We start from the raw sequence: 515186 nt of genomic DNA on the forward strand, positions 1-515186 counted from the left end.
AAGGAACGCGAAAGATTAGCTAATTATGCACTTAATTAACGATATACTTTATTTAAAAACTAACTTAGATCAACACACATTAGCATTGTTAGGAAACAACGCTTTCAAGCAGCCTTAGTAAGTATGTTCCTACCTAACCAAATACCTATTTATATGTACCACGATTTTACTCTAAAAGATCTACCTATCATATACCTATATTAACTTAAAAATATTCTACCTAATCATAAATTTAATTCATCTAAAATACATCTTATCTAACTCTAATTCAATGTGTCTCTCAAAAAGTTAAAGATCTTCACATATCCTATCTACAAAAGTATGTAAATACAATGAAGAAAAAAAGAAATGCATCACTATGTTGAATACGATTCTCCTTCCGGTAGTATCACAATGGTGAAACAAACTCCAAGTTCGAAGATTTCAGTAAAATTCTCTGAGACATAAATCATACCAATAGATGAGTTTAGATATTTAATTCTTTAAACCACAATAGGTACCTAAACCGAGAGCGCGAACATACTTCCACAATTTCAGTGGAAGAATTTTGGGGATTTTAAAAATGTAGCATTACTTAAAGAAACGCGATTACTCATCAACGCAACGCTAATTGAAAAAAAACAATTAAAACAATCACGATGGGAAAATAATGCGGTTAACTGACTCTAAAAAATAAATACAAGAGAAATTACTATCTTTTTACAAGCAAAACCCGTGCTATTCGCGATAATAGCAATACTAAAAAATTAATTGAAAATTAATATCTTATTAATTTTCATTCAAGATTATTTAAAAAGAAACGCGACAACTTTCAGCATTATTTTTAGGAAATTGTAATAATACACATTCGTCAATGACTACCGATTACTCATAAATATTTAAATCTACAACTGCCATCTCATATTCATAAAAACATAATCGCGATAGCAGCCAATTAGCTCATATTACTTGCTATATAATTCATAATTATATCATATAATATGATGCAATTAGTAATTATACATCAAATAATAATGATTACCCAGGTCTCACCGTGTGGAGGTTGCTGCGTATGGAGACCCAGCCTGAAAATAAAATTTCAATTAAATCTTGAATTAATCGCGTAACATGATACATTGCCATGAAAATATGTAATAGTTGTAACCAAAACCATAATATGTACATACTACTACACACATACAGATACACCACACAATATACAATTTACAAGTAGCCTACCTATCCATGAACCTAACTTCATTTAAAAACATCCTACTGAGCCATAACATTCACTCAATTCGAAAATATTTCCTACCTAACTGTAAATCAAGTTCAAACTGCCTATCAAAGATATAAAAGTTTTAAGATTCCTACCTATCTAAAAAACTATAATAAATCTAAAATAAAGAGAAAGGAAAGGGGACGTCGTTTGGAATAAATATACCTTCCAAAATCTGCAATACCTTGTATGTATTATTTGTACCTTGACATAGCATGCACATCTCTCCACAGTTCCTACAAAGATCCCAGGAACAAACATCAAAGCTAAACCTTTTCTATCTTAGCCTTATATCTATCAGAAATCTAAACGTTTCTTTCTACAGGTTTTACCTACGCAAAATTCAACACTTGTTTTTTAAGCCCTATCTATTAGCGATTTAAACGTATCTGTTTGGGGATCCCCTTCATTTTTTAATTAGTTATGTAAAGATTATTTAAAGACCTAAACTCCTTTAATTAAAAATTTACCTCCTATCTATATAAAAGCCTAAGTTTCTTTAATAACGCTATCTATATAAAAATCTAAATATTAGCAGGAAAAGGAATGGAATATTGTATGTACAGGATATTGTACGAGATATGCCTTCTTTCGTTGGTGTCTCGATGGTATCTGAAACAAACTCAAACCAGAAAAAATTTACAAAAAGATTTTACGAGATACAGTTATAATTCACAGCAGATAAAGTTCAAAAGCTGCTCCGTGATTTTTAGCGCTTCTCGTTTAAACATCTCTTCTATTCATATTTCATTTATACTTTTCAATCCATATTCCAAGTTCCACTGATCCATTCTTAAATTTTTTATGTAATATTTATAACTTGAACTGCTATTTATATATATAAGTGTATATCCTAGAAGTTAATAAATCTACAACAAACTCGTTTATTTTATTAGTACATATAATACAAAAAGTGTAAAAACTGAGAAGGAAACATTTTATTAGACATAAAAAAAAATGAATAAATTACAAAAATAACTCATAGTTTTTTATTATATATCCACCAATTTAGTATATTAATCAGAATTACGCAAATTTTCAGCAATTTGAATTTGAACTTGGTTTCGAAAATAAATATTTCAATTTGGATTCGAAATTAAATATTTCAATTTGAATATCTCAATTTAGACTTCATTGAAAATGGGAAATTTATTTTGAATACATAGATGAAAAAAAGGCGATTAAAGTCACGGTTTGTTTTATTCATTAGTCCATTTATACTTTCTTTTTATAGAATGAATTTAACTTTTATTCTTTGCATTAAAGATCGCCGACGATTCTATCGTGTTCGTTTCTTTCATTTCAATGACTGTGTGTGTACAATTGGTATTAGATATGGTCTTTTCTGTATAATTTCTATTGCATCATGTAATTTTTGCGTAAATTACCGAGAAAGACTTTGTTAAGAATTCAAACTCTTCTACATTTTATTGTAACTCGTTTTCAATGAAGCAAAAAGATAAACTTTATTGTTAACGCGAAGAATCGACCACCATTCACACAACATTTTCTGTGCAAGATTCTTGACAATAAACGATGATCGCGAATGAACTGATTTATGCACAGCAAATTGAAAGTCATAAAATTATTTCGTTTAATTAGTCAAAAACACTATGGACGAAAAAGTTAAAACTCTAATAACGAACAGTCACTGTTAGTCTAATTTTTAAACTAAAATAATAAAATTTATGAAAAATAATGAAAATAAATGAAAATATTGAAATAAAATCTTAATGATACTTCATTATTATTACCTTCATATTTTAGTATTATCATTATATTTATTATGATTATTTTACATTTTCTTTTCGTTTAGTAAGAAATTTTTACATCATATAGCTCAAACATATTCATATATCAACTGCCATTTTTCTTGAAATGCAATATATATATATATAATTATGAAATAAAATCATTTATAATAATTTTAAATAATACAACAACAAATTAAAAATATTCATCAGTATTGAACAGAGATATTGTTCAACAGTATTTCCATGAACAAACGCCCACAGGAATGCTGAAAAAGAAATAAATCCAGAAGGGCGATCCACTCGATAGAATCCCGAACAAACCGCGAGTGGAAAATATTTTTCTATTTCGCAACGCTAATTTACTAAATCCATAACCATAAAATAGACGTTTCTCGAAATAAATCGCGAGGAGTACTTTATCATATTTATAATGCTATTTAATTTGTTAGTGACAAAAAAAAAAACAAAAAAGAAAGAAAAATGAAAAATTCGCGGGAACATACACCGCAGTAGGGTGTTTTAATCATTCACGCAACACTAATAAATACTAATTTATGTACTCATACTTCAACATACGCAACACTAATATCGAGATGTCGAAGTGCAGCTACATTCGAAGCTGCTGATGCTCTACCACCTTTTAGCAACTATCTTCGTTGCATCAGGCGATCCAGGAACAGGTTTGCACAATCTCAGTGAAAGAAGTTTGGGCATTTCATAGACACAACACTACGTATAAGAACGCGATCATTCATCAACGCAACGCTAATCGAAAAAGTTATTAAAACAATCTCGATGAAATATATCGCAACGCTAATTCTTAAAATGAATCTAATCCAATGTTACTATTTATAAATGAAAAGAAAAAACTACAACTATGCGCGATGGTCGCAAATCGCAACGCTACGAAATTAATTTAAAATTAACGTCATTTTAATTCGACTGAAAATAAAACAAAACGCGACAAATTCAAATTCTATTCTTTAATAAATTTTAATAATTATTCTCAATAGAAAATACTGAGTACAATCGCGACATCTTATAATTCGCAACGCTAAAGCAAATCCAAACGGAAGTGAGTACTTTCTCGCAAACTCTAATTGTTAACACAAAATTTGGTTTCGCAACTCTAACTGTTAACGCGAAATTTGAATTCGTAACTCTAATTCAAACCGTAATTAATCACTCGCAACGTTAATTGAAAAACCACGATTAGCCCAACATGGCGACGGGCCGACGTGTACGTCGGCAAACAAACAAATCAATACTACTACAAATACTAAAGCGAGCACAGTGACGAAGTATTAACAAGAATGACTTCCCATGCTTTGGATGACCCAGAGGATGGGGAGTCATTAGTAGTTGCCCTCTTGAGTGGCAGTTTGCCGGGCCTCTTCAGCTTATAGCCTCTTCTTTCTTCGGGCGCAATGCCCACTGAAACTTACATCTAGGCTCGAGACTTTCTAAATCGCAAACCAAAAAATAACGTATAAAGGTGAAATAAAAACATAAATCGCGGAAGCTGATCCAAGTGAACATGGATGAACAACGATCATATAGAGATTGCTGTACGTTCGCATATGCATGCTCGAGCAATATTAACGTTCGTTTCGAAACCGACTCGCGACCACGACCGCGAAATTCAAAAAATCGATGGGCAAAGTCAGAGACGATGACATGCTCCATTCGTGCCAACTTTACCGTCGATTATTTGAATGAAATTTCCTGAAACAGGTTGGACACGCGAAAACGCGCCTACCCGACGGAAAACTGTGCCAACCTGCCCGGCCCTACCTACTTATAGTTAACATTCATACCAGAAAATATACTACCTATCCTACCCGGAAACCTATATTTAAAATTAAAAAAGTAGCAAAACAAGCACACCAACACATTCACTCCACGGTTCTCACACATAACAATAATAACACACATATGCAATAATTGCAATTTTTAATGCAACGAAGTCGGAGGGCATCCGACTTCATCACTACGAAATATTTAATTAAATCATTGCAACTCTCTGTACATATACATTTTTAATACATTCCAACTTTAAAAGTGATTATAGTGAACATACATGTATATCTTCAATCACAAATATTCAAATCAATTATTAATATAATATCGTTTTTATCGGTTAGTACCATTATTAATATTGTTAATATCAAATTTTTCAGTATCATATAATTAACATAAACAAAAACGCGATGTGCAAGAAGACCTGAAATAATCTTGAACTAATAAATAATACATAGAAATAGAAAATGTTACTACTCACGGGTATAATAAATACCCGCGTTCACTGTGCTCGCAAAAAATTCCATTCCGTAGGACCTTTCGTCCTACGACATGGTTGAATGACCAGAGGAAGAAAAATGCATGCGACTCACGATAAGATGCGAGGGACGTAATCATCGATGCTGTGATAACCCAGGGAAAGTCGTCGTGAAGACCATCATCAAGGAGGAGCCATGCAATCCCATTATAGAAAAAACTATAACAATGTATGGAATATTATAATTTGCTTTTATATATGACGTTAATTAATTGAAAAATTTGAAGTAGTGGAATATTAATCTCTATTAATCTCTATTAAAATTTTAATGACAATATTCAAATCAGGAGTAGCAAATTGAAATATAAACAATGGAACTGAATGAAGTAGAGATTACAAAATTACTTACATTCTTGGCTTTTGAAGCCCCAGTAGGTCCTTTTTCAGGAAGCAGGAGGAAGAGGAAGGAGTGATAAACCTTTAACAAAACATATGGTATTCTTATACATAAATGAATAATATATGCGCGAATAATTTATTTTGAAAACAAAGTAATGATTCAGCAAAAATTTTTAAATAATGTAATATGAAACTCTATGAAAACCTTGAATCAGGCTTGGTTTTTGGAATACGACATGCAAAGATACTTACATGCTAATTCAAAACTAATTTTGAAGCATCATTGCGTCCTTCTCGAAGCACAGGAAAAGGTAGAAATTATGAAAAACTGAAACAAAACATATGAAACATTATAATTTGTTCTTAAAAATATATCGTTCATTGTTAAAGAAGTCTAAGGTAATGAAAAATAAAACTCTATTCAAACTTGAAATTTTAATAACAATAAATATTGAAATCATGTTAAAATCTAATTACTATAAAAATGAACGATGATAATCTAATCATTTGTGAAGCATGTTAAATACTTTTATTTTGTATTTCAATATTATAAGTTTTAGATTTTATGCCAATGGAAATTAATAATAGTTCGATCAAAAGAAAAATAAAAAAAGAAATTAGTATAGAAGATACAGAAATACTTACATTCTTGAGTTCCAGGAGAGGCTGTATCCTCTTACGAAACCTGCGACTCTACTACCGAAAGCGAATGTTTAAAAAGAAAAAAAAGAAAAGACTATTAACGCGTCCGTTTAAGTAACATTCGACGAACACACTGACTCTAATTTCGTGTACAAGTATTATAATTGAATTTATAATTGTCAAGAGCTATTGTGCTCTAGAAAATATGAAAAATGTTATTACGCAGCAAACACTGACTCTATCGAACACATTGCGCGCGATCACAAACATTCTCTGAAAAAAGTTGCATTAGCAGGAAGATGGGGAGAGGAAGGGGGCAGGGTGTTTGTTTACGAAATACTGCTGTTTCTCAAAATGTATGTACTCTACATATACCGAATATTATTCATTCTTCACGGACGAACAGATATTACAAATACACATTAAGAAAATGGGATATACGTGTAATATTTCGAACACTGCGAGGTATCTTCAAATATATTTTCAAATTTATGAATATTCTAAAACATAACACTAATTCTTTCTTCAGAAAGAATTCAGTTGTGAATGTTCGTTTTCAGAGTTTGAAATATGATTTCTGTTAATATATTATGTTGTACTTTATAAAGATTTGACAATACTTGTAATAAATTAATAAATTTCTCGTTTAAACGTGTCACAAATGTTTAAAGTATATATTTAATCTTGCACAGAAATATGTTTGAACACGTCTTGGAAAATAATAAACTTATTTTCTCATTTCAATATACAAAAATATAATAATTTCGCAATAAATTGTTTTCTAATAATAATTAAATGATTTGTATTATTTGCTATATATTAATATAAAAACATTAATTAATTACTTAATAGTATATTCGATTATTAACGATAATCTATATACCCGAAACATTTTTATATGTGAACAGTTTCAAATGTGATTTCTTTAACCTCTTTTACTTTCATCTTAATATTTTCAACAAATTATGGAACTATTTATAATATGGTGTTATTATATGCCAATTGTAAGCTGTATAGCAATTATTTAGCAAATGTCGATTACTATTGATAAAATAAAAAGAGAAAATAACCATATACGTACGTTTGCTTTGTTATAATACCTCAATCATTACCAAATCTGCATGAGAAATCAACGACGCGATTTACTAATAATCATCTATGACGTCCATCTTGTATCAGTTCAAATTATCGATTGTTAATCGCTTGTGGTGTCCGTGATGTGAACCCCTATTCTTTCAGTCATGTGACCAGCCAATAATCTATACAAAAGAAAACCAACAATTTCAAATAAATGTACGATAAAACCAACAATTTACAATAACGAAACCAATTATAGTGAAATAAAGTAATAATAGAACCCAAATTCTACCTCAAAGATTGATAATATGAACGATCAATAACTGTAACTTGCCAAATACGCAGTCAATGATAAAAGTAAAAGAAAATTTCGGGATACTATTTAATTTTACTAAGATTATAATCAATAACCGATTAAATACAAACGTACTATTTGAATAAACCAGATAGACGTGTAGAATCGTTGATAAAGTCGAAATGAAGGTACTAACAACAGGATAACGCTCGGCGAGACGAATTTTCGCTCCACGACTTTCAGCAGTATGTCACCTCTCGGGCCGGTTGAAACTACGACTTTCCAATATTCCGAACCAATAGGCACGCTCGATTTGACTTCGCAATATATTCCGCCAATAGGAACGCTCAATTCGACTTCGCAATATATTCCGCCAATAGGAACGCTCGATCTTCGTATACCCGAGCGCGCGCAAATTTAATATATTCGAATGGTTAAATTGATGAAATTAAGGAATAGAAAACACATTTCAGACAATGTTCAGTAACAATTACGAATAAGATTATGTTCTTAATGAAAAGCTTTTATATTACACGAATGTAGCTGCTACTATTAAACAAAATATAGTATTAGTATATTAGTATATTACTTAATTATTCATACAATTATTAGTAAATATATTTCAATAATTCAAACATTGTAATAAATAGAAAAACGTGACAAAAATGTTAGCAATTTAGAATGGTCTTCAAGAATTAATAGCGGAACTATCATGAAAGGAGAAATTTCTTTAATTGAAAATAATTTATTATCATTATTTACTTTGCTATTAATTGATGTATAAATTCTAAAATTTTTATTATTTTGACATGATCTTATTTTAGGAAATAAGACAAACTTGTGCGTGTAAAAACATATTAGATTTATATATTTAATAATTAATTGTTGAACGATGGTATATACTTAGAATTAAGTTATGAAAATTGATAAATTGTTATAAAATATTATGATAAATCATCAAAGTAGAAAATGTTTGTAAAAGAATGTCGGAAAATCAAAATTGAAATATTATGTAGATTCTTTCACTTTTCGACTCTTGACCACTGGTCAACTTCATGTTTAGCTATTATAGTAAAAGTATGTTTGTCATAAACTGGTATAGAATAGTGATTAAAATAGCTCTACATCAAAAAGTCGTACCGTAGAAATGCAAATTTAGTTTCAGTTGATAACAAAAATATAAAAATTATAGAAATGATTATTATAATAATTTGTTGAAGGCGTCAATCTACAATAAAAATTAAAAAGTTATTAAATTCGATTGTGTTATAATGAAGAAACCAACTTTTAAGATATTAACAAACCGCCACCCTTCGACTGACATTTCAGTACATTGTCAAGTGCATGCCAATGGTATATAAGGAACACGCTACTCGCACACGAGCTCATTTGTCCTACACCTCTTGCACTGTAAACATCGAAAAGGAACTCTTGCGAATTAAATTATCAACTTCAAACATTTAAACTATTAAGCTTTAACATTTTAGCTATTTACTAACAACGCTTAAACCACTAATTTATAACATTTAAATTACTAATTTATATTATCTAAGCTATTAATTTATAACATTTAAGCTATTTTATTTCTATATAGCATTATTTTTTAATTTTAAATACAGTATTTAATTTCTCGTTTCACTATTTCGTATAAAACCTGTGGTAACACAGAGTGTAATTTTAAGATGTAATTTTCCATGTCTGCTCAAAACTAAGGACACAACACCATATTCATGGAATCAAGGAAGCAAGCGCAATGTAACCGAAGGTAACGACATCCTATCATTCATCCATACGCGCTACAATTGGTACCTCGCATGGTTTCGTTTCTTCGATGATAAGTTCAATATACAAGTATGATTATGCAGATCCACGTACTACAGCTATTCTAATTAATAAATTTCAATACACGCCACTTCTTTATTATAAAATAATTTTACATCTCTGCTTCCAATGCTTAAAAACTGTTTATGTAAATGGGACCCGAGCGTAGTTACCTCCTCGTGGTGGGTCCCGGTAATTGGTATCGTTTCCCAAATAATAATACACCAAGTACTATTTTGAATATTAGTATTATTATTTGAGAAACGATATCAAGCTAAAAACTACTTCAATATAGTCTGGTCTTGATCATCCAAAATAGTTTTGGTGATCTAGACCGGACTAAGACCCCCCCGCGGGGGCGCCGTGGGACATCGTGGGACATCGCGGGACACCGTGGGATGCGAGCGTTTTAGCCTTAATTAATCTTAAGGTAGATACCTATGTTATGTGCATTGTAAGCACATTCTGTACAAAGATACCTATCTATCTTGGAACGAAAAATAAAAATCTCGTCTCTCGTGATACCCTCGCTTACCACATTGGAAAAATTGTTCCCACGATTTATCGGTTCACGGTCGCTCAGTTCTTTCAAACCGTAGCGTGACGTACTCGCTCGCGCGTATTCCGGGTACGTGCGGGTCAACGTGCACTGGCCAACTCTTTGGATTCGTAAGTCGCCCCAAGCACACCTCTGTCTTGATGACTACTCGACGACTGCTCGTCGTTTGCCTCGAATCACGGGAGTTGTCATCGCACTGGTGATACCTGCGATTCTCAATACTGTCCGATTGGTACTTCGGTACTCGGGCAGAGACCTGCATTTCACGTCCTCCGTAATTCTGTTCAAGTGGCGAACCCGCGGGGGTGGACCCCACTGTTCAGTTGGGGCCTTGCCTTTGTAATCCTGTTCAGCGGTCCCTCCCCGGGCCCTCACTTGCTCAGTTGGAGTGTGTTAAATCGCAGGCCTATTTGCTAGATCGCTAGTATCATCGGTTGGTGCCATCGACCGTGATAAGATCCAGACGACGTGACAGGAATCGGGCGAAGGTCAATGCTTGGGCTTTCCGCTGAACCTTAGGGTTATCCGGTGCACGGGGGTACGTTATGTAGGTTTGTCAGTTCTTTCGAGAGATCGTGATTTCGTTCGTTCCGGGCGCGCCGCGGGTTTTCTTCCATCGTCTGATTGTTGGGGCTCCCTTTCCGTAGTAGCCTCATATTGTTTCTTTCGTTCCAAATTAGACAAATGTGTCTTTGATACCTAATGCGGCCAGTAGGGTTGCGAATTATTGTACTGATCGATGTAATCGTTGTGTGGGAGATAGATGGTGTGTTATGTATGTTGTTTTACGTTTGTAAAGATTCGTGTAACTGCTGCGTAGGAGATAGGTGTTTCGCGGTTATGCTACGAAATAACTATCTCTTTACGCAGGCCCATGATGTAGAGTCAGAACTCGACATTCTTACCAATAGGTTGAATGTCGAGACCGATGCATAATGTTGAATCACTCATGGGCGGGTCTCGTGCGTAGTCACCTCCTCGTGGTGAGACCTGGTAATTGGCATCCTTTTCCAAAAACTAATAAGCTGATTAATCTTTGGAAAACGATACCAAGCCAAGAACTACGCAACAGTCCAGTTTGGATCACCAAAAGCCTCTAAGAGAATTCTGTTCAAACTAAGTGATAGTCGAATCTTGTATTAAAGAAGTGTGAATTTAGTCTTAGTTTGCAGAAACTATTAAAATGATAAAAGTGGATATCGTATTAAATCTTTAAAGATGCCAATTTACGATAAAAATTAAGAAATCGTTCAATTTGATTTTGTTATAATGGAAAAACCGTCTCCTGCTATGTCAAAAAATCGTTACCGTTTGATTAACAAACCGGCATCTTGTCAAGGTATATAAGGAACACGGAAGTCGCGCGCGAGCTCTTTTGTGCCTGAAATTTCGGAGAGTGAACATCGAAGAAGAATTTAAATCTAAGGTAAATAAAAAAAGAATCAAATAACAACATTGCAACCAGTAATTTATAACGTCTAAACCATTAATTTACAACACTTAAGCTATTCATTTATAAAATTTATACTATTAATTTATAACATTTAAACTATTAATTTATAACATTTAAGCAATTAATTTATAACATTTCAACTGTTATTTTATACATTTAAGCCATTAATTTATAACGTCAAAACTATTAATTTATAACATTCAAGCCATTAATTTACAACATTTAAACTGTTATTTTATACATTTAAGCCATTAATTTGTAACATTTAAGGAATTAATTTATAACGTCAAAACTATTAATTTATAACATTTATGCCATTGATTTATAACATTTACACTATTAATTTATAACATGTAAGCAATTAATTTATAACATTTAAACTATTAATTTATAACATTTATGCTATTAATTTATAACATTTATGCTATTAAATTATAACATTTAAGCCATTAATTTACAACATTTAAGGAATTAATTTATAACGTCTAAACTATTAATTTATAACATTTATGCTATTAAATTATAACATTTAAGCCATTAATTTACAACATCTAAGCCATTAATTTGCAACATTTAAACTATTACTGTATACATTTAAACCATTAATTTCTAACATTCGAACTATTAAATTATAACATTTAAGCTCTTAATTTAGAACATTTAAATTCTTATTTTATACATTTAAGCCATTAACTTTTAACATTTAAAGTATTAATTTATACTTTTAAACCATTAATTCCTAACATTTAAGCTGTTAATTTGTAACAGTCAAGCTATTAATTTGTAACATTTATGCCATTAATTTATAACACTCAAACTATTAATTTATAACATTTAAACTACCAATTTCTAACATTTAAGCTATTAATTTATAATGTCTAAGCCATTAATTTATAACATTTAAGCAAATAATTAGCAACGATTAAACTATTAATTTATAGCAACTGAAACATTAATTGACAACATGTAAAACATTAATTTATAAGAATCACACCATTCTTCAAGGAATCAATAAGAAATACCTAACCGTGATTACAGCCAATTAGATCATATTGTTCGCTACATAATTATTAACTGTGTCACGTACAGCGATGCAGGCGGTATTGAAGAAATAAAGCCATTTTATGTTACAATTATAACGAGTAAATTTACTCGTTTAACTTGAGAAGAATTAAAAATGTACCTGACTTTTAAATAAGCATTAAATAAGAATTTTAAATATCGCAAACAGTGATGTAGGTGTTATTCAAGAAAAAGGAACATTTCATTTTGTAATTAGAACGAGTAAATGAACGAATATCGTTAATATAATATAATGCTTAATATGAATTTTATCTGTCTGATTATTTAATACCTTAACTTATTTCACAGTAACGTCATCGATTGTCGTTAGGCTTTTTTCCCCTTTTTGTTCAAACTAATTGATAGTCGAAAACTAGTATTAAAGAAGTGTGAATTTAGTCTTAGTTTGCAGAAACTATTAAAATGATAAAAATGGATATCGTATTAAATCGTTAAAGAAGCAAATTTACGATAAAAATTAAGAAATCGTTCAATTTGATTTTGCTATAATGGAAAAACCGTCCCCTGCTATGTGAAAATATCGTTACCGTTTGATTAACAAACCGGCATCTTGTCAAGGTATATAAGGAACACGGAAGTCGCGCGCGAGCTCTTTTGTGTCTGAAATTTCGGAGAGTGAACATCGAAGAAGAATTTAAATCTAAGGTAAATAAAAAAAGAATCAAATAACAACATTGCAACCAGTAATTTATAACGTCTAAACCATTAATTTACAACACTTAAGCTATTAATTTATAACATTTATGCTATTAATTTATAACATTTAAACTATTAATTTATAACATTTAAGCAATTATTTATAACATTTATGCTATTAATTTATAACATTTAAGCTATTAATTTACAACATCTAAACCATTAATTTACAACATTTAAACTGTTATTCTATATATTTAAGCCATTAATTTATAACATTTAAGGAATTAATTTATAACATCAAAACTATTAATTTATTACATTTATACTATTGATTTATAACATTTAACCTATTAATTTATAACATTTATGCTATTGATTTATAACATTTAAGCTATTAATTTTTAACGTCTAGGCCATTAATTTGTAACTTTTAAACTGTTATTTTATACATTTAGCCATTAATTTACAACATGTAAACCATTAATTTATATCACCTGAGCCATTAATTTACAACATTTAAGCCATTAATCTAAAACAATTACTCCATTAATTCTTAACAGTTATACCAATAATTTATAACCACATTCTGCCATTAATTCAAAGTAATTACGCTCTTAATTCATAGCAGTTGTACCGTTAATCGGTTGTAACTCTACATTCATTGATTTAAATCAATACCATCAATTCGTAGTGAGTGAATTAATGATTTATTTTGTTTTATTTTATTAACGAAATCTTTCAAGTCCCTAAAGTGCTATTTTATTTCTATATAGCATTATTTTTTAATTTTAAATACAGTATTTAATTTCTCATTTCACTGTTTCGTATAAAACCAATGGTAACACAGAGTGTAATTTTAAGATGTAATTTTCCATGTCTGCTCAAAACCAAGGAAACAACACCATATTCATGGAATCAAGGAAGCAAGTGTAATTTAACCGTAAGTGCAATTTAAAGGCAACCACATCTTATCTGTAGCTGCACATGAGTCAGAGGACATTTCAAATCACGTTGTTGCTTTGCTTCGGTGTATCAAGACCGTTAGATTATAAGTAATGTAAGAACAAATAAACTCCGGGCAAAACAATGTCGCCGCTACAATGTCGCTTTATTATAAAATAATTTTACATCTCTGCTTCCAATGCTTAAAAACTGTTTATGTAAATGGGACCCGAGCGTAGTTACCTCCTCGTGGTGGGTCCCGGTAATTGGTATCGTTTCCCAAATAATAATACACCAAGTACTATTTTGAATATTAGTATTATTATTTGAGAAACGATATCAAGCTAAAAACTACTTCAATATAGTCTGGTCTAGATCATCCAAAATAGTTTTGGTGATCTAGACCGGACTAAGACCCCCCCGCGGGGGCGCCGTGGGACATCGTGGGACACCGTGGGACACCGTGGGATGCGTGCGTCTTAGTCTTAATTAATCGTAAGATAGATGCCTATGTCATGTGCATTGTGAGCTCATTCTGTACAAAGATACTTATCTATCTTGGAACGAAAAATAAAAATCTCGTCTCTCGTGATCTCCTCGCTTACCACATTGAAAAAATTGTTCCCACGATTTATTGGTTCACGGTCGCTCAGTTCTTTCAAACCGTAGCGTGACGTACTCGCTCGCGCGTATTCCGGGTACGTGCGGGTCAACGTGCACTGGGCAACTCTTTGGATTCGTAAGTCGCCCCAAGCACACCTCTGTCTTGATGACTACTCGACGACTGCTCGTCGTTTGCCTCGAATCACGGGAGTTGTCATCGCACTGATGATACCTGCGATTCTCAATACTGTCCGATTGGTACTTCGGTACTCGGGCAGAGACCTGCATTTCACGTCCTCCGTAATTCTGTTCGGGCCCGCGGGAGTGGACCCCACTGTTCAGTTGAGGTCAATGCCTTCGTAATCCTGTTCAGCGGTCCCTCCCCGTGAGTGGACCCCACTGTTCAGTTGAGGCCTCTTGCCTTCGTAATCCTGTTCAGCGGTCCATCCCCGGGTTCCACATGTTCAGTTGGAGTGTGTTAAATCGCAGGCCTATTTGCTGGATCGCTAGTATCATCGGTTGGTGCCATCGACCGTGATAAGATCCAGACGACGTGACAGGAATCGGGCGAAGGTCAATGCTTGGGCTTTCCGCTGAACCTTAGGGTTATCCGGTGCACGGGGGTACGTCATGTAGGTTTGTTAGTTCTTTCGAGAGATCGTGATTTCGTTCGTTCCGGGCGCGCCGCGGATTTTCTTTCACCGTCTGATTGTTGGGGCTCCTTTTCCGTAGTAGCCTCATATTGTTTCTTTCGTTCCAAGTTAGACAAATGTGTCTTTGATACCGAATGCGGCCAGTAGGGTTGCAAATTATTGTACTGATCGATGTAATCGTTGTATGGGAGATGAATGTTGCGTTGCGTGGGAGATAGATATTGCGTTGTGTAAGCTTTGTTTTACGTTTGTAAAGATTCATGTAAGCGCTGCGTTGGAGATATGTGTTTCGCAGTTAGGCTACGAAACAACTATTTCTTTACGCAGGCCCATGGCAAGTAGAGTCAAAACTCAACATTCTGCCAACAGGTTGAATGTCGAGATCGATGTGTAGTGTTACATAACCCATGGGCGGGTCTCGTGCGTAGTCACCTCCTCGTGGTGAGACCTGGTAATTGGCATCCTTTTCCAAAAATTAATCAGTTGATTAGTCTTTGGAAAACGATGCCAAGCTAAGAACTACGCAACAGTCCAGTTTGGATCACCAAAAACCTCTAAGAGAATTTTGGATGATCTAGACTGGACTGCACCGTGGGACATCGTTGGACACCGTGGGACGTCGTCGGTCCAGTGTGAGTCACCAAATGCCGCGAAAAGAATTTTGGATGATCTACACTGGACTGCAACGTGGGACATCGTCGGTCCAGTGTGGGTCACCAAATGCCGCGAAAAGAATTTTGGATGATCTACACTGGACTGCAACGTGGGACATCGTCGGTCCAGTGTGGGTCACCAAATGCCGCGAAAAGAATTTTGGATGATCTACACTGGACTGCAACGTGGGACATCGTCGGTCCAGTGTGGGTCACCAAATGCCGCGAAAAGAATTTTGGATGATTTACACTGGACTGCAACGTGGGACATCGTGGGACACCGTGGGACACCGTGGGACACCGTGGGACACCGTGGGACACCGTGGGACACCGTGGGACACCGTGGGACACCGTGGGACACCGTGGGACACCGTGGGACACCGTGGGATATGTCTTGGCTATGTCGAATCCATTCTGAGCCCATTCTGTACAATGATACTTATCTGACTTGGAACGAAATATAAAAATCTATCCTTTTTTTCCACTGAATCTTGCGGTTATTTTGTGCACAGGAGTGCGTCGCGTGAGTCCATTGATTCTTCTGAAAGATCCCGATGTATGAAATCATTCTCTTATTTCAAACCAATTTTTAACGAATTATCTTATTGTTTCAAATTGAGTTATAACGTCATAAACTTGCAAATTAGTAACGGGTAGATTCAAATACCTCGAAACAAGGTTTCGCGCGCGTTTGCACAGTATTCTTTAAATATATTTAGTGGCGAACTTTTGAATTCTTGCAAATATTTTCTATTATTTAAAACACGCGACTGTAGTGTATTATTGGAATGTATATTTCGTATTCTAATAACGAAAATTCACAGTATATATTCTAATTGCGAACAATATTATTCTTGCAAACGATTGCATCGCATTCACGTTATTCATGAGCATTTGCTCATCGAAAAATATCTCACAATTTTCAACTAAATAATATTTTTCAAACTTGTTCCAATTTCTTAATAATAATTTTTAAGCGTAAAAAAATAGCAGTATTTTCTAAATAAACGTTCGATAGGAAAAAGAAGAAAATTATCGAAACGAAGTTTCGCTTCTCCCCCCCCCCCCCCACCCGCCCTTAAACAACCACCATTTCCACCACTGGACTTTACACGGTTCCTGCCTGATGTTAGTCTCCCTGATGATATTCGCTGGGATACCGCAGCATCCAAGGTAACGTCCTCTGTTTCTCCGCATCGAACGGTGAGTCGCATGCATTTTTGTTCCTCCGGTCACTCAATCATGTCGTAGGATGAAAGGTCCGAATCGGCACGGGTGACCGGTTGTATTACGTAGAATTTTGTTGCGAGCATAGTGACCGCGGGTATTTTTATACCCGTGAGTAGTAACATTCTTTTTTTAAATTTATTAGTTTAGGATAGGTCTTCTTGCACAGCGCGATTATAATAATTAGTTTAAATACATACACTTGAGAATATATTCGTGTTATTTATAAATATGCATGTTAACATTCCGTATAAATATTTGCAAATGGCAAATATGTACACGAATATATCTGTTTAACATAAACATACTTGATTTTAAGCAATGAATTAATCGTGACAATATCAAGTCACGTTCGTTTATTTCATTTCGGTTAGAATTTAAAATATGAGTCAAAATTCATTTTTTCCCGTACAAAAATGTGTAAAATTTTACGTGCAAGAAGACACTTCGCGACAGGCAGATATTTGAATCAAAGCAATAATTTTGAACACTGCTTCTGCACTTTCGAGTATGTGCTTTGATAAAGAGATCGCCTGAGAATATTTCTTTCTTAGTAATATATTTAGAGTCAATTATTCCATTTGATCGAGTCTCAGTCTTTTTCAATTAACGCTACCTTTTTTGCAATATTAAAGTTTTGTTCCGATTTATTAAATTAATAAAGTAGAGTTACTTAGTTACTATTAAATTAATAAAGTAGATTTCATCAGATACGAAGTAGTAAAATATAAAATCAAAGAACGTTAGTCCGTTAAATAAAAATTACACAAACTAATCATTTCTTTTAGATCAGGATTTTCAGGTTTAACCCTTTCCGTGCCCATTGTCAGGATCTCATTCACGTGCCCAGGTGCTACTTGAATGGGAGAAAGACACTGGGCACGATGATCTAGAATTAAGTAATGTAATAATTTGTCAGCGACTGACGATGTGTTAGTGTACCGTGCACGACGTATTTTCCACGTTATGTGTGTGTGTTGTTAGGCCGTGGAACTGCGTCGCTTTTTTTCATTCGTTAAAACATCAAATATTAAAAATGTCGAAACATATATCGATTCAATTTACGTCTCGATACAATCACAATTTGTGATAATATCGCCCACGCGATTAAGTGTAACCACGCTTTAAATATTGCCGTAAATTACAATTATAATTCCAAGTTTACTTACGTTTATTTTAACGATATCATTTCCTCAGACGTGTTTTATCACGTTTTACGCAATGGTCACTAGCCTTCGTCAGTCGATTTCAGGAAAACGGTACGTACCTTAGAGTGTGCATGGTGTGTGTTAAGCTCGGGTGTCGGAGGCGTCCCGGGACGTCCTCTCTAGTGTAGGACCTTTGCGCCCGAGCGTTTGTGTGAGAACCGTGGAGCGAGTGTGTTGGTGTGCCTGTTTTGCCATTTTTAAATATAGCGCTAGGTAGGATAGGTAGTATACTTTCTGGTATGTCTGTTAATTATAAGTAGGTAGGGCCGGGCAGGTTGGCACAGTCTCTGGTCGGGTAGGCGCGTTTTCGTGTGACCAACCTGTTTCTGGAAATCTAATTTGAAAAATCGACGGTGAAACTGGCACGAGTAGAGCATGCACTCGTCTCTGGTTTTGCCTTTCGATTTTTCGAATTTCGCGGTCGCGGTCGCGAATGGGTCGAAACGAACGTTTATTGCTCGAGCACGCACATGCGAATGAGCAACGATTACTACTGTGATCGTTGGTCAGTCCATGTGCACTCCAATCAGCTTCCGCGGTTTATATTTTTATTTTACCTTTATAAGTTTTTTTTTTGTTTGCGATTTAGAAGTCTCGAGCTTAGATTTAAGTTTCAGCGGGCATTGCGCCCGAAGAAAGAAGAGGCTATAAGCCGAAGAGGCCCGGCAAACTGCCACTCAAGAGGGCAACTACTAATGGCTGCCCATCCTCTGGGTCATCCAGAGCATGGGAAGTCATTATTGTTACTACTTTGTCACTATGCTCGATTTTAGTATTTGTAGTAGTAGTAGTAGTAGTGGTAGTAGTTTGCTTTTTTGGCCGATGTATATATCGGTCCATCGTCCCATTGGGCAAATCGCGATTTTTCTTATTAGTGTTGCGACAAATTAATTACGGGTTGTATTAGAGTTGCGAAATAACATCGCGGCTTTTCATTAATGTGGCGAGAAAATGATTACGGTTTGAATTAGAGTTGCGATAAAATGATAATCGCGTTTGCTTTAGAGTTGCGAATTACGATATCGCGATTGTCTTTTGCAATTTTTAGAATTTTTCCTGTTTTCTATTGTTTAAAATTAGATTATAAAATTGTTAGTTTTCAATTAATTTTATAGTATTGCAAGTAGCAATACCAGAATATTTAAAGTAGCTTTTTTATATAGTAAATAGTAATTTTTATTAAATTCACTATAAGAGTTAGCGTTGCGATAATGTTCCATCGCGAGTTCTATTAATTTTTCCCTTTAGCGTTGCGATAATGAATGATCGCGTTTTGTTGAGTAGAGTTGCGTTCATAAACTGCCCAAACCCTCCGACTGCAATTGTCGGACACTGTTCCTGGATCACACGTACAGCTGCAAGAGCTGTGCAAGTGTGATCGTTCATCAGCAACCTCTTAAATGGTTGCACTTCTATCTCTCGCTATTAGTGTTGCGTATTGCTTAAATACGAGTGCGTAGATTTATACTTATTAGAGTTGCGTATCAAATATCGGGAATTTTCAGACTTTTCTTTTTTTTTTTTTTAATGGTAGATTAGATATAACGAAGCACTCATCGCGTTTGATTTTGAGAATTTTCTGTTTCATAAATATTAGTAGTAAATTAGTGTTGCGAAATAAGAATATTCAGTTCCACTCTCGGCGTGTTGATCGGGTTTATATAGAGTGGAAGACGATTGAATTTTAGTAGCCCTTCTGGCTACTGCTTTGTTTCCTTTTCAGCTCCCCTTATTACCACGTTTATTACTGAAAATACTGCTATAAGACATATTTCTTTGTCAGCGTTAACGTTACCATGACTGCTAAAATACAGAACTTTATTACAAATGTATAATATATATATATATATATATTTACATATATGAATCTGTGAGGGATTTCATGCGCAACAAAGTATTATAATGAAATATCTTAATGTTGCTATGAAGGCTTAAAATATTTTTTTAAAATTGAATTCATTGCAATTGGTACTAGTGCTGGTGATTGTTCGTTCTTAGAACCATAACTTTTAACATTTTTTCGACCGCGATATTTTCAATCTTTCAACAGTAATGTAGAATTTTATAAATATTCGAATTTCATATTGAATTTTTTATTCAGATTAAATTCAATCACTTAAAATACTTGTTTTCAACGTAACCCTAGTTTCGATTAAAAAGATACAAATGATTCTCTATATTTGCTAAAATTTAATCAATAGTCATTTGATCTATAATTAACCATTATTAGTAGTTTATTTTCCATGTATAAAATGTTCTCGTTTTAAAGATACCTGTTTCTTTCATATACCAAATCAAATAAATGAGTTTGTTTCAAATTTATCAATTTGCAGAAAGTACATTTCAGTTACATATATGAAAATTTCATAGCATATTAAATATGTATGCTAGATACCCAAATGATTTTTCTTCCATTGTCTGATTGTTCAGGCTTCTTCCCGTTTCCCCATTTTTAAAAGAAGCATATTGCGGTAACGTTGGAGTATATAACTTTTCGATATTTTCATAAGTTTAGTACAATGAGTCGTATGTCTCTTCTGCAAGACTCTAAATTGTATATGCAGTGTCAATAGTTTCATTTCCATTCTTTCGTTCCAAGTTAGACAAATGTATCTTTGATACAGAATGTTGCCAGTACGGTACCGAATTATTGTACAATGTTTGTGCTGATAGATGTAATCGTTTTCGCAGATTAATCAGTTGATTAACTTTTGGAAAACCACAACATCCATAAATACAAGCATTGCACAATAATTCAATACCAAGCTAAGAACCACGCTAATACAGTCCAGTTTGGATTACGAAAAGCCACGAAGAGAATTTTGGATAATCTAAACTGGACTGCAACGTGGGACGCCGTTGGACGCCGTTGGACACCGTGGGACACCGTGGGATACCGTCGGTCCAGTTTGGGTCTCCAAAAGCCTCCAACAGAATTTTGGATGATCTAGACTGGACTGCAACGTGGGACACCGTGGGAAACCGTCGGTCCAGTTTGGGTCTCCAAAAGCCTCCAACAGAATTTTGGATGATCTAGACTGAACTGCAACGTGGGACACCGTGGGAAACCGTCGGTCCAGTTTGGGTCTCCAAAAGCCTCCAACAGAATTTTGGATGACCTAGACTGGACTGCAACGTGGGATACCGTGGGAAACCGTCGGTCCAGTTTGGGTCTCCAAAAGCCTCCAACAGAATTTTGGATGATCTAGACTGGACTGCAACGTGGGACACCGTGGGAAACCGTCGGTCCAGTTTGGGTCTCCAAAAGCCTCCAACAGAATTTTGGATGATCTAGACTGGACTGCAACGTGGGACACCGTGGGATACCGTCGGTCCAGTTTGGGTCTCCAAAAGCCTCCAACAGAATTTTGGATGATCTAGACTGGACTGCAACGTGGGACACCGTGGGATACCGTCGGTCCAGTTTGGGTCTCCAAAAGCCTCCAACAGAATTTTGGATGATCTAGACTGGACTGCAACGTGGGACACCGTGGGAAACCGTCGGTCCAGTTTGGATCTCCAAAAGCCTCCAACAGAATTTTGGATGATCTAGACTGGACTGCAACGTGGGACACCGTGGGAAACCGTCGGTCCAGTTTGGGTCTCCAAAAGCCTCCAACAGAATTTTGGATGATCTAGACTGGACTGCAACGTGGGACACCGTGGGATACCGTCGGTCCAGTTTGGGTCTCCAAAAGCCTCCAACAGAATTTTGGATGATCTAGACTGGACTGCAAAGTGGGACACCGTGGGATACCGTCGGTCCAGTTTGGGTCTCCAAAAGCCTCCAACAGAATTTTGGATGATCTAGACTGGACTGCAACGTGGGACACCGTGGGAAACCGTCGGTCCAGTTTGGGTCTCCAAAAGCCTCCAACAGAATTTTGGATGATCTAGACTGGACTGCAACGTGGGACACCGTGGGATACCGTCGGTCCAGTTTGGGTCTCCAAAAGCCTCCAACAGAATTTTGGATGATCTAGACTGGACTGCAACGTGGGACACCGTGGGAAACCGTCGGTCCAGTTTGGGTCTCCAAAAGCCTCCAACAGAATTTTGGATGATCTAGACTGGACTGCAACGTGGGACACCGTGGGATACCGTCGGTCCAGTTTGGGTCTCCAAAAGCCTCCAACAGAATTTTGGATGATCTAGACTGGACTGCAAAGTGGGACACCGTGGGATACCGTCGGTCCAGTTTGGGTCTCCAAAAGCCTCCAACAGAATTTTGGATGATCTAGACTGGACTGCAACGTGGGACACCGTGGGATACCGTCGGTCCAGTTTGGGTCTCCAAAAGCCTCCAACAGAATTTTGGATGATCTAGACTGGACTGCTACGTGGGACACCGTGGGATACCGTCGGTCCAGTTTGGGTCTCCAAAAGCCTCCAACAGAATTTTGGATGATCTAGACTGGACTGCAACGTGGGACATCGTTGGACAGCGTAGGACAGCGTTGGACGTCGTTGGACATCGTTGGACATCGTTGGACATCGTTGGACGTCGTTGGACGTCGTTGGACGTCGTTGGACGTCGTTGGACGTCGTTGGACGTCGTTGGACGTCGTTGGACGTCGTTGGACGTCGTTGGACGTCGTTGGACACCGCTGGACAACGTTGGACAACGTTGGACACCGTTGGACAACGTTGGACATCGTTGGACAACGTTGGACACCGTTGGACAACGTTGGACACCGTTGGACAACGTTGGACACCGTTGGACGCCGTTGGACGCCGTTGGACGCCGTTGGACACCGTTGGACGCCGTTGGACACCGTTGGACAACGTTGGACACCGTTGGACACCGTTGGACATCGTGGGACGCCGTGGGACATCGTGGGACACCGTGGGACATCGTGGGACACCGTGGGACACCGTTGGACATCGTGGGATGCGTACGTTTTAGTCTTAATTAATCGTAAGGTAGATACCTATGTTAAGTGCATTGTGAGCTCATTCTGTACAACGAAATTTATCCACCTTAGAACGAAAAAAAGAAAAATCTCGTCTCCCTTCACTCGCTTACCACACAGTACTTATTGTACTCGCGATTTATCGGTTCGCGATCACTCAGTTCTTTCAAACCGTAGCGTGACGTACTCGCTCGCGCGTATTCCGCGTACGTGCGGGTCAACGTGCACTGGCCAACTCTTTGGATTCGTAAGTCGCCCCAAGGACACCTCTGTCTTGGTGACTGCTCGACGACTGCTCGACGTTCGCATCGTATCGCGGGAGTTGTCGTCGCGCCGGTGATGCTAGCGAATCTGTTGGGGATTCAGTCGTGGATCTGCAGTCCTGTCCGATTGGTACTTTGGTACTCGGTCAGGGACCTGCAACTTCACGTCCTCCGTAATTCTGTTCGGGCCCGCGGGAGTGGACCCCACTGTGCAGTTGAGGTCAATGCCTTCGTAATCCTGATCAGCGGTCCCTCCCCGTGAGTGGACCCCACTGTTCAGTTGAGGCCTCTTGCCTTTGTAATCCTGTTCAGCGGTCCATCCCCGGGTTCCACATGTTCAGTTGGAGTGTGTTAAGTTGCTGGCCTATTTGCTGGATCCACGGCTGAATTACCCGTGGATCACTTGCATCATCGGTCGGCGGCATCGACCGCGACTCGTGTAAGTTTCGAACGGCGAAACAGGAATCGAGTTACGGTCAATTCTTGGGCTTTCCGCTGAACCTCGGGGTTATCTCGTGTACGGGGGTACGTCGCGTAGGTTTGTTAGTTCTTTCGAGAGATCGCGATCTCGTTCGTTTCGGGCGCGCCGCAATTTTTTCCTTTATCATCTGATTAATCGGGCATCTTCTTGTTTTCCCATTTTTAAGGGAAACTTATTGAGATCACGTTAGAGCTTATAACTTTTCAGTATCTTCAATATCTTATAGTATCGCAAAAGTAGAACGTTAAACAGTTTAGTACAGCGACTCGTATGTCCCTTCTGCAAGACACGAAATGGTATATACAGTGTCAGTAGCTACATTTCTTTTTTTAATTCCAAGTTAGATAAATATGTGTTTGATACCGAATGATGCCAGTAGGGATGCGAATTATTGTATGATATCTGTACTGATCGATGTAATCGTTGTGTGGGAGATGGATGTTGCGTTGTGTAAGCTTTGTTTTACGTTTGTAAAGATTCGTGTAACTGCTGCGTAGGAGATAGGTGTTTCACGGTTACGAAATAACTATCTCTTTACGCAGGCCCATGAAGTAGAGTCAGAACTCGACATTCTTGCCAGTAGGTTGAATGTCGAGACCGATGCATTATGTTAAATAACCCATGGGCGGGTCTCTTGCGTAGTCACCTCCTCGTGGTGAGACCTGGTAATTGGCATCCTTTTCCAAAAATTAATCAGCTGATTAATCTTTGGAAAACGATGCCAAGCTAAGAACTACGCACCAGTCCAGTTTGGAACACCAAAAGCCTCTAAGAGAATTCTGTTCAAACTAAGTGATAGTCGAAACTAGTATTAAAGAAGTGTGAATTTAGTCTTAGTTTGCAGAAACTATTGAAATGATAAAAATGGATATCGTATTACATCGGCAAAACAATATCGCCGCTACAGTATCGCTTTATTATAAAATAATTTTACATCTCTGCTTCCAATGCTTAAAAACTGTTTATGTAAATGGGACCCGAGCGTAGTTACCTCCTCGTGGTGGGTCCCGGTAATTGGTATCGTTTCCCAAATAATAATACACCAAGTACTATTTTGAATATTAGTATTATTATTTGAGAAATGATATCAAGCTAAAAACTACTTCAATATAGTCTGGTCTAGATCATCCAAAATAGTTTTGGTGATCTAGACCGGACTAAGACCCCCCCGCGGGGGCGCCGTGGGACATCGCGGGACACCGTGGGATGCGAGCGTTTTAGCCTTAATTAATCATAAGATAGATGCCTATGTTATGTGCATTGTGAGCTCATTCTGTACAAAGATACTTATCTATCTTGGAACGAAAAATAAAAATCTCGTCTCTCGTGATCCCCTCGCTTACCACACTGGAAAAATTGTTTCCGCGATTTATCGGTTCACGGTCGCTCAGTTCTTTCAAACCGTAGCGTGACGTACTCGCTCGCGCGTATTCCGGGTACGTGCGGGTCAACGTGCACTGGGCAACTCTTTGGATTCGTAAGTCGCCCCAAGCACACCTCTGTCTTGATGACTACTCGACGACTGCTCGTCGTTTGCCTCGAATCACGGGAGTTGTCATCGGACTGATGATGCCTGCGATCCGCAATACTGTCCGATTGGTACTTCGGTACTCGGGCAGAGACCTGCTTTTCACGTCCTCCGTAATTCTGTTCAAGTGGCGAACCCGCGGGGGTGGACCCCACTGTTCAGTTGGGGCCTTGCCTTTGTAATCCTGTTCAGCGGTCCCTCCCCGGGCCCTCACTTGCTCAGTTGGAGTGTGTTAAATCGCAGGCCTATTTGCTAGATCGCTAGTATCATCGGTTGGTGCCATCGACCGTGATAAGATCCAGACGACGTGACAGGAATCGGGCGAAGGTCAATGCTTGGGCTTTCCGCTGAACCTTAGAGTTATCCGGTGCACGGGGGTACGTTATGTAGGTTTGTCAGTTCTTTCGAGAGATCGTGATTTCGTTCGTTCCGGGCGCGCCGCGGGTTTTCTTCCATCGTCTGATTGTTGGGGCTCCCTTTCCGTAGTAGCCTCATATTGTTTCTTTCGTTCCAAATCAGACAAATGTGTCTTTGATACCGAATGCGGCCAGTAGGGTTGCGAATTATTGTACTGATCGATGTAATCGTTGTGTGGGAGATAGATGGTGTGTTATGTATGTTGTTTTACGTTTGTAAAGATTCGTGTAACTGCTGCGTAGGAGATAGGTGTTTCGCGGTTATGCTACGAAATAACTATCTCTTTACGCAGGCCCATGATGTAGAGTGAGAACTCGACATTCTTGCCAGTAGGTTGAATGTCGAGACCGATGCATAATGTTAAATAACCCATGGGCGGGTCTCTTGTGTAGTCACCTCCTCGTGGTGAGACCTGGTAATTGGCATCCTTTTCCAAAAACTAATAAGCTGATTAATCTTTGGAAAACGATACCAAGCCAAGAACTACGCAACAGTCCAGTTTGGATCACCAAAAGCCTCTAAGAGAATTTTGGATGATCTAGACTGGACTGCACCGTGGGACACCGTTGGACGCCGTTGGACGCCGTTGGACACCGTGGGACACCGTGGGACACCGTGGGACACCGTTGGGCGCCGTTGGACACCGTTGGACACCGTTGGACACCGTTGGGCGCCGTTGGACGCCGTTGGACGCCGTTGGACACCGTAGGACACCGTGGGACACCGTGGGACACCGTGGGACACCGTGGGACACCGTTGGACACCGTTGGGCGCTGTTGGGCGCTGTTGGGCGCTGTTGGTCGCTGTTGGGCTCTGTTGGACGCCGTTAGTCGCCGTTGGACATCGTGGGACACCATAGAATATCACAAAGACATTGTCGGATGCATACGTCTTGGTTTTAATTATTTATAAAATCGATATACGTAGGCCATTTTTTTACGTGGGGAAATCCTCATGGACACTCCGCCGCTTCCCAGAAAAGCGGTGGGGTAATGTCGGACTCTTACCGACTAAAACACCACGGTGGTCATCCTAACGCTTAACAGGAGTGCTCTGGGCCTCTTTCGAATCGCTGCCGGAGCACTCCTGCGTCTTTTCCCTTTCCACGGATGCCATTCCTGGTACCTAATTCAGGCGTCAAGTGAAACCACATCTCCTAACGCCACCCCCTGGGCCGTCGTGCAAGTCCGAAGAGATCCCAGAACTTCCTCGACGTAACGACCCTTATGACAACCTAGGGCGGCGGCACCGCGGCTCTACGCCGTACACCCAGCGTTACTCTTCGACGCGGGACTCTGCAGGAGTGAGAAATTCTCTCTCTCTCTTTCTCTCTCTCTGTCTGTTCCTTTGCGAGCATTATCGATATACGTAGGCCAAGCTATGATTTATCGTATAATCTTCGTAATCATGCGTGTAATAGTTCTGTGGCAGATAGATATCGTGTAGTGTATTCTTACTTTCAAGCTAATAAAGATCTATGCAATCTGTATAATCGTTCTGTGGGAGATGGATGGTGCATAGTGTGCACTTATTTTTAAGTTTTGAGTTAAGATAATTAATTTCAATTCTTAGCTTAAATAGCTAACAGCCAGTGGGATGCACTCGTCTTACAATTAATTGTGGAGAACTGAGCATGTGGGATAGGTGTGTTTTAGCTTCAGCTAAATTTAAAATAAATATGTCTAAGCTAATTTCATTATGTGCGCCTTTTTATACAAAGATAGAGGATAAAATGGGGTAAAATGGAACATCAAAGTTTCTCTTAGATAAGAGCTACGAATGAGTTGCTATCATGTGATATGAGACTGAACATGCCTCAGTTACATTTAAATCTTAATTTCCATTTCTATCGCTAATTTTAAGCCTTACTTCTAAGTCTTAGTTTTTAGATTTTTTAATTATATAAAATGAATGTTTTCATAGGTCTCAGTTTTAATTCAAACCAATACTGAATCGATAAGGTAGCCTGTGACACGAAAAGAAAGGTAGTTTATGGGCCACGAAATGTGTGGCACAAAAATGCATTTAGTCTTATCAGACTTATAGAAATGAAATTTTTAATTGTTCACGAAATAACTACATTTAGGCCTATCTCGAATCTATTTTTGTATGTATTTATTAAAAATGAAATTAGTCCCTGGTAGAATGTTATAGTGCCATCTATTAAGCATCACATGTACAATTCTATTGTAACCTTATTTTCCACTGAGTCGGTAACATTAAAAAATTACTCGAAAATGGTAACAGTAAAGTAATGGTAATAGTAACAGTAAAGTATGATGCTTGTTTATATTTAATGAAGCTTATTACATGTACATATCAGTTCCAAGTCTTTTACATTATTTGCCAGTTTTTGCAATTGTATTGGACACGGGAAACACATAATAAAATTATTTTTATACTAGTAGATACCTCGTCAATGATACTATCCTAACCTAGAAAATGAAATTAAGTATTATTCCTAATCACAACCGCAATACGTATCACCATTAACATTCCAATAATTTCACTTACAATTACAATTCTCATACCACGAAGTCGAGGAATATTCTACTTCTAAACTAGAAAATACTTAAACGATGGTAATATAATATCCAACATTTATTCGAATATTCGTATTATATTTATTCGTACATGAACTAATTTTAATCTTATTTTTGTAAATAATCGTACCGAAAATACTCTGATTTTACAATTAACGATAATGAACGTATACTGTGAATTTCAATCATACATGCATAAATTATCAATATTATATCATTCAAATCAACTATTTTTATATTATAATATTATGTCAAAATTATACGCCCGTATTAATCATTCATGTATTATTATTAATATTCAAAAACGCTGAATGCAAGAAGACCTAGCCTGAACTAATAAATAAAACATAGTCAAAATGTTACCACTCATGGGTATAATAAATACCCGCGGTCACTATGCTCATCAAAAATTCTACGTAATACAACGTGCTCGTGTCGGCTCGAACCTTTCATCCTGCGACATGATTGAATGACCGGAGGAACAAAAACGCATGCGACTCACGATAAGATGCGAAATACGTTGTCATCGATGTTATTGTAACCCAGGAGAAGTCGTTAATGTTCCACAGGAAAGCCTGACATCAAACAGGAAACAGCAAGCTACGAGGGAATAGAAGATTGGAAAAAGGACTATAACGAAACGTGAAATATTATAATTTGTTCTTAAAGATAGTATTACTTACATATTATTCGTCTTTTTATTAATAAGAAGTATGATATTACGAAGATAAAATATACGATTGAAATATTATTTTGCGTTTATTATATTCGAGATATTATTTGTCCATTATATTTCCTATATTATATATATTATATTATATATATAATATATATATAATATATATAATATATAATATATATAATATATATATATTATATTATATATATAACAACAAAATTGTTGCACGCAAAAATACTTAATCCCACGGTATTGAAGTGAACTTATACATTGAACAGATAGTTTCTATGTAACATTTATTTCACTTTATTCAAAGTTTCTACATACATGAACAAGTAACAATACACAAGTAACAAACGCGATGAATGGAATTCTTTTTTCTCTTTCTTCAAATGAAAAATTGACATATTACTGAAAATTCTTCTTACATGGATATTCATGTTGCTGTGCCAAAGGCAGTAAACAATAGAACCATTGTGATGCAATCATAATGTTGAACGTAATTCTTTCAACGTGATAAGATAATCGCCGATCGAACATTGGTTTCTGTACATCTTGCGATACTTCAACGAGTCATGCTATATAAGGATGTCGGAACAGAACAGCTCATAGTACGTCAATCGTAAGAGAACGCGCGGCCAAGAAGTCGATGATGACATTCGCGAAATCTTCATTAATCAGCTGCCTGTTGGGTATTTTACTTTGGGAAATTCATGGACAAGGCATAATGGTTGATCCCATTAGCAGAAGCAGCGCCTGGCGCAAGGGATTCCCCGTTGAAGTAAATGTCAACGACCATGAACTTTCCTGCGGAGGACCGACCGTAAGAATTCTATTCACTGCTCTGGAATAATAAGTGAAATTTTATGGAAAGCAAAGTAAATATAGTTTTGTAGATATAGTAATATAGAAAGCAAACTAGATATAGTTTTGTTATGAATCAGACAGTATTAAGATATTCTATCGAAGACGAATTTCGATTCGACAAGAAACAAAATCCTCACACGTTGGAACTGCAACACGCCTGACAGAAATGTAGAAAAGAAGGTTTCGAGAAGGCGACGTTGGAGTTGTGACCGAGAAATGAAAAAGAAATGAATCGATTCGTTTTGCCTCGCAGATTCAGTTCACGCAAAATGATGGATTGTGTGGAATATGCGGTGACGATTACGCTATACCACGACCTAGACCAAATGAAAACGGTGGACGTTATGGAACCGGCGTGATCGTCCAAAGGTAAGTTCATTTCCTCGCTGGACAGCGGAATTTTGTACATTTATTTAAAAATGTAAAGATACAAAAATACATGGAATAAATACAAAGAGATATATATAATATATAAAATATCTAAAATATAATTGTCGTTATAACACTTAGTAGATAAAACCACCTTCTATCCAAATGCTACGAATGATTTCTTATCTTAGCGATGACACTTTTATAATGCGAACGCTTTAAAATCTAGATTTCCAAGGTTCGAGATATCTCGAAAGCCACGTTGATTAATATTTCTGTTATTTTAGGTACAGAGTAAACGACATTGTCAACGTAACTGTGAAACTGATTAGTAACGACCTGGGAAGCTTCTCGTTCAGTCTGTGCCCCTTGAAAGGACCGAAGGATCTCGAGACCGAAATGTGTTTCAAAAAATATCCGCTTCAATTGGAGAACACACAGAACAACTTTTTGCTGCCAAATTATCAAAAGGACTTCTACATACGAGTTCGGCTGCCATCGAAATTGATCTGCGAACATTGTGTGTTTAGATGGACTTATGTAATCGGAAACCACGCTACTCTATGTTATAACAATAGAGTCGGAGTCGGATGTGCACCTCAAAAGACATTCAAAAATTGCGCCGATATCGCGATCTCTTCCTAAGATCTGATTACTCCTTCTGGTCGATAACATGTGTACCTTCGTTACGTAGATTAAATTAGAGAATAACTGTTCAATTAATCGAAGGAGTTTTCTTCTTTCGTCTGGTCTATAAGCACATCTGAAAATGTTTAAAAAAGATTCGGCAAAAATATCAGGGGAGATCATTGAGAGGTAAGATCAGCTAGGAATCGAAATACACCTTCTAATTAAAATTAATAAGAATACACGTGTGCAGGATTCGATCAATCACAGTGAAATAGAAAACAAGAGAATACTTTCTCGTTATTTTCATACACCTCGTACGATTACATTCGATATAACGATGCGCGTAATCTACCTTCCTCAAAAGTACTTTAATCCCTTTTTATTTTATTTCTATCAGCCACTGAGAGTGATATGAAAGTTAGGCAGTCAATAAAGATAGACTTATCGTATCTTCTAAGATAATATTTGCAATATAATGTTAGGTACGACTATCGGAGAGAAACGGCTGGAAAGGAAACATAAAACAAGGATAGCAACGGATTAGCGTTTTCTAAACGCGTGTCCGTTCATTGTTCCACCCGTGCGGCGCAACAGGTAATAAATAATGGAAAAGGGAGATAAAACAGCTGGCTGATAATGCACGGTGATACAAAGTAGAAATTAACGGGAAGCGTGAACATGCAGATTATTCGGCACGCTTTCACCGAATCTCGGCCTCTCCTCGAGCTTTCATCCCGGTCTTCTTCGCACGTGTTACACTTTCCGCGTTGCCTTCCTTGTTTCTTCGATCCATAAACATTTGAAAGAGCAATAATTTATTGATTATTAGATGTTGCAAATGTTTCCTACGGTAACGCTACAATATCGAAGGTACCAGACGACTAATTAGCATTCAATGACAGCATCACTTATGAATAATCAGATTCATTACGATGCTAGTGGCAATCCTACGCGATGATTCTCAAACCGATTGTCCCCATGGAAAATCCGGAACGCGTACCGATGACTAATCCCCCGTTTTGTCAAAACTTCGGATAGGCAACACGTAGCCTATAAACGTAATTTCGAATTCTACCATCGTTTACAGGTAAAAGTTCCATTACTGAATTTTATTGAAAATTTTAAATTATTCGAGACATTGGAATATTCGTGCCGTGTAAGTGTGTGTGTTATCGCGCCAATAAGTTTTCCATGGCGAGAGAATCTTACGGTTTGATCTTCACGCCGAGTCGTATACGGTGTAAGATGTGTACGGCTGTGATATAATCCTGACGTTAAAAGATTTTTTAAAACCCTTATGATTCAAAGGATCGGACAAGATGATGTGTAGCGATTTTCCAGCGTCTGGCGTGTAGTTCGAATCTAGTTCAACTGCGTGACATAAGACACCAACACGAACACGCGCTATCATTGCGAAGGCGAGGCCGCGTGCGTACGAGAACCTCGCCAGAATCCGCTCGCCTTTTCCTCGCGAAAGATTTCTCCGGCCAAACTTAGTCGAAGATCGTCCTCGACCGGACCGATCCGTCTACCGGGTGACTCATTTACGAGGAAACATCGTTCTGATCTGCTCACTGGCGTTCCACGTGCGTCCGGTATTCGATTTTTAAACAGGACTTTCCACTCGTCCAACACGACACGAATTACGACTACTGTAACCGTTTGATCTTCTTAAATCGAGCAACAAAGCGGAGGGTACTGTTCTTCCGTTCTCCCACCGCTCTCTCACCTCCGATGTCTCGCTACCTTGACCCACTAACACTTTCTCTGGAAAGAACAAGGAACTGGATGGAAATCTATAAAAAGAACCGTGACGCGCATCGCCCTGTCCAACAGGGGAAATTTATTTCACAAGTCTCCAGGAAAGAGAATTCGAAGGTTTCCGGTTGTATCCTCGCCAAGACGATTGTTCGTCTACAAGTCATCCTGATTTCTTAATTGTCTACCTGCTGCACCTCTCAGCGAACAAAGAAGAAACCACGAGCTTGGCGATGCAACGAGGAACTCTGAAAACGAGGTCGGCGCTGAAATTACGTCTTGTTCCAATCCGAAGATCTCGAGCTGATCTTGTCCGGTAATTGCGTATCGCGTGCGAGCTCCGGAATGGCTGCGTATGCGAATTAATTTAAAATACACAATACGAAACGAGTTTGTTCGAACGAAGTTGTTGGCATTCGGAAATAAAACACATATATCTGTCCTACGGGAACGGCATAAAAAAACGGGATCGACGTGTGACGAGTCCGTGAAACGAATTCCAAATGCATTTAACGAGGTGTTACGTTGCATCGGCTGGTAATTCCAAGGCGTGTGCTCATCGCAGTGCAGCTCGAACAATTGTGTGTTAATTGGTTCGTAAAAAAAAAAAAGTAGGAAAGTTTCTGGGAGGAGAAAGAGCGTTCGCGATTGTCTCTGATCGTATCGTCGCGTTGTTTTGTAAGGTGAAACTGTTTCTAAAATTACATTGTAACGTAGCACGCAACATTTTATTCGGCCAGCGAAGTGACGATCGATCAACGATGAAAATACGCGACAGCGGACAATTTACTTTCGATTTCGCCGCTTTGGCCGTGGAACATCGCGCCGCTTGTCCTTCGATTCGTGCCACGCACGTTTTTCTGTCGTCTCGCTAAGCAATAAGAAGGCAGCAATTACGCGATTCAGCGATCAACGCGAGGACGATTGACCTAGCGCGTTGCAACAGGATCAAAGAAACTTCGCGGAAAATTTCTCGCAAGGGTAAAACCGGTATATTCCGATAGCGAATACAATTATAAAAATACAATTTATAAAAATATTGTTTATAAAAATACAATTATTCCATACAAATGTAAATATATAATATAAAATATAATATCGGAATAACGTTATTACACAATATATAACATGTAATTATTACGTATAACATTGCGCGATATTATTTCAATACTACGCTATAATAATCCTCGTATCGTACCCGATTTTTTCGACGATAGCGGGAATACGAATTGCTACGAACAGAACCAAACCTAATTAAAAGTAATTTCCTCCAAACTATCGACTGATGGCCGATACTTGACTGCACTTTTTGTAAACATCTTAATCCGTAAGTTTGTTTAGTCCAACAAGATGCATAAATAGTCGTTCTCAATCCAAGCGAAATCTCATTGAAGGCAACCGTTTTGGGTTACAACCAACCCTCGGTAGAAATCTCCAAGGAAGCCACGATCAAAACAGAAGGGGAAATAAGCATAACAGGAAGCCGTCTGTCCCACAGGAATCGATCTTCCCCCGGAACGAGTGTTAGCGACGCGAGTGGAAGGCGAGTGGAAGGCAAGTGGAAGGCGAGTGGAAGACAAGTGGAAGGCAAGTGGAAGGTGAATCGAAGGCGAATCGAAGGCGTCGATATCGTCCAGCTTTCCGGGAACAGCCTGTAGAATCGCGTGGCGAGCCTGTAGCAAGGTAAGCGTGGAGAATTCTCCGGCTGGCCGGAGAGGAGGAATGAAAGGTAAGCGAGGCAACAACGCCAACACCGGCAAGGAGGAGGTAGATCCCGCTCACCGGTGCACTTCACCTCCGGCCTCGGCACGGATCGCGACCGAACCGACCAGCAACAAACCAGTGAACCGAGTGAACCGAACCGCGCGTACCTCGTTTGTGTTGTTACCCTCTTCGAGCTGCAACAACTCGTAGGAAGGCTTTGACCGTTCGCTATTACGCTAAATAAAGTCGTCTATTCGCCGATAATTCGTGAAAGACAAAGAAGAAAGGACAGTCTATCTTCGATCGTTTGGCATTTAAAAGGCTTGCTGTCTTTGTGCGTTTGTTCGAGTTTTGTTTCGTTTACCTACGGTTTGATCGTATGACAAATTAGCCTGTGAGTGCACGGTTGGTGTTTCAACAGCGTTTCCGAGGAACCGTAACAGAAGAATGCGGTAGGATGCGTATCCAGGAAAGATGTTTTCTGCGCGCGATCGCAGGACTTTGCCTGATAGGCGGGGTCGTCGCGTTGTCGTCGGCTGCTGACGTCGAGACACCGATTCAAACCACCACTGGTGAGTTTTGGCTGGTTTTTCCCATCGCTGTGTTTTTCCTCCGCGATTCGTCGCGCGCTTTCTTGTCGACCTGCGCCGGAGTCTCGATTCCTTGCGATTCGTTTCGCGCTTTTTCCCGCGACGCTCGTGTCTTTCCCAGGTAAAACGCGCGCCGCGTTTCACACTTCGATAGGAAAAATCTCGAGTGTTTTCTAGCAAACATTCGATGGCAGATCGTTGGTGAACGTGTCAATATAGAAACGTTTGGCCGATCTTGAACAGTTTGGTCGATCTGATGGAATCGAGCAAGTAATTGACCTAATAAAAAGAGGCGATAAGCAAAAGGTCGTTACGTAACGGAACATCGACACCCTGAAAGCAGACGTGAAACGCAACCATAAGAGAGCATCGCCACGAAGCGACGTGATCGTAACGGTATACCGCGTGAAACTGGCGAAAAATTCTATCACGTCCTCGTTCGAGATCTGATGTCATCCTCGCGAATAAAATCGTAAAAAAGAAGCAGACACGCGATAGTTGTACGAAGAAGCTGCTTTTCTTCGAACGTGTTTTCCCAAAAGGGAAAACAGATTTCGCCGATGATGGAGGAAGATCGGTTCGAGAAATCGCCTGACGTCCAGGTCGCCCACTAACACGAATATCGACCGATACGCGATTGCTGTCGATGGAAATCGCGCGACATCGTCTCGGTTCCACATCCGGGACTTCTACGCGGTTAAGGACTCATTTCGAAACCGATCTGGTAGCGAATAGTCGATTAAATTCGTTGCTCGAATTCGTTGCGCTATCCGCTGGGAAAGATTGACATCGACGTTGCGAAACGCAAAACCGGTTGGCATTTCTCTGTAACAAGTACAGAATATTTAAATAAATCGAAGAATGGCTCCACAAAGTTTCAGAAATCAGAGTTGGTCGGTATCGCATCTACAACTCCTGGCTATCGAATTAAAAACGCATGATACACAGATTACTGTCAGGTAAATAACAAATTCTACTTGACTCTTCAAATTCTCATCGAACATATAGCGATTACTTGATTTTCCACTCGCGACTCTTACGTCGATAAATGTTGCTATTAGACAGTTTGCTCGCGCCCCTTTTAATTTTCTTGGAAGAACGAACAATACGAAAGTTTCGCGTGGCACTAACTCGATGATCGGAAACTGTGCATCGTGTCAACCTGAACCGATCAATCGACGAATATTAAAAGCCACAGAGAATTGAAATTGCAATTACAACTGAAAGTGGCGCGCCTAAATCGATTCAATGGCGGCACGTGTTCCTCGTGGCGGTCCTGTGGGTCGATCGAGAAGGTAAACAGACTCGTGGCGGTGTATAGTGCGAGGAGCAGAGACTCGAGACGCGTTAACGGTAGTGTTGAATCCAGTTGGCAAACTGGTCGACACGTATTCGTGTCCACGAACGGCCTTGGAAAAAATAAAGTCGAGCGGATCGACAGCGGCGCGCGAGGAAAGGCGAGAACACACGGTCAAATTAGAAACGGCGAAAAGTCGCCGAAAATCATTTTGACGATGACGGACGGCGTCGATCGCTGGATGTCGCGTTGCGGTGAACCGAAATCGGACGAATTCCGCAGAATTTCGTTTCGTGTTTCTTCCTAACGAAGAAAACTTACAGGCTTCGAAGCTGTTGACTTTCCAAGTTATCGTTCTCTCGATCGCCAACGGAGATGCCTGTCATGCATACGAATGGAACAGCTGAAGCAGTGGGCAGGTAAACATGATTCAACCGAGCTCTTCAGCCGAAAATAGTTTCGTCAACAGCCAAGCGCGGTGACTAACTACGGTCACGGGTTTAACTTGTTAGCCAAGGAGTTTCAGTTAGCTCGTCGTTCGAATCGTCGATCTGTTTGACGTAACAATTTCTTTATTTATAGACCTGCTGTCTTTGAATGTGTCGTACCTTTTCCATTAAAAACATATTGTATCATGCTTTCATTTCCAATCCAATTTCAATTAATTTGTCTTTATTCGATTTTAATTCTGTAATTACAAATGTTTCGGAGCAAATTGTCCAAGGATCACTCGACTAACGGATTGATAACGAGAGCGAACAAAACGTCCTCTAGTCTCGTTAATTTCGACTCGCTTGCTAGATCTCGCCAGACCCGATCCGATCAGAATGGAATTTCGTGTAGCCACCTTTCTCCCAAGTCCCTTTCCCGTCGTCTCTCTTTCTTCGTCGACCAAATCCTCCGTCTTTTTTCTACGTGCCTCAACGCGGCTTCTGACTGCCTGTGATCGCACAGTGTACGAGATTATTGAGGAAACAATGAACGACGAATTTCACGCGGTATCTGGGTTATCCCGATGCAGCGAGCGACGATTGTTCATTCAAGTCGAAGATTTCGCGCCTAACAACGGAAGAGCGGTGATTAAGTAATTTATTATAGAACAGAAACACGGAAGAATTCGGGTGTTAACGCGTGCAAACAGATCCTTAATACGTTGATTATCTAACGTTGAAGTTATTAAGGCTATAGAGATACTTGGTGGATTAAGGGCATAGAGACGAAAATGCAGGTGTGTGATCTGAATTACGCCCACGACCACACTCGTCCTGACCGGTAAAGCGAGAACGGAAGATTTTTAATTGCATGCCAAACTAGGTAATCGCAGAAGCTTGTCCTTCGGTTCGGTTGGAAAGGCGTGCGAGAGGATTCGAGCACGTACATGCGCATTGCACCATCTTGGAAAAGTTCTCCGGCCAGTTAAACGTCTTCTCTAGCGGGGAGAGGCTAATTAAACGACGATTACGCCTCTGTGATACGTATAATCTTTTTCAATTCGCGTAACGCCAACGACTTTCTATTTCATGTTCCGCGGTTGGTCCCACGCGAGAATCGTTCCCATTTCACGCGTTCGCGTGTGTAACGATCGAACGAAACGATCTGGTTCGTACACAGCTCTTCGATCACTGTCGTTCGCAACGGTGACCGTCTTACTCGATTACCTTGTATCGAGAAACGCGTAACCCGATTAGATCGACGAAGAATCAAACGTGCTTCGTTCTACGTTTTTTTTGTCTTTCTTCTTTTTTTTCCGATACCGTTACACGGTCGAGGAACCGATCTGTATTAATTTCTGCGTGAACGCGATCTGCTGCGTCGGCCGCCGTTCACGCTTGACACCCGAGCAATAATTCTTCCCGCGAAATAATCCTAACTTCGCCAGCTGCCTACTGGAGAAAGGAACGTATCGGTGTGTCTGGTCAAACGGTCAAACACAACGCTATAACGGGTGCAACGGTGAAAAGTATCGTTAAGAAATATTCGCGTTCAGCTTCGTCTTCACTGAAGCGACGTGGAGCGAGCTTTTGCCGCGTCTCGTTTCTGCTAAACCTTCCCAGACAATTGAACTAACTAACAGCAACTTGCAGAAACATTTTGTCTACGTTGAAGCAATATTCGGCAACGAGCGGCCACTTTTTCAAGGAACAGCAAGTTTTGTTTCGGTGGAGGCTTTGCGATTCGGGACACGATGTGCTCCGCAAATATCGGCTAATCGCTAGAACATTCATACCTACGTAATGTTACATGGATACTCGGTTACATGGATCGCAGTAAAAGTCGTACACGTGTAAAACACGCCACGAAGAAAACAAGCGAGTACTAGGATGAAGTTACTGCACAGCAGACTAACGAGCTTCTCCAAAGTCTCGTAAGCGGTCGCTGTACTTGGCGAAGTAACCTGGTTAACGGTACTATAAATATGCGAGTGAACGTATTCCCTCCTCCTTTATATTCTTAACGCGAGCCTAGTCCCCTTGATATCTTTGTTACGGCAAACAACCTGGCGACGCTAACCCCCGGTCATCCGCATAACCTGTTCATCGGTGCTCGAAAAACAATGACCGGGATAGGCTGATAGAAGGCGGACGAACTTGCCGGATCGTTTCAAATATTTCTCTTCCTCGTCGAGATGCGAAGATCTCGCCCACTATGCGCAAGATGAAACAAGAAAGATCGTTGTTCCTCGTAATTGCAATAATTAAGTCCGAATCGTAGCGTTTCCCGCCTCATTGTTCCCCGGTTAACGACTTTCACCTAATGGTCGCTGGACACTGATGCCCCGTGGGGCACGTTAATTACGTTATCGCGGTGCACCGTCTCTCTATTTGCCCAAAGCGTTCGATTTTCCAACCTGTTCACCCAACTTTCCCCCGAACAACTTTCTTGCCCTATTCTCGGCCACGCGAGAACAATGAGACAGGACAAGTGCTGCTCAAGGGAAAAAGTAAACCGATAGAAACTGTCGTCCCATAACCAACGACCGTCTCGTGACTCTCTCCTCGTGCGTTCGCGATTCCTTCCAACGACGCATCGCGTGAACCACGAAGGTAAAGATCGTTCGCTCTTCTATGCAAACACGTCGGTTCTTGGGTGAACGAATCTAACAGAGAAGCCAGTGGACGATTACTCAAGTTGCTCTCACGCGAGCGTCCGTATTATACGCTGCTCGTGGAAAAGATAGCTGTGAAAAACGCGAGGTGTCTGTATCCGTGGTTAACATAGCCTCTGAATAGATTTAGACTCCGTTTCTGTCCTGTCCGTGTCCTGTCAGACGCGTTTCAGTCGACGCGATCCTTGTATTTCATTTTCGAACTTCTGCGCGATAAATCGCATCGATTTTCAATTGAACGTCGTTAACGCAATTAAATCGTTATCGTAAAATACCTAGTTGCATATCTTAAAGGCCAGAAGAACGCATTACAGATATTTATTTAATTAGGCACGTGAGATAACGCAGCTGTCATCGAGGTGATAAAAACGCGTTTCTAACGGAAACCTGGCTAGCCGGCGCTTGGTGACTTCGATGCCCGGATAAGAACGATCGTTCCAACATAGATTGGTTTTTCAATTTCGCAATCCCTGTTCAATGGAAAACGTGGCTTCTTAGGAAGACGGACGGGAGTTTCTACTTCTGAAAGAATTCTAAATGAATTAGAAAAACAAAAATAGGTTACGGTCGGCGATGACGTCGTGCGGAGAAGGACAACCTGCGTAAGAACGATCAACGAGAGGTGCGTGACTCGCGATTTATTATTCGACCTATAAAAGTTTCGAAATATATTACAAATGATTATATATTCTCAAACGAGACGCCAAACGGGCTTGCCAAACTGATTGCGTCACAAAACACTTGCGCTCGATCCTATTATTCAACCTTTGCGATTATTCGTCGTGCTAACAGGAAGGGCGGGGCATCTCGAAGCAACGGAGTGAAAGCACAGTACAACGCAAACCTATGTAGAAGGAAAGACGTTCCTCTGTTTCTTTTTTTAAGCCAATTCCTCTTTTAGGTTAACAGAAGTTAGCACGATTTTGCTAATTTCCTTCGAACGCGGAACAGCGAAAGATGTAATTGGATATTTACTCGATGAATCGCTTTCGAGTTCCAATAGCGTGAAAAGTAATTGAGGCTACAGATAATACCGACAGTTTGATGTTTCTAATTGGGGAAGATTTTTTTTTTTTTGTGGAAAAAGCCGAGATTTTTCTGGAGAAATTTAGAAATTCCATAATAGCTGAAACGAGTTAATTTCGCTTGCTTTCTACGTTCGATAATAAAAGAAAAATAAGATATCAACAAAATAGTAAAACATCTCGGAGCAGTATGGTTCAGGCTATAATCAGCAGTATAAGCGGTGACAAAAATTACTTTCTAACTTCTTTCGACCATGAATTTGATAGAATTTGTCAAAATGACAACACAAAATCCAATCGAAGTTGAAGTAGACGCGATGATTTGTTTCATTCTTAGAGAAAAACATCCACTAAATATATGTGTATGTATAAACACATGGACGGACGATCGATTTCATGATTCTTCGTCCAGAACTCGACCCTCGGCTGCTTTCGAACTAATTCTTTCTTTACTAGTTTAACAGAGGAACAGCTTAGAAAGTAGCCGAGGAAATTTAATAGCCTTACCAAAAGTCCTCCATCTCGAAATTGCTACCGAGTTGAACAGCTATGTGATTCCTTTAATAGAAGCCTATGCTCTTAGAAAGTTTATTTAATAAAGTATTTCAACGTGTCTCGTGTGAACACGCGCAAAAGATTACATACACGTGTGTCTAAGCAGTTGCTTTATCTTAGCAGATTCCACGAAAGGAAAAGACTGTGTTTCTCTATAAAAATCGTTGAACAAAAAGGGCGAGTAATATAAGCAGAACTAAAGTCTCATCGCGAAGTTCTATGGATCCTCTTTCGACGACTTTCAGTCACCAAGTCCTCCATCACTTAGCGACGCGGTGACAAGTAAATAACACGCCGACTGCGAATTCCGTGTCGAAGCGTCGATGACAATACGATTTGCCTTTCGCATTCCGGTATCGTGATTTCTTCAATTACTTCCTCGAGATTGAAACCGTTAGTTGTGCACGAGTCTCGACATTTGCGCGAGATTCGATACCAACAGAAAAAGAATCCTCATCCAGATTGCGAAACTCTGAAATACTGGCGAGATACAATTCGTTCAAGCAACATAGTTTCTTACGTATTCCAGTAAATATATAGTTTATAATTGATATATATATATAGTTTAGTATACACAATAATAATAACAATAATGGTAATAAATGTAGTACAGATAATGTACAGTGTAAGTGGAAGGACTTTGAGTTCCATTGTTTCGTACCGATAAGGATAGAAATCGACAAAATTTCTCTTTACGGTCCAGGCTATGAGAATTGCAGGGTAAATTGCTCGAATTTCTGCGGGAAAAATTCTGGCTAAATTTATCTGTTGTTTAGAATATCGTACCACACCTGTCCGAATGTACGAATTCCTTCTCAAGGCGTAGCTACCGCCTTTGAAATGCCAGCCTCCTGTTTTTCATACACCTCAGAGTTACACTAAATGCAACGCAAAGACTAAAAGTGGCATTTTTTCCGCGACATTCCGGCAAGACAGGTTCTAGGATAGGTATGCTACCGAGCAAAAATCCGGCAATCGACCGGTGACTTTGACCACTGTGATATCGATTACGTCTTTTGAAATAATCCATGTCGAAAAGAATAACATCAGTTCGATTTTTGCTACAGCAAACGACAGATTTGACGAGATCCCGGCAGATGCAGACGATCCAAATTGTCGATATCATTACAATTACTCAATCGTCGAAAGTGAAATATGAAAAATAATCGCTGATAATAAAGAGATCGCTGATGGTGAAAATTTACGTTTCCTCAGTCGTAGGCGGCGCGGTCGACGAACCGTGGAATCGATTAATTGCGCGTCGATCAACTGGAGCACAAAAGCGAGCACAAGGATCGTAAACCGCTCGCTGCGGTGGAATATCTCGGCCTGCAGCAAGTGATAAACTCGATAATCACGCAACAAGGGATCGACGACCTCGATCTGAATCTGTTTCTACATTTTTTATCGAATTAAATCTTTAGTTTCCGGCGGATTTAACTGCGCCGCGCCTCTTTTCATTCGTTTTTAATCAAATCGTAATTTTCTAGATAATTGTCTTCCAATTTCGAGAACAATTTATGGAAGAATCTTAGAAACGTGAAATTATCGAAACGTTATCGATACGGGTAATTTCTCATTTCAATTGCACCGATAAGCAATTCCTCAAGACATTAAAAGTCCTTTCCCCGGTTGAAACTGAAACGAGAATGAAACATGGAAAGTTCGAGAATCGTTTAACATATTGAAAATAAGAATCGAACGATCTTTTAGTTCGCTAAAAACGTTAAAGCGGCATCGATCGAGAGGCGAGGAAGCAGCCAGCGTTCGCGGAGTCGCGTGCAGAACGTAAAAGTCGCCTGGAAAAGTCCGGCGAGTTGGCAAGTGAAATGCAACGTACGAAGCAAGACCACCGTCGAGCAAGTAGCGCGTGCAGACCTCCGTTTATTCGAAAACACTTTTGCCACTGTGCACATGATTGACAGAGTCCCATCTTCCCATGAAATTCTATCCTCGAATTTTCTCTTATGAATTATTCTCTAGCGTTTCTCTCTCCAGCGATGATTAATAACGAGAATTAGAAGAATTCATAGAAGAGGCCGAGACTGGAACTAAAAGCAATATAAGAAGAACGTGTCGAACTTAATGAAACAAACCTCTGTCTATTTTGTTACGTTTGCAAGCAGAGATGAAAATTTGATTTCTACCGAAAGGTATTCATTAACGACTCATCGGTCGTTAAAAAAGGAAAAAGAAGTGGACCGACGAAACGTGATGTATGGAACGAAATAATGATCGTGCAGCGAGTAGCAAGTAGGATAGGATACCGTATGGTCAAAGGCACGCTCGGTGACCGACTATTTTAACTTCCCCCTTTCCCCTCGTCTTTTTACCTTCTGGCTGTTTCCATCCAGTTTCGTTTCCCTTCTTTTTTTTCCAATCTTTTTCTTCGTTTCCCACAGAGAACACTCGTAAATAGACTACGGATATTTATGCACTTACGGAATATTAAAGAACGTAAGAGCGCACATACGTGTATGTAGAACGCGCGTAACGTGCAGAAACGTGCGAAGTACTCGATGATATTTAGCAGGACGAAACGAATCTCTATTTGATCTTCATTTCTTTAGTTATCCATTTCTGAGATATTTAAAAGAGTTTAAAATTCATCCGAGCCGAAGTATTCGTTATGACACTTGGTTGGGTAAAATAATATTCTATCTTGGTTCCACTTCGTTGTCCATAAATATATAAAATTACATAAACATGTGGAATCTAGTTATAATTGATAAACACATGAGATTGCATAAAAATCCAGATTCTGCTCATGAAATATGAAGGAGCGAAGTTGCTGCCTCGTGTTTCTACCAATTAGTCGTTTTCAAACTCGAAATACTTTTAATTTCTCTTTTTCCTGGAAGTCTACTTTATACGTAGAAGAGATAAGTTTTTCGCCGAGTGTTTCGCAAAGGAACGAGTACGTTTTACAGAGATTTCTTTTCTGGTCTCAATCGCCTAAACTTTCTTACATTCCGTTCAATTTGAACTTTGCTCGAGAAAAATTCAAACGCTCTCCTCTCCTCTTCCACCGTGATTGCGTCTGTTTCGACCTAGGCTACGCTAATGGTTGTTCTTCTACGGAGAAGCAGCGCGGTTCAAGGTCTTCGGGAGGAACGACAGAAGCTGCTCCAGGAGTTTCTTTGCTCGTTGGATTATGATCGCGAGGGTTCCGTGAACGCAGAACCGGAACGAAATTCGCGCCGTGACTGCGAGCAGAGGATACCTCGAGCGTTAACGCGATTAGCCTGCACGAAATTGAAACCACCAACACCTCATTTACGATGATAAACATGTCGAGACGCTGGCAAATATACCTGATAACGACATTACTCGTGACGAGACACTGACCAATTTTCCTAACTTCGGTAGCTACGTTTCACGATTTTAAAGACGAGTTCAGTCAGAGGTGATTGAACAGGAAAGTATGCAGAAAGAAAATTACGAACAAAGATTGTAAATGGAGCGTTTTCTTCTTCAAGTTCAATTACGTAATCGCGTTTAAGAAAGTCGAGCGCGCAGTTAACAATTAAACGCGGTCGAACGCTTCGTTCTTGGCTTGGGTTCACGGACGACGCGCGACTTCCGGCAACGAGGAAGCCGAGTGAAGATCCTCTTAATGCGCGATGAGTAATTCCGCGTTCCACGGCCAGCTTTCTTGTCCCGCGGCCTCATCGGGGTCGAAACCGAATCGTTCCTCGCAAACGGAAGCAGATTTCTCGATAATAACGTCCAAACCAGCTGTTCTCCATTTTCATTGGATGGTAGAACGTTCTCGAAGCGATCTTCCGTTATGTTCGAAGAGGTATGCCGACCTAAATCTCGTGAGAATCGAACGATTATCTGTTAGGAGAAAAGTAAAACGTAAAAGTTTGCCGAAAGCATTGGTAAAATCTGCTTTAAGTACTGTATGAGGAGGGACGAAAGACTATGATGTATCAATTTATTCATTGGAACGAGAAACAACGCGTTTGGCATATATTTGCGTATTTGAAACGAATCACGATTACCAAAAGTTAGGGGAATACGTATACCGTAACTCTTCGGCCACAGTTCTCTTCGAATGATGCAACGACATTCATCGAGTGATCGGTTGTGAAGTATCGTTGCACTGGACGTCCTTGGGCGCAGTGGATCTTTTTCATCCGAGAAACAGGATTTTTCAAGCAATGCAGCATCAGTGTTCGATCATCGTGCGATTAAATTAAGCGTTAATAATTAGTCCAGATTGTATTAGAAACTATAAAATATGCTCTCGAAAATAATCTCGCGGCTACGATCTCGAATTGAAACACTTGGCGCAGGATGCAGTTAGATCGTTTTGAGCACACGCAACACGGGCTTCGAAAGGTTTCCACGTTTCCTCCTTTCTTCTCGGAGAAGCTTTTTATAAAAAATGACAGGCTAAAGATCGCAGCAATGTAAGTCAAAGGTTGACAGTTTAAATTTAATCACGCGTCTTAACTATTAAAATTATCGTTTCTTTGGTCTCCTCGTTAATTCAGTTAGGACTCTATTTTCTGTCGCGATACGTTTCCACGACTCGAAAAAGTGTGACTTTTATAACAATAAAAATAGAGTAGTACATAAATGTAGTATCGTGGACGAAAGGCCCAAAAGATATCGGGCGAACCATGAACAATGTCGCGAGAGCCGAGGCGCCGTCGGGTCCATCAATATGTCATCGGTCTTTTCAAGTGCATAGTTTCGTAGAAAAGACCTACGTGACCCTGGCTACGAGCGTCTGCAGAACACGTGTGCCTAGAAAAGACAATAGAATGCGACAACGGCCAGAGAGTTGGTCGAGAAACAGAGGGTGATTCGAAAAGCAGAGTGTGAGCGGAGAAGCGGAGTTTGCGAGTGGCGTTGCCGAGAGAGTGTTGATTGCGTTTTGGTAAAAGTCGAGTCGCTATCTAGTTATTTAGTTGCGCTGTTTTCTGTACGTTTGGTGTGAATAGTTCAGGTTGAACAACAATCGTCTTTTTCTGTCTGATTAACATCTCTATTGTCCACTCCTTGTAAATATACTATATCACGATATTACATATATTTAGCAGAAAATTAATATACAACGTGAAAATCTATCTTTAAACATACAAGCTGGAACATTTTAATAGAAACACCTGAATGATCGTATGAAGAGACTCCAGGGGACAAAATTGTACTGCTTGCTGGAACACGTATGGTGAAATTTTTTTTAATGGAACATAAAATATCTTTCTTAAACCTTCTCACTCTGTGCACGGAAAAATTCCATTGGAAGAGCAGCAGGTAACGAAAGGAACGCGACACGAAGGGTACTGGGTCCTTCTTTCGGCCAGCGTCGATGCATATGTATGCGTCCGGGCGGAAAAGGAGACCATCACCTACTTACGCGTAAAATCGTTACACGCTGTGTTCGAAGCGACCGGCCACCGACGTCAGGTGGATCCCGATGACGAGCAGTGGCCTCGTGTGAACCGGTCGCACCGTTACGGTTCCCCATTCATGCGATAAAAGTCATGGCCTGGTCCGACTTTCGATAGGAACCGACCAATCGACGCGTCTTCCCACTCTCAACCGGTCGAAACATCCGCTTTTAAAGTGTCCATCGTGAAGATTCCTCGACGAACTAAGAATCCGAAGAAACAATAGTCGTTCCGTCTGAATCGAAACTTGCAAAGTTGGAAAATACGCGAAGCCGTACACGTCTGCGACCTAAATGCGAACCTCTAACGATCTAAACGATCGACGCGGTCGATTCGCAGAAACGGCTCGCGATACTGTTACGTTAGTTTTGCACGGTTCGACCATTCGTTGCAGGGCAAAAACTCGATCTCGACCGCGGGTAAATCGGCGAAAGAAACGGTGGATGGGAACGACGAGATCGGCCAGCTTGTTTGACGTAACAGCGCATCCCGTGCGCGTTTTCAGCCCCGGATGGAAAGTTTCTGCCTCGTCATAATATCGCTGATGAATCTATGCCGTTGCGAAACATCCATGAAAACGGCGATTCTCCGCTTCTCTCTTCTCGCGATTCTTCTAATAGCATTCGGATACAACCGCTAGGAAACGCGATACCTCGAGCGTTCGAACCTGTCGTTCAGGTTTCTGTCACCGTCAGCTTCGACCCTGCTACGTTCATTTTTAACGTAAGCGTAAATTCTTTTTAATCGCGAGAAGTAGCTCAAACTTAGGCGAAATATGGGACGATTGTCTTTGGTATCCGTGATTTTCTAATATTTTGTGAAATATCTTCTTAAATATAATTTTATCTAATTTTCTTGATAACTTAATTGTTGAAGATCTTTCTCGTCTACTAAGGTAAGGAGAAGATCAGAATTCTATAATCGCAGTAGAGTTAAAATAAGGAAGCGAAAACGCTTGAAAGTGTCATAAATTCGACTCACCTCCGCGTTTGTAATTTAGGAGGTCGATGATTTCGCGACTATAGTGTATTGTAGTGTGTTGACTTTTAAAAATCTTTATGACGAAATGATGGAAGCGTGACGCGTAGTCGATGGGCATAGATAAAAAGAAGGAGAGACGAGGTTCTTTGGATGAACGCGGCGTAGTTGCAAAACAAACGTATGTTGCGCCGTCTCTTCTCTTTGATCTGCAGATGTAACATTCTTACGAGATCGTGTACGTCGAGTGTTTCATAGAGTCCAGTTAAGTAATCCTAGTCTCGGGAAGTTCGGTACGCCCTGTATATAATGATAATTGTAATAATAATAGTAGTACAGAGTTCGCTATGCTGAGATGGATAGCACAGAAGATACATGTCAGTGAGGAGAAAGTAACGCGAGCGTGTAATGGACGAGGTCGATATATATCGCTGTTACAAAACGCGCTACGGAGCTGCTCGATGATTTCGAATCTTAAAACGCAACGATTCGATTCGATGAGTATCGGTACGTTCGACAGCCAAACTGATATTCCAATGCTGTGTACGTATTTAGAATAAGAAAAGAACGTATGAAAGGAAATTTGGATAACGTGCCACGAGATATAATCGAAGTCACAACTGTAACGACGATATAAATTACAACTTGTTGGTCTGTAACTGACTACCGAACGATAACGAATTTAATCTCATACTTAACGACAGATCATTTCTGAATCCTAAACGTCGAACCATGCGATATGTCTCGATCTCGGTGATCGAATATTCGGTATCTGGGACATCTGAAAAATTGTTCATTATCGAGCAATTCTCGGATAACGACCGTAGAACACAATGCCTGAAGTATAAAAAACAAGAGCCACTGATTTTTTAATCGAGTAAAGGAAATAAAGTGAAATTAAACAGATTCCACAATTAGAACTATGAATTTATCGAAATACAAATTGTAATTACAAGATCTCGAAACTCGAAACTAAAATTGATCTCGAACGTATTTTATAAGGAGCATTCATCGAATTTTCAGGCGCCGTTATCGAGGAGATACCAGCAGTAGAACCGCTACACGGTGACGCGAGGAATGAAACGATCGACCGCAAATCGGAGTACCCGAGCAAAGAACAGGACTCCAAGACCACCATCGAGCCTAAGAAGAAGCCGATTGACTTCAAGGTCAAGACCGAGCAAAAATACCAGAAAACCTTCAAGGACGATGAATTGAAACGCGGCGAAAGCAACGACGCCGCGACCACCGTGACGACGATGCCGATGTCGTCGTCGTCGTCATCGTCGTCGATATCGGTCGAAGAAGCGACCACGAGATCGATGGAAACCGTAGCAGCTACGATACCCTTTCTATTTCGTGGCGAGCCTATCGTAACTGCAACGAATTTCTCGATACCGATCGAATCATCGACCAGCGACTATTCCTCGTCCACAGAGAGTAGCACGGAAGGTGTTCACGCGGTGGAGGAGACAACAGCGGCCAGAGGAAGAGCTTTGAATATGTCGGCGCCAGAACCGACCAATTCCTTGCACTCGAACATCACCGATCTGAGTGATGTCAGTATGGACGACGATGACAAGGAAGTCGAAGGTGAGAAAACTGTAGGACAACGTGTCTTCTCTTCCGCGTACAACGATCGAATCGATAAATTAAAATGCACAGAAGAACGACAATCGTAAACGTTATTTCCTCAAATTTCCCTTGGGATTTACAACTATTTATATCATTTCCTTGTGACAAATAAATTAATGAAACTAAGATGTCTTTCTTTGAGACGTCGAATACCAAGTAGGTAGCTGGATAATGTAAAATTGATAACTTCGCAAAGAATCTTGACTTGATCGACTTAGTTTTTGGTTAAATTAGAAGTTCATTGTCCGGTGTTTTCCAAACAACGAAAGAAACGAACGTTGATGTTTCACGCAGGCGGCGAATACGTGGCATCTCACAACGAGACGGCCATAAATATCTCCTCGACTTTGCTACCAACGGTGAACGTGTGCGTGGAAGGAAACCGAACGTACACCATCGGAGAGAAGATCGTTAGGGGTTGCGAGGAAAAGTGCGTGTGCGGTGAAAATGGCGTAGCCGTAGACTGCAAGCCGCTTTGCTCCTCGCCGTACGTTCGAGCGAACCGTGGAATCGAGGATCCGCTGTGTCAAGAGAAGATCGTCAACGAGGAAGCGTGCTGCGCTATTTTGGTCTGTGCCGCCGATTCAGGTGAGTTCGGTATGTTAAAATGTCAGGCATCATATTACTTTGTCGAATCTTACGTTCTTGTCGTGCAGCGCCCGAACCGGAAGAAACATGCGTCTTTGGGAACAAAACGATAATGAGGGGTCAACGAGTGGAAGATGGCTGTTCCAGGGTCTGCATCTGCGAAGCGGGAGGCAATTTAAAGTGCCAGCAAAGATGTCCTCCGAACGACACGATTTCGGTGACGAATCAACACGATCGTTGCGTCGTGCTCACCGACCCAAGGTACGGGGAATCGTCGTTCCCGATTTCTCTACAGTTTGCTCTGAAATTTGTGGTTCGAAGTTAAGACGCGTTCTCATCGAACCAACTTTCTTGGAACTTTTCGTCGCCTGTTGTCGCCCTATGTTTCCTCAGCCAACGCTCTGTCCTCGGTAAAGCGACAGTGTGTTTCGATTTCAATACGATATTTGTTCCTGAAAACTAGCTGCGGAATAGTCAACAAATTGTACGAATTGGAACGTTTGCTTCTGTCGCGTGTTTCTTAATTTTCTTTAATCTTTACAAACGGGAAGAGGCAACAGGAACGAACCTTCGTTACAGATGACAGGCAAAGAAGAAACACGGATAAACGTTGGACAACAACCAGTCAATCTTTTCGTAGAACATGGAACATTAGCGAAAAGTTGCTCGTTGTTGCTTCGGTGAAAACGTATTAAACAATAGTTTTACATGTTCGTTCGCTCTGTCAGCTTTCGTCGTCCTGTATTTTAGAGACGCGTGTTGCACGATCACTCTCTGCGACGTTACCTTGGGCGATCACGAGATCAAACCGGAAAGCTCGACCGACTTGACCGTAAACCTTACGGACGTAAAGGTACTGAACTCGACGGCGATCAAGCTGAAGTTGTCGGCTAAGAATCCGCAGGATGTGACCGTGGAGATATCCGACAACAATCACGTGTGGAGGCAGCAGAAACCTGACAAAGGTGAGAATATACGGACTAGCCTTAAGAACGTAATTGTCGTAATAGATGATACGGTATTGTAAAAATGAGAAAATACGTGAACGCAGAGGGTATCATATCGAATCTGGATCCTGCACACTCGTACTACGTGCGAGTAACGGATGGAACTCGAACTGGTCCAGCGCTGCAGGTTTTTCTTCCCGCGGAAGTGGTCAAGACGAATATCTCGGACAAGATGGCAGACAAGAGTTCCTGTAGTCACATGGGGAAAACGTACAAGATGGGTGCGGAATGGTACGACGAATGTATCTCGTTCTGCACTTGCACCGAAGGAGGTAAAACCGAGTGTTTGACGATCGAGTGTCCCACGGATTTTGGACTCGACGTTCTAGACCCTCACTGTTTGGACTGGGAGACGGTGCCGCCGAATTTCGTCCCGAAACCTCCTCACTGCTGTCCTCAGGTAAGTCTCGGATCGTCCGAAACTCGTTTAAGTTCGTTATATTTCGCTGAGAGCCCAGGAAATCCGAACGAAAAAGTTTCGCGATGCAACGTCAATGGATTTTGTACAAGGAATATCTGAGACAACGTCGATCTTTTCTAAGACGTCAACGTACGCAAACGTGAACGATACGCGTGTACATAATAACACGAAGGATCGCTGAATCGACGATGTTCATGATCGTAGGAAGTGCGATGCAGAAATAATGGTTCGTGTAATTACGAGGGCAACACGTACGACAATTGGAGCGAGCTGCCGGCAAACGTAACCGGATGCGAGAAGCGATGTTACTGCGAGATGGGAAACGTGTCCTGTCAGGCGGCTTGTCCACCGGTCCCGGCTCTACCACCTGCTACTTTACCTTGTCCGTCTTATCAGGCCGCGTTAATGCATCTACCCGGTGACGAATGTTGCTTGGAGTGGAGCTGCAGTCATCCATCCAACCAGTCGCCAGGTAAATCCGTGCTTGCGTGACGGAAAACATGAAAATAGTCAAAGAAACGAGCTGACAAAACGACCGTTTCCGTGGGCCGCGTTAACGACCGGAAGATCGTTTAAGCAAACCTGTGCGTCGATCTTCCTCGTTAAATAGCAGATATACAGGATGTTCTAAATCGAAGAAATTATTGGATTAAATAAGGAGTTATTGGACTGCGGATTTTTATATCCACTGGCTCGTGAAAGATCATGCGAAATTTACATACGCAAAAATTCGCAGAATGCTTACGATGTGCAGAAGAATATTCGATACAATTTTTAAGAGGTAAAACGGATCTGTATTTAAGCGCTATTTCTTGACTTAAAAATGTATCCACATTTGGGTAAAAATCCGTTATTGTTTAATTAATGATAGAAGTTATCGAATATGGGTCAACCTGTATATCTGTTTGATGTAATTTTGCAAAGTAGAAATTTGTTTGATCGGTACCGTAAATCGTTGATGTTCGATTCCTTGGTGGCGGTGATATCAACGTACGCGTTAGTGGCATCGAGGAGATTGCTATCACGAAGAGGAGACGTTAGATTGGTTATGGGTAGAGGGTGAACGCTTATCCGCCATGCGGACCTGACTGGAACTCTCCAGTGCAAATGTGACGTGTATGTACATACACCCGAATATATCCTCACGTCTCACACTTTCCATCGTTCAACGACGAAGACTTTCAATTTAACGAAACACTGTACATTCTCCCTTTCATCTCATATGTTCTTTCGTATTCGTTACAGTTGCAATTCCATCTCAGTATACTTTAGCTTCGGTATGTATTGCCTTTCGTAGATCTCTCCTTTTACACTTAACATAAGAAAAATATCCCAAAACCCCGTAAAAGATACAATGAACGAAAAGAATCTTTACAGTGACGATCGAAGCAGGAAGGAGAAACTGCGAATGCATGCTTTGTACGGCTACGCTTGTACATACTCGGACCTCTCGCTGTAAATATGCATGAAGAATTCGGACGGCTGGTCGACACTGTTCAATTCGACGAACACCTCTGTGACAATCGACTTTATTACTCATTGCAGGAACGAACGCGACGCCCGCGTTTCCCGGCCCCTTAGCCACAGACGCGTTCAATCGGCAAACGATCGACGATAACAAAAGACCGATTAACAAGTCGGATTCGGCTGGGCTCGGCCACCAACTGGATCCAGCGACTTCCTCCTTGTGGGAAGATTCGAAAGACGTTCACGCGCACACAGACACCACCACTCATGGACTCTTCCACTACCCCATGGATCCTGGACACCCAACCGTACCATACAACGGACCATACAGTCCCGATTATAAGCCTACGCATCCTACCATAGAGAACGTGTTCCATTTACCCTCTCATACCGAAAAACCTTCGACGCCAACTGAACGTCTCAAAGAAAAGGCCATCAAGACTAAGTCGGACGCAAAGAAACCGGTCGAGCCAATCTCGAAACCGCATAAAGACGACTATTTCCCTGGCCCGTTGGCTCCGGACAAATTCTTGGACAAGACTGGCTCCTCGATGGGCGCGAACATGAACGCAAACGTAAACGCGAATGGAAACGAGAATCACCAATTCATCCCTGGGTCTGTGAATCCCAACAAGCTACCACCGGTGCAAAAGGTTCCCTATGCGACGGATCAACCGCAGTTCGTTCCGTTGAATCCACAGCAAGAAATGGGGCCAGGATTCACGATCGCGACCGCCAACAACGGTCAGGGTATTCCACAGGATGGTTTTAACGCGCAACTAGACAACTCCGCCGCGGTTGGTCCACCTTACAGAGGCTCGACGCTCAATGCTCCGGATAACGTCGACCCGAATGTGATCGTTCCGGTAAATCCAAAGAAGAAAGCTTCCGCCAGCGACAAGCCTCCGGCAGGATTGGGTGGTCGACCGAAACAGGGCCAACGAAATCCAGGTCAGGAGATTCTTCCTGAGGAACTGTATCATCTGATCAACCTTCAACATCCAGGCCTCGTTCAATTGGAACACGCTCCACCTGAGGGTCACCCCGGCTTGTACGATATCCATCAACAGATATCTAGTCAGAAACACACGTCCAACAATCAGATACAGCCTGGATACTTTGTCCCAGCTAACGGACCAAAGAAACCAGCTAAGCCGCATATTTACACACAGAAGGACGAAAACGGTCAGACGACCTATCACATACACACGTCAGACATACCGAACTCTCCCCAGCAGATCGAGGAACTCTTAGCTCATATCGGGCAACACGATCCCAATCCTGGACCGTTCCAACATTATCCCGGACAGCCAGCCATACCCCATAACGTGGCGAGTGGCGCAACCGCCACTCTGCCGCTTCACATTGACGCTCATATACCGCATTCAGGACTCACGCACTTGAATCATCCGTTCGCAGCACAAACGCCCAACCAGTCAGGTTCGTCCCTGTTCAGCAACAATCTTTTATGGAATTCGTGAACGATTCGTCTTTTTCTGCCATTAAGTTTCGTTTCTTCGTTGTTCCACATGGTCTCGAGTCCCTATAAATATTCGAGGAAACCAAAAACCAATTTGATGAACGCGTTCGAAGGTTTCTGATAATCTCTGAACGAGTCGTGAGAGACTTTTACGATGACAAAACTGATTTTTTGTGATATTATTAATTTATCGCTCGAGTTATTCGTGCTACTTGGAATCGTCAGGCCTATACAACGACGTTTCAATGTGATTAAAATAACTACCTTTGTTCGTGAAATCTAGGTATGGAGCACAACGTGCCAGCGGGCTTTCCATTGCCTGGTGCCATTCCTGGATTCCCTGTTGCTTCCTCCTCGGACGAGGTCACCGTGCAGGTCCTCGAGGCTCTCGACGAGAACACCGTTCGACTCGTTTTCACGGTGCCACAGGTTCTAGTTGGACTTCATGGACGCGTCGAGCTGCGATACACCAATGATAAAACGTACTTTATATCAGTATCAAAATTAATCGAAGATTATCCAGAAATTAGAGAAATAAGAAATATTCCTATAAACGTAGGTTATTCCGAGCTTTATTAAAAAGTTAGTAAGTGATAAAAATACGATATACGAGACTAAAATAGGTTTAAAATCGACATAATCATTTGCTACTGGCATCCGATTTCTGTCGATATAAAATTAGCAATAAAAGCTTTATTATCCTACGAAGCTTATTTCAATTTTACTTCATCTCGATTGTCTTCGTATCAATCAACTCTTTGTATCAATTCATCACACGACATCGACACATGTTGTGCACACGAAAAAATCTAATGGCATAAAATTAGAGACGATATTATTCCGTATTTTTATCGTAACTTTTTAATAGAGTCTTAAATGATCTATGTTATAACATTCTTTGCTTGACTATACTTATAGAATACACAGACAAAGTTTAGCTGTTAAACCCTGCGATGTTCTAAATATATACGTATATATACATCTTATATAATATATATATGTATATATATGTACTTTCCTTTTCTATCGCGCAGAAATTTCGATGTATCTACCTGGAAGTCGCAAGTATTTGCGCCACCAAACGACCTGATCGCAACTCCGCAGCTCGAGTTCGAGCTAGGCGATTTGAAGCCTTCTACCGAGTACAAAGTGAAGATCACGGTGAAGCTGAAGGATTTGGCCAACAGTCCCACCAGCAAAATCTACAGCGTGAGAACGCTAGAGAAACGTACGGAAGCGACAACGCTGCCACCTCAAATACCGATTGACGCTGAGCTCCATGTCACAGAGACAAATTCCACGTGGATCAACGTGATGTGGAGACAATTCACGGAATACGAGTCACAATTTATCGACGGCGTTCAGTTAAGATACAAAGAGAACGACGCAAAGGTTTACGCCGGAACACCGTTGATCCACAGGGCGGTGAGAAATTACGTGATCGAGAATCTTCGGCCATCGACCGCCTACGAGATCGGAATCCTCTTTGTTCCATTCCCAGGACAATTGACAGAGCTGGTCAACGAGAAAACAGTGAGTATTTATAAAATAAATCGTTAAATAAATTTACGAAACAAAAGTTTGAAGTTAATAATAATTGTCATAATAATTGCTATAAGGTTAGTTTCATAAGCGTCAAGCTCACCGCTGTACATTCTCTTTTAATATTATCGCCCTGTAATAATAACATCGTAATATTCCCCTGGAAGATTGAAGTGACTACCTCGATGGAGCCGAATCCATACTCGTTCGACGTGAAAGTGGAGATCAAGACGATCAAGTCGACAGGTGTGGAAGTAACTTGGACCGGTGTACCTTATCCGGAAGACAAGTACGTGAATATTTATCGAGCGATTTATCAAAGTGACAGTGGCAAGGAAGACACAAGCACGTTCAAGATCGCCAAGAACGACTTGCATCCGAAAACGGTGATCAGCGATCTTAAGCCGGGCACCAGGTATCGTTTGTGGCTCGAAGTTTACCTGACAAACGGAAGAATAAAAAAGAGCAACGTGCAAGATTTCGTCACTAAACCCGGTGTACTTTTGCCGGCCACGGTATCGCAACAAGGTACACGTATAATTAAAAAATTAAATAAAACTGGAAATAACAGTGATTCTAACGTAAAACTGAACGTTCCGATTTTTCAGCGGGGAAACTTGCATCGTTGCCCCTTCACGAGGGCGATTATTACGGGCCTTTGGTAGTGGTAGCTATCGTCGCATCTCTCGCTATCCTATCGACCCTGATCCTCTTAATGATGCTCATGAAAAGGAGAACTAGCAGTAAGGCTGACATATCTTCCCGTAAAAGCACGTCGGCGTACGACAATCCTTCCTACAAGGTAGAATTACAACAAGAGACTATGGGTAATTCACTCTCATTGTTTTAATACGATAATCGTGGACAGTTTTACTGTCATTCGTAACATTCGTCATCCGTGCGTTCTAATGCCAATTGCCGACAAGCAATCAAGCTTTTATAAATTTCCAGACCTGTGAAGACATCGTTACGATATCGAACGGTAGGAACAAAAACACGGACCACGAAATGGCCACCATCAACGGCAACGTCAAAGAAACCATTTAAGGTTCTATAATTTATTATGTTTTATTTATTTATATGTTCGTTCGGTTTTTCCGGCATCGTCGAAGGTGGTTTTCGATTGAAAAAAACGATCGATATAATGAAAGGTGAAGTACGAAGAACGAACATCACCAAGTACCTACGATGATTAAAAATAATATACGTATACTTGTACGTATACTCGTGTACGTATTTTGAAGTTCTGATAAAAGGAAAGTTGCAACTCCTTCATCGCACCGATCATTTAATATGATTCGATCAGTAGAATTGCGCACGTTGTATTAAAATTTGTACATAGCGGGGTCAAGTATCATTTTGATATGATAAGATAGCGATTTAAGAAAAAGTGAAAATATCGTTTAGATAGCTACGAAAACAAAGTCGATTTGTTTTGTAATATTTTCCTATATATACATTACCGATTGAAAAATATGCTTTCTACTTATTTAATGTAAACACTTAAGTCGTAATTTCGTTGGGTTCCAACGATCAAACCGCGTCTTGTACAGTCTACATTTATATTATTAGAGATCTATATAATAAATAAGGTGTACTATGTCGTATAGAAATGTTAAAACGTTAAATGAATAAAACTGTTTGTAAACTATGGAGAAAACTATTTATTTGTATATCGTTTCATATATATGTATAATGTCTTAAATCTTAAGAAAAAATTCAATCTCATTGTATAGGAACAATTTTTATTTTTATTGATAATGCAAAGGATGTCAAAAATATTACAATATATGACAAAACTATTGCTGATAATTAAAACTGAATTAAGAAAGCAATAGTATAAGGGAACTTAGAAATACTTCTTCAATTCTGATTCCATTTCAAGAGGACTGGTAGTTGGTGGATGTCTGGCAACAGCTTGTCCTTCTTTGTTAATGATGAATTTAGTGAAGTTCCATTTGATGCTATCAGTTATAAATCCACCTGCCTGTGACTTCAACCATTTCCATAACGGATGCGCATTATCTCCATTAACATCAATTTTTTGAAACAGATCAAATGTAACGTTATATTTTTTGACGAAATTTAAGATTTCTGTGGAATTGCCTGGTTCTTGGCCACCAAATTGATTCGATGGGAATGCTAGAATCCTTAAACCTTCCACCTTACTGTACTTTTCATACAATTGTACTAGTTCTTTATAATGTGTATCTGTAAATCCACAGTTGCTAGCAACATTAACAATTATACAAACATGCCCATGATATTTATTCAGCATAACTTCCTTTCCATGTATATCTGTAGCATGAAAGTCATAAATGGAAGTAGCTGATTTCCAATTTTTGTCTTGATTAAAAGAAGCTGAAGTTGTAGCACTACATTGTTCTTCTTTATTGTCTTCGCAATTCTGTGCTATCACTCCGTAAAAGCATAGAACTGTTAAAAATACCAATTCTACAAAAAAAGAAAGAAACTTGATTAGTAAGTTATCTAAAGAATCTAAAAAATTATTATAAAAAATAGCACTGATTATTATCTGTAAAAATTATTATAAAAAACAGCACTGTTCAGTTAACGTTTCTTAATATATTTTTTAATAAATATCTACCGTTTCTTAAAATTAAAACTGATTTCAAACTACCTTAAAAAGCCAAAACAAAAGAAAATAAACAAATTCACGCGACTCTGTGTCTTCGACGCTACATAACACCTAATCAAATATCTCGAAATGTTCACTAAGTATCATTAAATTAGCATTAAAAGGTTAATCTTCAACGTTATTTCTAATCAAAATATTCAAGATGATATTAAAACAATACTACTTACTCTGCATTTTTAATCAAATGTTGTTATCCTGTATCCAAACTTGAATAAAAAAAAAACTTTCTTATTAATCTTTATCATATTATCGTATTAAATATTATCCTAAAAATATTTAAAATACAATTGAAAATATTAATATACTTTACCTTATCACTCTTGTTCGATGGAAATGTCCGTGCTCTTCAACGCTTTGAACACAAATGCGCCGATCTTTCCTTTGTCTAAAGTCTAGAATTCTTAAGAAACTCGAACTTGAAACACACGAACACACTGACGTCTGTCCAGTTCTGTTCTTGAATACATACATACTATACAGCATCGTGGATTCTGGAATGCTAATAGAATAAAACAACGAAATTTTATTCTGCATTCATTATCCATCTCAGAACATATTATGCAACTATAATATTTAGTTCAACATAGACGATTTCCATGAACAATCAATGACAGTAGTAATATTGCACCTATAATTGTTTCATATTATATATTGCTTTTTTACGAATTAACGGCAAAATATTACAATTACACAATTATTTTAAATCTCTAATTCTACTAAAACAATCATACACAAAAATAGAAATTATGATTAAGACTTAATGATTTTTCTTTTTCTCTATTATGAGTTAGACGGGCACATGTATAAATATATATATATATATATATATTATAATATATAATTATATATATTATATATAATATATATATATAATATATATATAATATATATATATTTATACATGTATATATATAGTATATATAATATATATATATATATATACATACAATAAAAAACTGCGTCATTTAATATCAAAAGGTTTTGTCGATTTATTTTGTTCCATGCTCACGAATACTACTTTACGTGCACGTGATAAACTCGTTGTTGTGTATACGATAACATAACCTTAAAGATACAACAGAATCGTAACCTATAAACTACGATCACATAAACGTTTAAATGATCGTGCTGTACACTATACTTCGTCATTTGTCATCGACTATAAAATAAAATTAAATTTATCGTTGTTATAATACATAACGTAAGAAGATGGGGCAATAACATTGTTCAAGACATTCTAAACAAACATAAATTTACTTGGAAAAACTTACAGATTGTACATATCTTAGCATTTGGACAGTACTAAATTGTTTTATTGAACATCGTTATTTATATAAAAAATGGTAAGTGTAGTAAACGTTATTACATATTACAAGAAATTAATTATATTCTTTTAATATACTTAATTAATGTTATTTCTTTCAGGCGCGAAACGCGGAAAAGGCTATGTAAGTATCATAAAAAGAAGACATTTGCTTGAATATAATTTATAAATTCTTCTGTTTTTTATATTTATTTAAACATTCGTTCTTTAACAGGACCACTCTTGCTCGGTGGAGAGCTGCACAAAGCAACGAAGGAGCCAGAAAGGAACAGGAAAGAAGACCATATTTAGCTTCTGAATGTAGAGACTTGCGAAAAGCAGAAAAGTGGAGAATGCAAATAATTAGAGAAATTGCGAAAAAGGTTGCACAGATTCAAAATGCTGGTCTAGGGGAATTTCGAATTCGAGATTTAAATGATGAGATTAATAAATTGTTGAGAGAAAAACGACACTGGGAGGCTCAGATAAAAGAGTTAGGTGGGCCTGATTATTCCAGAGTGGGACCACGTATGCTAGACCACGAAGGTCGTGAGGTATAACGTGTTTTTAATCTTGCTACATTGCTCTATTTTTAATAATAATAAATAGTAAGTAATAGAAAAAGGTAACAGGTAATTATTACGACATTTAGGTTCCTGGAAACCGTGGTTACAAATATTTTGGAGCAGCGAAAGAACTACCAGGTGTTAGAGAATTATTTGAACAAGAACCACCACCTCCACCTCGTAAAACGCGCGCTGAGTTAATGAAGGACATCGATGCTGATTATTATGGTTACAGAGACGACGATGATGGAATTTTGTCGCCTCTGGAACAGAAAGCTGAACAGGAAGCAAGGGAAAAAGCAATGCAGGAATGGCTAACACAAAACGAGAAACAGCCAGAAATAGAAGAAGAAATCGAAACAACTGCACAAAAAGCAATACCGTCGCAACAAGATATTCAGGAAGCGTTACTTGCAAGAAAAAAACAAGAACTATTAGAGAAATATGTACTTTGACAAATTTTATTTCTTTTTCTTTATGTATTCAGTAACAACTATTTGTAAGTTTATTCGTTTAATTGTATTAGAGTACACTTTTATAAAACGCGACAGATATAATATAATTATTATTAATTTAATAACATTGATTAAGGTAATTATTTTGTGCAGTAGACGTTCAAACTTCAATTAATTCTTATCGAGAAAGAGTGCTGTAGATAAAATATAGATAAAAATCCAACGTTAGTCTGTTTATAATCCTCGCGATCTTTAAAGACTTTTCTTTTTGTTTTATATATATACCCTTTTTTATCGACTTTGTAAGCACTGGACACTCGAGAAAGCGACACAATAGAATAGAACATCAGAGAACAAGACAATATGAATTATCGAAATGTGAGAATTTGTTCACCTCATACATTCATAATTGCCAAACATTGTTGGACAAATAAAATTCGATAACTTCGTACACTCTGTTTGTCTAATCAATGCCTTAAATGTCTTTGGCCAAGCATTCTTTGTTTCATCGCCATTGAATCATCCCGCGAAAAGCTAGTCATTTGCTTTAAAATAGTTCGATGCAATTACAACTATATTGTAACAAATTGAGAACAATTAAAGGCATAGAAATTACCCTGAAAAACCTCTACTCGTTAATTAAGTGTACATATCGATCATAAATATTTCAAAAACATTCTGTTCTTGTTCGCATCGGGTTCGACCCATCCGCGATGAGAGACCGAGGACTCTTTCTACATCATTTTCACGCAAATCTCTGATCCTCGTAGTTAATATCGTGTTGCTTATAAACAGACTGTACAATATACAATTATGTTACCAAGACTCAGAAGTGAAGAAAGTATCCTAAGAACGTTAGCTAAAATCCCGGTACGCTTAAAACTTTTCTCAAAGTAGAGAATAATTCTATCGCTTGCTTTCACGCTACGCATCTTCCTCGCTGTTGCTTTCTCTTCTCGCTTCCTGAAAACGCTAGAAATTGGATGAGATGCACCAACAAACGCACATAACTACGATATTATCGATTATCGATGATTATGCTAAATCCGAAAGCGCTAAAAGTACTTCTTTAAAACTGCGTTTGAGAAGAGCATTGTAAAAAGAACGTCTGTACATTTGATACGAGAAAATTCATGCACATACGTAGTAAACAAACGAAAAAGAAACTTCTGAGTCCTTGCAATCGCGTTATACATTGTCTAAATACGTAAAACGGGAGAATAGTTCGAGCATGGATTAATCATCGTTAATCACCTAAACGCTAAGCTTGAAAAAGTCAAGCGTTAAACGATTCACAGCATCTGGTAATTTTTTTATCCATTAATCAGTCGCCTGCTTCGTCCGGTATCCAATTCCCTCTAATATAAACGCGTGGAAAAAACATTTCTACATAACCTATCGTACTCACACGATAATGTATACTACTAGTTTAATAGTAATATCAACTCTACGATCACATCTGCGTTTACGAGGTGCGCTTTGCGAGTTTATTGTGCGTCGTTTAATTGTGAATCTGTCCTCGTATACGTTCCCCTTTATATCCCATCGATTAACTATAACCCCTCGACGCTACTAATTGATTAACCGATATCCTGTATACACGAAACGTTCGTAAAGTTAGGATACATAAATATACGTAAGTATATATATAATAAATAAAAGCACGTTGTTACACGTATCAAGAATACGACAAGGAATTATGAAACTTCGCAACGTGCTTTACTGATAATATCAAATATGTATTACTAAATTAAGGATATACGTATATATATATATATATATATATATATATATATATATATATATATATATATATATGTATAAATAATAGTACGCAGAAAAGAGAAACGGACAAACGAAGCCAGAGTATGTAGGAAATTAGAAAAATTGTGTACAGCCTTGACTTTCTCTCGAAACATTATTCGTTGCCCCAGTACTCCACGCAGTAAGGGGTTAATTCGTTTCGCGCGTCAATCCATTCTCGAACCATGTGATCGAAACAACAAGATTCGTGGCATCGATTCGAACGAACAAGCACTGCAAATCGAATATTCCGCTGAAAGTGTCGCGGAGCGAGAGAGGAAAAATTACGTTTGCTTAGTTAGCTCGTCCAAAGGAGAACGGCTAGAGGATCGCGGTTCATAATGGGCTCTCGACTTGGCTAGGTATCCCACGACGATTCTCCGTCGACGGACACGCGGCCTAAAAAGGGTGAAAGGCACAAAGTAAAAAATAAACGATTAAAGTTGGCTCAGGCACATATCGAATCGAAGTCGTTTTCGCGGTCCATCTGCTAATGTATTATACGTTCGACTTTTGGGACCGACAAAATGCGTGTTTGCATATTTGTAACGTGTACGTATGTGTGCACGTGTAATTGAAATATGTTTTACGTATATGTAAGTAGGTAAACGTGTATATACATATACGTGTACGTGTGCGTATGGATCATGTATGTGTTATGCGTTTACGTTCTTTCTTTGTTTGCATATGTAATATACATACGTAATATGTATGTTGAAAACACCCTCAACTCCGTCCGGCGTATCAAAAAGGAATGTACTTGGTACATCGATAGAGTTTTGACTCAGAGTTACCACGTGCTAAAATTATGATAGCTCTGATTCGCAGGATCAACAGATCGACATATTGACTTCTGTGTTCTGTTCGGGCAGTACAGGCTTTATCTCCAATAAAGAACAGCCGCGTTCGTCTTGAAAAATTCACTTGCTCTTCTACACGATCAGTCGTATATAACGGTACGCAATCGGGGACCGTAATCTGCACCGTGTTCTATCTGTCAAACCATATCGTTATCGTTAACAACATCGTAAAATGTATTTCCGTTGCAGGAACTCTTTCGTGATCGGATGTTTCAAGGACGCAGCAACGAGTGCCAGCGTTGAACTTGCGCCGGTTGTCTTGCTGCGCGCATATCGTTCCAATGTTGAAGCTCCTCCGTACCGGAACTGTTTAATCCCAAACTCAGCCAACCGATCATTTCTCTTCCCTTTCTTCCCATTCCGCCTCTTCGTCGATTATAAACCGATAGAAAGAGAGTTACATCTCCAAGTTGAAACAGAGCAACCTAAACAGCCATTACGAGTATAACATTTAATCAGATTCGTTTCAAAAGGAGGAGAGAATATCTGTTTGAATAATTTTCCATCGAATTGAATTATTTGATTAGCTGTAAGCTTACTTGGAATATAAATGTTTCCTTGTACAGGGGATTCGGCTGAGCCCGTTTCAGACCAGTTTTCGATCGTTCCATTTCGTGACCGTTGCTATCCATGAGAGCGAGCTTAACATACGTGTCGGGTGGTTTCGTGTCGTTCCCGCCGCCACCCCGAAAATGAGATCCTTTAATTATTTCTACCGATAAACGTCCAGTCGTCCCGTTATACGCCAAGCCTATTAAAATTTCTGCCACGCTTCCGCCCTTCATACTACTGCCGTAAGGAGGTACAGTATGCGACGCGTAAGTTGGCACACGTGCAGTAGGTGATGCGTATGATTGAACTGATTGCTGTGATCCCGTGGAATCGCTACGAGTCAAACTACTAGTTGTTCCCCAATCTTGTACCTGCGAAAATCACGTTCATTCTACCGTTATTTTCTTCGACATTGAGGATCGGAAAAAAATACAACAACTTATTGCATATAGATGTTTTACCGAAGAAAAAGGTGGAGGTTGTAGCGTTAACCAAAGCGTAGTTTCAAGCTGAAGATTGATCTGATCGAAGGAGACTCTAGCTTCGCCTAGTAATCTCTCTCGTCGCATTCTTCCGCCCCATAGATACACTCTTAGGCGTACGCCCATGGCGTTTACGTCCTCTGGATTAACACGTGGAAGCAGAAAACTCTCCATGTACTGTGGAGACGTACCCTGGCGTACTCGAGTTTTACGGCGCTGCTTCTTCGATGGTAACAGCACGAGCCGCACTTGACTACCGCCTATACCTTCGGGATAATTTCGTCCTTGCAGCACATGAACCTACAAAATAAGGAAACTCGTTGGTTTCGATTGAATCGTAAACGAGTTTTTCAATGAAATTTATACGAACCGTCATCTCGCGCATCGGTGCATCATATAGGAAAGCGACTTCCAAGCTACCCACTTCTTCGGTGATGGTACCCATCGTTGTAATAACGTCGTTGGTAGTCGAACCATTTTGCTCGACCTCTACCTCTTGTTCTCTGTTATCGAGAATAATACCAGAGGCCCCGACTTCTACCACACACTGTGTATCAAACGAAACCATTCGATTCGTTTAAAAAAAGTTCATTTTAAAAGCATACCGAATTAGATGACTCCAAGTATCGTGCTAATGCAAAGAATAGGTCATCAACAACGATATTATGCGGTTAGAACGTTGCGTGATAAAATACGCACGGATATCCGGCCGCCGGTTAATTATTTACGCGACAATCGTGTAGATTGGGAACGCGATATTCGATCGCGCAACATGACAACGCCGTTTTAACTATAAACGTTTTATTCTCATTCACCTGTTGTTGATCGCTGGGCGAGTGTTCTTCCGTGCAGCTGCTGGAGGTAGTGCCGGCATCTGAAACGGCGATACACGGTCGATCAGGAACGAACGCAAACTTAATGAAAGAGAACATAAAGAAAAAAAATGGATAAAGGAAAAACTAACCCAGAATGGTCGGTCCATCCTCCGCTTGGATAGTCAAAGTATCCGGCGGTGGATGAGTATGCGAATTCAGTCGACGAAGGACGTCCTCTTCTGAATCGGAACTAGTCTCTGGATCCGAATAGGAAAATGCCTTCCCTGCCGAGTTTCAACATTAAACCCAACTTTCGGTTAGGTTCGTTTAATTTCAGGTACAAAGTAGCTGATAACGATCTTTGAAAGGACTGGAAGCGGGGATCACATATAGAAAAATCGCGCCTGCTTCTGGATCGGTATTATGTGTGTACTTTTCCAGCAATTTCAAAGTAAGCAGTAGAAAGCACAGGATCAGATCGTTCGTTGACAACCTACCTATGTTTTTCGTAATCTGTGAGGTGGAGCCGTTGTTAGGCTCGCAGAGGGGCACGCAAACGCCACCGAAAAGAGTGGTCGTGGATGGTGGAGTGAAGCACCATTTGCGTGACAAGTACAAGAACAGAGCCAACAGGAGGACCACGAAGCCAGCTACGGCACCCAGAAATGCTGTCGCTTCCACAGGTACTGTAATGTCAATCGATCGTGAGAATGACTGGTTGGAACAAACTACTGGTCGTGTATATTATTTATCGTCATACGAATGATCGATCATAAATGAAAACGAGCTAATAGAGGGAAGGGAAACGAGATGGGAATAATCATAAAAAAAAAAAAAAAGGAAGAACGCGATGGAACGGACCGGACGGAAGGTTTCGTGCAAAAAGCATGATCAAAAAGGGTACAGGCAAAGCATAAGTTATTTATTGACCACGGAGAAAAGGCGTTCACCCATACACCGATTAAATCTTTCTCTTGAACGGCGGTCGTACGTGTCATTGATGTATCGAACGCGTTAAAACAGCAGCGACACATTACGTCGTAATGACCTGGAATAATTAACCATCGCTCGTCTTATCGCGGAAACCACTGCGCGATATTACACACCGAGTACGGTTAATGAATCGCGGTACAAAGATCTATCGAAATCCTTTGCATCCGTCTCCATTCGTCGAAGATATCGTTGAAATATCGTCGTAAACGGAGACAAATGCTAACTAAAATTGTTAATTTCCGTCAACTATCAACGATAGCTTGGATATAACAATATTACCACACATTCAACTATAAAGAATCGACAGAATTGTTACTCGTTGTAATTCAGTAAAAGATTGAGAGCGAAAAGAAAACTGTAGGGGAGGGAACGTTATTCAAAACGAATGTATTTCGAAATAATTTTAATTTGCGCAATGCGGAAACCGTGGCATGCATTTACGTTCTAATCATTCTCGATTAATCAAAAAGAACGGCGTATGTAGAACATTTTATGTAAGAACCTGGTAATGTGTCAAGGGATTACTGTCACGTCACACGAATTAGTTTTATTGGAAATTGTTGAATGATTCGAGAAACTATTAGAAGCATCGTGATGTATTTAGATGGCGAAAAAACGTAGAAATGGGTGCGTGCTCTATTCAGGTTTTAATAACTCTATCACGATCGAACGTTGTTCGTTAACGAATCGATTCACGATCACCGATATTTTGAGGTCAATGTTTCCGTATCGAAGTGTACCAGGTCACATCTGAACAGTTGAATTCGTTAAAAGAGTTATAGACAAAGTAGAAGATAGTGGACTTACCCGCCAGAAAATGGTCTGATCCTGCCAGAATCATGCTCGCCCTTGTGTCACATTAAAACCTTCTTACGTGGTTCTGTCGACAGGCCGCGACAAATCTTCCGCGAATAATAAATTCATTATCCACTCGATATGGAATTGTCCAATACTCGTGGTTGTTCACGATCACCGAGAAGCGTGGTTACAAGACAGTCGAATAATAATACGTGGGCGGGGATGTACACAGCACTCTGTTGCTCGTCGAGTCGTGCGCCTGCAATTCTGTGACCAGCTATACGCATGCGCTTCATCGGCACGCATTCTTACGGTGAAAATTTCTTTCAACAGAGATTCTCATTTTAACACAATTTACACTTCTTTGACATGAAGTTCGCAATTCAATTTTTATACGCAGTACAATCTTTCATTCTGAGAATATACTTATTGATTATTCTATTATACGATAATTATACAACTACCTTCTGCTTAATTAACAAAAGATAGTATATTTTCCGATGATATATATATATACACATACCATTAGATGAAATGGACTGAGATTCTAAATTTTATCTTTTTCTTTTGTCATATTTTATTCCTTTGCATTTATCTCTTACTCGTTAAATAAATATTCTCATCTATCGTATTCCTAATCATTTAACCGTAATGATCCGATCATATTTGCATACACCATTTGAGAAATAAGTTAATTAAAGAACTGACATTATTGATTGTAAATAAACGACCACATCATTTACGAATAGAAAAATTAATTTAAAAAATCGTAAAAAATATTGAATATTACACAATGTACAGAATAATATAAAGTAAAGTAATACCAAGTACGTGCGTACTTCTCATAGTATAAGGTACTCTACTGTTATTATTTTAATATAAGAATTTAAGCGTGAATATTGAAAAACGATTATGGTTCTCGTTATTGATAATCAATGTTTTATAAACATATCATAAATTCATCTGTTTAAAAAATAGAAACTATTTTCTTTGTTATTATGTACAATTTTAAATAACTGACGCATGCATTTCATTTCATTAGTTAAAATAGTATTGGCACGAAACTCCCTCCTCGTAAAACCTACTACGATTTCGTAGTGTTTACGATTCACTAACTTAATTTTAACTGATATGAATATTATTCAAGCGGTTATAACTAACTCAACTTATCTTTGAAATGGAACAATTAAGAATAAAAATGATAATATTAATGTAAATGTAGCTAGTTTCTTTTTATTTTTACAAAAACGATAGTTTTTTCTTCTCCGTTATATTAGAAGGCAAAAGATATTTAACTTAATACAGGTAAGCTTTATGTATGGTGGAACAACATAACCTCAAGTATGAAATCTCTTTTTCATAAAACCATATAATACATTTTTTTACTATAAAGTTTTTGTAATTATTAAGCTGAATCACGTTTATTGCATAACAGTTCATAATAAATATATTACTAATTTAATAATTACTAATTAATTTAATAGATACTATAATCAGAAGATATTACTTTCTTTCTTAATAACTCGTTTTTAAATAATATTAAATTTTGTAGAAAATAATATTTTTACATTAGAAATTCACTTGATACATGTTCTATGTAATGCATAATTTTCATATATATTGTAATGAAATACAAGTAAACATAAAAATATGACTTCAATGACTATATGCTGATAATATTTACTATCATTGCCTTTACCATTGTATTGTTTTAAAAACAGGAATAATCAATTATGAACCAATTTATGATACTATGCTTCAAACAATCTACAATTTCAAGTAGATACTGGTTTGAAAGATGTTTGAGGCAATATTTGGTGTATCATGCAAGAGTATATTCTAATGGAATTAATAATCATAAAAATTACATTGTCAAAAAGGAAAATATCAGTAAGAAAAAAGCATTAAGGTTACAGATACTGCAAGATATTAAACAAACTAAACGGAAAGTAGAAGTAATTATTGACAAAGAAAACATTTGGACTGTACCAAATATTCTTTGTATGGGACGAATTGTAACATCGCCATATTTAAGTTACTTAATTTTGTCACAAGATTACCAGGTAAAACGTTATAATTAAATGCATATTTATTCATTATATTCATTATATATATTATTTGTTCATACATTATAGATAGCATTATGGCTATTAATAATTGCTGGGTTTAGTGATTTAGCTGATGGATGGATTGCACGTACATGGACATCACAAGCTTCTAAGCTTGGCACTTTTTTAGATCCTGCTGCAGATAAGCTACTAGTAGGTACTCTGTTCCTATCTTTGGCCTGGGTAGGATTGGTTCCTATTCCTTTAACATGTCTCGTCATTGCAAGAGATGTTGCCTTGGTTTCAGCTGTTTCTTACATAAGATACCAATCTTTACCTCCTCCAGTATGTATAGATTATAACATTATGAACAGAAAAATATTTAAATGATCATGCTTATTTACAAAATATGTTTCAGAAAACTTTGGCCAGATATTTTGATCCTACATATGCAACAGTACAATTAGCTCCAACATATATAAGTAAAATTAATACTGCTATTCAGTTGTCGTTTGTTGCTGGAACACTAGCTGCACCCATATTTCATTTTGTAAATCATCCAGCTTTAGAAATTTTTTGTTATGTAACGGCAGTAACAACATTAGCAGGAGGTGTAAGTTATTTAATATCAAAAAATACATACAAATTCGTAAGGAAAAAGACTTCAACAAAATCATCTAATTAAATACATGTATTAATGATTACAATAACATCGTTTATTGTTTCTAAATTTATTATTTACTTTGTATAATAGACGTTATTTAAATATCTACTATGTATACAACTCAAATTAATAAAAACATTGTTTTTACAACTTGGCCGTTACGTCTTGTACGTTATATGTTTCGTATGCAAATTCTTCGTAATTACTTGTATTGTAACAAACTCCAATATAATCAATTTCTAATCTGAAAGGCCCTGGCTTTTTATCAGCAATTGTAATTCCAAAATTTGTAAGGTAATCCTCACATATAGGATATTGATTTTCACTAATTTGTCCTTTTGAACTGAATACAAATTTTGAAAAAGGGACTCTAATTATTTGCCAATACGGGCCACCTCTTGTATACATTACATAATGATAACAATTATATTGCATTATGTCCAGTCTTCCTTTTTGTAAAATATTTAACATGTAACATCTACCATCTCCTCTAACTCGTAAAACAACTTCATTATAATGTTCCCAATTATAGTAGTACCGTCGAGCAAAAGATTTAAATCTTGGAGCTGAAGTGATATTGCAGTATCCAGCATTTGTAGTTCGACCGTCTTTGGGTACACGAGTATCTAATATACCATGGAATACTCCAGTGCCATAAGACGACAGTTCTAGTCTAAAATTAGTAGACATTTTATCAATTAGTCTAAACCTTTCCAAGACGTAAAGCATAAAAAATATTGTATAGTTACGTAGCAGTTGAATAACCATGATGATAGTCCTTGTCAGAATTTACAATCCATTGATCCAAAGATTTTTGAGTTCCATCAAACTTCCATACAGCATTAATTTCATTTACTGCAAAATTACGTGGGTATATACTGAGGCTATCCCATATTTCTCGAATAAATAATTTACAGTCACTCTTAAATAAATCATAAGCTTTCCGTAATTTCTGTGAAAAGGTCAAATTTTCCTGTTTATCAATAGGTTTATCGTATACTACCGGATATTGTGATCTAAATGGTTCATAAAACGTTCTTTTAATGATCAAAGTATTCCTACAATGAGGTTTTAGTATACGAAAAATACTATTTTTCATGTTTTCGTTTTCACAATTAAATTGAAATAGCAACTTCGTTAATCATCATAGAATTCACGTGTATTAAATATACAACAATTTCAATCAATGTGTCGCAGAATTTGTACAACTACATATTATATCATAACACGTAACTATAGCTTTCAGTTTAATTAAAGATCAATTTGTAATATATCTTCTCCTTTCTCGTTTTTATAGCCGTTAAATTTTAATTCTAATTTTGATGGATACTACAAGTACCTTAATTTTTTGTAACTATTTCGACAAAAAATATAGTAATTTGATAGTACATATCATTTACTATAAATTACGAAAATGTAGTGAAATTTGACAAATTTTATCAGAAAGGAAATATCAGTATTTATTAATAAGATAAAATATAATCATGTATTGCAGTTAATAAAAAAGTTACTATGATAGAATCTTTTCTTATTAAATGATGGCGGTTATGACTACATTGAAGCTTTGGAACCAATGAAAGCAAATTCAATATAAGAATGGTGCTGTTTAGGCATAGTAAGTTATTAAACAATAGAAATTTAAGTTTTTTACGTTTGAAAAGTCATAACAAAAATGAAAATACATTTCAAGTTAAATTTATGTCGAGCAATACTGTAGAAAATATACATATAAAGTTATCTAATGGGTAAATATATCACGTGTTTCTTAACCTAAACGTTAATACTTATTATGATATTTCATCTTATGTATAAATAATACAGTAATATAATAGAGAAAATATAAGTTATTTAAAGTTATTTAAATAAAATATATTGTTACGTGTTTCATTCCATATTTATTATTAATTCTTTCAAATATTCCTTCAGATCAAAAATTACACTATCAAGTGGGAAATATGCACGATTTACATCTGGGTGTGTTACTGCTACGCTTGGCGATACATCAGTCATGACTACTGTGGTTAGGAAAAATGAACCATGCAATGATTCTGTAATTCCATTAACTGTGAACTATAGACAAAAAGCTTCTGCAATTGGACGTATACCAACAAATTTTCTTCGTAGAGAAATAGGTTACACAGAGCAGGAGATCCTTATTAGCAGAATAATAGATAGATCTGTACGTCCCTTATTTCAGCCAGAATACTGCTATGAAACACAAATAGTATGTAATTTATTAGCTACTGATGGAATTAATAATCCAGATATATTATCCATTAATGCTGCCTCTGCAGCTTTAAGTATTTCGGATATTCCATGGATGGGACCTGTAGCAGCCGTAAGAGTTGGTTTAATTGACAATACATATATAATTAATCCTACAAAACGTGATCTTCAGAAAAGTAAATTAAATCTTGTACTGTCATCTATGTCCAAGAATTTAATTGTCATGATAGAAGGATCTGCAGATGATATTTTAGAGCCAGAACTTCGAAAAGCAATAAAAATAGGTGTTAAAGAATGTCAAATAATTATACAATCTATAACAAAATTACAAAATCATGTTGGCAAACCTAAATTACAAATTAACAAAGGCAGTGAATTAAACAATGATGTGGAAGAGTTTGTAAAAAATTTTGCAGAGCATGAAATACGTGAAATTTTTAGTTGTCATTCTCATGACAAAATTTCGCGAGACGCTGCTATTTTTGATCTTAGAGATAGGATGTTAGAAAGTATAACAAATCGTGGTTCAGATTTTATCCAAAATGCTGTAAAAGCTTTTAATAAAATTTCTAAGGAAAATTTCAGATCTTTAATATTTGAAACAAATATAAGGTAGTTTTTGTTTATAAAAAAGAAATCTAATTACGATTATAAATTACTGAAAATTATTGAATGTGTGTAAATAATTTTAGATGTGATGGTCGTGCAATAAATGAGTTGAGAGATATAGAATGCCAGGTTGATTTATTTCAGCCTCTTCACGGCTCAGCCTTCTTTCAACGAGGACAAACTCAAGTTTTATGCACAGTAACTCTTGACAGTATAGAAAGTTCTCTTAAATTAGATAATATCTCAATGCTATCTAGGTATGTTATATTACATTTATTAATATTTTAAAAATATATATTTAATATAAATAAATATTATTTTTTGCAGTGGTATAAAAGAAAAAAACTTTTTTTTGCATTACGAATTTCCACCATATGCTGTAAACGAAACAGGTAAACTTACTGGATATGATCGTAGAGAAATTGGTCATGGAGCATTAGCAGAGAGAGGATTGCGAGCGGTTATACCAAAAGATTATCCATTTGCTATAAGATTAACAAGCGAAGTATTAGAATCTAATGGTGACTTGCTTAAATAAGAAAGAAATTATTACTTGTTGAATAGATAACTTGTAACTTAAATACTTTCGTGTTTCACTTAAAGGCTCGTCTTCTATGGCTTCTATTTGTGGCGGTAGTCTAGCATTAATGGATGCAGGTGTGCCAATATCATCTCCTGTTGTTGGTGTAGCTATGGGATTAATATGTAATCCTCATGCTATTGAGTTAACGGATAACGATTACAAGATTTTAACTGATATATCAGTAATTTCATATTGATTAACATTTGAATGTAGTTAAAAATGAAATTAATTAATTTTTATTTCTTATACGACCAGGGTATAGAAGATCATCTTGGAGACATGGATTTTAAAATTGCGGGTACAAAAAAAGGGTTTACAGCTTTACAAGCTGATATAAAAATAGCGGGAGTCCCTTTAAAAGTGATAATGAAAGCTATCGAAAACTCAAATGCGGCTAAAAGTCAAATTCTTCATATCATGAATTCAGTAATATCTACTCCAGCAAGTAACAAGAAAGAAAATAAACCTGTACTTGATACCATAGAAGTACCCATTCATCAAAGGGGAAAATTTCTTGGGATCGGTGGCTCGAACATAAAAAGAATTTTATGTGAAACTGGAGTTAATGTAAATTTAAAGAGGAAATAGAAACTTTAAAGATTCATTTTTGACAAAAGTTAATCTATTATTTTTTTTTTTTTATAGATACATTCGCTAGACGATACAGTGTTTTCTTTATTTGCACCTAATCAAAATGCAATGAATGAAGCCAAAGAAATGATAGATGGTATTATACAAAAAGATGTGGAACCAGTATTGACATTTGGTGACATCTATACTGCAAAAATAACTGAAATTCGTGAGACTGGGGTGATGGTTACATTGTATTCCAGTATGGTACCAACGTTATTACCTAATTCGCAGTTAGATCAACGTAAAATTCATCATCCTGACGTACTAGGATTGAATGTCGGAGATGAAATAAAAGTGAAATATTTTGGACGAGATCCGGTGAATGGGCGCGTTAGATTATCTCGAAAAGTGTTGCAAGGCCCAATTGTTTTTGAAAAAGATTTTAATATTATTAAAAGTTAATAGAAATAATAGTTTGAAATTTTATTTGTATTTTTTTTTTAGCAACCAAATGTAATAATCTTTTTACATATAATAGTAATTTTTACATATAATAGTAATAATGATACAATAAGAAATTATTTTACGTAATTGTCGTATTATGTAATTTAAGTTTTATCGATATTTTCATTAAATAATGTAAGTAATATTTTGTTACATAATTATTAAATGTATATCATTTATACATTGAATCGACTTCAAAAGTTGTTTACCTTTCTTCAACAATCATTTACAAATTGGTGGAAAGCTTTCGATTTTTCGACTATCATAAATGTGAAGATTGACAACCATCGATCAATTAACTGATATCTAACTCGTTTAAAGATAGATTTCATTTTTTCCCCATTTTTTAGATTAAAGTTACAAAGATAACTACATCGAAAGTGCTTTATAGGAAGGATATTAAAAATGATTTCTCGTTTTCTTTACCGTTACATTTTTAGGCGAACATCTAGTTTCGTTCTTGGTATCGTTATCGCCTCGGCATTTTTTGAAAGAGCTTATGACCACGCTTGTGAAAGTATTTTTGAATGGATAAACGAAGGAGTACGCTGTTAATTTTTTCTCTAACATTAACTGTAAAATATTGCTTAAATTATTGGAAGCTATCATTTACACGTAAAAAGAATTCGGAAATAATCATATTCTATATAACATAATACAGGATTTATGTTTATCGATCGATAAGGTTATATGTAATTAATGATCCGTTAGCTTATTTCATATAATTCGTCTTGTCTCCACGTTGTATTTCCCAACTGCGTGATTAACTCTATTTTATATATTACTTTCATGTCTATTATCTCTTTCGCAGAGACTTTGGATGCATATAAAACACAACTATGAAAATTCACTACAAACACAGGCACAGAGTGATCGTAAAGGAGCTGTCGAGGAAGAAACGTCAGACTTACAGAAAGTACCTGATGAGAATGCGAGAGAAAACTGAATGTTTTATACAAGAAGGAAATTGTACGTTCGATAAATTACGAAAGACATTTTCTCCATGCAAATACCTGCTGCATATTCGAGTTGTTGAGTTTCACGAGCTTTGTGATATTCGATATTTCCGTATCATAAATGTAATCTTGTTCACGCAAAACAAAGATACGGGTAATTGATAATTCTTGGTTTTGTATTAATAAGGATTTATAATTTCTGAAAATTGCTCAGAATGAACGCTTTTTACTCTCGGAAACACCGGGTTTGTAGTTGTATGACACAGCCACAGAGTATATGATTATATCTGAGAAAGCATGCAGAATGAAAGCATCATGATAGCAAGCAAGGATCATGATACTCAAAGGTTCTAAATCTTTTACCTTTGTGAACATAGTATACATATAGCGAATAGCACGTTATAAAATATGTTACTACTAAACGCGTAGAGAATGGATCTTTTGGTAGTAATTCAGACCGGGAAAACCCGTTTCATCATTAGTTTCTCGTTTACCTTGAAATTCACAAAACGTTCCTAAACGTGATGGGAACGGAGGAAGAGAAAGGTAAAGAAATTCAAGGAATCTTTAGAAAAATACATACGTATGTAAACGTTGGCGATTAAATAGCCTAATGTGATTTTCATATTATCGTGTAGTGATGTATATAACAGGAAAAGACCATTCTCTCCTACACAAATCTATAGATTATACAATATATCTATGCTTATACATTTATCTCACAATAAGATAAACTGGAGTTATATTCGACGTGATTGCTTCTTTCTTTATATTCATTGTACTATACACTGTATAAGTATTTTTGGAATTTAGATACGCGTATGATGAGTCAAGTGACATGTGTAAATGTAGATATATGTATATGTAATGTCGGGAAAATCCCGATGAACTACAGGCAAAAAACAATAAAAGTGATGACGGGTCGGAAAAGTTAGGAAATCTTGATGGGCCATATACCCATACTCTTTTACGATACTGGCTAATTAAAAAAGTTGTTCTTGACCATGGATCATCCACATTTGTGGAACACATGTGTGTGTTAGGAATAACAAGGCCGTGGTATAAAAAGCATCTGTTAGTCAGTTTCGGCTAGAGTGGCAGGAGAGTTGTAGCTGGAGTAGCGAATGAGTAGCGAGTGATTAGTGAGTGATTAGCAAGTGAGTTGCGGGTTAATCGTTATTCATGAGTTGTGGAGTCGTTGTAAGTTGTAAGTTGTAAGTTGCCGAGTTGTTGTGAGTTGCTAATTGTAAGTTGTAAGTTGATTTGTTAATTATCAATTTAGTTGTCTTAGTTACTACTCTCTTAGTTACATTACTGCCTTAAGATCGCGTTAAATAACCATCGTTTTCTGTTTAAATCATAAATAAATAACTCTGTAGAGATCACTAACCAGAGTGAAGTTTCTGCACATGTGTGTGTGTGTGTGTGTGTGTGTGTGTGTGTGTGTGTGTGTGTGTGTGTGTGTGTGACAATTACGTAGTAAACTTCTAAACTTAGCAACTAATTTGTTAATTACATTATTGTAGAAACGGGAAGTAATTTAGTTATTGTCACTTGTCTTATTCAGACGGCAAATATTATTTATTTCAGTTTAGCAAATAACGTTAAATTAGAACTTGTAGCTTCCTTCATTTTATCCATCAGCCGATATAATATCAAAGAGTGAGGTAATCGTTGGAGAGATAACAGAGAAGATAGTAGAGCAATATATAAGCAGTATAATTTCATTTATTGTTAGTAATATGTAAAGTAAATCTGATCGATGAAAAAAAGAAAGAAATTATAGGGTGTCCTGGACGGTACATAAATATAAACGAAACTATTGTTTGATGATGTGATAATATTCGCGCGTATTCTTTCAAATAGCTAGACACACCCATCACTAGCTTTCCTCCGCCACAGTGTGACATCAATCGCATCTTAGTCCCCATCAGAGAAAAGACATCGACCCCCGACTGTCGGACGCCAAGGCCGCGACGCATTTTAGTCCCCATCCGAAATAGGATCTCGACCCTGACCTTCGGACTCCTTTTGGAACCCACACCGAACCCTTCAACATCCTCAAGCCAGGGCGTATATAAGCCGAGACTTCACCCAGCTCGGGCAGTCCTTGTTCTTGTTTTAGTCGCTGTTCTCGTACAACCCCTTTTCTCCGGTTCACTGTTATTCGATTGTAAATGTCAAAATCATAATAAAGTTCGATAAAAGAAAATTAATAGTTGGGTTACGACTCAGCTTTCTTACAAACCAAGTATCAATTCTACGTGACAACAGTATCGTCACCAAAGTTCACTTATTCTTCATCGTTAGAATAGTCAACATATCTTTACCGGTTTCTACCCTTAGATCAATCACTTACTTAACTTGAACATATGCACCAGTGTAACTATATACTTTACAAAATTGTTGGGATAAACATTAATTTATACCTGTGTATACTCAATTGAACCACCCTTATTATCCTAACAGAAATAAGGGGATCGATCAGTTCGTGGCGTCGATTATCTAATTGTAACGGGAATTTACAACTCCCATTGACGTGCAGTCTCGCGATTGCGTCTGTCCGCGAATGGTCGATTAAACAAATTTATTAATTAAATTATTGTAGAAACGGGAAGTAATTTAGTTATTGTTACTTGTCTTATTCAGACGGCATTATTTATTTCCGTTTAGCAAATAACGTTAAATTAGAACTTGTAGCTTCCTTCATTTTATCTATCAGCCGATATAATATCAAAGAGTGAGGTAATCGTTGGAGAGATAACAGAAGATAGTAGTGCAGTATATAAGCAATATAATTTTATTTATTGTTAGTAATCTGTAAAGTAAATCTGGTCGATGAAAAGAAGAAAGAAATTATAGAGTGCCCTGGATGGTAAGTAAACATAAACGAAACTATTGTTTGGTGATGTGATAATATTCGCGCGTATTCTTTCAAATAGCAAAGATTGTTACATCGCATTGTCCAGCTCTAGCTGAATTTAAAATATGCTTGTCATTTATTACATATTTTGTATTTTAACGAAATCCTCCTAAAAAAACCTACGTAGTTACTTACGATTAGCAACCTATTTTCAATTTTACTTCAACATTATTTGCCACGAATAGCGTATTCCTACTCTCTTAATATCCTTTATTCATTTTTAACAAGAAAAAGATTTCAATACATTGTTCCTGTACACGAGAGAAATGAGCAAACATACATGTTTTACTTTCAGGAATCCTCCACGATGAAGCTGTCGATCGCCCTCTCGATAGTGTTAATTTTCTCGCCGCTGATTGTAGTTGGAAATATTATTGCGAACGACTACGAAACGATCGTGAATGAGATCTGCGAAAACGAAACTTTAACATTACACTTCAGTAGTTCTATAGATTTTAATGAAAACAGTATTGTTTCTCCTACTCTAAAATGTATCGCCATAAAAGGTTACGTTCCTACATTCAAGAATGGAGTTTTCAAAAACGTGCCAAATTTGAAATTCCTTGACCTCAGTAATAATCAGATCTCTTCGGATGATTTATTCACTTTTGGTAATCTTTCAAACGTGAAAATACTAAATCTCTGTAATCAAAATGGCTACCAAAATTATAGAACAATAGTGGACAGCGTGTATCCTGAACTTGAATATTTGAATTTAAGACATGCTGGAATACAAGCGTTACGATCGTCATTGAGTAATCCATTTCCAAAACTGAAATATTTGGACCTATCACAGAATCGAATCGATTCCAGACAGTCTTTGTCGATAAATATGTTCCCCACATTAACGCACCTTGATCTGAGTAGTAACAATATTGACCAATTTTCATTTACTCGAATGGAAAATCTGTTGTCGTTAACGTTAGATCATAACGCAATTCAGAATCTTGAGTCATCTATGGGTATTGATCTGACGGGGCTGGAAAAGCTGGAGAATCTGTCGCTAGCGTACAATAAGATCTCGTACATTGATAGTAGTGCAATTGAAACAATGCCCAACCTTCGGTATTTGAACTTTTCTGGCAATTCTTTATCGCTTTTTAATTTCGATATGTTTAAATCAGTGAAATCTTTAGACATTCTTGTACTAGATAGTAATTCGTTGGATAATGTTCCCATAACAGCGCCTCTAAACATAACTCAACTCTCGTTAAATCGTAACAATATACGTTATTTAGCGATTAACACCTTTTTCTATCTGCACAGCTTAAAAAAGCTATTTCTAAGCGAGAATAAAATCCAGAGCATCCAGGCGGACGCGTTTCAGAATCAAGTGCTGTTAGAAGAGCTATATCTGAATGACAACCAATTAAGTTATTTACCAATAGGTTGGTGTGAATCTATGAAAATGTTGCGATATCTAAATTTGGCGGGGAATAAATTCGCTTTGTTGGAATCAGTGATTTACTCCTCCGATTTGCCCGTGCAACACTTACACTTTGAACGCAACCCTCTTACGTACATTAATGGTAGCTCATCTCGACTGATACCAGTAAATATGACGATTTATTTAAACGTTAATGTATCATCTCGGAGTATGTCATATGTACGTGCAAGTGCAGGACAACTTGACTTATAGCAATGATAGATAGAGTGTAGTGTTGAGGTATAGACATCTACCACAGAACCATGTATTGAATGATTTGTAATCTAAGAAGTTGTGATTATTAAACGCCTCAGGTTTTACTGTATAAATAAACATATTTTAATTGCTTAATAAAAAGACTCATTGTATATTGCTCTTTATTCTTGCCTCTTCTTTCTTCTCCTGGCATGCAAAACTCGATCAAAATATCTTATCATACTGTTTCAACTTTTAATTAGAATTTTGCAATATGTCTAGGAAAGGGGAGAAATTATCTTTCGATATCTCTTCGAATTTAATCTATTATTGATATCTGTATTCGATATCTGTTCGAATTTCAACGATGCAATTACTCAAATCTTTGACGCTACGTAGATGTATCTATTGCTTTGACAATTCTCATTTAATCGGTTAAAAGATGAGCGACAAATACATATTTTGCGAAAGTTATTCCTAGAATGTATAAAATCGGTCGAATTAGTTGGGGATGCAAGAAATAACGTGTACTTTGTTACAACTTGAAAGCATACCTTGTTCTGGATGTACAGTGATCATATTCATGAAAGATGACAGGAAGATCCCAAACAGGAAACGTTTGAAACGATAACGACGCTTTTTATAGACGATGTATTTATTATTTCCGATTATTTCGAATAAGCTGACGCAACTGTCAATCGATATAAGAGGAGGAGGCAGCTGCAAATTTGCAGTAATTTCTTGTTTGCAGCCAGAAGAAACAGAAGAAAGTTCGCATAATGGTACGCATTCAATCATTCTTTGTCGTTTTACATGTTATTTCTTAAGACAAATAACCATACATCAAAGTTACCTGTTTTCATTTGTCTCTGTTTACATCGACATGTTTCAATATGTAATGCAAAGTATCAGCGCAACATATCCTTGCTTATGGTTATCATAAATGTTTTCTATTTTTTTTCCAGAAAACCATTATATTGTTGAGTACGATTATAAGCATTACAAAATCCATACCGAAAATAAGTTGGGAACAGGATGCGGATCGTATGTGGATCACGTATCATAACGCGATAAATAACAAGCAACATCTCGTCGCATGCTCTGAAGAAGAGAGCATTAATTTGCACGGACTGGGGTTAGAAAAGATCCCTAAAGATCTGGTGAAGAGCAAGACGATACAATCAATATCGTTACATGAAAATAGCATCCGAAAAGTATCAATAGATGCTTTCGAGGAAGTTCCTCTTTTGAAGTGTCTAAATCTCGCTCATAACTACATTTCTTTCGATAATCTCGAGATAAAGCACGACAATTTGAAAACATTAATTATAGATTTTCAAGTAGCACCAGAAATGAACGATGTAATACCTGCGAGCAGTGCAAAAATAAGCTGTCCTAACGTTGATACATTGTCCTGGAGAGGAATAACTCACGAATTTCCTCTTTTGTGGATAGACATGTTTCCAAAGTTAAAACATATTTATTTATCCGACAGTCATTACATACAATATATCAACGAAACTGCCATTTATTTACTGAATTTGAGAAGTCTATACTTAGAACGAAATTCGATTGATAAATTCATTATGAATAATCTTGGAAGCATCGAGATATTGTATCTGGATGAGAATCCTCTTGAGGAATTTTGGATAAATCCAATTTACCAAAAATTAAGAATTTTATCGTTATCTAACTGTTCGTTGTTCGATTTGCCAGAGTTAAATATTCGATCCTTAGAATCGTTAGATTTATCTCATAATCAAATACGTGTTGTATCAATAGACGCGTTCCAATACACGGTTTTATTAGAAAATTTGAATTTAGATAACAATGTATTAACAACGATTCCTCCTGTAGATCATTTAAATAATTTGAAAACATTGTCGTTAAATTATAACTTCATTAGGAATATTACGGATATCGTCACATCAAGTTCTTTAAAAACGTTGAATCTACGCGGAAATGAGATAGACAACATCGACGTAATGGAGTTTTGGAATCTGAAAATGTTAGAATATTTAGACATATCTCGTAATAAATTAAAATCATTGCCTCCGAAATGGCACAAAGGCATGAAAAGGCTAAAATATCTAAATTTGCAGTACAATCATTTTATAAGTATCGAATATATGTCTATCTTTCACATGAGTTATTTGAAAGAATTGTATATAAAAAATAATAGTATCACGTATATAGATCTAAATACATTATCAAGTGTGCCAAATAATTGTACTATATACGTGCTTTAAAAATATTATTATTCTATAATTTAGCAGTATTATAATTGGTACCATACAGTATAATATAATAACAATTGTAATTATTATATCCAGAGTAAAATCACTTGTTTAGTGCAGCAATAAATTCGGAGAACTCAAGCCTGATAAGTTTATTTCTCTCTTCTTATCATACGTTTGCGCAAACATTACACGTTAGAGGGTTGTGTAAAATTATCGTATGTATATAATATTCTTATCCCGGAAGATAATTTTCCTGGTTCAATATTTCGTCGTAATATTTATAAGATCCGTTGCTAAGAACTCTGTCGATCGAATGATCGGTGAAAATGACGATAAGCTTTCAACAAGCGATAATGAATGCAATAAATAACGTTTGAAAACATTTTGATAGCGTTTAAGAACGATTTTGATCGAAGTATAAGAGATTTCTGTTTTTTTTTTTTTTTTTTTTTTTTTTTTGAAAAACAGATTATTAAAGTTAAACGAGGATACGTTCAATGAAAAGCTCTACGACTTGCGACCAGTTTGCTTATTACAGGTTGAAGTTTTTTCTGTTTTTTTCTTTCGCCATTTCTCCAAGCTGTGTTCGGATTTTCGTTGATTATCTAACTTGCAATTTAGCTGAACATCATTACGAAAGAGCGCTTGGATTTCGATTATCACATCAGCCTCTTAACTCATTCGCTTTTACGATTTGTTTATAAAGAAACATTCGATAAATTGGTTTAGCGTGTTGAAGATAATAGATGAAACTGTTCCCTATCTTCAAATGCGCTAACATTTCACTCACGAACGCAATATACACGTTTCTTCAAATTCGCCATTTCTCCAAGCTGTGTTCGGATTTTCGTTGATTATCTAACTTGCAATTTAGCTGAACATCATTACGAAAGAGCGCTTGGATTTCGATTATCACATCAGCCTCTTAACTCATTCGCTAGAAATATATTCACATCAGTATTTCGTTTCACTGCTCACTGAAGAGCAGTTGGAGTTATCATTAGATTACGGTCGTTACAGTATTGCATTATAAAATCTGCAACGATGCATTCCAAAACGATACAACGTCGTTACTCAGATGTCTCATGGCATTAGATATCTTCGTAACCCGAGCAAGGAAGCAGTGTTTGCGAGACGACGCATGCACGATCGCAGCAACGTGTTCGAAAAAGTAACGAACGAACAGCACTCATCGCCCTGCTACTTTCTAATCGACTTCCGAAAAGTAGGAGTTTATCTTTTGCATCTCGTCAGTAGAAAATTTTCCATTTCCTTATCTTTCCTTTCTCTCTCAAACAGAACGATTCGAGTCGGTTCGAAATTCTTGGCCATACTGTTTCATGGAAGATCAAGTCGAAGATCAGAGGATAAGACGTGAGAAACTCAAATCCTTCTTTTCTTTTTTTTTACATTTCCATTTACATTCTACGAATAGATCGCTGAAGTTCACGTAGAAGTGACATCTAGCAAATACATAGTAAATACGCAAAATGTATCAGAAGTAGATACCGTACGGGAGAAATTATCTAATCAGATACAAAAATAGACAATTTTATACAATTTCGTTAGTATATCTTACAGTAGCTTTTATCTTAGATATCACTGCAATAAAATCGGTACTATCTTCTAAACTCGCGTAACCGCCTATCGCACACCAGTGACACACACTTACACGTATGTATTTCGATCGCCAATATTACAGCAATAGTTAATAATAATTACTCATAACAACAAATTAGTCACATCCTAGTCGTTATAGTCTATAATAAAGGTATTGAACAAGCTACGATAAACAAGTGATCTAATTTCCGGACAAATACTGTATACGTAATAAATATGCAAGATAGAAAATACGTTTCTAAAACATACTTCTGTCCCATTTATTTAATCCGTTCTTATAAAAATTTGTCTAAACTTCCGCGTTCTACGTAACGAATAATAAAGGTAGAAGAGGAAGCACCACGTGGCGATCTGCGCGTAGAACAGGGTCCTCCGGAAGCTCGGTTACAGTCCTGCAGTCCCTACAGTGTTGAATTGCATGATCATCGCTTCTTTATAAAGCAGCGAATTAAAATGTTGAGAACAGAAGGTGCTAAGTTGGTGATACGCGTTGAAGTAGAGAACAGAGCTTTGTTCGTTGCAGCAGTCGGTTGTTTAGAAGATCGTTTCTTTTTTCCTCGGCTGTCGCTTCTTAAAAGGTAAGCTCATCTTCCGAATAACAGAAAAAAAGTAGAAAATCGATCGCCAACCTTCTCTTTTAATTGACTTTTGAAAGCCAGTGAATCCTCTACCTCGTACTAACGTTTGCAGATGTTGTTCGTGCAGTGGAGGATCTTACTTCCGGTCTTCTTCAGCTCGCAAGTAGTACTTGCAATATTTGCGGGTACAAAGGAACATATGACGGCCTACAAACTTTGCACGAAAGTCTGCATTCCGGGAACCATTTTGAACTTTAACAATACAGGCCTGACAAGAATCGGAGACGTTTTCGCTAATACCTCGGACATAAGGGAGTTGTATCTCGACGACAACAAGATCGCGTACATTTCTGATAAAGCGTTCGACCTGATGGAAGGGCTGGAAGTTTTGAGTATCTCCGGCAACATAATATCTCTGGAAGAATTGTCGTGGCTCCGCTACCACGCAACATTGCGGAGTCTGATTATAAACAATAACAAGTGGAGATCCAAGTACGGCGATAAAGACGACATCAGCATCCCAAACACATTTGGATATTTTCCGACTCTGGAAGTCTTGTCGTTAAGAGGTGACAGTATTTCTCAATTCGACGTTCCCCTTGACAAATTCACGCCTAGACTAAAGAAATTGGACTTGTCGGAAAATTACATCCAGTCGTTCAAATTCCTCGACAATCTACCGGAAACCATGGAGATGCTCCTGTTGGAAAAGAACGGATGCCCGTGCCCGGTTCGAAAGCTTCCGGCTAACATCAGAGTTCTGTTTCTGAACGAAAACGGAATAACAGAATTGTGCGGTGCACGTTGCACGCATTCGCACTCGCTGTCGTTAAAAGAGCTCGAGTGGTTGAATATTCTGAACGTGTCCGGCAACAGTATCAACAGCATAGAGAGCGACGCATTCAAGGATACAATACACGTGCAAATGATAGATCTATCCCATAATTACATAGGATCGGTGGCGGAACACGTTTTCCGGGGACTGTCTAGCCTGAAGGAACTTCGCATGAGTCACAATCTGCTGCAGATTGTGCCGAATATGGGCTCGTTGAATAGCTTAAGATACTTGGATTTAGCCAACAATTACATCGAGGAAGTGACGAATTTGAACTATTTGAAGTCGATCGAGACGCTAGAATGGTTGGATTTATCGAATAACCGCATCAAAGTACTTCCCATGATGCTAATTTACCATACAAAATCCTTTGAATGGAATCTTTTGCTGAAAAATAACAGTATCGTGAACATCGATGATCTGTTTACGGATAAGTGTTTGGAAATACAGCTTATATTGCATCTTCAGAACAATCCGTTCTCGTTCTTCAAATTCAACACGTTAATGGTACACACGAAAGAACCTGTGCTGCCTAGCGTAGAGAGCAACACGATATCGACCGAGAGTTCAGAAGAATTCGCAACAGATTCTGAGGAAAACTAACGATCTCGATGCCGATATATCTTCCCATCCACGTTTCGTATACTGTACCAGATGATCTCGAGGTAAGTCACGCATCGATCACACGCTCCCTTTTCGTTGTATTATTTCGTTTAAACGCCTATGTGCGTCTCTGAAACGTTGCTCCTTTGGTTTTTAGGATTTCACGCGCGAGTTTCTACGTGGTTTTCAACGGGGCGACTATTCTTCACACGACTGAAATTCGAGAATCCAGCAACAAGAAGAAACGTAGAAGAAGAAGGTTCGTCGACATTTTTACATTTTTCATTTTTATTACCATTGCCGTTATGTTTCAAACATTAACGTTATTGTTGTTCCATTGCAAATACAACGTCTTTGTATTTTGTAAACGATTCATATAAAATAAATATTCGCAGTACGTCAATCACGTTTACGTATGTATCTTACTTGTTTCGAGTTGCCAAAATTTGTATACATACATATAGAAATCGAGAAATGTATGGAAATATCATAGAAGCAAAGGTTTCGGTAAAGGTAAGGTTTCCCGGTATCGTAGAATTTTCAAACGTTTCTTCGAATTGCAATGATACGTGTTTTTCGCAGTTTTATCGAAAAAAAAGATGATAACGTTAAAACAAAATTCGATTGTAAGATTCAAACAACGAACGTGGCATGTTGCGTTGAAAGTTGAAGCTTGCGATTAAAAGGAAAAGGATGATTTCGAAGATGAACATTCTTTTACGCAGAGACCAAATCGGAAACGTAGTTTGCATTCTATATCGCGCACATTTTCAATCATTTCATATAACCTTTTATTCCTACTAAAATCGAGAAATAGTAGATGTTAGGTATCATTCTGCACTTAATCAATATTGTTATGTATTATGTCTATTCCGTACCTCGTCCGTATCTCTCTATTTACTCAATCGTCTAATAGTCGTTTATTATATTTTTGGTTAATGGTTTAGTTTCGATCTCTTTCACTAGAACTTATCGATTCGGTGAAGATGCGTTAAACTGTTTTCGTTGTATCCTACTAGATGGCGACGATAGTCACGGACTATCGTATAGTTACTACAGTTAAGTATAAAAATACAGTACAACGCTGGAATACAAATCCTCAATTTTCTCTTGTGTTGTATGTTTCTGCTAGATATCACGTAGATATTTCACATTGAAACGATCGAGCTACTTAACGAGAATATGATCTTCAACCTGAGGTTCTTACGAGAACGAGCAAGGTCGTCGGTAGCGTATGCAACGATTGCGATTAAGAATATCCATGATAAGCTGCTATAATATCAACTTTGTTAGAATGATCCAGAGATTGCGATTCTTTTTGTCTTCTGAGAGGTATTTAAGCGACCGTCCTTGAGTTAGAGTAGCCTGTTACTCTTGGATTCGATCGAAGGATTCTTCTAACGAGCTTGTCATCAAATTCCTATCGAACTTTAAGATCGTTCGAGCGGTTCGTTTTGCTGAAATTGATCCTTTCTCAACCGATAACGATAACCGATAGGATGGTCTTGACGATGTTCGAGAATCTCGATCGGTACAACAAGAGATTCGAGGACCTGTTCCACGAACGTACAACAACTTTGTTTAGTTTCATTCGCAAGGAAACGACTGCCGAGCGAATATTTCATCGCAAGTTACTCGAAATTCCTGGACCAAATCACTCGATCTTGTACAACGACTTTTATTATCAAAGGTAGTTTTACTCTCGTCAAATTGCCAATGTAGCTTCGCCTTCGTTGTTCGTCTTTTCACGCTCAAAATATTCTCTCAAGGATATTCCTGTGTCCGGGCTTGTTCTATCAACGTACACTGATTTTCTTTCGTTTTAATCCATTAAAGGCTAATATCGCGTTGACCCACCATATTTGCAATTTCTTCGATCAGTTCGCGTTAACGAATTCTGTTTTCTTTATCTGTAGATATATGAAATTTGCTATCGTCTTAAAAACCTCGTAAAAAGCTTTCTTCTTTTTACATATCCTTTATAAATCTCTCGAATAGTTCAGTACAATTAATTACATTTTTGAAAAATTGAATTTTATTGTAGACGTGTCGATTTCGGTACATTCACCGACGATCGCTAAAATCGACCACTGTACTGCGTGTGTACGCGTGTTATTGACCGTGCGTGAGTAAATCTGTCGGGTGGTTTCTTTCGAGTCTTCTGGGCAGCTCTCTGAATAGCAGCTTGCAATTAATAGGTTTTAATAAATTTTCTATTCCGTACGAAGCATTGACATGGTTTCTAAATCATTGGAAAATAGGAGCATGAACAAATACTTCTTCTAGTCATTGTGTACGATGTACTCAGTCGTGTATCATCATCGTATTAATGAAACTCCAAAATGTTTCAAATGTATAAAACAGGCAATATATACAGGGTGGTTGGTAACTGATGGTACAAGCGGAAAGGGGATGGTTCTACGCGAAAAAAGAAGTCGAAAATATGGAATAAAATTTTTTTTTTTAATTTTTCCATCGAGACAACGATCTACAGTGAGATCCGTGACCAAGTGCACGCGTACCGAGCGAAAATTCAAAGTCGATTTTCTCGAAAACAAAGCCTCAAACGAAAAATTTCTATTCTATATTTTCGACTTCTTTTTTCACGTACAATCACCCCCTTTCCGCTTGTACTACCAGTTGCCAACCACCCTGTATATATGAAATTTATATAGTACATGGTAAATGTCCAAATATCTTCGTGAGCCAATGTATAACATTATGATAAATCATCGATCGCTTCTTAATGGGATAATAAAGTCTTGGCAAATCGCGCTATTCTGAAATTCTGACGCCTCCACCTTCGTCTTGTGTAAATTCGAACGATCGTAAGAAACGACGAAAAATGTTCCCCTCGTGGACGCAGCAAGATCTCAATTGTATCGATACAGGTTCATCGTTGTTCGGGGAAGCTCGAAGGGAGGAAGGAAGAAAGAATCGGGCGATATAAGCGTCTGTGATGTTTCGTCGTTGTATTTATCACGCGTTCCCCCTGCCACCCGTAGATCTTCAGCATCGTTGCCGAGTGCCTTTTATCAGTTGTAGCGAGATACATTAGGACGAGTGCGGAGCGTGTCGAGGTTTCACGAGCTGAAAGAAGGGCCAGCAAAAACGAAAGGAATGTTTTTCCACTTAAGAATCGTTCGTTCGATGGACCGTTAAAAGGAGGCGATTCTTTTTCCTCGTACATTGTCGAATGGCAAAGGAAAACGAAACGAGAAGCTGGACGAAGTTTGTCTTTAAAAACATCGCTGGATAGCTGCGAATTTCCATCGACGACGAATATCCAATCTAGAAGCGTGAAATCACACGAAACCACTGCTATCAAATATTTAGTCACCTGGTGCAATTCCGTCAAAAGATCGATATTCTTATTATACTTTGAAAGTTACAATAGAAAAATACTTTTCCACCGTTGGATATTCCTCCGCTTCTTGTTACAACTGAAATCAATCGTTCTGCTAGATTTAAATTGAGACCAGCGGGTATACCTGCGAAGTTTCCATGTTGTATCGCTCGAAGATAAACAAACGAATGCGTAAACAGTTGCTGTCTGATAACAACGATCCTACGGTCGCTGCAGCGCGGAGAGAGAAAAGCTGTGCTTACGGAACTCGGACGATCTCGTCGAGGAAACCTTGACACTGGCTCGTCTATCTCATCCATAGGCGTCCGTAGGTATTGGAATTTCTGGATCCGCGTTCCTTGCCGCTACGAGGGTCACGTAAGATCGAGCGAACGAGTGGAATTCGATTCATCGATCGGTTTCGAAGAACGATGTTGCGAGAGATCAATGGATCACAGACGGGAGAAACTATCTGGAAAGCATCGTCTTTTGGCTTTTCTTTTACCTCGCGCATTTTAGGTTGCAAAGCGCAACGCGGGCTATTCAAACGAACGACAAAGGAGCCGCCGATGATAAAGCCGCGTGTTTGATTCAGGCGTTTCGGACTCGAGGAGCAACGGGGGAAGAAAATACGCGACGAGAGGAAAGAGAAAGACAAAGAAAGAAAGAGATTGGTATCGCGTGGAAGAAGGAAGTGTTACGCGATGCAAGAGCGCGTTCCATCCAGTTAGATCTGGCCTAGGTTGACCAAGCCACCTAGAGAAGCGAGATGCCGGGGTGGGAGGCGTCCCTACTGATCAGGGGTGTCAGTTGGGGTGGAGGAAGAGGGTGGTCGAATAGGTGGAAACGCATGCGCTCCCTTTAGCCGGTATGCTGGCAGGGATGCTTCGCCACGAGCGAGACAAAGAAGCGTCTGCGACAAGGAGAACGACTGCCAGTGACGGAGAAAGACAGCTACAGAGCGCGTGCGAGGGAAAGAGATATCGCGAATGGGGAAAGAAGAGAAGGATAAAGAGGGAAGACAAGGATCTAAAAAGTAAAAGGGAGATCGCGACCGTGGAAGCGCGACGCGAGACCGATAAAGATAAGCGGAGTGCGTCGTGTTTGCGTTGGAGAAAGAAAAATCGAGTGAAAGGGGTGAAAAAAGAGAGAAAGAGAGAGAGAGAGAGGGAGAGAGGGCTAGAGTGATACGCAGCGATGGCTAGAACAGGAGGGAGGAAGCGAGGTCCGCCACGTCTAGGCAGCTCGAGAGACTCTACTCCCACCCAGCTCTCCTCTTCCTTGCTCGCTTTCTCTCTCTCCTCTTTCAGTGTTCGTTCGAACACGGCCCGGTACGGTTCTATCGCCCCGTGCTCGAAGGATCCTCTTCGTGATGGGAGCTCGCTGCCGCGGTGGTATCGGCAGGTTCCCTCGGTAGCCGATTCTCCGACCCACCGATGTCGCACGGCTCGTCAGGGTGACACGCGCGGTTCCTAGACAGGCAGTTCTCGTTTGCGGTCGGATAATCGGCACGTATACGCGCGTACACTCACACACGCTGTGTACACACACACACAACACATACACACATGTACATGTACATATATACACGGAAAATCGGAAGATAAACGTCCGTGGTCTCTGTCACGGGGAACGTGGTTCGAGAGGAGTAAGAAACACGAAACCGGAGAAAGAGGGTGAAGTGCGTGTGGAGGAGAGTGCGAGATCCAAAGAGGGAGGTACCTAAGTGCACGCAAAAGCGGAAAGGGAGCCGCGAACAAGAGAACCTCCGAAAATATCGTTTCGATGAGGAAACGGTGGTGAGAACTCAGCGGAGTTCTCTAGCTAGCTAGCGAGAAGACGCGGGTTTGCACGAGTGTCGACAGTTGGCTTCCACTCGAAATCGCAAGGATAGACAGAGGGGCCATTCACCGTTACTATACGCCACGAGGGCGATCGGAGTCAAAGTCGTTTGTCATTGTCGATAGCTGTTCACCCTCTGGGAACGAAGCTCGAGGCAGCTGTAGCCGTTTGTGTCACGGCGGTCAGAGGTCGGCGATTCGATCTCGAATCAAATCGGGGTTGGTCGAGGCGCTTCCGTCGTACGGGAGGGAAGGAAAAGCATAAGAGAAAGTCGGAAGAAAGATGTCGGGAAATTATTCGGTCCGGTGCGAGCCCGGTCTAGTGGTGCCGTTATGGGGACCACTGGAGAACCTCTACCTCTCCGATGTGATTTTCCGCGGATTTGTCTACTTTCTTCTGCTGTTGTACCTGTTCATCGGCGTGTCGATAATCAGCGATCGTTTCATGGCGGCGATCGAGGTAATCACATCGAAGGAGAAGGAACTGGTGGTTCGCCGCCAGGGTAAGGAGCCGCAGATCGTGGTGGTGCGGGTGTGGAACGAGACCGTGGCGAATTTGACGTTGATGGCGCTGGGTAGCAGCGCGCCGGAGATCCTCTTGTCGATCATCGAGATCTGGGCGAAAAACTTCCAGGCTGGAGAATTAGGGCCGGGCACGATCGTCGGCTCGGCTGCCTACAATCTCTTCGTCATTATCTCTCTGTGCGTGTTCGTGATACCAAACGGCGAGACCAGGAAGATCAAGCACCTGAGAGTGTTCTTCGTGACCGCCACGTGGAGCATCTTTGCTTACGTTTGGCTGTACGTGATCCTGGCGGTTTCCAGTCCCGGCGTGCTCGAGGTTTGGGAAGGTATCCTCACCTTTTCATTCTTCCCAGCCACGGTTCTCACGGCCTACGTGGCCGATCGACGTCTGCTCATCTACAAGTATCTGCACAAAGGCTACCGGATGAACAAGAGAGGAGTGATCGTGCAGGCCGAGGCCGGTGATTCGGACGGTGGGGTGGAGCTCGAGATTAAACCTCAGCAGGACAACTTCCACAACATGACGGACGCCGACACGCCCGAAGCAAAGGAGTTCGAGCAGACCAGAAGGGATTACATCAACACTCTGAGAGAACTAAGAAGGAAACATCCAACTTTGCCGCTGGAACAACTGGAGGTGATGGCTCACGAGGAGGTGCTCGGAAAGGGGCCGAAGAGCAGAGCGTTCTACAGGGTACAGGCGACCAGGAAGATGGTCGGCGCAGGAAATCTGAGCAAGAAGATCAGCGAAAGGGCGCAGAGCGATCTGAGCGAGGTCAAGGCCGAGCTGCAAAGGCAAGAGGCGGAGAGCATCGACATCGAGAACGTGAACGCCATGAGAATCTTCTTCGAACCTGGCCACTACACCGTGATGGAAAACGTCGGTACCTTCGAGGTAGGAGTGACCAGAGTTGGCGGTGACCTAACCAAACCGTGCACCGTCGATTACTGCACCGAAGATGGCTCGGCCGAGGCTGGTTCCGATTACATCAGCGCCAAGGGCACTCTAACCTTCGATCCGGGCGAGACCAGGAAAACCATCAAGCTCTCCGTCATCGACGACGAGCTGTTCGAAGAGGACGAGCATTTCTACATCAGGTACAGCTGTCTACTTCTTTTTTCCCGCCCATTTCTCGACTCGAACACTGTATCCACCGAGACCATTGTTTCGACGAGTGTGCGCCAACTGCCACTCGCTTTAACGTCAATCCGTTTTTGTTTTCGTTGAAATTTAGCAAGGATTTCCTTCGTTCGTACTCCGACCAGAACTTTGCGATTCCAGGCATCTGTTTGGCAAATGCTAACATCGCCCCGGTAATAACGGGCGAAGTTTCGCCAACTTAGCAGACACGGGCCTTTACTCGCTTCCGCGGACGTTCTCGACGATAAGCAATGTAAACTGTCAGAAATTTTAACGAGTTTAGATATCCTATCGATCCTTGTTCCGATGAATATTCTTCGAAAAACACACGACTTTCTCTTCGGGTCGTTCCTTCGTCGTTCACCGCTGCGAATCTTCAACGACTATCGCGTGTAAAAGTTTCTCCCACGAGTTTTCTTTAAAGTACAATAGTAATAACAAGCGGAGTTAAAAAATCCAAGACGATAATATTCGAAGGATATTCGCACGTGCTGAAGTTTCACCTATGAAAGATTCCACAGTCTGTGACACTTATTCAGTGGATAAGATCGAAACAAACACGCGACGAAGCAGTTTCGTGTTCGCGGTACCGAAGAATTTCATCTGTCTCGTCCGCGATTCGTGGAACAACGCGAGAGGAAAAGCGAGAGGGGAAAAGCTTCCATGCCGGAAATGTCGGTCGAACGAGCGGCAAAGATATTCAGAGGAGAAGATCAAGGACGCGTAGAGATCGGACTGCGGAACTACACGTACCTCTAGTTTTATTGCCACGGTCAATGACGACGCGGAAACTCGAACGAGTGTCCCTGTGGCGCACGCTAGCTGTCTATTAAAGCTAGAGACGAATCAGTGGCTCGAAATCGCATTAAGCTTTCGAGAGATAATCGGTCGGATGAAAGGTGGCAGGGCGGCAAGTCGTTGGTGTGCGAAAGGTTTGCAACCGATTGACCGACAACGTGTCAGTCCTCTCGGATCCGCTTGAACTTGCACAGCATTACAGCTGTAATGAGATATAGGACATGGCGTGGAAAATCATCAACGCTGATTCGTAGAATTACGATCACGGTTGTAATTTAACTTCGTTTACGACGCGGTCACCGTGTGATTCTTTCATTTTGACTGAATTGACTGACTGTGTCTGATCGTTGGCTGATCGTAATTCTTTATTTTTTGCTATAAAATAATTCGATAAGGTTCGCGTGAAGGTATCTGCATATAAATTTATTTTATTCAATAACAAAACTAGAAAATAATTCAATTTGCTTCTCTTTATGTTCGTCAGAAAGATACCAGTCTCTCGAACAGTAAGATACGAATACTTCCCTTCGATTTCAAAATCCTAATATTCCTTTGATACGGTTAATATAAAGTATTTATGGCCTCTGTCAATTAGAGGCGATCACAAGAAATTACGGATCGCTGTAGAAAGTATAATCGTAATTGGGAACAAACGTGATCGAATCACTCGTGATAAGCATAAGTAGCAGTTTACGTCATCTCTGGTAAAGTAGGATTGTTCGTGCCACCTACATCGGTTCACGAAAGTATTTGAACACTTGCAGGAACTTCTTACGAACGTGTCATGCGCGTTGTATGAAATATTTTGAAATTTCGAAAGTACTTCGATGAAACACCTAATGCCATATTGGTTAAATTTGAAACGAATTTGAAAACGTATATGAAACGGAGTGATATTTGTTGGAAGCTGGAAAACTTTATGATTTCCGATGAATTAGATCTGTTCTCCTATAGACAAATTTCCATAAAATCCGCAGTTTACTTATCACGTTTGTCCGTATTAATACGTTGACTATCACGTGAATTTTATTTACCTCCATAGATCCAGGTATTCCAGACCATAATGTTTAATCATTGGAAAATACTATACCGCACTTTATCCGACAATGCTTTATCATCAATCCAAGTGATCCGCATCGTTGAAAATTATTTACTCCATAAAATGAATTTCATTATTTTAATCGTAACAAAAGATTTAATAGCATCGATCACCGGCAACCATCGTGGCGATTAACGCGTTAACGTCAAAAAGCAAAACACGGAGGAAATTTCAAGGGTAGGAATGATAGTCGATTAGGGCGGGGCAAGGACGAACGCCATGTCGTAAGAAGGTGAAACTTTTGGTTGGTCGACCAACGTACAACGATGAATTGCCTGCAACCGCTGAATGTGCTCATCCGGGAAGCGGAGAAACGAGGAATCAAAGGAACAATGGGACAGCGCGTTTTTGTCAAACATGTCGGACCTTGAAAAATCGTTCGGCTACGCGACGTGGAAAAACGAACGAGAGAAATATTACAAAATGTTTCATTGTTTCCGTGAAATGTATACATCGAACTCTGGAAAACGTTTTCCTTTTTCGCCGCTGTTACACCGTGATGAAACTGGGCCGAGGTCGAGCTACGATATCCAGCCAGGATGGAGATAAATAAAAGGAACTTGGATGTACATTGTTGCAAGGATCATCAGGGAGTAACGAGCGACGAGATTGCTCAGTTGTTCCTTTTGTTTCTATGACTCGGGGATTAGAGGATTAGACCGATTTCGTCCTTTCCACACGACGGTCCAGACAAAAGTCTCAGAGAATTCGTTTGGCTTTTATACGACGACGTTGTTACGAAGGCCGCGTGAATCGATCGCAGACAGGATCAAGTTCCAGACACGTACGATTCTAACTCGTTGCTCCTTCATTCGTGAATACAGACGTATCGAATTTTATCGAGTAAGGTGTCCCGACAATTTGACAAACTTATCTACGCTAACGTCCAGGCTGGATATCGTTTCTTTCGCACGTTTCCTAAGAAAACATGCTGACTTTCTGTTTGAACAACTTGAGATTATTAAAGCTGGTATTAAGCTTCCCATATACACTGCGTCCGCTGCACCCAACGTCAGACGTCGCGTCTCTTGCCAATCGTTCGACTGTTCGAACGATCATAAGGAAAAATTACAACACGTTTCTAAACATTCGACTGTGACTGTTCCACGAGAAGATATGGTCGACGAGACTCGATCAGCGTTCGCGGAAGAGCAACCAGGACGCCCTATTTGCACCGTGAAAAACAGGAAGCGGATTCGATACCAGACGTACGCTCGAGGGCGTCTGCCGGTCGACGATCTAGTCGCGATAGCGAATTGATAATCGCCGGCAGCGCATCTTTCAATTAACTTTGGTCCGGATGGCGCGCGCTATTACATTACCGCTTAAACTCGGCGCACAAAGGGACTGGTTGTCTGCTCGCGGTTTCATCGACGCCAACACGGACACCAACGCACGTCCGTACGTCAATTAGCGTCGATTCGTCGATTAATCGTCGCGACGAACAGCCTTTGACAGATCATAAATGAACACTCACGAGAGTTCTCGAGGTCGGTCGCTATTTTGGAGAACTCGCGCGACGTGAACACCGTGGACGAAAAAGTTCCATTTACTCTCGGGTATCGCGGTCGCTCGCAGAATCTTCGAGTTCGTTACGAGGCACTCGTGGTCTTCTCGCGAATACTCGGCTTTTTATCCAACGAAGAGACGAAAACCGCGCGAAAATTGCAACTGGAATACGGCAGCGATGCTCCGCAGTACTCGGCACAAGTACCAGCTAGTTGGATTAAGAGCGACAAAAATTTCTCTCTCTCTCGAAACTACCTTCATCGCGCAGTCTTAAAAGTAGGGCGAACGAATTCTTGGAATTTTGTGCAATAGTTACGGATCGAACGGAAACCACGATGTTCTAGATTCGAATGACCGTGTAGGTGTCTACGATGACGCGTACTAGCAGCAGGTTACTTTATGAGCGAAAAGAAATATTCAGAAGTAAAATACGTAAAAGTGAAAGAAACCTATGTTGTGTAAAAATATAGTGGACCAGGTTTGTAGAGGCCGAACGATATTTCTACAATTACGAAATGGGTACAGAGAGATACGTGTTTAGCCTGAAAGTCAAATAGAAGAGAAATTTGGGGAATTTTAAAATTGCACTTATAACAAAATTGCCTATGACAGAAAATGTAAAACGTAACTCATCGTTCGTCAATGTAAAACGTAAAATGAAACTTCTACTATTTTTATTTGATGATCATGTTGGTAACAACGTCCTGATTAAAAATTATGAGTGTGCTCGTTGCATTGTGGATCGCTCGAACGTCCCGCTGTCCAGCTCCGTTCTTCTCATGCATTCGACACTCGTTCTATCTTCGATAGTCAAACGCTTAGATGGTAACGCTATGAAGATTGTCAACTTCGCGTTCGAGATTGTCAACTGGATGGGGACCGTTTCCGGCTGAAGTACACTTCGAAGATTCCGTCAATTCCGTCGACGTTCGCCTTGAGAGTTGAGAAATGGAAGCGAAACGATCTTTTCTAAGTTTTCTAACCGATCTTTGGAGAATCGCTTTAGCGGAATTGCTGGTAGGTCAGCCATTAGTTCGCGGAATTAGAATCGCTACACTCCCGTTTATGCAGCCTTATACAGTCTCTATCCTATAGTCTATAGTCTTTATCTATCTCTCTATAAGTTTCATAGCGAATAATAATCGTTTATGGCTTAATAAGGTTGTCTGTAAGTGTCCCTGTACTTGCTTCACGACAATCCGCAATTCCGTTACAGTTTAAGGAAAATATTTCTGGAATGGTTGTTCGTTTTGTATTTCTCGTTCTTAGAAGGCTTTAGAACTTCTTACTTCCGTCGTGCGGCAACGAAGTTCAACATGTAGCGCGCGTTTAGCGTCGTTATCAAGGAAAGCCGATAACATCGAGGGTCGAAATCGGCGTAGATCAGGCCAGCGCAAACGAGCGCAAACACGACGATTTTCAAGGAATCTTGCGAGTCCTAATGATTTTCTTAACTTCGCGATAATCTTCGTCGATCTAGCGGCACGCCCGAGCTTTCTCGCGAGAGAAACGCCGGTCACAGGGGGAAAATTTATTTCCTCGGCGTTCGTGTCGCCGTTGAACAAGATGGACAGGCCTCGATAACGAGCGAAACGTTGCACGGTGTTGCTTTTATTTCGCTGCGGCGATCGTTAGAACGAAGGCCCGGATCCGGGACAGAGAGAGAGAGAGAGAGAGAGAGAGAGAGAGTAATTACGGGCAGAGAATTTCGAGTCTATGGCGAATTCATACGTTCAGATATCAGTTCAGGACTAGTTCTCGATTACATGTTCATGCCACAGGCCACGGGGAAAGGAGGGGAAACGAGGCTGCACGAGCGCTAGAATTCCTCCCCTGTTGCCGATGAAGCGAAGAAACGCGGTACATTAAGCTCCAGCGGAACTCGTGCAGCCGGGTTCCAAGTTATTTCGAGTCTCGCTTATCTGACCGACTCCATCCGAAGTTTGCTCTCGGAAGAAAAGCAATTAGCTTAGATGGGCCGGTTTGATCGGCGGAAATGTTCCATTGCGAGCTGTGCCTCGCAGCGTTACGACGCGATGCATCGCGATGACGAATGCCTATGGCGGAACAATCGGTCCGAGACAGTTCTGAAACCCGGTCCGGCGTTCAATGATTTAGTAAATACGATAGGAATATTTTACCATGCTATTATCGCGTACCATTTACGACTATTTGGACACTCGGTGCAATTTGATCACGTGTTTCACGTTTTCATCGCATTTTCAACGTTACGACGGAAGAACGTTAAAATATTCTGTTAAAATTAACATCGTTCTAATTGCACATTCCTTTCTGGAATCTCGAGAAACTTAACACGAACACGACTATTGTAGAAACAAAAACCTCGTCCTTCCAACATCCCAACATCGGACGGTTACATTTAACGTGGCTTAACTTCGCAAGATCAACTTTCATCCACTTTCAACCTATCTTTTATCCATGTTGGTATCAATTCCTATTAATCGTTGGTTTCATCGATGGCTTTATACCGAAGGATCAAACGACAAGGTTAGATGCGTTTCATTTCAAGTACATTTTAGTATCCGTGGAAATTAGTCGAGATACACGCGGACCTGGAAACTTCGAACGTCTCCAGATTTTTCACAGTACTAAGACGCTAACAACGACGACGATCTGATGTTACAGATTGAGCAACGCGTCGCAGCCTGCCATGCTGGTGTCACCTAGCTTGGCGACCGTGATGATCCTCGACGACGATCACAGCGGCGTGTTCGGCTTCCCCGAAAGAGACATCGAGCTGGTGGAAAGCGTTGGTCAGTTTGCTCTGCGGGTGGTGAGATACAGCGGTGCCAGGGGACGTGTGACCATCCCCTATCGCACCATCGAAGGAACGGCCAAGCCTACCAAGCAGTACATGCACACGGAGGGCTCGCTCACCTTCGAGGACAATCAGACCGAGTAAGTGTTGCACATAAGCGTCTCCATAAAATTTCAAGGTTTACGATCGCGCCAGTAGTTAAATAGCGGCAACAGTTCGCCTCAGGTTGATTATTTAACCTATATTTCGATACTCGAGCGTATTACGGTCCGATTAAATGATTAGATTGCAAGAACTAGGACCCGTATGTAACTAAATTCGGAGAAGTTGGTTGAAACGCGGACATGCAAACGGCTGGCGAGCTATAACTCTACCGAATCCTTCGAGTCGGTTTTGCAATCGTATTCTTTTATCGCCAGTAGTCGAGTTTATTAGTCACGAGTTGATTAACGAGGAAAATGCGAGAGAATTTCTGTTGGCTGTGCGAAATTTATCGTTTACATCGTACGTTTGGCATTTTTCTGCGAACGTAGAGCGGAGAAACTGGAGCGCGCCTGTGACGTAAAAAATTCCAGAGTCACAGCTGTATTTATAGATAATTGATCAAGCAAGATAGAGCTGAAACTCGAAGCGTGTAGCACGCGCCTAACTGAGGGATAGGACGTGGCTGAAAGTTAGGGGTGGATTTCGAACGCAACGAAATCCATGGACGCGAGGCAGATTTATCGACGACCTTAATTGGTTTCTCACCGAGTAGCTCCGTAAAGAGCTTTGCATTAGGTAATTCGCTGGGGGCGATCGCCAATCATCAGTTATCAAGCCGAGTTTTTCTTCGCTGAATGGCGTTTCGAAGAGACGAGGCGTGGGGATCGACAGGGAAGCGTGGAAATTTATTCTTGACCTTAATCGAATTTTCAACGGTCACCGTCCAACATTGTGCATTTCACTGCACAGTGGCTCTCTGATCGTATTAAATATCTGATCGAGGCGCCCTTGTAATTACGCGATTCTTTACGACCAGTCGTCTAAAAATCGGACGACCTGATGCTTATCTGTTACGAGTAGCGCTTATTATTGCTACGTAGGCAATAAGACGGCGTACAAGATGTCGAGGTTCGGCGTGGCACGAGCGAATCGTTTCTCCTTTCGTAACATGTCACGACACGAGCTCTTAACGACCCAGGGGCCACGCTTAGGCAACGATATTACGATATTAAAGATCTAAGAGGGGTCATCTAGCGATGTAGCCAGGACATAAAGCACCGTACACAACGGTGTTAGAAAAATTCACCCGTTTCACAGTTGTCGAGCGTGGTATACCTTTTAAAGAGACAGCAAGAGAAAGTTGCAAGTTAACGTCTCGCTCGCGGAACAAATGCCATGCATTACGTATTTTCGGCGTCCGAAAGGGGAAACTTTAGTTTCGCGTAGATTTTGTTACGACGTTACATCATTTTGATAACGCGAACGTATCGAAACTCGCAGAGACGCTGTCAGAGACGGTAGAACGATACTAATATATGTGACGTAACTGTGTATTTTCGCTCTTATCGTTTCTTCGATAACGTTACTTCTTCACCGGACTGTGAAGTAACCGTGGAGGAAACAAAGTCACAAAGAAATATGTACAATTCGCGTTCCAAAGAGGATCGATGATCGGAAGCTACAGCGAGTTGGTACAATCGAGAAACGTCATCGAAGAACGTCGGCTCGAACATTATGCATCCCGTTGTGCGCTGCGATTAATGGAATTTAAAGCTGGTTGACTGGCTCGATCGAATAAATTAAATGGTAGCTGCTCGATGGGTTGAGGTAAACGCGGGGCAACGATGCATAATTCGAAGGAGCGGCTGTTTCGTCGCGTGTAAATCAACGATCAGTCGTTATCGTATCTGGTTCGACGATTATCAATCGTCCAGTGAATAATTAGAGCATGGAGAGTCGCTCCTTCGCAAACGCGCACGCGAGCCATTTTCGAGATTCATCACGCAAACTTTGTATTCGAAGGGGAGCTCTCCTGGAAAATATTCCACGAACGTTGGAAGAAAGAGGCTCCGATTTCCAGCCAGTTGAGCAAACTGACGAAAAGCAACTCGCAATCGATAAAAATCAAGCCGCTGTTCGAAACGTTCCAGAAAAGAGAATACAAATTCATGATCGTTCACACGTACTCGCAGTAACAAATTCCTCGAATTGTCTTCTGATCGCTAGAAATCTGTCATTCGGTTCAGCTTCTGTCGGCAACGCATCAGGGTGGAAGTTGCCTTTTTCGAAGAAATTGTAATGCGAGTGAAGGGCGAAGGATCCTCCATTCCTTCCCACGGATCAACTTTCCGCTGGATGTCGTTTAAACGCTGCGCGAAGCAAACTGAGAAGCTTATTTGTTTCTTAAATTCGAAATGTCAACCAGACTCGACGGGTTGCTTCTGGTTAATTTGCTAGTCAATGACTGCTACTTCCCTTGGGCGTTGTTCATGAACGCTTGCTAATTCGTGGTCATTCTCAAGTTTCTCTAAAACTTCCGAGTATTGTACCGAAAGCGCTGACAAGTCAACTTTTTCCAAGCCGTGTCGCAGCTATATTTTACTTAACCACAGTTCCTAACACATTCCACCGTAATAGAGCGGTATCCTCGTTGATCGATTGCAAAGCGAGTAACGTTAATTCTCGCGGTTTGTCGTGTACGTAAAAAGAAATCGACGGATCGCCGGTGAATGACACGAAGAACGTGGAAGTGTGAAGGCGAGTTCCATAATGGTGCGCGAAGAAACTAAGAATAGGAAGAGTCGATAAAGAATGCAGTCTGGAATGAAAAACACGGGACGGAGGCAAATTTACCAGAAAACTGTGCTTCGATAACGCGCTAACAGTCGAAAGCTACATCGGATCCGCTGCTTTTATCGATGAAACATGTTTGTTGGCTGTGAACACGGTCGAACGTCGCGTACACTCCTTGTGCGGCGAGTCTGATCTATGGCGATCTCGTTCTACTTGAGCGTATCCTCGATTCTTTTAATTCCTGTTCTAGGAAACTTCTTGCTAAGCTCTTTATCAAACATTTCTAAATTTATTTCGAGCAACTGCTTTCGAAACTGTAGGGTAAGGTAGGAATTTCGAAATAGTAGGATATCTGCTTCAGGCCGAGCAATCTTCCTTGTAATCTGTCACATTCAATTACGAACAATTTTTAAACGATCCATTAGGTTGTCCCAAAAGTGTCTTACGTTTCATATGGAAATAACATTATTTTATCGAATTACGATCCATTTTGTAGTAACATTAGGTTGTCCGAAAAGTTCCTTTCGTTTCATAAATTGATAACGAATGAACAACAATTTGTTTTATATTATTTTATTGAATTAGGTATGATCCATTTCGTTCTATTTCTATTGCTACGTTCGTGCATAATTCAGAAGACTAATGTAAAACAAAAAAACATTGTGCGTCTATTATTTCCTTATAAAACGAAAGAAACTTTGCGGACGACCTACTAGAACAAAACATGTTGTGCATCTATTATTTCCTTATAAAACGAAAGAAAGTTCTTGGACAACCTAATACAATCGAAGGGAGACTATTTAATTTTATTAATTAGCGTGATATCGTTCTACGCGAGAACATATATCGTGTACGTTGACTATCGCAGTTTTCTACGAAAATATGACTTTTGTATTCGTCAAAAGGAAACAGGTCTCTTTTACGAATGTTAATATTTTCTCTTCTACTTATCTTGATTCACTAGCGTGTGCATATTATTTTATCTTATCTTATCGATAATCTTGTATGTAAAAAAATGCGTCAGATTTCATCGAGTCATAAAATTTATCGAAAAACTGGAATTCCTGAAGCTCTTTCGCGTTTGGTCGTCCGGTTTTTTCGATCGCCAGTTGGTTTAACGAACGTCCTTTTTGAATAGACAACGAGGAAGAAATTAGAGAGAGAGAGGAATAAAGAAAAAATCGGGGCCAGTGGGCAACGATAAAAAGGGATCGCTTTCGTGGAATCGCTGTCGTGTCCCTTTCACGCGCGATCTCGTCTTTTTACGAGCTCATTAATCCTGCTTTGCATGCGCACTTTCGAGCGTTCCTTTTCTACGAATTTCTTTCTCTTCGACACGAGCAAGGAAAGTCACGAAAGAACAACCGTGAAGCGCACGCGTTCACAGGCGAACCACACTCGTCTTCAACTACGTCCAACGTCGCTTATCTCGCCGGAAACACTTGCCTCCTTTCCGCCGGAGAAACCAATCTTTTCCTATTCGCGACGAAAATGACGCACTTGTCACGCGAATGGTTAGGCTTCGAGGAGCAATGGCTAATGTATGGCGTATTATCGTCTCGTCGCAAGTCTATAATTATGTAGAAACATACTGCTATCCGATACGATATTTTCACTGAGAAAATTTCTACGCAAAACAGGAAACACAGACGTAAAAACGTAATATACAGTTGCTCTATCGAATGAGTAAATATTGGGTTGGCAACTAATTGATACCATCTATTGACAAAATCCGCAATCAATTAGTTGCCAACCCAATAGTGGGAATACACTGGTTTCCTGCTCCTACTTAGTCGTAGAAGATACGTGGCACATCTCGCACGACTTTCTTTTCGTCTCGGAATTAAAGTAAAAATAGGCGACGAGGAGCGTGCGTATTTCTTAAATTGGATCGAAGAAGAAGGACAAGCTTTCTCATTTGGCGAGAACCAGGTGGTTCCGGGGCGTTTCATCCGGACGATTCGTTGGAAATTGCCGAAGGAAGCGGCGCGTTTCGACGATTCTGATCCTATGGAACACAGTTTGCGGAGAGAGGCGAACACGGCCGAAAGCCCGATTTACAAAATATCCGGGAAATTTCAGGGTTTCGAATAAATTGCGGGGAACAGGGGGCGCAGCACGGAAACGCTGCGAGCGACGCCGGGATTCGTTTTATTTCCGGGCGCCACGTTTTCTAAAGCTTCGCCTCCGCAGTTTTTCGGCCAGAGAAGCGGCGACGGCGGTGAAACGCGAAACTCGTCGCGGCGACGTGCTCGTCCCGCGAGATAGAATTTTCGTCGTCTCTTCTGTTCCAGACAAACGGCTTTCGTTTCTCCAGTTTTCTCGCCGGAAAGCGGAGAACCATGGTGAAAAGCCGAGGAACAGAGTCCCTGCAAAGCAAGTACCATCGAATAGAGAGTTCCTCTTCCCGACAGATGATATCTCGATAGACGTTTATATCGCTTTCCCTTTCCGGCTCTCCTTTGCGACGTTGTTTGCGTTGCAATTCGAATCGCGCCGCTATTTTTCGAAGTCTGTTTCGAATCGAATGGATTTCCACGCAGACGAGACGCGACGAAACGAAACAAAACGGTGTAAGTATGTTTGTTCGACGTCGATATCCGAATATTACTTGGAATAGCGAAATCGATCTTGGCGGAGGGAGGGGCACAGATTCGAACGGCTGTGATAACGAACAATGATAAGACTGACAAAGTGGAAAGCAGAGGGGCGCGATGGGAACGAGAGAATATCGAGAGACGTCGGACGAATAAAAAAAGCACGAGCTAGTAAGTGGGCCAATATGGGGGCGGGAAGCCCGTAAAATGCGGCGTGTTACACCCCTGCGTACCCTTCATTCCCCTGCAACCCCGTTAACTTCTCAAGTGCTAAACACCCTCGTATCTCGGACACTCCCTCTTCTTTCTTCCAGCCTTTCCTCGTAAAAACGCAAACAAGCCTGTTCACCCTAGCTAGCCCCATCTAAAAATCGTGTAACATTTAATCGACGGATGAAGAAACGTTTTGTTTCCACCGGATAATAAATTGATATCTCCGACTATAATCCTCGTTAATACGCACACCGACTACAAGAAGTAATTGCGCATGGACTTATTCGTCGATCAAGCGTTTCATCACCAGATTCGATGTTTCATATTCGTAATATCAGATTCTTATGGTCGTACGAAGATACCAGCAAGCGATACGAAATTTAACCCTTTGCACTCTGAATTTTATTTCGATTTCGTTACCAGCCGCTCCCAACGCTTTTAAGTGTTTTACTTGAAATTTACTTTAACTGAGAAATAAGACGATTTAAATAAATAAAGGAAGAAACACACAAGTTGTTGCAATTATTCGTGACAGTCGATGAACGCGCGTTCCGATATTTTTACTATATATCTTCCTAACATCCAATTCTATTTTTTCTTATTAAGAAAAAAGGAGAAATTACTCAACGATTATTATCGATTGACAAAAGATTAATAGACGATATTGTTTCATCGAATTCACTCAAATACCAGTTTTATTCACACTATTGTTGTATTTTGTAATTTTTTAGCGCATGGTATATCTTGAAACAATTTCCAGGACTCAATCCTGGTTTTCTTTCACAAAAAAAAAAGATGGGACTCGACAAAGGAGCTCGTGAGATAAAAACTGCTGTCAAACTCGACATAGGAGTGCGCATACTTTAGTCTGATCAGTTATACCGTAAACTTCGTGACGAATACAATGGCGTGTCGACGCTTCTCGCAGCTGCTGTGCGTAGGGACGACGAGCAAGTTTTCAACGACGCGGTTATCGCGTTACACCAGCTGCTCTAAAACTTGTAATCCATTTAATCGCCGTTCGACTTTTAGACGTCGCTGACAAAGAAAGCTGACGAACCTAACCCCGACCTAACACCGTCAGACGACTGTTGGAATATTTAAGAAAGAATCGCGCGCTCGAGGATGGCGAGAATTCCACGAGGTCGCGTAAATTTTGCGCGCCCAGGGAAGAGGAGAAACGCTCGCACGGCGAGTTTCAAGAGTCGTCGGTTTTCGGAGTCGCATGGCGGAACGCGTTGTTCTCCGCGCGATAAATCACCGTGGAACGTGTTTTAAGTCGACGTCGCAGCTGCCCCTGACGAATTCCAATTTCCCGGCGTGACATCTTCGCTAGATTTGACTTGCCGGAACTCTGGAATTCGCAATTATGCGGGAACGTGAGCGGTATGAATTACCGTGGACGAATGAGATTCGATCAAAAATTCTGTACTGTCCTTGGTCATTGAATTAGGTTCATGCAGCAGATCGACGCGCTTCTACGTCGCTTAAGTATGACCTAATCGGAGCGCAATTTTCCCAAATCGTCGTAATCATAAATTTAATCGAATCAATTTGCACGCGATTGCATGCACGAACGAATTAGTTTAATTATTCTTGTTACTCGTAGAATTAAAATATTTTAGAATTAATATAGTTCTTGAAACTGGGCTGATACAGTAGTTACAGTTTCGTTTAAAATAATTTGTACGTTAGACAATCGACGTTCTTCGCAGTATCTATGTTGGTTTCTCTGAATTTAAATTCATAGAAGAAAACCGCATAAGTTATTCTAATTATTCGTGACAGTCGATGAACGTACGTTCCGGTATTTTTAGTATATATCTTCCTAACATTCAATTCTATATTTTCTTATTAAGAAAAAAGGAAAAATTAATCAACGATTATTATCGATTAACAAAAGATTAATAGACGATATTGTTTCATAGAAATTCGAGCTTCGAATTCGTATTTCATATGTACGCACCGACCTAAAGCTAAAAGAAGCTGCAGAATATCGAAACTTTCGAATCCTAATCCAATGACCATGTATAAATTATACGTTTCTGTCTCGCCGCCGGAACAAAAGAAAAAGCGTTTTCTTTTTCCTTTTCTGCCTGTCGAGGCCGACCTAAGAGAATTCAACTCGTCACGAGTTCCTTTGTTATTCATGCTCGCTTTATCGAGCTTTCGTTCGCGTTTCGAAATATATCGAAACGTCATAGAAATCCTGAAACTCGCATAGATGTATTTACGTGTAATACGTGGAACTTTGTGACACACGCGAGGATAGTTTCGAAGCGGGTCCTAACGATGTCGACGCTCATTAAAAGTCCCGCGAACAGGAACATTTAGTCGATGGAACGTCAATGGCGCGGAAACTTGGCCGAAAAGTGAAAAGTCCTCGATGGCGAACTCTTTCGCGAGCAGAGTTGGCGCGCAGTGTATGTCTCTTAACTCGTTCGACTCGACTCGAAGTCGGAACTCATTACGCGTCTTGCCACATCGGTAATTCGTGCAATTTACATTCGGTGCGAGCTACCGCCAGCGAGCCAGCTCGACTCGAGTATCTCGACAACTGTTGCCTTCTAACGTTTTCGCAATGGAGACGTGTTTCCGAGAGACATCTCGGACAGGTGTGAAGTTTCTTTCTTTTTCCGAGCGTACAGTACTCGAGGATGCATATTCCTAAAGAACATGGTTTGTTCTTCTTTAGGCGGCATGTTAGCTCGACGAACAAGTTCGTGTCGCCATGCTTTTAGACATTGTAAATATTTCTTAACGGGGAACACTCGTTAGCCGTACTTTAAATAGAAAGGTAAAGATAAAGAAAATAATAATCGATAAAGATAATTGAGAACGGTTATCGCAAGTAACAACTGTTGACGATGACTCGCTACCAGACATCATCGTTACAGGGTCATGAAAAATTTCGTTGTGAAGCTTCTTGACTGACACATTCGGTTAAAAGGATTAAGTTTACCGTAGGAAGCTTAAAAAATGTTTGATATTAAGAAATTAATATTTAAAAATATTTAAATTGGAAAGAACGGGTGTATAGTTTTTACGATGAAAAGACACGGGCGGATTATACGTCTCGCTGCTATCCTTTTAAGAATCTACGTTGGACACGATTCTTCACACGCTTCATGATGTGTTTTACGAATGCAGAGTGTTGAACGATCGAAATGATTAATTTCATGCGCTCGAAGTTAGTCTGGTGAAAACATTCGAGAGGAATGTGATTTATAGAAATTGAAAAATTATTAACGATATGTCTATTCATTTTTCACGCTTCTTATGTGAGTATAATAGAGAAGATTCAGCGGTAACACCACCGCTGATGGGATTACTTTTCGGCTCATGATTGAACGAGCGCTCTTCATCAAACTTTCAATGAAACGATGCGATCGATGGATCTTAAAGTTGATACACGAGCGATCTCACTGCGCAATTTCCCATTTACATATCGCGGGAATTTCTATAAAACGTCACTCTATTTCCTTGTACTCCTTTCCTCTTTGCAATTTTTATAATTTGATTATCTTGCATGGTATTTGCCACTGAATAACGCACTACCTGTTGTCTCGAAAACAACTGTGTTCCAGCTTCCTAAGTAATTTATTTTTCAACTGCTCGCTCATAAAATCGTTAAGGTTTCCATGGGAAATAATAGATCGCGATAGAGGAAATTCAACAGTAGTCGATACAAACGAGATTCTTTTTCGTGGCTCTTGTAACGGGTGTACTATCTCCCTGTACTTAAAATACTTAACTCGTTTCTTAAAATATTTAAAACTGCATAGAGAATTCCGATTCTAACAATCGGGAAGTATAAATAACGCGAAAATTTCACAGAAGCTGGTTAGACTCGAATAATACGGTCGGTCGAGACTCGTCGTACTTTCTGTTATTATTACGAGCGTGGTCATGTTGGAAAGACACTTGATCAATTTTGTTAACTTGTAACTTTGTATTCCCATTGAGTCGAGCTTCGCTATATATATAATATATATATATATATATAACCACAATTTTCGCCGATTCGTGCTACGATTTTCAAACGTCCAAGATTATAGCTGGTGGATAGGGTATAAGGAAGTTCGTGTTTCACATGGAAATTCCAACGTCGTTGCACACCCTCTATACTTAACGACACAATTTACATTCGAAATTATGGTAATTTAAATTCTTACTCGAAAGTAGCTGGAATTGTTCTCTTACCTCTCGACACCTTGACGTGGAACTTGCAAGCAACGATTTTCCAAAAAATGGAACGCAGATCCAAGTGGAATCGTTGTTTTTCGTAATTTTCGAGCACTTACGACGCCGCTTGATTTTCCTACATCGATTTCGGAAGAAAGAGGCTTGCGATTTGTCCCTAAATAAGTGTCGACGGCGATATCGTGTAAAATACCGCCGCTCGTAAGTACTTGAACACTTTGTTCGGTTTGTAGTAACAGTAGAACGATACTACGCTTCGTTAGATGCACAGTAGAAGAGTTCCGCAAAGGTCAGACGTCTGCGTCTGAACGCTCTCGGTTGAGCTCAGCGTTCGTACGCTGAGAATCTCAAGATAAAGAGTTTGTCAAGTTAGAAATTAGTGCTGCAAGCCTTTACAATTACAAAAGCCATTCTATTATCGCATATCGACGAGAAGGAATCAATTTTATCGAGTTACATGATCATGGCTGATCATTAGAATTAAGAGGATTACAGGATCCGTATTAATTTTTATGCAAATTCATATCTCTACGAGCATAGGCAAAGAAACAGAACTGAAACAGAAATTCGTTTGATCTATTAAAAATTGCAATAAAGGCTCTGCTGATGGTGTTTCACCTACTTTTGTATATTTCATGCTACGCTTCTATGCGTTCGTGCGTCTTTAAATTTGCATCAAATTGCGCAGTCCAGCGATCACAAAGAACGAAATCACTGGAAAGTCACTTGATTAACACTAGAACTACCGATAGTTAACACGAAGCCATTTCTACCAAAACCAGACAAAATGGCTGGTCCTTAAAAAATACGTAATAATAGAATATTTTTATATTTATTGATTTATTACTTTCTTATAGATTTTTGGTATTATTAATCCATCTGGGATCCCTAAACGAGGGTTGACACATTTATAAAATCGTAGAGCCAGCCATTTTCACTGCTGTGGTATTTCTAGCATTAGCATCTAGCGATCTGGCGATCCAGAATTTTCCTGATAACAGATATCGTCATATTGAGTGATACGCAGTAAAAATTTTTAAAACGCGTGGGAAGTTGTACAAAACCAGGAAACTGGTTAATTGGTGTTCGATAAACAGATTGCAGGATCCTTTTACACTTTGACAAGCACCAGTCATTTTGACTGGTATTGGTATAAGTAGGCTTAATATAAAATTATTTTGACTTCGAATACATGAAAAACAAAATAAAATTCATTATATTATTCTTTTAGTTATCGTTGCAAAAGTCATTGCATCATTGCGGGAAAAAATATAACATGCAGTATGAATTTTAATATAAAATTGTAAAACCAATCAAGTTGACTGGTATGGTAGTTCTAGCGTTAAAGTACATCTTGTCAAATATAAGCGAGTGTCCAGATTACTTGGAAGTATACAACAGTTGGTGGCAACCGAGCATCCAACGAATCATTCGTCATGCCTCGAGATTACCTTCAGCGGATCACCTTCGTCGCAGGAAACGACATTCTTCGCGCGTTTGAGTGGGTGTGTCGTTGGAAAAAGAGGCTAACGGATTACCAGACTCGAGCTAAGATCGATCGATCAACACCAAGCACTCACGCTCGTGATTCTCAGTCTTTGTACGCTCTGTATACAGGCTGCATCCCTTCATCCTGCTCTATGCTATCCTTTCCCTGATTGCACGTTCAAAATTTACGAGCGGCACTTTCGGCCGGGTCATAATTTTCCACGGTTTTCGGGAATGATTGCGAACGTTCACGTTTCGAATCTTCCTCGTGACACACGCATAGGGTTCGTGAATAAATCCTCGATTTCCACTGCCGTAAATCGCACTAGATTTGGCGGATTCGCTTATAGCTCCAAGGGATGCCTCTTGTTTGATTCCCGAAACCATAAATCATGTAAAAATATGTTTCCCATCGGCTCTGCTTGCGATTTCCATCTCGTGGAACAGGGTGTAACAACGTGATTCGTTTGAAGATCAGGGAAAAGGGAGGAATATATCGTAACAAGGAATTGAAAAATTCGACAATCAATTCCTGTCCTGTTTAGTTCGGCTGAGTTGAATGTGTATCATTCTACTCTGTTAAATATTCAAAAATATCGATTGTGTACAAAATTTCGATTTATCATCAAGATTTATCAAGATTTACATTTATCAAGCTGTTTCTTCTCGAAATACGACCTTAACCTTAGTCTATATTCTAATGAATCATTTTAGGTTTTTCGATTACTATCGTTGGAAGCGAAGCTAAATTAGTCCGCTTAAACGATCTTATAGGGAAGCTGTCTCATCGAATGTCGTCTTATCGCTTTCCATCCAGAAAGAGAGTTCTATATATCAGCTATATACCAGCTACACACACACACAGACACACACACATCAGCTAGAAGAAACATCCGAACTAAAAGGGAATCAAAAAGGGTAACTGTTCGGAATTGAAGTATTTGTCTTCACTTAAAGGAGCCCTTCTTCCATCTCCTTCGACCACGTATTCGAGAGCACAGAAACGAATGGCAATAACCGGCCAGATAGCGCGTTGGTAATGTAAGAGAGAAGAAAAAAGGCTGAGCGAGAATGGATTTTCAAGGGTGGGTCATTCAATATCGTGATTCGAGTTGGTAAGCGACTTTTCACTCTGCTCGTTCTTTTCATAGAAGATGAATTGTTCTCGATGCGATTTCAAACATAAAACGCTGTGTGCTTTATCGCATTGACATACAAAAACATTATCCTGATACCGGACAGTCAAGAGACTGTACACGCATCTGATCAAGTCGACGAACTGCGAACAGAACACTCGATCGATCTTCCGCTCTGTTTATCTGCACATTCTCCGCAATTTTTGTCAAAAATGAATGCATTTACGCAATTATTACCGAAGCTTCTTCAGCGAGAAACGTCCACGAACGTCTACACGTTGCAGCCGCGAAATCGTCGAACCGATTTATCGAATGTTCGCATCCGAGCTGATCGTAAAAGCTCGAGGATCGTATGAGAAGAAGCATATAAAATTATATAGCGCTTACGTTACGTTGCACTAATTACACGTAAAAATTACATTGGGAATTGTTCGAAATTTTGAGTGGCCATTCGTTTATGGCACGGACAGGCTCGCTCCCTTCTTTGGGGAATTCCGAATTGCCTGTCCTCTCCGAGCTGTAAACCTAAGAACTCAAAGGTCAGGGAAAAACTCCGGTCGAGAAGGCACGACGAACGGACGAGACTCAGCGGCTGGGGGAGAGAATCGGCAACATGCTAGGACAGTTCATCATCAGACATCGTACGACAAGATCTTACCATCACCGTGTTCATAACATCACACTTCGCTTTTATACAACGAGTGCAAATACAGTGCTAGATCACTCTAACGCTCGATTTATTAAACCTCCTCCACCTCGAGCGTTGAGTGATTCGAGGTACGCGATATCGACCGATCGGTTTGACCTGACCGGTTGCTCTTTAGTCGAGAATTCGCAACAGAAATATATAGCTACTGGATCGAATCTATATATTTACTTATTTATTGCACAATACCATACATTCTACAACGTATATTTCTGTACGGATTAACTCGAGACTAAGCCTCAAATCCGTCATAATTTACGTATGGAAAGTGTTTGGTCGGATGACTACCGTTGTGCAAAGACCACTCGCGCAATCAGACAGATAAACAGCCAAGGATTCTCCTCTGTTTGCGCGAATTCGATGCGGTTTGCCCGTGGACGCGTTCGTTCCGAGTTTCCTGTTAATTTCGCCAGAGAATGAAGTAGCGAAACGGCGTCGTCGATCGTAACACCGAGATGAAGGCGTTGCGGATACAAAGGAAACGCGATAACCGAACAGAGATGGCATAAACATTGTTAGATTGCCGAGCGGAGTATCGCGAGATCGTCGAACAACGTACGATCTACCAGAGAACGTAATGGATACTCGGAGCGAACTACGTATTTGTTTCAGGATTATTTGAAAGTGCAAGCTTAACAGCACGACAACCTAGTCAACGGCATTATTTGCAATCTGAGATAATTGAATGGACGCTGTGCACGAGACCAATAATGCTGGACGTGTTAAAAAATAAGGATAACGAGCGGGTATTTAGAAGACAGGAAGTAACGATATTTCAAGATTACGGTCATACAAAGCAGATTACGTTACGAGGCGAACGTCTGGATTCCGTGGCGGACGATAAATCTGAGAAAAACCGTCTTGACGAGTGAGATGAGAACTTTATGAGCGCGATAAATAAGAAAAGAAAAACTATCTGAAAATCGACAAAAGGAGGGGCGAATTGAAAGAAGTCGCATTTACTTTCGCGCGATAAAACTCCTTGATACGAGAAAACTGTAAGAGAGAGAGAGAGAGAGAATTGGTACGTCGACGAATCGTATAGCGTTTTTCATCGGACGATTTCAGGTTCATTTATCGATGTTGTTCTCCATCGAATCTTCGTTACGAGGAACCTGTTCTACGATCGAAGGCCAACTGTCGCATAAGTTTTGATTTTCTATATCAACCGTCTTCCGGTGGTTTTCTCGCTTAGAGCGGGCTTTTCTGCAGGTAAAAGGAGCCAAAAGCCGGGACGAGGAATGAAAGCGGACGACGATCCATAGCTGAAACGTCCGCGTGAATGCGAACTTAAGCGGCTTGTAAAGGTATCTTACGGACGAGGAATATGAAATAAACGTGACCAGCTCGCTGTACCTATCTATGGTGGTCGCAGGATCAACATAATACCGCCGCTGATGGGATTATTTTTCGATGCACGATCGAACGAACGCTCTTTGTCAAACTTTCAGTGAAACGACACGATCGATAGATCTTAGAGCCGATACACGAACGATCTTAAATTCAGACCTTTTTCATTTGCATATCGCGAACATATCTATGAAACGTGACTCTATTTCCCTGTATTTCTTTGCATTTCGTATACCGTACTCGGTTATTTCGTAAATGATACCGTGTTTACGCTGACAGATCAAAAACGTAGAAATCGGCCGGTGTTTGCGATGAAACGGAATTGCTGTTCGATGAATCGCTGTTAACAACGCTGATAAAGTCTCCACTAAATTACTACTTGACTTTAGCTTAGGAAATTCCGGACAAAAAAACGACGTTGCTCACGGAATGACCGACGTTTCTTTATGGCGATGCATGCAACAGCGGTGCGCTTTCGCGGCCGTATCCGATTGCACGTGGAATTAGTCTCTTTGGGATATCAATGTCAGCTCTGGTGGACAGCGCGTTGTTCACGTCCAACGATCTAATTTCGCTGGGGAAAATCGATAGGACGAGCGCGGGGCATGTTGTCGTGTCGCCTAACTCTGTCCTCTCTGCTGCGCCGCTCTCCGCCAGGCATCGACGATTATTGCAAATTCTGCCGGATTTATCGGTCGATGTACCGGTCGCGTTCTACCGTTCGAATCGCGGATTATCATGGATATTCCGTGGTAATGCGCCATTTGCATAATCGAACGAGTAACTTTTCGAAAATCTCGCTAACTCGTTGTGTTCGACCAACAAAAATAGAGCGTCTGGAATGGGGAGCGCGTCGTTAAATTCAGGATCGGACTAGGCGAAAACGAGGCGAAAACGCGGCGATAAATTTGACGGTTTATTTAAGCAAACTGGGTGGCACCGGGTGAAAGAGTGCGCCAGAGAATTCGTTACACGCCGTTCTACGTACGTGGCTATCGCTTGTATGGATTGATAAATCCATACTGCCAGAGAGCGTTTCTCCGACAGCCGGACGGACTTTTATGCCTGGATGACAGCTTTCGATATTCAACGTCGGCCACTTTTTCCTAGAATGCCATGTTATCGACGCTCATACGCGTCCAATGTATATCCAAACCATTTGCCACGAACGTTTTTTTCCTTCTTCGAAACGCTCGTCATACGACGGACCGAATTCGCGACAACGCGCAGCGCGTTTTCCACGTTTTGTTGGCCAGTGACGCGAACGATTCTCTGTTTAGTCGATCGCTTTTCGTGCATAAACTCTTCCCAATGATCTGTCCGTAAACTTCTTGGAAACAACGACTACGTCGCTGAACGATCGACCTCGACTTGGCCGCGACGCGAACGATGTCATCGCCGGCGATTCGGTCGCGATAAACACCGTTTCGCCGAACGATCGCCGGAACGAAGTCGTCGTTTAAAAACGCGCACGTTCCGCGAAAGTTTCTTAAGCGCGAAAGAAAGGAGAAAGAGAAGCGCCGCACTTTGCGACGAGAGTTGTTTTTCTGTCGCTTAAGTGGGTATAAAAGTAAGCGGTACGAAAGTTGCGATATAGCAGAGCGACGATAATGCACAAGTTGGCAATTGGAAATTGAAACGAGAAAGAGCAATGGAAAAGGAGAAGAAAGGATACGTATTTACGTCTGGAGTATCTCTGTAGGCGAAAGTGCTTTTATAAATGCCGTGACAACCCCTCGGAAGCTCTCGATTGCCGCAGGGTGGACTGTCACGCTTTAAAGGGCGTGGTGTCTCTGTGATCGTTTATCCGTGACGCTGTTATGAATATAAAAGCCCGTTAATTGGATTCGATCGTTTAATCGACGTAATTGTTGCGATTTGCTGACAAGCCAAATAAAATATGTAACGAACATTTTCTCCGCTTTTGCGTCGACCGCGAATAAAACGATGTGTGTCACGCCGAGTATTTGGAAATTTCGTTAATGTTGAAGTAGATCCCACTTCAAAGAAAACTCCACATCTTTTCTAAAGTTTAGTTTTCTTAGTCCTCGAAGTCATCGAGTATTGTTTAGCACTAAATCGATTTGAAGGAGCTCTCAGCCTTATAGTTTTCTAGCAACATGCCTTGCACAGATGATGCAGCGTGGTACAGACAGTTTATCGTAATGGTACAAATGTAAATGACATGGACCTGTCACGTAAAATTAATGATAAAAAGATAAAAAAGCAATAACTTAACCCATTTGCATCCAAGCGCGGATTATTACGGGCGCTGTGACTGTCTTTTATTTCAGTCGCTAAGTATTCTTCAGATGTGAGAGATCACGTTTGACCCGTCTGTCAGCATCTCGCTTATATCAGTTTATTGTATTGACCATTTTAAAGAATTCCACGACAAATTTCTTATTCCTTATTTTTTTAAGTAAATAATTTTTTCTTTTTTCCTCTGTTATAAGGAATATAAGATGCGATGCATAAGATGCGAGAAAGTAAATTTTCGATAAACTCCATGAAGAATTCGGATGTCATTTACTGCACCTACGACCGCGCGCGCGCGGTTATAAGGACCAGTCCTCTTAAGTAGGGCCATGATGTAAATGGGTTAACTTGACTGTGCTTTTATATTTTTCTAGGATTTTATTCACGAAAATGACTAAGTATAATATTACAACGAAGTAGCGAAGTTAAAATAGTTGTTCAAATCACGACCAAGACTGTACACAAGACTAGTCTCGTGGTCGAATGCTTGCAGTTCTTATATGTTGCGTTTGTAGGTGTTGAGGGGCAAGGAGAGGATCCTGATTGTCCTACGTAACGGGGAAAATGTAACGTTGGGCCATGTGCAAAGGCCAGGCCAAAGTCTAACAGTTCACTGTCAGGTAGTATGAAACGACGTGGATTTGGATATGGTCGTTGTCACAGACCTATGGCTTCGAAGCTCTTTCTGATCTGGACCTGCATACACACTGTACTTATACTTAAACTTGCTTAAATATACAGGGTGGTTGGTAACTGGTGGTACAAGCGGAAAGGGGGTGATTCTACGCGAAAAGGAAGTCGAAAATATAGAATAAAAATTTCTTTTTTTTTTTATTTTTCCATTGAGACAACGATCTACAGTGAGATCCGTTATAACGAGCACGCGTATCGAGCGAAAATTCAAAGTCGATTTTCTCGAAAACAAAGCCTCAAACGAAAAATTTTTATTCTATATTTTCGACCTCTTTTTTCGCGTAGGATCACCCCCTTTCCGCTTGTACCACCAGTTACCAACCACCCTATATTTTCTATTATACATTTATCCACGCATTTCCTCTCTCTCTTTTACGAGATAAAACCTTTACAAGTGTTCGGGTACGTTCGCGAGCGCCTTCTTCGAAGACGAATATCGTTAGGCTACGATCATCGACAAAAAAAAAAAAAAAATGAAAAAAATGGAGAGAAGTAAGAAAGCAATAGGAAGAGTAACGAGGTTGCGGATGAAATATTTAGAAAATGTTTCGAGAACTGGAAATTCTCAACGGTTTGATCGTCGACGCGAAAGTCTCTTCGTTGACTCGGAATGGAGACACAGAGGGCAAGCAATTCGCTCGCTCTTGAATAATTCGCCGAGGGTTTGCCTTCCAGGACATAATGCCGATCTTGGCTGCAAGTCGTGTTTAAAATTTCAAAATTCGGAAGCCGCCTCCGGGACGAACTGCCACGCCGGACGAAGAGCAGTCGCTACTTACGCGTTGCCTCCGAATCAGATAAATTTCACTCGCGGTCTGCCATTGTAAGTATCCTCGATCTCTCTCATTGCGAAACTTCGCTGGAAGCTCGTTAATTTCTGAACGCCGTGCTGGAAACTTGCCGCGAAATTTCAACGTTCTCGAATATTCCCGAGTTAATTAACCTCTTTGGACGTCTTTTCACCGGGATTCAGCGACGTGGCCATTGTTACTTCATCATCGAACCGTCACAGTGATTATATTATCATCACGGGCAGAATGTCTCTGCCTTTCTATCAGAAATTGTAAGAATTTTCGCATGCGATTTAAACATCGTCGATCCTTTTCGTGGTAGCGTAATTCCAACAGAGTTGCTTCACCTCGATTCGAATGATCCGGCTATTCCAGCTGCGTGTGATCCAAATCTATTGTCAAACTGTACATTCCATAAACAGTGAATACGTATAACGTCTTTCTGTCTGTTCCAGTCGCTACAAAAAGTATTCAAAAGCCGCTTCGTTGAAAAGTAAAGACACGTTGTCGGTCTATTTTCTCCTCGAAGGACTCGAGAATATTCCTAGAAAGAATCGTTTCCCCATTTTGCGAGAATTGCCACGCGAATTACCGATTTATTGAAATTTAAGCGCGCGCTATCACAATAGAGCCGTTCGTCGAATCCGTCTAACCGATTGTTCGGCCGTAAATTTAATCGGACGCTCGAGTCACGAAATTTCGGGGGAAAAACGCAATTCGACTATAGGTAGCCGCTCTGAATGTAGAAAGGTCCCTGTGATGTACCTACGCTGCGTTTCTAATTAAGGCGCAGCGGTAATGCGGCCGCATTAATTATATGACGTATCAATTAATCGCGATGGGGGGACACAACGACAATTACTTTTCAAGCCGATTATCTCTGCGGACGTTTCGAAGTGCATCAGTGACACGAGTTCGTTAGCGTCATTCGACGTAGGAAGCTTGATTAATTAGGTAGCCGCCGAGCGATGGGCTTATTTAAACGGGAAATTAATTATCGCCCCGCACACAGGCAACAGAAGAGGCCACGGATAAATATCAAATCCGTGACCAGACGCCGTGCATTGTCCGACTAATCACCGTGCGTAACGCAACAATGTACGTCCGCCCTAACCCCATCGGATACATTAATCATCGTATCACCGATTCATAAAACTCTCATTCGGATGAATATTTTTTATTAATACTTTACAGGCTAACAAGTAAATATGTTACACGCTTTGTTTAAATAAAATTATAAGGCGTACTTTCGTGGCTGACCGTGGAAGAGCGGAGAAAATGAAAAACGTTTCAATTTGCGAAAGCAGCGATGCAAATCGCGAACAAACCACGAAGTGGCGCGTTCGTTGCGACGAAATTTTAATGTCGAAGTCTTATCGCAAGTCTGTGGGCGATTTTCCACGTGGTTCGTCGATGAACAGCAAACGTCGATGGTCGTTCTTCGATATCCACGAAGCTGAAGAAACGAGAGAAAGTCGACGCTTTTGATCGATTTCTTTTCGCAAGCGAATCGTTCATTTTGCAGTTGGGAAGCGATTCAGAGAGTCGGTCATCGCGATTTACGATTTACGATGGCCTTTTCATTACGCTCGCGTGACCCTGCGAAGACGGCTTTATATTCATCGCGGATGTCGATAAGAAAGCGACGTAACTCGCGAGAGTAGAAAACCAAGTTCTAGACGATACGCTATCGATATATGTAACAAACATGAACGCGAATAAAATTCTCTGGATATGTTTCACGATTCTTGCAGAACCTATGTATCGACCATTAACTGCGCAACCGTGACCGTTCGCGTTAAAATTTAACGTCCGATTGATCTTTTTCTCGTGACATCAGATACAGAAATTATAATCCGGTGCCCTTACATTCAATCAATTACCAGATGTCCATTAAATTTACATATTTCCCTACTGTTTCTTACGTCGCCGATCAATCAATCTAATCACCGAAAACTGTCTTTGTATCTTGGAGATAAACACGCATTTATCAAATTTTCCAACTTCTGCTCGTCGCAATATTACGATATCGAAGTTAGTACAAACGTGGCTTGTGTTAGTAATCGTATGCTTGACTTTCGCGAAACTACATCAATTCGTCAGCTGTTTTTAAAGGACTCGTAAAGAAATGCGCGTGTTATTTTTCTCTCGAGTTTCCTTATCTGCGTATCTATGTATCGTTGGCAAGTTCTTGCAGAGAAAGTTGTGTAACTGAAAAAGACTACAACCAGGGAAATGCAGCAGGATCCTCTTCCGAAATGTAAATTCATCAGAAATTCAATTGAAAGCACAGTGTCTGTATTAAGAAAAAAACAAGGGAAGAAAAACAGGGTTGTTTTCCCGTTGGTAAACCGGCGAAATACATAGACAGCGCGTGTCCATGTGCGAAACTACAGCCCATAGTGAATGTGTCACGGTCATATATTATGCACAGTCATGTATATAGACGCGTTACTTCGGGAGCTCTAAAGCCTCGTATACCAGGCAAGCAGCATGACTGACAAACTGTAGCTGCACATATGCCAGAGGGGTCGGGTCTCGCAGCTGCGACAATAGACAGCCAACCCGAGAAGACGATAGACTTTCCTAGCTACGGCATCTTGGAACATGATAGTCGACCTGCACCCAACATCGTCACGCGATAATAAAAACCGTGATACAGGAAATTCTCGTAGGGAAAGTTAGGGGCAAAATTTATTAATTTTTTGTCAACTATCTTCCTCCCTATGTACGATGTCTTTGTTCGTTCAATGTAAAATATCGAGTGATCGTTTCGTAGCAGCTCGTATAATATAGCCACAACTTTACTCGAAGAAAATAAAAGACGCGAGAAGCTTGAAATACTTGCACGTATCTTACAGAATGGAAAAGTGCTAGATTTCAATTAGAGAGTACGGGAATAATAGTCTATAATTTGTGTGATATTATATAAATTTGAAGGAAGAAGATGTACGAAACGGGAACGAAGCATGAGTCATCGTATCCCATCAAAGAAACAAAGATTTACAACTACAGAGACTACGACTTTGCTAGCGATCGCTCGCAATCAAAGGGAATGGATAACGAAACGTAAATCGTTGAGAAATATTACAGATAGCAGAAGCCAGGTCCGAGTAAGGTGTCCGATGCCGCGTTCGTCTTTCGATCGGGAGTAGCCAGGTTCGATCTTAGCCAGAGCTGTTGGGTTCAGCCATGAATTTTATATGACGGCGTTGAAATTTCCCTATCTGCTTGCCATCCCTTGCCCATTCACCTATGCAGCGGTCTTCCGACAATAAATCTTCACGCTTCGAAGGTTCCTGGAATTATTAAGCGCCCCACCCAAAACTTGGAACAGCCGGGAATACTATCGATGCCAACGAAATCTGTTGGAACACCCGGTACGTACGAGCCACGTTTCTGGCGTGTTTCTTCGTGCTTCGCGGAACGCGGTTTCGCGTGGAAACAATGGGCCACGAGTAGAATGCGACTAGAGAAGCCCTCGTTAACACGATATCCACGCACACGCTCCGCTCGGCCATCCGAACTGCGTGTGCACTTCCGCGGAGAATTCGAACTCTCGAGATTTGAATTATGTCAAGTACAGGGGCCGCGCGAACCGACCTTACTCGCGACAACTGACGCGAACTTTTGCCCCGTCATCGGTCTGTTACTGTTAAAAGATAGTTCCGCGTTGTCGAGTGTTTAATTGTTCCGTGTAATACGGAGTTAGGGCACGGCCGCACCACTGTTCGCTGTTTAATGGACGGAGTAACGTTCCCCTTGTAATTGTGCGCCATGAAAGCTTCCCCAAGTGCGATCCCATTCCAGTCGTAACGTTTCGACGATGTTCATTATTTCACGACTGATCTTTCGTCGAATAGTTTGTTGCTGATCGACACGTTGCTTCGCCAGACTTTCTTCTGGTATTTTGCTTCCGTCGAATCGAAGGTATTACAGCAACGGTGCGCCAGATTTTCGCATATGAATCATGAAACATGATGGCTTCACTACTGATTCTTCCTTTTATCGAACAATTTGTTGGCAATTGACACGTTGCTCTGTTGCAGCTTTTTGGTTGTATGGAATCTGTTGCGTATCATCGACTAAAGAGCAACCGATCGGTCGATATGACTTAACGTTCAAGGTGGAGGAGATGGAATAACTCGAGTGTTAGATTTATACGGCACTTTATTTGTATTCGTTGTAGCACCGAACCGAACTAAGTTGGGACTTTGTCGTCCTGTGTCTGTAGTCTTCGTTGCTTGTAGTTGAACGAAGTTGGGACTTTTTCGTCCTGTGTGTACTCTTCGTTGCTTGTAGTTGAACGAAGTTGGGACTTTTTCGTCCTGTGTGTACTCTTCGTTGCTTGTAGTTGAACTAAGTTGGGACTTTGTCGCCCTGTGTGTACTGTCCGATGGTTGAAGCTGAACTCCCCTGGTCCTTGCCTGGTTCCTGGCCTCGAGTCATTACGTTTACTGCCCTGGGAGGACCGGTAATTCGGAATTTCCTAATGAGGGAAATGGGCCTGTCCAACTAAAATTCCGAACAGAATCGAAGATATCATAGCAACGTCTCTGCGTATTAAATATGAAACGCAATAAGTGGAATGATCTCGCGACTGATCCTTTGTCGAGTGGTTCGTTTGCTTGTGGAACATTTTCCGTGTTAAACCAAGGGGAAGCCTCGTTTGTTCAACGTTTTCAATCACGATCAAGTTGAACCTAAAACCGCAGTTCTGTGCAGATAGAGGAAATTTGGCCGCGTAGCAAATTCAGAATTTGGATTTCCTCTCTTCTGAAGAGGTCGTATACAACGATAATACAGGACGATAGCACACCGCGATAGTATGTACATTAGCGTGTTCACCGAGATTGCCGGTGTAGGAAGGTTCCATAAACGCGAGTGCACGTCAGCCTGGGTTTACGCGTGTTACCTTCGAGCGGCGTTTTCCCCGAGGTTGACGCAATCTCGATGACAAAAAGCCAGGCTGCCGCGTCGGGGACACTCCCGTCTTAAAATTTACGCGGCTCGCCGAGAGTGTCTCTCGACCGCGAAAACGCGCGACCAACATCAACGAGGACGCGAAAGAAAAGGAAAAAGAAAAAAGGAAGGAAAATAGGGCATCGCGTTGGAGGTGTATCGAAATGGATCGCGGTTACCGCGCGAGATCTTCCATCGAGAACGCCATTATTTATACTTCCAACCGAGTACCGTGATATTTCAAAGTGACGGCTGTCGACATAAAGAAGCGGGGAGAGGGACGATAAAGAGCGTTTTGATTAACCGTCGGATGGCAAACATGGCAAAGGGTGGGTAATCCACGAAAAATCTCGGCTGGATCTCGCGCACGAGCAAACCATTTTTGCTGTTTTAACGGCCACTACCGTGAGCTGGAAAATACACAATGGCCAAGTGGTTTTTCTGAATTTGCACGGACAAAGTAAAGAAACATGGATATTCCAGGAATTATTTCAAATGATTTTTAAACTTAATCAGCTTCGGCGAACACTTGCTGAATGTTAAATTACGCTATACCAAACGTATTATAATTTACTTTTATTTATGCCATTTTCTTGCGACAGATTTATGGAAATAAATTATTCGTTTGATAATGTCACATCGAAATAATGAAATTGAGCGAACTAGAAGAATTAGGAGTTGGTCAGATCGACTTCTGCGGACTATGTGTTTATCAACTATACGGAGGATCCCGTGAGAAAATGATTTTACGTGGAAAAAGTAAAATAAACGTATATTAGTTCACGCAGTATTCTACACAGTAGCGTGGACGTTGGCGTGCTCGGAATATTATTAAAATATCTGCGAGCCAGGAAACAAACGGGAGGCCTCGGCGAGAAATATTATCTTCGTTACTCGCAAGCGTAGCAAAAATTGCAGATAGGACGATGCTGGATAAAAGCGTTGGTTTTTGCGAATTCTTTCCTGTCGCATACGTTTCGCTTTTCAGAAGTTCAGCCTTTGACCAGGACCTTCCTGAGATCATCGATTTTTCGTTATCTGGCGAACACGTGCTTTGAACTGTAAGTTAGGGACGAGTTTCTGCGAGATGCAACGGAACGAGATCGAAACTCCAGAATCGAAATAAAAGAAAAAGCACTCGCGAATGTTTACTCGTTTTACCTTAGCATTTAACTTTTATCTGTATATTTTCTTTATACATTCGTTTGTTTTCGGACCGTACACCCTACGGTATACAAAAAGTGAGCAGCATGAAAGCAGAGAAAGTGAACTATATCCGATGATGTTGAAGGAGCAAGAGAAAAGAAAATCCGAAGATCGGAACGCGTCAAGATTTCGGGACAATTTATTAAGTCGTTCAGTGTTTTATGCGCAAAAGATAGATTCGAGCTGTAGACGTCGACGATCAAGCGGTTCAAGATTTAAGAAAGGTTCAAGACCTGAGAATAACCCTGGTCATCGAAGGACGCGAAACCAGCCAAAACGTAGGAACTTATCGGTTGAAGCGAACGAATTATTAAAATTTAAATTCGAATTTTTGCTTAAACGTCATAGAGCTGCGCGATTTTGGACGAAAAATCTTTGCTGTGTTAGAGTATACGCCGTTGGAGGAGAGATGCCGTGGAAAGAAAGAAGATTAATGGGGTGACAGTCAGTTTTCAAGATAGCACTCTGAAGAATCCTGGAACGATTCTCTCGCAACGTCTTCAGCTGAATTCGATTCTTTGTTCGGAGGATAAGTCTAAATTTTTGATACACGCGCTCAGAAGAGATCAAGTTTGTCGGATTTGTACTTACGGCGAAGTAAAAGAAGATGTACGCCTTCCACGTATTCTGGACATCGCGGCTCCAATCATACGATCGCGCGAAGAAGATTCTCTTTGAAGGAACTTCGGCTATCTCGAACCGTGTTCTTTCTTCTCGCAATTCTACAGGAATATTCATGAGATTCTGTAACACGTTAGTGAGACTTCCGTTATTATTTATTTACGTAACAAGTGGAGCAAAGTCCCATTGGTGTACGAATTCTATTCTGCTCCAAATACTACGAGTTCGCATCGCCGAGACATTGGAAGCTCTTAAACGGAAAATCTGAAGAACGCGATTTCGTTAACGAAGAACATTAAACAAGTAATCCTTGGCCGCAGAGCAGCGATTGATTTATCGCGTTAAAAAAATCCAAGAAGCGTCAATTCTATTCACTCGGGCTCGTTCTCGCGCGTTTCGCGAATGTTAAATCGAATTCCGGATAGATTGGATTGGCTCGATCGGTCGGTCCAGTTGCGAGATTGGAGACGAAGAAAAGGGAGGTCCGAATGTTCCCTGCCAGCCTGTTGGAATATTTATCCGCGACGAATGCGCACCAATTTCGCGATACAAGTGTGCAAAATTTGACGGCCGTAGTGTGAAATGTGCGACATATCATTAACCTTACCAGACCCGGTCGAATGTCCAGTTTCGACATTTAATTTAAAATTGTACATTCATTTATGTAAATTCTAACTTTATTAAGTGGTATTAATAAAAATTGAGAATTTAATTAGTCAGAATATACGTATAATACAAACAAGTCTTCTATAATGAGTTTTAAATACTTCCATGAGCTGCACGTATGAAAATGTAAAAGCATAAAAATGCGACAGAGACGAGAAAGCAATTTTATTTTAACTTTATCCTTACAAGGTTCTCACGGAGACGAGGTTTGCCACGATTTTCGAAACGATGCATCGTAATCAAGGTCTCTGCCTTGAGGTAATCGGCGAATAAAATTCGACCCTCCAATCTTGTCACCGGCAAAAACAAAGTTATGCCTAGTTTTACGAGCACCGAGGACGAACTCCTATTTACGGTGGAGCTCGACCGGATTCTGCAAGAATTCAATTTTCGTATCCCATCTCCTCTGGTCAAGGTTGAGCCGGGAAACGATTCGTCGGCCTTGCCCTATTACAGGGACAATTTTCGTATTGACGGATCGTTTAAGCGCGATAAAAATATCGCACACGTAGCCTTCTAGACTGTTTCCTGTCTCAGTCGACCGATTCCTATCGATTTTTTCCACGCTCCTCTTGCATCTCTACTCTCTTGGGACAAAAATTCCTATGAAACAGCGTTTCACGGTGTTATAAACGTTTATTTATCGTATCGTTACAAGATCGAGCGTTTTCATACTATTCGTAAGAAGATCAGAAAGAAAGACTATGAGAAGAAATTCTTACGTTCGATGATGATCAATTTCAAATTAAACATTCGACGCGACTGCTGTGTAGAAAATTCCAGTAATCATTAGATACTTTTCTATTTAATTTTATGCGATTCACATTCGAATTCGATTTCCATTCTCTCGTATCAATGGCTCACGCCAAATTCATCGAAACAACGGCTGCCTCAAACAAAAGCCAACTACAGCGTATTCGATAGACTAAACCCGCATCAGCGTCAGCAGGGAAGCCGTAGAAGCTATTCTCGAACCGATTAATTGATCTCGAGTCGATGATGAAACGAAGCTCTACGCGGTTCGTTCAAACATTGTTCGATGATCTTTTTAATTAGCATCGAGTGGTAACACTCTGATCAGTGGTTCACGCAACTTCCATATACATTTCCCTATTCTTTTTATTCAAATTTGACCAATCGTGTCACCCACGTGTAATCCACGCAATCACGTTGATCGTGATGACGCTTCTAACAAAATTTCTAAATGTCTCGAACAACTCAGGTCGCATATTTAGGAAAAGTTTCGACAAGTCTTCGAATACCTTCGTCACGTTCTCTACATTCGATTCGAACAACAATCGGTCTATTGGGATAGCAACTAAGCGATTGCGGATTTTGTCATTACAACCTAGTGACAAAATCCGCAATTACTTAGTTGCCAACCCAATAGCTCGCGACCGCGTACGAATACGTTTGTTCGAGTGCTGTTGAACGACGTTTGACCACACAGATCGTGGTACGAGAGTGTACCATTAGCACAAGAGGGAACGAGGGAACTTAGTCGATTTCGAGGTTGCTAAATAGCATTGGATCAGCGAGGACGAACGGCCAGTCAGCGTAAACAGACCTAATTAAATTAATACACATTTGCGTTAACGCCGTGACCATGGTGCTGTAGCGGTGAATAACATTGGAACGCGTGGCCGGTTGGACAATACTCATAACGTGACTGACGTAACACCGCAAATTAGATCCGAAGAGAACAGCCGTGTGGATAGGCGTGTTAGCCCGGTTAGTCTATGGGAAACTTGGACTATTGATTCTCGCGATTACTCCGCTATTTTGGCTGAGTAGAAATGCATGTAGTATCGCAATGAAGTTGAGCTACAAGCAGGTTCTCGTGTATTAAATATAAAGCGAGATAAGTAGAACCACGTTTAACGAGAAATTTTATTAGAAGGAATAAAGAAAGTATAATTTTCAGAAGGACTTCCAGCTTCGCTTCTTTGGGGTCACTGGCTTCTCGAATATCTTGTTTTATAGCATTATGATAACTAAAGATAAAGTAAATTTATACGATAAGTAAATTTCCATAAGAAATAAAATGCTTCGTATAGTTTGATAGAATAATAACACGTGAATGTGAATCCTGAAACGTAATAAACGTGAAACATCTGCATGAGTCAGAATTGACCCAGCTTTCGAGGGCTGAAGACCACGTCACGCATACAACACATTCTTGCCACGTGTAGTCAAATCTCCACGTAGATGCACGTCGATCAAACAGTATCGATATTCCACTCTAAATATTTGATGTCTCTCACTGACCTTTTTCATCGCTCATCATGCTCGCGAATTTTCGCTTCTCTTCCCAAGCAGTATCGCCAACTGATTTCTGCGAGAGAGCGAGCGCAAGAGCGAAAGAAGATGGCGAAGTTTCGTTTAAAGATGAAACGCCGCCGAGTCGATCCCGTCGAATGATTAACGAACTTGCAAAGTTCGAAGTTGAACGACACGCTGACAGCCTTGGCAGCAAGTTCGTTTGGAACAATTCGACTTCTGGCCTGATGGCACTTCGGTTTAACGCGAGCGCCAATCTATTTCCTGGGTCTGTACGATGGTTAGTATCGCACACGACCGAGTAGATATCGATCGACACGGTATATACTTGGCTGCAAATTGTGTCTGTACACTCCAAGTCAGCGGGTTATCGTCGCGACGTGGCTTCAAGTCTAAGGTCAGAGCTATTTCAGGAACACTTTGCCTTCGAACAGCGATGGATATCGAATGAAAAATACGCTGTCACCGTGATTCCTTCGCTATATCTACCTTAACTACAAAATATAACTAACACGGAATATGAATATTAAAGCAATTTATATACTAGTCGCGCACTTCCTTCCATTCGCCTTTGCTTTCGACGACCTTCGCATAGTTTTTCTTCTTCATCTCCCATCCAGGCTGCTTGTCTCAGATTTATGGCCCTCCGTGGAGTCTAGACGTTCGCTTTGTCATATAGTTTCTTCCGAGTAATCTTGAACTACACTTACTTTCCTATCTTTAAAACAATCTTCTTTTTTGCTTGCTAATGTTCATCCATCGTTGATCATCGTCTGGCAATCTACTTAAAAAATTGTACAGACAGTGGAAGCGAGCGTCGATTACGCGGACGAAAGGGACGCATCACGAGATGAGCTGCGTTTCAAAGTGTTTATAAGTGTGGCGATGTATGCAACGAGGAACGTTTAGGATGAGCGTCGACGAGATTCGACGTTGTCGGAGCCAGATGGCACGCTAAATTGATTTCGCTGCTACTCTGGATCGATTTGAATTTCAAATTTGAACGTCTAATTTGGCAAAAGCGGTCGGATCGTTCAGCCTGTCGGCTGTTACTCGATTATGAACGCGTATGCATAGAGGCGGCGAGGCCTATGGAAAAGTCTCGTCACGAACTCCGACGTTGTGCAAGTCAAGAGCGTGACGAAACTTTTATCCGAAAATTTTTCTCTACCCTCTCGTACATTCTTCGTGTATTTTTCCAATTTCTTCAACATCCACGAGCCTGGAAGTTATAAGAAGCGATGCTTAATCAACGTTTACTTTATCCGCGTAATTAACGCTTCTTTCAATGTTCCGCGAGTTTTGAACGAGATTTCTAAAATAAATCGATCGATCGATGGATACTTTCAAGTAAACGAAGAGAGCAATCTTTTAGACAGACTCTAACGTCGCTTACATATGATTTGCATATGCTTACGTCAGAACAATGGCTACTTTTAATACAAAACCTTTAGAGCAGCGTAGGATCATTAGTGAACATTCTCTACGCCACGATATTATAAATAACGACATTAATAGCCATCGTTTGTCATGCTTGGTCAAGTTTAATATGTCCAACTCCATCAGACACGCGCCTTTACTTTATATGTCGGCATTTAATTCGAGGTTCGGTCATACCGATACAGTTGCTAGAACACGTAATGCAATGCAGCTTCGGTTATCCGACTGCTGTTTAACCCAAGTTTCGTATTATCCGAGATGCTTCGAACTTCATCGTAACTTCACTTTGCCGGAATTTTAACACGAAACATAGGAAAGTGTAAATAGAATCAGACATCGTGAAATTCATTCGATTAAACTTCCAACCGACTAAATATTCCATTAAACCTAAATACCTGTATAACGTTACACCATCGAAAGTTCTCTATGATTTTATTAACGTCAATAAATCTTTCCATATTATCCCAAGTTTCCTCTATCCGAGGTTCAAATCGACGTTCTGATTATCTACCGTACGTCAATTAGACTTATTCCTCGATTGCCTGCTACAATAAAAGACAACTGCTGAAAAAAGAATATGATGTAAACTTATGTACACACGTATAGACTTGTAAATTATACTTACGTGCTTATACCACTGTTTAAACTTTGTGGAACAGTACTTGGTATCATTCTCGTCTCGACTTCTATGCTACTTTGTATCGAGCGTTATTTTACGCGTAAAGAGTGTTGAAGTGGTCACCGCTTCTAAGAAAACTCTACATCCGATCTTTTTAGTTTTCTCAAGCACCGAAGCCATAGACAGAGTATAGACGAAAGACTGGGACGAAGGCAGACCATAAACAAGCGACGTTATGGGGTAACACTGCTAGCGTGCGGATCTGGTCCATCTCAAAATTATATTTCTACTTGTAATTGCACTTCTGTATTCAAATATATTTTCTACCTTACAATTTATCCACGCGTTTCTCTGTTTATACAACTAATAACCTCAACAAAGAGGAACCGAGCCAGCGAATAAAATTGTATGAAATTAAATCGACTATGACATGAAACGTGCGATTAAATTCCTTTTCGACTTCATTCGGCGGCGAAATTTTCGTCGAAATTCTATTCGAGAAGATGCATAATTAGTGAGTATTGAATGGGCGAGGGTGCATTACTCGACAAGGGAGTAGAATAGCTGGGTGTCGTTCGGTTGACGCGATACGTCGTAATTAATTATCGACATCGATATTACGTTACATTCGCTTGCTGGCTTTATGACGATATGGATACCGGACGGTTAGTGTAACGTTACCATAACTCGCGCTTATTGGATCCGATTACGAGGCGATCTACGGTAATGATCATAATGTACAGAATTTCCACGTCGTTAATTCCACAAGACGATCAAACGAAATCTCTCTAATCAATTTCACGTAATCGATACGCAAACACGACGCGTGTCTTAAATTTGCGGCAATCCAACGGGAAATCGTATTCGCGGCATCCGTAAAACAATTACAGGGGAAATTTCCATTCGTATCTGTTAGTCGTTCATTGAACAATTATTGTATCTCTGGTTCCCTTGTTTTCCAAAATTATTACATTTCACGGACTCGTATTGGTTTCCAATATGGGATTTCATCAGAATACGCGTTGAAAATATCAAATTATATAATTTTCCTGCTTTGAAACAGAGCCTTCGTTTTAGGAAAATCGTTTATCGAAGTTACGAAATTTATACAAATTACTTCTTGCTATCTGCAAATGGGAAATTAAGTCAACGAGAGTTGCTTAATTTTGTAAGTTATCCGGAGAGTGATGCATAAAATTCAACGGCGCCGAAAGGAATTCAATGGACTCGGAAAAGTTGCCAGAGCGTTTTCATCCCGAGACCGGAAGTTCTTTTGATATCGCGACAAGGCAGGATCAGCGCGTACCTTAAAGCTGCGGGCTTCTTTAGAGCTACGAAGTTTAGTCCAACTTTACCTTCGACTTTCGCCAAACTCGCCAGAACGTACACCCGACTCAGCCACCTTGTTACACGATTAGTAATCTCACGGTATTTCCTCTTGCGCTTTTCTTTCAGAAAGCTGATCCAGCTGTCGATCATCGAGGAGGATTCGTACGAGAAGGACGCGCTGTTCTATGTCGAATTAGGCGAACCACTGTTACAAGGAGGTGAGTATCGCACTTTGCAATTTGTACATAATTCACCGACGATCGTAACAATATTCATGACGATATTAGCAGGAATATTGGTAAAAATATAATAAACGTATGAAGCGTCGTAAAATTTTTCTGTCAGAGGAACAGCTGATCATTTTTTTCTCGCGATCGAGACAAATTTCTTTTGACAAATTCACCGTAATATGGCTTTCCACTTCCAAAGCTGCATATCTCTTATATCAAACATATAAAAATAATATAAGATTAGCGGATGTTGTGAAATTTCTCCTCTTTGCCCCTTTCTTTTTTAAAATTGGCCATCTATCTAAATTCGGCAATTAACAGCTGATCGGAGAAAAAAACCTTCGATTTGACTAATCGTGCGAAATCTCGAGGTTAATGAGAGCGCCAATTTGACGGATTCGAGGTAGAAAGATCGTTTTTCGAGGCTAATCGAGGCAACGATTACCCGTTAAATGGGCCATTACCGAAGAAAAGATCGGCGAAGAACTAGAAGTGATCGTGGCCGATGATATGCAAGCGGTGTCTTTCCAAATGGACTTCTTTAATTGATATTCGAAGGTCGAGCAGAACTCTCTTCTCCTTCCTCGATACACGCTGCCGCGAAATTACCATTTCCAGTCGATAGATTATTACAGTGGACGACCGGTGTATTCATTGAATCGCGTTCTATTGTTTTTGCCACGCCGCTATAATAAATCGTACTATTTGGCGGAGTTATCGATCGAGGAAGAAAAATGGGAGAACGCTTCGATCAGATCCTTCCGTGAATTGATTTATCGATGTGAAAATAAAAAAATTTTTTAAAAGAAGACAGAAAAAAAGGAAAGAAAGTAAGGTAAAAAGAAAAGGTAAAGACTACAGACGAATACGAGTAGCTCGTAAGACTCGTCCGCCGGAATTTCATGTAACAGCGAACAAGATAAATCGTTAATTATATAATCTGCTTCACGCATTTACCGATACTGGATCCGACGTGAATGGACGTAAGTTTCAACGTACGAAGCATTTAGCCGAGCTCGATCGATTTACAACGCGTCGTTCGGCTTCTCCAGCTATTGGAATACGTAACGAACGAGAGTAGAACCGGCTACCAGTAGACGCTATCCGCCATGCAAACCGACTCCATAATGGCACTACCCCGCAAATACATAAGAATCTTTGGAAACGGATGCAGAGAGTAGCTGCCTTGTACATGCCGCTGTAACAACTCCGCTCGTTCGTTTCGAACGTTGGCTCGGCCGCATTAAGCTCGGTTTACGCTTGACATGTTCTCGAAATACGCCAGGCTTTAAGGCGCGATCTTCGACTGCCGTTTCTAAATCGCGAATAATGCCACGAAAACTCGATCATCCGTGGGATTTGATTCGTAATAAAGCGGGTTAACAACGACGTGTTGACGGATGCGCGCGTGAACCGAGTTTCAGAAGCGGGAAATCGAGGGAGATATTTCAAAGTAGTGTTCGAAATTTCTTCTGATTTGCGAACCGAATGGCCGAGATGTAGAGAGTACGTCGATTTTCTCTTGTTAAAGTCGAAGCTTTTTTAACCCGCCAACTAAGACGTTAAATTAACAGACGTTGAACGCACTTTATAAATCGTATTGCAAAGTTATGCGTTACGTCGCTTGGAAAAGCTTGTCGCTTGTTCCGTTGACGTAACGGGATTGTTTCGCTCGTAAGCAATTAAAAATCCGTCTGCGAATTCTTCGAGAATGCCAGAACGTGCAGAACTGTTCTTTAGCGGCGAGTCTCGCTAAAGGAAGCCGTCAAGATGCGATGTATTATTGCTGCAGGATATCGATTCGTTCGATTCTTGGGATTCCCACGACGCCGATTTCGCGGCAATAACGCGAAAATCCAACGAAGATACGAGGGTCGCTGGTCGATGGACGAGACATCTCCTTCCGAAGAAGGAATGCACGGGCTGGCTGCTGCTCTCGCAGACATGAAATTCCTGTCCCTGGCAATACCGAGCTCGCAATCGATTCTTGGATCACCCGCACAACCTTTAAACCAGATTTACGAGCCGAACCGATAAAGAAAACCCACGGAGCTATCTGTCACCAACGAATTTCGATGACTACGAAGTGTTTCTTTTTCTTTTTAATAGGCGAATCTATAAAACCGCGGGTGGAAATTTCCTGAAAAATTGAAACGCCCAGCGTTGAGATGTTGTCGTCGATTAAACAATTAACATTAAACAACGACACGCGTGTCGTTAAAAAAGAGATTAGAAGACGCTTATAGCGATTTTATGGGATAGCGGTATGTAACGCGTAAGAAAAATAATCGACACATTTGGCGCAACAAGGTTCGCAGGAATTGCGCCAAGAGAAAGAAATTCCCGCTTCCAATGTCGGTTTCACTCACCATGATTTCCATATTACGAGGCTTCGTTACACGTGCACCGGCTACCGGCCACTCATGCATATGCATTAACACGTATTTTCTCGTGCATAATCTCACGTTGTTTTATATAGTTCTCGACCAACCGCCAGTTTGGCAACCTACATATTTATTTCCGACTACTCGTAGACAAGCCGCGCCACGGAACAAAATCTCGCGCAATTTCTTAGAGATCCTTCGACGAGGACATTTCCTCCGGTCCCAGTTGTTTGGAAGAGGGGAAAAGTCTTGAAATTTGGATAACGTCAGAGTGAAGATGCCGAGGATTGGTGTGGCGACCTAGAGAACCGAAACGTTCTCCGAACAGCTGTCTGTGAATATAATCGATGCTTTCAGTCGAACGTAAGAGGACTGCATTTATAACCGCTTCTCGAGTAATTAATTGATTAATTGGAGCGGATGGTTAGTTGGAGAGTCGAACGGAAGTTGATTAAGAATTCACCGGAACGAAGGATTCAAAGCACGCTTAATGGCCTGCAAATGCCTTCCGGGCCACGATTAGGTCGGCGAAAAGGGCAACCATGTGTGTTGCTTGATAAAGGCTTGACTCGATTCAAACGAATATCTGGTTCGTGTAACCGGTAGATTCGGCTTCGAACAGGGAAATTATCGATAACTTTCGCCGATAACGCGACATCGTAATCGACTAGAAAAGCTACGTTCGTTTAATTTCTGTTCGTTACATACGTACTTTACGATTCGTTACATCGCGATCTTTCCGAAGTCCCTGGAAAACTTGCACCAGGCTTCAGCATGATCCGTAAAATTTGATTTGTTTCGCTGTGCCTCGTGTAATAGTTATATTTGCCGGCTCGGTAAAAACGTATCACCGTCGATGTCACATGGAAATTAAAGAAAAAAAAAGAGAAGAAGAGAAACACAAGTTACCAGATTTTTCTCTTGGAATTTTTACACCGATGTAACGACTGGCAGAAAATTGGCCAATTAGAAAATTAGCCAATGGCCGTGAAGTACCGCTAATTATCAGGAAGATAAGTTGGGCAAACGTCATCGAGGCTGTTTTTAACACGACCACTGTTGCGATAGATTGATGTCGCGTATCGCACACGCGCAGCCACAGAGAGCTTCTCCTGGCTGACAAGAGCGCGTTAACATTGCGCGATAATCGCGACCGCGGAATTAAACGTGTCGGCGGAAGATGAAACTTCACCTTGGTGATCCACGCTACGTTGCCCGAGTGATATTATTCTGTCACCGTCGACGGGATGATATTAAAATTAAGATGAATGGTCGACAAACGAACCGTATTTCCATAAAACGATCTTTTGCCTCTGCGAGTTCCTTTTTTTTTTTTTTTAATTTGGAAGACTCCTATGTTACACGACCTAACCCTTCGTCGGTTCAATTTGACACACTTTTGTGTCAGCGAGGTTTCACACGGTGACAGATCATATTATTCGGCCATTTATAGAGCGATCTTTCTGAAACCTTTTGGCTTTGACGTGCGAGCAAAATCCGATATTTCTGAAGGAGAAACGTATATAACGCGATTGCATGCGAATGACAAAGAGCAACGTTAATTACTTATCTTTTCGTTTCATTGATGTTCTACCATCGCGTCGATTCGACGCACGAACGACGCGTCGAGTTGGAGAAAATGAGAGACGAACGAAGGCCAAACAGGAAAAATCGACACCGTATCGACTTTTAACGCGGCAGCAGGTTCGAGAATACTCATTTTGCTATTTTACAAACGCAAAATCTTTCCGTACGAGGCTGCACTTTCAAGAAAACTGAACACGTTCAATCAAGAACTCGCCAGATACAAGCGTGCGACAAATTTTCAAATTTATTTCTCTCGGAAACAAAGCGTCTGATGAAAGCATTTTATTCTACGTTTTCAATTTATTTCCACGCGTAGTACGACCATCTGTCGATTGTTTAATTCCGTCTAGTTCGGAATTAACCATCTTCAAACATATTTGACAAATTCTCAAACTTGATTTTCTCGAAAACTAAGTCTGAGACGAAAAAATTCTATTGCATATTTTTCTCTTATTTTTCTGCTTATTACTCTTATCATTCGGTTGACATTAGGCCTCTACAGATACTTCCCGTAGCCACTGTACTTGTACATTCGCGATGTAACGCGAATATCTAGAAATAAAAAGGCAAGATAAAGGCGAAGTATCCACTCGAATTGATTCCGCACGACGCAGCATGTGCAGGTAGCGCAGATAACGAAGAAATCGCGTGCAAAGCACGCGACGACAGACGCCCGTGAACCCCGCGTCGTAGACATAACGTGTCTTCTCTTATCGTATCGTCTGGTGTCTCGTAGACAACTACGTACATAGACGTCTGGGAGGCGCGAACGTTCGCGTCTTCCACCAGCAGGTATGTAATACTTAGTTACTACTTGCTCCTGCAGATAGATAAGAGATAAGGTGTAAAGTTGTGTAGTTAGCGGGAAGATAGCACGATGAGGTTGCAAGGGCCGCGTCGCGACGCGATGATAACAACACCGGTAATTGACCACCTCTGGTGACGATACGATCGTTAGAACTAATTAAGCGTGGCGTGGGCGCTCGTTAGTTTGCAGTACTTTGTAGTCTTCAAGCGTGCTTTTGGCGAAGAGTTGGTTCGCTGTTAGCGAATAAACCCGCGGACATAAAGCGTCAAGGTAAGGTAAACGCGACACTTTGTTTCCGGCGTCTGGTAGCACTTTGTCCCAGCCGAGTCCAGAGAATACCGTGATATTATCGAAATTTGCGTAGCATCGTGACGCTGTATAAGCTTATTAAAAGTTGCTTTAAAAGGTGTATCTATTTTCGTCGCTGAGATTATGATCGTCCGTGATATCTCGAAAAAATTCCCAAGTCGATGGGAAGATACATATTTAGCGCGAAAGACAAATATAACACGACGATTAAATCCGATCTTCCGCGAAAGAAAGATAAGAAATCTGATTTATCATGCCCTTGCTTATCGTAGCTTTCAGACGATGTCGAAAGATCGTGGGTCAATAGTCCGACGATTTATCGAGTCATAGCTTCGGCCTGAAGAAAGAGAAGATCGATTCGAGGAAGAATACCGCGACAATTACATCATTGGAGCGAGTGTTCTCATTCCATATCGCGAACGCCAGCGATAGTAGAAGACAAATACCATTGGACAATTACGCAAATGGTCGGCAATAATGTGTAAGAGCGCGACCGATTGTCGCGTGTATGGCACGCGCCAGTCTCGAGAAGCTGGCGATAAGAGACAGCTTGTGGCCTCGATAAGGTGAGAATGAATCACTGACGGTTCGTTCGCCGAGATTATGTCACTCTGACGCGAAAACTAGCGAATGATTAGAGGAAGAAGAATAACCGATAATAATATCGCTGTGTTAATTAATAATTATTTAGCAAATAGGTGATAGACGGACAAGGTTACGGATATCGATCGTCTAAGACCTAAGAGAACGCGACTAACGATTTATCATCGATAAAACGTATGTTTGTTTGAATTATTACAACATCCTAGTATCGTTGTTATTTACAGACAAGATACGTTTCGTAATGAATCGTGACGCGATGAAACGATCTGCAATAAGCTTCAAAGACGATCGTAGGAAAAGAATATCAATGATTTTCTTATCAAGAGCCTAATTAGGTCGTGATTTTAAATCACCTTAATTGCTCACGGTTAGATAAAAGGTGTAATTAATGCGAATCTTTTAACTGGAAGGTCGGGAAGAGCTGGCAAACGACCCCACGAACCACCACACACAGAGCGTTCTTTAAAATTGTTATCTCACGTGCACGATTACGGACATCGCCAAGAGACTCATTTTTCTCGGCTATATCTTCGCTACCTATCTGCCAGTGGCAAGAAACACGCTGCTAAACCGTGACTCAACATGGTATGTAACTACATGTTCGATAACGAATTCAACGTGTACAGTGGCTGCGAAAGATACTGCAAACGTATCAAACACACTACGTTCTTAACTTAGAAACGAGTATACTAAATCTCGATGTTTCATCGAATATCTCATCGAAGGGTTGGATAGCGCGTATCAAAGTGAGACGTAGAAAGCGATAAGAAGATTTATGGAGAAATTGTTTCGGAGCACATTCGTCAGTGCGATAAAATAGATGGAGACTGGCGTAAAACAGACATCAGTCACGATGCGTAGCAATCGATAGCGAAACGGACGCGTAATTTATCGCGGCTCTCGCAGTTGCTGCTTCAAATTGCCAAGTATCCTGTTTGCAAGCGGCGCTCGTAAACGCTGTCATTCAAGATCTCTGCCGGCGTGGGCGTAAATTACGAGCGCGCGTCGAGCGGCCGAAGAATCGAAAAGGAACATCGGGGCGCGTATTAATAGCCGCGGAGGGAAGACGCAGGGCCCAGTGAACGCTCGTTACGCACGCATCTGCTCGATTTATGGATATTAATAACGCGATGGAACAGTGACGTAATATCTCGCGTCATCACGTCCAATGATGCTGCCAGCATCTTGCTTGTACCGTGGACAGGGGACGGATATTAATAAATGCTCCGTGCACCGAGTGAAAGTGAAATTGATGGGAAACGACGGGACGAGAAGGTAGTCGTCGATAGCCATGGTTATCGAGCCGGGAAAGTAGACGATGCAGGACGGCGGAGAGGCCGAGGGATCGAGCCTTTTTACTCGAGGTTTCAGCTTCTTTCAGAAACGGGAAAGGACCTTGCTCCAGTTTGCCCGAATGCATGGAAATCGCGGTTTCTTCATCGACCAATCGTTTCTTCGATACCTTTAATAATTACCACGTTTCGATCGATCGAAAGACACGGGAGAAACGAATTCCTCTCGTATCATTCGACGTTCGCATCGGTTATTCGATGAAACATTTGCACGAAACGAACGATGGGAATTATCGTGCGAAACGTTCGCGTAAATCAGCCCGTGACGTTTGAAAAATCGCCAGACACGTGGCGTACGGCTGCGAGTTAACCGCATCGGAGAAGCAATACAGACGGCAATTTTACCAAGGACTCTTTTCCGCCGACCGTACACAGCCGATCCATTAATCCGTCCATCACGGCTCTTCTAAACGTCCAAGTTGTCCTCGATGTTCGCTCAATGTTGCGTCCTTGACTCGCTTTTCTACCACTTTTCGAGTATCGAATCCTTGCCCGCTGCTAGGGGAGATGTTTCGAGGGAAAAAAAGTAGAGCGCCGCGGGGTGAGAAAATGGAGAAGGACGAGCGTCCATGGTATAATTGCGAGGAACGATGAGCGTGATTTGAGCCAGCCGTCGAGGGAATTAATTTTGTTTCGTTTCGTGAAAAATACGCTACAAGAGGCGCAGAGAAAGAGAAAGAGCTGTTCCGGCTTTGTCCCCAGCGCTTTTCGTCCAGTTTCTTTCGGCAGAATAGATCGTCCCCTTCCTCCCTTCGTCCCTTTCTCCGCGTGACCCACATTTTAGCGATGTACACGTTTCTCGTCTGCTCGACGGTCGCGAACCAGGGAAGGTCGCGGTAGAAAGTACGGTCGAATTCGTCGCGAAGACGTCGAAGTATGTAAAGCCCCTTGAGCAGCCGAAGAGCATTCCTCTCGACGTACACTCCCATCGTCATAGGTCGCTTTCTCATTTCGTACAAGATGTGACAATTGGTTTGAACCATCAAGAAGATAATTAGTCGATTAGGATTTTGCATTTGCGCGAAATAACGAATTTGTAGAAACTATTAGGTTGTCCGGAAAGTGTCTTTCTTTCGTAAACGTGTTCTTTACAACAATGCACCTTCGTACAAACGTGAAACCAAGTCTGTGAAACGTCGCGCTGTTTATCTCGACAGAGCAAAATAATATAAAACGTTCGACAAAATAATATAAAACGAAAAACGTTGCGCTTCTATTATTTCCTCATAAAACGAAAGAAACTTTTCGGACGACCTAATATTTGCAAAATTGGCAAAAATGACGAACGCGAGCTAAGAATCACGCGTGTCGTGCGTACAATTCTCTAGCCTCGTCGAACAAATTTTGTATAAAGAAAATACAGAGACGTTTACTGAAAGTCTCTGTCGGAATTTGAAATTACGATAGTGTGGTATCATGAACGAGGGGCCTGGGGGGTGTCGTGTGAATTATAAACGAACGGTTGCCGAGCATGTACGTAGTGAGGCTAAGACAAAAGACAAAGGGTTGCCAGGGGACAAAAAACGAATTGAGTTATCAGAGAGCGTGGATTGCGTTGACAAGAATCGTTGATTAATTACTTAATTCTGTTAATTATTATACGTTCGCTGCGATTAGTCCATGTTTGACAAACGTTACTTCCCGTTCAATTAACATCTGTTCAATCTACTTATCGTTGATAAAGTAATTATAGTAGTTACGATACTACAATAGAAAATATGTATAATATAAATATAATAATATAATGGTAAAAACTCTTATCGTAACGTTACGCGAATTCTGTCCTTGGGCAAGTTTCGAGCCAGGTATAATTGTTGGAGTTGATCTGACAAGCTCTTAACAATTTCTCAGATTAATCTTACTTCCTTCAAGTGAACAACCGCAACGTGCTTGTCGGCGTTATCGTCGCTGATAACTCTTCGTTACGAATTTACGGAAGCTGTTGTAGCTGGATGTCGGTGCAACGGAGCAGATTTACGCGCATCCTGGTGCTTTGTTCTTTTTTTTTTTTTTTTTTTTTTAGAGCGGCACTTCCCTGCGCTCATACCACGCCGACGACCTACAAAATCTGTTCCTTGTCGCATTACGTCGGCGCAGAATCAACTTAAAGGCAGATTTTATCGGCTCGCTAGAAACCGAGGATGGTGAACGAACTGCGAGGTCTGGTTCTCGCTTTTATAGAAGTTGGAAGGCGCGTGCGTCTTGGTTTATAGCTCGTTTAATTACACGGAGAAGCGCGATAGAACGATACGATAGGAAATTTCGAAGATCGTAATCCTCGTGGTTTGGTGGTTGATCGCGAATTGTTTCCGAATGTGATTACAGTCGTTGCTCTCGACTTTCGTCTTTCGATGCTTTTGTAATCTTTCCTCGCTTTTGCGTTTAATGTAATATCGTGTAAAATATCGCTGACCGTAGCCTTCTTACCATATTATTGCTCGCTCGTATATTTTCGAGAGAACGAGAGAAAGAAAAAGATGAAAACGTTTCATCGATTAACCAGATGAAAAAAGTACCCGTATTTGGTAAAACTGATTGCAAATTTTGATGTTTCTTTTACAAAACCGTCCACAAAAATTGTATTTCCATCGATCATAATTTTTTTCGTAGGCTATAAGAAAAGAAAAAGAAGAGGAAAAGTCGATTCTGGAAGAATTGATATTAACGAGACTGTACGGAAATAACGTGGTAATTGATCGTAGTAATTAGCGAGATATCGTGTTTCAAGCTGAGAGGATAATCTGCGGGAAAGTTGGCGAGTTTCGATAAGCACGGTTTAATTAAAGACGCAGAAAAGTTTCGGCGTGACCAATATTTCACGGTAGCGCGATCACCCGCAGCCACATTGGATTTTCTTCTCTTTTCTCGCCTCGGCATCCCGAGCAACGTATAAAATATTCCTGCTCGTCCTCTGCTTCGAGCTGCTTTTAAAATAATGGAACGTTCCTCGCGATTCTCCTTTTTTCTTCCCGAAACCGATTCGCGCTCTTCGTGCTTGCTCCTCTTCCGCATAAAATCCAGCATCCCGAAGACGCACTGTTAAGCGTCGAATTGAGAAACTTTGAACATTAAAATCTAGCTGAGCCGACAAAGTAACGAACTTAGTTTCACCGTTTCGAAAGAGAAAACGTAGAAATTAAATTACGTCAGGTTGTAATTATCACGCCAAGTCGTATAAAACCTTTCAAATCTCGCGTAAAGTACGCATAAATTAACTAGTAACCTTAAGACTGGTAACCCAGTCTTTTCGTTAAAGATCTTCGTTTTGCTCAAGTTAACAGCAACGTGATGTCGCCCGATATCAACGTTTGGTCTGCACTTGACGATACCTTGCGTTGCCGCCGCAACTCGAGCGCGTCAAAACGTTCGCGAGATTCTACAAAAAGGCTCGAACAGAGGAAACAAAAAGCAAAGTAGCGGCTCGAAGGAGTAAACGAAGTGAACATCGATGGAAATTGTATCGTGACGGACGTAATTCGTGGAAAACAAGAGGAGGATGTTCTTGGACGAAGAAAAGGCGGAAGTGAAGGTTAGGGGAACGGGAAAAGGGCAGGTTAATTAAAGCGACGCTAGAAATTCAATCGAATTAATTGACCTCCGAGAGCTTAGGGAATCGAGAACACCGATTTGTGCCAGTGCATTATCGCCGAGTGGCGCGGTGATTTAGTGGGACCATCATATTCCTGGTAAGACAGTGCCATTCAAAATTTAATGGAAGTTGGAGAAAGTCTTGGAATAACGTAACCGCGATCAAACAAACTTCTCTTTCCCGTTGTCCACTTTCTTCCATTCTCTTCTCTCTGTTCATCGATCGCTCGAATCGTCGTGAATCGAGCTTCCCTCCGGTTCCACTTCGGTTCGTTCGTTGGCGAACTCGCGGAATGATATTGAACGAAGCTTTTCCCCTCAACTTCTTTCCCATTGTTCTGCTGTTTTCCTATCGCGGAACGAACCAATAAAGAGCGGCTCGGAATCGCCGGCGCAGGGAACAATTGGTCAACGATTGGAGGACCAACGGCGGCGATAAACTTTTCCTTGAGAATCGAGTTTCAACTTCGCATTTCGCCGTGATCCAGCGAAGGTCCCGAGGATTAGAGACGAACAACTACAACCAGAAGTAAGAAATAATCGAACTGCGGCAGAAGTATTATACTTCGATAAACACATCCTTTCCATTTCGTATCATTCTTACGATATCCAGGATTTCGAGCAGAAATTGGACTCTTCGAGAAATTTCTTCGACCAATTTCTTTCTCGAGATCATTTGCCAATTATTCCAGGTTTCTGTGAAAATCGCTAGCGAGGAGAATCGTTGGAAATTTGGCCGCGCGAAGCGAGAAAGAAAAATTCCAAGCCAGTCACTTGCGATCGTTTAATCGCTACCGCAACGAGAAGTCACATTTAAACTCTTGCATTTGGTTGAACGGTGTTCCCTCGCGGCGTTTCTTCTCCGTTCGCTTTGTTGTTTCACGCGTTGCAATTTCAAGGAAATGCAGGTACAGCTCGAAAGCCGGTGAAAAATACGGTGCACGTGCGGTACGCGATACAAACCCGCCTAAGCCGAACGTTCTTAAGACCTGCTTTTCCTCGACAGCTGAAAAAGGAACAGCGACTAGGCGAGCCACGTAAATCCGCTAGTTTTCTCTCCTTCCAAAAACCCCGTCTCGTTGGAAAGCAGGCAATTAACCGGAGTTTGTGTATTTTTCATTAAGGGATTAATTGACTGCCCTGATCAAAGAGAAAGGGCCGGTCAGTCAGACCAACGCCCGATTTCGACCGTTTAGAACCGACAAACCGAGTCGCGATTTAAGAAAGTTCCACTTTAAAACAGTTTCGTTGCATATTTGAAGAGGCAGAATGTAGCGAAGTAACGTAAAGCGGTAAAACTGGGATAAACGTGCGATCGACCCAACTTAGCGTTAATTCTTTGCAAAGTCAATTTCTACCGTAGTTAGCAATTTATTTATCGCAAGAAATTAAGATAGAAACGCGTAAATTCCGAGGAAACTCTTGCAAAATTATAATACTCGGCACGTGTTTCTTTGCTTCTCAATTTATGAAGCGACTTCCGGCCAGTTCTCCGCTACACCGCGAAGGAAGAGCTGATTTTAAGATGACGTGGTATCTGCCTTGAAGCAGCGCGAAGAATCTCCAATTATTCCATTCTGGCCATCGGAAATCGCACATTCTAACCGCGATTCTACGAACTCACTACGTTCATATCGCTTTCTTCGAGTATACCACATCGAACGGAGTTAAAGTTAAAACGTAGTGACATCTGGCGCGACCTGATCGCATTGGCTGTGGCAAACACGCACCACTGACGAGCATTAGCAGCGTGGAAATTAATAAACTGAAACGAATCGAGGGATTTCGATGAGGCGGGTACGATGAATTCCAATGGGAAAGAAATTCACTGGCGGAGCGCGTTTAATCCTCGCAATTCCGATTGAAACGAAAACACGGAGAGGAGGGGCGATAGAGCCGCTGCATAAATACCGTTTTAATCGTAATCGGGCAGACGAACGAAGATCGCCGCTTCGAGAGCGTAAACGTACATACGGTTGCTGGAATCAGGGGCTCGCTGAAGCGGATGTGTCGACCGGGTTGAGCACCTGCCGTTGGAAAATCCGAGAAACCGCTGGAAAATGATACACGGCAGAGTATCGGTCTATCGGAAGCAAATAAGCTCGACGTGTAAACGCAGTTTTAACAGCTACAACGCGGAGAATGTTTAGCAAAGAAGGCTAAAGGCTAAAGAAGTGAAACCAAAACAGAGATTCGTTTCATCTATCAATTTGCGTTAACGTAACGAGCGCTGCAGTTTCTGGCGATTACGTTAAAACCACGCGCAGAGATATCACTTTTTTAACGTAGAATACACCACGTACCACGTAGGAATCCGCTTGCAAGTTTTTGTTCTACCAGCAATGTGAGAAATATCGAAAATTTCGAACGCTTCCGATTCCATGACCGCGATACTTGTACTCTAGATATCTCATTACGCATTCCGAGGTATTTCGTACCTATATCCCGTGCAATTTTGTACTTTTAATCTTCACGCAAATGTACAAAATTCCTCTAATTTACCGATGACTCAACGACCCACAAAAATTCATTCCGAAGTCGTGGAACATCTCCGCCGCCGTTTTCCAACGGTATACCGATCGAAATTAGAGATAGAATTCTGGAATTACAGTGTCGTTAATGCTCTCAAGTTTCTGCCAACCGCGATACACCGGGAAAATTAGGCGGAAAAGGAAATTAACACTTTGGCGCTTCGCGCCCCTGCTCCGTGTATTTTAATTAGCGAGTTGGCGTTTGAATCAAGATAAAAGTTAAAAGTTATTTCATTCCCGAATGTCTGGAAATCGTATCTCGTTCTTTCGTCACAATCGTCTTCGTGTACGTAAAGAAGCATCGCAGAAAGAGCAAACGAGCCAAGTACGCTTTACGTTATCGCGTGTGGAGCACGAGACACTTACAGACGAGGTAACTGTAGAAACGAAGTTTCCCCGGCGAAGCTTCAAAAGTAGAAGTTACGATCTGGTTTTATACGTCTGTGGCAGCCGACTGATCGACTTCGCGTCGGTTATTTGACGTCGCGCAATCGCTATCCTATTTCATCTTCTTCCATCTGTTCTTACTCGCTGGAAGTCTACCAGCGGGAAACTGTAGCATTAACTCCGTAACGAGGACACAGTGCAAATGAAACTTCGAAGAGTTGCGTAATGCATTCGTAAAAATTTTGTGTCAAACATTTCCACGAGACTGTGTACGAGACACGAGCGACCAGTTTTCAAATTACTGCTGTTCGAGAGATTTCCACGAGCTCGATACGGTACGGACGCGAGTAAACGGAATACGATAATACGGAGTGCTGTGTAGCGTTATAGAAATTTCGTTTATGCAACGAAATTTCGTCGTACGCGTGGAAACGTTTTTTCAACGCCGAGTCACTTCTCGTCTAGAAATTACATTTATTTGACAATTTCTGGATGGTATTTAGCTCGTTCGACGAAGCTTGATTGCAGCTTTATAAAAGATGCAAATGAACGCGATATACGGTAGGAAACGGTCTGTAGAAATAGCGGAGGAACATTCTCAGGCTCCGTTTACACTGCACGATCCGCGAATTCGTGGCTTTGAAAGAGGTGACGTTCGATTTTAAATTTAAATCGACTCGCCGGCGTCGCGCCCATTGCTTTCTACGACGATAAAAATCACGCCGATCTATGATCAACGAGGCGAACATATAAAACGAGAAAGAAATCCCAGCGAACGAGTGTTTGGCCGCGCGAAAATATGAAAGTCTGTCGTCAAAGAGCGGGCCGGGATCGATTGTAAAAGGGGATTCGAAACAGGCTGAAGAGTGAAGCAACGATGAAGAACGAAACGGATAATCCGGAATCTCGATGGTGGATCGGGTGTGTAACACGGTCGACCTTTCAAACGAATAGCTCGTCCCGCGTCGTCGTGGGAATTGCGTCGCGTATCGGCCCCTCTGTGCGCCACTGGAAACACAGGTACCCCGATGTGCGGCTTTATTTTAACGAGGAAGATCAAAAGGACGACTACGTAGGCGTGCAACCGAAGTCACGATCGATTAAAATTGAACGAATCGAGTTAGCTCGTCAGAGAGAGAGAAAGAGAGTAAGCGAAGGAAAGAGAGAGAAAGAGAGAGGGACGCAATTAAAAGACGTTCGAAGAACCGTTTCGGTATTTACAGAAGAGAAGAGCGGCTCGACTTTCGAGAAGATACCGTTCATCTCGCTTTCTCGTTCAACGGCCATTAAAGCTCGCCTATTAAAAGTTATTTTCAGACACAGCCGCCGGTGGCTCGTTTCGCCAATTTTACGAGCCGATATTCCGTCTCTCGTGTTCCCCTTTTTTTCGTCCTCTAACTGGCTCGATGCTGCATCGTAAATTAATCGCTTGCAGTTTAACGATCGTCGAAGAAACAAACTGTACAAGTTTCGCGAACTGATTACCTATCGATACGATTATCCCTCGTGTATGTACAAAATTGCGTTATTTCGCATTGTGTTTGCAAACGGAGGACAAAGCAACGAATTGCACGGTTCGCGTAGTTATATTTGTAACAAAACTTGCTGGCAAAGTAATTTCATATGATAGAGGAGCCGTTCTTCTAATTGCTGAAACCAGCATAATCGTGTGGCTGGCACGAAAAATTGATATTTCCGGCGAAGTTGAAAGCGGACGGGCGCGAAAGAGACGGGGATGCGTTTGTTCTCAGCGGAATTGTTTTTATTACCATTTTATTGAATTCCCCTTTGACGAGGCCGAGCCACCGACACAAAAGAAGCCAACGTTTCGATGATCGAATCGCTGCGGCCTTGTTACCACCGCAGATAGTCCCGCAGCACTTCCGCACGATCACAGTCGACCCATTGTCGAGGGACCACGTTCATCGATGAATTAGAACTTGCGTGAGAATAAACGGTCTCCGGACATAGCCCGCCCATGACGAAGGAATATTAAATTCAACGAATTTCCAATGGAATACTTTTTCCTGTATGTTTCCATGTGTGCTTTTTATCACTGGCAATTATTCGAAAGCCTTTTAAAAGCGTTATAAACCTATTACGCAAAGCTGGAAGTAAAAGTTGAAAATGATGCAGGGTAAAACGAAGAGTAAAATATATTTATATGTCGGGTTTGTCAGGTTTGTCGGGTTGGCGCTGATTCTTGTGCGAAATTCCAAAAGAAAGGCCCGTTATTCTTACATCTCCGACATATATAAGAATAATATTATAATCCGGCATAAACTCTTTGATTCTATCATTGCCATGGTTGCCAACAGGGTAGGAGACCTCGGAGTAATCATCGACTCCATTTGCAGACCATTTAGCACACGCCACCGCTATTTCTTCTAGAATGCTGGCTTTCATAAAGCGTAGCCATGATCACTTCGACATATATACTTCAACCTATATCTTAATCCTCCTCCTTCACGCTATGCCTCTGTCGTCTGGCTACCACGTACGACCAGACAAAGAAACCAGCTAAAAGAAGCTTCAGTGCTTGTTTTTGACTTTCCTCGCTTATAAATCCAGCTGGTCCATAAATGTGCGTGACTATTCTTCTATCGTGGGAAAGTATAATTTACGTCCACTCGCTATCGTTTACGAGGCGACTGATTTACGACGCTATCTGTCTATTCAAAATCAGAAATGGATTTGTTCCTATTCTTTGCTCTTACTCCACAAAATCCATCTCTTCCTTGTTTCATCCTCCGTTCTTCTCTTTCAGATTTAGCTACTTAGACGCAATATACGACTTAGGCAATTCCCAGTCTCGACTTCTTTTCTCGCTAGAATAGCAATCTGAGAAAGAAGGTTCGCACAGGCTTAGCCAACCCGTGCGGTGTCCAAAGATACTTTTTTTCGTTCAGCTTACTCGACGACTATCGTTCGATAGTCCAACCGATAGACGAAGCGATGAAGGTGCAACGATGGATCGTATTATTTCTCTTGCCACGACAAACAAGAAGACTCGGATTGACAAAGTTGGGGTAATTTCGCGAAGTAACTGCAGAACTCGAACGTCCGTGGATCTCGATCTCCTCGAAAGATCCACTCGATCTATTTGAACACGTAGCAGCGACGGAAGCGACGAAGTGGCGGCGTTACAACCATTTCCTATACAGCGGGTGGATACGTTCCACCCTTGCGGCTTATACCGGTCGAAGTCGAGTCAGAGAAGTTGGAAAACTGTTTCCGAAAGGATTTCCCGCGGTCCAAGAGTTTCAACGACTTGGAAGCAATTGTGCGCGCCCTTAATTGCTCGGCCTGCAATTCCAGATTTTACGGCCTTCGAAAGGCTCACCAGGGGAAATTTAATCGAACATTTCGATCGGCCATCCGGAAAGTTTGGATCTTGAATATCTTGGCCGGGTCGTACAACTTGGGTCGATGCGTCTTTCCCAACAACGTCATCGATAAAATATCTTCGACGCGGTTAGGAATAGGGAAAAAATGAAGATAAACGAGCAGGAGAAACGTTTACGTTGTGCTTTAACGGGTCCGCGTGCCACTTCGACAGCGGAAAAATGATTCGCGACTCGTACTTGCGCGTTACCTATGCGCCACGATTTATCGATCTCCGTTTGCCAGAAGGAATAATTTTACATCGACGATAACGCGCCCTCAGAGTCGCCAGGACGATTTCGCTCGCTGTTCCCGCGATTCCAGCCATTCACTCGATGGCTTTTATTATTCGTCAATCGATTACAGGCGGAACGGTCGCTAACTTTGCCACGAAGAAGTTGTAATCTTTATCGCGACACAGATCCGGATCGATTCGCTCGATAAATCTTGTTACACGGTAATACTTGACAAAGTATTCGAACGTTTGTAGAAATTTCGTGAATATATAGCGTCACGCGTGTTGTACGAAAGATTTGTCGAATGAGAAATAAATTTGGAAACGATACGTACATAGTACGTGGAAGCTGGAAGATGTTCAACGCGCAAATTTAAACAGATAATTATCCTTTTCGTTATAGCGATAAGCGCGGCGATGAGACGGCGAATGTCCGTTTAATTTCGACGGAAGTAGCGGAAAATGTTGATGCTTGAAATTTTCGAGGTTTCTCGTAGAAATTAGGTACGCGTATAAAGTTTTGTACGGTCGCGTAAAGTTCTAAGGGGATTTGTGTCGTTGCGTCAAACAAATGTAATACGATGCTTCTAATTCCGCGTACAGAGACAAGTTTGCAGAATGTAGGTACACGGTTAAACAAGTAAACTTCATCTGATCGAGCCAATATTAATCTACCTCTATGTTGTTGCGTGTACAGTGAGATAGCAGCAGATGTAACCGCCAAACGAACATTTACATAGAAACACCTATGCTAAAATCATTTACAACTATTCAGTTTATATTCGAGCACGACATGTACATTCTACGAATGAACGATGAATAGACTGGCTTCTACGTTTTATCGAAGGTACCAGAAGTTGAGAATTAAATGAGCAGACCGTATTTAATTTGGACAGAAAATCGTAATTTCCATTAACGTTGATTTTAACTGTAATAAAGTTTCGTAACAGAAAGTTGAAAATGTATCTCAATTCCGAATGATTATATATACGTACATTTCTAGATTTAAAAAATCACGAAGAGTCCTCGAAACGTACTGTGTACAACGATATACCGCGATCACGAGTACCAAATGAGCAATAACGAGAGAAGTTGCGGGTATTCGAGCGAGTCTTCAATATCTGAACGAGCATAAATGCTTAATAAGTCAGCATCGGTTTAATTAATTAGCCCTGATGAAGAGTGCATCGTGTTTAGCGTTGTCTGGTCGAAGCAGCGCGTATAATTGAAAGGAACGCGTGCTCGTAGCTATGCCGCTTTCATCGCGCCGCTACTGCAACTAATTAGCCACTGTGTAGCGGTTATGTTTCACGGTGCGCCTAATGCGTTTACGTGCATACGCTCGCGTTTCTATACTTCGCGCGCAACCAGTCAATCGCTGCAGAAATTCGAGAAAACTGTTAATTTCGAATTTCAGAAAACCACCACCGACAAAACAGCGATATATACTTATCACTTTTATTAATCGAGCGTCACAGCAATGGTGTGATTCGATCCATTGCTATTTTTCATCGAATAACGTTTTGCATTTATTGTTATACGAAATTCGTTCGACTCGAGCAACTTCTACTCGAATCGACTTGCCAAGGTAGATGCAAATTTTCGAAACCTTCGCTTACACTGCCGTAATTTGACAGAATTGACAGAAGGGATGATCCGAAGTATCGGAGACAGAGAATTCGTGGAAACGTAGGCGGCTCCTAAATCTTCGACGTTTTAAATGTCGAAAGAAGGTGAAAATCGCGCGAAGCGGGGTAAACGCGGACGGTGACCATTGGGGAAAATCGCAGCGGCTCTGTTGCCCAAGGTTTCAGGAAGCTTGCAAATGCGCGTGTTCCTAAAATAGAAAAGATCAGTCCGAGTTCCGCGGGTTCTCAAGCAACGTTCGCGTTTAATCTCGTAATCCTGTTAGGACGCGGCAGCACAAGGCCGTCCGCGTCCGTTCAAAGGCTGGCTACACGCTATAACCCTTTAACTGCTTCAAAGAATCGCTAGGAAAGCATGCGTATTTGCAAAGCTTAGCGACGAGGACTCGCACCGAATTTTTCTGCCAAAAGTTAATCTACCTCGCTAGACGAGAAACGACGAAAACCACGGGATACGAAAGACGATAAATCGCTTAGCAGACGGCGTGGCTGCGCCTTGAACCTCTCGTCTCGAACGATCGTTAATCGATTTCCTTTCTCCTCGCTGGTCGTGCCCGTTTTTCCATTATTAATCTCGTTCCACCTTACGCCGATAAATCGCTCTACTTGTTACGTTTGAGCACCTTTTTAATACGCTTCGTCGGTGACTTCCTCGACCACGACTATTCTCCGGAATCGTTCGATTATTTTCTTCCTTTCAACGCCCGCCCCCTCCGCCCGCTCTGCCACCTTTCACCCCTCAACCGAAGAAGAGGTGGTGGTCGGTTTCATCCGTCGTTTGTCTTCTCTCGTTTCGTCCTCTCATTTTCTCCTCTTGTTCCGTCGATCGACCATTCATCCCCTCTCTCCTTCATTTATTTCTCGATTTAACGTTGTTCCGCGATTCTCATTAAACGCGGCGATTAAAAAGAGAACGGAGTGACCGTGACCCGGCGGTAGAACGAGAGGGTGAAATCAGGGAACGGCGGAGATTCCGGCGTTTCGCAATTACGGCCACACTGCCGGCTCGCTTCACGGAAATTCGAGATACCACGACCGAAACGACGTTGTAAGGATATCCGCAGAGAGGGGAGGGAAAAAAATAAGGCAATCTCAGGTCGACTGCAAACGAACCCACCGCTAAGTCGACGGAGATTCTGTTTAACCGTTGGATTAGGTCGTCTCGGCATATTTTCCACTCTTTTATTATTTTCTCCCTCCTGTCATCTAGCTTCTAAATATATTTCTCGTTGCCTATCTTTCCTTCGAATCGCGATATCCTTGCGAGAAAATTCTTAGCTTCTTGACATTCGCTGATATTCCATTGCGCTCGCCTCGACGAATCATAGCGGAATTGTTCGTTTTTACGGAGAGATTCCCTGGACGGACTGGCACGTGTTTCGAAAGGATGATAAATAGAAGCGTTTGTGGGTCGTGTCGAGGCTGGATGCTAGGTTGCTGACATTTCTAACGCGATTAAACGCGTTACGACCATTGCTCGTAAATAAGGGAGATTAAACATTGCCGCGAATGTTCTCCACGGCATGAGAGCTTTGTTTCGGAAGCTTATTGTACTTAATAGTCGTTCTTCTCTACACGTGCTTTAATATTTAGCCCAACAGTAGCTCTCAAATGCGTGTATATAAAATATTTGGAAATTTTGCTAACGTCATACTGAGGCACGGCCGTCATAATCATGTTGGTAAAGTTTCTAATGAATTTGAAAATACTCATGGAAGTTATAAGTTGTTTATCGCACACATATTAGCTTGTCCCAAAAGTTTCTTTCGTTTCATAAGGAAATAATCGATGCACAACATTTTTCGTTTTACATCATTTTATCGAATTGTGTATAATAATAGAAATAAAAGAAAATTAATTATTTCCTTTTGAGACAACCTGATATATTCGACGAATATTAATATATCTCGTGAACGATCATCGTACTAATTCTGCTGCGTAGAATTTTGTCGCGAATAGCTTTCGTCATCAACGATAAATGATTGGAATCGTGGGTATTTTCGAGATTACGAGAGACTCGATCGAGCGTAGTTCGATTGGCAAGGCAAAAACGAGTCTAATTTCCCGAAGTGATTAAAGTCAGGATCAATGGAACGGAAGAATCGCATCGTTACGTTCTACGGTTGGAAACCTTCGAAACGTAGCTTCGTAGTCGCGGATGTGTAGCGAGTGGAAGGGAAAAACCAGGGACGACGTTGCCAGAGACATCGCAAAAACGTGACAATTTTTGGAAACCGATTTCCACGAACGTCGATACGACACGTCGCTGAGCGTAAATTCGCGTTTACCTCGAAAAACATCGAACGACCGTCCCGTGCCTTTCGCAAGGTTCTTCCACGAACACGCCATTTATAAATCGCGCGACGTTTGAGCAGCACGAGCCAGCGTATGGTTAATAAACGAGCAGGCGAATCAATAACGTGATACGCGCGAACGATGAATGCGATGTAGTTAGGATGACAGTGGCATAATTAAAAGAACGATATTCGCGCGTAATCAGGCGACGAATCAGCGACCAGCTGTACACGCGTCAGTCTGTGCGCATTATTTTGTCGCCGCGACACTTGCCATTTCAGCCGCTTTGCGCGAAAGCCCACGCTGGTATTTTTCTCCTGTAGAATCGTTGATGACTGGCGCTCGACCACGCAGCTTTGCTATTTTTCCGAAATAAACGCGTCGCGACGCTTCTGCCCGTGAAACTCCGTGACCCACGAACGAGAAACAACCGCCTGCGAAAGGACGCTCGACTTTATGAAACGTCGAAAGGGCGGCGAAGCCAGCGATTCGTGAACGATCAAACGATCGGTCGTCTTTACATGATAAACGTCGTACGGTGTTTGAGAACGGCTCTTTCATCGAGAAAACTTCATATAGCGTGGACAATTTTTTCTTATCTAATTCTTGTCTCTTTCCAAGTCAGGATCTTCTATCTTAAGCAAAGCTCTGTTCAAATCTGTAAATATAAATTCTTCATTAGAATACTATTCGTTAGATAAGGTAATATACAGATAGAAGTCTACAATCTTTGTCGACGTTTTACGGTCAATGCTCCTTTCTTCAAAATGTCATTTTAAAGTTCGCCGACGTAGCAGACGCTCTACCACAGACTCTAATATCGCTTCTTGTTTAACTGTTCCAATTACCATATTACCATCACACCCACGTGCTACCTATGGACGTTGCAAGGTGTCTGAAATGTGAGCAACTGTAGGTGAAAAAAGTAAACACAACAGCATAAATAAATATAAATAAATATAATAACCGGACGAGGTCAGTGTGAGCAGTGTCCCATGACATTTTCGCAATCAGGAAGCCGTTCTTTTTCACCGTCCTTTTTCGAAACGAAACAGCGAATCGAAGCACGGGAAAGGCAAGAGCGAAGGCTCGTTGGTAATCAATATCGAAGCGGATAATTCCCGGTCGTGGCCGCCGCGACATCGAAAAACACTCGAGGACATACGAGGAAATTGAATCCCGAGCCGAAAACCCGAGATATCAGATTTGTCGAGGTTTTTACACGGTGCAGGCTTTCCGACGGGATAAGAAGCTTCTTCGAGGGAGCTTGTTCGACGATGGTAACGCGAGAGCATGCTAAAAGCCGCCAAGAATGGAATAATATTCCGCTCGGAAAACGCTGCGTCTTTCGTAGGCCACCAACGTGAGCGTGAGTCTGTGCGCGTGTGTGTGTTGGAAAGGTATTGGGAAAAAGTGGAAATTCCATGAAATCCCTGGCGGAAATAACTGACAAAGGCAGACCTGTCTATCAAAGCAGGCCTTGACACGGGCGAGACCATCCGTGTTGAAAGTTTGTTGCACCGTTTTTCAATACCGCAAACTTTCTCCGACGGTTAACCTTTGAAATTAACGGTATTCCTGGTCACGGTAAGAGTTTATTTGTAAAAATAGTGAAACGCAACCGTCGATTAGAGAGCCGACGCGTCCTCGCATAATACGACTGACGCAGTAACGATTAGGACCAGAGCTTTGCAAGTTTGTACCATTCGTCGAGAAGAGTAGAATGTTTCTAATAAACGTAGAGACGCTGAAATCAATCCTTTCGACGTTGAAATTTTACTTCGCCGTAACGTAAGATTCTGGAGACATTAGTTTGCTGGACTTGTCTTTGTAACGATACGCGAAGAATCTATTCGTCAACCATAAACTATGTGACAGTTTTACGACAGAGAATAGAACATGTACGACGCATGGAAAGAGCCCCAGAGAAAATACCTCGTGATCCGCGGATGTCAGTCTTATACCGAAATTGGATGGAAGACGTCGAATGTCATTTGCAAACGCGAAAGCACACAGAAATTTGTTTGATGGATTGGTTTTAAAAGCTGTGCCGATCGCACGTGTTTTATTCTTCTTTCAGAGAATTATAGACTCGTAAAATCTCGCCTTTCTTTTTCTGACACCCTATGTAACGATATAACGATTAGGTGGAAGTTTTCTAAGAAAAAATCCAGAGACACTTTAACCGGAAGAAGGCTGCGGACGACGTATAATCGATGTTCGCGCGCGAACGTCGACGTAACGCGACGCGTGTCATTAACCATCGCGTCACGGTGACAAGATGACAAGAAAAATATTGCCTTTTAAACAAAGGAAGACAGAGCAAGGATTGAATAACCGGTGGAACACGCGAGAATCCGAAGAATTTCATCTCAACTGAGAGGATATGCGATGTTCGAGAGATGAAAGTGGCGAGAAATTGAAGGCTCGTGACCCCGGCCACGTTCAACGGATGAAGAACGGATAAAACGGCGACGACAGGTCGAGCAATAGCGAGACACGCGCTTCAAAAAGGAACGTAACATCGATTCCCCTTCACGAGAATTATCCCGAGGGAGACGAGAAGATCGCAAACTTCCTGTCGATACCTGTAAACCGCTTCCGTAACGACCCAACGACCACTCTCCTTCTCCGATTTCTATTTCTTCAATTACTGAGAAATATTATTTCTTCAAGTCCGTTTTTATTGCGTTTTTATTGCGTTTTTGAATTTTTACGCGTTTCTGATTAATTTCATGTTGCGAGAACCCGCAGGATACGTACGATATACGAAGGTTTGTAAAATAACCAAAGTGGAGCATTCGTCGTAATTTAATTAAAAAAAAAAAAAAAATGAAGTAAAAGACAGATTGCTATGCAGGTTCCGTTTCTTTGGTTATCTTCACGGGAATGAGAAACTGCGTAAAAATCCGCAACCTAGTCCAGTTATAGGAGTCAAAGAGAAAGACAAGGATCGAGTTATTTGTATTAGGTTGTCTGGAAAATGTCTTTCTTTTACAGACACGTCTTTTACAACAACGCATCTTTATACAAACATGAAACCTAATCTGTCGAACGTTGTGATCTTTAGTTTGATAGAACAAAATGGATCGTACGTAATTCGATAAAATAATGTGAAACGAAAAATGTTGAGCATCCATCATTTCCTTATGAAACGAAAGAAACTTTTCGGACGACCTAATACAAGTTTTTTACTCGTTCGAAATTGCCGACTCAAACGCCGAATCGGATGATTTCTCTTTTCAGTGGCCGAGAACTCGATGGTTCTCAGCAGAGTTAGAAGCTATTATCAGTTATTAGTAGACTGCAAATGTTTATGCAAATTTACAATTTTATGCAATTTTTCGTGACTATTAATTCATCGAATACAAATTATAACTGTAGAGATCACTCAAAGATTGTCACAAAGACAGTTTCGGCTAAATACAATAGTCTCGAATGTGAATAGAACGAAGAGCGAAGAATGGAAGAACCAGCCTTGTAGATATCGAATTAACAACTAACAATTAATTAATAATTAAGCAATTTAACACGTTAAGAAATGAATAATCAGTTTCCTAGTTCGCGTGCTCTCCGTACTCCTGGATGCTTTGTTCAATATTCCATCGAATATCTCTGGTCTTCGATCTCAAGAACTTCTATTTATGTGTACGATGTTGAAGAAGCTCTGAACAAGCATTCTGAAGCTACATCTGTCTGCTTGGATAAAAGCTTCTATGAAATCAAGAGAGCACGATTTAAAGGATGGGTCGAGCCTTTTATGGAAGCTCGCCGGAGTTTTCTGGAAAATGTCCAAGAAAAGCGTCTATAAAATCGCGACCTTATACGGCTTTTGTTTCCGTGTTTAACTTCGAACGATCCGATTATGTCTGTTATTAAATCTTACATTTCGTACGCAGAAACAAAAGCGATACATTTAAATACGATGATAATGCATCAAAATCAATACACGAAAAGTACAATACATTTGTTAACTGGCATTTCTACCCTACTGAAACTTTTCGTGAAAAAAAAACGACAAAGTACCTTTAACTATAATCGTTGTCCCATTAATCTATTTTCTATCGAATCAAACTCGAAGCTATCGTTAAATTTCCCATCGAGAAATAAAACGAACACCAAAATTACACTTTGTGAATTTCATCCGCGAAGAAAGAAACACAGGACAAAAATCCTAACGTTTATTTCTAAAATATCTTCGTCCTCTAAGATTTCCGTAGAAAGAGAAACGCGTGACGTAACGCAACGGCGGGATCGATACGACGATCTTTCGAACCGTATGCATTCTGCATGCCGATGATAAATGCGTTCGCTCTCGCGCGATACGTGGTTGATGTACACACGCGTACGAGCCGCTCGTATTTCACGTCGCGGAGGAAATGAGTTCGGTTGCATCGGAGCTCGTATTGAATTAAGGGATGAATGGACGAGCCGAATGGTATGTCGAAGAGGCGGTGAAAAAAAAAGAAGAATGGCGCGAGACCCTTGGAATTCAATGGTCACGCGCGGATTTTCTTCATCCGGTGGACGTAACACGCGGGAGGAACGAGCCGGAATATTTACAACGGTCGTAAAAAGTGAGCCGATAGGAGTAACTTACGATGATGTAGCCCCCCCCAGGTAAATTGCGGCAAATTCAGCAGTTACAAGGTATCGCTTAGGAAGACGTTGCTTACAGATTGGTACGTCAGATATTTTGCTAGTGATAAATTGCCCCGTTTCCATTCGAACTTCCAGCTTTGCCTTAAGTTGCCTATCGATTTTGTTGGAAAACCATGTATTTTGCACATTCTCGAGCGTGCAACGTATCGAATCAAACGATATTTATTCATAGCAGACGCGTGGCCTCGTTCGGATACATTTTACTCGCTGTTAGAGCGTAGAGGCGAAATAAAGCAATAGTAAAAGTTCAAAAAGAAAGGAATATACGCTCGCCTGATATATACGGCATAAAATCGGTGCGCTCGAGGACGAACTAACGTAGCTAGAACAACGTGCTGCTATGCCAATGGCGGTACATATCAGTAGGATACTGCCACGTAAGTGATAATAGCCGGTATATGGTCAGACATTGGCGCGCGGAATTAGCATCGGAGTCTGGCGTGTTTTACACGGCTATGATTTATAAAACGGATCGCTCGTAAGGTCGTCTTTGCCTTCTGGTAATCAAGAAATTGATTTTCCTCGTGCTCTTAGCTGTCGTTTCTTGCCGTTCGATGTGTTCGCGATGAATAGAGAATGAAATTCGCTGTACAGCCCGCGTGAATTAACAAACGAGCAACGATCGCGTTTGAATTGAATTAACGTGGAAATCCAGATGAGTTCTTTTCTTTCTTTTTTTTTTTCTATATCTTCCTTCGTCTTCTTTACGCGGCGCCTGCGTCTCGATCGTATAACCGGCAACGGCAGGAATTTCCCGGAACTGTTGATCGAACTACTTGAGCAGCGAGGTGCGATGTGTTTTCAGCCGAGGCAGGGATTGCAGTGGCGGCGGAAATGAAGCAACCGGAGGAGCGCACTGCCGAAGAAAAAATGGCGTTGCTTGGGAAACCGAAACTGGGCGAGGTGTCCAGGGCGCAGATACGAATCAAAGAATCGAAGGAGTTCAAGAACACGGTGGATAAACTGGTGCAGAGAGCCAACGCTTCTATCCTGCTCGGTGAGTCGATACTTCTTCAGCTTGAAACTCTCTAAGACACTCCCTTGCAGCCCCTTGATCTCCAGCAACGCGAACGAATTCAAACGTCCCCTTTTCCATCCTCTCACGCACGTTCCTCCTAAGGGATTATTACATTTTCACCGTCGACATTCAGATCGCCTCCCCCTTGGTCGTCTCGAGGAACATTCCGCTCCGTAGTCGCCTATATTTTTATTTCTACGTAACTTTGGAAATTATCTTCTTATTCTGGCGTTTTAACGAGTCGGTGGGGTAGAATATTTAAAAGCTCGATACTCGCCTGCCCAATTTCCTCCGCCTCTCGCAGCGAGATCTCTTCCTTGATCACCAAGCATTTTATGATTTCAGCCGTTTCTTGTCTCTTGTTCGCCGCATTATCCGCCGCTCTGACTTCAAATTCTCCTTATTGCACCACTCGGGCGTATATTTTCTCGTGAACGAGCCCTGATTAAAGCAGGATAGGTTAAGAAACCGCTAACCTACCGCTCTTCCACTGAAAACGAACGAACAGAAGCGTGTTGCCAGACTGCGTCTAGTGAAAAATAATTATAGAGCAAGAACATCTATTTTTATGCTTGTTTTTCCCTTCAGACATCGCGTAGTTTCCTCTTCCTTATGATCCTTCTTTCCTATTTCACTTCCTTCCTTCGAAACTTGCCATCTACCTTGAATTTATTTTATACGCTACTTTAATTTACGCGAGCGACGAAACCATTGGTGGAAATCATTACGAGTAATTATCTAGATATCCTATAGCTAATAGAAACCAATAATAACGAACGGGTTAATGGTGGCGAGAGGAAAGAATCGCCAACACGGTCTCCCGAGAAGATTCTTCCGCCAGCAGAATCAAACTACCGTAACCAATTGAGTTATCCACATGGTCGACGAAAACGGCTTCTCTCTGATCCTAATATTTGCACAGACTACCTGAACGGACAACCATACGAGACAGTAACCTCTCATGTTCCTGATACTTTTATCTATCAATTAGATAAAACGTACGTCTGATATTTCAAGGATGTACGAGGGTACAAAAAGCACAAAATTCTCACGGACTTTAGACAGAGTTATGCTTAACACTAGAACTGCCACACCAGTCAAATTGACTGGTTTTACAATTTTATTTTAAAATTTCTACTTCGTGTTATATTTTTTTCGCAACGATAACTAAAAGAATAATCTAATGAATTTTATTTTGCTTTTTATGTATTCAAACTGAAAATAATTTCGTATCAGGGCCACTTATACCAATACTAGTGAAAATGCCTGGTCTTTAAAAAATACGTAATAATAGAATATTTTTACGTTTACTGATTTATTACTTTCTTACAGAAGGAATTCCATGTTATGTAGTACATTTTTGGTATTATTAATCCATCTGGCTTGTCAAAGTGTAAAAGGGTCCTACAATCTGTTTATCGGACACCAATTAACCATTTTCCCCTTTTTGTACAACTTCCCACACGTTTTTTAAACTTTTACTGCGTATCATTCAGTATGGCGATATCAGTTATCAGGAAAATTCCGGATCGATCGCTGGGTCCTAACGCTAGAAATACGACATCAGTCAAAATGATTGGTTCTACAATTTTATAAATGTGTCAATCTTCGTTTAGGTCGATCATGGTCCCAGATGGATTAATAATACCAAAAATGTACTACATAACATGGAATTCCTTCTGTGAGAAAGTAATAAATCAATAAATATAAAAATATTCTGTTATTATGTATTTGTTAAAGACCAGTCATTTTGACTGGTTTGGTAAAAATAGCTTCGTGTTAACTATCGATAGTTCTTGTGTTAAAATCATATGCAGATTAATTAGATACACGCTTTTATTTCGGCCAAATCTTCGTTTTTCCTGAACCAGTGATCACTATCGATCGACGGATGTTGGATCATTGTCACGAAATTGGAACGTTTCGTTTTATAGCGATATAGCGAGAGTCCGACTAAGGCTAGTTCAAAAAGTAAAATGGTAACAAGTTTGCGTAATCCAGAAAGTTTGGTAGGAAGCTTACACGCGAGTTTAACTGGCAAAATAATAAAAGCGAAATATCTGCGTGTATATCAGAATTAAGCCGGTCTTCGTCGATCGAGAATTATTGTATAGACGTATTTTCAATCTGTTCTTACTCGATATTAATCCATGTAGTTCGTCGCAGACTAATCCATTTATTTAATTTGATTTCTCTTCCGCCCCCTTCCATCCCCTTCCCTTTCTATTATTTATTAATTCGTAGCTATCGATATTGCCTGCACGCTCAGTCAACGTCATTCCTCTGTAAACAGATTTATATTTGTGCCCACGAATGAAAGGAAAAAGAAACGAGGAAATTCTCCGATATCCCAACGAAGTTAAAATACGCAGAAAGAGAGAAAGAGAGAGAGAGAGAGTTAAAACCGAGAGTACTGCGTGCGGAAACACGCGTACGCGCACTGAATCAACGCGCGAACCTTCTTCAAGTTGGATCGCACCTACGGAAGCGAAATTCGAACGGGAACAGTGAAGTTTGCGAGAGCGGATAGCTGGAGTTTAGCGATTCTATGCAACAGAGAATTCGTTTTATATGCGTTCGCAGTTCCGCTATGGTAAACCTTCTCAACTATCTCGATGCCGCAACTTTAATTATTGTCTAGACGCGCTACAACACGAAGGCGATGGTAGACGTTGGAAAAAAATGGTACGAGCTGCTGGCATCGTTTCGCCTATTTCCCTATTGATATTAGATTCGAGATCGCTGTCCCGTTATATTGTGTTTCAAACTTGTATCGTCGAGCGTAACAGAGAAATAGAGAAAGAGAGAGGAGGGTTGAGTTGGCGCAAAGTCCGGTGAATCCGGTGGCGGCTAAAGTTGAGAGGAACTACGGGTGGGTTGGTAAATCGGCACGGTTCTATTGCACGGCGACTCCTTTTGTTCGACGGGCCGTTTTGCATTTCACGTTTTGCCCTGCCTTTCGCGAGAGGAAATCGCCAGGGACACGCCTTCTTCGCGCCTCGATAAAGCGTTTCCCTTCGACGGGGTTCGTTTCCTCGTCGTTTTCGCGTTTTCGTCTGGAGAGATGGAGGAACGTCCTCTCACGATCTATCCGACAGAATCCGCCAGGGCGGAGCGGAACAGAGGGGAGAAACGAAACAAAGAGAACCGACGAAATTAATGGATTCGGGGTGGATGAGAAGTCGAAGTCCTTTGAACAAGTCGTTGACAAAGAAAGAGAGAAATACCGTTGGTGTTTAGACGCGTCGGGCCGATTGATTTATTGGCGGGCAATGTGTCTGTCGAGCCGGAGGACATCTTCGTTAATCGAGCACAGCCGACAGTCTGGTCTAATTCCGTGAGTGGAATTGTTTTCGAGCGTGGCATAGCTGTTCCAGACGATTCCCAATGGTAACGGAGAATCGATGGACATCCGCGCCAACTGCAGAAAATATTCCGGTTACGCTGTTAAACCGGAGACGAAAGAATTTTAATTTCAAACGAAGCCCCGTTGAATTAAATGGAGGGTAAGTTGCGTCAAAGAATTCACTCCGGTAATAAAAGGAAATGGAAACAGGGGCGAGAGAGAAAATTAACCCGTGAACCTTTTCCGCGTACGCTTAATTTGTTATGGTTGTTAACGTTCAAACAAATTTACCGGTATTATGAGCCCGTCGTTGCTCCCATATTCTCCGATGTTTATATAATCATGCGGCGTTTGCTTGATGCCATTACACCGGCTGAATGAAATTAAACCGAAACATGAATGAAATTTAAATGTAACGTCGTTCGGATTCGGCTTCCGATTGAAATTGTTTGCTTTTAATCTGCAACCTTTTGCCAAAGTTGACGTATGAAAAAGAAAGAAAAAAAAGAAATGGGAATAGCAGCTGCCGATGAAAATTTTTATCGCATAAATCTCCAGAGAGCAACCGTCGTGTATCGTGCGAACGAAACGTCTATCGAGAAAAGAATCCCCTTTCCGACGAGCTCGTTACGCGACCACCGGCTCCGACATACGTAACAAATTCGATTACGCGTTCGTAATTGAAGAACGACGCTTGTGCCGGGTCGAGTACAAGGTCTGCGGAACGCGTGTTTCCAGGGACCTGCCGATTCTACGCTAGAATAAGCCAGTCGATGACGGACTCGCCTACTCGCTGCTGCATGGATCGTTGCAACGTATTTCGCTCTCGTGAATCGATCGCCTGATATTGCGACTAAAATTTGCCAATTCTAGCAATTCCTTTCATATTTTTCTCGCCCTTGTTTCAAATAATAATTTTATGAAACTCAAAGAAACCGAGGTTAGATCAAAGTTCTTCCAGTTCGATTACACGTTGAATTTCTGGTTTTAATTAGATCGAAACTATTTGTAAATTTTCAACGGGATTTACGATTTCGCTAGTGAAATCATCGAGTAAAGAGGATCGGAGAAAATAAACGAAATTTCCTCCTGACAATTCGGATCGAAGATGCACGCGGCTGTAGGACAGCGACCACGCGACGACAACTTCCACAGCGTTGCTGCTTTAAATGTAAATGTTGGCAGTGCGCGAAGGCGTTTACCCGTTGGAATCTGTTTCACTGCAATCTCGACCAGCAGCTCGAAGGATTGCTCGCTCAATGAAGCTTCTCTGGAAATCGTGTTACCGCGATTCCGCCAGTTTGCTGAATGTGTCGTTATTCATCCGACAAACGCAGACCGAAGAATTATTTCATCGCGTTTCGGTCCATGTTAAAGCTTGATATAGCTTTTCCAACAAACTGCGGCTACACCGCACCTCTTTGCCGCGATAGCGGAATCTATCGAAATTCAGATTAACGTAACCGAGAGAAAACAAAAATGTTGCAACGCGAAACATAGGTGGGAAATATGTGGAAAAAGTCGAGGCATGTGTTCGTCATTTGCTAGCAGCTGTCGATAAAACGCCACGTTTCCGGTACGTTGGAATGCGCACGCGATTTTCATAAACAATTGAATTACCCGGCAGCAAAAACCTTGACAAACACCGTGTTCCACGAAACGAACAAAATCTATTTTCCAGTTGAATAAATTTGATTTCCTTTCTACGTACATTACAGTCCGGATGCTTGTGAATTATTGTAAATATATCAAATATACAACGAACGAATCAGATACGACTTCTTGACTAAATTTTCGCCTCTTCTCTTTCTCTCGCAAAACCATATACATATCGATAAAAATAATTAGTTGGCAATTTCCTTGAAAATTAATTAATTCACTGTCACTGCCATGGACATGTTTCGGAAAGAGCTCCATAAATTGGTCGTCGTTCGCTGTTCTTCCTGCGAATTTCTTAAATGGCCATTTAGGCCAGCAATTTTTATTCGACCGAACGGAGAAGAAAAAGATGAAAGGCAGAGAGAGAGAGAAAGATGAAAGGTCTGTCCCGAAGAATTCGCACCCTTTGTGCGCGCACCCTCGACTGCCCTCGGCGAGGTTAATTTTAGCTCGAAAATACGAAGCGTCAGTCTGTTATCTAAACGCGTTCGATCCCACTCGTTTTCTACTCGACGATCTCTGAATCGCTGCTCTGCTCCTTTTCCCCCGATCAAGTTGGTTAAATCGGCAGATTTGTATCGTAATTGCTCGAAGTAATCGGCATCGAAACGTTGAAGAAACCAGAGGTACATTGATTCGGAGATATTAATCTGCTCGCTGGAATTGCTGTGAACGTGAGTCTTTTGACGATCACGTATTTGTTCCGGTCTCGTTGTTTTCTTCCGCCTAGAAAATAAAAGAGATCTTTAAAGCGTGTGTCGTACGAGGGGAACGAAATTGTTTAACCAGGTCGGTGGTCGGTTTAATCCAACGCGGAGTATGGCAACGACGACCAAGCGAGGGAATCTCTTCGAGCAGCTCCATCTTTCGGGAGGATGAGTATTCCAGGCGGAACGAATCAATTCTTTTAATTCTTTTCAGGGAGAGAGGGAGAGAAAATTGACGCACGCTCGCGTTCCAGCAAGAAACGCCGACCATATTCGCGACAACGAATCCTGCGAGACCTGTCCTTCCTATCGCCAACCTTTAACGCTTCTAACATCAGCTAAGGTGTCGTTTTCCTGCTTCGAAATTCCTTTCTCCCATTTAATTCGACGTTACTTAATCCTTCTTCTTTTCTATTCTTCTTTTTACATTCTTTCTCATCTCTCTATCTTTCCAATTGTTTTTTCATTTTGCGATCACGCTCGTTCCACGAAGATTTCAAGCTGATACGATCGTGATATCGGACACTTGTTTCATCGCATTTTGAATATAAATGAGAAATTTGGAATCGCACGCCAACAACATCTTATTGATCTATTCACGGAGCGTATAACGCAACGTCTCGCGAGGCGTGTCCCGTAAATAGATAAATAAATAAGCAAATTGTGCGAAGAAACGCGTAACCGTTTCGCGAAATCGCAATAACAGCAAGAAACGACGACGGATTAATGAAAGTTTTACGACCACGCTGGCGTAGATCGGTCGTAAAATTGTGAAAGTTTCGTTAGACGTTCTCAAGTCGTGCTAGACGCCAGCGTATCCTTTGGGAATAAACGTGCGGCTGTTTCGAACGTTTAGCTGCATATCGGGCAAAGTGAAAACGTAAATATGGAGAAACGTACGAGAGTTGTATAATTTTGTCTGAAATTTCCTCTAGGCAACACAGGCTCGCGAAGGCATTGGAAAATTTACGAACAAGAATTATCATATACCTGTACTTCAGGTGGTTATTCATGCTAATACTAATCTTTTACGAAACATACGTTTACGCTGTATACAAATTTGTATGGAACTTGTATATACAGGGTGTGGTCAAATAATACGTGAGAGTAAAAAAAGAATAAGAACAGAATATGCAATAAAATTTCTTCATTCGAGGCTCAGATTACGAGCAAAATCGAGTTTAAAAATTTACCAAGCGTCAATAGGATGCTATTGTATTAGGTCGTCCGAAAAGTTTCTTTTCTTTTATAAGGAAATAGTGGACGCACATTTCCCGTTTTATATTATTTTATCGAATTACGTATGATTCAGTTTGTTCTGTCAAAATAAAGATCACATCGTTCGACAGATTAGGTTTCATGTTTGTATAAAGATGCATCGTTGTAAAAGACGTGTCTGTAAAAGAAAGACACTTTTCGGACAACCTAATAGAAGCGAGAGTAAGTCAACAATATGAAATAAAATTTATTCGTTCAAGGCTTTATTTTCGAGAAAATAGAGTTTGAACGTGTTTATTTAAGAATCGATCTGGTACTTGTATGCGTATGATAAATTTTCAAGCTTATTTCAATGCTGTTCAAGCATACTTGACAAATCTTCAAACTCGATTTTCTCGAAAACTAAACCTTAAATCAAAGAATTTTATTCTCCATATTTCGTTCTTATTTTTATTCGGCAGCACCCTGTATATCTTCTGTATATGTTCTCAGATTCACTCCAAGTTGTACCAACACAACCAAATGACAGTCATATCTCATTGAAATCCCAATGCAGTTTTAGAATGTTTTATACGACATACTATATGGAGGTACAAATCTTGTAGGAGGTTCGCATAATTTCGCGAGCCAGTGTAGCTAATCTCTATTTTGTAGTCGCTCGCCTGGATAGATAACTTCTTGGAGGTTGCAGGCTGGTCGTTTCAGTCCCGAGGCTGATACCGAGAATAATTGATCGAGGCGGGACGCGTTAGCCCTTAAACAACCTTCGACAAGAAAAATTCCGTTCGGACCAGGTAACGTGTGCTGCCAGCCTTTGTAAGACTAAGTGGAAATTATCGGCGGGGAAAATCGATCGGACGCGATACACGTCCTCGCAGCAACGTTCTTTGGCGGAAAGCACATCGCTAGATGCTGATTTATGGCGTTGTAATAAATTGCGATAACCAACGCTCGCCAATTACCTGGAATGGACAAACACGTAAATTATACAGGGGAAAGGGGAAAAATCCAAATGGAAGAATCCACGTCCGAAACATTGGTTTCGCGTTTTGTTCTTCGCGCTGCAATTCCTCCACGAAATGCGCACCGCCGTTGATTTATCGCTCGGCGAAATAAAAAGTTTCCCGATGGGAACTTTGAATCCGAGACAAAGGAAAAAGCTTGGAAAGTTCATCGACGGGCGCCAAATTCTTTTCTCTGAGCGGCGGTTCGATGCGACCCTGGAATAAGAAAGAATTCGAGAATTAGAAAGGGAATTGCTGGGAAATAATTTGCGGATGTTGGATCGCAACGGTGTAGGAATGTTACGCGTTACGAATGGGGTGGTTTGACGTAATTGCAGGATCCGAGGACAGGCGAAGGAATCCGCAGAGGGAAACTACGCACCATGAAAACTATTTATTTCGCCATGGAGATGCCGCGACCCTACGATACATTCTTGTTGAATTTCCAGGAAGAGAAAGACACATTGCCAGCAAATTCCACAAATTCAAATTTATCTCACCCTGTTTACGTTTTTCATCTTCCAAAGCTCTTGTAAAAAAAAATACTATAACTCAACAGCAATGCCGGATTACAACGAGTTGTTAATAAATTTTCGTTAGGATCTGCAGAGTAGGAAAAACACCGAACAAATTTCTACAACTCTACAAATCTTCCTCTCTGGTATTCACGTTCTTCCTGTTACTGGGGTATTTTTTACAAAATACCGTAACTCGATGGCGTTGAATTACGATACGTGCAAACAGATCAGAGTCTGACCTAATCCCAAATCCACCTCGCAACTATTCACACTTCTCATTTTCCAGAGTACTCCGTATCACCGTAGATGCTCGACAAAATGAATTTACTCGTAATAATCGCTAAATACATATTCTCAGGAACGAGCTCGTGGAAGGAACAGTTCACGGAGGCGTTGACGGTGAGCGGCGGCGACGAGGACGAGGGCGAAGGTGCTGGTGAACCAATCTCACCGTCCTCCTTGGATTATCTGATGCACGGCTTGACGTTATTGTGGAAGGTGTTGTTCGCGTTCGTCCCACCAACTGGTAAGTTGTGCGATATCGAGCTGCACTCGAAAGAATGGACGCTCCTCTGGCGGGGAAAATGGTGGAAATGGGATAGGGCGGTTTCCTGCGGTGTTGCTGCATCTGGCACGCGTAAGTTATGCTTGTCGACAGCCAAGCGAGATCCACTTATACTCGGTCGAGTACGAGGCACGTGCTGAAATATTTTTGGTATCCCCGCGACACGAGTTTCTCCGCTTTGTAAATTAAAAATCGCAGATGGTGGCCTTGTTTATGAGTGAATTAAATCTGACGAAGGCCGTGCCATACGATTCCAAGGATACGGAACGAATTTTCATTCACACGTGGAAAATTCTTGCAGAAAATTATTAAGTGGACTAAAAACGGTACATTGGATATCGTATTAATATGTATCAGAACATATCAGCTGGATACAGCGATTATTCCGTTTTATGACTGTTAATTATTCGATTTATTCCCTATATTTCGAACAAACCGCGTTCTTTAAGAGTTCTTCTCACAACGCGTATTCTTGTCACGTGCAACCGAATTTCCAGCCGAGGTTTCTTACTTCGGATCAATTCGCTCGTTATCCGCAAAATTAGCTACAGTACGTCGTTATCGGCAAGAAACTCAAAAGGCAGGCAGGTGATCAAATCGATAGAACGATTGGAAAGTCACGAGGATTTCTATCTGACAGTCCGCTGTCAAGTTACACATTTGCTCCATAAAACTGATCTGACAACCGGCCTGAAATACTTCGACGAGCGATCTCGATAACCTCGAGGACAGTTTCTGGCGATCTTTCATTGTCCTGCGGAAGAATCGCACAGATTCTGCCGCAGGCAAATGGTAAGTACCGGCACACAATTCTCTCACGGAAAAGATCTTGCGGCGGGTTACTGTGGACAGGTAGTGAGTTACAAGAACATGTAGAGTATCAAGAGACGCTCAACGTGGTAGCGAGACTTTTATTGCAAGAAGGGCTCTGCCAGGAAATGGAAATCGAGTTTCCCCAGTGGATCGAGTTCGTCGTTTAAACTCACGCTAGACTGCCTCCACATGCCCGTCGCTCTTTTTCTCGTCTGCACTGCTATCGTTTCGTCTTCGTTCGTCAACGCCGCTAGTTCGCTGTGTGTTTCACGTTGTTTGGAACTGCCCTTTCGACGATCGAGCATCGAAGGACTACGCGACAAAGGAGAAGGGTTAATTAAAAGTTGTCTTACTATTATGGACCTCTACTATTAGCTACGTCGAGCTCCAATTTCGAAGAATCAACGAAGCTAATTCCTAGTTTCCACTCGCTACGTTTCATAGGGATTTTTGTAAGCAGCGAACCTTATCGAAACGCATCGTTCGTACGAAAAGATCGTGTTTTGTGTTAGATCAACGGTGATTAAACACCGTTGTTGTTACGATGGGAATCGTATAAGCGTTTTCGAAGTCGAATTGATCGACTCCAGCTTTTTTGTCTATTTCCTATTTTTCTTATGTACGTACGCGTGATATTTCAATTTTCAAGAGACAAATGACTTACTTCCACAAGGTTCCATTGATAAATAAACCTACGATAGCAAGAAAACGGCACAAATAGTAGTAAATTATGAGGTAAACTTGAAAAACAGTGTTTCTAACATTGTGATTTTAACTGCTGTGTAGATACATATTTGCCTGCCTCTAATGTCTAAGGGAGAAGTTTGCTTGGAAATAGCAATTTGCTACTATAACCCCTGACAACTTTGATGTCCGTTTGTGTCCATTTCCACTGGGAATTGAACTACATTGCCGCAGAGCTCGAGTTACTGACCGCAAGCCTCCTAATATTTGGGAATAAATTTCTGTCGATCGAGCGTAATTCCAACGTTTCAGAAATTGTTGAATGAACAATTTCCCGCATAATCATTAACTAAGGCCGGCAAATTACTTAAAACGGCGAAATTAATCGCTCCTTCCTTCCCTATCGCAGATAAATGATCGAATTTCAAGCTGGAAATTGTAAAATCGACGCTTTACGCTTGTTCTATCCAATAAAGGGCAAGTGTTCGATTAACTTGCATAAAAAGCAGTACTTTACCATCCTTTATGCACGCATGAAAACGAGGCGTTAACACGTAAACGCGATTTTCTGTTTTACATGAGAGATAAAACACGTCCGCAATCAATAAGCTCCGCGTGGAAAAAAGCATAAACGATTTTTCATCTCAAGCATTAATAATTATTCCGTTTAACGAAATATTGAGAAAAAGCGTCGTAAAATGGCGCGCACCGTGCGTGTAGTACAATTAATTTGCCATATTTTGTTGCTATACGCGTTTACAGAATATCACCAGAAATTTACCAAAAAAGGAAAATTCGTGTCATAAAAGCGTACAGCGTGAGTGCAGAAAAAAAGTAATGAAGTCGTTGAATTCTCGCAACCTCGACTCTCGATTCGTAACAATGGTGCAGGGGAAAAAACGTAATCGTGTTCCTAGTCGCGTGTCAATGGTCATCGATTGATCGTAAAATCGTCAAAACGCGTACATCGCGTAACAACAGTCGAAACAGTCGTAAAACTTGCTCCATGTCACAGGTCATTCCATAAATAACGTCGCGTTTTCCCGTCTAACTTTAGCGATAATTTTACAATATTTTTAGTAACAATTTTACAAAATGAGAAATTATATCGATGTTAGTTTCAGACAATTTTAAAGCGTGAAATGTTTATCGGGTGTAACGAATCATTCGTTATTTTCTAGGTTTATGTTTCGCCGCTTTGGCGATTTTTCATCAAATACCATTTGAAAAATATTGTACATCGGCGCTAACTAAATTCACCAAATAAAACGAACGGTGTAATAGTTTCCAATTATATCCTTTTATTCCAAGTAATATTGTTTTCCCTGTCACACGATCGATTATCGTCATTACGAGAGAGAAAATTCTATTTTAACCGCAAACGTTGTGAAATTCCTACCTGTACGTTTCGACAATTGCGTATTTAAATTCGTGCATATTCAAATTTTCGAATATTCAGATTTTCAAATACCTTTCTATCCTACAGACTGAAAGTGGAAAATGAAAGACGACCTGGTATCTCGTCGCTTCCAAGTTCTTGCTTCTCTTTCATCTGTAATTGTTCCTTTATTAAATAAACCTTGTAATCGCCTTAGGGAGTAATTGACTTTTTAACATAGTAACACGGCGTCTCTGGCCACTGGTTAAGAGGCTAACGGATCTTCCTTCTCCGAGACTCTTTAAATTTTCATCGCGGTTCTTCACCAATGGAAAAGAAAACGCCGCGACGACGAGCGGTTGCCGCAGAGGCGAAAAAAGTCCTCGGCGTCTTTCAATGTGAAGCGGGACAGCGGATTATAAAATTAACGCTCGAACCTACGGATCGTGAGAGGGAAAATTCAGCTAGCGACAAGTTCCCTCGCGAGAATAAAAATTCCAGCGAGAAACTTCGTGCTTACGCCGTGTACTCAGATCTTCATCTTCCTCTTCTGCGCGCGTTTAGGAAATATTTCATGGAAAGACGCGTTCACGCGATTCAACGTGATCAATGTTGCGCTACTTCGATATGTTACAATTTCATACGATGATTCTCTGAATTAAAGATTAAATTACACTTTTTACTAGGACAGAAAGGAACCTAAATCTAAAGGGGAATATATAGGAATAGAGGATCGTTCATAGGATCGTGATCCACCGAAATTCGTATTCTAGGAACGCGATCGCATCCATGTAAATTTACTCCAGCGACCGCGCAAATTATTACCTCGAGGGCGTGTCACGAACACTCTTCGCGCTTCCTCTCCCTCTCTCTCTCTCTCTCTTTGCTTTTATCGAGTGGCTGTCGACCCGGCAGCCGATCGAAGCCCGATCGAAACCGACCCCTCTGCATAATCCGCCCCACAGGAAAAACCACTTTATAGCCTCTCTAGATTTAGCTGAAGGATTCTTCGCACGAGCTGATCACGGACCTGGCTATCGTTGAGTATTATCGTTGTCTACCTCTGCGTTGATCACGCCAATTTAACTACAATCCGTGGCCATCGAATCGCGATCACTAAAAACATTCCATATTGTTTATTTCTGATGATTAAAATTGCGAAACGTGGATGAATCTCGACGGCGAAGTTTACTAATCGTCAAGGTTATTACCTTAATCCTTAAAATAATCCGTAGAAGTTAACCTTCCCCAATGGGAAACGAGCCATTTTCTTCTTGAGAATTCGTTATTAATCCCGTGTATGTGCGTGGAATTTGAGAAATTAATGGAGCCGTGGTTTCTAAATTAAAATTAAATTAAAATTAGTAGAAGAATTGTCTGCCTGTGAAAGTAAACTGTTACGACTCGTTTCTAACTTACGTTCCGGCAGCTTCCATCCCATCGTTGATCGATGCTACGGATTTATTTCAAAAAATTGTCGCAAGCGTCACTATATCGCCTCTTTCAAGTATTCTCGTTGTCTCGAGCAGCGTTTGTCGATCGAATCGTGGCAGATCTCCGCAGAGATAAGGATGACGATCAAGATAGCCGCGGATCGTAACGAGGGGAGAGAAAGCTCCTCGCCGCGTGAAGATCATTGGCGCGGGAAAGCGGGCTGCTGCAGTGTCCTAGAAAATGTCCAAGGACGTAATCTCGAATGAAACGAATGGCTGATGTACCTTAGCCCGTTTCATCAAACGAACACGAAATAGAGAGCACATGCACATAGGCCGCGCTTCTAACAATTATCGACAGAAATATCGTACCTCTACGGTTTGGCCTTTGCTCCCACGTTTTCTTTGACGAAGACCCCGATAGTACAGATCATGGTACGACCCGTATGCGTGTGATATAGTCGAAAGGATAGAAATAGAAAGAAACGAGTATTATTGAAACTGGAAAAAGAGCTGGCTAGCATTGATTAATATAGTAGAAATTGGTTTGGAAGAGTCTCGTAGAAGAAATAATATAATTGCACATGCAAGTAATCCATTATATAATTACACATCGAACAAGTTAGAGGTAATCGAGCTTCTAACTTGTTCGATGTGACTTTCATAGATTTTCTTATCTTCCCATTGGTCGAGTAATAAGATACAATTTTTATCCTATTAATCCTAGAATTCGACGACTCGAAAATTCTATCTACAAATAAAGAAGATTTCGCGGTATAAATGTAAGCTTTGGAAATCGTAGAAGTTTGGATTCGAGTTTACGGTAATTGTAAGAACAGCGTAGCATTGTTGTTTGTTCGTAATGGTTTAAGAAGTGTTACAGCTATCCACTTTGGTGGCTAAATAATGTGTTTGGCCGAAAGAGAAAAAGGTAATTCGATGATTCGTTCGTCGGAAGGACCATGGTAGATAAAGGGAAACGATAAATCAAAACGGCAGCGAGAAGATTAAGACACCGACGAGATCCTTCGATGTAGTGCCGGCGATCCGTTTAATGACTGTTAGGGAAAAAAAAGAATGAAACCGTAACGGGGTATCTCGTGATTAACGCGATAGATCACGGGTTGACGGGACCATCAATCACCGGAGATAGAGTTACACGAAACAACCGGCTGAAAGAGAGAATGTGCTCGACAACCTTCGAAAAATCAGGAGATTGCTTTCTGCAAATCCCTCGATATGTATAAAACAAAAAAAAAACACTTTCCAAAGAAACAACGCTACAGTCCTTGAAAAAAGTCGATAAAACGAAGTGGAGGAAAGCATCGCAATAGCGGAAGCCGCTTTCTATAGAAATAACTTCTTTCAGTGGTAGAAACAACGATTAAGGAAACTTCGTGGCGCGGCGAGGTAAACATAGGAATCGGCAAATGGTGCCCAGTTTCAATCCCTACGGGCCTGTACAAAATTCTCTGACTGTCTAAAACGTTTCTACGATTCCGAAATAACGCATTTATGAAAAATTCCAATGATACTATAGTATAGCCATAGTAATATTTCTAAAGTAGACTTCCGATATTCGGAGAATCAAGCGACTCTCTCTCCCTCTTTAGACTCAATTTCCTCTCTTTGCGTCTACGAGAATATGAATTTGCATAAAAATCCGTAGTCCGGTGACGTTATTTTTTGATGGATGAACCGTTCCTCCGGTTACGTTAATAAAATCATAAATTTGCATAAGTAAGATTATCTGAAAATAGGAAATTTAGAATGTGCTTTGAGAAAGCTAGAGAGAATGCGAAATTGATCCGAGGAGTATAAGTGGTGGAAAAATGGCGAAGTAAATTTGAGATCGGATAACAGGCGATGTCTCTGAGACTGTGATGAGCTTTAACTCACAGTAAGTATCTCCTAACTAGCAAGAAAGTCTTCGGCGAACGTCGGCAAGAGTCTCTCCACAATGTGAAGCTCGACACGATGATATTATCCTGCAGAAGGGATCGCTACTCCGGGGAGATTTTGTGGGCTTTCATTGTCTACTCGCCAGATACTTTGCCCCCCCTCTCTCTCTCTCTCTCTCTCTCTCTCTTCATTCTGCCACGCAAAATTATTTCGAACGTTTACAAGCCAGACACGGTATACGGATAATCCCTTGCAAAAAGTACAGGAACATTTATCTGAGAAAAACACGGAACATGCGTTAAACTGTTGCGTTATCGTGTTGGTTACTTCGATACTTACGAGACTGATGAGATATAACGCGATTCTTCTTAAGCTAACTTTCCATTAATATTATCATATCATTTATTAATAGGCCATAGCCAAATTACGTATATATACACACGCATGACGATCATATAAACATAGTTTAGAAAATACGAAAGCAGTGTGAATCCGCCTCCTGCATCGTGAGCCTACACAGGCTACATTTCAGCGAAACAATTGGCATAATTAAGAATACGGTACAGATTGACCATCAACATATAAGTTTCTTCAAAACTTGAGTCTCGTATCGTAGCCTGCTTTACCGTATTATCGCATAATTAATCTTAAATTAATCTTAAATTGAAATCTCGAAAGAGTTATGATATTATGAAACGATAAGAAGAAAAGAAGGGATGCAACAGACGCAAGGGCACATGGAAAGAGTATAAAAAATTGTACAAGTAAATGGAAGTTGCTTGGTGGTGGAGTTGGCTCGGAAAAAGGACGTAAATTACGTGACTTTTATGTCAGTCGCGGATTGCGCGAAGGTGGGGACGTCCCAAAATTTGATTGCAAAAAGTTTCCACGCGATACGTGCGCGTGTATCTACAAAATGGCTGCAGCTGTGACCAAACCGTAATGAAATTCTAATTTCCACCGACGAAAAACAAATTACGGATCCGTTTGGATTCGCGTTACTGCTCTGTCGCGCTTTCGCATTCTCCGGTTCTGCGGAATAATTCGCGATGCAAATGCCCTCCGGCCGCGTGTAAGTACGTTCATAATTATAATCGAGGAACGAACAACAAGAACCTGTCTTCGCCGAGACCTCGTGGAATTGTAAATACCGCGGATCCGACGTTGCGGCTTTTGGAGATGCTCCTTGGAGTATTACAGACTCCAAGTATTTTCTCTGAAATGTTCTTGAAGTTCTTCTCTCAATTCTTCCTCGGATGATTATATTTTACTTCGCTTCGCTTATTCGTGCCGATAATTACAAAATGAGAAATTAAGAATCGTCGAAAATAAACAACAAACTCTTTGTTGCATACGTTGCTCTTTCGTAACATAAACGAGATAAAAGGCAACGTATAACGCGGAAAAATAAAGAGATAAAAGTCTGTCAAAAGAAAATGGAACACAGCTGGACAAAGCTGGCATCAAAGAGTTTACAAGTAGCAAACGTGTGCGGTCGAGTAAACCTGTTCGAGTAAATTATGCGTAATTCCTGTCAACGACATAGCCTGCCCTGTTATTCGAGAGATTATTTCAAACATATGTGCGTAGAGGCGATGCAAAGGATTTGATGCGCGTTCCTTTCCAATTCGACGCTGCGAGACGTATAAAGCCAGACGAAGGAAACTCATTACATCGCTTATTAAATGTTCTATTTCTTCTGTGGTGTTGCTCGACGTCGCATCGATATTTCACCGTTAAATATGCAAAGATACACGATCTGTTTAACAGCTGTCCAATGGAGAGTTGGCCGAGAAGTTATATCGAGAACACGGTAAGGAAAAAACCGTGATCCTCGCTACGGGCTGGCTCGCTTCGTAAACTAAAACCGATGGCACCCGAGGGTCTTATGGAACAGTGTGTCACGTAAAGCAATATACGTGGCCGATGGAACGTGCATGTGCTCGTGTAATATGTATAAAACGTATCGTAAACTTATATTAATGGACTTATAAAGGTTCTTAGGGTACATGTAAGCTGGCGGAAGTTGCTCTTCCAACCTTTTCTTTCGAGCAAGTGATCACTCCACTGAGAAATTTGCTGCAGCTATAGCCCGCTCTTCTCAGTTCAGATCTCCTGTCTGTTTTGCAACTGTCGAAAACAGGGATGTTTCTTCATCTTTCTTTCTCTTCGTTTAATTTTAAACGTTTAGCCATCGATGTCGAAAAACGAGTTACAGTTACCTGTAAATAAGAAGAAACTCACTAGTGTCTCATTATCGTCATAAGATAAATACGCTAATTAGAATAGTAAAATAAACAGTAAAATGCTAAGAAAAAGAAAAGAAGAAAGATACCGATTCTGATTCTAAAAATGATATCCCTCCGTCAAATTGGTCGGCCCTTCGTCAAATTGGTAATCGTCGAAGGAACAACTGTCGAATCGTAAAGATGACTGGCGACGATTGCAAGCTTCCATTTCCTGAGGCAGTAAATTGCGAAATAGCTGACTGCCTGTTATTCGCCTCTCGCGTTGGACTTCATTAGAGCCGTTCCAGGCTGGCTTATGATAAACCAGTGGATCATAAACCTGGCTAGAAATAGGGGAAGGAAGGTAAGTCAGATAACCCGCATTCCAGCTTAAACTCACTCTCAAGACTAGCTTGCACACGGCGGCCGACTCGTGTTGCAAGAATGGCCTACCGCACACGTTCACGCGATATTCCACGACTACGCAATATGTGCCGCATCACCGTAAATTAGGATTTAACGTCGAATTAAGACTCAACGTCCCTTTCCACGAATATTTCCAGCCATCTGTCACCGGTGTTGGGAAAATCCAGAGCATTGGTCATGGACGATCGGGGCGTTAATTATCTTGTAACCGCTGCTGAACGAAAATATGGTCAACCGGGAACGATCCATCATGATCAAGCCCCCCGTACACGAAACCTCTCTAGTTTGTTAATTCGAAATAGAGAGAAACTGGAATTATCTTCTAGCGGGAATTCCAGCCAGCGTTAATACGAAATCATGATTTGTTCGAACGACAACATCGAAAACGCATAATGATCTATCACGAGTGTCCTTCGGCGCAGCCATAAAAAATCGGCGATGATGGAAAGTTTGCCGGATAAAAAGTTGGACGAACGCGTTAAGTAGTAGTAATATGAGCATACGTCTAGCATATCTCGGTATTACTATCTAGTATACACAGAGCAATAGCTCTCGACCGGTATTAGAGCCTAACCCGGTGAAATGAAATTTCCGCAGGTAATTTCCGCAGGCCTCGCAATCCCGGCAGGCTGCCGGATATCGATCGACATTGCTAACCGGTGTTCATTTTTACAGTAAACGCATCCCGCCGGCTGGCCCGCTCGGAAACTTCACCGGCAAACGGAATTACGCTTTTAATTGAGAAAAATATCCGCGCAATTACGATCCGCGGCCCTGAACGGTCGGACGAAGCAGTTTAATTTATTCCGGTTGTGGTTTCCCAGCGCAACCGATCTTCTTTCCTTTATATTAATGTCGATTGCGAAACGTTCGTTGGCGAACGCAAACAAGCCGCACTGCCAGCTCACTCTGCGTCTGCATACAGCGAAAGTATTCCGACGTTTTACCAATGAGAACTTTATGCGAAACATCGTAATATGTTCAGAGAGAACGTACGCTGTACGTACGAGACGTTTATGACTGCGATATGATTGAGAAACGAAGAAGCGAATCGTGGAGGAATAATCGAGTGTCAGAGTTGAGCGAGACAGAGTTCGAAAGAATCGAGTCGAGCGACGTTGTCTCGTACAGTTCAATTATTCTCTGCTTCCTATTTCATCGTTAAATATCATTTTATTCTTGTCGTTTTATGTTTAACGATGGGATGCCTGTCTGCGATTCCGCCTTCTCAGAGAATGGATACGCTCGTGCATATTGTAATAATTTCCCCTGCGTTTCTGCGAATAATTTTTCTTAGAGCGTCTTAACATCGAACGAAAGTAATTTTATCAATTACCAGGGCTGCTGCAGTATAAAGAGGCACGGGGCTACTGTCTTCGGCTTTCACGAGTCGCGTGATCCCACTCTGGAAGGCAGAAACGAAATAACTGGAAGGGGAAAAAAGTTTTAAGGCGCCGTATAGCAGTGTACATGGCTGCATCTTCTCGTGTTTCCGAACGTTATTACTTAGCTGTTTATCGCGTAACACGGGCACAAGGAAAGGGAAGAAATTGAATTTCGCCGCGTTCAACGAGAATAGACTGGGTAATGGCAACGAATAATGCCACGAAAATGGCTGGAACGGTAACGATCCGTGTACGAGACGGTAAATTCTCTTTCGCGTTGTCATTCATCGGGATACGGTATTTTTATTTTCTCCGTAAAGACGAACGAGACGCGTACTTCGCGGAATGAACTGAGAATAAAGTGAAAGGAGAAAGAACAACACCGTTTGTTGAGAAAAAGAAATTCATCGTCGGCTGAAACGATGACTTTTCTACGTAATTTCGGTCTCTTTAAAACGTTCCAGCTTCTTCGACTGTAAATTAAACCAGATTCACTTGACTTTCCAGTTTTTCTTCCTCTTTTCATCCCCTTTTCTTTCCTATTCTTTTTCGCTGGTTAGAAAATCCACCAAGGCAGGCAACAACGTTATCTGAAATGTATCCCGCGTTGAAAACACGAGACGAATAACGCATCAGATAGGTCGGTACGTCAGTCACACGTTTTATCGTGAATCTTTCAACGAGTGGCTGAAAGGATCGGATAGCATAGCCTGTAGTAGCGAAGGAGAAATAGGCCAGGAGCACCCTAGAAACGTTGCCCGCAACGTATGCGATCCCTTTCTCCCCAGGATGTCGCGATAGCAGAATAAACGCGCGAAGCTACGACGTGATAAGACAGCCAGAACGAATGCTGTGATTTTTATCATGTACAAACGTAGAAACGAATATCGTGATGACCGTGGTAAATTTTTTCACAAGGCACAAGATGTTAAAAAAGAAGAAGATTTTTTCTTTTCGAAAAAAGCCAAAGATTAGCTACATTTCGATTAAACGCTTAATCTTCTCAAGTGGCTAGAACACGCTACTCGTCTGATTTGCAAAGTAAACGAACGACTTTTTGCCGGAGATTTTCTTATTAATCTCACAGAGGGTCCTTCGCTAATCCTACAAGTAGGTAGAAGATTAAAAACTCCTCGGCTCCTCCGCTTGCAACGATCCTCTCTCGTCTCCCATTCGACGCGCGATCAACTTCGATCAGTTGGTTTTTCCAAAATTGCAGTCTGACACGAAAAACGCGAACATCGCTGTTTGCTTCGTTAGCGCGATAAATGATTGATTGCCCCGTGGATATTATTTAAAGGCTCGATGTCCGGGATGACCGACTTCCTATCAGATTCTGCACAGAATGCAGCACAACGTGGGAGGAAGTGAAAATCAAACGAAGAGAGAGTTAGAGAGAGAGAGAGAGAGCGGAGTTCTATTGTGTACCATGCAATTAGCCCGGCGTTTACATCGCGTCGCATCGTTCGAGACTCTGTACAATTCACGCGAACACCTCTGTCTGTATTCCATACAGGACATCGAATTCCAAGCACTGACCAACATAATGACACACCCTACTATTCCGCCAACGTTATTACCATTGCGTCCACTACTGTCACAATAACTATTATCAAGCTTACGTGGATATCATGCTCCTGATATTGTTCATCGCGGAAATTCGTCACGATACCGCCACAGCGTGACGCGATCAAACGTACACGACGACGAAATTTCCATTCGAAAAAGAGGACAACTCCGATATTCGATATTGAAACAACCAAAATTCCTGATATCTTTGATATCGTTATATTATAACAATATTCTCAAAGCTTTAAAGGGAGCGATGGTGTGAAAGAATACGCTGCAAATTTAAACAGAGAGACAATTTTGGTAATACGCTGCCTTCGTATCGTGCTAATATTTTATAAACGAAGAATTTTATAAAAATCGTTCGTTCGCACACAGCACTGTAGATAGAGCGCATTAAAGGATGATAAAATAGAGAGAAAGTCGTCGAGCTCGTCTCGTTCCGTGGCGAAATCGAGTCAGTCGCAGAATCTGTGATTTCATCGTTTCAGCGACTTTTAGATGCAAATATCCGGAAAGTGGAAAATGAGGTTGCTCGCTATCTCGCTGCGACACCCTTGTACTTTCCTATCGAGCAACTTTATCCGTTTTCCAGTGACGTCTAACGCCCTGGCTCTCGTTAAGCCATTAACTTCTATCTTCGCAAGTTCCCTCGGAAGTTTCACCGAAATTTCTTTTCGCGCCCGGCTTCCCCGCGAAACTTTCACGGTCTCGCGACGTTCTGCATCGAAAATGCTTGGATAAGCGCGACCAGCGCTCCAGGAATACGTATCGTGTGTGAGAGAAGGGCTCGTCGTAGTGTCTGACACGACACGTTCCTATACTACTGGCACGCTGTAAAAACCGTATTAAGTGGAACAGGATGGCGCACAGTCCGTTTCTTTGTTCTATTCTCGCGATTTTAACCGTGAACCAGCCTTCCGAATCGTTGTTCCATGGGCATCGAACTGGAATCCGGAAGTTACGGAACTACGCGAATGGCGGTACTCTCCGCGCTTCTACATAACTGATTGCCAGAATGAACTTCTGGAATAACCACGATCCACCGTGGAAGCTGTATCTTGAATTTTCGTTATTTGCTTCGAAGTGGAAATGGAAAATGGATATATACGCCAGGGAGGAATATTCGAGCGGACGAGGAAATTGAAAAGAATCCCCTGCTCTCGTCTTCGACGTTACAGTCGGATTGTGTTCGAAATTGGTCGCTTAAAGGCTGAAAGGGATTCGAATGGCGCGAAAAGATTTTCCGCTGGAATTCTTGCGAGGAGATCCGCGACGGATCGATCTCCGGATTAACGAAGAGAAAAGGGCTGTCGCGGTACACGGCCAAGGAGGTTGTATGCGAAGGTGAATAATACATTGTCTCCGGAGCAACCTGGCGTGTCCGAGGGTCTGGAAAAGGGGGACGAAAAAAGGAACGGCGAGAAGCCCGGCTAAAGAACGAACGTCCAAGGGAAAAGAGAGGAAGGCGGAGCGGAAAGACCGCAAGGTGGAAAAAGGAATGCGCTTTATTTTGCCGGGCACAATCGGACAACGACGCAAAAGCCTGCTGAATTGGCAAAAGCTCTCGAAAGTACTGTATCAAGCTGCCGGCGCGGCGCTTGACTTTGTTTATTCCCGTTCTTTAGCTAACAGTGAACCACAGTGAGCGGCGAGTTTCGCCTATAAATCAACGTCGCGTTGAATGCTTCGGTGCATGATACAAACACGAGGCTTTCTCCCTCGAGGAATGGGAATAAAGTCAAAAATCGCGGCCGTGTCATACCATGCGCGATACGCTTCGATAAAATATTGCTGACGCGTCGAATCTGCGAACCACTCGTTTCTCCCACCTTTATTCCGCTTAATTAAACCTTCGTTCCAAAGCTCTACGTCTCCTATTCAAACTTTTTTCGTCGGTTTCGATATTTTACACTATGCTGGATAAACGTTTTCAGAGTCACGAGCCATGCGCACGACGAGTTCTCTTCTTCTTTTTCTTGAAATTCCGATGAACGCGCCTCCCTCGTGATTCTTTGCGAATTTTGTCCAAGATTTATTACGACACGCGTGACGCGCGATCTTTTTCGAATAATAATTCCCGTGCCAGAGATTTATGGCGAAAGAGAGTTTCGCAAGTCGTTCGCAAGAAACTTCGTGGAACATGCAAGTTCAATCTCATCCGCTGGATCGAAGTTGCCATCTGCTATGATATCGCGAGGGAGAAAAAATTCTCCAACTATATGAAAGCCGGTAGCCATTGTTTTCCCTTAAGATAGCGCAACGATTTATTATTTACCGAGACAACGAGCACATTCGTTTCGATGAACGTGATCCTGCGCGTTGTTCTACGAGGCGATAGACCCACGTAACGCGCGCGTCTTTCAACCTCGAACTACGGAGTCGATCTCATTAAACCTAACGACTCATATTTGCCGACTTGAGCAAATCGTGTTCGCCGCGTGTTTGCCAGACACTTCGACGTTGTTTGCTGCGCCGCGGGGAAACACACAGCCCGGATCAAATCTGCGAAACAATTTTACCAAACCGTGAGAAACTTCGCGTCGAAATATCCCGCCTTCCAGCCTCTGGTCCAAACTCAGCATCCGCCAAATCTTCAAGACACCACTGAAAAATCCTTCGACTATGGATTCATCGTGTCTCTTCGTTTCGTCAAGATGCTCGTTTACAGCTGGTGTCGAACAGTCCGAATACGACGAAGAATTTTCCGGAGAACGAGACGAACGAAATTCTTTCGTTGCTGGCTTCTAATTTAAATCCAGAGTCTACGAGCATCCTTGACACAAAGCGCGAAGAAATCTTTCAACCAATTTGAGCTTCCATTTCGTCAAGTTCCGACCGGCCTCCAACAGTCGGAAGAATGGAACGGTCGAACGTGAAGGGTAATGGAAGAAAGAGAAGAACGAGGAATAAAGAAACGAGGAATAGTTCAGTCGAAATGCAGAGAGGTGGACCAGTATCACGGTTGGATCGTGTTTCCACGGTGCATTGGGATTTGTGCCACGTGTGCTCAGTATAATCTATACGATGTAATCGGGTCACGTTCGTTCGGCGAACAAAACTAACGAGACTGCAGCTGCTAAGCATACCAGTGATTCTACAAGCCGAGCGAACCATAAACACGTCCCACGAATCGTTCCAAGTTCGACATACCCACAAAGAGAAAAATCCAAATGGTTTCGTCTTCAACCGGTGAACGCGTCTAATTTCCTTTCTACTACGCCGCGGTACGAAAGTTTCAAATGAGCTGGGAAAAGCCATAACTGGATGGATAAATTGGATGGAACAGAAATAAGAGGTCCGAGTTTTCGTCAAGTATACGCGAGATTTTCATCGAATCTGTTGTGTTTTCGTGGTAACGAAAATTTGTTGCTTGAAAACTTCTCAGCGATAACATTTTTGGGAATATTTCACAACGACGAGTAACATGTTTAAAGTTACGAAAAGAACAGGGAAACGCACGTTTGGTTGCAGAATCGAATAAAACGACAATCTGGATAACGTGCGATTAATCAACCAAATGCCCAGGTTTCAAGCTACTCGTCTGTAAAAAATGAAAAATGCGTATTGTTTATTCGACCAGTCGCGGAGAGACGCGATCGCGAGGAAGCGCGTCAACGGGAGTCGTAAATTCTCGTTACGACTAGACAATCGACGCCACGAACAGATCGATCCCCTATTTCGATTAGGATAATAGGGGTGGTTTAATTAGTAGTATAATACTTGATCAACAGTTCAAAGATAGTATATATTTTCAACAATCTTGTGAAGAAGATAGTTACGCTGGTGCGTAAGGTATAAGTTAAGTAGGTGAATGATCAAAGGGTGAAAACCTGATAAAGACTGTAGTTCTGTAGTCGTAGATCCAGTGAAGTCCGGTGACGATGCTGTTGCAAAGGAAAACTCTCGTTCGGTGGTGATCGACCCACCACTGATCGCTTGCGGCTGGAATCTTGGGAAACATGGGAAAAGCCACGTTTCCCCTATTTTTACCTGATAGAGCAATAACCATAAGGAACCTCTTGACTCGAAGATGTTGTATGCCACTTGACGCCCTTAACGGTAAATCAAAAAGCCTCGTTTTATGGCAGTTCCTTAGGATTATTGCGATCCGCTTAATTCTATGCGCACATCTGGTGGCCGTCTCGAACGTAAAGAGTCACCGGACGTAACACGTATCTTATCGTATCTTTCCCATATGTAGTCCTCCCACATACGCACAATGAAAGTGACCGGTTTATTTTAAAGCCAGATTCTCGTACAAATACATTGCAAAGCGGCATCCGTCGAGCGAAACTCTCGATAATCTGGAACGTCAATCTCCACATCCAATACAGCCGCAGAGAAAAATCCGTGCGAGCTGTTCAATTTCCGATCGATCGCGAGAAAAGATCGACTATCGCGTTTCGATCGTTGGCGTTGCGTTAACACGACGGGTAAATTGCGGCTCTGGCGTCACAAAGCGGAACTGCGGGAACGCAGGAGCCGCACTGCGCTTCGGTGAATTTACTACGGATAATATGGTGTAATTCATGGGATGACCAAAGGGGTGACTCGCTCGTCGCCTACACGCAACAGAGAGTTAGGTAAATTGGCCGTCGATGTACGTTGTACAAGGTCGGCTGAGTCCTCGCCGACGAATAATTTTAATCGGAAGATGGGCGTGAACCGGCCGATGAAATGGCCCCGCCGAATTAACACCTACGATCATGCACGTTTCACCTTTCGAAACCACGTTTCACGATCGATTATCTGGCACGAAGGTAGGTTTATTGGCAATTAAGCTAAATCCAGTTACCGTGAGTTTTATTACAGCGTGAAAAGTGATTATTGCAATACGAACGAGATAATCCATCGAACTTCTTTCACGTTTCTGATAAGTTTTTATCTCTACGACGTGTACTTCTATGAAATCGAAACGAATGATTTCGATCGATAGAACCGTTTGTCGCGTACCGTGGCCTTTTTATTTTGAGAATCGCTATTTATTATCAAAGTATGATTAATCGGATGTAAAATACTTGTTAAGTAATGTAATAGGTTTACGTGTTCGTCTATGAATCTGTCTCGGTTTATTAAGGCTCAATTTATAAAGTTGGACGCTAATTTTGATAGACACATCGTAGATCGAATATTCGACGATGTTAACTCGTAAAATATATTTGTACGTCATTACGTGCAGTTAGCTTGCTGCAATATTGTCGTTTCTGTCGCGGAGGATATTAAATGGATATTAACGTCAAGCGACCGCAAACAACAACCACGTGCCATGAATTTTAAATCGAGAGACGATCGATGTTGCCACGATGGAATCAGCGTCCCTCCAGTCGATCGATCGGGAAAAGTCCTGGACGCGGTAAGATGATTTATGTTATCGATGATCCACCACGCGTGTTAGTTGATCTCATTTACGCCGTTCTCAGGTCGACTCGTGGCTATATCGATCCTTGGTCTCCTCGAGTATTGGCTGCGTCGATGGTCAACCTGCGGCTTGATTTATTGGCAAACCACGTTGCTGAAACCGCTCCGTGTGCCGATCATGATGGAAACTGACTACTGGAAATTTCTTCCAGCAGGATTTTACCTTCGTGACTTTGGTCCGACGATAAGAGTATCTCATCAGAAACATTTTGAAATTGAATTCAAGGAACCATTCTGGCCACATGATGCGACATATGCTCTCATCTATCATCATATCCGTAGTACCATTATTTCCTCAGGTAGTTTTCAGAAGCGTGACAGAAAGAGGGTTGTAAGGGTGGAAGTACAAGCCAATAATGGTAGGAAGCGGGTCTATTGGGAAAACGGTGACGCGTGAGAGCCATCGAAGCGTTAACCATATTCGGGTATGGGCGAATAAAATAGCGTGAGTCGTCTCAGTGTGTTCTCAAAATCGTTTGAGTTTTGTTATCGATATCGAGCAATTTGTCACCAGTCAACCTATTATCCGGAAGACGAGTTAATACGTCGATCGAATCTTCCACCTCTTGAACGTAATAATTTCTTTACTTATGGCTCTTCTATTTCTTAATACGACGTTTTATTTCTATCAACGATTACGTGTATACTAGCAACAATGAAAATCGTTTCGCTCTTATTTAATTATTAATTTTGCGATTACGCAAGTTTCTGACTAAAGTAGAACCCATGTCGGTGGATTAAATGCTGCTCGATGCTGAGATAAAAGCACGTAACTCGCATCGACGGAATCGATCACCGTCGTCTATGGCTATTGCTCAAAAAAAAGAAAAAAAAGAAAAAGAAAATTAATTGCTTCGTTGAGTACGTGGCCTGTTCGAACAGTTTCGGTGCTGCAGGCATTCGCACGTGGTTGAGCGAACTACAGTCGTTACGAACTTTGGAAATCCTGCAGGAAAGTTCCTTCGTGGGTCGGTAGATTTCGAGGATCTACGAGAGGATCAGACGTCAGATACAAATTCCAGAACAGTGGCGGTTAACCGACCCTGTTTACGAACTTTAGAAACGTAGACGATGAGAGAAGCCAGACTTTCGTCGAGCGAAATAAAATTCCACGGATCTCCGGCAATTCCATCCATCTCGGACTGCTCCGTTCAACGATCTCCCAAAAGTAATCAAACGCGTGAACGCGATCCTCGATCTTCTCGAACACGTATTAACTTGTACCATAATTCCCCTTGTTTTCCATTGTCTGGGGAATTTTCACGGGCTGTAACCAGAATTTCCATGATGTAGAATATTCTTACACGTTCTAGTTAAATTTCTGCTCTCTATGGAATTTCTATAGATTCCAATCTTGCGATCTCATACCTCTAGTAAAATTTGCGGACCCTAAAGAATCTCTGTAGATTCCAGCGAAAAATTCCAACTGCAATGAAAAGTTTTTACGATCTGGAATTATCCTTCCAGTGAGATTTCCAATTCCACTAGAATTCTGTTTGCCTAATCCTAATAAAAAAAGTGTCCTAGTTTTAAAAAGGATTTCACGAATTCCCATAAAATGACCGTCCGACGTAGAACAGCTCTAGTAAAATTGTCAAACTCTACCGAATCGTCTGTAGATTCTTGTGAAATATTCCCGTTCTATAAAGATCTTGCGGATCTCAGAGAAAGCTCCTTTCGATCTAAAAACGCCCTTACCTTTCTAGCAAAATTTCCAAATCCTACAGGGTTTTTGCAGATTCAACCGAAAGATTGCGGAATTCTGGAAAGCTTTTTAGTAAAATCCCCCCGATTATCTGCGACTCTTTGACTTTCCAAGTAAACAATAAAGTAAACGGTCAGGTTTGGTGATCGTCGTTCGATGATGATAATGCGAAATTCGCCCTGTTCCCGTGTTACAAGCGAAACTAGCTGGAATCGTACGATTTCGGTGAACCAAGGAGACCAAGGTTCCGCTATGAGAAGGATTAAGGTCGAGACGTCTTCGACATGCCGAGACGCATTTACAGCGGAAGGATTGCTGTCGTAATCCTGACGGTTACACGAGTCGCTCGATCTCAATCCTAATCCCGCGTCGCCTGGTAAGCGATCCTCGCCACGATAAACCACTCTCTAACGATCAGGACGTTTGACATCGATGACAAGCTTACACAAAAAGCTCATTGTTCGGTCTAATGGGACTCGGGAAACTTGCTGGTCTACGAGTGTGCATCTGGTGCAACGTTAGCGCGTGCGCGTCGGCCGTGCAACTCGCTTCTATTAAAGTTCAAGAGTTAAGCCTCCGCTTGTCGTCGGGACAGTTTGGAATTTACCGAAACGCCAGAGATTCTCGTCTCTTGCTGTTCTACAGTTTCCTTGTAGCTCTGATCGTCGGCTTTGTTTAATTCAAAGGGACTCTCTCGAGCACCTCATTAACCAACTGTTCTAATTTCCTTTATCGCAACTTCGTCGTTCGGAAAAACAGAGCCGGAGCTAGCGAATTCGAGGAATTCCTTTGACGCTGGCAATGAGAATAGCGAGACGACTCGGGCTGTTGAGAAAGTACGTGGAAAAAAACCGGCACACATTAATCGAACGTAAACAGCCCCGCGTTGTCGTTCGACGAATTAATCCCCTTGGCAGGAAAAAGGAAAAAGAACACGGAGGCGAAAGAACGGGTACGCGAATACAAACGAACGTGTGGAATGGAAATTGCGCTCGTAACACGACGATTCCATTTGCCTCGCGGAATTCATCTATATCGATCGGCGAACCGTCAAGGCTACAATTCCCCGGCAGGAATGTCGGGAACAAATAATTCGCCACGACGAGCAAATGGAAATCCAAGTGATCCATCGCCTCGATGAAAGTGCGGCTAGCCGTACGTGAAACTTCGCGAAACTCTTCCACCACATGATTGAAGCTCGATCCGACCTCGTGTTCCAAATTCCTCACTCGATGCAGGATAAACTGGTTTCACGGCCAGATGAAGAATGCCAGATCTGTTGTGAAAAATTAATAAAAAACGACGCCACTGGGGTCGAAAAATATATAACAGAGCTAATACGGAGACAAATAATACGGAGAAGCATCGTTGCGAAACTTCACCAATTAAGCATCGTCGAGCGATCTATTCTCCAAACAAGATACGAGTGGCTGAACATCATTCTCAGGCGTTGAGATAACTGGGTATCCTTAATCCCCTCGCGTTTACTTAGCATGAACTTGAAGAGCTTATGCTGATTAGCAAACACAGCCACGGTTTCCAGTACGCTGATCAAAGTTAAGACACATCGGTGTCGCATCGTGTCGAAGATCGCTTGCTACCATTTTCCAGTAAACACGACGTGTATTGCACGTGTTTGCGAATCTTGTTTCGAACGTCGATTCCCTCGAACCGTCTAATTTTATGTCTAATTCAATATTAAACGACGAATATGTAATACGAATCTTGGATGTCATAGAGCCGAGACGTTAGGAAGGAAGATGAATCGCGAAAAGAAATTAATCGTGTGACCGGCTTATGCGCCTTGTGATGCGAACGTTTAATCAAAATGGAAAGGACTCCGAAGAGAAAAATATACACCACCGTCCGACGAGCTTAATTAACGCTTTAATCGTGCTTGTGTGCCAACGCTTCGCAAGCGCAAACAAACGTCGGCGCGTTATTTAATTCAAACGACTCCGTTGCTTCTCCCTCGTTAATATCAGTAACAAGAACGTGCGACGTCTTTCTCGGCTAATCTGACTTAATTACGAAACTATGATGTATTTTCCGCGCAACAAAGATTGTTCCAACAGGCGAATACAAATAACCGGAGTAATTTCAGCTTGGGAGAATTTTTCACGTATATTTTACGTTTAAGGTGTCGCGATACTAGCGCCGTCAGTGCGTTAACTACCAGTACGTAACATTCATATTTATTTCTCTATTTATACGTTTCTTTAATTATTTGCTGCTTCAGGTTTTTACTTTTCGGCATTAGAGGCTATTAAGTGTTTCCGTAAACGTAAGGCAAACCATATTTTCTTCGTTTTCGACGCGAAAGTGACTCAATTATAATTATGCAAATTATCAGAGATCTTTAGATAAAACTGATTTACCATATTTCCAGATCTTAGCCATGAGATTAATCGAAATCTATTTATCTGAACGCAAATTACAAATAATTGGGAGAATTAACGAACTCCTGTTATACGTACAGACTGTCTTCGAAGTCATGGTACCAATCAAGCGATGATTCTACGTGCAAAGATAAGTCGTAAAGGAAAGGATAATATTTTTCGAAATAGGAAAGTTTGAAAAGCCATCAGCTATCCGTGTATTAACTGGAAGTTTCGAGTTACGGAACTTGTGTTTCTACTCGCGTCCGTATTATTAAACATGAACAACGTCAAGATTCCTGCTTGCTGTTTAATAAAATAATTCTTCGTGAATTATTCATGAAACCATACGATTTAAATGCCGAATGAAGGAAGGTAATAATCGATATTCCGGAGATAAGATAACAAGAATAAGAAGAAGCAATTTTTCTTGAAAACGAAACCTTGAACGAAAAAATCGTTACTCTCCTTTCCCCACTTATTTTTGCATGTAGAATCGCTTCCATATGAATACCAGTTAACTGTTAACCAACTTAACTAACAAATTCGTATACATAAACGAAATTCTAGCGTATCAAATAATGACGAAATGTCGTTCTCTTCGAACAGTACGAAATTTCTTGCCTCGTTAGAATCTTTCCGACACGCGTCTGTAATCCTCGCGGAAATAATTGTCCTGGCAATTCGATAGGTTTCCACGTGCAGCAGCTATGCAATTTACTGAAACTGGACTGTATCGGTTTTCAGATATCGCCGGTGGTTACCTGTGCTTTGTCATCAGCATATTCGGAATCGGTGTGGTGACGGCGGTAATCGGAGACGTCGCATCCTACTTCGGCTGCACCCTGGGAATCAAGGACTCGGTTACCGCGGTGGTTTTCGTCGCTCTTGGTACCAGCATTCCCGGTAAGTCGAGCGCGACCGCCATTTCCGTGGAAAAACACCACGGAGCAAGGATATCACGCTCACAGTCCACGACAATTTTCAACGAATTTTCTACGTGACGAACTCCTGACTAGCTATAAGTTCTTTTTCAATGACGAGCAAGAAAAAGAGAGAGAGAATGGGACGCAATTAGCGGTAATTGCGGGCTGGCTGTTTTACGCGTGAAAAGTATGCGCCACTTCAAGGACACCCCCGATGCTGAATACAGAAACGCGAGGACAATTAAGAGATTACCTCTGCCGCTAACGATCCTTCGTCCTTGGTAACTCGGTGAAAAAGATCTCGAAGGGTAGAATTTACAAGCGGTATGCGGAATAACTTTGGAAATGTGCGATGTTGGAGGGAACAAAGAAAGCTTTTGACTTCCTCTTAACCTCTGCACGAAGAATTGCTCGATTCGTTGATGAAGTTTCTCTCTAATCTTGTTTCGAGATAATTTTACCTGCTCAGGTAACTTTACGAACAGTCGTTTATACTCCGAGAGGAAATTTCACTGTTGAATGTCCTGAAAGGGAATCTCTATTTTCCACGGGCAAACTCTTTTAAACGCGCGGCTGAAAAACTGATCGTAGAGACTTCGATAAACATTTCAGAATTTTTTAAAGATCCTTAAGAAAGCCTAGGGAAGAACGATAAAAAGCTTAGGCGCGGATACAAACGACCCGGCTCGCCCACATGGGGTAAATTAATGGCGACGCCTTGAAACAGGCGATTTGCACGACACATTTATCACTATGGATTGAAGGAAGTACTTTACTGAAGCTCAGAGCCCTCTTTGTCCGGCTGCTTTTTGTCCGGAATTCTGGACGGACCGATGTCGAGATGAAAGCCGGGCAACAACGTCGGCTGGATCCATTCGAACCTCGCGATAAATCTTGCAAGAGATGGTGTCACTTTGTGGGACGTTTCGTCTGGCGTGGACGAAATACGATCTCCCTACGGTCTCCTTTCGCGATTCCAGTGGAACGATGGTCGACTCCTGGTGGAAGAAAGTCACGAAGGGAATTGTTCGGCTACGCTACTCGAGCAGACTTTCGAGATCTGGAAACTAAACGAGAAAGAGAAACGGCCTGTGTTCGATACAATTTTCACGAGTTCCAGCCATTAGTCTACGAATACAATGGAGTCTCTTTGAAATTTAAATGGCGTAATCTGGCAACTGTCGAAACGTCGTACGATAAAATAATACGTTTAAACAACCGTCGGTGAATCTCTTGTTCTAGGTTCGACGATAATTGGCAACGAAGTTCGTTCTCGAACGACACACCTCGAATATACGACGTTATTTTGTAACATATAGAAACTACAGAGGAGAAATAGTTAGGAACGTCGTGACGTGGATAAAACAAAGACGAGGCTTGAAATCGAGATAAGAGAAAAAGGAGGCTTGTTCGCGTCGAGATAGAAAGAGCGAGATTACCAACGTGGAAATAAGAAAAACGAGGCTGAAGAATCGAAAGAAGAAAAGTAAATGGCTCGTGAATTTTTTAATTAAAGATGGTAAGGTTAATTTCGTGGGCCGTTTATCCGAATGAATTTCCGCTATTCAAAGGAAGGAAGCCATTGAGAGGCGGGTTCGCTTGAACGCGTTTATTCGTCGGCAGCGCGGTGGAAGAGGAGCCCTGCGAAATTTGTAACGGCGCGGTCAAGACAGCCTTTTTCAGTGCTGCGCGGCCTCTTTTGAATAAAATCAAGTATCAGCTTATTGTGCCCGTAACGGAGAAAAGCCGCGATAAGCAGGTCTCTTTCACCGCTTTTCAAACGACTGCCGTTTCTTTCGAAATTTTTTGCCTTTTCAAGGCTCGTTTGTTCGTGGGAAAGCCCGTCCGGAAATTTCTTTCGCAAGAGAGGAGATGCTTTTTAACAAGCGCGCCGAAGCCGCCTGTACAACGCGTCTATATTTCTGAACGCAGACGTGTGTCAAGCACATCGTCTTGACGCAACCGTAAATTTTCCTCGCCGTAAATGCACGAACATCGCTCCAACACCATCGTATGCGACCGATAAGAAAACAGAGATCGATGAATATCGTGAGTTTTGAAATGAACGCGAAGCTCGGATAAAATAAACCGCGTCGCGTGATATATCGTTGCCTCGTATGCTAATGACAATCGTCCCAGGCGATTATCGCTAACAATGGCCCGTTCCAAATTGATAAAAGAAAATAACGTGCGCAGATTATAATATGTCGTGTTGTCCGTTCGTATTGTCCGATGATAAAAGACGTTAAGCTGGAATCCTCGCGTTCGGCCATTGAATCTAACGCTCGGTTCGCCTCTAATCGCGCAACATCTGAAAATTACAACGACGCTCGTATTTTCCGATATGAATGGCTCGCGATATTTTTAAAGCATCGTCGGAAAATTGTATATCTCGCCGAGAAGCTAAACGTGTTTAAACCGCCATCGTACCTCTGAAGAGAACTCTGGCCTAAATTTACTTTCCTCGCGAACGTGTGTCGCATCTCCTACCGTAAGCCCCTTTTTCCGCGTCGTTCAACGAAAAGCAACGAAACTGTACGCGACGTTACGAACAGGAGACGGGCATAATTGCGACGACCGAGCCAACGGTGGACCACGGAAATGCAAATGGACGCGCACTGTAGCTGAATAAAAGCACAGAGGACTGATTTATTCCGATAATCATACGCGTGTAACAGGGATGGATGCTTGTTGACATGCATACCCCAACGCACACAGACCGGTGATAAACGCGTTTGCACGCCGCTGGCCATGGTTTTCACGCGACAATGCGTTACCAGCACAATTTTATTCATTTCCGTGGGGTAGCCGACCTTAACGTGGAAAACATACCGAGGTCGACACCGGAGACGTTTATTCTCGTCGATGAACCCGTGAAATTCGCCCCTAGACCACCGAGCTTCGTTATTTCTTTTAATCTCCATTCGCCTGTTCGTTGCGTGCTACGTGCGCTACTGCTACGATTAACCAGAGTTTACAGAGCTCTAAACCGCGAAAAATACGGAATCCGGTGCAAAATATCACTGGCCACTGTGCGTGGAACATCGTTTATCATCGCAGGCCATAACTATGTTTCTTCTCGCTTCTCCTCTGGAGTAATGAAAATAAATTTTTCAGAAAGATTCAATTAGTCGATCGGAGGCGAAAGAACGTGATTAACGCAGATTGCAGATCGCGAATCGGTAAATGATTATCACTGGTAACGGGAATTTATCAAACAATCGTGACAGCCTGCGCGGCTCCGCCTTTGCTGGCCTGTCCCGTATTCAGACTGGATTTTACGGGGTTACTATATGAGGTGATATGCGGCAGACCCGTGCTCGCTGATAATTTATCGCATCTAGCCTTTGTGAGCTCGAACAATGCTCGTACCTCGAGGTCGCGCCACTCCCTCGCTGTCCCCGATGCCTCTCGCCCGATAGATTGGATGAACCTTTTCACGTTATCGTGTGAAAATTGTTCGTTCCCCGAACGATGCCATGTCTTCAGGAAGACATTTCGTCCGGAAGAAGAGATTCAACGACTATATTACGTCGTGTAACAAGCTTCGTTTCGATGTTACGTTCTGGGGAACACCGGAATGGATAAACGCAGTGTGCGCAGGCAGTGTGCGTAAATATTCGTTGTAATCGCATCGCGTAATAACAACGATTTCGTTAAATCGAGAATTCCAGCTTAACTATACACATTTCATTCGTTGGAGAATAATTTGCCAATGCTGAACGTAATAACGTTTATTAAAGACTCCTAATATCCATAATTCGACCGTTGCATTTCGACAACTTCTATTTAGCTTCGAATTTATAGTCACCCTTGGTCGCCTACTACCGTCACTAGCTGCTGAATCGAAGCAAAGCAAACAAATCGGGGCTATCGAATTTCATGCAGCGCCAACGCGCAAACGAACGTAACGATTCGCTAGCTTCGATCAATCGTCGGTCCTGGCTGCACGTCCTCCACCGAACAAGGGAAAGGAACAAGCTTCTCGCATTTCCATTATCAGACATCCTTGCCAGCCGAATTACCAAGACGTCTCTATAGCCTGGCTATCCCGTTCATTGGCAAATTAAGCGCGTATTTTTACGTCTTCGACGGTCCAATCTACGAGATTTTTAAGGCGACGACGTTCTTTCCAGTGCGTTCGAGGAGCCGATCGATAGACAACGCGTACTGTTCCGTCCGATCTTCCCGTGCAATTGTTCTGTAGCTTCTACTCCTGATCTATGGTCATTCTGTAATAGCTGTTGTCCTTCTTTACGATTCAACTTAAAACGTAGATGCTCTTAAGCTAAATATTAGCTTGTCCGAAAACTTTCTTTCGTTTTATAAGGAAACAATAGATGCGTGACTTTTTTCGTTTTGTATTAGGTTGTCTGAAAAGTTTCTTTCGTTTTATGAGGAAATAGTAGACGCACAACGATTTTTGTTTTATATTATTTTGTCGAATTACGTGCGATCCATTTTGTTCCGTTGAGATAAACACCGCGACATTTCACAGACTCGGTTTCACGTTTGTACGGAGGTGCACTGTTGTAAAAAACACGTTTGCGGAAGAAAGACACTTTTCTTAATAGTATTTCAGTGAATTATGTATGATCCATTTTGTAGTAATAGAACGAAATATAAATAACAAAACGTAATATAAAAGGAAAAATGTAGCGCGTTATTTCCACGCGGAACGAAAGAAACTTTTCGGACAACGTAATACAAGATGACAAAGCTCGTACGAGGGAAATCATATGGAAAGCGTACGAAGAAGTACAGAACGTAAGAGAAGCAGAAACCTTGTGTTAGCATATTTTACAAAACAGGGATATCGCTCGAATCTCCAAGAACGCAGTACTTTTAACGTACAAAATTTTTCTCACGACACCGAGTTGTTTATCTCTTGACCTGGTAGTTGTAGCGTTAAAACGTAGGAACCGGTAGATACGTATTCTTCTCGTCGATTCTTCACAGAGATGCGTCCTAGAATAAGCGATACAATGGACGGATGTAACAATAGGCGACTCAAGTATGAAAAGAAACGAGATACATCAAGTACGATTTGAAGTCTCCGCTAGAACCAACATCGATCCTCGAAAGTTTCCTTACAGCATCTTCGAATAACATTCCTTCGGATCCTAATTCACGAAAGCGAGGGGAAAGCTCGGCGTTCCAAGCAACGAACGCCAGTTTGGTCATAACGGTGTTGGAGACTTATCGATGGACGTCGTTTCAGCGACGTAACACCATTGCTAGGATGTTGCACGAGCAGAAGCTCCGATATCTTTCTCGAGACGAAAGGACAATAAGGAAGAATTCCGATCTACGAAGATTGTGGCGAGGATGCGGGGAAGCTTGGCTCGGACGAGGCATGTAACCAGGGCATAAATATTGATGAGATTTTACCAAGCGAGGAAGTTTCCCCGGAGCTCGTAAAAGTACGAGACGCGTCGCTTGGAAAGCCGATAGTTACCCAAATAATCCTCGAGCCGTGAATTATACAAATTTTCTCGATATCGAATCGTGGACATTCCTAGAAATGTTCGAATGGCCGTGTAATTGATTCGAATGGGCAGCACGCAATCTGCGCGAATAGGAGATTCGTCGAATGGAGGGACACGTCGTCGCCATAACGTCCCGTTAATTTCCTATCCATGACTGTCTTACAGGGAAAAATCGCTATCGTGCACGATCCTCTGGCAAATGATTCGAAAACGCTACGATTCCGAATTTCCCGACGGCTGGAAACGCATCTTACAAATACCGAGAAAATCATAGAAATTGTAACGGTATCTGCGCACCATGTACGATCATATATTTTCTCAATTTTCCTCCGCGCATAAATTCAACGAGTGAGAGAGGATGCGATTCTCCGGAGAATTTTTCAATTACAAAATGGAAATAGACGGCGATCCTAAAAGTCGCGAAATATATGCAAATTAGCGCGATAATCGAGTCGGCGATGGCCGAGATAATCGTGCTGCTGCCGTTAAAGTTCTCGAAGGTACGCCTAGCAAGGTGTTTTAATTAAAGAAGAAACAACCGGACTCCCTTTTGCTTTCACCCTATACGTATAACCGAAACACGTATGCGCCTATCTACTCTTAACGATCGATCTTTCTGAATTTAACTTTCCCAATTAACCCACATTTAATGTTCAGGGAAAGGAACGATTCAAAGGATAGAAAATCAGGTATTTTCGAAATTCCCATGAAAGTAGAAATTGCTGGAGTCTGAAAAACCTCAGCTTACCACTTCACAGATTCACCTGGAAACCAAACTTACGATCGTCGCTAATTCTTTCCGTTTCTATCTTTCACAAACTTAGCAACGTGTATTCAGCATCGGGAACCAACCAAATACGCGATATCCAATGCGTCAAAGTTTCCAGGCGAAAAGCCCCTGCTATATATGGACATAGTCGGTTAAAGAGTAGCTGAAATGAGCCGGTGCACAAGCTGCACAGGTTTTAATCCGAACGCATACATATATACACACGAATACGTAAGTACGCCTTCGGCCATTCACGTCAGCTGGTTCGCGCATCCGTGTACACGGTGTTGTTCTCGTCGCGATAGGACCCGTGCAACGACCAATAATAACAAGAACTGACGAAAGTAGCGGCGACGCATATGGCGAAACATATTCCCGATTAAACGCCGTTGCTTGCTCCGGATATCCGCTTTTTGGAACGTGTACGCTCTGCATAACTCTCGATAAGTAAGCTAACTCGAACGACTTTGCCCGAAACCATTGTGCAAGTTACGTTCCCGGAAGCTAACAGGAGCACACGGGTATTTATTAGATCGTTGAGAAAGCTGGGAACGAAATTTACGAGAAATTTTTCTCGGTGTTCGTCGATGGTTTAACGACGTTTACCGAAAGCGGAGGGTCGAAGAGTTACGCGCCAAGTTGCTCGAAATTTCTGCTGCCACGAAAGACTTCCGGGGACCGGAAATACGATTATTTCCTAACCTCCGGCAGACACACACACACAGCGTACATTCCTCTATAAACCTCGATCTTTGTCTCGCGCGCGTAACTCTACCATTCTGTGAGTCGTCGACTTGACAACTCGGTGATCGTAACTTTTTACGGAACAACCGTGTCACGCGTATTATGAAACGACTGATCGAGTTACACGCTCGCTATATCGGTATTTCATGTACGCTGGTTCGCGAAAATATTTCATGTATATTTTATGAGCAGTTTGAAATTTCATGAATACTGACACCAGATACAACTGTCGTAATTATATTGATGAACATTTTAACGAATCTGAAAATGTATGTATACACAGGACACTTGGATCTCATTACAGTGCTACAGAGATTTGAGAATGTCTCGTATAACGCATATAGTAATTGGTAAAATATTTTTGAAGCTGTTCAGATATTTCGCGAACCACTAGGTAGGTCACGATTGCAATAATACGACGTTCAAAGCTGATTCTATAACGAAACGAGCAACTAACCGTAGTCAAGCTTTTGTAGTTTAGCTGTGTCAAGATTTTGCCGCAAATCGCGGTGTGCCACGAGCTTCGCCGAGTTTCGTTTCGACATACGACACACGGTTTCTGCATCACCCCCTCCCTATTTCCTATATCCGCGACAAATCAAAGTAAAAACAACTATCCACGCGCCGTATTGCGTGGTCTGTGTAAGCGGAAATCGTTGGAAATCGATAAACTGTATGGAAGAAGAGGTTAAAAGGTAGAACGAGGGAGAAATAAAGAGAAAATAGAAGAAGGCGATAAACAGAGAAGAAAAATCTAAGCGTATGACTTTATTGCAGACACGTTCGCGAGCAAGGTGGCCGCCTGCCAGGACAAGTACGCCGATGCGAGCGTGGGCAACGTGACCGGAAGTAACGCGGTGAACGTCTTCCTGGGGATCGGCATTGCATGGAGCATCGCAGCCATCTACCATGCCTTGCACGGTGAAAAGTTTTTGGTAGAACCGGGCAAGTCAGTATCGATTCATTCTTGTTTCTCGATATCCCATTTGTACAGGTTGTTTCAAAGGAAATAACTGTAGCACCGGCCAAGAACAAAAATTCCTATGCTGATTATCGATTTTGAAACAGTCTGTGTTTATCGGATTTAATCGTAATTTTCGAAAATATCGTAACGCGTTCGAATATAAAGAAACGAAGGCGGTGACGACGTCTCGCTATGTTGATTCGCGAACGATTCGATACGTGAAAATTTCGCTGCGAGCAGCCTCGTTGAACTCGACACGCTCTTTCCGAACTTTCGCCTGGAAACACGAGAGAACAGATTTGACGGGATCGATCTATCGTAACGAAACTTGCGAAAACAATACGGACTTTCGAGATTGGGCAGTTTCGATGGAGAACGGCACCGAGGAAATCGTTTCGTTTACGACGATCCAAACGAATGCACGTTCAATTCTCTAACGTTCTACGTTTTCCCCGCTGTCCTCGATCTGTACGATATATTGGCTCGGTGGAAAACGTTCGCGTCACTTTACACGTCGAAGCTCAATCGATTTCACGTACAAGTGCTTACATGGTGACACAAAGCCTATATGATATACGTAGGACGACGAAATACAATAGTTTCAGTCCCAGCTGGTATAGTTTTCGTAATGCAGATGTCTTCCGACCAGCATCTGCAGTCCGGTCGTAAAAAGCCAGTCGAATGGCTTTCAGGCCCTAAAATGAATCTCGATTCGGAGATTGTTTCGTGGAACGTTCGAAACGCGGCTTGCAGTCCGAGATAGTGATCTGTGTCGCGACGCGTCGATGCTGCTACGGGCACCGGATAAGAGCGGATGACGTGAAATGAAACAATATCAGGTAAAACACGAGGACATAAGCCAGATAACAGAGCGTCGTTTGCCATTTACGATCTCGTACGGTGGAAACGCTCTGAAGAAATTTGGTCCGAGATTGGAAGAGAAACTTGGCCAGCGCCGCGGTGCATCGTCGATTTATGTACTGAATCGCGACCAACACCGGTGACAGTGTCCTCGTCTAGAAAATTGTAATCCGTGACGTATCGGCAGGAATATTGTGTAGGACGTAATACGCGATACGGATATTACCAACGACGTGAAATATCGGAACGCGGGTGACGCCCGATTCTGTAAAGAGCCGTCCAGGCATAAATTTCCGCATTTCGAAATACCGGCCCCGTTCGACGTCTCTTTTTGGAAATCCGTAACGGAACTCGTTCTATCGCTAACCGTTGTCAATCATCGCGTCGACGCGCGTAGGTACCACTGAACAGAACTTCGACTTTCAATAAATAAAACCGTATTCTCGGCGGAATTAATACGATAGATATAAATAGCAATAGAGAAACACAACTCGATATCGGAACTCGCTGTTGACAGTGATCAATCTTCAAACTGCAAAGATGGATATCTCGTTATCCCGAATTATTTCGACCGGAAGGTAGTAGATAGGAAACCTGTTTTCCCCTCGTCTGGTAAAAGATATTTGGCAAAAGTTTTATAATTCGGTGCGTTCGAAGATGTTACGTAAACCTACTCGCAGGAATATATCACCTACTGAAAAATGCATCGGACGTGAAAGAGGTTTACGGTTTAAGGGCTCGGTAAGAACGTTCACAGTCTTAGAGGTTAATTTATCTGACGATCTAAAATGGAATCTAAATTGCTCTTAACGCGACAGTGACCGTGTAGATGACCGAAGCGGTACGATTTCGTATCAATTTTTTCCTATGGGCCATGATTCTCTCGAATTACAAAATACGGTATCCCGTCTAAGAAACGAAACACTCACAGACTGTTCGATAGGGAAAATGTACAACCCCGTTCAAAAGTCTCAAGGCAGTAGCTCTATCTGTTTCAAAAGTGGAAAAAGATAAATAGTCGTCGATTAAATATAGGAATAGGAATTTAGCTTGATATTCTTTGTCCAAAAATAGTATGCCAATATAGTATTTGTAAAATGCATGTGCAATGTTCGTTACCTACATCAAATATTGAAGTCTTATTAAAAATACAAGATATTCTAGGTCGCGCGCGAGCGGTGGTTTACAGAATGCAAGCGGCGCGGCTCGATCTTACCACAAACCGTAACTCATGGTCGTAATCATGCATTCCCTCGAGTAAGACGCTGCGTTTCTCTAGCTGCGCCCAATTTTCTCTCCTGCCGGAGCTAGGCTGCCGATAGCGGAACCTGCCTCGCATGAATTTCCAAGGCGAGGTAAAACGTATCACGAATCTTATTCGAGCGCATCTCTCCGCGAAACTCGAATCCGCCCAGGCCAACGTTTCGCAGGGAATATTTCACGGGCGTGGAATCGAATCGCGTCGTGAAAACAAACATGTACCTAGATGTAGCAACGGTCAGTTATCCGGATGAACGGTGAAACGATCGATCTAAGAATAAATTGACTCTTTTTTTCAATCGAATTTGTCCAACATCGATCCGTTGTTAAGCCATGAATCATTCGAATGGCAACAGATGCGACGCGAACAAGCGGCACCAAAGGATTGTAGTTGCACGGTGTGTGCACAGATGGCGTTATAATGTTCTCGATCGTTTTTGCGTTTCGAGTATCGATCGATTCGACTTTGCATCCATTATCTGATAACATGACTCCGGGTACCGCGCGTTTGACATAAAGAGACTGTGATTTATTTCTCTTTATCAATGTGTCACTCTTTGAAGCGATTTTCCGCAGCGAAATACAGCGAGATTTCCGGTTTATTCGACGTCACCCACGTCGGGAATTCACTTCGCGTTTGTTATGAGACGCGTCTATTGTTCCCGTTTATATTTTCAAACTCCATTTATTCGCTAGAGAACAAATAGCTCGTATAACGGCACAGTTCGTACAGTAGAAGTTTCCTAATTTCTCCGATTATCGATTATTTTCTATTCGCGTGACAGAAGATCAAATAAATTCGATCGACGCGACGACAGTTGTGTCTGTTGAAAATTGTGGATCTTTGAAGCCGAAATAATGTTATAAGAACACTAAATTTATACCGAGGATTAATATTAAAATAATGATATATTTATTTCACGAACGATTCCTTATATATTCATCGATACACACTTGCACGCGTCTCAGCACTTTCTTCTACACCCGACTGTTAACCGACTCTTAACCGACTGAACAGTTTACATTCCTTTGTTTTCGAGACACACATACGTCCACACACTGATATTCACATACAAGTATCTCTACTACGCATTTAATCCAGTCCAGCACAGAAAATTATACGTATCTCAACAGTGTCAAATATAAAATACATTTGCAATATATCGGAACGAAATTTTATTTAGTGTCTGATTAACCGGAATCTCGCCCATTGATTCCATTTGTTTAAACATGAACTCCTATCGTAGAATATCGTTACGAATGCTCGTGAAATATTGCGAAAGTTCGCCACGAAGAAGATCCACGAACTCTTGCTGTACGAACTTTGCTCGAACGAACCGTTTGCCTCTTCGTGAATTCGCACGAATAACGTTCTGTTATAATCCCAATAGAAATAAATTACAGATAGGTTTATACATAAAGTATTAGCGAGAGATATTAATAAAGGAAGAATAATCATTTTTGCAACAGTTTAGCCTTCTGCGTGACGTTGTTCTGCACGGAAGCTTGCCTGGTAATCCTGATTCTGCTACTGAGGCGGACGAAGAACATCGGCGGCGAACTCGGCGGACCTTTCGTACCGAAGCTCGTTACGTCGCTGGTCCTTTTTTTCCTCTGGGTGTTCTACCTCATTATGTCGATCCTCGAGGCCTACGGCTACATCGAGGGCTTCTAAAAGGAGCCCGTTCAACGCTCGCAAACATCGGCCTACAACCGCTCCGCGTGTATCTTAAACTCGTCGCGTCCGCCAAGACGTGTGCTCAACGAAACGTTCTCTCGGCAAGTATAACGTGCACAGATTCCCTTCGAACATTAACGAAGCCAAACGTCCCTTGTTATTACAATGCTACAAATAAGTTACAATGGGGTTCCTTTCTGTACTTTTTCTTTTTTTTTCTTTTTTCTTGTATACGGGAGACAAGAAGACAAGGAGACACGAAGGTGCGTTTAGATGTTAGACGAAGTTGCAAAAATGACTGGAATTTCATGTCGCGAGACGACGCGATCGGTAGGTTTCTGGCCAGTCAAACGCTACAGTCGAAAGTACATGTAAAATTGCAGCTTAACCCGTCACAATGAATCGGAACGCATTCCTTGAACTCTGTCCAACTCTCAGTGCAGCGCGGTAGAACTCTATCAGAGTAGAACGAAATCGTAGCTAATGCCCGATTAGCCGAACTCCTATCGATCGAATCTTCCTATCGAAACGCGAAGTCCTACGATATGAGCGAAAAATAGTGATATAGTAGAAGAAATTGGCAAACTGCTAGCACTGCCACTGCGAATCAGTTCAGGTAGATTTCTAGTCCTGCCGTAGCTCGGAAATTCTATCATTCTTACTATACTTGGCACGGTCTCAGTCTAAGAGCTTAAATATAGCGTCAGAGCCGCGTCGGTCTACTAAACAGCGACGAATGGAATTCGGCTTCGTGCACGCGAGATCAGAAGCAAACGAATTTTACGTTGCAGAAAGGAAAGAGAATGCGAGGAGTTGACGGGTGCCCAAGAGAGGAATTCTTTATCTAACTGATTTATCGTTGCTACTTTCAGGACAAAAGGGAAGTGGAATCGAAAGGGTGCGATTTCGCTGGCGAACGAACTGTCTGAACTGTGCGCCGGAAAATCACTGGTAGCTTTCACCCTCCCACACACGGGATGAACAACAACGAACGTGATCGCGTGGCGTTATCGAATGCGTGCATGTGCGTAGGTACCTGAGAGAATGAGCGTGAGAAAGGGAGAGCGCGAGTATGTGTGAGAAGGAGCGAATAATTGGGAAAGAAACGAAAGCAGTTAATCGCAGGAAAGGGAAGAAGTAGAAGAGAAAAGTGAGTAGAAGAGGAGAAGGGAGGATGTACGAGATGGACAAAGGAGAAGCTTACGTGTGCGAGGAAGTAAAGTGAGTTTGCCTTAAACATAATTTAACGTAATAAGACGTACGAAAGGAACGCGTTCTAGTCTCCGGCCGTGGCTCGTACGTTCACGGCTCTTATCAAATAGAATGCAAGATAACAAAAATCAGAGAAGGATATATTATATACATATATTATATACACAGACACACGTACGTATAAATAGCGTATTTATTTAGTCCTTGATGGAACACAGGTTTCTATGGTATTTTAGTAGCGGATTGTATTGCCATTCCTCTTTCGCCAGAGAACGATGTCGCTAATTTTATATAAACGTATATTATCATACGACGCTCCTTTCGGAACGCTCATCGATCTTTCGCGATCCCGCGGTCGCGATAAGTTTTCCGGGCGGCCGTAGAGTTCCGTTATATCGAAGGAAGTCGTAGATCGGAATCGATTTGCATGAGAAAAGTCCGAATCGCGACCTCACACAGGAATACTACACGTAGATAAATAAGTTGAAGATATATAGCCGCGGCGAGAGCAAGGCAATGTACAGTGGAAGCGCAAATTATTCACCGACTCCCTCGCGAAGGGGTAAGATTCTTCGAATAGGAAGACAAACGTTCGACATTAGAATCCCTCGGACGCTGGCAAGATTCCTTTTAAACGAACATCCTGTTTAATCGCGTTATATCGATCGTACTTATCGATTTAGCCAATACGCTGATGGAGTATTTCGTTTCGACCGTGGTTTTGCCTATTCGCAATAAATCGAGCCGTGACTCTCGAACGGAAAATAAAAGGAGAGATAGAAAGTAATAGAAGCGCGATCTCGATAATAAGCCAGCTCGCCGCAACGATTGCTTAGATCGTTACCACGATGAAACATGTTTGCTATTTATTAAGAATTAAATTAGGTAGTGCGACAAACATAATGAAAGACGCGCGCACGGTGTACGGCGGCCTTCGTTCGAATGTCGAAATTTTCATTGGTGTTCACTGCCTTTGATCGACGGTCGCTTCAACACCTGACGCGTCGAGTAATCTTAAAACAATTGAACGGACATTAGTAGAACGACGTAGAGCACGTACGATGTAAAAGGAAAAGAAAAAAGAAAAAAAAATAGAAGCATACGAAGAAGAAAAGCGAGCACGCGTTAAAAACAGCCGCATCGACACGAGCAATAGTGAGTTTCTGAGACCGTGTGCTCGAGGTTCGACATTGATATCGGATATCCGTCGGATACTCGAAAAATCACAGTGACTTATTAAACGTTCTCAGTGAGAACAATTGTTCGATTAATTTTAGCGAAACATTGACCGGCCGACACGTGGCTGAATCTATTGTAGTTGAACGTGTCCTTAACGGCCACTCGTCTAAAAACCTATAGTTACGTAGAGATTTAACTAACACTGCAAAGGTTGTAACTGACTAAAGTATTTACTGTATTATTTTCACCGTACACCGAGGCAATCGAGGAGAACACGTCCGCGATACGAATCAGTCTCGCGATACGGATTCTCATCGACGTGTCCTTGACTCTCGCCCTTCCGTCGTGGATTAAATATAGCAGATAATTCTGCCGTCTGTTAATCTCCGAGGAACGACAAAAATTATCAAGGTCGTTAAAGTTTGCAGACATAGCTGATGAATGATTCACGCTCAGATCGTCGAACGAGCCTTATCTCCCTAGAATCGCGCGTAATTAACAGGAAAATGATAAAAGAGGCCAGTCGTAAAGAAATAATTGTGATCATGTTCGTTATTTACGAGCGGATTGCGAAAGAGCCTTTAAACGATTTCCAAAACGATGTACAAGGGATAGGCGTGCTTCCCTTTTCGTCCGAGGACACGATGAAATGGCCAATAGGGGCAGTGTACCTGGGAAGAATCTCTCGGTAGACGCAGAACGTAGGAGAACCGGATTTTCACGGGGAGCGAATCAATTCGTGCGAATTGCAAGTCGTTTGCAGGCAGAAAAACGCAAGAGAAAACGCGGCTGCGGCTTGAACGCGCGCGCCAGAGTAAAAAGACGCGGAAGAGTCGTGGAAAGATTCACCGGATGGTCAAGCGGAACTCCGACGACCCGGAATTCCGGCGAGAACACTCCGTCAATCCGCACCGTGCTACCGCGTTTCCTTTTGCGTCGAGTCGAAGATGGAAGCAAACCGAATCTACCGCAGAAACAGAGTCTGGGACTTGGAGGTCGTTAATTCTAAAAATCATGTTATATAATCTTGTACGGTACGCTTGATAGAACGTTCGATTTTGAAATCTTCATCGCGTTTCTTCGATGCTTCTCCTGCGAAGAAAGAATTTCACCGTGAGATCACTCGAAGGTCGTTTGAAGATAGCTTCTGAGTCACTTGGTGGTCGTCGGAGGGCTGCTTCAAATAACTCGACGTCGAAAGGAAATTCAAAGGAAAATACACGCACACTGTTACCGCTGGAACAGCATTTACTCTAGCAGTACAGTTTATACGAAGTGTCGCAGACACATGGTTGGTGCTCGACGAACGAATACCAAACGCACATAAGAAAATCCAAGCTATCATTCTTCTTCGATGTTTCCATTATCCTGGTAGCGAAGGCTACGATGAATTAGTTTCTTTGACGAGGCTCGAGATGTTATCCGAGCCAATTACACTTCCCAACTTATCGCGTGAAGGAGCAAGAAGTAGCTCTTGCGAAGAAATAGCCTTCTCTCGCAAGCTTTCGTTGTGAAACGAGTCTACCAACGTGTATTTGATCTTTAATCGGAGTGCTTGTTTTCAAATTAAGAGGATCTTTTGTACGCTTCGGCTCTAGGTCTAGGAAATCTTTCACGGTTCGTTTCTTAAAAAATTCTTCGTAGAAAATTACCCGGAAATCTGAACTTCGTACGTAGCTACTCGGTGGCAGTTGGGAAACGATCGACGAACGATCTTGACATAGTACGACATTCCGTGCACAGTTGTCGATCGATCGAATGCCACGCGCGTAGATTTGCTTTTGAGCATCTGTAAATCGATTTCGGTGATCCCTGATGGTCCGCGAGAGGGAGAGCAAAAAATAAATCAATCAAAGGAACACGATGTGAAAGTTGGGGTCTCCGTCGAGTTTCTTCCCTTCGATTTGCCTGCAAACGACGCTAGCGGAGTTAAAAAACACGCGATCCCTCGTGAACCTTAGCCAATTACGCGGAGTACTACCTTCCAGTGTACGCCGCATAACCGTTTACACAATCCAGCCGAGGGCCTCGCGTTTTATTTCACTCCATTTCGCTCCGGGAGTGGGTTGGGGTGGGAGGGAAATTGATGTTAGTAGGGCGAAGGAAATTTTTAAAACAGAAGAAGCAAAATCTGCGAAAGCATCGTATAAGCGACCACACACGGTCGCCATGTCAGCCAAAAAGATCACAGATATACATATGTGTGTATAAAGGAGAAAAGAAGTATATAGTGTATGTATACATACGATATAGATATTTTAATAAGAGAACCGTTCAAAGAGATTTAATATATATACATACATATACAGATATACATATATATATATATATACACATATACATGTATAAGTATACACATACAGTAGGACGTATGTAGACGACACTCAATAGCAAAGCGTTGAAGTGATAAACCGTAAATGGGATCCGAAGAGTTACCAGGTTCTCGAGGTTCGACTGCTGGACGAACGATCGTCATCGATACAAGAGAAAATTATCGAAGCCTTTCGATCGCAAGGGAAACGTCGCTGTGAACCAACAAGAAAGAAAGAGAGAGAGAGAGAGAGAGAAAAGAAGAAGAAAACTCGTCGATTTCTGTTCTGAACGAGGTGCTTCGTCGCGATCGTGCGTTTCATCGTCTCGAAACGGTATGCGCGTGAAAATACGTTCTGCTACTAAGTACCTGATTCACCTTTCAATTTGCTTTCGAAGAGCAACTCGGCCGTCTAAACGGCTGCCCGTTGCTCGCTAACATAGCCATTTTACTAACGTGTAACGTTCGATGCTTAACTTTTCGCTCGTATGTACCATTACAAACGGAATCGTTCTATCGTAACTCTAAACCTTCTTCGCTCCCTTCGAGGAACGACGTCTCCTGCGCGTCGCGTCGCGCCGTTTTTCTCGCGATCGGACGCGATTCATCACTGGCGATTGAAATTCACACGAGCCGGAAGCTCGCTTGAAATTCACAGGATACAGAATTTCGTGGTGCAAGTACATGGGAAGATCGATAGGGCGTTTTATAGACGTTGCAGCCAGTTGCACCGAGTCGCACACGGAGAAAATTGAAGCGATTGATCAGACGCAATCAAAAGTGCTACGCGTACCTCGACGATCGACACGTCCAGCAGCGTTATCGGCGAGAATTTATGGAAACGGACGATCTCTCTTCTTCGTGCATTTATTCCAATTACTCTTCATCCAGTCTCTCGTGCAAGATCCTTTCAATCCTGTTAAGCGGACTTGCAACAAAACGAATTCAATGGCCGCGTGTTTATGCCACCAACGGTCCTTTGAATTCGCTCGTTTTATTCGCCGAGCGTCGTTTTTGAAGCGGCACTATCTTCATCCTCGTTTTACATTTCTTCCCTTCTTTTTCCCCCTCTTTCCCTTCTATGAGGAGCATCGTCGCGAAGCGTCCCCAACCTTGCGAACAAACGAGATTTCGTTGCATCACGCGGTTGACGCGTGATCACTGGACCGACCGATCAGTTTCTACCTTTTTTTCACTCGATGGAATATTTTGAAATTCGTGTCGTTGTCGAACGACAGCTCGCGGATAAGTATTTTTCACTCGTTAGAATTAGGACGAACGCTGATTAAAGGGAAACGTTGCCGAGTGCCGTGCTCCTATCGCCTGGCCAAAATTCCAGCGTTTCTTTCACCGAATTGTATCGCGCTGCAACAAATTGGAAACTCGGCCAACTAATTTCTTAATTGAACTCGCGATAAAATAAACGATCCAGGCCATTCCGCTCGAACGGAAACGAATAGCCCGGCAAACAAAATGCAAGCAGACCGCCGGGCAAAACCTCGTAAACCGAAAGTAATGGAAATTATAATGCTCGCTCACGGCACTCGAGGATTTTCCATTTAATCATGCCTACCGATGTTTGCTGTTTAAGTAGATACTTAGAATCGAACGACAGCGAGCGGAAAATGTGCTTTGCTCTTTGATGGACATTCTCTATTTGTTGGAATTTAAGAACGTCGTTTTCGCATGGCCAGCCCCAGCTCCCGTCGACGTCGCGAATCGATAACGAAAACCCTCTGTGGAATTCCATAGAGTCGAGGGAAACTCGCTAAAATTTGCCGCTGATATTGCAAAGGTTTTCAGATACCTTCGAGCGAGTAACATTGATTGCAAATACGTCGCATGGGACGAGAGACATTGCGGGTCGAGCAAAATTGATAGCTCGAATTCGCGTGATTCGATGCTCGTCGGAACCGACGTCTCCTTTGACGCCGATTTCTTTCCCATTTTCCCTCTTTTACTTTGTACCAGGTACTTTGTACTGGTTATACGAAACCGCGTATCTGCGGAGAAAAAGAATACGAAACAAAAGCAGCCTCCTCGAGGCGATCGGCCATCGGTGGCTCGACTTAAACGAATTAGAACAACTAGAAACGCATCGAGCGAACAGTGTTCTCGCGTAGGTTGATTAAATCGAATACTTATGTAATAAAAGATACTTTGTTAGGCGCCGAGCCAACGTGTTTATACGTTTTGTATTTTCTATACGAAGGTGTTGAACGATCGCGACGATTAGTTGGATAGAAATTAGCAGGGTTTTAGTTTAGAAATTGGCATTTCTAGATTACGTACGAAGTATCGATCGGTAGGATTTAGTTATTATCGAAAACAAAGGAACCAAAACCGCTAGATGCAGATTCTTGAGATATATATAAGACTTGAAAAGACTCGCGGAACGAATTTTCGTCGTTTTATCCGAATATATCAAATCGAATTCTTCAGACCAATTTCCATTTCTTCACTTATCACTTTCAGTCGTATCGAAAACGGTCCCGATGATTCCGTTTTTCTCGTCGCTATCAATTCTACGTATCTATGTATATATATATATATATATATATATATATATACGCGTATATTATCCAGAGTTGCGTATCTTTAAGGACAATTTCGTTGTTTCTTTATGACAATCACGTAGAATCATGTGGCTACGTTAGTAGGCTGATTTAACATCGATAGCTGCCACTGATTATCTATTTTCACTTCTAACATCTTCAATTGCTGTGATTTTCAAACGAAAAATTAGCTAAAACGTTGCTAGTCGATTTTATAGTTAGCGTAAACGTGGGTAAACTAAGTTCGATTAAAAATAAAAAAAAAAAATCGCGCGGACCAGTGGTAGCCAGTTGGTTTCTGGTTATGATTCGGTTGTTGTGCAAATTATCACTGAAACAAGGTATCTGCATCGATCAATTAATCCAAAGAATCAAACTTCACGGTTATACGCACAGTCTGGACCAGCATGTAATTGCAAACTCGAACAGAAGAATCGTCTATCGAACGCGATATTGTCTCTATAGTTTCTTCGGTATATGCTAGTTTCGACTTTCGTCCGTTGATTAGTCAACTGCATACGCGAAACGACCAACGTTCTACAGAGAGAACCTTCCATTCGGACCAAACAATTCGAAACCGAACATTCGGCGAGTCGTCGTCTGTGCGCGAAACGTGCAGCAATTTGACGACAGTGCGAGTAAATCGAACGACTATCGTTTATCGTTGCGACGATTCACGCGCAAATCGGAGACTCGCGAAACGAGCCGGCGAACTGGCGTGAGAAATAAAAACGTAACTTTCGTTCGTCGAATCGCTCGTATTTTCTTTTAATCGAAACGTTTCTCCTTGGCGAGATATATCGGTGTATCGGGGCTGGCCATGTCTCTTCTACAAATAAAGCTAAACGTACTAAACTTACTATACCCACTAAACGTATCGAGATTTCTATTCGATTTTACTCCCACGAAAAACTATTATACTTGTACACTTTTATCTCTCATTCTCTAAAGTACTATACACGCTATAGGTTATAACTAAAACAAAAAAAAAAAAAAGAAATGTATTCCTATCTATATATCTACGTATATACACGAGATCTCTGCTCTTTGATCTATCGATCAACGTTTGTCTTTAAATCGACGTCTTTACTCACCGCTTGCACGACTCTCGTAGAGACACCAAAGAAACATAAAACGATGCGTTATTAATCAAATATAAAAGTATATGTAGGACCATTTGGACTCGCGTCGCGCGATAGTATCGTCCTCGATGAACGAATCGAGGATGTCGCGCGTTATCCAACGGCCCGGCGTCCTCGCGCTAAACGAAAAGGAAAGCAAAGAACAAAAAAAAAAAGAATGAGATTCGACGAGCGAAAAAACAACGGCGACCCGATAGAGAGAGGACTCGCTTCTTCGTTCGCGATGCCGATATAAATAAGAAAAGAGTTATAAGAGGGCGGTCGGGCCGTGTTCCTTAGAAACATTTCGAGAACTAAAGTTGTACCGTAAGATATGAAAACTTTGTAAAGTAGATAGCGGAAAAGAGTGGAGGTGGAGAACGAGGGGTGATATTCTCGGAGAGCGGCACTCGCGCTAATGGAGGAAGAAAAGCGTGCGGAACGAAATGGAGAGGTGGATGCACATTGAATCTGAGTTTTCTACCGTATAAGCGTAATACAACACAAAATACTGCTCGCCAGTAGAAATTATAAACCATGTATATATGTATTGTTGCGTTATTGCCTAACAACTTAACGATAGGTGCGTTACTACGATCGGGAGAATTAAACAAATAATAAAAACAAGTAAAACCTTCTTCTTCCTTGGCATCAGGGACATCTGTCCGATGATTAGGACGAGTGTAGAGTATCGATACCTTATAATTAGCCATGTTGTAAATAGAAGATGAAGATTGCTGATTTTATGAGATTTACGAGTGTCATCGATGCGAGATCGAAGGAGATCGTTCGTTCGACAACCGTACGACTATCGTCGCCGGTTGTTTCTTCGACTTTTTAGTTCCTCTCTTCGACCATCGTCGAAATATATTTACGAGCACCGGTTAGTAGAGTATAGAGCACTTGTAAAGCATATGATTTTTAGTTGGAGCGAACGGTTCGTCCGTTTGCTCGCATCGGCGATATTCAAGTTCGTCGTTTCGTTGACCGTTTCCTCGCAGGTCGTTCAGAGGCCTCGAATAATTCTCGCTGTTCGATCGATTGCTAATCGTAAGATCCACGGTGGACGGCACACGTCCCGTTAGCGCGTAAGAATTCCGACTAGAATTTAAGCCCATAGCGAAGATTTAAAAAGAAAAAAAAAAAGTAATAAAATCGAGAAGTTGAATGTAACGTAAAAGAGGAAAAGAAGACAAAAAATATGAAAAAGAAGAAAAAAAGAGTTTACGGTTAAACATAGCGAACACTGCAGAAACGAGGAAACATTCTCCGTGCCCTGAGACATTTCACACGGATTCTCCGCTGTTCTTTCCACTCTATCCATCTTTGTCGCCCTTTTTATCCCGTTTTTTTCTTTCTATCCTCTCGTTCCTCTGATCGAAGGCGATCGATCTGCCACGATGTTGCTTCGAATCGTTGTTGAATCTATACGAACGATTGCTACTCCTGTTCCTTCTTGCCCTTTTATTTATTTCCCTTTCGTATCATTTCGTTTCCTTCGTTCCCTTCCCTCTTCCTAATCCCATCCGCTGTCCTTTTCGTTCCTTCGTTCCATCTAATTCCAAGTAACTGTGCGTTCGCCGCGTTTCGATACGTCACGCAAAGAACTTACGTTATCCGCAACCTTTGCGCCATACAACGAAATGCGATTACGTTTACGTTGCGCTCGTAAAAGCGTTCGCACGATTGTATATCGCTTGAATCGAGAAACTGTTTAACCAACCTAGAGGAGGCAGCCACGCCTGGCGGGAAGGTCGAGACTTATCGCGTAATCGTATTGCCGCCGATACCTCCCCAAGGAGGCTCGAGCAATTAACCCACACGTACAACGAGATAACGCGATGTACGGTAATGAACAAAGCGTCGCGCTCGTCGTTACTACGCCCAACTTATTTTGACCCTTTCGGCCAACGAATTCGCAGAACAAGATATAAACGAAGGTCACGGATGAAAAACACGATAAACGTTTTACGGAAGAGCAATCTCGAGATTAAACACGTCGTTAGCCAATTCCACGTCGCAATTGTTTTCGCCATTAAACACCGGGATTTTATTGAAAAACTTTTATCAAATTGGCTTGTTCGATCGACGAGTCTCATATCGACGAAGGTAGATTTGTATTACATTTCGTATAAAGATACTTGTTTTCGGTTACCAAACGACATAAAAGTCAGAGGATGAAAAAAAAAAAGCAACTTATCGTCTATCTGCCGTGTGGTCTTCGAATCTATTACGAGCGAGTATATTGGAATTTCCAAAGCAACCGACCTACCGTAAAGTCATATCAATTTAATTCTTCGTCCCGATACGTTTGCTTTGAGGATCGCGGCCACTCGTAGCCGCCTCTCTAACGTCGAGCTCGTCTACCCAAATGGGACTAACTCGAGATAAAATCATTGGCGAACAAAGACTCGATAAAGATGCAAAACGGTGTATCTGTGCGCCGAAAAAAAATTCTATGTCTGTAAGAGGGAATCGACTTAAGATAGGTCTGAAAGATAACCGGCAGCCTGGAGGTACCCGGTGTCCCATTATGCGAAAGTATCGATCTTGCCGCTTCGTTCTTCTACTACGAGAAGCGATAAAGCTTTATGTTCCGTCTTCTATGTATAATTCCTATTGTACAGGAGAGCAAGAAAGGGCCGGACCCCGGTTCCTTCACAAATCGTTGTAAGACGTTAAGCCGTTTTATGCTTACGCTCATTATTATTGGCATTATTATATACTGTGGATTCGTCGTTCGTCGCTTGCGGCCATTCAAGTGCTCTACGCGCTTCGATCGAACGAACGTGGTGAACTGTTCGAGGATTCGTTTGTCTGCCCTCCCCCTCCTTGAACGACGCGCAAACGACGAAGGGACGAACAACGTGTTAATTGTTGATGTACGATCTCGTTGAGAACCCCTGAGGAAAAAAAACAGATAAGAAAAAGAAAACTAAAAAGAATCGAGCCAAAGAAGCTCGTTGCGAGAACGAGCAGTTAGAATATGAGCGAGAGGAAGAGTGTGAGAGAGGGAGAGAAAGGAAGAGAGAGAGAGAGAGAGAAAGCGACGGAAGCCGCTTGCCTTCGACGCAACGAAGAAATATTCCTCTGGAAAAATCGAGCAGACTGAAGGGAAGGTTAATCGTTAGGCGAAGAATCCTAAGAAACTCGCGTGAAGTCACACAAACTGAAGATACAAAGCCAAAGAGATATTTTAGAAAGAACTCGTTCTACGTGTACGCGATGAAAGACTCTTTCTTCCTCGTAGTCGATGGTCGATCTCGTTGCTCGACCGCAAGCGGATCACGCGTGCCGAAACAGCATAACGCGATCGACTAAGAAATCAATTAATTGTAACTGAGTCGAAAGTGCAAAATATACAGACATTAAATGTTATTTACATCGGCGCAGCAATTGATTGCGAAAGGTTCAGGCTCGGACCATGTCCCCTTGCAAACGCTCCTGCCCACCAAAGCTTAATTACCTCACGAGATCCTGATAGTCCAGTTGGTCGTTCAACTTTCACGAATAATCCCAGAGCCTCGATAAACCGTGAGAAACTTTCGCAACGAATCGACCGAGCGCGCCAACCCCTGCGCTAACCCACCGACCGACCGATGGATTCGTTGAATCATTAACCGACACCTTGAACTTTAATGAACGTTTACGGACACCGCTAAGTGACCCGTTCCAGGAACGACGTGGCCTAATACTGTTTAATAATTTTCATGCCGGAGTCTGATCGCCGTGAAACTTTAATGGATCGTAATGGTTCGTAAACTTAAGACCTTTCGTCGCCGTTTATCACTCCGTCTTACGACCACCTAACCCTCCCACGTCGTTTACATCGCCATCCGTTTTACTCGTTCGCCATTCGCGAAATTCGGCCAAGTCGACGAAAAGGCGTTATTACTGTCTTAAAACGAACGCCGTTCCGTCAAGAATGTTCCATCGTTTCGGAACAAATGGAGAAGAGAAAATTTTCTGCTCCGTCGTTGAAACGACTTCCGGCTGTCGTGGCGGAGAAAAATGTGAGAAGAAAAGGAAAAAGAGAAAGAGAAGAAACGGGAAAGGGTGGAGGAAAGAGAACGATCGTCCGTGAAAAGGATTAATCGATAATCGCGGCGTGTACATCGCGGCTTACAAATTAGCCGGCTGTTGTGCAAACGCGAAAGTACTAATTGTTTTGCAGAAATGCTTGATTGGCTTGGAAATGGTGCTATTGTGTCTCCGGGAACAATGGGTCTTACTCGCTGCTGAATCCTCGCCGATATAATATGTAGGATGGTTTTAGAGGTGTCGACGCGAGACTGACACGGTTCACCTATTATGGCCGCAAAATGGTCTATGCGATAAATAACAAGGGGACTCGATGGCGTGGCGCGGCGGTAACGAGGCGCGCACCGAGAACTTGCTCGTTTTATCGTTAAGTAGTTTCCTGTGTTGCACGAATACCGCGCCAGATATCGCGATGTTCGATCTCATTTTCGGCCGGAGAATACACCGCTCTCGTTTCTTTCTTTACAAAGAATTCCCTGAAAATTGTGCAACGCGTTTGTGATATGTTTTTGAATTATTCGCGGCTAATACGACTAACGCGTGTTCCACAGCATTCCTTGAACATCGGTTCGACGTTATCTTTGCCGTTACATCGGTGAATTTTACGAGACATGGAAAATCCAGACGAATAAATTCCGCCGAGCGAACCAAAAACCAATCTATTTTCTTGCTCTGCTCTGCGTTTCGATGCATTCGATTCCGGTAAAAAGCCGCGACCCGGTTCTTCCCGATCGAAGGCGAACCGTAAACGTTCGTTCGGCCGAAAAGTCGTGCCGAGTTTTCATCGCGAGCAGCCATCGCCATGAAAATTAATTTTCATCGCTTAACAAGTTCCGCCGATGTGTACGAATACTTGATCGGTTTTCATTACCCATTCGTCGGAATAATGCGTTCGTTAATAGCGTTCACCAATGATAACGAGGATAATTTAGGTAAAGCGCCTGCCTCCGTGACCATTCGATTTCCCGTAATTCACTTCCGTCCTTCGGAACGACGCGTTTCATTTTGAAATTCCTTCGCGAATAGCGTTTTTCCGCCACCGTGTAAATACTCGACCGAGTTCGACGAAAGCAACGGCTACGTCTAAACGTAAATAAACCGCGAGCAATTGCCTTTTTTAATTAGAGGGCGGAGAGATATCGCCTGATGTCAGCCCGAGAAACCAAGAAAACAGATAACAATGTCTCGCGCTTGAAATACTTCGATAGAAGGCGAATTAATCCCTGAAATAAATTTAATAACGCAATTACTCGCGATTAGCTGTGTTCGTCGTGCATTCTCTGTCGCTATGACGAACCACGCGATATTCCGTATCGAAATAATTTAGTTGCTTTGCTCAGGCTGCTCGATCACCGTTACCTGAAAGCCAGAATCCAGGTAATTGGCAAACTTCGTTTCTCCGGTAGAACGTGCTCGAGACGCGAGACACGCGACGAATGTATTACACGTGCATAAAGGAAACTGATTTCGCGAATTATACGCGTTCGCGAACAACGAAATCTTTCGGCAAACTTTTCCATCTCGCTGAGTCGCGGTTAAATATTTTGTCAACATCGTAAGTCTTTCGGAATCCTTCCTCGATTTTTTAACAAATTAAATTAAACCGAAAAACTATGTCCGTTTTAACGGAGTATATCTGTTTGTACAGTCCGAGGTAAGAGAAACATTCGAAGGAAATACGAGCCTCTGAGAAGCCGAATCGATAACAAATTCCCACTTTTCGCGAGTTTTTTGGCTTTTAATTATATAGATGCGTGATTAGTATTATTGAAGAAACGAATTATCCGCTTGGAAAGGTGCATTTCGATTCTCTCAACTATCGTAACGTTCCCACTCGTTTTTCTTTTCTTTATAGACTTAATCGATTTCGAATTATACAGGGTGGTTGGTAACTGGTGGTACAAGCGAAAAGGGGGTGATTCTACGCGAAAAAAGAAGTCGAAAATATAGATTAAAAATTTTTTTTTTTTAATTTTTCCATCGAGACAACGATCTACAGTGAGATCCGTTATAAATACCGCACGCGTACCGAGCAAAAATTCAAAGTCGATTTTCTCGAAAACAAAGCCTCAAACGAAAAATTTTTATTCTATATTTTCGACTTCTTTTTTCGCGTAGAATCACCCCCTTTCCGCTTGTACCACCAGTTACCAACCACCCTGTATATCGAAACGATATTGGAAGTATTGTGTTGGCAACTAAATGATTGCGGATTTTGTCAATACCACCTAATGACAAAATCCGCAATCACTTAGTTGCCAACCCAATAGACTCAACAACCGGAATGACTTTCTTTGGCTGTCGAAATTCCTCGCGTTTCCCATTCCAAAGTCACAGTAATTCGTTCAGCCCATGCAAACATTCGAACGCCAGACGTTCTTCCTGTTCGCGGGAAATATTGGACAAAGTAAGAAATTTCCACGAGTTAAAAAAGTAGTTGCAAGCAGAAGGGACGAACTTACGAATAAAAATTAATCCGTCCTTCGCTGGTTTCATCGAGCAAGAATTTATTCGTCCGCCCGTGGCCGTAGACGTGAAAAGCAAAGAAAAGAATTCGATCGACTACTGGGTTATCTGGCAGTATGCAAATTGCACACAGTTAGTTTTCTCTCTTTCCGACGTCGGGAAACAAACGCTATACACGAACAGTCGTGAGACGGACAGATCTGAATGGGCACAGAGGATGGTCTTGTCACTGTGTTCTCCGTCGAGAACACAACTTTCCACCGTTTCTCGAATTACACCGCCGCTTGATTACCCAAAAGCTGGTCCGCTGCTGGTCCACGAGCTGCAACGTGCAATCGAATACCATTGGGAATGGAAAACCGAATACATGTAAAATATCGGGAAACTCGTAACTGCGACAGTACGAACAAACTTTAGGATTTATACAAATTTATTATTCTACCTGTGATAACATCAATTGGTCGATTCGTAACAGCTACGCGATGACTAGAGACGGATGAGTTGTACGATGTGATTAACGACTGGTTCCGGGAAAAAAGCACGATAAGTACGTTTTTTTTTGGTAATTTTCCGATTTTTCTGACGCTTTATTTTACCAACTAACGTGAAGAATTTTGGTTGAAAATGTAAACGACCTATCGAGTTCGATGCGTGCAAGTCTTTCAACCCTTTGCACTCTGAATTTTATTTCAATTTCGTTACCAGCAGCTCTCAACGCTTTTAAGTGTTTTATTTGAAATTTACTTTAACCAAAAGATAAGACAATTTAAATAACCGAAGGAAGAAAGAAATTCACTTAAACACCAGTTTTATTACTATTGTTGTATTTTGTAATTTTTAAGCGCAGGATATATCCTGAAACAGTTTCCAGGATGCAATCCTGGCTTTCTTTCGTACGTTTCACAAAGAAACGTGGAACTGAAGAGTCACGCTCGACATACGACTGCAAAGGGTTAAGGATAGCTGATAAATCGACAAAGTGTGCGTAAAAGCGAGGGATAACATCATTACGACGTGCAACGTTAACAGGATTAACAACGTTAAGAAACAAAAGCCTGTGTAGCTGCGTGTAAGAAATAGCGAACATCGCGATCTTCCAATTAGTTCAAATACGATAGAAAGATCGCGAGAAGGATCGGATAATGCAACTTGCCGCGTTATCGATTGCTTGTTGCAGCGTGTTCCAATAATTCGCGTTGGCACGATAAATAACCAAATGTTCGCCTACCCTAGTAGCTTAACCAATAGCGTGCTCTCAGCCGAATTATAGAGGGTATTTCGGATGGCATCGATTATCTTCCAATTTACAATAACTGGTGCGTATAAAACGAGACGAATAAATCATGCATAGCTACGTGATACGAAATTGGGGTTCGTAAGAGGCTTAGGCGATGAGTTACGCGACGCAATAAGGCATTCCGAGGTAGGGTTGGTCAGGTGAACGTTCGAGAGATCCATTCGAGCGCAGCCAAACGGGTTAACCGCGAGAATGAATTACCGCGAGGCGAGAATCGCGTCGTTAGAGCAGCTGGCTCTCGTTGAAATACGAGCAGGGAAAGGAGGTGGTATATTTTTCGTATGGCGAAAACGCCATGGCCTCGCCTCTTTATGTTACCACGACCGAATTTGTCGAGGTTATTCGGTGTGTAAACAGAGAAAACACGTGTATAAATTGTAAGGTAGAAAATATATTTAAATAGAAGTGTGATAAGTAAAAATACAATTTGAGCTGGTCCAGATCCGCACGCTAGCTGTGTTACCTAATAACTGAAAACCCTGAAGCCAACGTCGCCTGTCTACTGTTTATGGCCTGACTTCGTCGCAGTCTTTTGTCTACGCGCTGTCGATGGCTTCAGTGCTTGAGAAAACTAGAAAAGACCAGATGTAGAGTTTTCTTAGAAGTGGTAGCCACTTCAACAGAATTAAAACAGCGCCGCGTCGTGTATTCGCGTGTCGCAGGCGGAATTTTAATTAAGCGCGAACCGATGAAATTTAGTTACGCCAAACGTACGATTTCGAGCGGACGTGGTGCGCGGTAAAGCAAACAGAGAAGAAAGAAAAGCGGAATACGAGGAACGTGAGATATTTCAGGCTGTCGGTGAGCGATCGAGTGATTTGCATTTCTAGCGCACGATGGATCGTTTATTATTGAAAAGCAACGCATCTTCTGAGCTGATACATCTTAATATATCCAGCAATAATATTTAGAAGGTAAGTCGGTTTCCTTTTCGACAAGGTAAGTCGTGTATCGAGATATCTTTTAAACACGGACTGACCTTAAAATCCGAAAATTAACAAATAGATAGACCTATCGTACGTCTTCCGTGTGATCTTCGTCCCGTTATTCGATGCTGTATTTATCTGATCGTTTGAACTCTCGTGAGAAGTGCTTAGGACAAGCGCCAGAGTCTGGAATATCGAAAGATATTTTACTTGGCGAAAAACCCAACATCCCGTAGAGTGTCATCGGTCGATCAGGTTCCACACCGCCATTATGTTGGAAACTGATCTTCGCATAGGAAGTTTCCGCGTAAAATACGAAAGTTGCGACGTTTAGGAAAATACCTGAGGCGGATAAAATTGTTGCAGAAAATATATTTCGTTGTGTGAATTTGCTAGGGTGAAAACGATGCAGTTTCGGCTCGCTGTAAGTTCCTTTGATTAAAATGTCTGATCAGGAATGATAATCACAAATACCGTGAAAAACGTTTACAATCACGAGTGCGGGAGAAATAATAAACAAAAGTATGATCAGCTAGTTTCGATACGGTTTCCCCTGTTAAAGCGAAACTTTTTGAGACGAACGTGTCGCCCTACTTTTACTAAACGATCGCTGCTATCTTAAATAAGTGACGTTCCCACTTTTTCAATTTTAATGCGTAACTCTTACTCTTTGCTTGCGAGATGACCCAATAAAAAAGCAGGGAGAAATACATCGGCTTTGTATTAAATATCATATCTTGTCTAGACACGCCAAATATCCTAATCTTGTTATGGCCGACACAATTTACAATTACACCCCTTTTCTCGATATAATCGGTACTAGATTTTCCTCTTTCTTTGCTCAAACAAAAACTACTATCGCGATCGGTGATCCGCCACGAACAACGACAGGAATTAAAGGAACATCTCTATTCTCTATTCTTAACGTAAACAATGACGCGTTTTCAGTATATATGGAGGAAGGAATAAGCGCGATAAGGACACCGGAATCATCGTGATAACGGCAGATAAAGCGATAACCTGGTTTCTGCCAAAAATATATATAACAGGACGAAATCGCGTATCGAGAGTCGAGTTTTGTACATCGATCGACGAAATGCATCAATCCCGTGGAATTCTACTGTTGGTTTTCGGGCTCCTGGCCGTAGGATCGACAAGTTCCCAGTTGGTGGACAAACAATGGTGGGAAACCGCTTTGGTCTATCAAATCTGGCCGAGAGGATTTCAGGATAGCGATGGAGATGGCGAGGGTGACTTGAAGGGTACGTTATGAACCGGAAATTAGAATCTACAGGTGTGTTTGATCGTTGTGGTTTCAACATTCCGAGTATTTATGCGTATGGGAGATGCACGGAACGCGGGAAAGTGTGTATAAAACATTATGGGAAGTAGAATACTCGTTGTAATATTTAGTTTTGTTGGTAAAAATATGAACGTGCATAAATATGTAGTTTCTAGACGTCGTGGATATCATAAATAGGAAATAAATCGTAAATTCGATAAAGCGAAAAGTGTCGTGTTCGATAGTGGGTGCATGTAACGAAAAAAAAGGATAATTATTTTCTTAGTATCGTTATCGAAGTTCGTAGTGAAAATAACTGTTATCCATAGTGGGATATTGCGTTTGAAAATTTTGCGTTTTAAATTATAAACGGGGCAGCTTCTATACGAATGTTCGTATCGTTTGACTTGAGATATACAAAACGAGTTGCGCATGTAAAAATGAAAATTTAGATAAATGTAACATAAGGCCTGTACAATGGTCGTGAAATTTCATAGCCTCGTAAATCTATTTTTAAAGCTATTGGCAGCGTATCGTAAATGCTAAACGAGTGAAGAATTAGCTTCGCGTTCGGAGTTGTGTTACGGCTGAGCTCGTTTATCGCTTGTTGGTCAAGGTACCAACCGAAGTTACTTCAGACTTCCCGTGTGCCATTGATAACGCAGAATCAATTTATCGCTCGATGGAAATAATTTTTCAATTGATTGGTCTCGCTGAATTTATGGTAAACACGATGAGGTGACTTTGACGACATCTTTCTACGGAATATACGTAAATAAAAAACACGTGGTGAAAATATTTGTCTAAATTTTGAACACGATATGTTAGTAATATTTAACTTTAATATCATATCTCTAACTTTTAATTCACATTTTTAATTCATAGTTAATGAAATAAATATCAAATGTTACATAGGTATAACCAACCGGCTGGATTATTTACAAGAGCTTGGAATCGACACAATTTGGCTGAACCCTATCTACTCATCACCACTGAAAGATTCTGGATACGATATTTCTGATTATACCACGATAAATCCATTGTTTGGTAATCTCCAGCTCTTTGACGAGTTCGTAGAACAAGCACATAAACGTGGTATGCGTCAGTAGTTAGTGACATTTTTTTCATTGAATATGTATCAATTTTTTGAGTGACATAAATTATTGCAGACCTGAAGGTCATTTTAGACATAGTACCAAATCATTCAAGCGATCAACATAAATGGTTTCTGCTGTCGAGTCAAAATAATAAGCAATACAATGATTACTACATTTGGGCAAACGGTTCCAAAGATCAAAATGGCAACAAGATACCACCTAATAACTGGGTAAATAATTATTCATCCTTGAAACAATTTTGACAAATGCCTGCTAATGCTCTCATTTAATTTAGATAAGCACCTACAGTGACAAAGAGGGATCAGCATGGACATGGCACGATACAAGGCAGCAATGGTATTACCATAAATTTCACAAATCTCAACCTGACCTCAATTTGAGAAATAAAGATGTGATACAAGAATTATTGGTAAAGTATTAATATTATGATAATATTGTATTTTGTAATTCAATAAGAAGTTAATGTATGCTTAAAAACTTATTTACATATTTCAGGATGTGTTCAACTTTTGGCTGAAGAGAAAAGTTGATGGTTTTCGAATTGGCGCAGTATCGTATCTTTATGAAGATAAGGATTTAAAAGACGAGCCTGTTGCAGGGAATGGAATCTACACATCTGGTCTGCCAGAGAGCACAGATCTTGTATACAAGTTTCGTTCATATATTGATAATTGGGTAAAAAAGAACAAAGCTCCTTCAAAGTATGTATAGAGATATCACAAATTTGACTTTAACTTATTCCATAGTATTTATATTAAAATATTGCAATTGTTAATTCACAGATTATTAATTGCAGAGTCTTATGACTCTGATGAAGTGTTGATATCGCTTTATGGTAATGCTACGCACAATGGAATAACACCCTTTAATTTCCGGTTTATTACTTCTGTTCAGAATACAAGCACTGCTGAACATATTAAAAATGTTCTGGAAGACTGGTTTAAAAAACTTCCAAACAAAGCAAACACAAATTGGGTGGTAAGAGCACATATTTTGCTACGATCATCTCCCATTGTTTGCCTAAGATTTAAGTAGATACGTCTGTTCTTCCAATTCTAGCTTTCCAATCATGATACTTCAAGAGCAGCCTCAAGAATTGGATTGAATCGTGTCGATGGACTTCATATGCTTAGTCTACTGTTACCTGGTCAAGCATATACTTACTATGGAGAAGAGATTGGAATGTTAGACAGGAAGATGTCATGGAATGAAACAATCGACCCTATGGGTTGTTCAAGGTCAAAGGAAATATTTGGAAATTATTCCAGAGATCCTGCAAGAACACCAATGCAATGGAACTCTAGTACATCAGCAGGATTTTCATCTAATAAAATTACATATCTTCCTGTTCATCCAGATTATACAGAAAGAAACGTCAAAGCACAACTAAAAAGTTCACAGAGCAATTTGAAGACATATAAATCACTTGCTACTCTTAGAAAAGATAAAGTATTCACTCATGGAGATTATGAATTCGCAACCTTAAACAATGACCACGTATTTATCTTTAAAAGGTTTGTAACACAATGACATACATATATGTAATATTCAAAATTATAAAAATTATAGAATATCAAAAATAAATAAATATATATATATATATGTATTTATTTATTTATTTATTTACTTTTATATATATATTATATTTAATACATTACATTACATATTCAATAAGTATCTAATATTATTTTTTATTAGATCTTTAGCAAACAATCCTACATATATCATTGTTATTAACTTGGGTCTACGACAAGAAACAGTTAATCTAACGTCGGTGTATCCGAACTTAAAAGATCCGGTACAAATTGTTATCGCATCCAGTAATGCAGTTAACATTACGTAAGCGTATGTCTTATATCAAAACGGATTAACTGTCGAATGCGCGAGGATAACTCGGAATATTTAATTCCACTTTTTAGGTCAAATATTTCGACACAAAATGTTATACTCACGGCAAATGCAGCATTTGTCCTGAAAGCTGAAGAACCCGGAGGAACTAGTACAACTCCTTCGACTCCTGAATCTACAACAAAGAAAAATTCTGCCGTTATTTCCTCCTCAGCAACATGGTTAATAACAAGTATAAGCATCGCAGTAGTGTTATTGAATATTTTAACGTTTCAATAATCCCAATTTTGTAGAATAAAAATTTTAGTTATGAACTTATATAAAGCGATTATAATTAGTAATTAAGCGTTCCTATATTAATAAGAGGTTTTGTCTAAAGTAACAGCAAATGTATGTTCAATTCACCCTGCTTTACATGAATTAGTATATAAGTATATCCTATAAATAGGAAGTCTATTTTTGTCAAGAGAGGCATTGTCCTCAGATGTTAACATTATGGTTATGAAGTGCTGCTATAATTTATATTAATGACAACACAAATACTCCCACTGTTCAAATACATTCATGAAGCAACGAATGTGTTGAATGACTCATAATAAGCTAAGCAATGGTCCCGAGTGAATGTCTCATTTAGAAGCCAGTTGTATCTGTACTAAAATCATGAGTAGAACCATACTCTTGCTGGTATAATTATAGCAACGGCATGAGTTTAATATCATCATTGTTTACAATACGTAAATGTGTGTGAAGAAACGAGTGTGAAGTAAGGCAAAATACATATAAGAAATATAAGAAATTGTCAAACAATTCGTTGCCTTGTAAACAGAGAAAATATATCGTTTATTAAATTCGTGACCACAAACAGTGCGTTTATAATTAGTTGGATATATTTAGATATATATATCTGTGACTCAGTTTATCAATATGTACCGGTTCCCTGTTAATCAGGGCGACAGGACTTCGAACGGACGCAAATATGTTGAATCAAGTCTAACGTATCTCCCGTAAGATAAGAACGAAAGGCAAACAATAATAGGGGCGACAAAAGAAATTTCACCATTCAATTGTTATCTCGTTGTGTCTATATTTATCGGGAACAGAATGTCACAGAATCGTTGTTTTATAACATCGATCGTTAACGGTCAGCCTAAATCGTGCCCCACTTGTGTAAACATAAATATTCCTATCATATCGGGAAGCAAACGAACGTGCAGCGGAAAAAGTAATGATGCGAAAAATCCGTTAGTTGGTTTTTGGCATAGTGAAGAGTACCAAGCGGATCAGAAGGAATTTATAACAATGGAATCAGCAGATACTACTCACCTTCCCTGCGGTGCATGGACGTACGAGGCTATACAAATCGATGGATCTAACGAAAGATTACAAGACACAGGTTTGGCATCACTATTCACGAAATGGAAAATATTCACGCAACTAATTGTAAAATGACAACGAACAATGTTCGTACGAAATCTGAAATTTAAATTGGACCAATCATAAGGCATGTGCTCGCGCATCCGTATGCTATATGCAACATGCATTTCGAGACCGGAAGTTTATAAATTAAGATATCGAATCTAGATTCGGTCGATAACTCGTGCGAATTTGAAAAAATATGTAAAAGATATTTATCAGTGTTAAATTACAGTTAAAATTTATAGAATTACAAAAAATATTATTAAAAGGCGTATAAAAAGACTATTTTTTAGGATCAGCAAGCGATAATTTTAGATACCACCGAATCGATCCAATGTGTATGAATATTCGTTTGTGTATATTTTGGTTTTTATGGGCATTGTTGATAGTAATGATTATTTTATCTATTTTATTTCACTGCTGTTTTGCATGGAAACCATGCTACGATGCTACTATAAATATAACAGATACAGTAAGTATTTGAACAGAAATTATAAATTTTGTTCACTCTAGAATCGGTATCTCAAATTATGTAACCGCCTTAATCCCTCGTTGTTTCAGTAAATTTTCCAGACACCAACATAATACGAACAACGTGTTCAGGATCTCTAATCGGATGTTACTGAATAAGTCAATAAATAAAAAATCGATGTGTCCATAAAGATAGTATATTTTTCGTGCTATCAGCAAGATATAAGATAATCGTTTAATTCCTTGCTTACTTTAACAAAGCTACTGTTAAGCAGAAGGATACAGATCAAAATACTTCTAAAACCTTTAAATGTTAAATATGAGAAATGTTAAGAAAATCATGTATACAGTACTATTTATCATTCTTATATATGAATATATAGAAAACTTTATATATTATTTACATCTGAAAATATTTTCTAAATATTTTTCGATTGTAATATTAAAGTATCTAATAAATTTGTTTGTCATACAAAAGGTGTAAATAATCAACGAAATATCTTTCGCGCTATTTCTCAACCCAAGTATTCTATTCGTCGTTGAAACGTCCGATCGAAAGGGGAGAATTAAATCAGTTCTGGATTGTGGCAGTAAAGAACCCTATGCAAACTAACTTTTAATTAAAATTCTTTAGTAACTTTATCTACAAAATAATATTTTTTTAATCATAAGTTTTTTGAAGGGATGTCTTAATTTCTAATCAAATTTTTCTTTTTAATTTTCTTATAATTTACTAACATTTTTTAGTACGATGCATAAACATAAATCTCCACCGAAATATTACAATCTAAATAAGGGATATTTATTTAGTACATTAGAAAATTCTGGATATTCTTTAATTTGTAAAACATATTATAAATCTCAAATATTGTTCTAAAATACTTAGTAAAGTCACGATAATTTTAAGGGACGAAGGTCGTCCCTGATTTTACTTTATACCCTATGCTTGTGGTAGTATAAGTAAATACTAGCAGGGACAAAAGGAGAGTAAGAACCAACTAGATTTCTCTATGGGGTAGAAGGCGTCTGTCCAGCCGTTCTTGAACCTTACGGAGTCGAAAATCCATCGAAAATTCATTAAGTAGAGAAAAATTTTCACACATCCCCGCCATATAAGATCGTTTAACGTCCTTGGTATTGTGCGATAGTAATAATGGAGAGTGGGAGGTTGAATTCAGATAATATCGAAGCTAACGGGAACGCGAAAGAAACGGCAGTTGTCGCCACATACAAGGCGTTGTCGGACGAGGACGGAAGTGTACAAGATAAAATTGAAAACATGGGAAAAGCAAGTAATGAAAACGATACCGACGATGGGGTCCACGAAAAGATGCTTAAAGATGAGAGTAAAATCTCTCCTATGAAAGATACAACCGAGGTATGTTAACGAACACATTTTTGGAAGTCACGTCTAATCTTTATACGATCAATAAAAGATACCTCTATTCGTACTTAAAGATATCCATCTCCTTTTTGTCACTATTATTGTTTTATTATTCTATTTTATTCAAATATAATTAATAGCTAATTACTATTTTTATCTTGATTGAAAGTTTTTTTTGCTCAATAATAAAAGTCAATTGATCTGCTTTCGAATGATTTTCAAATTTTATTATCACATGTTTTTATGTATTCTATATTTTTCCGACATTGTATTACATTTGTTATTCGAAAGTAAGAATCTTTTACTATTGCATCATACCATCATGAAGAGGAAAGATAGATCATGGAATTATCTGTGGAAATAATTGTGATTCATTAACATTCAAGAGAAATACATGCATTAAATGTCTGTTGATTTTATATGTAACATACGATTATTTTGAGTAGGTAAAATTTATTTCTGAAAATGGAGATACCAAGATCGATATTGAGACAGTCAAACAAACTCTTTCTGGAATGGGAAAAGAGGAACTCATGGAATTTGCTAATTCCCCATTCTGGATTAAATTAAGATGGTTTTTATTCATTTCTTTCTGGGTACTTTGGTTTGCCATGTTAGCTGGTGCTATAGCTATTGTGATAATGGCACCAAAATGTGCAGCACCAGAACCCAAAAATTGGTGGGAAAGGAGTGCTATTGTACAATTAGATCCTGTTGAAACAAGCACTCATGATTTGAAAGGCATAGAATCTTTGTTAGATATTTTGAAAACACAATATATAGATGCAATTTCTCTAGCTTCCACGGTTAAAGAAAGTTCAACAGGTACATATACAACAACTCTTACAGGTAGTTTTTTACTCTAGTATGGCAACAGATATTAATATATTGCATTTTAAATCATAGGGGGAACAGAAGACTTCAAAAACATTAAACCAGAATTAGGAACTACAAGTGATTTGGAGGCTCTTGTCAAAGCTGCCAAAAGTCAAGAACAATATATCATTTTAGAATTAGATCCAAGTCATACATCAACTGAACATCCATGGTTCAAACGCTCTATAGAGAGAGAAGAACCATTCTCATCTTACTACGTATGGGCAGATGCAAAAATAACTACCGATGGTAAACGTACTCCACCTAATAATTGGGTTAGTTATATCTATTTTCAAGCTAAAATTGCCCTGTATCTTTGTAGTATTTCTATAATACGAATTATTTTAGCTAAGTGTATATGGAGGATCAGCATGGGAATGGAACGAACAAAGAGAACAATATTACCTTCATCATTTCAAAACAACACAACCTGAATTAAATTACAATAATCCAGTAGTAGTTACAGAATTTTCAGTAAGTTATTTTGTCATTGCTTCTCTTATATGCTGATTAAAAAATAAATGTAAAAAATAAATTCGATAATACTTAACTTTTAATGCTTAGGATATTTTGAGTCATTGGTTAAAATTAGGGATCAGTGGATTCCGTTTAGCTAATACTCAATATTTAACTGTGGATCCAGATCTTCATGATGAATTTAGGAGCACTATACCTACTGAAGCAGATAACTATGATTCATTAGTACATGCTTATACAAGAGATCGGCCAGAAAATGGTGTTGTTCTGGCAAAATGGCATGAAAGAGTTCATAATGAAACACGCAAAAAAGGGTTAATTATCTTTAATAATTATAGTAGTAGCATGCATATTCAGTCTTCCTTTCGAGCAAAGTTCCATAACAAAATGTTTGTCCAGGTTCTTTGCCCTCCAAGATGATATTGGAACTGACATTCTACAAGTTTATAATGAGAATAAGAGGCTGATTGATCTTCCACAAAATTCACAATTTCTTACAACTGCAGATAGCAATATAGATGCCACGACTTTACAGCGTGGCTTTTCCCACTGGCTTAATTTTACTTCCTGGCCTGCTTGGGATGTAAGTCTCTACAAGATGTATATTTTAAAATATATATTATATTATCATATTACATTCTAGATTAACGGTAGAAACCTCAGTTTGAGAGAGAGAATGCCTGCAGATATAGCAGACAGTTTAGCACTTATGACATTACTTTTACCTGGAACACCTGTATTAAAATTGAACGATACTTTATCTGCAAAAGACGCCTTTGCGACTTTATGTAAAACGCGACATAGCTTAACGTTTCTTCATGGAGAGACAATGCTTAAGACTGTCAATGGAAGCGTATTTGTTTATACAAGGTAATGTAATAGTATTTTTACTTATTTCAGTATTGTATGTTTATCCATTTACACATTAAGTATAACCTTAAAACAAAGGAGGATAGTATCAGAAAATTAATGGATGGTATAAAATCTTTGAAGAATAAAACAGTAATTGCAGTATTAATCTATATCAAAGAAAGTTCAATCAACTTAATTCACAATTGCTATAAATCATTTCAATTATCCTTTGATGCTACACTTAAACTCCAAATAACTCATACACCTCACACTATTGACACAAATTGTACTGTATAATTTACTAACCAAAGATCAATTTGCCCTGTTCCACGCTTCCTTCTATGCAACGCAGGAACTGGTGAGTCATCTTACTAACATATTGCATGAGGCTTACGTTTTGTAAAATTAATTGTAAATAATAGCAATTTTGACTAATCACCAGTTAATAACTGATAATATAAAATATTAATTTAATTATCATTGTCAAAAATTGAATCAATTTTTCTTTCTTGTTCTTCATTAAAAGAATATTAAAACTGAATAAATGTCTAGGTTAAAGAGTGGCAATCCAGGATACTTAGTAGCGTATCAATCAGCAGAAGAACCTACAGTAGTGGATTTTTCTACAATACCACAGATTTCTGACGAAGTTAATATGGTCGCACACAGTCCTAATTACGTGCAAGACAGCGACACAATAAAGTAATGTTATTTCACTATCATCAATTACTTAATTTATTTTTATGTGTTTTTCGTAGAATATCAACAATTTCTTTTATAATATTGTGATAAACAATCGTTTTTTATGAAGTTTATTTTTTTACAGAACAAAACTGCCTTCTAACAAAGTTCCCATATCGGGCAAGAGTACAGTTGTTTTGACATTTGTTCCGCAAAATTAGATACGAGAGAAAAACGTCTACAAGTGATCTATAAGAATCCCTTGCTTATGATCTTTATGTAATGGCATTTATTATAAGTAATTATGTACTGCTTTTGTGAAAAATATAATTAAATGTGATCCATTGAAAACATAGTATTCTACAATCAATTAATTATTGTTTATAAAGGGACAACTTATTATAGTTATGTTAATAATAGGTTTTATAATTGTATTTATTCTAAATGAAGTTTATGCGGATCTGTGAATCTTACAGTAATAATATAAAACAATGCAGGTAAAGGAACTAAAGCAATCAATGCTGGATGAATGCCGAGATCTCGGAAAGTTGCAGCAGCTACTAAACCATATCCATATAACATCCAATGACTTGCAATAATTATTACATTTTTTATATCTGATACACAGCTCAACAACAATGCTTTCATTGACTGAAAGAAAGGTAGAGTTTCATGAAACATTTATAAAACACATTTAGTATTTAAATATACGTAAATATGAACAATATACAGAGACCATTACCTGATTTAATTTAAATGAAAAATGTGCTGCATTAAATAGTATAGATAGTGTTATAGTTATATATGGGAATGAATAATCTGTAAAAATAAGAGTTAATAAAATATGGGGAAGGTAATGTAAATTGCTTGACTTACATATTATACCACCGCCAACTGCATGTAATAAAGCTAAAATTGGATAGAAATAAAGAGCAGCATAAATTGTAAATTTTCCTTTCTTTGGTAAAAATTTCTTGGCTATAATTGGCCTTATTATTAACATTATAGCTGTCCCTAAAGCATAAAAAATGAACACCATTGTGTACCTAAGGATTGAACAATTAATTAATTTTTCAGACAAAAAGCTAAATTAAATAATTAAATAGAATAATTATGTAATTACTAACAACGGATAAACAGCTTCTTGTGTACAGTGCAGAGTTTCTTCATAATTTGGGCTAGGATTGTGAAACAATGTGTACCAGTCTGAGAGTTTTGTAATTCTACATGATCTAATTGCAAAACTACCTATAGGATCGGTTACTTGTAAAGTAATCACAGATGCAGAAACAACTTCTACTAGAGCAGACAAATGTAACGCAAACACTTTTTTTGGTATAGTACGTCTCATAGATATTATATCAATGCAAACCCAATGTAATAATAATACCAATAATGCCACAAATCCTAAATAGAACCAATCATAGAGCATTGGTTCGTCTTCGCAAGAAACACATATCGAAGTGGCGTTTGCCCTGAACCCTCGAGGGCATGCACCACAGTCACTCCAGTTGCCATCAGGCAGTAATTCTCTTCCACAATATAATCCAGGACATCGAGTAAAGGAATTTAAAGCATTTGCCTTTGGTATCGAGCACATGAAGAAATAGATATGAAAGCAATATTTATAAATATTTATAATATTTATCACCTTTTTCAAATTTCAAAATATACATCAATAAATACGCTTTATGAACATTTTAAGGTTAGATTTCAAGAACTCGAACTACAATCCATGCGGTATAATAGCATAATTTTGTAGTTATGTTATTGATTTCGAAGTATGTTATTCTGAATAACAAATACGCTGTTTATGGAAGCACTTCGTTTTTATAACGTAATGGCGTTTCTTAATAATAAAGTTTGTAAACTATCGTTAGGTATGGAACGTTATTTGACGGTAGATCGGTAATATCATGTGTATATATACATATATCTAATACAATATATATCAAGGAATATGTTACAAAGAGTATAAAAATGATTTTATGTCAATACAGAAAAATGATTTCAGAAAATGAAAGCGTGCATTCTAAAAGCTATAAAAGTTTAATCTAGTCTAAAAGTATAATATATATATATATATATTAACATTGTACAATATACAATGCATCATATTAGAAAATTTTAAGAACAAATTCGTAAACTTTTATCAGTTTTTATCTTCTATATTATTTTCCCTATATAAAAGTACCAACTATGTAATGTAGATGTATTATAGCTTTAACAGGTTTTATTAAGGCAAGTTCATAGAAACGAAAGCAATTGAGTAAAAGATATGTTACATTAACGATAAACAGCAGTAAAAGAACATTAAATAAAAATACGTATAATGTTTAATCGAAAGTTTAAAACAATGTTAATGATACGACTGTTTAAATACAAATTGGAATGTTTCTAGCGGAAAAGCAATGGCGCAATGGGAAAACGGTAAAGATTCGTAAAGTGGCGCGATCTAGGGCGATCGTGGATGTTCGTGTTTGATCGGGAATCTCCGGCCGATGATTGTCGAGTGCACATTACTATTTTCAGGCACACAAGGCACCTCTTGACGGGTTTTCAATAAGTGAAGAGGGCGACGGTGGAAGGATCCTTTTTTCTTTTTAATTTAAATTTTACGTGCGGTAGATGCCGAAATTGTAGTATCTTGTGTACGCGTGATAAAAGGTACAATGTTGGAAGAGGTCTCGGCAGGACTTAGCGCCTGACGGTCTGTCGGTCGTTCCGGCAAAAATGAAAGAAGCTCGTCGGTCCGAGCAGCTGATGGCGGCCGAGTGCTGTTCGAGCCTCAGTGTCCCTCATCGAAGCGTTTAAGTGAGTGTGTGCGTTTAGCTGCGCGAGCGGAGTGCGGCTACCGCGTGCGGAAGGAAGATAATTCTGTGGAATAGATTTCACGCGGCGAAACACCGTTTCTAAAGGAGTTACAAGCTATTTCGTAACGGTGCTTGTTTCACGACTTGGTATCCGACACGCAGGCACGGTACGGTAAGCCTGCCAGCCGTTCCACAGTCTCCCGGTGGCGTGAATCAAATATTTGTTCGAACGGAGAAAAATCGAACAAGTGAGCCACAGACCAAACGGCCGGTCGTGGTTTCAGGTAACGCATAATCCACATACGATCAAGAAAAAGACACGGTGCCGCTTGTGTGTTGCACAGTGTAGGTGGGAGATTCGACGTACGACGGGGCGTGCGTTCGCGTGTGACAACGCCTAACAAGCGATCGCGCCCCTTTTCTCGACCGATACAAGAACCACCTCTGGCAATTGTTCAACGAATTTTTATCGAACTGTGAACTTGATGGATCTCGTCGTTTGACAAACATCCTCCGATTAAAACACGTTCAGTTCTGTTACGCGGAAAAACTCGTGCTATGCGCGCATTACTATCAATTTTCACCCCTCTCTGCTTCAGGAACCTCTGAACCAGTAGGTTACCGTGTTCAAGTACACCACGTGCGCTTCGTAATCGTGTAGTGTTGCTTTCTCCTTGTGTGTGTAGTGAGTTCATCTTCTTCGACACGGAATGCGACCTCCTCAGGGTGGATGCAATCTTCTTTAGTCGCGTCCAACGCCGAAAAAGTGCAGCCGAGGCACGAAAGTGCCTCCAGCATTTCACTTCCCTCCAGCTCTCATAGTGCCTCTGCTAATCCCAACATGTCGTCAGCGACTTTTGTGGACCGGATAGATCCCTTTGCCAAGAGATCTCTTAAGAAGAAATCCAAAAAATCACAGGGTTCATCTCGTTATCGTAACTCCCAAGATGTTGAGCTACAGCAATTACCGCAGCTCAAAGGTTAGTTCAGATATTCTATACTTTATTTACTCCCTTGGACTTTCCTTGCATTCACATTCTTGTCATAATATTACAAAGATACTACTGAGACACGTGAATATAAGAACTATTAGAAACACTCACAATCTTTTTCATCATGATTTATTTGAGTAATATCTCTAGGGTATAATGTAATATTGTGAATTTACATCTAAAGTTTTCTGAATACTCACCTAAATTGAAAGATATAAAGCAAGTTCAGACGAAGCAAAAAAATGATCATATTCTTATATGTTCTTGTAACCACTTAAAGTACATGGAATTACTATTAAATTTATTGCTTTATTTGAACATCGTTGATGTTGTAGTTAGTATGAGCTATAATATTATAACATCTATACAGAGATAGATTGTTCAGTGGTTCCATTATACAGAGATATTACATAATAATACGAATATGTTGTGTCTGACTTAATATAAGCTTTCCTATGCTACGACTAAGCGAATCTATCTTCAATGATTTTAAGATGTGAGAATGTAAAATATATACTGTCTTTGATTATATTATTTTATAATTTTTGGAAGTAATATGTGCTAGATAATATGTGCTGTATATAGTACATTTAACATAATTATATTTACAGTGTGATTATTATAATGATACATCTACTTATTAAGTACGGGGGTCAAACATTTTTGAAGTTATACAATTGGAAATATATTTGTAATTTTATTGAGCAATCATAATATACAGATGAAATGGAATTATACCCTGGTGTGGTAAACAAAGTTACCAGGTGATGCATTAATGATTTCAACATATACATTTCTGAGATACATTTCATTTTAATCTTTTTTTTAATTCTTTTTTATATAATTCTCACATCCTTCACTAATTGTATGATCAAATAATTAAATGAGTGTATCAAATGAATTCTTCATAGTTGATACAAATTTTGTAGAAATACATTGAACATAAGACAATACAATATTAATATTTAATATTTAATGTCAGATAAAGCATTAAGTAATGCGCAGTTTACATTGCTTTCGCATATTATACATTAGATTGCTCGATATAAAGATAACGTAAAATTACCGAAGCTAACCTCAAAATATTTAGAGATAAGCACGTTTGTACCGAAAATATCTTATTTCTCATTCTTTACATATTTAACATGGCTGCTATACAAACTGACAGAAATTTCTATTTATCGACTATTGAAAAAGAAGGTAGTATTTAATTCCATGAATACGTGTCTGGCGTACTTCGTATTGACGTATGTTCAGAAAATCGATGAGGAGCGGCAAAGCAGAGGTCAGTTCACGTTACTCGACCGATTTTCCTGTAATATAAATTTCGTGTATAACTGCCGATGACCATAACGCAAAAGATAGATAAATTTTTTATTTTATAGTGGCGATTTTCCGAAAAATTTAATTGCAAATATTGCTCATTATTGAGTTTAGGAAGCACTCACATAATTCTATATGAATTAAAAACTAAAATTTAAATGTATGTACATATGTATGTATTTTTACATACACTGTTTTTATGAATCTCTGTCACATTATGTACGTGTTACTGTACGTCATATATTGTTATTGCTTGCTCTGATGTTTTATCTTGTTGATTGGTAAGTCGTTAAACAAATGTTAACGAAATCAGATTATTCTTAAATTCAGAACCCACTCTTGTTGATCAGGCCGTTCCCCTCTGTTGTTCGTTCTTCGAATTGCTCTTACATAACCTGTACAATCTTTTGCAGTTAGAAGTTGTACGTGAAATGAATTCTTAATTTTTAAAAAGGTCGCTGCACGTTTATGTGGTGATCTCATAGGGGTATGTGTATGCATTGAAATTAAGAGGTGTATACAACGTGTGCGTGTTTTAATGTAAGTCAGTTATTTGGTAATTGTTATCATCTTGAGCATGTTTGTAACGCGAGAACACTTATTTTATCGATTCTTATTTTTACAAGAAATAGCTATATTACATGATGTAATAATGAAATTGTATTATCCAGAAATAATGTTTTTTTTTTAACTACAAGACACAAATGAACAAAGCATAATAAAGGCAAACATTGACGACTTTCCGATGTCAACACATTTTCGATTCAACGAATTCATACTATTTTCGTAAGAAGGTGCTTGAAAACAGTACGTAGTGACCCATAAACTCATAGCACGTTCCAACGACGAGCGGTTATGCGAAATACAGGCATCCACCTTGCAGTAGGCAGTGTCGTTCACCTCTGCCAATAAAACGGCAGTAGTCCTTATAGTCTCTCTTTCTCTGTTGCTCGTTCACTAGCTTACTGTCTTCTTTGCTTCTCTCCTTCTCTTTACACTTGTTCCTGTCTCTTTACTTCTACGCTCGGTTTCTCTCATCGTCTCTTTCTCGCGTACCGCGTACATAACCTATATGCACGTGTTTTTCACTCGAGTATCGTGTGTATACGTGCGTTTACGTATCGACACACGCGGTGCCACATGTTACACGGAAGAGTAATTTTCGGTTAAACAAGAATCGAGATATATGTAATATAGTTGCGATGAATCGACGTGAACCTAACCAATATCCATTCATTCAATAACTGCATCAATAACTTTGATACATCTTGTAAACAAACTAATGATGTTTATTAATTCAAAGATATACGTGTCACCGTAGGCACGGTCTAGTAGTACGTGGTGAATCGTAATACCTTGGCACTAGGATCGTAGCCATGGTAAGCCCGGTTTCATGCGGGATTTATGTGCTGCATAGAGTATAGTCTGTGGCGTAAGACCAAAGCGGGCAAATGTGTTTGGGACCGGTTACATACTCGGGGGGAACTCCTGCCGGCGATTGCAGTGCTTGAGAGGATTTTCAGCTGCAGCATCCTGCGGGGTGTCGCCGAGTGCTTACCCGTAGATGCTCCTCAATGATGAAAAGTACGATGGGCGGCTACCATGACTGATTATTTTTCATTCGTAGGTAGATGTAGTCTTCCGAAAATAGTACACAGTTCATATACAATGCTTACGGTTCGCAACGCTACGATAGTTGTTTTCTTCGCTGGCGGTGAAGATTCGCGTTTAGATAATAATACGAGCGAGAATAGTTTGGCGGACGGATAGATCGAGGAAGATATAAGTTTCGCTTCCACGGTGCAGCCAACCTACGAATAAGACTTATTTAGAAATACGTAGGTGTGCGGCCGGTGTGTCAGCCTACGAGTTTGCGTTGCTCAGCAGCCCAAGTATTTTGAAGTTTTAATCGTTAAGGTACAAACGACAGGGAAACTTTTACCGTGTTTCCGATCTCGAAACTCTCGACTATATTAAATCAGCCTCGATTGATTAAAAGATCTCGTTGAAACCTTCTACATCCTTCGATCAAAGTACACGACCTTTAGAAAAACTTCTCTAGGCTCTGTACAACAAATGTTTATTTAATCCAGCATTATTACGATTCATAATTACGAGAGTCAGCCGTGTCTAAATATTCTTTGAGTATCAGGAAACAGCTTTACGAGTCCTTTGATTCCATTCGAGACAAAGCAACGGGACGAGAGTGGATTCGTTCATTGATTTATGTATAACTTATTTACAATGATAGCTCGGCTCGTGCAGCAGCTCTGTCTTATTAAACCGAACGTACTACTTACGCTCGTAAATAATGTTTACTAACGCGTAAGTTCTTCGAGGTTGAATTTGACAACACTGTGCGACCAATGTGTTCGAGGATCACGGGTCGAAGTGATGACGTCCGAGGAACGCGTCGTCGTATGTTTAGATCACATGGTACACTCGTCATTGAAGAAATGTCTAGCAATGTTCGTTCGTCCAATATATCATTGGCTGTTAGCTGTTACAACATCGCCGGACGATCGCTGTAATCTTCTGCTGACAGATAAGAAGCCGCAGATTTATCGACGAATAGAAAACAAGCTGTTCGTTCTCCTTACCACTTCCTTACGCCATCTATATATACATATATATAGAGTCGTTTGTCCATTTCAAACGATCTTCCTTAAACTTTGCACGTTCTCGGTGGCCGTGAACCAATTTCGTCTAAAATCGAGGAAACGAGAAACAATTTAGTAGATTGAGGAACGAATTGAGTTTCGCACAAATGGTAATTCATCTATGTTGGAACATTTGGTTAAGTTTTAAAGGGGAATCAGCAGCCAAACAGGCAGTCAAGTTAGTCCGAACGTATATGCATAAGAGATCGCAAGCTGTTGCGAAATCTGTTTAAACTCGATGACGCGGCTAGGGTATTACTCGTTATTAGGCCCTCTAGCAGGCTAATCGGGGTTTAAGCGGTGAATACACACGCGAGTCACCTAGCGGATTCCCGTTGCGGCACGCGTGTGCCCTCGAGAGTGGAGTCGCCACTGCCAGTGGCCGACGTTTTTCCACTTGTCGCGCACGAAATTGGACTAATTTCGTACACTTCCGGTTTCCTGGAGGGTTCTCACGGGTCTTGCGCCTCCCACCTCATCCCTTCCGTTTATCGCGTTCGATTCGACTTTAACTTACTTTAACCACTTATTTTCTACCCTGGTTGTAACGATAGTAGAATTCAGCGAGAAATTCGATTCGAGAGTCGTTCGACAACAAATGAAACCTTTAACGTTGGAAACCTATTTGTTGGAGTGTTATGTTCAACGATTATCGACGAGCTTTAGTTGTTTTTTACTCCATCCTTTCCTCTAACGCGATTCACTGCTCGGAGATTTGCAATAACACCGATCCACCTTGTTTCCGGCCGCGCTTCAAGGCCGGCCTGCTTTGTGCGGACGAAATAAAAATCGTCTGGTGATGCATTAACGTTATTGCATTAAGCGGGGCCTGCTCTCTAACCCGACCAGCTTCAAAGAGATAAAAGGGTTCGCGTTCGCGAAGGCAACCAAGCTAGTTCAACGATATTATAAAGCGACGCGTTCTCCTGGAACGATGCTCCGTGAGCAAATATTTCAGTTCTCGAAAAGCGTTTTATAATCCCAGATGTTCCTTAGATCGATCTTGTCATATCGTGTGTATAAAAATTACTATGATTTTATTCTCTCCCGGAAATTCTTTCGCGTGTCTCTTCATAGTATCGTAGTTGTCGAATGCCGGTGTAGTGATTATTTATTTTGAATCGCATAATTTAATCTCTCCTTTCTCCAGAACGTAACACAGACACGATTTGCATATGAATACAATAAACAAACGAATCTCAGGAAGCTATTGGTTTTGTTGATGAAACTTTACAGTAAAATTGAAGCAAAATTAGACAATGATAACACACTTTTAGACAATTAGAATTTTAACTAATCTATGCGTTATTTTCTTTTTTATAATAACTTTTCGCTATTTATTTTGTTTGGATGCGTATAATGGATATGATACATCGCTATGGTAAACTATCTTTTTTTTTTCAAGTTACATATAACTTACTTGATTTACGTTTTATCATATCCTCAGTGGATCATATCCAGTTTTCGAACTGAGACGCAAAGTGGAATGAAAGAAGCGCGTGAACGATGTTACATGGACGATGAGAGTGGTCGTCAAATTTCCAGGATAACGCGTGGCTCGGCGTCCTCGATACGTTCGCCACCGAGCCATAAACCCGAGTACGCGATTCGCCTAATTGACGGCGCCATTGATCGCTACGGTCACTGTCAAGATCATTGTGGTGTAGAAGGATGATAGCGCAGTTTTCCGCCCGATGAGAGTGGGCGAGCTTGTTTCGTGCGGCGTCGATCTTTAAGCCGCATTTACACGGCAAACGCCGTTCGTTTGCTTACTGTCTTAACGCGGATTTTATTTGCTTGTGTCCCCCTTCTTCTTCCCTTCCTCCCTCCCCCGCCCCCTCTCTCTCTTCCTCTTTTTCTCTAATCTTTTATCTTGTTTTTTTTCTATGTTCTGTTTTCTCCCCTTGTTTGTCTCTTATAGCGCGAGCAATCGCTTAGATTCAACGATCATTACAAGAAAAGAATATGGTGGTATAACTCTTTTAATGGTCACATTAGAATGATGCGTTTAAGCCTTTAATTGTCGTAGGCGTGTCTTTTCCTGTCGTCTACTGTCTGCTCCTTACCAAGTTGTTTACTATAGTTGTTTTTCTCCTTTTTTTTCTTTGCTTTTTTACTTCGTACGCAGATCTTAACGACGATGATATGTTAAAATTCCTCGAAGAGCACTGTATCGCGGCGACTAATGGAAAGGAATCTTCTATCGAAATAGGAAAATAGAATAGAAAAACAAAAAAAACACGGCGAAGGGAATCATGAGTGTGAAAATGTTGCGCTATGTGCTGTACATTGGAAAAATTCTATGTTAATTGTGTTTATTTCTATATATATATGAAAACAATTTGAAAATCCGTTACCGTATGCCGTTAATTCCTCTCGTATAACTTCATATCCATCGCTAAACAGCTCACATCTTCGGACCGGGTAGGTTGCGCCTCTTAATTATGTCTTTTTAGCCACGGTATATTAAAGTGCCCTCTTTTCACCACTAAGTAACGTAAAAATCAGGAAGCCAGCAAAGTTGTAATTATTACATCCTCTCCCTGTAATCATCATATGGTAACTCGAAAATAAATGCCTACGTATTTATAGACATATCTCAGGCGAAAAATTCCAAATGGCAACGTAATAAATACCGGGTACTGTTTCTAAAATATCACCACTTAAAGCTACCGCGTGAATTATACGCCGAGCAACTTTTAACTTCTCCTAGGAGCGGGAATGAACGCGAAGCCACTATATTTATAACCCCTCTTTTTTTTTACGTGTCAAACAGATGCGCAAGAGTTGGCGTGCATCGAGATTCGGACGATACGAAGTATCGACGTAAACCAGTCCTGGTGAGGCCATTTCGAACACCTGTTATTCGATTAAGAGGCTGTTGTACCACGAACGCGAAACGTTCTCGAATTCTCGTCCGTTTGTCCCCCACCTCTTAATCTCGGAACATAAAACACGCCCATGAATTTCATACAATCCTTTCGAACTCGTTTCGTACGTCGATGAGTCCGCTTCCTCGCGCGTTGCTCTTCATAAATGCCGAATTCCTTTAAACCTGGTTGCAGAGTATCTGGAGCAAGCTCGCCATCCGCTCAATCTGCTTATTATACGATCGGTATTTCCATTTCGGTGGAAAGCGCGTTTTAACGCGCCGCTGGTTCTTTTGAGCCATTTTCAAGCCTACCGTACGTTCATCGCTAGAAAATTGTCCTAAATTTGAGCAAAACACGAAAGGCCTGTTATTTATACGCGTGATTTCTCGTTTCGAGCAAAATCGAAACTAAGGTTAAAGCTAAAGTAAGATTAAGACATAAACAACTCGAGGACCGCGGCGGAGTTAAGAATAGCGAGTTACATAATTATTTTCTAAATTGTTTCGCATTCTTCGTAGTTTAATTACACCGTCGACGAGTTAAATGAAACAAATATTTAAAATTTACGTGCTTCAACGCTAAAGTAAATTCGTATTTCTAACAAGTCGGACAAATCTGATATGAGAAACGCAGCAGACCTTAAGAATAATAAGACAAATTATCTTCTAAATCGTTCGCTCTGAATTATTCATCGCCTTATTGCACCGTCAAAGAGTTAACCCGTTTCCGGTGAAAAATGTACGGTTTTCGAGGCGAGCGCCACTATGGTCGCGAGAACACCATTCATCGATCGATGCCCACGACACGCTCGCTGTCGGCAAACCGCCTCGATTTGCGTCGAGTTTACGCCAGGATAGTATGTATCTCCAAGGTTTTCGCAATAATTATGTTAATAGAGTGGCATATGTATCCATCTTCTTCATCCTTTGTCCACTTCTCTCTCTCTCTCTCTCTCTCTCTCTTGTTCTGATCGTAAACAAACTCGAAGAGAGAATCTCGTGGTATGTGTTTCTGGCATTGACATTGACGGGAGTCGTTAAAAGGGAGAAAACAGGCTGCCGCTAATAACGGTGACGTGGGAGAGGGAATATCGCGCGAAAAGCGGCGAGTGCATGGACGGGGAGAACACATGAATAGCGAGGCGACGAATGGTGTCGCGGCGCTTAACATTCTTTGCCATTCCGCTAATTGGTCTCGATTCGTTCGACATTCTATGCACGTTTTTGTACCTGCGAGGGGACAGAGTTTGTTGTGTGTCGGCTATTTCGATTTAGCGATTCCAGTGCAACATATATACGCATATTTATTTGTTCTTTTTTCAATGGAAATTTATTGAAAACAGACGTAATATAGAAGTAGCTCGGTATTGGAACGCTCGTAGATACCGTAATGCGGTATTATAGGAAACGTTTTGTAATTCCATTGGTAACGTAACGAAACGCGTCTATCGCGATTATAGCGGTAAAGTTGGAAACGAATTTAGAAAGGTTTACGGAAGTTGCAAGACATTTATTGAAAATATCTCGCTCGTTTTCAGTAAAACGTTGGCGTATACTATGAATAATTGCCTCGAACATATACTGTGACTCACGAAAATATTTGCAAACTTACACGAACCTCTTGCGTATGTACTATACGTACTGTATGTGTTATATTAACGTTGTATGATCTTGATTGTACTCGTAAGGTTTCGAAGGAATCTGAAAATGCACGTAGATGATGTACGAGATATTTGCTGCGAGTATATATCTCACCTCGATATTCAGTGGTGCCGTCTTTAACGTTTATCGTATAGATGGCTATTCATTCTAATTTTCGATCGAATATATATTCGCGGTAAACGTCTTACAACTCGTGTATACATTTCCAGACTGGTTTCGAACTTTATCGATATAATCGTGATGGTTGTGTGGTGATGCTAATGAAATTTCAAAACGTCTTTACAACACAGATTGTATCTACACAAAAATTCTTTTTGGTAAACTGTTCGGTTAAAAGGAATTCTTCGAGATGAGCTGACTTGACATTGAGAGAACCAGAAGTCGTGGGCTTAGTACCTTTCTTCTATAGATCGTCTCACTTCGTTGATTTCAAGAGCATTTCGCGTGACGTTAACCACTGTTTATCGTTGTTATTTATAACCTTTCGTACACAAATGCTTTCTGCGGAAATGCAGAATCTTCGGTTGATTGATACCATTGACGCGTCGCGAGAGACCGAGCGTCGGTCGAGTGTGTGAATTAAGGAAAGAACGAGGTCACGATCCATGTATCCGTATTTATAGTTAGAAAAGCAAACACGTACAATGATTCACGAACAATCGTTGCTCGTGGCCATGGCGCTCAAGTTTACTCTTTCGGTATTTTTATTCGTCTACTCGCAGCGATTGATCAAGCCTAAAAGCTTCTCGAATCCAACGCGTTCCTAAGAACTCCTACCATTGGATGGAATAGAAATAGGATGCGCGTTAAGTTATGGTTATAGCGGATGTGTATTGCGACGATGTTTATACTTGAAAGCAATCGAATATACGCATTTCAGTTTTCAGACGTTTCGTTCGTCGGAACACTCATCGTCCGTAAACCATAGAGCTCCGCGCCATAAAAATAGATAAAGGTCATTGAAAATTATCACGGAGTCAGTGACTCTAAGGCCTAGGATACGTATAGAAGCGTGTACGTACATGCAACGGATACTTGGATTGCAACGTCGAGTAGCCGTGATCGATAGAAGAGTTTCGTGGGGCTGAGACGTGCATAAGTATCGTTCGTTATGCAGAAGAAGCGGAAAGAAAGTCCTAGGTGAAAGAGAAACGGTCAGTACCATGACCCGTGAGTCATTGTCGAGGTCAAGCCGATATCCAACAGTTGTTGGTCGAGTTGGAGTATGCGGCTGCAATTGCAAGAGCAGCAGCGCGCCGCAGCATCGGCAGAATCCGTGTTCGTGTTTGTACGCAATCGTCAGCAAAAATATCGTGTCGGAGGACAGGGTGAGAGAACATCCACGACGTAGAACTCGATTTAATCCCCAAGTGGTTGGAACGGTTGGAAACCGCGTACACTTTACCTTCAATTTTTGCCCTCCGCCTCTTTCACGAGTGTTTGCCTCGGAACACGGTGGCCTGTATCATCAACAAGTTGAATTCCCTGTTTGCTCCCAAGCGTTCAACCGTTGATTTTGTTTATCTTTTATGAAATTATCGTCATCTTGCCAATTACGTAACGAGCATTGCCCATTTGCAATCGGGAATTAAGTGTTTTGTTTGGTAGGCGAATTTATCGCTGTCTCGGCATCACGATTGCCTTGAGTTTTACATTTCGTCGCTTTTGTTTCTCTCAGTACGCCTCGCACGATTAAAAAATAACGTTCCTCGAAAGAGCACGGCGTAGTTTAAGAGCGCAAAGAAGAGAAAAGCAATTAAGCATCTGTTCGCCGATCGCGTCGAACAAAGGCGGGATGTGGGTTGCTAATTATGTTCCTTGGCGCGATTAACGACACGCGTGATTCACGGCGGAAAATCATCGAGTCTCGTTAAGTATCCTCGAGTACGAATCGCCCGGTAAACGCCGCTTTCCTTTTTCCAGTCGTCGTAAATTACCGCTGAACGCGCGCCACCGATCGCAAAATTGAGAAATAAATCACCGCGAGCCTCGAACGATTTATCGAGCCTTTGTCTATTCGAGGATTAAACACGGCTTCATCCGCGGTGATGAACCGATCCGCATCTGAAACCGAATTAAAGTAAGCGGAATAGTAGACGGAAAGATCATCGGAAAGATCGATTTACATTCCTCCAGCTCGTAAATTCCTTCCTCTGGTTAGGGGGCGCTTGATGCCTGGCGGCAAGGTGTTTCTTCGTGGTGTCCTTGCACGAAACTTGTATTCTCGAACTGCTGAAGGTTTCAGAAAGTTCTACGCACTTTTTTCCGTAGCCTGGATACCTTTAAACCGAGTTTTACATCGAAAAAATTGGCAATGGATTTAATTGGTATTAGAGCGAACACAAGAGGTTGACCAAAGCTGTGCAAATGTAGATACGGCGGTAGGACGGTGGTGAGTAATTGGAACACGAAACGAGTTCATTGAATACATTACAGGGGAATACAATTGTGTGCCGAGATGTCGATCGTTGCAGACATCAAACACGCCGACCGTTTTCAAGATGTTTGTCGACGATCGACGCTGATTAAAGCGAATCCAACTCGAGGGCCTAACTCGATACATATTTTCCTCGTTTTTCTTTTTTTATTATCGATCGAATTAAAAGTGGAACGTCTGTGTATCGCGAGCATGCATCTCACACGCGCAATTTCCTACGTGAAATCGAATTGTGCATCCGATGGTCCGCTTCTTCCGTAATCACGATCCATTGTAGCATCCTTGGCGTTGGAAGCAGTCCATCTGTGAAACACAACTATTCACACAGAGGATCGAGACTCTTTTCCTTAATCAAAGATTGGATTCCATCCAAATCTATCGGCCGCGTAACACGCTCTACTCGGAAAGAAGAGTCGATGGGACCAACCACGCGGTCAAGGGTCCGTTTCTCCATCGCGATGGTAAAAATGCAATGGAGAAAACGTAGCTTCGACCGAGTTTAACGCGACAGTTCACTACGTTTAATGATCCAATTAGCAAATCGATCAGATACTCGAGCTTCAGATTTTAACGTTGACTTTAATACTCTTTCTCTTAATGGACATCGGCACAAAGAGACCACACGCAAACATTCCAAAGTTACAAACTGTTTTTTAGATCGAATATCCAGAGGGCCGAAAATAATAAAAAATCTTATGGATGCCTCGATAAACGGGACTGTTGCCAATCGTAAGAAGCGATAACGTGTCGATAACAAGACATTGGTTGTTTTATTATCTGAGCGAGAAATCGGAAAATCTCCAACAGGAAATAAGCTATTTCGCTGTGGCTAGCACGATAAAAGGCTGATACTCGCTGATTACGCGATACCATCGCTAATTCAATTACCGTAGTTAAACCGCTATCTACTCGGCATCTACACGAACGCGAATGTTTGTTTCGAAGGATACCAGACGAGGAAATTTGAATTAGCTGTATCGGTGTCGCGTACCATAGTAAATCAGTTAAATCGTTCAGAGTGTCGAGTCCTAAAGTCCCTAATGTTGCGGCGCACGCTAATTAGTCTCTTCGTACCTTTCTCGGGAAGTCTCTACGAATGCTGCACTGTATGTGGTGAGAGGTCAATGGTTCCAGCATAGAATCGCAAATTGTCATGTTCGCGACAGAGTAAAACGCGAGACGTTAGCAAATAGGCAGGTTCTGTTAAACCGTAACTTGTATCTCACACCGCGAAACCAAATTTCACTGCGAAAGTAAGATTTACTTTCAGGATAGTCGAAAATATTTTCGAATAAGAAAGCAAACAGAAATTTCGAGGACTTTCATTCTGTGTCCGTTTCGTAATGTTTTGGCGTGTTCGAAGGATTACGTAACCAACGAGAAAGAGAGCAACGTCTTAACAGTGACGCGCGCGTTACGAAAGCAAAAGGGACGTCCTTTCAGTGGGGAAGTTCCCTTCGACTCGCCACGATCCGGACAGAGGACGTTACACCTTTACGATTATGCAGCAAATACGATTATCGCGGTTGACCGTTCTTCGAAGAATAACACCGACGAGGGATACAGAAATACACGGATCGAGCCGCTTAAAACGATCACCTTGATTCTCGTCGATATTATTACCTCTACGAGAGGAATACAAGAGCAGAAGGTGGACGAAAGCAAAGTGTGAAAAAGTAAACTCTCTTTCGAGTAAAAATAAGTTGCGTGGAGAAAACATCGATCGATCCTGCCCTGACTCTCTCGCAATTTCTCTCGCCGCGCAACACTGACCGATAAAGTTTTATTCGCTGTAAATCGGTGTATCATCCGAAAGTGTCTTATGCCAGGCACGTTCCATCGTTGAATCAACATGGTAATTTCGAGTGCCTCGGTCCCGGGTAAACGGGTCGGTGCACAAGGGTCGCTCGAGCAAAGTCGCCTCCCTTAATCATCCAGGAATTTCAATGAAACTCGATGCGGAACGATTACTTTTATCAATTTTGTTAAAAATAAGTGCGAAGCTCTTCGTGCTAATTAAACGATATTCTGGGAACTTTTAGTCCACCAACGAAATTAATATGTATGACGGTCGAACGAGCGAAAAAACGACGCTCGTTAACGGGAAACGAGGTGACGACGTTCCTTCGTTATGATATCATCGTAATGACGAACAATTATCGAAAATACATAGATAGTATTCGATATCGAATGACAACGAGACATTTCGATCGTAACGACCGACAAATTACGTGCCACGTTTTACGATGTCATAGACGATGGTTAATTTTCTTCGAGGAAAAAGAGAGCGGAGGAGGGAGCAGCAGAAGGAGAAGCGTTGATAGAAGAGAATTTTAATAGAGTGATCCGAGACACGGTCTCGTTGCGCGCCACGTTCCTCGATCCCGTTTCTCGGAGTTCGTCGTGGTCGCAGGCCTCGTTAATTCTCGCCCGTTAACTTTGTCGTTGCTATCCTAATTAAAGAAGGTCAGGGATTCTGCTCGCGTCGCGGCCATCTTCGAGAAAAAGGGAACCACAGACGGTGTCTCGCGAAAGCGTCTCATGTTTTGACGCGTCACCCTCTTTCAACCACGTTGTCCGCTTACTTCAACTTCTCCCAGTTGAACCGACCGCTTTTTAAACTTCATCCTTTATGCGGAATTACTCTCGTTCTTTCTCTCAGTCTCGACTTTTCCATCGTTATAAACCACTTTGTTTCACAGTTTATCTCTCACGTGGTTTACGAACCGAATGAAAAGCCTGAAGTTAATGAGCTTGACGATAACACGGATGAACGTAACAGGATATATCGAAGCTTATTTGCGACTAATCGCGCTCTCTCTTCTTCCGATATTATTGGAGCCTGGCTAGATTGGAAACAGGCTGGCGATCTCTGACCTCCATATACCGAGATCGAATAGAATTTACAAGCGATAAAGACAATTTGCCGGGGGGGAAAAAGTTGCTGAGGGTAGTTAGAGACTCGATATCCAGCAAGATCGGCGATCGCCGATAAAATCCACCTAAATCCTATTGGCCCTGGAACGGTTCACCAAACAGAGAGACTCGCAAAACCGGCTGGAAAAATTGTTTGCTTGGCATCGGCCCGCGATACGGGAGGTCACGTATCGCGTAAACGAGACAGGAGTTAACTGTGCCGAAGCAATAAAGTGCCGGCAAAGCCAGATCCTGGCGGGAGGGTTGAATCGCGGAATCGATCGTGGAGCGTGTGGCGTACCGAGCGCAGGGCACCTCGGTGACATCATCGGAACGTCGACCTTCCTGCGCGATCTCAGATACGGTCTCGCGTTACGTCGTCTCGTTCTGCTAATGAGAATTACGTAACGGCACGCGTGGAGTCCGGTCGGAGCATTCTCGCGTACCGGAGTCACTTTGCGCAGCGATTCTCCTCGTGACAGTGCCGTCGAAGGATCGAATTCCCTGTTAATTCCCAACGATTAGCAGACACAGAGCCGATTGTGAGACATTATCTACCGCGAACACGCGTGAATCATCTCTGTCTCTGGACCGAGGTGCAAGTACAAGTTGATGCAAGAGCAACGTGCAAAATTTCAGATTTACACGAGAGTCGGTTTCCTTGCTTTTCACAGTTTTCTCAGATTCCTGTTCCACTCGTGTTCCTTCTGTAGTACCACCCTGTATCGTTTCCAATATTTGTCAGGAAATCAGTGGAGGAGGAAATTGAAGGAAAACACGATGCAACGTGTATAGGATGTACGGTATAAATTGATCAGCAGGTGACGCGAGAAAAATCAGATATAAAGATGCCGGAAAGATGGTAAGGAGAGGGGGGAAAGATAGAGAATCGAAGCAGATTCACCGATACCTGTACGCGTTCGCTGGAAGTAGAAGCGGAAAACGGGAGGATGAGAGGGCGACATGGAAGAAGAGGGTCGAGGGTGAAAGGTAAAGGGAGAGAAGGAGAAAGAGCCGGGCCACCCAACGAACCCCCAGAGAAGCGACGGCGGTGGGAGTATTGATCCGGAATGCCGGCGACCGGCTGCCTCGAACGCTCTCCTTTACCTTCTCTTCTCTACCAGTACCACCCTCTCTCTTCCTTCCTTCCTAGTATGCACACGAACGCTCTACCCTCTCTTTTCCGGCCATCTCTTTTTGTCCTTCTTGCTCCGGTCTTCTTCCTTTATTCGAAGCGTTCGAGCTCCCCTTCCACCCCCATCCCCGAAACCCTAACTAAACCACGAATTACTCGTTTGCCTCTTGCTTCGTCCTCGATTTCAGACCTGCGATCATCCGTCCTCTGATTTCACGCCACCTCTTCGTCCATTTCCCCTTTCTTCTTCGCTCTTCGAGAATATTAAAACGACGCCACGAGATTGCCTTCTGTTTTTCGCGCCCACCTTCCTCTCGATCGTCGCTGTTCGCGACACTTTGCCGCTTCTCCTCGATATCCGATCCGAGAACGTTTGTACTTCGCCATGCTGCACCCCTTTACCGTGTACCTCGTCGCGAAACGAAGTGTTCGTGCTCCCGCAGACATAGTTTTTGCCACGTCAAATACACCGCTAACCACTTGGTATTAAAAGATAAAATATCGTTACCGTGCTTCCAGTCACATCCGTTATTTTGTACAACAGTTTCGACCTGTATTTTCTGTGTCACGTCCGTGAATTGGCCAACGGAATTATAATAGCTTGAACGTGCTCGTGAAAGTTTCTCCAGATGGTGCGTTTAAGCGAGCAATATTAAATGGCCCTTAAACAAACCCTCGTAATCCGAGATCGTTTAGCCCACGTTCATTCGAGTTAGGTAAATTCGCGTTTCCCCTTGTTTGAAAACATTCGCTTCCGGTTCGTAACACCACCGATCGTTCAGCGACAATCGTTAAAGGGAGGAAGGCGAGAATCGAGCAGGTGGATCGTTTCCGGTATTCCTTTAGCCTTCTATTCTATCTTCTTCGTTCCGTGACCTACGATGGTCTTTGTTCTTGTAGCTGGTGAACTTCGAGCAAGCCACGGTTGAGGTGGTAGCGGAGAAAGAACCAGATGTACGTGACACGATTCCGGCACCGCTTCGTTCTCCTTTCCTCGGGTTTTCTTTGTCCATGTGACACGCAGTGTATATTCGGCGTCGAATCCACGTAGTTCGGCATTCGTATTTCAACGATCGTTTTTGGTTTCGTCAATTGATAATTGGAGCGTCGTAGTCTGACTGTAATTTTTCACGAGGTAAGGAGGAATAAAGCGTAGCCAGATCGCTGCGATACTCGTTTCGACGTTCTTTCGTTGCGTCAAAGAATCATGCGGTGGGCGAATGTAGTCGTAAAAGCAACGTTCATGCTACAAGGCCACGAACGTTACGACTACGGTCGGCAGAGTACGTGAAAGTGCACCTCGTGTTATGAATGAAATTATAAATACGTACACGCTAGATCGGTAGATGATCGTGTACGTGATTCGTCGCCGACCACGCATAATTCTAACTTTGCAGCTTTCTGACATCGAGCATATACATTTTTCTATTTTCTGCTTCGCTCGTTTTCCGCTACAAGCCTCTTTCATACTCCTGATCTTCTTCGTCGTTTTCACTAACGTCTTCCCGTTCGTCATTCGTCGTGCATCCTATTATCCGCGCGAATAAACGTAACGGTCGGATTACGTCAGAATAAAAGTTCTGTTCTTACGTCAACGATGACAACGAAAATGAAAAGGCGGCCGCTGAAAAACGTGACGGCGCTGGACGTTTTCGTTGCGTTTCATCGCAACACATAGCCAGCAACCCTGATTCTCGTGATGCAAACTCGATCTCTGCTAATAACGGATAATAAGATCGCGCTTCCGACATGCGACACGGCGCACCGCGTGCCACAGACATCGTCGTGGCGCGCTAGCGAAATCCTAATTATGTTTTGGACGAGTCGCAAGCCGCCGATTCCGGGCACAGTGTCAATTCTCCGAATGTCCGAGAGAAGAGGCACGGGTGTCGTCATTCGCGAATGACGTTCGACGATCTCGACGATGATTTCCTTCCTTCATCTTCCGCTCCTGGCGCGTGCTACCTTTTGGCAACAACCGGACGTCCTCCTCTTCTCCTTTGTATTACGTTACAAGCGTGTGCCTTTCGCGTGCTACACCGACGCGTTTGCGTGTGCGAGACAGAGAGGACAAGAGAAATAAAGCGGCAGAAGGAGAGAGAGAATCGCATAATTCGATAAATTCATCGAGGCCACGCGACGTAGTCTGGTAGAAAGCAAAGTTACTTAGGCCCACGACAATGTGGTCCATTCCCCGAGGATAATTATTATGTACGGGCGACGCATCGATAAAGCAAAACCAATTAATCGTGATTGAAGTTGGACGAACGACAAAGCTAGAACGGAGAGGCGCTTCCGATTATTTTCGCCGGTGCTGCCAATAGCCGCGACAGTCGACGTGTTTCATCGTGCTCTAGAAAAGTTTCCTGTTTTTAATTACGTCGAGAATGCCTGCCAGTGGAACGGACGATGTTTGCCGGCAGACCGAAAATAAATGAAGCGAAATAATCGAGGCTCTCCTCGTGCCGTGGCCGCGTATCGAAATATACGAAATTATCGAGGCTATCCGATTGCATAAAGAAAACAACGATTATTGCTTCGTGACTCGTTCACCGATCTGCAAATAAACCAAACAAACTTTGTCCATCGAGTTCCCATCCTTCCTCTCCTCCTCCTCCTCCTCTCTTACTTTCCTCTTCTGGCACTTTTTTACCATCGAAGCACGTTGACGTCGAAATCTCAATCGCTGGTGGAAATAGCGACAAACAAGAGGGAAAGAAAGACAGTTTTAGTGGACAGTCGTGTCACGCGTTTGTATCTAAAGGTGTTTTCAAATTTGATCAATGGAAGGTCGATTCACAACGCGATCGAAGCTCGAATCAGTGGATCGCCTTTGCCCCAATCTAATTCTCCCTCGATGTTTTCGTGGTCGTTTTTCGCTATACCGAAAACATCGGTCGCGCTCGCGCGATTACCATCCGCGTCGCTTAAACGCATTGGCAAGGTCGCATAGCTGGAATATTCAGCTGGCGATTTCACCTATACTTTACACACGACGCGTTCGCAATAAGTAGATCGCAATTGATGGTGGCGCACTTCACGCGTATCCGCGTTCCCAGTCCGATGGTATACTCTATATACTTTCGATCGGTAACCCAACTAAATTCGTCGCCAGATGACACCTACATCTTTATCGATAGATCGCATCATGTGTCTCTTTTTATCCGCCGTGATAAAGGCCATCTGTTACGCACGGACTGCGTCCGTGAATTACGAAATCGTCGTTTCGACTCGGTGCGCTTCGGTGTCCCGAGTAAAATGCAGCTATGCAATTATCACCATCGATTCGGCAGAGAATTTCCTTTAAAATATGTAGATATTTTGTACGGAACACCATCGACTCAAACTCTTTGCGAATATTCCATTTACCTCGCTGTGTACGAGCTTCTCGGTCGGTCAAACTGACCAACTTCGCTTTTTATCGATTTCTCCAGCTCCCATAAGTTTGCTTATTGCAAGAAATAATTAAAAGTAGAAATAAATAGAATTCGAAAGAACGGTAAGTTTCTAAAGTAAATCTGGAAGACAGTGTTTGTAACTTTATCGCTTCTCTGTACTTTCCAACTTTCGAGGTTGATCCGTGTGACTTCTCAACGGCTTATGTATGCACTGTTTTTTCTTCTTCACTGGGAAACGCGAAAAACGAGTTTCCCATTGCGATCGATTATAGCGTCTGGTGATATTCGAACGAAGCTCGTGAATCGTGGTACGCCGGGAGCCACCTATCGGCTATTTTTACCGACCACTTTAGCGATATACTAACGTTCATGATCGCGGCCAAAAATCATTGCCTCGAAATTTCATTCATCCATCGTGCGCTCACGTACTTTACGTCTTCGTGCTCTTTGCTTCGTACGCGTATCGTACGGTGCAATTACATAAACTGGTAAAATCGAGACGATCTTACAGGCCAGCGTAATTGAAGAGAGTAACGTTATTAAATAAAAGCTGATGTAGCGGAGACGTCACGCCGGCTGTTCCCCGATTACCGATTAAAACGATCTTCGCCAGGAGAACGTTTTAATGACTTGCTACTCGGCCGACGCGCGTCATACTCGCGATCGTGCGTGCACAGTGCACACACGACTTTTATGCAAGAACGTACGGTCTTGTAATTCCTTGCATTCACCTTCGAGCATCCTTTCAACTTTATCAGCCGCTAAGATTTTACTGCCGTTCCTTTCACTCCTTTTATCCTCCGCTCTTTCTTTTCTTCCCTTTCATCCTCCCTTTTGTTCTTTCCCTTTTTCTCCACTGCTTTTTACCATCCACCATCCACTATCCACGTTTTTCCATCGAGTCGACTAGCAGCTCGCGTTAATTCATTCCGCCTCCAGATGATCCGGATCATTTTCAATTACTTGGCGAGATCTTCTTGACGCGAGGTTCGAGCGTGAAGCGATCGGCGGCTGATAGAATATAAAGTGCAAGCTAAATGGTTTTTTACGCTCAATGGGAACTTTCTGATTGATTTGTTGCACCAGTGCATGGCTAATTCAAAAGAAAACAATATAATTGAGAGAAATACAATACGATACGATATGATGAAGGAATATTGGATTGTATATCGGCGAATAGTTATTATTTTAGCGAATAAAAAGATTAAAGATATAATCAAGTATCTGCAAATCGATCGTTTTATCTACACATTGATAAAACACGTTGCTATTGATTCGTTTCAAAGATCGTAGATTTCGCATTATAATAAACAGTTGTAGAGTATCACATCACGGAAGCTCGCTTTAACAAGCAAATAGCGACATTGGTTTAACGTCACGGCCTTCTACGTTAATTATCTTAGCCGATAGCGCAATCTACGATTTGAAAAGCTATAGATATATACATTTGCACGTTATCGATTATATATGATTGTTAATCGTTTGAATTGTCTATCCGATATACCTTACAGATTCCTGAGCTACGAATTCTGACCTAACCTATAATTCAAATCCAACGTAAGACACGTACAAATGCAGACACACGTGTAAAATGCTTCGCGAGGACATACGAATTTACCGTTTTGCACATTTTAATCCCATTCACGGATCACAAGATAATTTTTGTCCTTTCAGTGGCAAAAATAGAAAATGGCAGCTCATAGAGAAGATTCATTACCTAATTTGTCGCGACGAGCGCAATTTTCCTTGCATTACCATCAAAGGCCGCAAGATGAATGAGGGAACGAGTGGTGATGCGAGTTTAAAGTTCACCACCTAGGTAAATCAATACCTTACGAGCAAAAAGAAATAGGAACTGAGAAATGGCCAGAGAGTGGGGTTGACGGATGAGAAGAAAAAGAGGACACCGAGGAAAGGCAGTAGTCCTTTGCGCTCTTCCTCTTGTTCTCCTTTTCTATCGCTCCGATGAATCAAATCTCCATCTAACATGCTGCAGAACTTTCAACTCTCTCTCTCTCTCTCTCTCTCTCTCTCTCTCTCTCTCTCTCTCGAGTAGACACGCTAATAGAACTCAGTAATTTATACCGCGGCAGCTATTTTCTCGTTAAAAATTTTCAATAAAGCGCGGCTGCGATCAAACGTCGTTTCGTCGTCTCTCGATATATGTGATTTCACCAATCTTCGGTGGAAATCATGCATTGCCTTTCTGTATATAGCTGTCTTTTTTTTCATTGATTCTCCTTTGAATATCGATTTATGTATGTTCCCTTGCCGGCATCTGACATCACGATCGCGTATCAATTATGCAAGAGTATAAATTAGGTCAGAACTCACTGCTACGTTTAAGTGAAACGAACTTCCACTTTCGTGGCGCCTACATATTCTAAAATGTAAAATGAAATATGATAGTTTCATGAATCGAATTACTAATGATGGCTAAGAAAAGATTATGGAAAATATTATAAAATAGATTGACTTGAATTTTTGCTACGTGCCATTATTACACGGTTAGATTGCCAACTGTACTCATGAATCATTGTACGTATTTTCCGACAGTTTTTAAACGAAGATATTCGTTTTATCGGTAATAAGACGTTATAGACATTTTAAAAATAAACGTTGACTTGTGCACAAGGCAAACGAATTCTCAAGGCAGAGTAAATTAGCAAGAGTCGTTTAAATCAACGGACGGGTAATTAACGATTAGAACTGACGCCAGTGAGACATCAAACACAAAATAGGAAATCTAATATGAGTAACAGATAAACAAATTTGATCGGTCTACTTTATCTTGAAATATTTGGAAAACATGTTCTATATATATATTGTCATGTGACTGCGATTCATCGAGATTATAATTAAAAATGTAGCAACGTAGGAGAATTATACTTTATTGCATTTTAGAAAAAGAAAAATAAAGACATCTAACGCTTAAAAGCGATGGAAAAATCACTGTGGCGCTTGTACGCTTCTAAAAGACATTTATTATATTCTGCTTACAGTGCTGCCAACATTCGACTACATATGCGCCGCATGGCGCGCGCGTGTCGTTTATACCATAACCTCACTTGTCATGTATAACCTCAACTGAGATATCGAACAATTCACCGGTACAATAACAAGAAAGAAGTCTATAATCACATGTTTATAAACAAAAAAAACATATTCAATAAATACCAAAAGATAATTATTTTTTCTATTTGCCTCATTCCAAATTCCCTTTTTTTTTACTTTTTAGTAAGAATCTTTACTTCACTTTTGTACTTCATGATAAATCCGTCACCGTCGAAAGTTAAACTATCGAAATTTAGAAGAAACAAATATATTTATTTGAAGAAAAGAGAAAGGAGTAAAAATGCTCAGCTAAATATCTCTTTGTTTATCAGTCATGTAGATCCATTTGATAGAATAAATTTATTACTAACGGTGTTCGAAACCAATTCCAAAGATGTTATTGCAGCCCATAAACGAACCAGAAGTAACTCTTCACGGTTTGCTCATCCTACTACATTAGGATTGATGCTCTTCGTAGCTGATATATCGAGTTATTAATATTACGAACTATGTAATAACGACATTAATGATCGTAAGTTACGATGGAGCTTAATTTAGTAGGGTACTCATAGCGATATACATACAAGTTAGAAAATTTTTATAACAAAATGTGTATTGCATTGAATTTAAATGGGATTATTGAAATGTTACAGATGTTACACCGTCGGAACAGGAAGAACTGTTCATCCGAAAACTCCGGCAATGTTGTGTGACTTTTGATTTTATGGATCCGATGGCGGATCTTAAAGGCAAAGAAATTAAACGTAGTACACTCAATGAATTAGTCGAATACATCACAGCTGGTCGAGGCGTCCTTACAGAGCCTGTATATCCCGAAATCATTAAAATGGTAAATATAGCATAAGAATAATGTTTACGCCTGTCATTTAATTCGTAGAGTATTTTCGACATAATAATATGTTTGTTGAAGATTTCTGCAAATCTGTTTCGCACATTACCACCTAGTGAAACTCCCGATTTTGATCCAGAAGAGGATGACCCGACATTGGAGGCGAGTTGGCCTCATTTGCAATTGGTTTATGAATTCTTTTTACGCTTTCTTGAATCTTCAGATTTTCAACCTACGATTGGCAAAAAAGTTATTGACCAAAAATTTGTTTTACAGGTATAAAATTTGCAACTTATAACATAATATTTCTATATTTAACACATATTGTTAATAATGGATTAATTGATTCAATAGTATATTTGTTATCTGTTTGTAGTTACTGGAGTTATTTGATTCTGAGGATCCTAGGGAAAGGGATTTTTTGAAAACTGTTTTGCATCGTATTTATGGGAAGTTCCTTGGTCTTAGAGCCTTTATACGCAAACAAATCAGTAACATTTTCTTGAGGTATCTGAATAAAGTAACAAAATTCATGCAATATATGATATGTATGTATAAAATACATTTTTTCTTTAACTGCTTATTCTTATAGGTTTGTATATGAAACTGAGCATTTCAATGGAGTTGGTGAACTTCTTGAAATTTTGGGTAGCATTATAAATGGTTTTGCTCTTCCTTTAAAAGTTGAGCATAAACAGTTCTTAGTTAAGGTAAAAAAAATAAAAATAAGAAAGATGATTATATAATGAGCGTAGATTAATATACATTGAAAATGTATTTTACAGTGTGATTTATGTTTTGTTATTTTGTTACAGGTGCTGTTACCACTACATAAAGTAAAGTGCTTATCGTTATATCATGCACAGTTAGCTTATTGTGTGGTACAATTTCTTGAAAAGGATGCAACCCTAACAGAGCCTGTTATACGAGGCCTCCTGAAATTCTGGCCTAAAACATGTAGCCAGAAGGAGGTAATGTTCCTTGGTGAAATTGAAGAGATCTTGGACGTGATAGAACCTAGCCAATTTGTTAAAATACAAGAACCCTTATTCAGGCAAATTGCACGTTGTGTCTCTTCGCCACACTTTCAGGTATTTGAGAGATATTTTTTACAGGATAATTTAGAACACAAAAATATCATTAAAATTTTTTTACCAACAAAATTCCTTTATCCATAGGTTGCAGAAAGAGCACTGTACTTTTGGAATAATGAATATATAATGTCTCTAATTGAAGAAAACAATCATGTAATAATGGGAATTATGTTCCCGGCATTGTATAGAATTAGCAAGGAACATTGGAATCAGACGATCGTAGCCCTTGTTTATAACGTTTTAAAAACATTTATGGAAATGAATAGCAAGCTCTTTGATGAACTTACTGCCAGCTATAAGTCTGAAAGGCAAAAGTAAGCAGTGTTACATTTTACGAAAATAATGAAATAACTATTAAAAGATGCTTAGTTCTTTCCGAAAAACAACTAAATAAAAACTCGTCGGTAGCTTTTTACGTAATCTATAGAAATATTTTATAATGTCAGAGAAAAGAAGAGAGAAAAGGAAAGGGACGAATTGTGGAGAAAACTGACTGAATTGGAGGTAGAACGACGTAATGCGCTTACTGCTACCTTCAACAATCCAGTTCCTGCCACAACAACACCTACGACACGAGCCCGCCCTTGAGCTGGTAACTAACTATATCCATTAAATGATTTCATATTCTGAGTGCATAAATATATATAACATTCAATAAACGTATTATTATTACAGGTGGAAATTCGCTCCCAAATTACCCAATCATTAGCCCTTAGTTTACGTCGATTGTCCATACACTACATGCAAAAATTACTGTTGTTAGTGGAGCAAAGTGTCTCACAATGGCATTCTTGACGTAATGTAATTTTTTTCATTAGTTACTAGCCTAACGGGCGAAGTGGAGAAGAGAAAAATGAAAGAATCAGTAATCACAATTTTATTCTTCTTCGATGCAATGATTGATGAGTTCTAATATTTTTATTGTGTACATTAATTTCTACTTTTCTTTTTTCCTTTTTCTTTAATAGCAATGATTTAAGTTGTACAATGTACTCAGTGTCAGCACATAATACGACGATGTTTTAGTCCCTTCTGAACTAAGGTGTAGCTGCGCTCGGTGGGAGGAGACGATCAAGATGTAAATTCAAATAGATAAAATATATTGTTATAATATTGATTTTTGCATGTGACATTTGCTTCAGTTTCTAAATGGCTAATGTCCTCTCATGACTGACCCACCTTACTCTGATTCTCACCTCCAACAGAGCCAGCAGGGACGTTGTTTGAAATGTATCATATATTCGTATTAATGATAATGATAACTATAACAAAACATAATAAAATTAGGTAAATATATAAATATATATAAATATATATATATAATACAATATATTATAAAAATATAGTACTATTGATGATACAAATTACACATTTACACATACACGAATACACCGAACTGTGGTAAATACGTGTAACGTACAGACCGATGTGCTACAAATACTAACATTGTGCTGACTGCATGCCCGCAGCAAACGGAATAAATTTTTTCAAAGAAAGAGAGCCGTGATGATATGCTCGTCGCATATCGGAAATAATATTATTGAATAATAAGGTTCAATTCATTGAAACAAAAAACGTAAAAAATATATGTTGTTTTTTAAATAAAAAATAAATAAAAAAAATAAAGATGCGAGGGGCAAGTATACAATAAAAAAATTTAATTGTACCAAAATATCCATTGCTTATAAATATAATAAATAATAGAGATACAATGCATAAGATTTATTCGGAGCTGTGCTCCCACAGGCCACCGCAAAGACGTGGGATCGTTTTTAAAGTTTCTTACCATTGCATAATAATAATAAACAATAGTAGCTCTTAATAAATAGATGGTTAACAAATGAGTGACAGCTTGCTCATATTTTCATGAAGTAGCTGAGAAACACATCTAACATATTTGTTATGTTTTATTTTCCATTCTTTTTATGTCAAATATGTTTTACCTCATCTCATAGCATACTTTGTTTACATTGTACACTGTTTATCTCCACTTCATGAAAATTAGTTCAAAAATAAATTGAAATAAATAATTATTGTAAATGCTGTAATGTGACTCAAAAAAAAACAATACGGATAAATTCATAAGAGTTCTATACGCATAAATAGACACTTTATTAAACGAATGTCTAATTTATTTCTACTCTCTAATTTTCTTAAGCGCTGCTTGATTAAACATCAGTAACACCATAGATTACTAAAATATTTTGTCGTGGCCTATTTTCTTTTTTCTTTCTTCCTTTTTTTTTTTTTTTGTTTCTTTTTAGATATGCAAGCATTTCATCTATCTTTCCGACAGTAATAAAGAATTCTAATAATTATTATGTTTGGGCTAACTTAGTTTTTAGTACATTTCCAAATATACTACAATAAGGAATTCTAACGATATATTAATATTTTTTTATATCGTAGAAACTGCATTTGTATGACAGCATAATTACAAAAATTGGATACGAAACCATTGCAAATAAGTACTTCCATACTTTGCGGCAGAAAAAAACAAATATAATCAAAAGATTAGAACAATAGGAGATCCTACGATTACAAACGCGAGCTACACTGTGATAGTCTATCATACATATTTATCGTTACAACGCAATCATTAGCGATTATATTAGTTTTCTTTCCTCGTGCAAATTACAAATGAACAACCTCAATATATACGATTAGTCCGAATTATAGCGGATATGATTTCATTGTAAATAGACTTAATAGGTATATACTTCAGATACTCATATTAATCACTGTTAGGAACATAACAGTTGTACAGTTGATTTTAGAATGTAAAAAGAGTAACATAAATGAAAGTTGATTAATTTATCCTTGTCATATTATACGTAAGAATGGTTAGCTATTCGTATAATAAATATAAGTGCAGTACTTGAATAAGATTAATAATTATTTATACTCTAAAATTAGCTGTTGCTTGAAGATACATGAATAGAATGTTCTAATGTAACCGAATGTTTTTTTTTCTAGCTTGAAGAATAAAAAATTAATACGAGACATTATAAAAAGAAATACAAGATACTATAAACAAAAGACACATTCTATTATTTTTAAACAATAATGAAGATATTGCCAAAATTTTACCAGATACGTTTAAATATCTTAATCTTTAACATTTATCAATCATTTACAAAGGCATATGTGTTTTATTAAAGCAATTAAAAATATTTTCAGTTGACGTCGGAAATAGGGTAAAAATTTATTTCACAATATGACAAAAGTTTCATCTGAAAGAAGATATCTGTAAAAATATAATGATGATGCAATAAAGTTAAAAGAATATATTACTTTATTATATATATATACATAGCTTATATAGTAAAAAATGTATAATATTAATCTTGTAAACAAATGATTACTTGACTAAGTTATTTTGTTGCATAATATAGTATTGACACATTGAGATAGGTTATGGAAATAAATTATTTTTAAATAAAAATAGAATATAGTACATAGAGAGGTAGAATAAGAAAGGAAAAGACATAGTACACAATTTTCACACTTATTGTGTATTATATATCTATACAAATAGGAAAAGAAATTTTTAAGTTATTTATTAAATGAATTACATATTAGTTTTGTTGTTACTAGCTTATTGATTTATGAAATTCAATTAACTCTTAGTTTTTAAAGAAAAAATTCATATTTTAAAAATATGTCATATTGACAATTTGTTAATGGATAAACAAGATCGACTGCTGTAAATAATTTTGGAATTATTAAAATACAATTAATATTTTTCAAAATTTTTACAATTTTTAACGGAGTTAACAAAGAACTTATTGGTAACAAAAAGAAATGAAAGGAGGTTTAATGTCTAAATCATTGATATACCTAACACGCTGTCAATGTACTCGGTTTTTATGAACGTTCGTAATGTGAAGGAAAAGACATACATTTATATGTCAAATACGTGATTTAGTTTTACCTATCCCAAGTCACTATTAAAACAAATTTGTACGAACGTGTAAAATGGATTTTTTATTTTTGAGCACACAGTTATATGCTCCAAATACACTTCCATTAGTTTTATGAATATAATGTCGTATCTGTAGGTTATAAATACCGAAAATTTATCTATTTGTCGTTCGATCAAATATTTATTCCCATTATGTTATCTCGAAAAAATAAGGATTTAAGAACAATTAAAGAGGGAGTTGTTGGTAAATATGTTAAAAAAGAAACTCCGCCTGAAATGCCAAGTAAGTTGTCATTACTATTGTGTTACAAATAGTTTGTAAAAAGACAAACTTTTTTATAGCATTGATAAGTTTCTATGCTTTTTTTCAAATGTTTGTACTTTTTAACTGTTTCATTACTACTGTACCATTTTTAATGACAAAATACAGTTTGTTTATTTTTTATAATTATTATTTACTTTTAGTTATTAATGTATGGACAACAGAACCAAATAGAAGGACGAGGAATCGCAATAATCATCCAACTATCCCTACATCCATGGTAAATAGCAATTGTGTATGTTATATTTTTGTAGACAAATAAACACTAATTTTTATATAGTCTATCCCACAACAACCCAGCATGGTACAAAAATTTGGAAATACTAAGACAACAATGAGTGCAGTAGGTTTAGGAAGTCACGAAGGAAAGTATACTCCCAATAGTTCTGTCCCAGATTTAGCTCAAAGGTAATTTATGTTTCAAAATATACAATCAAAGTATATTTAAAACCGAAATGCAACATACTCCTTTAGATTTGCCAGTCTTTCTGTCAATACTAGTACAAGGGATGGGATGTCATCTCGTACTGCAACTCCAATGTATCATTCTGGACTCTCACCTGCCATATCTCATACTTATGTTAATCAGTATGCTGGATCTGAATATCATTTAGATCGGGTTCAAACACCACAGATGCCTTATAAGCCATTTGACATTGATTCAGGTTATGACGACTATAATCATTCTGCATATCGTCACAATACAGGGTAGAAAAGTATTATACTTAGCATTCCTAAAATTGTCAAAGTGTGATATGTTGTTTACATTTATGTTTTTAAGATATAGTCGTTGCCATTCAGAAAGATCAAGTTCTAGGAATGAACAGCAAGAAGAACTTCCTTTACCTCCTGGATGGTCTGTGGATTTCACTCTCAGAGGTCGGAAGTACTATATAGATCATAACACAAAAACCACTCATTGGTCTCATCCTCTTGAAAAAGAAGGCTTACCTACAGGGTGGGAAAGAATTGAATCGCCTGAATATGGTGTTTATTACGTTAAGTAAGTTCTGTGGTAATTAAAAATTCAAAATACATGTTATAATTCCTATATAAAATTATATTATTTTTAGCCATATTACACGGCAAGCACAATACGAACATCCATGTTATCCTCATGAGATACAAGCAGTGCGTGTTGTATCACCTCCACGCCACACACATTTTCACTCTCACAGTGTTTTAGTTCCAGCTAACCCTTACCTTAATGAAGAAATACCTCATTGGTTATACGTATACAGTAGGGCATCCGTAGCATTAGATCGTAAATTGCGATGGGAACTTTTTCGTTTACCGGAACTTGATTGCTTTAATGCTATGCTTACTAGATTATATAAACAAGAATTAGAAGAGGTAGTCATGCGTTACGAAGAATACAGGTCTGATGAGTTTTATGTTTTTCATACAAAATGATTTTTTATATAATGTATCACATAAATTCATTAATAATATTATTTTTTAGGTCAGCTTTGCTATGTGAGATGGAACAAAGATTAAAAGAATTAAATCCAGAAACTTCTGGAGCAGTTGCCTTGCGACAATCTCTTCCTTAATTAAAAGTATTTGTATATTATCAATGATTTTCTGTAATGTGAATGAAAGGAATTGAATATATGTAACGTGAATAAACTGCGCTTATGAATATATTTGTTAATAAATTGAATTTAGTAAAAACGCTTTTGTAAATTCGCTTTATTCTAGCTCAAAATTAATAACATGTTAAAGTTCTATGTTTCCACGACATTCGTTTCATTTTCTTTATCTTCAGAAGTATTTATAACAATTCCTTTGAGTTCTACAAATTCTACGTCTATATTTTCCTTTTCCATTTTCTTCACTAATCTGTCTTCTGCAAAGATTTCAAATTAATTGGACGTAGTATATGTGCGCAACAATGTACGTTGAAAATATAATTTAAATTGTTAAATTTGTAATACGTACTGGCTTCTGGAGTAACAGGTAGGTCATCCTTAATCGAATAATAGAACGTAAATATAACCAAATTCCATGCAGAAAATGCATATATTGCGGCTAAAGTTAATCGGATTCGCGGAATCCTATCAGTTGGTAGTTTTTGCTTTATTTTGTGTAGAAAGTACTTCCACATATTTTAGCTTCTCTAATAATCACGGTTATATATAAAAGACATGAAATTCGAAAATATAGCGAACTTAATTTAAAAAGATGGAATATAACTTTGTCGTCTAACCTCTTATTATATATAGTTTTTTTTCGAAAGTCAGTTATATACAATATAATTTTCGATATTTACATTTTACTATCATATTATTAATATCCTACTAGGTTATATAGATTATCAATATGAAGCACGAAAATGGATTGTAAACCCACAGCATAAGCAGGAATCGGGATTGTTACATATATATACTTTATTCTATACTTTAATTCTTGTAAAAATTTAATTTAACTTTTAATTACGTCAATATTTACGATATTATTAAATTTCAACTATATAACGATATGAGATGTTTCCATGTAATTTTATTACTTCCTATATTCTATATTTGAAAAATTGTTATTCAACAAAAATCACGAATATCGTTAAAATAAGTATAAAAATTAAAAACAATTACAAAAATAAGCTGTAAAAAAAGGAATTGACTAAAATCTTTTACTACATTATTATGAACAATTCTTATGCTTTTACATTGGAGTAAATTTCCATTCCTATGTCGTAATCTTTATATTCTTATTAATATACATATATGTAGTAGATAGATATATGATATGAAAACAAAATTATAATTTCTAATTGTTAAACGCGTCACTGTTTACCTTCACCTTTATTAGCGAAGATATAAAAATATAAATACGCTTTTAATTATTAATATATTTTACATTAGCTACAACGCGATTAAGCGAAACAATAATTGGAAAATCACGAACTATATGTTTGTATATACGGATTAAAATAAAATAATTTCTACTAAAATAGTTAGGATGTGAAACGATGCTTAGTATACATATAAATCTGTATGAATTTATGGATACGTCAACCTTGAAGGTTTTTCTCATCGTACAGCACTGGTTCCTATCGGAAAGTGAGATGTGATTGGTTGTGTGAACCCCAGACTGGAATGAGACAGTGGAATGGGATGTCTGGCAATCGAATAAAAGGGGAGGGAGGAGTAATTTCGCGCGTTGAACGGATACCGAATAATTTCGAAGAGATTCGCAAGTCACAGCGTCGTCTCGAGTAATCGGGCAAAGATCATTAAGTAGGCGAATCCGTCCATCAAAGCCCGACGAGATGTCCGTCATGGGAAAGGTAAGCATATTAACATTCTAATGCATTCAATCCGACATTGTTATATAGAGCTCTTGCTTTTATTATCAACCCTTTTATTTGCGATGAGATCATGTCTTCAAGCAGCGAACAAAAATCCGTACGAAATCTGCATTGTTAGAATTTAATTTTTCCTCTATTATTTGAATCATTAACAATTTCTCACCGTAAGAAAGAAATGTTCTTGATTTGAATCTGCTTTTACTCGGCCGGTCTCAGATGAACCAATATAGACCTTCATCAACGTGTCGCTTGAGATCAGTAAACATCGCAAAATGTATCGGAGTATGCATTATTTTAATTTAATTCTTTTTCTCACTTTTAGCCAGTACTCTACTCCTATTGGCGGAGTTCTTGCTCGTGGAGAGTACGAATTGGTAACTAAAAAAGCATTATTTTTTTTTTTCTTAAGATAAATAAATTTTTCTTATTTATACAAGCAATCACATGTACTTTTTAACAGCATTGAATTTAAAAGAAATCCCCTATGACATAAAGCCAGTTAGCTTGATAAAAAGTGGTGGAGAACAACATTCTAATGAATTCCGTGAGATCAATCCAATGGAGCAGGTGCCTGCACTTCATATTGACAATCACACGTTAATAGAATCTGTAAGTATTATCTGTAAGTTTATTTATTATTACATTATGTATGTCCTAACGATATTGATACTCCGAGGCAAAACAACAACATGATTCGAATTATCCTCTAACTCATGTGCTGTTACAAGTATATGAACATTCATGTGTATTTCTTTGTTATCCAATGACAATGTACTAAATATGGAAAATTTTTTATTCTAGTTAAATATCTTGCAATACCTAGAAGAAACCAGACCACATCGACCTTTAATGCCTGCAGATCCAGTAAAACGAGCAAGAGTCAGAGAAATTTGCGAGGTTATTGCTAGTGGTATACAGCCCTTGCAAAATTTAGTTGTGTTGATTTATGTTGGAGAAGAACGCAAGAAGGAATGGGCACAACACTGGATTACTAGAGGTTTAACAGGTATGTTAGGAAATAGGAAGAAAAGTATGAGTTTAGCTGTACATTGGCATAGATGTGACCAAGATTATTATGTTTCAGCTGTAGAAAAATTATTGTCATCCAGTGCAGGGAAGTACTGCGTAGGTGATGAAATCACATTAGCAGACTGTTGCTTAATACCACAGATATTTAATGCAAGGAGGTTTCTCGTTGACCTACGACCTTTCCCAACGATTTTAAGGGTAGATCGTCATTTAGAGAATCACCCAGCCTTTACCGCTGCTCATCCAAACAATCAGCCTGATTGCCCACCAGAGGCAACCAAGTAGCAAGCAAGGCAGACCACCCTCTTCCTCTTCTAATTTATTAGAAATAGGAAGGGAGTGGTCCAATATGTTGTAGTTCTGTAGTGACAAAAGGTGATGCAATTTGATTTTTAAAAAAGATATTAGCATATAATTATGTTAAAATGATAATAATATACGCCCTAGTGTTGTATATTAATTAATTTTTAATACCACATGTTGTAAATTGAAATTTACGAATACAACTATTTCTTTTTTCTTCTCGTTTTCTAGGATTAAATTCTTTTGTTTAGTAGAAGTATACACCTTTTATCACTTATGAACTACCTTTAGGTACCGAAATGGTAAACAGTGTAACGTAGAGTATCGAACTCTATGATGATTTTCAGTTGTTTGTAAAACCGAATTCCGTGATATGATATCTGTTTCGGGTGAAAAAACGCACTGTACCATTTCTGTACTTAATCAGAGGATAAGAATGTTGGCCTGTTTTTATTTTTGTTATATTTTTTCATTGGTTTCTATATACACAGAATCAAAATTAACAAAATTTGTCTTCGTACAGTACTTACGATTACTTTGTAAAACGTACTGACCTATTATAAATAGGTTCTGTTGTCTGAAATCAAAAGTTTACTTTTTATACACTTACAATAATGTAATTTTTCAGTTACTTTTAGCTTACTTAGATTAAGGAGAAGTGTTGCTATTAAATAATATTAAATATAACTTGAAATTCTTTACCGAGTATAAAGTAGCAGATTTAACATCGCAGGTACACATACTCACATACATACACATTGAATAAACAAAGAAATAAAGAGGAAACGTGTAATAAGGGAATGCAATCTGCTCAAACTCCGTAATAATATCGAGGAATGAAAAGTACAAATCAAATTCCTTTTTCTAAAGCTTTATCTTGAGTATGTTTCGTTTTGCTCCGTACTATGTCAGTCCATAAGTGAACATTTTCAAATAGTAGATATGAGGTAATTTCGATTTTATATATTTTTTTAATGTTAAAAAAATAGGAAGGTGTGCTCGATTTTAATATGTCGCACAAGCTCGTCACGTGTGTATTGTTATTAAGATAGAATCATTCTTTTCAGCGTTCCATGGGAAAGAAGTTACATTTTAAAATCATTCAAAAATGATTTTTCACTCGACTCTATCAAACTGATAGAAAACAATAATTAAATAGAAATTTCGTAGGATACTTTTACGTTTCAATATTGAGCACCCTTTGGAACTTTACACTATATTTTCTTGCGAAGAGTAATCTTTATATAGAGATACATTTTTTATTGTATCACCTATATTGTATAACTTTGACATATTTTGTAGTTTTATACACAAATGATACGTTTACTGTACAACAAAGTTCACACGAACAAAAGTCAAGACGAAACAGAATCGCGTGGCAAACTTTATCAATAACTTCGGCATTGTTCCTTATTGCCGGGTTCCTTCTTGCCATTACTTTCTACGGAAGTAAAAACTATCCTTGATTTATAAAGAAACCGTACGATGGCAAAAAGTTAGTAATTCGCAGCGTTTAAGAGAATACCGTATTATGTAAGAACGGGAGGGGATTGGGGGAACGTTTGTTTGCATGCTTCTGTCATGCAACGGTCTATCACATACATAGAGATAGTTTATAATTTATATTCTAACGTAAAGGAGGAGAAAGACGCAACATACACTTCGTATTTAGATATGTGCATTATGCAAACGTGTGATTAGATAATAACATATGTATATAATTTTTATACAACAAAAATTGGAATGTTACATGCGGAAAACAGTTTCAGCCATATTTTCGAGATGGCTGTTCATACCGTGTCGACAAATATATCGCATGTCATATATTACAAAGTTTATAGAGCACGCATAAGGAAAGGATGCAAACAAGTGGTGCCCTTCGAGCGTAATCGCACAAAAAAGATTTTTATTTCTTCGTCGATCTCTCTGTTATCGAGGCATGTATCATGGAACACTTCGATCAATGCGACGTAAGATGCTAGTGGACATTAATAAAGTGTCGCGATAGCGAGGAAGAGAGCCTAACTTTTCTTTGTAACTCTCGTGATATTTGTTACTCTTGTAATAATAAAATATCGGAGTAAGAGAAATGGATAATTTTTATGAAAAATGTTTGGAGAGAAAGAGAAAAAAAACCATCAAGCTACATTTGGCTTGAGGTAACGTAGGGGGAAAATTCGCGAAGTTAGTGTACAAATATTATTGCATTCAACGATGATGTTTTTCGTGTTCGATGCGATAGAAACGAATTCTCCATTTCTCTGGGGACTGGTACTTTTTCTTTCTAATTCGGGAGACCGATAACTATACTTTTAGCGCTTTTTCACTATTAGCTTGTTCGCGAACATGTGAGAGCCCGAAGCAGGAAAGTACGTAATAATAATGATAATTATAATAATAATTAGAATACTAACGGTAATAACGAATCAGTGAACATTTGTTTTACAAGCAAATTAACAGGAAAAAAAAGGGAAATACGCAACATAGTATCACTGTATAGTCGGACAAACTAAGGGCAATAATGGTTGAACCAGATTAGGAGTTCATTTTACTGATGGTCCTAAGTAGAGTTTAGTTAGGTAGAGCAGCGTACACATTTGTAAAAGGATGCGTGAAGAAACTTTGTAGGAGCAAATGCGTGAATGTATTATAATAACGGATGCAAACGATACTTAATGAAAACTTAAGTAAGGAAAGAATCACCGGTATGATACGCATAGATATTTTGTAAGTGAAAATGAATTATGTACGTTCACTGCTTATGAGGAATAATAAATTCTGTGTCATAGTGTATGTATATTAATTTGTAGATGCGAAGCTAAAAAAACGAAAAAAAACGCTGTCAACAAACTATAAATACATTTGTGAATGTGCACTTATCATTCGAATAAAAAATACGTTTTGACTGTAGCCAGTATGGTCGATGTTTATTAACGTACTAAAATCACCGCGCTCTAAAACAAAAACAAAGAGAGAAAAGAAAAAGGAGATGAATAGAAACAAAACGAAGGAAAAAGAAAAAAAAAATAGGATACACAACTTACCCGGCAACAGAAGATATTTCGCATAATCACGATCGAATCGTCCCACCGCGAATTACTCCAAACGTAATCGGTAGACGGAAATTTAAAACTGAAACAGAGTTTAGCAAAATAACTGAGCAACAGCTAGAAGCGTGAAACTAAAAGGAAAAACGTCGATCCGCTTCACAAAGGTTTCATCGATATCGCTTTGTTCTCCTTATCTTCTTTCTTTTTTTTTTTTTTTTTTTTGTTTCGAATAACACAAGCGCTCTCGTATCTCCTCTGTCTGAACTGGATTAATTTTCTTTCGTTTTCAATATCTTTATTACAAATCAATGGTGTAAAAAAATACATTCCCTTATCTATACTGACTAGTTAGAACAGCACGGGTTTTTCTGTTTTGTACGCCGAATTTTGTACGCTGACGAAATGCAAGGGCAACCGATCTCGCCGGTTCCTTTAGTGCCATATATATTCCGAATGATATGCTATTCCGAACGTGAGATACGTTTAACAAGAACAACAGCAACGACAAAGTTCGCGATAGAACCGGCACATAGCTAGAACGAGTACAATAGAACGACGATAACATTAAATATTAATCCGAGTGTAACGGTATGTCTGCGCTTCTTCGCCGTTCGATATATGCTTCGAAAATATTGTACCTACGGAATTACTCGCACGTCCCTCCGGTTTAACGCGCGGTTCCCCGTGACGAAACGCGGGAGTAAACCAGAGGCAAGACATGCACGTGAACTTGACATCGCATATACAAACGCATTTGTTTTTCCCGTTTCTCCCGTTCGTGTATGTACATATAAAAGAACTTACAGACTAGTCGCGTAAAATTGTTAATTGTACATTATCGTATTTACAGGTACGCATGCTACCACTTAATGAAGTGCGTGTTTTCATCTCTCGTGAGCTTTCTATCAAAATTTGGAAGGCTTCGTCGTAAGTTGTAAGTGGAGCGAGACCGTGTCCGGTCAGACAGGAGACGCGCGAATAAAGAAAGTACGAACGTGTCGCGATCAATCGATTGGGAACCTTCCTAATTTCGACAAAATTACAATTGCACAGAATTCATTTGGACACCGTTATCGGAAACGAAACGGTAAACAGATAAAGAGAGAGAAAGAGGAAAAGAAAAGACGTTCCATCGACGAGGAACGTTTCTTTTTTTTTCTTTTTTTTTTTTCTTCCTTTACGGTAGAAACTTCTGCGACGTATACTCGGAGAAACAGTCTTTGGTGAATGAAAGAGATAGAGAGAGAAAAAAAAAAAGAAAACGACAAGAGAATGCGTATGACGATCATACAGCGACACTGAATGGACAGATGGATGGATCGATGGAGTAGATGGATGGAACGTGTGTGGCCAGGTCATGAAATGAAGAACAACAGAATGCATTTAATGAGCGATTGTTTATTATGCTCTTATGGTCACTTGTCATACAGGTAACGATGCTTTCTCATGAGTGAAAATAGTTAATATATTATGTTTAATATTTATAATTATTTAACATTGAATGGAATAACTCTGATGATGAAAGAATAACAATTTATGGATGCAAATAAATGTGATTAGAGTGTAAAGTAATTATTTAGAGTAAATTCAAATGCTGTGAACTAATTATATATACATATATAAAATATATATATATGTATATATAGTATAATATATACTTCATCAATAACAATCATAGTGTGGTGCCCAAGAGGTCACGTAAACTTTTAATAACAAGCAAAAATTATCAAATAAAAACGTAATCATTTTCGCGTCGTCGATCAAAAAAACAAAGACCTATTTTTGTCTTCTTTCTCGTGTTCAGGCTTACAAGCCGTGTGATGCATGCTCGCTTGTCGTCGCGTTTATCGATCCGCACATCTCGGATTCATTTTGATTTTTCCCGATCGTTGATTGGTCGTTTCAACTTTGCCTCGAATAATCACGCTAATCGTCAGATTAAAATCATTTCCTTGGAAATCGAAAGGAATATTAACAAGAATATTGGAGAATATTAAAAAAGAATGCCGAGTGGATTCTCGTCGCGTCGATAGGGAAAACACGGAAAAACACTCCTCTCTATCGACTCGAGTTGAGAAGAGCTCGACGATTAGTCGGCGCAACTTTCGCTTGCTCGTTTAGTTTTCGAATTAACCCATTTATATCGGTGTAACAAAATCGAAAAGTGTATCGCTTCTCGTTCGGCAACGTCGAAAAAGCGGAGCGTTTTTGAAACGTTCAAATCCGAGGTGAGAATCGAAGCTAAAGGATCGTTTACTCTCGCGAAAATACAATTGAACGTAACATTATAGGAAAAAGTAACGCAACTTTTTGTGCTCGATACAATATAACAATCGTTTGTTTTGAAGGGAGTCGTAAAACACAAGGGACAAGTGTCTTGTCGTATGCTTAGTTTCCTGTCGTTCTTTTCCGAACTATCGTATGCAGAGCTACACGCGACATTCCCCTATTATTTTCTTTGCTTTCGTTCTCTTGTATACTTTCGTCTCTTTTTCTTGGAAAAAGACCGTGACAGAACAATGTTACAAATGGATCGTTTATTTGTACGATCCATTTCACGGACAATCGATGCGCATCGACACACGTATCCAAACACGTGCATATCCCTTTTCTAATATATCGCTTAGATGATTCTCAATAATTAACAGCCCTATTATAGTTTCTCTTATCTTCTTCATCTTTCTTTTTTTTTTTCTTATCCGTTCAGAGAGTTTTACTCGCCAATCGGTATGTATATAAATGTATACATATATATATATATATACATATACATATACATATACACAGGTGTATATATACATATATATAATCTTTCATCCCAAGAGAACACGCTATACTCTTTAATAATAATAATAATAATAATAGAGATTCTCTTTTTTTTTTCTTGTGATAGTTAGATTTAACTATAGTTTCTCGCGAACTTTTGAATCTGAATCGCAATACCCTTTTTTTTTTTCTAGCAGGCGAGTTCTCGTAATATATACATATACATATATACATACAGATATATATTAAAAAATACAATTTCGTTCGCTGCTCTTTTTATGCATCGTTTCCTCTTTTTAATATATATCCTGACGAAATGAACAAACAAGAAAAAAAAACGAAACAAAAACGTATGATCGACCGTGTAATACGTGCGTCAATTAAATCAGTCGGTGAAAGCGCGCCACGTATCGAATCGAAATGGATCTTTCTTTTCTTTCCCTTTTGATTATCATCGATCGATCGAATGCCAATTTAGCCGTATTTTCTTCTCTTCTTTTCCCCCGCTTCCTCCTCCTCCTCCTCCACCTCTCCCCCCCTCCCTCCCTCCCTCATCTATCTCGTTTATTTCTCGGTGATCGCGATATATGAAACGCACGAGGCACACGGTCGTCGTGTTCTTACTATTACTTTATAGCCAAAGGAATGTAAGGTACAATACTTGTGATCGTGTTCCATCAGTGACGAACGAATCTCTACTATGGTACCTCTTTCGCAGCCAGCTGCTCTTGAAATTCGAAATATTCGTGGAAGATAATGCTATTTATTTCATCTAATGTAACCGGCATCGTAATTCGGATACGATCCTTAGAAAGGTAAAGCACAACGCGCGGCACTGCGTTTCGCGTGAAACCCTCTATTATATATTTTCATATTTTTTTTTCGTTTTGTTCAAATCTTTCTTTTGCGTGTATAGGCATGCAACATTTCGCGTTATACAAGTGTACAATGTTCGTCTGTACGTGTATGCATATATGTAACATGGGTATGTGTGTCTCTCTCTCACTCTGTGTATGTAATGTATGTATGTATGTATGTATGTATGTATATGTGTGCGTGTGTGTGTACAATGACAACAAGTCGTTAATGAACATGAATGTGCACACATGCACCATCGCGGTGCACTATTTTTTTTTTCTTCGCGACTTAGCGATTATTAATCTACTTATATTCAACAAGGTACTTAATAGTTTTTTTTTTCTTCATCCTCATCATCATTATAATCCCCGAGCTGCTATGTGCTACTTCTACCTCAACAATAACGATTCTCATCCAAGTTCTTCGTTATTATTCTTCATTATTTTTTTTTTTTTTTAAATCTTTTTCTTTACATATGCTTACCCAAAATAATATACCGTGTATTAACAGTCTAACTCTAAGTCTCACCTCCAATAAAATAACATTACATACACTTTTGTACAACCCTCTTAATTACACGTTAACGAATCTTTCTAGTCGTTTAAATGTGCTCTCTTATTAAGTTCCCTACTGTTCGCTCTTTTTCTCTTTATCCGTTATTTAGTTATTTATATCTTTTTTCTTCTACTCTTTCTTTAAATAGTTTTATCTCTCGAATAAATTCTTCCTCGGTTCTATTCGCTCTGCGTCTAGATATTCTGAATCATATTTCTTTTTTTTTTCTTTTTCTTTTTCTCAGACATTCGGCCATCCGCGATGAGAAGATTCTTCCTCTTCTTCTTCTTTTTTCTTTTTTTTTTTTTTTTAGAGATTTAGTTATCGGTATGCATTGCTATTTTGAATACACTAACGAGGCTCGTCTCATTCTGTTTTCTTTTCTTTTTCTATGTACGCGGAGAGAAAGCTTCACTTTTCTTTCGTTCCTTTCGTTTTCTTCTTTTCCCTTTTTGCTTCGCTTCGCAAGTGGCGTATTTCTCAATTGTACGACGATATCGGAGATCTGCGAATTTAGCATCTGCTCGATTTACGCAGAAGAAGACACAGTGCGGGCTGAACGATCGAAATTTGTATTACGTGTCGATGGGCGCGATATTTAATACTTTATCGGTAAATACTATGCACTAGAATCGACTAACGTCAGGATATTTTATCTTTTCTTTGAACTTGTCCAATTATAATTCTCGTCTCGCTATATTCGATTATCGTCCATCTTTTATTTTTTAGACAAAAATAAAAGCCTCTTTTCGTTTAATTCCACGCGTATCCCTATAATAGATAGATCTCTCTCTTTCTCTATATATATCTTTTTTTCTTTTTATATAAAATATTTACAGCCACTTTGTTATTTTCTTTTTATCCGCTTTGTATTGTTTTCTTTATTTGTGTTGTATGCTCTTTCCTTATTCTGCTCGTTTAAGGGCATTGCAATGCAGGTGTATCGTGAAATTTTAAGTTCGGCGAATCGAAACAAGAAAAAGAAAAGAAAGAGAAGGAAAAAACAAAAAGCGAAGCTTTAACGAAAATGAAAAAATGAAAAAAAGAAAGAAAAATATCCAGTGAACCAATCGATGTTGCAAATGTTGTTCAAACGTTGTGCAACACACAGCAGTTAAAAATTTCACGTACAACAGCGTTTAAAGTGGAAACATCTGACGAAGAACAAGTTAAGACAATTCGTTTATGTCATCAATTGTTGATAAAGCTCGTTCATCTTTGTTCTCTCTACCTATAAATAATTAATTTTGCTATATTGTCGATCAATGCAATGCAATCGATTATTATTATTATTATTATTTCTTCATCCTCGCCGTTTCATTCTTTACCATTTCTTCCACATCTATTATCGTATCTCTTACTGTATTAATACTTCTTAATGTAACGTTACGTTTTACATCAATTCTTTATATTTCCCTTGACTATTGTTAATTTGTTCTATCGTTTAAACCTTTGATTATAGCGAACGATTGCGAAGAGCGGCAGTAAAAGAACCTTCCGAGAATATAACATTCTTAAAGAGTGCAAATGCAACGTTTCTTTACAAACAATGGCTCGAGCGACTCGAAAGGAAAGCGATTTGTGCTACGAAAATATCTTGTACAAAGGATTCTTTCGTCCGATAATTCTTCACTTTTGTTCTACTAGTTTCAACACCGAACGTATCGAATCCAACATCAAGCGCAGACCGACAATAGGAGAAAAGAAAGTCAGCTTTCTCTCTGATTTGACAACAACAAGAACAATTTCCAAACGAAACGCATTGCTCCTGTTCAAGAAACTGTTGCATTTTTTACAAAATTTGTAATTCCTCGTCGAATATGCATATATTATTTTATAAAATAAGAAGTTCGAACTTAGAGTTTTCAATCAATACGTATAGATCGACACAATATATACGCATATATATTGTGTATATATATATATATATATATATATATATATATATATATATATATATATATATATAAGCTCTATCTCGTCATCGTGATAATCAACATTAAAATCCCTCGACAGCTGTAAAACGATTCTTTGTACACTGCAGAAACTAAATAAGCATATACAGGTGTGTTTCATAATACTTTGTAACGATTTAATATATGCGTAATGAGAAATAAACGTATTCCGACTTTATTCAAAACAGCCTGCATAATCGCAGAATATACACATCTTTAACAACACGTTCTACCGTCAAAACGTCAACAAGTGTGGCTGATGGGATATCAATATGGCACTAAAGTGATTGGGTGGAGTGTGTAAATGTCGTGCGAAAGAATTTTTTCCATTTTTGTTTCCTCTGCTATCAAATATGTACCGATCCCTCGTTCGATCTTTCGTTCCTTCCTTCTTTCCCTTTCGTTCGTATCGGAATATCGATTTACATATGTAGTTAATGATAAATCATCGTTACTCTCTTCCTTTAATCCCCCCTTTTTAATTTGTCAACCCCCCCCCCTCCTCCTCCTCTCCTTCGCTATTTATTTCCGTTCTATACAGGTAAATGGAGTCTGTGCGAGTGGAGTGATGGATGATGGAACATGAATTACGATGTAGCCTAGCACACACAGCCAAGTAACGTGACACGCAAGCCACACCATCGTGGCGACGTGTGTCAAATTCAATTATAGTTACTGTAACAATAGTTCATATTAGAATTGAGGCGAGTCAATGCAATTCCTACAGTTTCCCTGATTACTACACTACGTCTCCACGTGCGAGAGTATAATTATACATTTTTTATCCATTTCTGTAAATATTTTTTTTTCCTTTTATCGATCGATTATTGATTAAAACGTTGAACCTGTAATGACGACTTTTACAAGAGATTTAAGACACTACCTACACATCTATACTTAGTAATCGTGTACAACTATCCACGGCGCCCAACAACCATTCTCTGGCGCCGTGGTTTACCATGTTTATTATCGTTAATCTTTTTTTTTTTCGTTTTCATTACCTAGAGAATGATCGGATGAAATATATCTCAAACTGTACAAAACAAAGCGTCATATGAAATAAGATTCTCCTAAATGTGTGGCGACTGCCGGCTTAATTACTCTAACGATGTCCTCTCGTTAAACAACTCGTAGGTAACATAGACTGGCCAACCAATACTGTTCTTTCTTTTTTTTTTCTTTTTGCCACATTGCATGGAGGTATTTTCGTATCGTTATTTCGAGCAACAATCGTCCAACACGCGAACAATAAAATTCAACGCAATAATATGCAACCGTCTAAAGGCGAACCCTATAAAGGTATCTGTAAACGTGAAACAATCCAGAAGAAACGTATACGAACGATCGTTCTTCCCCGTTGGACGTTTATCTCTATGGAATTTTCTGCATCGACCGTCAATAGTTACGATTCAATGTATCGAACGATTTTAATTTCTTTCCCTATTACGTTATACGTCTTCTAAACCGATGAACACATGCGAACCGTAGCCCCGTAACATTTACGATATTTATAAAATACTAATATTGTACAGAGAGATGTATATAAACCGCTAAAGGAAATACTAATAGTAAACTGGCTGATCGTTATAACTTGTAATATGTTTATCACTTCGTTTCTTACCGATGGTGCAAGGAGAGTGAGTTAGTTCTTTTTTTCTTTCTTATCGAACGTTCCAAGCGATAACATTGGAAAATGGATATTGCGACATGCGGCGATCCTCATAAAATTGAACATTTAACATCGACATCGTGTTTTTATCATGTAGAATAGAACTGATCCGTCTTCTCGTTTCTCCTTGCTGATGAATCGTTATTCGCCATCGAGTTATTTTTCCCTGAACAAATAAATTCTATGATTTTACACACTACATACATCAACGTATCGTGGCAATTTTCACGTACTGGCAGCTGATATAAACACCTATCTCCCTCTCACCCAATTATTTTCCCTTCTTTTCTCTCTTTCATTCATTTCAACCTCATCACAGCTATCCTTATACATAATCTGTTCTACTAAGGAATGTGTTTACTGAGAAAAACCGTAACCTAATCTAATTATCTCGTGCTACCTACAAGTTGTTTGTCATAGAGATTTACTTGAAAGAGATTTACTTACACGTTCTTATTCTTCCTATTTTTCCTTCCGTTTCTTTTCGTTAATGTGCATATTACAAGTTTGACATACGTACGGACTCTGTTCGAATCGAAAAATAATTATATTTGCTGTTTGATTTCGATTACAGGAAATGACATAAGGAACCTTTAGAAGGATTATTCTCCGATGTAACCGATAATATTAGAAACATTGTAATTTTAGCAATGGAATATTCAAATGATCAAGCATGTTTTCGTTTTTTTTAAACGTGACAACCAGAATACAATCATTCATCGTGTTTTGTTGCTTGTACGTGCTACACATAAAAAAAAAGGAAAAAAAAGTTACAGAAGAAATATTCTATGTGATAAAAGTCTATTTCACTTCACTGTAATAATATCGATGTTACTTGTAACAAGCACAAAATATATCAACATTCTTGTGACGAAAATCGAATGAAAAATTTGTTTCCTTCATCTACTTGTACAAGTTCACTGCAATACTAGATTTAGATACATTAGTACAAATAATCATGTGAGAGTCGTAAATGACAAAAGTACGAATCGATGTGTGTAAATGAAAATGGTATAAAATCTGTTTCCCTTTGAAAATCTTGGCCTGTCCAAATCAATTGGAACACACCTGCCTACCGGCAGTCAGAAAAAGTGTGAATTATAAAATAGAGATAGAGAGAAAGTGACGATAGGATAAAATTAAGAAACCGCCAATGATAGATCTAATGTGATGATACGTATAATTAGCGAAGAAAAAGTACTGCATATACGGATGCAATAGAGAAATATTATGCTGCCATTAATATTAATAGCGCAACGGCTATATTAAAATAAAGTGATTTATAAATTAAGTTAATGGTACAAGTGACGTTCGTAACATGTTCTATTAAAGTTTTTTTTTTTTTCAAATAGATCTATCTACAGCAATCTAACAATAGTTTGCATCTTTATCGTATCTGTGACTTCTTTCTCAATGTATTTGGGCAACACAGTGAAGTTTAATCAATAGTTCACATACAATTTATGAATAAACATAAAATCATGTTTTACGTACGCGGACGCAAATATTTTGTCAACAATGTTTATAATATCATTTCATTACTTATATTATATCTTTTATATATTATATTTATATATGTATATATATATAGAATATATATGTGTATACATATATACATATAAATATACACATATATGTCATTTATATTTTAGATAATATGAATTCTCTTTTATTTAATAATCTAATTCGAACTTTTCATGTATATATAGATGCATCTTTTATATACATATATATATTATATATATAATATAATATATAATATATATATTTACTCTTTTTCTCTCTGTGTGTAATATATTATTACTCATGTTATGCGATATTTATGAATATACAAGTTATTTTTAAAGAGCGGTGAGCCAGCGTCTCCAGCTATGAATTGTACTCATGTACACTTATATATTTCATTTGACGCTACAGCTAACGTTTTCAGATACTTTAACTAAACCCATTATTGATTACTGCCTATCCCTTATATCACCCTTTCCTAATACCTACCCCCCCCCCAAAAAACAATGATTTGAAACGTCTGTTATTAGTAGATGCTGTATCCTCTTTCTTATCTAGCAATGAAATATAAGCTGTTTGCTCTTTTGTTCATAATATTGATAATTATTATCAACATAAACGAAGTTTCTAGCTAAAATCCATTCCCTATCTAAAGATTTGATTCAGTGTCAAAGTGCAGTTGTTAAAAATCTGTCAAAGATTTGGTTGTCTTAAATAGAATTCCACATAAAGCAGTATCATACAGAACCCAAGGATGTATGACATGACTGTCGACCATGACAGACACTTTTTATGTAAAACTGAACGTATGTATGTATGTATGTATGTATGTATGTATGTATGTATGTATGTATGTATGTATGTATGTATGTATGTATGTATGTATGTATGTAGAAACCTTAATTTGCTGTATTTTCATCAGAATACATTAATCATTGCATAGAAAAGAATTGAAAGCACTAGCGAATGGAATATTTTGCTCAAAAAATATTTCACGATTAAACTATTGAAAACAGATGTATATAAATATAAATATCTTCACATGACAAAAATAATTATATTCATGCTGCTATAATATAAAGGAATGACAAAAACAAATTTCTATGTCACAGCTTTTGCTTTGCAAAGTGTCATGAAATATATCTCATTAACTCAAATTGTATTCAACTGATATACCTTGAAACTAAAAATAATTAGACAAAAGTTTTAATGTACAACGCGTGTTAACCATACCAAAATATTACATGAGAGGATCTTTTTGATTCAGTGATGAATCGAGTAATTCTTATCTTAGCATCCTAGTATAATGAATCCTCTGTTCCTAAGGTATGAGTAAGGAAGAATGAGACTTGATGTTTATATACTTCTGGGTACATTAATCTAAATACTATAAGATATAATTTGATGAAGATTTTGAGAAATAAAGACTTTGGGATTCAGAATAAAACTTGGCAATAAAGTATTATGTTATTCATTTAACTGGACCAGCCAGCATTGTAAATATATAAATATATGTTTATACATAGAATAGCTCTCCCTTTGTATGTATATTTATCCTCCAGCCAAGTTATTTCTGCTTTACATATGTAAGATCTTTGGTTTTGCCAAGGTATTACTCTGTACTCGAGAAAACTTGCTCATATAGCATGTTAATCATTCAATCGGCCTAATCATTTCATAGCTCAAGGAACAGTTCAATACAATAATTTGCAACATCATTTTATGGAAATGAATATAATTTGGTCTGCACGATACACATTAAAATACTAATTCCTCAGATCGAAGCCATTCAATTTGTGAGTTCTGTATGACCTTCTAACTAAAAATATCTTTCATATTAGTACTAAGATTATGGTCCTATACAAAAAAAAAAGAAAAAAATAGATTTATTTTTATGAAACGAAACAATTACCCATGTAACATTGTCGTCTTGACCTTCCAAGAACAACTATGGCCAAATTGTGCCATTTCGTTTCTAATGTAATCATAATTTTATCATGCCTTCTTTCAATATCCTATACCATACAACTAGATATATTATGTAACTCTGATGTAGTATGTGTATTATTTGTGATAAAGTCCCGTAACATGGTGTATCACAGAACAATTGTAGTAGTTATCATTTAACATATAATATTTATATATCATAATAATCTTAAAAGATAGATAAATGTTGACGAATCATGATGAATGCATGAACAGTGATGTGAGAATGCAAGCGCTATAGTGATGTAGCGATAGATGACAACGGGTGGTAGGTGGTAGTGGACGAGTGTTTCAAGAAGGGAAGAGAGAGCTACCGCAGCATCACCTCAAGATGTGAAAAGATGAATGACGGAGCTCAATAATGGGGATGAACAAAAGTGCTGTACTTGAAATCAATGGATCATATTGGCGAGGGCATTTTGACGTGCTCGTTTTGCTTCCTCTTCACTGATCCTCTGCTCAATTAAATATTGAGCAGTGCCGATTGCATTAGGATAACCCGTGATAGTCACTATGCGGTTCCTGGTACCAGGAGCGAACATGCCCTTCTTAGAGATTTGTATGTTGGCGCCACTTAGGTGCTGAATCTCAATGAGGGCACGACCACCGGGTCCCAGAATAGCTCCCACTATAACCTCTGCAATTTCTATGTCTACTTTCTTGGTCTCCTTGTTGTTGGCGTCTACCTGTGTAGGACTCTTACTTACAAGTGATAACTGGTTAGTGCCAAGGCCAAACGAATTGTTGTTTAGATGAATAGCACTGGCAGCTGTGTTGTTTTGTCTGAATGGATCAAAAGGCTCGTATCTGTCAAGTGTATTACGTGGTGTGGGAGACGTAGATCCAAGAGCAGGAACTGTTCCAATTGGCCCAAATACGCCGCCATTGTTATTCGAACCATTTGCTGTTGTAGTGCTATCCATAGGATTTCCAAGGTATCCCATACTAGAAGGCATCCCGATTCCCATTCCGAGAAGATTATATTTAGCAAGTGTAGCGATAGCAGACAAAATTTCGCTAGCAGCAGGTTCCGAAAAACCTGCCGTTCGTAAATTTAACTTTATATGTTCCAACAATTGCGTTGTCACTGGTGCTGTACCTGCTGTAATTGCAGCTCCTAAATTCAAGTTCAAGCTTAATCCAGCACCATTCAAGAGACTCACTGTGAACAAATGTAAGTCACAATTTAGTAACTATCATACCTTAATCCTGTAACTATATTACACGTTTTTTATGTTACTAGAAATCTTACCTGTATTGATGCCAGCCGTAGAAGTATACGTGGGAGTGCTTGTAGGTGCTTGAGCATAAGGACTGCCTGTGGGATTGTAATTAGCTACAGGACCACTAACATCTGCGTAACTAACATTTGGACATGTTCCACTATGTGGATCATCCGCCACTTTTGCTAATATCATCATTAATGCATTACGGTTATTCTCTTTCTCTCCAATTACCGTTATACATCTTTCTTGCAAAGACACATCTTTTGCCTTCTGACTTATTTGAACGTACGAGCCACATTCTTCTTTTATTTGTTTGATGTAATTTCCAGCTTTACCTATTATCATGCCTGCAGTGCTGTTAGGTACCAAAATTTTTACCTAAAATATTATATTAAACATTACATGTAAATAAAGAAATGTTAGCCTTCCTTATTGCAATCAATAGATATATGACAAGAACACTTTTGGTTGTGCATTTCTAATTAATACGAAAGCAGTTAATAAGTAGGTCACCATTAACAAAAGCAACTTCAATGACGCAATATTTGTTTAATATCTGACAAATGTACATGTATAAATATTCTGGTATACTAAACATACATAAAAAGCATATACATATATAAACAAAGCTTTTTACCTGTTTGTCTCTCTCTGCGGTAGTTTTCCCTGATTCAAAGTCAACAGTTGTCTTTAATGTAAGATCTGGTTTCTCACGAATTTTATCCATAATAAAGTCCATAACTGCCATTATAGCTTCTAAACTACCCGTAATTAAACACACTCTTTCTGTTGTTCCTGTACATCGCATAAAATTATATGCAAAGACTGTCATGCCACCTTGTACTAACAAATACAGCATAAGGGAATATTTTCAGTCTACCTGGGTAGAAATCGTGGGATTTAGACATTTTGACCCTGGCTCCTGTATCTTTTTGTAACTGGGCAATTGTATCCCCTCCTTTTCCAATGATTGCTCCAGCAGCCACACCAGGGACCAATACTTTGAGGTGATATGTTCCATCACCCCCTATAAAATAAAAAAAAAAAGAAATTATTACATTAATCGAACGACAGATGGTATAAAGACACATAAATTATAAATTAGTACATAACAGAGTACAAAAGGTGAAAAGTTACAATTTTTAAAACATTGAATTCAGTAAGAAATGATATTTATTACACTAGCATAAACAGTTAGAGAAAAATACAAATTTAACACAGTCTTTACAAAACATATACACATTGAAAGCACTTCAAATTTTTTTACGGAAATCACAGTAATTTCTAATTCATTAAAAGATAAATTGAATGAAAGTGAAACATCAATATTGAACTTGAAAGCTAAAGGTAGCTCTCGTGCGACTTTGGAACGTTTTTCACCAAACTAACACGTTATTCTGTGATTGGCGTTCAAACTTGTGACTTTTGATTGGTTCTTAAATCGGTGGAACGCGAAATCATGCGTACTCACGGGCACGCGAGCGCAGGGAGACCAATATCAACGAGCACGCAGCACGAGTCACGAAAAAGTGTCGGGTAATCGGTGGACGAAGGATAGGGAAGTGCAATGCGGAAAGACACAAAGTTTTGATGCGTTGAAGGCAAACAGCTGTTTGACAGATGGAAGCCCTGTGCGCTCACTCGGTTCGCATCGACCTTGACCCGCAACCTCGGCAGCGGAACGGTGTGCCTGACAACTCACCGATACGCCACATCCTAGTAACTGCCACTTAACGGGTAGCAGGCGCGTTCCTTAGTACGCCGCTTTCGCGACAACGGCGGCACTGCACTACGAGAATACGCCAGAGAAAAGGTACACAATATGCGTACGGATGGAACAAGGTGTAGGTCCCTTCCAGCGAGTCTTGCCGCGAACTTAGCAGTTGCACGTCCGATGAAACGGGCGCGACAGGGACGAAGTTGCAGAGTCACGGACCGTGATCGACAGCCACCGCAGCAGCGATTCTCCATTAACGACGTTCACAGGCACAACCGCCCACGCAGGAACAATGACGACGATGACGGCCACGATGACAGCAGAGACAGCCACAACGACAACGTCGACGACGACAAAAACGATAAGGAAGACGAACAGGAAAATAAGGGCAATGTTGACGATTACGGTGATTGGGGGAAGGGTGGAGGGGAGAGGCGACAACGAAGACGAAAACGACAATGACAATGGTGACGTTGACGATAATAAAATGACCGTCAACGCGTAAAAACACCGTTACAGGTGTTGCGTGAATTGGCGCTAACGATACGAGGCAAGGAAATAGCGAAGAAATAGGGAAAATAGGGGAGATGAGAGACGGAAAAAGAGAAGGAGACGTGGCACGAGAGGATGCGCGAACCGCTGTGCGGTGCACCGTGTTCGCGTTCTCGCCTCCGTGTACACGTTCGCCAGGCTTCGAAGTGGGAAACGAAAGGGAACGGTCGTAGCGAGCGATCGCTATGTCAACAGCAGCACCAGCGACAAGATTGTCAAAGGCGTGCGAGAGAGTAAAGAGCATCGCAGGCAAGAGAGAGAACAGTGAAAAAAGAGAGAGCGAGAGAAAGAGAGAGAAGGAGAGAGAAAATCATTGTGAGTGTACTTTATCGTATGTATAGGAAGATTGGTGAAGGTGCGTAGGGAAGCTTAGACCGCGACAGTCGATAAAAATGATTGACAACGCGCAATTAAAATACCTGATCCGTAATGAGACCTCTTCGTCGCGCCATTTTCCGCGTCACAATCAAGCGGCCGCTTCCTGGAGTCTGCAATCTCCGGGGAAGGACACGTCTCCATTCCTGAGTCGGCAGCCATCTTGTCTTTTCGGTCGGGCACGCCAAGAGAAACGAGGAGAGAGAGGTAGAGTAAGAGAGAGACGTACTTTGACACAGAGACGATAGTCGCGACCGGTGGCAAGTGTCGTTCAAAGCAAGCGATGGGAGACGCACCACACACGGACCGGACGAACGAATGAACGTACGCACGACCACGATAGGTTTAAGCGGAAGGGAGATGACGGACATATAGACACACGTATAGACGAACGAACAAACGACGAAAGCCCTCGCGGGGTACCGCGTCTCACTGGCGACTGCTCGCGGCTGCCTTGCCAACCAGCTGGTTGATACTCGATGGTGTGTGCCTCGGCCCTCGCGTTCCTCTCTCGCTCGTTCTGTCTCCCTCGCTCTTATACCACTTCGGATCACCAGTTAGACTCTCTTCTTCTAACTAGCCCTCGCGGGCTCCGTTCTGCAGGAACGTACTGTTCAACGTACACCAGGGGCGTCTTATTTCGGGCCCTTATGCATTCATGCATATACTCTTCCATCTTTTAACCAAAAATTCCATCGTTACGACAAACACACATTTATACGCTCGTCTCTCACTTTATACTTCTTAATAATTTCAAAGTGTAGTCTCGTTGATTTAACTTCGCTTCTTCTGTTGATAATAACAATGTAACATTATATTACATAATTTATTGCATTTCTTTCCCACCTTTATAAACTCATCTGACCGATTTAATATTTCGTCACAAGCGAGTTAATGATTTCTAATACGTATCACGACCGATCTACCGTGAATCAGAGTTAGCTGAACGAATAGCTATCGATTGATTTTACTGCTAACCATCATACAGTTACAGTTGCGACTTACCGTGGCATGTTGCATTTATCGTATGTATCTATAAGTAATGCGAGGATGTCGTAAACGGTACTAATTTGAATTTCATGTATTTAATCCGCTATTTTAAATGATATTGTTCCTATTAAGAGAAAACCGTCTATATCATAAAAATGTTTTTCCTGTCAAGGACGTTAATCTTGTTGGTGCGCACTGCAGTATGACATCATAGTTCATGTGCAAGTGAATAAGATGCATTTGATTTCCTAGCGATGATTTCAAAACTACGATCATAGTCGCTTATCACGATCATGCATGATGTTTAGATCAATTTTTATCAACGAATATAGATGCTACTATGGTATCGCATGATGATTCGGTTTATTATTCAAATATGGATTAATTATTGAGAATATTTATGAATTTTGACGACGAATTGAAGTCGATGTATACCGTCGCATACCTTTGAAACTAACTTTCTGTTTGTCGAAACAGTCATTGACTTTAAGATATGGAAATAATGGGATCCGTTACATCTAGTCAGTCGAAAGGGAAACAGCCATTTTTCTTTGAAAGTGAAATCATAGGATATATCACGTATACGTGTACGTAATGTACGTGCATCTGTTGGTTAATAATATTCTTATCCGTTAATATAGTTAGAGTCTGAAAAAAGATGTACTTTTCAGAGTCTTATCTAAGAAAACAACGAAGATAGTGTGCCCTATGGGCTTGTAATGAATTACGTGTTCAAAAATATAATTCATATTATTTTAAATTTCGCAGTAGAGATTTGAGTAAATAATTTGCAAAAATAATCGATTAAAAAATATCACTGTTCTTGTTATTATCTCACATTAATAATTTAAAAAAAATCACGATATTTTATCGACATATATTAAAACGGAAGAGACTGACAATGTTATTACATTATCAATATGCATGATCAAAATAACGTCCATTATACCATAATAGATTTTTTGCAATGGGCAGAAACAATGCAGTCATCGTTGAAACTCGTGGGTATTGTTTTCTAATACCGATTGCGCGCACATGTGACTGAAACGGCATTGCTGGCACACTGTAAATCGTATCTAAAACGATTCCCCTTAAAAAATTGCTTTCCAAAAATACATATTCCCTTTTTTCTTTTCAACTAAAACGATTCATTATCAAGAGAGGCAAAGTTCAAAGTTGCAGTGATATCAGACGATACGTAAATACATAGATAAAAATTTGTTTCGCATTACAAACTAATCGTATAAATCCATGAGTGAACAATGCTATATACACAAACGCTTTTAGTCATAGTCGCATGTCGCAATGCTGTTACTAGTAATGAATCAGCTCATCGTTGAAACGACAAGAGCGACAATTCGTGAATCGCGGGATTATTCTTCCTTTGAAAATGTTGTTCTTAAGCCACGAGGTGGCTCCTGGCTACTATTTAAACCTTCACCTGATAATCAAAACTACGTTTGGACACGCGCGCACACGATTGCATTTCGGGATCTTTATATCATCTATTATATCATCAGAAATGAAATGAAGTGAAATTTGTCTGTCTCTCGTGATACTCCTGTTCGGCTTCTTCTATTTGCTTTAACTAAAGGCGCGAACACGTTGGTTGTTGTGTTCGCGTGTATGACTCTCACAACTGTCCCTCCGATCCAATTATGTAGGTGCATGTAACACATATGTTGTCATGAATTTTTCGAGCGATGGGACTAGTAGCACTAGTAGCGTTACTCAATATATAATCACTGTACGACCTCGCTCGATTGCACTTCTCTCTCATACGACACACCGTATGTTTCGCTACTAAATCATTCTAAACTTCTACGTGAAATACACATTACAATAGTTACATTGTTATATGCATAATTACATTACCAAGCGCGAATCTAATTGTGTATTTATTTTAGTTGCATTATTCATTACGTTAATTACTAAAAACTGATTAAAAGATTTCAATAATAATTTTTCTACCCCAAAATTGAAAAGTTTGATCCTTTAGAACTGATCACGTTAAGTAACACTCACGGAATTTTTTCCCTTATTACGTCACATATCCAGCGTTCGAATGAGGTAGCATCTCTAAATAAACATATGTATAACTATTGCTATAACCGGTTTATCGTGTTATGTGATTTTCGATTGTGACGCTTAAGTAAGTCTTAGGAGCGTTACTTAACTGTTAAAGGAATAAGTTCCTTAAAAATAAAGTCCTTGTTCCACAGCAACTCGAGTGAATGAGCTAAATCCCTACACTCTTTTAGACTTTGGGTTAGCAGGCTGTCCATCTATACTTAAGCGTGCGCGCACATTGTGCTGCACGCGCGATGCATACATTTAAATGCTTATCCAAGGTTATTGCTTACTGACACATCGTCACCGCTGTTAATACATTACTTATAAAATAGCTACTTCTGCATCCTATAAAGTTTCTCATCTCTAATAACTACCAGATTAGATTTTCCACATATTCTGAAACTCACAATTACATTTATATTATTACAATTTTTACAAAATATTCAAAATAAGTAATCCTTGATTAACATATTCCCTAAATATGAGTTGTAGAAATAATCCAACAAATATATGTATTAGTTTTTGTGCATCGAATATTATGCAAGCGGAACAGTACGATTCCTTGCTACGTTGACCTCATTTCTCGGTTGACCTTAATATCATACAAGGTACTTGAAGTCGATCTATAGAATACCTTCGTTCTATCAAGTTTTTTGGAAGCTGTAATATATATATATATATAAGCATAGTGTACTTAGGAGTCATATAATCTCTTTTTATATCAAAAATGATAATTCGCATTCGTAAATATGTTTTTATTTTGACCACAATTACAAATTCAATTATTTTATATTCTACCGCTTAAAAGTGAATGGCTTAGACTATATGCTTATAGCGCAGTCAAGTGTGTAATTTATTATAAGAAGTATTAAAACATTTAACAATATCAGCTAACAATTAATTGTTTACTTCTATTCGTGACTTATTATTAATTTTATTATTAAAATTTTTTAATATGTTTTCCACAACACACATGGACACTAGTTTGATTAATGTAGTCCAAGATGATGCAGTTGAAGAAAAATATAACCTTGTTCTGAGTTTCAGATAACGGACCTATTATCTTTGGATGATTATTTAATTACATAACTTGATTCGATATATTGATAATTATATGTCGTGCGATAAAAATGTTGAAGTATTTTGTGAGTTTGCGCTGCTACTGTGTGCATGTACTTCGTAATGGATAACAGTGTTGCTGAAATACAAGTGAAGGTTTATTTTTTTGCCAAAGCAAGAGAGTTAACGGGGAAAAAAGAATGTTACATTACCGTTCCTCAAAAATTATTATATGTTGACTTATTAGATAAAATAATAAGCCAATTTAAATTAGAAAGCATTCGTGATACATCAGTCTTAGCAGTGAACGAAGAATTTGTTGCTTCAGACACGACACTAGTACTTTCAGAAAAAGACGAAGTTGCTGTTATTCCACCACTTAGTGGAGGTTTGTCTTGTTTCTAATATGAATATTTTAATCAGCTAGTACGTCATTATGAATTAATAATAAAATGTCTTACAATATGAATGCGGTATTTTTAGGTTAGAATGAGTACTGCAAAAGATATCGTCAAATTGCAACAAGAAGAGTTAAATGTTGGACACATAATTGATTTAGTAACAGCTCCTAATTGTGGGGCTGTATCAAGTTTTGTTGGCATTACTCGTGACAATTTTGATAATAAGAAGGTATTTATCCATTAAAATTATAATTACAAATGTAAAGATGTGTTTACTCATATACTTATGACTTCAAGGTTTTAAGATTGGAGTATGAAGCATACGAACCAATGGCTTTAAAAGAAATGAAAAACATATGTTCAAAAATTCGTTCTCAATGGAATGTTTATCATATTGCTATATATCATCGCCTAGGGGAGGTACCAGTATCCAAAGCGAGCGTAGTAATTGCTATTTCTTCTCCTCATAGGGAAGAATCATTAAAAGCTATTGAATATGCTATTAATTCATTGAAAACATCAGTTCCAATTTGGAAGAAAGAGGTATATGATACTCAAGAAGTTCAATGGAAAGAAAATAAGGAGTGTACCTGGTCAAATAGTAAATAATATTTTTATACGATACCTTAATTTTATAGAAAGATAGAGAATTGTAACATATAGAAATCATTGAGTACAATTACATAATTTTACGAAATTTTTAATGTATCTATTCAGTTATATAAAATTAATATATATTATATTCATGTAATATATTGTAGAATGGTAAAAAATTTGAAAAAGATTATATAGTAAATATATGTGAATATTAACAAATCGTTAATCATAGTTTTATGATTTTACAACCATTAACCCATTTTGTGACTGTTTTTTGTGTAGTTCATGATATGATTGATGTAGAAGAATCAGAAAATATTACAGTAGTAAATGACACAGTAGAAACTGTAATAGAATATGATGGCGAAGAAGTAGAAAAAGAAGAGGATGATGTAATAATTGATCCAAATCTTGTTCAGATTCGTGCTACCCCGGCTGAACTGAATCACAGAATATCAGCTTTCATTGAAAGAAAACGTCAACAAGTAAACATTGTTAACGTACAAGAATTTTGTTGTCAAAGGTTAGTCAATAAGACATTCACGAAAAAACACGTAATAGTAAGCGATTTACGATAGTTGTAATTTAATGATAATATATTGTAGGGATCAAAATGATGAGAATGATAATTCATGCGCGAGAGTAGATGCCATTCTTATTAGGAGAAAAGATTCTAAAAGTCATGTTAAAGGTAGATCAAGGTAGTAATGTACTGATAAATGATGAAATATTTAAACATAAATTTTTATAGTACATAGAGTACTCAATGCATGGGGACCTCAAACAGTCGATCAACATGCTTTACATAAAGCTACGATGTCGGGACCGACCCAAACAAATAATAATTACTCGTCCGTATTGGATGAAAGAATCTCAACCACCGAAAAAATTCTTGGAATAAATCGACCTGTTCCCAAAGATGTATATGAAAGACTCAAAAATATCGAAGATCGAATATTATACTTAGAAGGCATATCTCCCGAATACAAGGATCTTTGGGTAAAAGTTTAATGAAATATTATTAAATTCGATTTAACGTTCAGTATTATTGATTCTCCAACATTAATTATTGTTTGCAGAAAGCAGAAGATATGAACAACCTCAAAGGAACATTTAAACCAGTCAGGAAAAGGGTAAGTGATATCTTTTAAGTCATATAATTTAATTTCCAAAAACTACTCATTACGAAAAAACATTTCAGACATATTCTATGGCAGAACTTGATTCTAAACTGCATGAATTAGAAGACAAATATGCCAAAAGGGCGAAATGATCTCTCATAAAAAATTGTTAAAGACTGACCACTTATTTATACATAGCTAGATTTTTCAAAATAAATAATATTTCATAAGTATAGAAAATTTGTAGTAATTTCATTTTCATTGTTATGATATAGCAAATGGCCAATATTAATTAATATTATAGATCATTACATTATATACCAAAATTCTATGTCCAATCCTTAAGTACAGGCAGGTCGAAAGGCGGGGCTACACTTTTCGATCAGGTGGAAACTTCTGTTCGAGCATGTACTTACATTAGTTCGTGTTTCGGTTGATAGAGGCAGTCTTCGTCGTGCTGCCATACGGTATGGCTGCGGTTTGTCGAAGTTTTCTCTTTATCCCGATATAATTTGAAGTGAATCGTTGATAGTAATGTGTTATTCATACAGAAGTTCATCGAAAAGTAGCCGTCCTTACGAATGCTAGTGAGTACTGTCATACAATATTTTGAAATACACGTATCTTATAGTGTTTGTCGAGCACGCGGACAGCACGTCGTCTGCCAGGGTGACAAGCATCCTTTTTCCTCTCAGCTGAGTTTATGGACCATTGGTCGGTTTTATATTTTTTGTTTTCGTCCGATCCTGTTTATTTTGACATAAGTCTTTCTTCGTTTCGTATCGTTACATATTGTTAAGTCGACCTACGATATTAAATCGAACAAATCGCAAATAGGATAACGAGAGTTCTTAGTTTTCAATGAATTTTTGGTTTTTGGCCATCTTGGGGATTTTTGGAGCTGCAGAATAATTCTTCACCTTACTATATGCAATGCCGACATTAAACATTACGATATGTAATGTTTAAATTTCAAACAACGATACTCGCTTCTTTCCTTTTCCCTGTTCGAAAGTATCGTTTATTTTTACGCCGATCTATTTTCGTCCTATCACATGGGTTTCTTTTAATAATTTTTGTAAATTTTGTCGAAATAAGGCGATACATTTCTACCTGGAACTTTGAAGTTACTAACGATCATACTGTAGATAAATCTATTTACTTCTGAAACAAATAACTAGATTTTGGAAACATAGCAATAACGTTGAATTATTAAATGGTGGAAATAAATCAAACGCGTTTATCAAATTCGAGGGTCTTGTATAAAAGAAGGAAGTACACATGAAAATATCTCTAAACTATCATACATCAAATAAATATAAACTAAAATCTCGATTCGAAGAAAAATCTTTTCCCAAGACAGTGACGCATCGAGTCTTTATACCCGTACTTTGTCTGACGTGCTTTTAAATCTGTAGTGCGCGTGCCGTTTCTATCGTGTTGCATTAATAGCGTAAGAAATATGATTAAGATGAGATGTACACACTGGCAACGGTCCTATCTTGAATCGCTAGTGTGCAATAGTTAAAAGAGAAAATCGTGTCGGCGTCGTAACCAGAACAGAAAGAACATAATTCGGAATGGTGAAACTCCGTATTACCGAGGCAACGTTACTAATATCCCATCACGTTCTTTTCCCTCTTTTTGGTTGTCAGAAAACGACTGACACAATTGAGTGTATCCGTGAAGGTTCGCCGCGAGGAAACCCTTCGCGAAACCGCCGTCAGTTACGTTTGCAACCGATTGAAACGACAAACGCGTGTCGAGTTAGGCGTCTGACGCCGATTGTTAGCGAATCTTGACGAATATTCGCCGTTAGAGGATAGGCTAATCTCTGTTCGTGCAGTTAAGCGATTCTAATTGAAGCGAAACGTCGCGAAACGATCGTTTGCGCGCAACAAGGTTTTATTTCGCTTGTTATTTGTGTAACTGCGAACTGATGGAAATCATGTTGCATGAGAGAGATCCGTTTTGTCGCATATCGATAACAATTGAAGGGATCGTTGCAATTACAGAAGGCAGCTTCATTCTCCAGTAATTTCAGTAAACCAATAAAACCAACTTGAAATCAATAAAAATCAAATCGCTTTTTTAAACGCGCTACGTAATTCATGGTAATAAATTTCTACACTTCCGGATGCAAAATGTATTGTATAATTTACCTTTCTTTCTATTCCAATAAATAAAATCTAGATATTACAGCTTCCTTCTTTGTTGCTGTAAATCCTTTAATTCTTTCGTATCTTAAACTTAAGAAATTCGACAGCGATAGAAAGAGGTAATTGAAAATGACCCAAAAAATACGGAAATCGACGACGATATCGATAACGTGACAATTATTCTTTTGCGTTGATTTCATCGCTAAAGGATGGAAAAGGGAAGGGAACGAAATTCTTAGAGAGAGAGAGGCAGAGGGCGAGAGTTTTAAAAAGTTTCATTGCATTACGAAATCCTATTACAACTGCCAGTCGATTGTCCTACAAAGATTTTTATTGCGCAAAACGTTGAATGCCGAAACCGTTTGCATTTCTATAACAAATCGAAAGGAAAGCTTTTAAACGATTTACTCGTAGACGGAAGACGATGGAAAATTTCCGCTACTTTGACGTATACCACTGCAGGTAGTTGTCCTGCCAAAATTTCGCAACGACAAAGGTAAATTGGCCTGAAGCAGCACGGTACCTCGTTTACCTTTACCTTAAATACTTAAGGGAACCCGATGTACCGTGCCTTTCTTCCCTCAGTTAAACACCTCTAAATATGTCGTTTCTTTCATATCCCTGTAAATCTCCAAAGCGTACATCAAGAATTCTTCATAGAATTCAGGATATACCTGTATTCTATGCATGTATTTTATGTATGTAAGGTTTAACGATGCTGACGTACGGATGGTATATAGTTTTCTGGAAAACGATTTGTTGTCGTTCATTGGGCCAACACGATGCCGTTTTAAGCGCATTTTAACGAGTAGGCCGATAGCACGCAGAGTTTTTCGTTTATATAGAGAGCGGCTATTCTATAGGGTAATAGGGAGCATGATTTCTCTTAATCATGGCTTGCGAGAACGTACAAGTGGCGTAACGCATTCCACCTAGTTGATGTAAACTGAATTTCAATAAACGTAGCTAGCATAGAAACAGAAGGCATAACGAGCAGTTTGGAACGATTAAAGATTTCTTTTTGGCACTGATTCTCTGATGCGAAAGACGAGCGAACGAGAGAGAAAGAGGGTTCACTTTTATTTTTCCTTTCGTCGCGATAAGTTGATTTACTTTTTCTTCCATTTCCACGCGAAACCCGTTCCACACTTGCAATTAGATATGATCCAGCGAGGATAATGAGAAGAAAGTTACTTCCGAGATGGTTATCGCACGAACATGCAGATATATGTAGTCGTTTTCTGTTCGTGCCAATTTTGCTAATTTAATTCGTGTATATCATCCACGGATATTGTCTCGGAAGACGCGAGGCTGATTTAGTTCCGCTCTTTATCAATTTCGTAGATTCGTCGTCTAAATACGTGACTAGCGTTCGGTGTCGCAAAAAGTACGCGATTTGTCTGCATAAATTTATCCGCAGAACAAGTTGATTAACGCGGTAATCTCTGGTATATCGAAAACAACGATTTTGCTTCCATACTTTGCAAAGTATGGAATTATTCCGATGGCTATTTCGATTTCTGTTATTTAATCGTGTAGATATATCTGACACGGCACACCGACACGATCAATTCCGATATGGACCTTGGTCCGTTTCTTTCTACGTCTGTGTATGTTCGAGCGATATGTCTGCGAAATAATTTTTATCAAACGATCGATACGATCGTCTTTGTGATTCAAGGTATCCGTAGAGGAATAAGTCATGATCGTGTGACGTCGGATACGCATGGCGAGACAGTGTCAGAAATTCAGTCGGTTAATCACGAAAAACGACGGTACGTACCTTGGTAACATACGCTACTACACAGAAGAACTTCGTAGGTCGTTAGACTTAAAAATATCAGGTATCACCCGTTGGCATAAAAAGCAGAAAACACTCGGTCTGCAAGGGAAAAAAAGGTCAACATTCTCTTCCAATTCAAACACGCTCGTACAAACACGTTCCAACTACGACTCTGCGAGTTCTAAACATCGTTTTAATAGCTACGCAAGGTGAACAAAGCTGTTGGCAAAATGACGTTTTTATTCGAAGAACTGCCTTCTCCTTCTATTTATAGAAGCTTTTCGCCGACTGATAAGTTAATCCTCTGTTTACCTATAACGAGAGAAGGCTTTTCAAATCGATCAAATTTCAATCCCTGTGTCACGTAAGAGACACAAGAAGTCACGAAATTAACAGTTCACCGGTGATAGTTGCAACGTTTCGTAAATAAAATAAAGAATTGAACTTTAGACATAGCAGTAAAATTTATTGTACGAATGCAATAGAGTGACGGTTCATAGTGTTATAACAGAGAATGTCGACAGCTAGTTTTAGCAAGGTTTATATACACTATGTCCTATGATAGGGCCCAGGTCAGAGATGGTCATGCTGTTATTGTTTTCTGACACTGAAATACTCTCTTTATTGTTGTTTCGATGGCCTGCAGGATGTTCGTTAGAGCCCCTTGGTTTTTCTATTGTTTATGGGTCGGTGACACCTACGTTCCTCTTCGCCTGCCTAACGCACACGGTCGATGGAGGATAATCACGTTACAAGGACACTTTCGAATAACTGCTTCTCCTCGACTGACGAGCTGAAAATCAGTGTAAATTAAAATTCGAAGATGAAACGAAGATAGCGATTTTTAGAGGCGTCGTCCTATCGTCTATCGGAAACTTCGATCCTTAATTAATTCATATGTAACTTTGTCCTCTGTCGCGATGTGTCTTCGTGACTCGAAAAGGTACACCTAAGTTGCTACAACGCTCAAGTCAGAACGCAATGATTTATAAAGTATAATAAATAGCAGTAGTCTTGTACCGCTAGCGATTCACAGCTTTTCCATTGCTTTAGCAAAATTCATATAGAGAGGAACGGTACAGGGTGTACAGTTAATTGTCCAGCGTGAAAAGCATAGTTTCACGATGTCCCCGGATCGATGATGCAACGAAACAGGGGGGTACCGTTGGTTACTTCCGGACCAGTCGATGGCCGAAACAGTAAGGAGCCGGCTGGCAAAGGCCGTTTACACGGTTCCCGGTTTGCAAGCTACTCTGTTATTCGACCAAGGAGCCATCGGAAATACCTGTTGGCGGTCTGGTGAATGAGTGGGAGGATTATGTCTATATCGTGCGACTTGCCGTGATCACGAGCACCGCGTTCAGGATGCATCGCATTTGCATAGATAACCCGTAAGCTTGAAACCGGCTACCTGTGTGCCGTCTTGCGATCGTGATACTCCTCTATTTCGCGTGTGATCGATAGTGTGCTGTTCGAAGTGCCGTTGTGAAAGGTGCCGATCAAACGTATCAAGGTAGAAACACTTTCTTCTTCTGTTGATTTTCACGCTAATTGATTTGTCAGATAGATAACTCGCAGAGCAAATAGGAAGCAACTCTTCGATATCTTCTTTTATTGGAAGATAATTATCGCGTGAACGATGCGATGAAAGCTTCGATATTGAATCGTCAATTGCCTTTTCTTACGCTTGCGTTTTCTCTCTCCTTTATACACGGCGAGATCCAGTCATTTTCGCAATCGATCCATTAATGCCACGACGAAAGCGATTCTGTTAGATAATATTTTATCCATTTTGCTGCACTCTTCATATTTGTTCTTTCGAATGCGTGGCTTTTGAGGACTGGTTGAGCCATTCGGAAGGCGCATCGATCGACTGCATAAACGAGAAGCGGGAAAGAGGGTGATATCGCAAACACTGTTTTTTAAATTCACCTGGCAATTTGGAATTATCTAGCGGGCAAAGTCACGCGACTAAATAATTCGTTCTTTTCTTTTCTTCTTTTGACAATCCAAAATTATTCGCGTACTTATGTATTAATGAATTCTTTCAAGAGATGGCCTCTAAGGCAGTCAACCGATAGCAGTGGAAAAATTGAATCGATACGTTCAACGTAAAGCTGGAACAAAGGGAAGATGACAAAGGAAAGAAGCTATTGAAAAATATTATAAAAAATGCCAGGCATCTAGATTTTATCGTCGCAAATAATAATCGACAGATTGGCCAATGCATAGTAGCTTTGACAAAAAGCGTCAAAGGCTTCGATCGCTCCTATCTATACCGAGCCATAGGAAATCGATGATTCACATAATAGTCGCTCGAAATTACGACAGAATCGCGGCTGGTTAGATCGTAAGTTCTTTACAACGAGCCCTGCCTTCCAATCCAGAATCGTCGTCATTTTTACAGGAGCATATCGTGCCGGAAATGATTGCCAGTTCGATCCTTGGAAATCGTGGAACCGATCGTTCCGGCTGGCTGGCCATCTTTAAAGAGTCTGATCCGATTGATCGGCCTGTAAAACGTCGATTTAATAGTAGCGCGGCACGACATTCACTGATTTGATTAATGCTGCTTCCCGCAAGCATCTGCAGCTCGACCAACCAATGCCCACAGCTAATCCTTCCTCGCCTACTACATTTTAGATGTAATTACATCCACTCAATGAAGATTCTGTTTCAAAGAATGATCAGTGAATCGCGTAATCGTTTTTACTATAATTCCATCTCGTTACGTGATTTGAAGGAATACTTTTTTTTTTATTCACGTATCGTACCCTAGTTAGGTATCGCGTGTTTCGCTTTTTCATACAACGATCTCGTTGCGCTTCGATTGAAAAGGCAAACAATCGTCGAATTTCAATAGCCAGGCTATAAACAAACTTCTCAGTTTGCCAGATAGGTCAGCTTCGAGGTTGTGTACAACAAAATCGGTCGAAGTTTCCACGCTGCGAGTGCCTGGATAAGCAGATGGACAGAAATTTGGGAAAATCTCCGGCTTTGGGAATCTCAGCCAGTAACTTGTAATCCTCAGGAGAATCAATGATATTACTAATATGAAATATCTGGCGGAATATTAATAGAAGTCGTAGTTTGATATTTGAAACCGTTCGAAGTACCAAAATATCGGGTTGCTCGGAAAGTTCGTTTCGATTTTTAAGGAATTTGGTCGACGTGAGAGATCAGGTTGAAAAGTTTCTCACCGAAAAACCTGAGAGGTTTTGCAAGCATGGAATATTCAAGTTGCGCGAAAGATGGGGAAATCTTGTGCAACAAAATGGCACATATATGACTCAGTAAACGAATGGAAATATCAGGTCATCCCTTAAGTTCGTGCCGTTTTTCGAGCGGTTATATATGTTATTTTTTTTAAACACCTATGAATCGTTGTCTTAGGTATTTTCAGAACATTTCACATCTCTTGAACTGTCAAACTTCGTGATTTTTCAACAAGATCCCGAATTTTATCTTCGTCTGTCCGAGGAGGACGCCCGGAGCGTTCCTCGTCTTTTAAACAGAAATTCCCAGCTCTAAAACGTTGGAACCACTTCCTACAGGTGCGAGATGAAAGCGCATTTTCTCCGTAAACAGCACATATGTTTTCCGTGGCAATTGTTGCAGAACTTCCTTTCCGAAATTCATATAACACGAGATGTCGAAAATGGATACGCATTTCACTCATGATTTTTTACTGTCAGAAGTCACTGTGTTCGCTATATTACGATCTTATAACCACGAAAATCTGCTCTAACCTGTTCTCGATCAGCTAAGCTCAAGTGCATTGGTCCCTTATCGCCGTATGTTTATAAATCGATACACGAGATGTATACACAAAAGTCGGCACGAACTTATGGGATGACCCCCATATAAATCGGAACGAACTTTCCGGGCGACCCAATAGTCCTACAAGATTCCACGATTACAGACGTGTTTTTATTATCACGTATTAGCTTTTGAAAATCAGCTTAGTCGCGTGATAAGCGTTTTATTGCGAAAATATTTGTATCCTTCGTATTTGCAATTAAAACACATCTTGTCAAAGGTAGGCGTCCGGATACTTTTGAACGGTAGTGTACACGTATCTTCGCGAAAGTTACCTTGGGACGTAGTCCCGTTAATTTCGAAAGGGTTAATTCCAGATGTCGTTATATGGCGAAGGTTACCGTATCTCGGCGCGGCTTACTTTTTCCCCAGTTGAACCGACAAGCTTTCGACGAGCAGCCAAGGCGCACTGCAGACCTGGCAAACGGCGAAACCGAAAGGCTATGCTGCGAAAACATGCAAAACTCGTTTTTTTCTTTTCGCATAATTCAGACGCGGTACAGAAAAATGACGTAGATTTCCTACTAACGCAAGCGATGTCAAACGCAAGCTCCACTTTCCACGTTCATTTTCACTCGTACGTTGGACAGGCGTGTCTGCCCTCGGTGTTACCGCGTTCGTTACCAAGTAAAGTAGAAACTCGCACCTTGCAATTTAATTACTCGCTAATTGCGTCATTCGTCCAACGTTTAAACACGCGTTACCCATTTTCCTTCGGGAAGGTACATTTTTGGGTCACGCCTTTATCGATTCGAATGTTGGAAAGTGCGCTACGCTCGACCTACACTTCCTCCCTTATTTACTTTATCCGAAAAGGTGGCACTGCGGATCTTGGCCGATCCGAATTTATTGGAGCGCAAGGACCTTCGAATGAAAAAGACCGTCAGATTAACGGGGTATGTATTATACAGAGATTTCTACCATAGGTCGAGTAGAGATAGGATATTCAAAGTACCGAACATAATAAATAACCTCAAGGATACAGCAGGCTTCGAAAGGTCTGGCTTAAAATTTGCACATAAGCTCGATGGATGGAAGGAAGAAAAGGTACGAATAAACGTCTCTTCGAAGGTACGTCTTTATTGTGACATAATTTAACTTACAATACTAGCACACTTTAATTGTCGTATGGGCAAACGAGAATTAGTACCTTTGTACGAAAAAGGAGTAGTAATTAATCGTATCACGATCATTCGAAATGATATTGAGATCTGTTATCGATGACCATTGATATGATACACGGTAATATCGCATTCTGGCAGTCTCGTATCAACTACCGTACGAGCAAAGATACGTACACGCGCGTACAATAGCCGCATCACACACACACGCGTACGTCGTATTATCTATTGCAAACTTTCGTGGCTTATTTTATCATTTAATAAATATAAGAGCGGCGGATTAGAATTTCTAATTGACTGTTAGCGTGTTTCGTGATAATTTCGAATTTTCACGTTCGTTTCGCCGGCTGGATCTTCTTTTTGGTGCGAAACGAAACGGAGGATTCCGCGTGCTCCGACTTACGTAAACATCGGCTGTTCATAACTGTTCGCGGCTCGTTAACGATTTCGATGCGTGCACGGTTGCGTGAATAGCCGGAGAAAAGTCAAGGAAAGTCGTATGCGTTTTAACGAACGAAACCACTTCCTGATCCGCGATCCTCTGTATGCGAACAATACGCGTGCCATTCGCGTTCCCGTGTGCACGCCGGAAATCGAAAACAAGCCCAATCGATACGTCTGCCTTTTCTTTGTTCTCGTTTCTGAATGCGAGGCAAGCGTTAACGGCAAGTGCGAGGCGGATTAAGACTCAACCGCAGTTCATTTAGCTGATCAGTTGTTACGTGCTTTTCCTCGGAATATACCGCGTTTCACAACGAGACCGACTTATTGCGCACAATCGTACAAAAATAATTTTACGCTACGAGCTGTTTCTTTTTTTCTCTCTTTCGACAAGGCACTCGGCCCTCTCGCTTCCCACCGGACCGTTTGCCCATTCAAGAGGAAATTTTACATTAGAACCACGAATAAGACTAGTATCAGATTTTTTGATACCTTGCAATTACTAATAATAAGCGAGTTATTTTTGCTAATAGAATATTAACGTTTACTTTTACTGAGACAGAGATATAGCTAAGCGTTCTTATTAAATTGGACGTAGAATCGAGCAACAGAAGTGCGGCGTAACCTAATACATAGTAATACATAGTAATACATAGTTTGTCGTTTACCAATTCACTAATATCGTTACTTAGCAAATTACAGAGCAAGACGACCGTAGTTCAATGGAAATTAAATTAAGAAAGAAAGCAGAAAATTAACTTCGACCCAGATACAGGATATGGAAACAAAAATATTCAAAAGAATTCTTGTTTCGCGAATCATTCTCTCGCTCGACGAAACAAAAAATCGTATAATAATGGGACATTTAATCGTTCGTCGGCGTAAGTTGAGTTTACAAAAATAGCTCGGCTGGTTGCTGTTAATAAACGGAAGTCTACGTTCACGGTCGTTATTGTTAAGAAATTGCTACCCGCAGGAGCCGCGTGTTTCCTAGCTCGCGTCGTGAAAACGTGCCGGAACATCCTCAAATTACCTGTAAAATATTATTGTCGAACGCGCGAACACTCGTCCGATAAACCGTGACTATTAGCGGACATGCTAGCTGGCTCTATGCAAATGATTATAGAACAGGAAGCGTCCGGGTCGACGAACCAAGATCGCCAACATTTTAGCGGAACTTGTTATCCCGTTTGCGTAATGAAAATCGATCGACGAGATGGCCGTGGTCGATCGCGTGTCTCGCGAATTTCGCCAAAGTTTGATTTTAATTACCCGTCGAAAATTGAGATTAACGACGCCCATTAATCGAGCTTCTCGCGCCGTTAACAATCCACTTAATTGAATAGACTCGCAACTATAGAAACACGCCTGAACGAGAACGGAATATTTTTTCCTTCGCTTGGGAGTCGCCGCTTGGGAGTCGTTCATTCAGCCAGGCAGTCATTCGATCTGTCGAGATTTATTAGCGACGAGTTGTTCTTTCCCCGAGAGAAGCATCGTCGAGGGAGCTCTCTTTTTTTTCTCGCGTGACACGTTCATCTGAATTTTTACTTTGCTTTCGTTGTAAATTGGTTGGAATCAAGCGGGTCGTGTTATTATTGACAAAACGTCTAGCCCGTCATTCAGAACTCATTAGCCTCGTATTACCGCCCCAGGCTTTCCATTTGATTTCCCGTTTAAAGCTCACGGAAGCTTGCACTCGTGTCGGCTAGCATTCGCGTACGGATCGACCCACATAGATCGCCTCGTGATTACTCTGCAGCTCTAGATCGTAAGAACGATTAAAGTGAAAGAAAATGTATAAAACAGAACACAAGGGTACACATTTATGTACACATGTATTTGTACGATACAACGACGTGACGCTTATTATATTCGCTGCCGAATATCGCAAAATCACGTGTACGTGTTCTCTCACTTTATCGTATCTTTATCGTTCCATTGTGTATCGTTGCTCGAACGTACGATTCGTGGCACAGAACGATAGATTCGATCTAAAACTATTCTTGTTAGTCAGGTGTTTCTACGCTCGGTGATAGAGAGTTTATGAATCGATCGATTCGCGTCGCTCAGCAGGATGTCGTTGTGAAGATAGCTGATCAGAGCCGTGCAAACCCGATCCGCTCCTTTCGTGACAAAGTAGTACAAGGGCGCCCAACTTTTCGTGTTGATGTAGAACATGGAGGCGATTGTCAAGCGATCGGTCTCGCTGATCTGTTTCGCGAACTTGATGAACGTGTAGAATTGGGATTTCGTGGCTGGCGCGTAGACAGACCTCAGCTGTGGCCCCATGTCGCCCAGCAGTTGATAGAACTTCTGGCCACGGAATCTGCTGCCTAGTATATTGATCGTGTGCAAATTACGGCACCTCTCCAGTATGCGGATCAGGTATCCCGAGCGTAGGTACAATTTCGACGTGGAACCTGCAGCAGAATATTTCTTTTACTCTATCATCGGTTCAGAGATAGCGACGCTATCGCGATTTTGACAACCGGACGAATTCTTTTTTGTCGTAGTTATCGTACGATGTACAGTGAACATCATTAATCCTCAATTGGTACTGTTAGACCGTAATTGATCTATACGAGTTTAACTTATGTTAGCTGATCCAAATTCCTTTATTTTAATTTGGATTCTGTGTTTTATACGATTGAAGCTATTTGTAGAGCTCTCGTAAAATAGAGAATAGAGGGAATTAGAAGAAATTCTATGAAATAAGTATGTTTTATTACCTATAGATAGACTTTTACCAACCTCCTTGGATAAAGTACTCCACTGTGCATTTTTTCTGCTAATTTTCTCGCGGAAGTTGTTCGTTCGTTCGTTTGTTCGTACGTCAGTATGGAGATGTATGCAAAACGAACTGGCTGTATTTTCGCACCCGGCATCGTTAACCATTAAAATTGAATGCAAATACTGTCGCGTTTATGTTGTTGCCTAGAAACTTATCGTCGCAGTATCGCAAATAAAATACGACCGGTGTGGTGGTGGTAGTGGATGGAATGTCGAAAGAAACTGATTGCGAAAAACGTGAATTGCATTCTGCGTTGCTTCGCTCGTGAGAGGAATTCATGCAGATCTTCCGACAATGATGACTTCGAGTCAATCGCTCCTTATTGATCGGGGCAATTTAACGCGCCTCAATGGAGGAAAAAATGGAAGAGTGTGATTTAAATGATAGTTTCGAGTTCGTCCTTTTTCCTGCACTGCAGGCCAATGCAACGGAACGTGTTCGGAATACTAATTACGTCAAAGCCGTGGTAAACACGGTTGCCAGGTCAAACGGCGCATCCTATCCGTGAATCATACACGAGCAGAGCCCGCAAATCGATAGAAATTTTCTGCCCCTTTGTGACTGCGTGGCGGCATTGTTGGCGCACGAAGACGTATAAAAAGGGCCAACGAAATGCACGACAAAAGAGGTACGAAAGCAAAGTTTCGCAGAGAGAAACGCGGCGAAAGAAGACGGAAGAAGTGATGCGCCATTAGGAGAAATGGTAACAACAGAGGACCGCGTTCTGTTTCTTGTTTGACGAGTGGCCAAACTATTTTCTCTCTCTCCTTGATTCCATTTTACGTTCGTGTATTTCTCTTTTATCGTGTTTGCCGTTTTTTAGAACGGCGGACTCGGCATATTTGAGGAGAAACGAGAAGAAAGAAGAGGGAAAATCGAGAAGCAGGAAGACGAAAAGGGATGAAAAACGAGGTAAAAAGATTTCAGTCGGGCAGAGTTTTTTGAACTCGAGCCAAAGGTTCTCTGTCTCTTCCCAGCTCTGTCAATACTAGACCACGTCGAAGGAAGAAAGGAGAAAGAAACTTAATTAGGAGAGAAAAGCTGACGACGATGCATAGACCGAATAGAACCTGTGCAATTAGAAATGTGCAGTTCCTCCAAGTTTTTGTTCGTCAGCGAGAGTTGCCGCAGGATCTCGTCGCAATCTGGTCTCACGCTTATGCTGAACTTCTTCAGCAGCGGCATCCTCTTCAGCTCCTTGATCACCTCGGCCGTGTCTTGTTCGTTGCTTGTCACCTGGGAATAAAGATAGAGATCTAAGAATAAAAAACAGAAATCGAACAAATGCTTCTTTCCATTCGTAGGTTTCTCTTGGTGGACACTCCGACTTTTAACCTTCTCGCCTTCCTTAAACTTCTTCTGTGTCCCACGCTTTTTAGGGATGAAGTGTCTAAAAATGGATAAGAAGATATCTGAAGGGATAGAAACGCGAATTTTTTTTTACTAAATCAGGATACTAAAGAATACATATCACACAATAGGGAACTATTGGAAACACAGGGAACCAATAACTGTGAAAGAAAATATATCACACAAAGAAGAAGAGAGTACAATCAAACAATAAAGAAGCAGGAAATATGCACATTGTGCAACAGGGGCAAAGCATAAAACATAGAGCAAATATTATTAGAATGCCCTTTGTATGAACAAATAAGAGCAGTGCATTTATAAGAAAAAGAAACAGTGGAAGAGATATTGGCAGTACAAACTGAAGATGATGCCAGAAGACTATTTTACTGCACACAAGAAACAATGAAAATAAGAGCATTCTACAGAAATGAGTGAAATAAATTCAGGGGCACAGAATAACACTGGACACACGTTTGCTTACATACACATATAGTATCAAATAGATGCAAATCTAAGTGATATAATATATGAGTTACACACAGATGGTTATTACTTCATAATATTTTTAATAAATACAAGAAGTCGGTATAGTAAATAAGCATTCTGCAGATAAATGTTCCATAACATACGTGTCCACTATTAGTTATATAAGCTAAGTGAACGTAAATTTAATAAAGTAAACGTAAGATTAAGCATATAGGTAAATGTAAACTCAATTAGCTGTATGAACTTAAGCTAATTAGTCTTTGAGGATAGGAAAGAAATAAAAATAAGGTAGAAGAAAGCGTAAACCAGCCAGCAATATACAGCGTATAGTTGACAAATTATAACAAATGATAACCTACGCTGCAATAAATAATACATACACATATACGTATAATTGCATGAAGTACTAGCATGGAAAGAGACTAAGCTATCTAGAAGAGATCTACACTTTTACTTATTGCACTTTTATTTTTATGGTTAGATTATTCAGTTCCTCGTTATAGCGTTAACGCGGCCGTGTACATGTATATACCAGCGTAGCTTATATATTGCTGTGTTTAGAAAGGATTAGGTCGATTATCGTACCTCGTAAGTTCGCCATAGAAACGGGTCGTAAGCGAGCCGGTTGAAGAGCACGGACACTTGACTAACGGCGTAAAGCTCCTTGCAGGAGAGATAGGAGAATATTTGCAAGATGATTTCGACCGGTAAGGATGAGATTCTTGCGATCGAAAACGATGTCGGAACCACAGTCTGCGCATCGCACTTGTTACCAATTCTGGCACGCTTCCTAATGGGCTCTGGAGTAATTGCAAGTTCGTCCATTCTCGTTGCGTTTCCATCTCTGGCATTGGTACGCGCGCGTGTTCTCACATTGTCTCTCGATAGGATGTCGTGAATAATTTCTCTGCGCTCGATGATCGATGGTCTTCGTTTATTGCTAATTTTTGCTGCACGAGTGTTACCGCGTTAAAGATGTCGTGTGAAAAGACTAGAAATTTTGACATCTGTCAAATCCAGCCCGACGCTTTTGTTTTGTCCTCGTTGAACGATATTTGCTGTTGTTCGACACTTATCGAACTCTTGGCTGCAAATATCACATTTCCTTTTTTCTCTCGCGTCCGTTGCACTTGCCACGCGACAAGCGAACTTTTGGCAACGAATCGACAAATCTTCTGGCTCTTTTTACTGCTGATTTTGCTTCTACATGACGAATCGGAAATTGCATGTGTAGTACATTTGCCGTCTTTCTATGGAATCTGAAGTTAGAGAGTCTGAGGATAAAGATTGAAAAAATTCAATTTAATTCGGGTTATAATGATTGAAATCGAATTTCATAATCATATCGATTTTGTCAAAAATAAGCAAACGCGGGGATGCTCTTATGTAAATGATCTCTGTTAATTTGAACGAAATAAACGAACCTGCATACGAATATAACTCCGCCCTCGTTGTTATGCATATCACAACGATCACGAAAATCATGATAGTGACTCATGCACCGGCCATTCCTCTGTCACCTGCTTTTCATTCCGGTTAATAGCAAGGGGTACCGTAACCACACGATAAATTCTGCTTTTTTCGGTAAGCACCTACGAGTACGTGCGTGCTTCTAATGGCTACGTATCATGCGTACGTAATGCACGAAACAAACGTGTACACTGTGCATATTTGAAAAATATCTATTTAACGATAACACCCTTTTTACAATACTATTATCTTTTTTCGTTTTTGCTGCATTATGGAATCCTTATAGAGATTTCTAAAGCGCAAAAATAAAAAAAAAAGTTGGGAATAACTAAAACTTGCTAAAAAAAAAAAATAATTTAATATAGAGCGTAGTAGAGAAGATTTTAAGAACAATTTCATTTTTTATCTCATTTACATTTTTTATCCGGCGTAATTGCAACCGGTTTCGAAACGAGTTCAACGACTCGCAAACTCGAGATTCCTCAAGGTCGCGGTCGCATAATAAAGCGATTTTGAACGTTCTTGTATCATTGTGCTACAGACTGTTCAGAGAAGTAGAATGAAGAGAAGCAAAGAGGCGGGAGTTATTCAAAGAAACATCTCGGCTCGTTAAATAATAAACAAGCTGGTTTATAAAACGGTGGACGTATTTTATATTCGAAGAAAGATCAATCGGACCGGTCGATGTGGCGTTCGACATTTCAGACATGTAACGTCAATGCTATTTAGAATATCTTCGACGTGGTCTTCGAACACAAGTTATTTCCGTGGCGTAATTACGAGAATAACATCCAAGTCATGCAACTTGCCAAATAGTCGCAACGTCGAATACGCTCGAGTCGTTTAATTTTTAATTTTCTTTCATAGCGCACCTTGATCCGATTACCTATATAAACTTAGTAAGTCTGGCAAGATTCAAGGTGCAACCACGTCGCGGTTATATTTGTTGCCCATTAACATTCCAGCGGCAGAAGAGCAAAATGCAGGATAACGCAGCACTGAAAAATCGATCGTTTGTCTATAAGCACGTAACTATACACGGATCGATATAATATGCGTAATTCTTTATTAACTTGTCTACTGCCACGGCGGTTATAGGTGACGTACGTTACTAAATTTTCCAGAATGATAAAAAGAAACTAAATAGATTAAGAAATTCTGAACAATGTGAATGACATGGATAACATTGTCAAGAAAAAAGCGCGCAAACATAATATCTATAATATCCTGTAGAATGTTATGCTGCAGCATATCTCGATCTGTTGTGACTCTCGGGGCAAAATATATAAAATTCGCGTGACAGCCTACATACTAAAGAACAATCTTTCACGTTGTCGCGTTAGGATCAGCCTGCACGAGCCTATTTCGTACGATAAGCTTATTCCTCCGATAAATCTTACAGAATAAGGTGAATAAACTATTTATACTTCTATGTGCACCACAGTCGCCCTTTCGACTCGTATGTCTATTTATTCCGCCGACTTATTGAATGTTAGCTAACGCCAGACCGTAAAAGTTTGTCCCGTTGGCTTTCGTACTCGTTTCGATGCAAGTTATCGACGTTTCTGTCAATACGCGGTGGTAACACGTTTGCAAATCCCCCTGAACGAAACAATGAGAAAACCGCAAACTATGGCTACGCTAGTGCTCTATCGTTAACGCTAAACACGTTATCTTTTTACATGTCACTAACGAGACTGACATTATCCGCTGCGACGCGTCGTCGAGAAAGTTTTCTATTCAATTTTACCCTCGCCAAGTTTACGATTGAGAATGAAACAGATCGTTATTGTAACATTGCAGATAAATTATGCTGTCTCAAATGAAGACCAATACCACTGGAAAACTGGAAGGGAAACGACCGAAAGAATTAATGTCATCTTCCAGTCTTTCCGGTATGTCACAATTATCGAACAGCAGCGAGGAGACCTTGGAGCCTCTTGTACATAAGCCGCACAAATTGGAAACGATGGAAAGGTAAGTTACCTAAATGCTCAAATTTCGTTTTATTAAAAAAGACGTAAATTTTTTTCAAAACATCATGTATAATGATTAAATATTTTTAAATAAGAGCGAATTATTTTCGAATGAAATAAATAATTGCGAAAGAACGTATTAAAATATTCATTAATATAGTTTGCGGAAAATCAGATTGGAATATGAAAAATTTCAAGCGTATTGAAATATATATGTAGATCATATGGTTTCTTTTTTACCGACATCCGATAACTTTGATGGCGCTGCATTGCAAGAATGAAATTTTTGCGAGTTCCAGTATCCGCCCTTTCAAATATTTTGATTATCGCGCGCTAAATTGCTAAACGGAGTACATTTGTTAAGTTACGCTGTGTGCAATAACTTGTGAAATACTTTGCAGCACAACGAAAGACGCAATTCCGCAACACAACGAATGGTTATTAAGTGGACCAAGTGGTAACAAGTCTATTTTGCGTTTCAAGTGAGTAAAAAAATCTCTTTATATTGCATTTTTTGTATGTAATATGTAATATTTGTCGCAGAATATATAATGTATGTTATTTTTTATTATTCTTTAGATGCTCTGCATTAGCAAGTTCCCCGGAAGAACCACCCGCGAAGAAATTGCATATGACCTACAAAATTTTTCAAACGGACACTAAACTCATTAATCTCTTGCTGCAATCACACGGTTTAACAGAGGTAAGTAAAGATAATCGAAATGTTTTTGTCAAAAATGTTTTATTGCAATTTGATACGTATGTACTAAGTTCGAACTATATCGGATCATTCAACACAAATCAATTTTTCTCTTTTTCTTTTTCGAAATTTTTATGTAATTATTAATATACGATTCGAAAGTAGTAGTAGTACAACTTATACTTAAGACAAATACATTTTATTTATTTATTTATTTATTTTTTATATATTTTATCATGTCACTTATTTACTGGCATTACTTTCTTTAACGGAACTTTTTTAACTCAATACATAATATAGTTATATTTTATAGTATAAGAAATCATATATTTCATATCATATATTTTGATTTATTTGTTAATCTTATTGCTATAAAGTAAGTTACTGCAACGTGAGATAGTAATATAGTTTTTTTTATTTAATATTTAGTATGTTATTGTTGAATATTATTTTAGTATTTATAATCGTAACAAAGTATATAATCATACAAAATCAAATCTGAATTTATTAAACGAAGCAAAAATATATTTGTTATAAGATGCTAAGACGACCAATTACTGTTACCAGTTGCGATTATGTTTATATTTGTTTAATTACATAATAAACGTATCTTTGCGTTTATCCAAATATAAATTTTCTTATATTTATTAACATTATTTTTAATACTGACAATTTTACAGTCTATTAAAGTATAACAGATTTAAACAGCAGCCGATTATGTCATGGACAGGATTTTTAAAAAGCTGTTTTTGTTACATAGAGGTTTGAAAAAATCTGTTATTGGATACAATTACCACAAAACCAATGAGCTCCTGGACATAAATCCACGTCCAAATTTGCGCGAGTTAATGTTGTTCTTAACATCCTTACACCTTCACAATCCAAACCCCAATTTGCCAAGTTTCCAATCTTTCTCAGTCTTTTACAGCTTTTAAACATATTCAGCACAGTAGTTGCAGATACCTTACTGGCCTCGTATATGTAAAAACACGTTAGGTTTTGTACTAAACTATTTTCACACTTATCAGACTTTCTTGGATTTCTGTGTTTGTTCGATATACTTAATAACTTTTCCAAGTGTTCATTAGTGAGATCAAAACAACTATGAACATGTAGTGCTGTTAACTCTGGTGCTAATGAAAGAAGTTTTGTAATAGCAACAGCACTTACTATACGGCCTAATTGAATTTTCTTCAAATATCTCAATGGAGGAGGATCAGCACCTTCTGTCCAAATTATGTTTGATCCATCATTAGTAAACGTTCTAAGATTAGAACAATTACTAAAAACTTCTTTTAAATCAACTTGAATAGGATTTTCGTTTTGCGTTATTCTCAAATTAAGTTCGCGTAGATTGTGACCGTTAGTGCGAAGATAATCGTAAAAACCGTCCAACCATTCTCTTTGAGATGGTATACTGTGCACACTCAAGGAAGTGACATAGGGAAATAATCTCAAAGCCTCAGGAGGATGATGAGGCTCTGAAATATGTAATTTTTCAACTCTTGGGCATGCCTGTGCTAAAAGTTCTAAACGAACTGGTGTTGTTCTGCAACTTCTTGCTTGAGTTAGACTAAATGGAGTTTTAAATCCAATGAGTCCTTTGTTCATAATTTCCACTACTCTTCCCATATGGCTATATTCTGCTAGAGATTCCAACTGTGGAACATGTACCAAAGCCAGAAGTACTCCTGTACTAGTTACACCAGTGTTAGCGACGTTAAGTACTCTGAGCGTATCACAGAGAAAGTTTCTGCTTTCATAGTATTCCAAAAGTACTCCTTGCTTCTCCTTTTTCTCTGATTTAGAATTTCTCATTTTCAATTTTGAAAGCAGTGTTTTTAAACGGGACCAACTAGTAGGTTCTTGCATCGCAGTATGGGGCACCTTGTCCCTAAGTTCTACTTGTAACAGTAATTGCTTCAATCCTACATCTGTTACTTGTCTGGAACAAGCTACATCCAGGTGTACAAGTTTTGGACAAGCTTTTCCCACTACTTGAAGCACTACATCACTGGCTATATTACGTAAAGTTAAACTCATCAGATTCTTCATATTTAAGAGAGCACATCTTAATAATTTGCAGTCCAATCTTAATAAAGCTGAACGAGCCAGCTCTAAAGATTCAAGTCCAATTCCTTCTGATGCAAGTAGCTTTAGTAACGATGTCTGATGGCTGCATCCATAGTAACAGCAGAGATTTACTTTCAACTGTTTTATATCGTGTCCAAGAAGAAGGGCTAATAAGTATAAAGGAGCTGGGCCAGAAATTAAAGTTGATCCATCTGATGCAGGCCCATATAACATTTTTGAAGTTTCTTCGATAACTTGAGACCTCAAACGTGCTGGCAAGGCATTTATGTAGTAAGGTCTAATGGTCTGCTTTGCGTATGCCAGTACTTGTGCAGCAGATGATTCTTGTGAAAGCACCTGCAGCCTGCGGCACGTCCCGTCGAGTTGTTGACACACACGTCCCAAACTAAGTCTCTCTAGGGACTTAGGCTGACGGTGGCCAGGCATCTTCTCTTGTTCATTCACTGTAATATTTGATATATCAGTCAATATAATGTAATGATAATATATGTAATCACAATAGTATTTACGTTATAGACAATGGGAATTTTTATTAATTTCACTATTATATTATGTATTGAAGTATGTTTGCAGAGTGTATTATAAGAATTAGAGAATCAAGTAAACTTAATTATAAAGAAATGTGCGTACATGATACGAAAAGTTATCTTTGTTAGATTTTGAGTAAAAAAAAGTTATGCATTCCTGATCAGTTGGAAAAATAAAATTAATGTTATGATTTTGAGGTTAACTGCATTTGAAATACGGTTTCGTTTTTATACGAGTTCCTATGCAATACTATGGACATTAAAATTATATTATCAAGAAAAATGTTACTGGAAAGGGATATTATATATAAACAACTTTCCTATATAATTATCAGTAAATAAAAATAGTTATCCTTGCGAACTTTCGTGACAGAATACGCCGATGCTTCTTCCCCGCATTGTTTTACTACTGTCTATTAAAATTATCATTCTGAGTTCGAGAAGTATTCATTAATAAATTTTGTATCTTTTCATAAATCTGAATATTATTGCAAATACAAAGGACATTTCTACGCTGTTTTATTTTTTCCCTTAAGGAACAAACGAATACGAAAGTAACTTTACTCTGATTTATGATTTTCTAATTTTGTATTCGAATGAAAGGAATCGGTAAGAAAATTTGGGGACGTCATTGAAGAAAAAATGTGTTTTAGACGCAATAAGTTTGTGACAAAAAAAAAGGAAGCCTTGACATTTAAAAAATTGAGAAACAGATCTGTAGCTGCACATTTTAACAAGTGATCTTTAAGTATTAAAACAGGAATAATCCCATACGAATTTTTAATCTATTAACAAAAAAGAAAGATATTTTACATTCCCGTTAAGCTGGCCAAGTTCGACGCAATGTGCGTTTATATGCAGACTACACGTGCTCGTCTCTCCTTCATGATTCTACATGTCACGATATATCAATCGGGGAAAAGTAGGAAACGTGCTCAAAACGTGTCTCATTCTAACGATGTTGCGACGCAAGATACGCTACATACATACATTTTCTCTTTATCAATAAATCATTACTCTGTTATTATATGTATACTTTCAAGTCTCTGTCATGTGTCATTGATTTTTTCCATTTCGATAAAAGGAAAAACGTTAATTCATTACCTAACTGATCCTACGTCATCTCTCGGTTGCGTAAAAAGAACCGTAATTGACTAAATTGTTTGAATCTATAATTTATTGGGCATCCGTTATAAATCATTCGAATCGTCATATTTTTTTCTACGTTGAATAACATAGAACGTTAGATTAATCCAAATTCGATTTCCAAGTTTTAACTCGCAAAACTCGTGGTAGTAAGTAGATCGACGATAAAATAATTTCTATAGCCTGTGATACGTCGACTGTGTCGTGTGATTATCTTTTTCCTGTTTTTATCGCACTAATACACGCTTATTTCCATCGATTTCTATTCCATGCATAAACGACGCTCGCGTAGCCAAGTATCGAGGATCTGTTGCGAGAGTGACAGAAAGGTGGCATCGATGCGCGCTATAATTGCGAAAACATCGTTGGAGAACGGTCCGCGAGCAGCGAGGTTTTGCGCGACCTCTTGTTAATTAACTAACGCCTCGTGTACTGTAATGCAATTTCGCTAGCAGCCACAGATAGCCATCTGCGTGCTCGTGCGTATAAGATCAAAGGGAGCGTGACGTACGATATACGAAATAACTATTTTAACACGATCATGAAACAGATAATAAAACAGAATAGCGCATACTATAAGAAAGGAAATATCCGGTTGACAGAGAAATAAAATGAATTCAACGAAAGAAGATCGAAAGTGAAAATCGCTGTTACACCGTGCTTAAACTTGACCTAGACCCAACTGTTGTCTGACCTAGACCTATTCGCGCAGATAGAGCAAAAAGATGTTGTTAGGCTGACGATAGAAAGATAGAAAGATAGGCTGAAAGTGTATGTAAATCGCGATCGATAGCGATTGGATAATAGCTGGTGAAGTTGAATTATTGAAATCCAATCGGTTTCCGCTGCTATGCCATCTTTCTTACTGCGTCGCGGGTCGCGTGTTATGTTAATAAAGCCCCGAGTATGTTTTGAATCGGTTCATAGAAGCGAGAGCATTTGGACTTAGAAATCCGCGTGATGCACGTGCCGCAGCGGACATTGAAATCCATACAATATGCAAAACAGCGGCGGGCACCGTGAGTCGTTCACACGTTCGGTTACATAAAGGCAAACACAACCGAATCCGACACACTACTGCGACACTTTCACTGGACCATTTTTTTTTTTTCGTTCATTCTACTTGCAAGCAATCGAAGCTACTTTCTAGTAACGGTATTAAGACGCTTGACACTCGGTGCTCATGTTTCTACACCGCTTCAAACTATGTACCTATGTAATTAAAAATTTACTCGATCGATTCGAATAATTAACGCTTATCTGTATTTTATCTCTCGATACAACGTTCTTCGATCGGCCGAGACATAGTTGCATGCGTTACTAATTGAGCAGTTAGGTCCACTATCCACAAAGCGACGCTTCATAGAAGCGTAAGCGTAGTTTATTAGACGTGACGATACGTTTACGCCGGTTCTGTGTTCAGTCATACGAAGCGTATAGGAAGTTACACTTTGTCTCGTTGTTAAAATGTCAGGCGATGTGGAAAATGCTTTCATCCCATATCACTACATTCGTTTACAGCGTGGCAACGTACGCCTCGCTGTTGACAATGTTAACGCCAGTCGTCATGACGAAAACGATTCGCTGTATCGTGAACAGGTGCACGTTACTTTACAGTGACCGTTGTTCCATCGAAACGTACTGTTAGCATCAACGTGTCTAATACGCGTCTACGAAGCGATGCTTCGTGAATAGTGGGCCTTACTCGACTGTATGCAACCCACGTGTCGCTACGTCAACGAGGATTCTACGATCCAAACAAAACTTTCAAACTCTTTCAGCTACGGACCTTTCTTTCTGACTCGACTCTATTGTATCAAGAAAAAGATAAGTCGCGCGTCCGCTTTAAACGAATGTCTTTAGATCGAAATCTCGATGAACCTATTTCTATTTCCCGATTCAACCGATTCAAATGAATTCAGCGAAGAATCGAACAAGCGTGTGCACGTTTCCAAAGGCAGCTTCAAAAACTTCGCCGCATAGATTGCCCTTGTCCTTCGAATAACGATGCTTCTCGGTAGTTCTTTTAATTCCTTTACCTGGCATCAAACCGAACCCAAACTTAACCGGATACCAGGATGAGTAAAAAGTCGGGTAAAAAATGATAAAAGGAAGACGAGCAAAAGAGCGGAACGTCTTGCTCGCAACGGTATCGGACAGCGCAAGCGTGCTCATCGCCCTCGAAATACCATAATTCGAAGAAGATAGCAGGTAGATAAGTGCGAGCTGCAAAGTATCGATCGTAATTCTTTGTTTATCCCTGGCTTCCACGATGCATCGTGAAAATAGACCTTTAATTTCCACGAAACAAACTGAAAATCACGCTCGAGGATGATAGCGGATAAACGAGACGGAGACTATTTGGCGAGTTAATAATTGGAAGAAGCAACGAGCGATTACGGAGAGATTACGGAAGAAGAGAAAAAGAAGAAAGAAAGAGTAACGTGGCGTCAGGTGCCTACCTTGAAACAAGCAAGTCCCCTACGGGTGTCTCCTGAGCGGCGGCTCGTGCTAGACTACCGCCGCCACGAAATCGCATGCGTCTGGTGGCTGAGGCGGACTCGGCTCGGCTCGGCTCGCGACCTCGTCGTCCGGCTTTCCGCTTGCCCACACCATGCTCACGGCGCAACGATACGCTTCTCTCTCGTCCATTCTGGGGCCGAGTGGCCGAGCCGCCAGCTCTCCGGTTCCCTATCGTCCGAGAGTTGCCTTAAAATATGCTACTTTATTTATTTACCGACACTCCGAACCGCGATTACAGGATATCTCGTGACGGTCAGCATTACGCGCCTCGATATGCTACACGTTATCGTGAAAAACACCAGTTTCCTGCAGAGAAGCACGTCGTTTCGCTGTTCTGATCCTCTTCGAACCTCTCTGGGCAGTCGTATGCATAGAACCTCTGACTCGTTTGATTTCATCAATTGAAATTGATGACTGGCTCGTAGGATGTGTTAAGACACTTCTAGAAAAGTTTTATCTATGTGTTACGTGTGTTATTGGAAATAATTCGCAATTTCGTTAGCACCGTTATGAAATACGACTATCGTGACTGTATCGGTGAAATTTGAAATTTCGAAATATTTCCTACGTTATTCGTAATATGGTAATAGAAGGTTTCTCTAAGCGTTTGATCTCTACTTATAGATAGAGAAGAGAGTCGACAGTTTGTGAATTCGTAGTGATTAACGATTCATAGTTGGCGGTTGGAAAGCGCGTTAATTGTCAGTCATTCGCCTCTGCGTTGCGGGGTCATCGGGCGGTCTCGTCCCGTACGCTCCTCTCAAAGCATTACACCCGTGTCCATGTCACCGAAGCTGCAGAACATCGTCTCGTAATTGAATCGATCTGGATCAATTGCTTATCAGCTGCAATACGTGTGCCTCGAAACATTTTCTTCGCAATGATACCGAGACAATGAATACCGAATACATGATACTGCAACTTTGTTAGCTTCACGGTATAGATTACGCAAAGAGAGAAGTTATTTACATTTGAAGCGCCTTCGAACGCCCTCCGAATCGTTGAAAACCAAATGTTAAACCCTTTGAAACTACGTTAACCGAATGCAACAAAAGTTTATCTTAAAAATTTATCTCGAAGCTGAAAAGAACGAGGTCAGTGGTACCTCGTGAATCTGAGGACCATCGTCGACTGAGTATTATTCTGGTCTGGAAAACTCAGGTGCCATTGAAATATTTTTGGCATATCGAGGTTATAGGGCATCTCGATATACCAGGGCTCAAAAGCTCGAGAATTATTCGACTATTTCGGGATTTGGCAGCGAGGTCTTTCTGGCCCTCGCGAGCTTCCACTCTATTTTCGTCTGTTTACATTCTCGAAGGGACCGAAGTTTCTCGTGTCTCTTTGCGTTCTCCACACTCTGTTATTCCCCTGAATTTACTTAGGTACCTGATTCTCCAGGAGCGAGGCAGCTGATCGAAGCTGGAAAATCCTAATCAGTTCTTCTCGATCTTCCAATAAAGCGTTTACATTGTACGATTCTTTCAAATGGAAATGAGAAAGACGAGAAGAGACAATAATTCCAACGCCCCCTCTCTCTCTCTCTCTCTCTCTCTCTCTCTCCCATCGTACTACGTATAAGCTCGTTATCCTTGATCGGTAACGCAATATGTGGCTCACGTAAAAGCGACACGTTAAAGCGACGAGGTAAAGCGCAACCGAATGTTGCCTTCTTGTTGCACACGTTCGTCCCATCTTCTGTTTCAATACCTTTCGTCGATCGGTTTAATAGAATCTTTCGGACGATTCTCACCTTCGATGTCAACGTCGTAGCCATTGATTAGTCATCGTCTACGAACTCGTAAATCAACATCAATGACATCTATTTAAGGCGTAAACACGGCTTTCTTTACCTCAAAGTCCCTTCGATATTAGAATTGAGCTCTAGTCTGACACTAGAATTATCGACAATTATAATTGGCAAATGTATTTTATTCAGGCTCGTCACGGAAGATTATAAGTAAACTACGAGTGTTTACGCATTTGTAGAAGATCGTAAGAAAACGCGTGTTCTTTAAAGAAAATTTCATTCGAAGAAACATTAGAAATTCGTTCAATTTCTCTAGCCTTTTTGCCAAATTTCGCGGTTCTCGCGTTAATTTCACCGATGCGCTCGTCTTCTCTCCACTCCGTAATGATCGATTCGCTGATCCGAAAAGATCCGCGCCGTAAAACCGGAGTAGTTTACGGTGTCGCGTTCGTGGTTCTCGAGCAATTACGAGGGATCGTGGCCGATCGATACGAGGTGAAAGCAAACCTCGCACGCTTCGGGAGCAGTTAGAGAAAAAGGAGGAAGACAGGATGAAAGACGACGCAACGGTGTCTACAACGAGCTCGCTCGTCTCTTCGTCGCTTCGTTCTAATTAACGTCTCCTTAAACGCCTGACGCGGCGGTTTAAACGCTCTCCACGTCGACGTCACAAAGTGTTTCCGTATGGCGAATCGACTGAATTTTTCCCTGGGCCAATTACGTTTCGCCTTGTAGTCCATGGACCTCATTTTTCTCGCGTGATTGCGACACTCGTCAACAGGGGATCCCGCGACGCAGATCGCCATCGGGCTACTCAAGATTCTCTTGATGACGAGGCAGCAAAAAAACGAGCAAAGTCAGGAGCGAAGAATGTTGCTCTCGACTCGTGCCACTCTCGCTTCGAATCGTTGCCAGTAGGAATTATACGTGTTAGTCATCGGCACGATAACTTGACTAATTTCGTACGATTAGATGTAGAGTATTTATTACAACAGATACAGAACAAATCGGTTGAGATAGCCGAGTAATTTCGATCATACATAGGGCTTCTCCAACTATCTCTCCCGGTTCTTCTTGCTGCATAGTTCGGATAATGGAAGCTGACGTTGAAAAAGTCGAAGTTACGCGGTTCTTTCTAGATCACCGTCAACGAAAACAATTTCCTCGTATAACTGAATTTACGCTCAAAGTCTCGTTTCAGAGTAATTGGAACTGGGCTACGAATTCGTATACTCGAAGTCGAGTACCATCGGTATAAAGAAGGTTGCACCGCATCAGAGATCTATTATCGTCGTACCGTTCTAATATATCCGCGTTATTTTCTCGATGCAAATCAATTTGCCAATCTGCTCGTTCGACGTTTCAAGTTCGCGAAGCCGAAGCCCATCAACGTGTCGACCGACAATTCTAAAATTGTCGTCTAGGCCTGGCCTGGTCGGGGCCTAAAAACAGGATAGCCTCGAGGCCGGCAACGAGGGGAAACAATGTCGAAGAGATGCGAGAAGATGAAAAGAGGAAAAAAAAAAGGAAGCAGAGGGAAGCGGAGAACGGTTCGCGAGAATCATAAACGGCGGCGGTGAGACGGTAGTATAATGATCCCCGGGCTCTCGGTATATTTCATCGTCGGGTATATTCGTGCAGCGATTATGGCGGACAACAGGTGAGGACACGGGCAGATCTGGTGGGATAAGGTTTGAGGGTCACGCGTCGCCTCGGAAGGTCCGTGACTGAAAAGCTAACCGGTCCTCAATGTCCACCGCCCGACGACTCGTAGAAGACGTATACAACGTATACCACCACGTCCCTGACCGATGGAGTTCCTAAATTTCCGCATTGCTTACGATCGCCTTACAAGTCGACGATTCCTTCCGATAGATCCTCGACATCAATCGGAATGGACGTTATTGAAACCGAGACTCTCTCGGTGACTGGGGACAGAGACCTTCGAATCGAGAGGAGAATACGGTCCTTGAGAGGTACCATTCGCGTTGAACGCCTCGAGTTTGTTCCTGGCTGGTCGTTTCTTTTGCTAGGCACACCGCACACGTTTTCATTCGACAGCGACTTTTTCGTTCACCGAAGGATACACCGGTGAGCCGCGGTCTTTATAAAAGTCCCAGTGGCTTTGTTCGCCGAACGTTATAGGGTTCATCGGCACCGAGCGTTTAACTCAAGTTCGACGATGTATTTTTGGTGTCGCGTTTCAAACATCACATATCGCGAGACGAGGGGATTCACCGTGCAATGCCTCGCATGCAGAGTGTCTCGATCGCTTAACGATCCTATTTCCTCTGCGTTCGTAATGCGAAAGCAAATTCATTATACCGCGATAAAAGAGTAAAGACGTGGAGGCAGCGTGGATAAATGAAAAGTCAATGAGTCTGATCGACGTGACTGTGGTCACGTAGTCTATAGGGAAGTCTGTCCAAACCCTTCTTCGTATTCTTCCTAGCGGACTTTGTAATTTGTGTCTGTAACCGTGACCTAACTTGGAATCGTGCGAATATAATTAATGATCGTCTTATCCTCTTATCTCTTGCTCGATCCTTGTGTATCGCTAAATCTGGAGCAGTTGCGCCCTTGGTATTAGACTACGGTTACGGTGGGTGGTACGTTATAACGTGCGATACGTCCGATGATCGATGCATACGCTCGTAAGAATGTCCGATTGCTCGGCGGGCGTATTGAATTCGTCAGAACGCGCGTCCGCAATGACCTATATAGCCTTACATTTTACACGAGTGGCGCGTCAAACGTTTTACCTTTTTTCATTGCGTGGACGATTGGCAAACGGCGGAGGGATCGGCGCGGCTGAGGATTTTATGGCAGCGACGATTGCGTCAAAGTTTATTGGAAGCCGGGCTCGCGGTTAGAGAACGACTCGAAGAGGATGGTATCGAATTACGATGAGGTCGATCTTCATTAGAGTCAATTGATATGATCTACATTCGCGTTAGATCACGTGTTCGCGATCGTCGATGTTTCTTATTGAGCTTAGGTCATCATACGCAAATGAGCGTGGCGCCATGACATTGCACGTAGACTGTGCGAATACCGGTGCGAAACTTTCTACTACGTGAAAATCAATGATACACCCTATATGTGTGTATACCTGACCGTTTTAAAAGGAAGTCATCCCATTAACCGCCATTGCCAAGTCACGATGGTAATGCGCAAGGCTGCCGCTGAGATTCCACTTATTTGCATGAATTACCGTCGTAAAAAGTCTAGGCACTGCTCCAATTCGGACAGGTTGTCGTCCCGACGCGTGTACCTTTAATTTACCCGTTTTCACACGATGCGACGCAATTGTCCCGGAAAGACCAGGAAGTTGTTCGATCGTTCGCCGCGTCGAAAGATCACGACGATTATCGTTGAGGAATATTCCACACTCGATTGACTCATTATTTGGAGAATGATTAAAATTTAGAGACGCGATTCGACAGGGTAAAGTTTCCAGCTACAACACGGAAAACACCGGTGACTCATTTCACCGTGGATTTACGTATTCACGTGTGGATTTACAGCCGTGAAAAACGAATATCGCTGATATTTAGCAACAATAGCATTTTTATCTCGTCGGTGTCCTATCGCTTAGAATAAACGTGGGAAATTCGCAAACTAAATAGCAAACTGGCTAAATTGTCTTCGGTGTCTATCCTCTTCTCTTTAACTAGCGATGAATCACGCCAGGATAATTTACATAATACGGTTCGTTTCATAAATTAAAGAACTAATAGCCGTAGTAATCTTAAAATTGATACTTTTGTCTTTTCCTTTCCTTCTTCTTTTTCTGTTCTTTCCTATCTTATATCGACAAATCGCCTCTTCCTGGTAGAAAGACTCTTAATTCGTTCTTTTCAGTTATTGTTATATCGTCCGTAGATGGACATGTTAATCGCATCCATCTCGAGCGAACGAAAAACGAGTAAAAATGAGCCGAGTAAAAAATGAAAACGAAAGTACGATTATAACAAAGACCATGGTCTCTCGAATACTACCGTAACCGTGACTCGCTCTTATCACGTCGTCGTGTACACCGTGATAATTAGTATTTTATCCACGTAGATACACGCATATTGTCCCTACGAAAAGTGACCGCAAGGTCGACGATGAGAATACGCGCGAATGACAATGCGGAACGAATATTAAAAATGCCAGCTTGATCGTAGGAAATGCTTCCACGTTTCGTGTTTACGAAACAGAAGACAGAAGTTTTGCCATTCGTTTCCGCTGGTGTATCTCGTACATAGGATCGTAAAATAGGGGGAAATAAAAATGATGGTCATAAAAGGTGCAGATTAAAGTGTTCGTTGGTATACGTTTTTCCAGGTTCCCATGAACGAGATGGATTTTAACATTCTGTGGATGGGGAATCACCCGAAGCCGGACATTTTACGGAACTTAATGCCCCACCAGAAAGTGAACCATTTCCCAAGGTATGTAAAACTGATGGGCGTTTGGGAGGGAAAATAAACACACAGCTCCAGGCAACTCGAGCAGTTGTGGATCACTCGAGCGAATAAATCAAGCTTTGTCGAGAATAAAGAAACACATTGTATATTTATCATGGGATGCGTTGCTGAAAATAATAACTGCATCGTCGATGAAAAAGAATCGGAGGCTGTGCAGCAATAAGGAAGCATAATATTTTATCCAATATTTAAACTGTATTTATTGGAAAAGAAGAAAAGGTATAGGTTTCATACTCAAAAATGCAAAAATTTGTCGCTAGGAATGTTAGTTGACTATGAATTTATAGCATAGCCGTTTCACAAAGCGATTTGATTTTCATAGAGCTTCAGTTGATTCATTCGGTTTATACAAATTACTAAATTGCAGAGTAGAGCTGCTTCCTTATTAGCCGTTACGATTAGTTGTTTAGCTGTACGAATTAAATCAATTTTTTAAATCTCTGTCGTAGGTCGTACGAGATAACCCGCAAGGATCGACTGTACAAGAACATAGAGGCGATGCAACGCAGCAAGGGTCTACGGAATCTGGACTTTATACCGCAAACGTTTCTGCTGCCTAGCGAATCCAGGGAATTACTTACGGCGCATTTCAGGTACCGCGGGCCCTGGATTGTCAAACCAAAAGCCAGTTCCCGCGGACGTGGCATTTATATTGTTAACAGTGTGAGCATCATAATTTCTAGCTATGAATATAGATAACGTGGCCTGCACCCGCATGCTTGTTTTCGCACACCGTCGTACTTAAAATATTGTGATAAGAAGGCTCCTATTACCAAGCGTTATTACGTACTCTATTTCATGGTAGAATCAACTTCGAGAATAAAGGCGTAGTTACCTTTCTCCCCGTATATTTACCATGTATAATATATTGTCTACACACGTATATATGTAAGAATTGATTTTCGTGCACGTTCTGTACTTGCAGCCTGAAAAGATTCTTACGGACGAATCTGTGATCGTTGCACAGTACATAAATAATCCGCTTCTAGTCGACGGGCACAAATGTGACTTACGGCTGTACGTAGCCGTGACGAATTACGATCCACTGTTGATCTACCTGTACGAGGAGGGCTTAGTGAGATTCGCCACGGTGAAGTACGACGGTGGCAACCAGTATATCTGGAACCCCTGCATGCATTTGTGCAACTATAGCATCAACAAATTCCACGTGGATTACGTAAAGTAAGCAGAACCGTTTTCACCACTGTAGACGTCCCGCCTGAACGAGAATTACTCCGTTATTCTAAATTGTCTTGTAGAAGCGAAGATCCAGATGCGGAGGACGTAGGCCATAAGTGGACTTTGTCGGCGTTACTCAGACATCTACGTTCAATGGGACAAGACACGGAATTGCTGATGCAACGCATAGAGGATATTATCATAAAATCGATTCTTGCGACTGCCTCCGGAATCGTCAGCGGAGTCAAGCAATTTGTCAAGCATCCGGAAGCTTGTTTCGGTAATCGTTACTTCGTCGAATATAAAATAGGATATAGACTAGGACATTCTAATACATATTGTTTATTGCTGTTCTAGAACTATTTGGATTTGATATTTTAATCGATGACACGTTGAAACCATGGTTACTGGAAGTGAATTTGACGCCATCATTGGGATGCGATTCCCCGCTCGATGTTAGATTGAAATCGGCTTTAATAGCCGATTTACTTACTCTGGTTGGTATACCTGCGATCGATCCGATGTTACGACCGCAAAGCACGCACCTGAACCGATCCACAGTAACTTCTACTAAAAGAATAGTTAACGTAAGTACTATATCGTGAGTTCTTGACTGAATATTCGAGTGTAATGAGCCATCGATCGAAGATTTTATTTGGTTATAGTGTAGGAGAGTACATTCAGCCGAAACATTATCACAAAGAAAAAAGAACGGTAGTAAAAGTAATATCAATAAATCAGGATTAACACCCGAACAGCAACGAATAGTAGCATCGGCGAAAGCTCAATTCGATCGACGAGGAGGATTCGTTCGTATATTTCCTAGTCCAAAATCGTGGGAAATGTACTCACAATATTTAGGTAAATATTTGAAAGCAATATTTTTACGAGTTTTATTTTGATTAATATCGCATTGAATATTATTTTGTATCTTCAGATCCAACCACGGGCATACCAATAGCTTCGGACCCTTTAGGTCCAGGCAGACCTCCGCATCAACTTAATACGAATCATAATTTAATGTTACACGAGCAATTATTTCCCGCGGCTAGTCGTACTACTGACTTTATCATTCCCGAGGTTACATTGGACAGATTGTCTAGGTACTTTTGTGAAAATAATAAAAAATTCAAAAACCCATCGTCAAATAATAATATACAATTCATATATACATTACAGATACGAAAGATATGAGAGAGCTTTGGTAAAAGGGCACAAACAAAGCTTAGATCGTGGTAGTAGTAAAGAGAATATCGATATAGATAAACATAAGTATAAGAGCCAAGTGGTGCAATCTATGCACGAAGGAAATAAACTTAGGTTGGCTATATGATCATCAAGTTATATCATCGATATCGTAGAATTTACAAATTCATAATGTATTACATAATTAACGAAATTTTTCAGTCCTGGAGAAGCTAGAAAGGCCTTCGGTTTATACTTAGGACATATATTACGTAAAATATCACAGCCTAATGCGGATCCAACATGTTGCGATCTTGTGATGAAATTTCTTCAACAGTCGGCTAGTAATTTAAGGACCCCATTCTTTTTTACGGTATGTCGTCTAAGTATATTGCTTAAAATTTTATATATTATAATTCAATTACTTCTCTCTATATAGTTACCAAGTAGTAAATTGAGTGATAAAGATCGTGCTGCTGTCACGGCTAAACAACTCTCAGACTTTTTACATTTATACAATCGAGAGACAGATCTTTACGCGGATACAGTTGACCGTCCACGTACTGTTCCGAATCGACTTTTCCAAAAGTTTTTAGTCGCGGCAAGGTAAGTTCGTAGTTAGTTTCTTTTATTTCATTTATATCGTTAATTATTAATATTTGATACTGTCTAACGTGCAATCTAATTATTAAATAGCGAACAAGATCTCGATGATATATTAATTCTACAAACGAGGCTATACAAATGCGCTCACAGTTTTTTGGGAAGAAGCGGTTTCGCAGGAAGTCTACCTGGTCCTAATTTATTGGGTTCTTTGCCCCACATTACGTCTCGCGTATATTCTAACGCTGCAACCAGCGAACAATGCAAATGTAATCAGTCATCAATTACTAGGCCTATAAAAGCTGCGCGTACCTAGCTGTACAATGTGTGAATATTTGTTATAGATACGTCTGTTCGTTAAAAGTACTATGTACGGCTGCTCTAGGACTTCCCAGTACAAGTGGACAATCATCCACGTATATATAATCTTAACGTTTCCCATATAAATATAGCACAGAAAATCATCATAAAACTAATATTTTGGGTACGCTTGAAAAGTGCTTTAATATTCGCTTACCAATTATAAAGTAGAAAAATGAAAAAGTCCGTTATACGATAGTTCCAGCGAATAATATCCCGAACCTCTTTGAAGAAGTTTTCTTGGTCTCTTTAATCGAGTTCATATTCTTACATAACAATTTTATCTTAAAACTAGTCTTTAGCATCAAAGATTCGAAGTTAGATAGGGAATGATCTTAAAATAAAGGAAACGCTCACGGATTTAGGTTTTGCGAGTTTTATCGTGTAAAACATGTGGCCAATTAAAATTGAATCGTTTTAAGATACAACAGGAATTTTAAAGAATAAATAATTCAATTAATAAATTTTAAGGACGTTCACGTTATCGGCCTACGTAACAGGCAATTAATGTTCACTTCTTAAAATAAAATATCAAATTTATTGATCGTGAAGAAACTTTTACAACTTTTACAAAAATATTCAGTTTGACATACTTATTTTACTATTATGTATTAATCATTCGAATATATAATTTTATACAGATCGATTTAACACTTAATTTCATTTAATTAAAATATATATCTTTTACCACAAATTTAGACGGTACCTTAATAATTAACTATCATTCTTAACAATTTTATCAAAGATGTTCCTATCTAAGTTATATTTTTGTTCAATTAAAATAAACATATTCATTTGTATCAGCTTATATTAGATGCCTCTTTAAGTCTAGCCAAGTTGAAGGCAGACGCATAAAGAGTTAGCATGTGTTTTTCATTGTAATCTTATTCAGCATTTTGTTCGACAGTCTAAATTCGTCCATAAAAGATCTAGAGATAGACGTAAAATATAGTAGTTAAAAAAATTACATACAAACATTCAACGAATTGAATTTTTGCGAGTATATAGCTTAGGAAAGAAAATCGGTTTAAGAATTTTTTCGAGATCAATTTTTCAAAGTGCAATAAGAATAAATGATTAATAAATTAAAACTAGGCTCGTTATAAGATACAGAACATATTTGTATAGAAATAGTACATATACAGTATACATGTATATGTACAGTATACACCTAATTGTACAATGGTTTTTAGTCGTGACTCGGTAATATGCCTGATAATATTAAGTTACATGCATTCAGTTTGAAAGAGACATGTACCACAGCTTTCATGATTGTGGTTACTAAATGGAAAATGGGAAATGTTTGACGACACGATTGGCAGGTACCAATCCATTAGATTAAAATCGTATAGGTCTTATCCATCCACATAATGCCGTCAGTATTTAAACAAGGATTTACAGCTTATTCTTCCAAGAAATGTAATGTCATTTGCATTTTACAAGCTTTATACCATTGCACGCGAAAAAAGAAACGGAACAAAATTGTATTTTTCCAATTGCGTTATTAAATCGAAATAGGAAATCCTGGTACACATATATTCAACTCATTTGCTGTGATATAATCGCATATGACGGCATAAGTATCAGTTGAGCGCAGTATCTTTAACTCAATGGCATTCAATGTTATGTATAACATGTTATCGCAGTGGGTTGATCTCACATAGGACGAAAGTCTTAATGTTATCCCTTACTAAGCACAAAGAAAGCTATTGTTCATTGTAGCAGCGAAGAATATTGTTATTGCATAATTGTATTCGTGGCCTGACACGTTATAATCAGTTAAAAGATACGTTATCAGTTTATATTTTGAAGTTTAACGCATCCACCTAAACATAACAACGAGTAGGCTTAAAAATGTGGTTCTAAATGCGTGTTGACCATGTTCATTTCGTTTTGTCCCGTTGAATTTCACACTTTTCGTATTAACTTTCATTTATAGTAAACGTATGTGTTATTTGCATAAGTTTAGTAGAAATATTTCGTATAGATATCTATTGTTAATTCGAACAATTAATATATGTATTTATATCAACTGAAGAGACATTATTTTTTAATTCATACAATATTATTTTTTTATATACACGCCACACATCACGTTTCATTGCCCGAATTTATATCTACATCTTGTGTCATAATATAAGCGGGATGTTTTGCAAAAAAATACTCTAGCATACCGGTTCAATGTCCGTTATTTGCGTCCATCCTAAATGTATAAAACATTGATGTCGTAAGTCAAGATTATCACACAAGAAGTGGTACGTACTGCCATTATTTTGTAAACATATCTTTTCTTTACAATCGTAATGTATTTTTTATATTGTCAGCAGTTTTATTTAAATAGACGTGCTTTATGTGTTTGAAACGTCAGTCGTGTAAAATAAAAAATGCACAGCAATTTCACTTATTTTTTAAGATTAATATTAGTCACGATTGTTTGAATGAAAAAACATGAAAAAAATAACTTTATAGTGTTCATGTATGTTTTAAATGTTTCTTGATTTCGTAAAGCGGCTAGCGATAAGTATACAATCTTAGCAAACGGAGAGTATATCGAAGTTACATTTACACAGATCGAGGGAAGGCACGAAATGTTAGGAAGCTTATTGATATATTAGCAAATATATACATATACTTAACGTATCGTTCTTGTACTTAAATGTTCACAATCTGTTATGCCAAATGCTTTCTGTATTCGTATATGCGAAATATTTATTATGTTGTAATACAGTGCGTGACTGAAAAGTTTTTGAAGAAGATATAGATATTAATTCATGCGTAAAATATCAAAAATTTTTTCTTTCCAATCAATGAAATTTGTCTTTGAATCTTATGCAGTAAGTTTGTTAAAATGTTCAGAGCGTAATTACTTGTAAACTTTAATTAAAGAGGAATGTTGAATTTAAACAATAGTAAAAGTCGTCGGGAACGGTGAAATTAGCAGATGTATATATAAAAAAGGAAATTGTTATTACATACCTCCGTGTTGCGTATGCAACACTCCCTTCCTACCTGTGATTTGTAAAATTTACTAGTCAGCTTACTGCATTTACTATAAATAAAATATTGTAAGAAAACAATCGCTATGTACAACTATTTTATTGTAATCACCGAATATAAATAATGCAATCGTTACTCGGTAATATAACAGCATCGAAATGTCGGCATACAAAATAAATTGCAACTAAGCAAATATTTATTATTGTTAAAAATCTATTGTTGATTGTTATATAACCGAGTACTATGCAGCCTTCTTAGGTTTTAAACATTTAAATGATACCGAGAGGCATCGATTGTATGTACCTACAAGCAAACGTATTTTCGCATTGTAAAATTATCTTCAAATTCAAGTATTTAAAATAAAATGTAATGAATCGGGATATGCATCCCATGCCCTTGCATTTAATGTACCTTAATTAAATATATAATTTATATGGAAATTTAAATCAGAATTAAGGCGCTCTTCTTAGTTGCTATGGTTCCATCGCCAGCTGGCGTTGAAAAGTGAACATTTTTCCCCAGGAATTATCCTCCATGTTTTATCTAGAAATTAAAGTAGTGATTATTATGACGGAACAGTACTTTCCATCGGTTTATTCATAACAACTTGCTCGTCTCATTATGTCGGAAAAAGTTACGTGAAACTTGAGAAATTATTAGAATTACAAAGTAAAATATAATTAAAATAGGCTTATATAAATTAATTATATATGTTACATACAGATAAAGATATTCTTTACTTTTTCTTCGATTGTGCAACGAAATTAATCGGCGCGAAAATGACACGTAAAGAACCGAAACTTTGTAAACATTTATGATCGTGCTTACTAAATAAAGATATTCTATAAATATTTCACCTGCCTAAATGGTCGAGAACAGAAGAATAATGGATTTGAATTGTTAAAGAATGACGTATCAGATGCTTTAATAAATGTAGTGTTTGTGGTATTTGCAAGAAAATGAAATTCTAACACAAACGAAGATTCAATTACAATTTCTGATTTGTGTATGGAAAGTGAAAAAAATACTGCATTTATATTTTTATAAAAATATTTTTTTTGTGAGTATATTCTTTATCTCGAAATCTTTATAAAATCAATATTGCATTCATAACAAAGAGGTCACAACAGCCCTATCAAACTTTTATATTTAACATTCTAGGTACAATGGACTCTGAGGGTTCTGTTATATTGGAATCATGCGGAGAACATTCAATTTTAATTCAAACGGTAAAAGACATGGTTAATGTAAATACACATACTGATTTACAAAGTGAGGAAGGTGGATTTTTCGTAGTAACAGATGTTCAAGATGAACAACAAAATGTGATAGAAGTTTCAAATGAGCAATCAACAGTAGGACAGTCTGATGTACAATTTTCCTGGTCTAATTTATGTAGAATATGTGCAAATGTCAATGATCATTTAATCCCAATATTTGAAGGAGAAGGTCTACAACATGACCTATGTAATAAAATACATAAATATTTACCAATATGTGTATGTATTTATTTTTTTTATTGCTTATTACTTTTATTTATACGTATAGAATGTCACATAAATTATTTTTCATAGGTATCTGAAAATGATGCACTTCCATTACAATTATGTTACCATTGTGCTGCTACATTATTAGCATGGCATGAACTATTAGAAGGATGTCTGAATGCAGAAAGAAGATTATTAGAGATGCAAGATGCTTTGCAAGAAAAACAGGTATATACAAAGACTTAATTATTCCAACAAGAAATTGTTTTTAAATCTGTATTAATTTCACAGGGTATAGAAGGATTAGAAACTTCTACACAGGATGCAACATCTGCACCTAATGTAACGGAATCACTTGTAAGTATAAGAACAGTACAAATAGCTTTTATCTGTGCATATCCCTTAAATGGTTCTTTTAATTATGTATAGCATCAACAGCAAGAAACTGTAAAGGATGAAGTCTCTGGGAATTCAGCTGTTAATGATTCAGACAGGTAATGACTTCCTTTATTTAAAACAAACTATAGAAAGACTATGCAACTATTGGAGCTATGCAACATGTGTAATTGAACGTGCAGAAAATATGCCCAATATAAATAATGTTACACTCAGTACTTAAAATTTTCATAAAATTAATTTTAATAATGAATATGGAACGAAGCAATGTTTTGAAAATTACTTTACATATTGACTATTTCAATTTGGAGTATGGAACAAGGATTACTGTGATTTCTTTCGATCAAAGCATTTATATATTGTTGTACACAAAGACTATTGCAAGTGGTCTATGCAAACGTCCCGAGAAAATGATGTATGACTGTGAGATTAAGGATTGTCAAGAAAAATAATCTTATTTTTCTCAAGTGCCATTGATTATTGGATTGAACAAGAACAATCTCCTATGTCGTATAACTGCAAATTCGGAGTCAAGTATTGACTGTTTTGCAGGTCCGGTAGTATGCGAACACCGTTTAAGGTGTTCCTAGATATGCAGAATGTATTTCGGAAGCCATACAGAAAAAAGTTCCAGCTACAAGAAAGAAAGCCTACAGACAATGGAGATTGCGATTCGGTGTGGATTACCGTCATGAATTCGACACTTGATCAACCTACTATAATGTCTAACCAACTACAAGACAATGATGTTACTATAAAGGAAGAGGTTTCTCAAATCTATAATTCAGATAGTATGGAAAAATTAAAACTAGATGACGAGACGTATAAACTAACAGATTCTTCAAATGCAAAAAATGGAAGTAAAAAAGTGAAAGGAAGATGTAAAATTTGTTCTAATAATTCAAAAGATTCAAAAAATTCTTGCGAACATATAAAGAATAAAGCTATCATTGATGTTCAAGAATCTTACCAATGCGTCGAATGCGGAAAATGTTTTAAGTTAAAAGATTCTTTTCTCAGACACATGAGGATACATACAGATGAAAGACCGTTTACTTGTCACGTGTGTGGAAAGCAATTTAGGGACTCTGGTGGTCTTTCTAGGCATTTAAAGGACGTACACGCAAAATTAAAAAATTTTACGTGCGATATATGTGGTAAATCTTTCGCATCGAAAGCTACGAGAGAAGACCATCGTCGAACACATACAGGAGAAAGACCCTATGTATGTGATTCATGCGGAAAGACATTTAAATCTAAAGCTTCCTTATATATTCATAGTAAATTACATACGGATGAATTTCCACATCCTTGCTCTTATTGTAATAAAAAATTTCGTAGAAGACAGGAAATGTTAGCGCATGTAACCACTCACACAGGAGAGAAAAATCATGGTTGCGACGTGTGTTCGAAAAGATTTCGAGTGAAATCGGAACTCGTTAGACATAAGCTAATTCACTCTGAAACTAAACCTTTCGTTTGTGTGGAGTGTGGACTCGCTTTTCGACAGAAACGTTATTTGAATAATCATATTAAAAGCAGACATATTGAAACTTTACGAGCATGCTAATATGCAATCTTATCATTTTGCTCTACACAGATATTTGAATTTACCAATAGACAGAAAGCATTCAAATCTGGTACATTTATTATTTTTCCAGGTTTGGTCTACTTCAGAAGAAATCCTTCACAACATATTGCTCATGGCAGCAAGCGAATGAGGCGAATTCTAAAGAAAGAATAAAAGAAAAAATTAATGACGATAGTGATCATTCACTTGAAAGTTATTACAATACAGATTTAAACATGGCAGAAATGGTGAAAGTAATGCTACCTTCTTTGAGAGAAATAAAAAATCAATATACGTGCAAACATTGTCGACGAATCTTTGAAAGAAAATACCACTTATCCCGACATATACTCCAATGTAAAACTGGCAGCTTCACTGAACGCACTATATCAAATGCGAAAGATGTAGATGAAACAGAAGATAAAGATATGAAAAACGAAAATCGAAAAGATCTAAGATTGTTTCAAAAATATAAAAAAAATAAAGTTGAAACGTATCCATGTATATATTGTGATTATGCAGTCAAACAAAAAAAATTGCTCGAACTACATTTGTTGGAATCGCATTCAGAGTTTACCAGAAAGAAGGACAAAAAATTAAAATGTGCCGATCGAGAAATGGTTATGCGTGCTAAAATGGAAATCGATGGGAAAGTTTATTATCATTGCAACGAATGTGGTAAAAATCTTTATTCACCTTATACGTTCTTCTGGCATGTGCGTATACATACTGGAGAACGACCATATACTTGTCATCTTTGTGGCAAACAGTTTCGTATAAATCAAGGACTAGCGAGACATTTACGAGATACGCATGCAGGCATAAAAAAATTTCCATGTGACATATGCGGTCGAATGTTTTCGACAAAACGTAGCGCGGAAGATCATAAACGTATTCATACTGGTGAACGACCATATATTTGTAATATTTGTGGAAAATCATTCAAGCAAAAGGCTTCTCTATTTGTACATAATCGCACTCATTCAGATGTGTTTCCTTTTAAATGCAATTATTGCGATCAGAACTTTCGAACGAGACCATTACTCATGTTGCATGTAAAGAAACATACAGGTGAAAAGCCACACGCATGCGATATATGTGATCGACGGTTCCGTATAAAATACGAGCTAAAGCGTCATCGTTTAATTCACTTTGATGATAAACCGTGGCAATGCACAGAATGCAATCTCTCGTTCCGACAGAAACGCTATTTAGTTAATCATAAGAAAGTTAATCATAAGTTTGCGGTTCCTATGAAATAATAGAGAAAACTCTCTTTTCAGGTGTAAGTATCAAATGATTGAAATCGATGTAAAACATGAGCCAAGCAATTTGTCTAATAATGAACATACGGAACACCAAAATAATGGTGTCGGAATACAAGTATTGTCAGAGACTGATATTAATATTAACAAAAACCAAAGAACAGAATCTCAAAGTAACTTGGGAATTGCTTCTAAAAAATATAAAAAACACGTTTCGTCAAAACGAACTTTGGAACAACGAATTGAATTAGCTCATTCGAAAATGATGGTCAATGGATTTACGTACTATAAATGTGATCATTGTAAGAAAATACTTTCAACCTCGTATAATTTTCTAATTCATCTAAATATTCATACTGGAGAAAAACCGTATACCTGCCACGTTTGCGAAAAAGGTTTTCGTTCAGCATCTGGTTTGAACAGACACGTGCATGATGTTCATGCGAGAATAAAGAAATTCTCTTGCGATATATGCGGTCGATGTTTGGCCTCCAAAGCTTCGCGAGATGAGCACAGAAGAACTCATACAGGAGAAAGACCCTATATATGCGAAATTTGTGGGAAGTCGTTCAAACAGAGGGCATCTCTGCACGTTCACAAATCATTCCATTCAATAGTTCTTCCGCATGAATGCTCCTTATGCAGTCAAAGATTTAAGAGAAAACAAGAATTAGATAACCATACTTTCATCCATACCAAGCAGAAACCTTATTCTTGCGATGTCTGTGGCAAACAATTTCGTAGTAAAGGCTGTATTAGTCGTCATAAACGTATTCATAATAATCAAGGCTCCTAAATTTGTCCCATATGCAATGCAAAGTTCAGTTAAGGACGTTACTTGAAGAGTCACAGCAAGAATTTGCATAAAACTTCGCATTCGGTGACATGATATCGGAATGTTTATTTTGCAGGTGGAAGACCGAGTCTGATCCTGTTATGCAAATATCGACGGCCGAAAGCGAAAGTACAAACGTTGAAGAGGTAGAATATATCCAGTGCGCTCAATGTGATATTGTTTTCGTAAATATGAAGTACCTTATAGATCATATGAACAGCGAGCATGAAGCTCAAATGCATTATTGTCAGTATTGTAAGCTAGTGTATCATGGTAAAGATAAGGATTTTGAGGTTCACATATCAATGCATGGTAGTAATTATAATAAATTAAAAGATGCCACAGAAGATGAAACTTTGGAATACACAAACGAAGTGAAAAAGAAAGACAAGAATAATGAAAAATCTTTTAATCAGGACATTGAAAAGCCTCCGTGTTACACTTGCAATTTATGCAAGAGAAATTTCACAAAAAAGTGTGAATTAAAAAAACACATAAACAGACATTCCGATGTCAACCCGATTCAAAATTCGGATGAGACAGAACTTGTAAATAAAGCAAAACAAATAATTAATGATCGTGTTTCTTACAAATGTGAAACGTGTAAAAAGGTCATATTTACAAAACGGGGATTCCTACGCCATATTCGTGTCCATTTTGATAAACGACCATGTAAATGTGATTTATGCGGAAAATCCTATCGTATCGAACAAGACCTAGCTAGACATATACGAGACGTTCACGAAGGATTAAAAAAATATGCTTGCGACATTTGTGGTCGCGCGTTTGCGAATAAAGGAGCGAAAGATGATCATCGAAGGATTCATACCGGTGAACGTCCATACGCATGCGAACATTGCCCAAAAATGTTTCGAACTCTGAATTCAATTTACATTCACAATCGTGTACATACGGATTATAAACCTCATAAATGTTCATATTGTGGAAAACATTTTAGAAGCAGGCAGAGGCTAACTCATCATGAAACTACACATACAGGTATCAAAGCTTTTGCCTGCGAAATCTGCGGTAAAACTTTTTCCGTCAAAGGAGAAGTTGTACGACATCGTGCGATACATAACGAAGAAAAACCTTTCGACTGTAAATGCGGCATGAAATTTGGCCAGAAAAGATATCTGAGAAACCATATAAAACAACATCACAAGGAAGCATCTTCATGGTTGTTAGCAGAATTATTGGGAAATAATAATTGAAGCACGAAACGTTGAAGTAAATTATGTCTTATAAACATTTTGAACAAGTATTATGAGATAAAATGTATAGTTAGGTATGTGTATTTTACTTTATTTCTTATATCAGTTTTAGAGATTAATCTAAAATATTACACATCAAAATTAATGAGATTATATTGTAGTAAAATTGTATGAAATATGAAATATTTACATATCCCTGTTACATGTATAACAGTTGAATTATTTTAAATTCAGTTATGTAAAAAAAAAGAAAAATTCATTTAAATGAAAAGAAAACAGAACAATGTAAAGTAAACATAAATAATACTATTATAGTTTATTATCATTCTTTTTATTGTTTAACATATTATTACACATTTAATTATGCAGTATTATTACAAAATCAATATCAAATGTTTAGTTGTTGCAATATCATATTTCAGTCCCCAAAGTGTACATATGTGTATCATACATACAGTAAAATACACAAATATGGTAAATGTAAATTTTATAATTAAGGCAATTTTTATATAAAGAATGTCTCAGGAAATATGCACTTTCTTAAACCTGATTGAAATAATAAAAGAACAATATAAAATATATGCCTATCTCATAGTATTTTATAATCTTAAAAAGTCTTAGGAAAACGTGACTTACAAAAGTAAATAATACTATTAATTAAATTCTCTTAGTTTGCCAGCTTTAAAAAATTTATTTTGTGAAGTGACAAAGCATCAATTTTTTGAATTTTTGTACTAATTGCTGCAAAATATTTTGCATTTATTTTAATGTAATCTTTCTTATATTTAATATAATATTTGTTTTACCTGTTCTATGACTTCTGCTTTATCATCTTTTCCCACAGAAGTGTTCTTTTTATCAATGTTGCTTATAGATAGTTTGTTAATATCAATATTCTCCAGTGTATTAATATCAATATTTCTAAAATTATTTAGGTATAATCTTTTCAAATCATACACAACTTGTGTAATATCTACAACTTTCTTTGATGTTTTATTTATCTAATAAAAAGACATTAAATAATATTTATACATTTCTAATAAAAAGATAAAACATTTTTATAAACATAAAAATGAACTTACAAAGCTGATTTTTTGGTTTGAATTCAATATACCTCTTTTTTCAAGGTTTTGGATTCCTTGTCGTTCAGCTAATCTATATTGCTTCCTTTCTGCTTTTGTGCCTCCTACTAAGCTTTGTATAATATTTCTATCCTCAGTGCTTTTCCAAGGGACATAGGTTGCTACATTTTCCTTTAGTGTAAAAAAGTATATAGTCATGCATAGCTATTTAAAATCAATATAAAATGATAAATATTTAATAGTTAAAGACCTCTTTCCAATCTTCCATTATAGGAACACATAGGTTTTTAACTGTTTCCAAAGATACTATTGATATTATTCTACATGGTACTTTAGAATTATTTCGTTGTCTTTTAACCTTTTCACTACGCGCATTATTTAACATACGGTCCTGCAATTTCATTTTTTATTATTTTTTAATGCTCATATTTACTCAATTATACTTACTACGTATACCTTCAACAATACTTTGTCAATTTTGTCACATTTATTTGGATATTTTATTTTTCTCCATAAATTGTTTTTACGAGATTGCACCAAATGGCAAAATAACATGCCTCTACGTACTTTACATTTTTTGTATGAACGTCCCATATTTACAGTTTTATATGAACACGTTATTTTTAAATCTAACATTGACATGTCTATTCTCTAAATTAATGTATTAACTAATATAAGTATAAATCTTAAAATAATATAAGTTTCACGAATAACGTTTAGAATAATTAATAATATTACTTATTAATACTCACATATTCAATAAACCTCAAACTTAATGCGCGAATGCTACGGAAATGGGAAATGGAACTATGAAAATATGGAATTAATCACGTTTCGTATTCTCGTGTCTCTTCCAGGACAAATTAAATTTGGGCAGAATTTCCGGTATAGAGATTCCGATTATATAAGAAAATAGATAAAACTAAAAATAAAAAGATAATAATCCTTTTTAATAAAATTGATAATTTTTTATATCATGTTTTTATACAATGAATTACAAATTTTGTATCGTCTCATTTTATTTCATTTCTTTTCTTGTTAATCGAATCGTAAATGGTGTTACAAACAAACAATGACGATTTTCATGGGCAACAAGTTTATAGTGATACATATGAGTTAATAATTTGGAATCTTCGAATGAAATATACCTATATATCCCAAACTTGTAATGTTTTACATTAACGTTACAAGTGTATTCTTTTTTAATACATTTATAGTATTTTTTTAAATCATTATAAAAAAAGCTATTGGTTCGTGCTTATTTATAATAATTATTTATTTCTAAATTATTCCTCTTCTTCTTTCTTCAATTGTTCATATTAATTAGATATTAAAATAAAGAACCAAATCTCTACAAATTTTTCTATTAAAAATTTATTTTTAGGTTCTTGACATAAAACCAAGATTTGTTTCGTTGTACAGATTCCACTAATTATTCTTTTCATTTCATGAATTTTTATTTAATTATTGACATGTATTAATAATAAAAGATCTTCAATAAAGTAAAGTTGCAAATTTGTTTTTCGTGAAGTAAGAATAATTGCATAAAAAAGTTGCGTATTAAAGAGGATATTATCCTTGATGGAAGTTTCCGCGTAAGGGGAAAGGTATAAAATAGTATATGGATAACTTGAACAATTTTCAACGAGATCTATAAGTGTTTGACTACAATTCTTTCTTTCTTTAAAGCGAATAGAGGAATGTAACATCTGGATAAATACTTTTGTGTAGTTTGAGTTTAAAACAGCACATCTATAGTTAAAACAACCTTGCACGTAAATGTAATACATAGAAAACTATTTATAAGCGAAACACCGTCATCATATTATTGCCCGAAATAAGTTGCTCCACGCAAACATCGCGGAACATTTACATGGTGTTACGATTATAAATATCATCTACGAAATTTATTTCATTTTAATAATTTTAACAAAGAAAGTAATTAACCTAAAGTATTTTTACGAGGACTTTTCTACATTAATATTAATATTAAATGTGTGTGAACGTTTGGTACCAATTAACTTAATGGAAGTAATTAAAAATTTATTAGTAACCATAAAACATTTTCAGCATATTTTTTAACGAAATTTTTTTTATTGCATGTACAGTACTACAAAAAGCATGTTTTTGCCAATACAAATGCCCAATGATGAATAGCAACATAAATATTTTATGTTTATGAACTTGTGAGGGTTTCGCTTTCGATTTCATTCGCACATGTCTATTGAGGATATAATCGAAAGTGAGGATAAAATCGAACCGTTGGTAGAGGGGTAGAAAGCCGACGAGACGGACTGACAAATATATCAGTCTTATCCCACGCAGTGTTGAAGTAAGTGGTCTACCGGAGACAACGGAAAACCAGTCATAAAAATTTGCCTTGTGTGAACACACAGTCTGATTGAAAGATATCTTTACACATACTCTACTATATTTACTATTTTAATTATTTCATAGCCGTGTTTTATATAAAAAATTGATACTCTTTTATTTGATAAGTTTTGAATGAACTCATGTATCAATAGTATTCCTAATGATCCCTTACATCATTTAATAAAAAGTGACGGTTTCTGTTTATTAATATTTCTTCAACTTCGATTATTTATTCGGTAATTCGTGTAAAAAAGGGCTGTTACGAAGTATGACTGCTACCAGCTGTTAAATTATTTAATTAATTATTAAAAAGTTAATTATTTAAAAGTGTATCCAACATTCAATATGCAGCGGGTACTTAGCTTTCAAATGGTTCGTGGGGTTAACGAGTCTCGCGAGTTTGTGACAAAACGTATGTGCTTTTCGTTTATATTATCGATCGGATTTCTTACTTTCTTGGGTGGATATACACTTGGTCGTTTTGTCATGATAAGAGCTATGGAATTTCGTGCTGAAAAAAGGCGCCTTGAATTAGCGGGAAACGGGCTAGAAAATACCGAACATCTCCAACGTTTCATGCTCAAGCAACTGGAAAGGGCGTCTCTTGATCCTGATTTTGAAATGTATGTTTATTCATTATTTTTAATCTTAATATCCGACTTTTATATTATCTTAAAATATTTATAAAATAGGAAATGGGATTCCTTCAATTTAAAGGAAGATGATATATATCAAGTGAATAATATTCTATCGAATTTGTCGCTTATTGAAAAGGTCGTCAAATGTCAATCGCACATCGTGGCAACCGCTAGAGGAGCCAGAGAGCCTGGTAAGTTATCTTTTTTGCATTATTTTTAACATAAATCGCATTACTTTACTTACTGTAAATGTTCAGATAGGTACGTAGTTTTATCTGCTAGCGGTGAAGGTGTCGGAATCGCTTTAAAATTGGCAAAAATTTTCAATCAAATCCAAGAAGAATGCACGTGGAAACCTCGTAGATCTATTATTTTTTGTTTATTCTCCGCATCTTCAAATCCTTGTCCAGAAATATTGTCCAGCTTTCTGCCTCACAAGATTGTGGCTTATATTGTAGTAGACCATCAAGCTTTACAAGGTTTGTTATCATAGAAAAGTTAGTGGTTATTAATTTTAAACACGCATTTCAATTGATTACAGGTAAAGGCCACTTTATTGTATCTGGATCAGATATTGTACAGTTTATGGTTTTAGAATCTGCTAGCATTGTAAAAGACTGGTTTTCTTATGACAATCAGTTATTGTCCTCAAACAACACATTTTACAATGTTACAACTTCCCGGCTAGCTTTGGACATACCTCATGCAGTACTCTCTTATGTGGTAAACAATAGAAATAATTATAAATATTTATATAATAGATAATCTTCATTGCTTGTCTTTTCCATATATTTTTAGAATAATAATATCACATGCAATGAAGATCATCATGAGAGGGAATTGCATAAAATAATTTTAGCACAAATAGTTGGTCAAACTATTTGGAAGTTCTCTGAATCTTTAATAATAAAATGGAACCCTAGTTATTTTAATAACACTGCCCTTGACATATTAAAATCTATAAACAATACTGAATTGTTGGATGTTAAAGGTACAAAATACATTACATACTATATTACATACTATATACCATACTTGCTTTGACTTTTATAACATTAAATAAAATTACTTTTTTTTAGAGAAAGTACAACAAACCTTGGATAAATTGTTAACTAGCATTAAAATTTGTAATAAAAAAATTGATACAGTTGACAACATCAAGTATGTAATTTTTACAAGTTACATAAAATTCTTATATTTACATGTTACAAATTACAACATTTCAGAAATCTAGAGAATCTATTCTTTTTTTGTTACAGCACACTTGACACAAGGATACTAAATGATTTAATGATGGATTTGGATAGAATTCTTCTATGTCCTGATAAACAAAATCAATCCAGAACTGATTGGTCAAAATTTTTTAGATTGAATCATGAGCCTTCAGACAAAATCATAATGTACATGAACGAAGTGGTGAAGTGTTATGAAAATGCTATACAATTTTTACAAGATCGATAGAAAAAATATAAAAGTACAAAACATTAGATATGGAATTGTCTTTTTAAATGACTGTGGTAACATTTAATAATTATCATTGACGTTTTTTGACACTTTTACCATATACTTAGCTTAATTTTTAGAGTTCCTATTTTTCATTTGCATATCATTATGAATTACACAGACACAAACATTTATACACATACAAGTGAGTACAAAATATGTATTATTTTTACCTGTGATAAATTTAAATGTTCTACAACTTTAAATTAATGTATGTTTCCTATGCCATATCTTATTTCTCTCTCAAATTGAGAAGCATCAAGTGTTCCTTCGATAGCTTTGCAGTTTGGATTAAATACAGAATAGGCACTAAGTTCACCCGACTTTTTTGGTCTAGATCGAGTATTTAGACAAATAAATATTAATGTAGACAAAATAAAATATACTGCTCCAAATTCATATTGAATCGCAATTATATACAAGGTACCCCATAAAAGAAAATACAGTAGATATGTCACTATTCTTAGCATTGTACATTGTGATTGGTCTACACTGTCATCTGAACAGGTACTTTCCGCATCTTGGTCATCCTGCAAACTTTTCATCCTTAATCATACTGATTTATTGTATAAATTTTACAATAAATATTATTTCTTATGTAACAAACGTATTTATTATAATATCCTCCAATATTATTCACACCGTATAAAAGAGCATCCATAACTGGATGGAGAGTTATAATCACTGTCATAACATTTACAGTATCTTACATGTGTCACATGTAACATAACCTTACCTTGATATCGGATTTTAACGGTGCTGCCACCGAAGAATCTTCAGCTGATTTATTTCCATTCCACGGTAGGACAGTTTTTATCACATTCTTAATAGATTCTATCATTTCTTCCCTTCGTTTACGACGTCTATAAGCTTCGAGTCTCTCTTTTATGTCACTTTGAACCATATTGAACGTAACCGTCTTCTTCTATCAGAAGTACATTGCGTTATATTTATTCATAACTCGGTATACTTTACGATATAAGTGATATAACAAAATAACAATCATTTTGCAAATGATTGGTCACTTATCGCAGCTGTATTATTTGCACATCTTATTATTGGTCGATATGTACATGATGTATACATACTACATACAAATAAACTGTCATTAATATGCTATTAAAGATTAATTGAATGAAGTTTGTCCAATATATGTACATATATTTGAACAACTTATTATGTATAGTAGAACAAGCCGATATTATGTTAAACAATATGATTTTACAAGGAAGATAGGTTAACAAATATTTTTATTAAAATAGTACTAATGGCGAACCAAGCCAAATGCGCAACAAAATCTGATTCTATTGACGTTAAATTACTCAATGTATTAGATACTCGGTTACTCGGTGGTGCCGTTGATTTTGGATCTTCTTTCATCATCTCCGGGATTTTGGCGATCATATTTAGAACTATGATTGCTCCGGTTGAAAGGGTTAAATTGATTTTACAGACACAGGCGAGTAGCCATCAAATAGGACATGCGAAACGATCCGCATACTCTGGCGTTTTAAATGCACTTATTAGAATACCTAAGGAACAGGGGTTCCTGTCTCTTTGGCGCGGAAATGTTCTCAATATTTGTCGATATTTTCCAGCCCAAGCAATTAATTTTTCCTTTTACAATATATACTACGGAATGTTCCAAAAAGTTTGTCCGATAGATTATTAATAAGAATACTTTTTTAAATATAATTTTGCGCGCGTAAACATCAAATAGTGTTACGTAGATGATTGAATCGAAGAATTACAGTCACATCGTTTTGCCATTCATGACCGGCGGTGCCGTCGGTTTAACATCCTGTGCGGTTCTCTACCCCCTTCATTTCTGCAATACTCGAATAACCGTAGATGTTGGCGACAGCAAGATAGTTAAGAGGGAGTTTTACGGATTCAGTGACTGCATATGCAAAATTTACAAAAACGACGGTTTAAAAGGATTATATCAAGGACTGTCTGTCTCTGTTTGCGGGCTATCTTTATACAGGTTTGGAGTATTTAACAATAATTGTATCAATTGATTAATCAATCTCAAAAGTATTGACCGTCTATTGAACGAATTTATACATTTAAATATTTCAACTTAATTCTTTATTTCTTACATTATACACTAGGTGCCCTGTATTTTACAAAATTCAACCTACGATTATTTTTGATTTTATCTGCAAATAAGAGTTTGACGATAGATGAAAGGACAACATACAAATAGATATCGTGACAATAAAAATTTATTTATAACCCCATAGTGTGGTGATGTGAATAAAAAATTTTAAATGCATTTTGTAGGTCCATTTACTTTGGTCTTTATGCAACTGGTAAACGAACATATTTGAACAATTATGCAACAGATCATGACACAATGAACGTACCATTCTTTATGTCCTTGGCCCTTGCTCAATTATCTTCTTGGATCGCGACAATTGTTTCCTATCCCTTCGACACAACGTCTAGACAAAAAATGCTTTGGAGCGGCCGTGGTTCGAGAAGTTTCGTGTCAGTGCGACACGTGGTCAGTAAAAAATTCTGAAACAATTTTAATGAGAATTTTAAAGTTTCGTTTACTGAGTGCGACTATTCAATACTCCGTCAGATCACTACTATCATAGAAAAAGATGGTCCAATTGGTTTTTATAGAGGCTTAACTGCTAACTTAATGAGTACTCTTTGTGGATCTTTACTTCTGGTTACATACGATATAGTTAAGCTACGTTTTGATCAGTTAATGGAGTCGAAGGTATTCTGTTTGTAAACTATTTGTTATTTTAAAAGTCTACATTTAAAAAATTGCATTTTTTAGAATACTAAATCCGAAACTTGAAGATTGTTAAGAAGCTTAAATGTTTAGCAAATGTCAATACAAAAGTAAATTTAAGATGGTGCATTATTGGATTATACTTATACACATAAACGGTAATTGTTTATACAAATAAATTCTGAAAAAAATAAACCAGTGTAAAAAATAGTTTATAATAATTCATAGAATTTGCTTATACGCCTACTTAGAATTTACTACACGATAGTATCAGTATTTGTTAGGAAAATTTTGTACAAGTAATACATAATTTTCTATGAGTCGAAGATTACGAACAGAAATTGCCAAGTGGAAAATGATGCAATGTTGTGAATCCAAGAATGTGTAACTGGCATTATCTAAAGCACGCGTATTGAGTTAGGTTAAATAAAAATTACTTATGCTAGATAGATCGTAGACAGTATAATAGTCACGTTCATGCATTAAATGCATCTTTCCAGTTTCAAGCAATCTTTCAAACTCTATACTCTTGACCGTGAAAAATGCGTACTTTGAATGAACTAATCCTCAGCGGTTTCTGTTTTATATCTTGAATAACCTCCATATTTTATATCGGTGGGGAAAGTGTTACATGTATTGAGATCTCGATCTGCGTATAATCGCTAAAAATTATATAACAAATCGCTCCTTACAGAAACTTCGTAGTGTCATAGTAACATTCTATCGTGACACATAGAGCGCTCACGGTAGAATCAGTTACAAACACACAAAGTGTTGCGTGTCCATACATCCGAAGAGGTGACCTAGACTTCTGTTTGCTCTACCCTGAGTGTATCAAGGGTAAGACTGGGAAGTAGGCAGTGCGAATAAAACAGAATAAATAGAGTCTAATAAGCATAGAGATATAAAGATAGAGTACGCGGGTCATACGTGACTGTGTAAGTGGATGCAATATGGGAATAAAAAGAGAACGCTGCATAGAGGGTGTTGTCTAATCAACCTGCACACTGATGTCGCTAGCTGATCGGTGTTATGCTTACATATTTACTATACGAATGCGTATGCGTTATTATACAAAGGCACAAGATGTCTCTATGCAATGTTCTTTCTCTATTCTTATATCGCTTTTTCAGCTCGTTCACGACCTCTATTTTTATACTTTTATGGTAATGAGATATTGTAGAATCAGGTTTATTACTCCTCATCACATTTTACATATTTCTTTAGTTTAGTTAAAAATTATTGGTCAAATATAGTTGCGTTTGGTATCGTTTTGATTGTACGATTGTCAATAATCCGATTAAGGAATTCTCCTAACAGTATAATAAAAAATTAAAAAAGATTATACTGTTCCTATTCCGGTAATTCGTTATCGACTTGAATTACAATACATCGATGGAGATCATTGATAACATAGAACCTCGAGCCATGAGTTCCAAGAATTGATGGAGATAACCTTATAGGGGGGCAAGTTCGTTGTCATATGCATATATCTACACATTGTTGTGTATGTAGTAGTTGCAGAATCACGTTTGCAATCACAAGAAAAGAGGATGGAGCACCTTAGAAACAATAGTTCTGGTTCTTTGGCCATTGAAAGTGTCCGTGAAAGTCGTGTGCTCGTTCTTTATACCGGCGGTACCATTGGAATGATTAGAAATGAAGATGGAGGTAATACGTTTCTCTTTCTCTTTCACGTGAAATTATGGTTGAAATGGTTGTCGTTAAAACTATGAAGATAATACGATTTATTATCTTACTATAGTTCTCGTCCCTAAAGCGAACGCTTTCGTGAAAAAACTGCGAAATTATCCACACATTTACGATCGAGAATACGCGGAAAAACGATTCGGATTGATGGGGCCGCTTGTACTTCCGTAAGTGCATAATCGATCTAGTGATTGAAAAAAGAAGAAGTTAATAATCCTGATAAATTCGTAACGATACCTGACCAACTAATAGGTATTTATTTTTATTTGGTTTTTCTTTAAAGAATGACTGCGACAGACAGCAAACGTGTCATTTATAACGTATTGGAATATTCGCCGCTCTGTGATTCTAGTAACATGACAATGGACGATTGGATTCGTATTGCCCATGATATCAAGGTAACTTCTACTATGCAAGTATACATAGTTGGAGATGCTATATGTATGGTTTAATCAGATATATACATATATTCATAAGACCTCTTTCGGGAATGTATGCAAAGAAATGAGAGAAACATGAAAGCACGTAAATAACGTTAGAACATAGCGTAGAGATTTTTCCGATACCGCAACTACGCTCATTAAAGTGCTTGAAATGCTATTAATATCTCTTCTTTCGGAAATAAATACTTTAAATACCGGATATTTTTAGAAATAAATTTTATTTTATTGTAAACTGTAGACAAAGAGTTCCGAAAGAGAAATAACTAACTAACTAATTAAATAAGCTTTACACTCAACAGGATATTTGCTGTTCTAGCAAGCTTACGAACGTTTCGACGGATTCGTAATTCTACATGGGACAGACACGTTAAGTTACACGGCATCTGCTCTATCTTTTATGCTCGAGTCTTTGGGCAAAATAGTTATTTTAACTGGCTCTCAAGTCCCAATTTTCGACAGCAGAAGCGACGGTTTGGATAACTTCCTGTCATCCCTAATAATAGCTGCAAATTACAACATACCGGAAGTATGCGTATACTTTGGAACAAACTTGATGAGAGGGAATCGTACCAGTAAAATATCGGCCACTTCGTTCGAGGCGTTCGATTCACCGAATTTTCCACCGTTGGCTAAGGCCAACATCACGATAGAAGGTTAGCAGTTGACCCAATTACAGGATACAATTCGCTTAATTGACTGTGGTTTTGCTCGTTTCGTGCAATCTTCTTCCACGAGATATTCTTTTGTCCGTTAAATGGAACTCTAAATGCAAATCGATACATGCAATGATAGCGTAATACGTACCAGATGATATTACAATTCTATGACGTTCGAAGATTCTTATCAGGAATCTATATTTGGAAACTGGTAGTTACATTAGCATTATCATAGAAAATAACGTGTTCGTATATGTTAATTTATTGAGATATGCACGTGTTAAACTTCTTCACAAACTACTGTTACAATATTGAAAATGTAGTTAAAGAGAACATACATAACGTGTACAATTGTAGTTTAAGAATGTCTTTAATATGTGCCGTTTTATCAGCGTCACTGTAATATACATATATGTATGTGCATTGTAGTGGATTATCGGGCAATATTCCGACCATTTACGTTGGAAAAGTTTCACGTACACGCGTCCTTGAACAGAAATGTTGGATTGCTACGGATATTTCCAAGTATGACTACGCACTTGGTAAGGGCGTTTCTACAGCCCCCGATCGAAGGTGTGGTGCTACAGTCCTATGGAGCAGGAAACGTGCCCACGAACCGAGAGGATATAATTAAAGAATTGTCCGCAGCTACAAAACGCGGAGTCATCATCGTCAATATTACACAATGCGCGACAGGCTGCGTTAAGAATTCATACGCACCTGGAAAATTTCTCGAGGATGCTGGTACACTTAAAATTATGTTAAAAATTCGCGATTCAAAAATTGCAGCATATCTAAATACAAAAGTTTAAAAATTTACAGGCGTAATATCGGGTTCTGATATGACACCAGAAGCTACGTTGACTAAACTCGCTTACGTATTATCGAAGAAAGAATGGGATTTACAAACGAAGCGTCAAATGATGCAGACGAATCTCCGCGGAGAATTAACTGCTCAACGACCGCCGTATCTCGAGGATATAGATCTTGTGGAGGCGGTTGCCAGATCTCTGAGACTTTCTTCAACGGCGGAACGTCAAGAATTGGGATCGATTCTTTTCCCTGCGATGTTGAACGCTGCCGTGAGGAGCCGCGATGTCGTGAAACTCGAAATCTTGAAAGGATACGCAAGTATATGTAATTGAGCCATTCATACGACACTCAATTTCTTTTCTTAAAGTAGTTTATACTTTCCAACTAGGGTGCAGATATATCGCAACAAAACGCAGATGGTCGCACGGCATTGCATATTGCTTGCTGCGAAGGTGATTTAAAAGTCGTCCACTGTCTTTTACGAATGGGTGCGAACGTTCACATCAAAGATCGATTTAACCGTACACCACTTACAGACGCGATAGAGTTCGATCATCACGAGGTATAATATCACTCGAACCTTGTATTTCGCATTTATTCCATTTCATGTCCCATTTCCATTTCGATTTTCCAGATCATTAATATTCTAATACATAATGGTGCACACTTACACGGAAGCGCATATATAATAGGAGAGAAAATGTGTGCCGCTGCAGCCGTTGGAAACGTGAAGCGTTTAACGTCGTATCAATTAGCGAACGCAGACCTTTCGCAGAAGGATTTTTCTGGGAGGACACCCTTGCATTTCGCAGCGCTACATAATAACACACAAGCTGTTCAATTCTTATTGGATCATAATGTGGAGACGGAATGTTTCGATAAAACGGAACAATCGCCGCACGATCTTGCTAAAGCGTCGGGTTCCGTAGATGCGGCGAGATTGTTGTCGCCGTTTTATTCCCCGAACTCGCTAGTTACGGAGGAAACTTCGAGATGAAAGTGAAACGACCGTTGGTCCGTAGCTATAATCACACAATTTTACACAAGAAATCACATCAGACTAAAAATAAAACCCGTGTATCTACGTTAAGTGGAATAGTATAAAATGGACATCTGTTCAACTATCTTTGTATTGTATTCGGGTCCTAGTTGAAATAATATGATTGCGAAGACGGCGGACCACGTAAATACGTTAATTTGTCGCAGAAGAGTCGTTAAGCATTTCATACAATAGTTAACGAAAAGTGAAAGTCTAAAGAGACGGTGATTATGACTGGATCACGCAGCAGTGCACGCGAAAATATTTCGCGCAGGATAATAACGTATTTCCTTGAGCGTGGTAAAGTGTGAGTTTGAAGTGTGAAAAGCCGATGTTCCTTCATTTTTGTACATAAATATTCCCTTCTGTATTTGTACAGTAATAGAGAATATGCGTTACATCATCACACTATCCCAAGCTCGTCCATCACGGTTTTTAAAAGCTTCGGCGTTATTAAACAATCCTTATAAATGTAAGCGCAATTATGATTTCCCTTTCGTCCGATAATTACAGCATCTTGAATGATCGTACCATTTGTAACATCTTTGAACCAGCTGTGACTGTTGATAAATCAATTTAAAACATCCTCGTAATATCAAGTTTCTGAGTGTTCTCTCTCTAATCTTACCTTGATAATCCATCGATTATTTTATCTGTACTCGTTGGATTCTCCGAATTCGCGGCTACTGAGACGATCGAACAAACGATACGTTGCATGCACGGAACCACGTAATCGTTGCCGAACATCATTTCATTAATAGCGTTCCCTATATGTAACCATTGTCCATTATCCGTCGAGCCTAACGTTGTATACGATAAGAGAAGAAAAGACTATTAATGAATATAGAGAATTATAGTATCATTTACTTACGATAATTATACTGTGGATGCGCTTTAGAGAATAATGGCGAAACTACTCTAAACAGGGTGGCCATTAATCCAACAATTCCAAGGCTTTTCGTGTTAACGTTAAACAACGATGGAAATTCACCATTCTCCCCTATTTTATGTTCGAACGGTATCGAAAGGAAAGGAATAGTCACAGCCCAATCAATCTGTGACGATTATTATTATTACAAATAAGAAGACTTTTTATCTGAATCGAGTGAAAGTTAACAATTACCCGAATTTTCTGTAACTTACACGAAATTCTTCTTGTTCCGAATCGAACGAGATCAACCCACCATTTGGATGCTTTCCAAATACCTTACTGTGTGTCCTCGACGTTTTTGCCTTTCCATTAACGTTATCCTTCGATTCAGAAAGGTGCAGCAGACAACATAGCGATAATAATATAACGTAGTATTCGAACGAATTTCTCATGATTTTTATTGTTCTACTAAAAAAAAAAAAAAAAAAAAAAAAAATTAAGCTGTAAAAACTGGTGCTGCTGCAGCTAATTGAAGCAAATTACCAGTGGTAGAGAATTTTTGTTATACCTAGGATAGATCTGTAGTGGCTAGTATATCGACTAATTGGAACGAACACAGGAATACGTGTGAGCAATCCTTGATCTCTGCTGGCAGTTTTTGTACAGAAGCTAGCCCACTCTTGACAGGTAGGAAGCTCTATTCCGACGAGCGGAATTAACGAACCTAAGAGAGAATTCTGGTTAAATTACTGTACCGAAACAACGTCACCGCAGCTGTTACGCCGCTCATCGTCACGCCTAATTCCGCAAATTCGCTCGAGTCCACGTTTCGTAATTACGTATTCCCTCGTATTTCGTTATTTTCGCTAAGGCCGGTCTAGTTTAAGGATCTTCCACATACCTTGCACGATAAAACGTGCCACACGCATACAGAAATATTTTCGTCGATCGAGCGTTGTTTCGTTAAAATTCAAACGAAACACAGCAGGATAACGATCGAGAAACACTGACAATACTTGTTTAATTTATGTGCGCATTCATATGTGAGGTTTGGCAGTGTACGCATACGAGCCTCGACTTTCGTGAATTTTCCAGAGCAACCTGCAGAACGAATTCCTCGTCTTAAAATCAGGTAGACGACGAACGCATGGTCGCGAAACGCATATGGCGTTTCAATGTTTGTTACGAACAAAATATCACGAAATGCCCTTTCCCATTTCATTTACGAAATTGCTGCAGGATTATCGCCATCGTCGATCGTTGTCACGGACTTTGATTGACTGAAATAAAATCTATGTACCAACATGGTTTTATTACAACAACGATTACGATAAACAACGTCTTATTTTCCGCAATGTAACATCGCGTAGTCGATTGTTTCTAAAGAAATCGTCATGGACCTAGGAAGAGGTGGGTGAACGCGTTAACAGATGCTTATCGATCTTGCGAAAGATAAATTATTTCAGGCTCGACAACAATGCCGTCGTGAGTGATTCGCAGCGACAGTTTAGCGTATCGCTGCTTCTTCAGAAGAGACGAGCGGGTCACGGACCGTGATAGCGTCCCATGGAAATCTAACAATGAAAGCGAAACCACCGGCTCCAATTATGTCCATGGTTTGTCATGTCGTGACGATTCGGAGTAGGTGCATGACTATATATGCCAGGGACAATGTTCGTGTCGCCCAGTTTCTTCAGAGCCAAACGATACAACACAGCCACGAGGACTAATTTATTTTTCACGTTCCATGGAGGTATGCTTCGTAGAGGTAGCAAATTCGCGAAAGAAAATGTTCACTGTGAATAATATCTTGTTTGAAATCTTTTTGTCGCAGATGTCGTTTAATTTCCGGAATCCTGTCCTGCTCTTGTTATCTTTGGCGGCGATCGTCGGAGGCAACCCCAAGTTTGACGATGGAGGGTAAGATTCTTGCTGAGTTCTGTAGTGGTTATACGAAGACGTTTCTTACTCAAACTTCTTTTCCAAGCTCGCTTCGAGCTTTTTATCTCCTCATTCTTCTTCGAGTGATAATTCTCACGACTGAGCGAAACAAATCGTAAACAGGTTCATACCGAGTTCCATGATCTATCTGGAAAAGAACGCAAAGTCCCAAGATCAGATAGCTATGCCTTCCGAGCCAAGGCTACGCAGTGAGACATCAACAAAGCGGAGTGACGCGGACAACGACGTGGATATTACGGACCGCAGCCAAGAACCTCGATTTGGTTTCACGAACCTTGGTAGCACAGGAAGCGTAAGCAATCTTCGTTGAATCTGATCTTTATCGTCGATATTTAAGTAACATAGACACCGACACAGGGTTACGGAGTATCAACGTATGCTCCGGCGAAGATAGACTTGGGAGGATTGTTCTTGGGCGCTATCATAGGGATAGGTTCCATCCTCATCATACCTAAACTACTCTACATTCTTTCTGGCACTTACGGCCATTATGCAAGAAGTAAATTACTCGAAGCTTTATTTAAAAGAAAGGAAGATAAGAAAAACCATGAATTTCGCTTTAATACAAAATAATCGTCTCTATCGTAGGCGAGGAGAGTGGCTTCGCTCAAATCATGACAAGAATGGACGACGTTCTGGCTCGTCACGGTATCGACACGACATCCTGCATGCAACGAGCCGTCTGTACTTATTCGCAACAGGTCTCCTCGTCGGTGAAAGAGGCCAATAAGCTAAACGACGATGAGAAGGCCTCGTCGTTCGATCGCGTGATCGATACGATCACGACGAATCAGATTTTCCGAACGGCCATGGAAGGAACCGCGATACAAGAAGCGGTGGAAGCAGGAAGAGCCGGTCGAAATTGTTCGCGGACTTATTCACATTGCGGATTTTCCATGGAAACGGTACTGTCTTTATTATCGAACGTAATTACCACTGTCGCCGCAGTTAATACAGGAACCACGACGCCCACAGCAAATGGGACGTTGTAATCGCTAAGAGTGAAAATTTCTGATTACGCGGTAAAATATCCTACTACGATTCTCGGACATTGAAGCGTAATGGAAATGTAGTCGTCTTTAGGTAAAGTTGAACAGGATAGTAACGAAGAATACATTAGCGCCATATGATAAACCGTATATCATATTATACGGTTTCATTTACGTAATCGAGTAGTCATTTATCATAAATACGATCAGTTCCTCGTTGAAATATTATTCGTAAATGAAATTAGTCGCAAGTATCTTCTAACAAATAAAAAAGGAACGAATTGCAACAATTTCCTTTTACGTTTATTTGGTCTTACACGCATGCGAACCGAGAAAAGTGAAATTGTTCCCGCGTAATATGACGAAGTCGCTAGTTCGCGCAGTTTGGCGTGTAACGCGACGACTTTCCTTCGACGTAGACACTTATTCTTTACACAATCCTCGTGTAAAGCAAACAGGACCGTATGTAATTACATAGCGTGACGATCTGTTATTTTTCAGTGTGAACACGATGTACAACGTTGTACGCTATTTTAAAGGTTCTACGATCTCCGATGTAGATACGATAATCCTTTAGAGCGTACATAAATATAGAATTTTTCCATTAAAATGTATGAGTCGCGTGCGAGGTGTTGATTCCTAAGAGAATTAAAACGAACTTTGTCAAATTAACGTGAAATATCGAACCGCCGATATTCGAATTGGAACTTAAGCCCCCAAGATAGTTCTCGAGGAATTCGTTCTTAATTACAGATTATACAGCACTATGATATATTCACGTTAGTAAAGTGCAGTTTCGCTTTTACAGAAAAGATATTGGAAATTCCCTGTTATACTCTGCACATGTAATTATATGTACATATCCTAGAAGTTCTTTGGTCCTTAGCAAAATACATAAATCTTCGTTGAACACATTGTTAAAGCTATGTAATTTAGTTGACATTAATAAATTCAACAAACACAAGCAATCAAGCTTAATGTCGTTTGAATAATCCTATTCTGGAATGTATCTTAATCGTGATATAAAAACATGTTTGGAGCTTCTTAATTATGCAAATATAACGATAGACAACATTGAAGCAATTAACATTGTCGTGAATTTCGTATTGTTTCACAACGTACGTTCAGTAGCTGAATAGTTACCTATCTTATGAACATTATCTGATTTTTAGAAGAATAAGGTTTTTGGAAATTACAATAATATGCTCGATGTACCGTCGTCTACGAGCACTTTCGATTGCTAGAAATATCTTTTTGTACCTGATTCTTTCATTAAATTGGCAATGAAATTTTCTTTTCTAGACAATAACACTTTTCAATAACTTTCACTTGGTAAATATAAGAGAACATTTTTATATAACGATCATTTCATATACTGTCGCTTCGGTAGAAGGAGTATGGCTCCTATAGCGGCACACGCGTGCCACATACTGTGCACAATATAGTAATTCCTTCTTGTCTGCAGAAAGGCGTAACAAATAAGACCGAGGGAGATTAGAAGGAGACCAGCCGGAAAATAAATGCTTCTGTAAATGAAAACAAATTTCACTTAAAACTAATCTCCTTTATAAATTTCTTAAAACATTCTACTCACCTGTAGGGACGCGATGGATAACGAACCGTACCCCTTCTTTTGCATCTCATGCTCCAGGACAAACCGATCAGTGCAGAGCCCGTTATGGCTGGCAGGAGAAATACCCATAGAGCTGTACGATCTATTTGGGCACTCATGGCGAGAATAACAGCACCGGTTACTTGACAAAAAGCAGTGAGCTTTGGACCAAACGAAGCCATTGCTATCAACGTCACCCAAATGGACAGAAGGGCGTTGAAGAAGTCACAGAACTGTAAAACGTCCAGTCTCATGATGCATACGCCGTACACATTTTCTCCAGCTTCGCAGGCATGATAGAACGTCGAGAAAAACATCACAGCGGCGTAAACCATCGCCTCCGTAAAATACTCTCTACGCACGGCCACGTAAACGGAACCAATAAATGGAAGGTTGCTGAACGTTAGCAATAGTACGTGGATTATTATGTCGTTATTGTCGAGAACATAAGTGTCATCCGCACAATCGAAGCCTCTGTAACCGCCCAAACAATAACACGCGGCGAACACGAAACCGCCGCTCATGTAATTCATGCATTTCCCGTGATAGTTGCAGTGATCGTCGATGCAAGATAACGAAGAGATACGACTCTCTAATGTGGTGTTACAAGGGATCATGCAGTCACAGTCCTCGCAGACGGTCTCGTTCAGACAAATTGCTATACAATTGCAATTTTTTTCTATGCAAAATGCTCTCAGACTTATATGCCAGATTCCTGGCTCCGGGAATGGAACGTAAAGGGTGGCTGATCCTGTATAGTTTACGTAAATGTCTGCAGCTGTCGTGTTCTCCATTCGAGTGCAGCCTCCGCCGGCAGTGATATTCGAGTAATAACCTGGTAAATCAGGATTTGTTTTAACGACTATATCTCTCTTATTATTCGACTTTCAGTTGCTTACCTAATGAAATGCACGCGACCACGACGATGTTCTTCTTCTCCTTGTCTTTCGCGCCAACTACTTTCAAACTTAGAGCCAGAGTTCCACCGACGTCGTACACTCGACCGATTTCGAAGCTGAGGACGGACAACGTGTCTGAGGTTAAATTAAACGCCGATGGTTTTGTGCCGTTTCCCAGCAAGTGCTGGTAATCGAAGAGGAAAAAGTCAGGCGAGGACTTCCTCGTTAAATCCACCGACTTCACTTGACCCAAATCGTAAGCGGGAGAATTGTCGAGCAACTGTAAGGACATGTTAGAGCTCTCTCCGGAGAGCAACTGGAGGGTAACATAGTGAAACGCTTCCGAATAGGGTTTGAAGAATACCGTGGTGTTTGTAGTATTCATTATCATTCCCGTGATGTGATCCTCCGCAGTCACGTGGACCGCGATCCTGCATTCTTCGCCGCAAGTCGACTTTAATGACAAACTAGAATCCACGAATTCATTGGGTATTAACAACTGCATCACAGCCGAGTCCAAGCTTCCGTTCATATGCACTTCGTACTCGTATTTCGGATCCATTGGAAAGACTATAGAGGCAGATTCTAAAAGCAATTCCGCGTCCAACACTGTATAGCACAATGCTCCAAGTCCTGGAAATAACAATACGTATTTTCAACCGCTATCATCGTGCTAACGTCAATTGATCCTTATATTTTATCTTTTTTTTTTTTGGATGATCAACCTTGTTGCCTGATCTTTCCGTTATCAGGGTCGCTCCAAGATCGAAACGCAATAGCATACCAATCGCCTGGCGCGGGTGCATCGATTTTTAGCATATATTCATTCCCGTTGCTTTGCATGTTTAGCGAATAATATTGGCGTCTTCCTTTCATAAGTTTCGCCGCGATCTTCGATCCATCCGGCCGCACGAACGGTAAGCTACCAGACTTCAGAAACACGGAAACATTTCTAGCTGAGCATCTACCTATTCCACCAGACTTTCCTTCCTTTGCAGTGAACCTAAAAGAAATAAACAATGTTCATTCATTTTCCATATAGAACAAAGTAATAGTGGAGGCTCGATTCTTTCCGCGCTATTCTAAGTTTACTTGAATGCTGCAGCCACCGTGTAATCCGGAACATTGAAGTGGATAATGGAGATGTGACGATAGGCGTAATAGTCGCTGAGAACATTGTCGGGTTGATGAGCAACCCGTTCCAATTTGCTGCACAGACATCGTTGTATCGCGAAGATCCATGCGAACGAAATAACTAGTAGGATATCTCGCATATTATAGATCCTATTCGCCTCATAACAAGCTACTTCGACGGATCGGAGAAGGTATGTTGTCCTGACAACCTGTGCAGAAAAAATTATATACCTATCGGTAAGAATTTATTTCTTAACTGGAAGAGCGAGTGTGTTAATAGATGGAATCACAATTTTGCAGAGTCAGATTAAAGATAATAGAGTGGATAAGATTACGCGTGGCCAGTAATCAGTCGCGATATAAATCAGGAAATATTCGTGGTAATTCCCGAGCAGGAAATGAAGTAACATGAACTATACCTTAACTGTTGATTTTTTACGAGGCTCGTTTCAGACGTTGACGAAGTTTCGTGCGATACGTGTGATACGCGCGACCAAGTAGGTCAAATACCGTTGCCAATTCCCGCGCTTCCTGCGCTTGCAAGACGCGACTGCTTATTTGACTGCGCTTCCGTGCCATGATACAGAATAGCGTTCCTATCGGATTGAAACTCGTCGTCGTAGAAATTATAATCTCGAATAATACGAATTTTTTAAATTCGGTAGAAATACTTTAATAAGTAATCGAATAAATCCATCGGAAGCGCAGAAATTGAAAGCAAGATTTATTGTAGATATAGAAGATATAATATGAATTAAACGATAATACGGTAATGAAAAAAACATAGTGAAAAAATTATCTGGTGACTTATGGACTAGTACCAGAGAATTATTAAGAAAATCGTAGCGAGATACGAATAGAAATTGAGAGATACAGCCGTTCGAATGCTTCGTATACTACTTGAAATAAATTAGCCAAGTATCGTGATAATCGAACGAGTCTGTTAAATAATGTATGAAAAATTGATTTTCTATAACGCGACCACTCACCAATTTGTCTTCAATAGTTAATTGTCGATTCGTTTGCGAGCTCGCTTTTATAATGCATTCGAATTACTTTTCAGTGAACGCGTTACGATGGATGCGCAAACCGATATTCGATTCTATACGAATAACTTAAGGATTGTATTTCAGTTAGAATCACTTAATATCTACATATACGATCTAAGGAATAATGCACGAAAAGCTGTTAAGTGGTCGTTTAAAACAATGAAAAGCAGAGATTAATTATCATGCTTTATGGACTCGATTGGTACGTTATATCTAACTGAATCAAATCTCTGAGAATAAACGTTATGAACGAATCTAAAATAAATCGGTAATGTAAGAGTAACATAGCAGTTTAAAATATATACATATAGCGACACATGTTAACTTTGCTTGCGTGTCAACACGCCTACACGTTTACATCCGATTAACGTAGTTACATATGTTCGTAACGTTCCACACATATTCCATACGGGAACGGGATAGATTACGTTTCAGAAGGGTCGAAGCAATGCCGGCTACGGCTGGTAAGTCAAGATGGATGAAGTTCAAGCTGTTTATCTTTCCTCAGTACAGCAACAAGTGTCCCTAAACAATTCATTTTAAATCTGTTCGTCCACAGACGAATTTGTCAGATAATCGAAATTAGCGGGCGAGTTCACCGTCGTCGCCAATCGAATATTTTCGACAACGTTAGTAGAGCAACGACTAACTACGTTACTGGCAGATCAAATTCGATACGTATCACTTGACATTATTATGATAAGATTTTCGAATGCCTACATACACACAGACAGACACAGACACATACATACGCGCACGAGCCAGATGCTTTTAATTTCGCGCGATTTTTATAGTCTAATGTCGTGGGTCTAGGAAGAAACAAGAGTCTTGGTGGAGGAGCCAGAACTTCACTAGACTCGTCGGCCGTTGTATATATCTGGTGGTCGATCATCAATAAGATTAGTCATGCGGTTTCACACGGACACATAAACACGAGAACACGTACCGGATATTCGTAAGAACACGTGGTCGCTTTGACAGCTATCCTTGATCTCACGTGAGAGTACGTTCGTGGCTGCTCAACAGACTGAAAATCCCCGGGAGCTGTTTATTGATCGTTTACTGCAGAAAGATACGCGCTACCATTCACTTGCGCTTACAACAAGGGAACTTGGTATAAATGGTGACTCAATGCATCAAGTGACTCGACGTGGTTTTACTAAACTAAATAATACCCAAAGATAAAGAGAGAATTCTCAGTGAACCATGATTCCCCTTAATCGGACGCTTAATAGAGAATTGAGACGGGCAACGGCGCAACTCCAGCATGTGGGTCGATCAGCTGAGCGAACCACGCTCACTTTTAAATCGGCCAGACATCGTGGGTGTTTATACAGCATTCCTTTTTTATCATAGTAGCGTAATATCTTTCCTTTTATAAAATCGTTTTATTGGGATGTAGTTATTTTTTAATAAAAAAATATTCAGAAAAATAAAAATTGAGAGAAAAAATTAAACAAGCTTTATAAGGCATTTTTTATATTTTTACATATACGTATAAAAATTTATTGATATGTACAAGTCATATATTTCTCATGTTTTGTTAATGTAAGTACTGATTTTACCATTTTATATTACTCTTTCGTGAATTTAAAAATATTAGAACACTTTTAAACAGTCTTTATTAAAATTCCCAAGTATCCATCCATCTCAAAGAATGCATTGGACTGTCAGAATCTAGTGAAGAAGGACCAACCATTCCATAAGCCAGTGGAGAAAACAAGTAGAAGCTATATAATGTGAATAAATAATATATAATTGCTCCGTTAAATATTCGTTATTCAATTGCATTGTACTAACCTGTATATGCTACTTGAAACAACAATCCCCACTATTGTGTGATATATAACATTTCCAACTTTATTTGGAAATAAAATAAGTAAATTTTCGATAATATAATTTAAAGTGGTTCCAGTTAACATTGAACTGTACAACAGAGCTGGGAAATAATGATGGAAGTATAAAACTCTGCTCATTGCCCAGAATGGTATATAATGCAAGAGCCAACCAATAAAAAGCCATTTTCCTGCATTTAATATTTTATCCCTTTGTTTAAGGACAGCAGGAGTTTCTACACAATCGCGTTGTTGTCTCACGCAAGCATGGACGTATAGTATGATAAAAAGTATTAAAAATATAATATTGCCCCACCATATGATTGGATTGCCTAGTAAATATATTCTCAAACTGTTTCCAGAAAAAAATTGACCCTGCAATATATTTATGACTTAATTATATTTCCCCATTACTGATAACAATGTAACTTACCCTGTAATTAATAGGCCACTGCCAAGGACGCGATGACACTTCCCCTTCCTTAATTTTCAAGTCAGAATTTCCTTGCAACATTACTGCATGTGACTCTAGAAACCTATCTAAGAATCCAGGTGCATATACTTGAAAACTGACATTTGGTACTGTAAAAAAGATTATTAATTACCAAAATATTATATATATTATTATTTATATAATTTATTTATATAATATATATATATAATTAATTACATATATATATATATTCATAATTATTAGACACTAACATTTCGCATAATTATTGTCTTCAATGTTCCACAATGCATTCTTGTCTCTCATGTTTGGATTACAGGAAACTTCTTGTTGGTTATACGCCCTAAAAAATTATAATTTCCATAGAACGTTTCTCGATTTTCCTTCTTCATTCGAAAACATATAAAAATTCATAACTAACCACTTTGGCAATGTTTTACCGCTGCATGTTAAAACGCAATGATGTAAATAATGTACAAATTTTAATTTACTTGTTACAGTTTCAACTACATCTCCATCTTTGCCATTTCCTATTAAAACCTTCCATATATCGTTAGCATCACCAGTACCATTCTAAAAATAAAAATAGAAGTAATTGTATAATTAAAAGTAATAATAATTAAGATTATAAAAAGATAGACTTACTTCGCCATATCCTGTAACTTGATAGTGTTTCTTAGAAATGGGAGCAATCTCTTTATGCGAATGCAAATTTCGATGGGTAATAACATGTTCTAAGCGTATAAGATCACCATGTTTTACTAGTTCTGGCTCCGACGATATATCGTCAGTATCGAATTTTTTTACTAACCATAAATTATTATCATCTTTATGCGAATAAGTTGTAATCTGATGGAAAAAATGTATTAATATTTTATCAAAATGTATTATCAAAATATATGTATAAAGTAACAAGATTAGTACTTGTTGTTGTCTAGCTCCTATGCCTTCTGGATAAAGGTGCCAATGAGAATGTAAATATCCTCCACCAGTTCTATGATTTTTCAATGTGATTGTAGCTCCATAAGCTAACTGTCGTGGCATTGTTGCATTGTATAAAGAATTTCCTTCTAATAAGGATTGAAACTCGGAACTATAAAATCCATCTCCACTTCCACTGAAATATTTCAAATTATTAGTATATCCATTAAAAACGTGTAGATATACAATAAATAAATCGTTTACCTTTTATTTAATACAGTAAGATGAATGTAAAAGAACAACATGTACAATAATATCGGGATAAAGATGAGACAAATGCACCGAGCTAACAAATGTTTTCCTACATTTATCTGTAAAGGTATAGGAGTAAAATTGATTTGTTAACTTTAAACGATTGATACATGCAAGAAGCTTACCATAGATTTTGTGAGGTCTCCTAATTCTCTCCATAATTCAAAAGCAGTGTTAAGTCCAACTAATAAAACAACAAACAAACCAACAAATTTTACACTAATTGTACAAGCAAGAGAAATTCCTGTGAATGATAACCATCCCCACCATTTCCATGTAAATGACTCATCACGAAGAGAACCCGTATGAGCCATTCCCCAAGTTGCACACATCATAAAACATAATAATATAGGATCCAACAAAATGTATTGATTTAATGTCAATAATCCCACATCTGAAACACATGAATTATTTAGCAATATACTTATTTTATCATATGGAAAAAGTATCATAAATATAATATATATACCGAATAAAATAAATAGTGCAGAAAATGCAGCTGCTTGAATAGATTTTGTTAAATCCCATACAATGAGATATGATAGAGGAACTATCGTTGCACCTAAAAATGTACAAAACTGGAACATATAGAACATATTTATAAAGTATTATTCAATATTTTAATATAATAAATATTAAAGTGCACTTACAATTCTCATACCAACGTATTTAACATTTTCGAACTTATCTCCTGGTTTTTCAAAGGGAAATGTTCCATCATATCCAGTTAAATATCCAGATAATGCTATTAACATCTGAAAGATAATAATATAGAGTTTTAATATGTTATCATAAATAAAAACTCACACATATGCCACTTACTTTCCCAAGAGGTGGATGAACATCAAAGAAAAATGTTCTGTTTATGTACCAGCTTCCCATTTTACCAAAATGAGTTTCATCCCAACTAAAATACCCAATATTTCCCATATGTCAGATATATCCCATAAGTCAGACATAAATATAATTTATTAATGTTCTTCTCTAAGTTCTTACCAAACATGCTGTGGTTCTGTAACTTTGTAAAATCTTGTCCCTGCTGTAAGTATTACAATGATTCCAAATAAAAGCCACCAATTCCTGTATGAATATATTAAAAAAATAAAAAAAAAATGTTATAAACTTCTAAACAAATTATAATATAAAGCTACGTACAAATCCATTGTCCCTTCTTTTTCTATAGTTTTAGACATTTTATGTAAATATATATTTTTTATTTTGTGTCCACATTGAGAGTAATTGTTTGTATTCTTCATATTACCAGATATCATCTACATTAACATAATGGTTTGTAAATTGGGGATAGGCTGCAAACACTATTTGGCAGGTAGAAAATGAAAAATAGTTAACTGTAAAAAAAAAATGTGTAAAGGATTTATTTATAGCTAGTATAATAAATGCAATAATCTATAATTGGTGTTTAAATTTAGTTTACAGTTTTACTTTACTAATTGACCACTGTTACCCCCACTACTTTTTCCGAGTGAATAACTTTTGTAAACAAGCTTCAGTGTTATTAATATGTAGACTTTTTAATCTTACTCATCTTAAATCCTGACAGACGTATTAACACATTAGAATCTTGGTATTTTGGATTGAGTATTAGATTTTCATACTCATTAACTGAGGTTATTAAGGCAAAATTCCTGACATAAATCCTTCTTTATTAAGTCAATAAACCGGACCCGACCCGCAGTTAGTTATCGCGGCAGGACTGTATTTATCTTATTACTTAAGATAAATGCACTTATTAACGGGATAAAAACTTATAATAATTTTTTGTACAATATATTAATTAATATATAATTATAAGGAATTATTTTGAGAACGTAAAATACTTGAGTTATATTACATACCTTAATATACACCTAACTATCTACTTATCAAACTTCTAGTTCTCCAAGAACATCTAAAAAAGGACCGTTATGTTTTATAGGGACGTAGGAATAAAAATCTGAACCCCTATCCTTCTATTTTATTATTAATTTACGGAAGTTAAAAGAATGAATATATCTTAAAATCACATTATATTTACGTACATTTGATAGATGAAAAATATAACAATATTTCGATTGTTATACTAAAACGATAGTAATTCATCGGTCCTGACTTGTGTATTATCATTATTCAGACTTATACCCACTGATATGTTATTATTACAGAGTATCTTATACCATCTTGCCTGTGGTATGTGGTATTATGATATGTGTTTCGCTAATGTTTACAAACTACGAACTAGTTGTTAGGGCACATTTATTGACTAACGGAAAAAATAAGGCATTGTTAAAGGTTATTGAAAAACGTGTAAACTGTAAGGTATTAAAATGAAGCACAAGATATATTTTAACAGTTGTATGAATTGTATTTGTATAGATTAATTAAAAATAAATATAAATATTTACTGTTTTAGGTATCTTTTATATAAGATGAATACATGTAATTTATCTAATTTTTATGATAGACCAGTGGTATTACCTGGCCCAACGAGCCGGAAAAAACGACTATCTACGAATGTATTTTTACCAGATACAAATCCTCAAAGGGAAGAGAAAGGAACAGATTATATAGCAGAATATGTACAAAAAGAAGAAGAAGAACTTTTGCGGGTATAGTAATTTGTAATTTGAACATTATTAGGAACTTTATTTAACTCAATATATTTTTAGGCTGCAAGTTATTATAATACAAATGATAAAGGTGGTCTTGAAAATGTATCAGTAGGTACATACGTCACGGAAGATATGCAAAATGAACAAACATTAAACATTTACAAAACATATCAGTTTGCTTATCATGCAAATCCTAATTTAGTAGTTAGTAATAAAAGAGATCAGATAGTATCTATGATTGAAACTAATTCAGTTGTAGTAATTCAAGGGCCGACTGGTTGTGGCAAAACTACACAAGTACCGCAATTTATTTTAGATTCCTGTTATAAAAAAAGACTTCATTGTAATATTATAGGTAATTTTATGTCCTTGCAATAATTTAGTTGAACTCTTAAATAGATACTTAAATAGAATTCTTACAATATATATAATTTTATTTCGTAGTTACGCAGCCTAGAAGAATTGCTGCTATAAGCATCGCAAAACGTGTCAGCCAAGAAAGACAGTGGCCAATAGGTACCCTTATTGGATATCAAGTAGGTCTGATAAACCACACAAGTAAAGATACACGTCTAACATATTGCACTGCTGGGGTTCTTTTACATAAATTGGTAAATAACAAAAACATGTTGGACTATACACATGTCATACTTGATGAAGTTCATGAAAGGAATGAAGATATGGATTTTCTTCTCCTTGTTGTTCGAAAGCTATTATATACAAATTCACGTTCAGTAAAAGTTATTTTGATGTCTGCTACATTTGATGTAGAGAGATTTGCTAAATATTTTTCTTCACCTGTGGGAAATAAACTTGTTCCTGCCCCTGTTATTGACATTCCAAAGAAAACATTTTTTAATGTTGGTATCTATTATCTTTGTCAAATGGTTACATTAGGACCGGTAAATATTTCATGTTACTATTTGAAATAAAAATATTTAAAATTTAGTGTATTTGGATGTATTTATTGCATTATATTTCTACTTTGTTACAGATACCTGAAGTTTCTGCTACCAAACCATGTATTACAAGCAAAATGTTGGAATTTTGTGTTAATCTTATAAAAGTTCTTGATGATGTAGACATGAAAGCTGATGATGCAAAGTATGATTCAGAAACAAATCTTTATGAGAGACATGTGATTCTCATATTTTTGCCAGGAATTAATGAGATTGAGGAAATTAATAATTTGTTGTGTTTACCAAAACATGAACAGAGTAAGTGGGATATAGTGATATTACATTCCTCAATTACAAGTGAAGAACAACAGAGGATTTTTCAAAAACCACCCCATGGCTATCGTCGTCTTATCTTATCTACAAATATTGCTGAAAGCAGTATTACTGTTCCTGATGTAAAATATGGTTTGTTAAACTACAACAAAAGAAAGTTTGTATATAAAACAATATTTAACTTTATATTTTTTTCAGTAATTGATTTCTGTTTAATAAAACATCTTATTACGGATCCACATACGAATTTTTCGTGCTTAGAGTTAAAATGGGCGAGTAAAGCAAATTGCGAACAAAGAGCAGGTCGCACAGGTCGAGTAATGGATGGTAGAGTATATAGATTAGTACCACAAACATTTTATGAGGTAATTTCTGTCAAAAAACATTTTTAAAAACGTAACAATGTTAATATAAAATATGTTTCAAACTTTATAAAATTTATAGAATGTTTTGCCTCAAGAAGTATCACCTGAAATATTACGAGCTCCATTAGAAAATCTAATCCTCAAATCAAAGTTGTTAGATATGGGAGAACCTAAAGCTATTTTAGCACTTTCTCTTGATCCACCTGATCTTAGAAATTTAGAAAACACAATACTATTATTAAAGGAAACAGGAGCATTGCTAAATAAGATCAATGAAATACAACCTTTTGATGGAGAATTAACAGATCTCGGTCGAGTTATGGCTAATCTACCACTAAATATCCATGTATCGAAACTAATTATGTTAGGCCATGTTTTTAGTGTTCTAAAAGATACAATAATTATTGCAGCTGCTTTGTCTGTAAAAGATATGCTTAATAATCCATTTCAACAAAAACTGTTGGCCTTCAATGTCAGACTTAATTGGGCAGCTAATTCTTGCAGTGACTGTGTAACTTTCATGAATGTATATAAGGTATGGATTACCGAAAAAGTTAATCGTCGATTAAATAGTGATGCAGAAGAAAGAAAGTGGGCAATTAGAAATTTTGTACAAATCAGAGTGTTGCGCGAGGTTAAAGCGCTGGTAACAGAATTAACGCGTAGATTAGAAAAATTAGGTATACAAGAAAGTGCCGGTGTTAATAAAGTTGTTTGGACAGAAGAAGAACGGCCATTTATTTTAAAAATCGTAATTGCTGGTGCATTTTATCCGAATTACTTTATCAATAACGTACCAGCATCAGAAAGTAAATTGAATGAACATGCTGGAATAAAATTACTAGGTGGTTTAGATCCCTTGAGGACAGTATATTTACAAGGTTGGCCTTTAAAACAACCTGGACTATTATATGCCCGCAGAATTCAGGATATCTTCAAGAAAAATTTGAAGATGTCTACTGGAAAAATAAATGTATCTTTTGACAATTCTTCTCGCGTTTACGTTCAGTTCATTCAAGAAATGTGTGAAGAACAACATAAAAATGAAGCAAGAGAAATATCTCCATTTATTTATAAAGCAATCAGAATGAGACATTGCAATATCCCCATAGAGATACCAATTTTACATGAAGATATGGCTGTGCAACGAGCAACTGAGATGAATTTAAAGCAAAAATCCTATTTTACTCCTAAAAGTGTGTTAAAGGACAAAATTAAACCTGAATTACCGGGTTTGCGAATAACTCGCATTCCTCTAATTATGCAAAACGTACGTATTTCTAACCAAATTACAAAATATGAAGTTAATCTATAACTTAAATTTTCAGATTAAAAATCCTGGTTGTTTTTGGGCTCAACAACGTAATTCTATAATTATGAAAAGACTGAATAAAATAGAATCAGCTATTGAACAAATGCAACATCAATTTGAAACATTCAAGGTGGCTCCGGAAATTGGCACAATTGTAATCGCTCCATATGAAGAAAACAATCGCAAAACATATCTTCGGGCAGTAGTGGAAGGTCATGTATCATTACCAGAAATATTAGTACGACTATTTTTTATTGATTATGGTTATTCAAGTGAATGTCGATTGTGCGATTTAAAACGTTTAGAGAATGATAGTGATATTTTTGATATTCCTGCATTAGCGTTCAAATGCAAATTAGCAAACATTCGACCATCTGTAGCATATAATTTCAGTGAAGATTGGTCACAGGCTGCATGTGATCTATTCTGGACATTAATTAATAAACCTGGTTTCCTTTTTGGAGAAATTTATTCTGTTGTCAATAGCGTTGTTGTGATTGACTTAATTCATAAAAATGAAGAAGACGAAATTAGTATAAATCAGTGTCTTCTTGAAAAAACATTTGCAATAAAAAAAGAGGAAAATTATTTGTCACGTTTTAATCATAATTTAAGATTGCAACAATCAGATATGTCGGATGAACAATGTTATTACTATGAAAAGTTACAGTATGATCAAGACAATATGTCCGATATCTATCCAGATCCTCCTGCAGTTGCAGAATGCAACACATCAGAAAAATTACGAGGTCCATTTTCACCACTAGAAATTGATTTAATTCATCTTATTAAGGCTGGTAGAGATAAAACTGTGAGAATGGCGATGAATTCGGTAAATTCTGTTCTTTTGGACACTGATCCTGAAGATTCTTCTCACCGACTTTTAGTAGCAGCATCCATTTCTCAAAGTGCACGTGGTCAAAATTTAACATTATATAATACAACATTAATGCCACGTATTCCTGGTTTAACTGCCTTAATTGTATTGATTTTTACGCCATATATGGAATTGCGACGCAATAATTTTGGAACCTGTTATGTTGGCGCATTATGTGGATTAGGTTTTGATCCTATTAAAAAGAATAGTATTTATCCGGAACACGATATAGAACTTTATTTTGACACCGAAATTACAATAGATGATTTACAATTTGTAAGAGCAGTTCATATTGTTTTAAATATTTTTTCTTGTTTAAGTATATTTGTTTAGTTTCCTCGTTTGTTTATCAGATAAATAGACTACGTCATTGGATGAATATTGGAATGCAAATTAATCAACAATTTAATAGCAATAACAATATGGAAGAAATTATTATCTGTCAGAATAGAATAAAAGATGCATTGTTCAACTTAATTGAGAAAGAAAGAAAGATTCAAGCTACAGAATTAATTAATAATTTTGATAGATGGAACTTGTATAATGAAAAGCTGTTGCTTCGGCCTAATAAACAATCCATGATCACTAATAGTATATACAGACTCCATAATGCATTAGAATTGGAAGAAGCAAATGAAATACATGAAATTATAGAACATATAAAAGATTTACGATTATTGGCAACTGAGTAAGTAAATTAGCGGAACATCTATTAAGTTTAAGTGACATTTCCCAATTATTTTATATTCCTTTTTAATATTATAGAGATCCAAGGAAAACTGGAATTACTCAAATTCCTTGTAAATTATGTAACATTACAGTATGTGATATATTTGACCTTCGCAATCATTTGTACACAGCGAGGCACAGGCAAAACGAAAATATATTAGGAGTTAAACTTTGAACCATAACATGACAGACTACACAGACTATTATTATTATTATTATTAGTAAGTAACTATAAAATATAAAATGTTTAGTATTCTACGTATTGAAGATATATCATTGGAAGAATTAAACTTCTATCAACTTTATTTTATTTAAAACATACTTTTTGTTACAAATGTTTAAGTTTCGTTCATAATGTATATTACTTTGTTATGATAACATAACGCATTTTTATTTGAATTCTATATTTAGAAAGCGTGATGACTATACTTTTTTTTTGTAATTTTACAAAATTATGACTAATATTCATTTGCTGTGTAACTGAATATTTTTTACTGTAATCTGCAAAATCGTTTATAATATAAAATAAAGTATATATACAAATAAAAATGTTGCACCTACTACAATATATCTATAAATCTTGTAACTATACATTTTACACATATTATAGCATTTAGGTAACAACATATAAAATACTTCTTTTTACAATATTTTTATGAAATTGATAAATACACCCATTTTCAAACATTTTTCAATAATATTGTATGGTGATGATTGTGAAACATATAAATAATACAATCAGTTACCTCAAGTCGTTTCAAAAGTATGTGTGATCAGTCATACTCTAAACTTCTCTCTGGATATAACGAGCTCCAGGTTGGGTATATAACAATCGTCCAGGAACATTAGCACCAGAGGCGCTAACATATGTACCTGGTGGTGGTGGTGGATATGGAGCTGGCGGTGGTTGCGGTGGTCTTACTGGATATCCTGATGTAATTCCTCCAGTTTTAGCACCCTGTTATCAAATTTTTTGTTAAGATGATGCATTATTATGGAAATATAATACTTAAATATAAAAAGATACCTGTGGAGGTTGCTGAATTGGAATAGCCCCACCATGAACAGTAACATGGCTACTTGGCCTTAAATAAAATTTATCTTCTGCATAGGCACCTTTATGGTCCAATGAATGCAAACTTGTAACATATGCTAATAAAAGAATAGTATTGTAGGGATTTTATTAATTTGTATAATTTTAGATCAATAAAAATACAATTATATACCAGATTGATGTGTCGACAACGTTGCTCTATTGCCTGAGAGATATACTGACTTAGTTGGTTCAGGTTCGCGGGACGGTTGCGATGTTGATGCAGAATAACTATAAACACTTTGACCAGTAGGGGCTGAATAAAAATTGGAGGCGGAGTACTGATTATTTTCTGTAAGAAAATGCATAAAATTTCAAAATTGAGGATCAGAAATGTGAACGTTGTTGTTGATGGCTTTGTAAAGAAAGAGCATGGAAATTAAAGAAGGTTTATTCACTCACTGTTCCAGAGAACAGCTCGGGAATCGCCAGATCTCCTAGCTGCTTCCTCAGATTCTATACAGGTACAAACATCTACGTTTAATACTCTCTTTTCTCTTTTTTTCATATTTCTTTTTGTAAATGTAACTTCTGTATTTTTATATACTTACTGGAAGGTGGAGGATTATAGTTTGGAAGCGAAGGCGTTGGTTTGTATCCATAACCAGCATGATATGGGGAAGCTGTTGGAGGTGGTGATGGACTATGTGTCCTCTTTAATGGCCCCTAGAGAAAAACATCTATAAGTAAGTTAATTTTTTACAAATAAACAAATTTGATATACTTACAGTTGGTAATAAAGTATGTGTTGGTGCACCTACAGCTACTTTGTAAAGTGGACTATTGCTTCTTGGTAAAGGAAGAAACAATTGTGGATGAACTACTCTAGGGCCTGCTCCAGGGTATCCCCCTACTGCTGTTAAAACTTCAGAACATACACTGTATAACAAAAATAATCAATTATGATATATCATTAAATGTATACCAATATCCCATTTGATACCGTTTGATTCCAATATATTTTAAGAAATATAGTATAAACCTTGTTTCTTTGATTAATTGCCGTCTTCTATTATCATCTTCATTTAAAACTTTCTTCAGTTGCAAGAATAATTGATGTTTTTCATCTTTTAATTGCGAAAGCTCATTTTCTAGATTTGATATTTGTTCTCTAGTTTCACCTAAAGTCATTACATCTTGTTTTTGTTGCCGTTCTCTTTCTTTCCTTAACCGTTCTTCTTCTGCATCTGCTTCCTGTTCTGTACATTTAAAATAAAAAATTAGAGTAAAAGTGAAAATCTAATGGCAATTTCCTAAAAAAAAGATAACCTTGTTTCTTCCGTTGTCTTTCTCTTGTAATATGAGCTTTTAATGCTCGCCACATTTGTTCACTACGTTGAGGAGGACCGACGATTACTGCCGGCATGATTAATTAATTTTTTTTCGATTTTAAAATAATGCAAATCCGTTACTATGTAATAATGAACCTGTCAAGACATATTTTTTGTATACATTATGGATAACGTTATGGATACGTTATATATTATATAGACAGTTTGGTCACAGACTACATATTGGATAGATTTCGTATCAAACAAGGTATACACAAACTTATTGTACAACTTGTAACGTCGACTTTAGACTTAAAAACATTGTTGTATCAGATATCAGTGTATATGAGCGAGTGATTTTCAAAATGTGGGATATGAAAAAGCATTGCATATTACATCTGTACTATGTAAATTCTGAGCCTTGTTAGTAGAGAGACACGAAATTCCATATTTCATATTCCATAACATATATTAAACCGTGTTCTGTACAGTCGATATTTTATGTCCATAAGTTCAAGTCAGAATCTGGAAATGTGTGGATGATGTGATTGTATATTTTTTATGTTGGTGAGAAATTAATGAAATTAGTGAGAAACATTTACATTATAAAATATACATGAATTACAACTAATAATATTTCTAATGAATAAAAGAATTTAGTAAGTTACATACTTTTTATTACTAAGAAACTTACCGTATAATAAAAATAATTTTTCTTCTTAAAATATACACTCCTTTTAACGAGTTACAAATATTAAAAGTGCATTTGTCACATACAGTTGAAATATATTTGTTATATATTCTTATACCTAACCTCAATCTCTGGCTTTTTTATGTAGAAATCAATCTTGGTAAAAGTTGGCGATGATTTAGTTAATATAAAGAATGTATATAATATGGTGTTTTTTTACAGCTCTTAACAGTGTTAAGTAACAAGATTTTTGAAAAATATTTTTTCAAATACATTAGAAAATATGGCACACTATAAAGGAGCAGCCAGCGAAGCTGGCCGAGCAATGCAATTGATGAAAAAAAGAGAAATTGCTCAACAAGAAATAGAATTAAGGAAAAAGAAAATAGAAGATGACCTAAAGATTCATAACATAGAAAATAAATTTGCAACTCATTACAATGCAGTTGAACAACAGTTGAAAACCTCTACTATTGGTTTAGTCACCTTAAATGAAATGAAAGCAAAACAAGAGAATATTGTAAAGGAACGTGAAAGAAAATTAGCACAAAAGGAACGTGAAAAGGAACAAGAAAAAGAAAGAGCCCTAGCTGCAAAGCAAGCTGAAAAAAATAAGCAGAAGAAACAAATACAAGCTTTGTCGTTTAATTTAGATGAAGATGAAGTAGAACTTTCTGAAGAGGAGGTAGAATCAAAAGCAGAAACTTTAAAAGATAATGATATTGGACCAGTAATAAAAAAAATAAAGAAAAATCCAGATGTAGATACAAGTTTTCTACCTGATAGAGAAAGAGAAGAAGAAGAGAACAGATTAAGGGAAGAATTAAGACAAGAGTGGGCTAGAAAACAAAATGCATTAAAAGAAGAAGAGATTGAAATTACTTTCAGTTATTGGGATGGTTCTGGACACAGAAGAAGTGTTATTATGAAAAAAGGTAAAGGTTTAATTATTATAACTAATATTTTTTAAATTTATCAAAAGAATAATTGTATACTAATTGTTATTAGTTCGCACTGTTGGTAGGTAATTCCATTTATCAACTTCTTCAGAGATGTTTAGAAGTTTTAAGACGTGAATTCAGTGAACTTAAAACAGTCATGGCTGATCAATTAATGTATGTCAAAGAAGATCTTATTTTGCCACATCATTATACATTTTATGATTTTATTGTAACAAAGGTAAATGTAGTATAAGAAAGCCATGTTCATATACCTATATGTGATATTGTTAAAATGAAAAATTATTAGTCGATTCTTTTGCTAGGCAAGAGGAAAGAGTGGGCCTCTTTTTACATTTGATGTTCATGATGATATCCGTGTTATGCATGATGCTTCTGTTGAAACAGAAGAATCTCATGCTGGAAAAGTATTACTTAGGTACTATTTATTTTAACATTATTTGTGATGTTTGTATGTATATGATTAATTATATTTGATTATGTTATGTTATGATTTCAGATCTTGGTATGAAAGAAATAAACATATATTTCCTGCCAGTCGATGGGAACCTTTTGACCCAACAAAAAGTTATGATAAATACACAATATCAGATAAAAATAGGAAAAAAGATAAAATTTAATGAAAGATAGCTTGTATAGGAAATAATTGTACAAAAGAATTAATACATATTGTGTTCAGTAAAGGAAAATTGTTATTTTAGGAGAACTTTTTGTTTTGTTAAAAGTATTACATAATCAATAAATATTAATACCTGTATTTTAACTATAGAGAGTTCATAGAAATTTATAATTTTAAATTCCTTAATTACGTAGTATGAATAGGCACCGCAAACTAAATATTATGTATCCTGTATATTTCGAATAATGTACAGTAATTTCATAAAAAATATTTCATATATATTGTAAATAACATATCTATTACTTAATACACTTTGACAAAGTTGTAAAAGTATGAAGTTAATTATATAAATTTAGAAAAATGATCCATTTTACATGTTTAATTCGTTTTCAGTGATATTTACAGTTGATGATGTATTAATAATTTGAGTTTCCTTTATTACTTCATCTATAAGATCATTATAAATATCCTGCACACTTTTTATTGTTGACATATTACCAAATGTCGAAATTGCATTATTTATATCAAATATACTATCATTTTCTTTTAAAGATGCTTGTTTATTAGATAAATTTTCCTGAAAAATCTATTACTTTAAAATAATGTTTTGATTAATTTGAACTTTTTCTAACTCACTCTTTTATTCAATTTTAATAACATTTCTTTCATCTCTGCATTCATCATATATGGATTACTACTAGAATCTTCTATTACATTATTTATATTTTCAATATAATAAGTTGAATCAATAAACTCCCATTTATCCTTTCCGGTAAGAGATAAAGTTTGAGAAAAATAAATGAAAAATCGTAATTCTCATACAGTACGATTATTAATATAACTTACTTTGCTATCAAGATTTAAGAGATTTATACCATCTTTATTTTGAAATAGTCGCCGTTTATAATTATTCGTCTCGATCAATATGTTCGAGTCGTTACATTTACGAATTTCTAGCTTTTGCAATTTTATAAAATACAATTTTTTTGTTAGACTTTTTAATTATGTAAATAAACGTAATATTAAATATATAGATATAAAATATATACTATTTAAAATATCCAATAATCTCTTGATTAATATATTATTATGGAATTCTTTCGTGCATTATAACTTTATTGTCATACCTGTATTTAGCGTTGTATATTTGGGACATAAGTAAAAGAATTGCCGCGTATTTTCTGCTAATTTACCAGTTTCAGATGGATTCGATTCTAACATTTTTTCTAGCCGTTTTCGATTTTCATATTGATACAATACAGTTTCTTCGATTGCTTTCTGCAGTATGATTAAGACATTTTCGCTTACAGTGTTAAAAAAATGATCTGTGTTTTATTTTACAATACAAACAATTTACTTTTACTTTATCGTTCATTACGTGTATAACGTTATCAAGATTTTCCACTTCTAAAATTTCTTTTCGTATACATTCATCTTGCGCAGCAATATTTGAAATATTAATGTCATCATCCCATTCACTTCTGAACAATTCTTCATTGTTATGTAACAACTCTAATTAAGTACAATTTGTTTTACCAAATCTTATGTATGTATGTAACGAAGTACATAGCGAAAAATGTTGAGATGTACAGTAGAAGCAACATCAAATCGAATATTTAAGGAATTATTTCAGGTTAAATAGTTTACATAAGTATATAGAACATAGTAAATAGAATAAATACTTTTGGAACGAATTAATAAGAATATAACAATGAAAATGCAACTTTTTCTATATGTCAGCATTTGTTCGTTTCTTTTTTTATATCGTTACTAGAGTTAGGTAAGACGAAAGTACCTTTGTTTGCTTTCCATGAAATTTCCATGTTTTCTATTTGGTCTTCCGTGGTTGAAAGTTCAGAAAAATCTTTTGTAACTGAACTCATAGATGTTTCCGTCGTAGGAAGACGATCGGATCTTGGAGATTCTATTGGCGGCATTCGACTCGAATCTTTCGACGAGGTTTTGTCATATTGCGATACAAATTTCAGCATAAATTGATTTTCAGTAATATCCATACGAGCACCCATAGAATGGCCTGATTTCAACTTGATTTCAGATGGAACGGGTGAATGACCTCGTCGTTCGACACTAGGATTAGCCGAAGAGGCGCGTGATGATTGATTGCTATTGATTTTGCGGCGCGATCGTAATTGCGCTTCGTACTCTTCTTCGTCACTGCTACCCTCCGTATACAATTCTTCCCCTGATATCCATAATTCTTCTTCTTCCTATAGAGATGTTGAAATTTGAGTTATTCAATCAATACCCGTTTATTTTCCAAATTATAAGTATTAAACGGCAACTTTTCAGGATTTGTTACTTCACCTCCTTTTTTATTTTGGCGAGTTGAGATTGTACTGCGGTTTTCATTGACTGTTCATGCAATTTTTGATTCTTCGTTACTTTCTCAGCCATCCTATTATTAAATATATCACGATGCTATACAAATAGATAATCTTGTAATTTTACACATGCGAATATTGTATGGAAAATGAAGAATATATATTTAGCATCAAAAAGATCATTGATGAGTAAGATGTTTAAAGAGTTAACAGAAATGTAATAATCGTGATTTTTCTCGATAAGATTAGTGTAAAGTTATCATTGGTCCTTTGCGTCTTTCTTCGAAAGAAAATTGCTGGGAAATCGAATGCGATTGCGTTTATAGAATTTTTCAAATTTATTTGTGAATGGAAATCAATTCGACGCATGTATATGAAGTGTCCTTGAACTATGAAAATCTAGAACGAGGGTGAAATAGGTCAAGGTTACGTGTCACAATAAGTGCAAACGATCACTGATAGTTGTTATGATTTGAAATTTACCACGAAAGTATTTTTTTTTGGATAACTTATCAATGTTATCATATTTCAAGGACACATGATAATTTCACACAACTTTCAATGTCGGTGTTTGTTTATTTGTATTTATTTACTCATCTTTGTAGTGCTATTAAAATTAAGAGTACTGTTTTTTATCAAATGTGACCAGAAATCATTTAACAAGTAACATCACTATTATGAAATTGGATGTAAATAATTATTTTGCGAACTTAATTCGAAAAAATTTTTATTTAAAAAAAAATTGTTAATGCACAGTCACGAATTTTTGTGCAATTTGATCATTTAAATGATTTTATTGGCGAATTTTCAAAACATTACCTCGATCTTTCCGGTCTCACGTTTCTTGGAATCAAGTACAGTGAGGAAGAACGAGATTCACGTGGTAATTTTCGTCTAATTTTGGTTGTGCAATGACTCTCAATAATGACAGGTGTTATCGAACTGCATCTTGAAGATTTAATTTGCGCAATTAATATTTTCTAGTTTTGAAATGTTCATTTACAACATTACTGGGTTTGTTATTACGTTGTGTTTATCGGGCATGTGACGTTTTATTATTCTTGTATTACAGACCGATTCACAAGTATAAAACGTTTTGATATTTATTTCTTTGGGTTTTTTGTTGTGCTATATTAGTAAGCACTTGAAAGCTGTTCGAGACACTGCATACTGGCTTTGAAATAGCGACAGTAGCGGCGCCTATGGCCAGATACAGCTCGATATATAAATAAACGTATTAGCTCGCTTGCGCGATATACCATGTGCTTCTCTACTGTAATTGTGATCTTTAATATCATTAATCGTAGTTTAGTTATAAAGGAAGGAGAAAAAACGTGACGCCTACTTGTTGGAACATTTTTTAAGTAACTTTAAAATATCATAAGTTGATATTAACGAAAATGTCTATTTATATTTAACAGTAATTCTTATTATATGAGTATCATGCAATATTAGCATTATTAAAATTTTTAAAATTACGCTCGTTATGATTACAAAGTTGTAGATTTAATACAAGTAGGATCCATGTATGTAATATCTTCTGGGAAATGATCCATGATGATAAATCTTTTTTCGTTAGGTTCATTTAGATTGTCTAAGAATCCAAACCAATAAATTACAAGTCCTGGACCAAATCTGTTCCAGTAGCTTAGAAATTGTTCTTTGATATATTTCTGATGTATTTCCGTATTTACAAATCTTGCCTTAGATTCTATCCAGTTAATTACAAAACCATTTACTGCAATTGGTACTTCAAGCTTGAAGTCTGGAGTTTTATCACATCCCCTTGATCTTAAATGCTTCTCATTACGAAATGCAAGATTTCGTTCTATTAAGTAGTTTTGCAACTTTAATTCATATTCCTGACCTACAGAACTACAAATTTAATTTATAAGATTATGCACAACTGACTAATTTAAATACTTAATGGCATAATACGTACGTTCCCACAGCATCTGATATAGGGCCATACAAATTGTCATATAATATACACTGTAAAACATTATTTAATTATTATACAGTACAATTATTTCTTAAGTTAGTAAATTTATTAGCTATTTTAAATTTATTACCAAATAGACTTCATATGCAAGATCTTTGTCCTGTATGAGGGTAGTATCCTTAAATAGTTTACTAACTTCATTTCGGGAAACTAAAAATATGTTATCTTTTATAATTCAAGAAGAATTACATATTGTTGTAAGGTATTTCAAATCATATATAAATTACCATTAGATTCATCTTTTCCACAATGTTTTTCAAGAACATTTCTGGCTAATAATGCAGGTGGTGCACCAATATCCTTTGCCATTTTCAATAAAATTCCAACAGGTTCTCCATTTTGTACAGCTTCTATGTAACTATTATTTAAATTATTTAATAATGACAGTGTATATAATTCTGCATACTAAAAACATAATGAAAGATATACGTACGTATCATAATAGTTTTTATTATTACCAAATAACTTGTTATGATTAATTTTCATTCTGTGTTGTACTTCTAAAGATAATATACTGTATAATGTATGTATTGGAATCCTAAATAAAAGAAAAATTAATGCTTTATTACAGTGAATAATAAATAAGAATTGGTTTTGCCAAAAATAACCTTACTCGCTATACTTCTCTTTTAAAATATCCCTACAATCCTTTGATAAACCTCGAAATTTTCGAATTGTTGCCACTATATCGTTGTATAATTCAAGCTTCATCTTGTACTTTTATTTTATAAGTCCAAAATAAATTTCCTTAAATTATTTCAACTTTCTTTTAACATTATCGTATAATTGTATACTTGACATTGATACTTTCAAAAACTTCTTCATGGATACTATCCTAGAGATGTAAACTCTTGGTATTTATTGACAGGAAGTATATATTTTTCAGTATTATCATTTGAAGTTTGAGATTATATTAATTTTGCGGGAAATTTAAATTTATCATTTAAGATCAAATAACCGTGGCCCGTTATTTTTTTGTCTTTTATAAATCATAAAAAGTACTTGTTATAATTATTTACAAAAATTAAGGTTGTGATCTTGATATTTTATGAATTTATCTTGGAGTAATAAATTGTGATAGTGGAATACATTAATAGGCTGTTAGTGACTACTTTCACTTAGTATAAGAAAGGTTGAAGTAAGGTTAGAGAATTGTGGAGTGTGTTAGTTGTTATATTTTGTTAGTTTTATTGTAAGTTTGTTAAATTTAAAGTATATATAACAAAAACAAAACTGTCTACGCAAAAATTCAAAAAGAAGGACATAAAAACTCGAATATTTATACTCTTAAATAAGTATAAAGATAATAGCATTTGATAGCATTGACAGATTTGGTTAATTTGCCATTCTATTTTATATTTTAGTTTTGTAAAAATAATGAATAAATATAAAAATTCAAAAAAAAAATGTAGTGTACAACAAGAAAATTGTAAAACTAACAATGTACAAGAAGGTAATTAATTAATATTATTTCTATAAATATAATTAATTAACTTTTAATAATGTAAATTATGAGTTATAGGTTCACTTAAACAAAGTATGAAGGTTGATATAGGAAATAATTCGCCTCAACATTCTTATGATTCACGAGTTTGTGGTTATAATACACCAATTGAAAAAAAGGATTATGTAATATATGATGTAGAAGATTCTCCTGAATTATATTATCGGTGTAGTCCAACTTCAATATCTTGTACTCAAGATGGAGGTAATGAAATTGCTTGGGATTGGCAGACATCTAGTACTAAAAATTCTTGTGACAAACAAACACCATCAAACAGTCTCATTGAAACACCAAAAAGAACCAAACAGTTGCAAAAGAAACGGAACTCTAATTCTCCATTACTGCAAAAGCCACTTAAAAGGAAGCAGATGAAAATGGAAAATATAGAAAATATTGGAAAACTGACAGCAGAATTGAAAGCTTTAAGCGAAAAGATGAAAAGCATGCAACAAAATTGTGATAATCATAATATTGAAAATGAAGATAATACAAACTTTGAAACTAGCAGTACGCTAGTAATAGAATTGGAGAGCAATAGTAGTGACGATATGATAATGGATTGTAAACCTAAAATGGATTTTATTGCTATTAATAGTAATAACAAAAACCCTGCAAGTTATGCAGATTTATTTGATGATTCAGTTGATGATTCAATGGTAAAATGTAGTCAAGAAATTGAACAAAAATTGAACTTAGGTAAAGATAAAAAGAATGAAATAATAGAATTATCTACAATAAATGAGAAAAACGAATTGTCTTCTACACCTAAAAAGAAGACTTACTGTTTAATCACATCTAATACCTCTAGTGAATGCTCCGAAAGTTTTAATATCTCTAGAACTTCTTTAACTAGTACAAATGGTCATTTAAAAACATATTCAAATAATTCAAGTAAAACGAATTCTACCATAAATGTTTCAACATTTAATTCCAAGAATATCAGGAATAATGTTACAAATGTATCGCATGGAAAACAAACATTGCAAGATAAGAGTATGTCAGATTTTCCAGATGATTCCTTTGATGACTGTTTGGCAACTTGCATAGAAGATGATAAATTATTGTCTAGATTATCAGAATATGACTTTAATCCTTCAAATTCAGGCCATAATACAAATCACTCCAAAAAAGCATTCAAACTTATTTCTAATCCAATAATTAATAAAAAAATGCCAAGTAATTTTGCTACGAAATTAGTAACCCCTAGTAAAAGTAAGCTTTTTACAGATGATTTAGTAGACGAAGTTGAGACTATAACTGATAAAAAAGTAATACAAAATTCTTTTCCTAGTAAAAATTCCTTAGAAAACAGAAAATTTTTTAAAACGAAATGTTTATCAGATCTATGTTCTTATCAAAATAAAAACGCATCAAAAGTCCGTTCATATTCGACTTCATCAGTAAGTACTTCATCATCAATTGTAAAAGGTCAGAACCCATATAAAAATAATAATATTCCATCGATTAATGGTATGGAAAATGCGCATGATATTAACAGATTAAACGAAAAAGAAGGTGGCAATTGTATTGTTAAATACAAATCTACTAGCAATTTATCTAGCATGAAAGAGTCTCAGCCAGTACGATGTACTCCAGAAGAAATAGAAAGAAAACGGCTAGAGGCAAAGATGAGACTCGAGGCAAAGAGAAAATTACGACATACGAATAGGAGATCAATTGGTACTATATCAGAAAATCCAGAGGAAAAGTCTGTAAAAAGGTGAAAGACTGGTATTCTTTAATTACAGGAACCAATGAAATTACCTCTCACTATGTCGTAATACCCTATTGTTCTATGTACAATTATTGTGCTTGTTGTTCATTCCTCTGTGATTCCAACTGCACCTAAATATAGAGCTATTAAATAAAAAAAGTTTTTTTTAATACAGAAAGATTTTTTTAAATATTACCTAGTCGCATTAATAATCTTAGGTTATTCTTAAAGAAATTAGTATCACTCTGCAGAGAACACGGATGGTAAATAATACTTGTCATGTTAAAATACTACGGGTATGTTAAAAAATATATTTATTTGATTGTAACATATATTGTAATGTGTACTAATTTTACAGAATAAGTTTAAGAACTCAGAATAAATGCCAAATCGTTTTGTAAACCTGTTTATAAAAGTATTTTTATTTATCTTTCATGTAAGTGTACATTATGTAGTGTCATTCCATCGCCTGATACAGTTGAGTATATACTACTAAAAATAGCACATTCAGTACAATCTATTTACATATTATTGGTAAAGAATTGGTAAAAAATTTGTATTTTCGAAATTTTCTACTTAAACTTTGTGCTATAGGAATTCTTTTAACGAATCCAGAACTATTAAAACATTCAAATAAATTATTATTTTTTAAAGATACAACATTTAGAAATGTCTGGTAAAAGCTTCTACCACTTAGGAAATCGCGCGAAACCAGGTATGTTCAAAAGCAATAGCGTTAACGTGGTTATCGAAAGATTTAAGTAAATATCTATAAACAATTACGAACAAAGTAAAGAATTTACATAAGTCTGCTATAAGAAAAAATAATAATAAATCACGTAAATATTTAAGAGCAACTGTTATAGCGCATGTTTAGTGGTCGAGCGCCATTACTCGAACGTGTATTTAATCGATACACACGTGACGTCAGATCGTCGAACACGTCGCGGTGTTTCCACTCGCGCACGTGAAACAATTTTATGATCGGTAATAAATTCTTTCCTATAATACGAGCAAATTTAAACGCATTGAATATTCAAATATTTGAATATGTGATATTTCAATTCTACGCGCTTTATTTTCGCGCACGTTATCGTCCATCCCCACCATACGTGTTCGACGAATCAGAAGTTGCGCTGCCGCGCATACCTGTTCCTGATTGGTCGAGCGGTTCGATCGAGAAACGGCAGCAAGCTAGTCGGCCAGCGACGAGCATGGGAAGAACACGTGTCATTTGCATTGTTGCCCTCGATTCGGCGAGCTCATACGTCGACTCACACGATTCTACCACCACTCCTGCCGACGTCCTCACCACCAGTGACACGAACGTTGTTGGTAACGCCACCAGCGTCGCTACTACCACTGAGAAAAAGGCATCGGCTTCCCCTTCCGTGGAGGTGGTTGACAGCTCGAAAATCGCAGTACCATCGCGTACACCGAGTACAGTGCCCGATACAGTGCGAGATTTATCAGCGTACCCCACCGGCCTGTCACGATGCTACTATCGGTGATCGCGCTCCTATGCGCCGGCAGCAGTGCAGAGGTGTTTACGAACACGTTTCTCGTGAAAATGAGGCAACCTGCGGAAAGACATGTTGCCGATCGTGTGGCAACTAGAAATGGATTTTTCAATCTTGGACCGGTAAGTTTTTCGACCTTTACTCGTAAAAATAATCGTTTTTATCATAATGATATTATGAGAGAGTCGAAGAAACCTTGTTGTCCATATTTTAATACAAGATACGCGAGTTATTTGTTTTCAATGAATCTATGAACAGAGTATGAATTTACTTTGGTTAGAATAAATACGGTTACGCCGAGTATCGTTCTTTAGTGAGATAGTATTGGAATCGAGAGAACGATGGAATTGATCGTGAAATAATTTCCACGATATAATTATCACGCAATAATGCTAGGCTACAGAACCACGAGTTCTTGACACTGACACATATCGTCGAATGTAGCACGTACACGACTGTTGTAAGGAAATTGCTTATCTGGGGTGAAGGAGTGTTGCTCGGAGCGTGGATAGGGTGAACATGCTAGGATAAGAATGAAATTTCTCTTGGACGATCGATAAGTTTGCTCAGAAATAAAAAAATGTTTAAAAAGAACGACACTGTATTTATATGTTATCGTTTGGGTTCCAGTCGAACTTCCCCTTAGATATATACATATACACATATGTATATGCATACCGAGCATACAATTCATGGAAGCAATAAAGTTGTTAAACGATGTAAACAAACATATTTAGCGTCGATATTCTCGCTGTTTCCGATTTAAATTTTAATGAGAGAATAAACACACAGAGGAATGTTATTATTACATGGGGTCGTTGAGAAGCCACATTCATCAATTACGTAAATTGGAAAATACAGAAAAGCGATGATGTTATAAACGCTGTTTTCTAAATTTTCATTTGAATTTGCTGTTATTTGTATGAAATAGTACATTTTTCTAATAACTTATTCGTGTACTTGTGTAACGAAATTAAGAAATTTAAGAAAGATAAAATTGATCTGTTTAGCCTCAGAGAGGCTCATACATATATACATATATCTTTTCGTTTTATAATTACATATCTTCTTTTAAATCTTCAACATATCGATATGGTCGTTGAATCATAGGACAAAATTCGTTTTTTAATTTTCTTGATACGTATTCTTGGTTTAATCGTTGAAAAAGTCTCTGCTGGCCCTGTTTATTCTTGCTCCAGTTCACTGTTGATTTATATCGACGCGAAATCGTTATCAATTGGCCGCATGAACGACCGATATTCACCGCAGGTATGCCGAATCTACCAGAGGCATTGATTTCGTGGCCCGTTGTCACGAACAACCACCCGCATTATCGTGAAAACGTGTTCGAAACAGTTGGTCGACGTCATAAACACGTAGGATACGTACTAACGATAAGATTAATTTTGCTCGCAGAGCGGTCTTGTACCAAGAAGAAGAGTTTTATCTAGCACCGTGTCCATTCACTTATTTTCTCATGTTTCAAAGATTATGGAAAAAATTCTTCGAAATTCCAATGTGAAAAAGATACTCGCATCGTCGTAGATTTATCTATTCTTAGCATATCCATTGAAGTGTCAATTAATTGGCTAGCGTAGCTGGATCTCTAATTTGCTTTAATCGAAGTGAAAACATCAGTTTATGGTCAGACAGCGCAACAGTGAAAGCGACGCGGCGTGATCCAACGCCTACGTGGTAAACGTTGCGTAGGCATTGTTCAATATAGCTAGCATTTCCCCTAACTATTTTGCTTTCATTACACGATAAAGAGCGTCCGTTTACCAGAAAAACGATATATATTTTCGACGAAAGCGAACGATAGCGAATAAAGGACTATAACTTCCATTTACGAGTATTTATAAACGGTAGAACTTTTGCGAATGAAATATTCCCTCGTCAGACGAATCTTTTCCCTTTCGTTGCTACAAACAACGACTGAGCCAAAATATTAAGATGTTTTTCCTTTCTGGAAAACTAATTTTATTACTATTCGTTAAACGATGTTTCATTTTGCGCTCGTCAAAGGGACACGTGTATTCGTGAACTCAATTCGGACCGTGTGATCTCGTTGAATGAATTTCCGAGAATTTTCTCGCTTCCGAGGGTAGTTTAACTAAAAATTCCTGCCGGATGTTAACGGTACGCGCGTAACAGGCCACGCAATTAAAAAGCGGATATGTACGTTAGAGTAATTAATTGGTTCGACGATAAGAAAACCTTTTCGCCACGAAGTTTGCCCGCAGTCTGTAATTACAAGCATGAAATTGAGTAACGATAAAGATATTCTTGCGAGGTTCAAACAAGGGGAGAACCTTCGTTTCTGGCGTTTTACGACGATAGGAATGTTCCTCGAAGTTCTATTAAAATAGGAGAAAAGTTCTCACGGTGGAAAACCAACGACTAACAAGACGGCGAAGGCAGGTTTCAAATTTTCGTTGGTTCTTGCGAAACGCTACTCGAGGGTACAAGTTCTAATCGGAAGGCTGGAGGAAGGGTCTATCTTGTCGGATAAATTGCGTTAGTCGTAGCTCGGTGTGACGTCCAGAGGTTATTTCCTTTTATTGGGTTCGTCGGACGAAAGTTACTGGCTCTTCTTTGTCTCGGAAAAGTCCACTCTTTCGTTTCGTTACCGGTTCACCGATAATTGTGCCCCAGTTCGTACCTTGTAACATTTAGTTCAACGTACGCTATCGTTTATCATCGTCAATAAGAATAATTCTGTTTTATTTTTGCCTAATAGATGGCCGAAGCTAACGAGAATTGTTTCTGCTAACGAGCAGTAACAAAATATCGGAGCTTCCAGGCATTTCTCGTAATCTGTGTAGGCAGCAGTTCACCGCATTGCGATGTATTTTATATCTCCGATAATCGAGGATAAGTCAAACTTTCGTTACGCTCATTTTTAACGTGAAACTTTCCAGTATTGAATCGTTTAGAATAGGAGAGATTTTATGCGAGAAGTTTGGGCAAACATTTTCTTTCGTTCCGTAATATCTATAATGCCTCGATTAAAGGGACTCTTTTTTAATTTTGTAAGTAAATGCGGAAGGCTGAAAATCAGAGTGCTGTGAATCAGACCATTGTGATTTTTGATAAAACAGCGTTCCGCCCCTATCGTTGTAAAAAATTCGTTATATTTTTATGTATTGTATTGTGTTACGTATTATATTGCGGAATTAGAGCCAAGATACTTTAGTGAATCAGAGTACGTGGCTAAGTCTAAATTCTCAAGATAATCGAGGATAAGTCAAACTTTCGTTACGCTCATTTTTAACATGAAACTTTCCAGTATTGAATCGTTTAGAATAGAAGAGACTTTATGCGAGAAGTTTGAGCAAACATTTTCTTTCGTTCCGTAATATCTATAATGCCTCGATTAAAGGGACTCTTTTTTAATTTTGTAAGTAAATGCGGAAGGCTGAAAATCAGAGTGCTGTGAATCAGACCATTGTGATTTTTGATAAAACAGCGTCCCGCCTCTATCGTTGTAAAAAATTCGTTATATTTTTATGTATTGTATTATGTTACGTATTATATTGCGGAATTAGAGCTACGATACTTCAGAGAGTCAGAGTACACGGCTAAACCTAAATTCTCAACATCTTGCCTTACTGCATGATAATCTTCAGCCCTCCATATATTTAAAGACCGGTTAAAGGAAACACGAGAAGTTGACCTAGAGAAATTGCATGTATCTTGAAACGCGGCAGATTTAGATTTACGCGTCTTAATTAATAGTTCGTTATAACATGTTATGTTTGTTAATGTCGCCATTTCACGTTTCACGACACCGCGTAATCTTATACGTCTTGTCGCGTACGTTTCCGCCTGCGTTTAATATCAGGTTGTCCGAGAAGTGTCTTTCCTTTACGGACACGTCTTTTACAACGATGCGTCTTTATACAAATATGAAACCTGATCTGTCGAACGTTGTGATCTTCATTTTGATAAAACAAAATGGATCATACGTAATTCGATAAAATAATATAAAACAGAAAATGTGCATCTATTATCATCTTATGAAACGAAAGAAACTTTTCGGACGACCTAATACATTATCAGATTTGTCTGTCGTTCTACGCGGTAAGACGTTCGTTAACACTTTACCGACCGCTAACGATTCAACAGCATCCGACCGGTATCTCAGCAACGTCCGACCGGTATCTTAGTCGCAGATTCTCCCTGGCGCCGGCTCTGTTTCGGCTTAGACTCTTCAATACCATTCTTTTCGTTCATCGCGAACGGAAAGTTTTTCGAATCGGTATAAAACTGTGGGAGCTTACAAAGCAACGCAACTGACGCAACTGAGCAAGGTACCTTGGTACTAAATAGCAAATTACTGCTCAAATAATGAGAAAGATTGTCGGCAATAAAAAGCCGATTAATAGGCTATCGGTCGGTAAAGTGTTAAGATACCGTTCAGTCTACGATCTAGCCATCTAGCAATCGGTGAATGATCTTCTTAACCGAAGGGTAGTTAGTTGCTTGGTAGAACAGTCGGTGAAATAGAATTTCTAAATGGTTTTGAAAGTCAGCCGATCGGAAATTTTGTTTCGGGTTCGACAACCAACGTGGAGGGTTGTGAAGTCAATTGGCTAGAAAATCAATTGACAAAGATTGGCGAATATGACGATGGTTGGTCCGTAGTCGTGTAGGTAATGTAATTTATTCGGTTTCCAGAGAATCGATTTCTTCTTGAACGCCATATTTACAACGGTCTGTGACGTTGTTTTATCTGATCGTTGGGTTTCCCGACCGTCTCACACGATTAATCGTGCAGTGACGTACACGCTGGATTATCACGTTGATCGATCGCCTCCACCGGCCACCGATTAGAACTGTCATCGTTGGTAACGACGGATTTTCATCGTCGCGAAGGGAATAAAAAGGGAGTAGCAAGCGAAAGGCTTTCGGGTCACGTATTGATAGATCGTTGCGTAACATCTTATGAATACCTTTTAAAGCGGATTCCATAGAGCAAGGAAACTTCACGAAGACGCGATAGTTTCCCTCCCGCGAATAATAAAAAGATTAGCCGAGAGAAGCCGCGTGGAATAATCATGTTAAATAGGTCGATCGATTGGAATGTTGCGGTAACGCCGGTAACCTTTCGATTTATCGTTGTAAAACTCGTGCGAAACCCTTGGAAAAATATGAAAAAGGCGGAAGCCTTATTCATCATTGTTGTTTCTCGTTGTCACAGTCCGAAGAAAACGGACACAGAGAGGGAAAACTTTTATACTTAACGCGGTTCACAAACTCTGGCAATCTCCTCTATACGTTTACGCAATCGTGTTCTCAGGTTGAGGGAAACTTCGATAGAAACATTGCCACCAACTATATCGTACTCCTTCGTTAATAGAAAATGTTTGTTAACACACTTTGGCAAGTGTAAACGAGCTTCATATCGCTTTGTCAATCGGCTACATTGTTAAATATAATCTAAGACATCGATCGTTTTTGTTATTTAAATAAACGATTGTTCAAGCATATTCGTCCAGCTACACTGGCTACAAGAAGTTCTACCATGCTATTGTATTTATTACAAGGTTTAAGTATCAATTAATTAAATCCAAGTATATTAAACTTCGTATTTCGCATTTCGTAGTACTTTTCTCATTAGACGATGAAAACGAAATGTATTCCAGTGCTTTAATCGTATTCATAAAAGTACGAATTTGCATAAAGATCCGCAGTCTAGTTATACGTAAACGTAAGCCAGCAATAAAAGTATTCCGAATTACAGTTTAAGTTTATCTCTGTACGTAACGCAATACTTTAAGCGTTGGTCGTGACTACCCGTATGCAACGATGAATGATTACGCTAAATCGATTCATTTTAATTTCCATAGTTACGTACACCGTGCACCTGGTTTATTAATTGGCCAATGCGAAGATCGTTGGTCCAATTTACGATGAAATCAGTCATATTTTGCAAATACGTATCTCGCGTCGAATACGACTATCTTTCAATCGATAGGTCGTTACAATGGTTATTTTTGCAACACAAGTTGTTAATTAAATTATACTTTGCGCGCGATTGAATGTTTCCACGGGAAGGATAGGAAATACGAAATACGTAACGAGTACTTTCGTATCCGGAATCATACGAACTTTCGTTGCGATCGAGAAGATGAGACTCTTAACGAGCAAACGAAAATTATGAGCCAGTTAATTTACGAAGGTAACGTTGCCGAAGAAATGCAAGTTTGCCGAATAAACTGATTCCTAGCTCTTTATGCCTGAACTTTGATCAAAGAATAATTACCCTGCTGATGGAATGGAATGGAATATTTCTTTTGATTTTAATGGCTCGACCTTCTATTTTAATATCATTCTGTTTATTTCCTTGTTCCGTTGACTTAATTAGTTGCGTGATACACGTAAAATCGTTTTCGTTTTATGAATATTAAAAGATGAGAGAATATTATTGCTGTAGAAGAGAAAATGTTAAAGCTTCTGATTGTTAATTTTTCGGCCAATTTCTCGTGTGCCTGCATTTGAATTTTTCTTCGAAAATATCTTACTAATTTCCATTTCTATACACCTTCGATTTCATATTTATATTTCAAATTCTACATTCTACAAATAGGAGAAAATACTCGTTTCTCTCTCTCTCTTCATTCGATTTTTCCTAACTTCGAAATAGAAAATTGCTTGCTATTCGTCCACAAATTTCTCGAAATTCGAGGCGTCGGAATATCCTCTTCCCTTTTAAATAGAAAATTACTTCCCGCTTGTATATACAAATTTATATAAATTTCCCGAAATTCTATTTGTCGGAATATTCTCTTCTTCCTGATGGTAGAAACTGGGCGCGACACTTTTCGTAGTTATAACTTAACAGCTCGATTTTGGAAGCAATTTCCATTCTCCTGACGAAACAGTACATTTTAAGGGTAATTTTCTAAGTATGTCTAGCATGTGTGATATATCCAAAAACGCCCACACAGCAGTTAAGTTTGTAAGGTCAAACAGACAATTGGAGATGACGAGTGCATCGAAAACGTACTTTATTCATGCACCAGTAATCCGAAAACGTTTCGCGTTGTATACGTGTTTCACGGTAGGAGTTGTGCACACATCGTAATGTTAAACAAGATACGTTCATCACGCTTCCTTAACCATACGTTGTTTATGCTGACTTTCCTTCCTCTCTCTCTTTTCTCCTGTAACTTTGTTAATATGTATATGTATGTAATATACGTATGTGTCACGAATGGTACCAGAATTGTGTAGGAAATGGAAGATCGAGGTTACCGTATGTCCTTTAACAACAGTGTTGTGCCACTGTGAGCTTCGAGAGACGTATACATTAACATTTTTCTTGGTTCTCTTATCCGAAGTTGCGTAATGCAAGTACATTGTATCCGCTACATTTTCAAAGAAACCTTTCTCGTATAGTATCTATTGAACTTGTCAGTGACCGAAGGTGGCAGCTTTCTAGTACTTTGCTTATATTTCTCCAGATGTTCTTTGTACGCGGATAGTTTATGCATTGGTGCGGTTAAATTGATTTTTCAACTCTATCTATCTATCTATTAACTGGATTAAGTGGGAAAAAGTTTTCACGGGCTTCCAATTTTTTCCTTCTGTTTAACCTTCGCACGCTTGTAACGATGTTTCACACGACGCGACGTCGTGTAAAAGCTTCCACGTTTCCGATAAACCGTAGGGAAAATTAAAGCGGCTGGCTTCCATATTTCTTCGCTCGGGCTGACCGCACGAGCTTCGCCGACGCACGCTTCCAATACAACGTCGCGTCGGCTCGATAAATCGTATCTATATGCGATAGCCGTGGCTGAAGGGAAAGGTTTATCCGGTGAACGTATGTATAATAACGTAATGTTGTGTTCGATGTTACGCACTTGGTGCACGTTTGTTAATTAGATTACGTGACACGTGTAGCCCAGGCTAAACTCGATTAAGAGGCGACTAGTTCTACATTATGGTACTATGTCTCTCGAGATAAAACGTCTATTTCTATCAGAATCCCGCTTTATCCTCTATTTCCTTCTTTTCTTCTGCATTAAAATATAGGCGATCCTTTCGAACACTAAATTACCGATCTGTAAAGCGTATCTAAACACGCGATATAAATACAGCGACGTATTAAAGTTTTACTTTTTTTATCAACATATCACGTGTACTAGACAGACCATTTTGAAATTTTATTAGTATCGTAGCGAGATTCGATTGTTGTTAATTATATTTTAAAACAAGGCTGAAAATCTACATGGAAGCTGGAAAATATTTTGCATCGATTATATATCTAAGATTTTTTTTATTGAATAAGAGAAGTAGAAAATTAAGTTGGATAGTTGTAATGTAAAGAAATTTGACAGATATATTTAAGGAAATATTGCGCTTTAATTCTCTCACGATGGTAAAAATAGGACAGTTAATGGAACAGGTAGATTCGTTGACCCAAATAAAATCCACCCAGATTGATCGGTCATCTGGCGGGTTCTGTTTCGTCAGAAGTGGAGCTTGATTAAATAACATAGGGTCGACGAAAATCCGGGATGCACGCAATATGTTTCTCCATTAAAGCGTTAGAAGCGTCATTGTACGTTTGTAGAGAGCTTCATCGTCACTGAGGATTTCAAAGGCGTTGCATCGCTATAGAATTCTAATCTCTCGGTGCTGCACGTGTTGAACCTATCCATCTGCAACGAGCGGACTCAAACGAAGTTGCTTTTTTTTTCCAGAAACTCTGTATGGAAATAAATTCCCAATAAATTTCAAAGAGATAACAAATTTAAATCCAAAATAGAATCGTCTGTGAAAGAAAAGGTGAAAAGGAGTACGAAAATGTTTCAAACGAATATGAAAAACAGAACTTTGTTACGATCAAATTCGTATACGCACTGAAACATCGGAGTTTGAAAGGAGGCGATTTATCTTTTCGTTGTTGCGACTTACCTAAATCTCCTCTTTTATAAAAGTATCATAACCCGTTTCATTGAAAACATGGTTTCACAGAGTTCAGGATAAAAGCAACGATGCACGAGAATCGGCGTCAAAATGAGAAAATTCTTTTCCACCAACCTCTCGTTGACGTCCTACGCGTATTCGCGCCTCCTGATATTGGAATTCGCGGCAACCATCACGTTTCTCGGATAACAGATTTGTCTGGATATTGCCTCGGCTGGTGATCGCACTTACATACGGAACTTTCTTACCATTTACCGCGTTATTTATCTTACAAATTCGTGGCATCGAGCGACGATCGCCTTTGATCTCCTCTTCGATACGAATCAACGCTTTCATGTTGTAAGTAACTTCGCGACAAGTATCCTACCGGAAAGTTAGTTCATCGTTAATCAACGTTGCTTCGTTGTATCTTCACCTGTCGATATTCAAGGAAATTTACAAACGGCGGTAAAGCATTGATAGTTGCCGAGGAACCGCGTAATTAACGAAGTAGCTCGGTTCGATATCGACTCTTGCGGAGCATCGATCGCGCTGTTGTTATTTTTGAAACGACTGCAGGGTAACCATGACGCGACACACGCATGGAAATTGAATATCGTGAGCCGAGAACTGGATGATAAGACACTGTCGGTCCCTGGTTTCTCTTCGTCGCGGTTCACCTTCCTTTTACCGAAAAAGCTACCGGAGTCTATTGCTCGATCGATCTGCCATTCCATCTATCTCTCCACCCCATTAATTTCTTCCAGTCTGTTAAAAAAATATGTCCCTCGTCTGTTCCTTTCCTCGTACCTCAGAGGAAACTGGGATTTCGCTGTTTGAATGGAAGAAAAAAAAAAAAGAAAGAATCTCTTTGAAGCTTGAAAATGGAAGATGACTCGTATAACGCGATTAACGAAGAATTTTCATAACGTGGATCGTATTAAATTATCACGTCCAGGATTTTATTTCGAGTGTCAGTTAATATTCGTTACAGTAGCTGTTGTAGTTTTTAAAGCTAAATTTCACGCTAGATTTCAAAAGCAATCACGATTCGAAATATTCTTCTTCTCTGTTTTTCTTTTCATTTTTCTATTCTCTTAATATAGTCGTGCGTTAGAAGAACATCGAAATCGTCAAAGGTAGATCTCAAACGCTAAGAATGGAAAATTACAGGAACAATTTTTTTTTTCATAACAACACGTGTTTAGTAACTAATATTAGGTTGCCCGAAAAGTTTCTTTCGTTTTATAAGAGAATAATAGACGCACAATGTTTTTTCTTTTATATTAGTTTATTGAATTACGCACGAATATGTAATAATAGAAATATAACAAAATGGATCATACCTAATTCGATAAAATAATATAAAACAGAAATTGTTGTTCATTTATTATCGCCTTATGAAACGAAAGAAACTTTTCGGACGATCCAATACTTTTTAAAGCTTCCAAGTAGTTTGTAGTTTTTCATTAGCATCATGCGGAGAGAAATTCGTCGATGGCTTTTACAGAAAATTGCACTAGTCCTTGAGTTAGAATCGAGCTTGTACACGAATAAGTAGCATTGGAAGGTGGCTGTGTATCGGGAATGGGATATGGAATGGAATAAGATGCGTCGACTCAAGACACCTATATGTACGAGGATTCCAATATCATCAATAATGAGATATCCTGTGATATGGTCACGTGTAGGTCTCCATCGATATCGTCCACGTGTTAGCCTCTCGTTGTAATCTTTTCCTTCTTGTTAAAGTTCTCAACTTTGCCACGGCAATTCTTTGTATCGAATTATCGAACAGCGATCGGATTTCTCGAGTATATGAGCGAAGATTATTTTAATAGTAAAATAGGAAGATTAAAATGCGATTGAAATTTTACTTTATTCTTCCTCGATCCTGATGAAATTGTTAGCAAACGAGTGATTTAAATGCAAGGTGTGTCGCGTGTCCCGTGAGAACTGGTATTATTGGATTGGAGCGAACGTGTGTAGTTTCTCGATTTCAGAGGATATCGGCTATTAGTTATTCTCTTCGTAAGCGTTTCATCAAAAAACATATAAGTATTCTTTCAAATTTAAAAAGCGTTTTAATAGCTAATTTTTGCGAAAAGCTCAGATAACGTATAAGCCGTTGAGTCGTGGAATCAACAGGAAAAGATACTTCTCTGCTTTCTACATTTTCGTTCTTTACTGTTCTCCCTTTCTTCTTTTCTCTATTCTTCTCTCCGTTATTTATTTCCCTTTATTCCCCTTCTTCCTTCCTCTCTCCGTGTCCCACCGTTTCCTCTTTCAGACGAATTAACGATTGGGAGGGATAAATAATTTATGAATCCGATAACAGACCGTACCGTAACCGAGGTGACTTAATCTGTCCGTAATTGGCTCGAATGGATCGTCGAAACGATGGTTCGACGTTAACTCGCTTCCGCATAATTCGATCAGATCACGTTATTTACCTACGTGTTCCAATATCCTAAGCGAATCGACGTTTCGAAAGGATTCTCCTATTCGCACATCCGGTCTGGATTAAGGTATATCGAGGAATTTTTGCGAAGCAACGGGTGAATTTCACTTCGTCCGGCCACTTAGAATCCTTTTGCTCCTTCCAAGATGATGGAAAGACGGTAACGAGCTTGCCAAGTCACCTTTAACCAACCAACTGTCTCGCCGTTTCTTCTCTAGTTGTTTGTCGCTTCCATTTCTTCGAGAGATGATCGTACGATTGAACAACTGGAACCGCTTTCTTATTACGTGTCGATGAATGTTCATCGCGTAATCGAATAAAAATTGTCTTCCGTTATCTTGCAAGAATTGGATCGAGGCAACGTACCAGTGACACGAAACGAAGTGGCAGCGAATATAAATTGCTGTTCTCCTGTCTGTGTAGATATTGGGCAGCCAAACGGAATATCACTTCGTTCATAAAGCCCTACCACACGCAAGGAACAAGAGATCTGTACCTCACATGAGAAGGTTGAAAGTGGATCCGTTGGTAAGTGATTCCTTGAAATACACCGGGTTTTTATCGTTTCTTTTTTCTCATAGAATTTTCGTTCCATCGTCATATCACATTTATTATTCGCAAGGCTGAAATTTCACTCTCAAAGCGTCCCTTTAACCGTTCGCCGTAAATTTCATCGATAAAAGATTGTTATCGTCTTTTAGAAAAATCAATGTAGCATTTCGAATAATAGCTTTCACGGGAGGTCGCTTTGAAAAGTCCAAAGGAACGTATTCTTTGGCTCGTGGGAGGATACGTGGAACTCGGTTTGAAAAGCCTCGTCCGGACTACCGATATAAATGTAAATGAATACGTAACTTCCAGCGACATGGAGGGCATAATTGGAAAGGGAACAGATTGATCGGGTAAATTACGATTGTTCGATCGCGTTGAGTGCGGCCGCGATATTGTCATCGATCACTTCGCAGAGAACGTTCCGTTTTTTATTATACTTTCATAAATTTCCATCGTTCTATATCCGTTTCCCGACCCTTTTACTCGATTCTGAGAACGCGAGAAACTCTAACCAAACAGTCATTATTTTCCCATTGTTTGCTTCAGGTCATAGAAAAATGGTCATAGGAAAATGTCAAACGAAAACGAGCGAAATCTGTCTTTAGACGCATTCCTCTTGCTGTAGTTTATCCTCCTCGAAAAACGTTTGGTTTCCACCGAGGGGAAATATTTGACGTTCCCGTTACCATTTTATCGCTATTTTACCCTTTTTCTGTTGACCATTCTGACTATTTATGATCTCGTCCATTAATCATTCGACGAAGCTCGTAAAAGAGAAATTAACTACTTGGCATTTTCGAGGGGTCGGAGTTCTCGCGTTGGTGTAAGGGTGGATTCGAATAAATGTTTTAGGTGCACACAGCGGTGCAACAACCCGGATTCAAGAGGGTGAAGAGAGGCTATAAACCTCTCAGCGTGGATAATCTCGTGCCACCGTACCAAATGAGTCAAATGAATCCTGGTAATAGAGATCCGTCGGATCCGTTCTTCCAATATCAATGGTACTTGAAGAACACTGGACAAAATGGTGGCAAAGCGAAGTTAGACTTGAACGTGAAGGCAGCCTGGGCTCAGGGTGTTACTGGAAAAAACGTTACCACAGCTATAATGGACGATGGTGAGATTCCACTTGGATTTCTTTATTTTAAACTATTTGGATAATGGCGTAATAGTACCATTTATTAATTTCATCTTCTTATCGCTAACTCTTACTGCTACTGTATTTGCTGATCGTTTCGTTCCTTTGGTTCTCGTCTTTGTTGCGGCCGTTTCTCTGTTGCACCGTCTTACATTTTGTAGCATTTTGTAGCGTTCTTTCCGGTTCGAGCTTTGTCAATCTTTCTATTTCTCTTGTCGATTATATTTCCTTCACTTTATTTATACACTTATTTAAGTGTATTTATACACTTCTGCCGAACTGTATAACATACTTGCTAAAACTATTTAGATATCACTTCAGACGTACTATTGGATTTTCACACTGGCATAGAAATGCAGCGTTTACGATATCACGGAAGCGGATTATCACTATTTTACATATACATATTACACGTATTTTCTAGGTCATGTAGATACGGATACGTAGGACGATTTGGCGCGATTTAACGGGCATAATTTTACCCGTGGCATCTGGAAATCTCATTAACAGAAAACGTTTTAACTTAAATTACGCCACGCATGAATGTCTTGTATTCCCGAGGTTGGTTGTATTAATTGCACGTCGACTAGCATTACTAGGTAATCAGTTACTGGTGCTATCGCGACATAGCTTCATTAATTATCGTTATACATTGTTTCCTCGTATACTCTAATATTCGTTTCTAATCTTTTGTGGAAAATAGCTTTCACTGGTATCGTGCAGAATAGAAGATAACTGGGTAGTAAATCTTTTTTGTAAATTCTTCTAGTCTATTTCCATAAACGTGATAACAAGGATACAATGTAATCGCTTTAGCAACATGCATATTAATGTACGCGAACGAAACACGAAGAGAAACCTGTATTTGGACTTCGTGGATTGATTGAATCGTACGTATCGTGCATTGTTTCATACAGAGACGAGGGATTTTCAGCGATAGCCGATAGCTAGTGGATCAAAATCGATGTAACAAACCCAGTTCTGTGATGATACATTCTGTGATGATCCTATCGCTCTGTTCGGTTATAAAATCACGAAACTCGACATCTCGTGGCTTTTTTATTCTCTTTGCATTGCTGTAAACAATTTTTGGAAACCGATTCTCAACGAGTTATCGTTTTTGAATAAATAAGGATGGACCAGCTTGATATCCGACTGGATTCTGTGCAAAATATTTGTTACTCGGTATCGCAACAGTGCTCCACTCGCGAACATTGAACGAACAGATATGCGTTTCCATCGTTTGCCTATGGATTTTCGTTTTTTTTGTTACTTTTCAACGATTTCTTGCTTTCTTTTTTTTTTATTTCCTTTTTTTAGTGTGGCTGTTATTGGATCATATATCGAAGTCGCTACGTTCAAATAAAAGTTGGATTTACACTGGCAGTTGATGTATGGACTGAACGTTCTAAAAATACAAACTTCGTTTCGTGGTAAATAACAATTTCGCCACATCGCTGTTCGTGATATAGCAATTGAGCCAGTCATAACTTCACTCATCGACTTCTATGATAATAATGCATTTGCTGGTAGTCAGGAACTAAACTCACATAGTTAAACTAATGTCGCAAAAAATAATTCATATCTTTGCTTATCGTCCAATGAAAATTAAACGATACTATAAAAACATTTGTTATGACGTTCATAACTTCATGACTGAATTAGGTATGATTCTTTTACGATGTAATTAGACGTTACAGTAGCAGAGAGAATATTTTATTTAAATGTTTCATAAGAATTGAATATATCTCGAAATTAGAAATGCTCGAGTATTTTGTTGCTTTTTCCGAAGAAAGAGGATTTTTCGCTATTAACGAAGAATTCCCATTCTGTAAATAGCAATCGATAGTTCCTGATAGAAAGGCGTGTAACTGATGGCCAATCTCGATCGTTTATTAAGTCCAGAGCCTCGATATCGTCTCTGTTAAACTGTAATCTGCGATATCTCGTGATACAGCTTGTTAAAGATTTTAGCCTTTTACGGCTTTACCTCGGTTCTATCGATTTCGCCCGACAGTCATCGTTCGGCAAACATAGCGATAATATCCCGCCGTTAGCGTTGTCGACCACGCAATATTACGAGTTTAACGCCGCACGAAACTCGTTGATACTTTAGATAAACAAATTGCTCCATTATTTGGTTGACTTTGATCATTTCGCCCTAATCTTCCGGTAATCTGTTCGAATAAAGTGAATTGTATAATATTCGACGAATAAAGCATTGTTTCGTGGATTTAGAAGATTAACGATCAGGAATTTCATCAATTCGCGAGTCAATAGTCGTAGAAACTCCAATTATATCTCGTGTATGTTAAATCTATGGTACTTCATGAAACTTTTCGATACTTGAATATACACATTTTTCTACGAATATCTATATCATATGGATTACGCGAAAAATTTGGAAATTCGATTAGCAACGTATCGAGACTCGACTACGATGAAAGTATCGGTAAAATACGAAGCAATCTGAATGGTTCACGATGATATATTAATTATGTTTTATTTTATTTTAATTGTATTTTATATTTTATTTTATTATCTTAAGTTATATTAATTAATAAGTTTTAACGTTCAGCGGAAACAGCTTTAATCCCGCGTTATAAGACTATGGAATACTAACTCCGCGTTATAAGACTTTAAAGTATTTCAGTCTTTCCCATCAAACGTGATATGTAAATATCTAACGTTGGAGAATACGCTGATGAAATCATTAAGTAAAAGGTCAGTCGTGTTGCAAGAGAAGCTTCATCTTTACACGGAACTCGGGCTTAAAGCTCTCTTCGAATGATTAGCCCGCGGAAACTTTTAATGGACTTGGCGTAATCTTCAAGTATCTCTAGTGTTTCTATTCCTTGGTCTACCGGATTACGTATTCTATTTTGAAAACGTCGGTTCTTTATTTTTGTTCCAGGGGTCGACTACATGCATCCGGATCTAAAATACAACTACGTAAGTACGATCACTATACGCAAAAGAAGAAAGTATGGTGATTATTATACGTAACCGTGGTTCAAGCGAATACTCCGAACACATATTGTAGAAATTCGTTATAAAGTCGATGTCTGAAAGGTTGAAAAATTATGTGGGAGATCATTCTGTTTACCTTCCTTTCAACGCGTTTGCTGCCACATCTCGGTGGCGTTCTATTGTAACCGCAACACATTCATAAGGTACATTAGCATATACTGAATCGCACGCGTTGAAATTCAAATCGAGTTCGTAACCATTTTATCACGACGAACGGGCGACGATAAAAATCCGCGGAGCGTCCATTTTGTGGCAGTCGTCGCACTGATGTCCTACCCAGGATCTACTCGAGCAGACGGCCATTGTTCCCCGGTATAACGTCGTTAATCAACGCGACGAGGTGTCTTTACCAGCGGTCTTTGTCCTGGGAAATGAAACCCGACCCAATGGAAAATCACAGGGAAACGTATCGCACGGCTTGGATAACGCACCTTCAGATCTATCAGGGACAATTACGAACGTTTAGAACGTTTTCATTTTTCGGCTGTTGCGATTTGTTAGTTAAAATGCAATTATTACTACGGCGATATATTACAACTGACGAGAGAATATCAACTTCTATCGTTTTAACGAGTGGAAATTCTATCCTCGTAGAAAGCTAGAGCCGCTGAATCTTCAACGTACGCGATATATTTCATCGTTTGCCACGCCATGTAATGACGAATGTTAATCTGTTTTCAAATATAGATCGTTTGGAAATTATTCGCAACGAAATCCGGCGAAATTGCTCGGCTGGACTGAAATATCCTTCTGATTCCAACATCTTTGTCTTATTACGAGGCATTTACAAAAATCTTGAAAGCATCGGTAGCGAGCATATTTGCTGACGAGTACGCGCCTCTAGAAAAACGTCGTTGCCTTGCAAGTTGAAAAATCGTCCGTCGAAGGCGACGACGTACGTGTTACGGAGAATAAACGAAGACAGAGGAGGGACATAATTTCCATTATTCGCGAAAGAACAGTCTGTTTTACGAGCTGTCTTGGCCACGAGTTTCCGAGTGCAGAAGTCTCTGGTACGTTCGATTCAGATCACGTAGCTTAGCTAGCTCCTCGAGATCTACTCGATGTCTTGCAGGAACAAGAAAGTCAGCGCGTTAAAAGCGGTTAGTTAAAGAGGACGATAACGTGTGTCGAATGATGCTGAAGGAGAAGTTGAAGAATTCACGCTCGGAAATTACAGCAAATACTTGGCAGATGTACTTTGGATAACAGCGACGTAGAATTATTTTGTTTCGCGGCGACGACGAGCGCTCAACCTATGTGCTGGGATGTCGAGTTGATGTGGAATATAGTTAAAGCAAACAGTCAGTGGAAACGTTTCATGAATAAAAACAGCAGAGATGTCGTGAACACGTGAAGGGGGAAAAGATAATAAATGGGTGAAGTTTCTCAGGGTTTTTCCAAAGATCGGAGGCTGAAAGGCGGACAGACAATGCAACACCCACGTGTCACAGAGGCTCGTTGTCAACTTTATGAGGGAGGAGACAATAAGGGGAGAAAGTTGGCTGGACGTTAAATGACAAAGGATGGAATTTTCCAGCATAAAAACCGGCAAACTAATTACTATTTCATCCTGATACAATGTTCACCGCGTCGTTCAACGTCGTCGAGGGATAAATTCGCAGATAAGAAAGAAGGAATTCGATGGAGCGAATTTAATAAAGTTTGGTCGAGTGCTTTTTATGACAGGAACGACAATGAATTTGTCAGTGTTAAGTTGGGCCATTATACTAAAACATCTAAAGATTCTGGAATTTTTATCAATGTCATTCAATTAGAGGGTAAAAAATGAGGTGATATGGACGTGAAACGGGAGGAGAAACATGGGAGGGGATTGGGAAGAACGAAGGGATGAACCGAAGGGGCAGTTTTCAAGACGAAGATTAATAGTCGAGCGATACGTCTGTGGATACGAGGAATTTATGGGGTGTAAAATTAATAGGGAAGAATTCCTATGCTGCGCAAATTATGTCGCTGGGTTCTGTGTTCGATTAATTAATGAAGCCAACAAGTCTAGTCATTTTTGTCGGAGATTTATTCTGATTTATCGTTGTACAAATTTGCGAGATATTTTATGCGCGAAAAATTCCCTTGACAACGTGATATTTATGAAGAGCAACGAGGAGATTACCCATGAAATATTAGTAATATTTTTGTCATGACAGAAGTGGCATGAGCTTGCAAGAGCCGTGTAAAAGGAAAAGCTGACATGAAGAACATTGTAATGACAATGTTGAGAGAACTACCGCTTATCAACCTGGAGAACAAGAATTCGATTCTCAGTCGGATAAAATAAAATAATGTCATGATCTGATCGACAACATGGATGACAGTAAGAAAAGGATAATTCCCAGTCGATAACACCAGAATGTAATTTTTAGAATGCGCAGTAAGTAAATAGAAATAACAAATAGAAATTACAAAGATGAAACTTTCAGCAGTGCGGTCACATAAAAGTTACGTTACGAAAGAACAAATAAGCGTATTTCCTTCACCTTCTCATCCATTGGAAAAGCTCCAGGAAACTTTCATCTTAAAGAATATCGCTACTCAGACCAATATCGATTCCCCGGCGTGTTATACTTACCAATCGAATTGCTGTCGTAACGTATTTTTATTTCATCTTCTTAAAATGAGAAAAAAGAATTGGCGTGGGATGGAAATCCGTAGGTTGTCGATCTTCTATCAATTTTAAATTCCTAGAATTCTCCTTGTAATCAGGAAATAGGATACCATTTTCGTTGGAAGATTCAACGAAACTAAAGAAAAATCCTTCGTATGTTTTAGAACGCCAAAGCTTCTTACGACTTCAGCAGTAACGATCCTTATCCGTATCCACGATATACCGACGATTGGTTCAATAGGTGAGTAAAATGATACAAAATCCGTATTACCGTGAAGCTGCAATCTACAGAGTGGAATTTTAACGAAGTTTACAGGATTAAATATTTCCTATATAAGGTACAACCGGCTATTTTTACTAACAAGATTAGAAAGGGCTTGGCCTTGGTTAATAATAACTTGAGAGAAACGCGAAAGCTCGGCACGATCGCGTAATTAATGATTACCGGATAGCAATTAGCGTGGACGTTGGGGTAGATGGTTATTAACGTTGGGAAATTGTTTCGAGTTTTTATTTCAACTCTATGTTGTTTTTCCACGGTGATCGAAGGTGACACTGGTCACCGAGAAGAAGGCAAGGAACAGGATATCGATGTTGCAGCCGGGATAAATCGATGAAACTTTTTATTCGATACCGAGAAATGGACTTTTCAGTTAGCGAATCGAAAAGAACGGCCCTTTCTTCGGTTTTACATTTAAAGTCGATAGGAGGATCCGATGAAACGGTGGAAAGAAACTGATCGCGTAGCTTGACGCAAAAACCTCCTACATCACGACGAGGGAGACTAATGTATTTCTTTTCCAATTCCACTGTTTATTTTAATTTCACTTGGAGAATTATTCTCCATAATTCCCATAGCACAGCTGTCGAGCGGTCGTATCTCTTACGTAAAAATGTTTCCATGAACCCATCATTTATTTCCCGCGATGGCTTACGCAATCTTTTTCCAGCAATTTCTGCGAGTTCCTGCCGTTGACAAGAGCTTTCTACCTCGAATAAATACCGTGAAAAGCCTAAAACGACGAGCGAACGGTTCTACTCAAAGCGTTTCTCGCCCAGCGTTCTTATAAAGTATCTCAGTAAGGGAATTTATCATACGAGTTGCCTATTTTCCATCGGTACTCGTCCTTCGAGATGAAACATTTTTCGTTTCTCAAATATCTCTCTGTCGAATCTTTCCCCTTTAACCTTTCCGCTTTGCATGTTTCGACAGAGAAACATGGATCTCTGTTGGAACAAGTTCATCAAGAAAGAACTTCTAGACAATCGTCCACAACTCTATTAATGATTCACTGAATTTCCCAACGGAGCGAAGAATTTAACGAATCACGCTTCGTTTCGTATATTCAGCGAGCGTATCTATAATTCGATTCTTCGTTTAATCGAAGGAAACGAGTTTATTCAGCGAATAAACGAGGAATTGATTAAAACGCTTTCTGCACCGCCTCTACGAGGAATTTGTCAATCCGATGTGGCATTACACCATGACCCCGTCTTAACGTAATTCATCGTTCTTACTCTGTGTGTGTATGTGTGTGTGTGTGTGAAAAGCTTGATGGAAAATGAGACGGGCGTTTCACGGTGATCGCCTCGATTTGGACGTTGATACGTCTGCGACAAAGTCGTTCATATCCTCTTTATGACGTGCACTACTCGATTTTATTGGCTCAATCAGAACGCTGTAATAAAGCTGGACTCTAAAGCTTTCAGGAACGTGACGAAAGAGAATCGAGTGGGCGTGATAAAGCGAACGATAAAATTCGTTGGAACGTTTGCGTCGCGACTTGGACTCGAGAATCGCGAGATTCCACGTCTTTCCCAATATCTCCGCTGTATCGTGGTACACGCGAAGCTTTCAGCAGTTCGCTTTCTGTCTTCTGAACGCTTCGTTTGCGCCTCCACTTGCTCAATGCAATATCGTGTCGCATGCTTTATCCGTTTGTCGTCAGCGAAACTGATAGTCACGCGGTATTGCTTTGAGGAGTATTTGATCAGACGTTTGGTAGTTCCGCCCGCGTTCACGATAGATGGACTTTTAGAAGAGAAAATCAAAGATGGAATGTAAGTTAAGGAAGGTACTGCATCCTTAAAATTTTTGAGAAGACGAGCCTGATAAAATTTTGAATGTCATCAAACTTCTAACGAACGCTGTCTGTTCTCTGTAATTATTATTAATTATTAATTGGAATTTTGCTTGATTAATTTCTATGATAAATAGCCGTGTCTCGGTTTCCCCGCTTTTTAGTTTAGTCGCACGGTATATTCAAAGATCGTCGTGACTTGCTGTTCCACTCGTCCTTTCGTTAATTACTTTGGGTGTAATTTAACCCGCTTGGCTGAGATTTAATGGCGAAGACGTCACACGACAAATGATCGTTTAACCATTGAGATGGGAATTAATTTGATTCGAATGAATATCGCTCTATAGCTCGAATCGAAGGGATACCATGTAATAGGGAATATTCATTTAATTTTGTTTTAATTAGAAAATACAAAGGTTATAAACGCCAGCAGCATGTTATCACAGGCAATTGTAGATCGTCTTGGCTACGGATTGTATAATAAAATCGTATTTGTCGTGGCCCATTTGCGGTACCTCTGGTACCAGATGCGCTTGTTCAGTTCGCAGCTGTTTCAACCTGACGTACACAGCAATAAAGGCAGCTTATTAAGCGGTAAACGTTCTTGGTAATTTTCCAACGGCAAATTTGCCGCAATAAAATTTTCATTAAACGTTCTTTCAGGTATCGACTATGGCGTTCCTTTGACTGTTCTTGAGTTCGCGACGCGAGTACGCTTGTGACGCGATCGCTCATAAATTCTCATTTAAGAGGATTGTATCCGTTTCGTGGCGATACGTTATTCGTGATTGCGATGAACCAACAGGGAAAGAACTTTTCAAATCTCGTGCATCGTTTGTTTTCATTTCACCCGTCTTGTTTCTTTGCCAATTTATTGCCTTCAGCGTTGCACAAGCAACGAATAACCGAAGGAGGACTACCGTGTAGACGATTCGAAGGAGGAAAACGATAGTTCGTTTTTCCCTCTATGAAATTCCTCGCTCTAACGTTTCTACGAACTCTGATAATCCAGATCCACGAACTAATCGAGTCTCTTCAATTCGATTTACACGCTCTAATCGCTGCTAATCATCCGATAATCAACACCCAGATTCCCAGCACGGAGAATCTGTAGTAAAAACATTTTCCCTGTCACGCAGACACGGCGGGTCTAATTAAGGTGTTATTTTTCTTGAAAGCCACGGAACCAGATGCGCCGGCGAGGTGGCAGCAGCCCGGGACAACGGCGTCTGCGGCGTGGGCGTAGCTTACGACTCGAAAGTCGCTGGGATCCGAATGTTGGATCAGCCTTACATGACCGACCTGATCGAAGCTAACAGCATGGGACACGAACCTGACCTCATAGACATTTATAGCGCCTCTTGGGGACCGACGGACGACGGAAAGACCGTGGACGGGCCGCGAAATGCGACGATGAGGGCCATCGTGCGTGGCGTTAACGAGGTGCGTATTAGTATCACGTTTTTTACCCTCTTCTACATCACCCATAGGATCTTCTTAACGTCCTGAGAGAGACAGAGGGAGGGAGAGAGGGAGGGAGAGACGGATTAACCCCCGTACCTTGAAACTTGCTCGATTATTTATCGCTACCTTCCAAACTCTGTAACCGTAGAACATAGAGAAATATGGAAAAGTTTCTGGTTCGATAAATCTGTCATTTTATGTTGCAAAATCGGTGTCTAAAGGAATTTTAATCGTCGGAACACAGAGCGTAGAAGCAAGTAAAAGAAAGCAGTACAACGATAAATCGTGTCTGTTTTTAACTTTTACGTTCCTGCTGTGCAATCATCATGTGATTACATCGCTCATCGCTGTACGAATTCGCATCACCATGGAATATACAAATTTGCGTTATCGATGAGATTTTGGTAACGAACATCATTGGTAAAACCGTTTGGTATAACCGATGAAATTCTGTTCAAACATAATAAATTATCGATCTGCTCGATGTCGTTTTGACACGTTTACTGTTTGGTGTTGGTTTGAAGTTGCTTTTGGATTTCATTCTACGTTAAAACCGTGGTGACCTTTACGCGAGCCATCACCGTATAGCGTTCTGATTTCTCATGAGAGGGGACTTTAGCGCGCTCCATTTGAAACTTTTATGGAAACAGCGGAATGTAATTTTTACGTTGATAAACACACTGTGACAGCCGTTTCACCCACGATACGTGTCATCCATATTTCAGTAACGTATCGCGATTCAGGCAGGGCACAGAGGAACTTCCCCGTGAGGAACTTGCCGTGATTCGTTTCTACGATACGCAATCTGTTTCTGATATTGTATCTTGTGGGGACGAATGTTATCTAGTTGCTAGTTTCGAACACAAAACGTGACGTTGGCAAATGGTATTAAACCAGGATCGGTTTCCACGGTGAAGTTAATGTGTTTTGTTGTCGTTAGTTAACCAACTGAACTTTCTTTGTCGGCTGAATACGCTGAAAATCATGTTACAGTTACTTCGATTGCAACTGTTGTAACGAAGGTAGAACTTTTAGTTTGTGTACGAAAATTGTGATATTTCATTTGCAATTTATTTTTCAGTCAATTCGCGTTGTTAAATTTTACTGAATTTCCACTGCATTTACGAAAAGGAATTTAAAAAATCGATTCAATTTAATCCGTTGCTATTTTTTGGTGTCGAAAGTTGCGATATTTCATTTGCAATTTATTTTTCAGTCAATTCGCGTTATTAAATTTTATTGAACTTCCATTGCATTTACGAAAGGGATTTTCAAAATCCCTGCATTTTTCAAAAATCGATTCAATTTAACCCGTTGCTATTTTTTAGTGTCGAAAGTTGCGATATTTCATTTGCAATTTATTTTTCAGTCAATTCGCGTTATTAAATTTTATTGAACTTCCATTGTATTTACGAAAAGGAATTTCAAAAATCGATTCAATTTAATCCGTTGCTATTTTTTGGTGTCGAAAGTTGCGATATTTCATTTGCAATTTATTTTTCAGTCAATTCGCGTTGTTAAATTTTATTGAACTTCCACTGTATTTACGAAAAGAAATTTCAAAAATCAATTTAATTCTTTATTACTTTTTCTCCCATCTACAATTTTATGAAATTTTATGAAATTGAATCTTCTTTTCCATCACTGTACGATGAAACGTTTCGCTCGAATTATAGGAACTTTTTTTCTACCTCTGATCTGTGTAACAAGCTTTTACGATGCATCTGCCGTTCCAACATATTTTTTTGTAAATTGATGAAACAATAACACGCTTTATTAATATTTTCAATAATGTTGCATCGCACGCAACTTTTATTTTATATTATTTCTGCTTAATCTGATTTAACTCTCGCACAGTGAATATTTTATTTTACCGAATAAAGAGAAGAGTCGATTGAAAAAGCTTTTATCTCTGTACAATAAATAATTGTACTTATAAAAACAGAGACAAGAGATAAAATCATTCATATAGTTGGACAGAACAATAGTACAGGAAAGTGTAACTTGGAAAGTAATAAACGTGAAATATCTGCATGAATCGAAATTGATTCAGCCACACGGCTTAAAGTGCCTAATAGATTTACTCTGGAATTCTAGTAATCTTTTGCGGGCAAAACTCGAGGGACTAAGTTCAACCTTTAGTGCTTCTCCATTTTACAAGTATATATGACGTAAGTTTAAGCTATGGTTTATGTAATTTACGCAAGCCATAGTATTTACGAGACGTTTCTACGACGTTTCTTATTTAACGATAATTCCACCGTGAAATTTGTTCTCGTAAAGAATATGTGTCTTCCTTTTATCAAAGTTGCTTCCTCTGTAGTTCGAATCACGTACTCCAGCGGCACATACGGCAATTTCCAGGATACGCGTATACCGTGTTCGCAGAGATTTCCGTGTTTTCGCTAAAAACGTTACGACATTTCAGCTTTCATATTTTCCTTGATATTTTTTTGATGCTTAGCATTTCCACCCTCTGTCGCTATTTATATTTCCCACGTTTAATTTACTTATCATGCTTTCCTCTGTTTACTCTCCTAACAATATTATACGACGATTTAATTGCATAATTTTTATCGTTGCTCGGCCTGTCGCAATTTTCAATATTTCACGAGTTATAATAAGTTTGAACGCTGTTCGTATGCAACTTCTACCGAAGTTTCTTTTAATTATCAAATCTTTCTCTCTCTCTCTCTTCGTCTTCCGTCTTCAATCGAGAGAATTTGTTTTTCCATGGGAAGAAAGGTCAAGAGGTAATAAAGTTAATTCGCCAACTTCGTCTTTGCAGAAACGGTGTCCTAATTAACTTTGTAATTGCGCCGTGAATTTCTGACGGTCGTCACGTCAACGGAAGTTGCTCAACGGTGCTTTCAAGCCGTCTGTAAACAAAGTATCCTTCGACTCCATCGATCGTTCTGCGTGAAAGCTCATGAATACATCCTTTGGTTCGCTACTATTCGTCAGAGTTTCGCGTATAGCGTGAATAACATCGAGTAATTAAAGTCTTCCTCGACAGAACGTACTCGCGACGTGCCCATCTTTTTCACGACTTCTTTATCAAGATCATCGTCCTATTTTAAATTTTTTATCGTGGGTAGCATACAGGATAAAGGTAGAATTATTTATTTTACAAGCAAAGTTATCGAGATTCCAAAAGTTCCGAACGAACGTCGTGTTGTACACGTCGTAGATGGAATTGGATTTGTCAAGCATGTAATAAGTACGTGTTTCGAACTCTGAAGGGAGAACACGCAAGACGTGCTTCGATTTTTCCGAGAGAACCCGACCTGTTCGAGTTTCCGCAATTCCCATAAACCACGAACGAGTAGCCAATAATTGCTTCGAATCCAATCAGTGTCCACGTCATTGCGAACGAAAGCGTCGATAATTTTCATCGAAAAGACGGCGTAGTCGAGTAGACTTAATTACCGAGATAATGAAATCGATTCGTGTAAAAGCCACGGACGTAGCTTACGATCACTTTTCCCCATCACGATAATTCTAACTGTGTAATTTAGAGGCAAGGATTAGACAGATTCGAAGAAAAGCAGCTGCATTCGTATTTATTGCTGTCGATGGCTCGCGGCGATCATTAGATTTGGAATGTAATTACGAGAATCGGAACGAGATGTTCGAGGACTCGTTGGAAGCTGGAACGTCGATCGACGCGTAACTGTTTATCGTACTCGTAGCGTGAACGTGACTACTACTAATTAGCCGAGTAATTCATTTCGTCGAATCTCGTATGTTTATTTGCGTTGTGCTCGTCCCGTTGTTGCAAATTAGTTTGATCTCGTGTTTTCAAACTATGTCGAGGAAGCGTGTATTAAAAAGCACGCTCGTCGATTCTTAATTAATTTCCATCGAACTTTTCCAATTGCTCGGCAACTTCTATTTTCCAATTACACCGCCCTATGACGATCTTTCGCTGAGAACGACAGAAGCATCAATCGATAAGTGTCAAGATCCGCTCTGTTCACGGATATTTCAGGGACCACGTCTCCCGTTTCGGAATTTCCCCTTAACAACCAGTCGTCACACACTCGATTTGTGACAGGTTGTTACGCCGCGCTGCCAGCCAATTGGGAGCGGAAGTTCTTCGGGGACGTAGCTGTCGACCGAGAAATAAACTCCAAGTGTACGTGTTTCTGCGCTACGATCTTTCATCTTCGTTATATTTGAGAAATACTTCTAAGAAGAAATACTACTGGTCTCTTAAATTCCAATAAATCGAGAAACTTCATCGTAGTTCTCGCGGAAATGGAACGTATGGCAATTTTACTTGCAAGATATTTGTCAAGCCCCAGACAGAAAAAAGAAGTATGAAACTAACTTTTATTCGCTGACTTTTTCGGTTAATTTTAAATGTAAAATGTCCTTGTCGTTAGAATTAAATTTAACCGCGTAACGAGCAGTAGTAGAGGCGAGTCATTATAATTTTGGCCAAAACAACTCGAGCGTAATTTAAATGAGAATTTAAATTGTCTACAAGTTAACAGAGATTTTACACGTTTAATGTTTGATAAACTGGATATACCTGGTTCACAGGGTCGAAGAGGATTAGGTAACATTTACGTGTGGGCTTCCGGTGACGGCGGTGAAGAGGACGACTGCAATTGCGATGGCTATGCAGCGAGTATGTGGACTATTAGTATTAACAGCGCCATCAACGACGGGCAAAACGCTCATTACGATGAGAGCTGTTCGAGTACTTTGGCCTCGACGTTCAGCAACGGCGCTAAGGATCCCAATATTGGAGTAGTAAGTGGCATGAAACGTACCACAGACTCTGCGAGCTTGCTCGAATTTTAGGGGATTTTTAATGGATTCGTGAGATTCGAGGGCTCTAACAATTTTATGGGATATACGTATAGAACTGGGGTATTTTATGGGAAATATGTATAGAACTGGCGGGGTATCTTATGGGAAATATGTGTAGAACTGGGATTACGGAGGGTCTTTAGACGACGTTAATGCCTCGAACTCTCCAAATATTTATGAATTTTGAAAGTCTTATAGACTTAGGATAAGAATCAGAGGATAAGACGAGAACTTTGAAGAGTTTCGAGGATTATCGGAATTCGATGATTCGTCGTAGAAAATTAGAAGATTCGACGTTTCTTTATATTCTTTCCTCGACGTTTAATATCCTTTTAAACAATTTAGCGGCGCGATTATTGTATAGAAAGTTTGTATTTATCCTTCGAAGTGTGTTAAACTTTCGATTAATTTTCGACAGTCTTTCTGTTATAAAGTTTCCTTAGAATCTTCGATATTTTTGCGAAGCGTTTGCAACGTGCCATCTCATCGTACACGAAGTTACAAGCCATGTTTGTGGAATTTGCTATTCGAGTTGCGGTCGAAGTCACGATAACGCAATTTCGCAAGTATCTGGAACACGGCGGAAAGAATTCCAGCTTCGCGGAGGAAATACGCGAGGACTCAAGTAAAAATAAGTTAATTTCGTGAACACGAGCCAAGAATCTTGCTGCTCCGCTGGTACGTGCGACTCGAACGAACCATGTTAACATCTCGTAGACATTTCCCGCGTTTCTTTCGATATTTTCTTATCAAATATATCTTACAATTTTCACACTTGGTTTATTATATTAATATGTTCCCTCGTGTAGTAAATGAACGCGCAAACGAACAAGACGAAACAGCGTTGAAAGTCGTGTCCACTGTACGAAGAAACAGTAACAGTGATTCTTATTTCTCGACGTAGCGCAACTTGCACCTACTTGGAAAATTGCTTTGTTACCGGATTGTTAGTTAATGACCAGACAAAGGTCACTCTCTAATTAGAGTGGATAACAGTGGCAGTTCGTGTTACCTCGGTGTCAGGTCACCCGATATATATATCTGCGTCTTCCGATTGCACGAACCTTCCTTTCAGCGAATGATGTTGAGATTCAAAGAAGAAAAAAACGAAGAAGAAAGTCGACGAAAGCGGACCTTGGTCAAAGCCGATTTTCTAAGAAATAGATAAATTGACTGAGGACGAATATCGTATTTCGGCTGCGAAATATCAACAACCATCGATGATCGTAATACGATCCTTCTTGTTCGTGCTCGCGAGATGGACGAAAAAAACGAACTGGCGAATTGAAAGAAGGAGCTGTTAAATTGGGATAAAGATCTAGGTAGGAAGTATAATATCGCATAGCGAGGTATAAAATGCCGTCGGGCAACGTGTAGGCGTGAGCACACACGAAGAGAAAGCTCGTCAATTTTTTACAGTTCACTCGGCGCACGATAAAGGGTATAAGTGATATCGTAAGAAGGCTCTCGTCGAAATTTTATTCCACGGCTCGACAAGACTGGTTCCTTTTACCTATCAAGTGGAAGGAAGTTAAGATAAGAAGTTTATGAATGTATGATGGCAGGATCAGAGGGAATTACCTGTTTCAACTCCTGCGCTGCATTTTTCCAGCGTTATTACGGTGCTTAACGTGGGCCACTTTTAACGCAGCAGTAGATCACGCTAGTCTAGGGAATTGAGGAGCATCCTGCTGAAATAATATGGGCGAAATGCTGGCTGGGGAAATAGAAGAACTCCCGGTTGCTCAGCAGGAGCGCCACGTATCCTCTGGTAAATAGAGGCGTCTTCGTTTAAAAAGCAGGAAAAATGTCGTTGGCGCGTAAAGGCCGTGCGAACGTTGAATTTAATTTCCTGTTAACTTTACGTGGATCTTCCTGTGTGGTAAATATCCATTTGAGAGAAAAATTATCACCAGTTGGCGACGAAAGTGTTTATCGTGAAGCGAGCACTGCATCTGAACGTGCTGTTTTACAGTTTTATCACTCGCTTCAGCGAACGAGGAATTGCTTATAAAACATATAAGAAAACGTGCAAGTTTTTCCATCGTCTATCTTAAAGTAAGAATTCTCGAAGCTAGTCCTAAGTGTATACACAATTTGAAAGTACTCTCCAGAGTAACTATCGTATAAAACTCCTAGATGGTTACCCACTTTCAGAGGCGAGGAACAGCAACGAGAAGAGGGAAGATGATCGCGAACTGGAATGAAATTTTGCCCCGGCACGGTCCTTATTATTCGTGCAGCAAAGACGAGATTAGATGGTTAGTCTGATGGTTAGTCGTGTCGAGACACTTTGCGCTCGTTCAATCTGAGATATCTTGCTTACGGGATGTTTGAAAATTATAGATCAACTTGGGCTTTGCGACTAGTTGACGTATTCTAGGAATTGGGACGAGAGAATAGGTATTCGATACGAGGACATGGACACACATTATCCTCCAGAGACGTTGGATCGATATGCGAAACAAGATGGAATATTAAACCATATCTTCGCCTTCCTGCACATGTCAGCTGAAAGAAAGGCTGTTGGCGGAAGCGTAACTCGCGAGAAGATCGTTTTCATCGCTAGGGATTAACGGGGGACGAGAGATTCCTGTTCTTAGCTCATGAAAGCTTTTCTGATTTGCTCGTAAACTTTATACCGCGGCTTTATGGACGCTCATCGTCGATAGATGCTCTGGTATGGAAGCTTCCTCGCGTGAAAAGAAGGATTGCCGCTGTTATTCGTGGTTCCTTTCTTTTATTGACTCAACGAGAACGATCCTCGTGAAAAGCAGTCAACCCGTAACAACAAGGCACGTAGAATGACAAAAGGAGCGAACAGGTGTGATTCGAGGATCCGAGTATATCGCTAAATCAAATGGAGAAATATATCGATCGTTTGAATTTATGAAGCCGGAAAATCGAACGAGCTCGTCATTTCATAACGATGAAAAGCACGGAAAGAGGCAGAAGAAGTGAACAGATAAGAGTTAAATAAAAGATACTGTTTGATGTTGCCAACCACTTCATGAAGCACGCTCGAGAGAAATCGATATTTAAACACGAAAGTTAACGAAGGAAGTTTAGGCTGACGTGGTCGAGGACGAAACGCGAGTTCCACGATAACAAGACTCTGTTTTCGATAATCTTGTATAAACTGGTTGTTAACAACGTGTCACGTCGTTTCGTTCACAACACCCATATCAGCGGCGAGCATGTTCCTGAATAGATTTTGCCCTCGTTCCTGAACGTTTTTGCGCTCGATAGCCGGGACTTTATGGATGAACACGGTCCGCTCGGATTTCCTGCACTCTCTCTCTGTTCCACGAAAATTTCACGGTTGAGCGAGGGGGAAAATAAAGGAGAGAAAATGGGGGTGGACGTCCATGGCACGGATTACAAGGACCACTTTCAAATAAGATTTATTCCAATGCCGATCGTCTGCGTGCTAAGTGAAAGAAAGGGATTACTTTTTTATTTCGATCCAATCGATTCTTTTCGCATTTACTTTTTTCTTCTTCCCCTTCCAAATTGTATCGCTGTATTTTCAACAATTCACCGTAGCTCGCCAAGGTATTTCGCACGCTTGTAGAAACGTTTTATAAAATTTCAGTTCTTACAAGAAATTGCCAGAACCGGCTGCACTATTAAGAAATGGTCGATTTTTGAATTACCTCACCACATAAGGATGTGCTTAGTCTCAAGCGGAGGTTCACTGAAACGATTACTGGCGGATATTTATAGCAACTTTATCGCATATATTTATAGAAACTTTCTCGATATACGCGGAACACGCGCGATTGCACTCGAGGAAATTACAACGTTTGGAAATAGAACGTTTAATTCCTTCTGTACGAATTGCTACGTTCAATCTTCTCGAACGATCCACGCTTTTTACGATCGTTTCAAGTCGAAACTATTCCCATATAATGGCAGCGTACGATACTCGGATTAGCTCGTGCGCGATTCAACGTTCTCATGTGCTTCCGTCTCGCTTGGAAACGCGAAAATATTACGCTGCATTGCGAACAACGGACCGAGCGTCGAGAAGAAAACCCGCTAAAAGAGCATTCAAAATTCCGTCACTTAAAATCTTCCGGGTAACAGGCGCATGACAAACTACCTACGTGAATACAGAGGACGCTTTGAAAACGTAATTACAATTAAAACGTGCTGTAGGGTCATTAAAATGCAAATAACAGTTAAAGTACGTTCTAATTTCAGCCGGTAAATGAGAAAAAGAAAGAGAGAGAGAAAGAGAGAGAGCGGTTACTGACTTGCAATTGCATTTAGACGATATATTTTCCTTTTCTTTTTTCCAGGCCACCACTGACCTTTACGGTAAATGCACGACGACGCACAGCGGAACCTCAGCCGCTGCACCCGAGGCTGCGGGAGTGTTTGCACTTGCCCTCGAAGCCAAGTAAGTGCGCCAGTCAATTTTAATATTATGTCGAAGAATTCTTTGATCTCCTCTCGCCACAGATTGTCCTGTGTATTATATATTCTTACAGTGATATGATAGGGTGGTTGGTAACTGATGGTACAAGCGGAAAGGGGGTGATTCTACGCGAAAAAAGAATTAAATTTTTCCATCGAGACAACGATCTACAGTAAGATCCGTTATAACGTACCGCACGCGTACCGAGCGAAAATTCAAAGACGATTTTCTCGAAAACAAAGCCTCAAACGAAAAATTTTTATTCTATATTTTCGACTTCTTTTTTCGCCTAGAATCACCCCCTTTCCGCTTGTACCACCAGTTACCAACCACCCTGTATATCTTACAGAGCTTGCAACAAGGTTGCAACTAGTACAACCAGATAACTTGCTTTTAATCGGAAGGAAATTCGTTCATTAGCAATCGTGTGATGTAAGTTTTGAAATACGCATATACATTGCTGTTGGAAATTAGTCGCACACTTTTTCCTTATCTTTGATATTAAGTAATTCAGTCAGAAAATTACGGATAAAAGAACCTGCAATGATCTCGACGTTTGTGGCGTGTGATTTGTGCAAGTGTTTATAATGAGACATTGATTTTTGGTAATTAGCGTTTTCTCGATGATTTCACGATTCAATTCTCGAGCATTCTCGAGTTTGTACTTTACTACTTACAGTAATTGGTAAGCTCGATCGATGTTTTAGGAATAAATATAGAATTATTGATCGAAACTTAATTGCAAAACATTTTCTGCTCGTTTATATTTAACGTTTAATTTGCATATTCAAATTTCGCTGGCGAACGGAAATAGATAGACGCTTACGGTTAAACGAGAACGATACGGGCTCGGTATTTTCGCGATACTCGTTTTTCTATTAAAGGGAAATAGGGTAAATGAATGATTAACCGCGCTGTCGAGCAAATAAATTTTACACGAATATCGACGATGTGAATTAGCAATTTCGATAGCCATCGACGCGAGTGCTGACCCATGGGTGTTAAATACCGAAGATACTTCTCCATCAATGGTGACGTGGGTAGATAATTAGCAATAACGTTAATTTGTATCTACCATTGTGACTCTGTTATACGCGTATAGAGAGAATTCGCAAGCAGAGGGCAAAATTGCTACGCAACATACGAATAAATTATGATGTACGTCATATTTCATTTCGAAAGCACGAGGAGCGACCAAGTACGAGAAAAATAAATAATATTAATATTACTATAATATTATATATTATATATAATAAATAATATTATTATAATTTGTACCCTGATTCTAACTCGCGTTAAGGTTCAACTGTCGTGCAGTCGCACGAGAGATCGAAAATACTCGACGCGAATGATCTGTAAAAAATATAACAGGAAATTTATGGCAAAGGAAAGAGAACAGGAAAAGGGTCGAACGAAATATGAAGGTTAAACGGCAGAAGAGAGATAAAAAGTGCGTCGAGTAAAAAGAGATAGGAAAAAGGTGGTAAAAGGGCGTGATGCAAAGGAAAGCATGGAAGGGTAAAAAAGAAAAAAAAGAAGAACCGATGTCAAACAACGATGGAAGAGGTAAAAGGTATAGTAAAAGAGAATGAAAGAAAAACAGAAGTAAATTGCAAAACTAAAAGTATAAAACAGAGAGGAAAAAGTACGGTAAAAACGGAAATCGATTATAGATAAGAGAAGTTGGTTCTGATACTTGAGGTGAAATCGATATTGTATAAAACGCGGCAAGAAATGAAACGATTTAAAGAAATGAAGAAAGATAAGATAATTTAAGGAATATTTTATTATTTCTAAAGGCTCGATAGTTTCATGATATTATCGTTGCACTGCAACACCCGTAATAAACTGCAATTTAGAAGAGAGCCATTCAATTGCAAATTACCACGCTATACGCTTTCAGACTTTTTGTAGCCGCATCGGCGTGAGAGTGATCCGAAAGCACTAAAAAGCGGCAAGTACCATCTGCCTGAAATACGGTGCAGCTTACAGTTTTATCGTTCGTTCAGTAACGAACGATATTGCAAATTGTGACGTAAACGACGCTGCGTAGGTATCGCGTTTGATATGAAATATTTAGCATCGCGAACGATAAAAATTGATGTAATCGCCCTACTACAGATCTCTAGAGAATTTTCTACAGAATTATAGCTATCGCACACTTCCACGTACGAGATTTAGACCAGATCTTGTTGTATCGTATTTCTTGAAAATTTCGGACCAGATATCGTTGATCCGTTCTACTGAAAAATCACGGGTCGATAGGAGCAACTAAAAGGAAAGGAATGGTTCGAAATATTGCAGGTGAGAATGTACCTGTAGGTATGAATGAATCGCGATAATTTCGAGAAACGATCGTTGGAAACGACAGCGAGGATAAATTTCAACTTATTCAAAGGGGTAATTGGGCCGCGATTCAAACCATGCGCTGGTCGTTGGGAGTCGTGAAAATTGAAAAACAGAGCAGCAGCTTACGGAGAGCAAAAGCTGCGCTAATGGGGGCTCCGTGTTTCGTCGAACACAGTCGGTGAAACGTGACCTAGTAACAGAGGATGTGACGTTGAAAGGCCGAGGTTTAATGCACCACGCTGTCTCTTCGATGCTCGCGTGTTTTCTGAGCCCTGTGTTTTCTTGTTGCAGTTCCTTTGATCGTCCACTGATACCGGCGAATATCGATTCCTTTGCAAATGGTTGGTTCCTCGGCAAACGTACCGAAAATGTTTCCCTTCCTGCCTCTAAACTCGGTACAGACATTTTTACCGAACGAGTTCCAAAGAATTTCGCACAACAGCGCGCTCGATAATTAATCGGACCAAGTCAGTTCAACTTATTCGTATTTAATCGAACGTGTGATTTTCTTTTGTTGAATTTCCACAAGCGTATTAGTGTTACGAATTTGTCGATGGAAGATCAAAGAGTTTTTAATAAATTTCATAGAATCGAATACAATTATGTAAAAGAGAAGCATACAATGAACCATTGATTCTAATTTCAGTCCGCAGTTGACCTGGCGTGACGTGCAACACTTGACGGTCCTAACGTCGAAGAGGAATTCGCTGTTCGATGCCAAGGGAAGATTCCATTGGACGATGAATGGAGTTGGTCTCGAATTCAATCATCTTTTCGGTTACGGTGTATTGGATGCTGGAGCGATGGTCGCTTTGGCGAAAAATTGGAAAACTGTGCCGCCACGGTATCACTGCGAGGCTGGTTCGGTGCTCGAAAGTCAGTGAGTATTTTCGTGCTGCTATCGATTCCGCCTTAGGGGTTCGTAACTAAGAGGGGAGGAATGCCTTGTCCTTTTCTATTTCCCTGCTCGAGAGTCAAACACCATGTAGATCGAACAGCGAACGCTTACTAAATTATGATTCGTGGATGACCGAGGTATCGATTTTGGCCTCCTCGATTTCCTCCTGTAGCGCGTTACATTCTGCTACACTCTGTCTGCTTTAGTCTACACGCGATTAATGTTATTTTTCTGCTTAACGCGTTTTCCTTGCATCGACGTTTCTGATCGGGACACGTTTCCCTCGATAACCTTTTCCCAAGGAATTTGCTGTAGCGTTTAAGCTCCTTCGCTAGTTCGACGACGAACGCCCGTCAATTTCCTTTTCAGGGAAGTGACAAGCGATCGATCGATTCTGTTGAAAATAAAGACTGATGCCTGCGCCGGTACCGAGTACGCTGTCAACTATCTGGAACACGTGCAGGCCGTCATTTCCGTGAACGCCACACGCCGAGGTGATCTGGAGTTGTTCCTAACTTCTCCCATGGGGACTAGGTACGTCGACCAGTTTAGCGCAGGTTGTTGGTCGTTTTGTCCTAAGATAGTTCTAAGATTTTCAGTTGAAACGTCACAGTTAACGGAGAGACCGATTTCAGATCGATGATCCTTAGCCGAAGGATAAACGACGACGATCACAGAGATGGCTTTACGAAATGGCCTTTCATGACGACTCACACCTGGGGAGAGTATCCTCAAGGCAGTTGGTTGTTGGAGGTATCGAAATGAAAATTTCAGTTAATAAGTTTCAGTTAATTAATGGTAATGAAATTAGAAACGTTAATATATTTTGAACAGTCGATAAAGCTAAATTTCTTTCAGGTGAGCTTCAATACTCAAACTCCGCAACACGGTTGGTTCAAAGAATGGACCCTGATGCTGCATGGCACCAGAGAGCCCCCTTACACTGGGCTTCCGGCAGCGGATCCGCACTCGAAATTGGCGATCGTGAAAAAGGCTCACGAGGAGCGATCGTCAGCCATGTAACGACGATCCTGAGGACCCTAGATACGTTCATATCGAGAGATGTTCACGCGACTAGTCTTATTGTTTAAGGATCTCATTTGTACAGGCGATGAAACAAAATTCGAGCGCAACCACGCTGTCTTTTCTTAATCGTTCGTTGGTTACTTGTATGAAGAAGCTTCGTATATGGACAATTCTGATCTCTGATATCGGCAAGTTACGTTCGAATTTTATGTTTGAACAGTTACGTTTCTTGCGAACATCCCTGTGATATCGTGTATTATTTATGCCTGAGTAATTTCTCTTGTTGTGATATCGTTGTGATATCGTGTATTATTTATGTCTGAATAATTTTGCGTCGTGCTACTTATCATCGTTGTTTTTATCTTTGTGATTATTTATTAGAGTATTTATTAGAGGCGAACAACATGCGCGTTTATCGATATCGTGTTCGAATTCTTTCGATGATCTCTCGTCAATATCTTATTTCACATGATTCGTTCAACGTTAAAAACTAATCTAGAAATTACGAAGTTGACATCTATCTAAATTACGTTTACTGTTCATTTTCCGAGTAATCACTGCTGCGTGAGCATTCGAGGAGACTAAACGAAGTTCGACGGCTAGGGAAACCGACGATTTCAGTTTCATTCCACGAGGCATGTCCTTTCGCTAACGCAAAGAAGCATTGAATATCGAACAAAATATCGAGCAAACTATCAAACAGAATATTGAACAAGATATTGAACAAAATATCGAACAGTATTGATGTACGAAAGGTATCCTCAAATTTAAGAACGCTATGCCAAAGAGTCTCAATTGGGAACAATAATCATTCGGAATTGACCTCGCAACTCGACGAGCCCGTCCGTATCCATTTATTACCAATTAACCATTGAATTCGTAACTGTGTTTTAGCGCGTGTCGAGTTGGGAGGGATTACGAAACATGGAAACGAGCAGACAGGAACAATGACGGTCCACGCGTGTCAACGTTTGCGATTTTCCCTGTAAGATTTTTTCGAAAGCATTTCAGAAGCATTTCGAAAGTTTCTCGAACGATACGAATATTTTCGATGATATATCTAATCGTAGATTGTTAGATCTTCGACTATATATACACGAATTTCTCAAGAAACGAAACATTACACCGATTAAGCGACTCAAGACTTTAAATTAATCGATCTACATGCAGAACTTTGAACAGAGGATTACGTAACATTTCGTTTCTTGGATCTAATTTTTTTATGAACGACCCCGGTCAGACTGTTCTTTTTATCGGTAAGATTTTAGCGCGCTTCAGATGTTACTACATCTACAAATTTCCTATTCCGATCGTCAGACATTTCTGTCTCTAACAAGTATTCGCGCGAAGCGTACTTATCTGTAACTTATTCACCCTTGAACTTACATATCCACGAGTGTCGAATCCTTCACACGACGCACAGCGTACTTCCGATAATAAGGATAATTTTTTACAAAATTTATCGATAATTCGCCAGACGAGGAACAACCGCGCGAGGAACGACCGCGGAAAGAGATACATTATATAAATATATATCAGTAGCGAGTCGAAATTCGAGACTTTCTCGTTAGTATAGAAAATTCTTAACGATACGTAGAAGCAGAAGAACACAATGCCGGTTCGACGTTCGCACGCATGGACCAGTTTGATTCGAAGCACGCAATCGATCCACTTTGTCGCACGCTCTTATTAATTTATTATATCGCGTTCGATTGTATTTCTCTGAGAACGTTCCAAATGAAACGGTGTTCTACTTTTTAAGAGGCGATTGGCCGGTTTGCTTATGTACTCGCTGATACTGTGTTGTGATTTCTCCATTATTCCATGTGCTTTTTGTAAGACGAACAAGAGATTATTTCGCTAGGGCGTGTCCACTAAATGCTCCCTCCAGATCGGCAGACGTTTCGTGACTTTACGAGGGAAAAACAAAAGAGTCTCGTCGCCAGGGACATCCATCAGTATTATACGATCGGCCGACGATTGATTACCAATCGAGGAAACTCTTGCAAGTTTCGTTACTATTAATGACACCGACGCCTCTTGTCGGCTAGAGGATAATTGTAAGATTGTTTCAGATCTACGTATGTATATCAATGAGAAGGAAGACTCGATGGCGCGATTGGGATTGCGTGCATTCACGTTTTCACGCGTTTTCGCGAACGTGGCCACGAGGTTGGGCTCCCAATCTCGCCACAGAGTCTTCCTCGAGAAACGTTCCATATATTTACACGATCTCTGTGTGTGCTCGTATATAAAGGAGCCTCTTGTTTTATTTAAGAAACGTGTAATTCAGTAACGATCGTAGAATGAGACTAATCGAAAGAGTTAACCGAAGTGGAAGGCACAGCTGTTAATTAACAACGAGCGAATTATCCACAGGAAACATGCACGCGCTGTACTATATAACGACGTCGTAATCTAACGTCAACTTGGCCGGTGCTCGCCGCACTGCACATAAACGTTTGCCCGAAGAATTTTAGGATTTCCGACCTTGCGAACGCGAAGGAAGGCGACGCGCAGGTTAAACGAGAGGATAGAAAAGAGAAGAATATCATATAGAAATCAAAAAACAAAAAAAAAAGTATATGAAAAAAAGAAATGATAAAAGACGTGTAGATACTCTAGATACGTAGAGATCAGAGAGTTCGAAACTTGTGCATAAACATTGAGGAAGAACATCAACAGAAATATACATATTATATAGTTGAAGTGAATTTAATTGATCTTATTCTGTACGTGATGTAGGTACGTGGATGAATAAAATCTTTATTTTTTGGCCTGCATCGTTTTTATATGCTGTACCCGCGATCCATTCACGTCGCCGCCTCCTCATCCAAGTCGAACGATTTCTGGATAATCGTCACCCTTCCTCGCTTCGTTTCTCTTCATTTTTATTCTTATCACGAACACTCGAGTCAGCCAGTAAAACGTTACGACCGATTCGGACCGTTCTTCCGTTCTCTGTCGATCTACGAAGGAATGTTCTTTCAGTTTTCAAGAAACTATCGAATCAAGAGAAACACCGTACAAGATAACGTTGACTGAAGGAGAACAGACTCTAATTGCATCAGAACTAAGTAGAATATCTCGTATCGAGAGCAAAGTTTAGGATCACAGTTATAATTGTTTCTTTTTAAACGTACGGCTTCGTCGCTCGGATCTATATCGATCAATTCCGAGTTTCGCAAGTTCTCCCGGCCCTCAACCAATGCCAATGACGTCCACGCGCGTGCATAATTCATCGTCGAGGTCCACTTCCGGCAAACTTGTTCCAACCGTGTCCTGTTATTTTCTGAATTAGCGGGAATCGAGGAAACAATCAGTAGATTGTATCGCAAGTAGATTGTCTGAAAAGTTTCTCTCGTTTCATAAGGTGATAATAGGTGAACGACAATCTCTGTTTTATATTATTTTCTGGAATTAGGTATGATCCATTTCGTTCTATTTCTATTATTATGTTCGTGCGTAATTCGATAAACTGCTATAAAACAAAAAACATCGTGCGTCTATTATTTCCTTATAAAACGAAACATAGACACGTATCATGCGTATTCATGATCATCTAAAGAAATAAAGAATTCGATGGTTTTTTTTCTTCTTTGAAGATAATTCCACAGTTCTGGAACACGCAATTCAAAAATTCCCTGCAGAAGATCCCATAGTTCTCGACATCGGCACCGATTCCGCTACAGTACGAAATTTAACGCGTGAAGTAAGGCTACTGCATTGATCGATGATACGAAAGAAAATTACAATTAATCCATAGAAAAGTACAAATATATGTTTCGCGTTAAATCGGCAAGAATAATTGCGCGGTGTACGTACGTGGACCATCCCATAAGTAAAACGATTTTTCTCAGAGTAAAGTTTAAAACAATACGAGTAGTTGTATACAATCGGAGTTTGAAAAAAATTGCAATAGAAAACTTCGCAGAAAAAGACAGCGAATTATGGGAAAAAAATAGAAGAAAATTTATCATTGATCGATTGCCAATTAGCAGGTAATTTTTTATTTTCATCTGGTAATACGTAAACCAACGACTCATATTTATAGGGTGATCCAATATAAAAAAGTAAACAATCGTACCATAAACAAAAGAAGCGAAACGCTTAGGAACTGTACTGGATATATTAGAAACTGTATCGATTAATCAGCGGGAAATCGAAACCGAAGATAAATAAAATGACGATATCTGATGACACAACGATGATTAAACCAATGTGGATATCTGTAGTACAGCTACGAGAGGAAATTAAAACTGCACGATCGAAATTATTGAGAATGATGCTTGATGCAGTACGGTAGGCGAGGAAAAACGATATAGAAAACACAAAATACACAAAAATAGTTGGTTACCAACTGTAACTGTTGAAAAATATCAGGTCAAAATCAACACGCACCAAAATACGTAAAACACTGTGTGTTACTACTACCAAGGCGACTACACAGGTCACATGCACTGGACAAATATCCGCTGGAACATTGGTGAAAGCGAGGAGAACGAATGTGAAGGAATAAGTGGAACGAGTAAATAGATCGAGCGAATGCTGGTAAAACAAGCATTGCAAATTGCGCGAAAACGCTATAAATAATAAGATTGTTGCGTGAATAAAGAAGAGGAATTTAAAAAAAAAAAAAAAGATCGTCATAGCATGTTCCTCTGGAACACTACGTAACTTGGTACGTAAATAAAAATTTATGGAAAAGAAAGCAACGGCGCGTACAAAGAATAATATTATTTTAAGCGCTGTTTAACGCGCCGCGACGAGACAAGTCCGCAGTGTGACGTAGTCGACGGAGGTCGTAAATCTCCGTTACAATTTCTATCGACGAAGTTTCGCGCTAAAGTTCCCTACGACCCGTTAAGACGGTAAGGATAGTAATTTTAGATGAACGAGACTCTCGCCGATTAACACGGAACATTTAAACTTTAATACAACAATTACACGGGATACACTGCGAGTTTGTAATAGTTTGTATCGTCGTCGAAATAACTCCGAGTTTCCTTTATATTATTTTGTTAGAACAAGTACTTAAACTTACGCTGGATTTCGACAGTGTTACAGAATTTAGAAATTTGTATTTTACGTACTGCATAGGCAAACGCGCGCAACTAGATCCGTGTTTTCCATCTTATCAAACAGCTCTTTGATATCACGACTTTTTCGAAAGATAGCGCTTGGAGTGCGCTTGAAGAAAAAATTTGTTGTCAGACACGTTAATATTGGGGAAAACGAAGATTGCGTCGGTGAAGCGGCGTGCAAGGAATTTGAAAATGGACGTGAAAATCTGACTGTAAGGTCAGTTGGGTCAAGGTGAAAATCTAACTGCAATCACCATCGCGGTATGAAGGTATATGAATGGTAGAGAATGTCTGTCGTATGTTCGAAGGTTGAACAAGATGAGGGAACTTTGACAATCGAGAAGTGAGTTGTTTGAAAGGAACATAAGAAAGTGGGTGACGACTTGTCCAAAAAATTGTCGCCAGACATTTCGCACGAGACAAATTGGGTATCCAAATATTTGTCGAATTTGCAAGGGCGGTGATCGATTTGAAAACGAGTTGACCTCTGCCAAGCGTGTACCTTGACTCTTGAATGATATACACGAGAATTTTCGCGGATTTTAAACAGTGATAGCCCGACAGGCTTTGTGAAGTACTCTGAATCGGACAACGCATAACAGAAAGCCAGCAAGAAGAAGCCTAAATCTCTTAAACGATGGAATAAATGTTCAATGGTTTCCTAAAGTTATCGGTCTTAGGAAAATCAGAATTTCTTGTATGGTATCGATATAAAAGTACAAAGACGTAAAAATGTAATGGCATAAAAGCGCAAGTAAAGGGGAGAAATCTTGACTCGGTGTTTGGGGTACAGTATGCAATAAAATCGCGTACGACTTTTAATTTCTAATGGAATGGTACTTGGCTTTCCTGATCCGGGTACAGCGCTGAATATAAGCAGGTTGTCCGGGAAAGGTGGGGAAATTTGCATCGTAGAGGGAATAATATAGAAACAGGCGGGAAAATCTGAAAGCAGCGACGTGTCCTGTAACGAAATTAAAACTTCCATACGTCGCGCTCCGTTCGTAACGCGCTTAATGCATTTTATTGAACCAATGCGAAAATACAAAGAGAAAATACAAAGCGATCGGCCGTCGAAAAACGGATCAGCCGTGCACAAAGCTGCATCAAGAACGGAATATCACGAGCCATTTATCGGCCGTGCTTTTGTCTCATTCCGACAATGATTCTTCGCGGCAAAAAGAACAAGCTATCTCGCCTTCTCCTTTTAATCGAGCTTCGTTCACCAATGAATGGCGAACAGAGTAAAATAGCAAGAACCGTGAAATAATGACACGGCGATTTCTCGTTTCGGCTTGTCTACCAGAAAATCACCGTTCGACCGAGCGTTCCTTCTGTTTTCGCCAAAATCAATTTCCCCTTCTCTCTAAACAGCTATCCAATCGATAACGCGACGAACGTTTCCACTAATAACGTCGAAAAAAAAAAAAAAGAAAAGAAAAGAAAAATAGAACGACCAAAGGAGAACGACGACGACGACGACTATAAAACGTGGCCGAATTTGGTTCCAGATGGAATATTTTAATGGATTGTTTCGGCTGGTTGACGCCAAGACGATGGCGATAACATCGACCATTTTTTCCCTTCTCTTTCTCACCTTCTTTTTTTTGCTTTTTTCAAATCGATAGTTAAACACGACTCAGTCTTGACCTAAAAATAATTTTCAGTTAACTCGCCGTGCTCCAATTAACGGTAGAAACGACGAAGTTCTGACGACGTGGAACCATTGTTTAGAAGTCTAGATCCGAATGTTTCTAGCGACGCGGACAGGTCCGCTGGTTAATGCGGCTTTTTTTCTTCCTCGCGTTACGCCGCGTCACGTCGGTTGCTTTTTATTTCTTTTCTTTTTTTTTTTTTTTTTTGTAAGTAACGAGTAAAATGGCTCGCGCGTTCCCAGTCACAAGGCTTGACAGATTGCCATCGATCCGCGTAATTAACTGCTCCGAGAACGGATCGTGAGCACTGCCAATTTGCATAATTGGGTCGGCATTGTTAAAACGTTATTTACGCGGCTTCATAAATTCAAGCGAGCCCTTCCGCGATTAATGCTCCGGTCGTACGAGTCTGCTCGCCTAGACGCGGAGAAATATTCGAAAACTTCAAGCCCCTGAATTAATAAAGACTTTACATCATTCCGGTGATATAAGTCGAAACGTCATAATGTAACGATGCTTCAACGTCACGAAATTACAATAGCACGGTACCAGCGATATCAAGATTATAACAACGTTCTGGCTATAGAAGGTGGCAGTATTTTTTCCTCGGTAGACGGCTGTTAATGTACGGCCATACGTATTTGGCTACTTTTAAATTATTGCACAGTTATAACATATATCTTAAACGAGGCCCTCTTTAACCTAATTTTGCCTTCTGATCTTATTTCACGCAAAGTGTGTGATACAGTTGGAAGATACCGATAAAGGTAACAGGTAGCTATTATTAGTTTGTATTAATAAAACGACAGTAATTGAAAATTGATGAAAATTGATGCCAGTCTAAGTGACTTTAAACGCGAGTCTGTTCGATCTTGAGATCTCAGGACGATTAAATTACATGTTTCTAGTTATATTTTGAAAGCTATTTATCACAGATAAACGTGGAACTCTCGTGCGACCAGGATCTCGTTAATAGATAAGTATCTGCAACACGTGTGTACGTATTAAGAGTAGACAAATTGATCCCAGTTACAGCGAGAAGTGTACAAAGAATGAACAACGGAGGAACGTTGGTGAATCAACGATCAAATTGCGCTAGATATTTTGTGTTCGTAGGTGAATGTGTTAAACATTTGTGTTTAACACATACAGCGTAACACGCTTATGTTCACAGAGATTATATGTATATATAATGATCAGATCACTTTACAGTTCGACCTATCCCGATAGGGTTCAAGGCTGAAACGTCAGTTACAGAAGCATATCGAGAGCAATTTCGTAACAACAGTTATTCGCGATGGAATATTCGAAATAACGATGTACTCGTTTCTCGAGCTGTTGCTTCCGTATAAATGGAAGCATTTACCACGGTTTCGAGCGTGTCGTTCGTTTCGCCGCATAAACTCAGGGATACGCGACTGCCACTCGTCCGGCAGGATCAGGATAATAAACTGCTGCAGAGAGGAGTACGGCGCAAATTGACACGCGAAATATAAGATTTCGTTGGTGTTTCATTAACTCGACCTACATACACACGCACGCTGTTGGCCGTGCGTGTGCGTACTCTCGGCAGAAAAATGTATATCGCTGGTAAATTGACCGGCGGTTCGTTGCTTTTCATTTCGTTTTGTCTGGTTTTCAGAGCAGAAGTTACTTTCGTCCCGTATATCGTCGTTTTATCGTTGCAACAGTGATCGAGCCGGCAATCGTCGAAAGTCAAAACGTCGATACGATGGATGAAAGATCGAGGGGATTTTCAAAGTTCGCCAGCGTCCGCCGAGTGAAACCAGAAAGATGAATATGGCGACAACACGAGGAATCGGATCCGCGCACGGTCGCGTTCCGCGCATGCATCTTGTGCTTTCCTACCAATTCTACCTTCGCCACTGATATCGATGCCCTCTATTTTCGCTTCTCTTCGCGCTCACCGATATCAGTGCCCTCTTGTTCACCCTCCTTCGCGCCACTGATAACTGCTACATATATATAGCATATCAGCCCGCAGCATTTGCTATTTTATCACTAACGGTGGTACAGATACGAGTGATAGGTTTTATGCCGAGAGCCATTGTACGTTGTACAGTGTTTGTTTATAGTTTATAGCGTTTCACGGAAGCGATCGCCAAAAAAAATGGATCTTTGAGAATTGATCGATCGTAGAAGGAAGAGCTATCATTCAAGAGGTGTGCATTATTTTTATTTTATCAACTATGTTTCATTTTCAAATATGCGCGATATGAAACTCGACCGGAATTGAAGTTACACTTGTCCAATATAGCGTACCATTTCAGATTCAGAGAGCATATCGGAGAAAGCTTTGCGTTGCCATTCTGACAAAGAAACAAATAACCCGAGAGCTGCTGGGTTTTTTCATAAATTGTCCGGAGCCTTGGAAATTCTGACCGGCTCGAGATATTTTCAATATGCTCAGTTTTCTATTATATTGCTTGTTTAAGTTATTGGTGACATATTTTGTTTGCAAAAAATTCAGTCGCGTTGGGCAAAATTGGTTGGAGGCAGGTTGAGTACTAAACGATTTTGGAAAAAGATTGGAAAGTCATTTGGAGGCAAGAGAAAAAGAGGGAGAGAGAGAGAGAGAGCTAATTCTACAAACAACGACACATTATTTGTGGACATTTTTTTTTTACTCTACTTTCTTTTAAGCTTATTCTGTCTGTATAAAACGTCACTGCATTGATCACTGTTTCATTGATGCTGGCTTTAATGCAGAAGTTGAGAAAAGCGGGCAACGAGCAATTACAGCAGCTCGTAGTAGTTTAAAACGACGTAAGCTCGCGGCAAGCCTATGAAACAGCGAAAGGCAACAGAAAATGGTAACAGACAATATTTACTTTTTTATTTCGTTGCTTACTTTCTTTTTATTGATACGCAGATAAAAGTACGACTTCTGGGGAGGGCTTGGACTCGGAAGAACTTGAACGATCCGTACCGACTAATTTGAGACAAACGCAAGAAAGAAAAAGAAAGTATCGAGCAAAGTAAAACGTATAATCTACGAGGCAAATTTTACGAGTAATAAAATTTGCAAATACTTGTACAAACTTTTTCTGAACATGCTTTATAATTCATTAAAAAATTAGGCAGCGAAAAAATCAAAAAGAATTCATCGACGCACAACGTGTCCTAGAATTTTTTCACAATTTCTATATTCCATGAAATAGGCAAAATAGGGAAAATCCGAATTTTCCCTGTAAACCAGCCTTTCGGTTAAGGCTCGAAGACAAGTTGACAAGATCATTTCTTTTGCTAAACTATCGAATGGTGCGTAGTTTGACAGAAATCGCTTCAAGGACACTTTTGACTCCCCTTATATCCTGCTATATCCAACGACAGCGAACGCGATCAATTGGCGATCGAAGCTCGTCTAGCTTCTAATCGATCTCGACTGTCGGTGAGATTAAGCGGATAAACGCGCGGCAACAACGATTCTCGGTTGGCAAAAAGCAACGAGTAATTTCCCCGTGGCAGCGTATTCGTAGCGGGTGTGTACTCGGTGAAAAAAAGCCATTATTTAGAGCCGCGTTACCGGGCCGACAAAGTTTCCACGGCGAACAAAAGGAACGCACTCGGAGCTTTCGTAGTGGCTCGTAGACCACGCTCGCAACGTTTGAATATCGAGGGCTTGCGCGTTGCGACCGGGCTTTGATAGCGGATGTTGGAGAGAAGGAGAAGGTGGACGAAGCCAGAAGCAAGACGGGAAGAGGCAAGAAAAGACAGAGAAGGTAATATTTGTATAAGAGACGGGAGGAGACAAAGGGCAAGGGAATAAACAGCGAGATAGAGAAAATGGGGCGAGAAAGACGTTCGTTGCGAGAGAACGAAGCAAGTGAATTGAAGAAAGGAAAGAAGGAAACGCGAATGGGATTTCGAAAGGCAGATGGAAGGAAGAAAACGATAAAATTGAAGAAGGACGCTAGACGAGAAAGAGAAGGGGCGAGAGGCAGATAGAGAGGGAGAAATAGAATGGGGAGGTGGTGGGCGAAGCGAGAGAGAGAGAGAGAGAGAGAGAGAAAGAGTGGGAGAGGAAGAGAGAGAGAGAGGCGGCACGGTGGTTGCAGGTTGAGTCTGGTCCGACAGTCCGCGTGTTACCCCCAGCCGTAAAGCAGGGCCGCGTTTTCTCGACTTCCGGTTATCCCGTACCCGCCACAACTAGACGCAGAAATACGCGAACCGCGCTTCGGTCATTCGTTCCCGCGGACGTCCAGTGAACCGGAAGTGGCATTCGAACCAGTGAAATCGCCAGGAAATAATCCTCGTCGAAGCTTCGTCGTCACGTTGCTGGATTTTATACAGGTAAGACGATCGATTGTTTTCATTTTTTCTTTCCCCTTTCTCCGTTTTAAAGAGGATAGTATGGAAATGATACACGGCGAGAGTGAAAATTGATGGTCGGTTTCGTTGATCTTCTCCGTGGTTGTTAACCAGCAAACTCGGATCTTCGAAATTGCAATAAATAAACAAGCAAGTTCGTTGCTTGGTAAACGTTTAGATTCTCCTCGAGATAGAAATTTACAATTGGAAAATTCAGATGCCGGATTAATCGTTGTTGCTGAGAGTTGGCTGATACGTTCGTTTCTTCTTTTTCTTATATAGCGTCGTATAAATAACGTTCTAAATAGTAAGCGTAGCGCGTTAGGTTGGGAAAAAATTGTTACACGAACCAGCAAGCTCGCACCAGTTTGTACCCACTAACGACCTTGTTAATGAGCTGAGCCTCGGCGACTTTATGTAATTGTTTACATGTAACGTTTGATGTCGCGAAAATAGCACCGTATGACGTTCGTAGTCGCATAGTGTATCAAACTTGCCACAGTTTGACGACGCGTCCTACGCGAAACAGAGAAATACGTTACCCTTGAAACGACCACATGTTCCGATACGATACCTTGCTCGATGTATTGTACTCCGCAGATATTGATTAAGCTTTACACAATTGCTGTAGCTTCTCTACGTATACGTTTCTTCGAAGAAGCGATCGGTGTCGATCGAAATCTTAGTGAAATTCGCGAACATGGATCGGTCAGGGATTCGACCTTGGGATTTATTTGCACGTAAGGTAGAGCACGTTCGATACGAAAATGCTAGAGCCTAAAAATACTGGAAACTTTGCATCGGTTCGATTAACCGGAGGACGTGGGTGCGCCGAAACTTTTTCAATCCGAAATGGGTCCCGCCGATCGGTGCGTTCTCGTTGAAACTGCGTAGAAGCGAATCCGCTTCCGTTGGAAAAGTTTTCTGGCTGGCCGCGCAAAAGTTGGTCGAGATCAACGTTTCGAAAGACGCGATATTCGAAGCGTAGTCGATCCTCGTAACTCGATGGCGAACTTTAAGAAGACAGAGCCGCCGTTCTCTATGCTCGCGTGAAATACGAAAAGAGAAACAGCGACACGAAGCGGAAGTGCGCTTGCCATTCTTTTCTGGATTTACGTTTCACGCCCGATTCGGCTCGGCCGGTTCGTTTACATTTTTCTTTTCGCCGCGGTTCCGAGGCCTCGATCACGTACTCCATTGACTGGAAAATGTGATCTCGCATCGGCCCTGAATATTTTTATCCCGATGCAAAAAATAATCGGTGAATATATCAGCTCGGTGGCTGTCGTTCCTATGAATAAACTATGCCGACGCGTCTGCTGTCATTTTCATAAATCCTGACGGCCGATCGGCCATCCCTTATCGCGCCGCGCGATATTAGCGTAAGCCCCGCTCCAAATTATTCGATACACGTTGATGTGGCTGGCAAATCTCCACCAACTGCTGATCGACCTACTCTTGAAATCATCTCGATGATACGTATGCATGAAACCTCTAACGCAAACTACCTTTCACCCGTTTTCCCCCTGATAGATACGATCTATCGAATGTTTCGTATTAAAGTTGCGAACAATCGAGCAAAGCAAACGTACACAGCCTGTCCCCGCGTAAGACCGATTCGTCTCTGGCGAGTTGCAGCGTGTTGGTTAGCGAATGGGGTCGGTTTTACGTCGGGCAGCTTATACTTTTCTTATCAGACGACTGCAACTTTCAGTCAACGACAAAACCTTATTTCTTATTCGCGGAACGAGAGACAGCTCCGCGATGTTGAGAAAATTTCAGCGCTCGTGCGGGATATACTATACGCAAAGTCTCTGGTTTATCGAGTTATCCGGCAGATTTCTTATTGGCCCAGCTTAAAAGTTTCGTATTGTTTGTAATTTGAACGGTAGGAAGAAAAATCTGCCAAAGTTTCCCAGCATATTTGTCCTCTTACCTCCGCCACGTGGCCCCACCAATGGAATTATTTAGGAAGCTGGAAAGGTTGTTGGACAGGACAACGTCGATGGAAAGGTTGGCTATCGAGCAGCTGGTCTCGTCATTGGCTGTGTTTCGACTGGAATGTAAATTTCAAAGTTGAGAAGTTAACAACGAAGGAAACGTAATGAATTGTTAAGGCAATCACGCTACTTGTAAATAAATGAGATAGGCAGGGCGGCCTAGTCGTGACCAAAGCGTACATGCAAGTGGACGTTTTAAGATTGTCGTAGCTTATCACGCGGATCTTGATGTTTAACTCGTTCGTTTTATTCCCTCTTTTTTTCCTTCTTTTTTTTCGAGAATGCTCTCGATTCGCGTTCGGTCGATGAAGCGGTGCGTTTCGCTGCGACAAAGAAATGCGCATAAATTAGAAATCCCACGGTGCAAACAACTTGGAAGTAATCCAGATTAAACGGAGGATTCTATAAAGGCGATTTAGTAGACTCCTAAGATCGCTTCTTACGATAGGAGAATGACTTAATTCGTGCGTAACCTTGGCTTTTATAAATCTTGTTTTATCTACATCTACGTTCGAGCAGAGGACTTATTCTGAAATTTTTTGTCCCATTTAAAATGAGTCACAGTGTTACGCACCGCTAAACACGAACATAATTCCCTTCTAATGAAATATAATCGGGAGTCGTTTAGATACGATCGTACTTTGATATGAAAATAAATCGCACGTGGCTTGTTACCAGTGCAACAACGTTGCATTTATGAAGTCAGCTTTGCGTAAGAATTTCCATCGTAAAGAGAAGCATGGAAAAATCTGGATAATTCTGCTCTTGCGACACGCTCCAGGGCAAACGATTCCGTGTCACGCACTCTGCTCCATCGAATTCTTAGCTGAACGATCTTATCTTCGAGATCAACCGAGCGATTAATCGAGCCTAGTACAATATCTTGAAGAAACGAACCGAATGATCAATGTGACAGAAATTTCAGTTCAGAGAGACCTACGTTTCGTCACGAAGGTGCGCGCACGTCAACTTGACGTCCGAGACAATTAATTGTTCACTAGCTCGATTATAGTAATCTGTTCGTGTCCATTGTGCTTGACGTTTTGACATTGAAGGATTGAATTCCATCTATCCATGTGCTAATTAGTACGTAATAATTCGCGCAAGTTGAGACGATTCCTCTTCGTCAAGACGGGATAAGGATAAGATTACACGTATTAAACAATAGCGTTAATGCAAGATAAAGTTAGAGAGTGTTACATAGACAAAAGATCGCGTTATCTAGATCAGCCCGACAATTGCAATGCCAGGGAGACAACCAAAGGTGTGCAAGATACCCGAGAGCACATTTGGCAAAGCCATTCTTATCGGCGGTTCCTTTTTAACTCTGTACTTTAGTTGGTCGCGGTTACTGGTCTGAATCTAATCTTTACACGGTGTTCGAAAGAGGATCAAACCGACCATTAAATAGACAAAAGTTCTCTATCGTTCGAACGTTATTCGCTATCCACCCAAATATCAAATTTATTTTTCAAAGATTATTCCAAATACCAATAATTAACAAGTCTATACAGTTGCTGTAATTCGCTACTGTAGATCGCGAGATTGCAGGAAAATTTCATAGACCATCTTTGCATAGTTACACATTTGTTCATCTTACTTATATGCTATCTATATTTGTACTAATTCTTTTCTAAATTTCCCATAAATACATCGACATCCGCAGCCTATTCGTTACTGAATATATTACATAACATACTATAAGAATACCATACAATATATTAATAGTTACACAGATAAAAGATTCCATTTTCTTATTTCGACAGATTAACGAGAAACGAAGAAATATGCAGAGGTGGGAGAGAGACTCGTGGGTGCTGATCGACTGATCTACTCGGCCAGTATCGGTGACGGGGTGGGTACTGAGCAAGTTTGGTGATCGCGAACGAAGTGTCGTTCGAGATTGGCGGCCTTTAGAGAGCTAGGGAGTTCCACGGGACCCGGCAAATGTGGCTCTGTGCACGGTGAGCCGGGGTTACGGGGGCCGCGGGGCCCGTGGCGGTGGGAGCAGATCCCGTGGCGAGGCAAGCGTGAGGCTACCCCTGAGTCCTCGCACTTTGTGCGCCCCTGGGGCCGGAGGTGGCGCACATGTGCACGCACAGGGCACCGGACCCGGCGCGACTACGGCCGCGCCGACCGGTCCCCCTGGGACCGGAAATAATCCTGGCACGGAAGAGGGATCCGGCCTTCCAGACGAGCCAATGGTAATTATTTTTCCTCGCAACTTTTCGTACGATTTTTTGTCCAACTTTACCAATAGAAAGGTTGAGAAACGTGAACGTGGTCTCTTTAAATTTAACTTGAAATTTATCGTCATTTACGCTGTGTTTCCTTACGAGCGAATTTTTTGAAGATAATCACGTGGTTCTTGAAGATTGGACATTGATCGTAGCACGTAGATACGCAAAGAAATGGAGAAAATTGACGAAAAATGGAGTTGACCAGTTTGGTTTGCGAGTAGCTGGTGATATACTCGGTTTACGAGCAGTTGAAATTAGCAGGATCTATAACATGGAAGTTAAATGACGACATTCTGCTGTGTTTGATCCTCCTTTTTCACTCAGTCACTTATCCGTCGTCTCACGGTAATCCAGTATGGTGTTGACATTCCATTTCCCCGACATTTCTTTTCCATTCCTTCTCTGTTTTCCTTTTAAACGATTGCTGTCCTAATAAAAGAATTCAGCAGAGAAGCTCTCACCCATCTTTTGTTAACGCAATTTCACGTACTCCAGCGTCTCTTCTCCAGTGTCTTTCGTTCTCTAACTTTTATATTACGTCTTCTACTCCCTCTTGCCTCGTATCGAACTCTATTTAATCCAAAGCGCAATTTTGTCCGCAACGAGCAAGAAACTCCGCAACTACAACTTTCTTGTTAATCGAAGCAACGTGTTGGTTGTTCAGGTACATGTGGAGAGAGCCGCGCAACAGGGTACTTGGATATGCTGCGTGCCGTGTTACTGGCTTCGTCGAAGTAAGGCCGTGCACAAGGCGTTGCTCACGTTCGCGATGCTGCTTGTCACCAGTTTGCTCGTCACCAGTCCTGTCCTCTTCCTCATCACCACGCTGCCGGAGGGAGAGCAGCCGCGTGAATGCGTACCGGTGGTGAGTGACAGCCATCTTTTCAAATCCGCACCATTGTTTTTACCATTCCGCGCGAGACCTCTCCGCTATTCAACGGAATATCGCGGTGCTTTCTGCATCGTTGTTCCCTTGCTAGCGAATTAAGAGCAACTCGAGGTAGCACGACGAGCTTCATGTTTTTCCACGCGGTTCAATGCGATGAAGAGGCATAAATCGGCGTTTAAATGTCTGTCAAGGAGATATAAAGCGCGCCATACAAGATAGTAAGTGGAAATCTCGAGACGTTGCCGAGAGAATTTCATCGACGTGTCGCGTTTTCCCGAAAAATGAAATCACGGGGGAGACCGATCCACGTTCCGAACGATATTTCCGCGAGATCCAACGTGACGTCGGCTGGTATCCTCGTAAAACGAAGGTTGCACCATAAAGCGACGTATGTACTCGATGCTTCTCGGTCTTGTCTCGTGTTCTATAGGCTGCTTCGATCGCTGGGATATCGATACCTTTATCACCGGTCTTTTGCATGATGCATCGGTTCGCTTATTTTATCGAACGATCGCTATCCGAATTTTTATCCAGTCTCTAATTTTACCATCTTTCGTGGAAACTTTTTACCTTGGAATTCGCCGCTGTCGTCTGGCGACCGATAAACTTACAGGAGCGAGCAATTCGAGTATCGATCGTAACGAAACGAAGGGATTTATAAAAAGCGAAGTCGATCAGTTTGGCTTCTGAGAGGCTCAATTTTTCACGTGAAAACGATCCGCGTAACTAACCGAACGTCATAGAGTTATCCAATAGGTTGTTGAAAGATTGTGACGTTCGATTATACGCGAACCGCGTATCCATGCATGTACATTGGCTCGCGATGATTTATCACTTCGATGAAGTAAAGATATTTCCGCGTTTAACTGCAACACACGAATTTCGACGTACGTTGTAAATTTGTCTTTGCTGCTGTCTAGGCTCAATGAAGGAGCACGATTTGTAAGCTGTTTGCTAGTTAGCGTGGTGTAACAGGTTTTGTCCGTGCGAGCCAGACCGTGAGAGTTTATGTCCTCACCGGCAGTGTTTCCCTGAAGCGTTATATCACGCGCTTTCATGTCGCCAAAGCTGGAGACGTCACGAGCAAAACACGAGCGGTTATCCACGGAAATTTCGCCCATATATCTCGGCGATCAGTTGTCGTGAAGGGTTTCGCGAACTCGTGCCACGCCAAGGAATGAGAAAAATGTCGCACTCCGTCTTTTAGCTGATTCCTCGCGTTTTTCTCCTCTCCATTCGCTTCCGATATAAGAGACGTTCTCCAGATGTAAACGAGATCGAATATTTTCTAGACGTGTTTTATTGAGACGCGCTGGTGTCTCTCAGTCTTTCTTCAACTCGGAATAGCGTTGCTCGATATGTTTTAAAATTGCTCATCCTCGTGTAACAGGCAAATAATTGCAACAACAACATACCGTTTCGCCTATCGACTGTGTAAAGAATAAATAGTTTCACCTATCAGGTATCAGGCAGAGAGTGTCCTATTTTGAATGTACGGTAGAACTTCGATTGTCAGAGAGGTAATATGGATCGGGCCTAAGAAAATACTCGGAAAAGTCCATTAGCGTTCGTAGAAAACGTTTTGATCGTATAATGTCGTACATGTATTTAGGTTCAGTTAATTATTTAATCGAAGGAAAGTTTGATCAAACGCTTTCACGATACCTGGCCGTGTTTAGCTAGCTTTCGTTGTTGAAATTTCGCAGAAGATAAAATTATGGCAAAGTTCAAAGCACCTCGGCTAATACCGAAGTTTTGGTTAAATTCTTCTGTGTACATGTTACGCGCATTGTGTGCATTTTTTGTATGTTTAAAATTTTACAATTCCGCGGTATATTTGTCAAAGATAATTCATAGAAAATGTTACTATAGAATATATAAAATAATATCCGTGTATGCAATAACCGCGTCGATCATTCAGGAAATATTTTGAAACGTACGCCCCTTGGGGATCACAACGCACAAATCGAAATCTGCAACATCGAATGTTCGTTCTTTCGCGTGTTTGCGACGAAGTACCTCGAATCTGAATTCGATGCCTTGGAATGCGAACCGTCGCTATCAACAGGATAGAACGCGATTATACACGGAGCATGTAATCTCAATTGGATTTGACACGGTCGTTGCCGGAAACCTTCAACAGAGCTAAATGCGTAGCACCCCTTGTTGTTCTCGAATGAGTAATGGCCGTATAATTGGTATCAGTTCGCAGTTATCCTTATGCGGCTTCTCAATTAACATTAAGCAAGCTATAATTCAGTTAAAGGTCCTTGGATACGGCGATCGTAATTCAATATGCACTTGGACAAGCTGTTTATACGTTGATCGCCATCGAGCAGATTCATCGCGTTTCTTCTTCCCTAAACGATCTATATAGATGAGTCGGATATTTCAACTCGCAGCAGAGCATTTGAAATACTTTCGCAGGGAAATATGAACGAGAAGATTTTAATAGAAGGAAGCTGTTTACAAGTTTCAACTGATTGTTAGCAGAGCTGGGTTATTGAGATTACGCTGCTTTTACGGACAACATTAATTTTGCTCGCGGATTCATTGCCTCCAGGAGTTGCTACTTCGATGCCAGTTAATGTACGTTCGCGGACAGCGAGCGAAAAAATATTTGCCAGCTTGGACGCTCGGCCGCGAAACGAGCTGTTTGCAAATTCGAAAGGGGGTTAAAGGCCGGGGTGTAATCGTTAACGTGCGATCGATCGATCGTCTCGCGGAGAGGCGAGAATAAACTGTGGAATATAAAAATAGATTCCCTCGAACGACCGTCTGTTCGACAAGAATTTATTAATTCTATCGGCGGGATATTACCGAAGGGCGAAGGGGCGTTGTAACTTTAAAGTTACTCGAACGACGTGTTTCGCCGTTTGAGAAATTCCAAATATAAAAAAAGAAAAAAAGGAATTATAAACGAGTGATGTACGCGATGACTGAAAAGGAAAGGAGAGTAGTTAATCATCAACAGCCGCTCGAAATTTCCAGGATAACGTTATCAATTATGGTTTCATTGTCACCGACAGAAATGACTGTTACGCGTTAGTCTGTCATCAACGTGCATTTACGAGATGCCCGACAAACTTCTATTAATCGATACCAATATCCATATTTCGAGTTATACACACATATATCGGAAACCTATCGCATTTCGAACTCTGTTCAACGGATTTGATACATCGATCAGCCGCAAAGTCAAGCCCCGTAATTGCTTCCATCTCATTCGGAGTTTGTCTCTCTTTTGTCAAATTCCTGTCGTTCCACTTTCGTCGAAAAGTTGGAAAAACCAGCAAAGTATTTCGCGCTTACTTTCACCCAAAAGCGAATTTCCACCGACTCTTCCTTTCAAAATAGACGAGCAAGAAACGAATTTATACGCAGTCGTCGTGCAGGCTAGTTTATTGCGAATAGTACGAAACTCGACGTGGCGCGCGCAATACATACGTTTCGATTAAACAGTGGTTCAATTTGCCTGGCCAGCTGTATAAAAATCCCTTCGCCCGTTACAGACACTTTTACGGGGGAATTATCAGAACCGAGGCCGCCTTTCGCTGACGCCCTATTTTATTTAAAGCGCGGTCGATGCTCGGCGGACGCGTTCGTTCGAATCGTTCTCCGGCACCAGATCTTATTAAATATCGTATATCGTAATCGTCTCGGTTGTATGATAATCGTCAAATTTTCTTTGGCACGTTAAACGCCGTTTCCGGAGGATTAAACGGAGAAGAAAAGCCTGCAGGTAATCCACGATCAATTAAACGGTTCTTTTTCGCCGTGTCTTCGCTCGGTTTTAGCCTGTTAATAAGTTTGCAGCAATTACGTCTGCGGTGGTAGTTAGAGGGACTCGAAGCAGATTGCCGCTCGAATTTCCCGGACGTAGCCAGAGGATTGATTATATCGACGTAATATACCGCTGACGTTCCCCCAACTTAACACATTTGCCTTATATACAGCTATTTCACGCTAGGAATATCTCGCTTAAATATCTCTAGCTTAACTAACAATGTTTATCTTAATCTCATTGCGTATTCATTTTTGTCCGCCTTTTTAAACCTTGCTGGTTCGTATAAAAACGAAAAGCCAACAGCCCCGTTCTTTGTTATTACCAGACCACGGTTTATAAATAGCTCAATTTTCTTGTAGAATCAAATTGCAAGAAACGATGTGGAAGTATAATATCGAGAGAATCTTTGGAATTCGTAGCTGTAACTGTTAAACTAATTGAAAGGATTTTCAAGTGTTGGCACCTCACGCAAACGAAAATTTGAGACTTAATTAGATCAAACTGGTTTCAAATCGCGGTCAAATATGTGAATTATACGCCGTCCGAATATACAGGATATATATTGTGCAGTTTACTTTCGAAAACGTTTGCACGATCCTAGGTAACGAGGATTAGGTAAACGAGAATCGAGAACGTCGAGAAGATCGCAGTTGTCGTTGTGGCGGATATATGGAGAATCCTGTGGATGATTTATTCGACATCGAATATTCAGCGTCGCCGACAAATGATGGATTCGAGTCGTTGAATGCTTTTCCCGATGGAAGTTCGAGCCGGGTCGTTAGAGCAGCACGCGCTGCACCGCGACGAAGCCATACTACGAGCTAAGGTTTCGAGGCAAATGTCAACCCTACGCTGGATCAAGGTCTCGCCCTTCTTCCTGACCTTTATTTTTTCCCATCCGGACTCTTGAATCGACGAGGAAATCCCTCATCCTTTTGCTGCATCTTCTTTCACTCTTCCAAGTTTCCTTCGTCCGGTGCATTTGCAACTTTCCTCTTTTCATTCCTTTTCGAACTTCCAACTCGAAAGTTGCTACAGTCAGAAGTGTCTGATTAAAACAGGTACTCTACACTACCTGTTCTTTCACGGTATTTAGTCCACTGGATAATCCAGCGTATTTGCCATCCTCTCGAAACATTTCGGGTTATGCGTAATGCGCGTTACTCGAATTAAACGCGAATTAAAAATCACTAAATTGTGGAAAAATGTTGCTGATACTTCACGTATGGATATCACAGCAGATGAAAACGAGAAGTCTTCTGGTTCTAACAAGGTAGTTTAAATTCGACTGCTTAAAAAAGAAATAATCGGTAACGAGAGGAGGAAAAGTAAGAAATTTAAAAATAGTTGACGATGGATTATGACGAAACTCAAATATACCAAATGTCACGCGAACACATCCCTCGTGCCTCGTTGCTGTAACACAATATCACAACCACGAGAAATACGCGTTTAACGAGAACAGCGTATTCCTTGTCGCAGACGCATATCATACACACAACTTCAGAATTCACGTTGAGGATCGACGCGTGGCATCAAAGGCGGGCGAAAATTCCGTTTGCATTCCATAGCATCTGGAACGCTTTCTTACGTGTAACCGAGGTTCAACCACGAAACGTGCTCGTCGTAGCTACGATTTCGCTCCGTAAGCGGTGTGTGCGTGCGGGTTAGCTCGGGACGAGGTAAATGCACGGCGAAACGAGCTCAGCCATCTTCTCCAAGATGTGATTTAGATAGAGAGCGGTAGGCCGTGCCTGGAATATAAATTGAAAGCTTACGAGCGTAATTTCATTCTATTTATCCTGAATTCATTTTTCCCGCGTATCAAGAGACTCCTCGTATCGAAGAAACCATCGGTCCAGAGGATATTCCCCTTGCGATGGGGAACGCGATCTTTTTCGGCGGTTCCTTCCATTTCGCGTGCGTTGAAGAATCCGAAATTTTGCGGACGACTTGGCGAAGAATTTCGCAAGCTTCGCGTCTCTGAATCGAGAAATTTGACGAGTAAGTCGCTCGCGCCAGGCAAGCCGGATCGGATCGCCCAAGACGAATGTCTGATTAGTCTGCAGGAATTCCGATTAATCAGATTAATAAGAGATACATCGATATAGGAAATCAGAGGTAATCGTAGAGTAGACAAGCCGACGAGTTGTGGTGAAACGAGTCGTGATACTCGAAGGATTTATCGAGGGTCGAGATCGTACTTGCCCCATTTTGGCGGCTCGATAGCAGATAACTGCCTGATAACATGGCTTCTATGATGTTTACGAGGTTCGCGGCGGCTAAACTGGACGATGTAGATTAGGTTTCCTTGAAGGGTGAAATGTTTCGACGGCGATTTACATGTCGCTACGTCACCTCCAACAAGTTATTCCTCTTTCCGTACTGTACGAAAAGTACACGTTTTTTAACTAGCAAATAATATGAAAATCAAAAAAAATGAAGAGACTTGCACTTGTCAGATTTCCCTTCCCTCTGACCGATTCAATTTATATCGGATCTTGTCTATTAAGTTATCAAAGTATCGCAGCTAAGGGATTCGATTTCGAACGATTTCTTACGCTTAGATGCTGTTTTTCACGGAAATAAACGAAGAGTTCTGGAGAGTCGAGTTGACGTTAATTTCACTCGGTCGTTTCCGGTCTGTTGGCGAAGTAAGGCACAATTGGCGGAACGATCATTCGTCTCTGTCAAAAAGACGTACGGCCATCCGGTCCGGATGAAAAGCAATTGATGACAATGAAAGTCGTGGACGCAACCACGGCTGGCCTTTCGTTAGGTCCTCGAATTTTTAGCAACTCGTCGAATAGGTTGCCGACGTAACTCGCCAGTGATTCTTCACACCTTCTTGCCCTTTCTCTTTTCTTCTTATTTATCTTCGGCGAGACCCGAACTTCGTGTCGCGTCATTCGTCTCTTTCGAGGAAGACGTACGATGGCAGATTTCGCTGGCAAAAATTCCGCGACTTGAACGCGTTAACCAGCAAGAAGAGGAAGAAGCCAGCAGCTCACCTTTACACGCCGAGGAATCGAGTCAATTTTCAGAAAAAAACATTCGTTGCTTCGATCATTCACGATCCAGTACAGTAGACGTTCATAGCGCGAACGAATTAGCGAAATAGAACGCGAAGACGTCTCTCCACGCGTTAATAATTTTACGATGAAACGTCTGAACGTATAACACGATTAAATATATCCTTCGCCTCTCGGCGAGATGTTCTCGTTAATCCTTAAACTTTGTTCTTCAGTCGTTTCCCGTATTCTCATTTACCGTCTCGGAATACGGAAAATTGTCCTCGTAATGCCGTCTAATCTTTGATGCTATCCTTGACACTAACTCGAATTGCTTTTCGCTCCTGTCAAGTGACGGTACAATTAAAAAAAAAAAAAGAAAAAAAGAAAGAAAAGAAAGGAAGATAGGAAGCATTGTAGAAACACGAGAAAAAGAATTTCCATTCCAGGACGAAGCCTGCATCAGGGAGAGGGATGGCCCGGAGGGTTTGTGCGACTCGAAAGCCTGCGAGGAAGCGTCGAAGCAGATGGTGGCGTTCATGAAGAAGGGGGTGGATCCTTGCAAGGACTTTTATCAGTTCGCGTGCGGCGGCATTCGCGATCAGCAGCCGTATCGGCCAAGCTCGAGCTTCAACATGCTTCAGGCGAGGGTCGACGATCGTCTTCACAGTGAGTGAACCTCGTTGCTCGTTTTTTTCCCATTAAGATACCTTTGGAACTCCATTCGCTGGCTAAGATAGTCGCAGGGGAAGTTTCTCTTGAAGCAGCAAATATTTACGCGAGTCCCCGCCTCCAATTAAAATGTACTTTACACGTATAAATGTATTTTTACATATTTCTCGTATAAAAATAATTCCACCGAGGAGCGTCGTTATCCGTGACGTTCCGCCGGGCTCGTTACACCGAGGCAATCGATGGAACCGAATTTCGAGCGCTGGAATTAATTTCTCGTCGACCCGAGAAAAAACGAGAGAGGATGCCGGGGTTTTCCATCGTTGGGAAACTCGAAGCACGACGAGGGATGGATAATTGATTCAGAACCGCGGCCAAATTTCCCGCCGTCATTTCAACTTTCAATTAACCAAATGCTTTCATTGAGTAGGAAAGTTTCAGCCTTGAACGTGTCGCTGTTTGCGCGAGCTTGGATCGTCCGATCAATTCGCATCCTGGCGATACGAAACACCGTTTCCACCGTCTTATCGTGACTGGCGGAGTTATGTTTCCCTCGGTACCTCCTTTTCATCCACTTGACCGACCTTAATCAGCTCGGGCCCGTGTCCTTAGAAAGTGTGGACGAAAAAGTCTGTGGACGAAAAGTGGCCGTTAAAAATTCCGTTGCTGCGTTTTCTTTGAATAGCCGCTCGTTTCAAGCCGCGGCGATCCCTTTCGTAATCTGTTGCTTCCACTACCCTATTTCTTATGGCTTCCTCGTCGAGGATAATCGAATGGTTCAGCGAGCCGAGATTGATCGGGCTCGTCGGCTATTTTTTCACGGGAATTATCGGGCAAACGTAGTTGGATCGCTCGTCGACTCGAATGAATCAGAATGCCACGGAGATACGCGGCCGTGTCGCTGCAAATTGAAATCAACTGGCGGACGTATAGAGCGAAAAATGTCAACGAGGTTTGCGACAATTGGAATTAATCGGCACGCGAATTATCCGGAGATACCGATATATCCGCCGCGGCTACATGCGAGTAAACAGAAGACGAGCCGCGGCTATGTAGGTCACACGCGATTAAAAGAGCTGGACGTGCATACGTCACGGTACGCTGACGTAGGAGTTGAAAAACAAGCCGCTAAGTGTCCAACCCACGAAAACAGAGAAAAAAGTTGGCCAGTTTCGTTGCTTTTTCCTAAATTCACCCTGGATAACGACCAGTCACCCTCTGAAATTTTGATATCCAGTTTCGCGACGCGCTTTACCCGATCGCTTTTTTTTTTTATTTCGCGATTTCTTTCTACCGTGCAGCGTACCGCGAACACGGTTAAACACTTTCACGCGTCGAACAGCTGGTCTTTTAATCGAAGCAACTTTGTTTCTCGTTGCCTTACTTGGAAAGTTGGCGAATAGTCCGCAGGCACGATAGTTGTCGAACTCTTTCAAAAATTTAAGCCAGAACTTCGCTCTTTCCCCCTTTGTTTCGCATTCTTCTCCGCCACTCGTCTTCTCTTACGGAGATACGTTCCACTTTGTCTTTCTACGTTTATTTCCATCTCAATCGTCGTCGGATGCAATAATTTTAGTGGAAACCCAACGCTAGAATTATCAACAAACTGCAAACTAGTTTGGATTATCATGGCGAAAGTATTTGTTACCGCGATTTTTATCGACAAGCTATTTATTCTTGTTGCAGCATCTTCGTTAAAATCGCGTGCGTATGTACAGTAATGTACACGGTACAGATTGCTTGTTGCAGTGTTTTAAACGAGTTCCTGTGGGGTCGTTAAGTCAGCATTTCGGTTATCGGTTTGTTCCCTTTAAGGGGGACACGTTTTCGTAGCCCGTGCAGGACTACCTTTCCCCTTTACGTTCTGAATGGAAAGGAAAAAAAGGGTCAGCGGAAATGAAGATTTACAGGGACGAAGTCTATGAAAAAAACACGCGGCGTGCTCAAAGAATAACACATGGACACGCCGCGTAATAATTCATCGCTTCTCCTGCTCATTTTTTCGCGCGAACGCCACTCACTCGGGCTTGTAAATTTTCGAGTCGTAGTTACGCTCGCGAGAACCTGCTCGAATGGAGATTAATGCGAGGAAACGAATCGCGGGGTCGTGTATCTTTCGTTCGTAGCATATCACGGCGCCTCGCATTTATGGAATTGTTTTCGACCGGAAAATGTCTCCGGCTCGGAATAGAAACGAGTGCTCCGAGCATTTGCTCGCTCGTCACGCGATCGTTCCCAGTGACTTATCGTTCCTATTTCTCCAAAAGGATCTCGGACTATCCGACGTTTTCAAGCGAGGCGAACAAAAAGCGGAGAAACTGTCGCGCTGAAGAGCGAAACGAAACGAGGGGTTTGGCAAAGGGTTAAAAATCAACTCCTCTTTTGTCCGGGATACGACCGCTTGGCGCCAGGATTTTTTCGAATTTTCTCATCAACTGAAATCTCCCTGGCTGCCTGTTCTCGCCTTGGAAACACGCCTTTTTCGCTCGATTCGTCTCGCCACGGATCACGTTGGATCAGCCTCGATGTCAGTCGACGATTCGTTTAGGCTATTTTTTTTTCTTCCAGCAGATTTTCTTCTGCAGATTCTCCACCTTGAACGCGTTTCCATGAGATCGGATAGCTCGCCAAAGTATCTGAACGCTTATCATAGAAAACTCTTTCGTATATGTATGTCGTATGTGTGTGTGTGTGTTATATATTTTAACGTTTCATTAACTCAGTGACGAGACGCGAAAATGTATTTGGAAGTTGCTGAAAGTATAGATCAACTATCTACCTCTTTTTTCCTATCGCGACAATCTTCCAATTTTTCTAATCACGGCGTAGATTTTTCCTTTGATTTGAGATTTTTTAGTCCCCTAAAATGTGATACGCTAACGATTACCAAAATTCTGATTGCGAAAGGCAGACGTCTCGAATTTCCGATTGCTCGATGCCTAGCCCGTAAGCCCGGTTTCCGTGGGCGGTCTCTCCAAATATTTATCGCCGCGTCTTTAAACATCTATAGCTCGTGAAAGTTATCGTCCTCCGTATGTGCACGTTGTGCGAGTCTCGGTCGATCGATTTCCGCTTGAATGTTTCAGGTGTGCGCGGCGTAATTTTTCGCTCGCCCCTATCTCGTTCAAACAATATGCTCCATTTATGCTCGGCTTCAGATCGATAATCGTTTATGGCCGAATTATATTATAACAGAAACGCATAGAGCGATCTAGTGTCCTGTTTGTCTTTCAATGTACGACCGATAGAAACCTATGACGGTGCGAAATAGGCTGATGGTCGCGTACGCGTCGTCTTAGTTTCCGGAACCCCGGCGACGAAGCCTTAGCTACTAAATTTACGTAAGAACAAAGAAGGGGGTTACAAACTTGATTAATCCAACCTGCTTAATGGGTCAAGTTCGCCCTATAAGCCAGACGAGTTACGAGTCGAAATTCCTCGTGGTTCGTTCGATTTACGATCTTTCAACGCCGTGCAACGTAAATAAGCCTCGAAAAATAGACTTCGACATAGATGAGTCGTCTGACGTCGTCGTGATTTCCTGATGCATAGCAATGACGTTGTAGATTCGCAAGGTTTGTATTCTTAAAGGCCGATGCGAACAAACGATGCAACCTCTTCGTCATATTGTGACTACGCCTCTATTTATAACAGAGAAATCGCAATTTTTCGTGCATTACGTTATTAAAAATTTAATCGATAATTTAATTCCTGGCAATACGAAGCTCGGTGCAAACGAGCTACACGACGTCGTTGCGATTTTAAGCACACGCTATTTTCGAGATTTATATTTTTAAATCCCAATGCAGACGAGTGACCGACTGTGCATTGTACCATTAAAAATGTAACTCTGCCCACTCGTCTTGCGGCTTGGAAATATCATGCTCGGTACAGAGAAGCGATGCGTCATCGGTTAGACGCGACGACGTAGCAGCTTTATATTCCCAATAACGCGAAGCAACCGGTCGTATACGTTGCGCCATTAAAAATATATTCCTGCCGAATCGCATAGCAAAATCTTAACGACGACGTCGCGTCTCAACCAAAATATCCAGCCAACGATAATTCTTCTTTTTCGCAGAAAGCTGTTTCCTCTTAGAGTTCTTCGCAAGATACAGTTCAGTTAATTCGCTATTGTTCGCCTCTGCTGCGAAAGTTTAAACGAACCGACAGTAGAACTGTTCGGTTTTCCTTCCCTCGAAGGGAAGCTCACTGATTAAGCGAGAAAGTTGGTTTCGTATTGCACGCGGCGGATCCAGCCTGACGCGCGGCAACACACTCTGACCACAAATTCGATAATCTCTCGGGCTCCGGTGAAATTAGCTTTATCACTGCGGCCTGCTCGATCTATTTCAACCTCGTCTAGACATGGTATTTTCGCCCGCAGTTTATGTACTTGCTTCGCCCCGCGAAAATAAATTGACCTCTATTTGTTTCTTGGCCCGCGCAGCGAGCCACCGTGAATCTTGTGCAAAAATTGGGTCGTCCATATTTAATTCCACGGAACTCTCCTTTGATTTTTCCTCCGAGATTTTTCGAATCTAGCCATCGAGATACTCGGAGATTTTATGAGAAGTAGACGAAAGTGGAGTTTGTTAAATCTCGCCGCCCTATATTCTCCTACCTTTTCTATAATTTTCTTTCTAAATCTCGCCAATTCTACGATTAGCATTCTAAGAATCCCTGCAGGCGGAGGAGAATGGACCGTTTAATTTTACTACACCAGCTTTTCCCTAATTTTCTGTCGAAATCTTAAGAAGCTAAGCCTCGGCAGTTGTACGATTACCAAGATTTCGTGGAAAAGGACGAAGTACGGTTCTTTCAATGCACCTTTTTCACGGTTACTTTCGCGTTAAGTCGGAGGGCACGCGTTTCGACCACGAGACGCTGTATTCTTCTCGTTTTCCGCGCGACGAATTCGCAAACGTCCGTGCACGGTATGCACACACGACGCGACAGGGTGACTCGAATTGGAACATGCCGTTGGCACGAACGTGGCGTGTTTCAGACGCTCTTAGGCATTAAGGATACGGTTGGAATTCAAATTCAAGCAGCTGCCTCCCTCCTCCCCCGACAGTTCATTACGTATGTACGTTTTTATCCCTGTAATCGCATTGCACTCGCGGCGAGCCAGTCCCTTACCGAGACAAACGCCTGAAAAAGTTCGGTCTTCTATATATATTATAGGGGGAAATTTTTCGGAGAAATTGTTTAACGAAATGCTAGTTGTGGTACGCGTTAATTTTCCTGCATTTTATGCAGAAAAAAATATATTCGATAATAAAGAAGCAACGCAGATTGGTGTTTTTACCGTGCGGAACGAAGTTATAAATGAGCGTCGTTTTTTCTTTTTTTCGTAAAATCATTCGAACGCACATAATACGGGAAAATACACGAAATATTAAAAACACATAGTACTCGTTGTGATATAGAACAAGTAAAACGATCCTCTACATAGGTTTCACTTTTTTAACTATGTTCGTAAAAATACAAATTTGCGTGAACATGCGCGATATATTTATCACTACGAACATCGTCACTGTCGGATATTCTTTATCCCCGTTTCACTGACCTAACAATGTCTGTGCTACAATCTGAATCACCAATTTCATCCGCAAGAACTCTCTTCATTTCTCATTGCTGTCCACTGTACCATTCATCAACATCGCAAGCGTGACCTAAAGTCGAACACAGATATACCGACGTAGTTACAAGCGGGTTAATTTAGCGCAAAATATCTCGGAAAATGTTAGCAACGTATCAAATAATTAAGCATCGTCCCTCGGCGAACTTTTCTCCTGGATGACTGTTGACGGTTGAAACAGGATGCAAATTGAAGTTATCGGGGAAGTAGAGACGCGCGGTAGCACATCGTCGTCGCCTGAAATTCCGCTGCTAATCGTAATCCGCGTGAACGCGGCTCGCAAGAGGGTCTTAAGCGGCGCCTGACTATATTCCGTGGAAGTTCCGTTTATGACCGCAGCGACGGCGACTCGGTGTTACGGGAATTTCCTGGCAAACTGCACTTCATAAATCCCCCTTATCGAAAGTTGCGCGGAAAAAAAGTTGGTGAAAAGCGGCGTGACACTGCGCGCGAGCTTTGAATACTGTTCTTTTGCCTCTTTACATACGCCACGCTATTTATGAAGATTATTTTCGTAGCCGAGTGTCAGCAAAGGAACCTCATGGTCGCAAACTGTGACACTGCTTTACGCTGGACGCAGTTTATTTGCTACTTGTACGCGAGATGATTCAGATACGCGAAGTTTTGTCAGTACGATCTTTCATCGAGCGTTGTCCCTGGCCGGAAGAATATCCTCCATATTTCCTGTGATCTGGCAATTCTACTCGAACATCGAACATATCCGAAGTTTAGTGATTTTCTTTTTACTTTCTTGCTATTTTTATTTTTTCTGTATTAATCATAGACCATCTCGTTATCCGAAAATTCGAAGACGGAAATTCAGGATGCCTAGTAAAATAACAAGGACAGGAAATATATGGCGCGCGTATTAAAAACGGCGGAACTCGTAATTTGTAAAAAGGCAAAAGCTAGAAACATACGCGTCATCTCGGTAAATTTTGCCTTTAGAATTGCCACAGGTTCCCACTACTTTGCTAGAAAAGTGAAAAATTCGGAAAGTTTTGAGTGTTGATAATTAGATGGCCAAGTACTGTGACAACATGGCTGGCGTTTCGTTGGCGCAAAAAATTCGGAAGGTAACCAAACGTTCGATTCGAAAGGGACATCAAGGAGAGAATCAATTATTCTTAGACGATGAAACGACCAGAGCTAGAGGTGCAAACAGCCCAGTTTCGATGGCATAGCTCCGGGCAATGAAGAGAACTCCTCTAATTAGCCTTTCGTTCGATGGTCCTTGAAACTCGCCTCGTCCCTGCCGAGTCTTAATAGTTTGCATCGATAAATTTTCTCAGCTCTCTCTGCCTCTCGCAAGGAAAATTGCCTTCTGTCGAGATTCTCCTTTCTTTCGTACCGTTCTCGACTACGCGTTTATTTGGCGCCGCGAAAATTTGCCACCGTATCGACTTTCATTCGCGTTTTTCCTGTGTTCGCCAAAACGTTCTTGTGTTTTTCATCCGTGTAATTGGTAACGACCACTTTCGAATTGATTCAATCGAGGAAATGGACGTGGAACGCACGTGGAAATCTGATCTTACGGGAAACGTACGAACGATTAATTTGAACTGGTAATTGGGAAAAAGGTGCCCCCATTTAAAGCGATCAAACTGCTGCAAGTTCAACGATAAATCGCCTCGTACGACCCGCGAACATTTGTACCACCCGTAGCGAATAACCCGAGGACACCGATTACCCTAAAACGATTATGAGAGCCGAGGAAACCACGAACGGGACTGTGCAACCAAATCGGTGTATCTGTCAGGAAACGGTAACTTCGTAGTCGAAGTTTAGTTTAGAGAAACACGACATAGACGCTTTTGTTTCTTCTTCTTTCGTTCAATGCGACGAAGAAAATTAATTCCCTATGATACGAAGCAACTTCGAAGATTCTATTATATGATAATACGAATATCCGCACTATACACGGTGGCGTGATATCTACAGCCTAGAAATTGGAATTGTCGTTCCATATAGTCGAAGAATCCAAGAATTTTTCTATAGAATCCAAAGCTTAGAATTCCGTTACACTCAGAAAGTATTTTTCCAGCTGAAGAATATTGCCATCGATATTCGTAGTATCAATTTCATACTATGCTACTATAGTAAATTCGGTATAGATTTAATCAAAGAGAGATGCCAAGCTCTGAGCTGCCAGCGTAATTGCGTTTCTCAAACTTTGAATTCTTTAATTCCTCAAACCTATAATTTTCTCCTCAAGTGTCCGGGTGTCCGGTAAAAACATCGAACGAAAATTTCCAACAATATATTTTCCAATATATCCGTATCTAGTGACAGAACTAGGAGAGCTACTAAACTGGGAATTGCGTGTTCGATCGACGCGACACGGAGAATCCCAGCGCCTCGTCGTTTCGTAAATTGTCGCGACGCGTGTCTGAGATTGGTCAAGGAATAGTTCGACACCCTGTCGAATACTCTGGTCTTGTGTTTCCGTTTGTTAACGCGCGGATGTTATTAATGGCGCGTAACCGTAATTGTTATCGATCCTGTTGAAAATGGCAATGGGATCCGATCGAGCACGAGCTTGGGCAGAGTAATTCTCTGTCGATTGACTGCGTGCAATATTCACTGGCAATTGAATGCATCGTTTCCGTAATTTGTTCATGAAAAGATAGGCTGGCAAAGGAGAAGCAGGTTGAAAAAGATAGGAAAAGCAAAACCGTTTTGTAATGTTGGTAATAGGATTGCGTGTAGCCATGGAATATTCTTTCTTTTTCTTTTTTTTTTTGGATCCGTGAATCCGTAGGATTTCCGCTTGGTTATTTTAGGGCAACGAAACGTAATAAAGCGAGAAATTGAAATTCCGCGGGGCTATAGCTTTTCTTTGGTCGTTTCGGAACGCTGCCGCAGCGAAGCGAAACTGCACTGTGAAGGTATTGTAACGCGACACTTCTTCCTGTTTACTAGCGTTTAAAGATGTAGCTAATAGTATGAGAATGTAGCTAGTTTTAAGACCATCAGCTTAAACTTTCGTTTCGCGATTTTTCCAGTAGCTGAAATAAGAACGATTCTCATAGCTGCGCTAAAATTCGCTGTCTCATTGATTATACTAGGCGGTACGAATATGATACGATATTATTAAGGCAAAGGATCAACGAGGCTTGTGATAATTTTCTACCGCATTTAAAAATGAATTTGTAATTAGAATATACGCAACATCGCACACTGGTGTTACAATCGCTTTGTAAGATTATCAAAAATTTCAACGATCAATCGACTTTTATAAGCTCAACTCGATAGTGGATAATTTTAAATCGCGATCTTAATCGCGCGGTTGTTAACTATCAAAGAAATCCATAAAGAGAGGAGATGGAAGATTATTCGGTCGGTGTAGGGAAGTTTGCGTTCAGCCGGCTTTTAATGTCTCTTTTTTTTTATGGAATACATTACGGGCCGGCCATTATGTCCGGGCGCATTACCGGGATGTTACGCTGAAATACTACGCAGCAGCCTCTGTTAACGTTCTAACCGGATTGCTCGTAAAAAATCCCGTATTATGTGATCGTAATTTGCATCATGGCTGTCACGATGCATCGCCTGGATTCGTGCCTTTATTCGTAAATATGTATTTTAAAAGCCAAACGAAAAAAAAGGGGGGGAGAAAAGAAGAAAGAAAAAAGCAAAGCAAACGTTTAATTGTAAAAAGAAATGTTTCGCAAAGATCCTGAAACGTCGCGTTTTAATCTATTCAGTGGACTTTGCCGGGAAGTTGCATGGCCTGGAAACTGCCATCGCCGTGGAAACTTCTTCCGCAAAACCTTTCACGATTCATCCGGAAAGAAAAAGTTACAGCGAACTCGAGTTCTCGCGTTTTGTTCTCCAGCCCCTTTTCACTGCCGTAGATTGAATATTCACGTTCGCGTTTAGCGGTTTTTAAGCAACGTCTTAACGACAATTCAATCGTCGAAACTTCGGTTTCGTTCGCGCCAAGACAACTTCACCGACATACTTTTCCAACTTTGCAAGTGGAAATCTTTCCGCGGACGCGAACGTTCCATTGGCCCTCGTAGTGCGTTCGTAGAACGCTCGTACGCGGTTGAATGTTTCCTATTCCTCTTTTATTCTTCTTTTTTTCTTTTTATTATTCTTATTTTTAGAAACACGCAAGAGAGGGAACGGATAGCGAACGAATGGAGTAGGGAAACAAAAACGCGGTAGCACGAAGAGGTAGGAGAGAAGGATGAATTGAAGAAAACGAGGGGTTGGGCGAAATGGAGAAAATGAAAACAGGTCCGGGCTATCTCGGGAGTGTCGACAAAAGCTGGCCAGGCTTCTGTACGCGTGGTTAGCAGGCCGAAATTTCGAGTTTCCATTTAGACGGAACCGCGGCACGAGAAAGTGACGACAAAAGGAGGGAGGGGCGAGCGTGCACAGAGTTGGAAACGAAAGAACCGGGCGCGGACTTCCGCTGGTACTTTGGAATCGCGAAGTCGCGACGAGTGGCTGCGAAACTCGTCTCGAAACGGCGTGTAACGAGCTTGCAGATAGCGATTCACCTATTTCGTGCGGCTGCCCGTTTTGTTCTCCAGTTTCCTTCCGTTTCTTTTTTCCCCTCTCGTGCTTCTCTGATTTTCACTTGGCGCAATCAACGATCCCAAAACCGCGGTCTGTTTCGAATGGAAAGCATCGATACAGAAGGAATTAACGAAAGCAGTTATACCGTGTTTCCCGGATAGCTCACGGTTATGCGCGATTCCATGGAAATAACTGTTGCTCGTGGAATCTCGCGCGGAATCTCGTTGCCGTGAAAATTCAACCGACTAGGCTCGTACAATCGAACTGGCCGATTAAACACGGTTCTCTGGAGAACCTTTGAATATCGAGTATATACCTAGTCGTGTATAATGATCGATTAAGGAGGCATTATTCGGTGTTTCGCTGCTTTTAGTTTAGTCGATTCGAAATGATCGACAAAGCAACGAGGAACGGCGCTTTTCTTTCGCTTAAATCGTTGAGCGCGTCAGGATACCCAGGACGGCGTCGCTCTTGATTGCATTAAATTCTAATTCCTTGTACGACCGCTAAGTCTGGCACAGAGTGTGAGGGTGTAGTGCGAGAACGTAGACGTGATATCGATTTTCAATATACGTTGCCGCGGTCACGAGTCTTCGCATAGATTATTAATCGAAGCTTTCCTCGATTCGCGGTCTTATCCCTCGCGGAATTGACACGTTTCGAAGAAATTGTCAATCGAAAGCTTCTTTGGATCTTCATCTTATTTCTTGTAGAAATTCAATCATCGTCGAGTTTAACCACTGTAATCTTCAAAGGGATGGAAAAAGCGTATACGAGTCTGTGAAAACGTAATAATCGTCGAATAAACGACTCGTAAATGCGATTCGTAAAAGCAAGGCGAAAGGTCGTCTTTGGCGACACCTCTTTAGATTCACGACGTTATCGTCCGCCAAAGTCCATTGTTCGATCATGGAAAATCTCGCGAGACAGAGAATAAAAGAAGAGAGAAGTGGAAACGGAAAAGATGGATGGAGTTTATAGAAACGCGTTGAAAAATGGCCAAGGATCGCAAGGACGGTAACGATTGGCCGGCGAATATGCGCAATGCAAAGCGTGAAGCAATAAAAGCTCATAAAGTGGAAATAAAGTGGGAACGAAGAGAAGACGTGGAAGTCGAGGACGTCCCGTAGGAGGTCAGCAAAGGCCTCACGGAAGGCCGGATCGGCCACTCGGTTGGCCGTACTATAAATATTTCATGTTAATCGATATACGTGCACACGGAAGTGTGTCATGCACGTTGTCCCATGACTCGACACAATGCTCCACATACGGGCTACGATCGTTGGTCGAACGACCTCGACGAACGGAGGAAGTCGAACGTTTGCCTCGTCGCTCGCCATCGTTCCCGTTTCTTCTTCCTTTTCTTCTCCATTCCACGTTCGTTCGGCTCTCGGTGATTTACTAGTAGTCGGGCTGAAATGCTATCATAAATCGATTTGCAGAAGTATAAAATTGCAAGTATAAAAATCGTTGAATTCGAAGAAAAGGAAAGAATTTCGAATCGACGGTTGATTTTAATTAAAACGATAGTTGGAAAGCTACTGGTATAATACTGAAAATTTATCTCCATAAATGTCAGCTCACCAGATTCCCGAATCCTTTCGGTGCGCGTCTGTCTTCGTTAGAATGCGAACTTACGCTTTTAGCACGAACGTACAGCGACTCTATTTTTCTTTACTTTTATTAACTGCTCCGACTACTGTAACACCGGCTTTTAAAACGGAACGAATCCTCGTTCGATCTATTTCGGCGGAGACAACCTCCTCAATCGCTTTTAGCGATACCCAAGCGAACCTTTGCCATTTTCGAACTTTGAATGGCCGAGTCGTGGTATATTCGGCCGGAGTGTCGGTCGAGGTTTGCGTCGATCTTTTTATAGAGCAATGAATCCGTGATTTATATTTGCTCGTGCCACGGTGCATCTGCAGCGACGAAAAATATTTCGGTACAAAGAGTTCGCGTGCACTCGGGAAACATTCGGTTCTTCCACGATGCTATATTCCGTTTCTGGACGATTGTCTACCATTTTTATCGTTTCACCCTACTATGCGTTTGAAACATTTCGAAGAATTTATTCGCGATTTAGTATTTCCTTTAACCCTACAATTTTCTCTACCGATTCTTCCACTTCTTTCTTAACCTTTTCTCAAGTTCGAGGAAAATAGGGAAGAATTTTTGTTCCAATTTTCTCCCCAACTTTTTTTCAAAGTATCGTGTCTTTTCGCTCGGTGAAACAAATACGAGATGAGGTATAAAAATTTGAAGCATTCTACGGGATTACGAAGTTTGTTAACTTTCGAAACAAGAATCGCTATCGATGTGTATAATTTCGTGTTTCAACTCCACGTGTAAAAATATTTTCGCGACGTTAAGATTCTTTTAAGACAAGAACATTCAAGTAGAGTAGCATCGCTAAACGTCTTACACTTCCCAACGAAAATTATATTGAGAATTTACGAAAAGTGCCCCGTAGCGATCGACCGAATTCCAGTCCCGTATTCGACCTATTTAATAATTAACGCGTTTTTAACATTTCTCAGAGCTGCTGGGGAACAGGACGGGCCATATGGTGGGCGTGTTCGAGAAGCTGGGCCAGTTTTACAACGGTTGCTTGGAATTCAAGGAGAAACCGGTGAATTTTACACCCGGTAAGTGGATCCTGAACGCGTCGATCGATACGGCGACGGCAGAGGCGACTTTCCATTTGAAAGAGATACGCGTGACAGACAAATGCAGTGTCGTTACCGGAAATAACGCCGAGGCGTCGTTGCGTCCATGTTAACGACGCCGTTTCCGCGGACGATGCGTCACATTCGCGTCTCTTCGCTCGCGACGTCCTCACGCGATGAGAATGAAACCGGTGCGCCGTGTATCCTCGTCGTTGAATCGCATTTACGCGAACGATCGCTCGTCACGCATCTTTCTGGCTTTCCATCTTTCGCCATGTACGTACAACTATCACGTGCTTTCGACAAATCGTCGGTAATTACCTATGCAAATCAAGGTTTTTATAAACGCGACTAAATGGAACCTGCACGGACATATTTTTATTTCCAACGTCTTGTACATCTCTGCGTATCATCCGCATTGCGTTCTGTGCAATTTCAAATCGCGGTGCAATTACAGTAGTAGGATTTATTTATTTATTTAGAAGGGATTAAACAGGAAACGATGGTTATTTAACGCGAACTAAATACAGTGTAACTAAGATAATTAAATGGTTAATTCACAACTCTCGTTCCAATTCACCACGGTTCCAACGCTCTCTTTCACGCGGATCATCCTCCTCGACAACACTCTGACTGCTCAACTCACGCTGACTGTTAATTCGTCTTTCTCCCTTAAGCATCCCTTTGTCTTTTCTCACAGCCCTACCACGTACGCGTTCCGCAATTGTCCATGGCCTTGGACACATAGGTCTCTTTCCCGCGTGACTATTCGACCGAAGGGCCGACGACACATTGATGGACCTGTCGGCACTTGGGCTTTCTCGCAACATTATTTACGATTCAGCCGATATTTCTTAGGCCATTTGTCCACGATACTACAGTAGCAAATATAAGATATCGTGAGTCGCCAGCTAGCCCGCATCGCAAGATCTTATTAAATCTCAGAGAAAGAACGGGGGAAGACGCCATAAATTTTAGCGCAAAGGTGCACGTGTTGCGTTTCGTGCCGCATCGTACGCGACACGTAGTGCGGCAACGTAGCCATGATATATCTGTCGCGACGTTCATTCATATATTCAATCGCCGACACAGATGTTCCATTCTTTGGCCTCTTTTCCTCGCGCTTCTATTTCCTCTCTCTCTCTCTCTCTCTCTCTTCGGAGAATCCCCGAGGCCGAGCTTTCACGGCTCCACGCTGATCGATTATTCATACGCACGGGAATCACGAAACTCTCGCGGCCAATAAAACGAGCATTTTCGATCACGGATCGAACTCGAACGACCGTCGCCGATTCTGTAAATATTACGCGTGTAAATGCACCGATGTATCGTGCAACGCGTTACGTAATATTTATGAACGGCGTGGTGGGAATATTTTACGCGATTTACGTCACATCGAGGCTTCCTCGCGAAGTAGATGTTTTGTTAACGTTTCTCAGCGATTTGTTTCCCGTTCGCCCGCACCACGACGATTTTTACCCGTTGGAAATTTCTTTCTCGCCAACGAAACGACACTCGAAACGTTCGTCTTTATCGAGAAGCACGATGATGGCGTGCTACGACGTCGGAAATTATTTGCTCGTACCGCAACGTTCTCGACTTTCCATCGTAAGAAAAGTGCATGTTCAACGATACGTTTGTTGGTTTCGCATCGTAAGAAATATTATTTGTCAGAAATTTGTACGATCGTGAAGGTTTCGCTTTTGCCTGCGGGTTCCTTTTCCACGAAGCGAGCGTAAGCAGTACGAATAAGCAGGGAAATTGGAATCGCAGATGTGGGCGATTGCGATGGCAACTTTCGGTAGACACTTGGATAGCGATCGACGCCGGATATTATTGACTCCTACCGTTTCCTTCTTGCCGACTCTTTTTATGTATAGATATAGAATTAATAGCAACTAGAATCGACGAGTATTAAATTACGTATTTCGTTTTACGAGACGTCGTTTCCGATTCAGCGATGGATGAAGCTCGATAAAACGGTACTACGTACGATATTAACTCCGCCGTGTTGCGTGTTATTGAGTACTTCATCCCACGTCGAACTTCAATAATCAGAGGTTTGTAACGAAATATGAATGCTGTGACACGTTGTCTCCCTTTCACCGTGTTCAGAGTAAAGCAAACCCAATAAAACAGTACATAACTATGCTATTAACTGGACAATGTCAGATATCGTCGACTCGTACTACTGTCCCCCTCCGTCAAACTAAAAGCGCAGATGTCGTAACAAAATACGAATTCATTGGCACGTTGTATCCTCTCCACTGCGTTCGGCATATAAACAAACTGAATGGGACAGTACGACTATGTTATTAATTCAACGAAGTCCGATATCATTGACTCGTATTACTTGATGCAAAGTTCGAAAAGCAAAATATCGTGACAAAATATGAATGCACACGTGTACATTACACGTTCGACCGTGTTACAAGTGCAAACGAACTGAATGAAACGGTACGACCATGCCATTACCTTGTCAGCGTCAGATATCATTGACTCGTACTACTCAGTTCTTGGTCAAACCTTGAAAGCGAAACAGTGGCGGTAAAATACGAATGCGACGACACGCGTCGTGCCTTTTTCATTGTGCTACGGGTATACGGATACTTGGCAAAAGGATACCTAGAAGCGTGCAGAACGACAAACCGCGTTTGTTAAATTCCATTGAATCGCGTGCGCGTGTTTAAAACTCGCGGCGCCGGAGAGGATCGAGAGACGTCGCGGTTCGCCCGGTTTTTCGTTCACTCGTCGACGACAATGGATTCAGCGAGACACGCGCGACTCCGTCGCTCGAACAATAACGAAGAATTCGTCGGAACGCTTCGTGCGAGAAAGTCTGGTACGGCGAGGGATCGCCGTGAAAGGGAAGAGGGCATTTTCCGATGGCGGTCGCTAATGCTTCCTCGCGTTCTCATCTTTTCTCGTATTATGATGCGGCGGCGAGAAAGATGTTACGCCGCAGAAAGAAAAGATCGTACGGTGGAGGGAGAAACAACTCGGTGACGGAAGACGGAGTTATCGGTGGTAGCGAGTTGTAACGGTGGTGAGAGCAACGAATCACGGAAACGCGATGCGTGAAGAATAAGCGAAGAAGAGCGACGTACGCGAGACTATTCTAAAGCGAGCCTCGAAGACCATATCTCGTTGACTCTCCAGAATTGACTTTATCCTTTTGCATCGGACAATGAACGATTGTACTATCGATGCAGTTTTACATTCTACCGAAGGAATTAGGAACGATCCGACTGTCATAATTGAATTACTTGGTCATACGTTACAATGGTGAAACAGAAGACCATATCTCGTTGACTCTCCAGAATTGACTTTATCTTTTTTGCATCTGTTGAAGTGGTCACCACTTCTAAGGAAACTCTACATCTGGTCTTTTTAGTTTTCTCAAGCAACGAAGCCATCGACAGCGTATAGACTGGGACGAAGGCAGACCATAGACGGTAGACAGGCGACGATGGCTTCGAGGTTTTCAGTTATAAGGTAACACTGCTAGCGTGCGGATCGGGATCAGCTCAAATTATATTCCTACTTGTACTTACACTTCTGTATTAAAATATATTTCCTACTTTACAATTTATCCACGCGTTCCTCTGTTCATACATCTAATAACCTCAACAGCATCGGACAATGAACGATTGCACTATCGATGCAGTTTTACATTCTACCGAAGGAATTAGGAACGAGCGACTGTCGTAATTGAATTATTTGGTGATACGTTGCGACGATAAAACAGAATGGCTCTTGAAATCGTATAGAAAATCGTATAATCGTATGATCGTGTAACAAAGATATAAAATAATTCTCGAGACGTATACGTAGATCGTTGGATATGTAACTTTCGAATTATCACGATGTTACTAAATCGAGTGAAACCAACGAATATCTGGCTGTGATAATTATATCTACTTTGTTAACGATACTGGAATCTAGTAAAACTAAAGGTTCCGGCTACCACATCTTCGAGTGGGCGTTTCCCATGGACCAAGCGGTTGGCTATTATTTACGCTGAAATTTTCGTGCAGTTTCACCAATCTAGCAGATTCCCTCTTTCCCTAAGGAAATTCATTTCTCCGAAGAAAGGGTTAATTGTAAGCACGGAATAGGGTGGAGTTTCGGATAAAATTTATCTCCCGACCAAAGCTCGGGGTCACGAGGATCAATCGAAAACTTTTCGATGATGTAAAAAGTGGGCGATTCGACTCGGAGAAGAGAAGAGAAGAGAAGAGGCAGGTTGGTCGTGACTCTCGCGTCACTGCGATACGACCGCACGCTTTAACCCAGAAAGTCAATGTAGGCGGTCTAAGAATAGAAGCAAGGCAATGTCGGGTACGGTGGAGCCGATACCGTACGGCCGACAGTGCGATTAATCAATCAGTATCGGCGCCAAATCGTCGGCCAGCGGCATTAATCAGAGATGAATTCGACGGAGCCTCGTTTCGTCGAAATATCACGGCGATACTCGCTATCGTTGCCGTTGTCGAAGCGATCGCGACAATAGAGTACTTCTTTTTGCTCCACTATGATTCATGGCACTGGTATTTACGAGCTTCAAAGCGAAACATAACGCTAGAACGGTCATCCACGGTCCAGAGACGATTCTTTCATACGCTACGGTATCACGGTGACGGTAGTTTCTGCGATACACATTTGCACTATTTACGGGCGAAGAGAGGTTCTTGGTTAGAATGGGATAATTGTGACGTGACGCGAGATGCGTACGCAAAGCGACGTGACGAGAACCTGTTGGCTACGCTCTGGGAACCTGTCCCATAGCACCGATTGTTTGCTCGAAAATATACCGGCAGTCGTTGAACGCGATCGATTCGATCGCTAGCGTAGAATATTTGATTAAAACGTGATTGCAGCGACCGCTGTTAAACTCCGACGAAACTGATTTCGCTCGTTTACACTACACTTATTTTGATCAGATTTGTGAAACGATCGCGTTGCAAATCTTCGTGGAACTGTGAACCACGGTAAATTGACATGACTCTTTTAGGAACCGTACTCGTATCGCTTCGATCGCAGAACGAAGGAAGAAAGAGCGAGGCAGATGAACAGAGGTAGAGAGAATCCTCTTATCGTTTCATAATGCAACGTGGAACGTATGGCCACGTGCTTCCTCCCGGGAATCCCCTAGCGACCTATCATTCAATTCTACCTTAGCTTCTTAAAGTTGGATCGATAGCGGTTATATAATCGATGCCTGATACCCTTCGTGACCGTGTTTGCCTGAAAAACACAGCCCTCCGATCATTTCCGGCTTTCCGCTGGAAATCGATCGCAACTACGATTTCTACAAGGGGTGAATTCGCAGCGTCTCTGTCTGCGAAATCTCGTTACCTATCCATTTGCACTCACGAAAACTTGGATGAAGGACTTTCGCTTCCGTTTGTTCTGCATCCCCTCGTTTCCTTCTGAAAGTCGTTGCTCTCCACTGATTATTCGGGACGACGATCGAAACGGAGCTTGTTTCACTACGGTCTCGCATATCCCATGGAAACGCGCTTCAAGGCCGTTGTCATCACGGTGCACCGCGATAATGCGGACCCTGGAAATTGGTGGAGCCGGTCTAAAGCGGGAAACAAAAAGCCGGCGGTTCGCTTTGTGTAGGAAAAATGTACTCGTTCGCCATCCTCGCCACGGTGCATCGAGTTCATTCGACGTTAATTGACTGTTAAGCCGGCTGTCGATGAATCGCGTTGCTCTCTCGGCTCGGGAGTTCTTCTGAAACGAGTACGCGTACGATCATCCGTTTCACTGGATTATTTGTGGTTGCCCCTCTAATCGACAAATTGTTCGCGACGTTACAAAATCCTAGTCTTTCGAAATCCTAGATAAAAAGACTGAGAAAAATATGTAGCGGCACATGAGCTAGAGGACAATTCGAATCATGTTGTTGCTTTGCCTCGGAGTATCAACATCGTTAGAATATACGTAATGTAATAATAAACAAACTCCTGACCAATATAACCAGTATAAATAAACGAACGCGATCGTAAGATGACCAGCCTGACGTTCGTTAGTCTCAGTCTTGAGCAATTTTATTAGCGATCAATTAGCGAACCGGTTAGTATCGAGCGTTCTTATCGAACATTCTTTTAACGATCAGAATCGAGCAATCTACGCTTGACTTTCAATTATATTTATAATATTTTCAAATATATTTGACGATATTTCAAAACCAAGTAATCTCGTCATTTAAACAACAACTCAACCAACCGTCGCCCGCAAATATAAAACCGTAAGTTATTAGCAGAGTGTGGATGTTCATATCTTCACGAACGTGACTAAAAAAATGAAATGTAAATCTAGTTCGGCTGTTTCAAAGGTATACGTCCGTGGATTTTTCTATCTTCTAATTCCTCATAAACGAATAAATACCCTCGCTTCACTCATTGCGCGAACGTACTGCGCGTTTCTTATCAGAAAATTGCAAAAATATATCACGGCAGGGACGTGAAGCGCGATATTTCGTTGGAGGCCAGGTACGGCTTTAATTTCTGACCGCGTGTCAACGCGGATTTAATTGAACGCCAGAATTTCAGCTGTGTGCCGGCCGCGGTTCTAGTGCTGCGGCCTGCTCGGTTGTGGTTCGTTTCGAGAGGACCTGGCGTCAGACCACGCGCCGACAGCGATCGCTGACAAAAAATTCTTTACCATAATTGAAACTCGCGCAAAAAAGCCATCGGCAGGAGGAAAAACAGAGAGACGGTGGAGGCGAGGGAAAAAAGGTACAGCGTGATAGAAATGGAACTGATGGCGATCGATTAGCTTGTCGGCGAAACGGTACAGAGGCGATCCCTTTTTTTCTAGCGACGCCCGCGGCTGGTTTTCGGGGTTGATTCGAGGATTATGCTCCGCGTGCGAGCATTCTCCGAGCGTATGCGGCGTTTGGGGTGGACAGTTTGCCGGCGGTCAGCACGCTGCCTTTTTATCGCCCCGCGATTTGCATTTCAGTGACATCGCGCGTGAAACGGTCGAAACAAATTTTTCCCTTCGCCACGGGCATTTCCAGCCCTTCGACGCTGTGGCTTTTGGTAATTCTGATCGATGGCGCGTCCACCTGACCGCGATTTATGCGCTGGATCGAGTGGAATTTTTTCAAAAGTAAAAAGAAATTCATTCGTTCGGCTGTGCTTATTTATGGTTGGACGCGAGCTCGGAAGAAAAGTGGCTGTCACGAATTAATATAGATACAGTGGATCGTCGTTGATATGAATCTATCGAGGTTTTGAGAGGTACACTGGATTCCTGTTTATTCTGCCTTTGTTTTAACCGATCATATTTTTCTTCGGATGAAAACAAATGACCAGGCGAAGGATGATCGTCACGTCCCATTATCGTTCCTCGACCGTTAAAACGCGTTTTAACGAAGATATTACGAGGTTATTAATATCGAACAGAGAACAGTGGCTAAATTTCTAAAAGCTATCGATTCCTACGAAATACCGCAAGCTTTTTTATTTTCCGTGACCAAGTAGCTTGCGCTTTGCCAGTTAACATCAATTTCTAGCCGTGGCTGGTAGATTAGATCTCTCGATTCGGCCGTTGCCATTAAATAACTCAACTCCTGTAACGTACAGTCATTCGTTCGACTCGGCCACGGTGCAATAGAGCTTGGTATCGTCGTGAAAATTGCTCGTGTAAATGACTTCTAATCGAGACGATCGAAACGACACCGGCACGAAGCTCGGTAACGTGGCTGACAATCAGCCGGATAATAATGTCAGTGGCGGATTAGCTTGGTCGCAGTTGGCCATGTGCGGACGGGCGCGTAATTAATCGCGGGACAATTAGTGGATATTACGCCTGGTTGGTTGGTGCGTGTGTGCGTGCTGCTCGTTTGCGAGTCCCCGAGAACGGAGAACGTTTCAGGTTGCTCGCTGCTATCGGATGTTGGAAACAACGATGATTAGTCCGTAGTATCGAGCACAACCTTGGACGACTGCCTTTTATACCGCAGCGATTGATAAAAATAGTTGACGGGCTATCGATCACGCGACAGTCGGAAACGACTACTGGAACCAGACTGGTTCGTCGAACGTCTTCCACTACGCTATCGATACTTTTTCCAACATGGAATGATTAGCTCGTGCTCGTTTCGCGGAAATGAATCGTAAATCCAGTGAACATGTTCTTGGAATAACCGTGCGTTTAAAGCGGTTCGGAGCCTCGTCGAATATATCGCTCGCGGGCCGTCTTAATAATTCTACAGAACCTTGAAAGTTTTCAGAGCGTAAAGTCGAAGTCGCGTCGGTAACGGCAGCAGTCGTATCTGTCAGCTCGAAGGAATAATAAAATCGTGCGGAATAATAAAGCAATAACTATAATCCTTGCGACGAAAACCTTGCTACGAGACTTTCCACACTCTTTAGAGATGGACGAGCGTAAAAATCATCGACCGTTTTAAACGGTCAGGTACTGGCGTGCGTTCTCTCGAAACGTGGCTGACGCGCTTAATCGCTCAAGGGGTTGGAAACACCCCCGATGCGTAATTATACGAACGAATGCGCATCTGATGACGTCATTGGCCACGCGATGGGTCCTTGAGGTAGTTTTTCAAGCTCTCAGCCGCGATGCGAAGATGGTGGCAAAGACGGCGGTGGTTTTTGCGCAGCGGAGCCGATCGCGTGCGTACGACGTCGATAACGGCGACACGGTGAACCCCGAGGGAAAAAAGGCGTACACGCATGCTATGGAGCCAAGGGGAACGACGAAGCGAAAACACGAGTTCGCGTGCGTCTTGCCAACGGGGGTCACGATCTGTGACCCACTTTCGTCTCCGCGTCGACCGCGTGCTCGACATTCGATCCTCTTCGAAGGAAGGTCGCGATATTCGCGTTCGCGCGAACTCGCAGTATCGGTAGAGTCGAACGTCTTCCGTGAAGATGTCTTTCACATCCTTTGCCGACATTATTTTAGGAGGCGGTCGTACGGATCCTCTGCTCTTTTCTATACGATTGTAGCCAGGCGCGTACTATCGCCAACGACTTTCGTCAGCCTTCTCTCTGCACTTTGCAATAGGAGCAGCCTCTGCTTTGGACGTTACAATGGCTCTCGGTAACACGATAGCTTTTCCCTTGCTTTCGTCTCTCCACGGATTTCATTCTCAAGTGCTCGCAACAAGCTTTGATACTCTGCGAACTTTCGCCGGAGTTTCGAACGTTCGAGTAGAGAAATTTCCTTATTTGGAGAATTTGTAATCGTAGCGGACTTGCAGGGAACAAGTTCCATCGTAGAAACGTTCGGCGTTCGTTCGATGTTGATTCAACTGTGGCCTCATTATAGCAATTGCTGCTAATAGGCTGCCATTAGTTCGAACTTGGGTCTTTCGCGGTCGCAGTCAAGGTTCTTGCTCGCGTTAATAAAGTTCGCCTGGTGTATTCCATACGTTTCCGATACTTTCGCAATACGCACGCCAAATTCTATCGTTATTTGTATAGACGGTAACGTCTCCCTTTACGCCGCTGTCGCAGTAGTTGCCATAGCGAGAGCTACAAACTTTGAAAGTAGTACGTCGGCGGTATTGTTTCAAAGGAAACGTTTTCTATTTCAAGATAGACACGGTTATTATTCCCAGCCAGACGATCGAGTGGTTTCCTCTGTTCTGGATACGCGGCACGATGCAGCGCGAAAAATCGATTATTAGCTTGCCACCTGTACCCTGCGTTCCATGCGCACGATAGACGATCCATTACCCAATTAACGAGGGAAGATTAATCTCAGTACGGGCATAGTTAGCGGCAGGATAGCCGCTGGCGAATAAGAAAAGGACGAAAACGAGCGCATCGCGAGTCGAAAGTCGCCAAGGGTGTCAAGGTTGGACAATTTGGCCTCGGGCTACGTCCGCAGGATGATTTACTTGTCCGCCTGGTCGAGAAACTATTCGGTGTTGGATGTCGCGAGGAAACTATGCTCCGATTCGAACTTTGTTCTGTTGCATTCGATCCTAGCTATTCTCCCTATCCGTCGAACTTGGCTGAACGAGTCTGCAACTTTTTCACGCGATTTATTTTATTATTTATTCCACCGTGTCGTGTTCCACGCGGTTACGAACTTTTCCTTCTTCGTCCAACTATATTTCGTTTATTTGCTTTATTTACCAGTTTAAACCGAGTATCACGATACAGAATAGAGAATTATATCAAGAGCCAGTTATTCTCGAAGCAGATTGTCTGCAATTGACGGCGCAGCCAGAGAACGGATTCATTCCATACACGAAACTGTATATCCTGGGATCGCTCGCACGATCATTTACCATCTACTTGCACGAGTTGTATAATTTCGCTAATGGTATTCGTTTAATTACGCTCTGGAAATAGAGTTGCAAAATTCAGCTAATGGGACGTCAGTTTCGAAAACGCCAGCGGACAACCTGAACCTGGACCTGATCCATTGAAACGTACGGTGTATGAAAATATTCAATGCCATCGATGTTCAAGTAAATTATATAAGAAATCTAGTTTGTGGAAAGAGAAAAAGCGTAGGAACATTGGGCGCGAAATACTGGCAGCGTGACAGAGCGAAGAAAAAGCAAGGTACCAAAGTGCTTCTATATATAGACGCCATCGAGGTACATTAGAGAGTTAGAGTCGACGAGCAGCTTTTTTTAACCCCCTGCGATGTTAATGCTCGACTCGGAATCGTGTCAAGGACAATCTCGATCAGTCGACACCGCCGTGACTTTTCTCGGCTCATTGGAAACGAGCACGATCCGGTCGTTCCGAGTATTTAGGTTTCAGCGCCTCTTGATCGACGAAAGAAAGATGGACGAATGAAAAGGACGTAATTTCATCCGCGACGGTGGATCGAGCGGTTTGGCACAAGTTTCTACGAAATATTTCATCGACAGGAGACAACAGGGATGCAATGTTTCGCGTACGTTCGTATAGCAACCGGACGAGAGTGTTCGTCAAAGTCGCTCTTGACGCGTAAGAGCACACTTTTCACTGAAAGCGGCAAGTTCGCGTCTCCCCGTCGCCGGAGAACTGAATGGAAAGGTTGAGAAGCGCAAAGCTCGAAGCTAGACGAGCGCCTCTGTGTACGTGTGCGATCCTTTTCCGCGCTTTCCTCGTTTCCAGCTGCACGATCGATTTCGCGCCTCTTCCTCTTTATGGGAACGAGCTTTAATAGATCGCGTTACTCTTCACCATAGCGGAAATGTTCCCATTTAATTTCTGTTTAGTTGTTTGTTCACGCCTGTTTACCTTCTGTTTAGTAACGTCGATTACTTTGGAATAATTAAGAGAATAGTAGTTAAGCAAGGGAGAGAAGAAACTAAATAATAATAATAAGCACTGGAAATACATTATCTTTCGTAGATTGATCGAACGATATCAAAACCCAATGAATATTCCTGCGCTATAATGTTGCAGAATTAAGAATAGTTTTCAAGCTTCATACAAAGTCTCAGGAGTACCGATGCCTCCACTATGACCTGCTTTCAACCTTTGTTTTCAATAATTCAAACTTTCTCGCTGTTTGTAATACGCGGACGACGACTTCTGTATGTGGAAAGACAGAGAGAAACGGCTTTTCATCGTCGACGTTGACGAAGTACGAGAAAATTAATTTAGAAATTCGTAGGTTGTTCGTAGGTTCTAATGTCGCCACTTTTTCCCTCCCTCGTGCGAGTCCCTTTAACGAGTTAATTTCCAGCTGCGCAACGTCGCCAGTTGGTCTCACTGGGTTCTGTTGTAATTAGAGGCATCTTAACGAGACATCGTGGCACGTATACTCGGCTTGGTTGTCGCGAGGCAGCCGAATCGAAAACGCGGCAGCCACGGAACGCCGAGTCCGCCGCACGATGGAAACAATCCGGAAGTTCCATTTCCGCAACCCACAGTCTTCCCCGATTTCCTCGGCATGGGAATTCAATCGAGATACGGCCAGCTATGGCTTGGAAATTATCCATGCCCGACCGGCTTAATTCACGCCGACGATCCTTCAGTCGTCCATCCGCAATGGCGCCAGCCACCCTCGGAATTCGTCGCGTCACAATTAAATGCAAACCGATCGAGCAAAGATCCATTTTCATCCAAAGGAATTAGGGAAATGAGTTTGGTATCTGTTCAAGGATTTTCCGTGGGTGGAGAAAAGATACTAAATAGAGCGATGCTTGATACAAAGTTGAAATTGGATACAGCGTACCGTGTTGGAATGGTTTGTAGCGATGCTTGTTTGGCACGAGAGAATCGGAAAGGGTACGTTGTATTCAAAGCTGAACAGTTGTGAATAGCAACAGTCTGGAGCAGATACTTGTACGAATGCATAACAAACGTTATACTTGTCCCTAGTATCCTTCCGATATACAGTACTATCCATAATTATTTCAACGATAGGGAACATGCTGCTAATATCGTCGATCCGTAATATTTTGGAAAAAAGTCTGGGCAGAAATCGGCAGCAAATTGGAGTCGTAATTAGATATGCAAAGAGGAAGAAACAAAGTGTCTTTCGTTTGAGACTAATTTGATATGAAAATGTCTCTTGCTCCTTACTGGAGAACGATTTGAAATTTGCCAGGTTACGATATTAGGTTACGATACTCCTTTTATAGGAAGCGTATTTCGTTTCTATTACATTTTATTTCTGTTACATTCTATTCCTAAGAGACCTTATTTATATTTCTCGGTTGCATTTACATAACCAAGATTCTGTTTCTTGTTATCGAAATACGATTACTTTCAACGTTAAACTCATTCTCAAAGGGTTGGCATTCCGGATAGCCACAATTCCATAGGTTTCAGAATGTAAAAAATCAAAGTAGCAAAGTAAGAAACGCTCGGAAGATTAAAAGTTGCGTAACAACGGAACGTGTTGAGTTATTTCGTAGCAGAGAGAAGTATGAATGACTAGAAGAGATTGGAGGGCGTATCGGGGTGTAAAATAAAGGGAGGAATTTCGGGCGTCGATCGAAAGCAATCTGGCCGGCGTGTGCAGCTTGCGTCATGCAAAGATATAGATGTAACCGAATGGTCGGGGGCTTGGGGACAGAGAGGGGCTGTGGCTGGAGGACGCGGTGCTTGATGTCGATTTCGTATATGTAAGAGGGGTGCGCGCGCGATTGTTCGGTGCGATTGAAATCACGCGAAGCTTTACTTAACGGAGAACTTGCAGATTTCGAGAGCTCGGATATATTCACCGAGCCCCGGGTTCGCCCCTTGATGGCGCTTCGGTTGGTTCCTCCAGGAAGACAGACGGGGTGAGTTTGTGACCGAAATTCTTCGCCGGCCATTCGGCCGTATAACAATTTCCCTATGCGAAACGTCGAGATAATAATAATAATAATAAAAAAGAAAAGAAAAGAAGAATGAGAACAGGGACGAATCCTTGGCAAAAGGCGGAGCTAAGAGCAGAAGTTTCTCGTTTGTCGTGATGACTTTGGACGAATAGAATCGGTCTCGTGCAGCATATGTCTTTAAATGGAAATCAATTTTCATCGAAGCCTAAGTTTACGGTGTTAAACTGCAGGACGAGAAATACGATTTCGCTAAACACGTTCCTTTCGATTTGCACGCTACGAAATAAATTATATTGCGAATAGCGATCTCGCAGTCAGATTAATCGAGCCAATGATATTATAAGCGGCTGTATTATACCGAGATCGGTATCATTTGCCACACGCGAGCCTAACGCTACTGGCACTTTTTTCATTCCCTTGGAACCCGACTTCCGTTCGGCCGACGTGCGTTAATTCGAGTCGTACGTCGCCATACTGTACGTAACGAGGAATTCAGCGCGACGTTAATCGACCGATAAGAGTCCGCTGGAAGTGGTAACCAAGAACTAATAAAGTGGCAACCAATCTTTAACGATATAATCCACGGCAATTTAGAAACGTTCTCTCTTTTTATAGCACGATTGCAAAGATATCGGGAAATATTGGTTAAAAAGGTGTGCGACGATCGTGGAATACAGCACCGAAGCTCGACAGCTTTTCGATAGCGGCGTATCTGTGAACCGAAGGTCGTCGTTGGTTCTCTCGTGGAGACGCGTTAAACGAAGATCGTTGAACTCGATAAGGGCGTTGTTGATCTTTACCACGGATCCCACGCGCGTGTCAAGCGGCGTGTGCTGGGATTTCATTTATGGTTCATCGTTGCGTTCACGTTGGACCGCGTAACGTTGATAAAGAAGGGATACGAAGGTCGGTGATGAAAAGGCTCTCGTAAAAAGAGGGAGGAAGGACATAGCGATATATCAAGATTCGAACTTGATTCTCCGCTGAATACCCGTGTTCTCATTGTACGTATTCGTCGAATCGACGCATCGATTTTTAAACGAAACCTCCGCTGGAACTCGTGTTTTTTTCGTTGCGTCTATTTTTTCCTTCCTATTTTCTCCTCCTTTCTCTGTTCGTTTTGTTACGGAGACGCCGAGTTCCCACGACGAATTCCACTCTACGACACGCTGCAGCTTCGCGAACCTCGTTAAAACTTGTTTACTATCGCTTGTTTCAGTTTACGAGCTTTTACGCGAACTCGGCGGCTATCTACCCCCGAAGAGCATCGCACCAGCCGACATTACACCCCTAGTTTCGAGGCTATTGAGGGTGAACGGCGCCCCCCTCTTCGACTTCTTTGTCGATGTGGATCTTTACGATCGATCTAGGTCGTCCGTCTTCTTGGACCTGCCTACGAAACATCAAGAAGACGCGTTCTTCGCGGAGAACCCGGTGAGTGTTGCAGTTCATGGTGTTGTTAGAATTTATAGCGTGTACTGCGATGTAGCTGTTTAATTCTTAGTAACAGATGTAGATAACTCGTTGTTTCTTGCAAAGATCGTAGATAAGACTTAATTGTGAATTCTAGTGCATGGGAGCTTTCCTCTGGCGACATTACGCGATAAATTGGAATGTTGGTAAATTTCAACGCATTCCCGTAAAATCTGCTCGGCGATTAATATCGGCTAATTAATTTATTAACCAAAGGAACCGATTTATTAACCGATTCAAAAGTTGTCGAGATCGTAGTTACGCACGATACTCGTTGCGTTATCTACGAGCTCCATCCAACTTATTTTTCTACATCTCGCTCGCATAACAAGCTTCGTTATTTCTACACGGTTCTCGCCGCCATTAAGCCAACCAGGATTCTCATCCTGCATTTTCTCAGCTGCGCAACAACATTTTCCCTGCGTAATCTGCCTAATCTCGCAGCGTCCATCGATTTCGCAGGAAATTAACGAGCGGGATCGCCGCGTTTGCTTGCGCTATCGAGACTCCAGGGACGAATACTTCTCGGTCGGGCTAATTGATTGCGCGATTAAGCGGAGGAGCGTCGGTTAATTCCTCAAGCAAATGTGTGGCGAGTTGTGGCGCGAGCATAAATCCTCTTCAAGGTTTCGGAAAATGCGATTGTTTGTGCCCGAGATCGGCTGCCACACTTTTATTATTTTAGTCGACATGCTCGCGACGGTTTAGGTGAAAAATACAGGAGAAACGTCTTCGTTATACGGTGGAACCGTTTAATACCAGGCTTATCGCCTATTTGACAGCATAAGCCTGTGCATATGGCGCTTGGCTTTGAAAATCGATCGATGGCTGGATCCAAGCTCTCGCGTTGTTTCTTCTCGAATGAGCGCGCGAAAGCTGTGACCAAATAGTGTTCTTTAATCGTCTATAAATTAATTATCGAAACATGAGCTCGTTAACATGGTGCACTCGCGGCACCTGCGGTTGCAACTTCCAGTATGTATTTTTTACATCGAACGTGGAACTGGCTACACGTTCGTTAACGGCAACGTACTTTCCTGACGATGTGATGGCAGATAGTCGGCCGTTATTTAACCTTATCATAATGTATGACGGCTCAGTGAAAGCTTTGGCATACGCGGCAGGTTGCTTGAGCGAGTGTTTGGAAAGTCGATAGCAGGCTACTCAAAGTCGCCGAGCTACGTGCGGACTACGAGTGTGTAAGTTGTCGACGATATGATTGTTGAGAGGATGCGGCAGATAGTTTGCTAATGGCGAGCGATACGGCGTTGCATTGCCGAGCAACAGAGACCTTGTTTTTAAAGGATTTGGCCACGGAGTGCGAAAGACACTGATGCCTCTTGGTAAGCGGACTGTGAGGGATCGCACACGGACACTTACCTTGGAATCTCAAAAGAGCAATCCATAAAAATTTCTAACACGTGTGTCGGACAGAGTGAACCGTATGAGTCTATAGAGATTTTATGAAGAAGTCGATCATTGATGATGGCTTTTTCGCAACGGTACAAGCTAGCGAATTGAAAGTAACTGTAGCGTGACTAAAACGAACGATGTACCCAACTAACGATGATTAACTGATTTCCTTTTCATCGTATCACTTCTATATTAAGTCTGCAGATTAAAAGAATTTGCCCACCTTTAAAGCGTCGTACTTCCACTCCCACAATATTAAAAACTATCTACTAAATATTAAGTGTACTCGATATTCTATGCGACAAGGCCAGGGATTACGAATAATTCTGATGAGTTAATTTGTAATTAACGGCAGGAAAAAGTTCCGGTGTACAGTGGTGTCTGCGAAAGTTTGCAAAGCTTCTGAAAACGATGGCAGTTCGATACTGCGCTACGTGTATCGAGCCGCGTTCCAAGGCGGAGAACGTGCCAGGCATTAATTATTCGGCCGGTTCTTTCAACTGTTTCCCATCGTCATCACGTCTCGCGCGATGATCGTGTTCGGTAAACTGGTAGGTCCCTTCCGGCAACTTCCGTCGAGTGCTACGAAACCAGAATTTATCGGTCGGCGTACTCGTCGAGGATATTCGTGGAAGAAAGGCTGCAGGAAAGACGTTGAAAAAAGATCTCGAGAAAGAAACTCGTTGACCGTAAGTTGTCGTTTTGTCGCGTGGAAAATCTTCCTCCGAGTCTATCCCCTTGAAGACAGACCCGAGTACAGCGAGCTAACGAAAAGCGCGCGAGGTTCGAAGACGAGGCACGAAGAAAGCAGGCGCCGGCCAATTTGACGAGAAAATTTTCGTCAACGGCGGAGATCTGGCCGGAATCGGATTACCCTATGAATTTCGGATGCTAATTACAAGGCCTGAGGACGAAATTGCAGCGGCGAAGTTCATTGGACCAGAAGAGGGACGACCCTTTTCAGATTAAAGAGAACTGGTTGATCGGCAGCCCGATGTGATTAAATTTCTCGTTAAAGTTTCGCGATACCGATCTCGCTCCTCGCATTGTTTCCTGCAACTTTGACTTATGCCAGAGCTGCAGATTCCCCCGCTTAATTGTTGCAAAGAATCTTTTAGAAAACAAGTGGTTGCTTTTTGTAAAAGGTGAAGTGTAAGTATGAGTGGCACGGATGGAGAGAATATTGCGGGAAACGGTGTCCGTGCACGAGGAGTCGCAGGCTCGAGACGCTTCGAGTGCGTCTCTCGATGCTCCTTCGCTGAGTCGAGGGTTTTCGAGTAGTTTTCAGCTGTTCACCGTCTTAAACAAGATCGTGATGTTCGATCGACGAGTCTTTCTTACTCGTTCTCTCTCGAAAACCCTCTGTCTGTCGATTCTCTATTTTTCTGGGAAATAGAGAAAAGCCTAAAAGCAGCAGACCATAAGCGCAGATTCCTCGTTTTGTCGCTCGTAGGGAAGAAGGTTCTCTCGTCGAATTTCCGTTCTGGTTAACGCTCTTTCAAAGAACGTCATATCCATTCTTAGTCGGACAAAACGCGCGCACAGGGAATTAATTACGGAATGATAAATTAAAGCACGGTGGCGTATTAACCGCCAGATAATTTCCGCGGCTGACAGGACTTTTTTAATAAAAGCCTAGGGAGACGTTGAAAAAGGGGCGTTCGGACATTCGCTGGGAGCTTGGCACGCTGCATAAAACGGTGCATCGGGGCGCAGCTCCCGCTGGATGTTCCCATCTCAACGCGTCGACTCTTTTGTCTGACGAACCTCCTTGTGATTGTGATAAGAGCTTAAGGCTGAGAGGATTTTAATACTTAACCTCGACGTGAAAGGGCACCAGCCCTGATGACACTTTAACTTGTCTGTTAGTAGACCGGTTGCAGAGAAAATGGCTGACGGACACACCGACGAAAAGAATCAACGCAGGACTCTGGTATTCTTTTCTTTCTCGCGCTCTCGTTGGTGCAAGTTTGTGGTATCGAGTTCGATTTCACCGGTATCTTGTTTCGTCCAATTCTGTCGTACACTGGTTCGCGAAAGTATCTGAACATTTACCATAAACAATTTTTATATACACACGCGTAGATTACGTGCTTATGCACGTGCTGCATACTGTGACGATTATGTTGGTCCAATTCGAAAGCCACGTGAAAACGTATATGAAAGCTGCAAGATATTTACCGCAAACATATAAAAGTTGGTTTTACTGTAAACATATTCCATTGAGTTTACTTCTATGCTAATAATAGTAGGAAGTATGGCAAGTTTTTTTACCAATCTTTGACGATTTACAATGAAATAGTTCGAAGTATGAACATGGTATTATGTAGATTCAGCGCGGACAATGAAACGAAATCGACTTGTAATTAACTTCTCACGATGATAAAGTTTGTCCCATCTATGCGAGTCCTTGTTACGCTTACACCTGTATCGCTAAGATCATCCTTGTCGTATGAATGCAGGCAGCAAGCACGTGTTCGATAATGTTGGAGCCACGAATTCAATATCGGCGTCATTTCGGTCGCTAAGGAGACAGCAGTACGCTGAATTTCAATCAAACGCTACTGCTCGTGACGAGCTCGTTGTGGATGAATAATGGCTCGATTCCTGATCGACGTGGTAAATGTAGCATATTTGCGGATCGATGCTCGATCGATGCATTCCTTCTATCTTTTAGGAGATCGCTCGAAATACCTTGGAATAGCTCTCCTCCGAAGGAAGTAGAAAAATCCTCGTTGAATTAAACGTTAAACAAAACTTTCAAATAAAACCAATTTCTATCGTATAAGACGAACCTTTCCATATTTTGTTCAAACTTGAGATATCTTTGAATGTTAGAAAGGTAGAATTCCACGTCGAAGACTACCGAGAGAACGTAACAGTGTTAAGATCGAGCTCGAACGTAGGTTCAGAAATTTCCAACAGATTATCTGTAATTCTGTCAATGTCTCGCGAACGAAGCGAGCGCGATACGAGAGGCGATAAGCTGTGGCTGGAAAAATAACATAAATCGCGGAGCAAAGAGAGCAATGGGTGGGGAAACTCGGCCAGAACCGGGAAGCCGGAAGGCTGGAAACGAAGAGGAAGTCGGCCGGGGTTCGTGCAGCTCCGTTAGCTGGATGCCAGATACGCGGACTACGCTAGACGCGGCTGCTAGGGCAGACAGAAGAGTAGGACAGACTGGAGCCAGGAACTTCAACCGGCGAGGTGTACTTCGAAATAGTCGGAGCTGGTTGGCCGACCGCCAAAGTCCTCGGCTCACATCGAACAACTATCTTCCTAATTTTCCATCTTCCCCGCACAGCTTGACCTTCCGATCCGGCGCCTTCTGCATCACCACCCGTGATTTCTTCTCTCTCCATATTATTTGCTTATCATCGCGAGTTTCAAAATCGTCCAACGTTTGAAAATTCACGAAAAGATCGCTTGGATGGTCGATTGGCAATTGCAGATTACTCGTCAACGTATCGTTTTGTCCGTACTTTATTTCGCAAGAAAAGTTTCCTGCGCAAGATACTAAGTAGCGAAGATGTCTGAACGCTCGTGGAAGTCTTTTGTGAATACATTACGCTTGTCACACGAGACATTTTTCAATCCTATTAGCATGGTTATGAACGTCGACTGAAATTACTGAAATTTCTATATGCATTTTCGGAGTGCTTTCTGATCTTACCAATCTAATCGCGACAGTCGTATCTCGTTACGATGATACTGAAACTACAAAGTGTTTTGTACGTACAACACGTACAATACGTGGATAAAGGCTTTCTGTGGCAAAAGTGCAAATATTTTCGCGAACTATTGTAACTCGAACATCCGTGATAATATGCTTTTTCCCATTTCGTTTGACCATTTTTGATGCTGTTCGTTGATTCTGTTTGGTCGAAGTCGCGGGGAATTAACGAGTACTCGCAAGAGGCGCATAAAAGGTAAATTATAAAACGACAGATCGGGGAACAGTTGTTTCGCTGTTTCTAATCGTTTTTTAATACGCCAATAACCGGATAAAGGTTATGCGTGTAGAGGGAAATTGCATGCGCGATTAATTGCTTTAAACAAACAAACGATACAGCGCGTGTATCAGGAAGCGAGGAGAATTTTAATCGCGCGACTGTTCCTGTTTCGATTGTAGCCATTTCAGAGGGCAAATTACATCGATGTGCCGCGTCGCGTTTCGTGCGGACGTTCCATTTCGTAACGAGCAAGAGTATCGTTTCATTATGCTAACGAAATATCGATTATGATAATGCACGGAGTCTGATTCGACTGTGTAGAATTACTGTTACGACGAGCATGATACGCGACTGGCCTTGTCGCAGTCGCTGTTAACGTGTTTGCCCTAAACATTTTCATATCCAGATTACGCGACCGCTAAGTGAAACCGGCTCTAAGCGAAAAATCTTAAGAATCGTAACAAATTCAATTTTTGGAACCGTGACTATCTCGTTTGTATTATACTGCGAGTTAAAGTTATTTGAGCCGAGTTAGTCAGTTTACCTGGCATCTAATTGAAGAAATTCGCTTATCAATCATTTTTAAACGAGCTACGTCCGAAAATTGAATATCCAGGCTTACAATTAGAAACGTTACTTTTTGCTCGTTTTATTTATTTACGTTCTAAAGCGTTCTACCGCGTGCAAAATCATGTATTATCCATAAAGATGGTACCTGCGAACGATCTATCGTGTTCCTAGCGGTGCCATTAAAACACCTCGTTAGTAACTATTTCCTGCACTGTCACTGATTTACCGGCTCGATCTCCATGATTAATGGAACGTTCGTGTTGCGGTCGACGTATTTCATCCGCGTTACGAATCATTAACAAAATCGATTAATTGATACCGCGATTATATCGTTCGAGCCTCGTTGTTTTACGCTTCTTATCCGATCCAGAGAGACAAACTTCTTTGTCTCGTCCCTTTAACAATTTGACTGCCACGTTGCTCCTATGATACCACGTTGGTCATTGGCGACCGGAGCGCTTCAACTTCTTACAATTGTAAAAATTGAATGAAAATTGACAGTTAGGGCATTCTGAATATAACCGATAAATAGAAGATACTTTGAAACAAAAAGTGCCCCATTGGACGATTAAACATTTTTATTAGAACATCAATAAAAAAAAATGAGAACAAATATCGCATCTAACGGTGCACTGTGTTAAAACACTTTAAAAATAAATGTGGCACATCAATACAATCTGGACAATAGGTGGTCACCTTCTTTGGGTCCGATTCTTAGCAATTTTTGATCCTAACTATTTAACATTTTTTTTATAGCACTCTCTGCAAAATTTTCGTACCAGGTACGCTTGCCCTTCTTTCTTCTGCATTTCGTGTCGCACAGTTAGAAGTGTGCACATATACCTTACTATTGTACCAGGTTGTCCCAAAAGTTTCTTTCTGTTTATACGGAATTAGTGGGTGCACAACATGGTTTGTTTTGCATTATTTTATTGAATCATGTACGATCCATTTTGGAATAATAAAACAAAGTGGGTCATGTACATTTCAATAAAATAATATAAAAGACAAAATGCCGTGCATCTATCACTTCCTCATAAAACGAAAGCAACTTTTCGGTCAACCTAGTATATAGAATGAGCAAATACTGTTTACTAATATCTTCTACACGTTTCAACAATATATTCTGAACGTTTTGCTTACGACGAAATAACGAATGCGCATGGTTTGTTGAAATAAACGAAGTCTCGTTATAATATGTCGCTATCAACTATTACCAAGGCGCCACAGTGGCCACCGGTAAGATAAACGGTCCATTGGGGAAGAACGTTGTCTTACATCATCAGTTTATTATTATTTTGCCATTATATGCTTTGAATAATAAAAATACTCCCGTGGTGTCCTGAGCGAAACATGTGGCAGTCAAAGCGTGTAATACACGTTGGCGTGCATACGTCGCTGTCGATAATTGCTTTCACACGAATCCTCTGTTTCGAAGATATTGCGAATCAGCGAACTAAATAAAAGATAAATAAAGAAACGAACGAATCGATAAACTTGAGACAGGAATTAAGAAAGAGTTGTCAAAGCATTCTGCTGTCGGATGTTTGCGCAATTTCAACCAATAAAAACGTCCGCGTCTCTCTGTTAAACTGTGAAGTGCACGATAAAAGGGTGAAATTAGCTGAGCTAATTTTTGCCGGGCAATTAAGCGCTGCCGCCGTGGCGTTGAAACGGCAACGACGCGTAACCCGCGCAATGCGAAATCCGTTCCATTTTAAGAGGTTCGAGTTTAAAGCGTTTAGTGTTTCTCACCGCGTGTAAATAGCGAAGAGAAAAGCGATACGAGAAAAACAACTGCCGAGGCTTCATTCCCACCGATTCGTTGAGCGTTTACGCCTTTTAGCGCGACTCTGCGTGAATTTTCCAGCGTCGATTCCGCTGCAACGTATTCCTAGCACGAAGTCGAACGTCGGATCGTTTAAACGAAAGGAAATATTTGTTCTGGAAACAAATTGGCCAGGAATATCGCGATTAATTTAACGCGTCACGTTTACGTTTCCTACCGTTATGGACTCGATGTATCATGGAAGATAGTTTTAGTAACCACTAGCGTAGATAATCGACGATTAGCTGAATCTACTGTGTCGTGTCACAGGAAGAACGATTACGATGGGCCAAGGCGTACTCGATGATGGAGAAGCAGCGAAAGAGGGCGGTCCACGAGGAAAGCCGAGCTTACACCATGATCAAGGTACGTGAGTAATTGTATCCTGACAGCCGAGCAAATTTCCTTCGCTACGCCAATCTTTACACGCGAACCTGCGGAACATATGATTTTTCGTCAAATAAAATACCGATGCGTTTCAGTCGACGGCATGGAAAAAATATTTCCTCGAAACTCGACAGCAAAATGATGGAACAGGGTCTCCCTGTGTACGAAAGGACAGGTTTTTTTTCAAAATGTGCGCGAGAATTTTGCTCGCGTTTACGTTCGTATTTCGGTAGCCGTGCCACGCAACGTGGTAGCAATATATCACGCTATCAGTTTTGGTCGGACGATCGTGACGTGTTGTCTGCGTGCTCTACGACTTTCCCGAATTACTCGATAACAAGTTTGGCCACGGCACGACCGTCGTAAATCCTCGTTGCTAATAAACGAAATCTCTGCCATTTTTCCTCGCGTTGTTCGTCTTTTTAATTCGATCCGCTTTTATATCTCGGTCGACGAAGCATCGACCTTCCAACATTTTAACGGAAATGTGGCCGGTTAGTTGCTCTCGGTCATTCGTTTTCCATCGTCTAAATTTACTCGCGATGGCGATTCGATCGCGGGGAGAGTAGAACGCAGCGAAACGTTACTAAACAAACGTTACGAATAAACGAGCTCGTGTACGATTCGAGCGTATGCTGCGTTGTTGTTTCGATTTCCTTTATCGTGGGCTGCCAGTGAGCATATAGAGGCGGATAATTGCACCCCCTTCCCTTCTGAAATTGGGACGCAGCCGATCAATACGAATTAAACTCGCGCCAATGCGATCGAAATTATTATTAATTTCGTGCTACCCGGATTCCAGCTCTCGTCTTCGAGAACCATGGCCAGGCACTTGGAACCCCTCTCGAATATCAATTAATATGTTGGGAACTGGTTCTAGTTTGCTCGGGGGTAGGAGTAGAGCAATCGAGCGTTTTGCTACGATGACTGATCGACCGGTCTTGCGGTTTCTCTGCTTCGATGTAATGGATGAGTACAAATTATGGTTGCATTCGGAAGACTGACGTATTGGTCGAGTTTCCTGAAACGTATTTAGTTCAACGAAACCGTTGTTCCGTTGTTCTACCTATCGATGCTTCTCGTATTACGAAAAAATTAATCGAATCGTCCCATTTGCTAAGGGTTGGCATATAATACGCGTCGATTTATATTCGTTGGTAACTTGAACGACGAATCTCAAGCGACACTTTTGCGTGTCGATCTGTTGCGTGTTTGTTGCAGAAATGATTAAAAAATTGTCTGTACTACTATGCTGTACGATATAGCAATAAGATTAGGAAATGTAAAAAGGTGAAGAAGACGAGCCAACATTCGTGGCAATACGCAGCTCGTCTTACACGTAACCTTGCAACCTCCTCGAGATCGACGCTCAACGGAGTTTACAAAACCTGACCGAGGATGCAGATTTTTCTCATTTTCCGTGGAATGTAAATGCGTGGCGAAGAAGCCTGCGACTCGAGACGTCAGGTACACGTGACCCACTTGTCAGTGCTGTCGAAATCTCAATCTCGATATTAACCGCTGATCGCCGTGCCGATCCGATCCAGAAGTATTCGCGGTATGGTATGCGGCCTGGCATGATCGATCGAACGTCGGGAACCTAATTAGGTTGGCTGTACCGTCGTATAAATCCAGCCTAGTCGAGTACTCCGTTATATCGTGCTATTTAAACGCGAACTTACATAAAAGAAATAAAAAGAAAGAAGATCACCGGGTCGAAACGAACGCGATATCCAACGCTGCGAAACGATATCTGTTGCGTGGAATCGTTTCGCTGGTTTCATTGATCGCGAGAATATTCGCGAGAGCAGAAGCTTGAATTCATAAGCTCGGCAAGTGTTGATGGAGGATTATAAATGATTCGCGACAAAGCTCTGTCATGTCGTGCGAGTGGAGTCGCGAGGATTTGTAAGACGCTTGAGAACCGTGCAAGTACGTGTGCGCATATTTCAAGCGTTATGAGACGTGCATACGTGATCGTTGTGTGTGTGTGTGTGTGTATACAGTGTACGTAGACGGGGATGGGATCTCTTGAGGGTGAATAGTGCGTGACGAGCGAAAATCCAAAGGGCGAGTTGAAAGTAAGGGTTCCGAGAGGAAACGTTGTGCTGTATCCTGGTGGGTGTTGGAAAGCAGTGGATGAATAGGTGGTGAAAAATATTCATTGACAGTATATTCGCTACTGGCTTTTGCAAATAGCGAACAGCGAAGATCTCAATGATTTGGTCGACGCGAACGTGGCGTAAGTGTTAGAAATCTTAAAAAACGAGCGCTGGTAAACACAAGGGCGTAAGATTTATTCGTAGAACTTGGAGCGATCAATTGTCTTTGGCGAGACGAACCGCTGTACCGAAAGGGAATTTAGAAATTCGAAACAAGTTTGCCCGCATGGAAAAAGCAGCCGTCTGTACGAGCGCCGACCCGATAACGAAATCGCTTCTCGGCCAAAGATAAACTGCATCGAAGTTTTCGCCTGGAGCAGTTACGTTTACCGAGCCGCTTTTTTCCTGCCAAAGACAACCCCTTCCTCTAATTCCAGACGAACTTCCGTTCGATCGACGTTGCTGGAAATAGTTTTCAGGCGGATTCGTAAGCGCAACAGGAACGCACGCTGTATCAGGATCAGATTACGTTTGGAAACTTCCAACTTCGCGTGTTATCTATCCCGAGGTAACGATTGTTTCGGCGAAACAGAGTTACCGTGCTAATGGAACGAGAGAGGAAGAAATGGAGGAGAAATTGGAAAGACGAAACGATCTGTTCTACTTCGGTTTATCGGAACGAGCGCGACTAAATTCGGAAACTTGCGTCCGGATGCTTTTCGAATAAATTTAAAGAAACTGCTTCGATATCTTGATGGGGCGCGGATTTCAACCAAATCATCGCGTTAGCCTTCGTTGGAAAAGTATATTCGTCAAAGCGTCATTTACGAAGGCCGTGTCATTCGGAACGTTTCATCGTTATGCAAGCGATCGCGCAGTACGTCATAGGAATTTTCATGCGGCAGGTGTAATCGAATTTGGTAGAAAATTCCGCGAGCATCGATCGAGTGGGCGTCGAAACGTCAAAATTTGCAGCATCCTCTCGCGCCTGCAATAATTCGCTTCGTTATAGCGTTATTTGGCATTATGCCTTGGCATAGGTTTCACGGTATCCGAACTCGAACACCACCGGAAGCGATCTTAGCAAATCACTCGTAGTATTACGGTTCCACCACCGGAATTAATTCTAAGCTAAGTGTGTTGTATCGCGAGACAGTTATGGTGCACCGCGGTGAACTATGCGCGTAATTCGTGCCAACTTCTTCGTCGAACTTGGCCAGTAAAGTGACTCGCTGATAACGTCGAATTCTCGAACGGTACTCGAAGCGCATTAGGGGCAACCGTCTTTATCGAAACGACTCATGAATGTACTGTAAGCTGACTCGATTTCAAATTGTTGACCGAAAGTTCAACGACGTCTTTTGCTTGGCGAGCGCCAAGCAGACTTTCCCAGAAACTAGGGTCCATGAATCATCCGCGAGATGTACCCTACTTATCTCAACGAAGCACAAAGTTCAACAAAACGGCTGGACGCGATATCGAGTGTAGAACTAACCCTCCTGTCTGCCAGTAAAATATGCAGCAAGGTCGTTTCGCGTCAAGTACCTTACATATATTTATTCCGTTACAGCGTTTTGCCCAATGTCAGGCTTTCATGAATTATACGGAACTGGCAATTTCTAAGAAAACGTAAGACCTACGGAGACAGGCGAATAAATGTATCCATCGTTTCGTCACGCTCCAAGCCGCCGAAACTTTTCCCCAAGACGATTTGTCGTACAGCTTTCCCCCTAGGTTGACGCTGCTACAAAAATTCGAACGTCCCACGGGGAAACGCCGAAGAACCGTGAACCCTCCATTGAAATCGTATTTGATACACGGAACTCCGTACGGAGGAGAGTTGGTCCGACGAAGAACGGGAAACTGACACGAGAAGGGAAAGGAGGCGAGCAACTCGGCTGGAAACTTCTTAGTTCCACAACAAGGAGATCTCGCTCTGCATTTTGTCCTAATTCACTCGCTTGTTTCCATCCTTCCGGGAAAGCGACTATAAATCAGTGCTGGGAACACGACGCGACGACGGCGAGATAAATTTCAATTTCTCCGTTCGAAAAATTCCCCGTCTCTCGTAAATCGATCGGAATTTCCTTCCAGAAGCAGCGAACTGGCGAACATCGAAATTTGTGTTGTTTGAATGTAGGATACGACATCGATTTGGTTAGTCAAGACAAATCGTGATTCCAGTTGTCTTGTTTGGAACTCTGACGACTCTATTCGAACGGTTGATTTCGGTCAGTTAACCGTGTCGCGAGAAAAGAGCAGTTGAAATTGCGACCACTTAGAAGCCCGTATTTAGGAGACTGCAGTAATGTACGTTCCATTGACGTCGATAGCGACCAAAGAAATAAAAATCCTTTCGCGATCGTACGTTTCCACTGAGTGTAGATTTTATAGTTCCATATACGAGCGTGTGTGTTCCCATTTCTTTTTCACTCCTGCAATAGTTATACACGCGAAATTATACTTAATGCTGCCAGCGAAAGCTATCCTTGTCGTTTCACGATCGGTTTACGTTTGTATGGATGTCAGATGGAGGAAGAATGTTTCTAAAAATTCCTGTAATGGAATGTAAAAATGCGACTGACTACGTTCTATCGTGTTTTAGTTAGACTTGACAATTCCTTTGGTTGCACCGATAACACTTCAACTTGCTACTTTTATTCGCAATTCTTTTCCGTTTTTTGTTTTTTTTTTTTTTTTTCAATGTCATATCGGTATCTCGTAATTTGCAGTACGTAAAAGTTGGTGCTTGCCACTATTACCCGACTCTCAATTAGAGCTTGTAATATTCGCACGTGATATTTTTCAATTTCACTCGTTATCACAGCCGAGCTTGCTATCTGTCACCATCCTTTAATTAGAACTTGCAAATTTTTACTCCTCGTGGTTTTCAACATCCGTGTCGTTTAATAACGAAAAATCTGAGCTCACGAGTTTCTACGATTTTATAGCTCCGAGGCAAACTTAAAATTAACGCACACAAAGTAACTGCACTCAGTTTGTACAAAGAGAAGCCAAACATTTGCCGGTAAGCTCGGATCGTGTAACATGCAGATTCGCCGATGCTGGGAGAAAATTTTACTGGCAACCTGATTCCCGAGAGATGATCGGCCGTACAAATTCGCGCAAGAGTTATTGCGCTGTCCGGAAAAATATATCGTAATAAAACACACGGTACGGCAGCTTTCATACGAACAGGTTGGCGCGGTGTAACGCGTTCAGATATATGTCTTTTGTGCAGAATGAAGCTGAGCCCCGTGTCTTTAATTCAGGACGCGCTATACCGCAGAAATACGATCGTCCCAGTCTCGCGCATCAATGCACTAAATCATAGCCTTAAAAAATTACGCTTCTTTCGAAGGGTGCATAACTTCGTGCCGATTTATATCTCGTTACATCGATCCTGTCGAGCTGCAGCTCCCACTCTGTTTCCTAAATTGTCACGCGTTTCTCTCTGTCAAACTTATTTTATACAGGGCAACAACAGCAATTTACGACATATACTAATCAAGTTTGCAAATTTATCGAGGACGAAGCGCCGCATCAAATAATTCTGCTCAACATTTTCCATTTATTTTCTCGCGTAAAATCATTCTCTTTGCCAATCGTATTTTTCACCGATCGTTAAGAAATCTTTGCGAAATTGGATATTTTGGAACCATCGACGCGACAACGTTCACGCGTTCCTTACTGAAAGGATATAGCGTCTAGAGGCGCACCGGAGTGTGCCAGATATCCTGTTCGAATTGTTGGTGCGCGATGCGACGATGCTTTAGAAATAACTACAATATCATCTTCTCTGCAGGACATCGACGACGAAGAAATCGGACAATCAGAAAAGATGCAAACCAGACACGGAGGACCGGCTCTCGTAATCTGCAGCGAGAGAACAGAGACATTTCCGACTGTATTAGCAAGGTGCTGCATTTCCATGAAGTTAGTCGAGTAAAAATGAAGGAAACGCGCGTTCCATGATTACAGGCGAAGGCGAGAAAGAGAGAAGGTGGAACGATCTGCGAGATTGCGAGACTGCGATCCAAGGGAGGTCTTCCACTCGATTTCGCAATATGAATCAGTAAATGAAGAGCGGCGCGCATGGAACGGGAAAGCCTACACGAGGGCGGCAAACAATCTCATAGAGAATCCGATGCGAACAGAGAGAAAAGGACAAGGGAAAGGGAGCAAGGTCGATAAGCCCGAGCCGATGAAAATTCGGGAGACGATCAAATTTCTTGGAAATCGTCGTGACATCATCTTGGAAATCGACGTACCCTGTCTACCGCGTTGCGTTAATCGTCGACCGTTTTCACTTTGGCTGTCTTCGACACGTTATCGTTCCACCGTGTTTCTATAGAAGAACTGTACTACAAGAACTATAGAAGACTAAAGATCATAACGAGCACCTTCTTATTGATCTTTTAATTTTGATGCTATGATTTTTATTTAAGAAGCGACGCGGTTGAAGAGTCTACAACGATAAGGGGTCGTTCAACTTTGGAACGTTGTATTTTTAACACGATGCCAGTGCGACGATGCTTGCAACGGTAGTTTTCACTTAATTAATTTGATGGAAGCTTTAAATAGATCGCGAGGGAGCTGGTTGGCCGACGAATTTGCACGCGATCAGATCGAGGATGCGTGGAAATCAATCAATGCGACTCATGAAAATCGAACGACATCCTCCGGAGAAACGTATCCACCGCCACGCGGGTGAAACTGTCGGATTTAATTTGCGTAATTGATTCATCCGGCGACGTTGGCCGACAAATGGTGCGCGCTGAGGAACAAACGTAGCGCAGCTCGTGACGCGAATTTTCCTCGAAAATGCATCACGAACGGAGCAGTATACGGCAAAACAAATTTAACTCTCGGCCTAGTTCAGTCGGCGGACGAGATAAATTCTTTCTTTTCTGCAACTGCAATTAAACAAGGACCGAAAGTGGTAACGAAATTGTGAATTCAGCGGCCGCGTAAATGAAGTGGGGGCTGGCTAGAACTGCTCGTTGGATACTTAAAAAGATGTTTCCCTTTCAGCGCGCTCGAGCAGCTTGTTTCGGAAAATATACTCGAAGGAAAGAGCCACGCGGAAGAAAACCAAACTGGGAAAATTATAACGCGGAAACAGGTAGCTTTAATTAACTAGCGACTGATGCATTCAACGTGAACTGGAAATTAGCAGCACGAGCAATACGCGAACTGCCTAACTCATCTTAATACAATTTATAACGTTCATCTATTCAGGCTATTGTTTGAGCAAGTACGGTTTTTCAAAGAAACAACGGCGCTGTCGAGCTATTCATACGATAACACGCCATTGAACGATACTTCGCCATGTCGAAGTCGTTCAAACTCGAGTCAAATCCGCTCGAGGATCGTTCCCATTTTTCACGGTCTTTGATGACAAGCAGTTAGGGACATTAATCAGCCATTGAACCTGAATAGAAGCATCGAGAGTCTATATGTCGGCGTTAACAAACGATTATATCGTTTTTGTAATTTTCTATCGGTCTTGGTCGAATTTTTCAGCAGTGACGAGCGCCCCAGCGTCCTTTGTTCCCACGAATCGGTAAATTTCGTGAAAGCGCATCGTTCGAAGCAGCACCGACGCCAGACAAGTCACGATCGAGTGAAATTTCCTCGAGATAGCAATAAAGAGGTCCATCCATGGAATAAATAGTCCGACAGACTCGTTGGCTGGCCTATTTAGCCTCAGCTATCATGTACACGCGGCAAATCGCAGCTTTCCGTTGAAATTACGCCGATATCCTCTCGAACTATCCCCTCGAACTGGCCACTCGTACGAAATTCTCGAATGGAGATCAAACTCGGTGTACATTGCGAGTTCGAAAGAGAAGCGGTTCGCGAGCGTAGTTTTTTCTGCTATTTCTACCATTCGTCTTAATTTGTCGCTTTGAATCGAACAAGAGACGAGAAGATGGATGCTTAGGGATTGGAGCAGCGAGATACCCTTCGATTGCTTTTGGAAAATTAATTCACTGATTCGACATTGATTTCTAATCGAAAAAAAATACCCCAATCCATACCGATGTTTCCAGATCCTCGTAGATCTGATTGTAGCTTGTTCATCGTTTTCCTTAGCCCGTTGACAACACCACTTTCTTAATTTTCCATGACATTCTCTGCGATATTTCTTCTCCGCGGTCTTTATTTTTCTTTCTTTCATCTGTATTTTCTAAACCACTTTTTCAATGCCGTATAACTTCGTAGGTTACCGATGGTGGTTTCGGCTGGATTGATGATTCTCAGGTGCGTGATTTATCATGGGAGAAGGGAGAGTTCAAGGGTCTGTTTTGCTCTTTCTTCCATGTTTTATGCTTCTTGCTTATTTATATACCAAGAAAGCATTAGATCATTAGTAATCTTGCGACGATCGATAAAACATGTGCGTAATAACCCTGCAGATATATCAATGGAATTATTATAACTTCTAATAGGTACCCTCAAGCTTATTTGCATAAATGAGAAATGTCCGTTTCGTAAACGATTAAAAAATTGTATAAACTGGTTCGTTTATTGATTAAAGATAGACTATCTTTACGAGCACACATATTTCAGATATTTGGTTTACTTTGTATGCACATCCTCCTCGTGGGTCTTAAATAATTTACGGATTTTATTGTGGCCCTTTATATAATTTACGATAACCGGCCACTAAATTTCATCCATAAATATTAATACATACACACATACACACACACGTATATGTATATATAAGCACACTAAATCTGTTTGATTTACATAGAGAATTCGATAAATTCAACAATTAACGCGTATAAATTTTGTATCGAGCTGGCCGGTTCGCAACGGAAGGAGGAAAGAAACACGAGAGATCGGCTGTTGGTCATATCACGAGGTCGAAACGCGCAGACGTAACCGGCAACGATATTTAGTGTCCTCGTTCTGGCCGCTCGTTTCATCGGGCGGAGAGATCGTTAATTCAGATACAAGGGTTCGATTAAATTTAATAAATGCCACGTTCGAATTCCGGTCAGAGTAGTGGCCATTGATATTAATTCGCACGATGAATATTAATATCGTTACGCTTTCTGACTTGGCGATATCGAGTCGTTCCCCGGGGTATTCTCGCGCCTGAATTTTCTCTTCAAAAATTGCACGTTACTCGAACAGCGATACCTCGCCAGGGACCTTCCGTTTTCCGAGGAAACACACCTCGCAATTTACGAGCAGATCGCAAGGTGGCCGAGAGCTGAAAATTAATCTGCCAAGTTTTATTTTTTTACCACCGAACGCGATAAATTTCGGCAACGTCCTCCGAGAGTAGATACGACTTCGTTATTTTCCCAGCGTATCTATATTTATTCGTATCATTTACCGTCGAATTGATTCACCGGACACGACGATCCAGTGGAATTAATCCATCGAACGCGACGACCAGCTTCCTCGATGCATCGACGTACGAACGTTACGGCGATTTTGATTAATGAAGCTTGGCGAGTTACGCGCGGTTTCGTTTAACATCTGCCGGCGCGCGTGCCAGCTTTTAATGAAATTTCCCGCAACCCAATGTTTACAGAACGACGAATTATCAGTAATTAAATGTGTCGTGTATCGTGGAAATGCAGAATTCTTCCGGTAAGATATCTTTATCATTTCTGCAGTGATTCAGCGAAGCGATTGAGCCTCTGCAAACCAGCCGATGATTTTGCTTCATTCTCGATCCAAGTTTTTAGAATCGATCGTTTCTAGACCAATGTCTTGATTGTCAAGAGAAATCAAAAGAACATCGATCCGCAGTCAAAGTGGCTGAATATCCGGGCAAATGCACAGCGAGGTCGTGACGCCTCGTTTGCTCTCGCAAACCACTGATATTCCACGGATTAAAAACATTCGTATCCGCTATGAATCTGCGTAAGCACTTTTTCCCGGCGATTTATCGCGGTAAATATGACTGCGACTTTTCGACAAATCTCCACTTTACGAATGACACGGTTTCGCTCTACTGTCAGAAAACGAATGGAAAGTAAATGTTACGCGGCGGATGATGTTTGAACTAGGAAAATTGATAGAGGGACTAGAGACTCCGAGCGTGATATTAAACTTGTTAAACAATCTCACTGAAACAATTACTTTCGCGCGCGATCTTTTTCCCGCCAGTTATTGCCATACGCAAACGACAGAACGAGCAAACAGTATTAATACGATATATTGAGATATGTATAATTTTATGTGCTACACTACGTTAGCTACGTAGTAATGACACTTGTATGTGAATATCAGTGTGTGGACGTATATACGTGCACGACGTCTCGGAAACAAAGGAGTGTAAACTGTTCAGTTAACAGTCTGGTATGGAAGAAGATGAGACGCGTGCAAGTGTGTATCGATGAATATCTTTGAAATCGTTTATCAAATGAATATATAACTATTCTAATATAAACTCCAAGTGCAAATTTAGTATTTCTATACCATTATTTCGGCAATTAAGATCCAAAATTCTCAACACGATGACACAGTAGTTCCATGCTCGTTTTGTGGAATAGTGCGTGCATTAATCTAAAGCGTAACAAATGCGTAGCGAACGATTGAACGTCGTAACATCGTACGTAACGGGCGACTCGTATCTCGAAACGAAATTGACTCGTGAAAAGAACATTATGGTTGGTCCGTGTCAGCCTCTGCCGAGGCGGCTCTCTATTTTCCATCCTTCGAGGAGCATTAGAACATACAGAAGCACCATTCAGCACGATCCATCTTCAATTTATTTTCCAGCCATATCCGACCCGATGTCCGATTCCTCGCTTTCATCTCTGACACGTGTCCCACGATTACGTCACTTTAATTAACGCTGGAAATTCGACTAAATGCACCGTGACCGTTTGCATCATCACGAACGCGGACGGCGACGTCATCCGCGTTCCTCTTTTGCACCGTTCTTCGTTTGGACCGTACGATTTCTTGCCGGACCCCGTCGCTTCTGGGAACGAGTAACATGGAAATCGAATTGAAATTTAAATTAATGACTTTGCCGGGCTCGTCGGTGGCCCCGTTGCTCTGCTCGTGGGACTCGATGCGACGTCGTGCTACATCTTTAATAATCTGCATGCGAAAAAGGCTTTTGTTCGAAGAATATCTCGTCTCGTACGGTGGAACAGTGAAAAGGACACGTATACATAGTAAGATTGGGTTATGCGACTCATCTAAGCTTCGATATTTTAAAATTCCAATAAAGAATAATTTTGATTAGTTTACTTATACCAGCACTCGCGACAGAATGACAAAATTTCAATCGCGTCCTCTTGCTGGTTAAAAATATTCCTACGTCCCAAAAATTAATTACACCGGCCGGTTTCATCAAGTTCTTTTTTTTTTGGCAATTGGACAGATGACGGCAAAGGGACACGGATCATTTTGCTCAATTTCTGAAAACGACGAGCGGCCATTCGTAACTGGTTTTGTTAGACTGGCCGGCAACGCGGATTTAATAAATTCGCGTTTCACCGTTTTATATTCCGACGCTTAATCTGCAAGCCGCGTTTTGCACGGTCTCCTGTGAAATAAAACGCCACGCGACGGTCGGACCTTTTTCACCGCGCTACCCTGTCACCCTGAAAATACATATAAGTAGTTAAGCTCTAACCGGTGCAAATAAACCGCGACCGTTGGCCGGGAATTATCGGATTCACCTTATTAATTTACTCGAGCCCAGCAGCGTTAAAACGTTTATTAAAAGAATTGGACAACGCGTCTACTTAATTAACGCTTCCTTGTTCCACGAATTATTACTATTTCCGTACCTGTTCTCGACATGCGCGTTGTAACGCGTAACATGCAAGGATACTAGTCAAGTAGAATAAATTTAAATAAATTCAGTCTGTAGAAACTAGAAAGAATTTAAATAAATTCAATTTCAAAACTAAGCGTGAATTTAATCTAAAACAATATAATAGGTTTTCTTTGGAATTCCAGGTATTATCATTTTTTCAAATTATCTTTCGTTCGGTCAATTTGAGCGAAATTTTCACTAACGAAGAGAATCGAATGGTGGTTTTGTAAAAAAAAAAAAAATTCACCGAAGCACGGAGCAGCCTGGGGCTGAATTTTCAAAATCCCTACGACGCTTTAGCGCGTGGTCGGGACAAAAAAATCTGACCAGGTATCGAGACGAGTAATCGAATCCAACTCATTAATTCGGCCCTGACCGCTTGGGCGTCGTTTCGATTTCGGCGTCGCTGTTTCGAACTTTTTTTCCGAATATTCCCCAGGCACAATCGCTGTCTCTGTATCGCTGCTATCCTTTTCTGTATCGCTACAGTCCATTTTCCTTTCTCCCTTGTTACTTTCTCTTCACGCTAGCTATAGCTAAGATACCAACTACCAAGTTCTGCCACACCAATCCTCAGAAACTTTATTAAATTTAGCAAAGATAAAAATTCTTTAGAAAATTCTTTCCTTAAAATTTCCCCCCGACGAAGAAAACGACCGAACTTCCAATGGTTCCAGAATATCTAACGCCAATTTCCCATAATTGGGACGTTGCTGCTTTCTGTTAGATGAATTTTTCCTTCGGGTAGCCTCGGCTTCTCCGTTTCATCCGCCGGTTTTCGGCTTGGGTCTTCGTCGGAATCCCCCGCCGCGCTTTCAATTCCGCCGTTCGTTCCGCGCGAATAAAACACGAACCAACGGATATTGCTTTAGTTACCATACCATTCGCTGGCTCTGCTTGGCTGACGAGCTTCTTCGCCGTGACTTCATTTATTTACCGAAGGAGGAACACAGCGAATAGGAAACGATCGTTGGAGAACACTCGAGGACAGACGGAGTTGGACGAGAATCTCGTCCCATCGAACCTACGTCCACGGAATCAATGGCTCGATCCCGTGGAAACTTGGAGAAATTGGGTCGCGTTATTTTTGTGGGGCGCAGGGGTGGAAAGTGGGCAAGCCGACCGAACAAGCTGAAGAGCCGGAGAGAGAGGGAGGAAAAGCAGAGGGTGGATCGCACGTGATGACACACTGTCGCGAAAGGAAATGGAAGCCGCAGCTTTGTGCCACGCTAACGACTTCGATAACGATGCCCATCGACTTCACGGTGTTCCTTTTAATTCGTCGAACCGTTAGTAATAACGGGACTTGTACAGTCCGTGAACTGTTCATAAAGGATTTCAAGCAATCAACTTGGTCTTGTTCTCCGATCTGATGCTACTCGCCAGCGTCGATGAGGATTCAAGTAGTTCTTCGTCTCAATGAGAAGAACGTTAATGGAGAACTTGCTAAAATATCGGAAATAGAGAAACGATAAAATGTAGAGGATCTAATAATTCTGCAGTGAAATCTACGCTCTTGTAGTCGACCGACCATTCAAATGGAAATTATTTCCATTTAACGCGTGTCTTGAATACGTGTAAAATTTAGGTATCGTGTACGGAGATCATCGAGACGTCCAAAGAGAATTCCAAGAAATCGCGGTCTATTAAATACACCTCTTCTCTGAGACCATCTCGACGAAAGTGTCGACGATGGCGAGAATGGCCCGGCGAAGGCTACCGGAAGACATTTCGGCGAGCGCTGTTCCAGTTCTCGGGGGAACGCGTGAAACTTTGCTCGCCGGGGGAGAAGAAGGAAATGAAGCAGGCAAAAAGAAGCTGTTCGATAGTCGTACCATTACGCTACATACATGAACATTCGGAGAAGTACAACCGGCGCCGGGGCGAATCGCGGCGCACGTGCTGTAACCTTCCTCGAGCGGAAAAATTCCGACGAAATGCGTGCCAAAGATAGAACCAGCAGCCATCCTCGGTCCTGAATGGCCCTATCAACGCGAGCTTCGATCAATTTCTCTTTTTTCGTCCCGTTGACGCGTTCCCTCCGATAGCGGAGTCGCGCCGGAAGCGCTCATCGATCTCCCGCGAAATTATTTACGCTCGAGTAATTCCGGCCTTCCCCTCGAGAAAAGCCGCGTTGGAAAAGTTGGTTCGTCGTTATCATGGAAGCAAGTAATAAACGTCTGAGATGTTCCAACTTTAAAGAAGGATCTTGGATTTGCATCTTCGAAGACAATCGCGGTTTAGTTTTTGCGATGAAACTTTCAAGTTCTTTCGAGATTCGCCGTTCCAAGTATCAGTCCGCCGTCTTTTCACAAACGTTCAAACCATCGATCTTTCTCCACCGTCACGGATGACGCATTTGTCCGGCTGCCTATCTCGTCGTTTCCCTTTCACGATCATCAATCCTGATCCTTTAACGACCACCAGACCAGGAACACTTGAACCTTTTTGACGAATCCACGGGCTTATCCTCGTTGAGTGGGCGAGCAGATTTTACACGTGTGGCCGATTAAATACACACCGATCTGAAGTCTATTAATCGGATGATCTCACGCAGTGGACGATTGCTTTCAGAATAAAATGGAAGAGCAAAGGTCGCGGAGGATTCAGAAGATCGTTGACGGCCTTCTGCCGAAGACGATGGATCCGAAGGATCGCGCCTCGGAGACCGATCTGCTGCTACAGTTCTGTCTATCTCTCAGCAAGGTGAGTCGATACATCTTTTACAGCCCAGTAACGAATCGCTACCTAAATATCTTTGAAGCGTTTTTCACTTTGACCCTTTGACAATTTACTTTATAATCGCATTCATTCTTTGTCCATCGCCCAATTCTGCGCCCTTTTGCGCCATTTCATCCATCGAATAACGTTTTTGCTTCGACCCTGCAGATCTATCCGAAGCACAAGGATCTATACAATTGGGTGGACGTGGATCAGAGGGTGTACGTTCCTTTCAACATGTCGTATCTGCAAGAAAGTTTCGGTTATGTGAGTAGACGTTAACCATCGCGATACCATCGGCAATTTTGCAGAGGAAAAATGATGTGCTTGGTTCCTGGGTTAGATAAGGTGGGGGACGCTGCTGAATGCCACTTTAGGCGCTGCCACTGCCGATCTTTACAATCACAGTCGCAATCGGGAACGTCCTGCTTACGGCTACGACGATCAACTGGTCTACGTTTATGTTACCGCTCCGCGTTACTTCCGCAGCCTTGGGAAACTGCTGAATCGTTTTTCCCGAAGGTAAGCGCCACTTTACGCCTCGATATATTGTCTGGGAAAGTCCGTCAGAATTTCTCGCTCGCACGAAATTCGAGGATTACCAGTTTCTTCCCTCGAGAGCAACTAGCACCTGACAATCAGAGCGTACGCGCGGTGGACTTTACGCGGGCTGGCGTGGTATTTTCAGCGTTAAAATTTGAAAAGAGGTGGTGTCGGTATCGCAGTGAAACGAAACAGCTGCCATAAATTCTCGTAACCTCGCGGTATCGCCGCTTTGATAAGGCGAAATTTAAATCCGCCGTGAAAAGGTTGGGAAATAATTTATCGCGTTCGTGAAAAGATGCAGCGCCAAGCGCAATCTCGCAGGCTCGTATCTTCCATGGAAGTACGAATTCGATTCCTGCTGGTCTTTCCGCGACATTAAGCCCGATCCATGGAGTATTAAAGGCCCTGGCCGTGTGGAACCTTCGAAGCTTAATCGAACACTTCTGCGGCGCATGATTTCTGCCTTAACAGCTGATTACACAAATCGTAGAACAAAATCGATCGTAGAACTGCGGAATGTTCGTGTTCTATCCATCGCGTCTTCGTACGTGGCCCTCGTTCTTTTAACCTTAAACGCAGAAAATGTACGCTTCAGTTCGTAGACTTTAGGACATCTGTTGGCTTCATACCGGTCGAAGTCAAAGCGATCAACTACACTTTCACATAACAGGATTCACAGATGCATAATTAGTATTAAGATAGTAAAGGATGAAACACGCGAGCCAGTAGAATCTCAAATGGAGAAAACGCAGAGGAAATACAAATACCATAAATTACATGGACGTTGATTGATAGATCCCATAATGACTAATAAACGAACTAAATTGAAAATAACAACACCGTGGCTGTAGCTGCAATTTCACGGTTCTAGGTGGAGCAGTATAATCACGCTTTCGCGTCTGGGGAATAAATCCTGCTCGTTAGGATCATGTTCTGTACAACAAAAATACTCGTCGATCGATTGCGTTAATTAAAACAAGGGCAAATGGTTCGCGGATCGAATGCACGCGAACACGTTTACCGTTCTGCAGCTGCACGCGCGTTTACCGCGGCAAAGAGCAACGCGTCCAAAAAAAAAAAAAAAAACGAGTAAAAACACGCTCACCATTATTATAGCGACTTGTTTATTAACCAAACTACCGGCGTGGTATTAAAAATAACGACAGAGAGTATCGTTGGTGCACCGGTGATTTTTACGATCGCCATACCATTTTTCGTCGCGAGATTCACATTTTGCCCGTAATTTTCTCCTTTATGGCAGCCGTACGGATATTTTTTAGTCGAACCAATCGATTCGTCGTGCCATAGATGCTAAACAGAACTTTTATGGCGAGTGTAAAAGCAGACGTAAATAGGACGAATTATCGATACCACGGCTCCTTTCGACGTAAACTCGTTTATCGAGGCGGACTCATTCGATTAAAACATTCGTTTGAAACGTAGTTTTCACATTCCCCGTATATTGTTTGTTCGTCAACGAGCGAAATATATTCAGAGGTAACACTCAATGTATGCTAATGATAATTTCACGAACGCGGAAGTTACAGCTCAATCGTCAGTTATCCCATTTTCCCTTGATTTTCCTCATAAATAACGTTATACGACGTAAATGTTGTTTTGATCTTTGGCTCGAAATACAAGCCGATAACGAGCGGTTGATGTTGCGGAAGTTGATGATCGCGTGTAAATATCGGTCTGCCGATCCGAGAATTGCATAACGAATGAATATTAATTGAACGAGCTACAACTGGCTGATCGGAAGAACGTTTCGCGTTCAAATTTACGTCGCTTCCGATACATTCGTTTTCCGGCTTGCTCCTTTGGGATCGAGAGCTGCAAATTGCCGCTGTCGTCGGACAACCTGATCGATTGGAATTGTTGCAAGTTGCTTAACATTTCATACGTTCGATCACGAATGAAGTATCCATTAAACGGAGGGCAAACGTTAGAAGAGCTTGTTGATTTTGTATTCGCCAGCAAGAACGTGAATGACATTATTGTTTCGTTGAATAATCTGTAAAATAATTCGTGAAAGAGGAACGATACGCTCGTTGGAGGTTTTATTAACAGTGGTAATTTCAAAAACGGCTGAGCTAGCCAATTGAAATGGCGGTCGGTCACGCAGATGCGGTTTCGCGATTGTGTTTCGCCAATCGTTTAATCCTCGTATCAAGGGGTTTGAGAAAAACGATCTTCACCGCGCGATCCACCGATTCGGTCGAAAGCTTCATCACCACGAGGATTCTTCGTCAGGGGGATTAATATATCCAGCCGCACGTACAAATTGCCAGATCGTCGATATGTGTGTTTGTCCGGTTGGTAATCGAAACAAGCTATGGAACAACCGGCAATCGAAACGCGATTAAATCGCCTTTCGTTGCGTCAATTAGCAAACTTTGCTTCCCATAATTTCTCGGTTCAACGTCGAATAAAAAAAAAAAAGCGAATCGAGAGAGGAAATCCGAATATTCGCGCAGAGCGGGAGATTCAAAAAAATATGCGAAATTCAGCGCGATGGGTTTCGTAGATCGCGAATTCCTACAAACTGACTCCCATGATAGTTACGCGACCGTAGACAGTTTTTATTAGGATAGTTTGAACCATGTGCGGGAATATAGCGAGTCATGCTGCAAGTAGCTTGGAGAAGCTTCGATTATTGCAAATTGTACTGATTACATTAAACGAAGTTCTCGCCACGCTCGGTTGAATTTCACGCTGGATGCCGGTTGGATTACACGTACCGATTGCGGAACGTCGTAAACGTTGACAGACTCCGCTTTGACGATGCGGCCGCCGATGAATTTGCATAATGCATGCGTATGAGCCGCGTACCAACGTAGTTAAACGGCAACACGATGTTCTCTACCCTTAAGTGATTCCTGCGAAGCTTATTATCGTCGTCGAACGATTAGAAAGGTTTAACTTTTAATCGCGTAAAACGCTCGAGCGTGGAACTGCCGGTAAGTGGTAACTTTCTTTTCATTCGTAAAGTATATCGGTAACTCGACTTACGTAGCGTTTATCGGAAACGGTAGCGACGCGAAGGAACAAGAAAATCGACGAAACATCGAATTTAATTAGAAAGCAGAAAGTTCGATGGGTAAATTGGCTGCCCGGTTCGGTCGAGTTCCCACGACAATGTTTGCTGTTCAGTGAATCGAGAGAGAAGGAAAAAAATTGCACGTTGTAAAAGAGGTAGCAGGATGCGGTATTCGCCGGAGGATCAAGTTCGGATACCTTGACTCGGATTATTCGGTCGTTGAACACGTGGAATTCGGCCTTTCCAGCAAATCCAAGGTGAAATTCTTTGCTGATCGGATGTAAAGCTTACATTCGAAGCAACAGATTCCGGAGCACGTTATAACGTCAAGCTGACTGATAGTTTCGCCTTTTGTATATCTCACCACAGGGGGGCAATTATTTCGAATATTCGACTAGTCTTGGAAAGTTAAAGAGGGTAGCTTGATCGTTGATTGTCACATTCTTCTCTTCTTCTGGGTAACGAGCAAGACACGGGCTAGCTACAAATTATCAAACTCGAACTTTGTCAGTTTACGGTAATATCAGCAGGACGGACTGGTTGGCGGAGCAAACACTCGGGATTCCGAAACGCCACAGTTGGCAGCCTATGCTCGTCCCTCGCTATTATCTCTCGCAGACAGACAGACACAACCGGAGGATGAATACAGCCAGCAAACCGCGATAATTACTGCCGAAGGTATTCCGCGCAACAAAGAACCAGACGCTCGCATCCTACCGCCAATTTCTGCCCATCTATCGTCCTTAATATTCGGACTCGTTGCGTTCTTCGGATATGGAACGTTTTTTTCACATTTGCTGCAGCTTTGAATATCAGTCGTCGGGAATTACGATCGTTCATCGTTTACTTTGAAATTGAAATTTTCAACGTCCGACTTGCAACTTTTATTTCAAGTTCGTAGGAATGTGTGCGCCAGTTAATTTCCAGATGATATTCCAAATCATCTCTTAAACCGTCGCAACGTCGCCAGAATTAATCTCGTAGAGAGCTCGGGGGCAGATGAAAATGGAAGCGTAGCGTAGGTTAAATGTCGCGAAGGTTGTTAGCACGGAGAACGCTATCAGCGTCTGGCGTAACATTTATGAGCAGAGAAGTTCGTACGCAGTGCACGCCAGCGTACCGTATGCGGTTAATAAACGTGGTACGACCGTAAATTTTGATACCAGCAGCGAGCATGCATCGTAAATCGGTGCCTAATTCGTCCATTACCCTTCGTTGCGAAAATTCCGCCCATCTGCGCTACTCTGTTCGCTCTGTATCAACCAGAATCGAGTTTCTACTAATAGGAACGATGATTTCACTTCAATTGAAATTATAGTTCCGTTAATACTGTCACATGCACGTAGCTCAAGGAGGCAAGAAAGGGATACGTATCCTCGAATTTGTCGAAACGAGCTCGCGCTTGTGGCGGAGGCATGGCAAGGTTCGATAGAATCGATAACGCTAATTCGTTATGCTTTCGGGGCCAGCTGTTCATTATTATAGCCACCAGGACATTATCCTCTCTTTTCCACTGAAATATATATCCTCACAGGCTATTATTTCGTACGAACACTCGTACGAGAGTTATAGCTATTTTCGAAGTCGTGGATCGAATAAAACGAAGATAGAAAGCGATGTTTTAAACGCGCAAACAATACTCACAAGTGCATATCCTTACGAAGGATTATTCACAATGGACTGTTGCTGTTGTACGCGACGGACACCCTGCACGACATCGTGAACGTGACCGGGAGCAAGGACTGGGAGCTGTCCTGTTTCAAGCTGACGAAGGATGTCTTCAGCGAAATCGTGGGTGCTTTGTATGTGCAGCAGTACACACCGCAGTATTTAGAAAACCTAGCTAACAAGGTAAGGCGATGAAAAATAGCATCTGCTTCTCTCTATTCTACTCTCGTTGCTCTTTCTCTCTTCTCTTCCCTTTGTCTTGGTGAAAACGTTGCGATACAAATTGCGTCGTGTCGCGAACAGGTGGGAGGGCTGTTCGAACGCGTGAAAGAGACAGTAGCTGAGCGCATTTTGGTGAAATCTTGGCTAGACGAGGAGACAAGGACGCAGGCGTTGTTGAAGCTGAACTCGTTGCGGGGAAGATTTCACGTGTGGCCTGGTTTCCACAATGAGAGCCTGCTGGCCCGCGAAATGGCCGAGGTGAGGCCTTCCTCGTGCTTCTTTGCATGCGACGCGCGCGTATTCCTAGCGATACTCTTCCGTCAGCTATTCGTGACTGCCATCTATCACTTCCGGTAGGTGGAGATCGATCCGGCAGATTTCTTCCACACCGTGTTGAAACGATTTCGACAGGTTCGCACCGTGGACGACAAGGTTTTGCGCAGGAACGTCACCGAAAAGTGAGCATTTTCTTACTCCGAACATCCTAACAATAGGATCGAAAATAAAAGTGGAGTAACCACTTTCTTAGTAATCTGACGCAACAAAATTTATTTAAAAGCAAACTAATTCACGATCGATCAAAATCGAGTCGCTTTGCAACGTACTGTGCATTCGTCGTAGTCAGCTAATATTCGTAGTACTAAATCTCTACATTCTTGAACAGGAAACCTATGTCTCTCTTTCTTTTCCGATAAATACGATTTTAGATATCGGGGCTGTCTCCTTATTGCTGCAAACCCATCGATAATAGAATGGGATAAAATTAATTTTATCTTTGCAGACGTCGTCATCCCTATAGCGTATCCGCTTACTACGAATCTTCGACGAACACAATAGGTAAAATGGATCTCTAAACATTTTATAAGCTTGCCGAAAGAATTATGACGAGGGAATTCATCGATTTTAGGCATTCCACTGGCGATGATGATAGCTTGGTCATGGTCCTGGGATGCTGGGCCAGCGTATGCAGCGCACGCGACTCTAGGATCGGTGATCGGTCACGAGATTCTCCACGCTTTCGACCTCCATCGACGTCGACTGCCATTGGATCCCGATATGAACGTCGATCAGTGGCTCTGGATCACGCCAGAGTCTTGGAAGAGGTTGGAAGCGAGGATCGAATGCGTCGCGAGGCTTTATGCCAGAAGCTTCTGGAGGAAGGTTCAATTTTATGGGAACGACGTTGCTGTACAGGTAGAGAATATTTTTTTCACATATTTTCCTCGAGCAAGTTGGGTGGAACTCGTTCAAATGGTTTTTCAGTTTGACTGGAACGTGACGAGGAACGAGAATGTCGCTGATATCGGAGCCTTGCAAATTTCTTATAAAACCTGGCACACCCTGACGAATGGGAAGGATCGAAGTCTTCCCGGATTAGAGGGACTTCGGCCGAGCCAGCTTTTCTTCATAAGCGCCGCCCAGGTAAACATACGACGCCTTTCATCCACATTTTCAGATTTTCGCCCTCACTCTACGAATTCGTATCTCTGTGAATATAATTAGAGGAGTAGAGCTCAGAGCGTAAGTAAGTAAGTGATACAAAGCGCTACGCCGTCAAAGCGCAACACCGACGTGCCCGATGTGCCATCGATATCTTCACGCTTCTTCCGCCGAATTCTCGGAAGAGCATACACGCGCCAGCCGCTGCGGCACATCTAATGAACGCACGCTAGTGGGGATATCGATGGGCAACGAAGGGAAGAATCAGTTCGACCTGGAACAAAAGGACATTCTATCCCGAACCGCGAATGGTGAAGAGAAACGAGTCGGCCATTTTTCGAGAGATATGAAAATTCCAAGACCCCTGGTGGGTACTTAAGACTATTGAGGGTTCGCGCCAAGGATGTGCAGATATCTGAGCGCCATCGTGCCCGTGGTGTGTGGCCTGGTCTCTGATGTGAATTGACGTTACAATGGCTTCGGGGTTTTCAGTTATAGGGTAACACTGCTAGCGTGCGGATCGGGACCAGCTCAAATTATATTCCTACTTGTACTTACACATCTGTATTAAAATATATTTTCTACTTCACAATTTATATACGCGTTCTTCCGTTCATACATCTAATAACCTCAACATACAGCAACCACGCACACTGTGCGTATTTCTGGCGCGCGTTTCCGTTCAGTGACGGTACTTCGGCGGACTGGACTGCCGACGCGAAAGGGTTAATCAGCGAAATAAAAGTAAAGAAAAAAAAATACTTAGATTGGGATTAGGATTTATATTAAAATAGTTTTAGATTTATTTAATAAACGATTTCCAGGATCTTCGTCGATATTTGCACGCGTCTCAGCACTCTCTTGGTCTCACCATCTTCCATACCACACTACTAATGGAACAGTTGCATTCATCTGATTTTCGAGAAGTTGTGCACACACATACTTCCATACACTCATACTCACATACGCGTGTCACTACTACGCGGCTAATCTAGTCTACCACACAAAATTATACATATCTCAATATATGTATTTTTGCATTTTACGCGTTTTTGAATCTTTCAGTTTCTCATAAACGTATGGAAATTAGTGTAATTGTAACTATGCGAGAGGGACGATCGTAGGAATCTAATCTTATTTCTGAATTATATTGCAGACTTACTGTTCCAATATGACTGCCGAGGCCTATATTCTTTCCGTTGAGCTCGATTATCACACACCTCAGCCTGAAAGGTAGCCAGCGTCTTACTCTTTAATCGTACCTCGAAGAATTTAACGTTATTGAGAAATAAATACCACCCATTAAAATGTGTTTAGAGTCAACGGTATAATGATGAACTCTCAAGCATTCGCGGATGCGTTCCGTTGCCCGATCGGAACCAAAATGAACCCCCCTAACAAATGTACCACATGGTGATGATCAGGCTTGGACAATCGTTCACCGACAGATTTCATCTACGACATATTCGATCATTTGGATTCGATACGGAAAATGGCGTGCTGTGGTTGGACACACTCTAAGCGACAAGGGCTAATCATTTTTTCAGCAATTGTCGAGCGATCTTGCGTCGGAGGGAATCGGTTCAGGTAATACCGATACTTGCAAGATATCGTATTATTATCTTGATTAGTGTTTTATCGCCAACTACGTGAATCGATATTTCGCAGGAATTCTATCCGGAAAACTGAAGAGTCGAAGTGGAAGGATGCATCGAGAGATGGACGAGTATTGCGCTAGGAAGATGCGATTCGCGATGACGGAGGATCGACCGATAGATAAGCTTGTTACAGCGTTTTCAGAGTCTAAAGAACGGCCAACCGAGGAGATGTCGATCTTCGGTACGGTCGTCGAAGTAATCTCTTTTAAACGCGCCATTAATGTTAATATCTCTCCCTATGACGCTTTAGAGGACCTTAGATTTATTATAGTGAAAGCAATAAATTGTACGGCGGAACAGACGAGAGTGTGATACACACGAGCAAAATACGAATAAAAAGGAAACTAATAAAGACGTACACGTACACACGCAGAATAAGTAAATTTACAAAAAGCGCTTCGATCGTTCAGTTTGCGACAAGGCGAGTAGAGAACCGGCAAGCTTGCTAATGGAATTAGCAAAGCATGTCGTTTATTAGCGAGATCAGAGTTTCTCGATAGACAAGAATAAAAGTATACGGTCACGTTGTAGTCACGTGAACACGTGATCAACGCGCAACTTTGTAGGAAAGGCGAGTTATATCTCTGAATCGCGTCTCTATTCGAGTTAAAAATCGAGTAAGAAGGCTAACGAACAATTTCTAGAATCTCTCGAGTAACGAGTATAGTTGAAAATGATTCTCGGAGGATCGAGACTAGGCCTCGATGGAACGCGAAGTGCAAGTACTTCGCGAGAGAAATCTCGTCGATCAGACCGTGTCGTGCAAACGGCTTGACGAACGCGAACTGAAAACATTTACGAAGCGAATCGTTTAGTTTCTCGCGCACCGATTGTCTTCGCTCTTGTTAGTCTGTAAAGCCTGTAAATAACGTATCCCCTGATGATCCTTTTCGGTTTAGTTTAGTTAACTTAACGTAAATGAAGTTTGCGTAAAGGAGCTGTCCGTGTTGTATCGTTTGAAAAATAGATTGGCTGGAAAATCTCTCGTTGCGGATAGATCGCCTTACGCTGGTTCTACGAAGGCTTAGAGAGATCAAGCTGGTTAGCGCGCGCTTCTATTCACCTGTTTCGTTCGGTTTTTCTCCGTACGGACACAAATTTCGATTAACGCTTCGCTTTTTATTCGTGACACCGTTTCGCTCGGTTCTCGATGGAAATTCGGCTTTCAGTTGAGTCTAGTCGCTGCAGGCGAGCAGCTCACTCTTCCCTCGGCGAATCGACGACAGCATCTACACACCAAACTCTACTTTCTCCTTTCAATCTTCTTATCTTACACATTTTGATCCCTACGAATCTCGAGAACTTTTTTATCAACACCTTAGAAATAAGAGATATCCAGGAATTCGCAACGATTCCTTTACAATTTGAGAAACGTCGCACGTTTCACGTTTCCCTTTCTAAACGTTCCTTGCACAAAATACTCGTACGGTAGGTACACAGATTTCGTTTACTCTCGTCGAGCGATTGTTTCCCAGTAACTTGGTTTTATCAACGAGCTTGTGAAACAGAAATTGGTGAGCTGTTCGTCCTGGTGCTTGTAATTCCCCTTGGTCGTCGAAACGAAGACGCAATGGTTCGCATTCGAGCGAAAAGAACCAATCGTGCCGCGAAAAGGATCTCCAAAAAGGAGATCCGATTGTCGCGAGCCGACGGCTAGCGAAGGTTGTTACAATTTTAGTGCGTTTACGCAAGAATCGCGATCTGTGATATTCTTAAGCAGTACTTAAGCAACTCGAGGGACGGTTCGACGCGCGTCTTCTCGATGATCTTGATCGTAGGAAAAATTCTATTGGTTCAACGATGTTTAATGGATCGTAAAAGGAAGAAGAGCTGTCATCGATGGCGCTCGGATGTCCCTCGTCGAATCGAAAGCATAAAGTCACGTTATTCAAACACCGTTGTAAATGTAAATGGCTGATAGCTGATATGGCAAATAAATATGGTTTATATACAACTGAGATTGTAATATATTTACAAGTATAATGATTTCCTGTATACAGAACAAAATCACGTTAACGTTCGATTTCCCTATCGATCGGGAAACAGACGAGTGTCTCGACGTTCCTCTGCTTCTAACCTCACGGAACATCTAAGAAAAACATAATCGATCCGAATCGAAAACTGTCAGGAGATATCGCTATTTGAAAAAAAAAGGTAGAAAGAAATTTCCATCCAGTTTCATTCTTGCACGCGTGGAAAATTCTTACATGACGAGAAATTTGAGGCTGCGCGCCTGTAGCCGAGGATGAGTTCCCTGGCAGATAATCTAACATGTCACTGGCTGTCTGGCATCTCCTGATCCTTTGGGTAACCCGATAAACGCGTCGACTGTCGAATACACTTTCGTGAATAGATAACCGAAGTCTCGTCCGGGAAATTCCTTTATTCATTTCGCGATCGATCTGTGCAGATGACACTCGTCTCTTATCCCAGAATGAGCACGACCCGCTCCTCCTATGTGTCGCAATTCGAATACGTTCCTCGGTTTCATCCCTCAAGAAATCCTGACTGCCCGTCTCGGTTTACAAATCGCGAACACATCGACGAAGATTCGGAGGAATGGAATCGACCGGCGATCGAGATCAGGGCCGCGGTTTCTCGTTGCTCCGCATTTACACGGGAGAAGTACAATAAGTTTTCGTTTGACTTCTGCATTATTAATGTGAATGTTGCATAATATAGTTATCGGAATGGAAAGAATAAAATATAGAATAATTAGAATAGAGTTCGATGGATTTCAAGCGATTGGCAGAATCGATTCTTGGTTTTTCGTTCGTAGAACGTTAGGGGATGATCTTCACGTTCGTGGAAAACGTAGGCACGACGAGGAACAGGATCGAGGGACGATAACAAACTGCATCAGAAACATCGTTATCAGCATGAGATTCAACAATATCGGCAAGGTGTTCTGCTTATCGATCTTTATAGAATTTTTGACGATGCTACGATTTTTAGTAGAACTTTCTTCTTTTTACTACTGTGTTCTAAAAAATTAAAACATTTAAATATTGTACGATATCACGAACTACGTATCAACATTTTGTAATAACGGAATACTGTTATTAGACTGAAATCGAAGAGAAATTCATAGTAATCGATCACGTACTGGACCCCATAACGATGAAAAAAATTCCTCTGCAAAATCCCTACGTGATCAAAGTTCGTCAAGAAACCGTGTTACAATTGTACGGGTTGAAATTCCAAAGTGTGAGTATCAGGAGAGTTGAGTAGCCTAATTTTCCACGCAAAGATAACGTAGTTTACGGCTGATGACTCTGCTGGTAATTTATCGTGTCGCGCGAACAACTTGTCGATTTCTTATCAGATTATGATAAATAATAATTAAATAACGTTCTACGGAGCCTTTTAGCCATTGTTGGTAGAAATACCGGCAGAGTAGTCGGCAAGATCTCGCGGACAGTCGTATTGATCGCGCGACTTTGAACAAGGTTGTTAACGCAGAGGCGAGAGAAGAAGTGATTAACAACCGGAGCCCGAATTACACGGGGTGCGATGTAGATTCCGAGCAGCCAACTTGTGGTCGAAGCTTTATACGTGGAAAACCTGTCCCATTTAGTCAGGTAAACTTTATGGATTCATTCGTTCTCGTTGTATTCAAAAATCAGTGTTCATTGCCTTTGTCGACTACGCTTTGAGCTGCCAATTTCGCAACTTTATTTCACTTAGAAAGTTTCAGAATTTTTCTTAGAATTCGAAAAAGATATTATACGTTTTCCATGCACGAATAACAATGATCGAGGACTAAATGTACAGATGCAGGGAGATGGAACTTATTTTCTTCAAGGAATATTCAACGATACGAAACGATTGCAGGGTTTTTGTTGTTCCTGCGACTCGCAGGCAAGCGGCAGACGTCAGTACGGAGGCTGGAACAAAAGTTCGGATGGCAAGGCCAAGTCAACCTACAACCATACTATAAACAAACCTTGCAACAGGTTACGGACGGGAAGCAAGTGCTCGAGTTCGAACGATAATTCGGTGGCACGAAGCCAGGCCAAAGGGGATGAAGCTCGGTCCGGGAAGAAATCGGCCACGCTACACGCGAATCTGTTTGCCAACCAGGCACCAAAATCCTACGTTTTCGAGCCTGAAACTTGTCATAAATCCAATCAAGTTTTATCGAAAGCGGCGTGCGTAAATAAAGGAACAGAGAATCACGAGGAATCCCACGAGTCGAGGAAGAACGAGGCTTTGAATTCTGGCGCGACCAAGTCGATTGCAAGAGAAAGATACAAAGGAAAGCAAGGTGAAGTTTCGTCGACGTGGAGCTTGTTCCTGTCTCCGGAAATGGTGGCTGGAAGGCCGCCAAGCAGAGATAAAGTAGCGTCGAGCGTCGACGTTGAACGAGATCGAGCGTCGACGCAGACGAACGTAGTATTCGAGGCGAAAAGCGGAAGAGTAGCGGGCGAGCGAAATTCGAAACGCGGTGGATCGACGACAGGTATAAAAAATTCAGAATCCACGAGGGAAGATAGAAGGAACCAGTGCGAGGTTTCGCGCGATGGAAAGGGAACGAGCAATCGCGAATTCCACTCGATCAGCTCGAAGGCGGAAGCCAAAAAGCTATCGCGAGAGGAAGGGGAACGTTCGAAAAATCCATTTGTGAGCGAGCCAAATAAATGTGTGAATTCGATACACGACGAAGCTTGTTCGGGATCACAATTTCGCCTTTCGACGAAGTACGAGTGGAGAAAAAAATTGCTGCCGGAAATGCAGTCGATGGAGGTTAATGGCGGGAAGGACGTTGAGAAGACTGAACGAAAGAAATGCCGGGCAGAATCCTCGTATGGAAATAAAGGTCCGCCTCTGAAGTCGGGCAAGAAGAGGAACAAAATGTTTCCCGTTACGTCGACAATCGATTCGCTCGCGATTCGACCTTCTATGCATTTAAACGAGCCTTTAAAAAATTTGTCGACAGGTGTATTGAATAGCAATGGGTCTCCTGTGGCGTGGCCAGCTCGAACGAAGGAAATCGGGAAGGGTAATTTAAATAGAGTAATGGGAAATACATCCACGTCGCGAGAGACCAGACTCGGGACTTTTAACAAGAAACGAGAGAGGTCTGGATCCTTTCAATCTACCGGTAACAAGAAGGACGCAAGTTGCAGCGAAACTTTTGCTGCAGACAGGCGAAAGCTGGTTTCGAACACGGTCGCGAAAGGTGGAAACACCTTGCGAAAGGAGGATTTTTCTGCGCGCGAAAAGAAGCATCCGAAAGAGGAAAGGATAAAAAATTACACTCCGCAGAAGAGAACCTTGAAGGACTTATCGTGCAGAAATAGCTACGACCATCGGGAAGGAAAAAAGCTGAAGAAACAGGATGTTACGGGTTATGGGAGCGGGACAAATTTCCGACGATCGCGCAGACAGCTTCGAAATTGGAAAAACTGGCGGTCAGCGCGGTACAGATCGAAGAGATTCAATGACTTGTCCCGGAGCCGAGGTCGACGAAAGAGAAGCAAAAAGGCCGATGATGACAAAGAACTCGTGACGGCGAATCGGAAACCCGGTCACGTTGTGAGAGTCTATTTAGACGTTGCCCGGGACCTGAAGGGAGGTACGGACGGGAAATCAAGGTCGAATAAATTGGCCAACGATGAAAAGTCAGAAATAACAAATGGAAAAGGCAAAGAAGGGAACAAAATGGGCGACGACTCGTTTTCATGGGACGAGACTAGTCAGCAGGATAGCGTGGATAAACAGATCGAGGACAAATTCAGTCGCATAAGCGACGTCCTTAAAGAGGATACGATGGGATCAAAACCAATTCTAACAGAGAAAAAAGGCGACACGATGAGCGTTAATCGTGTGCATGAGAAAGGGATGATTACAACTGACGTTGGTGAGCAGGGAAATAAAATTGAAGAGGTAGACGATGCGCTTCAGAACCAACAAATTGACGAAATTCCCGATAGAACGGAGGCTATAATTCTCAATGAAAGAATAGATGACTTCGATAAAAATAAAAATGCTCTCTCGCCTCTACAAATTGACCAAACTGTCAATGGAAAGCAGATTGTACAAGCTATCCTGAATGAAAAAATGGATGAATTGAGCAAAAAAGCTTCTTCTTATAACAATAAATTTGACACGAATCAGGGTTCTTACGTAGGTTCTCAAGACGAAGCATCAGACGAACTGGTACAAGCAAATCAAAAGGATAATCTGTTTGCGAATAATCCTGACCAGTTGCTCGACAATTACAAGAGTTCAACTTCCAGTCCCGAGCTTGTGATCCAGCCACCGATGGGTTCATCCATGATGAAGGAACAGAATCAAGTTGTATCCAACATGTTCGCGCCAGAGTACGTTGACGATATCGACTCTAACAACGATGACATGCTGCTATCGAATCGTACGTCATTTACAAGCGAAACATCCGACTTGACACAAGCATTGATCGTGGTAGACCTTTTCAAAATTGCTACGGGCTCACTTACCGAATCCCTACGAAGTACAATCTCTACGGAAACTCTCGAATCTGGCACCAAGTCTCCAAAATTAATCGACAGACTGGGTGGTCTAAAAAAAAACATTGAAAAGGCATTTCAACAGCTGAAACCAACGATTAACAGGACATCGACAATCAATGAGACCACGACGATCATGCTGAAGGAGTCAACGACGATAAATACGACCGAAGAAACGACCAGTTCAGTCGAGACGACCAAAATCACGGACCAAACATTTCGACCTGTGGTCAAACCGACAGAAAACGCGCCGCGAACTTCACCCGGAGGCGCTGAGTTTCATAAAGAAGTTTCCATCGAGGGAGTAACCTTCCCCGACGAGACGCCAATGATTTCTGTGCCGACACCTCAACCGGCATTCGTCGATCTGCAGTCGATCTCCCGAAACGTGGAACCGTCCAAAATGATAAAGAAATGGATAAACGGTCGAAAGAAGAAAGTAAAACGCACTACGGCTCCGATGATTAAAAAGCAGGGTTTAGAGGCGTTTCACGAGACAGACAAGCTCGACGGAACAGTGTACAAAGATAATCCGATCGATCACGGCGGGAAAAAGAGATCGACGCGAGCGGATTCCGCGATGAAATTTTCATTCAAGGCGGCCAACATGAACGTCGTGAAGGAAAGATTGGGTGTGACTAGCAGCTTCTCTCGTGAACAGCGGAATTACGTACAAGTGCAAGTGGAAGATCCGGGTGAAGCTGGAAAAAGACTAAGAGATAAGCTGTCCTCGAAGAAGTATCCACGAGTTGGACAAAATGAAGTGAAAATTGCAAACGAGAATGTAGACGGTTCTAGAGACGTAAGGAGAAACAGGGAACCTGCGTCTGATAGTGAAATTCCTGATTCGTCTGACATCAAATGGATCCATCATCCATGGTTCGTCACGACTGAATCACTAGAGTATACTGTCAAACAGAAGAGTAACAACGACCGTGTTTTTTTCAGTAAAAGTTCCAGCCAGCGCAAAAATAAAAACGCGAGGAACGAAGATAGCTTGAGGGAAGATTCTCTGAATCCAGCAACTGATGGCGTTCTAGGAAGGATCCTGCCGCCTTGCACGAAAGGCAGAGTCCGCCGTGTCGGGGATCGTGGAACAAAGAACGTCATTTGCGAGGCGGAAACGAATCGAAGAGGCAGACGTTTGCTATCCGTTCAGGGGCTGAAGGACGACAAGAGGAAGGCTGGCCACAGATCTAGCAAGGATCAGAAGAAGATTCAGCAGGACGAAAACAATTTTATCAAGGATGATAATTCGGATATCGAGTACGACGAGGGTGCGTCTGAACACCGGAAGCGTTTAAAATCGGTTCGCGATAAAGACCATAAGGAGTCGAAGAAACGAGATGCCACGAGGTCTGCGTTGAAACGGGAGAAGAAAAATAAAGGTGACGGCAAGGAGCAATCGCTCCCTTCCTCGCAGGAGTCGTCGAGTGATTACGATTATTTCTTACCCGGAGAAGAGATGGATGAAAACGACAGAACACTTTTGCAAGAAAAACAAGCTGATGACGATAACAGTGTGGAAGGTTCTGCAGGTGTAAATTACGATTCAGATCCAGCATTGGGAGATCTTTTGGAAAAAGAAACGGACGATGATTCGAAGATATCCGACGATATGCAGAACGATAATTCTTATAATCAGGCGAGCGATAGCTCCAGTTTGCTGAATGAATTCGATAGATATCCGAAGGATCTAAGAACCGAAGGTCAGATGAGATCCATAGAAGAAGACAATTTGGAGAACGCCGAAGCTGAAAACGAGGAGGGCGGACATGGGAAAGATTTCGACATTTCATTTACTGGAAAAATTCATTTAGAGAGCGATGCGTACGGTCGGCCAGTGTCCATCAGTTTCAACGCAGAGCCCGAATTTTTCAGGAAAGACTTTATCTACGATGGAAAAGCGAATAGCTACGGCAATCGATTTCCATTAGAGTCAGCGAATTCTTTTATTGACGCGTCGGATACACTCGCTTCCGATGGAACAGACAATGCTAATTTTTTGCCGAACGGTTATGACGTTGAATCGTCTCTGAACGCACCTCTTGATCAAGTCGACGATCGATCGGTAGCCAGAGAATACTTTCTCGATACGATGCGCGCTAGAAATCGAAATGCCGGCAGGTACAGAAACGATCCCCGACAAAGACTGATCCACTTGCAAAAGAAATCCATCGAACCTAACGAAGATCCAACGAAACAAGACTCAACATCGTCGAAGCAATCGTTGCAGGTTAGCAGCAGCTGGAAGAGAAGTCTTAAACGTTTGAAGAAGAATTCCGAATCCTTTGCATCAGCCACGTGCGTTCCAAAGGAAACTGAAGTGGAGGAACGCGAGAAGTTTGCTGGCGCTGAGCAAGACGAGTCTTTGAACGTGGAAGATCGAAATCGAGTCGCCTTGATTTCGAACGAAGCCAGTTCGAAGAAGATAAGCGATGAATTGCTGGACGATTCGCCTCAGGTTTCCTTAGACCAGTCTAATTTGCCAGAAAATAATTTCGAAAATGGGGACCCAGACGCTGCTGCGGATGTAGAGAAAGTAGGCTGTTACGTACTGAATAGTACCACGCTGAAGTTTGATTTAGCCGAGACTACCATCGTTCCTGACAAATATCAAGGGTCCATGGTGAAAAATACGGTTCTCAGTATTCAGGATCTTAAAATCGACGATTCTTCGAGTACGACAGAACCAGCGACAGAAACGCCAAAGTCAGCAGTGACGTCACCAACGATAGAAACGACAACGATAATTTCGAGTTCCAACGAAACAGTGATAGAGGCGCAGATGTCCTATCCAAAACCACCGATAGTGATAGCAGCGGAATCGGTAACGACAACGATAACAACAACGGTAGCAACGACAACGAAGCTCACTAGTTCCAACGAAACCGTTATAGAGGCGCAGATGTCCTATCCAAAACCAAAATTAGAGGCGGAATCAGCGCTTCAGGCTTCGCCGAATTTACCCCAAGGTATAGTTGCCAACGAAGGTAGCAAGGAGTCGATCGAGAAGAAGAATATGTTGGCGATTTCGGACTTTGTGAGGAAGTTGGAGAAACTCGTGGCTGATACGGGGAATTCGAGCAACACGACTGGTCGTACTTTGATACATTTGAAGAAGTTTATCATAGTTCCTGACAATCGTACGTTTTGGAGTTTGAAAGAATTCTCGGCCCCGGACAGCAAACAAAGAACAGCGACTACCGAGACGGTGGTAGTGATGGGAGAAGGAACTCGCATCAAAGACAGTACACAATCTTCGGAGGATAACGATGAGTCGGAATACTCTGAGGTTGAAGATAACTCGAGAGGGGAGAATCGTAACTTAATAAAGGAAATAATCGATTCTGTAATAAGAGGCGATGACCTGAAACGTGAGGTACCGTTCAAACGTTCTGACAAACTGAATGATCGAAAATTGTTAGGTGATAAAAAGGATCTGCTGAGTACAGCAGATGCTCCGGTGGCGAGCGAATGGAAAGATCGGTCGAATGAACAGGAATTCGAGACGAATTTGGAGGTTGATAAGAACTCGGCCGACTTGGCCAATATACAAGAAGAAACACCAACGAAGGAGGAATCTTTCCCGCAGAATGTGGGTAAGAACGTCGATGACCAATTCCTTGAATCGAATCTCGAGAACGGGAAAAAGACGTCGAGAAAGGACAACGATGTTTGCGGAAATAAATCGGGTGTAAAGGAAAAAAGGGATACGGCTGTACGTAATACACGTTCGGCAAATCAGAAACGGGAACACGAGAATCGTGGCAAAAAGAAGGATGCGAAGCATCTGAAAAAGAAACGTCGGGGAAAGCGAAAGAGGAAGACGAAGAAGGGAAAGAGGGAGAAGAACAAAAGGAATAGGAAAAAAGCGAAGAGCAAGTGGCCTTTCAAGAGGAATTTACTTATGCTATCGGAAGAGGAGCAGATTCAACCTTCGAATGTAGATTACAGAATCAAATGGAGGAATCATGATGAATTTTCAGCGAAGGAAGGAGAGACGAAAAACACGGAATCTACAAGAAAATCGTCTGGCGAAAATGGATTGAAAGAACCGCAAATTCGGGGCGGCCAGGATTGCTCGGATCACAGACATCCTCCTAACGTAGATCCATTAAAATATTTAGAATCCGCCCATTGTCTACGTTTCAGTGATCTATGGTTCGTTTCAAAATGTTCTTTCTTCCTCGACGCCTAGCCTCTTCTCGTCGAAATAAAAGAGTAAAATGACGTGAGAAATTTTTCAGGTACTCGGTGTATCAGTTGGAAGAACCTGTAGTAGTCCATAAGATACATCTTCAAATTTACATGAAACGTGCTATGTCTGATGGATCGATTTTGTGGAAGGATTTGACAAATGGTTCGATCATAAGGTAAATTTAATCAACGACAATGAGATGAAGTACGTTTGAGATATTGGAGTCATTAAATTCACGCTACACAGGACGTTTATCTCATCAGATTGGGTACCTTCGATAAATACTATCGAAATAAAGAGAATACGGTGACTTTTACCTATAACGATGTGAGAGCGACTTCGAACATCGAATACAATTTGAATCCCACGAGAGATCGCTTGCTGGTACCGTCTACGCTTTCTGGCAAAAGATCAAAGTATTCAGAAGCTGAAGGTTTTGAAAATAATACCGTAAAAAGACCGAACAGGTTAGTTATTAGAATGTACGAGAGAAAGTCCTGGTTAAATTGTGCAGGATGGTCAAGCGAGTACCTAGTGGTGCAGGCAGACAAGATCAACGAGGATGCAAACGAGTGTGATAAAGCTGGTGTGGGATTCACTGCATTCGTTGCTCAACCGGGTCGGTGTGAACGTGTCAGTGGAACCTGTTTGAAAAATCAACCATTGGACTACTGGAGACACGACATCGTACGTATGACAAGCGTAATAAACGAAGCAATATTAATATTAACCTGTCCACTGTCGTTTTTATTTTCTACCAATGATTTTAGCCCCTAGTTACTTGTCACGTAAAGAGTTACGATATCAGTTTTACAGATAGCTAAGCGTTACGTATTCTTGGTTTGTTTTGTAGTACCTGTGAAATATTCGATTGGATATCTAACAAATGACACACATACACCCTAACCCCACACATACATCACATCCAGTTTATTAAAATACCGAAAATTAGAATGCTTCGGGTATCTATTATTTCAGTCCTATCCAAATATCGTTGAATAACTAAACTTGTATAGAGTTGAAAAAGGGAAATAGATCTAACCAGAACTGTTTCAAATGACTAATTCACATGCACTGTTATGTGCTGTACTATGACATGTAAGGGGGAGTTTAGACCGTATTATTTGCTACGCTAATGTAATTATTATGCACGAATTTAATGCGTTCGTTCATAAAACACTATATGAGCTGCGAGACAGTACGTGAGTGAATTCATTGTAGCAACTGCGCATACCAAGTACGCGTAATTTCGTCTAAATAAACATGATTCATATTATTGCACGTGAAACGTTATGTGAAACTATCCGCGTTACGCGAAACATTTCAGCCGATATAGTTACGTATTATACACGAGATTGTTTTTTGAGTTATAACGGAACTAACGAGACATACATACATTTTTGAAACGTATGCGTTACGATGGATTTCGAGAAATGTAAGCGGCCTCGTTTATTAACGGATTAGAAACGGGAGGGTGGGTGGAATATTTCCCGAGGTGCCGGAACATTTCCGTAAACTGTCGGGTGTTATCGAAAGGTACACGTTCGATCTAATGTCACGTGCTGGTAGGAAGCACGGGAGTCTGGGCGAGCTGGTTGCTACTTCTTGAGCAATTTCGCTCGGGTGCCGAGAGAAGCCATCAAATACAAGGTGAACGGAACCGGAAGCCACCAGTTCCTCGCTCTGGAGTACCATTCGCTGCACGTGTCTGTGATCGACATCGAACTCAAGGACGACTACAATGCCCTTCCCAAAGTCGGGTGAGTTCCAGAGGTGATGATCGTTTTTAAGACATGTTTCCACTGAAATTTTGGCCACCTATTGCCCAAGTATTTTTTAAAAAATGATCGAATCTTTGCGTCGAACACGAGCCAGAAACATTTCCACTTGGATATAGATTTTCTTGGAATGACAATAGCCTCCATTTCCTGTCGTATCACATGCCACATTACCTTTAAAATATCTCGAGCTTAACGCGAGCAAACTAATTTTCATGGTTAATGAAGGTGAAGACAATTTTCATTAAATTTCAGCTCGTCTGTCCAACTCACCGAGGTCCATGTAGATAATACCGCAATTAATTACACGGTGATAACGATGCTGATTAGTAACAAAGGCTCCTATTCGTTCTCTTATCGAGCACGGATTACGGATTGTCCACAAGGAGTTCCGGCATCATGGTTGAACGCCGAGAGCGCGACAAAGACAATCTCGTCCCATCGTGATCGTAAAGTAGCTTTGAGTCTCACCGGTAGACTATCGTTAAATGAATTCTCTTGCTCCGGTAAATGTCGTGATTCAGTCTATGAAATTTTCTGACGGTTTATTATCTTTTTCGTTCAAAATGAATAAATCATTGCAAAAAGAGATCTATTTAATCGTTTCTTTTTCATCTTCAGTAATACTCTTGAGTCGTTACGACGAGCCTGTAGCATGGAGGGAGATAAAAGTACGAAAAATGGATCGTTGCTCTTGCGTGGGACACTGCAAATGCTCATGTTTGTCCGACGCCCACGATAAAAAAGATTGTCGGCCTGTGTCAAAGGGACATTATCAAACCACCGGTTTTCCAGGCCCACTTTTTATCAATAGTCGAAACCGAACGCACAGCGAAGTCGAGCCTTCTTCAATTTGGCCTGACGTTATTACGCTTGTTTGCTTGGTCTTGATCGTTTTGCTACTGATTTTACTGTTACTGGGTATTATAAAAGATAAATCTGATCTTTCGATTACAAAAATCAAACGAGAATTTTCATCAGGTTTCTTTAAGTGGATCATCGGCATATGCATACCAGTCGTAAGTCGTTGGGGATTGGACACTCTACTAGAGACACACAAGATGAGAAAATATTTGGAAAAGGATCTAAAATCAAAGAGCGTCGTGTTTAATCGATATGGGCAACCTGTGCATCCAGACACTGGTCGAAAGTCTGTCAGGATTTGCAATAGGTGAGTCAAAGAAGCCTAAGTTTAATTCAAACATTTTTCACATTTGGAAATTAGATTCCAACGCAACATGTTTCTCCATAGGACAGCAGAATTTTTTCTCAATCTGACATTTTTCTTTATCTATCCCTTTGGGATGGTTCATTTATCTTGCAAGAAACCTGAATATTCTGATCAACCTACCAACTCGGATCAATCGAACGTAATAGAAATACATTTCATAAGAGCCTGTCTCTTCTTTGTATACGATGAATTTTCTATTTAGGCTAGTTTGAGATCCGAAAAGAACGAGTCCCATACGATGATATGCGTCAGCACGTACGGTGACAGTATAAATTCCCAAATGGAAGCAGAGGACACGAAATACGTAATAGACGAGTTGAAGAAATCTCAGGAATCGTTGCAAAATTATAACAAATACAAAGTAGGCATCGATCGATCTCTATACGACCTACGTTCTAACGATCAGCATCGTTTTCAGAGGAAACAAACCCTAAGGGATCAAAGTTCATCCGAGCAATGAAAACCAGTGTTAAACCATTAGTAGGCTGTTCTCAATGTGAACACGTCGAAATTCATCGATCTAGGGAGAAATGTACGATTTGGCCTGCTGGGTTCGATGAGAATTATACGCAATGCGGAACACGGAGAATGAATTTGTGAACGTTTCCGGTTGATATCTATTGCGGGGAGATGTGTTCCCATTTTAACCCATTTTTTCCGCTGAGTGCTATTTATACGGGGCGGCGGAATGTAAATATTCATACAGAATGCACGTATTTCTGGTGCATCGCGCTTAGTCACGGCGAATAAAAATAAATGCTCGTTACGTCGGGGGTGTTTTAGTTGCGAGATTCATCTGGCCTGTTCCACGCCAAGGGCTAAAACGCGCGCTAATCACGCTCGGTAGAGGACAATTCGGCCGCGTTCGCGGATTGATTTTCTCATCCCTCCGTTTCTATCGTTGTTCATCCTTCACCATTCTCTCTCTCTCTCTCTCTCTCTCTCCTTGCCTCCTCTTTGTTTTTTATTTTGAACGGATAATTTTTCACGGAACAACAAATCGGTAGGCGTGCATCGGCGAACAATACCAGCAACTCGTTTGTGTTAATTTGAGTCAATTATACTTGTACGCAAAGAGGAAAAACAAAACGCTATTTTCGTACTACATTCGCGAGCACTTCTATAAAAAAAAGGTCTCGTGCTTGTTTTACGATTAGCTCTTACGTTTTATCGGTTTAGCTAATTTTTTTCTGAAAAAAGAAAAGAAAAAGAAGAGAAGGGAAAGATACGATAGAGCAAACAGTATCGAAAGATATTTTAAAATCCGTACTTAAAGGAGTTCTTTGATATCGCGAAGAGGCAAAGAAATATTTTACTGCTGCCTCCCTCACCCGGTGTCAGGTGGTTTTCATTTTACATGACAGGACTGGTCGATTGTCGGGTGTCGGAAGGAATCGATAAAACCATGCCGCATTCCGATTCGCGGCATCCTTTCCACGTCGCTCTTTTTTCCGGTGTCTGGAACATCTGCATAAACGTGCAATTTCTCGGCGACAGGTAGCCATGGCTACCACCTTCATACATCGAACCATTGCACACATCTCAACGTCCGCTCGACACAGGATCTCCATTCCTCGGTCTCGTTTATTTTCGTTCCTCGTCGCATCCACATAACCAGGATTTTACAAGGGGACATTGTTATTCGAACGACAAAGCAGACGTCGGTTGTTATCCTTTCAACATTGTTCGTCAACCGCGTTTAACTTCATTTCGTCTGTGAATCATATTTGCTTAATGGTACAACCGATACAGGATACTTCCGTTGAGTAAACCGTTCGCATTGCAATGCGTCCCTGTCATCGTTGACGAACTGTTAATATTTTATGGCATATGTCATGCAAAATACACCAGAATGAAAATGTGAAATTTCATCGAGTTTCGTCCTTTATTTATTTGATTGGCTATTCTTTTCAAATGACGTTCCCAATACTTTTTTTCATATTTAATTGAATTGCATTTTCCCAGCTTGTGCCGAATATTTCCCAAATAAATAATTACCAACTTATCTTTCGACGCATATGAGCCAATTGTTAATAATTTCCAATACGTGCATGCACAAACAGAACGATTTTTTGCTAAGAGGAAAACGCTCCACCACCTACAGCGTATTGCTTTAAAATAAAAGCGCTCAACATCACGTTTTGTTAGTCCAACTTTTCTCGTAGCTCGTATTTTTTAGCTATATTACCGCGGACAGCGTTGCGCACGCGAAATTTACATTGCAAATATTTTTCCGCGCAAATATGCTCCTGTTTATTGTTCCCCCGCATGGCTCCATACACCCGCGGGCGCTAGATGAATTTATTAATTCTTTGTTATTCGTTCATGTCTCCGAGTTACTTCCTAATTACATTTTCCTGCCGTAAAGTTACTACTACTTACTCCACGTTTGCCTCGTAAACACGTATACGAGAATACGCGTTGATTCATTTGTTAAAAAAAAAAAAAAAAAACATTGCTTTACACCCTATCGACTTGTTTTATATTCTACCGCTTGAAATTTCTTAGATTCGTGGAAGTTTGGCCGTACAGCGAGTACGCTTTTAAGATAACGAAGTATGTGGCTGGGGGAAAAGGAGAACTACGTAAGTTCTAGCGATTGTGTGCTGCACATTGTACAGGTTCGGTTATCTGCATGCACCTGTGCCCGACTTGGATGTCTGTTTGTGGTCGACTACGGCCGGAGAAAGGCGGTTCTTTCTCCATTGTAATTCGGTAGCCTCGGGCTACTCCAGATTGACTATACTCGACTGACCATAGAGGAGCTTGAGGCAACGAGTGTGCAAAACGGAACAATGGTCGTCATGTCGGCCCTCTCAAAGCGCGGCGTATGCATTTCTTTTCGTGAAGCATTTCTGCTTACGGGGCGTTCGAAATGTCAAGACGAGCAAGATAAGAGATCGCGGCTTCCGGGTCAGACAGCTTTTCTACCAATTACCACGATACCTGATCACCGCGGGACCCGTGTTCTTATTTAAATGCTATTCTAACGAGCGTCCAGCTGACTCGACAGCGAGAAAGAGCATTATATTCTCGTTATAACTTTCGCCTACACGATACGCGAAAACATTTTCCTCTTTGCTTTGCAAGATGTAATTTAACCAACTATACGTTCATATATACGATCAACATTGCAATTGAGTTTCATGCAGAGCAATTTCTTGAACAGATCGGTCATTACGGCCACTTGCATGGACAGAGCGAAATGATTAATGCTATGATTCCTGTAATGTAAAGTTCAAGGTTACATGTTATATGATACGGAAGTCTCGAGAATTTTCTTCCTTTCCAGCTGTGTCATATGGACCACACGCTAAATATTTATGTTCCTCTCGATAGTATCGAGCAACGCCTAGAGGTTAGGAATGGAAGCTACAGCGAAGCTGCCTACTCGACGAGCATCCAAAGAAAAACAAATAAACGTGGTATCCCTAGTGGTGTAAGGTAGATGGATTTGCCATTTCGGGTCACCGGAAACGATGGGTGTTGGTATTTTTGAAACGATAGCAAGCTTTTGAGATAAAAGTGAATCCCTTGTTTTCATGCTGTTTTAAAAGGATAATAGTATCCTTCCGTTTCGTAAAAGAGAACTTTTTCGGACGATTGTTTTTTCATTTAATAGTAAAGAATTAAATTGACTTACCCTCCTATGCAGCTTATCCTCAGTTGCATGGCATATCCGCGATTGTACGGTTTACTTATGGTTGTACAGTGTAAAATATGAAGTTTGTCGTTATTCGTTACACATAACTAAACATTGCTTGAATGTATTCTCAGCTTCAAAAAGGATATTTTAGCACGAAGATCACTGAAGTTTGTAAAGTTCCAAATTCAAATCCAAGTTCACTTTAATTTTATTCTAACCACAAACGATATCGTAACGTTACTCCAGATCGCGGCTCGTAACGTGTCCATAGATACAAAAATGACACTAACAATAAGATGGCACCCGACGATACTTTGAATTGTCAGAGAAAAATACGTTAATTGGTTGATTTATCTAAAACGAACCTCATCTATGATATAATCGCTTTGATTGGCTAAAACAATATTGACGCTCTGGTGGCCACTAGTGAAAGCAACGATTTTATAATTTCATTCCGAATGCGATACAACTAATAGCTCGACGCATAAAAGGTAATATTCTGTATTTGCGTTACATAGCAATCCTCTCGGCAATCTAGAAAAAAATCTGTCTGACTTGAATCCTAACCATAAAAATCCAACAGTGTAACCATTTAACTGGTGCAGCGAAGTCACTCGTTGCCTCGAATTAGCCTTGACTCTATTCTGCTTTTGATCAAAGATGCCGTTTTTGCAAGTGAAATCATTGCGAAATGTTCGCTCGAATGCGAATAATCTCGTCTGTTCTCGACTTGTTGGCGCTCCGATCGCCGATGCTTCTTCTTTTCTAACAATGGTCACCGTGTGTTTGTAGATCGAGATATCGTCGAGCTTGCACACATTGGATCGTATCCGTGACCAATAAACCCCTGTTCTCGGCCCTTTCTCCCGGAAACGCATCAGGATGAGTCGCAGAGGCTGTTACCTCCTTCTCTACGTCGTCGTCCGTAAAGGTAAGTCACGTTCGAATGATAAATACCGCGAGTACACGCGGCTAGCGTGCACAGGGCCGTATCAACTTGGCGTTCCTTTGCACGCAACCGCGTGTCTATGCATCGCATACTGTACATCTATTTCGCCCTCGAAACTGGTTTCACTTTTAATTTACAAATAATTATCCGTATAAACTTCTAAGAAGATTCTACACGAATGATAGAAAATTATAGAAGCAGAAGAGCTTCCACCGTATTTCTCTACTACGTATGTACAATGATTTATGAAATTAGATAAAATTTTTATTTTATACACGAGAGAAGAAACGACCGATGAAAGATCGCTTGCTATTTCACAAACGACGCTAGTGTATAGCGATTGTATAGTTCTTCCCTTGTTGACATCAATATATTCTCCTCAAATTTAATTTTACACCGTTCCATACATAAGCGTGAATAAGTATGTAACTTCATTTGAAGCGCTGTATGGCGATTACTATTGCAAAGCTACGTTCCCCTGTGTTCTCTGGTCGTATTTGCAAAATTAGCAGAGCCGATGTACGCTACGTTGCATTGGCTGTGCAATGGCGCACATCTGGTGCTCCGTTCGGTACAGGATCCAAGCGCACAATATGATCACGGGGACAAAAGGCGGAACACCATGAATATATCCTTAGCGGCTGGCCTGCTGCGTCTTTGTCTTACCGTATCCTCTCTCCTTCTCTCTGACATTCCGATTTTTCATCCCCTGCATCTCCCGCCCTTGCCATGCAATTTTTCTGGGCTCTCTGCTCGTCGACCGGCTTATTG

General features: G+C 40.0%; 43 protein-coding genes, 3 long non-coding RNA genes and 1 pseudogene across 93 annotated transcripts; 29 read left to right on the forward strand and 18 right to left on the reverse strand.

Annotated features, from left to right (window-relative positions):
- The first annotated feature begins 29994 nt into the window (after positions 1-29994).
- LOC117156322 (uncharacterized) lies at positions 29995-31523 on the forward strand. The gene is made up of 3 exons (XM_033333245.2): positions 29995-30191; positions 30489-30604; positions 30892-31523. Exons 1-3 carry the CDS (start codon positions 30018-30020, stop codon positions 31247-31249), a joined length of 648 nt encoding a protein of 215 aa, XP_033189136.1. The 5' UTR covers positions 29995-30017; the 3' UTR covers positions 31250-31523.
- A 3102-nt stretch (positions 31524-34625) lies between these two features.
- Positions 34626-57443, forward strand: sas (stranded at second). Of its 2 annotated transcripts, none has more exons than XM_033333153.2 (13): positions 34626-35268; positions 48676-49245; positions 49582-49875; positions 49944-50136; positions 50626-50840; positions 50927-51282; positions 51508-51775; positions 52849-54210; positions 54534-54732; positions 55285-55783; positions 55960-56320; positions 56401-56594; positions 56744-57443. In XM_033333153.2, exons 1-13 carry the CDS (start codon positions 35154-35156, stop codon positions 56837-56839), a joined length of 4722 nt encoding a protein of 1573 aa, XP_033189044.2. In that variant the 5' UTR covers positions 34626-35153; the 3' UTR covers positions 56840-57443. The 2 variants fall into 2 exon arrangements, with proteins under 2 accessions (XP_033189044.2, XP_033189052.2); XM_033333161.2 differs by having other exon boundaries at positions 34627-35268; positions 56401-56619.
- Positions 57444-57520: 77 nt separating this feature from the next.
- On the reverse strand, positions 57521-58918 carry LOC117156330 (uncharacterized). The gene is made up of 3 exons (XM_033333257.2): positions 58762-58918; positions 58619-58657; positions 57521-58246 (listed from the first exon to the last, which is right to left on the reverse strand). The coding sequence occupies exons 2-3, from the start codon at positions 58623-58625 to the stop codon at positions 57642-57644; spliced, it is 612 nt and encodes a 203-aa protein (XP_033189148.1). The 5' UTR covers positions 58626-58657; positions 58762-58918; the 3' UTR covers positions 57521-57641.
- A 532-nt stretch (positions 58919-59450) lies between these two features.
- Positions 59451-61226, forward strand: LOC117156315 (pre-mRNA-splicing factor ISY1 homolog). Its single transcript, XM_033333232.2, has 4 exons — positions 59451-59794; positions 59877-59899; positions 59990-60308; positions 60407-61226. Exons 1-4 carry the CDS (start codon positions 59792-59794, stop codon positions 60773-60775), a joined length of 714 nt encoding a protein of 237 aa, XP_033189123.1. The 5' UTR covers positions 59451-59791; the 3' UTR covers positions 60776-61226.
- Syt14 (Synaptotagmin 14) lies at positions 60753-67354 on the reverse strand. Of its 2 annotated transcripts, XR_004464069.2 has the most exons (9): positions 67088-67354; positions 65785-65973; positions 65437-65571; positions 65288-65346; positions 64843-65019; positions 64452-64772; positions 63978-64361; positions 63281-63863; positions 60753-62977 (listed from the first exon to the last, which is right to left on the reverse strand). XR_004464069.2 is itself a non-coding variant. In XM_033333187.2 (8 exons), the coding sequence occupies exons 1-8, from the start codon at positions 67119-67121 to the stop codon at positions 63651-63653; spliced, it is 1512 nt and encodes a 503-aa protein (XP_033189078.1). In that variant the 5' UTR covers positions 67122-67354; the 3' UTR covers positions 60753-63650. The 2 variants fall into 2 exon arrangements, 1 of the variants encoding a protein (XP_033189078.1); XM_033333187.2 differs by having other exon boundaries at positions 60753-63863.
- Positions 67355-68130: 776 nt separating this feature from the next.
- Positions 68131-69944, forward strand: CLS (cardiolipin synthase). Of its 2 annotated transcripts, none has more exons than XM_033333219.2 (4): positions 68131-68383; positions 68800-69141; positions 69214-69471; positions 69545-69944. In XM_033333219.2, exons 2-4 carry the CDS (start codon positions 68812-68814, stop codon positions 69809-69811), a joined length of 855 nt encoding a protein of 284 aa, XP_033189110.1. In that variant the 5' UTR covers positions 68131-68383; positions 68800-68811; the 3' UTR covers positions 69812-69944. The 2 variants fall into 2 exon arrangements, with proteins under 2 accessions (XP_033189110.1, XP_076480605.1); XM_076624490.1 differs by lacking the exon at positions 68131-68383 and adding an exon at positions 68402-68419.
- CIA30 (complex I intermediate-associated protein 30) lies at positions 69803-71133 on the reverse strand. Its single transcript, XM_033333205.2, has 2 exons — positions 70540-71133; positions 69803-70463 (listed from the first exon to the last, which is right to left on the reverse strand). Exons 1-2 carry the CDS (start codon positions 70887-70889, stop codon positions 69935-69937), a joined length of 879 nt encoding a protein of 292 aa, XP_033189096.1. The 5' UTR covers positions 70890-71133; the 3' UTR covers positions 69803-69934.
- Positions 71134-71289: 156 nt separating this feature from the next.
- On the forward strand, positions 71290-74473 carry PNPase (polyribonucleotide nucleotidyltransferase 1). Of its 2 annotated transcripts, none has more exons than XM_076624486.1 (7): positions 71290-71405; positions 71717-72628; positions 72709-72882; positions 72953-73146; positions 73229-73389; positions 73464-73775; positions 73854-74473. In XM_076624486.1, exons 2-7 carry the CDS (start codon positions 71799-71801, stop codon positions 74241-74243), a joined length of 2061 nt encoding a protein of 686 aa, XP_076480601.1. In that variant the 5' UTR covers positions 71290-71405; positions 71717-71798; the 3' UTR covers positions 74244-74473. The 2 variants fall into 2 exon arrangements, with proteins under 2 accessions (XP_076480601.1, XP_033189064.2); XM_033333173.2 differs by having other exon boundaries at positions 71324-71535.
- A 217-nt stretch (positions 74474-74690) lies between these two features.
- Positions 74691-77457, forward strand: LOC143303606 (cytochrome b-c1 complex subunit 9-like). Its single transcript, XM_076624491.1, has 2 exons — positions 74691-74828; positions 75097-77457. The coding sequence occupies exons 1-2, from the start codon at positions 74691-74693 to the stop codon at positions 75229-75231; spliced, it is 273 nt and encodes a 90-aa protein (XP_076480606.1). The 3' UTR covers positions 75232-77457.
- Positions 77458-77956: 499 nt separating this feature from the next.
- On the forward strand, positions 77957-79970 carry LOC143303604 (uncharacterized). The gene is made up of 2 exons (XM_076624487.1): positions 77957-78116; positions 78460-79970. Exons 1-2 carry the CDS (start codon positions 78114-78116, stop codon positions 79801-79803), a joined length of 1347 nt encoding a protein of 448 aa, XP_076480602.1. The 5' UTR covers positions 77957-78113; the 3' UTR covers positions 79804-79970.
- A 130-nt stretch (positions 79971-80100) lies between these two features.
- Positions 80101-82163, forward strand: LOC143303605 (toll-like receptor 8). Its single transcript, XM_076624489.1, has 2 exons — positions 80101-80567; positions 80751-82163. Exons 1-2 carry the CDS (start codon positions 80565-80567, stop codon positions 82032-82034), a joined length of 1287 nt encoding a protein of 428 aa, XP_076480604.1. The 5' UTR covers positions 80101-80564; the 3' UTR covers positions 82035-82163.
- A 145-nt stretch (positions 82164-82308) lies between these two features.
- Positions 82309-86069, forward strand: LOC117155439 (uncharacterized). Its single transcript, XM_076624488.1, has 3 exons — positions 82309-84223; positions 84336-85723; positions 85819-86069. Exon 2 carries the CDS (start codon positions 84336-84338, stop codon positions 85659-85661), a length of 1326 nt encoding a protein of 441 aa, XP_076480603.1. The 5' UTR covers positions 82309-84223; the 3' UTR covers positions 85662-85723; positions 85819-86069.
- Positions 86070-90816: 4747 nt separating this feature from the next.
- Positions 90817-211845, forward strand: Calx (sodium/calcium exchanger 3). The gene is made up of 9 exons (XM_033336069.2): positions 90817-92471; positions 98567-98839; positions 130163-130254; positions 156843-157034; positions 165866-166033; positions 188142-188300; positions 196100-196271; positions 199878-200186; positions 200958-211845. The coding sequence occupies exons 1-8, from the start codon at positions 91132-91134 to the stop codon at positions 200080-200082; spliced, it is 2601 nt and encodes an 866-aa protein (XP_033191960.1). The 5' UTR covers positions 90817-91131; the 3' UTR covers positions 200083-200186; positions 200958-211845.
- LOC143303607 (uncharacterized) lies at positions 161921-199409 on the reverse strand. Of its 2 annotated transcripts, none has more exons than XR_013060097.1 (8): positions 199362-199409; positions 174618-174854; positions 170753-174504; positions 170367-170614; positions 170159-170286; positions 169773-170063; positions 164948-165205; positions 161921-162786 (listed from the first exon to the last, which is right to left on the reverse strand). It is a non-coding gene; the product is annotated as an uncharacterized LOC143303607 (long non-coding RNA). The 2 variants fall into 2 exon arrangements; XR_013060098.1 differs by lacking the exon at positions 199362-199409 and adding an exon at positions 188159-188251.
- Positions 211846-216761: 4916 nt separating the features above from the next.
- LOC143303608 (uncharacterized) lies at positions 216762-217770 on the reverse strand. Its single transcript, XR_013060099.1, has 3 exons — positions 217536-217770; positions 217247-217379; positions 216762-216838 (listed from the first exon to the last, which is right to left on the reverse strand). It is a non-coding gene; the product is annotated as an uncharacterized LOC143303608 (long non-coding RNA).
- On the forward strand, positions 216823-222303 carry LOC117154311 (maltase A3). Its single transcript, XM_033329217.2, has 10 exons — positions 216823-217181; positions 218142-218455; positions 219391-219570; positions 219645-219802; positions 219868-220002; positions 220089-220294; positions 220376-220571; positions 220653-221107; positions 221292-221432; positions 221513-222303. The coding sequence occupies exons 2-10, from the start codon at positions 218290-218292 to the stop codon at positions 221718-221720; spliced, it is 1845 nt and encodes a 614-aa protein (XP_033185108.1). The 5' UTR covers positions 216823-217181; positions 218142-218289; the 3' UTR covers positions 221721-222303.
- An 87-nt stretch (positions 222304-222390) lies between these two features.
- On the forward strand, positions 222391-223942 carry LOC117154320 (uncharacterized). Of its 2 annotated transcripts, XM_033329235.2 has the most exons (3): positions 222391-222834; positions 223151-223329; positions 223419-223939. In XM_033329235.2, exons 1-3 carry the CDS (start codon positions 222543-222545, stop codon positions 223419-223421), a joined length of 474 nt encoding a protein of 157 aa, XP_033185126.1. In that variant the 5' UTR covers positions 222391-222542; the 3' UTR covers positions 223422-223939. The 2 variants fall into 2 exon arrangements, with proteins under 2 accessions (XP_033185126.1, XP_033185119.1); XM_033329228.2 differs by having other exon boundaries at positions 223151-223942.
- A 438-nt stretch (positions 223943-224380) lies between these two features.
- On the forward strand, positions 224381-227949 carry CD98hc (CD98 heavy chain). Its single transcript, XM_033339323.2, has 9 exons — positions 224381-224706; positions 225159-225537; positions 225619-225863; positions 225937-226062; positions 226153-226379; positions 226465-226648; positions 226709-226935; positions 227470-227619; positions 227744-227949. Exons 1-9 carry the CDS (start codon positions 224482-224484, stop codon positions 227817-227819), a joined length of 1839 nt encoding a protein of 612 aa, XP_033195214.1. The 5' UTR covers positions 224381-224481; the 3' UTR covers positions 227820-227949.
- A 66-nt stretch (positions 227950-228015) lies between these two features.
- On the reverse strand, positions 228016-229543 carry LOC117160879 (JNK1/MAPK8-associated membrane protein). Its single transcript, XM_033341983.2, has 4 exons — positions 228726-229543; positions 228475-228644; positions 228341-228417; positions 228016-228249 (listed from the first exon to the last, which is right to left on the reverse strand). Exons 1-4 carry the CDS (start codon positions 229196-229198, stop codon positions 228034-228036), a joined length of 936 nt encoding a protein of 311 aa, XP_033197874.1. The 5' UTR covers positions 229199-229543; the 3' UTR covers positions 228016-228033.
- Positions 229544-230123: 580 nt separating this feature from the next.
- wdb (serine/threonine-protein phosphatase regulatory subunit widerborst) lies at positions 230124-256927 on the forward strand. Its single transcript, XM_076624403.1, has 9 exons — positions 230124-231391; positions 253514-253710; positions 253792-253986; positions 254087-254217; positions 254303-254420; positions 254526-254801; positions 254889-255118; positions 255251-255396; positions 255480-256927. Exons 1-8 carry the CDS (start codon positions 231142-231144, stop codon positions 255390-255392), a joined length of 1539 nt encoding a protein of 512 aa, XP_076480518.1. The 5' UTR covers positions 230124-231141; the 3' UTR covers positions 255393-255396; positions 255480-256927.
- A 1485-nt stretch (positions 256928-258412) lies between these two features.
- On the forward strand, positions 258413-260725 carry LOC117160444 (protein salvador homolog 1). Of its 2 annotated transcripts, none has more exons than XM_033341286.2 (7): positions 258413-259012; positions 259195-259271; positions 259332-259459; positions 259526-259759; positions 259839-260054; positions 260125-260430; positions 260514-260725. In XM_033341286.2, the coding sequence occupies exons 1-7, from the start codon at positions 258922-258924 to the stop codon at positions 260602-260604; spliced, it is 1143 nt and encodes a 380-aa protein (XP_033197177.1). In that variant the 5' UTR covers positions 258413-258921; the 3' UTR covers positions 260605-260725. The 2 variants fall into 2 exon arrangements, with proteins under 2 accessions (XP_033197177.1, XP_033197091.1); XM_033341200.2 differs by having other exon boundaries at positions 258420-259012; positions 259833-260054.
- Positions 260726-260728: 3 nt separating this feature from the next.
- Positions 260729-261556, reverse strand: LOC143303594 (uncharacterized). 2 transcript variants are annotated; one of them, XR_013060088.1, is made up of 3 exons: positions 261261-261556; positions 260993-261170; positions 260729-260900 (listed from the first exon to the last, which is right to left on the reverse strand). It is a non-coding gene; the product is annotated as an uncharacterized LOC143303594 (long non-coding RNA). The 2 variants fall into 2 exon arrangements; XR_013060087.1 differs by having other exon boundaries at positions 260993-261554.
- Positions 261557-262094: 538 nt separating this feature from the next.
- Positions 262095-266603, forward strand: LOC117161283 (putative maleylacetoacetate isomerase 2). Its single transcript, XM_033342813.2, has 5 exons — positions 262095-262340; positions 262684-262735; positions 262822-262970; positions 263163-263367; positions 263446-266603. Exons 1-5 carry the CDS (start codon positions 262323-262325, stop codon positions 263673-263675), a joined length of 654 nt encoding a protein of 217 aa, XP_033198704.1. The 5' UTR covers positions 262095-262322; the 3' UTR covers positions 263676-266603.
- A 1518-nt stretch (positions 266604-268121) lies between these two features.
- pasilla (RNA-binding protein Nova-1-like protein passilla) lies at positions 268122-282884 on the reverse strand. Of its 5 annotated transcripts, XM_033340969.2 has the most exons (6): positions 281953-282883; positions 280145-280291; positions 279902-280059; positions 279291-279642; positions 278746-279200; positions 278538-278675 (listed from the first exon to the last, which is right to left on the reverse strand). In XM_033340969.2, the coding sequence occupies exons 1-6, from the start codon at positions 282068-282070 to the stop codon at positions 278667-278669; spliced, it is 1239 nt and encodes a 412-aa protein (XP_033196860.1). In that variant the 5' UTR covers positions 282071-282883; the 3' UTR covers positions 278538-278666. The 5 variants fall into 5 exon arrangements, with proteins under 5 accessions (XP_033196702.1, XP_076480516.1, XP_033196783.1 ...); XM_033340811.2 differs by having other exon boundaries at positions 268122-279200; positions 281953-282884; XM_076624401.1 differs by lacking the exon at positions 281953-282883 and adding an exon at positions 281095-281626 and having other exon boundaries at positions 268122-279200.
- Positions 281682-288389, forward strand: Mocs2B (Molybdenum cofactor synthesis 2B). Its single transcript, XM_033341554.2, has 9 exons — positions 281682-281848; positions 286019-286418; positions 286514-286660; positions 286729-287032; positions 287311-287551; positions 287634-287719; positions 287780-288027; positions 288108-288161; positions 288230-288389. Exons 3-9 carry the CDS (start codon positions 286520-286522, stop codon positions 288299-288301), a joined length of 1146 nt encoding a protein of 381 aa, XP_033197445.1. The 5' UTR covers positions 281682-281848; positions 286019-286418; positions 286514-286519; the 3' UTR covers positions 288302-288389.
- Positions 288390-288596: 207 nt separating this feature from the next.
- On the forward strand, positions 288597-324485 carry TTLL5 (Tubulin tyrosine ligase-like 5). Of its 4 annotated transcripts, XM_076624389.1 has the most exons (16): positions 288597-288736; positions 305376-305549; positions 305950-306030; positions 306128-306251; positions 318621-318727; positions 319213-319426; positions 319689-319945; positions 320023-320222; positions 320300-320529; positions 320608-320803; positions 320880-321045; positions 321122-321262; positions 321350-321500; positions 321567-321733; positions 321824-321999; positions 322075-324485. In XM_076624389.1, the coding sequence occupies exons 2-16, from the start codon at positions 305383-305385 to the stop codon at positions 322089-322091; spliced, it is 2394 nt and encodes a 797-aa protein (XP_076480504.1). In that variant the 5' UTR covers positions 288597-288736; positions 305376-305382; the 3' UTR covers positions 322092-324485. The 4 variants fall into 4 exon arrangements, with proteins under 4 accessions (XP_076480504.1, XP_033194419.1, XP_033194336.1 ...); XM_033338528.2 differs by having other exon boundaries at positions 305355-305549; positions 321824-324485; XM_033338445.2 differs by having other exon boundaries at positions 321824-324485.
- Positions 298127-303357, reverse strand: LOC117161111 (uncharacterized). The gene is made up of 3 exons (XM_033342423.2): positions 302688-303357; positions 301337-301502; positions 298127-299895 (listed from the first exon to the last, which is right to left on the reverse strand). The coding sequence occupies exons 1-3, from the start codon at positions 302925-302927 to the stop codon at positions 299486-299488; spliced, it is 816 nt and encodes a 271-aa protein (XP_033198314.1). The 5' UTR covers positions 302928-303357; the 3' UTR covers positions 298127-299485.
- On the reverse strand, positions 306272-312957 carry LOC117159952 (uncharacterized). The gene is made up of 2 exons (XM_033340287.2): positions 312478-312957; positions 306272-308785 (listed from the first exon to the last, which is right to left on the reverse strand). Exon 2 carries the CDS (start codon positions 308766-308768, stop codon positions 307026-307028), a length of 1743 nt encoding a protein of 580 aa, XP_033196178.2. The 5' UTR covers positions 308769-308785; positions 312478-312957; the 3' UTR covers positions 306272-307025.
- A 1170-nt stretch (positions 324486-325655) lies between the features above and the next one.
- On the forward strand, positions 325656-332070 carry LOC117159764 (uncharacterized). 3 transcript variants are annotated; one of them, XM_033340156.2, is made up of 6 exons: positions 325656-326147; positions 326249-326586; positions 326662-326802; positions 326866-326931; positions 327004-327068; positions 327523-328599. In XM_033340156.2, exons 2-6 carry the CDS (start codon positions 326254-326256, stop codon positions 328538-328540), a joined length of 1623 nt encoding a protein of 540 aa, XP_033196047.1. In that variant the 5' UTR covers positions 325656-326147; positions 326249-326253; the 3' UTR covers positions 328541-328599. The 3 variants fall into 3 exon arrangements, with proteins under 3 accessions (XP_033196047.1, XP_033195831.1, XP_033195975.1); XM_033339940.2 differs by lacking the exon at positions 327523-328599 and adding an exon at positions 328632-329803 and having other exon boundaries at positions 325658-326147; XM_033340084.2 differs by lacking the exon at positions 327523-328599 and adding an exon at positions 330717-332070 and having other exon boundaries at positions 325682-326147.
- LOC143303599 (uncharacterized) lies at positions 329837-330694 on the forward strand (annotated as a pseudogene).
- Positions 332071-332120: 50 nt separating the features above from the next.
- LOC117155427 (uncharacterized) lies at positions 332121-336303 on the reverse strand. 5 transcript variants are annotated; one of them, XM_076624412.1, is made up of 8 exons: positions 336192-336303; positions 333689-333858; positions 333405-333587; positions 333187-333327; positions 332937-333107; positions 332661-332855; positions 332491-332595; positions 332121-332400 (listed from the first exon to the last, which is right to left on the reverse strand). In XM_076624412.1, exons 3-7 carry the CDS (start codon positions 333576-333578, stop codon positions 332545-332547), a joined length of 732 nt encoding a protein of 243 aa, XP_076480527.1. In that variant the 5' UTR covers positions 333579-333587; positions 333689-333858; positions 336192-336303; the 3' UTR covers positions 332121-332400; positions 332491-332544. The 5 variants fall into 5 exon arrangements, with proteins under 5 accessions (XP_076480527.1, XP_076480526.1, XP_076480523.1 ...); XM_076624411.1 differs by having other exon boundaries at positions 333393-333587; XM_076624408.1 differs by having other exon boundaries at positions 333384-333587.
- LOC117160370 (transferrin receptor protein 1) lies at positions 334421-338056 on the forward strand. Of its 4 annotated transcripts, none has more exons than XM_076624404.1 (8): positions 334429-334967; positions 335045-335932; positions 336002-336138; positions 336205-336426; positions 336489-336670; positions 336746-336938; positions 337027-337108; positions 337207-338056. In XM_076624404.1, exons 2-8 carry the CDS (start codon positions 335655-335657, stop codon positions 337406-337408), a joined length of 1296 nt encoding a protein of 431 aa, XP_076480519.1. In that variant the 5' UTR covers positions 334429-334967; positions 335045-335654; the 3' UTR covers positions 337409-338056. The 4 variants fall into 4 exon arrangements, with proteins under 4 accessions (XP_076480521.1, XP_076480519.1, XP_076480520.1 ...); XM_076624405.1 differs by having other exon boundaries at positions 334429-334931; XM_033341119.2 differs by having other exon boundaries at positions 334429-335932.
- Saysd1 (SAYSVFN motif domain containing 1) lies at positions 336316-339926 on the reverse strand. 5 transcript variants are annotated; one of them, XR_013060086.1, is made up of 5 exons: positions 338789-338908; positions 338187-338375; positions 337878-337980; positions 337624-337783; positions 336316-336374 (listed from the first exon to the last, which is right to left on the reverse strand). XR_013060086.1 is itself a non-coding variant. In XM_033343222.2 (4 exons), exons 1-3 carry the CDS (start codon positions 338852-338854, stop codon positions 337657-337659), a joined length of 579 nt encoding a protein of 192 aa, XP_033199113.2. In that variant the 5' UTR covers positions 338855-338908; the 3' UTR covers positions 336316-336374; positions 337624-337656. The 5 variants fall into 5 exon arrangements, 4 of the variants coding, with proteins under 4 accessions (XP_033199113.2, XP_076480534.1, XP_076480533.1 ...); XM_033343222.2 differs by having other exon boundaries at positions 337624-337980; XM_076624419.1 differs by lacking the exon at positions 336316-336374 and having other exon boundaries at positions 336473-337783.
- Positions 338160-345462, forward strand: LOC117159510 (L-asparaginase). 8 transcript variants are annotated; one of them, XM_033339618.2, is made up of 9 exons: positions 338160-338251; positions 341718-341873; positions 341968-342079; positions 342196-342310; positions 342672-343008; positions 343441-343755; positions 343834-344138; positions 344213-344386; positions 344459-345462. In XM_033339618.2, the coding sequence occupies exons 2-9, from the start codon at positions 341756-341758 to the stop codon at positions 344819-344821; spliced, it is 1839 nt and encodes a 612-aa protein (XP_033195509.1). In that variant the 5' UTR covers positions 338160-338251; positions 341718-341755; the 3' UTR covers positions 344822-345462. The 8 variants fall into 8 exon arrangements, with proteins under 8 accessions (XP_033195509.1, XP_076480511.1, XP_033195340.1 ...); XM_076624396.1 differs by having other exon boundaries at positions 338163-338251; positions 341721-341873; XM_033339449.2 differs by lacking the exon at positions 338160-338251 and adding an exon at positions 340909-341042 and having other exon boundaries at positions 341721-341873.
- LOC143303593 (ADP/ATP translocase 1) lies at positions 339160-340646 on the forward strand. Its single transcript, XM_076624414.1, has 4 exons — positions 339160-339437; positions 339737-339959; positions 340041-340184; positions 340248-340646. Exons 1-4 carry the CDS (start codon positions 339181-339183, stop codon positions 340266-340268), a joined length of 645 nt encoding a protein of 214 aa, XP_076480529.1. The 5' UTR covers positions 339160-339180; the 3' UTR covers positions 340269-340646.
- On the reverse strand, positions 343258-346424 carry LOC117161182 (uncharacterized). 2 transcript variants are annotated; one of them, XM_033342540.2, is made up of 5 exons: positions 346303-346424; positions 346007-346202; positions 345735-345918; positions 345492-345663; positions 343258-345423 (listed from the first exon to the last, which is right to left on the reverse strand). In XM_033342540.2, exons 2-5 carry the CDS (start codon positions 346184-346186, stop codon positions 345267-345269), a joined length of 693 nt encoding a protein of 230 aa, XP_033198431.2. In that variant the 5' UTR covers positions 346187-346202; positions 346303-346424; the 3' UTR covers positions 343258-345266. The 2 variants fall into 2 exon arrangements, with proteins under 2 accessions (XP_033198431.2, XP_076480528.1); XM_076624413.1 differs by having other exon boundaries at positions 346007-346199; positions 346303-346420.
- Positions 346237-349595, forward strand: LOC117160944 (uncharacterized). Of its 2 annotated transcripts, XM_033342197.2 has the most exons (5): positions 346237-347487; positions 347569-347654; positions 347799-347988; positions 348054-348195; positions 348285-349595. In XM_033342197.2, the coding sequence occupies exons 1-5, from the start codon at positions 347482-347484 to the stop codon at positions 348686-348688; spliced, it is 828 nt and encodes a 275-aa protein (XP_033198088.2). In that variant the 5' UTR covers positions 346237-347481; the 3' UTR covers positions 348689-349595. The 2 variants fall into 2 exon arrangements, with proteins under 2 accessions (XP_033198088.2, XP_033197998.2); XM_033342107.2 differs by having other exon boundaries at positions 347482-347654.
- Positions 348967-354613, reverse strand: LOC117159336 (transmembrane protein 8B). Of its 5 annotated transcripts, none has more exons than XM_033339112.2 (6): positions 354326-354613; positions 352289-352539; positions 351922-352199; positions 351197-351829; positions 350280-351132; positions 348967-350211 (listed from the first exon to the last, which is right to left on the reverse strand). In XM_033339112.2, exons 2-6 carry the CDS (start codon positions 352468-352470, stop codon positions 350049-350051), a joined length of 2109 nt encoding a protein of 702 aa, XP_033195003.2. In that variant the 5' UTR covers positions 352471-352539; positions 354326-354613; the 3' UTR covers positions 348967-350048. The 5 variants fall into 5 exon arrangements, with proteins under 5 accessions (XP_033195003.2, XP_076480505.1, XP_076480506.1 ...); XM_076624390.1 differs by lacking the exon at positions 354326-354613 and adding an exon at positions 354128-354307; XM_076624391.1 differs by lacking the exon at positions 354326-354613 and adding an exon at positions 354132-354256.
- A 228-nt stretch (positions 354614-354841) lies between these two features.
- Positions 354842-358824, reverse strand: twisted (Protein O-mannosyl-transferase 2). 2 transcript variants are annotated; one of them, XM_033338723.2, is made up of 15 exons: positions 358755-358824; positions 358054-358247; positions 357895-357978; positions 357721-357805; positions 357549-357653; positions 357368-357476; positions 357024-357292; positions 356851-356957; positions 356590-356782; positions 356311-356514; positions 356087-356238; positions 355920-356008; positions 355648-355796; positions 355180-355589; positions 354842-355109 (listed from the first exon to the last, which is right to left on the reverse strand). In XM_033338723.2, exons 2-15 carry the CDS (start codon positions 358167-358169, stop codon positions 355004-355006), a joined length of 2178 nt encoding a protein of 725 aa, XP_033194614.1. In that variant the 5' UTR covers positions 358170-358247; positions 358755-358824; the 3' UTR covers positions 354842-355003. The 2 variants fall into 2 exon arrangements, with proteins under 2 accessions (XP_033194614.1, XP_033194779.1); XM_033338888.2 differs by having other exon boundaries at positions 358054-358169; positions 358755-358813.
- A 46-nt stretch (positions 358825-358870) lies between these two features.
- spn-E (tudor domain containing 9 protein spindle E) lies at positions 358871-364571 on the forward strand. Of its 2 annotated transcripts, none has more exons than XM_033338155.2 (10): positions 358871-359214; positions 359309-359504; positions 359565-359862; positions 359952-360409; positions 360502-360871; positions 360938-361104; positions 361184-362374; positions 362433-363569; positions 363647-363981; positions 364059-364571. In XM_033338155.2, the coding sequence occupies exons 2-10, from the start codon at positions 359325-359327 to the stop codon at positions 364195-364197; spliced, it is 4275 nt and encodes a 1424-aa protein (XP_033194046.1). In that variant the 5' UTR covers positions 358871-359214; positions 359309-359324; the 3' UTR covers positions 364198-364571. The 2 variants fall into 2 exon arrangements, with proteins under 2 accessions (XP_033194046.1, XP_076480502.1); XM_076624387.1 differs by having other exon boundaries at positions 358871-359209.
- LOC117160700 (uncharacterized) lies at positions 364308-366574 on the reverse strand. The gene is made up of 8 exons (XM_033341759.2): positions 366385-366574; positions 366098-366314; positions 365844-365994; positions 365667-365781; positions 365518-365571; positions 365249-365407; positions 365050-365174; positions 364308-364980 (listed from the first exon to the last, which is right to left on the reverse strand). Exons 1-8 carry the CDS (start codon positions 366479-366481, stop codon positions 364807-364809), a joined length of 1092 nt encoding a protein of 363 aa, XP_033197650.1. The 5' UTR covers positions 366482-366574; the 3' UTR covers positions 364308-364806.
- On the forward strand, positions 366575-368802 carry LOC117160804 (protein FAM50 homolog). Of its 2 annotated transcripts, none has more exons than XM_076624407.1 (5): positions 366575-366654; positions 367300-368012; positions 368102-368256; positions 368342-368454; positions 368536-368802. In XM_076624407.1, exons 2-5 carry the CDS (start codon positions 367361-367363, stop codon positions 368654-368656), a joined length of 1041 nt encoding a protein of 346 aa, XP_076480522.1. In that variant the 5' UTR covers positions 366575-366654; positions 367300-367360; the 3' UTR covers positions 368657-368802. The 2 variants fall into 2 exon arrangements, with proteins under 2 accessions (XP_076480522.1, XP_033197754.1); XM_033341863.2 differs by lacking the exon at positions 366575-366654 and adding an exon at positions 366726-367045.
- Positions 368803-369993: 1191 nt separating this feature from the next.
- Positions 369994-372267, reverse strand: LOC117161401 (uncharacterized). 2 transcript variants are annotated; one of them, XM_076624415.1, is made up of 3 exons: positions 371817-372267; positions 370981-371071; positions 369994-370883 (listed from the first exon to the last, which is right to left on the reverse strand). In XM_076624415.1, exons 2-3 carry the CDS (start codon positions 371068-371070, stop codon positions 370392-370394), a joined length of 582 nt encoding a protein of 193 aa, XP_076480530.1. In that variant the 5' UTR covers position 371071; positions 371817-372267; the 3' UTR covers positions 369994-370391. The 2 variants fall into 2 exon arrangements, with proteins under 2 accessions (XP_076480530.1, XP_033198835.2); XM_033342944.2 differs by having other exon boundaries at positions 370981-371094.
- Positions 372268-372404: 137 nt separating this feature from the next.
- Positions 372405-373847, reverse strand: LOC117161048 (CDAN1-interacting nuclease 1). Its single transcript, XM_033342292.2, has 6 exons — positions 373613-373847; positions 373433-373537; positions 373227-373357; positions 373070-373149; positions 372940-372989; positions 372405-372872 (listed from the first exon to the last, which is right to left on the reverse strand). The coding sequence occupies exons 1-6, from the start codon at positions 373708-373710 to the stop codon at positions 372488-372490; spliced, it is 849 nt and encodes a 282-aa protein (XP_033198183.1). The 5' UTR covers positions 373711-373847; the 3' UTR covers positions 372405-372487.
- A 232-nt stretch (positions 373848-374079) lies between these two features.
- LOC117159693 (uncharacterized) lies at positions 374080-376632 on the forward strand. Of its 2 annotated transcripts, XM_076624400.1 has the most exons (3): positions 374080-374452; positions 374522-375903; positions 376002-376189. In XM_076624400.1, the coding sequence occupies exons 1-3, from the start codon at positions 374377-374379 to the stop codon at positions 376035-376037; spliced, it is 1494 nt and encodes a 497-aa protein (XP_076480515.1). In that variant the 5' UTR covers positions 374080-374376; the 3' UTR covers positions 376038-376189. The 2 variants fall into 2 exon arrangements, with proteins under 2 accessions (XP_076480515.1, XP_033195714.1); XM_033339823.2 differs by having other exon boundaries at positions 374094-374452; positions 374522-376632.
- Positions 376633-377426: 794 nt separating this feature from the next.
- On the forward strand, positions 377427-416300 carry amon (prohormone processing protease amontillado). The gene is given in 13 exon segments (XM_033339012.2): positions 377427-377668; positions 377671-377859; positions 389538-389642; positions 390519-390783; positions 393719-393756; positions 396622-396698; positions 399717-399981; positions 404551-404763; positions 409128-409228; positions 412242-412475; positions 412863-413027; positions 413129-413246; positions 413352-416300. Coding segments are annotated over 13 exon segments (2172 nt in total). The 5' UTR covers positions 377427-377431; the 3' UTR covers positions 413517-416300.
- Positions 416301-424325: 8025 nt separating this feature from the next.
- On the forward strand, positions 424326-498073 carry LOC117153797 (neprilysin-1). 2 transcript variants are annotated; one of them, XM_033328163.2, is made up of 19 exons: positions 424326-424572; positions 428357-428794; positions 429495-429695; positions 436967-437186; positions 449904-450011; positions 464513-464727; positions 472801-472896; positions 487399-487530; positions 487714-487812; positions 487889-488067; positions 492796-492982; positions 493103-493279; positions 493379-493479; positions 493803-493858; positions 493929-494215; positions 494285-494443; positions 495618-495694; positions 495779-496048; positions 496130-498073. In XM_033328163.2, the coding sequence occupies exons 2-18, from the start codon at positions 428792-428794 to the stop codon at positions 495876-495878; spliced, it is 2397 nt and encodes a 798-aa protein (XP_033184054.1). In that variant the 5' UTR covers positions 424326-424572; positions 428357-428791; the 3' UTR covers positions 495879-496048; positions 496130-498073. The 2 variants fall into 2 exon arrangements, with proteins under 2 accessions (XP_033184054.1, XP_033184064.1); XM_033328173.2 differs by lacking the exon at positions 472801-472896.
- Positions 498074-515186: the final 17113 nt, after the last annotated feature.

This window comes from Bombus vancouverensis, chromosome 14 (assembly GCF_051014615.1).
Source record: "Bombus vancouverensis nearcticus chromosome 14, iyBomVanc1_principal, whole genome shotgun sequence".
In the NCBI taxonomy this organism is placed as follows: Eukaryota; Metazoa; Arthropoda; class Insecta; order Hymenoptera; family Apidae; genus Bombus; species Bombus vancouverensis.

Bases quoted from the DNA above. Each gene is read 5' to 3' on its own strand.
- LOC117156322 (XM_033333245.2), top strand. From the start codon at position 30,018: ATGATGACATTCGCGAAATCTTCATTAATCAGCTGCCTGTTGGGTATT. The intron at 30,192-30,488 runs GTAAGAATTCTA...TTTGCCTCGCAG, and splicing joins TTTCCTGCGGAGGACCGACC to ATTCAGTTCACGCAAAATGA. The intron at 30,605-30,891 runs GTAAGTTCATTT...CTGTTATTTTAG, and splicing joins ACCGGCGTGATCGTCCAAAG to GTACAGAGTAAACGACATTG.
- sas (XM_033333153.2), top strand. From the start codon at position 35,154: ATGCGTATCCAGGAAAGATGTTTTCTGCGCGCGATCGCAGGACTTTGC. The intron at 49,876-49,943 runs GTGAGTTCGGTA...CTTGTCGTGCAG, and splicing joins GGTCTGTGCCGCCGATTCAG to CGCCCGAACCGGAAGAAACA. The intron at 50,841-50,926 runs GTGAGAATATAC...ACGTGAACGCAG, and splicing joins GCAGCAGAAACCTGACAAAG to AGGGTATCATATCGAATCTG.
- LOC117156315 (XM_033333232.2), top strand. The intron at 59,900-59,989 runs GTAAGTATCATA...GTTCTTTAACAG, and splicing joins CGAAACGCGGAAAAGGCTAT to GACCACTCTTGCTCGGTGGA. The intron at 60,309-60,406 runs GTATAACGTGTT...TACGACATTTAG, and splicing joins TAGACCACGAAGGTCGTGAG to GTTCCTGGAAACCGTGGTTA.
- Syt14 (XM_033333187.2), bottom strand. From the start codon at position 67,121: ATGATTCTGGCAGGATCAGACCATTTTCTGGCGG. The intron at 65,974-67,087 runs GTAAGTCCACTA...TTGACATTACAG, and splicing joins ATCAGACCATTTTCTGGCGG to TACCTGTGGAAGCGACAGCA. The intron at 63,864-63,977 runs GTAAGCTTACAG...ATGGCTGTTTAG, and splicing joins AGGAAACATTTATATTCCAA to GTTGCTCTGTTTCAACTTGG.
- CLS (XM_033333219.2), top strand. From the start codon at position 68,812: ATGAACCAATTTATGATACTATGCTTCAAACAATCTACAATTTCAAGT. The intron at 69,142-69,213 runs GTAAAACGTTAT...CATACATTATAG, and splicing joins TTTTGTCACAAGATTACCAG to ATAGCATTATGGCTATTAAT. The intron at 69,472-69,544 runs GTATGTATAGAT...AATATGTTTCAG, and splicing joins ACCAATCTTTACCTCCTCCA to AAAACTTTGGCCAGATATTT.
- CIA30 (XM_033333205.2), bottom strand. From the start codon at position 70,889: ATGAAAAATAGTATTTTTCGTATACTAAAACCTCATTGTAGGAATACT. The intron at 70,464-70,539 runs GTAACTATACAA...TACTAATTTTAG, and splicing joins CATGGTTATTCAACTGCTAC to ACTAGAACTGTCGTCTTATG.
- PNPase (XM_033333173.2), top strand. From the start codon at position 71,387: ATGGTGCTGTTTAGGCATAGTAAGTTATTAAACAATAGAAATTTAAGT. The intron at 73,147-73,228 runs GTGACTTGCTTA...TTTCACTTAAAG, and splicing joins CGAAGTATTAGAATCTAATG to GCTCGTCTTCTATGGCTTCT. The intron at 73,776-73,853 runs GTAAATTTAAAG...TTTTTTTTATAG, and splicing joins TATGTGAAACTGGAGTTAAT to ATACATTCGCTAGACGATAC.
- LOC143303606 (XM_076624491.1), top strand. From the start codon at position 74,691: ATGATTTCTCGTTTTCTTTACCGTTACATTTTTAGGCGAACATCTAGT. The intron at 74,829-75,096 runs GTACGCTGTTAA...TCTCTTTCGCAG, and splicing joins TTGAATGGATAAACGAAGGA to AGACTTTGGATGCATATAAA.
- LOC117155439 (XM_076624488.1), top strand. From the start codon at position 84,336: ATGTTGTTCGTGCAGTGGAGGATCTTACTTCCGGTCTTCTTCAGCTCG.
- Calx (XM_033336069.2), top strand. From the start codon at position 91,132: ATGTCGGGAAATTATTCGGTCCGGTGCGAGCCCGGTCTAGTGGTGCCG. The intron at 92,472-98,566 runs GTACAGCTGTCT...CTGATGTTACAG, and splicing joins GACGAGCATTTCTACATCAG to ATTGAGCAACGCGTCGCAGC. The intron at 157,035-165,865 runs GTGAGTCGATAC...ACATATTCTCAG, and splicing joins CAACGCTTCTATCCTGCTCG to GAACGAGCTCGTGGAAGGAA.
- LOC117154311 (XM_033329217.2), top strand. From the start codon at position 218,290: ATGCATCAATCCCGTGGAATTCTACTGTTGGTTTTCGGGCTCCTGGCC. The intron at 220,003-220,088 runs GTAAAGTATTAA...TACATATTTCAG, and splicing joins ATGTGATACAAGAATTATTG to GATGTGTTCAACTTTTGGCT. The intron at 221,433-221,512 runs GTAAGCGTATGT...TCCACTTTTTAG, and splicing joins AGTAATGCAGTTAACATTAC to GTCAAATATTTCGACACAAA.
- LOC117154320 (XM_033329228.2), top strand. From the start codon at position 222,543: ATGTCACAGAATCGTTGTTTTATAACATCGATCGTTAACGGTCAGCCT. The intron at 222,835-223,150 runs GTTTGGCATCAC...ACTATTTTTTAG, and splicing joins CGAAAGATTACAAGACACAG to GATCAGCAAGCGATAATTTT.
- CD98hc (XM_033339323.2), top strand. From the start codon at position 224,482: ATGGAGAGTGGGAGGTTGAATTCAGATAATATCGAAGCTAACGGGAAC. The intron at 226,936-227,469 runs GTAATGTAATAG...ATAAATGTCTAG, and splicing joins AGCGTATTTGTTTATACAAG to GTTAAAGAGTGGCAATCCAG. The intron at 227,620-227,743 runs GTAATGTTATTT...ATTTTTTTACAG, and splicing joins CAAGACAGCGACACAATAAA to AACAAAACTGCCTTCTAACA.
- LOC117160879 (XM_033341983.2), bottom strand. From the start codon at position 229,198: ATGTGCTCGATACCAAAGGCAAATGCTTTAAATTCCTTTACTCGATGT. The intron at 228,645-228,725 runs GTTAGTAATTAC...TTCAATCCTTAG, and splicing joins CAAGAAGCTGTTTATCCGTT to GTACACAATGGTGTTCATTT. The intron at 228,418-228,474 runs GTAAGTCAAGCA...TTATTTTTACAG, and splicing joins AGTTGGCGGTGGTATAATAT to ATTATTCATTCCCATATATA.
- wdb (XM_076624403.1), top strand. From the start codon at position 231,142: ATGCAATCTTCTTTAGTCGCGTCCAACGCCGAAAAAGTGCAGCCGAGG. The intron at 253,711-253,791 runs GTAAATATAGCA...TGTTTGTTGAAG, and splicing joins ATCCCGAAATCATTAAAATG to ATTTCTGCAAATCTGTTTCG. The intron at 255,119-255,250 runs GTAAGCAGTGTT...TTATAATGTCAG, and splicing joins TATAAGTCTGAAAGGCAAAA to AGAAAAGAAGAGAGAAAAGG.
- LOC117160444 (XM_033341200.2), top strand. From the start codon at position 258,922: ATGTTATCTCGAAAAAATAAGGATTTAAGAACAATTAAAGAGGGAGTT. The intron at 259,013-259,194 runs GTAAGTTGTCAT...ATTTACTTTTAG, and splicing joins AACTCCGCCTGAAATGCCAA to TTATTAATGTATGGACAACA. The intron at 260,055-260,124 runs GTAAGTTCTGTG...TATTATTTTTAG, and splicing joins TATGGTGTTTATTACGTTAA to CCATATTACACGGCAAGCAC.
- LOC117161283 (XM_033342813.2), top strand. The intron at 262,971-263,162 runs GTAAGTATTATC...TTTTTATTCTAG, and splicing joins ATCACACGTTAATAGAATCT to TTAAATATCTTGCAATACCT. The intron at 263,368-263,445 runs GTATGTTAGGAA...ATTATGTTTCAG, and splicing joins GATTACTAGAGGTTTAACAG to CTGTAGAAAAATTATTGTCA.
- pasilla (XM_033340811.2), bottom strand. From the start codon at position 282,070: ATGGCTGCCGACTCAGGAATGGAGACGTGTCCTTCCCCGGAGATTGCA. The intron at 280,292-281,952 runs GTATTTTAATTG...TTTATTTTATAG, and splicing joins GAGGTCTCATTACGGATCAG to GGGGTGATGGAACATATCAC. The intron at 280,060-280,144 runs GTAGACTGAAAA...TGCGATGTACAG, and splicing joins ATCCCACGATTTCTACCCAG to GAACAACAGAAAGAGTGTGT.
- Mocs2B (XM_033341554.2), top strand. From the start codon at position 286,520: ATGAGTACTGCAAAAGATATCGTCAAATTGCAACAAGAAGAGTTAAAT. The intron at 287,552-287,633 runs GTTAGTCAATAA...AATATATTGTAG, and splicing joins CAAGAATTTTGTTGTCAAAG to GGATCAAAATGATGAGAATG. The intron at 288,028-288,107 runs GTAAAAGTTTAA...TATTGTTTGCAG, and splicing joins CCGAATACAAGGATCTTTGG to AAAGCAGAAGATATGAACAA.
- LOC117161111 (XM_033342423.2), bottom strand. From the start codon at position 302,927: ATGGACGAACTTGCAATTACTCCAGAGCCCATTAGGAAGCGTGCCAGA. The intron at 301,503-302,687 runs GTACGATAATCG...CTTTATTCCCAG, and splicing joins TTCTATGGCGAACTTACGAG to GTGACAAGCAACGAACAAGA. The intron at 299,896-301,336 runs GTTCTATTCGGT...ATTCTGCTGCAG, and splicing joins GCACATTTCTAATTGCACAG to GTTCCACGTCGAAATTGTAC.
- TTLL5 (XM_033338528.2), top strand. From the start codon at position 305,383: ATGCTGTCTCAAATGAAGACCAATACCACTGGAAAACTGGAAGGGAAA. The intron at 320,223-320,299 runs GTAATCGTTACT...TTGCTGTTCTAG, and splicing joins GCATCCGGAAGCTTGTTTCG to AACTATTTGGATTTGATATT. The intron at 321,046-321,121 runs GTACTTTTGTGA...TATACATTACAG, and splicing joins ACATTGGACAGATTGTCTAG to ATACGAAAGATATGAGAGAG.
- LOC117159952 (XM_033340287.2), bottom strand. From the start codon at position 308,768: ATGCCTGGCCACCGTCAGCCTAAGTCCCTAGAGAGACTTAGTTTGGGA.
- LOC117159764 (XM_033339940.2), top strand. From the start codon at position 326,254: ATGGACTCTGAGGGTTCTGTTATATTGGAATCATGCGGAGAACATTCA. The intron at 326,932-327,003 runs GTAAGTATAAGA...AATTATGTATAG, and splicing joins CTAATGTAACGGAATCACTT to CATCAACAGCAAGAAACTGT. The intron at 327,069-328,631 runs GTAATGACTTCC...TTATTTTTCCAG, and splicing joins GCTGTTAATGATTCAGACAG to GTTTGGTCTACTTCAGAAGA.
- LOC117155427 (XM_076624408.1), bottom strand. From the start codon at position 333,578: ATGTCAATGTTAGATTTAAAAATAACGTGTTCATATAAAACTGTAAAT. The intron at 332,856-332,936 runs GTAAGTTCATTT...TCTTTTTATTAG, and splicing joins CAAACCAAAAAATCAGCTTT to ATAAATAAAACATCAAAGAA. The intron at 332,596-332,660 runs GTAAAACAAATA...AATATTTTGCAG, and splicing joins AAGCAGAAGTCATAGAACAG to CAATTAGTACAAAAATTCAA.
- LOC117160370 (XM_033341119.2), top strand. From the start codon at position 335,655: ATGCAGCGGGTACTTAGCTTTCAAATGGTTCGTGGGGTTAACGAGTCT. The intron at 336,139-336,204 runs GTAAGTTATCTT...GTAAATGTTCAG, and splicing joins TAGAGGAGCCAGAGAGCCTG to ATAGGTACGTAGTTTTATCT. The intron at 336,939-337,026 runs GTACAAAATACA...ACTTTTTTTTAG, and splicing joins TGAATTGTTGGATGTTAAAG to AGAAAGTACAACAAACCTTG.
- Saysd1 (XM_033343222.2), bottom strand. From the start codon at position 338,854: ATGATCGCCAAAATCCCGGAGATGATGAAAGAAGATCCAAAATCAACG. The intron at 338,376-338,788 runs GTATCTAATACA...TACTTCTGATAG, and splicing joins CGGCACCACCGAGTAACCGA to AAGAAGACGGTTACGTTCAA. The intron at 337,981-338,186 runs GTAAGGTTATGT...AAAAGTTTGCAG, and splicing joins CGTTAAAATCCGATATCAAG to GATGACCAAGATGCGGAAAG.
- LOC143303593 (XM_076624414.1), top strand. From the start codon at position 339,181: ATGATTGAATCGAAGAATTACAGTCACATCGTTTTGCCATTCATGACC. The intron at 339,438-339,736 runs GTTTGGAGTATT...TGCATTTTGTAG, and splicing joins TGCGGGCTATCTTTATACAG to GTCCATTTACTTTGGTCTTT. The intron at 339,960-340,040 runs GTCAGTAAAAAA...ATACTCCGTCAG, and splicing joins TCGTGTCAGTGCGACACGTG to ATCACTACTATCATAGAAAA.
- LOC117159510 (XM_033339618.2), top strand. From the start codon at position 341,756: ATGGAGCACCTTAGAAACAATAGTTCTGGTTCTTTGGCCATTGAAAGT. The intron at 343,009-343,440 runs GTTAGCAGTTGA...TGTGCATTGTAG, and splicing joins GGCCAACATCACGATAGAAG to TGGATTATCGGGCAATATTC. The intron at 344,139-344,212 runs GCAAGTATATGT...CTTTCCAACTAG, and splicing joins TCGAAATCTTGAAAGGATAC to GGTGCAGATATATCGCAACA.
- LOC117161182 (XM_033342540.2), bottom strand. From the start codon at position 346,186: ATGAGAAATTCGTTCGAATACTACGTTATATTATTATCGCTATGTTGT. The intron at 345,919-346,006 runs GTAAGTTACAGA...TAATCGTCACAG, and splicing joins CGGAACAAGAAGAATTTCGT to ATTGATTGGGCTGTGACTAT. The intron at 345,424-345,491 runs GTAAGATTAGAG...ATTTATCAACAG, and splicing joins ATAATCGATGGATTATCAAG to TCACAGCTGGTTCAAAGATG.
- LOC117160944 (XM_033342107.2), top strand. From the start codon at position 347,482: ATGGAGGTATGCTTCGTAGAGGTAGCAAATTCGCGAAAGAAAATGTTC. The intron at 347,655-347,798 runs GTAAGATTCTTG...AATCGTAAACAG, and splicing joins CCCAAGTTTGACGATGGAGG to GTTCATACCGAGTTCCATGA. The intron at 347,989-348,053 runs GTAAGCAATCTT...ACACCGACACAG, and splicing joins ACCTTGGTAGCACAGGAAGC to GGTTACGGAGTATCAACGTA.
- LOC117159336 (XM_076624390.1), bottom strand. From the start codon at position 354,271: ATGATCGACCACCAGATATATACAACGGCCGACGAGTCTAGTGAAGTT. The intron at 351,830-351,921 runs GTTGATCATCCA...TGTTATTTCCAG, and splicing joins CGGAAAGATCAGGCAACAAG to GACTTGGAGCATTGTGCTAT. The intron at 350,212-350,279 runs GTGAGTAGAATG...TTTCATTTACAG, and splicing joins TATCCATCGCGTCCCTACAG to AAGCATTTATTTTCCGGCTG.
- twisted (XM_033338723.2), bottom strand. From the start codon at position 358,169: ATGATATCTGGTAATATGAAGAATACAAACAATTACTCTCAATGTGGA. The intron at 357,979-358,053 runs GTACGTAGCTTT...ATATTCATACAG, and splicing joins AAAGAAGGGACAATGGATTT to GAATTGGTGGCTTTTATTTG. The intron at 355,590-355,647 runs GTAAGTTACATT...AATATATTGCAG, and splicing joins AGTGGCCTATTAATTACAGG to GGTCAATTTTTTTCTGGAAA.
- spn-E (XM_033338155.2), top strand. From the start codon at position 359,325: ATGAATACATGTAATTTATCTAATTTTTATGATAGACCAGTGGTATTA. The intron at 359,505-359,564 runs GTATAGTAATTT...ATATATTTTTAG, and splicing joins AAGAAGAAGAACTTTTGCGG to GCTGCAAGTTATTATAATAC. The intron at 363,982-364,058 runs GTAAGTAAATTA...TTAATATTATAG, and splicing joins TTACGATTATTGGCAACTGA to AGATCCAAGGAAAACTGGAA.
- LOC117160700 (XM_033341759.2), bottom strand. From the start codon at position 366,481: ATGCCGGCAGTAATCGTCGGTCCTCCTCAACGTAGTGAACAAATGTGG. The intron at 365,572-365,666 runs GTAAGTATATAA...GTACCTGTATAG, and splicing joins CTATAATCCTCCACCTTCCA to AATCTGAGGAAGCAGCTAGG. The intron at 364,981-365,049 runs GTATCTTTTTAT...ATTTGATAACAG, and splicing joins CAATTCAGCAACCTCCACAG to GGTGCTAAAACTGGAGGAAT.
- LOC117160804 (XM_076624407.1), top strand. From the start codon at position 367,361: ATGGCACACTATAAAGGAGCAGCCAGCGAAGCTGGCCGAGCAATGCAA. The intron at 368,013-368,101 runs GTAAAGGTTTAA...CACTGTTGGTAG, and splicing joins AAGTGTTATTATGAAAAAAG to GTAATTCCATTTATCAACTT. The intron at 368,455-368,535 runs GTACTATTTATT...TTATGATTTCAG, and splicing joins GCTGGAAAAGTATTACTTAG to ATCTTGGTATGAAAGAAATA.
- LOC117161401 (XM_076624415.1), bottom strand. From the start codon at position 371,070: ATGGCTGAGAAAGTAACGAAGAATCAAAAATTGCATGAACAGTCAATG. The intron at 370,884-370,980 runs GTGAAGTAACAA...ACATCTCTATAG, and splicing joins TCGCCAAAATAAAAAAGGAG to GAAGAAGAAGAATTATGGAT.
- LOC117161048 (XM_033342292.2), bottom strand. From the start codon at position 373,710: ATGAAGCTTGAATTATACAACGATATAGTGGCAACAATTCGAAAATTT. The intron at 373,358-373,432 runs GTACGTATATCT...TTTAAATAATAG, and splicing joins AATAAAAACTATTATGATAC to TTACATAGAAGCTGTACAAA. The intron at 372,873-372,939 runs GTACGTATTATG...TTAAATTTGTAG, and splicing joins ATATCAGATGCTGTGGGAAC to TTCTGTAGGTCAGGAATATG.
- LOC117159693 (XM_033339823.2), top strand. From the start codon at position 374,377: ATGAATAAATATAAAAATTCAAAAAAAAAATGTAGTGTACAACAAGAA. The intron at 374,453-374,521 runs GTAATTAATTAA...TATGAGTTATAG, and splicing joins AACTAACAATGTACAAGAAG to GTTCACTTAAACAAAGTATG.
- LOC117153797 (XM_033328163.2), top strand. The intron at 450,012-464,512 runs GTAAGTGGATCC...CGCTTGTTTCAG, and splicing joins ACCGGTGAATTTTACACCCG to TTTACGAGCTTTTACGCGAA. The intron at 472,897-487,398 runs GTACGTGAGTAA...GATTGCTTTCAG, and splicing joins GAGCTTACACCATGATCAAG to AATAAAATGGAAGAGCAAAG.